Below are 576,716 nucleotides of genomic sequence, written 5' to 3' on the forward strand. Positions count from 1 at the left end.
AGCACCTGCTCATTCGTTATCCTGTCTCTCCAACCACCTTCCATTCGCCTCCAGTACCACATTTCAAATGCTTCCATTTTCTTTCTATCTCTTAGGGTCATTGTCCACGTTTCACTTCCATACACCAGACACCTGACTACGAGGTGCAAAAGAATCGAATTGTGAAGGTACAGAGACGCTTTGATATTCCTCTTCCAAAAGCCGTAAACTCAGATGGTAAACCAATGAAATTCTTTCGATTTATTTCACTAAGTAACACTAAGTGCTAGATTTAATTCCTTTACAGATTGGTTAATAATAGGCGCTAGTCGAGTTGCGGTAAATCGCCCGAACTACAATACAATACAATAATAAGGGGCTGGATTGCCCAGAATTGTAAAGTAAAATTAAAATAACTACTGCTAAGCCACCTCGTTCTGGTTTGTATAAACTGTTTAGCATTTCATTTGGGAAAACAAATTTAGGTCATATTTCTGCCCTTTTAAGAATAGCAAAATTATAGAATCTATCCCAGGCTCTGCGGGAGTTGACATATTTAACGACAGACTTGAACAGTTTAAAAGGAAGGTGATGAAATATGTGACATTTTCAACCAAAAGGTACCACATTGTCGCTTGTCAATAAGGTTGATTTCAAATTGAAGCTGTAGGGAAATAGCGCCTTATTTACAACCGACAATAAGTACCCTTTTGATTGAAAATGGCACATATGTTGGCTCACTGTAAGTATATCCCAAAGTACCTATAGTTAGTCACAAGTTTTGGAAACAAATCAAATTATTTTATTAAATATTTTGATTTGTGTTTTTTAAGTAGTCACACTACTATATATACGAACTTAAAAACTGTAATAGATGTCATATGTTAAAGAAAAAGTGACGAAGCCCTCCAGTGGTGAAGATTCATAGATGGCAGCACCAGTCTCTTTCGCTATAACGTAATTCCGTAAGGAATTCGTTTAGGAGTTGCAAGCGCGCACTACTTCAACTACTTGCCCTTAGAGCTGGTCAAAAACGCCTAGTCTTACTAAGATGGCATATAGTCGAGAAATTGGGACGGGTGCCGCTGTGGCCGCGATAGCTAAAGACGCCGGTTCGAATCCGGCCTTCACCACTGGAGGGCTTCGTCACTTTTTCTTTAATATATGTCATCTATTACAGTTTATAGTTAGTCACAGTTTCACAGATGTCTTAAAAATACTTAATAAGATATTTATATAAAATATTTCAAATTCTTTATTAGAAAGATGATACATAACATTTACATTAATTGTATAACACAAAATTATGACTACTTATAAAATAAAAAGACTAAAACTAAACCTACCTAAAAAAAACCGGCCAAGTGCGAGTCGGACTCGCGTTCCAAGGAGTTCCGTACATTACACAATTTAAACAATGTATTTTTATGTGAAACGCGATTGAAATGTCTTTAAAAAACCCGTAGGGGTGGGATCAAAAACTAAGTAATTAAGTCCGACTCACGCTTGACTGCACATTTCTCATAAGTTTTCCTGTGATCTATAGGTAAAGGTCTATTTTGTGTATTTTTTTCAAAATTTTAGAACCAGTAGTTTTGGAGATAAAGGGGGAATGGTCATTTTTTGCCTATTTTCTTGAATAACTTCTAAACTGTTTATCCTAAAATTATAAAAAAAATATATTTGAGATTCTCATAATAAGCTCTTTCATTTGATATGTTACACGATATAGTTTGAAAAACTTTATTTTTTAATTTTCTCATTTACCCCCCAAAAGTGATCCCCGTGTTTAAAATTCATTTGTTTACATTACGTGTCCGTCTTTGGGTCACAAACTTACATATGTGTGCCAAATTTCAACTTAATTGGTCTAGTAGTTTCGGAGAAAATAGGCTGTGACAGACGGACAGACAGACAGACAGACGCACGAGTGATCCTATAAGGGTTCCGTTTTTTCCTTCTGAGGTACGGAACCCTAAAAAACAAAAAATCCCAATAACAAACCAAGGTGCCCATCACGCAGGCAACATTCCCGCGCTGTATCGCCTTTGCGCGAGAAAGCTGCCCGCGCGAGGGTCCCCCGTTGCCTCCCTCAACCGCTTTCCGAGCTCCTTGTGGAGCCCGCGTGCACCCCTGCCCCATGGACCGAGTGTCTCGACACCAAAAGCTACGAATTCGTAGTTGGCGCCGAGACAGCCATATTTATTTGCTTTAAAGCAAATAAAATATTTGTATAAGTAGTCAATAATTGTTATCGATTATTTACCTAACATCATTCTAGTTGTCAAATACTAGCATTAGCATGACATTTAAATTCCGTAGCCACCTGGAAGGGAAGGCTGCACTGGCATCCAAAAAACTCGGTGTGCTCAATAAAGCGAGGCGATACTTTACTCTGGGGCAAAGACTACTGCTATATAAATCGCAAGTCAGACCCACCAGACCCCATATGGAGTACTGCTGTCACCTTTGGGCAGGAGCACCTGGATGCCAGCTTGGACCCTTCGACTCAGTCCAAAGGCGCGCTGTAGGAATTGTCGACGATCCCAATCTCACAAGCGGTATTGAACCTTTAAGTCTAAGGAGAGACTTTGCCTCCTTGTGTGTGTTCTACCGCCTGTACAATGGGCTGTGCTCTGAAGAATTGTTTGACATCATGCCAACGGCCTCTTTCTATCACCGCACCGCTCGCCATCGGCAGGGCGTTCATCCTCACACTCTAGCACCTAAATGGTCGCGTACTGTGCGGTTTAAGAGGAATTTCCTCCCGCGGACGCTTCGGCTGTGGAATGACTGGAATGAGCTCCCTGCCGAGGTTTTCCCGAGGGACTACAGTATGGGGTTCTTCAAAAAAGGAGTGTACAGGTTTTTAAAGGGTCGGCAACGCGCATGTAATATCTCTGGTGTTGCAGGCGTCCATAGGCTACGGTGACTGCTTACCATCAGGCGGGCCGTATGCTTGTTTGCCACCGTCGTGGTATTAAAAAAATATATAAAAAAAATATTATAGGACAATTTTACTCAGATCGAGTTTTAAATGAATAAACGAGTTTCACGAAAAAATAACATTGTTAATATTTCTGTGATGTACGGAACCCTTGGAAAGCGAGTGAGACTCACAACTCACAATTGGCCGGTTTTTATAATTACGTCATCAACAAAATGGTGATTAAGTGCTGTAAAAGATTACAGAGCTTTCATCCGACTATTAATTAAGCTGTATGATAGCCGATTTACAGCCTTTTCTCAACTTCAATATTTGAGTAGAAAGAAAATCTTGCAGACACCTATTATATGACTATTTTGGCGAATGGACCACTTTTACTCAGCAATTGTGTTGTAATAACTGAATGTCGAAAGATGGTGCTATAAAAGCTAGTTTGACGTCAAATTAGCAATTTGGTTAATTTTATACAACCTTCATACGACACACGGTCGTAAGAAGGCGCTCGAGAGATACCTTTAAATATACAATTATCGAGTAAAAGCGATATGAGTTTGTTGAGAGCACGTTTATGCTAAACAGTCAAGAGAGTTGCTTTTATAAGGCATTTTGATAACGATAAATCTCTTACACGATTGTTTTTCGACCGACAGTCGTAAGAGTGAAGCTTATATTTAGTTTGCTAGTTGGGAAGTAGGTAACCTTTAAAGTACTAACGATCCACCCTCTTCAACCCTCCTCTACCTCCTTCGGGAACTTATTAAAACAAATATACATGGTAATTGTAATTAATTACCCAGTATTCAGTAGTATGTAGTGGTATTAGGGATGGTTTATAATTTAAACTGTACACATAAAACCACCGCTTCAGAAGTGACAGGTTATCAAACAGTAAGCCTATTAACGTTTCGGCCGCTGTACAGCCTCAAGGGTTATATCTTATTCAAATCCCCTTGATTCGATCCTTTGAAGTGTTTATAATCGATTGTGGGGGCCTAGACAAGATGACAATCGTTGATTCAAATCGTTAATATAAACTTAAGGGGTCTAACCATTTTATTAAAACAACATTAGGTGTGATCGAATTACATTTATTTGGCAAAACGAACACATCTTCTCAATCTATACTCTGTATCTTTAGGTATTTAAATTGAAGTAAACAAACAATTTGTACATTTTCGGGTAGTTATACATTTATTGGTTAACCAACCAAATACAAAACCGCTTGCATCTGTCATGCACTGTATAGTATGCGGTCTATCTACTGAGCTCGTTCACTTACCTGTACTGACAAGGGCATTCTGTTAAACAAAAGCCATTATTTCTTTTGTGCCTGAGCGCGTGGCCTTTGTGCCTGATCGCGTGGCTATTGTGTGGGAGCCTCAGGCACAAAGGCCACGCGCTAAGGCACAAAAGACATAATGGCTTTTGTTTACCATAATGCCATTGTTAGTACGTAAGTGAACGAGCTCAGTATAGATAGCGTTAACTATACGACCTGACTTTACTGGCTAGTTTAATAGGATTAATATCCAATAAGCAAGACAATCCTCTGATCCAAGATAAAGCATTAAAATATTTTATTAAATCTTAATCTCTAGTGACCCCGCGGCTAATAACACTAATAATTACCTATTAGTATACAAATCAAATTAAAATAATTATTTATTGGAACAGAGTTGCTTTTGTTTTATTTCGTTACATTCAATTCGCTAGAGGTTGAAGCCATTTAACCATTTAAGATTTTAAGTCTTTAATATTTTTAATAGTTATTTTATAATCAACTGGCTTAGTTTTAGGTTTTTAGGGTTCCGTCTGTCACAGCCTATTTTCTCCGAAACTACTAGACCAATTAAGTTAAAATTTGGTATATATATGTAAGTTTGTGACCCAAAGACGCACATGTAACGTAAACAAATGAATTTTAAACATGGAAGCCACTTTTGGGGGGTAAATGAGAAAATAAAAAAAATAAAGTTTTTCAAACTATATCGTGTTATATATCAAATGAAAGAGCTCATTGTGCGAATCTCAAATATAATTTTTTTATAATTTTAGGATAAATAATTTAAAAGTTATTCATAAAAATAGGCAAAAAATGACCATTCCCTTTATCTCCGAAACTACTGGGTCTAATATTTTGAAAAAAAATACACAAAATAGATCTTTACCTATAGATTACAGGAAAACCTATTAGAAATTGCAGTCAAGCGTGAGTCGGACTCAATTACTTAGTTTTCGATCCGACCCCTACGGGTTTTTTAAAGACATTTTACTCGTTTCACATAAAAAATACATTGTTTAAATTGTGTAATGTACGGAACCCTTGGAACGTGAGTCCGACTCGCACTTGTTTTTTATGACGATGCCAATGCAAGCTATTGGCTTTAATACTTTGTCTATCTAGGTCGGTGTTAGCATCGTGTACCTAAACCCTATCTATTAAAAACAAAATCGACAGGCGACCTTTTCAACTTGCCTTTTTCCGCCTGCCTTTGACAAGTCATTTTAATCTTACCCTCTACCTACATTATTATCTTGCTCAAGTTGACGTTAATGGCTCTTCTGGTACAGATCTGGGGGCACGGCAGTGCCCCCGCCAAGACGAGCAAAGCGAAGCCCAAGGACACTATACTTACCTTTTCTCGAAGCGCTTCGTCGTTATTTTGAACCCTCATAACTTGGGTTTGGATTATACCAGATAAACAAAATTCTCGAGATATGATGTCATTAGTGGACTTATTAAGCATAATAATTTTGAATTACATACTCACACTCTAAGAACTAATTGTATTTTAATAAAAAATAATGAATAGTGAATATACATAGTTCATGATCTTATAGTGAATCGATTTTTCACCTTACGTCCATGTGACGGTAGCGAAACGGCTAAGCCACATATTTTGACTAAGGTGTATAGTTTGTGAAGTTAGGGCTTGTAGCTAGAGTTAGAAGCTTGGCTCTACAAGAGATCTGGTAACTTTTTGACAGTGCGAGCCTTATGGTTTCGTCTTGGCAACATTTTACATAAAAATGTTTTTGGTGGGATTTAGTTTCCTTAAAATGTACTTAGCCATACCCCGAAAAACGGAATTTAACAAAAACACCCTATAGAAATAATCAGCTTTTTTGTTCTTCATTGAACAAAGCTGAGTATATTATTATGTATGTAGCGATACAATCATATAAAACAGTGTTAATTTAAAGGCAGAAGCTACAGTGCTAAATACGGAGGTGTAGTATATTTACTGACTACTCGTAGTGGTTGAAGATTCTGTCGAACGTTGTGTTGCATCGTATCCATTAACCAGTCAAAGTACCTGCACGTGCACTCAAAAGCTTTTGAGATATCGAAACTCGCCAGAGAATTTAGTTTCAACTATCGGCTTCAGTATTGACATTATTGTTCATTCTGACTAACGGATCGAGCTTTTAGCTCGTTAATATACCTATCAAACTTTATGAACGCGGAGTGGTGGTTTCTTTTTTCCGGAGGGCAGTTGCGTATTTTTAAACGGTTTTATAATAATATGGTTAAATGCGGCGAAACTATGTGAAGCTGTGGGTCGTCGTCGGCGTTGTGTTTAAAATTATAAGGACTTTCAATATTTCACTTAACTAAATTGATTTTTGATATTTTCTGCTTTAAAAAAAAATGTTTTAAAATTTTAACAGCCTTTATTAAAATTGGTTAAAAGACAAAATCAAAAAGCAAGAAAGCAAAATGTCTAAATCGCAAAAGATTGCTGTTACGGAGTCAGTTTTTCGGTTACAGATGCCACCTTGAAGGATCCGCGTACGTACTCGTTCCGCACTCTATCTAAGCGCGTTAGGCCAACCCTGCCCAACGAAGCATTTGTATCTGCGCTGTATGTAGTTGTTGCTCAACTTGCTCATATTTCTCAAGGCGGCCCAGCATTTAGAGCCATACAGCATAGCTGGTCTGACGACAGTCTTAAATACCTTTGGTTTTGATAAGCATTTTGGCGTCACAAAGTACCCCAGTCAGCGATCTCCTTTTTAACCATCCCGTGACTCACATCTTCCTCTACATATGCGAGCGCCGGCCGTCAGCACAGAGCTAAGGTACTTAAAACGGTACACTTTAGGTAGGATTGTTGCTGTCAATAGTAATGTCACACCCGATTTGTTCAGATCCAAGTCGCGTTTCATGAATTCCGATTTTGTGCGACTGACACGCAGGCCGTATCTTTCGAGACTTTTGAAGTTCTGAGGAACTTTTTTTCTACGAGCACGATGTCATCCGCATTCAACATATTCCATGGTAGGAAAAACATTGAATCACAATTTTTGCAAATTTGTCTAACATTCACACTGTGTAAATTGCTTTGTTGCACTGATGAGCCAATCAAAACGTTATCAAGCTAACAAATTTAGGATATGTCAATGTCAACTGAATTTATCCGACTACCCTCATTTTTTCAATAAATACGGTAAAGTTGTCATGTTATTACAGTTTCAGTACGTAGTGGCCGAGAACCGGGGGTGGCCGGTAAACCGGCTAAACTACCATATCTGCTTTCCGCGTTATGTATAGTCTATTATAAAATTGAATAACATAGGGCTTAGAGCCGATCCCTTATGTACTCCAACTTTGATCATCAGGAATGGATCACTTACATCTAAGGATTTGTGTGCCGATGTTACGTTACATGTCTTGTAACTATTATACTAACATAGACCTCAGGTACGTTTTTGGACCCGCAGTGACTGCCACACCAGGTTTCTTAGAACCCGATCGAACGCCTTTTCCAGGTCAATGAAAATTGAAGACCATATACAGACTCTCCTTATTGAGGGTGTGCGGTGCGACATAAGTTTTATCCCTCTGTAATTATTACAGTCTACGATGTCACATTTATTTTTTGAATATAGAGCATAGGTAGCTTCTTCTCCTGGAGGGCGGTATTTGGCGAACAAAATATTTTATTATTGAGGGTGTGCGGTGCGACATTAGTTTTATCCCTCTGTAATTATTACAGTCTACGATGTCACATTTATTTTTTGAATATAGAGCATAGGTAGCTTCTTCTTCTGGAGGGCGGTATTTGGCGAACAAAATATTTTATTATTGAGGGTGTGCGGTGCGACATTAGTTTTATCCCTCTGTAATTATTACAGTCTACCATGTCACCTTTATTTTTGAATGTAGGGCATATGTAGCGTCTTCTCCAGGAGGACGGTATTTGGCGAACAAAATATTTTATTATTGAGGGTGTGCGGTGCGACATTAGTTTTATCCCTCTGTAATTATTACAGTCTACCATGTCACCTTTATTTTTGAATGCAGGGCATATGTAGCGTCTTCTCCAGGAGGACGGTATTTGGCGAACAAAATATTTTATTTCTGAAAAAATAATTAAGTAATGCCTTAATGGGCCCTGGCATCTTGATCTTTAGCTAATGGCTCCTTTTATCTCAGGGAAAATGAAATCTTTTAAATTAGCGAAATATTTATAGACATCATAAAAGCATTGGTGTACGCGTGTACGGAAAATTGTCTGATAGCTTCCACGAGACCATTCTCCGTCGTTAATTGTGGCGTTTTTATCTTTAACAAAATTATGCTATTAAATGGTTAAGGCTGATTCACGATAGACCGGGCCGGGGCCGGGCCGGAGCTTCCGGCGCTTCGTTTTCTAAAGCACCACGTGGTCACTGATCAGCCGTCATAGATGACGTGTCAGACGCCTCGGCCCGGGCCCGGTCTAGCGTGTCATCCTTTAAACTAAAAGATAAAGATAAACCACGCACGAAGCCAATTATTAATATTACTTAGTCCCGTAAACTATCTTTTTTTTTTTACTAGCCTAATTTAGTGTCCCACTGCTGGGCAAAGGCCTCCCCTCGTTTCCTCCACTCGACCCTGTCGTTTGTAGTGTCCCGCCAATCCGGATAAAATGCGTCTAAGTCGTCCCGCCATCTCCTTTTCGGCCTGCCTGCACCCCGGCCAGCACCATCTATGGTGTTCCGTGGGTCCCACTCGGTAACCATTTTGGCCCACCTTTCAGGGTGCATGCGGCAGGCATGCCCAGCCCAGTCCCACTTAAGCTTAGCGGTCTGGACACCTACATCTACAACTTTAGTTCTGGAGCGCAGTTCCGTGTTTCTGATTCTATCAGTTCTGCGAACACCTAGTATACTGCGCTCCATCGCTATCTAATAGGTATTTTATAAATATATTAGTTACATCGCGCAGAAGTAATACGGTTGTAACTTTACTACCAGAGCCTTATTTACCCACAGGCTAATAAGTCTGAAGCCTAGGGCGCAAGGACCAAGGGAGCGCAAGGGCGCGGCGGCGGCTCTGAGTTGAGACAAGCGGGGGCGGATATACATAGTCAGCCTAGGGCGGTCAGAACTAATAAGTCAGGCCCTGTTTACTACTGTACTGCGGCATTGACGCGTGCCATGGTACATTCAATTTGTGTTGATGTCAACAGTAACGTTGCAACAGTTAATGCTACTGCTTCTATGCGCCTATAGAAAGTATTTAGGCATTGTCTCCTAATCCTAATTACCGTTTCATTTAAACCGCCAGCAATTAAGTAACGGCCGCTTACAAACGACAAACAGTCCCCATTTTCCTCTGAATATTGACATTATGGAAACGTGTTTACACTAGATATTATGCCCCTACTTTTAACTTATCGATTTTTTTATTATTGTAAAAATTAGGAGCGAAAAACAGATTTCATACAAATTTTTAAGTGCTCCTAACTTGATATGCAACAAAGTGTCAAAATATATTCAATAATGCTAATATCCAGAGAGGAAAATGAGGACTACGTTTGTATGAAAAGGCGATTTCGATCGGGTCCTGTCCTCCACTTTCGTCTTAAAATCGGATACCGGGAAGTGGTCCAAAATGAATTGTACCTAGTACAGTCGCCATCAGATATATCGGAGCGGTCGAGGTGCTCAGAATTGTCTGAACAAGCACCTAGCGCCATGACAATAGAGGCGTGTTCAGATATTTGTGAGCACCTCGGCCGCTCCGATATATCTGATGGCGACTGTACAATGTATTTACTTACGGAAGGACTGGGATGAATCGATTGAAAATAAGGTGGGAATATACCTGTTTGAGTTAAAGTTTTTGCTACACACTTTAAACTTGCGATGGGTTGCTTAGTAGGTTAAAGGACTACCTGTTTTTTATATCTGAAGAATAAAGCTGAAGTGAGTGAGTGACATCTCGCTTATTGTGGTAGGGCACAGGACAGCGGATGTCATTCCAGATCTAGAGCAGAGCCCAACTTACCTCTTAGGTACCTCCACCTTACAGAAAACCGCAGCCAAATAACACTAGACCCTACTAATAGTGTTGTGTTTTCCTGCCGATGAGTAAGGTTGCCAGAGCTCGAGGGAGAGGAGTGTTAGGGTCGGCAACGCGCATGTAACTCCTCTGGAGTTGCAGGCGTACATAGGCTATGGAGACTGCTTAACATCAGGCGGGCCGTATGCTTGTTTGCCACCGACGTAGTATTAAAAAAAAAGCTTTAGAAATATAATCGTTGAAAATCGACTACAAGATTTACAATCTATTATAGATAACTACATTTTCGAAAATCAGTTTTACATACGTTTATACCTACAGTCAAGGGCATAAATATACATACATTCCCTATGTTTCAAATATGTGTGTACGCTCTTACACCTTAGACGGCTTAGATAATAAAGTCGTGTTCACATATTTTTGACCGATTTGTCTGGATCGATATTTTTGCCTTCGACTGTACATAAAAACCCCGGCTCGTACTCGTACCAATACCAATGCGTTTTTCGGAACTTATACTGTACGAAATATCATTTGATACTTACCAGTCGCTTTTCGGTGAAGGAAAACATCGTGAGGAAACCGGACTAATCCCAAAAAACGCTTAGTTTCCCCTCTGGGTTGGAAGGTCAGATGGCCTACACCAATTCTCGGCCTGAGCCTTGGCGAAAAGCTGGGGTAACGCGAGGAAGATGATGGTTTTACATAAAATTTCACTAAATGCGAAATTTTCATTCCAAATCACGATTCACCGAATACAAAAATAGATATTCGTTAACAAATTTGACTCTTGACTATTTAAAACTTAACAATAGCAGCGTTGATCGTGCCAGCAACATGACAAATTGAGTAAACTAGGGGTAAAAACTGTAATAGATGTCATATATTAAAGAAAAAGTGACAAAGCCCTCCAGTGGTGAAGACCGGATTCGAACCGGCGTCTTTAGCTATCGCGGCTAACGCCATGAACCCCTAGGTCACCCCGCCACGGCGGTGCCCGTCCGAATTTCTACTAATTCGACTATATGCCATCTTAGTAAGACTAGGCGTCTTTGACCAGCTCTAAGGGCAAGCAGTGCGCGCTTGCACTTCCTAAACGAACTCCTTACGGATTTACGTTGTAGCGAGAGAGACTGGTGCTGCCATCTATGAACAAGTTTGAGAACAAATCAAATTATTTTATTAAATATTTTGATTTATGTTTTTTAAAGTAGTCACACTACTATATATAAACTAGGGGTGTTAAATACTATAGTAATTAGCAGGCATGTAAACTGCGAGCGAAATCCATTGAAGTACTAGGGTTGTTATCAAGTCAAAGTCATGTCAAAGTACGTCATTTCAATGGATTGCGCTCGCAGTTTACGATGCCTGGTAATTAGTAACAACTGAGTAGCGTTCGTTTTAGATTCAGAATATTAAATCAAGAACAATTGAAGAATTGTTGCCATTCAATCTCCAGACGAGAAGGAACGGGAGAAGATGACGTCGGTGGCGGTTGCTGTCTCTAACCTACTGGTTTGCTCATCTTTAGAAATATAACGAGTTCCTATGAATTACAGTTTCGTTCAGTATTAAAGACTGTAAGTTGAATATCCTCTTTCTTTAAATGCCCTCATCATTAACGATTGAAAGATCTTATGTGTTCTCTTTAACATGATACGCGAACGATTCCCGACATATACCTACATATTAAGTGCTCCGTACAATACTTTTCACATCACCAATTCGAAAAAGGGGTTTTTCTTCCCTGCTAGGAGGGATCAAAGTGGCACTTTTCTTCCCTGCTAGGAGGGATCAAAATAACACTTTTCTGTTCTAGGACACTATTTTTACATTTTTTTGCACATTATATTTTTAGCTTAAATATAATTTGTAACATCATAATTACCTCATAGGTCATAGGTGATGTGAAAAGCAGTATGTGTCACATGGTAGCAAAATTATTTCCACCTTGGGCGTAACACACTTGAATTTATGTTAATTTACGCGATTAAGTCCCGTCGTTGTAAATAATAATGAGTAAAAATCGTGAAAGTTTAAATCAGTGTTTTGTAACACACTTGAATACCTCACCGGAATTCTAAAGTAGTGAGGTATTCAAGTGATTGAACACTGATTTAAACTTTCACGATTTTTACTCATTATTATTTACAACGACGGGACTTAATCGCGTAAATATGTCATTTTGCTCCCTTGTAACACAATCTACTATATTGTTCATGGATCACTTTAGTAGGTACCCGCCATTGTGACCGATGTGATGCGACGGTCCTTGTCGTAAAATACACTTAATGTGCCTAATTAATTGTACCAAATAAATGGGTACAAGAGCTTAGTCGGTCTTTATTTAATTGTTGTTTTAAGCCACAAAAAATATCATTTACATTTCGGGAAATTTCAGATGAAGCCGTAAAAAAATTAGTCGCTATTCCTAACGTTTTATTTCTTTAATAGGGTCGGTCTCTGGTCTCTGCACATTTCATTTTTAACGTAATCATCAATTGAGAATCAACAACAGGCTAAGGGTGCTAAATACTAACAAAACAAAATGCACCTGTTACATTACAGCATCACAAATTCCACACATTTAAGGGTCGGCAAACTTGGTTCTCCATACACAAACGTAGTTCCGCTCTAATTTTAAAACGACTAGCTAAATTGATCTGAAAATTTGTACTTATAATAGGATAAGGTATATCTATGTCTGTAATTAGTTTATGTAGCTTCAGATACCATACAGCGAATTTGTTTTTTATACAAAACTTGTTTTTGCTCTATTTCGTTTGTTTTATAAACTGGAGCTATATAAACTAATTACAGACCTAGATATATATACCTCATGTCATTGTATGTGCAAAGTTTCATTACAATCCAGAAGGTAGTTTGAAAATGAGATCGGAAATACGTTTGTATGAATAGGTGCAATTCGAAATATTTAGATCAGTACGGTTTCACTCACTATTATTTTTACGATAGTTTAATTTCGATTAGGTGCAATTCGGCCTAGCTTGCCGGGGAGTCTTAAGATTCGTTATGTCGACTAGGTACTGTACACAGACCTGTCATTTTTAAGCTTATGTCATCTGTGGTACTGTACGAGCCAGGGATGTTGCGGATGCCGATTTTCTGACATCCGCGAATGCGGATGCGGATTTTTAAAGGCTTACATCCGCGGATGCGGATGCGGATGCGGATGTCGAGATTAGACACATAAAAAAGTCAAATATTACACTAGTAATTTTTATTTAAAAAAAAATGAAACTTAGTATTCGAACAAGAATATTGGTGCCCCACAATCGCATTACTATACTAAAGTCCAAATAAATCAAACTTTTCACTTCTTGTCGCTGTCCGTCATAGGCTAAAGTTCTCGATCGACAAATCAGAAAAACGAAACGATATTCCTATTGGCTAATGACGAAATTACCTAGCACTTACGTGACGTTCCTATACCTACCTGTTCCACATCCGCATCCGCATTAAGCTCCGCATCGATTTTATGCGGATGCGGATGTTGAAAATAATGCGGAAGTTCCGCGGTTGCGGATGCGGATGCGAATATTCGCAACATCCCTGGTACGAGCGCCCGCCGGCCGCGATCGGATGCGAGAGCTGGACGCAGCACCGTCGGGCTTCATAATGCTTCACTTAGTAGATAATAACATTAACAACTTGGTATAACAAATTGGTATCTACCTAGAAAAAAATAAGCAGTAAGGTGGGCCCACCCGAATTGGATCTTTAATTCGGTCGTAAATATGTTTTAACGTGACTGAATTAATAACAATTGTTTTTCTTTGTTTCAGGTAAGAGACTGGGTTACTCGCGCATTGCGAACAATTAAGGTTTTTAACCCTTTCAATACTATTCGATATATCCTAGTACCTATACGGAAATACGTTTGTATGAATAGGTGCAATTCGAAATATTTAGATATTATTATTATATTATTACCTCAAAGTTCCCAAAGTTCACAGTAAGTTCAACAAAGCTTGTTTTGTGGCTACTATATGATGATATATGTAAAATATAGATAGGTATAAATATTTATATAGGTACATTGAAAACATAAATAACTCATAAACAATTATTTCTGATAAACACACAAATATATATGCAATAAAGCCCGACCAGTAATATATGATCATTGTCAAGAGGGCGCTGTTATTCTCGTTGTATTAAGGTGACAGTAAAAAAAAAATTTAACTGTTTATTTTTCATAAGGAATAAGAATTACAATATTCTTAGCTCTAATCTTATTTTTTTAGTTCAGTATTAGTATGAAAATAAATGTTCCAGTGAAATCCCGCAAAATGGCGCGTGATCATATATTTCTGGTCAGGCTTTAATTAGTACGAGTAAGTAAGATATTTATATAAGATTCACTCTTACAGCATAGGTTATAACGCTTATCACCGAACGGTAATACGGTAAAACTTAATAAGGTAAGAAATAATCCTTAATACATTTTGAACAAAAAAGGTTGTATGTAATTTTTTGGTAAGGCTTACCATATTCATGTATTAACTTGTTGAAGTTCAATATAACAAAATGTTCAAAGTACTGACAGAAATCCTATGGGAAAAAGCAGCTTGTTTAACGGTTAAATTTTGTCGAAGTTCATATAGCATCATATAAAAAAATTATATAAATATAATAAAATTATATAATTAGAATATAATAATATAATTATAGATTCAAAAGAAAGATTCAAAGATTTATTTGTTCAACATAGGTAAGTTACAAGATGTATATTAAGTATGTTTTATTAATAATTTTATTATTCTCTTTTGTTGAGAATTTAATAAGGATTATTTCTTTCATTTACACTATTTTCCTATATTGTATACTTTCCCAAAAAAAGTCAACCGAGACATATTTCATGCTAAAAGGGGGGGTTGCGTCAGGGGGAGGGGGTGGGATACTAGGGTGTGTAAAGCACCATACTCAAAGGTATCACTACATTCATTTCAAGCTGGCTATAATTTGTTTTTCAAAAAACACAGTTTGACCGAATCATTTCTACTCCAAGCACCGAAAGTCGTTTTTGTTTGGGAGGCAGTTTTTTGTCAAAAAGTCGAATTCACCAAAGTTAAAACACCTCAGGACTATCTCAACTGAATACAATTAGAAAAATGTTAGCTTTTGTGAAAAGATAATTTATAATTTGGCTTATCTAATTGAAAGTAATAAAAATGTTTCTAACAGGAGAATTTGGTAAAGGCTGTCAGAAGACCGCGGACAAAATTTTTTTTGGTACCTACTGTGGAATATATAATGCTCAAAGTCACAGACAACCTAATGTTACAAATTAACTAACAAGTTACAAGAATAACAAATTATTCAACGACGAAATTATTAAGGCGGTTCCCTTAGCCAGAAGGCGAAAAATCTCCTTATATGATCCTGTTTTTCTAAGAGTAGTTGATATTCGTAGACGTGAAAAAAATATATGTAGTTCTTGACTATATTATCTTTAATATCATAGCTTCCGATACACGAATTATGACACTTCGCTCGATACAATTAATTCCCAAAGTAACCTCTAACTCGGACTTTTAATCCAACTTTACTCGATTATTTATTGTGTGTGTTATTGTGTGTGTGTGTTTATACTATAAACAAAAAAAGAAGAAAAAACAATCTTAACAAATAATAATTTCATAGCTTTCGAATTTCGATATTGTAGGGTAACGTTTTTAAAATAAATAAAAATCGACAAAATTCGATCAAAATTGACCCTTGGCACGCATGATCTTTCCCGTTCTTTCTTGCGAAATGTGACAGAGACAGCGGCAAACCGATGGAACGGCCTTAACAAACGACTCTGATATAGATATACCTATTGTTCTTGAACCAATTTACTATATGTCTGCGCACTTTTTTACATTCAGTTTTAATTGTTTAAAATCGAAATCGATTTTCCTGTTTACATTGAAGTTGTACATTTAAACGGTTATGTAGGTACATAATTATCGTTTCATTGGAAGTAGGTACATACCGAATACTTAGTCACGACACTCACGACTGAAACGTGACTACACTATACAGGCTGACCTTAGCCATTGCAAACCCTGAAATTCCACGTAGGGTTACCTACTTCTCAGGAATGCTCTAACGTTAATATTTTTTTTAATAAGAACTAAAGAAAAAATATTATTTCAAACAAAAGTTATTTGCAATAATCGACAACGAAACATACTGTATTAATCTTTTTTTTTAATTCTTACCTCAATTTGTTCGAAAATATGCGGCAATGATGACATTTGTTAAAGTCAGAATTATGGATGGTATAGAAAGGATCGCAATCTCTTATGGCAGAATTGTTGCAAAAGTGACCGCTTTCAGCTTTAAATAATAGTTCCTAATCTCTCCGGTGGCGCTAGTTAGGCTCTGGGACATGAGTATAACATGAACGATATAAGGCAACAAATAACCCGACCAAATTACGTAGGTTGTTTTTGGTAGTATTTCGGTGTATGGTGGCGCCGCCTAATTACTGTTTTTTGATGGACACTTTTCATACATAGAGATTTGGCTCCTTTATATAGTCTCCATGGTCAGAATCTTATTAGTGTCATAAATAAAAAAGATAATCAAAAAGGTCGAAGAAGGTTAACGTTTCATACTATTTATTACCTCGGGAGCTACTAACACATACAGGCTGCTCCAAAGTAAAAAATCGTAATTTGTTCATTTCTTCGTAACTGCTACTTCTTCTTCTTCTTTCCCTGTAATAAAGGGATTTATTTGGGGTCGGGCCTCCTCACTCTTCTGCGCCAAGCTACTCTCTTTTGACATCTGGGATCTTTTAAGGTCTCTCTCTATGTTTGACCACCAGGTCGAGGGACGGCGGCCTGGGGGTCTCTTATGTTCTGGAATTTTTAATGCGACTTTGACGACATGATCATCACTACGCCTGTTCACGTGGCCGAGCCATCTAAGACGATTTTCAGTGAGTTTTTCGGTGATTGGTGCGACCTTAAAGCTCCCCCGTATATACTCGTTCCAAACTTTATCCAATCGGGTCACATGTCACACCTGCTTCTTCGCGGGCTTCTTCGTAACCGCTACACCGGTTGTTATGATACTTGTACATTTCGGCTTTGTCCAATGGCTAGGGACACCATGTATAATTTCGCGGTCACGCGAATCGTATTTTACAGCTCAAAGAGACCAATCCCAACTTATATTGTGACATCAAAATAATATAAACTAGTGGCTCTGTGAGCTGTAGACCTCGCGAGCATAGCTTAAGATAAGATGGATGTGTCTAGGGCTGTCCTGCCGACTAACCAACATAAGATCAGTAGATTCGTAATGTAAAGTAACCTAGATAGCGGATGGAATGTTTATTGTTAAAAAAGATTAGAAATTAAATTAAAATTCTTGTTTGAGACTTTGACAAAGCACTGATATTTTCAGACAAAATACTATAGTTTGAATTGGTCTCACAGTTATTGCTACCTTTGTCTGAAGTGGAAAAGTGACGTTTTCCTTAAAGTGTTGTTCTTTCATCTACTAAATTGAGGCTAATTTGTGACACAATAGCCTTCATTTATTGTATGTTAATTGAATCTGCGTAGGCGCAGGTTTAGCTCATTCATCGTTACTAGTCAAATATGACCTTGTCTGACGCCCGCCATGCGCATGCGCCAGTAACAACTTGATGATCGCGCGTAAATGAGCAAGCTCGTTCCAATTTCATACAGATATAACATGGTTTTAGTTTGATAATGTTTTCAGGCACTTGTGTATTAGTGTGTGTGAGATACAATGTGACTCATATCAAATTATCGGGTCGTATTTTTAAATTAAAGGTCGGTTTATATCTACAGACACTGAGCGTGCCAGACACGCGCCCAGGCAGACAGTACATTTCGATGCTAGTGCGGAAAGTATGTCATTATTTCACGAGTACCGGGATATCTTATATATAACATTTCCGCAAGTGTATCGAATGACGTTTCTTAATACAGTTGCGAAAAAATAAGAAAAACAACAAGTAAGGAATTCGAAACTTTTATATTATTCATTCTGTGACACCATTGACATTATGAAGAGGTGTTTTTTTAGCTGGGTGTTATTATTATTGAACCCACTTCAATGAAAGTTTTTTTTAATGCATGCTCCATAAGACAGAAACAATTGTAAATATGAAACATTGTACTATTATTACCCAAATATCGTTAATTACGATTATTTGTGTATCGTACATTTATGAAAACAATATCGAATGTTGCCTTTGGAAACAAAGCAGAAAGAAAAAACGCCTCTTTTTTAACAGGCGTTCCGTTCCATTCAGACAACTTATTAAGAACGGTTTTTCAATATTCAATTCAATATAAAAAAAATAGACGTGTTATAATGATGAAGAGGTAAGTAATAAAATATGAAATGTATATTTTTCGTATTCTTACATTAACAGTAGGTTTTTATGTTGATTACGACGTTTAAAGGAAACTAATATCAACACTCCTCAATAAGTAGTCATGAATTGGAACAAGAATAAATTTAAAAAAATTGGAAAAGTAAAAAGCACTAGTTTGCGAAAACCAACTTTCCGCACGCTAAACAGCTACGTAAAGTAGCACTTTTTGAGCAACTGTATTAAAAAATAATATTCTTCTATACATTGTCTGTCGGCGTTTGTACGGCATTGTAACGATACGTTAATAGGCACTGTATAGACGAATATTATTTTATTTGCCAGACTGCCACGTATCTGGCACGCTCAATGTCTGTAAGTAGATATAAATCGACCTTTAAATCTGGCTGCACTTGCAGTTTGACGTAATGAAGTGTTGAGCACGTCACCGCGTGCAGCGAAGTGCATCGAGCGAGGGGAGGCTGGTCAGACAGCGGTCCGCGGCGTCCCGGGCCCGCGGGTCGCGACGTCAGCCCCAAGCTGTGCTCGCGCGCCGTCCGCTTAGTCATGGCACACGCCGCGACCGCCGCACCCGCACACACCTGTGATAAAACTTGAACTTACTCCCACATTCCCACTTGTGATAAATCTGTGATAATCTATCTGTGATCAATAGCCATGGGCTTCCTAAGTGGTGTTTCGTTTTCTGTTTTCAAAAAGTGTCCTAATTTGAGACTGAGGAGAAGGAAACCCCGGAACAGGTAGGATTTTTGAGGCCATATGAGATGAGCGGCGTGTGTATGTTATCACTATCACTGATAACGCTTATCTATGTTGCAAGATGTAGGTCTAAGATGTGGTATTGTAAATAACAAAAGAATATTGTTCGGAATCTAACGCGTAAAGATACAGTTTGCGGACTATTTTTGATTGCTCAATATTGATTTTTCTGAATAAACCTTGCACTTTTCCTTACCTAAGTAATTTGTGTTGTGTGTCGGCTTTTACTGTAAAAATATAAAATGACATTATTTACATTGGAGAAAAAAATTATAGTGTAATGGTATGTAGATGGAATGTAGATGATAAATTTGATTAATGGACTCTTCTATTATAGAATTTATTGTTTTACTGGTTTCTTAATGTTCATTATGAATGCATGGATATTTACTTTATTTAAGCACATTAGAAATTTTGTATAAAATATCGCTTGACCTAACCATCTACCTAACTGCCAAAACGTTTTGATTAACAGTTTCAATGAGTAGTCAGTAGCAGAAGTTGCTAAGCGGGCGAGGTGTTCAGAATTACCTTGACACGCTCTTATTCTCTTAACAATAAAGTCGCGTCAAGATCATTTTTAACACCTCGCCCGCTTAGCAACTATTGCGTCTGACTGTACAAACAAAAATGTGGTAGTAAAGATTGAAAAAAAAAACGCCAGGTAAGTATTCGTAAAATAGAAATTGTTATAAAGTCGAAATCTGTTCGTTTTTCTCATAAGGGCGTAATCTATTGGGGATTTTACCTCTTCTCCTATGACAATAATAATTTAATGAACAAGCTTTTCTGCTACAAATGCTATAATAATTTCCATAAGTCATTCAATTATTTTTTTACTTTGAGTTGGTATAAACCCTGAACTGATTGTGTAGATTAGTAGTAGTAATAGTGATTAGTAGTAGTAGTAGTTATTACGATTATCTATTGAAACTTTGACAATTTTTATTGTATACAAACACTCTACTCCAAGATATTAAAAATACTGACTCATTTTTATTAGCGAATTTCAAAAAGTTAATTAACCTATCCAAAATAAAAGACAAATATAGGTGATCACATAAATTTACAAATACTAAGGCAGTTTTTAGGTGTTGCCCTGAATAATGTAAACAAAGCAAGGCTATTGAACAAAAGTTACTAAATCCAACCGGGAAGCGTTACTTATTGAAACGCTGTTTCCACGCTGTTTCTGACAACAGTAGAAGGAAATGTGGCCTTCTGCTGGTGAAACTAGGTTTATAATGAAACGACGTGACTATCCGTTGAGTGTGCGGATTGCGGTGACTTTTCATGGCAACACTATCTGCGCCGAGCGTAACAGTGGCCGTGATGCGGAAACGGATCGCTGACTGCGCTCATGCGCTCAGATTACCCATTCAAACTTGGATTCTGTAACTTGGCAGCTAAAGTTCAAATTTGCGATGACCTTTAATGAATTGAAGTCAAAACACAAAGGATTATTCATGGTGGAGCATCAACGCTCCCCTTTAAATAACAATATGTTTGGTCGAATTCAAGTTGCTTTAATCCATTCAGCCGCTATGTGTCACAAATTTGAACGTAATAAAATGTATAAATGTTCAATAGAAAAAGCTTCCCATTGGGTATTAGTTCTGGATTTGCTATAAGACGCAGCTGCCACCATTGAGGTAATATGTATACAATACACTATAGAGGCAGCCTCTCGAAAAGAATGTTTCCGCAAGTGCATGCACTTCATGCATGGAGACTGTATAAAGGAACCAAATCTCTATGTATGAAAAGTGTCTATCAAAAAACAGTAATTAGGCGGCGCCACCATACACCGAAATACTACCAAAAACAACCTACGTAATTTGGTCAGGTTATTTGTTGCCTTATATGGTTCATGTTATACTCATGTCCCAGAGCCTAACTAGCGCCACCGGAGAGATTAGGAACTATTATTTAAAGCTTAACGCGGTCACTTTTACAACAATTCTGCCATAAGAGATTGCGATCCTTTCTATACCATCCATAACTTCATGGCTACTGGCTACCTGCGCTTATTCTTTAGCTTAGTGACAGACGTCAAACGCGAAAAATGGCGGACACCTCGCGGACACAATTTGTTCTCGACAGCTTGTCTATACATATATATATGTCAGTGGCTGCCACAGATGTAGTACTTGAACGTAGTAACTAAAGTGGTTGGCCTTGCTGCAGCTCTGCTGGTCATATTTAGGTAGGTACGATTATATAAGGATTACTATGCCAGCGCTAATCTCGTTTGCCATAAGGCTATTCCGGATATATAGGTATTAAACAACCTTGATTTTTGTTGTTACACCATACAAGGAAAATTGGCAGTCAATTAAATTTGGATTATTTGTGTACTTATGTAATAGAAAAGAATTTGTTTTGTTTTAAAATCGAATCATAACAAAAGCAACTCGGTTGCATTAAATAACGATTTAAATTTAATTGTAGCTAATTCGTATTAGTATTAGGACCGTGGAACACTAGAGGTTATGCCGAAACTAGATAATTATTATTATTATAATTATTATTAAGTACACTGGATATTTTTATTTTTCTTATACGCAGCTAAAAAATAAGTGCATTCCCGTTACCAGGTAGGTCTTGGGATTATACTGAGCAACTTTACTATGGGACCAACCCCGAAATCGAGAAAAAATTTTTGTCTGTTGCATACGTACGCTGGTCCATTTTCTATGGCAGGCTATATTTTTTTCGCGATTTCGCGGTTTTTCCCATAGTTAAAGTTGCTCAGTATAATCCCAAAACCTACCTGGCAACGGGAATGCACTTATTTTTTAGCCAACCTGTATACCTGCAGTATTTACAGGACACACATTCAAGAGCTAGTGGCAAGAAATAATTGGTTAAGGCCGTTCCATCGGTTTGCCGCTGTCACTGTCACATTTCGCAAGAAAGAACGGGAAAGATCATCCGCGCCAAGTGTCAATTTTGATCGAATTTTGTCGATTTTTATTTATTTTAAAAACGTTACCTTACAATATCGAAATTATAAAGCTATGAAATTACTATTTAAGTTAAGATTGTTTTTTCTTCTTGTTTTGTTTATAGTATCACATAATAAATAACCGAGTAAAGTAGGATTATTAGTCCGAGTTAGAGGTTACTTTGGGAATTAATTGTATCGAGCGAAGTGTCATAATTCGTGTATCGGAAGCTATGTTGTTAAAGATAATATAGTCAAGAACTGCATATATTTTTTCCACGTCTACGAATTTCAACGCCTCTTAGAAAAATGTGATCATATATGGAGATTTTTCGCCTTCTGGCTCAGGGTACCGCCTTAATTTAAAATAAATACAAAAACAAAATAGGTTTTGTATGTATCAAGTTATAGGTCGGTGACAAGGCTGGGCTGGTACTGTATCTTGACCAAATTATTACTGATTCCGTAATCTTGACCATCGTGTGTACTTACAGTTTACGATTAACAATGAAAGAAACAATTAATCGCTGTAGTATTTTTCAAATGGCTTGGGTACAGTGACATTTCATTAAAATGTATAAGAACTAAAAATGGAGATATAAAAGTAGAGAGGAGGGAGGGCAACAATAACTTTTTAGCGTGTTTTTACTTCTAATTATTGTTATAAACCTAAAAGCTATATGCATGCCAAGTTTCGTGCTTTCTGCCGGATGGGATCATAGTTGAGGCTAAGAAGCCGCACTATGATCTGTAATATAATATACTGTCCATGGGCGGCGGTAATCGCTTACCATCAGGTGATCCGTCTGCTCGTTTGCCTCCTATTTCATAAAAAAAAATACTATTAAACATGAGTGATTAATGTCAATTTATTTTTATGTTAGTCCAATGTCAATTAGGCTTTTGTGTTTCGTTTGCAATTTATATTAAATTACCCACATATAGACTTAGTATGTTTACATACTACTATTTGCACCAGATATAAATTTTACTGTGCTTACTTTAAAAAGCCGGCCAAGTACGAGTCGGACTCGCGTTCCAAGGATTACACAATTTAAACAATGTATTTTTTATGTGAAATGTAAGTGAAATGTAGAGTCTAAAAAACCCGTAGGGGTCGGATCAAAAACTAAGTAATTAAGTCCGACTCACGCTTGACTACACATTTCTAATAGGTTTTCCTGTGACCTATAGGTAAAGAACTATTTTGTGTATTTTTTTCAAAACTTTAGACCCAGTAGTTTCGGAGATAAAGCGGGGGAATTGTCATTTTTTGTATATTTTCTTGAATACTTCTAAACTGTTTATCCTAAAATTATAAAAAAAAATTGAGTTTCTCACAATGAGCTCTTTCATTTGATATGTAACATTGAAAAACTTTATTTTTTAATTTTCTCATTTACCCCCCAAAAGTGGTCCATGTTTAAATTTTATTTGTTTACGTTACATGTCCATCTTTGGGTCACAAGCTTACATATGTATACCAAATTTCAACTTAATTGGTCCAGTAGTTTCGGAGAAAATAGGCTGTGACAGACGGACAGACAGACAGACGCACGAGAGTGATCCTATAAGGGTTCCGTTTTTTCCTTTTGAGGTACGGAACCTAAAAAGCACACTATGGAGACGGAGCATACATGGTCGCGATCCTCAGCAATGAGGTACCAAGGAAGAAGAGAGACTTTAAAAAAGAAATGAAAATATTCCGGATCTTTCAAATAACCTTCACACCTTGTATTACTGCTAAAAGATACCTTTGGTATCGTCATAAAAATAATCGTAAATATTATCTAAAAGATGCATACATACCACCCAAGGAATACAAAACTTACAAAAGCAAAGATCACAGATCAAAGGTAGCATCGCGAATGTCTGTGGAGGTTGCGTATGCTGTCGAGGAGACAAAGGCTTTGATGTTGAGTAAACCAGCAATCGGGAACAACCGATACTGTTGCAAACATAGACATAGTATATACATGTATTTATAGACAAGAAACCGAGCGTCCAGGGGTAAGAGAAAGACATATATTAAACAGTGCATATTGTGGAGAAATGACGAAGGGGAACTGGTCTCAGCATCGCGGCCAAGGCCTCTCAAACTGCACTCCAAGTGTGTAATGCAGCCGTAGACCTATTTCACTATTCTGCCATGCTTAGCACCCTATGTCCTCTTCAAAGCTTGTTCGAACGTGAGCCTTATTATTATTAGACCAAGGTATAAAATTGAATGAGGTTTTGAGAGGCACATACGGCGGTTGAGTCACGCCAGCGACATTCCTATGAGCTTTATGCCACATTCAATAATTACAATGCGGACTGCCTACACTCTGTGGCTTTCAGGCTGATTGTCTCTTTGTGATTATTCGATTTGTAGGTGTCTATGGAGGTGTCTAACTTGAATAAATTAGTAATTCCTTCAAGGTCTCTTAATGTCTATGGAGGAATTAGTATATATTGGGAAACAAACACGGCAAATTATGGAGGTTCGAAACTGTAGATTTTTTTTTAAGGGGCGATGATAATTCAAGCAAATCTGCATATCAATATTTTCAAAAGAAACTAAAGGTTTTAACGAATAAAAATTAAGTAGATGATTATAGACATAAGTCTTATTATTATTTATAGATAAGATAAGATAAGATAAGATATTGCTTTATTGTACAACCGTGTTACAGAGGTGTTATGCGGTGTGATACATGTGAGTTTCAACAGTAACCCAATTCGGGTATACAATGGACACTTAAAACTAAATTAAAATTATTATTTAATTAAAATTAAATTATTATTATTAATACACAGTAGAGAGCTTATAAGTCCTATAACTACTAGATAGGTCCCTGCAAAACTAATTGGCTTAAAGGCAAATAAAATCATGCCAAAATGGTTGTAGAAGGCAAAAAAATAGCTTTCATAGATTTTTTTAGATCGTGAGTCCGAAGTTATTTTCCAATAAAAGCGGGCAAAGTTGGCTAGTTTGACGGTACGTCTATTTAATTATATTATTGAAAACGATCCATTATCACGATCCGATCCAATAACTCGTTTCCCTTTACAGCCTTTATAACAGGTTGTAAAATGGAAAATTTATTCCAAGCGATTTTCATTTAATAGGTCTCTCGAGCTCTCCTCAAATTTAATTTGGTCTTCACCAACGGTTGCAGCCAAAGGATTCAGTGATTATCAGGCCAATTCGAACGTACACGGATATTAGAATGACATCTAACTGGTATCATTCTATTATCGTGCATAGGGATCACAAAACCGTGCGTATTTTAGAAAACCGGAATTTCGGTTTTTGTGAAACATCTTTAATTTAGTTCATCAGTTTCGATTTTATAGTTTTTTTTTTTATGAAATAGGAGGCAAACGAGCAGACGGATCACCTGTCAAAGGACTGTCTCATTTCAAACATAGACAGAGAATCATACTATCTTTGTCTTACACTAGTACTAGCGCCCAAAAGAAAGGAATGTGTATAATTTTCCTGGTTGTTACTGACTGACAAATTGGTTTGACATAATTTGTAAAATAAGCAAGTATTTTTAAGATCAATATTAAAGCATATACTTATACAGTCTTCCGCGACGTTCCTATTTACTTTAAGATAAGATAAGATAAGATAAGATAAAATTTTATTCATTGAAAAATATCCAAAAATACAAACAATCGTAATACGCTTAAATAGTTACTTGAAATACTATAAATGTACAATCATGGTTTAGAAAAGTAAACATAAAATTTAAGATCTTGTAAGCAAAAATTGTAACTGGCTCTAACATATTTTACATCAATACCTAAACGAAGTAACTTAATTGTAATTTCTTCTTTTTTCTGTTAATCTGATTATCATCACTCTATTGATTTCTTATTAAATTAATTATGTACTCTTATAAATATTTGCGCCAAATTGTAATTAATCGTGTAATTGTATTTAATTCAAATTTTATCAGACTGAGTGACATAATGACATATATATATCACTGACAAATATTTTCACATGTCTATCTTGACTGAATGTATAGTGGGAAGCAATGTATATAAATTAAGATTTTATGTTACCATATGTTCATTGTGAATAAACGATTTTATTCATTCATTCATTAATACTTGTATCTTAGGTATTACTTTATATTTACTAAGACCATCAAATTCCATCAATAAAGTTTTTAGCTAACATGGTCATTACGTCATGGTCAGCAATTCTAAAACGGAATGCGTAACCACCTCATGGTCAGCAATTCTAAAACGGAATGCGTAACCACCTCATGCTCAGCAATTCTAAAACGGAATGCTATTACATGACAACCGTGTTGACTTAGTCCTTCAGGAAACGGACACCGCTGATGATGCCCAATTCTCTAAACGAGATAAAATACCGGGATTTGATTTGGTAGCGGCCAGGTTTAATAATTTCTGGATTATAGCACCTAAAGTAATTTAAAAATTGGTAATTAAACTTTTTTTGCGTTCCTCTATGTCCATGAGTGTATAATAATAATATTACAGTTTGGCAGTTAAACTTGGGTGCACGATTTTTTTTTTACTTATACCTCTTCACAAACTTTCGATTTAAAGTAAAGTACTTAGTTTATAGAATTATCAATAAATAGTAAATGACGCGAGTGCGTGACATAACTTGATCCTTTTGTGTCGTTTTTATAAGGGTTTTACTTTTTTCATATTTTTAGATAAAATATGACTAGCAACTAATACCTGATGTCATTTTACTCTAGCTTATTCACCACTTATTTTTAGGAGGGAAGGTAATCGGATTTAGGTTTATTAAAATCTGTTCTGATATTCAAATAAGAGAACCTTAATTTTGGGAGGATTGGAAGGTGTATAAAAGGTAAATGAGGGGATAATCTCAGTATTAGCGTATTTGTGTGAGGGCCAGGGGAGGCGGAGCGCGGCGCCGTGCTATTTCATCTCTTTTTCACAGAATCTGATTTTTTTATTAGGTCAGTCTTTTAAAAACATTGTTTATTTCAGACATTTTTTTTATACCACGTCGGTGGCAATCAAGCAGTCAGACATAAGTCCATCGGGGTTAGATTTGAATTAAAAGTATTCAAACTTGAAATAATAAAATAAAATAAACTTGACATATGACCCATGGGCCCACTGACTAGCAGTCCGCCGGACGATATCGGCCTGTCAGTTGTTCGGAACTGTCAAATTTTTGTTCTAACTGACAGGCCGATATCGTCCGGCGGACTGATAGTCAGTGGGCCCCTTATGCCATACATAATGGCACATGCAAACAAAGCCATAAATAAATAGGAAAATGAAAATTAGGGGAAAACTATAACTAACTGTTGATCAATTATATTGGATCTTTATAATTCTTCTGCATTACTTGACATTGTTTTAAAATTAACTGTAACCTTTACTTAAATAATATTGGAAGTATTAAAAAAATATCACGAAAATAGTATTTTTACTACCTTGCGGAAATTCTTATAAAAACGACGAAACCTACGAAAAAAATAAAATTTTGTACTATAATTGTAACTTAGTATCTTGCCTATTATTTCCAATCAAAGCTTTACGTCTAAACTCATGTCATCCAGAAAAAATAAATAAGACGACGATCTTTGTCAGTGTGTACTAGTAGTTCATCATTCGGACTTTTTTGTTGATTTTTACCCGAGTACTTGGTTTTGTTTGTTTGCTTGAGGCTCTAAATGATAGTGCCGCCCATGGAGACTATATAAAGGAGCCAAATCTCTATGTATAAAAAGTGTCCATCAAAAAACAGTAATTAGGCGGCGCCACCATACACCGAAATACTACCAAAATCAACCTACGTAATTTGGTCGGATTATTTGTTGCCTTATATGGTTCATGTTATACTCATGTCCCAGAGCCTAACTATCGCCACCGGAGAAATTAGGAACTATTATTTAAAGCTGAAATCGGTCACTTTTGCAACACAAGTCTGCCATAAGAGATACCTTGTACAAAAACCTCGTTCTCCTCTTGAATAAACTGTTTGCTGTGCCCTACAGGTTGTCATGTTGTACACGATTCTATGTTAAGTATAGGTTAAGATACAATGTGATATGCAATAAAGATTATGAGTATGAGTATGAGATTGGCATCCTTTCTATACCATACATAGTGCCGCCCATGACAAACCAAGTAGGTAAAAAGCGGTATCTCAATTGAAAATTTAATGCAAACATGAACGTGAAATCGCCGAGTTACTATCGATTAAAGTAATAACATATAAGTAAAGCCGGACCAGTAATATATGATCATTGTCAAGAGGGCGCTGTTCAGAGGGCGCTGTTCATTCTCATGTATAGGGTGACAGTTCAGTATAGTATGAAAAAATTAGTTCCAGTGAAATTCCGCAACATGGCGCGTGATCATATATTCCTGGTCAGGCTTTACTTACTATTATATGACCACAGAGTCTCATCGGCAACTGTCCCACGTTTCTCAAACAATGCTGAAGATTCCATTGCTTTAATAATGCTACTTTCTAAACTAAATAAAACAAAAATACTCGCTTTCTACTAAAGGGACAGGGTATTTTCAGTTAAAACAGGTAAAACGAATTAAAAGGCTCTGGCAGACGGGAAAGCGTTTCAATAAAAAATAAAAAATAAATAAAGACTAAAGGCGAAAGACGGAATTGAGTTAATTTTATATTCTGATAAAAATGAGCGCAACAAAAATATTACTGTGAATAAAAATACAGTTTGTGTTGGACATAGACAATAGACATATTCATAGACGTTTTATCTGTATTCGTTTTGACCTGACGATTGTCAACCAACCACTCTTTGTCAAAATTCATACAATGTATGGATGGTATAAAAAGGATGCCAATCTCTTATGGCAGAATTGTTGCAAAAGTGACCGCTTTCAGCTTTAAATAATAGTTCCTAATCTTGAATCCGGTTCGTTACAGCCAAATATCATAATGCCCTTTTACATATTTAACTAAATCTCAAATTGTCTTAGTTGCAAAATGCCTAAATTCCCAAATTGACTTATTTTCAGTACAATAAAATGTCATAATAATATTTACACGTCCAACATCCAAATTGTATAGTTGGTAAAATGAACAATAACTTCAAATACCGAATTATTATTATATAATTTTTGAAGTATGTGGAGTGAGGAAGAGGCACAAAGGAAAAAAGGAGAAGAATGTTTGGTGGGATAAAGAAGTGCAAGAAGCTGTGTGTAAGAAGAAACAGTTGTGGTTGGATTGGTTAGCCACAAGAGCTAACCAAAGAAATCACACGGCTTCATATGACGAAGTCAGTGAAGCGAAAAAGGATTATAGAAGAATGAAAGTTTTAGTAAAGGAATTAGTAGACAGAAAGAAAGACGAACAGAAAGATAAAATGGAAGAAAGGCTGTCTCAAGATTTCCAAACAAATATAAAGTTTTTCTGGAAGTCCGTTCGTTTAGCCAGGGGTAACACCCAGAGTTCTGAGCTAAAGTCAATAAAAGACAAGAATGGAAGATTAGTGAATGAGGAAGAATGCATCTTAGAAAGATGGAAAGAGTATTTTGAAAGTTTGTTTGATAAAGAGGAGGCAAGCACGTCAATTTCGGAGTTGAATGAAAGCATTGAGAACGTGTCGGAGAACGAAGATAGTATTAGCATGGATGAAATTGTGAAAGCGTTGAAAGGAATGAAATCAGGAAAGGCTGCAGGATATGATAGAGTTTCTGTCGAGATGCTGAAAGCTGGACAAGGCATTGTAGCAAGTCAGTTGTACCGCCTTTTCAATATGTGCTTGAGAACCGGTCAAGTGCCCAGGGACTGGTGCAAGGCCGTCATTGTACCTCTTTACAAAGGAAAGGGATCACAACTGGATTGCAAAAACTACAGAGGCATTAGCTTACTCAGCGTCGTCGGCAAATTGTATGCAAAGATATTGATTGAAAGAGTAGTGAAAGAAACCGATGAGAAAGTATGGGATGCACAAGCGGGATTCCGAAAGGGTATGGGATGTACGGATCAAGTCTTTTCCTTGCGATGCATAGCCGAAAAGCATTTGGCTAAAGGTCAGAAGGTCTATTGCGCTTTCGTGGATTTGGAAAAGGCTTATGACAGAGTGGTGAGGAATGAACTTTGGTCGGTACTGTCGGTGTATGGATTGAGCGGCCGTCTCATTCAGGCACTGAAATCGCTCTATGAGGATTCCAGTGCTTGTGTGAGAGTAAACGGGTCGTACACTGAGTGGTTTAGCATCGAAAAGGGTGTTAGGCAGGGATGTGTAGCGTCACCGTGGCTGTTTAATCTGTTCATGGACAGTAGTTTGCATGATTTGAGAAATGATGAATGTGGGCTGAGAATGAGTGGGTTACCCGTCAAATGTCTTCTTTACGCTGATGACCTGGTATTGCTAGCGTCATCGGGTGAAGAGTTGCAGGAGATGGTAACTAGAATGCTTGGATCTTTTGAAAGGAAAGGAATGAAAATTAATGTAAGTAAGACGAAAGTAATGGTATTTGAAAAGGAAGAATATATGACAAACTGTGAAATTTTGATTGGTCAAGAAAGAGTAGAACAAGTGAAAGAGTTTGTGTATCTGGGAACCTTATTCACTAGGGACGGTAAGCATGATAAAGATATTGAAAGGAGAGTGAGTGCTGGAAATCGCGTGAATGGGGCACTTAATGCTTTTATGAGCAGCCAGAAGGTGTCGCAAAAGGCACGGTTGGCTGTGCATAGAGGGGTGCTGGTGCCTACACTTATGTATGGTAGCGAAAGTTGGGTATGGCAGAAGAGGCATCAGAGCCAAGTGAATGCAGTGGAAATGAGAGCGTTGAGAAGTGTGTGTGGTGTGAGATTACAAGATAGAATTAGGAACAGTGTGATAAGGGAAAAGTGTGGACTGAACGAAGATGTAGTGACAAAAATTGAGAAAGGTATGTTGAGATGGTTTGGACACGTGGAAAGAATGAGTGAAAGAAGGCTAACAAAGAGAGTGTATAAGGGAGAGGTAGAAACGGGAGTTGGAAGGGGCAGACCTCGGCGGACTTTCTCTGATCAGATCGGGGAAATCCTGAAGAAAGGCCAGGTCAAGAGCACCCTAAACCGGCGAGCGTGTATGAGGAATGTTATGAAAGTGAAGGAAGCGAAAGAGGTATGTCAGGATCGCAGCAAGTGGAAATCCGTGGTCTCTGCCTACCCCTCCGGGAAATAGGCGTGATTATATGTATGTTATATGTATGTAATTTTAAATATTTTCCATAGATAGTGCGTTTTAGATATTTTTTGACAATGTGACGTTTTTGTATCTATTTTATTTGATTTTTAGACATACCCTGGAGGGTTGGAGCCGGCATAGTTTTTATCGCGTATATATAAATATATATATCTTTACTTGAAAAATAATTATAGTGTATAACTAGCCTTATGAACCGATTTTGCATGTACAACCAGCCTTAAAGTTTGTAGTCTATGATTGTTCATTATTTTAGTATGTGGGTATTTTTGCACTTTGTAATTTTTCCTCAGTCACCCGTTGACCACGAACGCTGTAAAGAGTTCGAAACGTCGGGATGTATTATAAATTCAATATACGCGATATAATCCGTTTTCATAGTTTTATTTCATGAGTAACTATCGCGGTAACCGAAGACAGAATTATAGTCATATTAAGAATACGGTAATTTAAGAAGTAGAAGTAATTTAGAGCTTTAGACATTATGAGAATAATCTGTTTTGACATTCTGATATTCTAGGAACACGTTATTACGATATTTGGCTGTAACGAACCGGATTCCTAATCTCTCCGGTGGCGCTAGTTAGGCTCTGGGACATGAGTATAACATGAACCATATAAGGCAACAAATAACCCGACTAAATTACGTAGGTTGTTTTTGGTAGTATTTCGGTGTATGGTTGCGCCGCCTAATTACTGTTTTTTGATGGACACTTTTCATACATAGATTTAGCTCCTTTATACATTCTCCATGTATGGATGGTATATTAGAAAGGATGCCAATCTCTTATGGCAGAATTGTTGCAAATGTGACCGCGCGCTTTCAGCTTTAAATAATAGTTCCTAATCTCTCCGGTGGCGCTAGTTAGGCTCTAGGACATGAGTATAACATGAACCATATAAGGCAACAAATAACCCGACTAAATTACGTAGGTTGTTTTTGGTAGTATTTCGGTGTATGGTGGCGCCGCCTAATTACTGTTTTTTGATGGACACTTTTCATACATAGAGATTTTGCTTGATTTGGCTCCTGTATATAGTCTCCATGATACAATGGTTACTGGCGTCATAAATGCCATAATTCAAGCATTGCTTATCATAAGACTACATTTAAGCATTTAAAAAAGCATAATAAACTATTATTATAAATCACTTTCATTATTGTCTTCGGTTACCGCGATATTTACTCAGGGTTCTCGGGTCAGAGGGCCCACCGCGAACCACGTTCGACGTGATGCCTCCCTGTCACACTTACGTACGAATTTCCATGTGCGACAGGGAGGCGACACGTCGAATGTGGTTCGCTGTAGGCCCTCAGAGGTGTTGGGTTAGAGCCGGCGTAGTTTAATCGCGTATCTTTACTTGAAAATAGTTCAAATTTCAAAAATTTCAAATTTCAAAAATATTATTATAGGTACACAAAAATATTTACAGGGTTGTTAAGATTAACTTAAATTAAACACAGTTGAAAAAATGTACCTGGCATAGAAAAATACAGTCAGGTTACTCTGGTTCCTACACTAGGCTTAGCCTGTCTCGTAGGTAACCCAGACTCGAATGAGTTTATACAATTAATGAAGATAACTTAAAGCCTATAAGAAGAGGAGATAGAAAACAGAATTAATATCACATTTTTTTTTGTTGTATTGTATAACTAGAATATCTTAAATCTATCAACTTTATCTTTGAACGTCAATATGGCTTCAGGCCTAAAAGTAATACATTAACTGCAACAATCGACCTTGTAACTAAAATTAAATCAAATATAGATAAAAAAAAACATAGTCCTCGGCGTCTTTATTGATCTAAAAAAGGCGTTCGATACGGTATGTCATAATTTGCTACTTCAAAAATTAAAACAAATCGGTATAGATGGTAACGCACTAAAGATGATTCAATCCTACCTTGAAAACAGACATCAAGTAGTCAAAATAGACAAAACCCAAAGTGCTAAATTGCCGATAACTTGCGGAATTCCTCAAGGCTCCATTTTAGGGCCTCTACTGTTTTTAATCTACATAAATAATGTACACGAAATAGGCCTAAAAGGTCATGTATCATTATATGCAGACGACACATGTCTGTTCTACTTCGGCTCCTCGATAGAATATTTAATAGAAAACGCTCAAACCGATTTAAATAAATTACACTCCTGGTTTCGATACAATCTCCTCACAATTAACATATCCAAAACTAGTTACGTAATCTTCAAAGCAAAAAATAAAACTATCCCACCCCACAGCCCACTGACGATAAATAATGTAGCTATAACAAATAAAAAACATGAGAAATACCTCGGTCTCCGAATGGATAGCTATCTTACGTGGAATACTCAAATTGAACATATAAGGTCAAAACTATCGTCAATCACTGGTTCTTTACGACGCATATCAGGCTGTATTCCGCATAAGCTACGTTATACCATATATAATTGTCTAATTAAACCGCACCTACTCTACTTGATTGAGCTGTGGGGCAGCGCAGCCAAAACCAAACTAACTCCCCTACAAATACTCCAAAATAAAATAATCAAAATTCTTTTTCACTATCACCGTCTAACACCTACCACGCGTATATATGCAGAAACTGGCCTAATGAACATTAAACAATTGTATATGTATAGTACCAGCATTCTTGTTAGGAAAATATTAAACAGCGCACTCCATACTAACTTAGCCTTTATAACGAAGAAGCAAATATCCAAACGCACTACTCGTCGTGCAAGTTTCATTGTGCTACCGAAGATAAGAACACAATTAGGGAAAAAAATGTTTACATATGAAGGTGCACAGCTTTATAATAAATTACCGTCTGATCTGAGAGGGACAGGCTCATTCAATGCGTTTAAAACTAAATTATCGCAATACATTTTAAACCACTACCCACCTTAAAAAAAAAAAAAATGTGTGAGCGTGTACCTCTCGAGCTCGACTTTAATGCTACCGTAAATAGGATAACTTTTACTTATAACTCTGTTCTTGTGTAAGTGACTTGTATGTCTTTTATGAGAATAAATATCTTTAAACCTAAACCTAACTAGCCTTATTTTGCATGTATGACCAGCCTTAAAGTTTATAGTTTATTATGGTTCATTATTTTTGTATGTGGGTAGTTTTGCACATTAGTAGCTTTTCCTCAGTCACCCGTTGACCACGAACGCTGTAAAGGGTTCGAAACGTTGGGATGTATTATAAATTCAATATACGCGATATACTTAATCCGGATTTCATAGTTTTATTTCAAATTTACTTTCGTCAAGAAAGCGGTAAAATAAAAATACATAGATATTTTGTATCATACTCGATAGATTACATTTTGAACTGTTCTCCTATTTAGACCAGCGGTTGAACAAAAATTGGTACAAGAATACAAGAATGCAAAGGCTTCTTAGCGACCCTGCCTACGAAGCAGTGCGTCCCGGGTTCGAATCCTGGTAAGGGCATTTATTTGTGTGGTTATCACGAATATTTTTTCCAGAGTTATGGATGTTATCTATTTATATTTATTTATACAAGTACGTTCGTCGCCTAGCTATATGGGTACTAATCCATGTACAAACTGGGCTTAGTTTGTGGCTAAGTTAATCTATGTATGTTATTACATACATAGATCAACCTATCCTCGTCCTAACCTGTCTCGTCGTGGCAGGGAGGTGGGACAGTGCACTAATTAGGCACTGGACCTCCCAACATCTTAGTTTAGGTACTAACATAGTAATTTAAGTATATTTGTAACTAAAACTAACACAATATGGATTGTATTATCGTCCAAAATAAATGATTTTTATTTTTATTTTTATTTTTTTAGTCTCCAAATATTTATTTATTTAAAGATGTAAAGTACAATTTATAGCCAATGGAGACTGAGTGTTGTTAATCGTCTTCAAAGGAAAGAGCCATGTTCCCCCCACCGTGAAGGTTTTGAAGTGTTAGGGCTCTTTCTGTTACGGTTTTCTGCATCCCGCTTTAGTATGCTAATAAGTAATCCTGCAGAAAACCGTACACGCAAATAACGGGATGTTCAGTGGGAAAGAGACCTTAATATGGGCTTCGCACTAAGTAGTTTACTGACCATGAATTGCGGTTTTGCCCAAAATAAGATTCTGGAGAAATATAAGTTTGAAAGTCTATAATTACGTCCTGAATTACCTGTATCTGAATATCCAAACGGCCTGCAAAAGCTGACGATATCATGCTAGTGAAAGCGGTCATAAAGGTCTTGTAAATATATGGATCGAGTCAGAAGTCACAATCACCTGCCAAGACTTACATTAACCTGTACATTAATCACAGGTTAAAGTTAAGCAGGTTACAGTGAAAAAGATACTATTTAGATATTATCTCTTAAACGGATCTCGTCAAGTCTGTGGGTCAATAGGGAATATAACGCGAAACTGCGGAAAGGGCGCCAGGGCGCAACTACCACAATCAGAGGGTCTATCGTGAAACAAGAAAATTTCTTTATCTAACATCTCTGTCACTTGCATATTCGAGCGATAAAGAGGCAGATAGCGAATTTTCGGATTCGCGTTTCCCGGTAGGTCCTCTGTAAGCAAACCGCTTAGATGCATCAATGTCATATTTTATTATCTCTATGTATAAGTTACTCTATGGTTTACTAAAACGGCTAGTCCTGCACTCTGGTGGCAGTAATATCCCCTATTACATGCAGCGGGCTTACAATGCTCTGCGTATACAGTATAACAACGCATTTAGGGTGCTACTACGGCTTCCACGATAAGTACTGCAGCGCGTCGACTATGTTTGCTGAGGCGCAGACTGATAGCTTCGACGCTATCTGGCGTAAGAAAACGGCCTCGCTCTTAAGTAGGGTACGTGGGAGCAGTAAAAATCTTAAACATGATAGCTAATAAGCTTGATTGTCCTTTGACGTGGAAACTTTGTCAAAGGACAAAATCTATGTTAATTGTTAAGTACTAACGTAGGCTAGGATCAACTAACACTCATCGGACCATTTTGTTGTCTTGAATAAAATAATATAAATAAATAAATAAGCCACCGCGCCATAACACTTTTCGTTACATCTGGTTTTTGATCCGAGCCCTTCTACGGGTTTTTAAAGACGTTTCACGTCAAAAAATCAGCTCAAGATGCACGATGGGTCTCTTCGCTCAAATAACTCTTAGAAAACGTATGTGATAATACTGATAATAAAAATATTGTACTAAATGAAAGCTATTATTGTAACGAATGAGATAATGCAAACTGTTCCGCTTTTCCTTTTCTGAAAAATAACGGGTTTTCCGGCAACATGCGTTAGATATTGTTCGCGGAAGCAAATCTTTTTTTAGTGATTGTATAACTGATATTGAATCACTCAAAAATAATTGATTAGTGTATGATATAAACACAAGCGACATGAACAGGCAAGTGATGCCACAACGATTAAATATCAATTTTTAAGTTCTAATCGGCCTCCAGCGGTGATTCTGTGAAAAACGCAATTTGTGCAGGCAGCCCGGTCGCTCTGTTGATATTTAAATCACCCGATGCAACGGGGCAGTGGCGAAAATAAAATCTTTGGAACGGAACGGGAAGGCACTCAGCAAACGGAAACAGTTTTATTTTATCGGTTTATGATGGCTCAAGGGTCGAATAGTTACATTCCAAACCCAAGGGGGTTCAAAACAACAACGAAGCGAAGAAATCTCTGAATGGGGTCGACTAAACTTAGTCCGTTTTAATCCTGCCAAGACACAGGTTTGCACGTTTACCGCAAAAAAGTTAGTTTGTCGTGTCACCTCGTTTTGAGAGCACTCCCCTGACTGCCGCAGCCAAGATCGGAATCCTCGGCGTCGACATTTCGAGTAAAGTCCAGTTCCGCGGCCATTTAGAGGGTAAGGCCAAATTAGCCTCAAAAAAGCTCGGTGTGCTCAACAAGATCGAGACAGTATTTCACGCCGGCCCACCGCCTACAGCTGTATAAAGCGCAGGTTCGCCCATACATGGAATACTGCTCTTATCTATGGGCAGGGCCACCCCAATACCAGCTTCTCCCTCTGGACCGCATCCAACGAAGAGCGACTCGAATTGTCGACTGCCAGCGTATTTTGGAACGGCTCGACTCCTTGGCGCTGCGTAGAGCGTGCCTCGCTCTGCATTTTCTATCGCGTGTATAACGGGGAGTGTTCCGAGGAATTGTTCGGATTAATCGCTGCCGCTTCTTTTCGCCATCGCCCTACGCGAAAACATTACCATCCTCACCACTTAGATGGTTGGCAGTCCTCAACTGTGCGTTTCTCTAGAAACTTCCTGCCTCGCACAGCTAAACTGTGGAATGAACTGTCGCCTGCGGTATTTCCGGACCGATATGACCTTCAAACCTTCAAGAAAAGAGCGTACTCCCATCTTAAAGACCGGCAACGCACTTACAACCCCTCTGGTGTTGCGGGTGTCCATGGGCGGCGGTAATCGGGTGATCCGTCTGCTCGTTTGCCTCCTATTTCATAAAAAAAAAGAAGCGCTTCGACAAAAAGGTACGTAGTGCCCTTGCGCTTCGCTTTGCTCGTCTTGGCGGGGGCACTATCGTGCCCCCAGATTTGCAAGAAAATGGGGCGTTTTCTATGAAAAGGGACCTTATTGTCGATGGCGCTTACGCCGCACAGCGTCGCGCGGTATTGTATTTATATCGGAGCATCGTTTATAATGGCGTAAGCGCCATCGACAATAAGGTCCCTTTTTATAGGAAATACCACAAATATTCTTATAAGAGGCCTCTAATAAGAGGCTGGCACTCGGGCAGATACTTTCGCAAATTGCTTTATCCGCTTCTATTGATGCCATCTGTACCAACATATCTACTCTCGCCGAAATATAATTATCGCGCGTGACTAAAAATACGTAAGTGACGTGAGTAGAGTACCTAATGCCTAAGGTAGGCATAATTGGTCGTAATTTGAAAAACTATCATTTAGACACAATTACGACATTATCGTGTCGTTTACAAATTGGACTGAATAATTACGCTACATAATTTATACTTTTACGTTGTTATCATTTTTTTATTGTATTGCAATTATTTTTTTGTGTTTGTCACGGCGCCACAGTTTCAGGGCGTCCCCTTACCACCGCTAAAAGTATCGGGATACTTGGTGTCGACATTACGAACGAAGTCCAGTTTCTTAGTCATTTGGATCAAAAAGCCAAACTGGCCTCCAAAAAGCTTGCGGTGCTTAACAGAGCCAAACAGTACTTCACACCGGATAGATAGATAAAGCGTTTATTTGTTTGTTTGCTGCAAATACACACAATTTAGAAATATCGACAAACAGAAAAATACACAATTAACAAAATGCACAATCAATTAAAACAAAATACAAAATCTTATAAATAGACACAGAGACATAACACCAACAGGAATAGCGGAAAGACTTGCACTGTGTGCACTGCAGCAACAGCAAAAGGGTGCCGACTCAGCTATACGCTTCACTCTTTCGAGCAAGGCACTGATATTCTGCCGCAACCCAGATCACGTGATGAGTGTGATGTAAAAGTGTGTATGAAGTGGTAATATATATATATGATGCAGATGTTGAGGGATATAATTTTCTAAGTAATATAAAAATGAAATAGTACGTAACGGGAAATAAAAGTGATCAAAAAGAGAAAATATCTAAAAGTGTGTAGGTTCGGTGTAATGTCTCCTAGAAATCCTCCGAAGTACCTATTATATTCTGAAATCCGCAACCAAATAGCCGTATGGTATCCCCGATTTTTGTTTTGCAGCACCGGGTCACCGACTTGTTATATAAAGCGCAGGTTCGACCTCATATGGAGTACTGTTCTCATCTCTGATCTGGCGCTCCACAATACCAGCTCCTTCCTCTTGACTCCATCCAACGGCGGGCAGTTCGTATTGTCGGCAACCCCGAACTTACTGACGGCTTAGAACTTCTTAGTCTTCGGAGAGACGTTGGCTCTCTTTGCATGTTCTACCGTCTGTACAATGGGGAATTTTCCGAAGAACTTTTTGATCTGGTGCCATCGTCTCGTTTCTATCACCGCACCTCCCGCCAAAGGAGCAAAGCTCATCCTTAGACACATGGCACACCAAGAATAAGCGGGCATCTCGCTCGTTTCTTCCCAGAACGTGCAGAATGTGGAATGAGTTGCCTCCTGAGCGGGTATTTAGGGTTCTCAAGGGTCGGCAATGCTTGAGTGGCTCCTGTAATGTTGCTTATGTCCATGGGCGACGATGACCGCTTCCCATCAGGCGGCTCGTCTGCTCGTTTGCTATCACTTTTTTTTTCTATTTTTGTGTTAAAATCTTAATGCGGTTCAGTTCTTATAGTTTCAGAGAAAAGTGGCTGTGACATACGGACCGACAGACAGACAGACATGACGAATCTATAAGGGGTTCCGTTTTTTGCCATTTGGCTACGGAACCCTAAAAACCGGTATGATGAGAAAGAACAGAGAGTTTAAGAGAACGGGCAGCGCGCAGCTCGCAGACTGGGCCCGGTCACGTGATAAGTCGTGTCATTATATGTGACGTTCTCAAGCAAAAGGTACCACATCGTCGCTTGCCATAAGGACGCGCTGACAGGATTTTCGTATAAAGACACGAGCAAATTTCGTCCTTATGGTAAGCGACAATATGGTACCTTTTAGTTGAGAACGTCACATATAGGCTTTTTGCTCGCACTTGTTCGTACCTACAGCGCCCTACAGTGCTACGCCGTAGCTCAACGTAGCGCATATATAACTTATCCTTTAATCACAGTCTTACAGTATGTATTCTGTGAAGATAAATAAACTTAATTCACATACCCGAGGCTGATTCCGATTTATCTATCTGTTACGGTTTTGATCTTATTTTGATACGACTTTTTGGTCTAACAAAAATTTGGCAAATAAAACATCGAACAAACATTTTTAGTAGTTGCGATAGGATACCCTTGGGGCGGCGGATTATTAAAATTATTGTCTTCATTTAAATCAGCATCTGTAAGCAACTTTAGGTACAGAAGATTCACTCCCTAACAAAACGCGGCTACTACGCGCAAGGCGGCGCAAGCGCGTGCAGGCGTCTGTTCCATGGCGGTGTGCGGTAATTACTATGGCAAAACCTCAAAATTGAGGCGGCCGCAGGTACTTGTAGCGACGCGACGTGCTTTAGGTAACGTCATCTCAAATATATAAAATCAAAATAAGATGCAGCACTGCGCACAAAGCGGTTTTGCTTATTTTTACAGATATCTATTGAAAAAGATGTGAACTTCCTAGAAGAAAAACAACATTTGATACGTTTAAAATTATAAGGGGTTTTATTTCTTTAAGATATCCCAAAGGAAACAGAAATCTCACATTTCACTGTTTAACATTTAAAACTTTCGCGGTTTGAACACATATTAAATTACATTTAGAAACGGGTCTATCGCGAATTTATTTTGTTACCTTTATTTACCGACGTTTCTACACAGGTTTCACTGGTCGTGGTCGCGGCTAACTGACGTCCCAGCAAAATGTCAAAACAGAGATTTGTGTGACTACCCCACGAAAAGTGCATTTAAAGTTTGAGGTAGACATCACATTTACAAACCACTCACTACACATAAAAGTTAATTATTGTCAATAGTCCGACACACAACACTCACAATATCCGCGCACACATCCGAAGATAGATCCCTTGGCTTTAACTTCTGGATCACTAAATCCCGTTTCTAAATGTGATTTAATATTTCACTGTTTATCTCACCCCGGGAGCGGTGTGGCACAAGGGATAGATAAGTCCATAAACACGTACGCGGTAGCACCGGTAAACAGTAAACATCTCGTATTGTTAGAAAAAAACCGGCCAAGTGCGAGTCATACTCGCGCATCGAGGGTTTCGTACTTTTTAGTATTTGTTGTTATAGCGGCAACAGAAATACATCATCTGTGAAAATTTCAACTGAGCTATCACGGTTCATGAGATACAGCCTGGTGACAGATAGACAGACGGACAGACGGACAGCAGAGTCTTAGTAATAGGGTCCCGTTTTTACCCTTTGGGTACGGAACCCTAAAAACATACTTACGAATTGAAATAAAACTATGAAAACGGATTATATCGCGTATATTGAATTTATAATACATCCCGACGTTTCGAACTCTTTACAGCGTTCGTGGTCAACGGGTGACACTGACGAACGCTGTAAAGAGTTCGAAACGTCGGGATGTATTATAAATTCAATATACGCGATATAATCCGTTTTCATAGTTTTATTTCATGAGTAACTATCGCGGTAACCGAAGACAATTTTATACTTACGAATTGCCTATTTTACTGTGTTTGGGTGTACATTGATTAACGATTTCATTCCAAATTATTTTATGACAGAACTATTTGATCTGTGTGAAAATAATAGTCGTCTGGTCTGGTCGCTCTATCATTACATATTATTGGATCATCATCATCATTCGCTTGACCTTATCCCATTCATTTGGGGTCGGCGCAGCATGTCTTTTTCTTCCATACCTCTCTCTCGCCCGTCATCTCATCACTCATCACATTACATATTATTGGATAAAGAGACCTACCTAGGCATTGTCTATCTCTGTCTAGCATGCGTAGGTTTTAAAATATTTTGATGGTCCATTCAAAGCGCCGGTCCAATGATAAATGATAGCAACTATGGATGGTATAGAAAGGATCGCAATCTCTTATAGCAGAATTGTTGTAAAAGTGACCGCGTTAAGCTTTAAATAATAGTTCCTAATCTCTCCGGTGGCGCTAGTTAGGCTCTGGGACATGAGTATAACATGAACCATATAAGACAACAAATAACCCGACCAAATTACGTAGGTTGTTTTTGGTAGTATTTCGGTGTATGGTGGCGCCGCCTAATTACTGTTTTTTGATGGACACTTTTCATACATAGAGATTTGGCTCCTTTATACAGTCTCCATGATAGCAACCTTCCGCTATTACTGTGAGACAGTCAATTTGTGTAATAATCAGGGATCGTATATTCGGATACATATGTACTCGTATTTACCTATATAACGATTGGCGGCGTGAACGGTATGGAGACGGACTCAGTTTAATTTTATAAAATTTTTCGGGATTTCGAAATTTTGTAACTAGGCTGCAAAACTCATTTAAGTATTTAAATATACTTATTTATTATTTATTTTAAGCTGTTTTCCATGGGGAAGTATTAAATTAAATTTACCTGCGATTCGTTTAACTAACGAAGTGTCAGCAGGAAATTAACGTAGGTAAAGTTTTATAAAATTCAGATAAGGGGCTACCTGAGGTTTTCATCGATTTTTGACAAGTTTTGAATCGTATCTCCTACTTTTGCACTACATATAGAATTATAAGACAAGCGGCTATCGGTTCTTCAATCTTTTATCTCCATTTTTGTCTACCGGATTGTGAAAAAAAATGAATACTTATTTATTTATGATTGTTTTAAACATTGTCTAAAAAAACATTTTTTTCGTATCTCGATTGCTGTGAAAGATCTTACTTATACGAAATCTACATATTTGGGTTCGTCTTAGACGTCTCTAAAAATTTGTCTAAGGTTTTAATTTTAAACTAATTAACACAAAAGTTATGGCCAGAAAACCAGTTTTTTGGCCTAAAATTGTTCAACTTTGATGCCAAATATTTCGAAAACACTGAACTTTGAAGTAAATATGGGATACTATATTGCTAAAATCCGTTGCTGTTAATATGATAAGCTACAAAAAACATTAGAAAACTAAGGGATTCAAATCCAAGGTCATTGGGGCATGGGATCCCCTTAATGACTAGCAGTAATATAAATATAGAGAAATACTTACTTGAATTACTTCACCAATTCACGCTGCGGTTACGACATTACCTACATTGTTATTGTATAACAACTTATGTGCTTACAAAATAGCCATAAACTAAACATAAATATTTAGTTCTCGTTTCGTTTTATACCTGTTAAGTATAGCTGTAGCTGTGTGTGTGTAAGTGTAGCTGTTAAGTGTAATAAGCTCTATTGTATTCCTAAAATCGTAACATAAATTTTATTGTAAAATACCTACCTAAAGTAACGCTGATAATGTAGTATCATTGATGTAGGAATGTTGTCCACAGACGCACGGCCGAAGAAGCCGGCGGAGCGCGAGTGCTGCGCACGACGCCAGACTGGGGCGAGGGTGCCGTCAGCGGGGAACACCTGTGGATGGCCTCCACCGTCTCAGGGGAAAGCTGCTACCTCGGCGAAGCGGAATGCCAGGTGAGACGCACTTTCTAAGCGCTAGTAGCGCTCGACACTCGACTTGGGCGAGGGCGCCGTGAGCGGGGACCACCTGTGGATGGCCTCCACCGTCTCAGGGGAAAGCTGCTACCTCGGCGAAGCAGAATGCCAGGTGAGACGCACTTTCTAAGCGCTAGTAGCGCTCGACACTCGACTTGGGCGAGGGCGCCGTGAGCGGGGACCACCTGTGGATGGCCTCCACTATCTCAGGGGAAAGCTGCTACCTCGGCGAAGCGGAATGCCAGGTGAGACGCACTTTCTAAGCGCTAGTAGCGCTCGACACTCGACTTGGGCGAGGGCGCCGTGAGCGGGGACCACCTGTGGATGGCCTCCACCGTCTCAGGGGAAAGCTGCTACCTCGGCGAAGCGGAATGCCAGGTGAGACGCACTTTCTAAGCGCTAGTAGCGCTCGACACTCGACTTGGGCGAGGGCGCCGTTAGCGGGGACCACCTGTGGATGGCCTCCACCGTCTCAGGGGAAAGCTGCTACCTCGGCGAAGCAGAATGCCAGGTGAGACGCACTTTCTAAGCGCTAGTAGCGCTCGACACTCGACTGGGGCGAGGGCGCCGTGAGCGGGGACCACCTGTGGATGGCCTCCACCGTCTCAGGGGAAAGCTGCTACCTCGGCAAAGCAGAATGCCAGGTGAGACGCACTTTCTAAGCGCTAGTAGCGCTCGACACTCGACTGGGGCGAGGGCGCCGTGAGCGGGGACCACCTGTGGATGGCCTCCACCATCTCAGGGGAAAGCTGCTACCTCGGCGAAGCGGAATGCCAGGTGAGACGCACTTTCTAAGCGCTAGTATAGCGCTCGATACTCGACTTGGGCGAGGGCGCCGTGCACGGGGATCGACTGTGGATGGCCTCCACCGTCTCAGGGGAAAGCTGTTACCTCGGCGAAGCGGAATGCCAGGTGAGACGCACTTTCTAAGCGCTAGTAGCGCTCGACACTCGACTTGGGCGAGGGCGCCGTGAGCGGGGAACACCTGTGGATGGCCTCCACCGTCTCAGGGGAAAGCTGCTACCTCGGCGAAGCGGAATGCCAAGTGAGACACACTTGCTAAGCGCTAGTAGCGCTCGACGCCCGACTAGGGCGAGGGCGCTGTGAGCGGGGAACACCTGTGGATCAGGGATGTTGCGGATGTTGTGGATTTTTAAACGCTCACATCCGCGGATGCAAATGCGGATGCGGATGCCCAGATTAGCCACATGAAACATGTCAAATATTATTATTATCATTACACTTTAGTAAATTTTATTTTAAACAAAATTTAACATAGTATTTGAACAAGAATACAGGTGCCCCACAATCGCATTAGGTACCAAAGCTAAAGCTGAAGCTTAGGTGCTAAAGTCCAAATAAAACAAATTTTTCACTTCTTGTCGCTGTCCGTCATAGGCTAAAGTGCTCGATCGACGAATCACAAAAACGAAACGAGACTTCTATTGGCTAATGACGAAATTACGTAGCAGTTACGCCGCCGCTAAGACGTTCCTGTTCCTACCTGTTCCACATCCGCATCCGCATTAAGCTCCGCATCGATTTTATGCGGATGCGGATGTGGAAAACAATGCGGAAGTTCCGCGGTTGCTGATGAGGATGCGAATATTCGCAACATCCCTGCTGTGGATGGCCTCTACCGTCTCAGTTGAGTTCCTCTGGTCAAATGATAAAAAATAGCTTACCATAGGTGTTCCTTTTCTACGATTTTAGTACGAAATCCTTAAAACAAGGACAATTTTGAGATAGGTTGAAAATTTGTAGAATGTCAGACCCTAACATGTTATACTATTTGACAGATGTCAAATGACTAACCCTGGCTGCTACAGCGATTACACAGACAGTAAATTTACCGTCATCAACATCACACAACATCACATAGTAATCTGAACGTGAAATGTGTCATAAACGTGTGAACGAAAAATTATCCGTGATAGGCAATATTCTCGCACCGTAAACCGCTACCACTTTTAATATTTATTGGTGTTGCACAAAAACATCAAGCTAACATAATGTCATTTTTAAGAGGGTAATGGTACAAAAGTCCTTATCCACAACTTCCGCAAGGGCTCCCGAAATAATAAGATGATACGATACGTAACATAATATACCTATCGTTTCGTTGAAGGTCGACCATATATAACGTATCTCCTACTATACGCGAAGCTACGCCGACTCCAACCCTACACCTCGCGTAACAACATAAGTAACTATCGCGGTAACCGAAGACAATATTATAGCAAAAATTTTAGTGATCCCCAAACTATTATTTTACTTTATAATGCCTTTGTCAGATCGCATTTAGAATTCGCATCGGTCGTTTGGAGTCCTCAATATTCAGTGCATATTAATGTCATCGAAAAAATCCAAAATAAATTTATTAAATGGATGAAATATAGATTTAAATTGTTTGAGGGTGAAAACGTGGTTAGTCTCCACTGCGCAGGGAGCAAAAAGATCAAATCTTTCTGTTTAAACTATTAAATAATCTAATCGAGTCGCAATATCTTATTAGCAATATTTCATATAGATATCCTAATTCCCGAACTAGATCAAAAACTTTATTTGCCATTCCACTCTGTCGTACAAAGTATTTCAAAAACTCATATCTAGTTAGAGCATGCTCAATGTATAATTCTAAATATTCCAATTTCGATGTGTTCAATATGAAGCTGGGTAAATTTGTTAACTTAATGAAAAAAAAAAAAAAACAAAATTAGCACTTAATAACTAGTTAATAGCATACTTATGTAAGTTTTGTATTGTACCTTTTATTTTATTTTTTTCTCAAGCATAAGTTTCAGCTAAAATTCAAGTTTAATAAATTACTTTTCTACATTTTGTATTTCATTAAGTTCCCTTTGAGCTTTTCTGCCTCAATTAATTAGTGGAAACTGTTTTGGCTTGTGTTTTATTGATATTAATTCATATTGTGTAAGATTGTAAGCTGTTTGTCTCCCAATAAAAAAAAAAAAAAAAAAAAAAAAAAAAAAAAAAAAAAAAAAAAAAAAAAAAAAATCTAAATAGTATTATTGTAAATCGTACAATGACAATCAGCGCTTTTGTTGTCCAGCGTCGTAGGTGCCCGCTGGTTTTTAGGGTACCGTAGTCAACTAGAAACCCTTATAGTATCGCCATGTCCGTCCGTCCGTCCGCGGCTATGCTCCGTGATCGTTAGTGCTAGAAAGCTGTAACAAATCCATGAAAGGACTTTTATCTACGTTGGGTAGTTCGTGTTCCTACGAAACAATTCGACTTTGGGTAAATGAGTTTAAGCGAAGCTGGACAAGCATTGAAGATGTAGCTTGCCCAGGAGCCCCGAAAACGGCAGTTTTACCCGAAGTCATCGATAAAATCGAAAATTGAAAATACGCGAATTAGCTAAAGCCACAAACATCTACATTTACACAACGAGTTTCAAATGAAAAAGCTTTGTGCAAGGTGAGTGCCGCGATTACTGACTCCAGAACTGATCTGATGAAAAATTGCAGGTGTTTAAAAAAAATCCAACAGATTTTAGTCGCCGTTTTGTCACTATGGAGGAAACCTGATTCCATCACTACATGCCGGAGACGACACAACAGTCAAATCGTCTCTTCTTGGTTTATAAGTCCATCAAAAATAGTGTTAATGTTGGATATATAGAATGCTCCGTTTGTTAGTGGGTTTGGGTTTTAAATTTTCAGTTACAGAGAACAGCAGCTCATCAGATTTACATGGCCAAAGTAAACCTAAGGTTTTCGAGTGATCTTCTTTGTCCAATTTCAATAGTTCATCGCTACTGTTGTCTGCAACCAAATTATCTAGTAATTATGGTGTATTTGAACGATCTCGTTGCGAACGCGAACGCCGTGGGCCCCGCGCCGCTTCGCTTCGCATTCGCGAGTGTTTGCTTACGTAAGACGCAGCGTTAGGTATACAGAGCAAGTAGGTAAGTATTTTTTATCTAAACATTGTGCCACAATTTCATTGTGTAAGATGGTGTAAGTAATGAAATAGGTGTTGTATGTACCCACAAAGCTGCTTTATTTCTGCTACCTTTGTAAGCTATAAATCCTGTCACAATAGGTATTTGCTCCCAAAGCTCGCCCGATATATAAAGAATACCGACCCGACGTTTAATGTTTCGTTTATTAAGAGTTAATATGGGTCGACGCCGAAATTAAGAGCTATTCCGCACTGACGACTGGTCGCCGGCGACGACTCACGTTAGACCGGGCCGTGTCCGGGCCGGAGCTTCCGGCGCTTTCTATGACATGACAGGTGATCACGTGATGCTTTCCATAGAAACCGAAGCGCCGGAAGCTCCGGCCCGGTCACGGCCCGGTCTAACGTGAGTCATCCTTTAGTCGTCAGCGACTGTGACATTCTATAGTTTATATTAGGGATAAATTTAAAAGTGGAAAAATTACTGCCTTGGGTGGATGAGGTCTTGGTGGCTTAGTTGGCAGAGCGCTGGAGTATCGACCCAGAGGCCGTGAGATCAAGTCTCACCCAAGGTAGTAATTAATTTATTCTAAGCTTAATAACATAATAACAGCATCTATAGCATAATAACAGTCAATAGTTAATAGCAGTCGCGTATCTGGGAAGGGCGAAATTTTAACCATAAGTTTTTTTTTATTTATTGTAATCCAGTGACATGTACATATGCCATACGATAAATAAATAGCATCGATAGCAGATAAAAAAAATAATTAATCTGTTTATTTCAAAAAATTAATGTTAGAGGTACAGTCAACTCAGTAAGTGTTGCCTTAATTATATATATGTGTTTAATAACAAAACTTCCGTGAGACCTTGGTCTCCTGGTCCTAGTTGCCTTTGTTTTGGTCGCCGAGAGACCGAGTCGCCGGCGACTAGTCGACAGTGCGTAATGGCTCTAAGAATTTGTAGGTAATATCCTCGGCGCCATTAGCAAGTTTCCTGCCTATTGTGTGACATCTGTTGGTCGGTTGTAAGCGCCGCGTCCTAGTTGAATATAAGATTAATGAGCCGCTTCCCCATTAGCGCGGCGGTGGGCCATCACTGTCGCCGCGACAAAAGACTACGAGCTCGTACAGCCATGCAGCCAATCGCCAACTAATCGCTACATAGGCCAAGCAATAAGAAGGTATAGAGTATAGAGGGAAATGCTTGGAACACAATTTTTGACTCCGTAACTTTGTTTGGACTAGCTAGGATGTGAACATATCAAGTCCCCGTAGCCTTTGAGCCGGGGGGCAGAGGGGGTAAGAAGGTCCCATTTTTCGGTTTTTCACATATCTTGGAAACTTTGCATCTTAGTGACGTGACTAATTAGACAAACCGAAAGCTGATTAAATTTACTACAAGTTTAATTTTGTCAAGTTTTTCGATATCTTGAATAGTTTTCGGGATATCCTCTCTTGAAAGTTTATTTGGGGCTCTCAATTATATTTTGACTTAGGTATCGTTTTGTCCACTTCAACAGTATCGCCCCATACCTACCTTCATACCTGGGACGTCCGATCGGCCTCCGCCCTACCGAGCGTCCCAGGTATGCCGTTTTATCCTCCTCTATTCTCAAAACGTGGTCAAGCCAGCGGAGACGGTGAGCTTTTTTCTAAACATCAATACTAATATAAAAACATCTTTGAACAGAAACTTGGGACCCGCATGAGGTGTTCAGCGTGCCGTATCGTCGCGCACCAAGGCTGCATCGAGATCCTGCTGGACCGCCACCCATTCGCGTGCAAGCCAACGTTTCGGGACGTGGGAGTGCGCCAGTACCGCGAGCAGACCGTCACCCACCACCACTGGGTGCACCGACGCAACGAAAAGGGCAAGTGCAAGGCTTGCGGCAAGGTCAGTACTACATAAACACCTGCTAGCTACACGTAGCACATAAGATAACCGAGGTCACCGCACATCAGCGCTCATGTACTAATTTAGTATAGGAACCCATTCCACTACGTCACGCACATCATCATATCAGCCTTTTATCGCCCACTGCTGAGCATAGGCCTCTCTTCGAGTACGCCACTTATCCCGGTCCTGAGCCAATCTCATCCAGAAGTGACCTGCAGTCTTCCGAAATGAATAAAAAAAACACATAAACGTGACGGAATGGAATGTACATTTTGGGACATCTTTTTTTAATGGCAGGATGGAAAATGATGTCGATTCTGAGTAGAATGAGCCCAAGAATGTCCAGATTTGAACGAATCAGGTTTTCAATATTTTAGAAAACGCCCACATATGCGTGGTGACCTCGTGGAATTTTAAACTCGTTATTTTATACTCTTTATACTATGTCTGTGTAGTTTGTGTACATAAAGGTCAAACATATTTCATAAAAAGATGTCTTCTGTGGACAATGTGTACAATAAAAGTTGACGACCCGGGTAGTTATATCACGTTTTTCTTATTTGAGTCTCAAGTATGTACTGAAAAAATGTATCACCCCTGTAAGGATACAGCGTAAAAATTGGCAGGATTATCTTAACTGCGATGTCTACAAGAAAGGCGCGAACGAGAAAAGCATGCTATAAAATGTGTGACCCATAACTCTGTTTGTAGACCAGCTTTTGCATGACCGACTTTAGAGTAATAAAAACGTGTTCCTTTGTAATATATCAATAGAACTTGCAAACAATGTAAACAAACCGTTTTTTTTTTTTTACTTTTATTACTTCGTAATCTAGATCTTTAAAAGGACAACCATGACCTTATCAGCAGTCTATATACTTAAATATTTTATTTATATACATTTTTAGTTAAATTAAATGTTAATTATTAATATTTCAGCCAAAATAATCTTCGTGAATATGTTAGGTTATGTGTCAAACGCTAACAAAATCTCATTGTTTGCAAGTTCTATTGACGACGACTTTAGGGTAAACTTGCAGCATTTGGTGACACGCCTAATTCGGTGATACAAGTTTTGAAGCATGACACCCAGGTAAGCTAGTGAATTATATAGGGCCTTTTAAATGGGGCTCACGGCAATGCCGCCGAAGCCGTGAAGCCGTAAGGTCCCATTTAAAAGGCCCTAATTCACTAGCTTTCCTGGGTGTCATGCTTCAAAAGTTGTATCACCGAATTAGGCGTGTCACCAAATAATGCGAGTGTACCCTACCTATCATTTTTATATTGCTCTTCAGTGTGCCTACCGTTACAACTAGGTACTTTTGAAGTAAAACTTCTTTAGGCGCGACTAGAGGGTCTCAGATTTTTTTCTGACGGAAGTAACTCTCAATAGTGACACACGCACAATAGGACACACGTCACACACGTCAAAGTGCCAACATAGTGTTTTACTGACTTATTGATATTTATTTATTCTGTGTACATTCTGTGACATTTATTTATTGTGTGTTGGTATCTGTGAGTTTTGTGACTTAACAATACTGATAATTTTGCCGACCTTTTTTAATGACATGTTATCCTCAACTTAATATGTCTAAATATTGTATGCCTGTTATGCGCAACTGTTTAGTTTTGTTTTTTTTATTTTTTGTTGTATACCGTGTAAGCGTTTTGGTGAAATACTGTCAGCTTATATGTGAAATAAATGAAATGAATAGCGATAAACGTCATCGTCAAAGAAGTTTTACTTCTTTTGTTTTATGGAGGTAAAATAATTCCTCGATTATATTTTAAACATACCTTATGATGCCACACTGGCTCTTATATGTATAACATTGTGTGACAAGAACAACATAATAAAACACTATCAATATTATCAGTGTGGGATCACCATCAACCACAAATATCAATTAATCGCATCATAATATTGTCTTCGGTTACCGCGATAGTTACTCATGAAATAAAACTATGAACCAGAATGAAACTATCGCATCAGTTATTCATCTTGCATATTTACTACTTGTAAGTTTACGCTGCTGCTTATATTTATTTAAATAAATAGTAAACCTCAGCCAAACTTTTAAGGACTTATTGCTCGAAATTCAGCTTTCACAAAAATTATTTCGTATGTCCGGATGTTCTCCTCTACAGGTCGCAATTCTCAACCGATTCTCGTGAAATTTTGTGAGCAGGTTCGATGATCAAGGATTTTTTTTTCTACTCGTCGACTATAATCTGTGTATTACAACTTCATATGCAACACTACAACCTTACTCTTTTCAACGTTGGATAGTCTATGGCACTTCCGACTCAAGCATAAGAATTTTTTCGATACGGTTTGGTCAATTATAAATATTTTAAAAATAGAACTTCATACATTTCAATAAAAACTCGATTCAATGCAAATTATCCACGATGGCGTTTCGGAACGTAATTTCGTCGCGGCATCTGTCATATTTCTGTCTACTTAAACACGCTGCTGCGTCGCCACTGCTTTGTGATTGGTTGGCCAATCACAGCTCGCCGCGGTCAAGAGGACGAAAGAAAACGATAGCTCAAATTAATTATTTATTTTATCTTGTATAGTAGAAACAATTGCTTCATAAGTCAGAAACGCGCATGTGACGCCCTTCATATAGCAACATAAATAGACTACGAAAACCACTTAGCGTTGCTTTTATGGATTTATTACTAGTATTATTGGAGTTAGTGAATTGACAGACACCAGTGGGAGAATTTGTTCACCTTCCCATACCAACGGAATTTCGTTCTCATTTTAAAACTACGTGTTGAATTGTAATGAAACTTTGCATAAACAATAACATGAGGTATACCTATGCCTGTAATTAGTTTCATACAAAGCTCCAGATAAACGAAATAGAGCAAAAACAAGTTTTGTATGAAAAACTTAAATTGACTGTATATTTTTTACTATGGTATCTGAAGCTACATAAACTAATTACAGACATAGATATGCCTTATCCTATTGTAAGTACAAAGCTTCAGAGTAATCTAGCTAGTCGTTTTAAAATGAGAGCGTAACTACGTTTGTATGGAGAACCGAGCTTGCCGGAGACTTATGGTTAAGACAATCCTGGTTACTTTCAGGTTAAATTCAGGAAGCTCGAGTTGTCCGTTAATGAGAACTACGAAAAAGTCATTAGAAGGAGGGTTCTCCAACCAACTCTGCTTTATTAGGTTGTTAATAAATTAAGGTAGCTACATAGACATATATATTACTTCGTAAAGACTAGCCTTACGAGCACTACGAATGGGGCCGATACGTTGGAGTCAAAATCGCATTTAGTAGCGCCTTTCTACTGCGCAATTGGCCACACTACTGAGCGCGCTCACGCTCATGTAATTAAATGCGATTTTGACTCCGATGTATCGGCCCCATTCGTAGTGCTCGTAAGGCCGGTCTTTACGAAGTAATATATAAGTCTATGGGTAGCTATCTAACGGTGGGCGGACCTTCGGGCCTGCGCTGCGGTCGAGTGAATGTTCGCGTAATTTCAGAATAATTGAAACCGTAGGATATTAAATCATTGATATTTTATGGGGCCGTATTCCTACAGTGACTGCTGATTCAGAAAAGTAATTTATATTTTTCTCACAGCACATTTATATCTGAAAAAGTGCAATGCTCTTTTAAACGATAATATCAACGACTCCGTACAAGCTTTTAATGCATACATACTGTACATCTATGACTCATATGCTCCAATTAAAAAATCCCTAATTAAAAAACAAGGCTACCCGTGGATTGCTACGGTTAGGGAAATGATGAGACTGAGAGATGAAGCCCGCTCTAAATTTCGCAAGTCTAAACTAGATTCCCACAAACTTCATTACAAGCAACTAAAAGGTGTCGTAATGAGGCTTTGTGATCTGAAAAAAAGGCATACTTCCAACATGAAATTAATAAATAGTTCAAAAAATCCTCGACAACTATGGAAAAATATTAAACGTGATATTGTTAGCTTCAATTCAAAACAGTATAATATTCCTCCCAATTTAAATGACCCAAATCTAATAAATGCTCATTTCCTTATTCTCCCAGGAAATGTTAGTGTCGCGATCTCTGAACTTACCTTTTATGAATTTAACCGCTTCAGCTCGTCTTCATTTAATTTTGGGATAATATAATAGTATTTTTCAACACACTTGCTCAAAACGACGTTTTTATTCCACCGATTTTTGGCTCATAATCCTAGATATTAAACACGCGTGCTCTTTCAGTGTATTATTCCACTCGTGCTTTTTCATTATATTATCCGACTGAGTTAAGAAGGTAACTGATTGCTAATAATATGCATGGAAAGGGAGCCTTCTTTAATTGGTCAGACTGGCGGGCACCGGCGCGCTCCTCGCGCCTGCGCGGTGCGCGGCCCGGCCGGCCCGCCCGCCGCGCCGCCCGCGGCCGGGGCGAGGGGCGGCCGGCAGTATGACAGATGCAACACACAATACTAACTGTTTTAACTATTACAATTTGATTAATATGAGTTTCTTTTTTTTCTCGCAAGTGTGTTGAAAAACGTCGTATGAAACGCGTGTGCATTGGTCATTACACACATCGGCTTTCTTATTGCGCGCTCGCTTACAGCTCGCGCGCACAATAACGCCTCGTGCGTGATGACCAACTTAGCACACTTGTATCATAATGTACTATTATACAATCGTGATATAATAGAGAGCTTTTCATTCGAGTACCGTGTTTAAGCTACGAAGCTTGCTGAGTTGCTTAAGTTAAGGTACGAGATTGAAAAGCTTGATTATATCACTATTGTATACAATACTTTTTCTACGAGACAAAAAAAAATACTTTAAACTAGTAGTATCATATAGGTAAACAAACCAAAAGTATACAGCTAAGATACGCGAGCTGCCGCAGCCCGCGATACCGCCGGGCCCGGCGCCCCCGGCGGGTTGGTCAGCGACACCTCGTAACTCATGAGGCCCTGGTACCTGCTCCGCGCTAAATTCAAATTTAAGACAGTTTTTTCTCGATTTTGGCCACCGTAGCCTATGGAGACTAACAAGCAACGCTAAGCAGTTTTCGTAGGGTATGGATGTTGCTATATGAAGGTTGTCACATGCGCGTTTCTGACTTATGAAGCAATTATTTCTACTACAACATAAAATAAAATTAATTTTTAACAAGCAGAAACGTCTGCGATCGATGCTATTAAGCTTAGAATAAATTTAAAAGTGGAAAAATTACTGCCTTGGGTGAGACTTGAACTCACGGCCTCTGGATAGATACTCCAGCGCTCTGCCAACTGAGCCACCAAGACCTCATCCATAGTCAGCAAAGTTCAAGTCTCACCCAAGGCAGTAATTTTTCCACTTTTAAATTTACAAAATAAAATGTTTTTTTTGGCCAACCAATCACAAAGCAAATGCGACGCAGCAGCGTGTTTATGTAGGCTAATTTGCATTGAATCGAGTCTCAATCAACATCAAATCAACAAGAAATATTTTATCGAAATGTATGAAGTTCTATTTTCAAAATTTTTATAATTGACTAAACCGTATCGATAAAATTCTTATGCTTGAGTCGGAAGTGCCATAGACTATCCAACGTTTTGAAAAGAGTAAGGTTGTAGTGTTGCATATGAAGTTGTAATTGTAATACACAGATTATACTCGACGAGTAGAAAAACTTATTTAGAGTGTATGTTTTACTAATTTTCAAAAATCATTGTCATCAAATACTTCCTAACATTGTATATTAGAAGACATAAGTTTTAATACTTCTAATCGATACGTCCCAAGTATACAGCAATATTTGTAACTCGATTTTCAAAAAGGTTTTGAGAAGAGCGTAATTGCAAAACTGTTAATTAATTTTGTTTTGAAAGCAAGCTGTAATCAGGGAAAGTTACTTACCAGGGAAAGTTATACTTGCGCGACAATACGATGTCGTTAGAGGTACCTACCTAGGGTTACCCTCTGGCAGAATATTATTTGTCAGAAATACACTTCGCATAACACGTATCGCAGATCGCAGAAAACTTTTAGTCGAATGATACTTTCGCATAAATATATACTTGCCATAATAGTAATTTTGCATAATATTCATTTGGCAGAATTTTCTAAGTGTGTTAGGTTAGGGTTTTCTGCCAAAGAATATTATGCGAAAAGAAATTCTGCAAAGTAATATTATGCGAAAAGCAGTAGGCCAAAAATATTTCTGCCAACGATATTTCTACCAAGTAACATTATGTATTTTTTTTTTTACTAGCCTAATTTAGTGTCCCACTGCTGGGCAAAGGCCTCCCCTCGTTTCCTCCACTCGACCCTGTCGTTTGTAGTGTCCCGCCAATCCGGATAAAATGCGTCCAAGTCGTCCCGCCATCTCCTTTTCGGCCTGCCTGCACCCCGGCCAGCACCATCTATGGTGTTCCGTGGGTCCCACTCGGTAACCATTTTGGCCCACCTTTCAGGGTGCATGCGGCAGACATGCCCAGCCCAGTCCCACTTAAGCTTAGCGGTCTGGACACCTACATCTACAACTCGAGTTCTGGAGCGCAGTTCCGTGTTTCTGATTCTATCAGTTCTGCGAACACCTAGTATACTGCGCTCCATCGCTCGCTGGCAAACCTTGAGTTTGGACTTTAACGCCTCAGTTAATGACCATGTTTGAGCACCGTAGGTTAGGATAGGCAGGATACACATGTCGATGAGTTTGCGCTTGAGACACAGGGGAAGATCGCCCTTCAATAGCGCCTTCATGGACCAGAAGCTCTTCCAGGCGTTGTCAATACGTCTATTGACCTCTATGGTTTGCCTGTTTTCGAAGGAGGCTATCTGGCCCAAGTAAATGTACTCATCAACATACTGTATATCCTGCCCATCTACCGTGACCCTGTGTTTTGCTCCATTGGTCATCAACTGAGTTTTCGCTCTGTTCATTGTGAGTCCAACCTCAAGGCTCGCTGTGCTGAGATCTTGTAGCATGTGTTGTAGTTGAGATGCCGTGTGGGAGAAAAGGACGATGTCGTCGGCAAAACGCAGGTTAGTTAACCGTTTATTACCGACGACAATGCCCAATCCTTCCCACTTCCAAGTAACATTATGCAATACAAAAATAATATATGTCAAAAAACTTTCTGCAACACAATAGGGAACCACCTACCTACAAAACGGGTTTTAAGACGAAAAGGGGAAGAAGTCACGGAACCGCTTCTCCAAACAAACGTAGTCCCCATTTTCCTCACAAAATATTTTTACGCAGTTTGATATATATAAACCACAGCTGCTATGCCCCTACGTTTGATTTTTTTTAATTTTTTTAATTATCATGAGAGTTAGCTTTTAATAGTTTGGCATGGTATTTGTTTTTCGTTCCGAATTCTCATAATAATCAAAAAACCGGCCAGGTTCGAGTTTTACTTTTTACAAAATTACAGTTCCCTTGAGTGTCGAAATATACGTTTTTTGCGGCATAAATTGCGGCCGTATATATATATTCCAAACTGTAAATTTCACACGGCTATAATTTTATTTCTAAGCAAGATGACTATGGATTTCTTACCGTGGTAAAAAGTCTTATTATTATATTATACAGTGTGGAAAGAATGAATGGGCCCTGGAGGGAAAGTGCCTTAAAACCTTAAGTTAGCTCATCTTGCTCAAAGGAAACATTCTTTTATTTTTATAAATACACAAAACTTCCACTTCCCATTGGTCCATTCATTCGTTCCACACTGTATATTCCAATAAAAATAATCTTGTGAATAGAAGAGATCACTGAAATTTGGTATTTTCCAAATGGCAAAAAAAATTTCAACATCCTCCATGCTTGCTTTCGATACACTTAATATTACCTCGAAGTTTCGCGTATTTCATAATAAATAACTAATTTAGTACGTTGTCTCTTGAACAGAGGTCTCGAAGCGGCTGACCAAGTTGAACAAGTGACCCTTGGCTCATCAGAAATATTGCCCGCCCCCGCATGCCTGTCATATTTATCGTGAAAAGTTGGGCAACTATATACAAACATAGTATTTATATAGATTCGTACAAAAGTTAAGATAGCTAAAGTAACCGCACGTTATAAATTTCTAGGCCAAGTCGAAAATCGTACAATTTCCTTCGTACAAAAAGTCGCATTTTGTAATAGACGAAGAGCAAAGTAAGACCATACGTCCTGCAGTGCCGTTCTCTCGACTATTAATGAGCTTCAATCAAGAGTGTATTAAAAGGGAACTTTAACAGCTCCAGCCAGGTGTTGGGATGGTGCAGGCAAATATGAAAAACAGCTCCGTAAATATCTGCCACTGAATGCGCTGGGAAGAAGCTGCCTGCCACTCCTACAGATAATCTAATAATAAAATAAAACTGATAATTATTTAAATTAAAAGTAGTTTTATATTCTGGTAATCCTAAAATCCAAAAATCCTTATCAATTGCGTCATTTTCACCCACTGTAATGAGTACATAGTTGCAGTTAATTAAAACGCAGCCCAAATGCAGCCAGCTTTTTAAACATAAGTACACCAAGCTACGTCTAAATTTCGGCATATGGTTTCATTCATCTCGTTTTATTTGCGCAAAAAGTATTTACATTTTTCTGTACTAAAGATATCTCCCAGGTAGCAAAATGACGTCAAATGACGTCAGCGACGTCATAATGACGTAGTAATGCCGTCATTATGACGTCGCTGATGTCATTTTACGTCATTTTGCTACCTGGGCTGCTGCATATATTTTTGCTTTTTATAAAAAAAAATGCAACGACTATTTATCGAATGCCAAACTGTTACTATTAAATAAGTACCCTACATATGTATAGGTAGTGCAGCTTGCAACGGAAAACTATGACCTAACCTAGGACCAACTTTTCATTAGGTTCATTAGGTATGGTATAGGTACAGAATATGAGAATAAGAGGTATCACTTGCAGTGGCACTGGCAGTGATACCTTTTTTAAGTGTTTTATAAAAATAAAAAATAAAAATAAAATAAAAATGTTATTTATTTAGGTATCAACCCATTACATTTATACATTCTAATCTATATTAAATTTTACTATTTTAAACTAAACTAATTATTACCTAATCTAACACTTATTAAATATTTGCAGCGGAGGCCTTGCTCATACAGTAGCAGGTTGCGTACACTACGCTAACAATGCTGTTCATCGATTCGCTCACTCATGGTAAAACACATTATTTTTAGAGCTACGCACAAAACTGTTTGCTTAGCCCTTATGAGATCACTTCGGTCTTGAAAATCGGTTAGATGCGTTTTTCTCAAAGACCGTTGTAGGTATCTAAAATTTGGAACAGTTATAGCAACCATCACTAACACTGTGAATAAGTCAAATCCGCATATCAATAAATATTTAAAATTTACTCAACTCAAAAGACCTGAGATATCAGGAGTGCAGCTGGGTCAAATAAAATTGAATACTCGTACAGAGTACATAAAAATCGTAATGACCTGCGTTCACGAATTGGGAACCATTCGAGTTTATTAATGGTCCATCATTCGGACTTTGTTGTTGCTATGTAACCAACTACTTTGTTTGCTTGAGGCTCTGGTGATAGTACCGCTCACGATAAACCACGACTGTATAATATGTACTTATAACCTATTTTTCCTCTACCTTCTCTTTGCCAAACATGGAAATTGCTCCCCCGACAAGTCTTACTCTTAAATATATGATGATGATGAACCTATTTTTAGAAATTAATTGTCAAGTTACTTTAGTATGGGTATAAACTATAAATAAACTGCTATTATATTGTACGGTTGCTATGGCGTGGGCAAACTAGTACCTACAGACCCTTATTGCATATTTAATTTACCCATCACAATACTATAGTTTCATACGAGGGTAGTATTTAATTGGTTGTAAAGTCCACAAAAACCCAAGCTAGGTATCGTTATGTGAGCATAAGGTACCTACGTGTACCTACGTGTAAGTATAAGGTATGTACCTACTAACCAATATTCCGATTTTAAAATTATAACACCAATTTCATCTTAACGTAATTGCGCTCTGGTTGTATTTATATATAATGTGAGAGGGATACACAGATTTAAATGAGATTGGTCCGCATACCTAAATAAGATTAAAATATTTTTTCTTGAGCGACATTCAAATCTCTATTGGATACACAGATTTAAATGAGATTGGTCCGCATACCTAAATAAGATTAAAATATTTTTTCTTGAGCGGCATTCAAATCTCTATTTGATCTGACATTATTCGCAGTGCATCTGACTTGTTACACAGTTTTTTACTCACGCCGAATCAAGTGAAGATTTTTCTAGTTTCCAATGTAGGTATGTATTTAGGTGCAGATATTGCGCTACGCGGTAGCATGCCAGTAGGTAACCCTGTAGGTAAAATCTAAAATCCAACAAACAAATATGCACTTTATGCCGTTGAAATAAAAAAAAAAGTATTAAAACACATATTTATAACGTGTACATAGGAGTACTGTCCGTGCTTACGACGCCAGACTGCCACGAAACTAGTGCATACTTACAACTGTTACTTATAATAGGGTAGTATAGGTACTTGGTACTACCTATTCATGCAATTAAAGTGACTAGCAAATTATTTCCTCCAGCGGTGTATAGCGACATGCTCGGCTGTTCAAATATAAGATTATAAAAATGAAAATGAAAATGAAAATATTTTATTTCATTAATAAAATGTTACATTACAAGGTAGTAGGTTGGGACTTCCTTTTAAGTATATTATACCTGTATCAGGAAGCCCCGCTCCTCCGTAGCAACAAGTGATGTACTAATCGGCACTTCTTATATATAGGTACTGTAAAGCATAGAACTACCTATATGTATCGTACTTTTCTTACACAATAGGTATTTTCTTATACAATAGGTACTGTAAAATGTACAATGTCATATTTTCTTACTTATTATATTAAAAATTAAAACAAACGTAGGTTAACTACTTGGATTAGTTTTATGTTATGAAAGATGATATGAATGATTTTATGGTCCGGCCGAAACTAAAATAAATTAGCACAGATAATTAATCACTAAAAATGCCGTTAGGCTGAAAATTACATATTTTTCCAGTCGAGTCCATTCATTTTTACGCCAAATTATCATTACTTTCGGATTATCCGTTGTATGATGTATGAGGCATGTACGACGTATGTCGTACCCAGGTAGCAAAATGACGTCAAATGACGTCAGCGACGTCATAATGACGTAATAATGCCGTCATTATGACGTCGCTGACGTCATTTTACGTCATTTTGCTACCTGGGTAGTACTATTAGTTATTCTGAGGTATGTCTGCGCTCTGCGGACGCAACGCGCGCGCGGGCGACAACGCTACACCAAAGATAGATATAACTCCGTAATAGATGGATACAGTCTAAGGAAAAAACGTGCCTCGAAAATCAAGAAAATTTGATTCTCGTTCAGAGGGCGCTACTAGTTTCGGCCTACAGTCGTATAGATGGCGTTGACGGTTTCGTTTGTTATTTAACAATTTTAACGCATATCAGTGAAAGAACATGGGTCAAAATCATAAAAATAATTAATGCAAATAAAAAAAATCATTTATCAATATTTAAATACATTCTATCGTATTTTTATAAATCTTCATTTTTAGTTTTAAAGTGTGTCGACAGATGGCAGTGAATTTACTGGGGTTACAAAATTTACTATGACAGTACCGCTCTAGTATAAGTTACTCTATGGCTACACATAACATCTTCCGTGTGACTGCAATGTGCTCATGAATATTGGAGATATGACGTGATACGAGGCTCCGCAGCGAGGCGTGTAAGCCTCTGACGTCATTACCCAGACGTTGATTGATAATGAATCATTAATCAGGCTGATTATCCTTAATGTATTGGTTACGTATTTAGGTGATTCTTTATTCTTACGTTTTTCTTTTGTTTTACATACGTGTAACATATTAATAAGCCTTATGAACCGATTTTGCATGTACAACCAGCCTTAAAGTTTAGTTTATGGTTCATGATTTTTTGTATGTGGGTATTTTGCACTTTGTAGTTTTTCCTCAGTCACCCGTTGACCACGAACGCTGTAAAGGGTTCGAAACGTCGGAATGTATTACAAATTTAATATAGGCGATAAAATCCGTTTTTCATAGTTTTATTTCATGAGTAGCTAAGCTATCGCGGTAACGGAAGACAATTTCCTGAGGGTATTAAGCTTGACTATATCAAAGATATAACTCCGTAATAGATGGATACAGTCTAAGGAAAAAACGTGCCTCGAAAATCACGAAAATTTGATTCTCGATCAGATGGCGCCACTACCTTTGGCCTACTCTCGTATAGAGGGCGTTGACGGTTTCGTTTATTATTTAACAATTTTAACGCATATCAGTGAAAGAACATGGGTCAAAATCATAAAAATATTTAAAGCAAATAAAAAGAAATCGTTTATCCATATTTAAATACATTTTATCGTATTTTTATAAATCTTCATTTTTAGTTTTAAAGTGTGTCGATAGATGGCAGTGAATTTACTGTGGATACAAAATTTACTATGACAGTACCGCTCTATCTTATTATTGTATTATATCCTCTTTGACTATATGCATCAAAAATTTGCTTTTCGTACGTTCTTTTGATATATATAAAAATATATGTGACGTTTTCAACCAAAAGGTACCACATTGTCGCTTGTTGATAAGGTTGATTTCTAATTGAAGCTATATGGAAATAGCGTCTTACTGACAAGCGACAATAAGTACCCTTTTGGTCGAAAATGGCACATATATGAAATTTTCTCTTTTATGAAAAAAAATATTTCTGGACACAATTTAAGAATCACCCATTTACGATAAATAAAGTTTGTGAGGCAGAATTGAAGTCGTTAAGTCATTTAATTAGATCTTTCCGTTGCGATATAGCATAGATTATTTTATCTAATAGGTTTGTGGTTTCATCAAAAATATATCAACTATAAGTACTTATCTAATCTATTGCTGTATACAAATTACAAACATAAAACGGCGGCTTATTTGAAAATCAGTTTCATAGGTTTTTAAAGGGTCATAATCATAATCATATTCATAATCATAATCATAATCATAATCATAATCATAATCATAATCATAATCATAATCACAATCATACTCATAATCATAATCATAATCGTTTATTGCAACCATATTACAAGGTGTTGGTTATTTTATTAGAAAGTACATACATGGACCCTACTATTGTCGGCACCGCGCATGTAATATCTCTGCATATCTGGTGCTGCAGGCTTCCATAGGCTACGGTGACTTCTTACCATCAGACATTTCATTAATCATACAGCTTTCAAACCACAACGCCTGTTTAATATACGCTCAATGCTTCATACAGTGAGGCTAGAATGACAAGCCGGCCTAGCCAAGGTCACAATCGCTATCGCTTCAACAACGAAACGCTTTGTGTCTCTTTATCACGTCCATATGAGTGCAACAGTCAGTTGCGTTTCGATCTACGGAGCGTAAGCGAATTGGCACTTTGGCTACGGGGCAAGAGCGCGCGATCAAAACGGAACCCCGAGCCGAGCGGAGCGGTGTGAGCCGCGAGTTCGCGTCACTGTCACGTCGCAATCATTTGCATATTGTGCCTCACACGCGACACGGCACGCCACGACTCAACGCGAAATTAAAACTTCATATTTAATGACGTGTTAGCATATCGCCCACACAGCGAGCACGATTTTAACATAAAAAACGGGGTTTCTAGGTAATATTGCTTTTATTCACGCGCTTTTCATATGAGTTCGCAGTAACTGCTTGCTTTTACTATATATTTTTGTTTATGTTCTATGTGTTTGACCGCATGTTGTATGTTTTGTATGGTTGTTTTGTTATCAGTCATTGCGGCGCCGTTGCTGCTGGGGGTGCACGCAATCGCAGAACTCTGTAGACACGGCTAATGAGATAAATCATGACTCGGAGATTGTGCGTATAAACTATGGCCACAGATGCTTTTACGCTGATTAGCTCATTTAATATCTTGACGAACAAATTATGAATTTAAGAGAGGTTTACACGGCGTTATGATTACTTTGTCTGTCTCCAGGCACTGCAACCGAAGCTGTCGTTCAGCTCGAAAGAGATCGTGGCCCTGAGCTGCTCGTGGTGCAAGGACGCCTACCACAACAAAGAAAATTGCTTCAATCTGCAAAGAATAGGAGAACAGTGTTCGCTCGGTAAGTACGTAGATCTCATGGCACGCAAAAGTTTTTATATTATACTCAATTAATTATATGAACACGTGCCTTACGTTATTTATTAAACGATTATTGATTAAGCAAATTTTCTATTTATATAGCTAGCTGCAGTGACTATTTATATTACCGTTTTGCACTTCCCTCTACACCTGCAATCTGTGGGCTCAGTATTCGTAACGGGCATATGGGGCTCTTAGGGTCCAGTACAACAATGCGTTTCGGGTGTTGATGGGGCTGCCTCGTTTCTGTAGCGCATCGGGGATGTTCGCGGCGGCGCGCGTGGACTGCTTCTACACTACCATGCGTGCACGCGCGCGCGCGGCATCCCTGGTGCGGCGGGTGCGCGGCAGTCCCAACAGCATTCTGCGATTGATAGCGGACAGGGTTGACTGTCCCTACTTGTCACACTGCGAGGGATTGCATTCTCCCGTTAGTGTTATTTTGTTTTAAATTTAAGTCTAGCTGTACCTACCTACTAACCCCTTAGTCTTGTAAGTGTTACTAATAAAATGTGTCTTGGTTACATGAAATAAATGTATTGAATTGAATTGAATTACTCCTTTGTCAGCGCTCTGAATGTTGATAAGAATAGGTTAAGTATGTACTAAGATATGAATTTATTTTTATTAGGTTTACAATGCAATGTCACCGTCCCACCGTCGTGGATTGTCAAACTTCCAAGAAGAGGCAGCTTTAAATCATCACTAAGAAAATCGCCAAAGAAGAAAAGCGCCTCTAAGAAGAATGGAAAGAGTTCCAAAAACGAGCAAAAAACGTTTGTAATCAAACCGATACCTGCTGAAAACATGAAACCGGTGTTGGTGTTTATCAACCCGAAGAGTGGCGGCAACCAGGGCGCCAAGCTGCTCCAGAAGTTCCAGTGGCTGCTGAACCCCCGGCAAGTGTTTGACCTCACGCAGGGAGGGCCGGGCCCGGGGTAAGTGCATCTCAGTATTTTACAAAACTACTGGTGCTTAGAAGAATTTTATTATCTAAAAAATAACAATACATTTCTTAAAAACGACCTTCTCTATGAAATAAAACTAAATTAAAACTAAAAACTAAAACTAAATAAAAATAAACTAAGTGCTTTAGTTCCATAGGTGCGTAATTGATGCCCGATAACACCTACTGCCGGAGAAATTGCCCCGAATAACTTTACTTGTCTTTGATTTAATCACGCAATGCTCAAACAAATTAAAAAATTTAGTTATTTGATATTTTACTACGGCCCACGTCAATGATTCATCAATTAAGCACATTTTTACGCCGTAAACTCTTTTATAAATTATATATTATATCTATTCTGTAAAATTTATAGCCTGTATTCAAAAATACAGATTCCAATATTTCCAATTCGAAATAATCGGTCGAACGAGAATTTATATTGACAGTGATGGTAAATTAATTTACATAAATGTATTTTATTGTATTCCTTATTTCTTCAGAAAGGTAAAAAATATAAATCAAACATGATGTGATCTGTGATCAATCAATCAATCTTAATTGATGTGATAGAAAATACTTATACTATTAAATAGTGATGAAATAGTGGTGAATAGTGGTGAATAGTGGTGAAAGTCATGTGACGAGAAAGGTATTACGAATGAATGTGGAGGGAAGTATCGGGAGAGGAAAACCGAGGAAAAGGTGGATGGACTGTGTGAGAGATGATATGAAACGAATGCGAGTGAGTGATGAGATGACGGGCGAGAGAGAGGTATGGAAGAAAAAGACATGCTGCGCCGACCCCAAATGAATGGGATTTCGTCGTACTTTAAAAAAGCTTAGGTATGCCTATTTTCTCATTGCTCACATCAAAGTCTATCGAAGGTAACTAAATTCGGTAGCTGTTTTAAAAAATATAACGTGGAAAACTACGTTCGTAGGTACCTATGTGATATTTCGTACCTACTTAACCTACTTTCAAAATTGGACTTTATTGCTAAGTAACTGCAGAGAGCTTTTGGCGTTCACTATGCAACAGCTCTTTATAAGAGATTGTAGTTTTCAGTAAAACTTTACCGTCAGAAAGGCTTTTATTCGTCAGCCGTGAACAACTGAACCTATTTACTTAGATAGATAGATAAAAACTTTATTCAACCACAACTTACATGCTTTTGTGACACAAACAATAACAAGAGACAAAAAGAAAGTTGACAAGCGACAAAAAAAAAAAGGCAACATACAATTTGACACTAATATCAGTAATAACGAATTAACAATGTACGTTTTTTATATTAGTAAAGGGTCATGTGTTGTGGTAAAGAATAGGCGCTGACTCAGCATAAATACTGCGGAGACCGCAGCGCTGATCTTCCGTCAGAACCTTAAATATACCTACAGTAATGAACGATCAGTGCAGCGCTAGTTAATGTATGTATGAATATACATACCGAGAAAAGATATGCACTGCCTTTTGCCCTTTGTCTCGTCTTGGCGGGGGCACGGCCGTGCCCCCAGATATACAATATATGTATTGTTGTGTATCTAATTCTCCTGACCTCTCCATACTGTCATGTTTGTACAAACCCTTGTGTAATTGTTTATTATGTAACGTGCTCCTTATGTACAATAAAAAATATTTTAATTACATTAAATAATAATATATTATACGAATATAGATATGCTTTATTTGATAGCTCAATCGATAAGTCAATGAATTCAAATTGACATTGTCCTCTAGTCATAGATAGCTAAACCATGAAGGCCTAACAACTCTCCCTCGTTATTGAATTCAAGCTCAGGCTAGAGGTTTAGGCGTGTTGGTGCTTTTCTATTTCTTGAGCTGCGGCGAAGTACGCGTTCTGTAGGAATCTCAACTGTCTCTGGCAATGTAGCTTCTGATGCTTTTTCTAAAGCTTGAGGTTCTGGTTGTACATTCGTAGGTACAGGTAATGTTACCGAGTCAGACACGGCACTTTGCCTTTTACTTGGGCTTGGTACATTCTGGGCATCATGAACACCTTCAGGGTTAATGGGCGCAGACGTTTCTACATCCGGTTGAATTGGTGTAGGTTCTGTAGTCGGTGAACTTGGCCTGGGTAAATAGACGTATGGAATATCACCGCTGCATGACGTCTTTTTTATTTGATCTGTATGTCACTGATGTAATTTTCCTTGTACTTCGACCTCGTAGTGAAGTTTCCCTTTTCTTTCTGTAATTGTTCCAAATTTCCACTTGTTGCTGTCGTACATTCTTATTTGAACTCTATCACCTCTTCTAAATTCCTTTTTCACAATCTTGCCATCAAACTTTGTATCAGGAGATTCTTGTAGCAGTTTTTCTTTAATTTCAGAGCTTCGGAGCCCGCGTATGAATTGGACACGTAGGTGTGTGTCAAATGTTGTTTCTTTGCAATTATGGCATATGAAATTGCATTTACCTCCTATTTCTTTGAGTCCGGCTACATAATTGGCTATACTTTCGCCTTCATGCTGTAATCGCAGGCAAAACTTGTGTTGTTGTGCTACTTCACCGGGTTCGGGTGCAATTTGATTTTTCAGTATCTTCACTAGGTCGTCGTAAGACTTTGTTTCAGGCGTACTCGGTGCTGTTATATTTTTCAACACTTGGTAGTATTTCGGCCCGATGCAGTTTAAGAAAATTTGTAACTTTATACTTGCATCCGTAACGCCTTTAAGAGTGATGTAATTTTGTAGCCGTTGTAAATAACTATCGAATGATTCGTGTAATTCATCGTAAGGTTGGAGTGTAATTCCGCTTACTGGTTTTGTATTTGCGCTTTGATTAAGTAATGCGCTTTGCAAAATTATTTGTTGGCTTTGCATACCTTTCATGGTTTCCATCATTTCGGTGAGAACTTCTGTTAGTTTTTCCATTGTAAAGGAATTCGTCACCTAGCTGTAGTTTGAGGTGCCACGGATATAACTTCACGTGGAATTGTTCTTTTTTTATTATTTAATCACAACTCGGCGCCATTCTGTTGTGTATCTAATTTAAATAATAATATACGAATATAGATATGCTTTATTTGATAGCTCAATCGATAAGTCAATGAATTCAAATTGACATTGTCCTCTAGTCATAGATAGCTAAACCATGAAGGCCTAACATGTATGTATATATTTATGTAAGATGGGTACTATAAATATTTGCAAAAATAGAATTTAGATCATATACTTAATGGCGCAGCAACCCAAAATGAGTCTTGGCCTCCGACACGAGTACACGTACGGTGCGATTCGGGAAATGAATTAAGAGATTCACTAGATATGAAATAGTATAGATATGTGACGTCTCACGGGTAAAGGTACACCTTATGGCGGTTGGAGATTACGCTATTATCAAAGATAGATATAACTCCGTAATAGATGGATACAGTCTAAGGAAAAAACGTGCCTCGAAAATCAAGAAAATTTGATTCTCGTTCAGAGGGCGCTACTAGCTTTGGCCTACTGTCGTATAGATGGCGTTGACGGTTTCGTTTGTTATTTAACAATTTTAACGCATATCAGTGAAAGAACATGGGTCAAAATCATAAAAATAATAAATGCAAATAAAAAAAATCATTTATCCATATTTAAATGCATTTTATCGTATTTTTATAAATCTTAATTTTTTGTTTTAAAGTATGTCGACAGATGACATGACAGATGAGATGAAATTCACTAATTTACTGGGGTTACAAAATTTACTATGACAGTACCGCTCTAGTATAAGTTACTCTATGCTATTATTAACGCCGCTCCAATTAATATTGGATGGCGCTTACGTCGCATAGCGCCGCAATAATTTACGACGCTATGAGACGTAAGCGCCATCCGACATAAGGTACCTTTTGTATAATGTCACATATCTTTACTATTTCATATCTAGTGAATCTCCAATTCATTTCTTGAATCGCGTCGGTAGTAGCGGAAAATAACCTATCATATTTTTTAGATACGTTTGCATACTTATTTATTTTGGTAATTTCTAAAATGGCTCCAGCGATTTCGATGAAATTTACAATATGAAATTTACGTATGAAAATGGCAATTCGATCAAGCTGGGGTACATTTTACAAATAATTAGTTTGCCCGAGTTTTCGCGGTAGCCCGGTGGGTATTAAATTTTAATGATTCTAATTTTCAAAACAGAGGCTAACGAGGGTGAAAAAGCAATCCAGCTAGGTTTTATTGTTGGTAAGATTCGCTTTCGAGTGTTTTGAAATAAAAAATTCAATATTTATAACATACATTAATTGGTGTGTGTGAAGTCCCCAATCCGCATTGTGCTAGCGTGGCTGCCTATATGTTGCTAGTTGCCACGTGCAGTGGGACGTAAGTATATATAAATGATCGTGATGATGATACAATCATTGATACAAATATTAAATAATTTAATTGATTCGGAAGATCTTCTCAGCAAGGTGTCATTTAGATGTCCTACGTATCGTACACGGTCCACCGCTTTACTATCAGTTCCATTCACTCGCAAAAAATATGTAAACAACAAATTTTTAGCAAGAGCATGCAATATATACAATAAGAAATATTCACACATTGATTTGTTCCAGCATAGGTGTAATAAATTTGTTTCTGTCATCAAACAAAATAAAAAACATAAAAAATGTCAAATTTCGTTAACTCGTAGCTAGTAATAAAGTTGTAAAAAAAAATGTAATCTTGTGTTGTCTTGTTATGATTGTTATTGTAATTGTACCTATTTGATTTAAAATTCTAAATTGAAAATTGTGCTTGTTATTTTCCAAATTCTAAATTATGCTTGTTATATTTTTAATCGTGCTCGTGGAATATTACTGGATGTTATTGTTAAATTCAACTTACTACTTATTCAAAATACCTAATAATTGTACTTTTTTTTCGGAGCAAAGGAATTTTGTATTAACTATAAGTGGAAACTCTTTTGCCCTATGTTCTAACTATATCTTTTACCCTATTGTATTATTATGTGCTGTATGTTTCCTAAATAAATAAATTAAATTAAATTCAATTTACATGATATAAAGTCAAATTTCACGGATTTTCGAATGAATGCTCGCAACAAAATAGAATTATACTGAGTTGGGTCCATTTCGTGATGCACACTTGATGGTCTCTTCTTTTCTTGCTGTTGTTGTCTGTACATGTTCGTACTTGTGTTGTGATCGTCACGAATAAATGTCTTTTATCTTTTTTTTATCTTTATCTTTTGAATATGATAGATTTTTTGCCGCTACTGTAGGTACAAACGATGATATTACATAATACAAGTAACATGAACATTGAATATTCTTATAAATATGATTGAGCATGAATATGTTGTATATAACGTTGAAAACCATTGGTTCATTGTGCAACATGGGGCGTAAGCTAAATATTGCAAACGAGAGTATAGTTAAATCGCGACGGCTTGCCGGAGCGATTTATAGACTCGAATTTGCAATATTATTACGCCCTGAGTTACGCACAATGTTTTTCATCACAGCAACAAAAATGAAGTATAGACAAAAAACTGTGTTAATAATACTAGAAACTTCATAACTCCCTAAGGAAAACGCTTTTTCTAGTGCAATTCCACATTTACCAAGCGAGTGTGATGAAAATATATTTACATATTAAACGGTTTTTCTTTATTAAACATTAGTGTGAGTACATAAAGGATGACTCACGTTAGACCGGGCCGTGTCCGGGCCGGAGCTTCCGGCGCTTACTTTTCTATGACATGACAGGTGATCACGTGATGCTTTCCATAGAAAACGAAGCGCCGGAAGCTCCGGCCCGGTCACGGCCCGGTCTAACTTGAGTCATCCTTTATTCGATAGATCTTCGGAAATAAATTGAAGGCTAGTTTCGATAAAGTGATAAGTAACCTGTTTTCCTAAATTCTGAGCACATTCTATTGCTAAGGAAACAAGCGTGAAATATGAACTCAATAATGATTTGAATGGTTATTACGTGACTGCTTTTAAGCTTATCGTGGCGCTTTGTAAGGAGTTCAAAGCTAAGTGAGTTATTATGGGCTTCCAACCTATCAACTAATTTGACAGATAATTTTATACCTGCCTCCTGTCAAGAAGCGTTACCTAATGACTGCTGAAGCGAGGACAGGTCTGGTGCAAGTGATGCTCGTGATTCTTTTAAAATGCCAAAGGGCTGTTTTTACATAGGTTCATATCATATCAATACTACTGTATCAACATATCGTCATATCAACATATTGTATGTCAAAATGTTGTTAGGTACTCCTTAAATGAATATTTAGAAGAAAATAAGTGATGTATTAAGTTAAATCTAGATGTATTTTATTATTGCATTATAATTTTTTTTTAATACTACGTCGGTGGCAAACAAGCATACGGCCCGCCTGATGTTAAACAGTCTCTGTAGCCTATGTACGCCTGCAACTCCAGAGGAGTTATATGCGCGTTGCCGACCCTAACACTCCTCTCCCTCGAGCTCTGGCAACCTTACTCACCGGCAGGAACACAACACTATTAGTAGGGTCTAGTGTTATTTGGCTGCGGTTTTCTGTAAGGTGGAGGTACCTCCCCAGTTGGGCTCTGCTCTAGATCTGGAATGACATCCGCTGTCCTGTGCCCTACCACACAAAGCGAGACTATACTAGCGACCCGCCCCGGCTTCGCACGGGTTACACAAAACCTTTACAAATTATACACTAAAACCTTCCTCAAGAATTACTCTATTGATAGGTGAAAACCGCATCAAAATCCGTTGCGTAGTTTTAAAGATCTAAGCATACGTAGGGACAGACAGACAGCGGAAAGCGACTTTGTTTTATATTATGTCATAAGTCATAAGTGCCTCCCTCCTTATTTTTTGCTGCACCCAACAGGGCACATAATGTGATCTATAATTAGCCTCATGCATGAAGTTTATATTTGAACGAAATATGTTTTATTCGGATGTTTGTTACCGTTATATCATGTTACAAATGCATTTCCGTTTTTAAATTACCATTTAATTACTTAATATTATAAATAAAAAGTACAAAAATTTGACCGCGAAAAGCTAGTGAGCGAAACGCTCGAAACGCCACGTGACGTCACGCGTTCGACAGATTAGTGTCATTAGTAGCAAACGTCAGTTGGGCCGCCCAACGTGTGACGTCGTCACGCTCTGTCGAATTCGCGCCAAAAATTATGAGCGTTTCAACCGCTCAAAAATTTTCAACATTTTAAATATTTTTTAATAAAATAATGTTAAGGTTTACAAAAGTATTTTTATCATTTCCGGTGTTCCAACGATATAAATTATGAATCCAAAAATAAAAATAAATTCATGCATGGAGCTAATTGTATGTATATACCACATCTGTAACCATTATGTGCAATGAATGTATTGAGTATTGAAAATGTTCTACGCCTACCTTCAATGTATTGACTTAGGGTTTAGGTTATAAAACACTGTTGGGACTTAACTTACGGGTTACATAGGGGTTATAGGACACTGTTGGGACACAGTTCGATTATTGGGAATCTACTATTACTTCTATTTCTCTACTTTTTGTAACAAAATATAGCCTTCCAACATTTTTTACTACAAGAGAGTTCTCGTAGCTAACAAAAACAAACGTAGTATCACTCCATACTACTGTCAAAGATAGATATAACTCCGTAATAGATGGATACAGTCTAAGGAAAAAACGTGCCTCGAAAATCAAGAAAATTTGATTCTCGTTCAGAGGGCGCTACTAGCTTTGGCCTACTGTCGTATAGATGGCGTTGACGGTTTCGTTTGTTATTTAACAATTTTAACGCATATCAGTGAAAGAACATGGGTCAAAATCATAAAAATAATTAATGCACATAAAAAAAATCATTAATCCATATTTAAATACATTTTATCGTATTTTTATAAATCTTCATTTTTAGTTTTAAAGTGTGTCGACAGATAGATGGCAGTAAATTTACTGGGGTTACAAAATTTACTATGACAGTACAACTCTAGTATAAGTTACTCTATGCTACTGTGATACTGAGGCGCTCTACGCCAGTTGGCCGAATGTTAATTGCAATTAACCATTAACCAATACAAATTGACCCGTAAACCGTAACGGACGGTTACAGTTTACAGTTCAATTTGTACTGGTTAATGGTTAATTGCATTAACGTTTCGGCCAACACTGCTTCACGGGTTAAAACTACGAGACAACAAATCGCGTACGTAACAATATGTAATGTTTTTTTATCTACAGATATCAGTACAGTTATAGGTCTTCTACATATCTCAGGCATATCGTAAAATAGTTTTTCTACTCGTCGAGTATACTCTGTGTATTACAACTTCACATGCAACACTACAACCTTACTCTTTTCAACGTTGGATAGTCTATGGCACTTCCGACTCAAGCATAAGAGTTTTATCGATACGGTTGTAAATTATAAAAATTTTGAAAATGGAACTATATTCGATAAAAATTTCTTGTTTAAGGAGACTCGATTCAATGCAAATTAGCCTACTTAAACACGCAGCTGCGTCGCATCTGCTTTGTGATTGGTTGGCCAACAAAAACATTTTATTTTATGTTGTAGTAGAAATAATTGCTTTACGAGTCAGAAACGCGCATGTGACACCCTTCATATAGCAACATCCATACCCTACGAAAACCGCTTAGCGTTGCTTGTTAGTCTCCATAGGCTACGGTGGCCAAAATCGAGAGAAAAACTGTCTTAAAATTGAATTTAGCGCGGAGCAGGTACCAGGGCCTCATGAGTTACGAGGAGGTGTCGTTGACCAACCCCCCGGGGGCGCCGGGCCCGGCGGCCGGCGCGCGTACGAGTATGAAGGTATCGCGGGCTGCGGCAGCTCGCGTATCTTAGCTGTATACTTTTGGTTTCGGTTTGGTTTGGTGGTATGATTCTACTAGTTGAAAGTATTATTTTTTTGTCTCGTAGAAAAAGTACTGTATACAATAGTGATATAATCAAGCTTTTCAATCTCGTACCTTAGTTAAGCAACTCAGCAAGCTTCGTTGCTTAAACACGGTACTCGACTGAAAAGCTCTCTATTATATCACGATTGCATAAAATACTATTTTAATTTATTTATTATAAAAAGAGAAGTACATTAATTATTGCTACTTATCTGCCAAACTGCATAGCTGTTTGTTGGCAGAAAACTTATTCTACCCTCCACCACTGTAAATTAAGTTTATATTGACGTTAAACATATTTATACGTTTTACGGTAACACGTACTAAAGGTATAGTTGGTCAAACCAAACTGTCAGTAAATGAGAACTTCCCCTTCCTTTTCTTTTGGTTGCGCGGCCATTTTCTAGTACAGGCGGCTGAGCTTTAGAACTAAAATTTGTTTATACCTACATTACATTTTTAATTACTGATAACACAAATCAGCTTCTTGCAGCTAAGCCTACAATCCATACCTGACCTAATAACTTCTTACCAGCCGCCTCAAAGTCAAAGTGAAGCACTTGTCAAGTTTTACAAAGATTTCAGTAAAACGGTACTGCTAGTATAAACATGCGGGCCTCTACATATAAACGCAATTGATAGCTAAATTTGTCCTTTTCGATATCAGGTTGGAGATGTACCGCAAGGTGCCGAACCTGCGCGTGCTGGCGTGCGGCGGCGACGGCACCGTGGGCTGGGTGCTGAGTGTGCTCGACCGCATCGGCACACGGCCCGCCGTTGGCGTACTGCCGCTGGGCACCGGCAACGACCTCGCCAGGGCGCTCGGCTGGGGCGGGGTAAGAACACCTCCTAACATTGTCAGGGAACCTGACAGCTGTCAACAGTGGCATTTCGGGTTGACGAACAACAACACAGAAACAACGAGATATTAAGTACTATCCAAAGAATATAATCCGTCTGTCTGTCACCCGCCAAGCCGGGGCGGGGCTGCCGGGGAGCGCCATGGTAGAGTGTATATACTCGATCCCATGGCGCCCTCACAAACGGTAGAGAGGATACGAAACGCCGGAGTGGGTTTAGTGGGTAGGGCCAGGTTCTCCCTCCCCTCTCGCCAGTGAGAGGGGACAGGAGCGACGAGTCCCCCCCCCCCCATCAATGGCCTTCACGCGGCCGGGGGGACGGTGCGTAACAGCATTCGCCCACTCCGTTAACAAAAAAAAAAGGCTGTATCTCATGAACCGTGATAGCTAGACAGTTGAAATTTTTACAGATGATGTATTTCTATTGCCGCTATAACAACAAATACTAAAAACAGAATAAAATGAATATTTAAGTGGGGCTCCCATACAACAAACGTGATTTATTTGCCGTTTTTTGCGTAATGGTACGGAACCCTTCGTGCGCGAGTCCGACTCGCATTTGGCCGGTTTTAGTGCTTATCCTGTATAACATCCAGAAAGGAAAATGGGGACTACCTACGCGTAGGTACGTGAATATGCCGTTTATGGACTGCGGTCGTCCACTTTCGTTAAGGCGGCAATTAATCTAATGAACGTTTTTTGCAACTGGGCTTATAAAATTAAATAATAATTTTATGTTAATAAAAGTTTTTAATAAATACGTGGATGAAAAAATACAATCTTGCCTTTTATCAAATCACATCATTTATTGAGAAATTTGCGAACTAAGTTATATACTCTCTGTAAAACTCATTTTATACCTTGACTTTCAACAAGTTTTTCAGATCAACCTAGCCCCAACTAATAAGCAAAGCTTGTACTATGGGTACTCTAGGTGGTACAGTCGCCATCAGATATATCAGAGCGGCCGAGGTGCTCAATAATATCTGAACACGCACTCTAACGCCTTGACAATAGAGCCGTGTTCAGATATTTGTGAGCGCTTTGGCCGCTCCGACATATCTGATGGCGACTGTACTAGGCGACGATATACTTACTTAGATAACACCCACAACTCAGGAAAATGTTCGTGATAAACTCACAAATAAAGGCCCTTACCGGGATTCGAACCCGGGACCCCCTGCTTCGTAGGCAGAGTCACTACCCACTAGGCTAGGAGACTGTTATTCTGCCTATCTACTATAGGGAGCGCATAAACTGTAGGGGGCAGCACAGGAGACGTCAGATTTTTGGCGCAAGGCGTAAATGTGTAGTTTATGCTTCCAAAGTAGCCTACAAGATGGCAGGACTTGCTTTGGCGTTAAGTGTCAATGTACATGTTTATGGTTCCGATTCAGGCCACTAGATGGCATACCCTCCAACGCGCATGGTCCCTAGTCCCTATACTCTTATACTTATATAAACATAGATGCTGTTTACCAAATTTCTTGTCAGCGCAATCTCTAGAAGTTAAATTAAGTTGCAAACATTTGCAACAAGATTACAAACGTGTACTCGAGAATAGAATATAAGCAGGGATTTCAAATCGGTGGGTAATATCATAGAGTAACTTATACTAGAGCGGTACTGTCATAGTAAATTTTGTAACCCCAGTAAATTCACTGCCATCTGTCGACACACTTTAAAACTAAAAATGAAGATTTATAAAAATACGATAAAATGTATTTAAATATGGATAAATGATTTTTTTTATGTGCATTAATTATTTTAATGATTTTGACCCATGTTCTTTCACTGATACGCGTTAAAATTGTTAAATAACAAACGAAACCGTCAACGCCATCTATACGACAGTAGGCCAAAACTAATAGCGCCCTCTGAACGAGAATCAAATTTTCTTGATTTTCGAGGCACGTTTTTTCCTTAGACTGTATCCATCTATTACGGAGTTTTATCTATCTTTGGTAATATTTTACGTAAACTTTGTCGTCAGCGTTAATTCCTTGACACGGAAGCGTCATATTGTAAATATAAATGTTTGTATGCAAATATACAAATACGATCACGCAAAAACAGCTGAATGGATTACGATGAGAACATCGCGTTGAAAATAAGGGGCTAATACGGGACAAGAAAATTATTATGGACTCAGACATACTACCATGCCTCACATACGGGTGCTAAACAGGGACGCTTGATCTCAAAACAAGAAAAAAAATTCAAACAACTCAAAGAAAGATGGAGAGAAGCTGCCTGGGAATAGAATTAAGGGACAGAGTGAAAAATACGCTTATCCGTAAAAAAACTAATATTACGGACGCTCTAACTTTCTCACTAAAACGAAAGTGGACGTGGGCAGGTCACGTGGCCAGATACAACGACGACAGATGGACCATCAGGACAATAAAATGGTCTGGACCACGGGGCACGCGAGCCAGAGCAGAGCCCGTCCGCGCGCCAGGTGGGCGGACGAGATAGTAGCGAGAGCAGGGCAAAAGTGGCTCGATACAGCCACAGACAGAGACACATGGAACACTTTGGGGGAGGCTTTTACCCAGAAGGGGTCCACACATTTATGATTTAATTTCTGTTTAATTTTTGTTTTTATTATTTTATTTCTTAATATTTTAAATGTATAGTTTCTTACTACCTGTATATTCCTGTGTGGAATTAAATAAAGCTTTTTTATTATTGTTATTATTTATTACGGGACACGGGCATCGATACGAAGACGAAGTTGCGAAAAATATACTACAGAAGACCGACTTAGAGCATGAATTGTCGTATTTGTATACGTAGGTAGTAGGTACGTCGCGTCGCGTCGCTCAGACACAGCCAGGAAGAAGAGCTTCACTCCTTCTGCTCCATCGACCTGCTGTTACCGAAAGTGACGTCCCATAATTGTATTCTGTTCGCCGACGACATCTCGATTATTGTCACAAATAATAAGATTGAAACTATATAGGCCAAGCAATAAGAAGGTATAGAGGGCACATTTTTTGACTCCGTAACTTTGTTTGGACTAGTTAGGAGAACATATCAAGTCCCCGGCCGTAGCCCTTGAGCCGGGGGGAGGGGGGGGGGTGTGAAGGTCCCATTTTCGGTCTTTGCGTCTTAGCGACATGACTACTTATAGCTGCCGTAATGACTGGATGCAACATACTCGTAATAATATGCAAGTTTTATCTAAGACTATAATTATATGAATTTTATTAGTTTAAACTAGACAATGAATATTTATTAATTATAGTAAACATACCTTGGAAAATGCTAATGTTATATAAAAATTTTGAGACTGATTGTTGATAGTGATTTAAAATGGAATGGACATATCGAACAAAACAAAATTAATCGATTTATTTTTATCATGGACACTTGAACAGTGCGCGCAACGGCAGATCAACAAACAGCATTGATGGCCTGTCACAGCTACGTGGAATCAGTGCTTCGATATGGACTGATCGTGTGGGGAAATGGTAGGGTAGATTTTCAGAGCTTTCATGACACGAATATGTATGACACGAGGCACATATGACACGAATATGTATTCGTGTCATATGTGCCCAATGCCTTCTTGTAAACCTCTTTTCTCAGAATTAAATATTCTCCCTCTACCCTGTCTCTATGTGTTTGAAGTCTCTAATGTTGTAAAACTGAATATGAACTTGTTTAAGACAGCCAAGGAGGTGTTTCCTAAAATAGGAATACAAACGCTTATTGTACCTAACAGAAAAGAACTGCTGTTTTTAAAGGGGCCCACTGACTATCAGTCCGCCGGACGATATCGGCCTGTCAGTTGTTCGGAACTGTCAAATTTTTTTTCTAACTGACAGGCCGATATCGTCCGGCGGACTGATAGTCAGTGGGCCCCTTAAGAAAAACTGTTACTCGATGGGTGGCACCATAAATATACAATATGCTACCACAGCATATAAAAGATCTGCCATATAGTAAATTTAAAACAGCGCTTTTTAACTGGTTTTTTTTCTCGTATTGGTAAATAAGTAGGTATGTAAGTAGGTATATAATTAAAGATCAAAAACATTGTTAATTAGTTCTAAATCTCCTTGTAAGTATTTCGGTTTCATATGTGTCACGCAAATTGTTCTCAAGTGTTGTTTTAGGCATATACTGTACGTGCAAAATCAACAGCGTAAGCAACATTATGATTATCCCCCGTAGCTGTCTCGTATAACATTAACGAGCACATAAACGAGCCATATTACTTTGAACATTCAACATTTTATTATTCGACAAAACGATAAACAAAGTTACGAACGACGAAACAATGACAATGATGGATTCATATATATACTAGCTATCCCTGGGTTATTTTTTGTGACTTTATTTTGACTAGGTATAGAATTTTTTTTTTTTAAGCCTACTAAGTGTCCCACTGCTGGGCAAAGGCCTCTCCCCTTGATTTCCACGACTCCCGATTTGGTGTTTCCTCCGGCCAGTTGTTCAGGAAGCTGTCCAGGTCATCCCGCCATCTCCGTTTGGGCCTATATTGGCCTATATTGGGGCGATATAAATACTATTTTGATATCGCTTTACAAAACCTACGCTTTTAAAGCTGAAACAAGTTCTTTTAGGTCGCGTCCTAATTCTACTGTCTCTAGGCCATTTATACAATGTGCTCGACTAAATGTATGAACGGCCTTGATTAGCCGCTCGCCGCCCCGCCGGTCGCGAGCGTCCAGGCCGCAGCCTTATGGCATATTTTTGATTGCAATCAAATCGGATATGATTTTAATTCATTTGAATTAAAATCATATCCGTCTCGATCGTAAGTAAGTTGTGGAATGCGTTGTTTAATGTATAATAATACTATCAGGCGTATTCTGATTTTATTAACAATACCGATCCGATCTATGTATAGCTAATCCAGATCTAATTCATAACCTGTTATTAAAATCAGAATACACCTGCATAGCTAGTTTCTGCATACATGTACACGATGCTATATATAATATGGCTTTGGCCGTGTCTGCAATATAAATTACTTATGCACATTTCAATAAACACGGGACAGATTGTCCTGGCGCAGATGCACAAGAAGGCCCGAGCCCAAATGAAGTTGGAAAAAGGGCAGGATGATGATGATGATGATGCACATTTCAATAAAGTTTCAGCGGTCAAGTTCAGATTTCAGGTGCAAATTAAACTGTAATATAATATATGATTATAACCCTACGGACACAGCCATATCCCCGGGATAGACTGAATGAAATAAAAGCGAATTAAAAACAGGAGGCTAGGTGGAAACCCGCCTCGTTTTTTTGCGTGTACATTTATTTTCCGTCTGCTTGCACCCCATCGGGTTTCAATTTCGTTTAAAAATAAAAAGAGGAAAGCCCTTTGTATTTTCTATGGTATTTCATCCGACAATGGCTTACCCCCTTCCTTTGAAAAGTCCACAATACCTGATAGTTCTTTGAAATATTTACTTAAGTAAATAGATACATTTTGGATATTGTATTTATAACTTTTATTTAACCTTAAGTGGCAGTGGGCGGGGCACATTGCTCGCAGAACTGATGGCCGGTGGGGCCGGAAGGTTCTGGAGTGGCGTCCGCGTACCGGAAGACGAACTGCCGGTAGGCCTCCAACGAGATGGAGCGACGACCGCGGGAATTCGGTGGTTGCGAGCGGCACAGGATCGGTCGGAGTGGCGAGCCTTGGGGGAGGCCTATGTCCAGCAGTGGACGTCTATCGGCTGACATGATGATGAACTTTTATTTATCATTAAGCTTTCTAACTACGAGTAGCACTTGCGTGGAATAAAAACTGTAAGCTCAGTGCAACGGTGTCGGATTGTTGTAATTTAAATAATAGATTACTTGTAATTGAGCATGTTATTAACTTTCTGATATTGTTGTTATATTTTATTATTGTATCAAATCTACTGCGGATGGTGTACCGAGACAAACCTTACTGGTTTAACGGTACTTTTGTTAATAAGTTGTATATTTTGTGTATTTACCTGAATAAATAAATAAATAAATATCGGATAAAATATTATAAAATTAAAACTAGAAGTACTAAACCTAAAAATAAAATTAATTATAGTTTTAGCAAACTAACAGGCAATGTATAGGTAGGTATATAAAAGGCCTATGTCCCGTTCCGACTGTCACCTGGTCCAAACGTGCCAAAAATGCTAGCGGCATTGCCGCGTTGCACGGCCAGCGATATTTGCAGAGCCGGAACGGGGGTCGCAGCCCCTATCCCTCAAACGTCGTCCCAAAGTTTTTATAAATGTTCCAGGTATCCAGGTTCAATTCAATTTAATATCCGTGGCTATGGTATGCAGGGTAACGGTGTACAATTGAACATAAATGATAATTAGACATGTATCGTCGAAATATACAATACAATACAAATACTATTTATTGCACACCTCATTACAGAAAACAATACAAAAAAGAACAGTTATAAATATAGTCTAGTTTCCGCGTAATTTTTTTTAATGCATTGAAATAAATAAAATAAAAACTTTAATTTTGCGGGAGCCCTCCCTTAATTAATTAAATTTGAAACTAATCTGGGATCGGACATTCGTTAATAGAATCAGGCTTTACTTTGTGGAAATCTATATTAACTAAAACATAATACGTTTTTGGCAAAAAAGAAAACATTTTTGGTAGGTACAAGCTTTTACCGCTGACTGAACTTTTCTTAATATTCATCGAGACAATTCTATAAACCACAAACAATATCCACAAACTTAGATCCCTTGATAGCTAGGTTATAATCTAGTAGTACCTACCTACCTACCTATAGAACTATTTTTCTGTTAGTTTAGTGTTAGGTTACCACCGGGTTGATGATGAAAACTAATACTTGTACCAATATTTTAACTTTATTCGTTCGCTACCAACATAATAACAACCAATTTACAATAAATATTCTAAGACGTCTACACTGTAACTCGTCTGTACACGAACTGCCCCTTGTCACAGTGTACCCGCCTTTTAATAACAATTCAAGATGGCGGGAACCAGTGACAAGTAAGGGTCAACTGATACTCTTTTTAAAGCTAATCGTAAAAGTAAAAATGATCAAAATATAAGCTATTAATAAATAATGATCCTTACAAACAGTGTTGCTAACATTAGGCAGTGGTCGGTCATTCTGTTCCCGAGCCTGCTAGCAATTTTAATTACAGCATACGCAGCAAGTTGTGTGGTAAAAGGGGTTATACCAAAACTAATTTGCTATGATTATAACCCAGCTATCTAGGCATCTAAGTTTGTGGACAAGAATTCAATCAGAATTTTAGGCTTTATAGATAGTATACATAAAGCTTAATTTTCTGTGTATACATTCACAGGTCACATAATAGGAGACACGGGATACGTGAATTTAATTACCTACCGTGTTTACCATTGCCTCTCTGTGTAAGACTACAGTACTGCACCTAATCCTACCGATTTACTTTTACTATTTAGGGTTCCGTACCCAAAGGGTACAAACGGGATCCTATTACTAAGACTCCACTGTCCGTCTGTCTGTCACCAGGCTGTATCTCTTTAACCGTGATAGCTAGACAGCTGAAATTTTCACAGATGATGTATTTCTGTTGCCGCTATAATAACAAATACTAAAAAGTACGGAACCCTCGGTGGGGGAGTACGACTCGCACTAGTTACTTTTTATTTAGAGGTGGTTATAACCGTTTTAATAATTCCCATGCAGGGTTACGTAGACGAGCCAATCTCTAAAATCCTGAAAAACATCGGCGAGAGCGACACGGTGCTGCTGGACCGCTGGGAGTTGAAGGTGGAACCGAACCCCGAAGCTGCAGCCAGTTGCTCCAGCGAGGACATGAGCCAAGCCAAGTTCGATCTGCCCCTTAACGTCGTTAACAACTACTTTTCTTTCGGGGTCGACGCCCATATCGCCCTCGAGTTTCATGAAGCGAGAGGTAATTACTCACCCGCCAATAACAACTAGTATTATCTAGTGAAAATAGCCAAATATACCAATTTCAACGTTAAAGGATTTCCTAGCTGTAAATATTGGGAAAAGGGGAATTCATAATTTGCGTGGGATAAACGATCAAGCTGCAATATTTGTGGTATCTTTATAAAAAGGGACCTTATTGTCGATGGTGCTTACGGCATTATAAACGATGCTCCGATATGAATACAATGCCGCGCGACGCTGTGCGGCGTAAGCGCCATCGACAATAAGGTCCCTTTTCATAGAAAATGCCCCATTTAAGCGCCAACAGCGATAAACGCAGCGTTGAACTCATGCGATCATGGAACGTAGGGAAAATGACAATGCGCTTTTCGCTGCGTAAAACAATATACTTACGGTCATTAGATTCTTCTTCTTCATTTCTTGTTATGTCCTGCTGAGGTGTAGGGCTCGAATCTTGTTTTTCCATTGACTACGGTCTTGGGCAGCTTGGGTAACCTCCTCCCACCCCATCCCCAATATCCCCAGCTCTTGCTCCACAGAACGACGCCAAGTGGATTTAGGGCGACCATGTTTTCAGCTTGCCGGGCATCTTCCAGGTCAGGGCCACTTTGTATAGGTGGGTGTCAGGTTTCCTGAGGATATGTCCAATCCAATGCCATTTCCGCGTCTGTACCTATATCTCCTTGTGTACGGGTGTTTGTCCGGTTATTCTCCATAAGTGAGCGTTTGTGATCCTAGATTATTTAGTTAGGTCATTAGATTCTCTGATTTAAAACGTATCACGTTTGACGCTGCGTTTATCGCATTAAACAACCTCGCGTTTTAATGTATCCTAGCTGACGTTAGCTGAATGATTTTCGTGTGTGTATCGGTGAACTAAGTTATTTTGCAACAGAGGCGCATCCGGAGAAGTTCAACTCGCGGATAAGGAACAAACTGTTCTACGGCACGGCGGGTGGCAAGGACCTCATGCTGCGCAAGTGGAAGGGGCTGGCGGACTGCATCCAGATGGAGTGCGACGGCAGGGACGTCACGCCGCAGATTCGCGAGCTCAAAGTGCACGCCATTGTTTTTCTCAACATTCCAAGGTGGGTGTTTTGCTCAAGGACTTTATAGCCGCAAAATTCCGTTTCCATGAATGAATTCATTCATAATGTGTCCATGTAATTTCGTATGTATGTACGTGTGTTTTCTACTGAGCCTATTTTCATTAATGAGGTGTCAATTGATTTTTAAATTAAGAGAATAAATAAGTTTTTGGCAAAAATTTCATTTTCAATACAAGCTTTTATCGCTACCTGTACTTTTTCCACAGGCAACTAATATTCATCGAAACAATTCTAAAAACCCCAAACACAATTAGGTTTCGTTGTTTTATCACAAAGTACCTATGGCCAACACCTGTCTCCAGCATCAGATCAGCTCGATGGTACCATAATGTTGCATTGTCACCCGATTTACATATGTATGCAAATTTTCAGCTTCATCGGAAACCGGGAAGTGGGTCAAATTTAACTTGCAAGATTTGACCCTTATAAACATGTTACATACTAGTACATATTAGAATTGAGTATAATAGAATAGAATTTTATTCGTAAGCACAAACAAACAAGACATTACATACATACTTACTTACATAGGTACATTGCAAGTTAAATAAAAGCTTGCAAAAAAAACTTGCAATATGCTCTCAACAAGCTTTGTAAATATTCCACAGAAGCGTTATTAGTACCCATTGATTCTTAATGTGTTTGACCGATGACATATTAACCAAGTTTTGCTTTTTTAGTAAACGCACACCACCAGTCTAAATGTTCCATATAACAAATACAAATGGATTTCTAAATAATAAATAAATACGATTTCTACGAACAAACCTCCTTCCTTTTTAGACATCGTAATAGCTAAACCTTGTGTCCTGATGAGGGAAGATCAGTTAGAAGGAATTCCTACCCTCGCATAAACAGTAGATTGCACATGATTTGCCTACCTAAATTCCGTAGAATGGTAGAAAGGGGTTGCATTAAAATATCTATGAAAGTGAAAGTCATTCTTTAATTTAGGCATATTACAATACGCTTCATCATCTTCTTCCTCGCGTTGTCCCGGCATTTTTGCCACGGCTCATGGGACCTTGGCAACTAATCCCAAGAATTAGCGTAGGCACTAGTTTTTACGAAAGCGACTGCCATCTGACTTTCCAACCCAGAGGGAAGGGAAACTAGGCCTTGTTGGGATTAGTCCGGTTTCCTCACGATGTTTTCTTTCACCGAAAAGCGACTGGTAAATATCAAATGATATTTCGTATATAAGTTCCGAAAAACTTATTGGTACGAGCCGGGGTTTGAACCTGCGACCTCCGGATTGCAAGTCGCACGCTCTTACCGCTAGGCCACCAGCGCTTGTTTATTACAATACACTTATGAATGTCAAAAACTACCACCTGTTCTAACGAGAAGATACCGGCGGAAGAATCTCGGTGAACGCATTTAAAAAAATATACAAAAATCTTAGAAATACGTAGTTCTTCCAGAAAATATATCAAAACATTTCAGAAAAGCAGCATCCAAAGTATCCAAACTAAATAAAAAATTGAAGTGATTCGAATCGGCCTCAAGTTTAACATAATGTCTTTGACATTTTATGCATTCTTCTCCTATCTTCTAATAATAAAAGAGTTTAGTCTTGGTCAGTGATATTATTTGCCACAATGATTGTTGTCTTAGGTACTACGTTGACATAGAATACATTTATAACAGAGAGCTCAACATGATATCCGACGACAAGCTGAGACATCTTAATTAGATAACAGAAATAATCGTCGTCCATTCCAAAGATCCTTTTTCGTCGGTTAATTGCGTTTTGCGTTGCTCGAGCATTAAGTGTCTTTATTGAGGTGTAATGAGCGAGGTATTTCGCCTTCATGTCTATATCTGTTCCAAAGAAAGAGAAGGGCGTTGATCGAGCCTACTGGACAGGCCTCAGATGTTCTACCTACTTCCTTAGATCTGATACGCCTTTGCAATATACACGGTGGCTAAAACATAAGTGCATTCCCGTTGCCAGGGAAGTTTTGGGATTATACTGAGCAACTTTTGTTATGGGACTAACCCCGAAATCGCGGAAAAAAATTTGGCTGATTCATACATTTTGGCTGGTCCATTTTCTATGGGAGGGTAATTTTTTTTTCGCGATTTCGTGCTTGATCCCATAGTGAAAGTTGCTTAGTATAATCCCAAAACCTTCCTGGCTACGGGAATGCACTTATTTTTTGGCCACCCTGTATAGCCTAGCGGCAAAGACATGCGACTTTCAATCCGGAATTTTTCGGAACTTATATACGAAATCTCATCCAATATTGGCCTGTCGCTTTTCGGTGAAGGAAAACGTCGTGAAGAAACCGGACTTATCCCAATAAGGTCCAGTTTCCCCTCTGGGTTAGAAGGTCAGATAGCAGACGCTTTCGTAAAAACTAGTGGCTACGCCAAATCTTGGGATTCGCCCACGAGCCGTCCCATAAATATCTGGGACAATACTACGGTACCGCCCGCGTGGAATTCGGTCTGTGTCAGCAAACGGCTAATTTACCCCTAATTTCTCTCTCTCTTCCCTGGAGGCGAAACTTGAAGTAAAGGTGACAGATGTATACGCTAGCTAGAGGACTGTGGTCCAGATAAAATATTTTACAATTAGGTACCACTAAATAAAGCTACACTCCAAAATCAATAGTTTTTTTTACCCTAATTAAATTTAAATTCTTGACGTGATTTAAACGACATAGAGTAGTAGGTGTATATCAGACGATACAGTACCACTACTACCACTTTTGTATTTTTACTTATATGTATATATTTAGTTGTGCATACATAAACATAACTGTAAATAAAATATTAATACTCGGCCTCACGTTTTTGACATATATTCTCCTTTCCTAATCTTACTTCTAACTAATATTAGACCTACAAAACTATAAAAACTACACTCCAAAATAATTGGGATCGCAATCGAGACTTGCCGCTTGCCGTTTCAGCCGAAAACGAAGCGGCCTGCCTGGCTGGAGCGCCACCGAGGTCTTCCTCAGACTCCTGAGACCGTGCCCCTTGTAGCCTCAATGCCTTGAGAGGCTTTCGCGAAAGATTCATTTTTTTCGGCAAAGCGTTCATGGTGAAAAGCATTAAAATACGATACGAGTGTGGGTTTATAAAAGGAATAAACAGAGTTTCATAAAATAATCACACGAGTATTTTAATGCGTATCATGAGGCACCTCACGCGCACCACTGATCACGCGCACCAATAAACATTTTCTTCCGAATATGCCCTTACGGATCCCTACTATTTTTGTTACACCTGTATAATTATAATGATGATTACATACTGTATACTTGTATAATATTCTTCCGAATATGCCCTTACGGATCCCTACTATTTTTGTTACACCTGTATAATTATAATGATGATTACATACTGTATAATATCGTTTTTTTACAGCTACGGGGGCGGCACGCACCCATGGACCAAGTCTAGGGGACCCCACGAGCCCTCCACCGAGGACGGGTACATTGAGGTGGTGGGACTGACCACATATCAATTGGTAATGCTACTGAATCATCAAGAAATCATCTTATACATTTTTCGGATTTTCCAAACAATTTTCCTCATTTTATTACTAAAAAACTTATGCAACGACTACACGTTGTGTTACGTTACGTGTGTGTTAAGTTATTTATTACACTAGCTTCCGTCTGCGACTTTGCGTAGAATTAGTACTTTCATAGTATAATAAATGATTATTTCTGTGATAAAATGCGTGAAGAGCTTACAGGCAGACAGATAGAACTTGAACTGGAGCCACAGGTAAGTTATCGTACTTTAACGACGCGACTTATTGGCAGTGCCGGCGGCTCGCACTGTGTCGCGTCGCGTAAGAACTCGCCACTTCTTCGTGCTCTCACACTATTGAATGCGCTCCTGACATCAGCTACTGACTGCGACATGTTTGCGTGGCGATGGACGGCTGTGTGCAGTGAATGTCTGAGGTTTTGTGAGAGGATGGATGATAGGTGCTCAACGGTAGTAATTTAGTGTTGTAAATATATCATAGTAATAGTTGTAATTTAAATGTAATTAACTTTCATGGCGCATTCGTTTTACACTGTAATGTCATGTTAATGTGTTTTCAATAAATAAATAAATAAATTATTAAAAGAGAATACAGAGTAATCGAACAGTGTCGTCGGTTTTTAGCTTTATACCTAAATATAATGGATAGAAGAAGAAGAAGAAGAATAAGTTTATTGTTTACCGTGTCAAACATGATGTTAAAATGATACATAGTACATATACATACATGATACTGGAAAGGGGTAAGGGGTACCCAATTGCAGGCAGTTGCAGGCGGCCCCACCGTGCCCCTGCCGACATTGCACCTTGTACCGAGATTAGTTGTTGGTCACTGGTTACTGGAAAGCGCAGTAGTAGGGATTATCATTGAGGTCAGGTGCCCCGTGAGAGCTCCAAGAGTTTACAAAAGCAGTGCGTAACTTTACTTCTCAAATATCAACGTTCAACATTGTAAATATAATGGGCATGTAACTTCGGTTTAAAGGTTAACGCACAGAAATCGCAGGCAATTGTTATCGGTAGTCCCTATTATATTAGTGGGCTCTCAGACATGGTGGTACCCGACATTCTTTTTGATGGAATTCCCATCTCTTTCTCCTCTACTGTTAGGAATTTGGGTATCACCATGGATGAGACGCTTTCCTGCTCGGCCCATACGGCTGAGGTGAGTAGGAGGATATTTGCATCTCTCCACTCTTTAAAGCGTCTCCAAAACTTCCTCCCTGTTCACACCAAGCTGACTATAGCGCGATCCCTCTTGATGCCACTTCTGGACTATGGTGACATTGCGTTCGTGGACCTCAAAGAGGAACTACTTGACAAGCTGGAGCGTCTCCAAAATGTGTGTATCCGTTACATTTTTGGTTTGCGGAAATATGACCACATCTCCGACTTCCGTTCTCAGCTCGGTTGGCTTCGGATCCGTCGGCGCAGGGATGTGCATGTCTTGTCCTTACTGTTCAACGTCCTATTCAATCCGACCTACCATCCTCTCCATATCTCTCTGAGAGATTTACTTATCTGGCAGATGGTAGTGGTCATCGCTTGAGATCGAGTGCAAACCTGACTCTCGCTGTGCCGTGTAATAAGACCGGTCATATGCGAAGTCTTTCACAGTGCGCGCTGTACAGTTGTGGAACAAGTTGCCATTATCCCTTAGACAGTCCCAGTCGGTAGCATCACTCAAGGGAAAATTACATAAGTTGTGGCTGATGACTTGTGTTGTACTTAGTTGAGTACTAAGATTATTTATTTAGTTGTGATAATATATATATATATATATATATGTATATATATATGTTTATGGGTATATATTTGTGTTTATATGGATATATATTGTATATATATGTATATATATGTTTATTTTATATTCTAGATTACAGGTTTTAATTATTTACGTTTGTAATAATTGAACCATAATTTACTTTCTGTTCATAGTGTTCGTTTGTCTATCTTGATCTGTTTATTGTTTCATTCTCAATTGCTCAAAGGTTGACTGGAAGAGATCCCTTATAGGGATAAGTCCGCCTTTGTACATTGTATATATTTATGTTCTTTTATTGTGTTTGTAATCTGTCTTATGTACAATAAAGTGTTTACATACATACATAAATATAATATTTATTGATGTAATAACAATTAGAAATACATATAAAACTTAAAAAACTAAAACTAAATAAAACTAATCTTAAAATAAATACCTAAAAACTAATCCCCTGCGGCACGCGGCATGGTGCCGTAGATGCTGGCAGCATTTCCTCGCTGTATTGCAATGCTTACTCTTTGTGCGAGGAAGCTGCCAGCTCTACGATCACCAGTGACGTCTATAATTTTTTTAGCCAATTGCTTAAATAATAAAGACGCATTCGGACACCACGGGCCAATGGTCTCGACCCCAAAAGGTACGAAATCGTATTCGGGGCCGAGACCCCTATATTTTGTCTTTTTTAATTTGAAATTGAATTGTAAATTGAACCTAAAGCAACTTAGTGAACTACGTAAGTAGTTAAGAGGAAAGGGGAGCCGTCCCCTTTCCTCTTAACTACTTACGTACGTACCTTCACCACACAAACGTATTCCCCATTTTCTTCTCTGGATATTGACATAATTTAAATTATTTTTACACAATTTGATGTATATATAGCCTATGCTCCTAAGTTTGACTTTTTTAGATTTTTTGATTATTTTAAAACTTAGGAGCGAAAAACAGATTTCATACAAATATTTAAATGCTCTTAACATTGGATATTAATCAAGAGAGAGAGAGAGGAAAATGAGGACTACGTTTGTATGAAAAGGCAAAGAGGATATAATAGGATAGAGCGGTACTGTCATAGTAAATTTTGTAAACACTGTAAATTCACTGCCATCTATCGACATACTTTAAAACTAAAAATGAAGATTTATAAAAATACGTTAAAATGTATTTAAATATGGATAAATGATTTTTTATATGCATTAATTATTTTTATATGATTTTGACCCATGTTCTTTCACTGATATGCGTTAAAATTATAAATAACCAAAGAAACCGTCAACGCCCTCTATACGAGAGTAGGCCAAAGCTAGTGGCGCCATCTGATCGAGAATCAAATTTTCGTGATTTTCGAGGCACGTTTTTTTCCTTAGACTATATCCATCTATTACGGAGTTATATCTATCTTTGGAAAAGGTGATGTCCCATGAGTCCTCCACTTTCGTCTTAATGTAGATCCACGGCAAGGCATAGTGTGTTCAAATATTTTGAATTTTTGATTTGAAAACTAGCAACAAGTTTATAGCTTGTTACTGTTTAATTTAACTAAATATTTATTGGATACAACTCTGGTTTAACTATATATATTAACTATATATTTAATAAAGAGATCCAGTTATATAACACTGGTGGAAAGGAAGAGAAAGGCACGCAGGTCGCCCCGTAAGACTGTGTGGCACTGCGGAGCCGATTAATTCCGGTCTACGAATTGCAACACCGAGTAAGGCGCTCTACGTGTCTCGACTGCATTACTCCGCCGGAGCCGACGAGGTGGTGGAGTACATCCGCCAGAAGACTGGCTATACGCTGAGGGTGCACCAGCTACAGTCGCGTCACTATGTGCACTTCAGTTCATTTGTGGTGCGCGTGCCGCGGCCGCTGCAGGACACCATCGCTAGCGCGGACTTCTGGCCGAAGGGTGTGGTGTTTCGGTGGTTCCGGGGCAACTTGCCGAATTCTACACCTAGCCAGACGACGCAACGGAGCCACGCTGTTATGTCGTTGCCCAAATCTTAAATACTAAAACTTTTGTGTTTTCTCGTTTTTATTGTATCTTTGTATTTTTATTTGTTTTGTAGTTCGCAGTGCCTTGGTAGTAATACTGTAATGCTGTGTAACTAATTTGAATAATAAAATAAAATAAATAAATAAATAAATGCCGAATGACTTGTGGGCCAAAATAACCACAGAGTGGGTGCCCCATGAGTCAAACCGGGGATCCGGCAGACCTCGTCGGCGATGGCGGGATAACTTGGACTCCTTTTTGAGCGACTGGCCAGATGTAGCTCAAAACCGGGAGGAGTGGAAAAAGAGGGGGGAGGCCTTTGCCCAGCAGTGGGACACAATGGGCTCGTAATAATAATATATAAATAAAATAAAATAAGAAAGTAAACAAATTTAACAACAGTGTTTAGATTATAATCACTTCATTATAGGATCTGATAAAAATAACTGCTTTACAAGAGCTGAGTTCTGAATAGGATTTTGTATGATTTAAAGTCTACTCGGCCATCATCACACTTCCCAATAATAGTAAGCAGTTTGACATGTAATAATTAAGTATTTGTGAAATGTAATTTGTAATTTAGTGTAGTTTTGACTAGTTTTAGGATATTTTTTTATAATTTTAGGATAGTTTTTGCTCTTTATTATTTTTTCTTGCTGTGCATGCTTACTTTGGATGGCATTTTTATGTAATACCTTCCACTCATGTACTCTTTGTAACAATGTTGAATGTTGTCTGTTTAGTGTGCCTTTTAAAAAAAATAAAAAATAGCGGTACAGAGAACGATAAATCTCTGCTGTAAAAGCTTTAGGAACGGAGCTGAAATATGGTTACAAGGTGTGATTAATGACCAACCACATGTGTCAGCCACTTCTCGCAACAAGTAGCTGAAGACCAATAAAAAAATACCTTAACATTAGACAAAACACAGTGCGTAGCAGGGGTCGGAAACCGGTATTTGCTCCATACAAAAATACCGGTATTATTACGTTCTTTTTCGTTCTTTTGTTTATAATTTCATTTTTAATGGGACATTTTAATAATGCAAAATTGTTTCCTAAATACATGATTCAGTCCTACGTAATGAGCATAAAAAAATCAAAATATTGGGTTATTTCGGGGTTTTTAAAAAATACCGGTTCCGAGCCCTGGCTGGTGTGTAGTGTTGATACAACCGCAAATTAAAACGAGGCGTAGGTTTTAGTGCTATGAAACGATTTTATTAGGGTTTTTATTAAAGTTAATTCATTAGGGCCTATATACTAACTGCCCTTAGAATATATGAAGGGTACACGCAAAGAACATGTCTAGTCACTTAAGTAACATTTTGAGTAATCGCGGTTTTAAAATTTGGAACCATGTCAAAATGTATGGTGATTCCGTGACCAGGTCTTTTTAACAAAATAAAAAGTTGTGTTACATATATTGTACAGTGGTAGCAAAAGATATAACTAATATTTCATTAAGAGCTCTACATTTCGAAATGAAAACCTCATTTTCCGAAAAAAGTGACTAAACATGTTCTTTCCGTGTACACTTCATATAGTCGTGTGTGACAGCCGATTTGCGAGACATTATGACTTTCGGTAACAAAAACAAATGTATCTCTACATTTCCAAAAGTAGGTAGGCATCAATAATCGTTAACGCTACCACTGACATATTAAGCCGCATTCACATTTGTCTGTCGTGTTGTGTTGTGATGCATCAGAACGGTATCGGTTTCATACATTTAATATGGTTGCGTTCACTTTTCTCTGATGCCTTGTGTTGTGACGGCTTGTGTTGTGTCGCATCACAAGCGATCCCGGTCCACGTCAGGACGGGTGAGGTGCGGGGGGCGGTGCAGCGACACGACACAGCGCATCGGACTAGTGTGCACGCGCCAGTGTTCACAGACACAGAGTTTCAGTTGTGACGCGTCAGCTCCGCATCAAGTATGGACGAGGAGCTGCTTATTATTCAATAAGCACAATAACTTACGACAATTTAGAAGCGTTGCCAGCGCCAATAATTACATATCCTCTTCAAAATCTGAATCTGAATCGGATGATTCTTGAAAAAACATTGCGAATGTGTTAACTCTCCGAGAGCCAAGACGGGACTGATAAAAAAATGCGTCATAGTGCGTCAGAACACGTCAGATAGATGTGAACAGTATGCCATCACGACAGAGAGCATCACAACACAACACGACAGACAAATGTGAACCCGGCTTTATTATGTCATAGGTATAGAGACGTCCTGTCAAACAATGAAAATGTCGCAACCTGTAGGCGAGGGCGGGGGGTGAACCACGCGACCAACACGTCGTAAGCGCCGTGAAATTTCACAGCTTACACGTGCCGGGCCGGGCCGCGTGGTTCTACGCCCCTCTTTCGTAACGTGGTAAGCGCCATGATTAACTCCGGCGCTTAAGTCGTTTTGGTCGCGATGATACATAGATTTGACGACGTAGGAGGTATAATAGCATATTTTACCTATGAGCCTCATTTATTTGATTGAATTCATATTCTATTTCATAATTTATTGTTAATACATAGTTACTTGAATAAAACAAACCGGCCGAGTGCGGGTCGGACTCTCGTTCCATACATTACACAATTTTTAACAATGTGTATTTTTTATGTGAAACGTGAGTTACGTGAGTGAAATGTCTTTAAAAACCTAAACGGATCAAAACTAAGTAATTAAGTCCGACTCACTCTTGACTGCACATTTCTAATAGATTTTCCTGTCATATATAGGTAAAGAACTATTTTGTGTATTTTTTCCAAAATTTTAGGCTCAGTAGTTTCGGAGATAAAGGGGGGGGGAGGTATTTTTTTTGCTATTTTCTTAAATAAATTCTAAACTATTTATTTAAAAAATTACAAAAGAAATATATTTGAGATTCTCAAAATGAGCTCTTTCATTTGATATGTAACACGATATAGTTTCAAAACCTTACTTACTTACTTACTGCTGTGGCGCGACGACCCGAATTGGATCTTGGCCTCCGACACCAAAGACCGCCATGCTACTCTGTCTAAAGCCTTCAAAACCTAAATTTTTTAATTTTCTCATTTACCCCAAAAAGGGGCCCCCATGTTTAAAATTAATTTGTTTACGTTACATGTCCGTCTTTGGATCACAAACTTAATGTATACCAAATTTTAACTTAATTAGTCCAGTAGTTTCGGAGAAAATAGGCTGTGACAGACGGACAGACAGACGCACGAGTGATCCTATAAGGGTTCCGTTTTTTTCCTATTGAGGTACGGAACCCTAAAAAGGAGACACATGTATTTAAAATCAAATTAAATTTATAATATCGGATGATTGGCAAGTTCATGATATAATTATGTATGCGCCAATATTATGTATGATCTAGTCACGTCACGACACCTGCATAAGATTGGGCAATATCAAACTGAACTATATAAAATGTTGCGTAGCCTCTGCTGCAAGCGGGCGCGCACGGCACCTGCATCACGCAGTGCAGGACGGCGAGGATCGTGACGACAAGAGTGATCCCGATGCAGGTGGACGGCGAGGCGGCGCGCCTCGCGCCCTCCGTCATCACGGTGTCTCGGCTCAACCAGGCCATCATGCTCGCAAAGAAGAAAGCCGGACGCGTCAATGCACTGTGAGTTACTAGAAACAGAATAAGTATTCCGTTACTTACTCCGTTGGCTCAGCGACCCAAAATGAGACTTGCCTCCGACACAAGACAGCGCCACTTTTCTCGATCCTGTGCGACCTCTCGCCAATTGGTGACTCGAAGTTCGCGCAGATCCGCCTCCACCCTGTCGCACCAGCGAACAGAAACAGAATAGGTATAGTTCAAACGTGGTAAAGAAGAGTCTAAGGGAACCATGCCAAATGCGCTTTTTAAAACGCAGGGACCGGCTCCAAATGGCGTACTAGGCGGGAGCCTAGTGTGGGGGTCAGTATAAACTGTAAATGCTCTAATGTTTCTGGAAATAAACTATTTGTATTTGTATTATTTGTTTGTAGACGTTCTGTAATAGTACTATTAGTAAACTGTACACGATTCTCGCGCCTAATGTTGATTTATAGCTTCTTCTGAGACAAAATAGTATTTTATACAATCGTGATATAATATAGCTTTTCAGTTGAGTACCGTGTTAAGGCAACGAATCTTGCTGAGTGGCCTAATGAAGATATAAGATTGAAAAGCTTGATTATATCACTATTGTATACAATACTTTTTCTACGAGTCATCTAAAATAATACTTTTTCTACTATGAAACGTAAATAACTAAAAAAAGATTGGTAAGTATCTCAGTAGTACAAAATACATCAACGCGTGCATAATATATGAATAGGTATTACTCATGAAATAGTCGCGCGTTGGTGTCTTTTCCACTGGACCGCGGCACTAGTCAAATTCATTATAGTTGACTAAACCGTTTCGAAATGAATATTATATTTGAGTTGGGAGCCTATACATGAAAAGTACCCAATTACAGATCGGTATACGAAATCTTAATTCAACCATCGATGAGTAGAAAAAAATATTTAAATGCTGCAAAAACTTAACTAAACTGTTATATAGGTATAAATATGTTTCAACGAATACACTCTCACTTGAATAGTCAGCTGTGTAATAAACAGTAAAAATACCATAATTATATTACTTATCCTGTTAATAAGACAATGAATGTTAGTAGTAGTAGTAGTAAGTAATAGGTTTCGATACAAGAAATACAGTCGATAATAAAAAGTAATTTTTAACAATTTGACCCATTCAATGTGTCGCTTTAGTTGTGTTGTACAAGTGTTTTTCACTAAATCGATCATACGATTTATAATTTGTCGAACTAGAGTTGTGTTGTACAAGCGTTACGTCTAGTTAGGCTGCGTTTCCCTATCGATTATACGATCTATAATTTGTCGAATTAGAGTTGTGTTGTACAAGCGTTACGTCTAGTTAGGCTGCGTTTCCCTATCGATTATACGATCTATAATTTGTCGAACTAGAGTTGTGTTGTACAAGCGTTACGTCTAGTTAGGCTGCGTTTCCCTATCGATTATACGATCTATAATTTGTCGAACTAGAGTTTTGTTGTACAAGCGTTACGTCTAGTTAGGCTGCGTTTCCCTATCGATTATACGATCTATAATTTGTCGAACTAGAGTTGTGTTGTACAAGCGTTACGTCTAGTTAGGCTGCGTTTCCCTATCGATTATACGATCTATAATTTGTCGAACTAGAGTTGTGTTGTACAAGCGTTACGTCGAGTTAGGCTGCGTTTCCTCCGTGGGCAAGAGATGTTTTTGTTATGAACAAAGAGGATATAATAAGATAGAGCGGTACTGTCATAGTAAATTTTGTAACCACTGTAAATTCACTGCCATCTATCGACATACTTTAAAACTAAAAATGAAGATTTATAAAAATACGTTAAAAAGTATTTAAATATGGATAAATGATTTTTTTATTTTCATTAATTATTTTTATATGATTTTCACCTATGGTCTTTAACGGATATGCGTTAAAATTATAAATAATAAACGATCCCGTCAACGCCCTCTATACGAGAGTAGACCAAAACTAGTGGTGACATCTGATCGAGAATCAAATTTTCGTGATTTTCGAGGCACGTTTTTTCCTTAGACTGTATCCATCTATTACGGAGTTATATCTATCTTTGGTTATGACCAAACCAATATTGTCCACTAGAGTTGCGCTGAGCGGTTAGGTAAATAAGTGATTCTATTGGTTCTTAACAAACACATCCCTCGCTACTCCTTGTTCATCTCGATACCGATCTTTCGAACGAACGTTCATCGCGAAACCATTCTATAGAGCGACAATTCATCGTGATTTCGATCTTTCGAACAAATGAGGCATTTTTATGAAAAGGGACTATTGTCGATGGCGCTTACGCCGCACAGCGTCGCGCGGCATTGTATTTATATCGGAGCATCCATACTAATATTATAAATGCGAAAGTCTGTTTGTCTGTCTGTCTGTGTGTTACCTCTTCACGCTTAAACCGCTGAACCGATTTAGTTGAAATTTGGTATAAAGATAGTTTGAGTCCCGGGGAAGGACCTAGGATACTTTTTATCCCAGAACTCATCCCTCAAGGGGGTGAAAAGGGGGGTGGACATTTGTATGGGGAATCTATAACCGCTGAACCGATTTAGATGAAACTTGGTATAGAGATAGTTTGAGCTGTGGGAAATGACATAGAATAACTTTTATCCCCAAAATCATCCCTTAAGGGTGTAAAAAATGGGTTGGAAATGTATAAGACCAATTTGGGGGTGAAAAAGGATGTATTAAAAAGCAGATTTGTTTAAGAATTAAGGTACCCAAATTACTAATTCCACGCAGACGAAGTCGCGGGCAAAAGCTAGTCGTTAATAATGGCGTAAGCGCCATCGACAATAAGGTCCCTTTTTATAGAAAATACCACAAATGTTCGACGCGCCGCGGCGTGTTGCCGTTCTGTACCAATAGATTATTGCAATAGCGATATCGTACAATCGTTCTTCACACTTTTGTTATTCGAAGCTCGTATAGAAGTAGAGTTGTGTTGTTACGTCGAGTTAGGCTGCGTTTCCCTATCGATTATACGATCTATAATTTGTCGAACTAGAGTTGTGTGGTACAAGCGTTACGTCTAGTTAGGCTGCCTTTCCCTATTGATTATACGATCTATAATTTGTCGAACTAGAGTTGTGTTGTACAAGCGTTACGTCTAGCTGCGTTTCCCTATCGATTATACGATCTATAATTTGTCGAACTAGAGTTGTGTGGTACAAGCGTTACGTCTAGTTAGGCTGCGTTTCCCTATCGATTATACGATCTATAATTTGTCGAACTAGAGTTGTGTTGTACAAGCGTTACGTCTAGTTAGGCTGCGTTTCCCTATCGATTATACGATCTATAATTTGTCGAACTAGAGTTGTGTTGTACAAGCGTTACGTCTAGTTAGGCTGCGTTTCCCTATCGATTATACGATCTATAATTTGTCGAACTAGAGTTGTGTTGTACAAGCGTTACGTCTAGTTAGGCTGCGTTTCCCTATCGATTATACGATCTATAATTTGTCGAACTAGAGTTGTGTTGTACAAGCGTTACGTCGAGTTAGTTTTTTCACTCAATATACTACGATGTTAAATTAAAAAAAAACCGGACAAGTGCGAGTCGGACTCGCGTTCCAAGGGTTCCGTACATTACACAATTTAAACAATGTATTTTTTATGTGAAATGTAAGTGAAATGTCTTTAAAAAACCCGTAGGGGTCGGATCAAAAACTAAATAATTAAGTTCCACTTACGCTTGACTGCACATTTCTAATAGGTTTTCCTGTGGTAAAGATCTAATTTGTGTATTTATTTATTTTTTAAATTTTAGACCCAGTAGTTTCGGAGATAAAGGGGGGAATGGTCAATTTTTGCCTATTTTCTCGAATAACTTCTAAACTGTTTATCCTAAAATTATAAAAAAAATATATTTGAGATTCGCACAATAAGCTCTTTCATATGATATGTCACAAGATATAATTTGAAAAACTTAATTTTTTAATTCTCTCATATACCCCCTAAAAGTGGCCCCCGTGTTTAAAATTAATTTTTTTACGTTACATGTCCATCTTTGGGTCACAAACTTACATATGTATACCAAATTTCAACTTAATCGGTCCAGTACTTTCGGAGAAAATAGGCTGTGACAGACAGACAGACACACGAGTGATCCTATAAGGGTTCCGTTTTTTTTCCTTTTGAGGCACGGAACCCTAAAAAAGAAGATTTATTATGGTAAATCTACACATTTTAAGCCAGTCTTTTTTTTCACCACACCAGCTGGTTTTCTTATGTTTGCTGGTTGAATTAACTTTTAAATGATGATTTTGAAATAAATATTTAATAACATTCATTTTGAATCTATTTGCTTTGATTTTTTTTTTGATAATTTTACACTTAGTATTTTCCTTGTGTTGGTGTGATAAAAAAAATTTGTTTCATTCTGAGGCAAAATTTGTTGAAATCCTCGCAACGCTCAAGATTCCATTTTTCAAACCACTCAGTGGTTCAATTTTGGAATCTTACGCTTGCTCGGGTATCAATATTAGCACGAGTAATTAGACACAACTTTGCCCCCTGGTGAAACAAATAACTATTAAATACTAAACAAAGTTTTCATCTTCCCTTGTTCCAGCCAACTGAAGTTAGACAAACTTTCTCTCACCGTGAATCTCATTACGATGGCTGATTACGAGCGTTATTATTATGAAAAGGAAGTACTCGCACAGACAGGTAAGGGCCGTAAGGGAAACTCATTGCTCGCTTTTCACAAGCTTTTATTCGACTTACCCTATGGTAGGGGAGCCCAAGATGGGATTTTTGTAGTTACTCGAGCGTATCTTATTAAAATATCAGTGATATCTTACCTGACTTTTAACCACTTTTTCTGACAATTATTTGTATACAAATTCTTAATCTGACGGTTAATTTTAATTTTAATTTATTTATTGGAAACAATGTAAGTTTACATTTTAAACCAATTCACTTACATGCTAGGAGTACAGATATGAGTAGGAACATGCAAACTAATTAAAACCTCAACATAAATACTTATAAAATCATGCGCATAAAAATGTAAAAAAAAATTCTAATTTCAAATTTACTTACACGCTAGGAAACAACACACGATTTTCACATTGTAACCGTCAGATTAATAAAATGCATACATATAATTGTCAGATTAAGTATTACTATGAATATAGCATCAACGTGGACCAAACTAACAAAGTCCATAATGTACTTAACGGTTTTTTTAACTGCTTACCAACCCCCCATCAACCAATCCACCAATATAGACGGCTAAAAGTAGTTAAAGTAGACTTTACGGGTACAAGATATCACATATCTTAATCCGACACGCTCGAGTAACTACAAGAATCCCCTTTTAGGCTTCCCTACCACTATATATATGTACGAATGTTATGTTAGCTTGAATCAAATCTTGGAAGCTGAATTAGAGCCACTTCTATTCAATAAAGCTCAAACTCAAATTTGGTAGACTTATGAACGATCGGCGACTGCAATATTATCATAATATCAACATATCGAGCTGATCTAATGACGGAGACATATAATTATCAAACATGTTCTTTTTTGTTCACAACAGTATATTTATATAGGTATATACCTACTTTATTGTTGACGTTGATGTCCTTGATATGCCGTAACATATAATTTAAAGCGACTGGATTCTATTTCATATTATTAGATGGTTTCTAGTGACGATAAACGAAACATGACCGTGCCGTGAACGCCCACGATAAAGTATAAAGGGGCCCACAGACTATCAGTCCGCCGGACGATATCGGCCTGTCAGTTGTTCGGAACTGTCAAATTTTTGTTCTAACTGACAGGCCGATATCGTCCGGCGGACTGATAGTCTGTGGGCCCCTTAAGGGACATAGATGTTTACAAAGAGCGTGAAGGGCTAATTACAAGATAATTTTTTTCTTGCTTTGTTAGTAGTTATGTACTATGTATATGTATGATATTAGTTAGTGGCGAAATATTAGAAGTTAAATTTGACCCACTTCTCGTTTTCCGATTGAGCTGAAATTTTGCAAACATAAATATGTAAATCAGATGACAATACAATATTATGTTAACATAGAGTTGATCTGATGATAAAGACTAGGAGGTGGCCATGGGAACTGTAAAACAAAGCAAACTGATTGTGTTTGGTTGGTAGAATTGTCTCGATCAGTATTAGTTGCCTGCACAGACCACTAATCCTAGGATTTATTGTCTATGGTTGCCTGTGAAAAGAAAAGTACAGTCAGCGATAAAAACTTGTACCAACAATGAAATTTTTGCCAAAAAACTTATTTTTTTTATGTTTCAGCGGAAACTCTGGGCGTTTTAGAAGTAAACCCTGCCGCGGATTTGGAGCTAATGCGCGGACTCGTTCAGAGCATGATCAAAGAATCCGAAGCGCACTCGACCCTTGAGGATTGGTGGTTTGTTGACTGTGAGTTCACTAAGCTAAAGATTTCCCTTTTAAATTTGAGTTGATTTAGAATCGAAATCGAAATGTTTCCTTATAGGTACAAAAGTTCTTATGAAAGTTTAAAAACCGACCGAAATCAAATCCAAACCAATGAATTGTAAAGAGCGCTCTTAAGGGGCCCACTGACTATCAGTTCGCCGGACGATATTGTTCGGAACTGTCAAATTTTTGTTCTAACTGACAGGCCGATATCGTCCGGCGGACTAATAGTCAGTGCCCCCCTAATGACCGCTCACGCCATACAACAGGCTACAATACGAGGCGTAAAAATAAGGGACGATTTAATAGGGATGTTGACAATTTTTTTGAACTGTTTTCATTTAATAGATAGACACATAATTATTGCAAAAAAAATTTTTTTCATTTTTATTCATTAATTTTTAATAAAAAATTGACTTTAATTAGTTTAGTGTTTAAATTTCATGCAAAAAAGCTTCAAGCTGTCACGTGATCTTGATGACGTAACGACGTGATAAATAAACTGCTGTCAGTGCCACCGCTGGCACCGACCTGGTGGTCCTCACCACCAGGTTTGACAACTTGTCTGTGCGTGTTTCTCACACCGTGACGTCACGCGCTCCGATTTGCGTTTGCAGTCACGTGATGCTGGACATTATTTTAAATACTTTTACATTATTTTTAATTAATTTATTACGCATATTTACACTTACAAAATATGATTTTCAGCATTCTAATATTCCCTGTTATGGTAGAAACATAACATTTATATATTCGCGATTCATGTCAACATCCCTATTATGGTACCTTGACGATGGAGTCGCGAATTGATGTCTTCTTGGAGTCACGAAAAAGAATTTGGCTGTTTCATACACTCCATTTTGAACTATGCACTGCCGACTAATAAAAAAAAATATCTCACGTTTATAATATTATAACAGCGGTAACAGCGGAGCGGTTCTTCCGAATCGATAAAGCCCAAGAGCACCTGCATTACGCGACGGACATCGGGAACGAGAACATCTTCATCCTGGACCCGGGCCCGGCGACGCCCGACGAGGAGTCGACGCCGCACCCCGACACCACCGCGTCGCTGGACCGCTCCGGGCCCTCCATGTCGCTGGAGACCACCACCGGCCTCTCCGTCTCTCTCGACATCTCGCAGAGCGTCGACACGCCGAGCGCGGGCGTCTCCTTAGACGGTCCTGAATCTCATGCTAGGTATCATTTTTACTTAATTTAGTCAACTAGGTAGTTTTAAGATCAACGGAGGCTAATATGTGATATTTTCTATAAAAAGGGACCTTATTGTCGATGGGGCTTACGCCATTATAAACGATGCTCCGATATAAATACAATGCCGCGCGACGCTGTACGGCGTAAGCGCCATCGACAATAAGATCCCTTTCACCCTTTTCATAGAAAATGCCCCATGTTTAGCTCTAATTTATTTTTCTAGTCCCGTAGGTTAAGCTTTAGACAAATATAATTCACAACTAAAAGTTAGCCTTAAGTTCCATTTTGGCATTCTACTTTCGAAAGAGACAATCTGTATCACGTGTAAATTCTGTACTATTTTTATGACAGCGAATCTGGTCTGGGCAGTGCGGGCCGCACGGAAGACATGCTGACTCCGCAAACGCCCCCGCCGTCGTATACTGCGCCTTCAACCCCTAAAAGCAAAGCCCCGCAACCTCCTAAACCGCGTGCCCCTACACCGAAGGTTCAACCACCTCCTACGTCTAAACACTCAGCATTAAAAGCGTCAGCCTCGGCACAGGAATCTACCTCGCCACCACTGTGCACCAGCCCCCTATCCAAGGACAACCCACCGTCCCAAGACGCTATAGCCCGATTCAAAACGTAAGTCACATGTGTGTGTGTATCAACTTTAGACATAAAAAGGTGTGTGTGGGTAATGTGTACAAATTCTACATTATGCTATCGTAACAAATCAAATCAAACTTAAAGTAATAACACCTTAACACGCTGTAGCTATACCTATATGCCGGTGGCATCGCTCAATATAAATGTAAATTTCAAAGCCAATTGGCAATGCGTTTGTTAGATTCCAGATACAAAATTTTCTTTATTCTAGTTGGCATAGCAAAAAGCACTTATGAATGGCACGCTTAGCAAATCAAAAAAATATACTGTGGAGTTTCGGTGCCTACGCTTCAAAGACTAGAGCTATGCGGGTTTACTGTACGCTGTAGGTACCCCAAGTGAGTTACGCAATAGATGACTAGTTGATGTAATCATGATAGTTCATGTTGTCACATGCACATCGCACATTAGTAATTTGAGTTCGACATCTGCACTCTATTCTCTTTCTTCTATTGCATGCAGCATTCATGAAAAACTTTATGGACTTGATCCGGAAGTGTTTGGCTATAGGTGAGAACAACACGTACAAACGTACCTATAATACAGGATGGGCCCTGTGACTCCAGTAGAGTAGTTTACGCATGCCACCTGGTCCGGGGGAACCAGGAGGGATGACGGACTAACCAGAGGACTACCGTCTAAAACCACCAACGAGTGCCAAATCCGCCTTAGATGGGGTGCCGCAGGGTCGCTATCAGCATTCGACCGCATGCAGTAGAGTTATGGCCTAGTTTTATACACCGTGTTGTTTTTGATTTCCGTTAAATTCGATACGTTGCTTGGTACATTAATAGAAGCTACCTGGTATATCGCTTTTTGTAAAATTCGAAAAAAAAATTTTTTTTTCCTTTTTCATACAAAATAAATGAATATTGCATTGTAAAAGGTCTTTTAGAGTTACGTAAAAGTTAGTGTGACACATAATGAAAGAAAAGTAGGTAATGTCGAAATTGTCAAACTAACTTACCTCAGTAACCTTCTTGGAGTGAATAGCTATCAATAGAAAACTCTTTACTGACGAAACTTAAAAATTAATAAAATTTGGAGGCAATGAAGAATCTTTTACACAGGTTCAGCAATTAAATTTATTTATTGAATATCTCAAAAACCGTAAGAGTTAAAACACTAGTTTCTTAGAGAAATTACCTTTATTTAACCTGAAGAATCTGCCCTTAAAATTAACGGAAATCAAAAAAAAACGGCGTATTTTTACAATCGGCTTTGGCTGCGTTTCGACTAGAGAACATCTGATGTGCGAGAATGCGTTTCGAGGGATGTATCTTTAAGAACCAATAGAATCACTGCACGCTGAGCTAGTAAAACAAATGAAGTGATTCTATTGGTTCTTAACAAACACATCCCTTGCAACTTGCAAGTCTCGCAACGCATCCCCGCACATCCTCTGGTCGAAACGCAGCCTTACACCACGAACACAACGGTTTTTTTTCAAAATATTTAAATAGCTTTTTTTATGTCGTTCTCTTAAGTGGATAATTATAAATAGGGTGTACTTACTTAGAACACTTCAATGAAAACCGACTTCAATGGGGGATGCCGTTGAAATTTCACTTATTGTTGATGGTGCACTCTTAGATTCCAGACAATGAAATGAAAAAGACAGCATCTTTTGCCTAATTATGTAGAAAAGGAGGTAAAGCGACCCACTTTTCTAGTAGCATTTCGTTTAGTTTTGAATGATTCACAGTTAGTTTCACTAGACTTATATTGACCGGGATATAGACCGTGATTACCTTTTGTATTATTTGTGAGCTCCCGATATTTCGACGCAGTTACATGCATCATGTTCACGGGTGGCATTTCGTTTTTGTAAGGGTCGCAGTTTTAACCTAACCTAACCTACTTTTCTGATAGCATTTCGTTTCTGTAAGGGTCACAGCTCTAACCTAACCTAACCTACTTTTCTGATAGCAGTTCTGTTCTGTGAGAATCGCAGTTCAAAACCCAACCACCCACCTAACCTACTTTTCTAGTAGCATTTCCGGGTCCGGGTCTGGGTCCGGATCCGAGTCCGGGTCCGTGTCCGGCTGTCCGGGTCCAAGTTTGGGTCAAAGTTCGGTCCGGGTCCGAGTCCGAGTTAAGGTCCATGTTCAGACCCGGCTCCGGGTCCGAATCCGGGTCCAAGTTTAGGTCTGGGTCCATAAGGAAGAAAACAAATCGCCAAACGTGAACTATGTGTCATTGAAGAGTTCCATTCTGATCATCATCAGCAGTTCCACTTCATCAAATGTCACTTTTTTAAATGTAAATGCTAGATTTGTTGACGAAAATACAAAAATCACACGACTCGTAAAATTTTTTCGTGTTACTTTGCCCACCTTCGGAAACTACTTATACTTATTTATATAAATATAGTTTTACGTACCTATAGTTTCTGTGGAATATTTCAATAACATTAATAATTTAATCACTGTAGCTTAAGCTTTAAATGTAACTTTTATAAGGCCTTCGATGATACTTCGATGTCATAATCGTAGTTACATTTGGTAAATGTGTAACTATTTACAGAAACTTATTGGAGAAAACTTCAGAGGCTCTCCTGAAGGCCGCCAAACTTGGAGATTTGAAAATGGTAAAGTACTTGTTCGTTTTTATTATAGACATTTTTAGAAAACTATTTTATTATATAAGTCATTCAATTTAAATATACAATGTGTGGCCTGTAATAGGAGCAAAAAATTAAACTGTAGGCTGTACTCCCCATACCGACCAACATTTGTTCAGCGACTTTTAAAAATAATGAAGACTTTAGACTTCGTATTTTTCATACAAAATAAATATTATCTTCAATGTACGCCATTATCATTGTGATTGACGTTGCCTGTCACACCTTAAACATAACAAAATTCGCAATACATTGCGTCTTGGAAAAAACTTTAAAGTGTATTAAAAATACGCAAGTTATTTTTAAAAGTCGCTGAACAAATGTTGGTCGGTATGAGGAGTACATCCTACAGTTTAATTTTTTGCTCCTATTACAGGCCACACATTGTATACGGTACATTTAGCATGAATGGTAGCGGATGAAAGTACGCGCTAAAATATCTACCATTATCTAAACTTTGCAGAAATAGAAATGGCTGTGATAGATAAAGATGTAAGTACGTTGGACGCCAACTATAGAGATGTCTGTGAGATACTTTTGACGCTACTTGTGATGCTGACCGTACTTACTTATAAGCAATTGCAAGATATTAGTAGGTATGATAACAACCGCAAAATTCACAGATCATACTTTTTTCTTAATTTCAAGTTTTTTCTTATATAATATTGCTGTCTATAGAGAAATGTCTAAGTCGCGATAAGTACCGCTTGCCCGCTACTTATATGATCTGTGCCGCTACCCTCTCGTCTCGGGTGCCCAATATCCAGAATAATCCAGTTAAACAACTGGTCACTCACGTATTTTAAGTCGAAAAACGCTCGACATGTTTCACTCCGTACCGAGGAGCTTGCGTTGACGGTGACGGACCGGCGCAGACTTGGGGCGCAGCCCTCCGCGCCCGTGCACGAGGCGCGGGCGCCGGTGGCGGCAGGGGGGGCGAGAAACTACCCTCGTTTACGGCATTATTGTCAAATGATGGGTTGCACACACACCCGTAATTTTTTTTTATTTTTTTTTATTAGGAAACTTACAGCTGAAGTAACACGTTAGGTAATAACAGAAGCAGTGAGCCAATTACAAGTTTCCACAGATATATTACAAGTTTCCACAGATAGAATATGTTTAATATGTCAGTGTCTCACGGAAGTTTTGTTATTGAAATAATCCAGTTAGTTAATGAAGTAAACAAACGTAAACAGTTGAAGGAGCTGCACGCGGCGGGCTACTCGCTGCTGTCGATCGACGCCAGCGGGCAGACCGCGCTGCACGTCGCCGCCCGCTACGGCAACAAGGAGATCGTCAAATACCTGATCGCGAGCGCGCCCACCGCCATTCTCAACATACCCGATAACGAGCGCGGGCAGACGGCGCTCCACAAGGTACAGACAGAATAACGTATATTTTAATCGTATTCAGTTAGCTATATTTTTAATATCGTACGCCGGAAAGGAAAGTCATAGCTGTTACATGTAAAACACTATCGCCTGTGCTAAATCTACATATTTACACCTATGATGACGAAATAAAAATGATTGATAGAAAAGCATGAAAAAAAACGGGTCTATTGTTTGACATAATTATTGAAAGTCACAATGTAATGATTGTCATATTATCATAAGTCATAAACTGAAATAAATATCATATACGAAGGAAAAAATGACCAAAGCCTCCAGTGTCCAGAGCTGGAATCGAACCAGCGTACCCCGTTTACCGGACAGGTGCCTGAACCGCTCGGCTATCCGGCCACGATGGCATGGGTCGAAATTTCCAAGTATATGACAATTCCCGAAGGCTTGTGGCGCCCCCTGCGCGCTTTATTTCAGTTTATAGTTTAAATAGTAGTGTGTCTTCTTGAAAAACCACAAATTAAAATATTTTCATAGAAAATAATTTAATTTGTTCTTAGAGTATAATTTGGTTTTTCTCAGAAACGCGTAACTTTTCAGGATTGCCATAAAACAAACCTATAACCTAACCTAACCTATCCATAGGACTCGGAGCCACAGGATAACCCGAGGAAAATCCTGAAAGGTTTCAGAATTATGGCTAATGATAATATGACAATCATTACATTATGACTTTCAATAATTATGTCAAACAAAGGGACCCTAAAAAACATTAGTTGCAATATGAGGTGTATCGGTGTGCACTATGCACTTATGGCATATGCAGGCGGCGGCGAACAAGCGGCGCGCCGTGTGCTGCATGCTGGTGGCGGGCGGCGCCAGCCTGACGCACGCCGACCACGCCGGCCGCACGCCGCGCCAGCTGGCGCTGCACGCCGAGGACCGAGACCTCGCCGCCTACTTGGAGAGTGAGTGCAGCTCCGACACCCCAAAATGAGCGGTATTACAGATTTTTACAACTTTTAAGGCGAAAGTGGACGACCGTCCCGAAACCGTCTTTCCATACATACGTATCCCAATTTTCCTCTCTGGATATTAATAAAAATATTAAGACACGATTTGATTTAGTTTTGATGTAGATTTGGTGTAGTGTAGTTTTGTGTGTGTGTGTTTGATGTTTGACGACCGGTCTAGCCTAGAGGGTTGTGACCCAGCCTATGAAGCCGATGGTCCCGGGTTCGAATCCCGGTAAGGGCATTTATTTGTGTAATGACACAGATATTTGTTCCCGGGTCATTGTTCTTTTCTATGTATTTATATGTATTTGTATATTACATAATATATATCGTTGTCTGAGTACCCACAACACGAGCCTTCTTGAGCTTACTGTGGGGCTTAGTCAATTTGAGTAAAAATGTCCTATAATATTTATTTATTTATTATTTATGTAGATATATCAAACAAAGCTGGAGCATTTAAAAAATTGTATGGAGTATGTTTTTCGAATTTCGAACCCACTTTTTACACCCTCAAAAGATGATTTTGGTTATAAAAACTATCCTATGTACTGTCCCGGGACTCAAACCATCTCTATACCAAATTTCAACAAAATCGGTTCAGCGGTTTAATTAAGTGTGAAGAGGAGTTTAAAAGTTTTTTTTTTAATTATGTTTTACTTAGGAATGGACCGGTGTTCCAATGGTCGCAGGTTCGAGTCCTGCCGGAGGTGTAAATTTTTCCTTTAATTTAAAATTTTTTTTATATCCAGGGTTGAAAATGGGGACTACGCTACGTTTGTATGGAAAAGCGGTCGTCCCCTTTCCTCTTAAGGTTTTAATATTGTTATGATACGATGTTGACGCAACTGGCAGTGCATCTCGCGCGTTGAATAATGCCTCGGCCACGAAACGCACGCTCCGAGCGTCACGAGCGTGCACGCTCGCCGACCGCCACACATTTGTGACGTCAGCGTCGCGCGTGCAAGCGAGCGTTTTGTGGCTCGAGCGATCGTATCATATCAATATCGAAACCGTATTAGATTTCTAAATCTGAATACCTCTTCACTTTACCAAGCTCTTTGAATTCTTATTCCCGACTTATTGATGAAAATACCTATTGAATAAAATGAAAAAGATTTTCTATAAGTGGGTTTAATTACAGATTTGCCTCCTCGATTCCAGGTCAGGAGCACTTTCAACTAGTGTCGGAAGACCTGGAAACACCAGTTTGAAAGAACAAAGTTCGCAACGCGCTCGCCAGCGGTGCGGCGCGATGCTTTTTTTAAGAAACTCTTATACTATCATACTCCTAATACCAAAGTGATATTTAGATCTTTTTTTGGAAATTAAGTCAATTAAATGTTTCACATAATCTTGTCCTAAAACGAGTAGTTAAGTATTTTAATAAAGTGTGATTAAAGCTATCACTCAAGTTGATTTGAACATGCGAATGATTATGTTAAAATGTTAGATTAAGTATCTGGTTTTATGTATAATTGTGCGTTTCATGAGAACTCATTATTAACCATTTTGTCTAACGACCTACCATTTCATTAAGTGTTACACTTGAGACACTTTACGGTATATTTTAACAACAAGAATTGCCAAGTAACTTAAACTTAGGTGCCTAATTGATCAAATAAGATTAGTCTGAAAGCCATTACACAACGGTGGCAGAATTACTTACCTACCAATTAATCTTTCCGACGACGCCGTCTGAACCTGAACTTAAAGCGGTGAGCTGATGAATTAGCCTCATGCATGAAGTTTATATTTGAACGAAATTTGTTTTATTCGGAAAAACTACCCGCGAAAAGCTAGTGAGCGAAACGCTCGAAACGCCACGTGACGTCACGCGTTCGACAGATTAGTGTCATTAGTAGCAAACGTCAGTTGGGCCGCCCAACGTGTGACGTCATCACGCTTTGTCGAATTCGCGCCAAAAATTATGAGCGTTTCAACCGCTCAAAAATTTTCAACATTTTAAATACTTTTTAATAAAATAATGTTAAGGTTTACAAAAGTATTTATATCATTTCCGGTGTTCCAACGATATTAATTATGAATCCAAAAATAAAAATAAATTCATGCATGGAGCCAATTGTATAGGTACCTACTCCGTTATGCCACTAATGTATACGATCTAATACAATACACTTGTATATAAGTTGTAATCATTTCCGGTGTTCCAACGATATTAATTATGAATCCAAAAATAAAAATAAATTCATGCATGGAGCCAATTGTATAGGTACCTACTCCGTTATGCCACTAATGTATACGATCTAATACAATACACTTGTATATAAGTTGTAATGTTTGTTAATTTTAGCGTACTTAATAAGTCTAAATTTCTTCTAGTAAGCGTATAAATAGGCAAATTTTAATTTTAATTCGACATCACAGTCTGAGTTCTTAAAATTTACTCATAAAAGTAAAACCATTGTCCGATATATCTGAGCTGGCAAGAGTCGGGTAGTACCTAATACGAGCACGAGTTTACGAGCATTGCATATTGCAGTGGTGTTATTGGAAACACCCACTGGTATCGTTTCCTATGACATGAAAAGTTTCTATGAGAAACTTTGTTGTTTTAACTTTTAGTCTGGCGATGACGCGTTTTGTCCACTAACTTTGTAGGAAAATTGAGTTTACATAATAATTAATCTATCTTCAATAAACGAGTGTTTAATCATCCAAATACTGTATTGATGTTCAATGTTATACCTACTTAAAAATAAAATAACTGTCTCGATACTTAAATCTATCCGAGCTTATCTAATTATATCTGTTAGTGACTCTTAAGAAATATATGAATTTTGTGTGTTTACGAAGTATGAACGAATTGGAACCGTGAAACATATTACGTAAAAATATGTCTTCAAATATTCACAAGCATAAACTACGACCTAACATAATTATGTTTAACAATTTTTGTAAATGTTTAGTAAATGGCACTCGTAATGTGCCTATATTTAGTTAGAGTAACAACTTATGAAGTACATTTAGACAAACATGTTAACATAGCGTGACATTTTACTTTATTAAACAACCTATTATCGTAATATTGTCTTCGGTTACCGCGATAGTTACTCATAAAATAAAACTATGAAAACGGATTCCTCAGTCACCCGTTGACCACGAACGCTGTAAAGAGTTCGAAACGTCGGGATGTATTATAAATTCAATATACGCGATATAATCCGTTTTCATAGTTTTATTTCATGAACCTATTATCGTATTAGATTATTTTTAAACTCACGTATTATTAAGTCGAATAGCTCGACATGTTTCGGTCCAATTTACGAGGACCGTCTTCACGGAGACACGACACGTCTTCACTGGTCGAGGGCGCGGCGTGTACACGAAATGTAAATTGGACCGAAACATGTCGAGCTATTCGACTTAATAATACGTGAGTGACCCGGTTTAAAAATAATCTAATATGTTTGAGTCTCACGGGAGTTTTATAGTTAAAACCTATTATCGTATTAGCCGCGTTCAGAAACCTATTTAATAATACGTAGTGAACGGCCGGTTGTAGACGTCCGGTGCTTTCGCCGGACAACTGTCCGGGTTCGACGACAATGTCTTGTCATCTTGGGTGTAGCTGTCAGTAGCTACACAAAACTGGACGTAGTCGCGTAACGTAACGGCGAAAACACCGGGCGTCTACAACCGGCCAAAGTCTTTGTTATACTTTGCAAAAATTATTAATAACCTACCACACTTATTTGTGATCTCATCGTTGTGCGTTTAAAATAGTGTACAGGTTTATTATTCTTTATCAGTAACCCGAATGTCCCGAATTTCAGACTGAGAGGTTTGATTTGATTATGTCCTATCATACTGCATATTTTATTTCTTTGCCTCTATCTATATAAGCCCCTCGCTTGGTCTTTAGATGTAAAGGCGCACCGAGTGGACATGATGGCCATACAAGAACAGTCTGCCATCAGGGGTCCATTTCTCGAGACTAATATTATTAGTGCGTCGCCATGGTAACCCATACGATTTGACCGTTCGTGGACTAATAATATTAGACTAATACCATTTGAGAAATGGGCCCCAGATTTTTATTCATACGTATTATTAGTAATGAGTTTTTAAAATTTGATTAAGGATTAAATAATTTATTTTATTTCGACATTGTGTGTTAGTTTATTAGTTATGTAGTTGCGTTTCCGCGCGCAGTATTTCATGTGATGTAACTTAAAGAGTTTAGTACTTACTTATACCTTTCTTCTAATACTGTTTATTGTCAATACCTCGAAGTGTAGGCGTACTTAATAATTTAGTAATTAACGAATTTACTCTTACTACTCGCGGACAAGCGAACAATGAAAGACAAAGCTGTGAGAATTTTGGTCATAATGTAAAAAGTAAGTTCATTTTTATCTTAAGCAAAAACAATGTAACTTTTCAAAAATACGCTCCTTTGTGTAATGTTTTATCTGTAGAGTGAATCAAAGAGATTATTACCGGCTAATGTAAAATACTTAGCTGTTATTTAGACTTTAAAACAATCTGTCACAGAACAGTGCTGATTTCTTCCAATCAGCTCAATATCATCTTTTCGCATTGCTTACTTTTTTTTTTCTTTTTTTTTTTAACTGATCGGCGATTGGCCCTAGTCACACCTGGGGTCGTAGCACGGTACGCTTATCACCATGCCTGTCACGTTCTAACAAGTATGTGAGTGCGAAAGTGACGGCCTTAGTGATAGGGGAACCATGCTGCGCGGGCTGATGGAAAGTGAAGACAGGGCCTAAGATGGAGCTCACCGGTTCAGTAACAGCCACTTGTAACCATATCCTTTTATTAACCTACAAGTCAGTTAAGTATATCCCGCGTCGTATGTTTTTGACAGATATTATGTGTAGTGGGTTGTTAAAAGGTCATTCGTGCTGAAAATGTATCTGCTACTGGCGTGGTGCTCAAGAGGAAATGGAGTCGGCACTAACAATCTTAATACTATTTTTACACGAAACCAAAGATAGATATAACTCCGTAATAGATGTATACAGTCTAAGGAAAAAACGTGCCTCGAAAATCAAGAAAATTTTATTCTCGTTCAGAGGGCGCTACAAGCTTTGGCCTACTGTCGTATAGATGGCGTTGACGGTTTCGTTTGTTATTTAACAATTTTAACGCACATCAGTGAAAGAAAATGGGTCGAAATCATAAAAATAATTAATGCAAATAAAAAAAATCATGTATCCATATTTAAATACATTTTATCGTATTTTTATAAATCTTCATTTTAAGGTTTTAAAGTGTGTCGACAGACGGCAGTGAATTTACTGTGGTTACAAAATTTACTATGACAGTACCGCTCTAGTATATGTTACTCTATGCACGAAACTGACGTCCTTTATTTTACACATAAAATGTAAGTACCTAAGCTGTACATATGATATATAGCACCAGATGGCGTGCCTGGATCTACTTCATTAGTGATACTTTCCTATTAGATAGTAATAATCTTTGTACAGTCGCCATCAGATATATCGGAGCGGCCGATGTGCTCAAAATATCTGAACACCCCATCTAACGCTTTGACAATAGAGGCACCATAGCATCTCCGATATATCATATGGTGGCGTATGTACCTAGTGTACCTACCTATACTTTACTGGCGGCCTTCGTGTAGCATATTAGTATAATTCTTCAAAATTTAATACATTATATTGTATTACCAACTTCCGACCAACTTCATTCTAAAATGATTTTATTATATCACTAGTTAGATTGGAAAGGTTTTAAGATATATTATATTAAAATATATATATATATATATATTTTCAGTCGTCTAAAATCTATCAATGTCAACTGAGTATTAGTCTTATGTCTTATACACGCTGTTTCCTGTAACAGGAGCAATAAATTAAACTGGAGGCTGTACGCCTCAAACTGACCAATATTTGTTCAGCAACTTTTTAAAATTATGAAATTTTTAGATTATAGCTTTTTCATACTAATTAAATATTATTTTCAATGTACGCTGCCATCTGTGTGTTTTAAACATAACAAATTTTTCAATACATTGCTTCTTAGAATAAACTTTAAAGTGTAACGAAAATCAAAACACAAGTTTTTTTTAAAATAAAACTATGAAAACGGATTATATCGCGTATATTGAATTTATAATACATCCCGACGTTTCGAACCCTTTACAGCGTTCGTGGTCAACGGGTGTAAAGGGTTCGAAACGTCGGGATGTATTATAAATTCAATATACGCGATATAATCCGTTTTCATAGTTTTATTTCATGAGTAACTATCGCGGTAACCGAAGACAATATTATTTTTAAAAGTTGCTGAACAAATGTTGGTCAGTTTGAGGAGTACAGCCTCCAGTTTAATTTAATTCTCCTGTTACAGGAAACACCCTATATCCTGTATTTGAATTGCTTTCTGTCTTATATTGTATACATAGTTTCGACCCCTTGCTAGGTTATCAGAAGGCGTTAATGAACGAACCTTAACCAGTCATTCATTATTTAAGTTACATACATACAATACTACATTTCTTCACGCCTGAATTTGTATTTTCCATTTTGTTTTTCAATTATGCATTTTAAGCAGTATATGATAAGTTACAAATCTGGGTTTCCATGTTTTGCCGACAAGCGACTATATTTCCTAGTTATATGTCTCACATTAGAGAATACTGCTATCAAAAAGTTTTATGTAATAAGTGTGACAGTGTGACGTTGATTAAGTATTATTAAGTTATTTATTAAAAACTGTAATAGATGTCATATATTAAAGAAGAAGTGACGAAGCCCTTCAGTGATGAAGGCCGGATTCGAACCGGCGTCTTTAGCTATCGCGGCTAACGCCATGAACCCCTAGGCCACCCCGCCACGGCGGTGCCCGTCCGAATTTCTCGACTATATGCCATCTTAGTAAGACTAGGCGTCTTTGACCAGCTCTAAGGGCAAGCAGTGCGCGCTTGCACCTAAACGAACTCCTTACGGATTTACGTTGTAGCGAGAGAGACTGGTGCTGCCATCTATGAACAAGTTTGGGAACAAATCAAATTATATTAAATCACATTTAGAAACTGGTCTATCGCGAATTTATTTTGTTACCTTTATCACACAAATCACACAAATCTCTGTTTTGACATTTTGCTGGGACGTCAGTTAGCCGCGACCACGACCAGTGAAACCTGTGTCGAAACGTCGGTAAATAAAGTTAACAAAATAAATTCGCGATAGACCCGTTTCTAAATGTGATTTAATATGTGTTTAAACCGCGAAAGTTTTAAATGTTAAATCAAATTATTTTATTAAATATTTTGATTTGTGTTTTTTTAAGTAGTCACACTACTATATATATTATACTATATATTATTTATTAATTTATAAAAGCCAATTTTTGTTTGTAATTAAGAGCATTTGTATATCAATGTCATTTACTTGTTTAAGAGAATGATTTGTTAATGTAATTGTTATAGGTATGTTAAATAATTTATGGTTTTAGAATAAAATTAAAAATGTGAAATTAATTATACTTGTTGCCTTGCGATGATTGACTGTGTATATTGATATGTTAGAATCCTTAAAAATATATTGTATAACTTTATTGTACTTATCTGATTTACTGCTTTTACTATCGAATACATTATTACAAAAAAGTTTTATAAAAGACACTACATAAATTCACTTAGTAATTTAAGGTCTTATTTTGATATTTCCTGTATATTTAATTATAAAAAAAAAATTATTGGAACTTAGTCGAAGTTGCTACGAGTTGAGTCTACATATTCCCAAAGATTAAAATCTGCTAATTATGAAAACTATATACTATCTAGGTCTAAAACGGTTTTAGTCGGAGTTCAATAGGAGCAGCAAATTATGTAAACAAATATGACAGATTTCGTTAGCTTTTGACATTAACCTAACATTTTTAGGAGTTGTTTTCACTAAAATATTAATAATTAATAATTAACACAACTATTCATTGCTACAAATAAAAGATTTCAATAGGTAGATAAAGTACTGTAGCGAAGAAGTACCTGAATTTAAAACCATTCTAGTAGGTACTTGTTCAATTCTTGCAAATAGATAGATAGATAAATTGTTTATTTGTTTGCCACAATACACACAAAATATTCAAATACAGAAATGACATAGGTACACAGAACAATCCAGAAAAAAAAATTAATCACTCTTCAACCTCAAAAACCCTTTTAAACCAGTACTTTGGAATCTTATATAAGTGCATTAAGAATCGAACTTTTATTTGGGTCGTCGGGATCCTGACCTGCAGTCTTGTAGTTAAAAAGTATGTAATGAAGGTAAATTGGTTTGGAATGCAATTTCTATTGAACTCTACTATACTTGGGTCCCTGCCTACTTATATGTATTAAAAACCGAAGTTTTCTGGAAGAACAACGTCTTTATAAGATTTGATATACCTATACTTTTTTTTTGCGTCTCGCCGTGTTTCTCGCGCCGGTATCTTCTCGGGGCTATGGTGTAGGGTTAGACTTAGAATTAGATCCGGTCATTCATGAGTACTTACATTATTATTTGCCTAAACTGAAGAATACCTAAAGACTCACTTTCACTTTCGAAGTGTTAAACTACAGGGCCTACAGGGTATTTAAACTATCACTTTAAATACAAAACTTTCTCGAGCTTCGCTAGATTTACTGACTCACCTCTTACCAACTTGCTATGTTACTTTTATTAATATGACAGATTTTTGAAACAATGTAATACTTAATTAGGTAAAAATCTCATACTGAATTTTACATAGGTATACTTTACTATTGTCTTATACATAATATACCCATAAAAATCAAGAAGTACCTACCTAAACGTAGAGTACCTACTTTAAATAATGTTTTATGAGCACTCGTTTCATTAGGTACATTATTTTTGCACTAAATGAAATCACTATTTTACCTAAATAAAATATTAACAGTGTACACTGAAAGAACAATAAAGTGAGACAACTTAAGTACGTTTTTTTTTTTTATTTTGATCCTTTAACAAACAGAAATAAAACCTTTTCCCCACACCATCTCGTAAAGGTTCTATTTATTCTTCAAAATCTGATGAGAAAGTTGCATTTTATCCACAAGAGTGGCAAAGTATTTAGATGCAAATTTAGAGTTGTTGCCTCATGTGGGCTGGTGGAATGAACTTCTAAGTGATGATTTGTGGTATTTTCTATAAAAAGGGACCTTATTGTCGATGGCGCTTACGCAATTATTAACGATGCTCCGATATAAATACAATGCCGCGCGACGCTGAGCGGCGTAAGCGCCATCTACAATAAGGTCCCTTTTCATAGAAAATGCCCCAATTTGAATGCAAAAAAGTAATACCCTCCAAATGGATTTCATTTGTATTTTTCTCGCGTTGTTGTGAAATATATTGTGTTTCACACGGTGGCAGTTTGTTTTACCTTCGCTACGTTCGTGGCTCTATTTTATAATCTTCCGCTTTCTCGGGTCTCAATAAACTCAATATTATCACGAGAAGTTAAACACCAACTTTGCCCTCTTGTAAAACAAGTTAACTACCTACTTCGTTATAAACACGTCGAGTACCAATAAAACACTAAGCGCCATTTGCACCATCCCACTAACCCGGGGTTATCCGGTTAAACCGTTAACCAAGCGTCAAATCGTACTGGTAACCATGGTAACTCCAGGTTTAACCGGTTAACCCCGGGTTAATGAGATGGTGCAAGTTCGCTAAGTTTTATTTGTATGGAGTTTCATAGTAAACCGCCGCGGCGCGCCGTTTCACGATGATCAGTCTGTCGAGTGCGGATGGTGCAACTATATTTATAGTACGTCGGTGGCAAACAAGCATACGGCCCGCCTGATGATAAACGGTCACCGTAGCCTATGGACGCCTGCAACAACAGGAACACCACAATATGAGTACTTTGGGATGGATCCGCCAAAGATTAGCTATTATGATTAGATTCTACAGATACGCGCGTAAGAAAGCTTACTGGGGTTGCGGGATTGGTAGAGGCTAGACTGCAGAGTCTTGAATGCCGTAGAGACGTAACTTGTGTGTCAGTTTCAGGATACGTTTTGGCGAGTGATGGGATTAAATGATCTAATCCCCCCATCTCCATTCTGCCACCGTGGGACTAGTAACAAACTTGCGTTTTACCCTTACGTCGTTGCTCTGCCACTGATTCGTACTAAACGCCATGCATCCAGTTTTGTCATGCGAACGGCTAAGAGGAGTGGAACTTACTTCCTGCAAATTTATTCCCATTCCACTGTGAATTAGACATCTTTTAGGTAAGCATGCTCAACCCTAGACATGCATCGGCACTTACCATTAGGTGAGATTGTGATCAAATGTTTACCTTTTTCCAATAAAAAAAGACTCCGTTAATTTTGGCTTCGTAGAGCGTTGTCACCAAGGCCCCAAACCCAACGTTGTCTGTTCTCTTTGGCGGTGCAGTCAACCAGTATCGATTCCTGGTCCTCCTTGTAAAAATACCATTTGTTAAAAAAGGACAACCATACAGTTGACAGGATGAACTTCAAATCGATCCGTAGCTAATTGCTGGTTAAATGACTGTGTATGTGTGCGTAAATATTGTTTTCTACTCGTCGACCATTAATCTGTGTATTACAACTTCATAATATATGCAATACTACAACCGTACTCTTTTCAACGTTGGATAGTCTATAGCACTTTCGACTCAAGCATAAGGCGCGATACTCATACTCGAGCGCTTTTTCAACGCGCGTAAAAAAAGCATTTGAATGACACAAATGGAAACATGTGTATTTATTCACACGATGGCGGTAGCGCTTTTTATCAAGCGGTGTTGGACTTTCAACTTTAAACCTTGGTCTTTAGATCGAATTTAGCGCGGACAGATTCAAGCGCTTTTATAACGCGCGTTGAAAAAGCGCTCGTGTTTAGGGTCTGTTACCTCTTCACGCTTAAACCGGTGAACTGATTTAGTTGAAATATAGATAGTTTTGAGTCCCGGGGAACAAAGAGTAGTTTTTATTTTCGAAGGCATCCTTTAAGGGGGTGAAAAGGGGGGGTGGAGAATCGATAAAAAGCAGATTGGATAAAAAATAAGCTACCCAAATTACTAACTCCACGCAGACGAAGTCGCGGACAAAAGCTAGTAATTATATAATAAGGCCTGCATCTGACCACAATGAGTGAAGATTACAGCCAGCTTCTGCGATCTGCGTTTGCGTATCCTAAAACTTCGCAAACAACCTAAAATAATTGCTAAATCGGTGTTCGCGTAAATGGGAATTTCGGTTTAAGTCGGTGGGTTCAAATTACCTACTTGAGGCTAGTGCCGTCATTACTCAGGCTGGGCGATATCGATATCGACATCAATCAAACTCGCACCAATTCTCCTTATAAGAAATAATAGTCCCTCCAGAATAGGGAATATTACGCGAAACTCTGCGTAGCCACTGCGTAACCACAATCTGAGGGACTATCTTGAAACAAGAAAATTTGTTTATCTAACATCTCTGTCACTCTCACTCTTGCATATTCGAGCGATAAAGAGACAGATAGTGAATTTTCGGATTCGCGTTACCCGGTAGGTCCTTTGTAAGCAAACCGCCTTGTGCATCAATATCATATTTTATTATCTCTGAAAACTTGTCAAAAACCTGTTAAGCCCCCTCCACACTCGTGCGCGAATCGCGGCGCGAAGCCGCGAACGCGAGTGTAGGGATTCTACTATTATCTGGGGCCAAAATCCAGAGAGCAAAATGTCGAGAACGTTTGTATGTAAAATTTACCACTAATTTTTCCCCTTAAAGCCAAAAACTACTTTTGGGAATATATTATTATAGTTCAAATTGAATTTCAATGTTGGATAAACTGTTGGTTACGGTACTTACATTGGACTTGGCAACAAAGAAACTGCGCGTACGTATCTATCTTCTCATTCTCCAATTTGTAATTTGCTAAGCGTATTCTCTGCAAGTTTCTTTGGAGGCTTACGTTTGTTTATTTAAAATTAAACGGAACTCGAGGAAAGTTAGAATGTTTTGACTAAATTACTGACATAACTTTGCTACGTGAACCATGTAAGCTGCTCGTGTAGCATACCTGACCTCGTATGATACTCCTACTTCAATTTGTAAGAATTATGTGGTACGAGATATTTCATGAAATATAAAACATAGACGTGTGACCAGGGATTGCTTTGCTCATCCTATTTGAATACCTACTACCTACTACTACCCACTACCTCAACCACTACCCTACTAGAATGTATTCAATGAAACACAATGGCGTTCATGCAAGACTGTTGCGTGAAGAAGCAGCCGCGACCAACATAAAAAGGTGCTCCCACAAAACTGATTGTCAATTGACATGTATAAGATGTTTGGACCCGCGTATGTCCTTAAACTACGTCCAGAAGAGAGGTATGGGCACTGTGAATGTCATCTCGCTTTGCGTGGTAGGGCACAGCACAGCGAATGTCATTCCAGATCTAGAGCAGAGCCCAACTGCGGAAGTACCTCCATACACCGCAGCCAAATAACACTAGACCCTACTCATAGTATTGTGTCCCTGCCGGTGAGTAAGGTTGCCAGAGCTCAACGAGGAAGCGAGGGTCGGCAACGCGCATGTAACTCCTCTGGGGGAGTAGTATATATATATGTATATCTAAATATTTACACATAAATAAGGCAAAGTTTAGCCGGTTTACCACTCTAATCGAGACTCCAACCTAAAAATCTTATTAAGAAAGTTACGCGTACGGAAATGTGCAATTTAGTCTAACTTTGACTTAATGAGCAAAAATTAGACAGCGTGACGTTGTTGTGCTACAGTTTAGGAGAAGTTAGACAGTTACCGTTGTCAGGCGTGATGTGAGACAAGCGTAGCCGGGGCCTTCGGAGTTCAGGCACGCGGAGGCGTATTTCGATTTTAAACTATGATATTTAAATTAATTGGTCCAACTTATATCTATGTTAGCGCAAAAGAAACGCGTAGTATAACTATAACTAACATTTCCCAAAATATTACATGGCATAACATCAAACATCAAACATTTATTCAGCAAATAGGCCACAGGGGCACTATTACATGTCAATTTTTACAACCAATAAAATTAACCCAAAATTACAAAAATAATTACATAAACATAAAAAACTAATAAAAACTATACAAATAACAGAAGTACTAAAATTGTTTAGAGATGTAAAAGTCTCTAGGTGTCAGAGATAAAATGTATATAATAATAAAAAAGATCATCAAGTTATCCAGAGATGTAAAGGGTCTCCGAGACTTGAATTGTTTTATAATTAATAAAAAGACAACATATTAAATCAGACAGACAAGAACCGAATGAAGTGCCTCACGTTAATGCCGCTCAAAAGTAAAGTTACATAGGTAAAATGAAGCCCGTGTAAACTTAAACAGACCGGTCTCCACAAACAGCACCCGTTCACGAGTATGACGCGTATCTCAGCCATCGTCTCCCTCAACCTTCATTCGGGAAAGTGGCGACCCGATCAACGACGCCACCGTAAGCAAAGACTTTTAAGGGGATCCCATGACCCAATGACCTTCGATCTGAATCCCTTAGTTTTCTTATGTTATTTGTAGCTTATCATATTAACAGCAACAGTTTTAAGCAGTATAGTATCCCATATTTACTTCGAAGTTCATTGTTTTCGAGATATTTGGCATCAAAGTTGAATAATTTTATGTTATAAAACTGGTTTTCTGGCCATAACTTTTGTGTTAATCAGTTTAAAATTAAAACCTTAGACAAATTTTTAGAGACGTCAAAGACGAACCCAAATATGTAGATTTCGTATATGTAAGATCTTTCACAGCAATCGAGATACGAAAAAAGTGTTTTTTTAGACAGTGTTTAAAAAAATTATAAATAAATAAGTATTAATTTCTTTCAAAATCCGGTAGACAAAAATGGAGATAAAAGATTGAAGAACCAACAGCCGTTTGTCTTATTATTCTATATGTAGAGCAAAAGAAGGAGATACGATTCAAATATATATAAAGTAAATTAATTCAGTGAGATACAACATTTGTGTTTGTATGTTACATTAAAGACGGCATGGCGCCACATAATCACAACATAATTCGTAAGAAGTATGCCTACTTATAAATAACTAAATTACAAATTTAAATTGACATAGAGATGTAAAGGTCTCTACCTACCATACGATTTACATCCCAATACAGAGCCTGCAGTATATTTATTTGGCTGGTATTTAACTGATCACCAAGGGCTAAGATTGTCGGCTCTATATCCTTTGTCACTATGCCTGTCTCGTTCTAACAAGTATGTAAGATGTAAGTGCGACAGTGACGCATGACAGGTCATGGACACCGGAGGACCACAGAATTAGTCAATGACAACCAAAATTTTAGCTACATTTAAATTAAATTTGCAGAACCAAGTCAATTGATGTAAATAAAAATAAATAAGCTTTTGGCATTTTAATGTTCAAAATAACAGTAAATTTTAAAGAGAAACTTTTATTCTATCGCCTCAAATTTTTAGGTCTGTCTAGCATGTCACATTACAGAATTACAACATTAGTAAAATTCTACTTACTTTATTTCCAGTACTTATAGTTCAGGCTTTAAAATAAGCTTCATTATCTGACTAAGGTTACATCGATATCATACCCATCGAGAACAAATATTTTTTTGAGTTTAAAAATTCAAAAAAATTCAAAATTCGTTTATTTTTTAACAAGGTTTATCCTGGGTGTCGATTCCTCCTTTTAAGTTTGACACTTGTGTTAGGAGGTATTCGCTCTTTCATACAAAGGGGTTTCAGTTAGGGGTTTGAAACTTCGTAGGCTGCGACAGACAAATCTCATGCTTTATATAATAATTAATAAATGATTAATCTTTTGCTGCATAATGTTCTATGCTCATATAGAATATATAACCACCAACGTACAAATCCACGCGTACGAAGTTGCGGGCAACAGTACGTCAGACGAATTGGTGAAGGTCGACCATATACAGAGATGGGCAAAATGTAATCGACTAACGATTAACGATTAAGATTACAAGAATTAATTGCGACTGACGATTGAAAACGACGATTGATCAATCTTAGTTGTATAGAGTGCAACTAATTTAGTTGCAACTAAATTAGTTGCCGATTGATTTCGGACAACTAAATTTTGTAATCGACTAATTAGTTAGACTATTTTCTCGCGACTAATGTTAGAAGCAGAGATGGGCAAAATGTAATCGACTAACGATTAACGATTAAGATTACAAGAATTAATTGCGACTGACGATTGAAAACGACGATTGATCAATCTTAGTTGTATAGAGTGCAACTAATTTAGTTGCAACTAAATTAGTTGCCGATTGATTTCGGACAACTAAATTTTGTAATCGACTAATTAGTTAGACTATTTTCTCGCGACTAATGTTAGAAGCAAATTGAATAGAATACCTCGGTATGGCTATGTTGACAGACTGATTAGGACATCTTAACGGATGTTTAATAATAAAATAGTCATGTAATGTATTACTTACTATATTTTGACCGTTTCTAAGGAGTGAGATCTGTTCTCACTATTATTTTGCTACTAAAGTAAGTAAGTTTAATGACCACACGTTGAAAACAAAATAGACCGCGTAGATAATAAACAACATGCAGATGTGTCATTCAATAGAACGTGTTATTTTTAGAAGATGCGTCGGCACTTGCACCAAAATGCAACAAACAACTTCCAGTTTCAGGTAAGTAGGATTATCCCATTGTTTTGTCACCGCGTGACACTAAAAAGAGTTTTACTATTGTCAGAGACAGCAAAATATTGATAGTTTCTATGTCTAAGATTTACTCAGTATCGTATAATTCAAAGTATTAATAATGCACCAACCTACTTTATTGTTTGCGATTTGTAAACAATGCAGTTTTTCGCTATTTGTCGTTATTACCAATATATCGTTATAATAATATTACGGCATTATTTGCATTGTCATTCAAGCATTTCAAATTAAACGTGTATACATAATTTTAGCTCAATCGGATGAAGATATCTGCTTCAAAATAAGTCGCAAAATTCTACCCAAACTAACATAGTTACAACATACGAGTACCTCCGTATGTTACATACATACGTACTTGTAGTTACATATTGCAAGATAAAAAATGCAAAAACGGGCGACTACGTAGTTTTAATATAGATTTAATCGTGAAATTTAGTCGATTGAAACTAAAACTAATTTAGTTGTTAGTCGAACATTCTCACAACTAATTTAATCGCAACTAAATTAATCGCGATTAAAAAATGACGATTGATATTTTTAATCGATTGATTAGTTAACTAAAAGATTAATCGATTTATGCCCATCTCTGACCATATATACCTAACGTATCTTAGGCTACGATAAGTAAACACCTACAATAACTACATACTTGTATATGACATTTCTAAAATGGAATCTAATAACGGTAGGTAATGATAGGTAAATCACGGTAGATATTAAAACCTGACAGCATAAACCTTTACTGCTAGAGTAGGCTTAGGTGCGTGCCATCAGTTTATTTTATGAGTTTAATAAAGCTTTTAACTACGAGAGGTATATAAAAGAGCAGGCAAAAAAATTCCGTGAATTCGTTTGCGACATGTTGTACAAATAATTCCCTAATGCTTTTGCAAAGCGAAAAAGTCTGTTAACGTCTACTCACTGACAGGCTTAAAATATAAAACTTTCACAAATATCAAGAGAATGTGTCTACCTATTTGACATTGTTTATTTTACAAATACTTATACAGTATGGCTTTAAATTCAGGGCTCGATTCTACTCGCTAAACTGAGCTACTTTTATTATGGGACCAACCCTAAAATCGCGAAAAAATTTTGGTTTTTCCATAGAAAACGTCGACATCTGATCAGCCAAAATTTATAAAAAAGCCAAGTTTTTTTTCGCTATTTCGGGGTTGGTCCCATAATAAAAGTAGGTTAGTTTAGCGAGTAGAATCGAGCCCCGAATTTAAAGCCCCACCAGCAGTCAAAAACATTTCACATCGTCCGATGTCGAATATCGGATAGAAGTAAAATGTATAACATATTATACATTTTGTTTTGTATTTATTTGTTCAGTTAGAAAATATGCATGGCCAAAAAAAACTTTAAACAAAAAATTCGGGCACAGGGCACTCTCTAACTAGTCTCTGTTTTTTCCCTTAGATCACATCAATATCAATATGCTGCTTATAATGTATATCTAATTTGAATGTCATTATGCTGCTGTGTTAATTTTACAAATGTATCAAGGCACTACGAAACTTGAGCTCTCACTGCGAGCCCTAGGGCCCTGTCAAAATAATAAATGAACAGTGCTCGCTGAATCTGAGAGTTGTTAATTAATTATTATTTTGATGCCGCTACACTTCACAGTCAACCGAAGGTTTCAATTCCAGTTGTCTTATATATACATGTATTATATTATTATATAATTATGCATTATGTCCTGACCTGACCGGCTGACGTCATCAACGCAGAGCCGAAAGTAAAAAGCTAGAAAGTAGAATTTGGCTTATCAGGTGTTGCCGCTCCTACCAATGGAGGGGAAGTGGGAACCAATGAGGCGGGATAGTCGGCTTTCCCAACTAGTCGGCGACTAGTCGGTACATCCCCAGTTTTTAGTTTTAAGGTCTTAAATGGAGATTTTTCAATTTCATTTCATTAATTTTCATTATTAACATTGCTCCCCACGGCGCAACAAGAGTGAACTAAAAAATTAATTTAAAAGCATTCTTGAAATCGGGCCACAGGCTGTGCTCGGTACTTGGCTCACAGAATAAACTTTTAACCAATATTTTAATTAAACTTACGGTTCTACTCACGCATTTCAGTCCCCACTCGCGAGCTGCTTCGAATGCGAGTTGAACCGGAAAATTAATATGACTCGAGACAGTTTAAATTCGGTTTATGCAAATTGTGTGTTACGTTACCTCTAATATGACAGCAGCCGCGATTATAATAAGTAGGTCAAATGTATATTTATACCGCGTGTGGCCTGTAACACGAGCAAATAATTAAAACATATATTATACTCCTCAAACGATATAACATTTTATTACCAATTTTTTTAAATTATGAGTTCTTTAGATTTTTTATATATTATTATTGGACAGTGTGTTTGACTGCGAAATCTCTTGGACAGTGATGGAATTTGTCACATTATTTGTGTCCCCTGGAAAAGTATAGGCGCTCAATCTGAATTCAGCAAATATTTTCTACAAGAAGATTTACTTTTTCCGTAAATGTATGTAGGACTTGTTTGTGTAGAATTTAATAAGCTTTAGTGTTGCCTTACACCATGTTTCCATATAATACGTAAATTCAGAGTAAAATACGATTTTTTGCAGGAAGGCACACATTTTCCAAGATGGCTGGACATGAAAAAGGGACATTTAATTAACATATATATACCAAATTTCATTACTGTCCAAGAGGTTACGCAGTTTGTCCTATTCCGATTAGTGAGTGCAATGCATTGCATCTTAGAATAAACTTTAAAATGAAATAAAAATCAAAACACAAGTTATTTTTTCTACTGCAGCACTCTCTCATTTGTTTTAGTAGATTAAATAACTGCCAGTGAGAACGAAATCAACTTCATAAGAGATGCAGCGCCGGGCCCCCGGCGCAGTGTTCTTAGGATCCTAACAGCATGCAGCAGTGTTCTTAGGAATATTCATACCTACAATAGTAGTAGTAAACTCTTTATTGTACAAAAATACATATTCAAAATATTATGCAACTGGTGGTTTTTTCTTTTAATTCTGACTTCTAGGCAAAGATCTACAAACAATTATTTACTTTTATTTTATTTATAATTTTAGGTCATTCCGGCTGTCCTAGAAACAATATTGTGTGCAACAGTAATTCGGTCTTTAAATTCTCGGGCCTGTCTTTACTAAACTCAACTTCGTTTCGTTTTGTATCTTCGGCCATTGAATTTTGAAAACCCTTATTATGCACAAATACCTACAGAATACAGAAAGTAGATTTTTATTGGTCCTGTGAATTATACAGTTTTTTATGATTAAACTAAGCGACCGACGCGACTTAGCGAGTCGGCAACTCGGAGCAACCAGTATATAGGGGCCTGCGGGGCGGCCGGTCACAGGTACGTAAAGATGTGTTAGTTTTATACGTATGCATATATATACAAATAGTTTATTATCATAAAAGTTTTTTACATGTGCATCGATATATCCGTCAGACTCAAAACTAGGCTGAGCCTGTATCTTAGAAGTCTGCGAGAGCGATTGACAATTATGTCCACGTTATTATACATATCTTAATACTAAAAGTAATTACTACAATATATATTTGCTCTGACGTACCTACAAGCTGACAGCACAAATATACAAGGCAAAGTTAATATTTTATGCTTTTTAAATAGCTGTTGTGCTAGTATCAGTGTAGGTCAGGGGGTTTACCGTCGACTATGCGGAGAGCACATTTTTGCATCCTAAACACCCTATCACATTCAGCGGCTGTGGCCCAAAGATCTATACCATGTGTAAGGATCGAATGGACATATCCGTAATACGCTGTTTTGAGATTGTCAGCAGTTAGAGTGGGTGCTAACCTGGACAATGCATAGCAGGCTGAGGCCAGTCTGTATATGGGGACCCCAAATCAGCCCGGCATCAATTTTGAACCCAAGATATTTAACTTTATCAACCTGAGGGATTTGGGTGTAGTTAAGTACAATATTTAATTTTGTTTTAATCGTGTTTCTTAACTGAAAGTGGACTATATAACATTCCATTAACATTAAACCACTTGACGAGTTGGTTTATTAAATAATTAAGTTTCGTTCTTAAAGTTTGAACTATAATTCCAAAATTGAACTTCTAGCGTAGCGAGGGGTTTGAAAAGTGGAATCTTGAGCGTTGAGGGATTTAAGGCATGAGGGTTAAACAAACTTTGCTACAGAGTGAAACACAACATTTTTCACCACACCAATGCAAGGAAAATACCAACTGTAAAAAATTACAAATCAAATCCAATACAACGCTATCAAATATTTATCAGTCAAAATCATCTCTTAAAAGTTAATTTCAGCTGCCAACAGTAGGAAACAAGTCAATAGATTCTAATCACTTTGCCACTCTTGTGGATAAAATAGAACTTTCTCATTCGCCTTTGAAGAATAACTAGCCTTAACGATCTGGTGTGGTGAAAAGTACTTTTCATCGTTGAATATTTTCCTAATGTAAATGTGTAAACTGTTAACTTATAATGTAAATATTACATGGTAAGAGTAAATCAATATATTGTTGTTAATTTTATGATTTACTTAAATTTATTGTTTTAGATGTTTTTGATTTACTTTTATTTATTGTTACCAAAGAATATGTAGTTTTAATTAAACGTATACTTGATAGTGAGATTGTTTTTATTTACCCATTTCACCTAACAGTTCAGAGAAACCAGAAAACCCTCGCAGCTTTCGTGGACCTGAGGGCGGCATTCGACACGGTCTGGAGACTGGACAGACGGCCTGCTATACAAGTTTAGCGAAGTAATACCATCGGGAATGACTCTCCGTCTCCTGAAAAGTATGCTAGGCCCGCGCAAAATCAAGGTTCTTCTTGGAGACAGGGAAAGTCGATATAGACTGTTAAAGAACAGACTTCCTCAAGGATCGGTGCTGGTTCCTCTCCTCTTTAATATCTACACCCGTGACGTACCCGCTACGAAATGTGATACAATTAATCCGCATTATGAGGTCTCTCAAAACAAGCGTTTTAATAACTAGATTAAAAACCTCGATTAGGGTAAGCGGTTCCGGTCCCTGTTCGCATGTTATGGGTTATGTTACTTACGTTTCTTACCATCAGGTCAGCCGTCCCTATTATTGGTCACCGTTTTGGTATAAACATTATAAGTTACAGAATTAGGTACAGATAGACAAACAGAGATTGAAATGGGATATCAAAATGAAAGAACTTAGTAATTATTTGCAATGAATTTAATTTTGACAGTTTAAATGATAACATTGTTGATAACTAACGTGAATTACTTATAAATTGTAATAAATGACTAACAAATACTTTCTAGATAGGTCGGATATAGGTACTTACAGTATATGTACTTATTATTAAAGGGTTATAAGAATCCAAAAGCAAGTGAAAATATTAAGAAAACTTACAAGTGTTATACTGTTCATATATTTATTGGTGCGCAAAGTGAATGTAAAATTTAAGTTTTCAGTTTTAAGCCACAAGATGCCAGTCTCTCCAACGCACAAGAGAGCGTACGTGAACCGTGGGGGCAAAACCTGCTCACAGGCGTGAATTATCAAATTATAGTTTTCTAAAACTATGAAAACGGATTATATCGCGTATATTGAATTTATAATACATCCCGACGTTTCGAACTCTTTACAGCGTTCGTGGTCAACGGGTGACTGAGGAAAAATTACAAAATGCAAAAATACCCACATACTAAAATAATGAACAATCATAGACTACAAACTTTAAGGCTGGTTGTACATGCAAAATCGGTTCATAAGGCTAGTTATACACTATAATTATTTTTCAAGTAAAGATATATATATATACGCGATAAAAATAAACTATGCCGGCTCCAACCCTACACCACGGACCCGAGAAGATTTAATTCCCTCCTAAATTGTAGGAGGGTATCCCAATATGGGACCGGCAACAAACTCGGCGGGACACATCTTTTCAAAACATCAGAATGTCCAGCATCATCCAACACTACGGTCTCACAGTCTATGTCTCGCTTGCTCCTTTATCAGGTGGACTACAGGATCCCAAGCTGGTGGTAGAGAAAAGCCATCTTCCCTATTAAAGTTTGGATATTTCTTAATCTCAATGGCCTCGCGCAGCATTCTGGGTATGTAACGCTTCTCCTTGGCAAGAACCAGAGGCTTATCAAACTTGATTGAGTGATTGGCTTTATCCATGACATGCTCACAGACAGCAGACCTAGGTCGACGGTGCTTGACATCAGCTATGTGTTCCTTCACCCAAGTGGAAATGCTCCGTTTCGTCTGCCCGACATATGATAGGCCACACTCACAGTCCAGCCTGTACACTCCTGCAGTCTGTAGAGGGGTATTGCATTTTACAGGCCTCAGGAATTGTGACATCTTCTTCATTGGCTTGAAATATGTTTTTATAGAAGCACGCTTCAAGATGTTTCCACTCGGGTGAAGGAACACATAGCTGATGTCAAGCACCGTCGACCTAGGTCTGCTGTCTGTGAGCATGTCATGGATAAAGCCAATCACTCAATCAAGTTTGATAAGCCTCTGGTTCTTGCCAAGGAGAAGCGTTACATACCCAGAATGCTGCGCGAGGCCATTGAGATTAAGAAATATCCAAACTTTAATAGGGAAGATGGCTTTTCTCTACCACCAGCTTGGGATCCTGTAGTCCACCTGATAAAGGAGCAAGCGAGACATAGACTGTGAGACCGTAGTGTTGGATGATGCTGGACATTCTGATGTTTTGAAAAGATGTGTCCCGCCGAGTTTGTTGCCGGTCCCATATTGGGATACCCTCCTACAATTTAGGAGGGAATTAAATCTTCTCGGGTCCGTGGTGTAGGGTTGGAGCCGGCATAGTTTATTTTTATCGCGTATATATATATATCTTTACTTGAAAAATAATTATAGTGTATAACTAGCCTTATGAACCGATTTTGCATGTACAACCAGCCTTAAAGTTTGTAGTCTATGATTGTTCATTATTTTAGTATGTGGGTATTTTTGCATTTTGTAATTTTTCCTCAGTCACCCGTTGACCACGAACGCTGTAAAGAGTTCGAAACGTCGGGATGTATTATAAATTCAATATACGCGATATAATCCGTTTTCATAGTTTTATTTCATGAGTAACTATCGCGGTAACCGAAGACAATATTATATAGTTTTCTATTTAGGCCACAACATAGCGGACTCGCCAAAGTAGTATATTCTGAATATTGTGATAGTATAACTTTAAAGTATGTATTGCTATGTTCTATTTTATAAGTGTGTGCGTCCACATCTGGCGCACTCACCGCTAGCGAGCTATTCGCTTAGCATTATGCAGCAATTAAATACATTAGGTCAACCGGTGGCGTATTTGCCCTGCCTCAAGACCCAGTAGGCCAGATATAGTTGGTCAAGCAAATCTTGTCAGTAGAAAAAGGCGGCAAAGTCGAAAAATATAGGCGCGAAAGGGATATCGTCCCATAGAAAATTTGAATTTCGCGCCTTTTTCTACTGACAAGATTTGCTTGACCAACTACATTAGGGGTGGCAGTCTATATGATGGGATTGATGGGTGCTGAGAAGGGGGCGGCTATAATCCGTTTTTTTTTTTCAGATTAGAAATTTTATAACCTCAGAAGTAGTGGTAACTTTTCCTCCAAAAATTACTGTATATTGTACCGCAATATTAGATTATAGGAACCCTAGCATTTCGGAAGAAAAAGTTAATTACCACTATTTTTGAGATTAGAATTTAAACGGGGTATAGGCTAGGTCATGACTGCAAATCCGCCACTGAGGTCAACCGCACGCAAAAAAAGTCGGTGGGATGGAAAGTGGCAACCTTAGGTTTTTTTTAAATAGGTCAAATAACAAAGTACAATAAACTTATTCTTATTCTTATAGTATGCACGGCAGGCATTCATTGTGACGCTGTGCGCAGCGTCAAGCGTCAGTTGGAGACTAAGAGCTAATGATAGAGTTTCCGTAGTTTATTTTATGCATGCTGATCCACAACACACGCAAGCTGAAAAAGCTCTTTGGATGTACAATTTTTTTTTTTTTTTTTTATTTATCACAAAGTATCACAAACACAACAATTTTCTTATAATTATATTCCTCGCCAAACTGCGATTGCAGTTTGTTGGCGAGATAGCGCTCATTTTTACATTTTAAACATTTTAAAATGTAAAAATTAATTATTTTAACGAAAATTAGTTCATTTAAACTGATTTCTGAGGAAGGTTATTAAATGGCGACCGCGAACCGGAAAACGCAGCAGAAAAAGACCTTCAACAAGATGGTCCGGATCTGGTTAAGGTCGCGGGGAACCGGTGGATGAGAGCGGCGCAAGATCGGTCGTTGTGGAGAATCGGAGATCCCTAGGGGAGTCCTATGTGCAGCTCTTTACTATTTATGGAGCATCTAATTCATTTAATTGGTTCTTCTCAAATTCGCCAAATCATGGTTTAAGGACATTATTCCCGAGGCGTGAATCGTTCTTAAGATTACAATTTTATCGTTTTCGTTCTTCGGCCATAGAATTACTCTGCGAATGTGGCTAACATGAGGTAATATGAAAATGACGTCCTTATAATCTGTAAAAAAAATGGTTTGATTTTCTAAACTCCGTCTTTAAGTTTACAACCTTCCCTGTTATATTGGCATGTCTCATATTAGGGTTCCGTACCCAAAGGGTAAAAACGGGACCCTATTACTAAGACTCCGCTGTCCGTCTGTCACCAGGCTGTATCTCATGAACCGTGATAGCTAGACAGTTGAAATTTTCACAGATGGTGTATTTCTGTTGCCGCTATAACAACACATATTAAAAACTGAATAAAATGAATATTTAAGGGGGGCTCCCATACAACAAACGTGATTTTTTTGCCGTTTTTTGCGTAATGGTACGGAACCCTTCGTGCGCGAGTCCGACTCGCACTTGGCCGGTTTTTCTTATAGTCAGGGATTACAAATATATAAGAATAGCATAATAAATAATTTTACTAGTTACACTCTTCAAAATTAGTTCAATACAATTCAGCGGGTGTATAACTGTATAATGTTCGCGGTTATAGACTCGATAACAACAAAAATAGAAAACTTTTAAATGAGTCCACATCAAAGCTCGATAGGTAAACTTGTGGACGCTTTATCCTGTCACTATCACGTCGATATAACCCTGTCCATCATACGCAAGCATGTAAACAATTAAGTTGACATTGTATTTATTAATTTTTCAAAGGCACATACATAATCTTCAGTTTGTTGGCGAGACAGCGCTCGTTTTAAGGGTTCCGTACCTCAAAAGGAAAAAACGGAACCCTTATAGGATCACTCGTGCGTCTGTCTGTCCGTCTGTCACAGCCAATTTTCTCCGAAACTACTGGACCAATTAAGGTGAAATGTGGTACACATAAATGTAAGTTTATGACACAAAGACGGACATGTAACGTAAACAAATGAATTTTAAACACGGGGGTCACTTTTGGGGGGTAAATGAGAAAATTTAAAAATAAAGTTTTTCAAACTATATCGTGTTATATATCAAATGAAAGAGCTCATTGTGGGAATCTTAGGTATTCAAGAAAATAGGCAAAAATTGACCATTCCCCCTCCCCCCTTTATCTCCGAAACTACTGGGTCTAAAATTTTGGAAAAAATACACAAAATAGTTCTTTACCTGTAGATGACAGGAAAACCTATTAGAAATATTCAGTCAAGCGTGAGTCGGACTTAATTATATTTTTAATCCGACCCTACCGGGTTTTTTAAAGACATTTTACTCACGTTTAACATAAAAAAATACATTGTTAAAAATTGTGTAATATACGGAACCCTTGGAACGCGAGTCCGACTCACACTTAGCCGGTTTTTTTACAATTTTATGCACCTACTTAAGTTGCTATCATTCTGTGCTTACCCAAAATTTAACATTAAAGTTACTACAAACTGTAATAGATGTCATACACCACCACAGATTACAGTTTATAATTTATATATAGTAGTGTGACTACTTAAAAAACACAAATCAAAATATTTAATAAAAATAATTTGATTTGTTCCCAAAGTTATTAAAGTTACTCTTAGAAAATAAATAGATAGTGAACTATCCTTTTAAAAATACACAACTTTACCAAAAGAGTGCAAAAACAATAAATCTAATATTAATTTATAAGAATATTGGGTCAAACACAAAACTGTGTTCACGTTTTTCCTGTAGACATATCCAAAAGTTAAGGGCTATAAAGTTTAATTTTCTTATTTAACCCTTATCCACATTAAAAGGTACTCCTTTTATTTGGATAAGTATGGTAAAATCATTAATTCATTACCTACATGCCCACAAGCAATTATTGTCCACAGGAGAGAAAGCTTGTATGTTCATCAAAACTGTACAGTTTTCTCTCCTGTGGGCAATAGTTAACAGCTTGTAGGCATGTAGGTAATGATTTTAATATACTTATCCAAATTAAAGGAGTATCTTTTCATGTGGTTAAGGGTTATTAAGGTTAAATAAGAAAATTAACCTTCATAGCCTTTAATTTTTGGGTATGTCTACAGGAAAGACGTGCGTCAATCATTTAGAATCATTTATTCATCAATTGTGCATTACAGGTAATGAATACAGGTGTTATAAACAGTTTGTTCTCTGTAATATGTCTTGCGACGTACAATGAACACAGTTTTGTGTTTGACGCTATTATCTTGTGAGCGTTTTAGGGTCAAATAATATAAAATAGATTACCGTAGACATAGTCAACACTCCTACCGGCACCATTCCACACGCTTTTAGACCTAACGCGTCCTGCACGTTTCTGAGGAATAGTAGTAAAATCCTTCTGTTTTTGACGTCCATATATTCCCATGGCACGGCGTACACTTCATCACCGAGACTCTCACTCTGTCAAATATAATCATTTACATTATCTCTTAAATGATGTCTAGATATTTTAACATATTAATGCAAACTGTACTGTAAGTCCGTTAGGTACTTAGGTACAGTTGTACCCACGATAGCCTACAGTGGAACTAAATAGGGTTTTGTCCTAGATAAATTAAACTGTTTAACAGTAATTAACTTATACCTTTGATTTAATTAACTCGAATACCACCGAAGTCTGAATTAATTGCTGGAATATGACCACGGCAAGCAATCCATATTTAACCAAGGCCTCCGGTTCCTGTAGCAAAAACACATTTATTAATTATTGTACCTCATACTCAAAAATCACGCGAAAGCAAAAGCATATAAAAAGCTGTCCCTTATTGCACGGTCCCAGTAGCGAGCGACAAGCGGTGCGTTAGGCGGAGCGTGCCGCGTAGCGTCGAATGACTCGAGCACCCAAGGGGTTTGAGCAGCGTGCAGTGAGGCCGCTCGCATAATATGATTGCCTTTGTTTAAGGTGGTTGTCGCAGCTCAAGTGTTTTCTCAGTTTGCACCTAAATCTACACGCCAAGTGGTAGACAACTTAGTGTAGACAGTGTCTAAATGAGTTATTTACCAGTGTAGAACACTCCAACAACATCAAACAACACATCACTTGGTGAAATGCTAGATAGCAACATAATGTCAGATCAAACGCTTCAGTCATGTCTCCCATGAACCTGAAATCATTTACAATAACGTGTAGAAATGTGTGTGTGTAATATAAATATGTACTCGATATATAATTTTGTATGAAATATTTGTAAAAATGGGCTTTTCATTGACGCAAGTAGGATTTTAACGTACTCCTTGATCATTTGATAATGCTGAATAGCATTTTTTAACAGTCCAAATATCTCTTCATTATACGCCCGAGTCGACGGCAAGGGGTCCTGAGACTGTCCCTCTTTCGGCCTTGGGAACTCTTTTAAACTATTATAAAGTATATTCATGTGCCCCACCATATGGAACACCATTACGAACACCAATAGATCATAAACGCCCATCGCAGTAGGTATGTTGTAGGTAGGAAACCAATTCCAAGTGAATACAACTAGATAACCCGTGAAACTGCGATAAGCGTCAAAAGGTAGAAGGTAGTCTACGGAGTGTACGAAGGACTTGTTTGCGGGGAGTTCGCTGGCGAACATTCCTTCGTAATAGTTTCGGAAAAGGGGAGAGAGGTTGTAGGCCATCATCCCGCAGGCGAGCTGGAGGATGATGATTTTGGTGGCGATCCTGCAGATTTTGTTGACTTTGCGGGTTTCCTGAAATATCGAAAAAAAAATCTTGTTTTGCAAGGGTTGCATAAAATAGAGTAACTATGTAAAAAATACATAATACTTAAATAAATATTTGGGGATAAACTCACGGGTCGACCTAGCCCCAAACTAAGCAAAGCTTGTACTATGGCTTAAAATAGGTTATTAAGAGCCACCTAACTAAGAGTTAACCGTTTATACAATACAGTTTAACCCTGTATAAACGGTTAACTCCGAGTTAGTTGGCTAACCCTAGAACGCGCAAGTGGCCCTAAATGGCCTAAATGGACAAGCCCTTTGAATTTTATGAAAACCCATTCAAAATACAGTTTTCAATTGCATTTTTATTGCCGCTATAACAACAAATACTAAAAACAGAATAAAATAAATATTTAAGTGGGGCTCCCATACAACAAATGTAATTTTTTGCCGTTTTTTTGCGTGATGGTACGGAACCCGAGCCCGACTCGCACTTGGCCGGTTTTTTTTTTTTAATATATGACATCTATTACAGTTTATGATTTTTGTAAGTTTAGGTAAGTATTTCGCAATAGTATGACGTATTATAAAACATACCTTCGCTGCAAATTCACTTATATGCTCATGGTGCATTAAGTGAAACTCTAAAACAAACTTTTTCACACACTCTTTGTAGTTCTTTTGAAAAGGTAGCGATGCTCTTTGCTGTGAAAGAAAAGGAATAAAACACATGAGTTGATAAAAAATACATGCTTTTATAGCGTGTTAATTATGTTATACTAAGTATAACACTACCGATCAAAAGATTAAGTTCACCCCTTGTTTTCGGTACAAATGAGTAGATACTTTTGTGCTATATTTTTTTCCAGTTCGGATGTCGAAATTTGTTTCCAACTGATCCATTATTGTTTCGAGATGTTTGATTAGTCAGACACAATTTACGTACATTAAATTTCTAAACAGGTCATTCCCTAAAATCTTGGTCATGCCTACAATTAGAACCACATCGAATTGCGTCGGTGGGGACACCCGACGTGTCCGACTCCGAAGTGTGTGCGCATGACTCCATAATTATTATCTGCCTAAAGTTATTTTTCTGTTTCTCAGTCTAAGGTTACCGACATAGCTCAGGATTGCACGTTTAAAGTGGAAAGGCCATATAACTCAGCATTTGCCGTCATGCCTATAAGATTTTAAGGATTGAGGTGTTTAGAAATGTACGTAAATTGTGTCAGACTAATCAAAAACATCTCTGGAAACAATAACGGACCAGTTGGAAACAAATTAAGAACTCCGAACTGCAAAAAATTATCGCATAAAACTACTCATTTGTACCGAAAACAAGGGGTGAACTTGAACTTTTGACCGGTAGTGTATATAGATAGCTACTATTAAGTACTGATTCTGTGACATATGTTTGTTATATTACATCTTTTACAACTAGTTACATATTAACAGTTTTGAATGATTCACGGTTAGTTTCACTAGACTTAAATCGACCGGGATATAAACCGTGATTACCTTTTGTATTGTTTTCGAGCTCCCGATATTTCGGCGTAGTTACATTGCATCTTGTTCACGGTTGCTACGATACAGCGCGGAAGTGCTGCCTGCGTGATGGGCACCTTGGCGAAAGGCCAAGGTTTGGAAGGTAGGTTTTAGGTTTGTTTTAGTTAGGTTTACTTTAAGTGGTTTTATGTCATAATCATAATAGCCATAATTATGTTTTATTTAATCATCGTAGATTATTGGAAATCTATACCATAATGATTTTCTCTCTTTATTTATCATTTTGTAAAACAGATACCTACTGCATTTTTTTATATTTGTTTACTAATTTCTAGCATACTTCAAAGTAAACCCAATTTTCTAGATAACTACCTAATTTTAATTCTATAATCAGAGGGTCTAGCCAAGATAACATTATTCCTTTAGGTATAGGTTAACTGGGAGAGATCTATCTTAGGGATAAGTTCGCCTTTGTACTACACATTAATGTTTTATCCGATGTAACCAATATTCCTTTCTTATCGTACAATAAAGTGTTTACTTACTTAATTACTTACTAAATGTCGACTATGAAATAACTCGCGATTTGGTAAGAAAACTGATCTATGGAGTTACTACTGTTTCCTTACTTATATTTCTCTATGATTAGAACTGACAAATCAGCAAAATAAACACCTTTTTTAGGGTTCCGTACCTCAAAAGGAAAAAAACGGAACCTTTATAGGATCACTCATGCGTCTGTCTGTCTGTCCGTCTGTCACAGCCTATTTTCTCCGAAACCACTGGACCAATTAAGTTGAAATTTGGTACACATATGTAAGTTTGTGGCCCAAAGACGGACATGTAAAGTAAACAAATTAATTTTAAACATGGGGGCCACTTTTGGGGGGTAAATGAGAAAATTAAAAAATAAAATTTTTAAAACTACATCGTGTTATATATCAAATGAAAGAGGTCATTGTGAGAATCTCAAATATATATATTTTATAATTTTAGGATAAACAATTTAGAAATGATTCAAGGAAATTGGCAAAAAATGACCATTCCCCCCTTTATCTCCGAAACTAATGGGTCTAAAATTTTGAAAAAAATACAAAATAGATCTTTACCTATAGATTACAGGAAAACCTATTAGAAATTGCAGTCAAGCGCGAGTCGGACTTAATTACTTAGTTTTTGATCCGACTCCTACGGGTTTTTTAAAGACATTTCACTCACGTTTCACATAAAAAATACATTGTTTAAATTGTGTAATGTACGGAACCCTTGGAACGCGAGTCCGACTTGCACTTGGCCGGTTTTTTTCTTACAGGGCATGCTAATAGTAGCGGAAGCGGCTCGACCCCAATTTCAAAGGAATACCGCAAATCGATGTACAGGTTAGCCGTTTGGCACACGCATACTAGAGGTCAAAACAAAATATTGTACAAAAAAAATCAGTAAGGTACATATATCGTATCTGAAGGATACAATCTTGATATTTTGTGTCAAAAACAAAACAAACTATACCAACCAATGAAAGGGCGCAGTTAAAGGGTTAAAGAGGTATTTCCCGTTCGATATATGGATATTACGTATCATTTTATGATTAATATGTACCCTATCTGCAGTATAGTTCCATAAGTCTCGTGAAATAGGTATTGAAGTAGAACTGCGTCACTTTGTAAAATTTTAAAAATTTTAAAAAATTGTTAATGATATTATTTTCAAATTTGCTTTCTTGGGGTTAGACATGAGGATATCACGTATCATTTGTGGTATATTGTACAAAAAATAAATCAGCCATATCGTGTCTGGAGGAGCCCAAACTTGGTATGTTTCGAAAATTCTTTTTGTTTTAATTTAAAAAAAATGCCCGAAATGTAATGATGTGATATATTTTTAGAATCGCCTCAAAAAGCCCTTTCGTATGATACTACACTCGATAGGTTTTGGAAAAAAAAAATTTTTTTTCCATACAAAAAAAATGTTTTACCCCGAGTTTTTTTAGAACCTTGGGGTCAAAATTTTTGTTTTGACCTCTAGTATGTGTGTGCCAAACGGCTAACCTGTACATCGATTTGCGGTATTTTTATACGAACGGGTTAGACTATAGACCTAACCCAGCAATCCAGTGATATTCTACCAAGGCGACGAGTCCACAATCCTACCAACATACAACTACAAGTCCCACAAAACTACCATCCAAATGGAGACCAGACAGAAAGACAAACAAGACACTAAGACCAGAGACGTGATTATTTCTGAAGCTTTTCTGAGGTTTTTCGTTGATGTTTTGGGTTCGTGCATCGACAAGCGCCAAACGAATAGAAACAATGATCGAGATGACAGCTCTGCTGCTACAGTCACGTGGCTACATACATTATTTAACTATCGATTGACGTCCTCAACTTTGGGAACAAATCAAATTATTTTATTAAATATTTTTGATTTGTGTTTTATAAGTAGTCACACTATTAGTAGCTTTAGAGCTACGATAGCTAAAGACGCCGGTTCGAATCCGGCCTTCACCACTGGAGGGCTTCGTCACTTTTTCTTTAATATATGACATCTATTACAGTTTATAATTTATATATAGTAGTGTGACTACTTATAAAACACTAATCAAAAATATTTAATAAAATACATTGATTTGTTCCCAAAGTTGAGTATAGATGGCAGCACCAGTCTCTCTCGCTATATCGTAATTCCGTAAGGACTTCGTATAGGTGCAAGCGTTACTGCTTGCCCTTAGTTGGTCAAAGACGCCTAGTCTTACTAAGATGGCATATAGTCGAAAAATTCGGACGGGCACCGCCGTGGCGGGGTGGCCTAGGGGTTCATGGCGTTAGCCGCGATAGCTAAAGACGCCGGTTCGAATCCGGCCTTCACCACTGGAGGGCTTCGTCACTTTTTCATCTATTACAGTTTATATCGATTGGCGTATTCAATCAACGATTGTCATCTTGGCTAGGCCCTCTAGAAAGCTTACGAGTATTTCTCTTATAGCCCACTTTAATATGTATAATAATGGCTTAAACATTACTCATACTCATTTATTAGGGTTCCGTACCCAAAGGGTAAAAACGGGACCCTATTACTAAGACTCCGTTGTCTGTCTGTACGTCTGTCACCAGGCTGTATCTCACGAACCGTGATAGCTAGACAGTTGAAATTTTCACAGATGATGTATTTCTGTTGCCGCTATAACAACAAATACTAAAAACAGAATAAAATGAATATTTAAGTGGGGCTCCCATACAACAAACGTGATTTTTTACCGTTTTTGTGCGTAATGGTACGGAACCCTTCGTGCGCCAGCCTGACTCGCACTTGGCCGGTTTTTTGATAATATTATTACATATTACACGTCTAGAATTGAATTACATGAGACACATGTAATTAAATGCAAATTCATGAGAGATTACATTATCGTGTATACTTATTATCTCCATAAAAAACTAGAGCCATACTTAAAAAAAACATCCAAACAAACATTGAATTATTATTACTAACGTATCAAACCGGCACAGAGAACCAGTATTTTGCGCCATGAATTCGCTTTGACATCAAACCGTAGAAGCGGAGCGTGAATCTCGCGACCTAAACGCGTAATCGCCATGAATGTTACGGCGCTTATTACGTTATGGTCGCGTGGTACAGGTTGTGATTGCGACAATTTCATTGTTTGGGTCGTCTCAAGTATTAATAACTCAATGCAAACAAACTAGAGTTTACGCTAAAAATACTCACAAGAAATAACCCGGTTAAAAACAAATTGGTGTAAATTTGCCCCATATCAATAAACTGAATAGTTGCTCTATGCTTCTTCATATACAAAAACGCCAGGACTTCCGAGAAACAAAATGTGCAAATTAAGAATTTGTGATATATGGACAACATCATTGCACGTCGTGAGAAGTCCCCTAGCGTCCGGTTGGGCCACTGTCCTATAGTTTCGAGCGTGAAGCGTAGCTGTCTCATGTAGTCTAACGAGAATACTTTCGGCTCACTAAAACAATAAAGACATTAAACAATCACAGGTTTTGTTAGTGTACCTACATACCAAAATTACTATTTAAGTGTTACACTGGTTTAAAAAAACCAGCCAAATGCGAGTCGGACTAGCGCACCGAGGGTTCCGTACTTTTTAGTATTTGTTGTTATAGCGGCAACAGAAATATATCATCTGTGAAAATTTCAACTGCCTAGCTATCACGGTTCATGAGATACAGCCTGGTGACAGACAGACAGACGGACAGACGGACGGACAGACGGACAGCGGAGTCTTAGTAATAGGGTCCCGTTTTTACCCTTTGGGTACGGAACCCTAAAAGAGCTTAAATTACATGAAACTTATCATGAAAATTTACTTCATATCATTTATCCACATGTGATGTGAGGCAAAATAATCTGTTGCGAATTTTGAGTTGTTGACTGTGTGACTTTTAAATGATGATTTTGAATAATAAATCCATATTAACATTATAAATGCGAAAGTGTGTCTGTCTGTCTCTCTGTCTGTACCTCTTCACGCTTAAACCGCTTAACCGATTTAGTTGCAATTTGGTATAGAGATAGTTTGAGTCCTGGGGAAGGACATAGGGTAGTTTTTATCCCAGAAGTCATCCTTTAAGGGGGTGAAAAGGGGTGGTGGAAGTTTGTATGGGGAATCGATAAAAAGCAGATTGGATAAAAAATAAGCTACCTACCTAGTTAGTAATTTGTAACTCCACGCAGACGAAGTCGCGGGCAAAAGCATTTAATAATGTTCATTCGGGTTTGATTTTGTTTGACATTTTACGGTTAGTACTTATTTTCCTCGCATTGTTGTGGTGAAAATTTTTGTGTTTCACTTGGTGGCAAAATTTGTTTAACCTTCGTGCCTTGAAACCCTCGCAACGCTCAAGATTACAATTTTCGAATATTTTGAAATATTTTGCTTGTTCGTGTCAATATTAGCACAAGCGGTTAAACAACAAGTTTACCCCCTTATAAAACAAATAGCAATTTACAAGAAACCACTGAAACATTTTAAGAGGCCGTAGTCAATTTTGGAGCAAAAATTTTAAATTGATAGATTTAGTCGTTGAAGTTATACACGTTTTGTTACGTAATATCTAAATAACAAGTATTGGTTTCTATTAGCACGTCTTCTCATCTTGCCTTTTAATAATGAGGTCGCGAGCGTGCGTCACCGGTAATATATGAAAAGAAGGGGCAGTTTTTAAAAATTCATCAAAAATTTATGGTGATAAATTATACAAATTGATGTATAAGAATAGTTTCAGCAAATGTTATAGATTGTTTAAGTATCAAAATTACGTTCAAATTAAGTCGATTTTCAGAGAAATTGTCACTTGTTTTGAGGTAATTTCTGGAGAAAATTGATTTCGTCTAACTTTCATTTACACTACTTCAAAGTCATAATAATAAAAATGTAGTCTGATAAACGTCAAGTACAGGATATGTGTAATACAAAATTACCATGTTTAGCAGTCCAAACTTTACGAAATTAACAAATAAGAGCGACAAAATCAGTGCTTTACGCGCGTTTACCTAAACGTCCATCAGAAAAGCAAACATTACTAATTTAGTGAGTCTGTTTTCATAAAATTGATCTGATAAAAGGTAAGATAAGAAGACGTGCTAATAGAAACCAGTACTTGTTATTTCAATTAGGTAACAAAAGGTGTACAATTTCACCGACTAAGTCTATCAATTTTACATTTTTGCGACTAAAATCGACACCGGCCTCTATAGATTAACATCTTCCAAAAAAAATCATGCATGCAGTTAAAGTTAGCAGTGCCGGCCCGAGTCCTTGATCAGAGTAGAGCGAAATGGGGTTTTGGCGCCCTTTGTAAAGCTTTTTACCCTTTTTTTTCTCATTTGCCATTTTGGCGCCCCCTTTGCCATCCGGCGCCTAGAGCAGCCGCTCCATTCGCTCTACCCTAGAGCCCTGAGAGTTAGACTAAGAAAAATCTGCAACGATTTTGATAGCACACGCAGTGCAAGTGTTATTTTAAACGTCAAACTTGTATGAAATTATGACGTGTAAAAAACACTTGCACTGCGCTGCATACAAAAATACCGGTATTATTACGTTCTTTTTCGTTCTTTTGTTTATAATTTCATTTTTAATAGGACGTTTTAATAATGCAAAATTGTTTCCTAAATACATGATTCAGTCCTACGTAATGAGCATAAAATAATTCAAAATATTGGGCTATTTCGGGGTTTAACGCTAAGAAAACGCTAAAATGAAAAGGACTTTTTTGGAAACCATCGCTACCCTCAATGTTAAAGGTACCTAGTACAACTAGAGGTAGATAAGGTATAGCTAAGAGGTAGCTGCCTGTTTAGTCTACCCAGAGTTCATACCAACTATGCTCAAAATTCGCCCATAAATCGTATTCTAAAACTTTATAATAAACAATTTATTAGTATCGACTTGTTCGACTGCACAAAATCAACTTTAAAAAAACGAGTTCAGTCACTGCTACTGAAATCCAAAAATAACGACAATTGACGAAATCTAACTAGGTAAATAATCACACACCTTAATCTTTCCGTCTTCCATTACACACTCAGTCAGTCACATACACACACACACGAACACGCACACACAATCACTCAAAACACACACGTACACATGTTATGCAAGCCATATCTAGTTTGTATAGAATGCTTTTTTACTCCCTTCTTTTTTTTGTGTTTCCACTTAGTTATTGCATGTTAATTGTACTTTTGTGGACATCTGTTATTGGCTATGTTTTCTGTTCACTATGATTTGTATTACTTTTTGTATTGCTGTTGATGCCCCAAATAAATAAATAAATAAAAAATTAAAAAAATAACAGGGGGAGGACAGTCGGTCGGGTCGGGGTCGGGGGGTAGGTGTGTGTTTAAAAAAAATACCTGGTTTGCATTGTTGTCTCCATTTTGAATAGATATCTCTCTCAACGGTGTTTACCTTCAACAGCTACTTTAAATATGCTGAGTTGTTGGCAATTTGTATATAATAACATAAAACGTATTAAAAGAATATAATTTTTATATTGATATTGCATGGACATTATGCCTAGATTACTCGCCAAAGACTCCGCATTATGAAAAATATACGACTACTTGCTGCTTTCACACATATAGGCGCTCACATACTTACTAAATTAAATTAAAATTAAAAAGCTTTTATTTCGGATTAATTACATCAATAGAATTACATATTATTAAAATTAAAAATTAAATTAATATTAAACTTAAAACTAACTTAAACTAAACATATTTAAAAAATTACTTTTTAAAATCTGCACGTGGCGCGTGCGATTTCGCCCAGTGGCCAAATATCGGGCTGTCATATGCCCCTGCGACCGCACTCAGGAGCCCGTTGGTGCTGCCGCGCGCACGGCGCATCAGGGACGCGACGCGTTTGCTCATAATGGCATGGAAATCATCCGTGTGTGCCTCCGCGAACATCCCAGAAGCACTGCAGTACCGCGGCAACCCCATCAGCATCCTGAACGCATTATTGTAAAGGACGCGCAGCGCACTATAAGCTTTCTTCGTGCAGTTGATCCACAGGCTGCAAGTGTAAAAAGTACTTAGTACTTATTTATAATTCAAAACACCGCAAAGATATCGAGCTATACTCAGTTAGGTATGCATGTCATACCATACTATTTCATAATACATTGCGTATGTATGTGTTTCCGTATTGGCTAGTGGCACATAGTGGTGAGAATAATATATGATCTGGTTGGGAGCAAATATTAATTATAAGAAATTGTTCACTATTCATCTTTTGTTTACCTTGTCGTCATGTTAAATATTAAGTTTCTATTATCTTGTAATACAAATCCCATCAAAAACATTACATGTAAAAAGATGCAAGTCTCGCAACGCAATTCTTCTACTAAAAAAAGTTTTGAGATAAGAACTGTACTATTTGTAGGAACTGCAAAAATAACTTTGTTATAACTATGTGACAATCGCTATCGCTTCGCCATACAATCGCTTTGTGTCTCTATCACTCTTCCATATTAGTGTGACCAGTGTTGGCCGAAACGTTAATGCAATTAACCATTCATCATCATTAACTTAAGAGTTATTCTCTTGTCGGTAGAGTATCTTCCAGCTTTCTCTATCCTGCGCCAGCTCTTTGACTTTTTGATACGACATGACCCCTACTTTTTCTTTCACTTGTTCCACATACCAACCAATTAACCATTAATGGTTAATTGCAATTAACGTTCGGCCAACACTGAGTGTGACAGTGACAGTTGCGTTTCGTTCGCTACGTAGCGTGCGATTGGCATGTTGTCTACGGGGCCTGTTGATTTTGTTGGCTGAAATTTAGAGTTGGTTTGGGATGGGAGCAATGTTGCTGTAGCAAATATTTTTATTTTTATTTTTTACAACAATTTCTTGAAGGCCAAACCAGACATCGAAGCTTTTAGCGCACACATGCGCCATTATAAAAGGTCCAATTTTTCCAAGGATGTCAATAAGCCTTGAAGCAATGAAGGTTCATGGGACAATAATTTGCATACTATTGATTAGCTGCCAACTGTCAAACTAGCGGCGCCACAATCATGCACGGAGCGAATAGGTTATGTAGATGTCTTTTTTGGACGCTTACCGGTACTCGTAGTTAAAATAAGCGGTCATGGTCTTGATATAGAATGAATTGGCATAGTCAAAAGAATATACCTACTTTTAGAACGTGTAAAGTATGCATAACATTCAGAATATCGCAGCCGCATAATTTTATAGTTAAAGAAGATCGCGTTATTTGGCGTCGTGCGTTTTCTGGTAACTGTATCGTCAAATGTTAGCTTAGGTCGTGACAACCTAGTTATTATATATTGCACGGTTTGTAAAGCGTCATCTACTACAGCTGTCCAATTAGCAGCCACGATAGTTTATCTCGATATGGTAATTTAAATTAAATCCCATTATTAGGACTAGATTTTTTTTTATTCCTACATATTGAAGTTTTAATATAATTATACAGAATTTGAGAAAATCTTAAAAAATAATATAGTTACATGTAAAAAAATCCGCAAAGCAGGCTTCGTCAGTTGGCTACAAATGCAAATCAGCAACATGCTTCGTCCCAAAAATACCAATGATGATATCCGCAACAGGCTCCGTCATTTTTTTTTTTGTTTAAATAAAATAACCGTCACGAATCGTACCTGGCTCAAATGTCCCCATTACGCTGGCAGCGTTACCGCGCTGAATGGCCAACGAGATCTGTTGGACCAGGTACGATCCGGACTATAATTATGGTAGTTAAGCAATAGGTAATGTTCAGAAAGTTTAAATTAGGCACATTATTCCCTTGTGTATGCATTTAGTACAGGACCGCCAGTGAGTGCTGACCTCTACCCTTACCATGAGTTTTACGTGAGCGACTATGTCAACTCAAACTTGCATCGCGCTTGCACCAATGTCAGTACGAGGGAGATGCATTGTGACTTGGTTTACGCAGTTGCTAGCGAATATTTCAGTGTCCAACTCGTGGTAAGGATACTTGAGTCTATATGCGTCGTCTATCTTCATAGGATGGTAAGTGGTCTGTGATTGTTTGCCCTTAGAACCTACCCTTCAATTCTCACGCAGCTATTTGAACGTAGAGTCTAATAAACATTATTATAGTATTTTCCAAATTGTTGGGTACGGTAACACCTGTCACTTAGAAAATACTGTGTAATTTTTTACCCGACTAAGGCAACGCAAAAGGAGGGTTATGGTTTTGACCGGTATGTATGTGGGTATGTATGTATGTATGTATAATTTATAATAAAATACCCGAGCCAATCAGAACCATTGACACCGACTGTACTTTTGTTCGTAAACTTAAGAATTATTGCACAATGAACGCCTACTATTCGGTAAATGAGTTTCTGGACGAATGAAATATATCCAAATCCCCGTAATAAATGTAATTGTGACCATTATTTTCGTCCATCTAATGTAATTGTATGTAGTTAATTTGAATTATATTTTACTGATTTCCTAATGTAAGTATTAGAGTCCCAAAATTGTCGACATTAATTTTTATGTGAATTTAAATAATTTTAATTTATTATGATTTTTGTAATCAATTTTTATTATGTACTTAATTAGCCTCATGCATGAAGTTTATATTTGAACGAAATATGTTTTATTCGGATGTTTGTTACCGTTATATCATGTTACAAATGCATTTCCGTTTTTAAATTACCATTTAATTACTTAAAATTATAAATAAAAAGTACAAAAATTTGCCCGCGAAAAGCTAGTGAGCGAAACGCTCGAAACGCCACGTGACGTCACGCGTTCGACAGATTAGTGTCATTAGTAGCAAACGTCAGTTGGGCCGCCCAACGTGTGACGTCATCACGCTCTGTCGAATTCGCGCCAAAAATTATGAGCGTTTCAACCGCTCAAAAATTTTCAACATTTTAAATATTTTTTAATAAAATAATGTTAAGGTTTACAAAAGTAATTTTATCATTTCCGGTGTTCCAACGATATAAATTATGAATCCAAAAATAAAAATAAATTCATGCATGGAGCTAATTGGAGTGTATGATTAATACCGAATAAAAATATATCTATCTATGTTAATTTGTTCCCTCATATCATAACTTCTAAAATACTCATTATAATTTAACAAACGATGTGTCATTCGAATCGTCTAAATCCTCCGCTGGTTATAGGCTATATGTCGTTAACAACAAATTGAACACGGCGCCCTTAGGCCTACTGTCCACGGAAGCGTAGCTGCATAGACGCGTACTCGTCATTGTACGCTTGCTGTACGCTTGCTTGCAGCCTACATACAAAACCGCACAACTCTGTCGACGGAGCGGCAACGTCGCGTCAGCGACGCTGCATGCAAGCTTCACGCCGCTGGGCGTACTGCATGTCATACGCCGGGCTGCATCGCAAGGAATAGCACGTTGAGTTTTTGTAAATAACGTCTTCATCGTTGGACGACATTCTCACGAATGAAAGGAAATGTAGGCTACGATACGCTTACGCTACGCTTCGTGGACAACGTCTTTACGCCGGGCTGCATGGCAGCTGCACTGCGTATTCATGCAGCGTCTATGCAGCTACGCGTCGTGGAGAGTAGGCCTTAGAAGTCACGAACCAAAAAAATAAAATTATGTAATGATGACGTATTGTATATCATTTGAAAGGGCTTAATTTGCACATTTCAAATATATAAATATAGTTAGCTTTTGCGCCCGGCTTTGCTTGCATGCACCCGATAAAACATTAATTTATTGGGTACATCGAACTACGAAACTACGATCTACAAGCGCGCTGGATTTTATCCGCGCATTACCGATGGATGGACAGGATGTTTTTTTTATGACCTGCAATATTTTACAACTTGAATAGGTACATCCTGCTGGGTCCTATCGGACGCCCCAGGTATCGCTGGTGCGACAGGGTGGAGGCGGATCTGCGCGAACTTCGAGTCACCAATTGGCGAGAGGTCGCACAGGGCCGAGAAAACGCACTCCCAAGCCGGCAACGCACTTGCAACCCCTCTGGTGTTGCGGGTGTCCATGGGCGGCGGAGATCGCTTACCATCAGGTGATCCGTCTGCTCGTTTTGCCTCCTATAGCATAAAAAAAATTATGTACCTAATCTTGACGTGTAAACAATTACCTTTATCAAAGAGGATATAATAAGATAGAGCGGTACTGTCATAGTAAATTTTGTAACCACTGTAAATTTACGGCCATCGACATACTTTAAAACTAAAAATGAAGATTTATAAAAATACGTTAAAATGTATTTAAATATGGATAAATGATTTTTTTATTTGCATTAATTATTTTTATATGATTTTGACCCATGTTCTTTCACTGATATGCGTTAAAATTAAAAAAATAACAAACGAAACCGTCAACGCCCTCTATACGAGAGTAGGCCAAAGCTAATGGCGCCATCTGATCGAGAATCAAATTTTCGTGATTTTCGTGGCACGTTTTTTCCTTAGACTGTATCCATCTATTACGGAGTTATATTTATCTTTGCCTTTATCAATAAGATTATGATTATGATATTTTGAATAATATCAAAAGTATCAAAACGCACTTTATGTCAGCTATGCCATATATGCTATGCTAACCTAACCTAACCACCATATAGTTCTAGTAGACTGGTAGAATTATTACTTAAAATCTAACCTAAACAATAGCGTCCGGTCGAGCCTTAGGAAGGCTTGGACACCAGCACGTGAATCATCTGACAGTGATTCAAGTACTGGCAGTCAAACCTCTCCGCAAACGCCCTCAAAATGCCGCTGGAACTAGCCCGCACTCTGCGCACTAGGGATGTGCAGCGTTTCCTCATTGTAGCGTAAAAACAGTCTACCCTGGCCTCCGCGAACATCCCCGACGCACTACAAAAACGAGGTAGTCCCATCAGCACCCTGAAGGCGTTGTTATATTGTATACGAAGAGCGTTGTACTACCGTTTTTGCGTATAGCACGCCCACAGACTTGCAGTGTAAAAGGTAGTACAGAATGCTCTAAAAAGAGTCTTTTTCACCTCAATGGAGAATATAGCTCCTTAGTGAAAAAAACCTTACGGTTCAGGTGAAGTTAAGCCTTATATCAATGATATAAAGACGTTGACACCGGCAACGCTTTTGTTGCTTCATCTCTACCAAAATGTATCTTAACCTACAAACCCTCCATACGCATTCAATGAAATATATCGAAGAACAACAAAATGTCCTTTTATTATGTATTTTTAATTCCCCGAGTTAAAAAACTCGGGGATCGCATCTGGAACACCACGCTGCGCTCTAAAACTCAAATAATAAATGTAGCTCGGAAAGCGGACAAGTTAAAGTGGGACTGGGCTGGTCATGTCTGCCGCATACCGAGTGACATGTGGGCCAAAATAACCACAGAGTGGGTGCCCTATGAGTCAAACCGGGGATCCGGCAGACCTCGTCGGCGATGGCGGGATAACTTGGACTCCTTTTTGAGCGACTGGCCAGATGTAGCTCAAAACCGGGAGGAGTGGAAGAAGAGGGGGTAGGCCTTTGACCAGCAGTGGGACACAATAGGCTCGTAATAATAATAAATAATATTTTTTAATTCCCGTTTCAATGAACCTCAATATTATGATTATGACTATTTTGCATATTAAAACGCGTATTGATTAATAGAATAGTATGAATTTTTAAACGCGATGGTACCAAGTGAACCGATAATCAACGATCTCCGTTCAACCAAAGATAGATATAACTCCGTAATAGATGGATACAGTCTAAGAAAAAAACGTGCCTCAAAAATCAAGAAAATTTGATTCTCGTTCAGAGGGCGCTACTAGCTTTGGCCTACTGTCGTATAGATGGCGTTGACGGTTTCGTTTGTTATTTAACAATTTTAACGCATATCAGTGAAAGAACATGGGTCAAAATCATAAAAATAATTAATGCAAATAAAAAAAATCATTTATCCATATTTAAATACATTTTATCGTATTTTTATAAATCTTCATTTATAGTTTTAAACTGTGTCGACAGATGGCAGTGAATTTACTGGGGTTACAAATTTTACTATGACAGTACCGCTCTAGTAAGTGCATGAAACATCTTATGGGTACAATACAATTTACCGAACGTCTTAACGTTGTTATAACTTCTAGATAAGTGTAGAACCCTATTTATCATCCATATCCTAATCCATACTTCCATACTAATATTATAAATGCGAAAGTGTGTGTGTCTGTTACCTCTTCACGCTTAAACCGCTGAACCAATTTGGACAACATTTTAGTATGGAGATAGTTTAGATCCCGAGAAAGGACATAGGGTAGTTGTTATCAATCATCATCATCTTCATTCCACGCAGACGAAGTCGCGGGCAGAAGCTAGTATGTAATATGTTTGCTTCATCTAAACGATTTAGGCCGCCTAGTTGTCGCTATTGTTTTTGTATGTCAACACATTTGTCCCACCCTCTCTTCAAAAGTTTGAAAATGTTGCCAGCTACAGTCTGCCAGCTACACCCACCCATCACCCCGCTATCACGCATCCGCATCATCTACGCATTACTAAAACCATTATTGTTTCATCAAATTGAATTCTTATCAGCCGAGCCCTATAATGCCAAATATGTAAATCAATCACCGAGATATTTCTAAATAAAACTGATTGATGAAGCTTTATCAAGTAGGTACGACAATCAAAAATTTACTCAATTAAGATACGGTTGAGTTTTTGTATAAATTCGGCGTAACGCACAATTATATTAGAATAGTCCATAGCTATTGTCAGCTGACTGAAGATCTTGGCATAAGCCCGTATTCGGGTTGCCTTTGTTTTTCGTGGATCAATCTAGTCGGGAGATGAGGTGCTTGGGGTATGTACTGGCGGCGCTTGCGGCGGCGACGGCGTCGCCGGCCGCGCTGCCCGACCCGGGAGAGCTGGCCTACGCGCTCGGCGCCGACGAATGGAATGCTTACCAAGACGCTTGGCTCGCAAATCAGTATCTCAAAAGGAATACCAACGCTGCCACGGCTACGAGAACTAACTCTGGTAACTAGATTCATGATTAAGGGGATCCCATGCCCCATGACCTGAATACCTTAGTTTTCAAATGTTTTTTGTACCTTATCATATTAACAACAACGGCTTTAAGCAAAATAGTATCCCATATTTACTTCAAAGTTCATTGTTTTCTAGATATTTGGCATCAAAGTGGAACAGTTTTAGGCCAAATAACTGGTTTTCTGGCCATAACTTTTGTGTTAATTAGTTTAAAATTAAAATCTTACACAAATTTTTAGAGACGTCAATGACGAACCCAAATATGTAGATTTCATATATGTAGCAATCGAGATACGAAAAAAGTGCTTTTTTTTTAGACAATGTTTAAAAAAATCATAAATAAGTAAGTATTCAACTCCTTCAAAATCCGGTAGACAAAAATGGAGATAAAAGATTGAAGAACCGATATCCGTTTGTCTTATAATTCTATCTGTAGTGAAAAAGTAAGATACGATTCAAAACTTGTCAAAAATCGATGAAAACCTCGGGTAGCCCCTTAAGATATTTTCAAACAGCTTGGGTACGTCTAACAGATGATGTCAATAGATTATTTTCAAAAGGAACTTAATTTTCTCATAAGACCCAGACTCAAATACCAACGAGTCAATAAACACCAATAAACACCCTATTAATATGTTGACAACATAGTTCGTTTGTGAGTTTGAAGTATTCCGGATAGATGTTACGTTCCATATTTGGAGATACGTAGAGTTAGACCAAGCTAATTCTGCAATGATTTTGATAGCACACGCAGTGCAAGTGTTATTAGGGTTCCGTACCCTAAGGGTAAAAACTGGACCCTATTACTAAGACGTCACTGTCCGTCTGTCCGTCTGTCCGTTTGTCCGTCTGTCTGTCTGTCACCAGGCTGTATCTCATGAACCGTGAACCGTGATAGCTAGACAGTTGAAATTTTCACAGATGATGTATTTCTGTTGCTATAACAACAAATACTAAAAACAGAATAAAACAAATATTTAAGTGGGGCTCCCATACAACAAACGTGATTTTTTTGCCGTTTTTTGCGTAATTGTACGGAACCCTTCGTGCGCGAGTCCGACTCGCACTTGGCCGGTTTTTTTATATACCATGGAGACTATATAAGTTTGACGTTGAAAATAACACTTGTACTGCGTGTGCTATCAAACTCTTTGCACTTTTCTTGGTCCAACTCTATCAGTATTATAGTGGGACATAAAACAATAGAAATTAAATAAAATGGAACTAAAAAATTTTTTATACTAAATTGTTGCCATGTTTAAGCATTTTACGTCAAAAATGTGACAGTTACGTAGGAATTGGCGCTCTCAATAATTTTCTACAATTTCTTGTCAGACTATACGTAAGATTTGTATTCTAGATTTAGTTATTATCGATATTTTAACTAAATATCGATATTTTCGATAAAAATCATATAAAAATCGCATAGGTACCTCTCGTTTAAATATATATATTATTTTTAAAATAATATATATATATATATATATATATATATATATATATGTTTATTTTATTGCGTTTCTTTATCGAGTTGTACTTATCGGCTAATACTTTCTTACTTGCTTGGCATAAATATTGTGTATTAAAACAATATTTATTATTAAGTGCTTTATCATTATTATTGGGCTATCATAAAAATAACGTAAAAATACATTTAGATATAAAATTATCGGTAATCGGAAACGCTGGTCTGGTGGCCTAGCGGTAACAGCGTGCGACTTGCAATCCGGAGGTCGCGGGTTCAAACCCCGGCTCGTATATTTTTTTTATACCAATGAGTTTTTCGGAACTTAGGTACGAAATATTATTTGATATTTACCAGTCGCGTTTCGGTGAAGGAAACCATCGTGAGGAAATCGGACTAATCCCAACAAGGCCTAGTTTAGCTAAAGCTAGCAGAGGGGAAACTCGGCCTAGGCAGTAGCTTTAGTAAAAACTAGTACGCCAATTCTTAGGATTCGTTGTCAAGCTGACCCCAGGCTCCCATGAGCCGTGGCAAAATGCCGGGACAACGCGAGGAAGATGATAATATTATCGGTAACGTCGACGTCGACATGCCTTCGACAAACAAAACCGTTTTCTCTGTATATTCGACTCGAGAAAGCCAATATAAATGTACGTATTGACAGTGAAAACATCCGAGATGAGCAAGTAGCGATATTTATTTAGATAATCTTTTACGAAAGTAAATGTTCTAGTAAGTACGTAATCAATGAGAACCTAAGTAAGGAATGTAGGTACTTTTTAGGGTTCCGTACCTCAAAAGGAAAAATCGGAACCCTTATAGGATCACTCGTGCGTCTGTCTGTCTGTCTGTCCGTCTGTCACAGCCTATTTTCTCCAAAACTACTGGACCAATTAAGTTGAAATTTGGTACACATATGTAAGTTTGTGACCCAAGGATGGACATGTAACGTAAACAAATTAATTTTAAACACGGGGGCCACTTTTGGGGGGTAAATGAGAAAATTAAAAAATAAAGTTTGTTAAACTATATCGTGTTACATATCAAATGAAAGAGCTCATTGTGAGAATCTCAAATATATTTTTTATATAATTTTAGGACAAACAGTTTAGAAGTTATTCAAGAAAATAGGCAAAAATGACCATTCCCCCTTTATCTCCGAAACTACTGGACCAAAAATTTTGAAAAAAATACACAAAATAGATCTTTACCTATAGATTACCGGAAAACCTATTAAAAATGTACAGTCAAGCGTGAGTCGGACTTAATTACTAAGTTTTTGATCCGACCCCTACGGGTTTTTTAAAGACATTTCGCATAAAAAATACATTGTTTAAATTGTGTAATGTACGGAACCCTTGGAACGCGAGTCCGACTCGCACTTGGCCGGTTTTTTTCTTAAAATTCTCTACCTTCGTCCAGTGCACAAAGAGCATTCTAAAGTCTAGAAAGGTAAGAAAAACTACAATGTGCAAAACTAATCTGCTGATGCTGCTGAAATGACTGTGCGGTAGTTTTTCCTCAGCTGTAAAGGGTTCGAAACGTCGGGATGTATATTAAATTCAATATACGCGATATATGTAACTATCACGGTAACCGAAGACAATATTAAAACCTTTTAACTTAAAACTTTTTTAAATTTTATTTAATTTGCCATCATGTCCAAAAGAGCTGACACAAGTTACATGACGGCGTCCTAGTCTTGCCCTGCCAATCAGCAGGTCCCGGGTTCGAATCCCCGTAAGGGCATTTATTTGTGTATGAACACACAAATTTGTTTCTGAGTTATGAATGTTTTCTTTATATTAAGTATTTATCTACGTATATCTATTATACAAATCGTCGCCTAATAGTACCAAAAAACAAACATTGATTTATGTAAGATTGTACCATAATATTTATTTATTTATTTTATTTCGTTTATTTAAATGTTCGGTCTGCAGGGTGTGCTCTAAGTGTGAACGGCGACCTGGGGCAACCTCAGCCGGTGTACATGCGCGGCGACCAGTTCGTGGAGGCCACGGGGACCACGGGGCAAGTGCACCTCCGCGAGGGCGAGGAACTCCTCCTTGCCTGCACCGGCGCTGGCAGGACCATCGTGCACCCCAACGCTTTTGTTGTAAACCAAGAAGCCGTAAGTATTTTATTTTTATTTTTCATAGCATTAAGTTATAAAATCTGGCTACGACATATTAAATTAAATTTATGCTTTAAAGTTAAGTAATATGTCGTAGCCAGATGTTAGCATTGATCATTTCATGGAGTGAAAATCTTTTATGAAATGATCGGTTGACCACATCATGAAATAATCATACCTAACCTAACCATATCAAGAAGTGATCAATTTTAAAATGGCATTTCATGAAATGATCAAATCTATGATCTGGCTACTACAGATACATAAACAAATATTTTTTTAAGTCATTTTGGGGTTATACTTTCCTGATGAACTAAGTTTGAAGTCACTACATTACTTTTGTCTGAGGCGCCCGCAGTCGCCACAGTAGACTCTTTTAACATAGGGCGCCAAGGCACTAAGAAGTAAGAACTAACATTAAGAAGTAAGAACTTGCCAATAAGCCAATTACCATTTTTTTTATTCCATAACACAGAACAAAAATCAAAAATCATAGGTGGGTCAAAATTCTTTTCGTTGTCTTTGTTTCTGACCACTGTCACGCTTGTACATTTATGTGTCTTTTATCAACAAAAAAAACGTCGTTCGATACACGTGCGGAAATGTCATTCTTCACTCGTGGCAAGATATCTCGGTTCTCGTAAAGTAATGGCATACTTTCCGCACTAGCATCAAAATGTATCTATTTTATTCTGTTTTTAGTATTTGTTGTTATAGCGGCAACGGAAATACATCATCTGTGAAAATTTCAACTGTCTAGCTATCACTCGTGAGAACGTGAGATACAGCATGGTGACAGACGGACAGACAGACAGAAAGCGTAGTCTTAGTAATAGGGTCCCGTTTTTACCCTTTGGGTACGGAACCCTAAAAACGACCTTAGAACAAATAATAAGTAACTCTCCCACTTTAATATATTTTGAAATCTTTTTATGCAGATTACTTATGTAATGTAATAGAACATTTTTTGCTACGGGCCACCGTTTAAGAGTTATTTACGAAAAATTATAAAAAGGGACCCTAAAACCCTCCCCCCTCCTACCCGTTAACTACACCCCCACCCTCCGGTACTTTTAGTATCTTGTTTAATACAATATTCCCTACAACTATGCCAAAATTTACTTATACACGAATTATTTCTCTTGTATTTCCTTCGTTTAGTGGCATATTGTGTAAATGATGATGAACGTAAGTTAAAAGATTAAAGTGAGAGGGCGGGAGGGTTTAATAATGTATGTCAAGAGCTAAATACTTAACCTTAACTTTGATGCAGGTACCAATACCAACCCGTTACTGACACGGGACCCGAAAGCATAAATATTAAATTTAAGTTTCTTCCCACCTACGTCATTCTAGCCAAGGGGCGTATTTAACTCGATATATAATAGAAGGTGACATAGCTACATGACTAATTTATGTAGTGGCAATTTCATTCATGACTGTACGCCAAAATAAACTACGAGGCAACAAACCGAATTATTAAAATATCATAGTTCGGCCATGAAATTGCTAATCGCCGCAAACCTAGGCAAGCCTAACCTACCTACAGGTAGGGGTTAATTTTGTTGTGCATAGTTTTATAACGTGGTTCGCACGTGGTTCGCGATAGGGCCTCTGGTGTCAAGTAGCGTTACTGATAAATCCACTAATTGGCGCTAGATGTCGACTACGAAAAGTTGCCTTTAAGCATAGAGTAACTTATACTAGAGCGGTACTGTCATTTGGTTTGAAGCAACTGGCTCAAGATTCTCGTAGACCCCAATACAAGTATTATTTGTGAAAATTTTAACAAGAATATTTATTTGCATTGATAAGTATGTTACAATACCTACAATGACAGTAAAGTTCATGTATCTAGCTTGCACGCAAGCATTCTTTATCATCAATAAAATTAGTATAGATGAATATAAAAAAACCTGTACCCGCGACGCAGACAGCCGCAGAATGCCCATGCTAATCGCTCCTACTCAACGACTCGCGAAGGCCCGAAAGTCTCAGTGTTATCGGGCCAAAAATATACAACAAAATTCCTAATGACATTAAATTTACAGAAAGCGATTCAATATTTAATAAAAAACTTAAATGTCTACTCCTTGACCAAGCATGTTACTCTATTGATGATTTTATGAAAGAGATTATTTAAAATATTATTGTATTGACAACTATTGCACGATGATTATTTAAGAAATTGAAAACTTTGACCAATGTATTTTATCAATCATATTTAATTGTATATAACTGTCGTATTTCAAATGTACCTGTGTGACCTGTAAAATATTTTTTACCAATAAATAAACTGAACTGAACTGAACTGATTACACAAAAAAATAAATTTAAATAAATATAAAATGTTAAATAGAACTTCCCCATACTTATCAGTGTAAACAAATAATTCCTGATTTCTGGAATTACGGCACCTATAGCGCGAGAGATGGTGCTACCATGTATACAACTAGGGAAGAAATCAAATTATCAAGCACGTACTGCTCGCCTCTTTATAGTTGATCAAAGCCTTTCATAGATTGCTAAACTAGAGAATATAGGACGGCTCCCGCTGTGGCCGGATGATGGTCTAGTAGCCAAAACGTTAGCCGCGTAAGTTGGATATGCCGACTCGATTCCGGCCTCGGCCACCAGTCCCACCAGAGGGTTTGATCACTTTTTGTCAATTGATCAGTTTGAATACCTAATGTTATGGTTACAGCGAGTCTCCTGTGTGCGCGACAACATAGTCTCCGGAGTGGGATGGCTCAGCGCGCACAGCGAGTTTGTCGGCCTCACGTGCTCCTCCAACAGTCAGTACCTGGCCCTCGCCACCGACCAGCGGTGCTACGGCGACAACCTCGTTGTCGAGTATGCTTTAGATTATATTTATGATATGATATATGTATATAATAAACCTGGATCGACGTAATGACTCTTCTCTACCCAAAAGTTAAAGACATACTGAAACTACCGACATAATTATGTCGCGATTTCGAGCAATAAGTCTTAACTAGAAATTAGCTTCCATTATCCTTCTCTGCTGCCGAAGATAAAAGCTAACTTTTATTCTTCTACATGTGTATGGAATAAATACACTTTATAAAAATAAAAATACGATTTATTTGAAGCACCGTGAGCGTAATCTTCGTAATAGTGAAGATTTAAAAAATAAAGATTAGGTTTAATCTTTCATAGCTTATTATTTCCCGGTACGAGTTAGTTTTATTACAGATTCTTTGTCCTTTGTCTTTGCTCTTGAAAATCGGTTCTCAAATTTCTTCAACTCATTAGTAGATAACTAGCTACCGAAACTATAAGATTGCCAGGCGGCCATCCCATCCATCAAGCTTGTCGCGAGTAGCTGGCGCTGAATGCGTTAAGGTTAAGTGCGTCTTTCCTGAGGGCATCAAAAAATAAAGGGATATTGAAACCTTCTATTTCTTTTAAAGCTGTATGATATTCGTAAAAGCATTAGTAAAATATACCCAAAATCGTGTACAACTTATACAGTATTGTCCACAGAAATGACACCCGTCTTACTGGACGTTTTTGAGCTGTTCGACCCTCGAAATTTCTTGTAATTTTATCGCCGTAGATAAAAATATATAATTGTCGATTTTTAATGATGTAGGAGGCAAACGAGCAGACGACCCGCCTATGGTAAGCGATTACCGTCGCCCATGAACCACCACCACCACAAGGGTTGTAAGTGCGCTGACGTTACTGGCATTTGGACTCATGGAGTACGCTCTTTTCTTGAAGGTCGTATCTGTCCGTAAATACCGCAGGTCATTACACAGCTTGGCGAGGCAGGAAGTATATTTAAGGATTTATATTTTAGGATAGGTTTCGAGGTGTCCGGTGTCTGGCGGCCTCTGCTGTGGTCCTGCTTCGACCAGAGCCGACTGGAAGTGCTGTACGTGTGGTACGAGCAGAAGCCCCAGAACGGGCAGCACCAGACGGGAGTGACGCGCCCCGGCTGGTTAGGTGAGCAAAGCATGAACATTTATAAAATTACTATACCGTAAAATATGTACCTTGCTCCAAAATTCGAAATTTACAATATTTTTTAAAATTACATATGATATTGTGGTAGGTGTGATGGTATTATAATACCGATTTATAGTAGACCATACTATTATCATGTTGTAACACTGATGAGGTTGTGTTGTGATATAGTTTTGATATATAAAAACGGTTTGAGCATGGTTACCAACGAGAAGCAGGCACATTTTACGGTATTAACGTGGGTAGCTGGGTTGCGATAAGTTATAGGTAAGGATGGTATCCAATACATGCCAATACTTAATAATCCTAATGGATTAATAATTGAGTTATAAACTTGCAATAGTTACTGCTCAGAGAAATGCGAGACTTAAGTGGCAGTGGGCAGGTCACATTGCTCGCAGAACCGATGACCGATGGGGCAGAAAGGTTCTTGAGTGGCGACCGCGAACCGGAAAACGCAACAGGAAAAGACCCACAACAAGATGGTCCGACGATCTGGTTAAGGTCGCGGGGAGCCGATGGATGAGAGCAGCGCAAGAGCGGTCGTTGTGGAGATCCCGGTTGATATGATGAAGATGATGAGTTACTGCGAGGGCAGGTGCTACCTCCCTGAGTACGTCCAATGATGCGGGCAGACAGGTGTCCAGACCAGACATACTCTTCATAAAATTCACGAAATGTCTCTTAAAAGTCTCAAATGTCGGGATGCCAGTGCCCCATGTTTCGAAAATTATGAAATAATAGTGTAGGTACAATATGTCGCGACCACGACCAGTGAAACCTGTGTCGAAACATCGGTAAATAAAGGTAACAAAATAAATTCGCGATAGACCCGATTGTAAATGTGATTTAATTACTATCCTATGCGCATAGGTATCTAACTTTTAAAGTTAAATTTATGTAATTATATTTTTAATTTCAAGCGCTTTAAGCAAGAAATACGATAAAAACATAACCTAGAGTTTCACGGTCTAACATTAATTAGAAGAGGCAAATTCCAATTTAAGTACAAATTGTGACATCAAAATGATAATATATCTAAATGATGCCAGTTGCCCGTGCGTCTCGTCGGGCCAATTATGAGCTCGGCAATCATCATTTAGATATCATTTTGATGTGACAATGTAAACTTGAATTGGCCTCTAACTCAGCGTAATGACTAATGATAACGAGCTTGCAGACTTTGTTTGTTTTGTTGTTAGATGTAAAAGAAAACGCCTCTTGAGTCTTGACTTGACGCAATTATTCTTAATGGAAGTAATTAAAATCGTGCACGAATTCTAAATATGTCGTTTATCAAAGTTGTTTGTTTTTATTATGGAGTTCCCTGAGCCAGAAGGCGAAAAATCTCATATATCATGTTTTTCTAAGAGGCGTTGATATTCGTAGACGTGGAAAAAATATATGTAGTTCTTGACTATATTATCTTTAACAACATAGCTTCCGATACACGAATTATGAAACTTCGCTCGATACAATTAATTCCCAAAGTAACCTCTAACTCTGACTTTTAATCCTACTTTACTCGGTTATTTATTATGTGATACTATAAACAAAAAAAGAAGAAAAAACAATCTTAACATAAATAGTAATTTCATAGCTTTAGAATTTCGATATTGTAAGGTAACGTTTTTAAAATAAATAAAAACCGACAAAATTCGATCAAAATTGACACTTGGCGTGTATGTTCTTTCCCGTTCTTTCTTGCGAAATGTGACAAAGACAGCGGCAAACCGATGGAACGGCCTTAAAATACGTAGGTACTATCAACCTCAGAAGTAGCGGATCAGACTACGCGTCAAATGTTCTCTAACAGCAATAAGAGATATGACTTTATGCGCCACTTGCACCATCCCACTAACCCGGGGTTAAGCGGTTATACCGTTAACCCAGTGTCAAATTGTCCTGGTAATCATGGTAACTCCAGGTTTAACCGGTTAACCCCGGGTTAGTGAATGGTGCAAGTGGCCCTATATGTTGAACACAGGCCACTAATCCTAGGATTGGGATTCTATGATGTAGAACAATTAGTGATCCTCCACACGAGCGTTTTTTCAACGCGCGTTAAAAAAGCGCTTGAATCTGCCCGCACGGTAAATTCGATTTATAGACCAAGGCTTAAAGTTGAAAATCCAACAACGCTTGATAATAAGCGCTACCGCCATCGTGTTGCCATTTTGTGTCATTCAAACGCTTTTTTACGCGCGTGGAATAAGCGCTCGTGGTAACAGTTACTTTTGATCGTGAATTGTACAAATTTATTAACTAAAAGTATTTCAGGGTGGCAGATACTTTTTCATGCGCGTTTTTCATCTGCTATACTATGTATTGATGATGACAGTACCTAAGTATTTTTTAATGTTATTGTATCAATATGTATAATATATGTAACTATTCTGCTACAGCTGTAAGCCACATCGCTAAAGCATCATGTTAAGTACTGACAAATAAAACCGGCCAAGTGCGAGTCGGACTCGCGCACGAAGGGTTCCGTACCATTACGGAAAAAGACAGCAATAAAATCACGTTTGTTGTACGGGAGCCCCATTTAAATATTTATATTATTCTGTTTTTAGTATTTGTTGGTATAGCGGCAACAGAAATACATCATCTGTGAAAATTTCAACTGTCTAGCTATCACGGTTCATGAGATACAGCCTGGTGACAGACGGACAGACGGACAGCGGAGTCTTAGTAATAGGGTCCCGTTTTTACCCTTTGGGTACGGAACCTTAAAAAGCAATACAAAAACCAATTTTTGTTAAACCATACAAACATCGATTTGACAAACCTATTTATTCACAGTGGGCGGAATGTACCCCGGTGTCACGGGGGGCATTGATCTCCACTACACGCAGGCCCAGCAAGTGGTGACCATCGCGCAGCTGGTCGGCCAGGAGCTGGCCGAGAAGTACATCAGCGTGGACCGCGTGTACCTGGCGCGGGGACACCTGGCCGCCAAGACCGACTACGTGTTCGCCACGGGACAGCGGGCCACCTTCTTCTTCGTGAACGCCGCGCCGCAGTGGCAGCCCTTTAACAATGGGAACTGGGATTGGCTTGAACAGGTTACCCATCCACAACCATTATTCAATACATTACGATAAGTTATTTAGAGGGGCTAACGCAAAATCGTACTTTTTATATTAGATTTTTACGCGTTTCAATCAAATGCAAATGCCATGAAAAAAAATCACTCGGAATCTAAACTAGGTATATATATAGTTAATAGTGTAGGTACGACCCCACCGTACTGAGGGGTACTATTAGTTATTCTGTGACTGAGGTACAAACGTTAAGGGGCTCCGCGGTTTTTGAGAAAATTTGAGTCGTTATTCCTAAATTTGCACTGCATATAGAATTATAAGACAAACGACGACTATTTGGTCTTTCAATTTTTTATATCCATTCTGATCAGCCGGATTACTTAGTTACCTACTTTTTTCATGTTTTCGATACTCTATTGCTGTGAATGATATACGAAATCTACATATTTGGGTTCGTCTTTGCCGTCACTAAGACAGGTTGGTCTGCAGGTCGAAGATTTTAATTTTAAACTAATTAACACAAAAGGCCAGAAAACCAGTTTTTTTGGCCTAAAATTGTTCAACTGATGCCAAATATCTTAAAGACAAATGATCTTTGAAGTAAATATGGGATACTATAATTATATAAAGCCGTTGCTTTTAATATGATAATGATAAGCTACAAACTATGGGATTTAAATCGAAGGTCATCGGCGTCAGGGAGCCCCTTAAATTGCTCCCATACTGAATTTTGACGCCCGTTTCACTCTCTGGGGATCAATTTTGGAAAAAAAGCTAAGTCTTGTACCAGGTTATACATTGTCCGTATGTATTCCATCCTAGTTATCTCAGCCCTTAGTGCAAGACTAGCAACAAACATACACCAACTTGAATCCCGATTATCTTCTCGATAAAAAATCGCCATAAAAAATTGTGTTCACAGAACGCCCGTGCGCGCATCGCCGAGGCCGGGTACAACACGACCGTGTACACGGGCACGTTCGGCGTGAGCGTCGTGCGCGACGCCAACAACAATCACCACGAACTGTATCTGTACACGGACGCCAACAACAATAAGCAGCTGCCCGTACCCCGATACTTTTATAAGGTAAACAACAATAGTATTTTATACAATCGTGATATAATAGAAAGCTTTTCAGTCGAGTACCGTGTTTAAACAACGAAGCTTGCTGAGTTGCTTAAGTTAAGGTACGAGATTGAAAAGCTTGATTATATCACTATTGTATACAATACTTTTTCTACGAGACAAAAAAATTATACTTTCAACTAGTAGAACCATATAGAATAGAATAGAATAGAATAGAATAGAATAGAATAGAATAGAATAGAATAGAATAGAATAGAATAGAATAGAATGGAATAGAAATAATTTATAGGTAAACAAACCAAAAGTATACAGTTAAGATACGAGGCCCTGGTACCTGCTCCTTGCTAAATTCAATTTTAAGACAGTTTTTTTCTCGATTTTGGCCACCGTTGCCTATGGAGACTAACCAGCAACGCTAAGCGGTTGGATGTTGCTATATGAAGGGTGCCACATGCGCGATTCTGACTTATAAAGCAATTGTTTCTACTCCAACATAAAATAAATAGTAGATTGTTAACCAAGGGATGAAAGGCACTCATTCCTGCCGAGGTATTTTGGCGGTCGAACGCAGTGAGTTAAACACTCTACTTTTCATTTCGAATACTAGGAAAGTAAAATGCGTGTGTTTTTTAGGGTTCCGTACCCAAAGGGTAAAAACTGGACCCTATTACTAAGACTACGCCGCGCCGTCCGTCTGTCCGTCTGTCCGTCTGTCCGTCTGGCCGTCTGTCCGTCTGTCTGTCACCAGTCGTGATAGCTAGACAGTTGAAATTTTCACAGATGATGTATTTCTGGTGACGCTATAACAACAAATACTAAAAAACCGACCTAGTGCGAGTCGGACTCGCGCACGAAGGGTTCCGTACCATTACGGAAAAAACAGCAAAAAAAATCACGTTTGTTGTATGGGAGCCCCATTTAAATATTTATATTATTCTGTTTTTAGTAATCTAAAATCGCATGCGCGTTGCAAAGTCTGCACCACCTTACGGCCTTACTTTATGTGTAGGTATTCTACGAGCCATCATTACGCCGAGGCACCGCTTTCATCGGAATCAATGACATTTTCGCGTCCGAGGAAGATGTTCGTGCGTGGACGTTCTGCAGCGACCGCTGCCGGAACAACCCCGACTTCGAGTGGCTGCACTGGCAGCCTGACCGCATCGACATTGGCTACAGCTTCTGCTGCGAGGTCGACGACTTCCGCAGGACTGTGCCCCATTTGCCGCCCTTCCAAGTCGATGGTCTTTTGTTTTAAACAGCGGCTATCGAAATGTTCAATAAAGTTACCTACTTATTCTGCCATAGTGACGTGACTGCCATATTTTATTGTATTTATTTGGAGATCCAAGAGCTGTGATATTTAACATTCTAAGTAATTATAAACTGAAATAGATATCATACACTAAAGAAAAAGTGACCAAGCACACCGGTAGCAGAGGCGGGAATCGAACCCGCGTCTTCAGCTTACGCGGCTAACGTCGTGACAATAGACCACTATAGGCCACGGGTTCGATTCCTGCCTCGGCCACCGCAACTGGTCCCAACTCGAGAAAAGTGGGACATTGCTTATTTCGCTACAAAAAATAAGTTAAAAATTACTTGCATTGAAATAAGTTCAATTTCAACACTCCAACGATGGACCGCCTCTATGTCCCGTTGTAGCTCCTCGCGATCCCTTTGCCTTTGGATCAGTTTAATCAATTTTCACATCATCAGCGAATATTAGCAATGTGAGGTAGATCGTTTATCAGCAGCACGAAAAGAAAAGGACCCAAGTTAGACCCCTGACTGATACCATTGAGTAACTTATACTAGAGCGGTACTGTCATAGTAAATTTTGTAACCCCAGTAAATTCACTGCCATCTGTCGACACACTTTAAAACTAAAAATAAATATTTATAAAAATACGATAAAATGTATTTAAATATGGATAAATGATTTTTTTTATTTGCATTTATTATTTTTATGATTTTGACCCATGTTCTTTCACTGGTATGCGTTAAAATTATAAATAACAAACGAAACCGTCAACGCCCTCTATACGAGTGTAGGCCAAAACTAGTGGCGCCCTCTGATCGAGAATCAAATTTTCGTTATTTTCGAGGCACGTTTTTTCCTTAGACTGTATCCATCTATTACGGAGTTATATCTATCTTTGCTGATACCAAAGCGCGTGTGGTAGCTTTCTGAAACGTAAGGAGTGTAAGGACCTAAGGACCATACTTAACGTACTGTTATCGATCGGATATAATTCGCAAAAAGTTCAAAAAATATACATATATACATACTTTATTCATGCAGGCCTAGCAACAAGCACTTACCTCTGAATGGTGAATAATATCTTACATGATTTTACTTAATTAACAGAAATACAGTGGTACTACGTAAACGAAATAAATAACTAGCTTAAATCTAAAATAGGCCCTTGAGGCATTGTACCAAGGATGCTGGCGGCATTTCCCCGCTGTATCGCAATGCTGATACGTTGTGCGAGAAAGCCGCCAGCTCTTCGGTCACCAGTTACGTCAACCAGACGCTTATTACAATATATCTTACATATATAATTATCTTAAGCTAATTATCAGAGCAATTTATTGATGTTAATATTATTCCATAATAATATTGAATTATTATACAGATCAAATTTCACTAAGAATTTCACAAAAAGATCGTCAAACATTTTTTTTTAATAAAAAATACTAGTCTAGAATGTTTCTAGAATAAAATCTAAATGTCAAAAAAAATCACAACAAAAGAAGTACATACATTTGATTATCCATTTCCTCATCATTAATCAAATTTATATATATTTAATATTAGGTAGAATAAATAATTAATCATTTCGTATCAAAATTAATCCGACGTTGTTTTGTCGTTCATATGTAGTCTAGAAATAAGTTTCCGCTTTACATAATTCTTAAATTTATTATTTGATAATTCAGTAATATGGTTTAGAAGTTTATTATACTTCTAAAATCTTACACAATTACCCATGAATGAGTTTTTAATTTTATAGAGCCCAGTGAAGAGCACTGCGAGCTTATGTTTATTTGTAGTATTTATATTATGAATGTATAAGTTTTTGGAACTTGTGTACGAAATATCATTTGATATTTACCTGCCTGCCTGCTGCCTTTCGGTGAAGGAAAACATCGTGAGGAAACCGGACTAATCCCAATAAGGCCTAGTTTCCCCTCCGGGTTGGAAGGTTAGATGGCAGTCGCTATCGTAAAAACTAGTGTTACGTCAATTCTTGGGATTAGTTGTCAAGCGGACCCCAGGCTCCCACGAGTCGTGGCAAAATGCCGGGATAACGCGAGGAAGAGGAAGATATTATCAATTATGAATGTCACATTTTTTCCTAAAATTTACAATATTTTCATGTACATACAGAATATTCTCATAAATGTATTGACAGTGCACTGTCATTATGTCAATTTCCTTAAATTAAGTGAGTCTCTATGACTCTCATTTTATATTTTGCTCGAATAGCCCTCATCTGCAGAACAAAAATGGTATTTATCTCTGAAGCACCACCCCACAGTAAAATACCATATTACATAATGCTATGGAAGTAACTAAAATATACTAATCGAGCTGTTTTCACATCAGTTAACTGACGGATTTTGCTTACTGCAAAAGCTGCAGAACTCAGTCTATTCGAAAGAGTAGCAATATGGGGACCCCACTGGAGTTTAGAATCTAAAGTTATACCAAGAAAAACTGTACTATCGACTAATTCCAATACCTCATCCTTTACAATGACACTTGTTTGCACATTTCTTACGTTACTACTATTAGTCTTTTTCTCATTTAACAATAAATTATTAACATTGAACCGATTTACTACTTTTCAAATAGCATTGTTTACATCACTGTAAGCTTGTTGCTGTCGTTTGACTTAAAATAAGGTATCGTCTGCAAACAATACTAATATAATATCATGGTGGTTCTATACAAGGAATGGCAAGTCATTTATGTAGATAAGGAACAGAAAATATTGACCCCTGTAGTACCGCTCTCCATTCATATCGACCCTTTGTATTCTACCATTTAAGTAGGACTTAAGTAAATTCAGTGCCGATCCTCTAACCCCATAATAGCGTAGTCTCCTGATTTATAAGCCTGGGTGTAAACCCCGTAGCACCTTAGTCTTAAAAGAAGAACGACGTCATTTTCTACCATCGGGTTCGATCGCGAAAGCTTTTTGAAAATCCAGATAGACGACGTTCACTTGAGCTTTCCTATCCAGCTCACGTGACAAAATATGGGTCAACGTGAGCAGGTTTGTGGCCACCGATCTTCTGGGGAGAAATGCATGCTGTGTACTGGTGGTGTAAGGCTGACATTGAGGGAGCAGTTTGCAATGTGTCGCCGATTCGAAAACTTTAGTCAGGGCGTTCAAAATTGCAACGGGACTATTAGTTCTAGACTTAAGTTTAGATCCTTTCTTTGGAATCGGCGTTACCCTCGATATTTTCCAGTCAGTTGGGTATACCCCAGAATGAAGAATGAGGTTGAAAATGAACTCTATCGGACCCACAGGAAGCAATACAACCCTTGAGCACAAAAGCCGGTATCGCATCCGGTCCAAGCGCCGAACTAGGTTTTAGTTTTTTTACTGCGTTCCTTACGTTACTTAATATTATAAATGCGAAAGTCTGTCTGTCTGTCTGTCAGTCTGTCTGTCTGTGTGTTCCCTCTTCAGGCTTAAACCGCTGAATCGATTTAGATGAAATTTGGCATAGAGATAGGTCGAGTCCCTGAGAAGGACATAGGATAGTTTTTATCCCGAAAATCATCCCTTAAGAAAGTAAAAAGCGGGGTGGAATTGAGATAATTAATGAAGTGTCTGCTAATTTGTGTGCATAATATGCTCAAATTGAATAATTGCTATAAGATACTAGTACTTGTAATCTTAGTAATTTAAGTCTAAGTAAGTGAAAAGTGTAAGTATAAGTCTTTTCTCTTGTTTATACATTTATATGATATTGTATTAGTTGGTATACTATTGTTTTGATTATGTACAACTACTAGGTACTACAAGTTTGCACTATTTATCATTACTTTTTAATTGTACCTCGATATGTGAATTAGGAAACTATAGGTCTATAAAAAATCAATTTGTAGCTATTAGCGAAGTTGCTTATGTTTACTTTAAGACTGTTTGTTTCTCAATAAATTAAAAAAAAAAATTCCTCCAGGCGCTATTCTTACTCTAGCTGGGGTTACTAAGTCCACGCAGATGAAGTCGCGGGCAAAAGCTAGTTCTTAGTAAAAACCCCTGAAATCGATACACCGCGCGTCGACTGGCAAGCATTGCGCTGGCTACACGTGGGTCTAGGACAGGTTCATCAGGTAGAAAAATGGAGCCGAAGTGAGACGCGGACGCAAATATTGCAATTATAAAATTTTCTACATATTAACAGTATGCAAATCATATAAAATAGATATATGTCTATACCTAACACCATATAAAAAAGTACCTAACAACATTCTTACATTTTAGGCACATTTATAAAATAATACTAATACTAGTGATTAAGTTTTATGTAGTTCAATATTATACAATGTTGATAAATACATAACTGTTAAACTTAAACATATTAAATTGTTAAGAATATTACACAACATTACCGTAACACATTGTTTAAAAATAAAAATAAAATAAAAAAATTGTTTATTAAAAGAAAGTTTAAGTAAGTGAAAAGTGTAAGTATAAGTATTTTCTCTTGTTTATACATTTATATGCTATTGTATTAGTTGGTATACTATTGTTTTGATTATGTACAACTACTAGGTACTACAAGTTTGCACTATTTATCATTACTTTTTAATTGTACCTCGATATGTGAATTAGGAAACTATAGGTCTATAAAAAATCAATTTGTAGCTATTAGCTAAGTTGCTTATGTTTACTTTAAGACTGTTTGTTTCTCAATAATAAAAAAAAATAAAAAAAAGATTTCAAAATTACAACAGGCTCAGTGGTCCCACACTAGGCTAGGCCTGTATCGTGGTGACCGCTCTACAGATTTACTACATAATAGTATCCTCTAAAAGTCTAAACTAAACTAAAGTAAGTCTCTTATCTTACAGTTCTTACATTGAATGAAATGAAATGAAATGAGATACATGCAAAACTAATACTAACATTATACTTACTAACAATTGTTACATTACAATTTCAAGAGCGTACCAGAAAATCATGATGTGTGTCATGTGTGTGTGAGTATGATGTGTATAAGTGTAGTGATTGTGTCTGATGTCATTCAGTGCCTGTACGAGCGAGCCTGAAGGATTATTATGGAGTATAATTTAGACAACTCGTTTCATTATTTGCTCAGTTTTATGGTAGTTCTGGCTATTTAACCAGTTGAAAAGTTTTCTCTTGGCTTCGGATAGGGATGCGTTCTTAATGTCACAATATTAAGAACGCGAACTATGTTAAGAAGATCGACACGAATGGTAATTAAATATTACACATAAAATCCAGAATATTCAGTAAGGAAATCACTCTTCATAGTTAATATAGATGTTATGTTTATAGTTGCTGTTTTCTGAAATATTTTTCTTACTGCACCCATGTTCGAGAATTTTTGTTTTGCCCTATGGTTGACTGGTAGTCAATGCCTTAACTTAAGGCATTAAGTCCGCAATTTGTACTTATTTTACTGTGCAATAAACTTTAAATTAAATAATCAATGACGTATATAAATGAAATCTAGGTGATAAGCCAAATCAGACATTAATCCATACCCCAACCAAATTAATCAATCATTACTTTAATATTGTTCATGATTGATGAATCTATATTTGATAAATATTGTTTTCGGGACTTATGAAATAAAAATTACGTAGGTAGTATGTACAGTCAGCAATATTATACTATTTGCTTAGCACCTCTGCATATATACAAACTTCTATCTCTTCGTCTATTTTAACTCTAGTAAATATTTCATCAGCCGAATTTTCCAGTTTGTGCATTCAGTTCCGTTGTGGTTCCGTCAAACACGGGTAATCGCTATTACTCATTTTGCCACTTACTTGTACCAACTTGTACATATCTTGCCGCTTACTTTCATTCACACGATCCCGCTACCATATTAAATTATAGACAGACGCAGGGTACATAATATATATTTAAATTAAACCATCATAACATAAACTGAAAATAAATATCATATACGAAGGAAAAAATGACCAAAGCCTCCAGTGTCCAGAGCTGGAATCGAACCAGCGTACCCCGTTTACCGGACAGGTGCCTAAACCGCTCGGCTATCCGGCTACGGTGGCATGAGTCGAAATTTCCAAGTATATGACAATTCCCGAAGGCTTGTGGCGCGTGTGATATTTATTTTCAGTTTATAGTTTAAATAGTAGTGTGTCTACTTGAAAAACCACAAATTAAAATATTTTCATAGAAAATAATTTAATTTGTTCTTAGAGCATCATAACATAACTAACTAACTAACTAACTAACTCCGCTGGCTCAGCGACCCGAAGTGAGTCTTGGCCTCCGATACGAGTTGGCGCCAACACGCCCTGTTTTGTGCGATCTCCTCCCAGTTTTCTGCTTGCAGGGCGCGTAGATCTTTCTCAACTTGGTCTCTCCAGCGGTACTTAGGACGACCTGCTGGGCGTCGACCTATGTGGCGTCCAACGTAGGCCCTTTTTGCTGCCCTATCGCCTGTCATTCTCTCGAGATGCCCAAGCCAGCGGAGTCTTGCTGACTTGGTTTCGCCGATGATGTTTGGTTCAGAGACCAGGTTTTCTATCTCCTGATTTTTCCGGATTCTCCAGCTACCATCTTCTCTTTGTGTTGGCCCCAAGATCTTTCGGTATATTTTTCTTTCAGCGACAAGGAGCTGATTTTCTTCCTTCAGAGTAAGTGTCCAACATTCGCAACCATACATCAAGATCGGTCTAATAACGGTTTTGTAGACACGAATCTTGGTTTTCCGGCGCATAATCTTGGACACCAATATTTTGTGAAGGGCCGCCGCGCATCTGAGGGCACTTTGGATGCGAAGTTCAATGTCCTCTTTTCTGCAGTGTGTGTCATTAATAATGCAGCCCAGGTATTTGAAATTTTTCACTCCTTTGTACGAGACACCATCGACAACTAAGTTCTCTCTTTGCTCCAAAGTGTTCCTGCGCCTCCGCATTTGTAAATATTCCGTCTTCTCTTGGTTAATTTTGAGACCGACCGTCGAACCTTCCTCCGTCAATACCCTTGCTTTCTCCGTGACGGTTACGCTGTCCTCTCCCAGAAGAGCAAGATCATCTGCGTACCCAATGATCTTATGCAGGCCGTTTAACTCCACTCCGCCGTCCAGTATTTCTACCTTCCTGATGACGTATTCAAGTACTAGGTTAAACAGTATGGGTGACAGCGCATCTCCTTGTTTAAGACCAGTAATGACTTCAAACTCGTCCGTCAACCCTCCTCCCACTTTGACTCGCATTCGACTTGTACCCGTGGCGACCACAATCATTCTTACGAGTTTGTCTGGGATTTTAAAATTCCGGAGTATGGAGAAGAGCGCCTGCCTGTCTATACTGTCGTAAGCTTTGGCAAAGTCCACGAATAGAGAGTGTATTTCCATCGCATATTCCCATTTCTTTTCCATGAGCTGTTTGAGGAGGAAGATTTGGTCAACTGTGCTCCGATTACGCCGAAATCCACACTGATAGTCTCCAAGGATTTGCTCTGCGTATTTCTCTAATCGGGCCAGCAGCACATACGAAAGTACTTTATACGCCGTTGGGAGTAGTGCTATTCCTCTGTAGTTAGAGCACTTCTTCTTACACCCCTTCTTGTGTAAAGGACAGATGACTCCTACGTTCCATTCGGTTGGTTGTCGTTCATGTTGCCATATAAGAAGCAGGAGTTCGTAAAGACGGGATTGTATTGACCCACCTCCATACTTCCAGAGTTCACCAGCCAGTCCATCGATGCCAGGTGCTTTATTATTTTTAAGACGCATGATAGCTTTTCTAACTTCCTCAAAGCCCAGGGGTTCTTCGTTTTCGCTATCGGTGGACGGTTCACAGTCCTGTATATGATTAGCGGTTAACGGGCAATTTAAAAGATTCTGGAAATATCTCCTCCACATATTTTGAATTTCCGTAGGGTCCGATATCAGGTTTCCATCGTCGTCTTCGAGTAATTGGGTGGTGGGTTGGTATCCTTTACGAATGGTTCTGATTTCTTGGTAGAATTCACGTGCGCCACTTATACGGTTCAGGGTTTCCATACCTCTCACAGTATTCTCTAAATGATTCCGCTTTGCTTGTTTTAGTACTCTACGACAGTTAATTTTGGCGTCATTATGCTTTTCTTTCCATTGGTCATCTTGCTCTGCCAACATTTTATACTTACGCCTTTCTTCTATGACCAGATCGCATGCCTTTGTCCACCATTTCCGTCGTTTTCGAGGTTTACGCCTTCCTAGGATTTTCAGACTAGCCTCTCTTACGATATCTCTTGTCTGGTCCCATGCGGCATCAATATCCTCCAAGTTATCAAGGGATTCGAACCTGTTTCTAAGTTCCAGTCTGAACTGTTGTAGTATATTCTCGTCTTTTAGTGATGTTGTGTTAATCTGGGGCCGATCGGTTGTGTGTCTGGGTTTTCTGAGGTTTTTGATTCTGAATTTCATTTTGATACCTAGAAGGTAATGGTCGCTATCGCAATCCGCGCCTCTGAAGGTCCTGACGTCTTCTATCGTACTCTTATGTCTACTATCTATAAGAACGTGGTCAATCTGGTTGATTGTTCATAACATACATAACCCAATAAGGCCTACTGTCCACGACACGTAGCTGCATAGACGCTGCATGAATACGCAGTGCAGCTGCCATGCAGCCCGGCGTACAGACGTTGTCCACGAAGCGTAGCGTAAGCGTATCGTAGCCTACATTTCCTTTCATTCGTGAGAATGTCGTCCAACGATGAAGACGTTATTTACAAAAACTCAACGTGCTATTCCTTGCGATGCAGCCCGGCGTATGACATGCAGTACGCCCAGCGGCGTGAAGCTTGCATGCAGCGTCGCTGACGCGACGTTGCCGCTGCGTCGACAGAGTTGTGCGGTTTTGTAGGTATGTAGGCTGCAAGCAAGCGTACAGCAAGCGTACAATGACGAGTACGCGTCTATGCAGATACGCTTCCGTGTACAGTAGGCCAGAGTTGTGCGGTTTTGTATGTAGGAAGCAAGCAAGCGTACAATGACGAGTACGCGTCTATGCAGCTAGCAGCTACGCTTCCGTGGACAGTAGGCCTAACAGATATTCATTTTGTAATGCTGTAACGCTTGACATAATAGAACTCTAGTGAGGATTCATAATTTCTATATTGATAAATAAAATGCAAAGAGGTAAGTCCCCGGGTCATGACGGCCTTAGCATTGAGCATTTTAAAAATGCTGGTGTGCACCTGCCGCGTGTACTTTCAATGCTATACAGTTTGTGTTTGAGCCATTCTTATTTACCTGCAGCTTTGATGCGAACAATTGTTGTGCCTGTTACCAAAAACAGAACTGGAGACCTCTCTGACAAAGACAACTATCGGCCCATCTCGCTTGCAACAACCGCTGCAAAAGTACTCGGCGGTCTGCTGGACACAGCTCTTGATAAGTACCTGAAAATACAGGATGCGCAGTTCGGTTTTCGAGCTGGGCTATCCACCGAAAGTGCTATTCTGTGTCTAAAGCACACTGTCGGGTATTATACAGAAAGGAAGACTCCAGTATTTCCTGTTTCCTCGATTTATCAATAGCGTTAATTATGACATTTTGTGGCAAAAGCTAAAGGAAACAGGCACACCGGCGGTATACACAAATATACTGAGATACTGGTACCAAAATCAATTGAACCAGGTGAGATGGGCGGATAGTATGTCTACAGAGTATAAGCTTGAGTGTGGTGTGAGGCAAGGAGGGCTTACGTCTCCCAAGCTTTTTAACCTACCTATATGTAAACAAGCTGATAGACGAACTGAGTAGCACATATACAGGCTGCTATATACATGGTGTTTGTGCCAATAATCTTAGCTATGCGGACGATATGGTGCTGCTGAGTCCGTCTATCAGTGCCCTTAGGAAACTGCTTGCGGTTTGCGAGACGTATGCTGAGACTCATGGATTGCAGTACAACCCAAAGAAAAGTTTAAGGCTGGAAGTTACACGCCAAGCTCGGTACCCCCGGTTGTACTGCATGGAACCACACTTTCTGTTGTGGATAAAGTGAAATATCTAGGTCATATTATAACGCAAGACCTAAATGATGACCTAGATATAGAGCGGGAGCGCAGGGCATTGACTGTAAGGTCTAACATGCTCGCCCGCAGGTTTGCTCGTTGCTCAAGAGAGGTTAAAATTGTGCTTTTCAAAGCTTTCAATCAATCATTTTACACGAGCAGCCTGTGGGTAAAGTATACGAAAAAAGCCTTTAATGCCCTGCGCGTCCAATAAAATAATGCACTCAGAATGTTGTTGGGGCTGCCCACATGGTGCAGTGCATCACTCATGTTCGCCGAGGCCCATACAGACGATTTTCACGCGGTTATGCGAAAGAAAATCGTCTCGATGATGGGCAGGCTTAGGGGCGGTACCAACAGCATTCTGGAGGTCATTGTAGAGAGGATTGAGAATCCTATACTGGCGCATTGGATTCGCCAAGTTATAGGTTTTCGTAAATTTAGAAAATAGGTTATGTATATATAGTTGTAGTATCATGTACAAATTTAACATTAGTTCTTAAGTTATACTAACAAAATATGGATGTAAATCTGAAATAAATGTATTCAATTCAATAATAACCAACCTGCCCGTATAAATCTATACATACTCAACAGTTACATGTGATAATGAAAGTTTGTATGGAACCCTCGGTGCGCGAGTTAAACGAACTCGCACTTGACCGGTTTTTCTATGGGGCTAAGACGGCCAACCCATACAAAGGCCAAAAAATTTTCGCGTCAAAAATATGTTTCTTCTTCTTTTTCCTTATTAAAATACGATACCGAATATGCCCTTAAACGGATACCCACTATTTTTGTTAAACCTTGTATATGATCCAAAGTATACGACCACAACGCGGATTTGAAGGTTCAAGATTAATCTTCAATGTTGATTTAATCTTGTTAGGTAGTGCTACTTCGAGAGTAGGTATGTAGATCTGATATTATAATTGTATTTGAATCATATTTGGTTAACAAATATTATGTTCAACGATAATGCAATAAATAAATCCGATTACAGCCAATCAAGCAGATTATGACACAGTTTTATATTGTGTTTGACTAATTATTTAGGCAAGATACTTATCGCACTTATTTTATCTCGATCGAATAAATTCAGCACACCGTGATACGTAGTCGACATAACCACTTGAACCTGTGGAGTCGCGCTCGCTGCGGACACGCAGATACGATATGATCCGTTTAACGGTGGTTATCTTAGCGCTGGTGGCGGCGGCCGCGGCCCTGCCCGCCGAGCTGCCCGAACCCGGCGAATTAGTCTTTGTCCTGAACGAAGACGACTGGGATGACTATCTGGACGCTTGGCTCGCAAACGAGCAGCTAAAGTCGGGGGCCAACTTTACCAGCCGCAACGAAGCTCGGAATGGTATAACTGCCTTGACCTCTTTCACTCAACAACGATTTGTTTTATTTGTTAAACAGAATGTATTTTTGTTTTAAGGGTGTACCTTCAGTGTGAACGGCGACCTCGGGCAGCCTCAGCCGGTGTACTTGCGCGGAGGGAACTATTTGACCGCCGAAGGCAACTCGGGCCAGATCCGGCTGAGCTCCGGCGAGCAGGTCACCATCGCCTGCACCGGCTCCGGCCGCACCATCCAGCACCCTAACATCGCGAGCTCCGGGCTCCAAACAGCTGTAAGTACCTTTAATACGCTAGACGGCGTAGCTTAAAAAAATGAACGTTTAGGTACCTACATAATTCGGATCATAACATAACAAATTCAAATCCAAGATCATTGCGTATGATAGATTAGGACCTTTACTGTATTGTATCACCTATACTCCACATACATGATAACCTCATCTTCATGTTTTAAGACAAATGTTGAATGCAGCTGTATTGTAATTTTTGACGCACAATTTCTGGCGTGGTTTCTAGTTTCCCAAAAATCAAACCGTCCTGTATAGGAATCAGGGTCAATGTAAACTTATTGGAATTCGTATATCCGTACAATTTCCCTGCGTGTTCCATTCATTCATATTTCATTAGCCTTCCTAAAAATTGCACAACTTACATCTTGACATGTCTTCCAGACTGCTACTTGTGCCAGTAACGACCTGGTGAGCGGCAACGGTTGGCTGAATGGAAACGGCGCGTTCGGCGGATTCACCTGCAGTGCTCACTCCTATCACGATACTGTCGGCACCACCAGCAGATGCTACAATAACAACTTACTTATCCAGTGAGCAGCGTTCTAAACATTAAATCCCTACTCGCTGTCAGTTCGTAGTATTATCCCGGATGCATATGTTCTCGTCTAGTCAGAGCATTTTGCAGATACAAATACGAATTATTTATAACACCAAGTTACAAGTCAGGCTTAGGTCTAGGAAATACATTAGGTATTGCATAATTTACATTAGTTATACAACACAGACGAGCCCATCACATACACCGACCTCTCGGACTTGCGTAAATCGTTTTAAGATGGGCGAGCTTATTGCTGCGCATGGCGCGGTGCGGGTTCACACCTTGCTGCCGGTACGCATCTAATTTGTTGTATGTGAAGAGATCTTTCGGTAGAGTTCGCAGGGAAAAAGCATGATATTTAGTTCCTTAAATAGCTCTGCGCGAGGCATCGTCGGATGCGCCGGCAATGGCACTTACCGGCTTCTTCTGCATTCTGAAGGCCCGACCGGCGTCTGCAGCCTGCGCGCACATATCGACGCCGTAGGTAAGGAGGCTGTGAACGGTCGCAAAATAACACGATATTACTACGCTGCGAGACGCCGTGCTAGCCAGGCGACGGATCGCGAAGGTTGCGCGACCCATCTTAGAGCAGAGGTCGTCGATGTGGTAACCCCTTCGTCGTTTGGACCATCTGCAGAGCGGTATGATTGTAGGCGGTGACCAGGTAGGGTGGCGGTTGTGCGCCATTTAGCTGAATAACTATAAACGTAGTTTTAGCCCTGTTTAGGGCTAAGCCGTTTAGTCGGAAGTTCGGAACCACCACTTGAGCCTTTGAACAGTGTAGTTTAGCTTCTGCTCCAAGTTCCAACTCATACCCAGGTAGCAAAGTGACGTCAGCGACGTCATAATGACGTAATAATGACGCAATGATTACGTCATAATGACGTCGCTGACGTTATAATGACTTATAAATGCTACCTGAGTAAGACGTTGGCGCCGTGACTACAGCAGCTACGTCGTCGGCATACATATATAAATAATATATATATCTCTGCTCCGCTTATATGACAGTATTACCTCTAGTATGTATTCTAATTTACTTGAATTAAGTTAAAATATAATTTACAGGGTGGGTTTCATTGTTGACGGGTGGTTGTATCCCCTGTACGTGTCTTGCTTCGACCAAAACCGCCTGGAGGTTCTGTACGTTGTGTACGAGCAGACTCCTGCCAATGCCGTCCACCAAACTGGCGTCGACCGCCCAAGTTGGCTAGGTGAGAACTAAGTTACATTATCTATTTAATTGTCATAGTGAAATATAAAATCGAATAATATTAAGATATTTCCTCCTTTGACTTTGCTGATGCTGCATCGCGACACACACTCTGGTACAAGCCTGACTTCCAAATTCCCCAAGCCATTTCTTTCATGAGTTTTCGGATGCTCGAAGAGGACATCTGAAGTTAATTTGGTATTTCTCACTAGCTTTTGAGTAAAGATCGTGAAGACGTCTGCATACTTGTGCGAAGAAATTACAATTTGTGAAATTCAATACCAGTGACATCAGCACAATCCCTCTCGTGCGTGACCGGAGGCTTGTGCCTCAGATGTGACGTTTAATTTGAGAATTTGTACTCATACTTGCAGCTGGCAGCTGGTTCCCCGGTGTGACAGTAAACACCGCCTACACTCAGGTCCAGCAGAAGATCGCCATAGCTAATGCGGTTGGGCAAGCCCAGGCCGACAAGTACGTCACGTCCACGCAGTTCCTGGCGCGCGGACACTTGGCGGCCAAGTCCGACTACGTGTTCGCCACCGGCCAGCGAGCCACGTTTTGGTTCATCAACGCCGCTCCGCAGTGGCAACCGTTCAATGCTGGCAATTGGAATTGGCTGGAGCAGGTTAGCTACATCACTTTCATCATACATACCTACGTACAGTCCACTTCAAATATATGTTTATACTTAATAATAGTACATACTTATATTATACATGTAATTAATAGTAATTAAGTATATAACAGTACTATGTATTTTAAGCAACTCTTGTAAAAGAAAGAGAGACGATACCTGTGTTTGTTTGATGGTATAGTTAGTATAGTTGAAAGCACGCCAGCCTGCTTCCATTCATTACCATTATGTGGCTGGTGTTCTCACGTGCTCCCATTGTGCACGGGGGTTCGCCTCGAAGATCGGCTACATCAGCCATATTCGGGCGCACGAGCGCCGTGCTAACTGTAACAGTTAGCTCCTAGTTACTAGGAGTCGAAGTGGTCGCCATGGTCGAAATCGGCCGGAAGGATCAAGGATCAGTTAGTATAGTAGTAGCTTCGAGGCACATCTTTAATTAAGGCCACCAATGTCCCAAATCATTGGGATTGTATAACAATTTTACCATTTTTATGGGTTTTAATCAACAAAGTATAACGATTAAACAGAGTATACGTGGAGTGTACAAATACTATACAATTACCAGTCCTTGCTTTAATTTGAAACTATACAGTAGAGGTACATACAATTAGGAAATGTCGCTTAATGACATAATCCGTCGGTCTCTTGCCACCATCAATGTACCCGCTCTTCTAGAGCCGACTGGCATTATCAGAGATGATGGCAAGAGGCCCGATGGGATGTCCTTGGTTCCTTGGAGCTTGGGACGGATGTTGGTGTGGGATGCTACCTGCGTAGACACACTGGCACCGTCCCACCTCCAACGGACTAATGTAAAAGCGGGCGGAGCGGCGGAAAGCGCCGAAATTTTAAAACGTAATAAATATAAGAGCCTCGGTAGAGAGTAGGGTAGGGTGGTCTAAGACTGCGCGGTCGATAAGAATGCGCATACGTCATAACTTAAATACAAAGTGAAGTTCGTGGCTAACTTCAGTGCTGTTTTGAAGTGTAATAGCACCTGTTACTGCTCCCGGAATCAATTTAGTTTACTGTGAAAATAAGATACTCTAGGTTAAGTTTGAAGTTTTTATCACATTTTGATCTTATTTTTCTTCAATTTAAATGTATTGTCACTAATAAGACCTAGGTAAATTAAAATATGAGATCTTGAATTTGGATCGCGTATGCGATGGCGCGTTTGAACGGCCGTCGCTAGTTCACGTCATTTTGCATAGGTGGCGTTACCAGTATGTTTTAGTGAAAATGGAGGAATGTGTAAGAATGCGCATGGTACGAATGTGTAAAAATGCGCGCGCAGTCTTACACATCCATTTCCACACGAATGTGAAAAATGGCTCAGAAATAACCCAGGAAAAACTATAAATATTCCAAATGTTTAAAATCTTCACTCCAGCTTATCCCAAAGCTGCAAACCCCGCATGCGCTGCTGAAAGTTTTAAACCTTTAGGAATATCACCTTGTAATCCTGAGGTATTCACTGAAGCTGATTTCTTGGCTAGTTCTGTAACCGAACGAGAAAACACGAGGCTAATTTTGCTGAAGCCAAAGAGCAATCTACAATTTATACAAACTATGTTGTTGTAAATGATGTTGACCCTCTTGGGCATGCCCGTGATGTGGCGAAATCTATAAAGATCCAATTACTGAAGACTGGATCACGTGTATCGCTTGTAATGAATGGTGGCATGATCAATACACAGCGCACACGGGTGCTGCCGCCTTTGCTTGTGACTTATGTAAATAATTAAACTTGGCTGGATATGCTACCGCGTTTCCTTAGGTATCGCGCATTCTTACACCACCCGCGCAATCTTACACATCCTGCTGCGCATTCTTACAACGCGGGTAGTGTAAGAATGCGCATTTCTCGTTTTCCAATTATGCTCTAATATATCAAGATTGGTTGATCTCATTTACTAATAGAGTTTAAAATTATGTTGTCTTGTTATTCGGGAAGAAAATAACAAAAGTTGACTTTAATTATACCGTTTGTTTTTATTTTATCACGTCTCAAACCTTAAGTGCGCAGTCTTAGACCACCCTACCCTATCATTTCGTTCCATTTGGAGTCGAAACTCTAGGTCCATGGGGTCCCAGCGCGCATAAGTTGTTTGCAGAAATCGCGAATGGTTGACGTAACTGGTGACCGAAGAGCTGGCGGCTTTCTCGCACAACGTATCAGCATTGCGATACAGCGGGGAAATGCCGCCAGCATACTTGGTACAATGCCTCAAGGGCCTATTTTAGATTTAAGCTAGTTATTAATTTCGTTTACGTAGTACCACTGTATATATCTTGTATGTAAATAAATGTTAAATACATAATAATTATTAATATACATACTACTTATTAGGAAATAGAGACGTAAGTCATTAATACTGTTTCTTAAAAAAAAAATACCCTATACGTTGCAAGAACGCTCGTGCTCGCATCGGTGTCGCTGGCTACAACACACTCATTTACACGGGCACGTGGGGCGTGACGCAGCTGCGCGATGGCAACAACGTGCTGCACGACATCTACCTGCATCACGATGCCAACAACAATCCGCAGATACCCGTGCCGCTCTACTTCTACAAGGTAATGATTAATAAACAACATCGCCATTTACTCGGGCATGACGCAACAACGTGCTGCACGACATCTACCTGCATCACGATGCCAACAACAATCCACAGATACCCGTGCCGCTCTACTTCTACAAGGTAATGATTAATAAACAACACCGCCATTTACACGGGCATGACGCAACAACGTGCTGCACGACATCTACCTGCATCACGATGCCAACAACAATCCGCAGATACCCGTGCCGCTCTACTTCTACAAGGTAATGATTAATAAACAACACCGCCATTTACTCGGGCATGACGCAACAACGTGCTGCACGACATCTACCTGCATCACGATGCCAACAACAATCCGCAGATACCCGTGCCGCTCTACTTCTACAAGGTAATGATTAATAAACAACACCGCCATTTACTCGGGCATGACGCAACAACGTGCTGCACGACATCTACCTGTCAGGCCTACAAACTAGCGACTACAACCGAGTCGAGGAATCACGCAGCTACCTATGAAAAGGCTACAATTTCGTTTAGTCGTAGCCACAGGTCGTAACCTTCCTACATATAGATACCACGAAAAAGATTAACAATTTAAAGGTTTCTAATGTCGCCGTACAATTTTGTGACTGTAATATAACATTTCTAATTAATCCATACTAATATTATAAATGCGAAAGTCTGTCTGTCTGTGTGTTAGTTGAAATTTGGCATAGAGATAGTTTGAGTCCCGGGTAAGGAGGAGCTAGGATAATCGAATTTTAAAGTGTTGTATGTCATACTAACATTAAATAATTTCACGAATAAAGTAATCTAAACCGTGAAATTATTTAATTTAACTCCTTAAATTGAGGATAGTTTTTATGTTGGAAATCATCACTAAAGAGGGTGAAACGGGGGGGAATTGAGTTAATTAATGAAATGCCTGTTAATTGAATTAAGCAATTAAGCATATGCTCAAATTGAATGATTGCCATTAAACTTTATCCAGGCGCTACACTTACTTTAGCTGCTGTCTCTAATTCCACGCAGACGAAGTCGCTGGCAAAAGCTAGTACAGTATCATGGATGTAAGTAAAGGGAGGAAGATATGGCACCAGGCGCTCGATCGTGAGCCATCAAATGTAGGTTCCGAAACCTATATTGAGTAAGTCGTACGGCTGACGCCAATGTGTCAAGATTGTCACAATCATCTACAAAATATTGCCTGCATTTTAGTTTTGTCAACTATGAACGTCACGCGACTCTTCTTCTTCTTCTTTTAAAATTATGGCTTCAGCCCAGTGGGACTATTTCGCCAGTATCAAGGTATTGAGAGGTTTACAAACGACAAAAATTGTACGGTTGTACAAGACAGTGTACGGTGATTTGTTAGCTCTTGTAAATCGATAGCTAGACTTTACAAGAAGCACGTGGACTACCGGCCGTTGACTCCAAGATGGTGGTTAAACGCGCTTCAAAATTAATTCTCCATTCACTGCACACTACCACATTAGTTTACTGTATAATAAGCTATCGATATTACACTTTAAACAATATTAATAAGCAAAAAACAAAGTAATTAATCACGATGCTAACTATCAAGATGGCGCTCGAACCGGAAGTCGTCACGCGACTCACGCGTCTATTATTAATGAAAGGTCATTGATTGCTATAGTATACGTTTGAATTTCGATGTCCGCGGTACCCCTCCACCAGTTAAACAGCAATCTCAGACGAAAATTCTCATTTTAGGTGATCTACGATGAATCTAGCCGCCTGGGCACCGCGTTCGTCAGCATCAACAACCCCTGGTACTCAGAAGACGAGGTGCGCGCCCTGACGTTCTGTACGGACCGCTGCCGCGACAACGACGCCTTCAGCTGGATCGGCTGGCAGCCCGACCGCATCGACCTCGGCTACAGCTTCTGCTGCGAGGTCGACGAATTCAGGAGGACGGTGCCCCACCTACCCGCGTTCACTGTTAACGGCCTTTTGACATAGTTGAGGGCCACCTATCTCACAAACTTCACTATTGGCATGTTGATTTAAAATTTTAAACTAACACAATTTTCACATAAAATTATAAAACTGAATCGGGACCTAAACGCGTGCACTTAGTTTTATTATTTCGCCTGAAGTTTTGAACGTGACAATCGTGGTCACAGGCAGACTTAGTTCCTGCCAAAAAATAAAAGGATCGGTCGGAGTGGCGCTGGCGAGCCTCTGGGGAGGCCTATGTCCAGCAGTGGACGTCTATCGGCTGACATGATGATGATGACGATGAATAAAAGTATTGTGCACGCGACGCGATTAACTCTCTTATTCATAAAACTTAGCATAAAACCAAAAGAAATGTCACGATGACGGATAAGTCCCAATTCAGTTTTAATATTTTGACTATTGACACCGACAATTCCTCCACATTTCAATCCTGCACATTTCTGAGTCGGTAAGTAACGACATAAGTGACATAACATAACTAGTTGGACCGGCAATGTCCAGGAATTGTCAATGTCAGGCAGCGTGGTGAAACAGGGCCATATTAAAACATGTAAATATGTAAATAAACGTTGTTACGTAGTTCTAGTATCGTTATTAATAGTACCTACCTGAACTTCTACCTACTGATATCAGCAGATCAGCACTAATGAGTGGACGCTTATTTGAATCGAGGAAGTGACATAAGGCGACATGACTACCATACACATACGCCGCCGCCCAGCCAGCCAGACGCTTAACACACGGCCACTTTATGAATGAATAATTGCAGTGCGTATGCAGGTATGCAGCTACTTAAATGCAACAAACTATAAGACATAGCGTCGGCTAAAGTCGCATACCTCGTAACTCCATTTTTTTTTTAAATCAAGTTTTGACACTTTTAGATAGCACTATTCTGAACGCATCTTATGGCAAAACCCTTAAATCAGTTAGAGTTTGCTATAATATTATTTTGAGGGCAAAATACAAAATATAAGTACAATTAGCGATAAAAAAAAATTAATGCGACCCTGTTTTCACCGAAAAGATAAGAAAACTCGGAAGGTATTTTATCCATTTTTTTAAATGAATCTTTGATTTTTAATCATTTCAGCCCCTCGTACAAGATATGGTGAATTGAGTTGTAATCTTTTGGGAACCAAATGATTCTTGTTTACTGCAAAATTGAAAACCGAAACGACACTTCCAGGGGCGTAGCTAGAGGATATGGCGCCCGGGGCAGTCACCAAATTTGCGCCCCCTGACGACTGACAAAAGTTTCCCTGCTGCTGCCAGCTGATTTTGATAGCACACGCGCTGGAAGTGTCACAACGTCCTAATTTGATAGATGTTTGAAGTTTAAAATAACATTTCCACTATGGATGGTATAGAAAAGGATGCCAATCTCTTATGGCAGAATTGTTGCAAAAGTGACCGCTTTCAGCTTTAAATAATAGTTCCTAATCTCTCCGGTGGCGCTAGTTAGGCTCTGGGACATGAGTATAACATGAACCATATAAGGCAACAAATAACCCGTCCAATTTACGTAGGTTGTTTTTGGTAGTATTTCGATGTATGGTGGCGCCGCCTAATTACTGTTTTATGATGGACACTTTTCATACATAAAGATTTGGCTCCTTTATATAATCTCCATGATTTGCAGACTTATCTTATGTAATATACTCTATGACTTCTCTTACTTTTTCTAGTCAACTTGAGTATTCTACGAATGCTGGCAGATTAGATCTGTCGGATTTACAGAATGTCACGTCCACGAAACTGTCACGTCAATAAGTGACCGACAAAATGCAATAAATTGATAAATTAATCAAGTGGCATGTTTATATAATTGGTATTAGTCATGTTCCGTCTGACCATATCCCTGATACGTCGGGGTCACGCCAGACGTATGTTTCTCCACACAAAACCCGAAATTCGACCAAAGGAACCTGGGAAAAAGGGCAAGTTTCAAGTCACCATCATAGGATTAAATCCAGTCGCTCAAAGCCTTTCCCTGCTGCTCAAGAATCATCCTCTCGTGGGTCGGATAGTGTTATACGATCGACCAAAGTATACATATGGCGTAGGGCTGGATCTATCTCATATCCCTAGTGGGTCGATCGCGGAGGGACGGGCGGGACACGTCGGAGCTGCGCTGCACAACGCTGATATAGTGTGTCTAGCGTGCGGTGAACTCAGAAAACCCGGTCAGACGGACTATGACTTATTTAAAGTGAACGCGGATCTCCTCATCCATCCTATACAAGAACTTTGTAGACTATGTCCCGACGCCTTCGTCGTAGATCTCACCGAGCCCGTCAACTACACGATCCCGCTTATCAGCAGAATCATGGAAACCGAAGAAGCTTATAACAAAAATAAAGTGTTGGGTGTTACGAGCGTCGATTCTATGAGAGCCCAAGCTCGTCTACACCAGCTTTATGATATACCGGAGCTATTTAAAGATATCCACGTGCCAGTTATCTGCGGACATTCCGCTAGCACATCAGTTCCACTAGTATCGCATGTCCGGCCTTGGGTCAATATCGACCCCAAAGGAGCCGCAAATGTCATAGAGTTTGTAAGGGAGTCGGGGAACGGAATGCTGCAGAGTGGCTCGTATCAAACTAGCCAGCTGACCGCTTTCGCGGGCGTGCAGACGGTCTCGGCCATCCTCAACGCCCTAAGCGGCACCCCAGACGCACAAATCGCGTTGGTGGCCAATGACGCATATAAGACCAAATTTTTTGCGAGTCCTGTAAAAATTCAAAAAGACGGTATATCCGAAATAGTGGACTTTAAAGTCATAAGTAACATAGAACAAACATATTTGAATGAATCAATAGAAGAACTAGCGTATGACGTAGATGACGCTGAATCATACTACAAAGAAATTTGTCACAAATTAACTTAAGAGATGAACACTATCATTCTGGTTTGTCACCAAATGTGATATTTTCTATAAAAAGGGACCTTATTGTCGATGGCGCTTACGCCATTATAAACGATGCTCCATATAAATACAATGCCGCGCGACGCTGTGCGGCGTAAGCGCTATCGACAATAAGGTCCCTTTTCATAGAAAATGCCCCAAATTATTATTAATTGAAGCTAAAACTGTCGTGTTTTGTATTAACAATAATTTGCCAGAAACTTCTGAAAGTAGAGGACAGCTTTCAATAGGTGATTAGTATTCATTTGTAATGTACCCAATTAGAATACGTCTGCCAATTAATCCTATTTGAATAAAATTATTCGCTTAAAAAATATTTTATTTGACTAAGTTACTTTTAGGCAGGTGTCCGATCGGCTACGATTAATGAGGGTGTCCGCTAGCTAGCGTGGTTGCACGTTAAGTTAACGAAAAATAGTATGAGCAGGAGAATCCAGCTGGGTTGGGCATGGGCAGCATTCAACAGACTAGCGGACATAAGTACTTACATCTGATAACGTTCCACAATCTAGCCTCGCCTCTTTAATCAATGTTTCCTGCCCACCATGACATACGGTGCCGTGACATGGACGCTCACTAAGGAGGCTGTGCATAAAATACGAGTAGCACAGAGAGCCATGGAGCGCGCCATGCTCGGCATCAAACTTTAAGACCGAGTGAGGAATGTCGAGATCCGACGCCGCACCAAGGTGCGAGATGTGGGAGACGTCATTACCAAGCTTAAATGGAGTTGGGCGGGACATGTTGCCAAGCAGTGATGGCAGGTGGACCAAAATGTTGACGGATTGGTGGCCGCTTTCGGATGAAAGAAACGCCTGGCGTCCGTTGGCTCGTTGGGTGGATGACGTTCGAAAAAACGCGGGGCACTTTTGGATGAGACTAGCCCAGGACCGGGATAAGTGGCGTACATGAAGAGAGGCCTATGCTCAGCAGTGGGCGACTGAAGGCTAGAATGATGATGATGATGAGTATGAACAACGCTAACTGGCGCGGACGAGTGCGACGGATTTTACCTACAACGGCACCCGCGTGCGTGCGCCCGCTCCGTGCACCCGCTGAGTGGGTAGCGAATGTAGCGACGGGTGAGTTTTACTTTTTAGTCTACGCGGGGAGTGTAGTATCTATCTATATATTATCATACAGAACAGCCACGCCCCGCCCCGCCCCGACTCGAATTACCTCGCCCCGCGACAGCAGATTGGCGGCCGTTTGCCGGCCGCTCAGTAGTAGCAGTAGTTTTCATTTGCGGTTTTCACACTGGCGCCGCAACCGGATGCGGTGACGGTGTGTGAGCGTAACACCGTTACGCATGTCTATCTGAGCTGTCTTGCTTGCACACCGCTGCATCAGGTGCCGTGCTAGTGTGATAATAAATAACCTGTTAGTCATCAAACCTGAATAGTTATACCTATGTATGGTACAACCTACCTAACTACCTCCTATAAAAGGCAATCACATAAACAGGAAATAGGTGCCAATTAAATATTTAAACTATGACAAAATAAATAGGTAACAATATATGCCAAATTCTGTAGGTAGATACCTAATAATCATGCACTTAACCACTTCTGACTTAACCATTTGTCAGAAAAAAAATGACACTATGAGCAAACTAAAATACCTATTAGGTAAATATAAACGTTAAAGGGTAACCTGAAATAAAATAAAACAAATGATAAAAAGAGGCTTGTACTCTTGAAAAAATAAGTGCTATTAGAAAACCAAAAACATTATTATAAAATACGACAAAATATAAAAGGAACTCAACTTCGTGTAAATCACGTTGCAATTTCTCGAGGGTCAAGTATAATAACGACCTAAAGTTTTGACAACACCGGCGTATTCTTCGCCTTTTGAAACATCCTCGTGTATGAGGGGCAGCGCCTCTCTCAGGAGCTCCCGCTCGAAGTCGTTCATGTGGTAGTCACAGAGCGACTCCACGATCCCGTCGGCGCCCACCTTCACGGGGCCAGAGAAATATCGCGTCCCAAACATCAAGTTCGGGCTGTACGTATTCACTATTACTTCTTTCCCGTTTATTGCGTCTACTATTGAGTCGATAAACTCATGGATCGACCACGCCATAGCCAATGTGGCCGATTCGGTGCCTTGTTTATTAAGTATAACGTCTTTATCGGCCGTCCTCACGAACCGCGTCAGCATATCGGCCTGTTCGGAACTAATAGAATAACAGGAGGGTTCTAAATTGGAAAATAAAGGCACTATAGTTTTATCAGAATGACCGCCGACGACGGGAACTCTTATTATTTTGGGATCCACGTCCAGCATCTTGCCGGCAAACGCGCGAGATCTCGCCGTGTCGATGTGCGTTATGCCGAACACTTTGAAAGGATTGTAACAATTGTACATCGACAGAAGAGCGCTCGCAAAAGGCACTATACAGTTTATAGGATCCGTGGAAATAGCGAATAAAGCTTCAGGGTTGTGGTTAGCAATGGTATAACAGACTTTTTGTATGGCGGGCGCGTTCTCGATGATCATTTGGTGCGGCGTGGTGGCGATTTTTTGCGGCGTGCGGGCGACCAGCGCGACCACGTCCGCGCCGCGCAGGGCGAGCGCCAGCTGCTGGTCGCCGGCGAACGACTCCACGGCCGGACCTCCGGGAATGTTGTTCAGTTCGCAACCCACTCCATAAATCTTGTCGTCGTCATCGTACAGTCGGAGCCTGGTCACCTTCTGGTTAGTTTTCAACAACAATCCCAAGTTCAATCCTACGTCGTTCCCGGCGCCGATCACGGAAATGTGAACATTTCGCACTCGTAGTACATGTCTACACTGACGCTGTTTCAAAAGCCGAAAAATACATTTTTGAGCAAACATTTTTTATTTACATTTTCTTCTTTACTGTTTAAAAACTGACAAAAAGTCAGAGTATTGACATTTGTCCGGGTGAATGTTGAAACGTGTCAATGTTGACGTATGCATTCTTCTTCATTCGTATTAATTATATTATTGTCAAACTTTTTAGTAGTTTCTCGTTTCACCAACTGGCACGCTTCGCCAGTTCACTGACAAATCTGTCACTAGGCAGACAGACTATAGTTTTCTACATTTTTTTATGCAAATACATTTGTTTGAGAATATTACGCACCATGTTGGTCACAAGGAAATTTTCCAATATTTTAACACCGAGGACTATTAATTCGAGCGTGAGATCGTTCCAAGTGTGCGTGATGGGCGGCGCGAGCGAGATCGGGCAAGCCGTCAGCCTGATGTTGCGCACCGAGCCCGCCGTCAGCAGGCTGGTGATCCACGACACGTGGGAGACGGCGCCGGGGGTCGTCATAGAGCTCTCGCACATTCCCGCCAACTCCACACTGAAGGGCTACGTGGGAGAGGCGACGATGAAGCGAGCGCTGGACGGCAGCGACTTGGTACTTTTAGTCGGAGGCCCGCTCAAGACTCCCGGCGTGTCCGACAAAGCGTGTCTGGACGCCAACACGGAATTCGTAAAAACGGTATCGGCAGAGATCGGCAGACTGCCTAAAATGCCATTCGTGGGAGTCGTCGCCGAGCCGATCAACTCGCTCGTGCCGATGGCCGCGGAATTAATGAGAAACGTAGGCACGTTCGACGGCAGGAAACTGTTCGGCGTCACTACGATAGATTGGATCAGAGCCCAGACGCTGTTCGGGACGCACCACGGCATGCCACCCGAGGATTGCTTCGTGCCCGTCATCTGCGGGCACTCCGATAAAACCACCGTGCCTCTCGTTTCGCAGGCCAGACCGGGAACGAATATGACGGATACGGAGATACAGAAGTTTGTAAGTCAAGTACGAAGGTACGATGAGATCGTGACGCTCGCGAAGCACGGCAGGTCGCCGTCGGTGTCGGTGGCGCACGGCGTGCACGTGTTCGCGCGCGCGGCGCTGGCGGCGCTGGGCGGCCGGGACGCGCACGTGCACGCTTACATCGAGAACAACGACTTGGGAACATCATACTTTTCCGGTTTAGTGCAAATCGATTCGAACGGTGTGAAAGAGATGACGAGATATACCGACGATATCTCCGAATACGAGTGTCAGATACTAGAAGAAGCTCTGGCTCAATTGAGGAAAGATGTCGCTATGGGGAAGAAAATATTAGAAGTGGATTGATAAATTTCAACGTCCGTAATAATTAATAATCACTCAAGATTTTGGCACAACCGTTTGCCAAACTAGCCGTTTGGCAAACGGCTAGTTCTAACGTTTTTATTATTGCGTGTGTGAGGCTTTTCATATTTATTTTATACTGTACCTACTTTTCTAGTTATATATCCGTTTATTGCGGAAACAATAATAGCGTTCTATTCCCCTTTTTTTAATTCTTTACACGTTAAGGGGCCCCACTGACTATCAGTCCGCCGGACGATATCGGCCTGTCAGTTAGAACAAAAATTTGACAGTTCCGAACAACTGACAGGCCGATATCGTCCGGCGGAATGATAGTCAGTGGGCCCCTTTAAGGGTATGGGCGCACGAACAACTTAGTCAGCAGGCGATTTATTTGTCACTTTACGACAAATATATCGCCTTGCGACTAAGTTGCTCGTAATGCGCGCACGAGAGCGACTTTCGTGTCCGCAACTATTTTGTCTCTCACATCAAGCCTATGAATGTGCGCACATGTAGCGACGCGACAAGCGGGAGACTTTCTGAGGGCCTACCGCGAACCACGTTCGACGTGTTGCCTCCCTGGCACACTTACATACGAATTTACTAGCGCGACAGAGAGGCAACACGTCGAACGTGCTTCGCGGTAGGCCCTCTGGCCAACTGGCGACTTATTTGTCGCCCGTGCGCGCACTTGCATTGAAACCAATAGGGAAGGAGACAGTTTCGTCGCGGGCTTGTCACCGAACCCGCGGACAAAAGTCACCCGGGAGTCACGTCGCTACATGTGCGCACTTCCATACTAGCCCATAGACTTGATGCAAAGATAGATATAACTCCGTAATAGATGGATACAGTGTAAGGCAAAAACGTGCCTCGAAAATCACGAAAATTTGATTCTCGATCAGATGGCGCCACTAGTTTTGGCCTACTCTCGTATAGAGGGCGTGGACGGTTTCGTTTGTTATTTAACAATTTTAACGCATACCTATCAGTGAAAGAACATGGGTCATAATCATAAAAATAATTAATGCAAATAAAAAAAATCATTTATTCATAAATAAATAAAATAAATCTTCATTTTTAGTTTTAAAGTGTGTCGATAGATGGCAGTGAATTTACTGGGGTTACAAAATTTACTATGACAGTACCGCTCTAGTATAAGTTACTCTATGCTTGATGTAAGTGACAAAATAGTCGCGGCGACAATAGTTGCTCGTGCGTACATAACCTAATCATTAGGATATGCGCGCACGAGCAACTTTTGTCGTTCTTATACCATTAGGGCCTAATGGTATTAGCACAATCGGATTAAGTTTCACCTCGAAACCCTTCAAAGAGATGTTGCCTTACACCATATTTTCATAGAGAACGTATATTTAGAGTAAACCGCAAATTTCTCCAGGATGGTACACATTTTCCAAGATGGCTGCGATTCCTCGAGGTCCCCAAATGTAAAATAGTGTGGACATGAAAAAGAGACCTTTAATTAACATACATACCAAATTTCATCTCTTTGGAAGGATTTCGAGGTGAAACTTAATCCGATTGTGCTATATGTACTTATGTAGGTTTAAAAAAAATCGTTATTACCAAGTTTTTTACATTTATTTACACACAACCCGGTTATTTCATCTAGAGTACTACAAAACAAATCCAAGGAAAACTTAATCATATCACAGAAAATAATTAATTCATTTAGATTTTAACTAAGCGGCGAAACAATAATCAGATAATCACTACTAGACAATATTTACTAACACGACAATTAGTAACAACTAATATTATGCTAAATTAGGAATCATTGGGTACTGAACACGTTTAGTTTGGCTAATCAATTGATTTACTAATGAGGGCGATTTATAACAAAATTACATTTTATTTTGCTAAACATCATTGACACTTCTAATAAAAATACCTCGCAATCAATTTGAATGTATAAAATACCTCGTGAATTCTTTTTCACATCAAACAATCTTGTGTGTAGAACAAAATAAACTAAATTATACGTGCAAAGTGAAATAAATTCAAAATGTGTGCCCCTAACTTTTGAACAATGGGTCCAAAAAATATAAAAAAAAAGGAAAAAGCACGGTTCTCCATACAAACGTAGTTCCGCTCTCATTTTAAAACGACTAGCTAGATTGCTCTGAAACTTTGTACTTACAACAGGATAAGGTATATCTAGGTCTGTAATTAATTTATGTAGCTTCAGATACCATAGTTAAAAAATACAGCAAATTTAAGTTTTTCATACAAATCTTGTTTATGCTCTATTTCGTTTGTTTTATAAACTAATTACAGACCTAGATATACCTTATTTTATTATGTGTAAAGTTACAGATGTAATAAAGCTAATCAGAAGTTTGAAATGGCAATAGGCTTGACATGTGTGTAACAGATGGGCCAGGAGAGTAACTGACTGGCGACCGAGAGGCAGCAACTGGAAAAACCGGCTAAGTGCGAGTCGGACTCGCGTTCCAAGGGTTCCGTACATTACACAATTTAAACAATGTATTTTTTATGTGAAACGTGAGTGAAATGTCTTTAAAAAACCCATAGGGGTCGGATCAAAAAAGTAAGTAATTAAGTCCGACTCACGCTTGACTGCAATTTCTAATAGGTTTTCCTGTAATCTATAGGTAAAGATCTATTTTGTGTATTTTTTTCAAAATTTTAGACCCAGTAGTTTCGGAGATAAAGGGGGGGATGGTAATTTTTTGCTCATTTTCTTGAATAACTTCTAAATTGTTTATCGTAAAATAATAAAAAATATATATTTGAGATTCTCACAATGAGCTCTTTCATTTGATATATAACACGATATAGTTTGAAAAAACTTATTTATTAATTTTCTCATTTACCCCCCAAAAGTGGCCCGTGTTTAATATTAATTTGTTTACGTTACATGTCCGTCTTTGGGTCACAAACTTAATTGGTCCAGTAGTTTCGGAGAAAATAGGCTGTGACAGACGGACAGACAGACAGACAGACGCACGAGTGATCCTATAAGGGTTCCGTTTTTTCCTTTTGAGGTACGGAACCCTAAAAACTGCGAACTCCTAAAACGCTGGGAAGATACTTGGAGACAGAGAAGACTGGCTGGGGACAGAGAGGAGTGGAGGAGACTGCGGGAGGCCTACGCCGTAGAGGAGACTTCCATAAATTACTATTCAATTAAATTATAATAGCTATATGACAATGTTGACAATTTATTATTTATTTTTAACCGACTTCCAAAAAGAAGGTTATCGTAGTACCAATATTCATTCATTTTCATTTTTCAATCAAGTTTATTTTTCAATTTATTTCAATTTAATTAAATTATAACATGCCAAACAAAACTAATATGTTATAAATGTAATGATAATGTATTCATATTTATTTTCATTTTTTAGATTATTTTATTTTAGGTGTAAAGTTTCATTACAATCCAACACTTAGTTTTAAAATGAGAACGACACTCCGTTTGTATGGGAAGGTGAAATTCGGCCGAACTTGCCGGGGACTCTTAACAGACATTCAATGAAAACTATTGCGAACATGTTCCGTTCATAGTAAAAAAGACTTATAAAGCGCTGTGAAAGTACCTACAGGCTACTTATCTTATTCTGTTTTCAGTATTTGTTATAGCGGCAACAGAAATACATCATCTGTGAAAATTCCAACTGTCTAGCTATCACGGTTAATGAGATACGGCCTGGTGACAGACCGACGGTCGGACAGCGGAGTCTTAGTAATAGGGTCCCGTTTTTACCCTTTGGGTACGGAACCCTAAAAATCTCGCTTACCAAAAACAATTACTAAAAACCTAAAAAAATTAAGGTCTAAAATTACAAAGGTACTTCAAATTGTATTCAAACACCAAATATAATGAATGATCAGATAATTGAAGAAAAATATATTTGATTGAACGGCACATGTTCTTCGCGTTTGCGCGTATTTCAGCCTCTGTTCTAAAGATGATCCATCGAGTTCTTTGTAATTTGTTATAATTAGCTCCATGCATGAATTTATATTTATTTTTGGATTCATAATTTATATCGTTGGAACACCGGAAATGATAAAAATACTTTTGTAAACCTTAACATTATTTTATTAAAAAATATTTGAAATGTTGAAAATTTTTGAGCGGTTGAAACGCTCATAATTTTTGGCGCGAATTCGACAGAGCGTGATGACGTCACACGTTGGGCGGCCCAACTGACGTTTGCTACTAATGACACTAATCTGTCGAACGCGTGACGTCACGTGGCGTTTCGAGCGTTTCGCTCACTAGCTTTTCGCGGGCAAATTTTTGTACTTTTTATTTATAGTTTTAAGTAATTAAATGGTAATTTAAAAACGGAAATGCATTTGTAACATGATATAACGGTAACAAACATCCGAATAAAACATATTTCGTTCAAATATAAACTTCATGCATGAGGCTAATTATAAAGATTTGGCCCTAAACATCAACGTATGTATAAAACTTAATGCGGTAGCAAGGTAAATTTCATTATTAAAAATGGAAATATACTTACAAGTTAGCTTAAGATCTAGTAACAATGTTGGCTATTGCGTAAATAACTGCTTTATTTACGATTACGGCGAACGGCAACCAGCTCATCAAGAGCCTTTGATGTGAGCACAAGTTTAATCTGTAAATAAAAACAATAACAAATATTAGATCGTGTCACATTGAATCCTAAACGAAGCGAAGGATTATATAAGAGATTCCCGTGAGATTTTAAAGTAGAATTTTTTCCGTAGCGAGGGATTCAAGTGTGTTACGCCCAAGATGAAAATATATTTTTATTCGTAAACTCAGGCATAAATGTAAATTTTTATCTTCGAATAAATTGCCTCGTATAAAAATGGATCGCTTTATGCCCTCGTTGTACAATCTACTATTTTTAGAATAGTTTAAACAAAGATAGATATAACTCCGTAATAGATGGATACAGTCTAAGGAAAAAACGTGCCTCGAAAATCAAGAAAATTTGACTCTCGTTCAGAGGGCGCTACTAGTTTTGGCCTACAGTCGTATAGATGGCGTTGACGGTTTCGTTTGTTATTTAATAATTTTAACGAATATCAGTGAAAGAACATGGGTCAAAAAATCATAAAAATAATTAATGCAAATAAAAAAAAACATTTATCTATATTTAAATACATTCTATCGTATTTTTATAAATCTTCATTTTTAGTTTTAAAGTGTGTCGACAGATGGCAGTGAATTTACTGGGGTTACAAAATTTACTATGACAGTACCGCTCTAGTATAAGTTACTCTATGGTTTAAACAATAGTTAATTGTGCAACAAGAGAGGAAAGTTGGTTTTTCTTGCGAGTGTTTATTTTGAGTCCCGAGAAAGCGAGATTCCATAATTGAATCACGAGCGAAGCGAGTGATTCTAAGTTAGAATCTTGCGCGTAGCGAGGGACTCAAAAACACGAGATGCAAAATAACTTTGCTCTCGTGTTGCACATATAATTTTTCACCTCAGTAGTGAGAACACATTAAAGGTTAAAATGTATTTCGAATTACACAGAATAATACAGTTTTTTTTTTTTAAATAAAAGTATGAAGTGCCAGTTTATGGCCTTCACTAAATTAAAAAGCTACTTTGTGAGGAGTGAAGAAAGTAGGCTCGTTCGAGCTGCTGAGGTGAAAAAGTATTTTCTTTTGTTTTTGACCCTTTTCCTCGCTCTCGTACGGGGCTAGTATAGATGCTCACATGCTCGATGCTGTTTAAAATTGATTCATCGTCAATTTGAAATAATTCTAGCAGAGACCCTAATATATTAATTTGATAGTTTGCAAGCCGAAAGCGCACAAGCAATGTTAGGTATCTCACCGGTTCATTCCTCGTTGCTCTTGCTGACCTCGCTGCCGGAGTCGCTGACGGAGGTGGAGCGGACGCTGACGGACGTCTCCTTGAACTGGCTGATGAAGTCGAGGAGCTTCTGCAGGTTCCTCTGCGTGTTGATCTGGTCGGCGAGCAGCTGCCGCTTCTCCTTGTTGTGGTGGTCGAGGTTGTCCTTCAGCGAGGCCGCGCGCGCCTCCAGCTTGCGCAGCTCCACGCACAGCTGGATGTTCCTCTCTTGCAGACGCAAGCGTTCCGACATTTTGTCTGAAATGTTATCATTTCATACAGGGTGGAAATAGATTTTGGGTCAGTGAGGGCAGCTCCCAGATCCCGTGTTGCTAGGAGAAAATGGTCTTAGAAGACTTTCCTTCGATTTCAAATTAATGAAGATTGGCGTTTACAGATTTTGGAAAAAACATACAGGGTGCGAGAAAACGGTCATTTTAGACAAACTTTTTTTTTGATGCCAATCGATCCCATTCCTGTCCAGGATCAAAAGCTTGTATGGGACTAAAAAGAAATTTCCGGCTAGAAAAGCCATAAATCGAAAAAAACTTTCCCCGTACAATTCGTATGAAAATGAAAATAGTAGATTGTTAACCAAGGGATGAAAGGCACTCATTCCTGCCGAGGTATTTTGGCGCTCGAACGCAGTGAGAGCGCCAATAGTCCGAGGCTGAAATGATGCGTTTCACCCGAGTTAAACACTCTACTTTTCATTTCGAATACGAGGAAAGTTATATGCATGTTTTTTTTTAAAACATGACCAAGTATAAACTTTCATAGTACTTTTTAAGTGTATTTTCAGTTAAGGTGGTTCGATTTTCATACAAAATTCAATCTGCTTTAATTAAGGCACTACACACTATTACTACACAAATATTTGCTCATTTATCTACTTTCGAATATTCGTTTGCGCTAAATTAATAGAAAAACTTTGTTTCATACAGAAATCATACATAAATCAACGTAATTTTTTCATCAATTTTACGTATGTGTGTGTCACAAATGTCGTGTACAAATACGTTGCGTGCGGCGTTGCCACTCTATGACGTTGGCGACGTTGCCTGGCCGACCTGGCAGGATTTGCAGTGCCGTCATGTTTAGTGCATTTTTATTTGACAGTGTTGACACTGACACATAGGGTCATGTTTATTGTGTCAATTTGTTTGTATAAATTGAAAATTATAGCAACGTCTAAATCAAGTTACAAAAATCATCGGTGTTCTGGTCCGCGAAAATCCAGAAAAAATCAGACTCAATTGAAGCGGAATTCATGATGGTGAAGTTTCGTAAGGTAGGTACAGTTTCATTCCTTCATTGTACATTGTAATTTTCTCGTGCCGATCTTTTTAGAAAATAATTCTCACTTCTTCCGTAATGGTAGATATAAGCAGTGAACAATACCTATATAATGTAATTATTACTGTTTTGGTTGCCGAATAGTCAATGTGTCACTAACTCAAGGTTTTTTTTAGGTATTGTGCAAAATGAAGAGGCATTCTTGGAAATAAAATGTTTTCCTTCATTAGCCAGAAAAAATCAGGACATCCTCACTGCAATAAAGTAAAATAAAACATTTCCTGGGGATGAAAATTATGGAATTTTGTCTATGAATGAAAAACACAATTATTACTAGGTAAGTAAATGATAACTTTATTAGAATCCATATTGTTGCATCATCTTTCTTCCTATAACATTAGAGATTTTGTGCTATCATGATATTATTTTTCTTTCAGGTACAGGGACAACTACGGATAACAAATATGAAAAAATGTTATTTCATTTGTTGTGTGAATCCATCTACACCAACAAGACATCCACTGCTGGACATAGGCCTCCCCAGGGATCTCCACAACGACTGGTCTTGCAAGACCGGCCAAAATATCGAGAAATAAATAATATAAATAAACATGATAAATATCCCGTTTTCTATAATAGTTATAATTAGAAGGCCATGCAATGTTGTTACTCACTGTACCTACTTGAATCCAAAAAAAAAATATAAAAAAAGTTTTAATTTTATTTTACAATTACTACTTTATTATTTGTATCTCCTACTTTATTATTATTACATTACGATACAAGTGCGAAAAGTAGGAAATTGGCAACGAGTGGCGATAAATTGAAACACGACCGAAGGAAGTGTTTTAATCGACACGAGTTGCGAATTACCTTTTCGCACGTGTATTGTACAACGTTTTACAGTACATAATTATGGCCCTTTACATTTTCGACATATGCACGTATTGTACTAATTACCGCACTAGGGCGGTAACGTATATGTAGCACCATATGTACTAAAAAGTATTTTACAGTACATATGGTGCAACTTTCTCGCCCTAGTGCGTAAAGAGCACTTTTCATGCATATGTCGAAAGTTTAAAGGGCCATATGTACTGTAAAACGTTGTACGAATAGGTAATTCGCAACTCGTGTCGATTTAAAACACTCTTTGCGGTCGTGTTTTAATCTGTCGCCACTCGTTTCGAATTTTCTCTTTTCCGCACTTGTATCGTAAATAACTATTTCAAACTGCAAGGGTACGATGATAGATCTCAATTCAATATAATTTTGCAACATTTGGCATTATTAGGTTATAAATTGTATGGAGATGAAATCTATCATCGTACCCTTCCAGTTTGAAAAATACTATAGAGGCTGGGCAGTAAGGGATTGCTTTACTTGTAGAACTATATTTAGCGCTTTAAAAAAAAACTGATACCTGACACTTACAAACCTGGACTTCCTTGGGCTAGTGCTACTAAGAATCGTCAGTATTCTCCATCCTTTCTGAGTTGGAAGAACCCAAAAAGGTGAGATTTGTGAAAGTCAGGTTTTCAATATATGTGGCGTTTTCAACCAAACCTACCTACTTATTGTTGTCATATTTCCATAAAGCTTCAAAATGAAATCAACCTAATCGACAACCGACAATGTGGTACCTTTTAGTTCAAAACGTCACATATTTTTATAAAACGTTATAAACTAATTTATTAATAATACTGAATATCTGGGAGAAAAAGAAAACATAAGTAAAAACTCAAAAATGCTCGTTTTCCCAGAGATAAGACCTAGCTAGATTACCCCCTAGCACCCCTTACAGCAAATTTCATCGAAATCGGTAGAGCCGTTTCCGATATCACTGAAATATATTTCGGTTATATCGGAATCGGACAAGAATTCGAAGAATAAAAGGTATGAAAGAAACATAAGATAACACAAAAAGGACAAAAAAAAGTACCCCTGACGTACCAGTCTCGAACCCGAATCCTCTTGCACGTATTTCCACGAACATACCGCAACGCCATTGCAGCATACTTACACTGCATGAAATTGTCTACTACAAGCATCACGGAAACACTGTTTGCATGTGTGAGTAATAGTAGGAAATAGCATGACAGAAACACTCTGTCGACTTTAAAAGTGTTTTTTGCACTAATGAAGTATTCAATGTTTATTATAATAGTTCAATATTTATGTAAAGAGTGCGCTAAACATACTTTAAAGTATACAGATACCAACACTATTCCACAAAAAAATAAAACCTGAAAATTTGCGAAAGTGACGCCATCTAGCGGGGTTTAAGCTTTGGGTAACCTAGTCGAACCACCTTAACAATTTAGCCAAAAGTGTCGTAATTTATGGAATAGAGAGTCATATATCAAAATGGAAATTGTATAACAAATCCATTTGAACTCAAATTTCAATTGCTTATCGTAAAAAAATAATTAAAAATCGTACTTCGAACGTAAAATGCTCTAGTGCAGACACGTGTCATTTTCTGCGCACCTTTTAGAACAACTATGATCCTTTTTCAGAGCATGAGAAATGAAAAAGTTTTTTTACATGTATTATTTTTATGTCAATCGATTTCATTTCTATCCAGTATCAATAGTTTCCTGTATATTATCATGTGGTTTGTAGACCCGGACCGAGCTCACTCACCTCGGTACAGCAGGCGGTGTGCGGGGGTGGCCGGGTGTGCGGGGGCGGGGGTCGGGTCGGGCAGGGTGGCCCCGCACGCACAGCGCCCGGCGGCGCCGCAGCCCGTGTGTAGACCCGGACCGAGCTCACTCACCTCGGTACAGCAGGCGGTGTGCGGGGGTGGCCGGGTGTGCGGGGGCGGGGGTCGGGTCGGGCAGGGTGGCCCCGCACGCACAGCGCCCGGCGGCGCCGCAGCCCGTGTGTAGACCCGGACCGAGCTCACTCACCTCGGTACAGCAGGCGGTGTGCGGGGGTGGCCGGGTGTGCGGGGGCGGGGGTCGGGTCGGGCAGGGTGGCCCCGCACGCACAGCGCCCGGCGGCGCCGCAGCCCGTGTGTAGACCCGGACCGAGCTCACTCACCTCGGTACAGCAGGCGGTGTGCGGGGGTGGCCGGGTGTGCGGGGGCGGGGGTCGGGTCGGGCAGGGTGGCCCCGCACGCACAGCGCCCGGCGGCGCCGCAGCCCGTGTGTAGACCCGGACCGAGCTCACTCACCTCGGTACAGCAGGCGGTGTGCGGGGGTGGCCGGGTGTGCGGGGGCGGGGGTCGGGTCGGGCAGGGTGGCCCCGCACGCACAGCGCCCGGCGGCGCCGCAGCCCGTGTGTAGACCCGGACCGAGCTCACTCACCTCGGTACAGCAGGCGGTGTGCGGGGGTGGCCGGGTGTGCGGGGGCGGGGGTCGGGTCGGGCAGGGTGGCCCCGCACGCACAGCGCCCGGCGGCGCCGCAGCCCGTGTGTAGACCCGGACCGAGCTCACTCACCTCGGTACAGCAGGCGGTGTGCGGGGGTGGCCGGGTGTGCGGGGGCGGGGGTCGGGTCGGGCAGGGTGGCCCCGCACGCACAGCGCCCGGCGGCGCCGCAGCCCGTGTGTAGACCCGGACCGAGCTCACTCACCTCGGTACAGCAGGCGGTGTGCGGGGGTGGCCGGGTGTGCGGGGGCGGGGGTCGGGTCGGGCAGGGTGGCCCCGCACGCACAGCGCCCGGCGGCGCCGCAGCCCGTGTGTAGACCCGGACCGAGCTCACTCACCTCGGTACAGCAGGCGGTGTGCGGGGGTGGCCGGGTGTGCGGGGGCGGGGGTCGGGTCGGGCAGGGTGGCCCCGCACGCACAGCGCCCGGCGGCGCCGCAGCCCGTGTGTAGACCCGGACCGAGCTCACTCACCTCGGTACAGCAGGCGGTGTGCGGGGGTGGCCGGGTGTGCGGGGGCGGGGGTCGGGTCGGGCAGGGTGGCCCCGCACGCACAGCGCCCGGCGGCGCCGCAGCCCGTGTGTAGACCCGGACCGAGCTCACTCACCTCGGTACAGCAGGCGGTGTGCGGGGGTGGCCGGGTGTGCGGGGGCGGGGGTCGGGTCGGGCAGGGTGGCCCCGCACGCACAGCGCCCGGCGGCGCCGCAGCCCGTGTGTAGACCCGGACCGAGCTCACTCACCTCGGTACAGCAGGCGGTGTGCGGGGGTGGCCGGGTGTGCGGGGGCGGGGGTCGGGTCGGGCAGGGTGGCCCCGCACGCACAGCGCCCGGCGGCGCCGCAGCCCGTGTGTAGACCCGGACCGAGCTCACTCACCTCGGTACAGCAGGCGGTGTGCGGGGGTGGCCGGGTGTGCGGGGGCGGGGGTCGGGTCGGGCAGGGTGGCCCCGCACGCACAGCGCCCGGCGGCGCCGCAGCCCGTGTGTAGACCCGGACCGAGCTCACTCACCTCGGTACAGCAGGCGGTGTGCGGGGGTGGCCGGGTGTGCGGGGGCGGGGGTCGGGTCGGGCAGGGTGGCCCCGCACGCACAGCGCCCGGCGGCGCCGCAGCCCGTGTGGCGCCACACGCCGCACGCCGCGCACCACACCAGCAGCGACGGCACATCTGTATGAGTTAGATAAACTTAACTACCTTAACACGTTCCCCGCCAACGTTTTCGTAGCGCTGCGCTCGTAGCCGATCCCGGCGCTTTCCCGCTCCGTAGAGGAAAGCGGAGTACGCGCCGAGCGGGTTCCCGGACTCGATATGTTAACCTCGTTTTGCAAACTATCGAAAGATAGCCTAAAAAAAGTTCATCCGGTACGCCAAGTGCTTATATATTGGCTATGTGCGAAGTTGGTGGTGAGGGAAATGCAACCGACTTCATACAAGAAGGAATTTCTGAATTCGGTTAGTGATTTTTTTATGTATGTTCACCGATTACTCCGAGACCCGTGGTCCGATTTGAGTACTTCTTTTTTTGTTCGAAAGGAACTACCCCCAAGGTGGTCCCACAGTAATATAATGCTGTTCTGATGATGACATATATGAGGTATTGAGGCGGCTTCTTTCTTTATTTTATAAAACGCAGAACACAAATATGGCACAGAATAGGCAGTGCAAAGGCGAACTTATACATTTAAGGATTTTCTTCCAATTAAATTCTCGTTTAATTGCTATAATAATAAATAAAAAGTACAAAAATTTGCCCACACAAAGCTAGGGAGCGAAACAACGTCACGTGACGTCCCACGTTCGAGTCGTTCGACAGATCAGAAGGGCTACCGCGAAAACCGAAATTCGCAAATTGCGGGGATCTTTCTCTTTTACTCCAATGAAGGCGTAATTAGAGTGGCAGAGAAAAATGCCCGCAATTTGCGAACTTCGATTTTCGCGGTTATAGCCCAGTTCACATAGTGTCATTAGTAGCAAACGTGTGACATCGCGCTCCGTCGAATTCGCGCCAAAAACTATGAGCGTTTAGACCGCTCAAAATTTTTCAACAATTTAATTTTTTTGTTTATAAAATAGTGGAAAGGTTTACAAAAGCATGTTTTATTTTTAAAAAAATGCACGGAGCTAATCGTACGTAACGTACGTTGGACGACCCGTAAGGGCCACTCGCACCGTCCCACTAACCCGGGGTTAATCGGTTAAACCTGGAGCTCCCATAGTTCCCAGTTACAATTAGACACCGAGTTAACGGTTTGAACGCTTAACCCCGGGTTAGGGGTGTGGTGGCACTGACCGTTCCTGCCGCAGGCGTGGCAGCTCCTCGCCGCGGGCCGGCCGCCCGCCCCCGCCCCCGCCCCCGCCCCCGCACCCGCCCCCGCACCGCCCCCGCTCTCGCTCCAGCCCTCTGCGACACACACACACACACACACATACATACACACAGAATACTACGCACTCCGCGCCCCGCTGCCGACGGCATAGGCGAAACACCTAGACCGCGAGCCGGGCGCTAATTTCCTCAGTCATCGCCTCCCGGGCGAAAACTCGTATAGCGGTTAACGGCTATGTATGATGAACCCTCGTGAACGTCAGCTGCCGCTCCGTTGGTGGGTTGAAGAATGGCAGCCCCCGAAACGCGTAACGCGGTCTTTTCACCGCGATACGACCGGCTGACGATTTGTTTTATTAACAGTAGCATCTAAACTGTCATCTGACAAAGTATCGAGCGGGAGGCGATGACAAAAAAAATTTAGGTATAGAATTTATTTGCTGCCATAAAAAATAATTAAATGTTGCATATAGCGTTGTTGTAACCCGGGAGTTACATTTAACTCAACCTAACGATTGAAAACTGTCAAATCAATGTCATAATTTAAACATCGATTGTCCGAGTTAAATTTAAGTTCAGTAGTAAATGTATAAACTCGTACTAAACACTAATCAATATGCAAACAGACCCTAAGGGAAGTGTATGTACACGCTCGTAGGGACCTTATCAGATAAAAATAAATTATTTATTATCTCCGAAGTGAAGTTAATTAGAACACCAGTGTCTTTAAAAAAGTTACTTAATTTCAGCTCAGGAATGCACCCTTGTAATTAAGGAAAATTAAAAAAACACGGTGTTATTATATTATCTAATTTAGTATGTGTCAATAACTATATTATTACATTATTTAATTTAGTATAAGGTGTCAATACCTGGCCACCCTTCAATAACTGGTGGCTAGTTATTAAAGGGTGGCCAGTTATTGATGTTGTACCCTACCTTTAGTTTCAGCCGAGGAACCAGACGGCGATCCCTCCCGGGATTCCTTGCTTTGAGTCTGGAACTAGAATAATTATTTGTTATAAAACCATATTTACTAAACGACGACAAAGTATATAATATATGGATATTTTATACTACGTCGGTGGCAAACAAGCATACGGCCCGCCTGATGTTAAGCAGTCTCCGTAGCCTATGTACGCCTGCAACTCCAGAGGAGTTACATGCGTGTTGCCGACCTTAACACTCCTCTCCCTCGAGCTCTGGCAACCTTACTCACCGGCAGTACACAATACACAATTCAGTACACAATTCAGTTTGGCTCATGTTGAAGCCAGTCAATTACTTTTTAGGACTTCGTTTTCCGATAATATGGCGTCCAAATGTAATGTTAATGCGGATATTTACCTGCTGTTTTCGTAATTTTGCCGAGCGTGTTTGAGGAGGGTCGTTGTGCGATTGCAAATATGGGAATTGATTGTATTTCTTGCGTTTCTGTAATAAAAATGGTAAATTATAAGAAATTCAGTCGGAAGTTTCACCAAAAAAGAATTATGGCGTTATTCATTAACGTCTGTCAAATCTACGAACCGTTAATAATAGTTTAATCATAATCATTTATTCATTTCTTGAATGCTGTACAATAAAGATGTAATAAAACAATTTTTGATCAGCACATCCTGCCTGAGTAGGTTTATCAATCATTTTGACCTTTATTTATTTTATTGTTACATACAAAATTTGTACAGCGTTACAGTAAAACTAATGTACTATACAAATTAATGAAAAAGATAAGATAAAGATATTTATGTTTGTTAGAAAGAGGCAATATGGTAAGAGGTTGGTAAGTTCTATGAATAAGGGGCTAAGATTCACATTATGACAAGAATTCCAACTTCACGACCCCCAGGACGAATCCGGACTTGACTCGTACATACTTATCAGGTCAGATAGTGTAAACGGGGCATATATAACATACAGCATTTGAAATGCCCGGATAAAGCTATAAACCCGGGGTCAACCGGTTAAACCTGGAGTTACCTTGGTTACCAATACAACTTGACACTGGGTTAACGGTTTAACCGGTTAACACCGGGTAAGTGGGATGGTGCAAGTAACCGCAGCTGCGTGGCCACAGGGCGGACACGCTATACATCAAAAATCACTTGCGTTTCTATGTATGAACGGCACTTCTGTAAACGCGTCATGCGTCATAGTGTGAGTAAGTTGCTTAAAAATAGTACTGAGCGGCCGGCAAACGGCCGTCAATCTGCTGTCGCGGGGCGAGGTAACTCGAGTCGGGGCGGGGCGGTGCGTGGCCGTTCTGTATGATAATACTATTACTTATTCTGTGCCGTGGCTCCGAATGTCACATTTACGCGGTTATCACACTGATGCGAATTCGCACGTCGCTCCGGTGTATGAGCGTGACAGCGCTATGCGCGTATATAGCTGTAGCTCACACATCGGAGCTACGTGCGCATCCGCATCTAATGCGAAGACCGCCTTACTGCTCTGCAGCAACGTTCCAGTTGCAGTTCAGGTGTCATTGTTTTTTCAATGTAGGTACATATGTCTAAGAAATTGGACATGAAAATGACATGAACATTGAACTAGGCTTAACTACGTTTTCTACAAAGTAGTTTCTAGTTCTCGGTTATATCTTTCATTAACCATTCAGTCAAATTAAGTATTTATTTGAATACATATAAAATACCTATAAGGTCAGGTGGGGTAAGAGACCAAGTCTGGGGTTACATTCGGAACCCACCAACCCGGATGCGCATGCTCCGCTACCAGTTCTGCTGCCCGCTACCCGTTTTGCTGCCCGCTACCCGTTCTGATGCCCTCTAGCCGTTCTGCTGCCCGCTACCCGTTCTGATGCCCGCTACCCGTTCTGCTGCCCGCTACCCGTGCTGCTGCCCGCTACCCGTTCTGCTGCCCGCTACCCGTTCTGATGCCCGCTACCCGTTCTGCTGCCCGCTACCCGTGCTGCTGCCCGCTACCCGTTCTGCTGCCCGCTACCCGTTCTGATGCCCGCTACCCGTTCTGCTGCCCGCTACCCGTGCTGCTGCCCGCTACCCGTTCTGCTGCCCGCTACCCGTTCTGATGCCCGCTACCCGTTCTGCTGCCCGCTACCCGTGCTGCTGCCCGCCACCCGTTCTGCTGCCCGCTACCCGTTCTGATGCCCGCTACCCGTTCTGCTGCCCGCTACCCGTGCTGCTGCCCGCTACCCGTGCTGCTGCCCGCTACCCGTTCGCTGCCCGCTACCCGTTCTGCTGCCCGCTACCCGTTCTGCTGCCCGCTACCCGTTCTGCTGCCCGCTACCCGCTGCGGATCCGGTGCCTCAATTGAATTATTGCAACGCTAAACGTCACATTAGCGTTGTATGCGGATTCCCTACAAGTGTTTTTCTTGCCGCGTTGTTTCTCTTACCCCATCTATTTAACCTTACATAAACGCTGCATTTCAGAAGGATATACTCACAGGCAACATGTCGTAGTTTCCGTACAAGAATTCATTTCTGTTGGTGCTTGTCGTTGACCTTTTCCGACGCTCGCTTCTCTTCTTCTCAAGTATCTCCTTCTGGGCTGGAGTCACCAAACCAATTAGTCTGAAAAAGAACAGTCATTGAGTTGATACGGCCTAATTTTAGACAGGAGGAAGTAAGCTACGTATGTAACTTAACGCCATCTACAATCGGTTCGGGTTAGCAGTGGCAGTGTTTTGTTGACAAAAACTAAAAACTTTGAAGAAAAAGCGACGCAAAAGGCTTAATTCAACTCATCATCATCATCATATCAGCCCTTTGTCGCCCACTGCTGAGCATAGGCCTCTCTTCCAGTACGCCACTCGTCGCGGTCCTGAGCCCCTTTCCTCTTAACCGGTATAATGGCAATGTATAACCTCAAGAACAACTCCTGCGACACGGGCTCGCCGACCTGCGGCAGCGGCGGCGGCGGCGGCGACGGCGACGGCGAGGGCGGTGACGACGGTGACGGCGGTGACGGCGGTGACGGCGGTGACGGCGGTGACGGCGGTGATGACGGCGACGGCAGCGACGGCGGCGACGGCCCCGGCGGCGGTGACGGCGGCGACCCCGACCCCGAGCGCCGGCGCGCTGGCGCCTGTTGCCAGCTGCGAGCCAACTGCGAGTTGCTGCCGCTGTTACACATAATAATTGGCATGTTGAATAGTTATTTACGATACAAGTGCGGAAAAGAGGAAATTCGAAACGAGTGGCGATAAATTAAAACACGACCGCATGGTGTGTTTTAAATCGACACGAGTTGCGAATTACCTATTCGCACGTGTATCGTACAACGTTTTACAGTACATATGGCCCTTTAAACTTTAGACATATGCACGAAAAGTGCTATTTGACGCACTAGTGCGAGAAAGTAGCACCATATGTACTGTAAATTATTTTACTCGATGCACGAAATAAAGCACCAGAAAATTATTAAATTACATAGTAGTTATTTTTCGACACACTTTCAGCTTAATAAATCGGATGGAACTATAGAGTAGGTAAATTGACCGTGACGTCACTTATTCTGTTTTTTATATCGCCAACTGCAACATCAGCATGCAGTTCCCATACGAGTTGCAGTCGGGTTGCAGTCCGTCAGTATCGACCGTTATTGTTTGGACAGTTCGAAAAAAGAAACTGAGTAGACAAGTCAGGTAAATACCTTACAAATACCCTATTATAGAGTATGCGCCATTCATTTTATGCAATATTGTAATTTTAATTTCTAAAGTTGATTGAATTTAAATTTTAATATTTCATATTTGATATGTGATATATGGATTCCGAATTGTCCGAAATAAATGTTTTTTTATTTATTACGTAAAACGATTTTCGAGGGAGGGGGGTCGACCATGTCTTTTTTTCCTACAGAGGTGGGAGGATTTAGAGGTGGGAGTTGGGAAAAAGCGCGGTTTGAGTAAAATTTTATATAAACATGAATGACAGTTTTGTAGAGCTTTCCATAACAAAAAATTGAAATTTTTTGTTGTAATAAAAAAAAAAAAAAATGAACCCCAGGCGCCCATGAGCCGTGGCAAGCAGTCATGGCTAGATCTATTTTTCACAGAAAAATAATGATTAAGACAAAAACTGGGTTCGAAACGTCGGGATGTATTATAAATTCAATATACGCGATATAATCCATTTTCATAGTTTTATTCCATGAGTAACTATCGCAGTAACCGAAGACTATTATGACAAAAAACTTCTTCATAACTGATTAATTTGGGGTTTTTCACCAGTTTGAGAAATACTACTAGATCCCTTCCTGCATAGTTAAGTCAAGTAATAATTAGGGTTCCGTACCCAAAGGGTAAAAACGGGACCCTATTACTAAGACTCCGCTGTCCGTCTGTCCGACCGTCTCTCCGTCTGTCTATCTGTCACCAGGCTGTATCTCATGAACCGTGATAGCTAGACAGTTGAAATTTTCACAGATGATGTATTTCTGTTGCCGCTATAACAATAAAATACTAAAAAGTACGTAACCCTCGGTGCGCGAGTCCGACTCGCACTTGGCCGGTTTTTTTAAAGATACTGTGGCATCCCTAAATTTCATTAAAGTCAATGTAGGGAACTAGGGAAGACCAGCATATAAAATGTATAAGAACATTTTAGGGTAAGAACTCTCGTATATGTATATACTCGTACAGTACAGTCAATGCCCTTACATAAGTATACACTTTTCGTACTTAACCTTTCGAGACCCGGACCCATATTTTAATTACCGGTGGCCATGAGGAAAGGGAAAATTTTAAACAGCGTATTCCTGACTATATTTAAAGTTAAAAATGTTATATAATGTTTGCTGGATTCAGTTTGGTTTTTGCAAAATATCCATTTTTGTGTAAAAAAGTTTAAGTAAATCACCAGTATGAAACACCTTGTTGACGTATTAACCGTCAGAATATTTAAATATTTTCTGTCAAGTCGCCCTAAGGCACTTTTATACTAGAGAAGCAAACTTTATGTATTTATTATGTATAAAAATTAAAAAAAAAACATAATACGACCTTGGTCCATATAACATTTATTACTCCTTATGACCCCAGGAATGCGTGGTTTAATTTTTTCCCTTTCCTCATGAGCACCGTGTATAGTAAATATGGCTACCCAGGGAGCCGATGGCTCTTGAAAGGTTAATTAAGTTGGGGCATCGACCATACTTCGCTTCAGAGACAGTCAGAAAGGAAGAGCTTTGCTCCTTCTGCTCTACTGACCCTCTGTAAGTAGAGTATGTGTACTGCAAGAGGTAGAAGCAACAAAAAAAAACGACAAAAGAACACAACACACAACAACAACACACAAACACAAACAACAAAACAAAAGAGCTGGTAGACTGTCTTACCTGATAGATGGTCTTCTCCTGATACATGGATTAACCTTACCTTCACAACTCATTTATTTCAGAATACAGTGTGGGGTTCAGAAAACAGGAGTGTACAGGTTTTTAAAGGGTCGGCAACGCGCATGTAATACCTCTGGTGTTGCAGGCGTCCATAGGCTACGGTGACTGCTTACCATCAGGCGGGCCGTATGCTTGTTTGCCACCGTCGTGGTATAAAATAAAATAAAAATAAGATAAAGTAATACTTACATAAATGCCTCCTTGACTTTATTTAGTGCATTAGCAAAGTTATTTCTACTGTCATGCACTTTAGGTATCTGCTGAAAATTTCTCAAATATTTCTCCTTCTCTTCTGCATTACTATGATTCGAGTTCCCTTTCTCTTTTGAGGATTTAATTTCAGTCTCAGAATCTGATATGTTTTCTTTCACATCATTATAGTTTTCTGACTTAATATGAATCTCATTAAGTATGGAAGGTTTGAGTTTGGACGCAGTCCTATTTCTGCTGCGATACTGAAGCTGGTGGTCCCTTAGTTGCTGGGCTACATAGCGATTATCATTTTCAATATTTGTCTGCTTGTTACGAGCTTTCAAACGCTGCTGATAAAGTTCCAACTCTCTCCTTAATCTGTCTACTACTAGTTTCTGAAATAGATTGAAGCTTATATATATTTAGAATGAAATAGGAAAAAGTTGATTAGGCATTTTAAATACTGTCTAAGTGGCAACAACTTGTACTTGTGTTGTTATTGTTACACTGTAAAAAGTTCTTATTCTAAAAAGTGGCAGGGGCAAAACTCATTATAGTTTGATCAAAGAGCTAACTATCTATACAGCTTATAATAAAATAACTTACTTGAGCTTGACCAATGGCAATAATTTCATTTTCAGCTTCTTTGACTTTCGATTTCAGATGTATATTCTGAAACAAAATTATCACATGGATTTTATTAAAGTAGGTACACAAATAGTTACTTTTACGAAATTAAAAAGTAATCATAATTTCGAAATGTTACCGCACGTAGCTAACATGTTTTGAGATCTTACATTTTCATCTTCCCGAAGACGCGCGACCCAAACCTGTAAGAATTAATTACATGCTTAATCGTGACTGATTTAGCTATTCAGTATAAGTAAAGAATTATGTTTATAAGTTTGCAACAAGTGACAACAATCGACGACTTGGCTTACCTGATGTACGCGTATCGCATTTTTCAAGTCAGACTGAGTTTTGCGAATATCTTCCTTTATTTCGTTAGACACTTCCATATCAGTTTTCGTCGTTTCTATAATTTAAATAATCATCACTTTTATTTTTCAACAACTTATCACTAGTGCGGCTTCAACTTGTACTACATAATTAATATTTTCAACATTTATTTTTAGACAGAAAACGGTTTTCATAAGAAATGATGTAAATAACTTTAAAACTAATCAAACTCACTGTAACCAACTGCAGATAATTTTGTTTTGTTTGACTTACTCTCACTTAATACAAAATCATTTAAGTAAAAGTAAGTGAAAGACCTGAAAATAATATAAAATGCTTCGACTTCGGCTACCTATAATATTTTCCTAGGTATTGTCCTCCTCTCTCCTCTCCTCCTTCCTCACTTTACCTACTCTCATCTCAACTCGAATTTACCACAGCCCATAAAAATCTTCAACAGTTTTGATTAAAAGAAAACACCGACACGCATGAAACTACGTATAGGCCTCTCTTTCATTCATCTTAATTGTGAAAGAGGTGGATAATGCAAGTCGATGGCGTTTTCTCATTGTCATAGACATAGTATAGTAGTTATAGACATGAAACCGAACGACCAGGGGTAAGAGAAAGACATATTCATTTATTGACAGGTTAATGTATGGCAGCATAATCCTTTTTCTCTTTCACTCTTATAAATTTCGGTAATTCGCCATCGCCTCCTACCTATGCTGCCATAACCCGACCATGAAAAAAAACCCGGTCGGTGATAAGGACAAAGCATGGCACTATTTTATCTTTCCTCTTATAGGAATCGCAATAAAAGAATCGCAATTCTCTTAAAAGTTTTAAAACACAGCTTAAGCGACACCTTCTTCAGATTCAAAATGAACTACCTCTTGGCGGTAGAGCAATACCCTCTTATCTTTGATTATAGCCCAGCCATATATAGACCTGTACCAATAACTTCTGAGGTTATAAGAATATTAATGTTGCTTATTTTTTATATATAGTTTCCAGACCATATACTAAACCTAAAAATAATATTTTGTGTCATCCTAGGTATTTGCTTAGGTAGAAATTTAGGTATTTCTTTTTTCAATCAGCATTCTGTAAAAAAAATATTCGAGACGAAATTCTTTGTTTCCCTGTAAAGGCAAAGTGGCTTCCGACGTACACACGCATTTTGTGTCATTTTCATCCACGGGTATAATGGCATTTAATAAATACCTAATATTGATCCTAAAACGCCTAAAAAAATATTAGAGTCGGTAAGTGAAGTGTTGTACTTTACAGAACATTGTTATATGTTATTCAAACAAATCTGTGTCAAATTCATCCACCGCTTTTATTTAAAAAAAATTTTTTTCTAATTAACACCCTGTATCTGCCACAAAAAAAAATTCATATTATTAAGTTTACGTCTACAATATTATAATACCACATTGAGACATCATTCATAATTTGGGTCATTTTGATCCACGGTTTTTTTACTATCTGGCAAAATAAAACTCAATTGAGCAAGAAGGGCGTGCGCGGGGAAGGGTACCTACGCGGGTGGGGTGCTTATTATACTTGCCGCAATATCAGCTGGCGACTGAGATCTTAATACTATCTCTTTTACCCTTGTTAAGACCAACCAAGAGATGGCATTATGAGCTGTCTCGCCACTTAGTTTTGCGATACAGTGGATTTATTTCATTCGGAGGCATAATTACATTGTCTTATCAATCTTACCGTAGTAGGTATATAAATATAATTAAAAATAAACTGTAGGCTGCACTCCTCATACTGACCAACATTTGTGACGTTCCTAATCAAAAGGTACCACTTTCTCTGACAGGTTATTTGTATAAAGATATAATCAAATTTCGTCTTTATGGTAAACGACAAAGTGGTACCTACCTTTTGATTGAGAATGTCACATCAGCGACTTAAAAATTACTTTTGTTTCGATTTTTAGTAGACTTTTTAAGTTTATTTTAAGACGCAATTTATTGTGATTTTTGTTATGTTTAAGCGTGGCAAGCAACATTAATTACATTGATGATGATGTTCATTAAATACAATATTTTTTCATACTATACTGAACTGTCACCCTATACATGAGAATGAACAGCGCCCTCTTGACAATGATCATATATTACTGGTCAGGCTTTAATATGTGTCATAATTTAGTAAAGTCCCCTTTGTGGATTCTAAGTTTCCGAGTTACAGCAGTTTAGTGAAAGCGTTTTTTTTTTAAATATAAATTAAGGGTTGAATAAAGAGGAAAGAAAATTTGATTATTTTTGCGCTACGACGCACGGTTTAGGAGATACAGCCCTATAAAGTTTTTTTTATTGTTTTTTTCTTTTTTTACATTGTGTTTTTTGTATATTACTTTGGGGTTTCATAAAGGGGAACGAAAATTTAATTATTTTTGCGCTACGACGCATGGTTTTTAGGAGATCAAGCCCTATAAAAAAAACTCTTTTTTTTTTTGCGTTTTTTTTTGTATAAATTAATGGTTACATAAAGGGGAGCGAAAAGTTGATTATTTTTGCGCTACGACGCACGGTTTAGGAGATACAGCCCTATATAGATTTTTTTCTTTTTCTTTTTTACGTTTTTAAATCTTAATTAAGGGCTTCTTAAGGGGAACGAAAATTTGATTATTTTTCGCTACCATGCACGGTTTAGGAGATACATCCCTAAAGTTTTTTTTGTTGTTTTTTTTTTTCTTTTTTTTGTCATTGCGTTTTTTGTTATTACTTTGGGGTTTCATAAAAGGGAACGAAAATTTTATTATTTTTGCGCTACGACGCACGGTTTAGGAGATACAGCCCTAAAATGATTTTTTTCTCTTTTTCTTTTTTGCGTTTTTAAATCTTAATTAGGGGCTTCTTAAAGGGGAACGGATATTGATTATTTTTGCGCTACGATGCACGGTTTAGGAGATACAGCCCTATAAAGTTTTTTTGTTATTATTTTTTTCTTTCTTTTTCTTGTGTTTTTGTATATTATTTTGGGGCTTCATAAAGGGGAACGAAAATTTTATTATTTTTGCGCTACGACGCATGGTTTAGGAGATACAGCCCTATAAACATTTTTTTTTTAAATTTTGCGTTTTTTTAAATATAAATTATGGGTTGCATAAAGGGGAACGAAAATTTTATTGTTTTTGCGGTACCACGCACGGTTTAGGAGATACAGCTCTATAAAGTTTTTTTTCCTGGTTTTTTTTAGTTTTTTTTTTAAGTATTAATTACGGGTTTCTTAAAGGGGTTTTTTAAATTATTTTTGCGCTACGACGCATGGTTTAAGAGATACAGCCCTATAATGTTTTTTTTTTTAATTTTGCGTTTTTTTTTAAATATAAATTATGGGTTGCATAAAGGGGAACGAAAATTTTATTATTTTTGCGCTACGACGCATGGTTTAGGAGATACAGCCCTATAACGTTTTTTTTTTTTTTTTCTTTTTTACATTGTGTTTTTTGTATATTACTTTGGGGTTTCATAAAGGGGAACGAAAATTTTATTATTTTTGCGCTACGACACATGGTTTAGGAGATACAGCCCTATAAAGATTTTTTTTTTAAATTTTGCGTTTTTTTAAATATAAATTATGGGTTGCATAAAGGGGAACGAAAATTTTATTGTTTTTGCGGTACCACGCACGGTTTAGGAGATACAGCTCTATAAAGTTTTTTTCCTGGTTTTTTTGTTTTTTTTTTTAAGTATTAATTACGGGTTTCTTAAAGGGGTTTTTTAAATTATTTTTGCGCTACGACGCATGGTTTAAGAGATACAGCCCTATAATGTTTTTTTTTTAAATTTTGCGTTTTTTTTTTTAAATATAAATTATGGGTTGCATAAAGGGGAACGAAAATTTTATTATTTTTGCGCTACGACGCATGGTTTAGGAGATACAGCCCTATAAAGATTTTTTTTTTAATTTTGCGTTTTTTTTTTTAATATAAATTATGGGTTGCATACAGGGGAACGAAAATTTTATTGTTTTTGCGGTACCACGCACGGTTTAGGAGATACAGCTCTATAAAGTTTTTTTTCCTGTTTTTTTTTGTTTTTTTTTTAAGTATTAATTACGGGTTTCTTAAAGGGTTTTCTTTTAATTATTTTTGCGCTACGACGCATGGTTTAGGAGATACAGCCCTATAATGTTTTTTTTAAATTTTGCGTTTTTTTTTTAAATATAAATTATGGGTTGCATAAAGGGGAACGAAAATTTTATTATTTTTGCGCCACCACGCGCGGTTTAGGAGATATTATATCTATATATATATATATATATATATATAGCTATAATAGCTCTATAAAGTTTTTTTTCCTGTTTTTTTTTTTTAATTTTAATTAAGGGTTTCTTAAAGGGGAACGAAAATTAGATTATTTTTATGCTACGATGCACGGTTTAGGAGATGCAGCCCTATAAAGATTTTTTTTGTTGTTTTTTTTTTCATTGTGTTTTTTGTATATTATTTTGGGGTTCCGTAAAGGGGAACGAAAATTTTGTTCTTTTTGCGCTACCACGCACGGTTTAGGAGATATAGCTCTATAAAGATTTTTTCCTGTTTTTTTTTTGTTTTTTTTTTAAGTATTAATTAAGGGATCCTTAAAGGGGAACTAAAAATTGATTATTTTTGCGCTACGATGCACGATTTAGGAGATGCAGCCCTATAAAGATTTTTTTTTGTTTTTTTTTTCATTGTGTTTTTTGTATATTAGTTTGGGGTTCCACAAAGGGGAACGAAAATTTGATTATTTAAGCGCTACGACGGTTTAGGAGATACAGCCCTATAAAGTTTTTTTTGTTTTTTTTTCATTGTGTTTTTTGTATATTACTTTGCGGTTCCGTAAGGGGGAACGAAAATTTTAATATTTTTGCGCTACGACGCACAGTTTAGGAGATACAGCCCTAAAATGATTTTTTTTCCTCTTTTTCTTTTTTGCGTTTTTCAATCTTAATTAGGGGTTTCTTAAAGGGATTTTTTTAATTATTTTTGCGCTACGATGCACGATGTAGGAGATACAGCCCTATAAAGTTTTTTTGTTATTTTTTTTCTTTTTTTTTCATTGTGTTTTTAGTATATTACTTTGGGGCTTCATAAAGGGGAACGAATTTTTTATTATTTTTGCGCCACCACACACGGTTTAGGAGATATTATATCTATATATATAGCTATAATAGCTCTATAAAGTTTTTTTCTTGGTTTTTTTTAAAGTTTTAATTAAGGGTTTCTTAAGGGGAACGAAAATTTGATTATTTTTGTGCTACGATGCACGGTTTAGGAGATGCAGCCCTATAAAGATTTTTTCCTCTTTTTTCCTTTTTTGCGTTTTAAATCTTAATTAGGGGCTTCTTAAAGGGGAGCGAAAATTAGATTATTTTTGCGCTACGATGCACGATATAGGAGATACAGCTAATACAGCCCTATAAAGATTTTGGTTTTTTTTTTTTCATTGTATTTTTCATGTATTACTTTTGGGTTACATAAAGGGGAACGAAAATTTTATTATTTTTGCGCTACGACGCATGGTTTAGGAGATACAGTCCTATATATTTTTTTACAATGCATGTGCTCGAAAAGTGCGTTTCATACGGAGCCATATCGTGCGGAAAGTACTGCTTTTCCGCACTAGTGCTTTTTGTTTTCAATTTTTTTTTACAGTTCATATGGTGCTACTTTCTCGCACTAGTGCGGAAAAGAGCACTTACCGTGCATATGTCGAAAGTTTAAAGGGCCATATGTACTGTAAAACGTACGATACACGTGCGAATAGGTAATTCGCAACTCGTGTCGATTTAAAACACTCCTTTTAATAATTAAACTTATTTGCCATGACATGTTTTTTTATTTACTCGCACAATGCATAGTAAAACATTGTATGATACACGTGCGTAAAGATGATTTCCGCACTTGTTGCATAAATAGCAATTTTTTTAATCAAAGAATGAAAGAAAGTCACGGTATTAATAACCAAATTTTACTTTAGTGGTACCTTTTCCCTATCACTGTCACAAATGTATGTGGCGTTCACGTAAACGCGATATTTTTAAGATTTCCCTGCGCAATGTTGCCAGCTCGCTCGCAAATCAAACATGTACTTACAGTTCTTTTGCATAATGGTGACATTGTACAATATCTATGAGATTTAAATAGGTAAAAGATAATTCGACGCATTCTTTGCTTGCTTGTTGCTTGTTGTTGTGTTGTTTGCGTAACTTCTTTGAATAAGTTGCGTTAATTTGGCGCACAGGCGAAGTAAACATGCGTTGCGTACGGCAAGGTCACGCCGCGGCCCCACCCTGCACGGCCTCCGTTGCCCATTCAGACCGCCCGCTAGCTTCGTTTGAACGCAAATAATATTTTTGTAATATTTGTTTATGCAGTGGATGCAAGTGACACAAATTCATACATCTTATTTATCCCGCATTTCAAATTAATAAGATGTAAACTCTAATATCTTTAATATTCTTTTGTAACGGTGACAGCCTGTTACAACAAAATCATCAAATATCTTATGAAGCTATGCCTTAATAAGACACAAAATCATTTAATGGACCTATTTAAACGATTAAATTCGACCTAAGTAATTTTTTTTAACTCTAATTTTTTTTTGTGTCATTTAGAATATTATGACATAGTATCAGATTGCAGTGGACGTAATTGACACAAACTATGTTTTCACACTAAAAACACTATCCTAAATGCAACACAGTTACATGTTTTCTCTCGAATATTTTTTTCTCCAAGATAATTCAAAATAAAAAATAATTACCACAAAATAACAAATTACTAGAAAAGCAAATTATATATATGACACAAAACAAAATGTTAGATTTACATCTTAACAAAGTATTCATAAGCGAAAACAGAATTGACTTTAATATTTTTATAACCTAGGGGTCAAAATATAGCCAGCGGTACAGGTCTAATATAATACATACAATAATGACATTAAATATAATATTATTTACAAATACGCACATTCACACTTTACACTTCAGTATCAGTCTTACCTACGTATAAATATATATCTTAACCAACAAAAACACAAAAAATCCTTTATAATTTTATAAGTACTTATAATAATACTACACACTCAACAACACAATGCACACTTTCATTTCATACACCTTCCATATACCTATTCTTTATCTTTCTTTTTCTCATTTAATGTTCTTAATACTTAAGGTTTCTTTTTTTTTCTTTTATCACTTAAAACTTTTTTTGTCTTTATTCCTTTTATTATGTAATAGGTACTTAGTGTTTCTTTTTGTTTATAGGATCCGACTGAAAACCAGCGTTGCAGTAAATTTACTGCAACATTATGCTGAGTCGAGACTCCTTTTTAACATCACGCTGTCTTGCCTGTCTTTAATGCCAATGTCAATTAATTTAGTTAAGAAGTAATGTATCTAGTTAGGTACATTAGTAAACTATTAACCTACATATTTTATGTTTCATGTTTTGTGATGTTAAATAATTTTTCTCTCTCTCTCTCTCTCTCTCAATAAGACTATCTTTCTCTATCAAAGAGTGTCAGGCCCTTGCTCATTGTAGTTCATGTTTTTTTTGGAGGGACGTTAAGGTGCTTCTAGCAGACCCACAAGTTTCAAATTTTAACTCTATAAAAAACCTAAAAATATTGCAATATCAGTGAATGCCATACAAAGAGTAGTATAATATGCCATATATGTATGATATATGTCCCGATAGCGAAAAATGTTGAAATTGGCCCCCTGCACCTTAATGTTTTTGATGGGATTTGATCATCCCGTCTGGACTGGCCTGTATGCGAATGACTTGGCGCGCTGCGCTACTTCCACAGACGATTCATGGCTACATGTTGGCTAGAAGATGGCTACTTCCGATGCAAATTGACATTATCTTGACAGTTGTTTGACACTTTTGACACTAACTCAGACAGTGTCAGTGTTTCACTCGTTCATGCGGTTCCAATGCAGTAAAGAAAGTTTGTAGGAAAATCTGTAACCATAATTCAAAGTGTGACACAAATTTGCTGCCACTTGCTAGTTGTTCATGTAATATCCTGTAGCGTTGCGTGGTTAGTGATTAAGTCGTATTTAAGTTATCCATCACCATCAGGTATTTTGTACAGCGCGTTTATCTTAGTAGAAAGATGTCAGCAAAGCGTGCGGCCACCACAGAGCTAAATCATGATAATTGGGACCAAGATGATCCAGACGAACATGAAGAAATGGGCACGTTCAAACCTGCTGCTAAAGAAGCTATTGAGAAACGTGTGATCAGGACGGCTAAGAGACGTAATCAAAATCCTTCTGAAGGGGTAAGTACATGTACATTGAGTCAAATATTAACATTTTATTGTCATTTAACGGGCATTTCTCGGTAAATATGTTATCTTAGGAAATTTCTATTGGCTTTACAGGTTAATAAATAAAATAGTGTATCCTGCTCGTAACTGTGCATTCCAGTTTTAATTTCTTTGTTGCCAAACTTCCCTTTTGTGAATGATTACATGTCATTCACATCATAATTAGCCTACATTAAAAATTATATCATTCTAGTACAGCGTTACAGATTTGTTCCAACAGATAACTTACAAGATTAATATCCACCACTCAGGATCATTGTCCTAAAATGTTTACACAAATCATTCTGTAATTTTTCGGTACTGTTTGTCTTCTTTGTTGTATTAATACCATGTACCATTGATTGTATCTTCTGATGTAATTACTATTTATTGCCATAATAAAAAACATGTATATATTCAATTTCAATTTAATTGTTTCAGGTAAAACAAGGTGTTTTTAGTGGTTTTGGAGGCTTCAGCAAAGCACAACCATCATCATTTGACTTTTTGGCCAACTTGACCAACGGCAGCAAACCCGTGAATGGATCAGCTTCAAGTAAAACTGACACCGCTGTTTCATCCAGCGGCTCGAACAGCAGCCTAGCAACTAGCAGTCCTAGCGGGGGCCTGTTCACCCTACCAGTGTCATCATCTTCGAGTAAAAGTCTTTTCAATCCCACTTCACAGTCATCATCATTGTTCGGGGGCTCAGTGCCTACTTCATCATCCAGCTTATTTACTGCTTCAAAGGCAGATTCAACTGTAGGAAATTTCTCTTTCAAACCGCAATCCACCAAATTGAGTGACGCAACTAAAATTGAATCTACTCCAGTAGTATCATCCACCATGTTTGGCATCCCACCCAACAATACACAAGCTATAAAGTCTTTATTTTCAACAGCACCCATATCATCACCATTCAAGGCTCAGACAGTGTCTAGCCCAAATACAATTACGCCAAACTCCAGCATTACATCAAAAATGGAGAACAAAAGTACTGAAGATAAATCAGAAGAGAGTGACAAAAAAATGAGATACTACACAAAACTCAAAGGATTGAACGAATCTGTATCGGATTGGATTAAACAGCATGTAGAGAAAACACCTTTGTGTATATTGTCACCAATATTTAAAGATTATGAGAAGCATCTGAAAGAAATACAAGCAGAATATCAGGGTCCTGATTCTAATGATGCAACAAAGAAACATTCCGAGACCAACACACTTATCGTAGACTCTAAACCAGAACAGACTACTGTGAGATCTTCACCATTTACTGGTGCTAGTTCTGTATTCTCAAATTCAAATCTGAAGACTGTCTCAATATCCCCATTTTCAACACAAAGCAGTCCTAATTCATATGGTGAAAAGGGAATGAATAGTGTTAGGAGTCCTTCAAGCCCCCCAAAAACACAAGGATTTTCTTTTGGCATTAACAGCTCTCCTCAGAGCTCAACTTTGATGACAAACTCAACTGCCTCAACTCCGTTTTCATTTGGGGTTGGAAAGCCGTTTAGCATCAGTAACTTCAATGCACCTAAATCTACAGAACAAGAGAAAAATGAGGATGCCGATGATGAACCACCTAAAGTAGAATACACGCCTGTTGTAGAAAAAGACAGTGTCTATGAGAAGAAATGTAAAATATTTGTAAAAAAAGATGGCAACTTTGCTGACAGGGGTGTTGGTACACTTTATATTAAAAAGATTGAAGAAAGTGGAAAGTATCAGTTGCTGGTTCGTGCTAACACTAACTTGGGCAATGTGATGGTAAACCTAATCTTAGCTTCGGCTATACCTACTCAGAGGATGGGCAAGAATAATGTCATGATGGTATGCATACCGACACCTGATGCCAAACCACCTCCAATTTCAATACTTATAAGAGTCAAAACTTCCGAAGAAGCCAATGAACTGTTGGAAACTCTTAATAAATACAAGATGTAAACCATTGTGAATTGTGAACAGTTATAGTTTCAACACATAAACTCCCCACTCCTTTCTTTGCATACTAATTAAAAGTACTTCCTAATAGGTAGCTTTTGTAGAAGAATGAAGTCTAAATCATGTTAGTACCTTTTTCTCAACAACAATGCATCCAACATGTCGGCTGCGATACATTGTCTCATTCTAACTATCGCTCAATCTTACTCTGTTGGGCCGATATATTGCAAACATCTGTAAATTGCTGAGGAGCAACGAATTCAAATCGTTCGACCAAATGCTTGTGTTTTATATAATTTATTTATACTTTATTGCACAAAAGAAAAACTTAGCGTACAAAAGGCGAACTTAATGCCATGAGGCATTCTCTATCAGTCAACCTTAGGGCAAAGCAGAGAAGATACGATATGCCTACACGTGGCGCCCTCCCGCCCTGTACATTCCTGACAGTAATGTTTTCCCCTTTATTGGAAGTTGGAGTTTGTGAACTCATTGCAGGAATGCTGTTCTAAAAGTAATGAAGTTGTCAGCTGTGTCATCGAGTTAATTTTTATTTGCGGCCAACTCTGAATATCACGTGAAAAGGTGGTTTCTTGTATGTAATAAATTTATATAAAATGTATAAAAATACTCAGTCCTCATAGAGGTTCAACATTTCTTTTTTTAAGTGTGTATTATTAGACCGCCAGGAACAGATTTCCATGACCAATGGCCTCCCGGCCGAAAACTTGTATAGTGGTTAACGGCTATGTATGATGAACCCTCGTGAACGTCAGCTGCCGCTCCGTTGGTGGGTTGAGGAATGGCAGCAAATAGTCTATAAAAAAAATTTGTCATCGCCTCCCGCTTGATACTTTGTCAGATGATACTTTAGATGCTATTGTGAATAAACAAAATCGTCAGCCGATTGTATCGCTGTGGAAAGACCGTCGTCAGCTGGTCACATGAACAATGTAAAAAGGAAAATTCTTTTCAGTCATCGGCGTCCGGCGTCATCGCCTCCCGTTTGATACTTTGTCAGATGATAGTTTAGATGCTATTGTTAATAAAACAAATCGTCAGCCGGTTGTATCGCGGTGGAAATACCGTGTTACGCGTTTCGGTGGCTGCCATTGCTCAACCCACCAACGGAGCGGCAGCTGACGTTCACGAGGGTTACATACATAGCCGTTAACCGCTATACGAGTTTTCGCCCGAGAGGCGATGACTGACGAAATTTGCGCCTGGCTCGCGGTCCATATATCATAGTACCGTATAAAAACAGGAAGTATTGCTAATTAGTTTGGAGTGGGATGGGTTCTCGTGGGTTTTAACTATTTGGTATGATGAATATAATGTTATTATTGTACTAAGTATTCAAATGAGATTGAATGAAATCAACAAAAGTTTTTTTTTTCTATTTTACCTAACCGCTTTCTATCTCATTAATTTCCAGTTTGCCCTTCATTGCAAAAACTGCTAAAAGCAATGCCGTTATAGTAAATCCAAGGGACATATAATCCGTTCCACGTATCATATAATCCATCATCGTATCATCCACTGAGGGTCTACCGCGAAACACGAAAATCGAAATTTCGTTTATTTGCCTCTCCATCGCTCGAAAATGCAAGAGTGAAAGAGAGACAGACAACGAAATTTCGTGTTCCGAGGTACGGCGTGTTTTAAATGGCGGGGCCAGGTGGAATTTATTCCAACTACTCTTCCCCCCCCCCCCTAAAGGTAGGGATAGGTGGTAAGTGGTGGTGGACAAGGGTGTCCGTCTGTTTGTGTGTCTGTCACCAGGCTGTATCTCATGAAGCGTGATAGCTAGACAGTTGAAATTTTTACAGATGATGTATTTCTGTTGCCGCTATAACAACAAATACTAAAAACAGAATAATATAAATATTTAAATGGGGCTCCCATACAACAAAGGTGATTTTTTTGCTGTTTTTCCCTTCGTGCGCGAGTCCGACTCGCACTTGGCCGGTTTTTTTAAGGGTTTCGTACCCAAAGGGTAAAAACGGTTCCTTAGTACTAAGACTCCTCTGTCCGTCTGTCTGTCACCAGGCTGTATCTCCTGAACCGTGACTGCTCTAGACAGTTGAAATTTTCACAGATTATGTATTTCTCATAGACATATTATATTACTTCGTAAAGACCGGCCTTACGAACACTACGAATAGGGCCGATACATTGGTGTCAAAATCGCATTTAGTTACACCAGCAGTTGTGTGGCGAATTGCACAGTAACAACAAATACTAAAAAGTACGGAACCAATCGGTAGGCGAGTCCGACTCGCACTTGTCCGGTTTTTTTTTCACATCCCTACTAATTTGCTCCCCAGTAGGATAGATGGAAATAGGTGGTTTTTTTATTCCTTTAGTAATCTTACCCTATCGTCGGCACCCCAGCTACGGTGGGAACTTTCAACCTTATACCTAATTTAACCCTTTGGCCGCCCCGTTACAGTGTAATATCAACCTTCGCGCATTCCGAGTAGTACTATTAGTTATTTTGTGATTCCGATAAGGTTTACATTGGCGTGTTGTAAAGCCTGACCAGTAATATAGGTATATGATAATTGTCAAGAGGGCGCTGTTATTCTCATGTATAGGGTGACAGTTCAGTATGAAAAAAATAGTTCCAGTGAAATTCCGCAACAGGTACTTTTCAAGTTTTCTGATCCAATCACTATACCTTACAATACTTACGTGATGCTCCTACACTACACCATACATATGTATATCGTCAGTATAGGGAATGCTCCCGGTCACTCACTCAAGTCACTGGAACCCTGTCTGTAGGTCACCACTCCCATACAGGCTCAGCCTAGTTTGGGGCTTACCGGACACCCTTTTGTGCATGCCACTTTCTAATTATTCTCAATAAATTTATTCTTATTTACGATACAAGTGCGGAAAAGAGGAAATTCGAAACGAGTGGCGATAAATTAAAACACGACCGCAGGGAGTGTTTTAAATCGACACGAGTTGCGAATTACCTATTCGCACGTGTATCGTACAACGTTTTACAGTACATATGGGCCTTTAAACTTCCGACATATGCACGAAAAGTGCTATTTGACGCACTAGTGCGAGAAAGTAGCACCATATGTACTGTAAAATTTATTCTAAGACGCAACGCAATGTATTACAAAATTTGTTATGTTTAAAGGGTGACAAGCAACGTCACACACACAGGTGTCAGCGTACATTGAAAATAATATTTAATTAGTATGAAAAAGTTATAATCTAAAAATTTCATAATTTTAAAAAGTTGCTGAACAAATGTTGGTCAGTTTGAGGCGTACAGCCTCCAGTTTAATTTATTGCTCCTGTTACAGTAAAACACCGTGTATAACATAATGAGGTTGAGTAGAAGTATAAGTGTAATGAAATGTAGTCAATTGCTTTTTATTATATTTTATATACATTTTCTTTTATAAGAAATTTACAGCGCATAAACATGCAGAGATGTTAAAAATCAAGGTATAAATAAATACACATTGTAATAGGTATATGTCATTAAAAGAAATCACAAATTTAAAAATAGTTATCGGCAACGATCAACATTGGCATACAATATTTGTGACATTTTCAGGCAAAAGGTACCACATTGGCGCTTACCATAAGGACGAAAATTGTTTATATCTTTATACGAAAAACCTGTCAGAGCGTCCTTGTAGCAAGCGACAATGTGGTACCTTTTACTTGAAAATGACACATTTATTAATTTTACAGAGTACTCTTATTCAATAAAATATAAAATTTTGCACATTAATTAACTAGGTACCTATTGAAGTTCATTTCATAAATAGCATGTCAAAATCTTGAGTTTGTGGACATAAAAACTTATGGATGGTATAGAATGGATGCCAATCTCTTATGGCAGAATTGTTGCAAAAGTGACCGCTTTCAGCTTTAAATAATAGTTCCTAATCTCTCCGGTGGCGCTAGTTAGACTCTGGGACATGAGTATAACATGAACCATATAAGGCAACAAATAACCATGTCGGTGTATGGTGGCGCCGCCTAATTACTGTTTTTTGATGGACACTTTTCATACATAGAGATTTGGCTCCTTGATAAAAACTGTTTAAAATTATTGTTTTTTTTTGGATTATAAATGACAAGGTAAGGTAGCTTTCCATTCCATGTGCATTGCGTCTCACTCTCATTATTAAGCAAGATGTGAGACGCAAATACACATTGGACCAAGAAATACACCCTAAGCTAACTGCAACAATTGGAATAGAACAAAGTGAAAAGGTGTCATTAATCATTATTATAAACATAATATTTTCATAGAAATTTGACAAATAAATGGCTTGACATAACTTCCAAGACAGTTCCCCCCCGGTGGAGTCCCCGGCAAGCTCATACAAACGGTTTTGTTCTCATTTTAAAACTATGTGTTGGATTATAATGAAACTTTGCACTTACAATGACATGAGGTATATCTAGGTATGTAATTAGTTTATATAGCGCCAATATATATAACAATCGAAATATAGCTAAAACAAGTGTTGTATGAAAAACTTAAATTCGCTGTATTTTTTTTTACTATGGTATCTGAAGCTACATAAACTAATTACAGACATAGATATACCTTATCCTATTGTAAGTACTAAGTTTCAGAGCAAAAGAGCTGCTTGTTTTAAAATGAGAGCGTAACTACGTTTGTATGAAGAACCGAGCTTGCCGGCGACCCTTAAATTTTTTGAATGAATATGAGCAGAACAAACTATAGAAATACTTTGTTCAGTTTTCAGTTACCATTTTTTACATACATAGTAGGTATTTGAAATTGCTGATGACTATATGTTTCTTCTTCTTCTTTTAAAATTATGGCTTCAGCCCAGTGGGACTATTTCGCCATTATCAAGGTATTAAGAGGTTTAAAAACGACGAAAATTGTACGGTTGTACAAGACAGTGTACGGTGATTTGTTAGCTCTTATAAATCGATAGCTAGACTTTACAAGAAGCACATGGACTACCGGCCGTTGACTCCAAGATGGTGGTTAAACGCGCTTCAAAATTAATTCTCCATTCACTGCACACTACCACATTAGTTTACTGTATAATAAGCTATCGATATTACACTTTAAACAATATTAAATTGCAAAAAACAAAGTAATTAATCACAATGCTAACTATCAAGATGGCGCTCGAACCGGAAGTCGATGACTATATGTATTTTAAGCAAATGGTGGGATGTAATTACCCAATAACATAACTGTTAGATGTCATTTGCCCTAACCCCATCTGAATCCTTTGCATGTGTATTGCTACATTGTTTTGGAATTGCCTTTGATGTTTTGGTTCCAGTTTCATTTTTATCTGGTCCATGGTTCCCTGCAGCACGCACAATTCATAAGCATTTTGATCGGAATCAGATAAACTTTTGACTTGCAACATCAACGCAGTGAGGTCAGTTACAAGGTCAATCAATGTGGCGTCCTTGACTGATCCATTATGGTTTTTCTCTACTAATATTGTGGCCTCCTCCCTGCATTTCTCCCGCAAATGTGAGGGCGCCAACATTGCGGCTAGGCTCGGCCCTGGAGCAATCTGGTGGCAATATGTTTGCACTTCATTTATGTATTCTTGCAAATCCATGTTCATTCTTTCCAAATCAATAACAACCGCAGCATATTTCCTTTCAAAATCTTCAGGCATTTTTTGCCCAAATGATTTTCTCTTCTCTGCTTCACAGTTATATTCCTTTAGTCTGTTAATTTTTCCCTTTTTGGCCTGTAAAACTTTAGTCAGTTTGACAATGAGTTCCAGGAGTGGGAATGGATAGCTCCCAATAGTGTCCAATTGCTTTGTTATATCTGAGCATCCAATCATAGGATCTCCTTGCGTGTTGTTATTTTGTACTGAAGGATTGTACAAATTGATTATTTCTTGCATGACATATCTTGGTCTAAACTTCTGTGTTATACTTGACAGACATATTGTGTCGGGTGGGTCATTGGACAAAACTTCATAGTCGGGAACAGAATGAGTGCCCAACTTTGGTCTCTCAAACGTTATTCTATATGTGTTATTAGAGGTGTCAACGGCATCTATGCATCCAGTAAAAAGTCCATCCTGAGGTTTGCGCAGCCGTGCTGTTACTTTAGTTCCCACCACTAACTGCATAGGAATTTCATTTGGCAAATCTTTGATACATATGTCAGCACTTTTCCTCTGTTGAATATATCTTATTAATTTCCTCTTCCTTTCTAATTCCTTACGTTCTTCAGCAAAAAATGCCTGGGAACATCTGCGAGGCTTGCCCATCATTCTCCTGATTTTAGCCCACTGAACCTGAGTGAGCTTATGATTGGCCAACTGGGGAAATGATTCTTTGAGACAGATCATGAAATCATTCTCACCATCAAACAAAGCTTTGTCAATGTTGCTGTAAAAGTATTCAAAACATACCCACTTGTGGGCTTTAGGGAGTTTAAGGAGGTTTCTCAGCCTCATGCCGATCCGTTGCCCCGATTTGCGGTCTGGTGACTGACTGTTCACAGTCTCTATTTTATCATCATATTTGTCATGGTTTCTTTGCACTTTTGATGGGGATTTCTGTTTCTTAGCACTTGATTGTTTGATAGGTGTTTTAGACAATATCTTTGGAACTCGCTTTGGTGACTGCCTGGGAGGAGAGGTATTCACAAAATCGTCAACAAAGATAAATCTATTTTTCTTTCTGATGCGCGCGGGCATTCCTCTTGCATTGAGTTTCTGCACTGGTTCGCTGGGCGCTGGTTTTGGCGGTAACTTTGTGCCCACTCTGTGAAGGCCGAGTGCTGCAGGCCCAAACGCTGGCGGCAAGTCCTCCTCATCCGGCAAATCCAAATCCATCGGCTCATCCTTGACTTTGACTTGCGACCTCGACAGATTATTAGCATCTTGCGACCCTAAACGAAACCAACACAACAAATTAGTAAAACGATAACGACACTTAAAAGTAGCCGCCGTAAAGCCAGGGTTTTGACGTAATTATGCTCGCGAGGCAAGTGTCTGAAGTAATTTCCGTCATATAATTCCAAATTTCAACAATTAAAAATTGACAATTCGCCAACAAAATTTGAATTTTTTCAAATTTTGAACAGCTTAGGACGCAGTATTCGAAAATATAAGGCACAACCACAAAGACTTCGCTAGTGCAGTATCGTATAAGAGTAATCGAATATTGAATTATTTTTAATATACATTAGGCGTTTAAATAGAAAGGTAAAATCACCAAAAATACAAATAAAACTTACTTTCCGATTTATCCGCCATATTGATATAAAGTAATTTTGATTTGAAGATGAATGAAAGCGCCAAGTGTTGATTATGGTATTACTGTTCGAGCTCTTCAATGTTGACACATTTTGAGCGTATTTTACTTGAAATATATTGCATTGTTGTTGATAATTTTATTAATTTATCCTTAGTGAATTAAATATTTTTTCAGTGAAACCTTTTCTAACAATTTGTCAAAAAAGAGATTATATTATTACGATTCTACAAATCTACATTTTCTGAAATGTGTTACTTTTGTAGTGCTTTTGTAATGAATCAGCAGTTTACCAACATGGTACCCACCAAATACTAACAGTACCATTACCAACATTGTGATATTAATTGACGCGTAGGAAACAGACTAAAGCCTATTATATTACAAGGTAGGCAACGAGGCATCCAACGGTCCTAATAGTCATGTCATAACACATCATCGCACCGCACCAAGGTCATTATGCGACGCACCCATAAGTAAGAGCGAGAAAGAGATATCGCTTTCGTGCTCTTACTCATGGATGCGTCGCACAATGACCTTGGTGCGGTGCGACGGTGTGTTACCACTTTAAAGTCCGTTTACATCTTTGGTTTACATTCGCGTGCGAGCCACGAGCCGAGCCGCGAGACGTGAGTGTAAACGGTTGGCTCGGCTCGCGTGGAGGAGCGGTTTTTTCGGCACGATACGAGTCAAAGGGGCTCGGCGCTTGCTGTTTACATTCGCGTCCGGCAGTCATTCGGTTACGAACTTTATACCATGCCGTTTGTGTATAAAATTGTTTTTTTTTTATTTTATTGATTAGCTCGACGAGCTTACCAGCTGTGGCCGAGACATGAGGCGAGAGTGTAATCATTAGCTCGACGTGCTTACGAGCTCCAGGCGAGCCGCGAGCCGAGCCACGAGGCGCGAATGTAAACGGCTGTAAGACATAATATTATACATATTATATTTCAAGTGACGATATTATCTTAGTTTTAAGTACATATATTATGTTAATAACCCATAACTTGCATGTTTGGTTGAACTGTAAATGTAAATGCCAATGTCAATTAATTTAGTTAAGAAGTAATGTACCTAGTTAGGTACATTAGTAAACTATTAACCTACATATTTTATGTTTAATAATGTTTTGTGAAGTTAAATAAATTTTCTCTCTCTCTCTCTCTCTCTCTCTCTCTCTAAATTAAGTTGGGTAATAAATAAATAGTAATAAATATTATAATTCTACTCTTTTGCATCTGACTACTGCGACCATGATAGTTTCCGTGGCAAATCATGGTAAAATAAATGAAGTTATATTATTGCCTCGCAAGGATGATCTTGGACCGTCGGATGCGTTGTTGGCAGCCTTGTTGACGCATAATTTTATTGACGGCACGGCACTGGCAACAAGTCACAGACGAAGGTGACCTTGGTCGGAAGCCTCGTTTCGGACCGCATAGTAGGCGCATAATACGCGTTTTATGTTATCTGTGCTACAACTTCTACATGATAGCTACATGTCAACATGTCATGTCATCTCTATGTCATTGTCAATTGTCAAAGTTTTCGTACACATTACACTGTGCGAATCGAGTGCAAAAGTTTTGAACTAATTCACAGATCCGAATTTAATAATCACAATTAATCATTTTCGCTTAAAGAAACTTGTGTAAACCAAGGAAATGAATTGCAGACAATTTTTACTCTGTTTTTTAATATGCCTGGCTTTGCTTAAGGAAGTTAAATGTAAGTTCTTTTGTCATTATGTGTAGGATATGTTTTCAAGGTAAAGTGAGAGTAGAAGTTTTACCTGCGCCCAAGCGCTGGATTTAGCAATAGTTCATACGCGCGTATTGTATCATCAGCAGCCTAATTATTCGACTAAGAGGGTATGAAACCACTTTAAATGGTGACTTAGACAATAATTTCGTGTTTGAAAACCGGATTTCTTAATTACACTAACGTTTTATATAATGGTCAATTAAAGTGAAAACTCATGATTTTGTAAACAACGTAGCAGCTCCATAATATTATACTCATTATTTTTTGTCATCTTAGTGTATTTTTTGAGAGATTAATAAATATGCTGCTTTATGTACTGAAAATAAGGAAGAGATGTTAAAATTATTACATTTTTAAACATAAATGTTGTATATTTCAGGCTTACACAAAAGATGTGTTAAATGTCGGTCAAGAGGAGAGTTAGGCAGCTGCGGAGACCCAGTTGTAGTGAATACAACAGATCCATACTCGCAACTTGGCATACATGTCGTGGCCTGCCCCTCGGGCTGGTGCGGGAAAATGATAGAAGGCACTGAAGGAGCATTTCGGACAGATGGTACGTTTACATAATTACTCTCAATTACTTTTGCAAGGTGTAGAAAATAAAGCAAATAAAAGTTGTGCGAGTACCTACTTATAAAACAGCATTACCCTATTATTAATTACTAGCTTTTGCCCGCGACTTCGTCTGCGTGGACTTAGTAACAGCAGCTAAAGTAAGTATAGCGCCTGGAAAAATTGTCATAGCAATTATTCAATTTGAGCATATGCTCAAATTGAATAATTACCTATGCACGCAAATTAGCAGGCACTTCATTAATTATCTCAATTCCACCGCGCTTTTCTCTTTCTTAAGGGATGATTTTCGGGATAAAAACTATCCTATGTCCTTCTCAGGGACTCAACCTATCTCACACCTATCTCTATGCCAAATTTCATCTAAGTCTATTCAGCGGTTTAAGCGTGAAGAGGGAACACACAGACAGACAGACAGACTTTCGCATTTATAATATTAGTATGGATTGCTATGCATGAGATTATTGTGTCTATTTGAGTTATTTTTCTAAACAACGTGAATTACAATAGTTCCCGTTATTTAATGATAAAAGTCTGAGCTACTTGGAGAGTAACAGAGGGTGTTGCGAAGAAAATAGGTGCAATATGCAATAATAATAATAAGCCCGCAGGGCAGCTTGTGGCGAGCTGTTGGGGAGTGACAATCCCACGGACCCGAGTGCTCCAGAGAGTCGGTCAGGGTCTCCGTCTCCGGCGTGTCTTCGTCGGTCGGAGTGGACCCCAAGGGGACCCGCAGGAGTCTCAGCTCTGGCTTGCCTTCATTGGATGTCCAGAGGGGAGTCGTAAGAGCTATATGCTCCAGGGGTGGAAGTGTTAAAGGGCATAATGCCGCGAGTAACTTCGGAGAAAGCGCAGCACACCTCTCGACACCCCTGAGCCGCTCACGCCAGTGTTGCGCCTGGCCGTCTTTACGATGGCGCATCAGGTGCCCATCTAACGAGTGGCGAGTCACTTCTTTGCAATAGCCCAGTCTTTTTTCCACCCAAACTTAAACCATAGACCAGTACTCTGTCCATATTCTCTACAATAGCTTCCAATGCCTGCTGATACCGGTTCACGGGTATCTATTGATGTACCCATGAATGGGTTCCAGCAGGCGTTCTACATGACATCAAATCTCTCCAAACGGCCTCTACGTGTTGGATCTATATCCCCACGCACGCCTTATAAATGACCGGGATCGAAAGACCCGAGAGTTTTAAAACGGAGATACACATAATAATAATAATAACCCCATCGTTTGCATTTATCCCGGTCAACCTTACAATAAGAATAATTGTTACTAAACTAAAAATTCTTTAAATAATTTCACGGTTTAGACTCACTTGTTTTAGTCACTCGCGCGACATGTTTCGGAGAGCCTAAGTCTCCTTTCTCAAGCACTAATAGTGGGAGCAGCGTTAAATGTTAGTATGTCTCACAACAGTTTAAATTCAATTAAAAATTCTCTATTACAGTCAAATTTACCGATACATTTTACCATTCAGTCTTTGGTGCATTCCCTGGGTTAGTCTGCTGTAGGGTTACACAAAAACATATGAATATGGGTTCCGGGTTCATGTCGTATTCGTTCACTGTGCAGGTGGCGCGCCTTTGGAAGGGACTTCCTTTTAACATAAAAAATGCGCCAAATAAGTTCGCGTTCAAAAAATCCTTACGTGCTTTCTATGCTAGCGGAAAGAAAGTTTCTTAGTGTATTTTTATTAGTTTCATAATGAGTCTCGTCGTTATTTATATATATATTATATATAGTATATATGTATATTATATTTCTATATATGTGATTATATGTTATTTTTATTTTATTTTTGCAGTTGTATTTGTAGCACCGCCCACAATTTCTCTGCTTAGCCTTAAGGTTGACTGGTAGAGAATGCCTTATGGCATTAAGTCCGCCTTTTGTACTGTAAGGTTTTCTTTTGTGCAATAAAGATTAAATAAATAAATAAATATGATTGCTGGGGAATATCTGTAGATTCGTGTACTCCTGTTTGAGAAACACTAATGTAATCATGCACTGTGTGTAGAGATGCAACGAATAGTTGTTCGCACGGATACCGGATGTTCAGGTTGACCATCGGCCGAATATTCTGCAGGCGGAACTATGTTCGCGCGGACTCATTTCTAGGTTCGAAATGAGTGGCCGTGCTAGTGAGTGGAATATTAACATTTGTTTTAAAATAATAAACGAGTACGATTATTTATTTATTTATTTAATCTTTATTGCACAAAAGAAAATACAATCGTACAAAAGGCGGACTTAATGCTTTGAGGCATTCTCTACCAGTCAACCTTCGGGCAAAGCAGAGAATTTGTATGCGGTGCAACATAGTGATTACATATATACAAGTATAGTTAAATAATGCATAGGCATAGACATACATACATATATCTGTATATATAATATTCCGATTCTGACCGATTATGACCGTGACCGTTTCTTAAATCTAATTTGTTTACTCCGAAATCAAGCAAAGTTACTATCCGGTATCCGTCCGGATATTAGGTCACTATCCGGTATCCGTCCGGATAATAAAATAAGGGCCGGATAGGCCGGATACCGGATAGTAACCGAATATCCGATGCATCTCTAACTGTGTGTCCTGTCCAGTGTTTCTGTGCTCTGCCAATGTAATAGAGAAAAATAACACTTGTACAATCATTCATTTGATATAGTCTTTATCTTGTTCAAATTTGGGAACAAATCAAATTATTTTATTTTATTAAACATTTTGACTTGTGTTTTTTTTAAGTATTCACACTACTATATATAAATTATAAACTGTAATAGATGTCATAATAAAGAAAAAGTGACGAAGCCCTCCAGTGGTGAAGGCCGGATTCGAACCGGCGTCTTTAGCTATCGCGGCTAACGCCATGAACCCCTAGGCCACCCCGCCACGGCGGTACCCGTCCCAATTTCTGGACTTTATGCCATCTTAGTAAGACCAAAGATAGATATAATATAGATAGATATGATATAGATATAATAGATGTAATAGATGGATACAGTCTAAGGAAAAAACGTGCCTCGAAAAAAATAAAAAAATTGATTCTCGTTCAGAGGGCGCTACTAGCTTTGGCCTACTGTCGTATAGATGGCGTTGACGGTTTCGTTTGTTATTTAACAATTTTAACGCATATCAGTGAAAGAACATGGGTAAAAATCATAAAAATAATTAATGCAAATAAAAAAAAACATTTATCCATATTTAAATACATTTTATCGTATTTTTATAAATCTTCATTTTTAGTTTTAAATTGTGTCGACAGATGGCAGTGAATTTACTGGGGTTACAAAATTTACTATGAGAGTACCGCTCTAGTATAAATTACTCTATGGTAAGACTAGGCGTCTTTGACCAGCTCTAAGAGACTTATTCTTTAATATATGACATCTATTACAGTTTTTAGTCTTCTTCTCAAATGATTTTTACGTTTATTACCGTCTTAAACGTAAAAATCATTTGAGAAGATGAGGACTATAGTGTTGCTAACAAATACCGTGCAAATGATAACATCTGATATTCTTTTTTATATGAGTAATTCTCGGGGTATTCTGACCGCAAAAAATAGCTCACTAATGAGTTTGTGAGTTATCAAAGAAAACTTCTTTCTAGGATCAAAATTCTTTTCGACCACTGTCACGTTTGTGTTTGCGTCTTCTATCAAATAAATAAAAGTCGAGTGCTGTTGTATTTTTTCTAGTTTTAGATAATATTTTTCATGAGAAGAATTTTGACCCCGGGTAGGCCGGGTACCGTATTAATGATATGACTGCCCAGAGTAATTGGATATGAATGCTTTAGATAAATACCTGAACTAATGATAAGATCTGATATTCTTACATTCCTATATTAAATTTTTATATGAGTAACTCTCGGGGTATTCTGACCGCAATAAATAGCTCACTAATGAGTTTGTGAGTTATCAAAGAAAACTTCTTTCTAGAATCAAAAAATCGACCACTGTCACGTTTGTGTTTGCGTCTTCTATCAAATAAATAAAAGTCGAGTGCTGTTGGATTTTTTTCTAGCTTTAGATTATATTTTACATGAGAAGAATTTTGACCCCCGGGTAGGCCGGGTACCGTATTAATGATATGACTGCCCAGAGTAATTGGATATGAATGCTTTAGATAAATACCTGAACTAATGATAAGATCTGATATTCTTACATTCCTATATTATATTTTTATATGAGTAACTCTCGGGGTATTCTGACCGCAAAAAATAGCTCACTAATGAGTTTGTGAGTTATCAAAGAAAACTTCTTTCTAGGATCAAAATTCTTTTCGACCACTGTCACGTTTGTGTTTGCGTCTTCTATCAAATAAATAAAAGTCGAGTGCTGTTGGATTTCTTTCTAGCTGTAGATAATATTTTACATGAGAAGAATTTTGACCCCGGGTAGGCCGGGTACCGTATTAATGATATGACTGCCCAGAGTAATTGGATATGAATGCTTTAGATAAATACCTGAACTAATGATAAGATCTGATATTCTTACATTCCTATATTATATTTTTATATGAGTAACTCTCGGGGTATTCTGACCGCAATAAATAGCTCACTAATGAGTTTGTGAGTTATCAAAGAAAACTTCTTTCTAGAATCAAAAAATCGACCACTGTCACGTTTGTATTTGCGTCTTCTATCAAATAAATAAAAGTCGAGTGCTGTTGGGTTTCTTTCTAGCTGTAGATAATATTTTACATGAGAAGAATTTTGACCCCGGGTAGGCCGGGTACCGTATTAATGATATGACTGCCCAGAGTAATTGGATATGAATGCTTTAGATAAATACCTGAACTAATGATAAGATCTGATATTCTTACATTCCTATATTATATTTTTATATGAGTAACTCTCGGGGTATTCTGACCGCAAAAAATAGCTCACTAATGAGTTTGTGAGTTATCAAAGAAAACTTCTTTCTAGGATCAAAATTCTTTTCGACCACTGTCACGTTTGTGTTTGCGTCTTCTATCAAATAAATAAAAGTCGAGTGCTGTTGGATTTCTTTCTAGCTGTAGATAATATTTTACATGAGAAGAATTTTGACCCCGGGTAGGCCGGGTACCGTATTAATGATATGACTGCCCAGAGTAATTGGATATGAATGCTTTAGATAAATACCTGAACTAATGATAAGATCTGATATTCTTACATTCCTATATTATATTTTTATATGAGTAACTCTCGGGGTATTCTGACCGCAAAAAATAGCTCACTAATGAGTTTGTGAGTTATCAAAGAAAACTTCTTTCTAGGATCAAAATTCTTTTCGACCACTGTCACGTTTGTGTTTGCGTCTTCTATCAAATAAATAAAAGTCGAGTGCTGTTGGATTTTTTTCTAGCTTTAGATTATATTTTACATGAGAAGAATTTTGACCCCGGGTAGGCCGGGTACCATATTAATGATATGACTGCCCAGAGTAATTGGATATGAATGCTTTAGATAAATACCTGAACTAATGATAAGATCTGATATTCTTACATTCCTATATTATATTTTTATATGAGTAACTCTCGGGGTATTCTGACCGCAAAAAATAGCTCACTAATGAGTTTGTGAGTTATCAAAGAAAACTTCTTTCTAGGATCAAAATTCTTTTCGACCACTGTCACGTTTGTGTTTGCGTCTTCTATCAAATAAATAAAAGTCGAGTGCTGTTGGATTTTTTTCTAGCTTTAGATTATATTTTACATGAGAAGAATTTTGACCCCGGGTAGGCCGGGTACCGTATTAATGATATGACTGCCCAGAGTAATTGGATATGAATGCTTTAGATAAATACCTGAACTAATGATAAGATCTGATATTCTTACATTCCTATATTATATTTTTATATGAGTAACTCTCGGGGTATTCTGACCGCAATAAATAGCTCACTAATGAGTTTGTGAGTTATCAAAGAAAACTTCTTTCTAGAATCAAAAAATCGACCACTGTCACGTTTGTATTTGCGTCTTCTATCAAATAAATAAAAGTCGAGTGCTGTTGGGTTTCTTTCTAGCTGTAGATAATATTTTACATGAGAAGAATTTTGACCCCGGGTAGGCCGGGTACCGTATTAATGATATGACTGCCCAGAGTAATTGGATATGAATGCTTTAGATAAATACCTGAACTAATGATAAGATCTGATATTCTTACATTCCTATATTATATTTTTATATGAGTAACTCTCGGGGTATTCTGACCGCAATAAATAGCTCACTAATGAGTTTGTGAGTTATCAAAGAAAACTTCTTTCTAGAATCAAAAAATCGACCACTGTCACGTTTGTGTTTGCGTCTTCTATCAAATAAATAAAAGTCGAGTGCTGTTGGATTTTTTTCTAGCTTTAGATTATATTTTACATGAGAAGAATTTTGACCCCCGGGTAGGCCGGGTACCGTATTAATGATATGACTGCCCAGAGTAATTGGATATGAATGCTTTAGATAAATACCTGAACTAATGATAAGATCTGATATTCTTACATTCCTATATTATATTTTTATATGAGTAACTCTCGGGGTATTCTGACCGCAAAAAATAGCTCACTAATGAGTTTGTGAGTTATCAAAGAAAACTTCTTTCTAGGATCAAAATTCTTTTCGACCACTGTCACGTTTGTGTTTGCGTCTTCTATCAAATAAATAAAAGTCGAGTGCTGTTGGATTTTTTTCTAGCTTTAGATTATATTTTACATGAGAAGAATTTTGACCCCGGGTAGGCCGGGTACCATATTAATGATATGACTGCCCAGAGTAATTGGATATGAATGCTTTAGATAAATACCTGAACTAATGATAAGATCTGATATTCTTACATTCCTATATTATATTTTTATATGAGTAACTCTCGGGGTATTCTGACCGCAAAAAATAGCTCACTAATGAGTTTGTGAGTTATCAAAGAAAACTTCTTTCTAGGATCAAAATTCTTTTCGACCACTGTCACGTTTGTGTTTGCGTCTTCTATCAAATAAATAAAAGTCGAGTGCTGTTGGATTTTTTTCTAGCTTTAGATTATATTTTACATGAGAAGAATTTTGACCCCGGGTAGGCCGGGTACCGTATTAATGATATGACTGCCCAGAGTAATTGGATATGAATGCTTTAGATAAATACCTGAACTAATGATAAGATCTGATATTCTTACATTCCTATATTATATTTTTATATGAGTAACTCTCGGGGTATTCTGACCGCAATAAATAGCTCACTAATGAGTTTGTGAGTTATCAAAGAAAACTTCTTTCTAGAATCAAAAAATCGACCACTGTCACGTTTGTATTTGCGTCTTCTATCAAATAAATAAAAGTCGAGTGCTGTTGGGTTTCTTTCTAGCTGTAGATAATATTTTACATGAGAAGAATTTTGACCCCGGGTAGGCCGGGTACCGTATTAATGATATGACTGCCCAGAGTAATTGGATATGAATGCTTTAGATAAATACCTGAACTAATGATAAGATCTGATATTCTTACATTCCTATATTATATTTTTATATGAGTAACTCTCGGGGTATTCTGACCGCAATAAATAGCTCACTAATGAGTTTGTGAGTTATCAAAGAAAACTTCTTTCTAGAATCAAAAAATCGACCACTGTCACGTTTGTGTTTGCGTCTTCTATCAAATAAATAAAAGTCGAGTGCTGTTGGATTTTTTTCTAGCTTTAGATTATATTTTACATGAGAAGAATTTTGACCCCCGGGTAGGCCGGGTACCGTATTAATGATATGACTGCCCAGAGTAATTGGATATGAATGCTTTAGATAAATACCTGAACTAATGATAAGATCTGATATTCTTACATTCCTATATTATATTTTTATATGAGTAACTCTCGGGGTATTCTGACCGCAATAAATAGCTCACTAATGAGTTTGTGAGTTATCAAAGAAAACTTCTTTCTAGAATCAAAAAATCGACCACTGTCACGTTTGTGTTTGCGTCTTCTATCAAATAAATAAAAGTCGAGTGCTGTTGGATTTTTTTCTAGCTTTAGATTATATTTTACATGAGAAGAATTTTGACCCCCGGGTAGGCCGGGTACCGTATTAATGATATGACTGCCCAGAGTAATTGGATATGAATGCTTTAGATAAATACCTGAACTAATGATAAGATCTGATATTCTTACATTCCTATATTATATTTTTATATGAGTAACTCTCGGGGTATTCTGACCGCAATAAATAGCTCACTAATGAGTTTGTGAGTTATCAAAGAAAACTTCTTTCTAGAATCAAAAAATCGACCACTGTCACGTTTGTGTTTGCGTCTTCTATCAAATAAATAAAAGTCGAGTGCTGTTGGATTTTTTTCTAGCTTTAGATTATATTTTACATGAGAAGAATTTTGACCCCCGGGTAGGCCGGGTACCGTATTAATGATATGACTGCCCAGAGTAATTGGATATGAATGCTTTAGATAAATACCTGAACTAATGATAAGATCTGATATTCTTACATTCCTATATTATATTTTTATATGAGTAACTCTCGGGGTATTCTGACCGCAATAAATAGCTCACTAATGAGTTTGTGAGTTATCAAAGAAAACTTCTTTCTAGAATCAAAAAATCGACCACTGTCACGTTTGTATTTGCGTCTTCTATCAAATAAATAAAAGTCGAGTGCTGTTGGATTTATTTCTAGCTGTAGATAATATTTTTCATGAGAAGAATTTTGACTCCGGGTATCGTAATGATATGACTGCCCAGACTAATTTGATATATCGCATCGTCGCATATTGGCCGTACTGTGAGAACGGCAGGGGCAGCAGCCGAGTTGGCTGCAGTTCGCAAGCGGGAGAAATATGAGGTCCTGGCGAACTATTTATTTGTCCCTCTTGCAGTGGAAATTACGGGGTGCTGGTGTACGGAGGCCAAGGCCTTTTTCGGGGAAGTGGGGAGACGCATGCGGGAGAGGGGTTTGGATGCTCGCTCTGGGTCCTTCCTGATGCAAAGATTGTCCATGGCGGTTCAACGTGGCAACGCGGCGAGCGTCATGGGCACCTTTGCATCGGGGGGGTCGCGGGACGATTTTCGGGACGGCTGAAATGCGACTTATTATTATTAGTGTTAGTTTCTAGGATAGTATAGTTTAGAGTAAGAGTAATTTGTTATTGTGATTTGATATTGAATGCTTTAGATTACGGATCAGCGACAGAGAGGATGTGCCTCCAGCGGCCTCCAAGCGACTACGAGGAGCGCTGCGCGTACACCTTGTGGAACTACAAGAAGGTCTACATGTGCTTCTGCAACGGTGACCTGTGCAACTCTGCTTTTACAACAACCATATCCTATTGTAGTATTTTCATTGCTGTTTTAGTGACTATATTTAATATGTAGTATGTAGTGAAATTTGTGTCTGCCTCAGACAAGTTGAAATGGTCTTTATTGACAATCATCAAAGTACTACAGTTATATGTGGTATATTCTATAAAAAGGGACCTTATTGTCGATGGCGCTTACGCCATTATTAACGATGCTCCGATATAAATACGAGTACAATGCCGCGCGACGCTGTGCGGCGTAAGCGGCATCGACAATAAGGTCCCTTTTCTTAGAAAATGCCCCATATTTGTGTCTGTGGTCCTGTGGCTATGGGGGCTCATTTATTTGGTGCTTAACCCATCAATAGGGATGTTGACAGTTTTTTAAAACTGTTTTCATTTTATAGATAGACACGTAATTATTGCAAAAAATAATATTTTTATTTTATTTAATAACTTTTAATCAAAATTCGACTTTAATTAGTTTATTGTTGAAATTTCGCGCAAAAACGCTCCAAACTGTCACGTGATTTTGATGACGTAACGATGTGATAAACAAAATGCTGTCAGTGCCACCTCTGGCACTGACCTGGTGGTCCTCACCACCAGGTTTGACAACTTGTCTGTGCGTATTTCTCACACCGTGACGTCACGCGCTCCGATTTGCGTTTGCAGTCACGTGATGCTGGGCATTACATATTTTAAATACTTTTAAATTATTTTTAATTGAAACAACATTTTATATATTTGCGATTCATGTCAACATCCCTATTGTTTACATTCCTTGTTCTTGTATTTGGCGTTTTTGCTATTTATTACCATAATTACCATATATATAGGTACATCCGTCCAATGGGTTAATGTTATGACATAATTGAGACATTATTATAATTATTATTATTCACAACGACGGGACTTAATCGCGTAAAATAAGTTTTAAATTTTTACCTCCGACGTTTCGAGGACGGTGTTGTCCCCGTGGTCTCAGAGAAGACTGGCTAAAGTTGACATCAACATCTAGGCGCGCGAGTTTTTCGAACTACCCGCACTCTGTCTTGTTTATTAACTTGAACGTTTTGCGCACTAGGGATGTCACCGGGTCGACACACAACACTCACAATATTAGATTTTTCAACTTTCGATATTTGTTTTCGCTTACACTTACTAATGACTGGGTTCCATGTGGATGAGATCTTAAAACCTTCGTCTCGATTGAAATTTCTATGTTTTTTTATTTCAATGGCTTCACGGATTTTTCTACTATAAAACCCACGATCTGATCAAAAAACATAGAAATTTCAATCGAGACGAAGGTTTTAAGATCTCATTATTTTACGCGATTAAGTCCCGTCGTTGTGAATAATAATGAGTAAAAATCGTGAAAGTTTAAATCAGTGTTTGTTATCATAATTAGTTGTGATATTTACAAAGCGGTACTTCAACGCGTGTTTTCAAACCAAACTTCAAAGTGAGTCCATTTGTCTTTGAGTCTAATTAAGGCTGATCTAAACTAAGTACCTACCTAATTGTTTACGGTTTCTTTTTTTACAGAATATATACGAATATTTAAGTTTTTATTTTATATTTTATGAGAGTACTGAAAACTTCATTATTCATTATAATCAAGGTTATAATATTAGCTGAAAATCGTTGAGCATTAGACTTGGCCGGTTTTTTGTTAATACTTTATACGTCTGCTCGGATCCATCCATATATTTAAAATGTTGTTTTGTGATACTGCTTCAGTTTGTACACTACTGTTGCACGTGATGCTTGGGTACTCTTCTAAATAAAACCGGCCAAGTGCGAGTCGGACTCGCGCACAAAGGGTTCCGTACTATTACGGAAAAAACAGCAAAAAAAATCACGTTTGTTGTATGGAAGCCCTATTTAAATATTTATATTATTCTGTTTTTATTATTTGTTGTTATAGCGGCAACAGAAATACATCATCTGTGAAAATTTCAACTGTCCAGCTATCACGGTTCATAAGATACAGCCTGGTGACAGACAGACAGACGGATAGTAATAGGGTCCCGTTTTTAAAAACTTGGGTAGGTCAAATGAGGCATCCACCGCCCAAAATTAACTATTAGGCAGGTACTTAATATCTTCAACTCTTTCTACTAAGTAATAACATAGAGTAACTTATACTAGAGCGGTACTGTCATAGTAAATTTTGTAACCCCAGTAAATTCACTGCCATCTGTCGACACACTTTAAAACTAAAAATAAATATTTATAAAAATACGATAAAATGTATTTAAATATGGATAAATGATTTTTTTTATTTGCATTAATTATTTTTATGATTTTGACCCATGTTCTTTCACTGATATGCGTTAAAATTATAAATAACAAACGAAACCGTCAACGCCCTCTATACGAGTGTAGGCCAAAACTAGTGGCGCCCTCTGATCGAGAATCAAATTTTCGTGATTTTCGAGGCACGTTTTTTCCTTAGACTGTATCCATCTATTACGGAGTTATATCTATCTTTGGTAATAAGTATTTGAATGAAGTATATGTCTTTTTAAGCATATGTATGTTGTGGTTGTAAACTCGGAACTGAACCGATATGTACAACAGTATAAAGGTCCTGTAAAATAATACATTTTAAAAAAATTGGCCAAGCCACATATTTTAACTAAGGTGTAGAGTTTGTGAAGTTAGGGCCTGTAGAGTTAGAAGCTTGGCTCTACAAAAGATCTGATAACTTTTGATAGTGCGAGCCTTATGGTTTCGTCTTGGCTACATTTTACATGAGATGTTTTTGGTGGTATACATTTTTTGATATTTTAATTTTTAGTTTTAATGGTGTGTCGCGAGATGGCAGTAAATTTACTGTGACGTTTTAGCTATACCAATAGCAAAGATAGATATAACTCCGTAATAGATGGATACAGTCTAAGGAAAAAACGTGCCTCGAAAATTACGAAAATTTGTTTCTCGATCAGATGGCGCCACTAGTTTTGGCCTACTCTCGTATACGTCGGTTTCGTTTGTTATTTATAATTTTAACGCATATCAGTGAAAGAACATGGGTCAAAATCATATAACAATAATTAATGCAAATAAAAAAATAATTTATCCATATTTTAACGTATTTTTATAAATCTTCATTTAAAGTATGTCGATAGATGGCAGTGAATTTACAGTGGTTACAAAATTTACTATGACAGTACCGCTCTATCTTATTATATCCTCTTTGCCAATAGGTGATCGTGTCCTATTACCTACTCCAACATTAGGTAGATATTACCTAATGAATACGTGTTTTAGAATTTAAGTGGAAAATGTATACTAATTTTTTTTTAAAGTATTATTACGAACAAAATGTACTTCTATAATGACGATACGCAATACAGACATTACAGACCCTGCCCCCAGGTAGTAAAGTGACGTCAGCGACGTCATAATGACGTCATTTATACGTCATAATGACGTAACGGACGTCATAATGACGTATAAATGCTACCTGGGCCTGACCGGGAAGGAATTGGCAGCCAATACTTACGAAACTGAAAGGACTGAATCGAATAAAAAAACTGTTACATTTTACTGTATTATATTTAAAATATTATAAATATTTTTACACTTTTACAAATACATTATGTTTCTGTAAATACTTAGTTTTTTTGAATGAAATTTTAAAATGAAATTTTTGCCAAAAAACTTAATACATTTTGCTTCTTTGTGGTCGTATCCGACCAATATCGGATCGGATTAGGTATAATGTGGAAACGTTCTTAGGCGACTACGTTCAGTTTTTCCATGTGGCGACATCTACATCCAAGAAAACAAGACATCGCTTCGTCGCCTAATAGACCGCGGGCCAGGAACAGATTTCCATGACCAATCGCCTCCCGGGCGAAAACTCGTATAGTGTTTAGCGGCTATGTATGATGAACCCTCGTGAACGTCAGCTGCCGCTCCGTTGGTGGGTTGAAGAATGGCAGCAAATAAAGTCTACAAATAAATGTAGTCATCGCCTCCCGCTTGATACTTTGTCAGATGATAGTTTAGATGCTATTGTTAATAAAACAAATCGTCAGCCGGTTGTATCGCGGTGGAAAGGCCGTGTTACGCGTTTCGGTGGCTGCCATTCCTCAACCCACCAACGGAGCGGCAGCTGACGTTCACGAGGGTTCATCATACATAGCCGTTAACCGCTATACGAGTTTTCGCCCGGGAGGCGATGACTGACGAAATTTGCGCCTGGCTCGGTCCATAACACAGACAGTTGAAAGCAATATTACTTCGTAAAGACCGGCCTTACGAGCCCTACGAATGGGGCCGATACATTGGAGATATATAGATACATCGCATTTAGTTACACCAGCCGGGCTAGCACATGATTGGCACGAGAGTATCCGCGACATAGCCTACCCGTCCTCCTTTAATTCATACAGTTAGTAAAAGACGGGTGGTCTATCTCGCGGCGAGATACTGTCGCGTCAATCATGTGCTCGGCCTACAGCGCGCTCACTGGCGCTCAGTCGTGTGGCGAATTGCGCAGTGGAAAGGCGTCACCATTCGTGTAAAGTTGTAAACAAAGGATAAGCGTTGTTGGATAGGTGGGACTCCCCTCTGCTGCAGCAGTGGACAAAACTTCACACTGCAGTAAAATAGGTTAATTTATACTATTAATTTATTTGTAATTCTTCTAACACTATTTTATAAGTTAATGTAATATGTAACTAACAACTATGGATTTATGTCCGAAATAAAATACTTTTATTTATTATTATTCAGCGTATGCATAAAATTCCGACCGAACACCGACGCCTTTTCACTGCGCATTTCGCCACACGACTGACACGACTGAGCGCGCCGGTGTAACTAAATGCGATTTAGACTCCAATGTATCGGCCCCATACGTACTTACGTAGTGCTCGTAAGGCCGGTCTAACTTCTAAGTGTATGTTCGTACATGTTTCGTGATCGTCGTTCGTCTTATTCTCCTAATTCCCAGCTTTTTTTAAACGTCATAGTCCTCTTGTTCATTTTTTTAATAAATATTTGCTGTCAGTCCTGAATAGACTATTTACAACTCTATGGATTGTCAGAATACTCCGCGCGAGCATTCAAATTTGAAAGCGGGGGGGCATCTAAACTATGGATGGTATAGAAAGGATCGCAATCTCTTATGGCAGAATTGTTGTAAAAGTGACCGCGTTAAGCTTTAAATAATAGTTCCTAATCTCTCCGGTGGCGCTAGTTAGGCTCTGGGACATGAGTATAACATGAACCATATAAGGGAACAAATAACCCGACAAAATTACGTAGGTTGTTTTTGGTAGTATTTCGGTGTATGGTGGCGCCGCTTAATTACTGTTTTTTGATGGACACTTTTCATACATAGAGATTTGGCTCCTTTATACAGTCTCCATGATCTAAACATTTTGTACCTAAATATGTACTATCGGTGATTATTACTATAGTAATTTATTTAATGCTGGGACTGAAGGGTGACTTTTATTTCTCGAACGGTATTAGTCTAATATTATTAGTGTGTTGCCACGGTAACCCATACGACTTGATAGTCCGTGGACTAATAACAATACACTCCTTTTTTGGGCAGTCGTGTAATAATCTAAAGGGCCCTCCACACTCATGCGCGAATCGCGGCGCGTTCGCGGCTTCGCGCCGTGATTCGCGCATGAGTGTGGAGGGCCCTTAATACCGTTCGAGAAATGGGCCCCTGTTCGTGTTATGTGTATAACTAAGGTCGGTTGAACGGCCACGTGTGCCGTATGCTGGCGAGGCGGTGCGGGCGCAGGCGGAGGCGCGCGCGCAGCCGCTGGAGCGCGAGCAGGGACTCCACGTGCGGGACGTCGTGGAAGTACACGCCGTGCTGCCGCGCCCGACCCACCGCCGCTATCGCTTCCGAACCGAGCACCAGGTACGGGTCGACCGTTTCCGGCTCTGTAATGTGAACATTTGAGGGTTTTAAACTTAGTTACATTTCGGTTTTAGATAAAACACCACGCACAAGTGATGTGCGCCACAGAGGCACAGACAGAAGTAATAGTACATTGTGCAACATGGGGCGTAAGTTAAATATTGCAAACGTGAGTACCTATAGTTAAATCGCGTCGGTTGGCGGAGCGATTTCTAGACTCGAGTTTGCAATATCATTACGCCCCGAGTTACACACAATGTTTTACATCACACTTGCGATACAAAAATGAAGTATGAAGACAAAAAACTGTTAATTATAATACTAGAAACTTCATAACTCCCCAGGGAAAACGCTTTTTCTATAGTTCCCGCAGCCTGAGTGCAATTCCATATTTACTGAGCGAATGTGATGAAAATAGAGTATAATATACAGGACAAACTTAAGTCTAAGCGCTAACGTAATTTTTTTAATATTTCAGTCGATCGGCGCGACCGTTTATTTCAGTTGCCCATAATTATTTCATTTATTTCAGCATATATGCATTACAGTGTTATACCAAAGCGCGCATAACAAGCGCGCATATGAGTTTTCACTCATCTGACTATGATTAATGATTATGACTCTTCTTAATTAAAAATTAAGCTTTAAGGGTACTAGTCCCTTACAATACAATTGATTCCGATCGAAGAAATTGAAGACAGAACTCTTTATTAACCGAAGCGTTAGCGAAGGTCTCCGTTTTGACTCGGGCAAACTGTTTTCGTATTATCCGGATGTTCTCCTCTACAGGTACAGTCACCATCAGATATATCGGAGCGCCCGAGGTGTTCACAATATCTGAACACGCACTCTAACGCCTTGACAATAGAGGCGTGTTCAGATATTTGTGAGAGCCTTGACCGCTCAGATATATCTGATGGCGACTGTACCTCTACAACCGTATTTCGTGAAATTTTGAGAGAAGTTTCAGTAGTTAGATATAAATTTTCTGGCGTTTCGTTTTTTTTTTAATGTTTAAAATTGTGGAAATTGGCATAAAGGACTTAAGTGCCATTTAGGTCTATGGCACTTAAGACGTGTGTGAGTACGCCGTGAAAATGACTCAACGAAGTACCTATAGACCTAAATATTTTTTTGTTTTTACGTTTTTCAAGCTTTAAGCCCTTGCTAGACGGTCGCCGACAAGCCCCTCGGACCGCCTGGCCTTGGTCTGGACGGACCGTGTAGATAGCTGTTTTCAACAAAATTTCATACAAACATTACAAAGGTGAGACCAAGGTCAGACGGTCTGAAGGCTTAATTGGCAGCGACCGTCTAGTACACGCTTTATGAATCTTATCGCGAGTCGCGAAGTCTACAGCTCACAGAGCCTCTATATTTTTAGCTCAATTTAAACTTATAAAATACGGAAATAATTGCGGTAGTCTGTTTCGCTAGCAACAGAACAATGGTGGCGATTCAACCAAGTTGCACACTACTACTGTCGGCCTCACGAAAAGTCGTGAAAGGAAAATTAAACTGTTTAAAAGCGGATCAGTGGGTTATTTTAATTTTGATCACTAGCAGGCGTGTCACTCCGCGATTTCGTCGCGTCGCTACAAGTACCTGCGACCGCCTCAATTTTGAGGTTTTGCCATAGTAATTGCCGCACACCGCTATGGAACGGACGCCTGCACGCGCTTGCGCCGCCTTGCGCGTAGTAACCGCGTTTTGTTAGGGAGTGAGTCTTCTGTACCTAGTACTATTATATTCTGTGTCACTAGGTTGAGTTACCAGATGGCCTAACCAAGATGACATCGTTGGCGCCGAATGAACTAGATAATTTGAGTAACGGAACACCAAAGATGGTGCAGGCTGACCAAAAAGAGCTAGATGTCGGGACGACTGGGCGCATTCTATCCGGATTGGCGAGAAAGTACAAACGACAGGGTACAGTGGAGGAAACGAGGTTAGGCCGTTGCCGAGCAATGGGCATTGAGGTAATATGTATACACTAGAGGCGGCCTCTCTAAGAAAATGTTTCCGCACCACAATGAAGGGCATGCACTTCATTGCTACTGGTTACCTGCGCTTATTCTTTAGCTTAGCGACAGACTTATGTAAGCAATTACTTTCATATGCATGTTGTGTTTGCCTGTTATTGGGTGAATACTCGAGCAATTTGTTTTTATTGTAACGTTTTCAATAAGTTTAAATGTGTATCACACCTGTTGGCAAACCTTAATAAAATAAACGCAAAAAATGGCGGCCACCTCGCGGACACAATTTGGTGTTCTCGACAGCTTGTCTTATGTCAGTGGCAATGGGACACTAAATCAGGCTAAATAAAGTAAGTTATCGATTTTGTACCAAGACAGTCCTTACCGGCGTCAGTCCTGCGGCCAAAGCCGGAACGGGAGGCGCTGACTGGCGGCAGAAAGAGACCCTCAGGCCAGAGCGACTCCGGGTCTGGCGAGTCCACTTTGTATGGCGACGGCGGAAGCACGGGGATAGAGGTTTCTAGAAAACAATCGTATTTGTTTGTTGTTTAAGTTGTTGTTTAACCCTTCGTGCTAATTGCCCAGTAGCATTTATACGTCATTATGACGTCAGCGACGTCATTATGACGTAATAATGCCGTCATTGTGACGTCGCTGACGTCATTTTGCTACCTGGGTTATTGATACCCGAGCAAGCGAAAGGTTCCAAAATTGGCTCGAAAAGTGGAATCTTGAGGGTTGCGAGGGTTGCAAGCCACGAGGGCTAAATATATTTTCCTCCCGAGTGAAACACAAAAAGTTTCAACACACAAACGCGAGGAAAATATAACTGTAAATCAGACAAGCTCTAAATACTAAGTTTGCTTCAAAGCGGATGTTACGTAAGCATTTGTTAAAACAAGATTTCGAATAATGTTCATCAATAGGTATTAGAGCGTTTTCACATTGTCCGATCAAATAAATTGAAAAAAAAAAAAAAAAAAATCGGATATCGGATGTAGGTATTTCCAAGAGATTTTCTTTTAGTTAAACCAAACTTATATTGACCAATGACCAATCACAACTTTTTTTTAATAGCGGTAAATTGTGTAGGTATTGGGATTGGGTAATATTCAACGCTGCGGGTGGGGTCCAGTCACGGACTTTAATTCTTGAGACATTTAGGGTTCAAGCTAATTTGGTTGTCAATACTAACAGTACGGAATGTCCAAAGTAAAGTAAACCCTAAAAGGCTCTACAATTAAAGTCCGTGACTGTACATGGAGAAGGGATAGATTTTAGTGACATGTATGGGTCAGACAGGCGTCAGTGACGCGGACCGTTTTTTGAAGTCAAAAATGTATAGCTTCTCGCCTATTTTATTATTTATCCCGTCGCTGGACGGACGTTTCAAACTGTACCTACCTTGTTGGTCATCATAAGGCCACGACAGACTGTTGAATCCATCGCCGCGTGTTTCTTCGCTATCGAAGGGCATGCGCGGCTTCAGGCGCGGGTAGCCGCCGCCGCCGCCGCGTTGTTGCGTTTGACGTTGAGTTTGCCGCACTGGTGGTCCTGCCACAGAACAATAGTTATTCAGTATTATTTATTAAAAATACAGTTCTTTATATCACCTACAGTAGTGAGAAACAAGTCAAACGGCCCGTTAACGGTTCTCCATATATAGGTAGATAAAACTTGTCCCCGACGCCGTGCCTGAAGCTGTGGACTGACCTGTTCACGCTCACGAGGGACGCGAACTGTGTGCCGCACACATGCACGGTCAAATAAAACAAGAAACGGCGAGCAAACTAACTGTCCAACTTACGATTCGAGCTCCTATAGCCCTGGTACCCCCGCATTGGTAGCGGGTCCCCGACGCCGTGCCTGAAGCTGTGGACTGGCGTGTTTACGGTCACGTAGGATGCGAACTGTGTGCCGCACACATGCACGGTCTAATAAAACAAGAAACGGCGAGCAAACTAACTGTCCAACTTACGACTCGAGCTCCTATAGCCCTGGTACCCCCGCATTGGCAGCGGGTCCCCGACGCCGTGCCTGAAGCTGTGGACTGGCGTGTTCACGGTCACGTAGGATGCGAACTGTGTGCCGCACACATGCACGGTCAAATAAAACAAGAAACGGCGAGCAAACTAACTGTCCAACTTACGACTCGAGCTCCTATAGCCCTGGTACCCCCGCATTGGTAGCGGGTCCCCGACGCCGTGCCTGAAGCTGTGGACTGGCGTGTTCACGGTCACGTAGGATGCGAAGTGTGTGCCGCACGCATGCGCGACCAGATGAAACAGGAATACCAGAAGACTGGCTGTGTCAAACGGACGTTTGTATTTCTGAAAAAAAAACAACTATACTTGAGTCGGCCAATTTGTTTGCACCGTGACAGTGACTAACGTCACCAAAATTTGGCGGGATAGATACTGTGATTCGATTCGTAATCGTAATCGTATCGTAATCGTTTATTGCAGACAAATAGTCCATATTATGTACCTACACACTATTTACAAGTAGAATTAAAAATAATCAATCACAAAATTCATAAACCAAGTCAAAAAATATAAATATAAATAAACGAACAATTATATAAAAAAAAAAAAAATTAAATTAAAATTGAAATAAAAATTAAAAGGATTAAAATTCAAATATTTTAAAATTACAAATCAAAATTTATAAGCATACTAATTCTTCCGATAATTTTGAAATTTATATATATAATAATATAAATTTCAAAATTATCGGATAATTCATCATCATCATCATCATCATGTCAGCCGATAGACGTCCACTGCTGGACATAGGCCTCCCCCAAGGCTCGCCACTCCGACCGATCCTGTGCCGCTCGCTACCACCGAATTCCCGCGACCTTCACCAGGTCGTCGCTCCATCTTGTTGGAGGCCTACCGGCAGTTCGTCTTCCGGTACGCGGACGCCACTCCAGAACCTTTCGGCCCCACCGGCCATCAGTTCTGCGAGCAATGTGATTCGATTGGGCTCACAAAATAAGTTGTCTAAATTAAAAGATTTAAAAGTATTTAGTAACCTTCCACAAAATGGCGAATTTTCAAGCAAGTTAATATTAAAATCGCCTCACACAATTATCCATACTATACTAATATTATAAATGCGAAAGTCTGTCTGTCTGTGTGTTAAATTACCTCTTCACGCTTAAACCGCTGAACCGATTTAGTTGAAATTTGGCATAGAGATAGTTTGAGTCCCGGGGAAGGACATAGGATAGTTTTTATCCCGAAAATCATCCCTTTAGAGGGTGAAAAGCGGGGTGGAATCATGGTGGAATTGAGATAATTAATGAGTTGAGAATATTTGTGTGCATATTATGCTTAAATTCAATGATTGCTATAAGACTTTCTCCAGGCGCTATTCTTACTCTAGCTGGGGTTACTAAGTCTACGCAGACGAAGTCGCGGGCAAAAGCTAGTTATTTTATAGTTCTAAAAAGACTACTAAGTACTTCATCTATGACCGATTCAAATAAGTTATAGTCCGCCGATGGGGGCCTGTAGATTAAGCATACCCAAGTATTGTTTGAAATGAACTGTTATATCATGCGACGTGAAAGTGAGAGGTGTAGGGAAGAGGGAAGGTAAGGAAGGGTAGGGTAGGAAACAGTGGCTCAGCTCAAACAGTAGCTCAGTCGCCCCAATATCGCCTCTATCATGTTGCAATTAGGTTAAGTGAGCCACTGTACCCGGCAATTTTTTTCCGAGCCACTGTTTCCTACCCTACCCTAGGTAGTGAAAGGCGACATCGATCACGTAGTCAAGCGTCCAGTATCTAAGTCATCTTATCTTACACCTTTAAACCTCTTGTATATATGCATATATATTTTGGGGATCTCGAAAACGGCTCTAACCACGGGCTCTAACGATTTCTATGAAATTTGCTGTATGGGAGTTTCGGGGTCGAAAAATCGATCTAGCTAGGTGTTATCTCTGGGAAAACGCGCATTTTTGAGTTTTTATATGTTTTCAAGATATTCTTTACTTACACGACACGACAATTATAAATCACAAGTCAGTAAGCGCATGGGTTTGACCTTATGAATAGTATATAGGTACTTAGTAAGGATTAGTAGGTAGGGATAGTAGGGATGTTCGCCATACTAGCGGTACGTAAAATGACTGAAATAAATCTCAATGTCCTATTACCAGCAAACTCCTTGTACAATTTGGACTGGTTTCGAAAGGAAAGCTTCAATTAAACACCTCGTTTAATTGTATAAACAATAGTATGTTTATTGGGCTCACACAAATCACCTCGATATACAAAAATAACTTTTCCCCTCACTAGCTCGGAAAGCCGTCTTTTATCCTTTAAAACAAGCGGGGAAAAACGCATTTTATCCACTAGTGGGGAAAGTAATTTGACCTTGGATGGAGCGTGTTTAAGTAGCTTGAAGTCTCGTGTTTCAATTCCACACTCGCGGGTAAAATACAACTTTGCACCCTTGTATAACAAATAACTATTAATATCTTATGTATCCCACGATAGACAACCGTTCGCTAGTTCTAGATATAAAAAGCGACATCTACCGGGAAATTGAGTAAACACGGTAAATCAGGCGTTTTATACACTCCTACTGACAGGCATTTGCATGATGTCATTCGAAAACAGTACCTATTCAGCAATGATAAATAAAATAAACTAATCCGCGACTAATTCAAGGTTTGACAGTTTATTTATGTGGCCTCTGACAGGGCCAGTTATGTGTTGATAGAACCTAAATTGATGGAGCAAGCATAAAAAAAGATTGCTGTATCCTGAACCCACGTATCAACGTTTTGCATTACGAATACGAACTTTGGAAATACTTAACGTAAGGTCGTGACTATGTAAAAGGTGTTTTAATTGATACGCCTTTGCGAAAGTTGTGATTATTAACTTTTGGTCGATGTTTCAATTTTTTTTTATTAGGCGTGCTACCATCGCCCTCGTAAACTTATTACATAGTCTCCATGCTTATTACAAAAGGCATAATGTTTGTACAGTCGCCATCAAATATATCGGAGCGGCCGAGGTGTTCACAATATCTGAACACGCACTCTAACGCCCTGACAATAGAGGCGTGTTCAGATATTTGTGAGCGCCTGAATCGCTCCGATATATCTGATGGCGACTGTACAATGCGATGAGTTCAATTAGTTAAAATTCGTAAAGTACTTGTTAAATGTTTCATTAAGTAAGTACTTGTGGTACTTAATAAGACACACGCATACACTTAAAAAAAAAGTATATTGTAGCTTAAGTTAGTTTGTTAGTTTTTAGATAAGTGCATACTAAATTAGATTAAATCATTTTGGTGTACTCCCTTTTTGGCGAAATTTATTTCGCCAAATTTCACTTGGCAACCAACTTTTCGCCAAAGTTTCATTTGGCAAACCAATCGTTGGTATAACCTTACTTCGCAACCATTTCATTTCCCAACCCCATACTTGCGAAATGAAAATGACGTACCAGGTTGGGTTAGGTTAGGTTATGTAAATTTGCGAAATGAAATTTCGCCCAACTAAAAATATGGGCTAAATAGTTTGGGAACTGAAAGTTTGTCAAGTAATTTTCGCCGAAACATCAGCACGAAACATCATTTTTATTTATTTTAAAAACGTTACCCTACAATATTGAAATTCGAAAGCTATGAAATTATTATTTAAGTTAAGATTGTTTTTTCTTCTTTTATTGTTTATAGTATCACATAATAAATAACCGAGTAAAGTTGGATTAAAAGTCCGAGTTAGAGGTTACTTTGCGAATTAATTGTATCGAGCGAAGTGTCATAATTCGTGTATCGGAAGCTATGATATTAAAGATAATATAGTCAAGAACTACATATATTTTTTCCACGTCTACAAATATCAACGCCTCTTAGAAAAACAGGATCATATAAGGAGATTTTTCGCCTTCTGGCTCAGGGAACCGCCTTAAGCCCATTATTTTTAGCGCACCGTAACAATATCTATAACTGCTATCGTAGTATATGTATAACAACGTATTATTACTGTACCCACACGATAGGCAGGTAAGTACCTACCCTCGAAAATCGTGAGCCCTTACACAACATTGGTCTACTTATCTATCAAATCCTACCGAACCGATACAAGACGTGCCCGTCGTGACCCGAATAGCGGAGCCTAAATTAAGGTGCAGTGTGTTCAGTTCAGCCGGCCTAGCCAAGGTGACAATCGCTATCGCTTCGACAACGAAACGCTTTGTGTCTCTATCACTCTTCCATATGAGTGCGACAGTGACAGTTTGCGTTTCGATCGCTACGGAGCGTAAGCGATAGGCGTGTTGGCTACGCGGCCTGGTCCTTCGAACGCAGCTCGCTGAGCACTGAGTGGACGGCCGTGAGTGCCCGCGGGAGCGCCGATATCATTGTTGTTATTTTTATATTTAGTTATTTTTAACAAAAAAAACCGGCCAAGTGCGAGTCGGATTCTTTAAAAAAACCGTAGGGGTCGGATAAAAAACTAAGTAATTAAGACCGGCTCACGCTTGACTGCACATTTCTAATAGGTTTTCCTGTGATCTACAGGTAATGAACTATTTTGTGTATTTTTTTCAAAATTTTAGACCTTGTAGTTTCGGAGATAAAGGGAGGGGGGGTCTAAAACAGTTTAGAAGTTATATATGCATAGAATAAACAGTTATTCTAAAATTATTAAAAAAAAATGAGATTCTCACAATGAACTCTTTCATTTTATATGTAACACGATATACCTAGTTTGAAAAGCTTTATTTTTAATTGTCTCATTTACCCCCCAAAAGTGGCCCCCATGTTTAAAATTCATTTTCATTTCTCATGCTCTGAAAGAGGGTCATTGTTGTTCTAAAAGGTGTGCAGAAAATGATACGTGTCTGCACTAGAGCATTTTACGTTCGGAGTACGATTTTTTTAATTTTTTTACGATAAGCAATTAAAATTTGAGTTTAAATGGATTTGTTATACAATTTCCATTCTGATATTTGACTCTCCATTCCATAAATAACGATACTTTTGTCTGAATTGTTAATTGAAAGTACTCTCAAGAAATACTATAGAAATGTATACTTAGTCATGTTTTTGGAAGAACACATGCATTTTACTTTCCTCGTATTCAAAATGAAAAGTAGAGTGTTTAACTCGGGTGAAAGGCATCATTTCTGCCTCGGACTATTGGCGCGCTCACTGCGTTCGAGCGCCAAAATACCTCGGCAGGGATGAATGCCTTTCATCCCTTGGTTAACAATCTACTATTGTGTACGTAACATGCCCGTATTTGGGTCACAAACTTACATAGTACCATAGTAGTAGTAGTAGTTTCGGAGAAAATAGGCTACAGACGGACAGACAGAGACAGACGCACGAGTGATCCTATAAGGGTTCCGTTTTTTCCTTTTGAAGTACGGAACCCTAAAAAGTAATTAATGAGTTTGATCAAAAATAATATTAGGTACGCATTTTTAAAAACAATTTTCATATTAATAACTTTTCACAAAAATAGAACCAAATTGTTATTGGTGCGTTTTATACCTAGATATGTTGGCGATTGTTTCCATCTAGCGAAAGTTGTTTAATCAGGTTTCGAATCGATAAAATTCTTAGAGAAAGGCCTCAAGAATCTCAAGATTCCTGTATATATTTTATCCTGTTTGATAAAAATAAACATTAATTAATTAATTCATTCATTCATTCATTTATTCATTCATTGCTACCTATTCAAAAAATTTGGCGCTGCGAATAGCTTCCAAAGCTATGTTGGCTGAGCCCACTGCACCTTAAGTATACGGAGCTTCGACAATTACTCGTAACTAAATACACGGGTTCTAGATTACTGTACTGTCGGTCCGTGGATCACGTGGTCCGTGGATGAGATGGTCTCACGCAGGCTTGCAACACAATGTAGGGGACCCGTCGGTGCTGACGAAAGTGCCACCGTTCATGGAAATGTACTTCATGGAGTTGAAATGCAAGGGCTATTGTTGAACATATTTAATCGACGTAAAGTTTTGTTTAATATTACAAATCAGAAGAGATGCTCACTGTAGCGCCGTACATGTGATTGTTACAGCACAAAGGAAAATAAGAAAAACAGGTTACCCCTCTCAACCCCATAAATTACCCTCTAAAATAAGAAATAAGCGGTTTTGACTTATTGACAATATTAGTGGTGGTAATTGCTATAACTGTTTCAAATTTTAGGTATCTATGTCAAACATTTAACTGATTTGCAAGACCGAAGGGATCCCATAAGTGTTCCGTTTGTCAAAACAAGTTTAAGCTAAAGTTTTATTGACCACTCAGTTTTTGGTTATTTTTCGACCTCCTTTCTTCCTCTAAAAAGACTGTGTCATCACACTTGCTCGGTAAGCGTGCTATTTCACGCATATGCAGCGGGAGATAAAGTCATTTTAATCCCACGGCAGTTATAGCTTTTTTATTATTATACTAGCTGTGCCCGCGGCTTCGCCTGCGTGGAATTCGGTCTGTGTCAGTAAGCGGCTAATTCACCCCTAATTTATCTCCCTGTCCCCTGGAGACGGAACTTAAAGTAAAGTTGACAAATGGATACGCTAGAGGACTGTAGTCCAGATAAAATATTTTACAATTAGGTACCTACCACCAAAGATAGATATAATTCCGTAATAGATGAATACAGTCTAAGGAAAAAACGTGCCTCGAAAATCACGAAAATTTGATTCTCGATCAGATGTCGCTACTACCTTTTGCCTACTCTCGTATAGAGGGCGTTAACGGTTTCGTTTGTTATTATTTAACAATTTTAACGCATATCAGTGAAAGAACATGGGTCAAAATAATAAAAATAATTAATGCAAATAAAATAAAAAACATTTATCCATATTTAAATACATATTATCGTATTTTTATAAATCTTCATTTTTAGTTTTAAAGTGTGTCGATAGATGGCAGTGAATTTAGTGTGGTTACGAAATTTACTATGACAGTACCGCTCCATAATATTACATCCTCTTTGCTACTTATTCAAATTTTTGACGTGATTTAAACGGCATAGACCTACTAAGGTGTATATCGAACGATACAGTACCATTTTTGTATTTTTACGTCCTTGACTGTACCTATCCAAATCGGGTACACTACATATTTCCGAAAAAAAATTATTCCGAATTTTAGAATGTCGAATTTTATCATTCCGATTTTTAAATGCTCGACCGATCAAAATTCCCACTGTCATAATTACGAATGATGAAAATCACGAAGATTTATATTTCCGAAAGCTCAAAAAGCCGAATTTTGTCAATTCCGAACTACATAATTCCGACTATAACAATTCCGATGGTGGCAAACACCGAATTTAAGATTTACGATTTTCAAAATCACGAATTCGGAATTGCCCTTATTCCGAATTAACGTGATTCCTATTTTAAATAAATATCCCAATTTTTAAATTTCCACTTTTTTGGCAACAGTTCGTTTTCTTGGGGGTCGCAGTTCTAACCTAACCTAACCCACTTTTCTGGCAACAGTTCGTTTTCTTGGGGGTCGCAATTCTAACCTAACCTAACCCACTTCTGGCAACAGTTCGTTTTCTTGGGGGTCGCAGTTCTAACCTAACCTAACCCACTTCTAGCAACAGTTCGGGTTCGCAGTTTTGTCTAATTTATTTATGCCGAATTTTTATGCCAAAAATATTTTATGCCGAATTTAACATGACGCGGCACGACAGGTACCCGTAATAATTACTAAAACGTGAGTCTTCATTTGAATATCACGGACTTCATTTTTCCAATCTTCGGATTCAAAATTCGGATCAAAATCGGAATTTAGGAATTCGGAAAAAAAATATTTTCGGAAGTGTAAAATCGGAACTTAAAGCTTTCTGTCAAGTGACAATCGGATTTAAAGTTTTCGGAAATAGCACATTCGTGATTTTATTCCATCGTGTTTTTAAAAATCGTAATTTTGATATTTCGGACTTATAAATAATCGGGATTATGAAAGTCGTGGTTATAAAAATCGGAAAAACGTATTTCGGAATATTTGGGTGTTCCCATCAAAATCATGTCAACAAAATTGGTCCTACAGTGAAATCAGTCTAAGCATGACGCTGGCGGCCGGCAGTGTCTGCCCCTTTTTTTTTGTTTTCGGAGTGGGAAATGCAACTGCGTAGCGTCTGCCCCTACGACTTGTTGATAGTCATAGCGAAGCAGACGCTCACGGGGACCTGTAGGCGCTTAAAGCGGAACGGGAAGTTGCTCGGAATGAGGGGGATACGCAGGATGAACACGGCTTCTCCGGCGCCACACTCCGTCAGGATCTGCGCCTACATATGTATTGCGTACGATGTATTTGGGATCACAATCGAGACTCGCGCTGGCTTGCCGTTTCAGCCGAAAGCGAAGCGACCTGCCTGGCTAGAGCGCCACTGAGTCTCTCACCGTGGTTTTTCTTAGACTCCTGAGACCGTGCCCCTTGTGGCCGCAATGCATTGCGAGACTTTCGCGAAAGATTCGATTTTTTTCGGGAAGGCATGGTAACGCGTACAGGTCCCAAATCGTTTGACATTTACTGAAAAATGTTTTTTTTTAAAGTACCCACCTTCGTGACCATTATTAAGAGGAAAGGGCACGGCCGCTTCTCCATGCAAACGCAGTCTCCATTTTTTGGATAAAAACTACCCTATGTTCTTCCACGGGACTCAAACTATCTCTATACCAAATTTTATCTAAATCGGTTTAGCGGTTTAAGCGTAAAGAGAAATTAAAAAAAGTTTTTATCATATTTTTTGTGTTTTCACTCGGGAATGGTGTCATTTTGATATCATAAATGAATTCGGCATACCCGATTTATACAAAAACGATACCTAACTTGGCCTAGTAGCTAAAATGATATAGTTATCAAGATAAAGTTTTTAACCCCTTTTTCCATGGGGGATGAATTTTTAAAAACGCTGAAAAAAAATTTCTTGCTTTTTAATATAATTAACGTTTTGCAAAGTTTTAAGTTCCTGGCTTAAAATAAAATTTGCACCCCAAGACAAACTTTCATCCCCTTTTCAACCCCCTGAGGGGTTAAATTTCCAAAAACGTCAAAATTAGTTTTTTTGTAATCGTCTATCATACATTTCTAAGAAGTTTCAAAGCATTTGTAATGGATTCAAACTTTCAACCCCCTTTTAACCCTGTTAGGGGACGAATTCTTGAAAACGCTAAAATTACTTTTCCTGTATCATAATAATATGCCCATTATACAAAGTTTCAAGTAACGCACTAAAAAAAAATTGAACTCCATACAAACTTTCAACCTCTATTTCACCTCCTTAGGGGATGAATTTTCAAAAACGCTGAAATTAGTTTTCTTGTATTTCAATAATATATCTTCTTACGAAGTTTCAAATTGCTAGCTTAAAATAAATCTTGAACTCCATACAAACTTTCATCCCCTTTTTAACCCCCTTAGGGGTAAACTTTCTCAAATTTTTATAGCCTATAACCTGGCCGTGGATTTTTTCGACAGATTAGTAAAGTTTGCATCAAAATCCGTTCAGCCGTTTTCATTTGTAGCGCGGTCAAATAAACAGACAAACAGATAAACAGATAAACAGAGAAACAGATAAACAGACAAACAGACAAAAATTCTAAAAACTGTTGGAATGTGTTCTGTTATCGATTCTAAGTATCCCCAGCCAATTTTTTTTCGAATATCTTCCATGTACAGATTTTCGACCCTCTTCCGCTTTATTATATGTATAGAAGATGTGCCCGCGGCTTCGCCTGCGTGGAATTCGGTCTGTGTCAGTAAGCGGCTAATTCACCCCTAATTTATCTCCCTGTCCCCTGGAGACGGAACTTAAAGTAAAGTTGACAAATGGATACGCTAGAGGACTGTAGTCCAGATAAAATATTTTACAATTAGGTACCTACCACCAAAGATAGATATAATTCCGTAATAGATGAATACAGTCTAAGGAAAAAACGTGCCTCGAAAATCACGAAAATTTGATTCTCGATCAGATGTCGCTACTACCTTTTGCCTACTCTCGTATAGAGGGCGTTAACGGTTTCGTTTGTTATTATTTAACAATTTTAACGCATATCAGTGAAAGAACATGGGTCAAAATAATAAAAATAATTAATGCAAATAAAATAAAAAACATTTATCCATATTTAAATACATTTTATCGTATTTTTATAAATCTTCATTTTTAGTTTTAAAGTGTGTCGATAGATGGCAGTGAATTTAGTGTGGTTACGAAATTTACTATGACAGTACCGCTCCATAATATTACATCCTCTTTGCTACCACTAAATAAAATTACACTCCAAAATGTTTTTTTTGCCCTTATTCAAATTTTTGACGTGATTTAAACGGCATAGAGTAGTAGGTGTATATCGAACGATACAGTACCATTTTTGTATTTTTACGTCCTTGACTGTACCTATCCAAATCGGGTACACTACATATTTCCGAAAAAAAATTATTCCGAATTTTAGAATGTCGAATTTTATCATTCCGATTTTTAAATGCTCGACCGATCAAAATTCCCACTGTCATAATTACGAATGATGAAAATCACGAAGATTTATATTTCCGAAAGCCCAAAAAGCCGAATTTTGTAAATTCCGAACTACATAATTCCGACTATAACAATTCCGATGGTGGCAAACACCGAATTTAACATTTACGATTTTCAAAATCACGAATTCGGAATTGCCCTTATTCCGAATTAACGTGATTCCTATTTTAAATAAATATCCCAATTTTTAAATTTCCACTTTTTTGGCAACAGTTCGTTTTCTTGGGGGTCGCAGTTCTAACCTAACCTAACCCACTTTTCTGGCAACAGTTCGTTTTCTTGGGGGTCGCAATTCTAACCTAACCTAACCCACTTCTGGCAACAGTTCGTTTTCTTGGGGGTCGCAGTTCTAACCTAACCTAACCCACTTCTAGCAACAGTTCGGGTTCGCAGTTTTGTCTAATTTATTTATGCCGAATTTTTATGCCAAAAATATTTTATGCCGAATTTAACATGACGCGGCACGACAGGTACCCGTAATAATTACTAAAACGTGAGTCTTCATTTGAATATCACGGACTTCATTTTTCCAATCTTCGGATTCAAAATTCGGATCAAAATCGGAATTTAGGAATTCGGAAAAAAAATATTTTCGGAAGTGTAAAATCGGAACTTTAAGCTTTCTGTCAAGTGACAATCGGATTTAAAGTTTTCGGAAATAGCACATTCGTGATTTTATTCCATCGTGTTTTTAAAAATCGTAATTTTGATATTTCGGACTTATAAATAATCGGGATTATGAAAGTCGTGGTTATAAAAATCGGAAAAACGTATTTCGGAATATTTGGGTGTTCCCATCAAAATCATGTCAACAAAATTGGTCCTACAGTGAAATCAGTCTAAGCATGACGCTGGCGGCCGGCAGTGTCTGCCCCTTTTTTTTTGTTTTCGGAGTGGGAAATGCAACTGCGTAGCGTCTGCCCCTACGACTTGTTGATAGTCATAGCGAAGCAGACGCTCACGGGGACCTGTAGGCGCTTAAAGCGGAACGGGAAGTTGCTCGGAATGAGGGGGATACGCAGGATGAACACGGCTTCTCCGGCGCCACACTCCGTCAGGATCTGCGCCTACATATGTATTGCGTACGATGTATTTGGGATCACAATCGAGACTCGCGCTGGCTTGCCGTTTCAGCCGAAAGCGAAGCGACCTGCCTGGCTAGAGCGCCACTGAGTCTCTCACCGTGGTTTTTCTTAGACTCCTGAGACCGTGCCCCTTGTGGCCGCAATGCATTGCGAGACTTTCGCGAAAGATTCGATTTTTTTCGGGAAGGCATGGTAACGCGTACAGGTCCCAAATCGTTTGACATTTACTGAAAAATGTTTTTTTTTAAAGTACCCACCTTCGTGACCATTATTAAGAGGAAAGGGCACGGCCGCTTCTCCATGCAAACGCAGTCTCCATTTTTTGGATAAAAACTACCCTATGTACTTCCACGGGACTCAAACTATCTCTATACCAAATTTTATCTAAATCGGTTTAGCGGTTTAAGCGTAAAGAGAAATTAAAAAAAGTTTTTTTCATATTTTTTGTGTTTTCACTCGGGAATGGTGTCATTTTGATATCATAAATGAATTCGGCATACCCGATTTATACAAAAACGATACCTAACTTGGCCTAGTAGCTAAAATGATATAGTTATCAAGATAAAGTTTTTAACCCCTTTTTCCATGGGGGATGAATTTTTAAAAACGCTGAAAAAAAATTTCTTGCTTTTTAATATAATTAACGTTTTGCAAAGTTTTAAGTTCCTGGCTTAAAATAAAATTTGCACCCCAAGACAAACTTTCATCCCCTTTTCAACCCCCTGAGGGGTTAAATTTCCAAAAACGTCAAAATTAGTTTTTTTGTAATCGTCTATCATACATTTCTAAGAAGTTTCAAAGCATTTGTAATGGATTCAAACTTTCAACCCCCTTTTAACCCTGTTAGGGGACGAATTCTTGAAAACGCTAAAATTACTTTTCCTGTATTATAATAATATGCCCATTATACAAAGTTTCAAGTAACGCACTAAAAAAAAATTGAACTCCATACAAACTTTCAACCTCTATTTCACCTCCTTAGGGGATGAATTTTCAAAAACGCTGAAATTAGTTTTCTTGTATTTCAATAATATATCTTCTTACGAAGTTTCAAATTGCTAGCTTAAAATAAATCTTGAACTCCATACAAACTTTCATCCCCTTTTTAACCCCCTTAGGGGTAAACTTTCTCAAATTTTTATAGCCTATAACCTGGCCGTGGATTTTTTCGACAGATTAGTAAAGTTTGCATCAAAATCCGTTCAGCCGTTTTCATTTGTAGCGCGGTCAAATAAACAGACAAACAGATAAACAGATAAACAGAGAAACAGATAAACAGACAAACAGACAAAAATTCTAAAAACTGTTGGAATGTGTTCTGTTATCGATTCTAAGTATCCCCAGCCAATTTTTTTTCGAATATCTTCCATGTACAGATTTTCGACCCTCTTCCGCTTTATTATATGTATAGATAGATGGCACTAACTCACAGAAACCAGAGTTTTTCGAAGGCGCGTTGATGTCGTTTGTTCTTTACAATCTTTACATAGTGGATCAGTGTTGCAAATACAAAGATATCAATTCAGACTAGGGTTGCCACCTCTTTTCTATACACATACACTTTTTGTCAAAATATTGAAAAAATATAGTATTTACTGGGAAATTTAAACAAAATAGGACGCCGATTTGAGGCGAATTAAAAATCCAAGTCGCATACGATGCGATATCGGTGACATTTGTATACCCCATTCTTGAGTGATGAAAATATAGTACGATACTATATATTATAGTATGGGTGGCAACCCTAATTCAGACCACTGTGTTAGTACTGTTAGTATTACTATAGACGACATACTAACCAATGAAATTGTCGCAATCACAACTTGTACGACGCGACCACAACGTCGTAAGCGCCGAAAAATTCATGGCGCTTACGCGTTTAGGTCGCAAGATTCACGCTCCGCTTCTACGGTTTGATGTCAAAACGGCAGCAACTCATGGCGCAAAATACTGGTTCTCTGTGCCGGTTCTATACGTTACTAATGACTAGAAGGTTGTACTTTCCATCACACTTGCTGGAAATAGTAGATTGTGTTACAAGGGAGCAAAATGACATATTTACGGCGAGGGCGTACATGGAATCCTAAACGAAGCGAAGGATTCTATAATAGAATCCCGAGAGTAACGAGGGATTCTAAAGTAGAATCCTGAGCGTAGTGGGCGATTCAAGTGTGTTACGCCCAAGATGGAAATAATTTTGCTACCATGTGACACATGCTGCTTTTCATATCACCTATGAGGTAATTATGATGTTTAAAAATATTATATAAGTTAAAAAAATTATGTGCAAAAACATGCAAAAATAGTGTCCTAGAACAGAAAAGTGTTACTTTGATCCCTCCTAGCAGGGAAGAAAAGCCCCTTTTTCGAATTGGTGATGTGAAAAATTCATTTATTTTCAAGTTATTTGAGTCTACAAGTAGATACACAAAAATGCACCTTTCGGCCTACATATAATACCTAATGAATCAGAATTACTTGCAATGTATAATAGGTATATATAATAGGTAAAAATTTCTCTTTGCAACATCTGTACCTCACTTTGTGTGTTTCAAATCTATTGCTATATTCAAGGAGAACTCAGGTTGACAAAAGTTGTGAGCTACCTAGTATATATTTACTGCTTTGATAAGTATATATATTAAAATAGCAAAGAAATTCCGCTTACATGGCTTGTCACTTTTAGGGTTCCGTACCTCAAAAGGAAAAAACGGAACCCTTAAAGGATCACTCGTGCGTCTGTCTCTGTCTGTGCGACTTATTGATGAAATCAATTTTCGCGTGTCTGACTCGATTACACTTGGTAAAGCTGTGATTGATAGTATTTGAATAGCATTGAATGAAGTCTCTGACACTCGTGATTTGTCTCATCCACTGTCTAAAGTTGTAGAGTTGAATGTCGAGACTTTGTGTTGCTTCACATTGAGCTAGGTGATCCTAAATTTATTGTATTAATGAATTATTACTAAAAAACGATAAATAACGCAAAAAGGCGGACTTAATGCCAATTGCACTCTCCCGTAGCTGTTTTGCATAGGCGCCTTCCGACATCCGATATTGGAAAGGCACTTCCGATAAATTCAACCATGTCGGAGCCCCCTGTCAGCTGTCGGACCGATAATATTTGTTTGTATGCGTATGTGCAGGCACAATGCTTGCGTGCGTGACCGCTAAAGGGGCCCACTGACTATCAGTCCGCCGGACGATACGGCCTGTCAGTTGTTCGGAACTGTCAAATTTTTGTTCTAACTGACAGGCCGATATCGTCCGGCGGACTGATAGTCAGTGGGCCCCTTAAAGACGCGGCTTGACTACGCGGATGTAGGATCCTACATCCGATATTGGATCGGACAATGTGAAAACGCTCTTAAGCTTTTGTAGCGCACATAACTGAGTGACTAAACCTAAACGCTTGAAGCGTAGGTTAACTTATTAATTACGTGTCACAGCCATCGTCTAAGGACTCTAAGGCGAGAATTTATTTGATTTAGGCTTGTGTGGGATGTAATATTTTATCTACGCACATATCGTTAACGCTCTAAAATGCGTTCAGAAACCGTAGGAAATGACCAGCATTATTACAACCACTTTTACTATGAAAAGTGCGAACTTTCTTATCTGTGGTAGTAGGTAAAATCTGTACATTAAAGTTATTACATTACATATATAGTCATTTTACTCTTCAGCGGTAATTTGACTTTCGTTACCTTCTGAAACGTGCAGAAAGTGCAGAAACTCAATGCTGTTCTTAAATTTTGGTCATGTCCAGTTTAAGTATTTTTTCCCCTCACTAGCTCGGAAAGCCGACTTTTATCCTTTCAAACAAGCGGGGAAAAACGCATTTTATCCACTAGTGGGGAAAGTAATTTGACCTTGGATGGAGCGTGTTTAAGTAGCTTGACAGATAACAAAACGTAAAACGCTCATAATAATGGTTCGTTCGATATTAATTATCATTAAATAAATGGTTTGAGAATCTAATAAAAATACCAGATTTAGCTTTATTTAATGATTTTAAGTCATAAACCTTAAAATTCCATAATAAACGTTTGTTTTTAATAATTATGTTAAATATAATTCTGAACGCACGAGTTAAGTCGATGCAATTTCAAAACGCATCATTGACATTTCATACGTCAGAAATGTCAACATTGTCAACAAAATTTTTACTTAAAAACTTCTCACGTAAAAGTACAGAATTTCCAGAGTTTTTTGTTATGATATAATAAAAAAAGGAGTGATTCCAGTTGATGAAGATGATCTAACGCCTGTGGATGTTGCCCTTTCCTCGCTATAGTGAGGGGAAAAGTTTTGTGTTACACACGGGTGCAAATGTATTTTACTTTTCGTGTGTCAAAACACTTTTGGGTAAAATACAACTTTGCACCCTTGTATAACAAATAACTATTTTCACCAATTGTGGTCAAAGTTTGTTCAGTAGCTTGGTAGCAATTGAGATAATTAGTCCACAAAATGATACGTTTAGACTGACTTAACTTAGTTATTTTAAACGCTCACGTCACCAAATTTTTAAAATAATTTGTATTATGCGTGTTCTTGTTTAGAACACGCGTTTTAATAATAGCAGTGCAAGAGAGTAATGTCGAAACGCAACCCTGACCTTAGAACAGCTGAGCTGAGAACTTGAGAGCAGCAAATGGTTCTCTAACGATCGCCGTTAACTCCCCTGCTTACAAATGGTGCCATACGAGCACATTACACCAAGGTGAGACAAGGTATCATCACAATAATGAAACGTACAAAGCATACGGATACGAAACGTAAAACGAAAAAAACAAGGAATACATTATTATTATTATCAAGTACTCAATTCAAGTACTAACCTACCTTAACTACTAGCAAATAGATAGATACAGTCTAAGGAAAAAACGTGCCTCGAAAATCACGAAAATTTGATTCTCGATCAGATAGCGCCACTAGCTTTGGCCTACTCTCGGATAGAGGGCGTTGACAGTTTCGTTTGTTATTTATAATTTTAAATCAGAAAAGGGTCAAAATCCATATTTAAATACATTTTAATGTATTTTTATAAATCTTCATTTTTAGTTTTAAAGTATGTCGATAGATGGCAGTGAATTTATAGTGGTTACAAAATTTACTATGACAGTACCGCTCTATCTTATTATAACCTCTTTGCTACTAGGGTCAGATGGGGTAAATATAACACGGGTAAAAATAGGACTAAATTTTTAACACTCATAAACTTATTACAAATTTATTTACATACAAGATATATACAGTGGTACTACGTAAACGAAATTAATAACTAGCTTAAATCTAAAATAGGCCCTTGAGGCATTGTACCAAGGATGCTGGCGGCATTTCCCCGCTGTATCGCAATGCTGATAATTATAAACTTATTATATTTCATTCCTAGTCCATTTATTAAGAAGTCTACCTACACACGAGGCTTCTTTTTAAATGGAATATGAAATAACTAAATAAAAATTCGCCCGCCGTTTTACGATCGCTTAGGATTACCAAGGATTACTAAATTGTGTTTTCGATATATGTAGGCTTCAATCCGTCTCAGCAGCGCCCGACAAAGCCGAAAGCTCGGCTTTGTCACGAGCACGCCGACTCCGGTCGGTTACTTCAGTCAAATACGGTCACGAAACCGACTCACGGGATACATCAAGGACATTGTTAAACGAGTGACGACATATTGATCGACATTGATGAAATACTAAGCTTTTCTAGAGAGCTTAATTTGGGTGATATGACGAATTTCACATTATGTTACGTTACATGGTGGTAAGTAGGTATAATAAAGCTTATGAAAAGCGAATAGAGCAAGTTATTTTGTTATACAAGGGTGCAAAGTTGTATTTTACCCGCGAGTGTGGAATTGAAACACGAGCAAGCGAAAGGATTCTATAGTTGAACCACGAGCGAAGCGAGTGGTTCTAAAATAGAAACCTAAGCGTAGCAAGTGTTTCAACACACGAGAAGTAAAATACATTTGCACCCGTGTGTAACACAAAACTTTTCACCTCACTATAGCGAGGAAAGTGCAACATCCACAGGCGAACGATCATCTTCATCACTGAAATCACTCATTGTTTTACGATATTATAACAAAAAACTCTGGAAATTCTGTATTTTTACGTGAGAAGTTTTTAAGTAAAAATTTTGTTGACAATGTTGACATTTCTGACGTATGCAATGTCAATGATGCGTTTTGAAATTGCATCGACTCAACTTGTGCGTTCAGAATTATATTTAACATCATTATTAAAAAACAAACGTTTCTTATGGAACTTTAAGGTTTATGACATAAAATCATTAAATAAAGCTAAATTTGGTATTTTTTATTAGATTCTCAAACCATTTGTTTAATGATAATTAATATCAAACGAATCATTATTATGAGCGTTTTACGTTTTGTTATCTGTCAAGCTACTTAAACACGCTCCATCCAAGGTCAAATGACTTTCCCCACTAGTAGATAAAATGCGTTTTTCCCCGCTTGTTTTAAAGGATAAAAGACAACTTTCCGAGCTAGTGAGGGGAAAATAACTATTATCTAACGTAACGTATTTAGAAATCCTGTACATACATGTATTTTTTCCGCAAAGATATCTAGGACTGTTTTGTGTAGAATTTAATAAGCTTTAATGTTGCCTTACACTATATTTTCACAGAGAACGTAGATTTAGAGTAAAATGCAAATTTCTCCAGGATGATACACATTTTCCAAGATGGCTGCGATTCCTCGAGGTCCCCAAATGTGAAATAGTGTGGACATGAAAAAGAGACCTTTAATTAACATACATACCAAATTTCATAACTTTGGAAGGATTTCGAGGTTAGACCGATTGTACTATATGTATTAGCCGGAAGTAATTGTATGTAGATAGAAGCGTACATTTTCAATCAAAAGTATTAGGATCGCCAAGGAAGCAGGGAACAAAATGCTTCACTATTTTTATACTCATGCCAATGAAATTCTAATTCAAACCGTCAAAATTCGGTTATATCTAGGTCTGAAATTAGTATATATAAGCAGTTTATAAAACAAACGAAATAGAGCATAAACAAGTTTTGTATGAAAAACTTAAATTCGCTGTATTTTTTAACTATGGTATCTGAAGCTACATAAACTAATTACAGACATAGATATACCTTATCCTATTGTAAGTACAAAGTTTCAGAGCAATCTAGCTAGTCGTTTTAAAATCAGAGCGGAACTACGTTTGTATGGAGAACCGAGCTCGCCGGAGACACTTAATGTCACGAAACAGGTCAGATTATATCAAACAATAAAACAACTTAATGTATAAACCGGCTTATTTGGCAGTTCATCAAAATTCTTGATAGCAATCGCATGGGATTCCTCGCCTTGGGCACATTTTGCAACTCGAGCAAGGGCAACCATAACAAATGATACCCGGCCGTGTAGGTAATGATTTCTCTGCGTGCAGTTTTAGAGCATAAAGGGGCCCACTGACTATCAGTCCGCCGGACGATATCGGCCTGTCAGCTGTTCGGAACTGTCAAATTTTTGTTCTAACTGACAGGCCCATATCGTCCGGCCAAAGATAGATATAACTCCGTAATAGATGGATACAGTCTAAGGAAAAAACGTGCCTCGAAAATCAAGAAAATTTGATTCTCGTTCAGAGGGCGCTACTAGTTTTGGCCTACAGTCGTATAGATCGCGTTGACGGTTTCGTTTGTTATTTAACAATTGTAACGCATATCAGTGAAAGAACATGAGTCAAAATCATAAAAATAATTAAACTAAAAATGAAAATTTATAAAAATACGATAGAATGTATTTAAATATAGATAAATGATTTTTTTTATTTGCATTAATTATTTTTATGATTTTGACCCATGTTCATTCACTGATATGCGTTAAAATTGTTAAATAACAAACGAAACCGTCAACGCCATCTATACGACTGTAGTCCAAAACTAGTAGCGCCCTCTGAGCGAGAATCAAATTTTCTTGATTTTCGAGGCACGTTTTTTCCTTAGACTGTATCCATCTATTACGGAGTTATATCTATCTTTGGGCGGACTGATAGTCAGTGGGCCCCTTTAGTAAATAATTTATGGTAAAGTTGCCTAGATGACTGGTTATTTATTCACTTGTGTTGTGAATTATGAAACACTAGCTTCTGTCCGCGACTTCGTCCGTGCTGGGGAAGTTGTTAGGCTATACATATAAAATAACTGTTGGAGCACAATTACCTTTGATTACCTGAATTACCCAGTGGGGAGCAACGTAGGCCTTTGACGGTAACTGTCTTTACTGCTTTGATATTAAAATAGCAAAGAAATTCCGCTTACTTGGCTTGTCACTTTTAGGGTTCCGTACCTGAGAAGGAAAAAACGGAACCCTTATAGGATCACTCGTGCGTCTGTCTGTCTGTCTGTCCGTCTGTCACAGTCTATTTTCTCCGGAGCTACTGGACCAATTAAGTTGAAGTTTGGTACACATATGAAAATTTGTGACCCAAAGACGGGCATATGTAACGTAAACAATTGAATTTAAAACATGGGGGCTTCTTTTGGGGGGTAAATGAGAAAATTTGCGTGAATCTCAAGTTTATATATTTTTTATAATTTTAGGATAAACAGTTTAGAAGTTATCTCCGAAACGGGTCTAAAATTTTGAAAAAAATACACAAAATAGTTCTTTACCTATAGATGACAGGAAACCTATTAGAAATGTGCATTCAAGCGTGGGTCGGACTCGGACTTAATTACTTTAGTTTTTGATCCGACCCCTACGGGTTTCACATAAAAAAATACGTTGTTAAAAATTGTGTAATGTACGGAACCCTTGGAACGCGAGTCCAACTCGCACTTGGTCGGTTTTATTATTATTATTTTAGTTGTTTAAGGACATGATGCCAGTTAAAAATATGCATTTTGTAGTCTAACAAACTAAAGTCTATGCAAAAAGTACCAAATAAAACGGCATTTTTACAAAAAAACATACTTGGAATGGCTCACAAAATATATAACAAGTTACCGGCGAGTATAATTGCATGTAAAGACAAGAATAATGTTTTAAAAAAAAACCTAAAAGCTTTTCTTACCGAGTAAGCATATTACTCTATTTTTGACTGAATTACCTAATTAAGATTTACTGCATGACATAACCCTGTTTTGACTATTATTGTTTTTCTGTGATATCATGATTAGCGTGTATTTTTATTGAATTTGTATGCCAATAGGCATGACATAGTGATACTAAAATATGTATTTAACAAGGAAATTTTTGACGGGACTAGTTTGTGATTAATAAGTTTTTATATACTAAGTGTTTAGTTTAGGTTTAATAGGTTAGTTTTAATTTTATAATATTGTAATTTTATTTATTATAATAATAAACTCTAATAATAATTTAACATCTTGTAACTTACCTATGTTGAACAAATAAATCTTTTGAATCTTTGAATCTATTTTATTATTGTCAAATATAATTTTGTTTGGTTCATCTAACTTGAACAGTTTACAATATATGACACTCAATGATACGCTGGTTATTTTACATTATCCTAAATAACTCAATAAAAAGAAGATCGAGGACTGATATTAAGCGTAGAGTGTTCTTAGATCCTGCCAGTACACCACCTGAAAGAGTGATCAAATCCGTCGTTGGGAGCACTTCTTGTTCGCTTAGCCTGCTAGACCCTTTTCTGATTGTATTTTAGTTTGGTAATTCAGTGTGATACCCGGCACCCTAGCACGTGGTATGAAGTATGCGTGTACACCGGTCACGATTCTATAGATATCCGATAGAAATAGGAACACTGAAATCTTGTTGAGAAACCCGAAGACTGATAATGTTAATTAATTTTGCAATAAAATGACTGCTGTGTTTCGAACATCATGAATTTCCACGAGTTAGGTAAATATTAAAGAGATTGGTAATTATTTGTTTTTAAAAGGGGGCAAAGTTGTTGTTTAACCTCTCGTGCTAATATTAAATTGATAACCAAATTTAAAAACGTAATAGGGGGAGGAGGTACTTATAGTACAGTCGCCATCAGATATATCGGAGCGGCCCAGGCGCTAACAATATCTGAACACGCCTCTATTGTCAGGGCGTTAGAGTGCGTGTTCAGATATTGTGAACACGTTGTCCGCTCAGATATATCTGATGGCGACTGTACCTACCTCTTGCAAGAACAGACAATGCAATAAGGTGGGACTGAGACGGCACAAATGCCCTTGCGCAATTAATCGAATTGTATCTGTCAAAACAGAATTCATTGTGCATCTCTGACGTGGATCACGATCTATTAAATTGGCGATCAAGTTAACGGCCTAATCTACTTACGACGTAAAAACGTTATAAAAAGTTTTTTTTTTATTGCAGTCGCGTTTTCTTTATGGCTTTAAACAATGTTTGTAGCGAAAGATGTCATGAACTAAAAGCAAGTAATCTAAATAGGATGACGCAAGATTGCGTGACTAAATAATAAAAAATCCGTTCTTTCTGTATTCCAAACCGTTCTAGGCCTAGTGATTAGCTCGTATATAAAAACAAGTTCACGAGGGTCATCATTAAGGATGACTCACGTTAGACCGGGCCGTGTCCGGGCCGGAGCTTCCGGCGCTTACTTTTCTATGACATGACAGGTGATCACGTGATGCCTTAAGTACGAACTATGCAATTGATTTTTTTTATGCTTAATATGTCCACTATTGACATCACATCATGTCCCGAGAATTTGGTTTATCTGGTATAACCCAAACCCAAGTTATGTGGGTTAAAAAAAACGACGAAGCGCTTCGAGAAAGGGTAGGTATAGTGCCCGTGCGCTTCGCTTTACTCGTCTTGGCGGGGGCACTACCGTGCCCCCAGATATGTTTATGCATATATTGTTCTGTGGTCATACAGCCTATACGTACATTTATAATGACGTGTTTAGTACGTCGCTCGGAATAGTTGGAATAAAGGATGACTCACGTTAGACCGGGCCGTGTCCGGACCGGAGCTTCCGGCGCTTACTTTTCTATGGGAAGCATCACGTGACCACCTGTCATGTCATAGAAAAGTAAGCGCCGGAAGCTCCGGCCCAGACACGGCCCGGTCTAACGTGAGTCATCCTTTAGTGTCAATACTGTCAATGTTACACTGGAATTTCGTGAAAATATGAGTTTTTGGTTCATCATCATCATCATTCGCTTGCCCTTATCCCATTCATTTGGGGTCGACGCAGCATGTCTTTATCTTCCATATGTCTCTCTCGCCCGTCATCTCATCACTCGCATTCGTTTCATATCATCTCTCACACAGTCCATCCACCTTTTCCTCGGATTTCCTCTCCCGATACTTCCCTCCACATTTATTCGTGATACCTTTCTCGTCACATGACTATTTTAATTATAGTGGTGAATATAAAACATATCGCTGAGACGTACTAGATAGATAGATAGATAGATAAATTATTTATTGCCACAACAAGGGTTTTTTTTTCAAATTATTTTTACACACTTATGCTATACTTAATCTAGACAATTTATGTATAATAAAGTTCAAATTACATATCTACGTGACAATAGGACAGTCTCAGCTAATGTGCTGGAAGCCCCGCCTTTACTGCGCGGTTTCAGCGCTGGTTTTCAGCCTGCCTACGTACTACGTACCTTGACGGCAACAGAGACAGATTTGAATTTACGAATTAATGTAAATATCATCTCATTTTGTCATCATTAGCCCGTGTAGTAGCTAGCTACTCCACTCGTACCTACATCTATATGCCTATTAAGGATGACTCACGTTAGACCGGGCCGTGTCCGGGCCGGAGCTTCCGGCGCTTACTTTTCTATGACATGACAGGTGGTCACGTGATGCTTCCCATAGAAAAGTAAGCGCCGGAAGCTCCGGTCCGGACACGGCCCGGTCTAACGTGAGTCATCCTTTATTCCAACTATTCCGAGCGACGTACTAAACACGTCATTATAAATGTACGTATAGGCTGTATGACCACAGAACAATATATGCATAAACATATCTGGGGGCACGGTAGTGCCCCCGCCAAGACGAGTAAAGCGAAGCGCACGGGCACTATACCTACCCTTTCTCGAAGCGCTTCGTCGTTTTTTTTAACCCACATAACTTGGGTTTGGGTTATACCAGATAAACCAAATTCTCGGGACATGATGTGATGTCAATAGTGGACATATTAAGCATAAAAAAAATCAATTGCATAGTTCTTATACATTAGATTTTATTCATATCTAAAAAACCCCGATTTCGTCACTGACTGACTCACTCACGGATGATTATCAAAACCTTTAGGGTACTTCGTGAAGTCCTAGGAAGCTGAAATTTGGTATGTAAGATAGTCTTAGTACACAGACAATAAAAAAATTAAAAAAAAGTCAAAAAACTTGAAATTTTTAGCCCCTAAAGGGGTGAAAATGGGGGTTGAATTTTGTATGGGGAATCAGTAAAAAGCAGATTTTATAAAAGATGCCCCCAGATACGTATTTCAGGATTTTTAATAGTAAATTACCCCCAACCCTTTAAATTAGGAGATGGAAGATGGTCATAATCAACTTACAAAAAGAAGTGAAATCTTTTTTTTTAACATTTTTATGTAAAATGTTGCCAAGACGAAACCATAAGGCTCGCACTGTCAAAAAGTTATCGGATCTCTTGCTTGTAGAGCCAAGCTTCTAACTCTACAAGCGCTTACTTCACAAATTCTACACCCTAGTCAAAATATGTGGCTTAAGAGTTTGTGTAGAGCTTGTAGAATTAGAAGCTTGGCTCTACAAGAGATCTGATAACTTTTTGACAGTGCGAGCCTTATGGTTTCGTCTTGGCTACATTTTACATGAAAATGTTTTTGGTGGGATTATTATTATAAATAATGTTTTTCTACGTTTGCGTAAATAGTAAAAAACATGACAAATTAGAATATTTTTTTCAATCGGTGATTGAATCACCAGATGACCAGACCAGGATCTAAAAAACAAAAAAAAGTATGTCGAGACCGAGACTAAGAATCTATAATTATAATAAAACATTAATAATTTAAAAGTACAGTCAAGGTGTTAAATATCAACAAAAAATAAAAAAATAGTACATAATACGTACCAAATTTGTATTCGTAGTGCGTAGTCTTAAATGCATGACCTTATTACGTGTGTACGTAACGTAGGTACGGTATATTTACTGTATACATACATCTCCACTTTACAAGTAGGGTGTGCCATAAATGGCACGTCAGAGATCACAGATGAACGTGATGAATGGTAGGATTGGCAGGCCAGCCCCCGCACCGCACCAGCTCAACATGAGCCCAGTAAAAGTTGCCCGGTTGCACGGTTTTCGAGTTATGGCCAATTTAATTTTTTCATGATTTTTTTATATTGTTAATGCCAATATTCACTTCGTAAGCTCTCGAGATTTTTTTTAATGAATACGGCGTGATAAAAAAGTACTTAAGACAAAAGTGTTAATTTGTCAATAAATAATGTAAATTCGCAATTTTGCCGCAAAATGCTTAAACTAAAAGACAAAATTCAAGCATTATTTTAAGTGACCCACTCCAGTGTCACTGTGACACCGTGCCACACCGTGCCGTGCGCGTGCGTGTGCCGTGTGTACCGTGCGTGCGTATTATGGGACACCTTTACTTTAACATTAGTATATACATGTACAAAGGAGCACAAAGCAAACTTCGGCCGGCCAGACAGACGGACGGCCATCGCGAAATTATAAATGTTGACACTAGCTTGAATGGTAAGCGCTGTAAGCTTAGCGGTAAGAGCGTGCAACTTTCAATCCAGAGGTCGCAGGTTCAAACCCCGGCTGTACCAATGAGTTTTTCGGAACTTATATCATTTGATATTTACCAGTCGCTTTTCGGTGAAGGAAAACGTGAGGAAACCGGACTAATCCCAACAAGGCCTAGCCTAGTTCCCCCTCTAGATTGGAAGGTTAGGTGGCAGTCGCTTTCGTAAAAACTAGTGGCTACGCCAATTCTCGGGATTAGTTGCCAAGCGGACCTCAGGCTCCCATGAGCCGTGACAAAATGCCGGGACAACATGATGAGTAAATAAAATGGTATGTTTTTCTACAATTTTATGGTCACTGTTTAGGTTCTAAAAAGCTCTCTAACAAGCTTCAGTCTTCACTATATTTTTTACATCTATTTTTTGTTGCTACTACCGGTAGTAGTAGTAGCATCCACCTTATAATTTCCACAGATCGACCCGCTGTCAATCATACTTACATTATAACATACTAGCTAATTAATTAAAACGTTTTCTTGTACAACATAAATTCCACTGCGTGTTCATCATAAAATAGTGGAAATAACAAGGTTAAAGTTTAATTGCGATCGACTACAGATATTTAATGTACTTACCAAGGACCATCAGACCATGACGCTACGCGTGCTACAGAAATTCGGCAGTCATTTGTTCTTACTAATTACGCCTGCTACATATCCGGCCAGGGCCGCACACGCAGGTTCAGGGGTTATCATAAATATTATCGCCGATCAATCAGGATATGTTCATTCATCTTTGTAATTATTTTTATTACAAATTAGATCGTTTGCGCCGAGTATTCTGTTAATTGTAGGTGCTTCATCGCGCCCACTAATATCCGCCTTAAGCGTACCTACTTTAATTAAATGGAGCTAATCAAGGTCCGGTTTCATTGGAATCACGAGTTTGAGTTTTAATGTTTTAAGTAAATGGCCGAGTACGATTGTATGGGAAAGTGACAACTAATTGGTAGTCACTTTGTCACTGAAGCATAGAAGGAGAGAATCATACCGTCTTTTTCTAAATTCTAACACTAGCTGATAATCCGGAATATCTGAATTTAATCCGTGACCATAGAGAATCAAGTTTAAAAAAAAACAGATCTGTGTGATGTGCTTTAAATTTATCCGATTTCAGTTTCAGACATGTTTTTAGGGTTCCGTACCCAAAGGGTAAAAACGGGACCCTATTACTAAGACTCCGCTGTCCGTCTGTCTGTCTGTCACCAGGCTGTATCTCATGAACCGTGATGTATTTCTGTTGCCGCTATAACAACAAATACTAAAAACAGGATAATATAAATATTTAAATGGGGCTCCCATACAACAAACGTGATTTTTTTGCTGTTTTTTTTCGTAATGGTACGGAACCCTTCGTGCGCGATTCCAACTCGCACTTGGTGGGTTTTTTTAAATAATTTATGATTAGATAAAAAATAAAAGTTATATATTAGTGGCAAATTGAGTTTTGTGAACTGACTAATATACTGAAACACACTCAACTTGACAGTACTCAGTAGAAAAAGGAAAATGCACTCAATTCCTGAACTAGAACTTGGCTATACAGATATCAATTCTTTTGCCGGCGAAGTCAACAACGAGTCATATTTCAACGGCTCTCATTTCAAATTAACGTTTTTGATGGGATAAGTGTCTTAAAACAAACCTACGAAAAAGTAAAACTAAATTACAACAAATACAATATTACCCCCCACTCTGATTATCCCCCGGCCAGGGATATCTTTTGGACGAGGAAAGAACCAGAGCGAGGGTCGCTGCCCCTTTCCCCTATATCCTTAATAAAGGCTTTGGCCTCGGCACACCAAGGCCCAGCCGTCTCGACGGCAACCGGGACAAAATCGTACACCTGTTCAAAGTTCGCGTACTTGCTGTGAACCTAGCAGCACTTTCAGCCGCTGCACCTGCCTTGTTCACCGTGCGCGCGAGATGAGTGGGAGCAAAAGTACTCACACACGTGCCATCCCAAAGTAAGCTGCGGCCCTTCGCCCAAGGAACAAGCGTAAGGCCGTCCGGTCTCTTACCGTCCAAACGACTTAGACCCTGGGGCTAAGTTACATTGGACTAGAAATAGATTCGCAGGAAGTAAGTTCCATAATACTCATAATGTTGGTGACGTAATATACTTATTCATTGCTCAGTGACCACGCAAACATAATAATTAATTGATTATCACGGTCCTTGTAGATTTGTAAGCTTCGACATCGATACGCACTTTCGATTAGTTCAATATTTGCTGTTCAATTAGGGAGCTGGTTGGTAAAGGAAATATCATAAAGCTTGAGCAGTGACAAAATGTACCTTTAGAATCTTTAAATGGAGTGCAGTTACGTAATCAACGATTCAGGATGTTAAGGGGCCCACTGACTATCAGTCCGCCGGACGATATCGGCCTGTCAGTTACTGACCAGCACTAATGCCTTGATCACATGTATCGAGTAGGTACAGTGGCGAGACGGCAAATTGCTAGTTGGCCGCAGTGGCGTAACTAGGGGGGGGGGGGGGGTCAAGTGCTCCGGGCGCCATCCAAGGCGGGGGCGCCAAAATGGGCAAAAGGCAGCAGCAGGGAAACTTTTGTCAGTCGTCAGGGGGCGCAAATTTGGTGACTGCCCCGGGCGCCATATCCTCTAGCTACGCCCCTGCTTGGCCGAGAGAGTAGGATGGGTGAGTAGCTGTTTGCACGCATTTTGCTTTTTGATTTCTCATGCTCAGACCTGAAATAGGGTCATTGTTGTTTTCAAAAGTGTGCAGAAAGTGATGTTTCTGCTCTAGAGCATTTTACTTTCCAAGCCCTAAGGTAGAAAAGTATCATTTTCAACCCGAGTTTTAGAAAAATAACTTCCTTAAAAAACAAAACATGAACTTTAACAAACATTTATTGTAATTCATTCATTCATTCATTTATTCCTTTATAAAACATAATTTTACATGTCAAATACAGTATTTCATATTTACAACTATTTACATCTAAGTTACATAGCAAAACACATCAGTATGAATATAATAAATATTAGGTATAAGATAATTATGTCGGGTAGGTACAATTATTATTTAAAATTTATTATTTATAGGTTAAATAGTTAAATTCTTATTTTATATTTATTATAATTAGAAAGATAAATGGATACACGCAGTGTACTTTGTCTGTACGTACCTAATTACCCGCATTAGCAAATTAGCACCCACTTTTCCTAATAGAAGATCGTGTAATGCCTATTGCCTACTTTACTTAAGTACTTAACTATTTAATGACTTAATAGTGTTCAAATTGTGGGTCTTATCGCCACTTGCACCAACCCGGGGTTAACCGGTTAAACTGTTAACCAAGTGTCAAATTGTACTGGTATTTATGGTAGCTCCAGGTTTAACCGGTTAAATAATCACACTAACCCGGGGTTAACCGGTTAAACCTTTAACTTTAATTGTGTTTGGGGTTGTTAGAATTGTTTCGACGAGTATTAGTATTTAGTTGCCTCTGGAAAGAAAAGTACAGTCAGCGATAAAAACTAATTAAGTATAATTTTGTTAACTTGACAATGGTATGGTGTATATAGTGTATATAGTCCTAAGAACGATGTTAGCCTCTTGTTCAAAAACGTATGATATACCTACTTAGGTAAGTACATACATTTTTTCTGGACAAGTTGTGGTTTCATATTTGTTCCGCCCTTAATGAGGAGCTCTTTAATAATTCAAACCAGCCAAATTCTATCAAAATCTAACGAAAAAAAACCGGACAAGTGCGAGTCGGACTCGCCCACCGAGGGTTCCGTACTTTTTAGTATTTGTTGTTACTATAGCAGCAACAGAAATACATCATCTGTGAAAATTTTAACTCTCTAGCTATCACGGTTCACGAGATACAGCCCGGTGACAGACAGTCGGACAGACGGACAGAGGAGTATCTTAGTAATAGGGTCCCGTTTTTACCCTTTGGGTACGGAACCCTAGAAAGAAAGACAACAACAATATGAAAATCGGTTCGACTACGAAAGGTAGGTACAGTCACCGTCAGATATATCGGAGCGGCCGAGGTGCTCAAAAATATCTGAACACGCACTCTAACACCTTGACAATAGTGTGTTAACCTGTCATTTTTATGAATGAATGAATGAATATTTTTATTGCGTGTAACACATGGACACATATTTTTATTAGTAGAACTTACAAACTAGGGGGGTAAGGGGGGTAGGGGGGTTATGCTCAGTGGTTAAAATATTTGTGAGCACATTGGGCGCTCCGATATATCTGATGGCGACTGTACACAGTTTATTAAGACGTACCTACAACCAGAACAGAACGCCTAAATGCCTAGCTGGTTGTGCCGAATTCCGGTTGATTCGTTGCGAAATTGCGACCGCACGTAGACCTCCGGCCGGCCATCAAAACAACAATTCATCAGTTACCAGTATTTGTTAGAACATACCTAACATTCCATTCATATTCCATTGCTCGTGAGTACCCAAGTAGGTTCCAAATTTCTCAGCACTTTTATTTGTCAATTTAATGACTGCCAGTGATATCTAAATCAACTTCGTGGGGGCGTGGTGGGGGCTGAGGCGCTGATCTGTCAAGCGTATTAGGGATGACTTTATCCACGTGATTATGGATGGTATAGAAAGGATGCCAATCTCTTATGGCAGAATTGTTGCAAAAGTGACCGCTTTCAGCTTTAAATAAAAGTTCCTAATCTCTCCGGTGGCGCTAGTTAGGCTCTGGGACATGAGTATAACATGAACCATATAAAGCAACAAATAACCCGACCAAATTACGTAGGTTGTTTTGGTAGTATTTCGGTGTATGGTGGCGCCACCTAATAACTGTTTTTTGATGGACACTTTTATACATAGAGATTTGGCTCCTTTATAAAGTCTCCATGATTCAGTGATTAAATAACGCAACCAGCGAACAAAAGCTTGCACTAAAACATATTTATGTGACAAAAAACTAATTATTCAGATATACCTAACCTAACCAGTTTCGTAATGTCGCATCAATTACGTGTATACAATAGCCAAGCAGTTTTATTTATTAAAACTAAAAATTTATTTATAAAAACCGGACAAGTGCGAGTCGGACTCGCGTTCCATGGGTTCCGTACATTACACAATTTAAACAATGTATTTTTTATGTGAAATGTAAGTGAAATGTCTTTAAAAAACGCGTAGCGGTCGGATCAAAAACTAAGTAATTAGGTCCGACTCACGCTTGACTACACATTTCTAATAGGTTTTCCTGTAATCTATAGGTAAAGAACGATTTTGTGTATTTTTTTTTCAAAATTTTAGACCCAGTAGTTTCTGAGATAAAGGGGGGAGCGAATGGTCATTTTTTGTATATTTTCTTCAATAACTTCTAAACTGTTTATCCTAAAATTATAAAAAATGTATATTTGAGTTTCTCACAATGAGCTCTTTCATTTGATATGTAACACGATATAGTTTAAAAAACTTTATTTACATAAGCTATGCCGATGACATGGTACTGTTGAGTCCGTCGGTCGGTGGTCTGAGATTGCTTATTGAAAGGTGTGAGTCATATGCCCTAACGCATAACCTTAAATATAATGTAAGCAAGAGCGAATATATGGTGTTCAAAGCGGGAAGCAAGTGCCCATCACACGTCCCACCCATTCGTTTGAATGGCGTGGAACTGAAAAGGGTTTCCTCATTTAAATACCTTGGGCACTTGGTAACCGACGATTTCCGTGATGACGCCGATATTGAGAGGGAGGGGAGGGCCCTGGCCGTCAGGGCCAATATGATAGCTCGCAGGTTCAGCCGGTGTACAGCGCAAGTTAAAGTAACATTATTTCGAGCGTTCTGTACATCGCTTTACGCCTGCAGCCTGTGGACTCGGTACACGCAAAGGGCTTTCAACGCCATGCACGTACAATATAATGAGTAATAATGATGCGTTCAGGGTACTGTTGCGGCTGCCTCGGTACTGCAGTGCGTCGGGCATGTTCGCGGATGCTCATGTGGACGGATTCCACGCGACACTGCGCAAGCGCTGCGCCGCGACGCTCCGCAGGGTGCGCGACAGCCGACAGCCGCCACAGTCTCCTGACCGTCGTGGCTGACAGATGGGACAGTGGCCTGATAAGACACTGGTCCTCTCTGCATTTATCTTTAGCACCTAAGATAGTTATTTAAGTTAACCGTAGTTATGTTTTAATTAACAACTAACAAAAGTATTATGGACCATGTTTGTCTGAAATAAATGAATTTTATTTTATTTATTTTTATTTTATTTTATTTATTTATTTTTTAATTTTCTCATTTACTCCCCCAAAAGTGGCATAACTCCATTGCTCGTGAGTACGCAAGTAGGTTCCAAATTTCTCAGCACTTTTATTTGTCAATTGAATGACTGCCAGTGATATCTAAATCAACTTCGTGGGGGCGTGGTGGGGGCTGAGGCGCTGATCTGTCAAGCGTATTAGGGATGGCTTTATCCACGTGATTATGGATGGTATAGAAAGGATGCCAATCTCTTAAGGCAGAATTGTTGCAAAAGTGACCGCTTTCAGCTTTAAATAATAGTTCCTAATCTCTCCGGTGGCGCTAGTTAGGCTCTGGGACATAAGTATAACATGAACCATATAAGGCAACAAATAACCCGACCAAATTACGTAGGTTGTTTTTGGTAGTATTTCGGTGTATGGTGGGGCCACCTAATTACTGTTTTTTGATGGACACTTTTCATACATAGAGATTTGGCTCCTTTATAAAGTCTCCATGATTCAGTGATTAAATAACGCAACCAGCGAACAAAAGCTTGCACTAAAACATATTTATTTGACAAAAAACGAATTATTCAGATATACCTAACCTAACCAGTTTCGTTATGTCGCATCAATTACGAGTATCTATACAATAGCCAAGCCGTTTTATTTATTAAAACTAAAAATGTATTTATAAAAACCGTCGGAGTCGGACTCGCGTTCCAAGGGTTCCGTACATTACACAATTTAAACAATGTATTTTTTATGTAAGTGAAATGTCTTTAAAAAAAGCGTAGGGGTCGGATCAAAAACTAAGTAATTAAGTCCGACTCACGCTTGACTACACATTTCTAATAGGTTTTCCTGTAATCTATAGGTAAAGAACTATTTTGTGTATTATTTTTCAAAATTTTAGACCCAGTAGTTTCTGAGATAAAGGGAGGAAGCGAATGGTCATTTTTTTGTATATTTTCTTCAATAACTTCTAAACTGTTTATCCTAAAATTATAAAAAATGTATATTTGAGTTTCTCACAATGAGCTCTTTCATTTGATATGTAACACGATATAGTTTAAAAAACTTTATTTTTTAATTTTCTCATTTACCCCCCCAAAAGTGGCGGTGGCGGGTAGGTCAGGACGGGATGTTAGCCGCGTAAGCTGAAGACACCGGTTCCATTCCGGCCTCAGCCACCGGGGGGCTTGGTCACTTACTCTTTAGTATCTGACATCTATTTCATTTTAGAATCAAGTCACAAAAAGAATACGTCAACAACCCGTTCCATGCCGGTCTCGGTACTATCGGTGCACTCGGTGCATGGTGCGATCGCAAGCTTTTTTTTTATATACTACGTCGGTGGCAAACAAGCATACGGCCCGCCTGATGTTAAGCAGTCTCCATAGCCTATGTACGCCTGCAACTCCAGAGGAGTTACATGCGCGTTGCCGACCCTAACCCCTAACACACTACTCGAGCTCTGGCAACCTTACTCACCGGCAGGAACACAACACTATTAGTAGGGTCTAGTGTTATTTGGCTGCGGTTTTCTGTAAGGTGGAGGTACCTCCCCAGTTGGGTTCTGCTCTAGATCTGGAATGACATCCGCTGTCCTGTGCCCTACCACACAAAGCGAGATGTCATTCACAGACTAATCACAGTGCCCATACCTCTCTTTTGGACGTAGTTTAAGGACATACCCGGGTCCAATCTTATCGTTTTAGCTTATCGATTTATTAAAACTTTAATAAGTCATCCGTAAGAAATAAAATCGAATTGGTTTTTATAGGCCAGGAAATGAATGTCCAAAAAAAAATTTTAGAGGGAAATGCTTGGAACAGAATTTTTGACTTCGTAGCTTTGTTTGGACTAGATAGGAGGTACTTAATAAAACTTGTAACAAATTAAATCTCTTTTCATTTTGTATAAGAAGTCGCTCAGATGCATAGTTTCCAAGATATAATCGAAAAACCGAAAAATTGAACCTTCAAACCCCTCTCTCCCCCCCAGCACCAGGGTTACGGCCGGGGACTTTTTAACCGACTTCAAGATTTCAAAGGAGGAGGTTCTCAATTGGGTTGTTTTTTTTTTTTTTTTTTTTCAATGTTTGTTACTCCATAACTCCGTCATTTCTGGACCGATTTTGAAAATTCTTTTTGTAATTGTAAGTATATACATACAGATTGGTCCCGTTTTTGTCAAAAAGCAGTTCTGATGATGGGATCCATGAGGAATCGAGGGAACTCCTCAAATATTAAAGGCATACATATAGTGATTTTAGTAGTTTCATCAACAAATCAAACACTTACATTTAAAAAAGTGACATTTGATGAAGTGGAACTGCTGATGATGATCAGAACGGAACTCTTCAATGACGCATAGTTCACGTTTGGCGATTTGTCCTCTTCGTTATGTTTGTTAAGCAAGTTAGATTTTCAAGAAACATTTTTGTCAAGCTCGAGTTCTGATGATGGAATCCATGAGGAATCGAGGGAACTCCTCAAATGTGAAAGGCATATATATAGTGATTTTTGTATTTTTATAAACAAATCCAGCACTTCCATTTTAAAAAGTGACATTTGATGAAGTGGAACTGCTGATGATTATCAAAACGGAACTCTTCAATGACGCATAGATCACGTTTGGCGATTTGTCCTCTTCGTTATGTTTGTTAAGCAAGTTAGGTTTTTAAGAAACATTTTTGTCAAGCTCGAGTTTTGATGATGGGATCGATGAGGAATCGAGGAAACTCCTCAAATGTGAAAGGCATACATATAGCGATTTTTGTATTTTTATCAACAAATCCAGCATTTCCATTTTAAAAAGTGACATTTGATGAAGTGGAACTGCTGATGATGATCAGAATGGAACTCTTTAATGACGCATAGTTTACGTTTGGCGATTTGTCCACTTCTTTTTTTTTACTATTTATTTATTTGGGGCATTAACAGCAATACAAAAATTAATACAAATCATAGTGAACAGAAAACATAGCCAATAACAGATGTCCACAAAAGTACAATTAACATGCAATAACTAAGAGGAAACACAAAAAAAAAGAAGGGAGTAAAAAAGCATTCTATACAAACTAGATATGGCTTGCATAACATGTGTACGTGTGTGTTTTGAGTGATTGTGTGTGCGTGTTCGTGTGTGTGTGTATGTAACTGTGACTGAGTGTGTAATGGAAGACGGAAAGATTAAGGTGTGTAATTATTTACCATAGAGTAACTTATACTAGAGCGGTACTGTCAAAGTAAATTTTGTAACCCCAGTAAATTCACTGCCATCTGTCGACACACTTTAAAACTAAAAATAAATATTTATAAAAGTACGATAAAATGTATTTAAATATGGATAAATGATTTTTTTTATTTGCATTAATTATTTTTATATGATTTTGACCCATGTTCTTTCACTGGTATGCGTTAAAATTATAAATAACAAACGAAACAGTCAACGCCCTCTATACGAGTGTAGGCCGAAACTAGTGGCGCCATCTGATCGAGAATCAAATTTTCGTGATTTTCGAGGCACGTTTTTTCCTTAGACTGTATCCATCTATTACGGAGTTATATCTATCTTTGTTATTTACCTAGTTAGATTTCGTCAATTGTCGTTATTTTTAGATTTCAGTAGCAGTGACTGAACTCGTTTTTTTAAAGTTGGTTTTGTGCAGTCGAACAAGTCGATACTACTAAATTGTTTATTATAAAGTTTTAGAATACGATTTATGGGCGAATTTTGAGCATAGTTGGTATGAACTCTGGGTAGACTAAACAGGCAGCGCTCGGAATTACGAGTTCTAATAGATGGCACTGAGAAATTGATCTCTTTATGTTTGTTAAGCAACTTAAGTTTTTAAGACATATTTTTGTCAAGCTCGAGTTCTGATGATGAGACCCACGAGGAACCGAGGGAACTCCTCAAATGTGAAAGGCATACATATAGTGATTTTTGTATTTTCATCAACAAATCCAGCATTTACATTTAAAAAAGTGACATTTGATGAAGTGGAACTGCTGATGATGATCAGAATGGAACTCTTCAATGACACATAGTTCACGTTTGGCGATTTGTTCTCTTCCTTATGGACCCAAACCCAAACTTGGACCCGGACCCGGGTCTGAACATGGACCCCAACTCGGACCCGGACCCGGACCGAACTCTGATCCAAACCTGGACCCGGACAGCCGGACACGGACCCGGACTCGGATCCGGACCCAGACCCGGACCCGGAAATGCTACTAGATAAGTGGGTTAGGTGGGTGGGTAGCTTTTGAACTGCGATTCTCACAGAACAGAACTGCTTGCAGAAAAGTAGGTTAGGTTAGGTTAGAGCTTTGACCCTTACAGTAACGAAATGCTACCAGAAAAGTAGGTTAGGTTAGGTTAGAACTGCGACCCTTACAAAAACGAAATGCTACTAGAAAAGTGGGTCGGTTTACCTCCTTTTCTACATAATTAGGCAAAAGATGCTGTCTTTTTCATTTCATTGTCTGGAATCTAAGAATGCTTTCAGCGGCATCCCCCATTGAAGTCGGTTTTTTTTTCTTAAAAATTATGATATATTCATCTCCTAACTATATAGTCCAAACCAAAGATAGATATAACTCCGTTATAGATGGATACAGTCTAAGGAAAAAACGTGCCTCGAAAATCACGAAAATTTGATTCTCGATCAGAGGGCGCCACTAGTTTTGGCCTACTCTCGTATAGAGGGCGTTGACGGTTTCGTTTGTTATTTATAATTTTAACGCATATAATTGAAAGAACATGGGTCAAAATCATATAAAAATTATTAATGCAAATAAAAAAATCATTTATCCATATTTAAATACATTTTAACGTTATTTTATAAATCTTCATTTTTAGTTTTAAAGTATGTCGATAGATGGCAGTGAATTTACGGCGGTTACAAAATTTACTATGACAGTACCACTATCTTATTATATCCTCTTTGGTCCAAACAAAGCTACGAAGTCAAAAATTGTGTTCCTGGCATTTCCCTCTATACACCTTCTTATTGCTTGGCCTATTACAAGTTGTTAGTAGTTATTAGCTTTTTTTATGATATAAGAGCAGGCAATCGAGCAGACGAATCGCCTGATGGTAAGCGATTACCGCCGCCCATGGACACCCGCAACACGAGAGGGGTTATAAGTGTACTGCCGGCATTTAATGCTAGGAGTACTCTCTTTTCGTCTTTTACTTTTGTAGGTATAGTTATGTTGTACCTTACCCTGTATTTTGGAAACATTGCCAGAAATCGGACGGATGAGTTTTTCAAAACTTATGTACGAAATAACATTTGCTATGTACCAGGTGCTATTCGGTGAAAAAAAATATCCGAAACCGGACTCATCCCAATAAGCCCTAGTTTATCCTCTGGGTTGGAAGGTCAGATGGCGGTCGCTTTCGTAAAAACTATTACTGCCTACGCCAATTCTTGGGATTAGTGGCCAAGCGGAGCCCAGACTCCCATGAGCCGTGGCAAAATGCCGGGATAACGCGAGGAACATGATGATGCCTGTACTATCTAATCTTTCAATACAAGTCCCAGGACGATTTCACAAAGTTACATTACGGGACACTAATAAGGGATAAGATATTATAAGGCACTTATAAATATTCACTTACCATTGTTTCAGGATTTCAGGTATTTCGCTTGTGAAATATTATGACAAACAATATCAGTCAACGGACTTCACTGTGTGCACTGGACTTTATCTGTGTTCGATTTAAAAATATTTATAAAAAAAAATTTAAAAAAATCGAACGTCCGTTTCCCGCGAAAAGGCAGCGGTGTCGAAACTGGCGCATGCGCGACGAAGCTGCGTGAAACGTCTTCTGGCTGCAATCGCGATTCGCGCGCGCGACCGACCGGCCCGCTGCAACCGCTCACCGTCACCGATCATTCTTTCTCTCGAGTTGAGAGAATGAAGCGCACGTGATGCGCATTATATTATGAGAGCACCGGCCTGGCCGTGGGAGTCGTGGCCGTGGAACGGTAGGACTAGGACATACGAGTAATGCATTTTATTTACTTACTTAGCGTTGAAATTTGCTCGACTCGGGCGATTCGCTGTATGTATACTTATTTTGATGTCAAGTCAAGTGTAGTGACTACCCCCCCTTTTAGGGGTTGAATTAGCATATAACCTGGCCGGAGATTTACTCGACAGATTAGTAAAGTTTGCATCAAAATCCGTTCAGCCGTTTTCACGTGATGCGCGGTCAAATAAACAGACAATCAGACAAAAATTCTAAAAACTGTTGGAACGTGTTCTGTTATCGATTCTAAGTATCCCCAGCCAATTTCTTTTCGAATATTTTCCATGTACAGACTTTCGACCCTCTTCCGCTTTATTATATGTATAGATAATGTTTTTGAACTTGAATTCGCAGGCTATGTGAGTGCGGTAAGCATATATGCACTTTGGTCTCGACAAAATTTTCGCGGTTTTTTTAGATTTTTGACAAAGTAGCGTTCGATGCTCGAGGTCACAAACTTGGATTATTCATTGAGCCAACATCATAAACAAGTTTACAAAAAACCAGAACTACCGGATTTGACGCAAGCGAACCCCGTTACAGAAGGCGACAAAGTTACTGGATTACATTAGTCATAACTATAGTCTGTCAAACAACTTTTTCAGTAGAAAAAGGCGCGAAATTCAAATATTCTACGGGACGATAACCCTTTGCGCCTACATTTTTTAAATTTGCCTCTTTCTTCTACTGACAGAAATGGCTTCACGGACTATACCTTACAATGGACAAAGGATAGGTGGGTAAGAGAAACACGACAACAAGCGGTCTTCTCTTCCTCATACCTTCTGTTTCTCTTGCCCGATCTGACCTTACAGTATATTACTAAGTATTGCTTGGGCTGTAGGTACATGTACAGTAGGTATTAGTTGTACGTTCTTACGATACTACGTCAATATGTTACGAAATCACGTGATGAAGGGCTTGGTGCGGATATCCCACTCGTCCAATACTCGGTAAAAGTACCTGTTTCCGCGATAGTTGTTTTGACCTATGTAAGCTTTCACTCGCTCAGGGTTAAATTATTAAGGGCCCTCCACACTCATGCACGAATCACGGCAAGAAGCCGCGAACGCGAGTGTGGAGTCCAGTTCGCCAATCAGCGAAATCGACTCCACACTCACGTTCAGGGTTTCGCGCCGCGTAGTCTGGGTCTGGAGCGAGCTTTAGGTTTTCAACTTTTATAAATGCGACTGATCACGACAGCGCTTTCTGTAATAATTAAAATAAATTATGTATTTAAAGCTGTAAACGGTGAATGTGACCTTGAAACTCATTTTGGGCTCCAGTGATTTTGTATAACCGTTAGGCATGTATGCTTATTCAGTGACAACAATTTATGGGTTTGAAGCCCGATAAGTACCGTAAAATGGGGTGAGTAGGCGCAAAACTGACATTCAAACCTCGATAACATTTTATTTTTACATATGCAAACTGAATGGTGTATATAATAAGTGTTCCGGACGTTTGTATTTTAGTTTTTATTTTATTTAGGGTAGTTCTATTTCACTTCCATTTCATAACTTTGACGATATACAGGAAATTCCACCTCACCCCGTAGTCCCTCGTAATTGGGGTGAGATGGGTTTTCATACAAAGGTGATTTTGGAAGATTGTTGGATCGTTTTTTTTATTATGAGTATTACTATAGCCAAACCTAAACCTACACACATAACCTACATAATGAGTAATTAATGCCTACTAAGGAACTTATCAATAATTGCATGACAGAATAGGGAGATATCACTCTCTATTCCATGACTGCCATTTCATGTGATCTTGAATAAAAATGTTCTATGTCTATATTGAAATGTACTGCGACTTTTTACGAAGCACCTTTTTTGTGAATTAACTTATTTTTATTTCTATGTGATTGTACATTTCATATTTGCGAGAAATAAAAGGCTTTTTATTTTTATTTTTTTTATTTATTATTTGGGACTATGATAAGTTTAAGATAAGATAGAAAGTTTATGATGTTTTGCTGGGACTTGTAATTTTTCAAGATGAGTAGTAAGGTGGAAGCTAGTGTCAATTTTCAAACTGATCAAAGTATTCGCATCACCAAAGCATTCAGTAACTACAAAAAGTCTCCGAAGGAGCGTATTACCATCTCGTACGTTGAAACCAGACTTGAAAGCTTAGAGAAAATATGGGATCAGTTTACACGTATGCATATGCAGATACTGATGTTGCCAGAGCAATATGTGTTACAAGACACTGCATACATACAAGACGATGTGTATGATGCAGATGCAACCAACAACGAGTCATATATGGATTACAAGGGCGAGCTTACGCTTTGAGCAAGTTAAAGACAACACCCAGCAATGATACCTAGTCCCATATTGTCAACTACACCAATGTCAAAATCGAATCATGTGGAGCTCCCTAAGATCACGATTCCAACTTTTTCGGGAAAATACGAGGAGTGGACGGGATTCCGGGATTTGTTTATTTCATTGATCTACAAGAATCAGGATATCGATAACATCCAGAAGCTTAAACCCCAACCCAACCCAACCCAAGGGCGGCCATTTTTTACAATCTGACTACTAATTCATATTAAGGTACCTTTCGTATCCTCAAGGTGCGTCTACGCTAGGCGAGCCGAGCACGAGCAGAGCACGAGCCGAACACAATTCGTCTAATGTGGACCGACTTACAAGCCTCGAACGAGCGCGCTGCGAGCGTTTCGTTCGTGCTCGTTTGCGTTCCGCCGGTTGTCGGTTTTTTGACGAACACAAAGGGATTTGCCTCGCGCTCGCAGTGCGCTCGTGGACGTGTTTAGTGACAGACGTCGGTCGCTCGAGCCGAGCATCATGGAAACGTGGACCGAAGATGCTTCTTTGCAATTAATTGAATTATATCAAAATAATTCATTGATATGGGACCCAAAACATGAGGATTACTATAAAAAAATAAGAAGATTGATGCATGGTCTCGTATATCCCAGATTGTTGTAGATCCCCATCGTCTTGGCCTTTTTCCTTTTTTGCTGACTACTGCTATAATAATCGCTGCAACAGCAGCGGCTGTCGCAATATTATTAATATCGTCCATATTCGTGCCGCGAGCACACTGCGGAAAACTACGTTCGAGGGAAGTAATCGTTGCAGGTTCGTCGTACGTCCACACTTGACGCCGCGAACGACGAAGCCGAGAACGGCTCCGCTCGTGCTTCGCTCGTGCTCGGTTCGCCTAGCGTAGACGCACCTTCAGATGTCAATCTTTATCATGATTAGAGCAAATGCCGTGCCGTTTATGAACTACAAGCAAAAAAGTGAAGAGCTAAAATTTTCCACAACTAATTCTACTGGCCTAGAAATGTATGAATGTATCAATAAAATATCTTGAATGTGGATTTGTGTTTTATTTACGACTTAATTTTATACACATGAAATAATTGACAGTTTATTTGTATATACATTATAATATTTATAATATATAAAATAACGCTTATGTGCTAAGTTTTAATATTAAGTTGTACATACGAAACGAAAATTTGTAATTTCCTCAAAAAGGAGTTATTAAAAAGCTGCAAGTAATATATTTTATTTTTATTTTTATTTTCTTTATTGGGGAAAAAAACAGATACAGGCCAATAAGATTTACAGACAAAGTTAAAACAGTACATATAGCCTATTGTTGTTGTTGTATTGTCTTAGGATGTAGATCCTAAGACAATTCCCACTAGGAGGTCCGACAGATACCTACAAAGCAATTATAATATATAATTGCTTTGTAGGTATTTTTACTACCTATAGGGGTATTAAATAATTTACTAGGCATAATGTAAGGCACATTAACCAAGCCAAGCACCTGCTACCTGCTACGAACAACGAGGGATAGAGAAAAGGATAGCGGCCATATAGCCTCTTGTAGAGGTACCGAGCGATTTTTTTGGACTCTCTCAATCAGGTAGGTATGTTTAACTTTGTTTGTGTTAAACATAAAAATGTGTGCAATTAGAAGTACTATATATCTCACTGTTTTTAATACCCGCCACCCAATTCCCCCAATCTCCCCTACCCCTATACACGACCTTATTGTCGGTGTCTTAGAGTCGTGTAAATATATACACGACCTTATTGTCGGTGTCTTAGAGTCGTGTAAATATAAACACGACCTTATTGTCCGTGTCTTAGAGTCGTGTAAATATATACACGACCTTATTGTCGGTGTCTTAGAGTCGTGTAAATATAAACACGACTTTATCGTCGGTGTCTTAGAGTCGTGTAAATATATACACGACCTTATCGTCGGTGTCTTAGAGTCGTGTAAATATATACACGACCTTATTGTCGGTGTCTTAGAGTCGTGTAAATATATACACGACCTTATTCTCGGTGTCTTAGAGTCGTGTAAATATATACACGACCTTATTGTCGGTGTCTTAGAGTCGTGTAAATATATACACGACCTTATTGTCGGTGTCTTAGAGTCGTGTAAATATATACACGACCTTATTGTCGGTGTCTTAGAGTCGTGTAAATATATACCAGACCTTATCGTCGGTGTCTTGAATCGTGTAAATATGTTTTTGAAACGTTGGTTTGTTTAGATGTTTGTGAACTCGACCATACCAATCAATAGGTGTATTACACCGTTTTAATAAAAGAAAAACTTTTATCTGCCGTATATATATATATATACCTTCATATAAAACTAAACATTATGGGAATTCAGCCTTGTGGTTAATTGGACGGAATATTTTCCTAAATATAATCGAACAAACTGATTTGTCACCCACCATAGAACCTTTTCACAGTATCATATTAATTTTACTTAAATCAATGTAACGCCAATGACGTAGTAAATGTGAATAGGTTTCACATTGGCTCCGGAATCAAGTTGTTCGATAACAATAATAACTACTTAAAACTACAATGTTTGGAATAAAGAAAAACGACCTAAATTTAGCTATGCCCATTCAAGGCTGTGCCCTAGTCGCTTGCAATTGTAACATTAGAATAAATTATAAGCTCTAGTCGCCCACGAACCGAAATATTCCAAGACAAAAGCAATTTTGATTTTAAAAAATAAAGATTCAAAATACAATGGAACGGGAGGCCTTTTTATAGGTCCTTGGACGGCTAGAGATTAAAAATATTTCTAAAAAAACCGGCCGTGCGAGTTGGATGGACTCGCCCACCGAGGGTTCCGCACTTTTTAGTACTACTTGTTGTTATAGCGGCAAAAGAAATACATCATCTTTGAAAATTTCATTTGTCTAGCTACCACGGTTCATGAGAAATAGCCTGGTGACAGACAGACGGACAGACAGACTGTCCCGTTTTTACTACTTTTTACCCTTTGAGTACGGAACCATAAAAAGGAGTGAAAATAACACCACTGGTCATTCCCTGCAGGTAGAATTACGAAAAAAATGTGCCATTTTCAACCAAAAGGGTACTTATTGTCGCTTGTCAGTAAGGCGCTATTTCCATATAGCTTCAATTAGAAATCAACCTTATCAACAAGAGACAATGTGGTACCTTTTGGTTGAAAACGTCACAAATAAAGCAGTCTGTGTCATTAGGGCTTACTTTCTACTTTCCAAATACATTTAAATCTGTTCAGAATTCAATATAACCCTGAAAGCTAACACACTCACTTTTGTGTTCAGTATGGATTTTTTAAAACCTTTAACTTATACATACAGAGATTCCTGATGCACGTTTGAATATACAGGTTGTCAAGCGACAGATTTCCAATTTAAAATGCCCAGAGGTTATCCATTGCGGTTCAGCGTGGTAATGCGGCGAGCGTTTTGGGCACCTTTGCGCCGGGGATGACGCGGGGTGGGATTTTTGACTGACTGTTGCTTACTGCTTTGTGTTTTGTTTTGTATTTGTGTGTTTTTTTGTTTTTTTTTTTTTATATTAAGATATATTAGGTATTGTTAATGAAATTGTATGTAGATTTTTTTTAGATTTTAGGTATTTATTAATATTTGTATAATTTTTGACATTGTATTTCTGTATTGTGTTTTAATGTAATCGTAAAATAATGTTCTTTGTTCTTTTTTTGAAGTATAATTCTTAGTAATTTAAAATGAAACTTTTTACATTTAAAACTTTCGCGTTTTGAACACATATTAAATCACATTTAAAATCGGGTCTATCGCGAATTTATTTTGTTACCTTTATTTACCGACGTTTCGACACAGGTTTCACTGGTCGTGGTCGCTGCTAACTGACGTCCCAGCAAAATGTCAAAACAGAGATTTGTGTGACTACCCGACGAAAAGTTTGGGGTACAGACATCACATTTTCAAACCACCCACTACACATAAATGTCATCGGTAAATAAAGGTAACAAAATAAATTCGCGATAGACCCGATTTTAAATGTGGGTTAGAATGAAACTGTTTTTCGTAGCGAAGTGCGAGGGAAACGCGGGAGTGTTGCGGATTGATTAGTAACAATAACAATGGATCGCCGACCAGCAGAGCGGCGAGCATAGTAATATGCTGCTGATGCGTATCTTACCAAGAGATTTACACTCAGTACCGCAAGGCGTAAGTTTTGCATTCACCGAGTTTTGGTCGAAGGGTGTCAAGTTTGGGCTCCCTGACCTGACACAGCGGGGCCCGGGGTTGCAAAATGCATCGCAGCCACAGATAATGATTTAGTATTTAAGATATATTGTATAATATGTATGTATGCTAGTTTTAAGGCATTTATCTGTGCCAATAGCTGCCTGAAAATAATGATTTTTAATTTCATTAATTTCGGAATATGCGGAAACGGTCAGAGAACGTCGAAATTTAGAAAATGTAATAAATTAAATCCGCGATCATTTTCTTTTCATAATAATAAATAGTTTTGGTTTAAGGGTCACGCTCAGGTGGGTACAACAAAGTTTATTTTGCCCAGGGCAAGAGAAACCGTATTAAGGACTACGTAAGTATTTTTAAATGAATTATAATTATGCATTAGTTCCATTTTTTTAGGGTTCCGTAGCCAAAGGGTAAAAACGGGACCCTATTACTAAGACTCCGCTGTTTGTCTGTCTGTCACCAGGCTGTATCTCATCAATCTTGATAGTTAGACAGCTGAAATTTTCGCAGATGTATTTCTGTTGCCGCTATAACAACAAATACTAAAAACAGAATAAAATAAATATTTAAGTGGGTCTCCCATACAACATTTTTTGCCGTTTTTGAGCGTAATGGCCGTACTCGTGCGCGAGTCCGACTCGCACTTGGCCGGTTTAGTATTATCATTTATTATTTTCCTTACAAATGTTTCTCTTGTCTCATAGTTCCTCTTACCACACCTAACCTCATATCATATATAACAGTTTTTTTTAAACATATTTTAAAGTCGGAAATTGTCGCTGGACAGTCTGTATCATAACATGAACAAATGTGCCATTTTCAATTAAAAGGGTACTTATTGTCGCCTGTCGGTAAGGCGCTATTTCCATACAGCTTCAATTAGAAATCAACCTTATCGACAACCGACAATGTGGTACCTTTTGGTTGAAAACGTCACAAATGTAATTATTATTGTAGTCCGGTTAACAATAGCGCGGCACTGAATAGGATCGTGAATGCCATTGAGACCGACTTCACTGACGCACCGTTACACCTGTGGTCCAGGAAACAGAAACACCATGTTGTCTCGTCGTACCAGTCCCTGAAACGTAAAACAATAATGAATTTAAACTATCGTGAGACATATTAACTTAACCCGTCGTGACCGCTACTCACTCAGGCACTGTTAGTGCTTGAAAATGGAGACCTAGGCTATTCGAAACATGTCGCGCGAGTGACTAAAAATACGTGAGTGAAACCGCTAAGTTAGTTAAGAAAACATTTATTGCCACACAAAAAAAAACCGGCCAAGTGCGAGTTGGACTCGCGTTCCAAGGGTTCCGTACATTACACAGTTTTTAAAAATGCATTTTTTTATGTGAAACGTAGGGGTCGGATCAAAAACTAAGTAATTAAGTCGGACTCACGCTTGAATGCACATTTCTAATAGGTTTTCCTATTATGTGAATTTTTTCAAAATTTTAGACCCAGTAGTTTCGGAGATAAAGGGCGGGAACGGTCATTTTTTGGCTTTTTTCTTAAACAACTTCTAAACTATTTATTTTAGAATTACAAAAAAATAATATTTTTGAGATTCTGAAAATAAGCTCTTTCATTTGTAACAGGATATAGTTTGAAAAACATTATTTGTAATTTTCTCATAAACCCCCCAAAAGTGGCCCCCATGTTTAAAATTCTTTTTTTTTCACATCAAGGTGCTTTGCAAGCAATACAAATAAATTGACAAAAATACAATTACAAAAATCAATTCTATGACATGTTAGATTTACAGATGAATACAGTCTCTAAATGTCCAACCACAAAAAAAAACTATAATTTAAGATAACAAACAACCTGACAAATACTAAAAAATCTAAATTCTTTGGACATCTAAGTCTGCAAGTGTCAGAAACTCAGAACTAAAATAAAAAAATCTTATATTATCAATTAATTTATATTGTATGTATAAGAAAATATGGTGTCAATTCTTAGGATTAGGTTGCCGAGTGGACCTCAGGCTCCCCAAGTTTATACTAAAAAGTTAAGTTTATAAATGATTTCTGGCATCAACGGAAAGCTTCTTCAACTAGGAAAGACCCGACTGAGCATGGTTACCAGTGTCATAACAGGTCATGGACTATTTAACAAACATCTTTTTATAACAGGTGTCACAGACAGCCCCCTATGCATAGGATGCATGGAGACAGAAGAAACAGCCTCTCACGTTGTGCTGGAATGCAGCGGAGTGGCCCCATACAGGGCAAAACATCTCGGATCCCCGAGGTCCTACCCAACATCAAAAGTTTGATAGGATTCCTCGAGGAGTTGGGCTGGTAGGACTAGCCCCCCCCCCCCCCCCTCTAGTCACGCAAAATAGGCGCCTGTCGTCGAGTTGCGGAAAATCGCCCGAACTACAATACTAATGATTTCTCACCGTTTGACATCGAGTTCTTTGACAGTATTGTTGACATAGTTGGCCAAGTTGACATCCTTGGCCGCCGGCCGGCACCCCTCGTAAGTGTCCGCTGGGATGTCCATCCTGAACGCCCTGAAGTTGCTCAGGCAGTCCCTAGTTATAACTTCCTGGGCTACAAATACAAAAATAGGAATGATTTAATCAGCTTTTACAAAATAATGGGCAGATCCAGGAGATATATTTTTGTTTGTTATAATGGTAATGATAGTGATGACAAAAACACACAATAGGAAATAGGTGGCAAAACATTCTATTTCATAACAATCTCTCAAATATAAAATTTTAATATCATTTTATGAGCTACCAAGACTTACCCGTTGGCAGTGAAAATTACCACCTCCTATCTATGCTAGTATGTTTGCTACTCAGGGGTGTTTTTTTTTATAGGACATTATTACACAGATTGACTAAGTCCCACGGAAAGCCCAAGGAGGTTTGTGTTATGGGTACTCAGACAACAATATATATAATATATATATAATAGGCCTTTTCATCTGTGCCAGACGTTTTAAGCAGCATCCCGGTAACGACACTTGCGTTCGTGGCTGTGTAGCCCTATGCGGGAGAGGATCCCTCGTCCACACACGCGGCAGGTGTATGCTCCCCCAGGTGGGCGGGGGTTGGAGGCCTGCTCGTGGCCTAATATATATATACTTAAATACATAGAAACCACCCATGACTCAGGAACAAATATCCGTGCTCATCACACAAATAAATGCCCTTACCGGGATTCAAACCCAGGACCATCGGCTTCACAGGTCACTACCCACTAGGCTAGACTGGTCGTCAAAGGCGTCCATTACGCAAAAAAACAGCAAAAAATCATGTTTCTTGTATGGGAGCCCCACTTAAATATTTATTTTATTCTGTTTTTAGTAATTGTTACTACAGCGGCAACAGAAATACGTGAAAATTTCAACTGTTTACTGCTAGCTATCACTGTTTATGAGATACAGCCTAGTGACAGACGGACAGACAGACAGACAGCGGAGTCTTAGTAATAGGGTACCCTTTGGGTACGGAACCCTAAAAATGGACTGACTAGCTAGGTACTTAATTAACTAGAATCAGAAATACAAAAGCTTTTTAATACTTTTAATACTACTTAACTTACATCCTTTTCTCTCAATAAGTTTGACGCAAATATCATCATTATCCAGGCACGGCTGACCGAGGTATCCAATGCCACGCCAGTTGAAGGGCTCCGAACAACCAGGCGTCGCTCCGGTGCATTGGTAGCACCAGATAGCTAAACCTACAAAAATAATAACATTTTTATTAGAAAGTATCCCAATTATTATAATTAAGCAATCATTTGAGGGACTTGAGGGTCTAAGAATAAAGGGTCTAAATAAATTGATTGATTGATTGCCTTCAGCTTGGGCAAGAATGCTTTTGAAGTCGCAACTGATTCTCGTAAAATTTTGTGAGCAGGTTCAATAATTATATGGAATTGCTACTGATAAGGAGAAAATAACAATGACAAATATCAAGTACATTTAAAAGGTCAAAGTTAATACATCATTAAAGTTAACAATAACACAAAAGCACCACACCCAAACAAATGTATGAAATGAATCAGTTCCTATACTTACATTTATTTAATGTTGAAACTAAAACAAGTAATATCAAGAAGTATTTCATCTTTCTTTATTTTACTTTAATTGGTTTATACGTTGCTATCAACGGTCAAAATCGGCTAACGAAACAACTGAAACAAGTAAGTGCCGTAAGTGGTTAGCGCACGTTAGCGGTGTATTTTCACTAATTTCACTGTCAATGTCAATTTGACAGTAGTCGTTTTTTTTTAATTTATTACGAGCATTGGCAACTTGGCCATCAGCTCAAACATAAAACACAAAAGTAATTATACAGCTTATACCTAAAATCTACTAATACACAATACAAGGACAGTAGTCGTTGATTCAACCATAGAGTATATTGAATGCCGCACCGGGCAGCAACCATATGCGGTCAAAACAACCTGGCCTGACACTCTTATGACTCTTTGATAAAGAAAGATAGTCTTATTGCGATTCCTATAAAAGGAAAGAGAAAATAGTCCCGCTTTGTCCTTATCACTGACCGGGGGGCATCATAGGTAGGAGGCGATGGCGAAATACTGAAATTTATAAGAGTAAAAGAGAAAAAATCCTATGCTGCCCAAATTTTATATGAATATTCTTTCTCTTACCCCCGGTCGCTCGATGGCGCGTCTATAACTACTTGTATTTTACTATGTCTATGGGTCAAAATATCTCTTTCTTGCTCTCACATATAACGGACGTTCGGTGGACTATCTTTTCTGAACGAATCAAACAGTTGTGCCCTGAGGTTGTGCCGCACAACTGTTGATTCGTTCAGAATACAATGCAACTTGTAACGTGTACACTCGTAACTTTATTTTTACATATCAATAGTTAGTGTTACGATGCATACATCAAACGAGACAAACATTTAATATTTATAACACTTGCATCTTTACATATATAACGAAATTGTAAGCAGTACTAAATTGCATTCAACTAGAATTAAACAGTGATGTTGAAAAAACAAGTTTTACACGATACAACATTTTTTGTTATTACTAACGGATTTTAGTAGGTATAACTATATTTTTAACTACTATACGTTCTGGTAGTATTATAGAAAAATATTTTTTCGGTGTATGTGAATTTACTACACAACACACACAACCATTTTGACGAAGGGCCAAGGCCTGGCTTCACACGTGGCAGATTGTAGCGATGAACGTACTGGTCTCCGTAACCGACCGACCACACCAAAGTGGCTGTGATATGTAGCCCGGTAGACTACATTTCACCGCCGCTTTGGAAGGTTAGGCCCGAGAAAACTGCTAGTTCCATTGATGTAGTTGCGAGTTCGAGTCAAGCAAGAGGGCTGTTACGAATGAGGCCATGCTCACCAAAGCTGGCTTATATAGTAGCGTCGTGACCTATAACAAACCGGCTTTGATGGCAGGGCCACATTGGACTGATTGATGGACGCGCCTGAAATGTACACTGAACACTGAAGAAGCATATTGGTGAGTGTATATAAGTAATATGTAACAAATTAGACTTATGGAAATAAAACAAAAAATGTAATGTAATAACATGATAATTATGGATAAAATTTAATAAACATGCTTCATTGTTTTTAACGATAGTTGGCCGAGCGTGAGCGAAGGTCTCCGTTTCAGCTTGGGCTAAAATACTTTCTAATGTCTGGATGTTCTTCTGTACAGGCCGCAATTATCAACCGATTCTCGTGAAATTTTGTTAGCAATTTCGATAATTAAATTAATAAAAAATTGTCTATTCTGTTATTGGTCGTTTTTTTTTTCGAAATGTTATGCTCGCGAGGTCTACAGCTCGCAGAGTGATAGATACGTGGGAATGAGACAAAGTGAAACAACTGCTTGCTGTTAGCGTACTGACGTGTGTTCGTATTGTTCGTAAGTTAGCGCGGTGGGGTGGGTGAGTGCCACACTATAATATAAACTAATAAAAACAAGGATTACAACTTGTTATAGCTAAAAGAACGGTGTATAATTAATCTTGGGTCGATTGCGCTTAGTCTGAGGGGTAGTAGGCACGGGATCGTTATCAGGGTGGACGTCAGATTCTCGAGTCTCGGGTTCAGTGACCGGACCTGGCAGAGCCTCCATAAATTCATCATCTTCTTCGGACTGGCCTCCTGCGGTATGTATCGGCTCGAAAGGCTCTGATGACACAGGGTGTGGATCTGGAACCAATGTCCGTTCTCCTTCCTCACCCGTGCTAGGCTGCAGCTCCTCGCTTGGCGCTGGCGGGCGGGGCGATGATGTCTCTTCGTCCCGGATTTCAATAAGATCATCCCAGTAACTAGAGTTAGCGCAATCGTGCCCTTTATCTAACACAATTTGGTTTTTGTGGTTTTTGAAGTAACATTGTCTTTTACTAATAAACAACATTGCCACCTTTTTTTTTAATTGTACCTCGTCACCACTTAAATTTACCATTTGCCTTTGGCCTTAAATAATACAAAGTTCCCTCGAGAAAAACATGGCGCCTTACGACACTGATGATTTATTCTGTAAACACTGATTTTTTCGTACTGTATTGTAGCGAGCGCCGGGGACGAGGGTGACGGTATTTTAGGGTTCTTCTTCTTCTCGTGTCGATGGTTTCAGACTTTCAGACTGTGCGGGACCAAAAGGCAGCGACATTTATCGCCCTGTCCGTCGCATCACGGAGATCCTCCTCAGAGCAGGGGTCGGAAACCGGTATTTGCTCCATACAAAAATACCGGTATTATTACGTTCTTTTTCGTTCTTTTGTTTATAATTTCATTTTTAATGGGACGTTTTAATAATGCAAAATTGTTTCCTAAATACATGTTTCAGTCCTACGTAATGAGCATAAAAAAATTCAAAATATTGGGCTATTTCGGGGTTTTAAAAAAATACCGGTTCCGAGCCCTGGCTCAGAGCAGGAATGCGGGCATGCCCAGCGGGAAGCGCTTCAGCGGGGCGGACGTAGTCGTCAGGAGGGGCGCGGAAACTCTCCCATTGGGCAAGTCGCTTCTGGAACGGTGGAATCCGGATCGCTGCAGTACACCGCATAAAGCTCCTACGGCTCTTTAGACGAGATGGTGGTAGCTTGTGGCCGTGGAGAGGATGCCTAGGGTCTTGTTCCTGCTTCAATTTTTCAACGCTACGTGCCACTTCTCTGCGGGCTTCCGGGGGTGCGATTCCTGCCAGAGGGTACAGCTTATTAAGCGGAGTTGGACATCCGGTGATTATGCGGCAGGTGTCGTTAAGTGCCGAGGTAACTTGTCCCGCGTGGGTAGAGCGGTGCCACACCGGGCACGCATATTCGCCAGCTGAATAGCAAAGTGCCAGACCATTTTAGGGTTAATTAAATCTAACCGAGTCTTTAACTTCCGTCCATATACCAACTGAGCAGGCGAAACCCCCGTTGTAGTGTGTACAAAATTTCTGTAATCAAATAAGTACTTTAACAGTCTTTTCCACGAGTTCTGTACCCCGTTGCCACTTAGTAAACTGGTTTTAATACCCCTTTTAATTATTTTGACGTAGGATTCCGCCTACCCGTTGCTAGCTGGGTTATATTTATATGCCGGTGATGTGACATGTGAAATGTCTTTTAACTTACAAAAATCCTCAAACTCGTGTCACGTGAGCGACGTACCATTGTCGGTTACCAATGTATGTGGAATTCTCAATCTTGATATGAATTCACAAATTTTTCCTATGGTCGCTAAAGATGTAATCGTGGTTTTCATATTATAGACTTCTACCCATTTTGTATATGCATTTACTATTACTAAATATGAGCTTCCATTAATCGGTCCTAAAAATCACAATGTATCCTGTGGAACGCGCACGGCGGGTACGCCTATGAATTCTAACAAAGTTAGCCGTCGTTGAAATTTAGACTCGTCTGTGCCACTGCCACCCTTCGAGTAAGTTTGTTGTTTGGTGTTTATTCTGTGAACAACTTAAGATGTCGGTTCGGTACCAATTTAACCAATATTTTAAAAAATATTTCTTATATTCAGTCATGGCATCATTACGTGGGGCTATTTCTATAATTGACCTACATCCCTCGAGCACAAGTTCGGCCGGCGCCGGCAGTAAAGGCAAGTTGGTTATCATATCAGTCGCGTTGTGCTCAATCCATCCTTTGTTTTGTAAAGTCCGATATTCTGTAGCAATTTGTTTATTTCCTTTTTCAACACACTTGCTCAAATGGTTATTTACGATACAAGTGCGGAAAAGAGGAGATAAGTTATTATTCTTCTGGTTGCAGATTAATACATTAATAAATTACTTCTGGACGTGATATATATACAAATATAAATTAAATATATAAATAAAGATGTTGCGAAAACTTTCGCCATAGAGTTATTATAAATGTGATAAAATTAACATAGTTAGATGCTTGACAAAAAATGCTGTTTAAAATAAGATATCTATTGTTCGGAATTGCCACTGCACAAAGGTCCATGCATTTTAGTTTTTTTTAACGCAGTTGCATCTCCCTGCGCAGTTTGTTTTGCAGCGGCAACGAATAATCTCTAAACAAGCAGCAGCCGCCGCAGGTAGGCTTGTCCATATGGGCTCCCCATAAACATTTTGTTTGGACCAGCCCCAGTCAGCAGGGCATGGTAGCTGTTGCTGAGGGGCTATAATCTGTCCCCAAACCTCCTCCCCAAACTCCTCCTTGAGACGGAGTAAATGTTTACGTAGCGCATCTTCCGTTGCAGGTAGATTCTCTAACTGGAGATTTCTAAAACAAGTGACTAAAACAAGTGAGTCTAAACTGTAAAATGATTTAATGGAGATTTCTTATTGTAAAAAGCGCTCTTCGGCACTCATTTACACTCGTACCTCGGTACTTGTACCTGATCTGAAATCAGTAACAAAATGCATAGTGTTAAAATAATGTCTAGGGACCAATTCACACCTCGTAATTCAAATCTGTACTTGTGTTGTGATACAAGACAATAACAAAATTTTCCAATATTGGCAACGCCTGCTCAATATTGCCTTGTTTGCCGTATTTAAATCCCCCCGTTACAGCAGGATATGCGCTCCAAGCTTGAAATACGCTTATTTTCCCCTTTCCACACAAAAAAGAAACAGTGTCGCAACCTGAAAAGGCGTGGTAGAATGCCAAGACTTCTGTCCTTTCTTCTGGTCCTGTAAAATAAATTATATATCTATGCGTTCCAATTAAAGTCATATATGTAAAGAAAGTTTGCAGCACGTGACCAATTGCCCAGATGACCTGTCTCGTACTGCGGTGACATATTTATTTTATTTACAATTAATGGAGGAACTACAAAAGTTACCTAAAGAAGCTGCAAATAGCCTGGTACGAGAGGAACTGGTTATTCTTTCCTGTGCCAATATGTACCCATAACTCCTGGAGCTCCGGTAATTGTGATACTCGTATACATGCAACTGCGAGAACAACAACATCAGTATCCAACTATCCACTGTGCGTAGCATAATTATTGTGTGACCTTGGGCTACAGCGTCAGCCACATGGACCATCATGCGCGTGTCTGCTTCCTGTACGAGACAGGTCATCTGGGCAATTGGTCACGTGCTGCAGTTTCTTTAAATTAATGAATGAGTATGAATGAGAATTCGTTTATTATCAATTAGCAGTTACATCTTTTTATTCCCGTAGGATTGTGTCAGCTAACTTATGTCTAAAAGATCTGTGTAAGCTGGAGGTATTATGTCACGCTGTGAGAGTTTGCGCACGCGCAATAGCAGTGTGTCAGTGACTGCCACTATAAATTACACCTTATCACCTACACATTAAACACAATTTACAATGGCAGATTGTGTTGGGTGTTTCAACAAGGTAACCGATGGCAGATTTTTAAACTGCCATAACTGCCGAAAGTCGTACTGTCTCCCCTGCACTAATTACACTGAGGAATTCCTTAATTTTACGGGACCCGTGCAAAGGTATTCATGGAAATGTGTCGAGTGCAATAGTGCCGAATCTAAGTCTGATAATACAAATACGCACAGTGACAATGTAAACATGTTTAAGGGAGCCGCACGCCCTCGCGGGGCATTCTCCAACGAGCATGACAACTCGGTCATGGATGTCAAACGCTGGTTGTCGTTCACGGACAACCAGCGTTTGAACGACACCACTAGGCTCGACACGACTGGAGGGGCCTCCGACATTCAACAGTTGGTAGCAGAACTTCGTTTGTTCCGGGAAGAAATGCGGGCGATGAGCCAGCATATCCAGGCTCTTCGCGTAACGGTAGCCTCCCTGACAACATAAATTGACGCATGTGATGGGCGCATCGACAATATATGTGCCCGTGGTGAAGCTCTGGAGAATAATACCACAAGTGTTAGTGTAGGCAAAAACACCAAGGCTTCACTGGCGGACACCGTAGCCCAGTTAAGGTTAGAGTTAAACGATCGTGACCAGGATATGTTACTCAACGACGTCGAGGTATCGAATGTACCGGAACAGAGTGGGGAAAATATGCATATAGTAACTACCTTGGGCCAGAAGCTCGGAGTTACGCTGTCGGAACATGACATCGTTGATGCGACTCGCGTAGGGCGAGGGCACCCCGGACCGGCCGGCCCGTCCGCCGTGCGCGACCGGCTGCTGCAGGCGGCGAGGGTCCGCCGCGGGGCGACCACGGAGGGCACCGGCCTGCCGATGCCGGGCCCCGACTGCCGCTTCTACGTCAACGAGCGGCTCACCTTCGTCAATCGACGGCTGTTCCAGAAGGCGCGGCAGCTCAAGGAACACTACGGCTGGCGATATGTATGGACCCGCGATGGTAGGATTTACGTGCGTCAACGTCCTGGTACGGAATCACCGCGACACCGAATACGAACGGAACTGGATTTGAGCCGTGTTTTTGGTACACTTGATATTTGATTGCATATATGAACTTATCTTGGTGCTATTTTTTTTGGACGATAAACACTTTGTTTCACATTAAATACACAATCCACTTGTAAAGTACACAATCTACGTCGCTATTTCGTTTGCTACTTTTTACTTTTGTCGGTTTTCTACATATTTTTTCAATTTATTATTGTTATTGTTTTGATTATAAGAGCTAAGCGTTGTAGCTTGACATCAGAAACCGTACACTATACACACTTGTTTTTAGGGTTCCGTACCCAAAGGGTAAAAACGGGACCCTATTACTAAGACTCCGCTGTCCGTCTGTCCGTCTGTCTGTCTGTCACCAGGCTGTATCTCATGAACCGTGATAGCTAGACAGTTGAAAATGTCACAGATGATGTATTTCTGTTGGCGCTATAACAACAAATACTAAAAAGTACGGAACCCTCGGTGCGCGAGTCCGACTCGCACTTGGCCGGTTTTTTATTATGTAAATAAATACAATTCACTTTATAACACTCACTCTTCTGAACACACATATATCATATATATATCACACATTATTATCATTTATTATATATAATAATAAGCAGCGAAACAAATAATACCTACCTAGCTAATTATGGGTAACTATGGTAGCAAGAAAAATTCAGATAATAATACAGGTAAATCAAATACATTGACGGCGGAAGCCTTAATTAATGTTTCCGGAATAGGTACCCAATTAAATACATTTAGTATTGTGCTTAGTACTCTTAGTAGTAATTGTAATAATTATATGTACTAGTATTTTGATGTACTACTTTTATAGTAGTTGCAAAAGGAAGATAAACAAATGGTTTACCATTTTTTTTTGAAAGTTTAAAGTGATGTAAAGTGCCTGGCGAATCGTCTGTGTTAATATAAGTGTCAAAATTATTATGTTAAACCATGTCAGTTATAAGCCAATGTAATTCTATTTTTTAACCGACTTCAAGATTTCAAAAGGATTTTGAAAAATCTTTTTTTGATTGTAAGTATATACATACAGATTGGTCCCGTTTTTGTCAAAACGCAGTTCTGATGATGGGATCCATGAGGAATCGAGGGAACTCCTCAAATGTTAAAGGCATACATATAGTGATTTTAGTATTTTCATCAACAAATCAAGCACTTACATTTAAAAAGGTGACATTTGATGAAGTGGAACTGCTGATGATGATCAGAATGGAACTCTTCAATCATACATAGTTTACGTTTTGCGATTTGTTCTCTTCCTTATGGACCCAGACCCAAACTTGGACCCGGACTCGGACCCGGACCCGGGTCTGGACATGGACCCCAACTTGGATCCGGACCCAGACCGAACTCTGACCCAAACTTGGACCCGGACAGCCAGACTCGGACCTGGACTCTGATCCGGACCCAGACCCGGACCCGGAAATGCTACTAGAAAAGTGGGTTAGGTTAGGTTAGGTTAGAACTGTGCCCGGGGTCAAGTGTGACCCGGGGTCAAGTGTGACTTGCTACGCCCGGGGTCAAGTGTGACTTGCTACGCCCGGGGTCAAGTGTGACTTGCTACGCAGACGACACGCTAGTCACCTCCCGGGGGACCTCGTACCGGGAAGCAGCACGCCTCGCCACCGTGACGGTAGCACAGGTGGTGAGACGCATAACGATGCTGGGTCTGGAGGTGGCGCTGCACAAGTCCGAGGCGCTCTGCTTCCACGCTGCCCGGAAGGCCCCACCTGCAGGATCCAGCATCGTCGTTGGTGGCACTCGAATCGAGGTAGAGTCCAACATGAAATATCTTGGACTTGTCCTCGACTCCCGCTGGAGCTTCCGCGAGCACTTTGCCCGCCTGACCCCCCGACTAATGGCAGCATCGGCCGCACTGAAGAGGCTGATGCCCAACATCGGGGGGCCGGAGGTTGCGAGCCGCCGTCTGTATATGGGGGTGGTGCGATCGATGGCCCTGTACGGGGCGCCGATCTGGGCGGTGACTCTGGTGGCCCGAAATGTCGCCCTGCTGAGGAAGGCTCAGAGGGCGATGGCCATCAGCGTCGTACGCGGGTACCGCACCACCTCATATGATGCGGCGTGCCTATTAGCGGGAACGCCTCCTTGGGATCTGGAGGCGGAGGCCCAAGCGGCCCTGTACGAGTGGCGCAGGGACCTCCGGCTCCAGGAGTACCATCCTGCGCCCAGGGAAGTAGAGGCGCAGAGGCTCCTCGTCCGGCAGTCCATCGTCCTCCAATAGGAGGAAGAACTAGCTGGGCGCGAGGGAGGACACAGGACTGTCGAGGCGGTCCGGCCGGTCCTACAAGACTGGCTGGAAAGAGAGCGGGGCTCGCTGACCTTCCGGTTGGTGCAGGTGCTCACGGGTCATGGCTGCTTCGGGAGCTACCTGCACCGGTTCGCAAGACGGGAGGTGACGGCCGAGTGTCACCAGTGCAGCTGCGGCGAGGACACGGCGCAGCATACCCTGGAGGAATGCCCAGCCTGGGGCGCCGTGACCTCATGGCAGTGGTGGGGGACGACCTCTCCTTGCCGGCCGTAGTTAAGGCTATGGTCGCCGACGAGAGGTCGTGGAAAGCGGTCCTCTCCTTCTGCGAGGATGTAATGTCGCAGAAGGAGGCAGCGGAGAGGGAACGGGAGGCCGACCCAGCCTCGCACCCGATCCGCCGCAAGCGCGCAGGGGCTCGGAGGAGGGCGTATGCCCATCTCCTCCCCCCCACCTAGCGAGGTCTGGGCAGCGGCGCGGGGGCGTCGCTGCCCATTACATAGGCCTCGCAGTGAAGGCGCGCGTGGTGTGCCCACGCGCCTTCTGAGGAGGCAGGGCTAGAAGTTACTCCCTAGCCCCCCCCCCCCCCCAGAGAAGGGCCCGCTGCATGTGCAGGGCGCCGGCGTGGTCACGGTTGCGTACTTAAGAGAACCCGTGGCCACGCCCCATTGGCGGCGCGCAGGCATACCGTTGGTTTTTTAGTGGGTAGTGGCGCCTTTTGCCGAGTCCCACATAACCCGCACTTTCTCCCCCGAGGGTGTGGGTATGCATAAAGCATTTTTCCAACGAAAAAAAAAAAAAAAAAAAGGTTAGAACTGTGACCCTTACAGAAACGAAATGCTATCAGAAAAGTAGGTTAGGTTAGGTTAGAACTGCGACCCTTACAAAAACGAAATGCTACTAGAAAAGTGGGTGGTTAAACCTCCTTTTCTACATTATTAGGCAATATTATAATAATAAGGCAATTAGGCAAAAGATGGATTAGGATAATTAGGCAAAAGATGCTGTCTTTTTCATTTCATTGTCTGGGATCTACGAGTGCACCATCAACAATAAGTAAACTTTCAGCGGCATCCCCCATTGAAGTCGGTTTTTTTTTCTTAAAAATTATTAGTATTCCGTACCTAATACAAAGTTCATGTACCTATTCTAAATTCAACCTTATTGCAGCATTGTTTTGTTATAAACGTAAGTAATCATGTTACATTGTGTTCTGTTGAATTCCAACAAGTACCTAAGTGTTGGCTGAATGCGCCAGGACCGCGAGTCGCACTCGCGTTCCAAGGGTTCCGTATGGTTCCGTACATAACACAATTTAAACAATGTATTTTTATGTGAAACGTGCGTGAAATATCTTTAAAAAACCCGTAGGGGTTGGATCAAAAACTAAATAATTAAGTCCGACTCAAGCTTGACTGCACATTTCTAATAGATTTTCCTGTGATCTATAGGTAAAGATCTATTTTGTGTATTTTTTTCAAAATTTTAGACCCAGTAGTTTCGGAGATAAAGGGGGGGAATGGTAATTTTTTGCCTATTTTATCGAATAACTTCTAAACTGTTTATCCTAAAATTATAAAAAAAATACATTTGAGATTCTCACAATGAGCTCTTTCATTTGATATATATAGTTTATAGTTTATAATACTTTACTTTTTAATTTTCCCATTTACCCCCCAAAAGTGGCCCCCATGTTTAAAATTAATTTGTTTACGTTACATGTCCGTCTTTGGGTCACAAACTTACATATGTATACCAAATTTCAACTTAATTGGTCCAGTAGTTTCGGAGAAAATAGGCTGTGACAGACGGACAGACAGACAGACAGACAGACAGACAGATAGACAGACGCACGAGTGATCCTATAAGGGTTCCGTTTTACCCTTTGAGGTACGGAACCCTAAAAAAAAGTACCTAGTGACAGCGCGGTATTGTGTTTTCGAGGCACATTTTTATTTAGACTAACGGTACAGTCAGACAGATATAATTTTAAATTTAATAAGCGGTAACAGGCACAATAAAATTAAAAAAAAAAATATTCTATTATTGGTTTCAAATATTACATGGCAATTTAAAAAAAACTTCTTTAGTGTTAATTTTTTTTATTTATTTATTTATTGCAAATTAGGGAAACAAACAGCATATAATCACACATATATAGTTGGTCAAGCAAATCTTGTCAGTAAATAGGAACAAAAAAACTATACTCATCCTTTTCTTTTGGATGCTGGTACTAGTGTAAGACAAATATAGTATGATTCTCTTTGTCTATGTTTGAAATGAGACAGTCCCTTGACAAACTATAGTAACGTTATATAATAAAATAACGCTGCTGAGACGCCATTCGAATGTCACCTTAAGGCCCCTTCACACTCATACGCGAATCGCGGCGCGAAGCCGCGAACGCAAGTGTGGAGCCTAGTTCTCTAATCATCGGTGATTCGCGCATGAGTGTGGAGGGCCCTTTAAGGTAGTTGGCCTTACGCGTTTTTGTCTTTCGTAGTTAAGATCTGCGAACCTGCCCTTCGGTTGTGCCTGTCCTCTTGCAGCGGAAGCTCTTTCCGCTTCAACGCCCCAAGGCTTTGGCCCAACGCGAAGCTCCCTCTTCTGTCTTTACAGCTCGGCGTTCACCGTCATGTTCATTTGAAAATACGTGGTTATTGAATTGTGTTTGATCTCTGTCCTTTTGCAGCGGAAAAAAGTTTAGTTGTGACTCTCAAACCACTTGACTTTCGGGTAGTGTTCGGGTTATGCAAGCAGGCCTCTGGCTCAATGTGGAGCTCGGCATTCACGGCTTTGTCTCTCAGTCAGTTATCTTATTGGACCAAACTACTGAACCGATTTATATGAAATTCGAAGTTCGAACTGTAGAAAGCGTAAATTCTAGAACTGGACTGGAGAGTCGAAAGAAAAACAACAAACTGCTGAAGTTCACGCGGCTGAAGCCACGGATATAACTATTTTCAAATAAATATAATAATTTAATTCTGAATTAAACCATATAACTCCGCCAAATTTTACTATTATTTAAATAAAAACCCGATAAGTGATTCCCTGTCGACAGTAAATCTGAAATAAAAGAGGACCACAAAAGTTCAATAATCTTTTTTACTCTCAAAAATATAGGTTAATATTATTAGCTTTCATATAATACACATTCATGATGCGATCACCTCAGGAAACACATTTGTAGACCTCTAAACTTTCTCAGAATGGGTTTTTTGCTTATTTATCGGGTTTGACCTCGAAATAATATGAATTTCTTCTTCTTCCTTGCTCCATCCCACTTCAGGTGGGGTCGGATTATACCCTTATTCTTTTCTTTGACTTTCATAATTAGGAGAAGTGTGTTTTTGGTTTGTGTTTTACGGCCGGTTACCACCTGACGCCAAGGTTGTGACCCTCTTGGAGGACTTGGGAGCCGCCGTTGACCCTTGGGTTCTTCCGCCGCCATCCCTACTCGGCATCCCAACCTGGATGCCCAGCACACCTACGACCTCTACAGACCTCTCTTCGAATATGTCCAAGAAGCTCGCAGGTGGGGTTTGATATCGAAGTTGCCATCTCCGGCCTTGTGGTCCGCGGGAGGTATTTAATTTCCCTCCTACCCCCTGAGCTAGCGTGGCTAGCTCAGTGAGCATCCCCCTATCCGCCACCTGGGGACGCGTTCTCTAGGGAATGAGGCTACCCCGAGAAGAAATAATATGAATTTGATGTACCTATTTACTCGTATCAAAAATTTTACAGAAAATTGTTTCTCATATAGATGAAATGCAAATATCTTTTTGAGAAAATAAAAAACCGGCCAAGTGCGAGTCGGACTCGCCCACCGAGGGTTCCGTACTTTTTAGTACTTATGTGTTGTTATAGCGGCAACAGAAATACATCATCTGTGAAAATTTCAACTGTGTAGCTGAACCGTGATTCATGAGATACAGCCTGCTGACAGACAGACGGACAGTGGAGTCTTAGTAATAGGGTCCCGATTTTTAGCCTTCGGGTGCGGAACCCTAAAACTTCTTTAACCCGAAAATGCTAATGAAGTAGTTAAAATGCAATTATTAAAGTGTCGTATTAATAATAATTTACATAAAGTTGGTTATTATAAGAAAAATATTATAATATGTCGTATGATATCACTTGCCGTTATTGTTGGCAGAATTTAAAAAATCAGATGATGTTAATTATTATTTTCAATTTATTTATAAAACACGACGCTTGGAGACGCTTGGGCCGTGGGGTCAAGGCGCGCACAGCATATATAAGGAGTTGGCCAAGCGCCTAATAGACGCAACGGGTGACCGGAAGGCTGGAGCATACCTCGCCCAACGCATCGGCGTTGCCGTTCAGCGCGGCAACGCCGCCAGCCTTCTGGGCACCCTACCGGACGGCACAGACCTGGAGCCAATTTTTTATTTATAGGACTTTAATAATAATAATAATATATTCTTTATTGTGCATAATTAAAACAAATTTAGATACATTATAATTAACATAGCGAACTAAGCAACAACAGGCGGTCTTATCGCTAAAAAGCGATCTCTTACAGACAACCTTCAGGTAGTAGAATTTACCGTATGGAAGAAATAAATGGGTAGAAAAATAAACGGATAACAAGAGTAGAAGATTTTTTTAAATAAAATCAGCACAGACTTTTTAGGTAGTTTTAGTTTAGTTTGTTTAGTTCGTAGTTTAATTTATTTTTGTTAGTTTTAATTTGTTTTCAGGTTTATAGGTTAATTTTATGAATAATTAAATTTATAAATTATACGTTTATAGTACCTTTATAAAACTAGTAATTTAAATTGATTGATATTTCAAGTGACATCATTCAATCATCCATTCAAACCTTATAATATATATTCATAATAAATATAATATATTCAAAACTTATAATATAAGCAGGCGGTCACTTGGGATCACTTTTGCTGTTGACTTGTCAAGGAATAAAGAACTAGTCGTACTCGGAGTGTCATTTAAAATTATACCCAATTAATAATAATTAGTATGTCATATTATAATCATTACAAAGCTCTGTCTTCTTACTTTTGACTCACAACGTGTTACTTTCGGCCCACCAACGGGGTTGTTTGAGAAAGGGACAAGTAGGTACACAATTTTAGGAAAATATTTGTCAGGTCGTCAAGACAGCACCACTAACTTTTGGCCGGGAGTTAGGATCCGCAGAAAGGACTCGGCCAGGGCACACAATTCTTCCAGGTAGGTATCCGAATTCACGAGGTTCACGGGAGCACCACACCGGCGGCCTGGTGCATGTCTATTTTCCGTCTGTCATAGGTGTCAACTAATTAGAGGGCCACGCGGGCGGGGTGTGTGGCGGAGGGGGGAGACAAATCTGGATATATAGATACTTGTACATGTTATAAATAGTATTTTGAACAGGGGTCATAAGTAACTTCGTACGCGTGGATTTGTATGTTGGTGGTTATATTTTAATGAGCATAGAACATTATGCAGCAAAAGTTATCAGTAGTAGACCGCGGGCCAGGAACAGATTTCCATGACCAATCGCCTCCCGGGCGAAAACTCGTAATTTTTTTTGGAAATTTTTGAACAGCTGTATCTTACAAACTATTCGGTGTATTGCCTTCTCACTTTAACATACTTTGTTGATAATTTAGTCTTCTTTAAAGTGTTCATAGTGACATTTGCCGTAAAATAGGTCCTTGTTGGTAAAAAAATGGCAGAAACTGAAAAAAGTGAGAATTTATGTTTTTTATTTTTATTTGAAAATAACCGGAAGGTTTCCCAGGTGATGAACTTGGATTGGCCATAACCACTTCATCACATAGAACTTACAAAAAAATCAGAACTACCCGATTGATGCAAGGCAAAATGTACAACCCTTCTATGATTTTGTTTACTCACCTCAGCAACTTGAATCAGCTGTATCTAAAGAACTATCAGGTCTTAATAGACCAAATTGGTCAAGTTTTGTTGATAATTTAGTCTTCTTTAAAGTGTTCATAGTGACTTTTGCCGTAAAATAAGTGCTTGTTGGTAAAAATTGACAGAAACTAAAAAAAAAAGTGTAAAAAAATGGAAATTTTGCAACTTTTTGAACAACTGTATCTTACAAACTATTCGGTGTATTGCCTTCTCACTTTAACATACTTTGTTAAGAATTTAGTCTTCTTTAAAGTGTTCATAGTGACATTTGCCGTAAAATAAGTCCTAGTTGGTAAAAATTGGCACAAACTAAAAAAAGTCAGAAAATTTAGAGGTTTTTCAAAAATTTGACAATGACTCGTCGGGTTTCGAGGTCGAAAACTCGGATTTGCCATAACCACTTCATCACATAGAACATAAAAACAAGAACAGAACTGCCCGATTTCATGCAAGGCAACCCCACTTTTTGAGTACGATTTCAATGGGCTAAATAAAACAAATCGTCAGCCGGTTGTATCGCTGTGGAAAGACCGTCTGGACGCCGTAGCAACCGCGTTATGGGTACGTTACGTTTGCTACAATTGGCATTATGCTACTGTTAGCAACACTGTTTGTAAGGATCATTATTTATTAATAGCTTATATTTTGATCATTTTTACTTTTACGATTAGCTTAAAAAAGAGTATCAGTTGACCCTTACTTGTCACTGGTTCCCGCCATCTTGAATTGTTATTAAAAGGTGGGTACACTGTGACAAGGGGCAGTTCGTGGACAGACGAGTTACAGTGTAGACGTTTTGGAATATTTATTGTAAATTGGTTGTTATTATGTTGGTAGCGAACGAATAAAGTTAAAATATTGGTAAAAGTATTAGTATTCATCATCAACCCGGTGGTACCCTTACAATCAGAAGCTGGATCCAACAAAAATCGATAAGATTTTGTTTTGCCACGCCCCACGACGGTAGGTTTTCTTTCCGTTTGTATCAGTGAGTAAAACATTATTTACCGGAAAGTATGTTAAATTATGGTAAGTCAGTCATAATTTTTATGTATTTCTTTTACCTTCTTTCATTTTAAATAAAACTGGTTAGATAATCTATCGTCGTCTAAGACAATATCATTTAATGTAGTCATTTTGGCATATGTATGTGAACAAAGAACGTACGAACAAATAACAGGTATTCTCAGTAATAATAAAAAGTTAAAAATATGAAATTTTAAAATCTACAGTTGTCTATTAAGCGTTTTTGAATACAGCATATGAGTTAGTAAAAAGTCGATCGTGTCATAAGATGTTTCTTATTTTTATTTTATGAAAATCGATTGTACGATGCTGTAACACATCGATTATTTCAAGTTCAGGCTAAGGATTCATTGTTTAGTTTTCTGCGTAGCAAAATAGCATAGCATAGCAGTAGTGTAGTAGCAGACTACAGTAGGATATTGTTTTATAGACATTAAAAATTTACGATCTGCTGCATCTTTGAGGTCAGTTTGTGGTACTGAAATAGGCTAGATGACAAATTTTCTTTAATGGTATCAATCGATCAGGTTTATTTTTTGGATTATATTCATATTCCTTTATTGATAAAATTACAAATTTTACATGTCATAAATATTAACAAATAAACATATGTCAGTTTAATTACAATTCATCCAATGTCTATATGGGACCCATTGCATTAAAACAATACAAAAGTCAGAATTGATAGTCAAAGTCCGACAGTCGTACTTCACTCGCGAAACGGTCATAATAAAACGATATGAACATGACGTCAAGGTCACTGGGAGCCCAACTTGAATGTATGGAAAATAAGTAAAATTGCGATTTTGTCTGTGGAATATTGCGTTTATGCATATCGTTGCTATAAAATCTTTTTTTGGATAAAATGTAAGGAATCGAATAGTACCCTTTCTTTATTCCTTTTTGGAAGTTGAAAAAAACTTTAGATTTGGAAACTTTGATCCTGTATCATTTCCATATATTATTTTATTATCCATATTATTGCAATTAATTGCTCAATTGCTATCTATTTTTGTTATAAAATTAGATTTTGTTATAAAATTTAACATGTGTCATCATCCCTATTGTATAAATACACTGACTTAGTAGCCGTGAAACCGATGAGTAAACTAAAATTATAACTTGTCAATTGAATATCTCTTAATTAATGCTGCGTTTGAATAAGAAATGCCTCGAGTTCCAAGTTGTTAAACGCGATTTGCGTCAGTCCCGAATGTAATCTGTTCTTAAACTAAAATAAGCCTCAAATATTTCTGTCGAAAAACGAACCTTATTCTAATTTTGCCAACTCTGCACAGATAAAAAAGATATCTTAACTCAAAACGCAAAACTCTCTTGCGCACGGTTGCTTAAAGAAAATAATAAATTGCTTGGTCCAATAAATATGTCTCGAGTTAAAAACATCATGATTTTTTAAAGCAGAATAAAAATTATTTAGTTTTATCTTTACACATTTTTGAAGCTAAAGGTAGTGATTTGAGTTAAGATATTAATTATTCGCCGCAATAAAAAAACGTCTTAGCAAGAGATATTGCACGCTCTTAAAAAACGGTTTTAGCTTGAGTAACTCTTCATCAAACCAAAAATATTACCCAATTCCAAAGAAGAAGCACCAAAATTTTCCTTTGAGACTTTTAAGTTTTTAGGCAAGAGCGATTAATTCTTGATTTGATGTTTTCAACCTACAGTCAAGAGCCAAAGCTATTTCAAAGAAGAAGCACCAAAGTTTTGCTTTGAGACTTTTAAGTTTTTAGGCAAGAGCGATTAACTCTTGGTTTGACATATACATTCTACAGTCGAGATATAAGAAGTTCAAATAAAAAAATACACGGTTTTACGCCAAGATTTAGTTAATTCTTGGCTTGATTTTAATAATTCTTGGTTTGATGCTTAAAAACTCTATTCAAAATTCAAGTAGCTCTTAAATCAAAACTTAACACAGGTTTACGTCAAGATTTATTAGATTCTTGGCTTCATATCCCAAATTCTTGATTTAATGTCTACAAGATCCATTCGAAAATCAACACGTTTAAATCGAATAATAACAAAGTTTTGCGTCCAGAGCTAATACATTCTTGGCTTGATTTTAACAACTTTTGGTTTGATGCTTATAAACTCCTTTTAAAATTCAAAGAGCTCTTAAATCAAAAATTAACACGGATTTACGTCAAGATTTATTACATTCTTGGCTTCATATCCCATATTCTTGATTTAATGTCTACAATCTCCACTCGAGAATCAACAAGTTAAAATCGAATAATAACAAAGTTTTGCGTCAAGAGTTAATACGTTCTTGGCTTGATTTTACTAATTCTTGGTTTGATATTCTTGAAACTACATTGAAGATTCAAGATATTTAAATAAAAGAATAATACGCCATATAAAAAAGTCATATCTTAAACGGAATATTAAAAACATTAGAGTTTCTTACACTTTTCGTGGTGTTGCCACTGCACAAAAAATGTCTTTAAATTGGTAATTGTGATTATACGTTTAGTTTGTATAGTTTGTTAAAGGACTGTCTCATTTCAAACATAGACAGAGAGAATCATACTATCTTAGTCTTACACCAGTACAAGCACCGAAAAGAAAAGGATGAGTATAGATTTTAGGGTTCCGTACCGAAAGGGTAAAAACGGGACCCTATTACTAAGACTTCGCTGTCCGTCCGTCCGTCTGTCACCAGGCTGTATCTCGTGATCTGTGATAGCTAGACAGCTGAAATTTTCACAGATGATGTACCTATTTCTGTTGCCGCTATAACAACAAATACTAAAAACAAAATAAAATAAATATTTCTTTCCAATCTCGAGGTTCTCGTCCAATCACCGAAGTTAAGCAACGTCGGGCGAGGTCTGTACTTAGATGGGTGACCGTTTTCATAGATAATGATACGGAACCCTTCGTGTGCGAGTCCGACTCGCACTGGCCGGCTTTTTAGGGGTCCGTACCCAAAGGGACCTATTACTAAGACTTCGCTGCCCGTCTGTCCGTCCGTCTGTCATCAGGCTGTATCTTATGACCCGTGATAGCTAGACAGTTGAAATTTTCACAGATGATGTATTTCTGTTGCTGCTCGGCTATAACTACAAATACTAAAATCTCGAGGTTCACGTTCAATCACCGAAGTTAAGCAACGTCGAGCGGGGTCAGTATTTGGACCGTTTTTATAGATAATGGTACGGAACCCTTCGTGTGCGAGTCCGACTCGCATTTGGCCGATTTTTTTGTTTTTATTTACTGACAATTTGGTTTGACCAACTAATTTGTGTTTGCCAGACTATAATATATATAGTTTGGTCAAGCCAGGCTGTCTCATTTCAAGCATATAGACAGAGAGAATCATACTGTCTTTGTCTTACGCTAGTACTAGCACCCGAAAGAAGGGGATCAGTATAGTTTTCATTGTTCTTACATACTGACAGTGACAAGTTGCGTTTGACAACGCGCGTTAAAAAGCGCTTTAATCCGTCCGCACGTTAAATTCGATTTAACGACCAGCGCTTAAAGTCGAAAATCCAACAACGCTTAATAAAAAGCGCCACCGCCATCGTGTGAATACTAGTTAATAATCTGTGGTGTGAATAAATACACATTCCACACACATTACACACACATTACACACACACACACACACACACACACACACACACACACACACACACACACACACACACATTTTCACATGTATCCATTTGTGTCATTTAAACGCTTTTTTTTTAAAAGCGATCGTGCTAATGAGGCCTTATATTGAAATATGGTTAGTCAAAAATCTTCAGTACACTGTCTTGTTATTTAATATAGAATGTCTTTGGCCTTAAGGCCCCAGTACACAATGGCCCAGCGTCGGCCAGTCTAAGGGACGCATTTATGCGTTAGAGGGAGCAAGTGATATTGCTATCTCAATCCACCGCATAGCTGCGTCACTTAGACTGGCCTACGCTGGACCATTGTGTAGAGGAGCCTTTAAAGTTCTTATTTTGACAAAAAAATAGGCCCCTTAATAAAAAGACTTCCCGGGAACCGGGAAATAAAATTTGTAAATTGGCAACACTCAACTGATAGTATCCTTTCCTATCGTTATTTTTTTCTCTCCAATCTCTTCCGGAACATATTCAACGCTTGCGCCGCTTACCGTTTATCTGTTTATGGATATCACGAATATCACGATAGTAGTTTATTATTATTTGTGTGTGATCTGCTGCTGTACGTGGCCACAGGGGACTCGAGTGCATTACAAGAGATAATGGAAGAAACGAGCGTGTTACTTCATTCGTGGGGCATGCCACCCGAAGTGGTGAAAAGTTTTCTTGGTAAGTACCTAGTCAGTTATTCAAGTAATTATAAATTCATTTACGTGTAGTAGTAAGTAAGTATTATTATAAATAATTATATCTAAATGTCACCCGATCTGTTTGGACGAAAGTTTTAGGTTGTGCCTATCAACTATCAATGGCGTGGGCGGCGTGGATATTTCCGTGGTAAAGCCTAAGCAAAGATAGATTACCTATATTTTTCTTTAATCTTGTGTGTCTTGTTGTCCTATTTTGTAAATATTGGACAAGCCGGCCCCCCTTTGGTATAGTCTGACCCATATTTCCCAATCTCGAGGTTCTCGTCCAATCACCGAAGTTAGCAACGTCGGGCGAGGTCACTACTTGGATGGGTGACCGTTTTCATAGATAATGGTACGGAACCCTTTGTGTGCCGTGTGCTACCACTGGTGCCGTTACTTAATGTTATTTTGTATTTTAGATAATGATCTTTCAATCGAAAAATTTAAAGACTTGACTGATGCATATCTCAAAGAACTGTGTCCTCATATTGGACAAAGAATAACATTAAAGACCCACATCCACGAGTTGCTGGATTCTTTTGCTGAAACAGAAACAACAGATACTACTATGGACATGAATAAGGATGCTAATTCTCCCAAGAGTAACTTAGGATTAGACGACTCAAATTTAAGTCTTTCATTACTCAATGACATCACTAATATTTTTGAAGATACAAATAGACCCCCGCTGCCTGAGTTTGATATGCACACATTGTTGCAAACATCGGCCCATGGCAATAGCGTGCTTAATTATTATAAGTCATTCAAGATACTCAATGCAAAGAAGCGCAATATACTGGTGGACATTATCATCAAACACATATATACATATATTGTCAACAAGTAAATACAAATTTTAATTAGTTTGTATGTAGTGCTTTGTAGATCATTAATCGCCAAGTAGTCAAAACTTTTGGTTTACTTTAGAGCAAACAAAAGATTTTTATATTTCAACCTAAACTGGTGAATATTATCATCAAACACATCATTATTTTAGTAGTTTTAAGTGGTTATTTATTTTATTTTTACTGTATTTCTTCTTGTCTTTTAAATTTATTGTATTTGTATTGTAAAATTATGTAATGGGTCTATTGCCAGAATAAATAAACATTCATTCATTCATTATAATATTATAAATGCGAAAGTGTGTCTGTCTGTCTATCTTTTATCATAGTGAAATTTATTATAGAGATAGTTTAGTATATTAAACCTATAGTATATTAAAATGGTTTAGTAAAAGTAAATTTCTCACAGAGCCCCTACAGAAGCTAGGGCTCCGCGGAGCACATTTTGAGAATGCCTAGTATATTATATACATATATTGACAACAAGTAAAAATATAAATTTTAATTAGAATGTATGTAGTGCTTTGTAGATTATTAAAGGCTTAGTTAGTAGTCAAGTCTTAGTTTAGAGCAAACAATTCTTTTTAATATTTAAACCTCTGATGCCCAAACCGATGCCTCTTTCTAACAATCTTTCCTGGGTTATTTGGCATATTACGATTTTTGGCCCATCTTTGTAAAAAAAAACACATTTTACTTTAACTGGATGGCATATAGCCGGAGAGCTGGCTACTAGGGCGGGTCATTTTTACTTTTTATTTTATTTTATAAAAAGTAAAAATGCCAAGACGAGACAAAGGGCAAAAGGCAGTGCATTTTAATATATTTCCAGAAGTTTCTGTTGGGAGGAAGTAGTGCCAAATGGCTCACCTCCTGTATTGGATTCTGAAATAATATGCAATGTTTTTTGTTACAATGGGAAAATATAGGCCGTCCTATATAAATAAGACTTTTTCCAAACTTATTTTTTTTTGTCTGTTATTCTGACCTCCACCCATTAAAAGCTTCCAGGTTTCCGAATCTAGTATTAAGGACAGTATAGTAATCTAACTATACGGGTTTGGTTGCTCTCATTGTTATGTCATTTCTGACGTAGCCAGCTCTTAGTCTAAAATAGTATAAGAGATAAGTTCCCCTTTGTGCATGTTAAATCAGTACAAAATACATATTTATTTAATAATAATATTATTATGTTACCTTTGTTTGTTTTGCCATTATTAACTGTGTTTTACTTAAACATATAAAAATGTTGCTTTCAGCAAATTGAAACCCGAGGACTACAATATACTCGGTGCCAAAATAATATCACTTTTTCCATGTGAGACTCTAGAAACTTACTACGTGAAAGCCATCCCCACTTGTAAGTCGCTTACAGGAAAATACGTTCCTGCAAAAGGAAAGCTAGTTGATAAAGTACGAAACCTTTTGTTCATTTCTGGAGAAAAACGAAGGAGTTCTGCTACTAAGATTGACACATTAACTGCGAGTGGAGAAGAATTAATTGAAACTGAATGTTTAGGTTTGTGATAAATTCTTATTCAATATATTCTACTTAGGTATCTCTCGGGAGACTCCAATTTATTATTTTATTACTTACATTAGTTAAGAAAAAAAAAATGCAATGACTACAATATTTTGTATTATTTGTATTGTAAGTATGACAGGTTGATTTATAAAATGTGGTGTTTGTTTTCAGATGACGATGACGTTTTATGGTTGAATAATAATAACGAGCCTTGGGAAGATGTCATTAGCAAATGGAAGAAAACATTCAGACTGAGAAGGAGGCACACCAATTCATCTACAGTCCATGATTTTCTTGAAAATTGGAGCATTTTAAAAAGTGATAGAGGACATGTCCTGGTAAGTCCTTTATGCATTTTGAACTCAAACAAAACTGTTTTCAACTGACTTCAAAATTTCAAGAGGAGGAGGAAATGTTTTTTATGTTTGTTACCGATTAAAAAAAAATGGTTCCAGATTAGGCCCATTTTATTGTTGAGCGTACCTTACCTACTGTCATTGACACGCTGGGCTGGGCTGACATGTTGAAGTCGGTTTTTTTTTTTCATAAAATTATTTTCTCTTCTTCCTCGGTCCCTCACTGCTGAGGATTGCGACCATGTATGCTCCATCTCCATAGTGTGTGAATTGGTTCTGAAGTTACTTAATAGTTAATATTTTTTTTTTTAGATTAATTCCGATTTTGAAGAACTGTTCAAAGAAAAGTCGTTGAATTTCCATAAGAATTGGCATGACTTTTTTCAGAAGCTTCTTATAGCAAAGAAGGGCCAAATAAATAATAAAAATGCACTCTCTCTAATCGAAACATTGAGTGCCATAACAGATGAAGGTAAGCGGTTCCCTTTACCTTTTCGTGTAATATTATTAGGTACATTATTAATATAACATCAGGTATTATAATTCTGAAAGAGTTTAAAGTTTGTATTGTAAGATGTATGATGTAAAGCTGTATGATGTACGAATGTATTGCCACATATCAGCTCCTTTAATATTAATAGTTTTCTCCAAATTCTAATTCTATATTTTGTTAATAGATAAAAGGATTCCGGTACAAATAAGCTTATTGGCGTACTTAATCCCTCCAAAAGGCAGACTTTCAAGAACTGTCAAATACTCATCGACGGAAGCAACTGAAGGCATCATCGTACAAACAGACGTAAGTTACCTATGTGTATTATCAAAGATAGATATAACTCCGTAATAGATAGATACAGTCTAAGGAAAAAACGTGCCTCGAAAATCAAGAAAATTTGATTCTCGTTCAGAGGGCGCTACTAGTTTTGGCCTACAGTCGTATAGATGGCGTTGACGGTTTCGTTTGTTATTTAACAATTTTTAACCGTACCGTACCGTACCGTAGTATGAAGTTCATGGCCTTCACTAAATTAAAAAGCTACATTGTTTCACTCCCTGGAGTGAGGAAAGTCGCACTTTCCTCACTCCAGGGAGTGACGAAAGTAGGCTTGTTCGAGCTGCTGAGGTGAAAAACTAATTTCAGACCTCATGTCATTGTATGTGCAAAGTTTCATTACAATCCAACACGTAACCTCTTCTCTACTGTATTCTTTGTATTGTTTCCTGTAATGAGGTGTACAATAAAGAGTATTTGTAGTATTGTATTGTATTTTTAAAATGAGAACGGAACTTCGTTTGTATGGGAAGGTGAAATTCGGCCGAGCTTGCCGGAGACTCTTAAGCCAACTTACTTGGGATTAGCCGGTTAAACCTGAAGTGGCTGGAGTTACCATGGTTTCTAGTATAATTTGACACTGGGTTAACGGTTTAACCGGTTAGCCCGGGTTAGTGGGATGGTGCAAGTGGCACTCATAATGCGTTTGTTTCTATTTATGCGTATTAATCCTTGAATGGGAGTTTTCAGAAAATAGTGTACCCTTGTAGGCTATCTATTTGAGTACTTTTTTATGTGGTATGTTATAGAAAGACCTCTCAATAATAGAAATATCAGTTAAAAAAATTACTTCTATATCATATCATGGGAGTTGTATTACTGGTAATTTGAACTTTATAGCAAACTTGTTATTCAAACGAATTGTTTAACTAATAATTCTTACTATCGCCGCTACTGTACGTCGTCTGCTTAGCATATCACTTATAATGTATTTGATTTCAGACCGCCGGAGATATCGACAAGAAGATACAAGAACAGAAATCTAAGAACTTGGCGCGGAAACTGTCAGTGCAGCCGTACGTCTTACTACAGGGCAGCTTACATAATTTCACCTGTTTGTACATGGTCATTGATGACATAAAGTATGTATTCGATTGCGCAAGCAAAGCATTTGACCTACTATTTAAAATGTATCATGTATTTCATGTGCGATACCCAAATGCTTCTGAATATTTATATTTAACAATACAAAGGAAAGTTTACGGAATAGTAACCAAGTATGATAGGGTTCCTCCACATGTTGTAGAAATTTTAAACATGAAATAGCAGGTCTGCTTTAAAATATTTCTTCTTTAAAATTGATATATTATATAAGCAAGCACATTGTATTGCTGAGAATCGTGCAAACCTGTCATTATGTTGTGTCCTAAATGTAAGCTAGACATCCAAAACTTCAAAAGGTATATTTTACACTTGGAATTAATTCATAGCATCACGAATTATTTTGTTTGTCCTATAGAAAATTGTAACCGGACTTATGATACAAAATATAATCTGAAAGATCATTTGTTTGGTTTTCACAAATTATTTAAAGAGCGTAAGCTCGACAGTAATGAAACGAATGAAGTAGTGACCTTAAGATCACAAGGCACGCAGAGCCAATCAGATGCCGCGTCTTCGTCGACTCAACACGACAAAGATAATTCTGACATAAAAGAAACACAGTCAACTTACAATGTCAGTAGCAATGCAGACGATAAATTACTAGAAATTCAAAATGCTCTTAATTTAGGTGTTCTAGGGCTTATAGTTAATCTGTACAGTGCCCTTGCGATTCCTCGTAATAAAGTTAAAGATATAATTATTAACTTTAAATTATTTCTTACTCAAAGTCTGTGTCCACTGAAACAACTGATTGAAACTATAAAAAACAATAACGGATTTGATGAAAACTCTTTTGAAATAATAAAAAAAGCAGTTGATAATTTTGAGACCTGTTTTAACTCGGTTGACACAGAGCATAAAATTATTAATTTATTACATACGAACGGGAAAATAGTAGCGCCGGTAAAAAAAAAAATTGGTGTCTCTAAAGCGCCGAAAAAAAAAGATACAGTTTTAATGAGCCTCAAAGACGAATATGTGTATATTTTACCCTTGAGAAAAACATTAAAACTTTTTTTGGAGTTACCGAACGTTTTAAACACTATACTAGACTATCAGAAAAAGATCTCCATTAGTGGCAACGGTATATTACGTAATGTAGTCAATGGCTCTTTGTGGAGACAACAAATGGATAACTGTTTAGATACAGTTCTTCCTCTATATGTGTACTACGATGATTTTGAAGCAGGCAACCCTCTCGGCAGCCACGCAGGCAAGCACAAAATTGGCGCAGTTTATTCATCTGTAGGAACTGTTCCTCCTCAGTATGCTAGCAGGTTAGAAAATGTTTTTTTAACTCTTCTTTTCTATACTAGCCAGCGGACAAAGTTTGGTAATCAAAAAGTTTTTGAGCCACTACTTAGTGAGTTACTATTTCTAGAAGCTACTGGCATTAACGTTTGTTATGAAAACAAGACACTCAATATTAAGTTTACATTGATAGTACTTTGTGGAGACAACTTAGGCCTAAATTCCATTTTAGGTTGTGTAGAAAGTTTCTCAGCAAATGTGTTTTGTAGAATTTGTACAATGGGAAAACAAGAATGTCAAACCGAAATTATTGAAAACCAAGAGAAAATGCGTAAAAAAGAAGACTACGATTACTATTTAGAAAATAATGTCGGCGTAAAAGAAAATTGTTTGTGGAATAGGTTGGAACGATTTCATATTTGTGACAATATTAGTGTAGACGTCATGCACGATCTTTGCGAAGGCGTTCATAGATATAGCATGGCTGCTATCATAAAATCATTAATAAATAAAAACTTTTTTTCACTAGAACAACTAAATTCGAGAATTAAGTATTTTAATTACAGCAGTTCGGAAGATAATCATCCACCGCCAATTAATAACAAACATTTAACTAATGGATCAATCATTATGTCAGCTTCTGAAATGCTATGTTTAGTAAGAAATTTTCGGTATATAATTGGTGACCTGATCGCTGATAACGATGAGATATGGAAATACTATTTGATGTTGCTAGAAATAACTGATGTGTTAACAAGTCAAGTAATTTCCTTAGAACATTTACAAAATTTAAAAGAAGTTATCAAAGAACATCACGAAATGTATTGTCAATTATTCCAGACTCACTTGAAGCCGAAATATCACTTCTTGTTACATTATCCTTCAGTAATCAAAAAATGCGGTCCACCTATTTTTTACTCTGCATTCAAATTCGAAGCTAAACATAAAGATTTGAAACGAGTGGCCCAGTCTATAACATGTCGCAAAAATTTGTGTTATTCAATCGCGTTGCGGTGTGAATTGAAAACCAGCTCAAGATATATAACGAAAATTGGCTTTAACGACGCTATCAATGTTGGTAAAACGAGCCGTCTTAACATTCCAAAAGCATTAGAGGATGATTATCTTTCAGTTCCAACTTATGAAATCAACGGCATTATTTACAACACAAATAGTGTATTGCTCTTTGACTGCGTAGACGATAACCCGGATTTTTTAATGGTTAATAACATTTTTGTGAAAAACAATGATTTGAACTCAGTATTATTTTCTTGCAAAAAAATACAAGTTTATGGTTATAGCAACCATTTTAAAGCTTATCAGGTCGAACGAGACTATGATCATTATAACTGTAAGTTAGTGTCCCTGACCGATTGTCATAGCCAATTGCCTATGACACTCCGCTCAGTTGGCGAAAGATTGTACATTTCATTGTATAAATAGTTGTATCAAGGTTCGACCATGCCGCTTCTTAAGTGACGCAGATGCACCGTAAATTGAGCTGTAAACTGAGTAAACCCACAACCACGAGTTGCTGGATTCTTTTGCTGAAACAGAAACAACAGACACTACTATGGACATGAATAAGGATGCCAATTCTCCCAAGAGTAACTTAGGATTAGACGACTCAAATTTAAGTCTTTCATTACTCAATGACATCACTAATATTTTCGAAGATATAAATGTCTACCCCCGCTGCCTGAGTTTGATATGCACACATTGTTGCAAACATCGGCCCATGGCAATAGTGTGCTTAACCCTTAAATGCATAATGATGTATATATGCATCGTATATTCTATGGTCCGTGGCTCAATATGCAGCTATCCAAAATCACATTTATTACTTTTATACAGCATGACACATCTATTTCAATTTATTAAAAAGTTATACAAAAAATCATGCATTTAAGGGTTAATTATTATAAGTCATTTAAGATACTCAATGCAAAGAAGCGCAATATACTGGTGGACATTATCATCAAACACATATACACGTATATAAATACAAATTTTAATTAGGTATGTAGTGCTTTGTATATTATTAATGGCCAATTAGTCAAAACTCTTGGTTTACTTTAGAGAGGGCAAGGGCATGCGATAAAATCGTTACGCTTACGACGCGTCACTGCGATTCCGTACCCTCACCGTTTTTTAAGCAGCGGTGTGGTCGAACCTTTAGGTGATTACTGATTAAGTATTTAAATTAAGTATTTGAGGCCTGAGAGACGTTTATGGTTACTTTGTAAGTTTAATTTTATGTTGTGAATTTTTAAATTGTAATAAGTACAAACTTAATGAGGCAAAATAAATGTATATTCATGAGACTTTTAATAAATAAATAAATTGTACATTTCATTGTATAAATACATAGTTGTATTAGATGATTAAGTATATGACCTAATATGGCAGGTGCCTAACACCCTATACATATTTAAGTATACGTACAGTAAATTACTTTAAATTAAATATGACACTTTGTAGTTATAAAATTAGGGGTTTCTGCACAGAGGGAGCAACCTCGCGAGGAAATTGCCGCGCGAAGCAAACGACCCATCCTCGCGCGGCAGTTTGCTCGCTAAAATGGCGTCACTCTGTCAGCTGTTTATGGTTAAGGTCGACTGGGACAAATGCGTCAGTTGAGGTAAGTGAGTCTTTTTAGAATTACAAGAAGATGGATAGGTTTCGACGAAATTTTACCAAGGCGACAATTAGGCCATTTCAGGCACCGATGAAAGACCGCTTTTAGTATAATTAATTTCCTTTACACTTAAATAACATTTTCTTGTAATTGTAAAAAGACGCATTTACCTCAACTGGCGCAATTATTCCGGTTCACCTTAAATAGGTACCTACTTGAATATACTTACCCCCTTATAAACTTCTTTCATGCCTCAATTAGTTAATTTATGTTTTGTCCTTATCTCTCACTTCGACAGTTGTCTTTATTAAAACGACACAAAGCATAAATTAAGTAATTGAGACCTGAGAGACTTATGAATGAGGGGGTTACTTTAGAAGTTTAATTTTATGTTGTGAATTTTTAAATTGCAATAGGTACAACCTTGATAGAGGCAAAATAATATTATGACTTTTAATAAATAAATACATGTTAATTATTTTGGATATTATTTATTAGGGTTACCCACTTTTCCTACATAAAATAATAAAAAAGTAGGTAGAGGTTGTGTACGTTAACATTATAATCTGGGTTTTTTGTTTGTCCTTGTGTGCCCTTGAGTCATGTTAACGTAGACAAGATTTTTGATGTAAAGGATTATTTTTTATAAACCAACATGACTATTGTAATTCGTTGAAGATGTAATGTTTGTTGTTTATTTGAATACAAAGAGATGTAACCACTTTTTGCGTTGTAATAAGGTCCAAAAGTGGATACATCTCTTTGTAGTCTACTGTTTCTATGTTTTAGAGCGAGATACTAATATTGCTTACGTCAATTCAGAAGTTACTTGAAATAAATGTTTATAATTAATTAAATCACATATTGTCTTAATCAAGGATAATTATTTTATGTAAAAGCTTGAATTTTTTTATCAAGATGTTTTACTGATAAACAAAACAGTATTGTATCGAAATACGCCATATGATTACGTACTTGAAGGAAAACCGACATTATATGCCTAAATAACAAACAAGCGTACTTATGATGTATTTATTAAAACTAATCATAAACAATGGCCTATTTCGAACAAAGCTGTTTTGTTTATCAGTTAAACATATCTTAATTAAAATATTCAAGCTTTTACATGAAATAATATTAATATCTTTGATGAAGAGGACAACTTTTGATTTAAAACATTCTAATTATTAACCTCAAGTAACTTTTGAATTGTCATAAGCAACAGTAGTATCTCGCTTCAAAATATGGAAAAGTTTAGAACTACAAACATTACATCTTCAACGAATCACGAAAATCATCTTGGTTTAAGAAAATTAATTCTTTATTCAAAACATACTAAACTTTGCGCTAAGAAATTTCTACTCTAGATATAAATAATATCATATTTTACATTGAGTAACGTACTCTTGAACCAATGCTTTTTCTTGTTTTCATGGAGAAATATAATTCTCAATTCAATTATGAGTATCTAACCCCAAGAAACAAAGTTTCTTGGCACAAGTTCTTTAAGTATTGCCCTGAGACACTTAAGATTCAATTCAGAAAATACTATGATTTGACTTAAGTTACCGGTTTCATACGCTAAGAAATTTCGGCTCTTCGTGTGAAAAAATAAAAAAATTACATTGAGTAACATACTCTTAAGCCAATGCGTTTTCTTGTTTTCGTGGAGAAATGCAATTCTCGATTGAAATTATGAGTCTATACCCCAAGAAACAAAGTTTCTTGACACAAGTTCTTTAAGTATTGCACTAAGACACTTAGGTTCAATTTCAAAAAATACAATACATAAAACAAAACGCAAACGCTCTTGGTGGGAATATTGAGCTTTTTAAAAAAAAAACTTTTTATAGCTCGGATAAAGTATTGATTTTTTTACCTTAAATAATAAAATTTGAAACCTTTTATATCTTGACGCAAGAATTTTATTGTTTCCTTATATAGGAAACACAAAATATCTTGACACAAGAGGATTTACTTGGCTGGAGAACTATTTTTTTTCTGTGTGGTATGTTAAATCTCCAAGTTATGGAGCAGAGCATATGTCGTATTTTCCATATTGTACACTCCTCATGATATATATATCTCGTAACTTTATGCGCTGAGCATTCAATTATTTTTGTGTCAATGTACCTATACACCTACTAGACATCGTGAACTTAAATCTCAATGGATTCAATTTAATAATCGGTCACCTTTTGTTTATCGAATGTAAGTTACTACATGTAACAATTCACTACAACACTTATTTTGGCTACCTAATATAATCAGTTTCCTCATAACAACTTTATAATGGCCAGTAATTTCGGCACAAGTACTTAATCAATGTATATAAATCTACGTTATTTTTTGTATTAGTTTGTGTAAACTGTGTAATTTATTTTTCGCCATATTTTATGTTTCTTTCCTTTACGTTGCTTTTCTATTCTAAATAAACTATTCTATTCTACGTGTATTAACCATGTTGATCATAGAGAAATAATAATATCAAGCCAATATACAGTGCATGTACACCTGTATAGGTAGAATCTTGGTGAAACAAACTCAAAATATTGTACCCAACACCTACTTATGTAACCCAATATTCATATGCAAATAAATCATTCATCATTCATACGAGGTTGTTGGGAAGTCGATATTATTATTGGATTAAATGGCATATTTTGAAAATTTTAAAACTCATTTACCCGTTTTCTATTATTTATTGAGAATATTTTGAATGTCGTATAGTGTATTATATGGCAGTAACTACATTTTATTATTTCTGTTTTGTAATTATACTAATTCATACGTAAATAAAAAAAATAATGGACCTTAATTGGAATCATATAATATATATAATGCGTAAAAAAATGGGCTTTGTCCCGCTGCCGGCGGCCAGGTTAGGTTTTTTTATGATGTGTTCATATATTTATATTTTTTGTATTGTTTTGTAAGTGCTTTTATATTTTACTTTAATATCCATATTATAAAAACACTAAATTAAGATGAAAGACAAATATAGAGAATATGATGCGTAATATGTAGTCGGTTATGTAGTCAAGTCACATGTACTCATATGTAGTCACATGTAGTCACATGTAGAGTCACTTGTAGAGTCACTTGTAGAGTCACTTGTAGAGTCACATGTAGAGTCACATGTAGAGTCACTTGTAGAGTCACTTGTAGTCACATGTAGAGTCACATGTAGTCACATGTAGAGTCACTTATAGAGTCACTTGTAGAGACATGTAGTCACATGTAGAGTCACTTGTAGTCACATGTAGAGTCACATGTAGAGTCACATGTAGTCACATGTAGAGTCATATGTTCAATCAGAGCTATATTGAGTAATTCTCATAAATAGAAATTATGGTGTACATGTAGACGCTAGTGTCAGTAAATACGAACATACATCTTGTGAAATCGATGTGTATAGTTACCGCACGTGGATGAACGTGTGAGACCTTTAAGTGCGTGGATGAAGGCGCTAGACTTTTATTACAACTCTCATAAACATATTTACAACACTAAAATAATGAGTTAACCATGTAAATATGTATAACATACAAATAAACAATAATAATAAAAAGAAAAACTTAATAATGTTACTACACGCTAATATGTGGAGTTCTCATTTAAGTGCAATTTAGATTAAAACTGAATAAATTACAGATTATGTGAATGAAATATCATATTACATGTGTTATACATTACTCGTACTTGTATTTTTGTGAACACCTAAAAAAAATAAGACGAAGGAATTAGACACTTGACTAATACAAGGAACGCAGCGTTATTATCGCTCGTTCGTAAATATAAAGGAAATCGATATACGCGTACATTAGTGATACCTGTTTTCTTAATGTTCAATTTGAATTTGAGCGCGTTAGCCATAGAGGTGAGACATTCCATATATATATGAAAACTGCTTATTACTGATGAGATATGATAAAATCTTTACAAAAGAAATAACATGATCTTATAAGTTTCGTTCATAAGAGAATCTCATTTCTTCCATTATTTAAATCACCATAGTGACATGCAATTATGTACATATAAAATAGTAATTGATAAGGTGCTTAGCTTTCAATATGCTGTTTCTGTTCAATATTATCTTGACAAGTAAACATGATGTAAATTCTAGTCTCATATTTTATATTCTAATATGTAGTGTGTTTGATAACTGATAATTCAGAAGAAAGTACCATTTATTCAAATGTCAATTTTAATACAACTAATAAATTGACAAAAAAAATCTCAATTTAATGAGGTTTCAGAAAACGGTTCTTAATTTGAATAATTATTTACTGTTATATATGTGGGTGCCGGAGGAGGACGGTAATTAATTAATACACATCCAAACACTTCCAAACACTTGGGTATATTTGATTTCTATTAAACTATAGCTACTACACGTTTATAGGTAAACCGATATGACGGAAGAGAGTGAGTTGGTGAATGAACCTGTTAACGCAAGTGCGAATATTGAATATCAAGAATATTGAATATACTACACTCTTCCCCGCATAGCAAATAAAATTATAAAGTTTTATATCTAATGAACAAATATTGTTTGAACCTAAAAGAAACACAACTACAACCTTAATCTTTTTGACTACATTCTAATATCTGGTTTACATGTCTTTTCCATCTCAATCCATCAACATCAATATAATAGGTTGTTCCCGGAATAGATTCTTCAATAATAGTACCTTTAGTCCAAGGTCTTTGACCCTTCCTGAAATCACGAGTCATAACTTTTTGACCAACTTGGAATATGGTTTTTCTAGAGCCACCCAATGAATCTACCACCTTGTTTTGTTTTAAAAGTAAGTCTTGAAATACTGGAGTTGGTCTCAACAGTGATAAACGACCCCTGATTTCTCTCCCCAACATAAGTTTGGCTGGTGACACACCAGTAGCTTTATGAGGTGTACACCGATAATCTGATAAAAATATGCTGATAGCATAATTGAGTGGTTTTCCACTATCCACAATTTTAGTAATATTGGACTTGAAGGTCTCAACAAATCGCTCAGCAGCCCCGTTCGTCGCGGGGTGGTGAGGGGGAGTAAATGTATGATTAATTCCCCGTTTATCACAAAAATCTTTAAAATCTTTACAAGTGAACGAAGTACCATTATCTGTCACAAGATGAATAGGATATCCAAATCTAAGGAAAACATCATTAAATTTTTGCATGGTTAGGGAACTCCCTATGTTTGCCATTTGAAATACCTCTGGCCACTTACTGAAACTATCCATCACAATTAGAAACATCTTGCCATAAAAAGGCCCTAGGTAATCAGCGTGAATACGATACCAAGCAGAAGGCGGAATAGGCCAAGGTTTTAAGTTTGTTTTTGGTGGGGTGTTTCGGTAAGATAGGCAGCTGACACAATTTTGGGTAAGATTTATAATATCTTCATTAAGCTTAGGCCACCAAAAATAGGATTTTGCCATGTCAATCATCCTGCTACTTCCAAAATGGCTCTTATGGAGTTCATTTAACACATAATTTCGGATAGACTGTGGTATTATAATCCTATGACCCCAAAAGAGACAATTTCTATCAATAGTGATCTCATTTCTTTTCATGAAGAATGGCTTTAGATCTTGTTCTATCAATTTAACATCAGGCCAGCCATCATAACTATATCTAATAATTTTGGTTAATAAACTATCTTTTATAGTCTCCCTTTGAATTACTTCCCAATTAACCTCAGAACTGTCAATGTAATTGACACAAACCCGAAACTTTTCATCAAACTCCGAACCTATATTATTTTTTTCTGATGGCATCCTCGATAAATAATCTGCTGGATTCTTGTTAGTAGGAATGTGCCTGATTGTATAAGAAAATGCGGACAAGAATATAGCATAATGTTGTAAGCGTTTAGCTGCCATTTTCGGAATACCCTTGTTCGGGCCAAATATTCTCACTAGGGCCGCATTATCAGTCTCCAGTTCAAATTGCCTGCCATACAGAAAATTATAAAACTTGGTTATTCCGAAAACAACTGCCATTGCTTCTTTATCCAAAGTACAATATTTTTTCTCTCTATCATTAAGCTTTTTGCTTGCAAATGCAATAGGTTTAATTACATTGTCAGACCCTCTGTTTGATAATACAGCAGAAATGCCCTCAGATGAAGCGTCACAGGTAAGTATTATTGGCAATGTTGGATCATAGTGGTTTACACCCTGTGCAGTTGCAAGTTTCTTTTTTATTACATCAAAGGAATGCTGACATTCTAATGACCATATAAATTTTGCCTTTTTTGTGCAGTCATATAATGGAGCCAGAATAGCTGCCATATCTTTCAAAAATCTGGAGTAATAATTAATTTTTCCAAGAAATGATCTGAGCATTGTCATACTATTAGGTGATGAAAGCTCCAATATAGGCTGTATGTTTTCCTTGATAATGGAGATTCCATCTTTATGTATTTTATATCCGAAAACCTCAATACTTTTTTGGAAAAATTTGCATTTTTGAGGTTTGAGTCTTAATCCTGAATCTTTTAAAACTGAAAGTACAGCCTCTAAGGTATTGTACATGTCCTTTAAATTTTTACCACACATATAAATGTTATCAATGAAAACAACAATGTTAGGTACATGACTTAATTTCATGCTCATCAGCCTCTGGAACGAGCCTGGCCCCGTACACACTCCAAATGGTAAGTACAGATATTTATAAATTCCAAATTCGGTGTTTATGACAGTCAGGGTCTGTGAAACTGGATCCAATGGTGCTTGTAAGTAAGCTTCTTTAAGGTCAAGCTCACAGTAATATTCCCCACCTTTAAGTGTCTGAAATATGCTGTCCATATGAGGGAGCGGGTAATGATCAGTTTCTAAGCATGGATTAATTGTCACCTTATAGTCACCGCACAATCTCACTGAACCGTCAGGTTTTAAAACAGGCACAACTGGTGTACCCCACTCACTATATTTAACAGGCTCGATCCTTTTATTTTCTAACAGTCTATTAATTTCATTTTTTACTTTTTCCTTAAGAGCAAACGGTACCTGCCTAACCGGCAAAAATTTTGGTTTCGCATTGTCTTTTAATTTTAATGTAATGCATTCTCCTTTGAAATCACCCCACCCTGGTGTGAATACTTCCATAAACTTATTTTTAATACCTTGCACTGGATCACAAGTTTCATTTACCCTCTGATCACAAATCTTGTTATCTAACTCAAGAGGCCACCGACCAAAAGCCTTTAACCAGCTCCTACCTAAAATTGTAGGTTTATCATTTCCCACAATGTATATATCAACTTGCTTTGTCATTTCATTCCAACAAACATTTACATTTTTAATCATACCGACTGGCCGTGATAAGCTTTGGTCAAAATTTTTGAATGTAACATTAGTTTTCTCAATATTTTTTTCTGGAAATAATTTATTATAATCCTCCAATGTTATTGTGCTAACCTCTGACCCTGTATCTAATTCTAGTTTGATTGGTTGTCCCTCAACAAATAAGCTAACTTGCTGCGGAGGCACTTTTTTTTCAAGAAAAGCATTAAAAGAATACATACAGTACATCTCCTTGTCATCCTCATTGTTAAACAAATTATGTATATCTTCCGCTATGTTGTCCTCACTAACCACATCCACAGTCTTTGTTTGCCGCACCCGACACACGCTAAAAATATGGCCCTGTTTGCCGCACTCAGAGCAGTACTTATTTTTTAACGAACACTCCGACTTCACATGATTGTCTTTACCACAAACGAAACATCTCACACCATTTTTCATAGCTGCTGCTGGTTGTCTAGGTCTACTCCCACCCTGCCTTTGTTTCTTTGACTGAACTTTTGGTGCAGACGCATTCTGCCGGCTAGCATAAAACATATCTTTCTCTCCCTGTGATGATTCACCCAGTTCCTGCTCCACCTTTGACTGTTTTAAGGCAGCTTCAACTGTTCTAGCCATAACAATTAATTTGTCTAAGGAAACATCACCATTCTTCATTAGCTCGAATTTGATTAAGGGTTTGTTGACCCCATCAATAAACTTTTCTTTAACTTGGTCGTCTATGTCCTTGAACTCACAGCGTTTAGCTAATTTCTTTAACTCAATGACATAGTCTTCTATAGTTTCATCTTTCGTTTGGTTCCTTGAGCGAAATGCTGTTCTGTCTAAAACTTTGCATGTTGACTTGGCATATCTGTTCTCTAATAGGTTTATTAGATCCTTGTAAGTCTTTTTAATGGGCTTATCCGGCGCACATAAATGATTTAGGGTTTGTAAAACCTTTGGGGTTAAGTTTGTAATTAGTAATGGCGTCTGTTTTGACTCATCTATGTTATTTAATGTAATAATACATTCCAATTGTTGTTCAAACAATTCGAAGTTATCTCCATTGAATAATTCTATTCTTCCAATAAAATTATTCATTTTGACCGGGATTGGACTTTCTCGTGGCGATTCAAACTTCTCAATGTCTTCTTTCGAATCCAAAATTTTCCATAATTCACCACTTTTGGTCAACTCTCTCAGTGATTGTCTAAGAGATTCCACGTTTTGTTGGTCAATTTCCGATATTCCAATTTCCTGAAATATATTAATCAGCTCTTCCCTTTTTAATTGTTGTATCCAACTTGTTTTATTAACTTTAATTTCCTCTATAAATTGCTGAAACACCATTTGAAGTTTTTCGTAATATTCCTTGTACTTAATAAATACGTAAAGATGGCGTCAACAATGGCGATCAGACGAACAGAATGAATGAATGATATGTCCCCTGAATGAAGTAACGTCACGTTTTAGTACATTTATACTGAATTTGTCATCTAATCTGTGGTCCAACCAGAACAATCATCCGAAGAATTCAAAATGGCTGTAATTTTCTTCGCAATGACATTAACACGCACTTTTGGTAAACTATTTTCTCAACAGTCCGGTTTCCTCGTCGCCAAATTGTTATATATGTGGGTGCCGGAGGAGGACGGTAATTAATTAATACACATCCAAACACTTCCAAACACTTGGGTATATTTGATTTCTATTAAACTATAGCTACTACACGTTTATAGGTAAACCGATATGACGGAAGAGAGTGAGTTGGTGAATGAACCTGTTAACGCAAGTGCGAATATTGAATATCAAGAATATTGAATATACTACATTTACGAATACCTATCTCGATATAGTAAAATAGTATTAAAAATAATCTGCAAGACAAAATGGTATTCGACATATATACACACACTACTTTGTCCAGGGTTTTATACGTGATTTATGACAGCATTATTAATAAAGTCTTGTTTTCGTAAAGCCAAAATAATTTAAAAAAAAAACATTCCAAGCATACATATTGAAATAATTACATGCATTGATTGTGGAATCTGGAATTTAGTCTGAATAACGAATTAGGATAACAAATGCACCGTAATACCTATTACAATTTGTTTCTTAGAAAAAAATACGATTATATTTGGAAATTAAATACTTTTAATAAAGTAATTAATTAAATCCATCTTTTTTTTGTGACAAGGAATTTGCTCTTGTAATGAATCACTCGTTAGTTTATTTGATGTTCTTAAATTTGATTGAGTATTCATAAGTCTTTAATGGCTATAATAATAACCTAAAGCGGGTAACCGTCAAAGTACTATAATTATAAAGAAATTATCGAATAATTTTAATATTGAAACGGGACTTACTCGTTTATACTTCCGTTTATTAAGTATATGAATGAAATATTGTCAAATAATCGGTAGCCTAAACCAAACATCATAATTGGTTACTCATTATTATTATTATTATCAAGAGGTTTTTATCTATATGCTTGCATTCATGTTGACTACGGGCTGGACCCGAAGATATGAAATCAAAACCATGCATTGTTTATATAGGTGTAAGACTTATTATGTTAATCATTCATTATTAAACGTTATTGCACAATACAATGATATAATACATGACTAAATGACAAATAAATTGTGGACTATGTGACTTTAATAATTTGGTAAAATACTTGGTAGCCATGTCGTTTATGTACGAAAATATCTGAAACGTGTAGCAATATTAATCCATAACAAGCTTAAATCGATATGACTACTAAACCAAGAAATGAAATAAATCAATTTAATAAAACCACGAGTTAAGTATTTAATAATAATTTGAAAGAAAGTCTTGAAATATCGTCAATAATTGCTTAACTGCTGTTGACAATAGGAACATCGTAATATGGACAATAGTCACCATTAAGTACTGCCTTACTGTTGGTTACGGTTGGTTGTTAACTTATTAAAAATATTTGATAAATGAAATGGTTATTTAGGATGGTACATATGTCTTGATAATTATTATAGATCTTACTATTCATTTTTTTAATAATAAGGTATATTTGTTGTCTGATCTCTATTTGGTACCTGCGAGGACATGTTATTCCAGGTTGCTTTATTATTATTAGAAGATATATATTTGCTATCGCAAACTTCTGGCGATTTGAGAATACATAGTTAAAAAAACTCATGACAAACTCAAACTGGCTGACTTATGTCATTGAATAAAGTGTAACTAAAAAATAATACTAATAATATTTACATGATTAGAATAAGCGCAACATAGTCTGCGTTATATGTAGTATTTATGTTGGTGTGATATTTAATACATTTATATTCAATTCAGGTACTGAAATATGCCGTATACTGCGGTGATCAGTGATTAAGCAAGAGAATTTATCTGAACTGAAATATGCCGTGAATTCGGTGATCAGTGATGATACGAAAATGAATGTTTATGCTGAAATATGCCGTGAATTCGGTGATCAGTGATGATACGAAAATGAATGTTTATGCTGAAATATGCCGTATACTGCGGTGATCAGTGATTAAACAAGAAAATATATCTGAACTGAAATATGCCGTGAATTCGGTGATCAGTGATGATACGAAAATGAATGTCTATGCTGAAATATGCCGTGAATTCGGTGATCAGTGATGATACGATAATGAATGTTTGTGCTGAAATATGCCGTGCAATGCGGTGATCAGTGAATAAATGAAAGAAAACGTTTGTTCTGAAATATGCTGTGTAATGCGGTGATCTGTGACAAAATGAGAATGAATGTTTGTACTGAAATATCATCATTATTTCTGTTTTGGAAATGCACCTGTCGTTTAACGTGACAAGACTGGCGGATACCTTTAGATAATCACTTAATTCCCTTTTGTCGATGATGATGATAATTTAATGATGGGAATACACAGATCAAAAAGAAGTCTCAATAAGTCACAGAGGATATTAAACGCTTCCTGAGCGTTGTTTGAGCTAATAAACTCACAAAAGGAGAGAGCCTTTATACTATGATGAAACTTTCTAATATTATCTCTACAATAGTCTTGATTTCATTAAAGGTTTAAAGCAATTGATTGTGCCAGGTCATGATCAGATGATTCAAGTTGCGTTTTGAGTATGAGATCTCGTCTACGGTGACGAGTACACATAAGAATGCATAAGTGCTCTCGTCTACAGTGACGTGTACAAATAAGAAGGAACGTGTGATCTCGTCTACGATGACGAGTACACATAGGAAGGTATGAGTGATCACGTCTACGGTGACGAGTACACATAAGAAGGTATAGATGATCTCGTCTACGGTGAATTAGACACATGAGAAGGAGTGTGTGACCTCGTCTACGGTGACGTCCACCAAAGAAGGAGCGTGTGATCACGTTAAAGGTGACGTGCACACTTGCAAGGAATCGACGTCTACGCTGAAAAATTGTATAAATAAATCGACGACGATGAGTGTGCAAGTTTTGAAATAATGGATTGGATTATAAAAGTGATACATTGTCCTAGAGTCTTATTTTATTTTAGTTTCATTTTTATATGCTTATTGCTTATTAATGATGTATAAGATTAAAGTTACATTTTAGAAGACTAGTCTTGTTAGACGTGTTTATTGAAATTAAATCCTTAATTTTGAGTGTCAATTTGTCTATTTTGCAAAAACTTAATTTTGCACGTAATATCATATAATATAACAAATAAAAGTGTACTCATCAAGATAATTAATTATTAGTATAAGTACTCATGTAAGTGAATTGCAATATTCTTATGAGTAATAAAATTCTTTAAACCTAATTTTGTAGATTCAAAATAATTGTATGAGGCCATACGCCTTTTGTAGAATGGCCGAGCATTAATCGGAATTCGGAATAGGGACATTCCTACATCAGAATGGCCGTCTGTTAGCAACACTGTTTGTAAGGATCATTATTTATTAATAGCTTATATTTTGATCATTTTTACTTTTACGATTAGCTTAAAAAAGAGTATCAGTTGACCCTTACTTGTCACTGGTTCCCGCCATGTTGAATTGTTATTAAAAGGCGGGTACACTGTGACAAGGGGCAGTTCGTGTACAGACGAGTTACAGTGTAGACGTCTTGGAATATTTATTGTAAATTGGTCGTTATTATGTTGGTAACGAACGAATAAAGTTAAAATATTGGTACAAGTATTAGTTTTCATCATCAACCCGGTGGTAACCTAACAATAGCTTATGTTGAAAGGGATTTAAGCACCCTTATTTAAAAAGTTGTTAAGTAACCACTTAACTAAGCTAAGTAAGTAATAGTCACTTACTATGCTATAAGGGGTAATATAAATAATACATCCTACACTTAAAATATTCTAAATTGCTTCCCTATCTAAAACAAGTTTCACATTGTCTTTTAATATATTTTATTTAATGTCTATATACATCTAGGAATATAAAAAGGTGATGCTGTTAGAGATAAAGAATCATATCTTTCAATTATTTGTTCTAGTATTTCTCAACCACTACCTACTGAATCTGACAAAAGATTCTAAATGAGTTAGTAAGTAAGCAATTTGAACCGAAACAACCTATAATTTGGTTCAGATAATATAAATTCTTATTATATTGAAAATGTGTGAAATTACCACCACATATGTATGTGGATCGGTCTGTGGCGTTTCCTGCATAATTCCATAATAAAAGCCATGAATCAATTACAACATAAGCATTAGCCTTGAGAATCCGAAATACAATGAAAAACAGAAAATGACTATTCTCATTACATATCATAATTATGAGTTATTATGAACAGAAAGTTTGTCTCAAATGCTCTGTTAAATGCCACAAATAACTTCATAGATCAGTTTGGACAGTCTTACTGCTAAAAGGTCTTTCCAACTTCTGTTTGATCTATACTGAACATATTCATACAGAAAGTATATAAAAAACGATATAAATGAAATGCAACAATATGATTTGTTGTGAATTTTATTGTATTTGTGAAATTATTTCAATTCACTACTGATTATATAAATATAATTGATTAATTATATCATTACAAATAAAATAAAAATATATAGGAATTGCTCATTATGGCATAAAGCATATTTTTCTTTTTGGAATCCAATTCTTTTTTCCATCTCAGCTCTATTATCGATAATTGTCTTCATCAGGTCCATCATCATCATCATCCCCCAACCGTTTAAAGTAATTTTACAGTACCAAGAGGTATCAAACATTCGAACACTTTGGATAAGAATCTTTTTAGTACATACCTAACTAATAATGTTGTTTTATTTAATGTCTTAGGCTTAAAGTTAGTAGACCCTTCAAAACCAAACAATACCAGGTAACGGGGACACTAATGTTTAAATGTTGGGAAATGTGATATGACTATTGCATAATACCTATACACCTACATTATTATCTACCTACCTACCTACTTATATAACCTACCTACCTATTTAATATTACTTACATATCCATTAAATTTCTATTTCCTTATCACAAATGTATCGAAATCTGAGCTCGTGCTAAATTGAACCCTACCATTTTGTGAAAGGGTTCCAAGCAATTGTAGGAAAAATGTTGCCACAATTTGCCTTGCCTTTATAAATATAAAAGGCCCAAAAGTTTGGTAAATAATTTAAATAAATGAGAGTTTGGAGCTTTGGACTTGCTCAGAATTTATAATTTATTGATATTAGACATCCATCCAATGGCTGACTGATTAAAATTTTCTATGTATAGTCTTTGGTATTGTAAGTACCCTTGTTCACCTACAGTTTTGTATTTTATACAACTTACTGTTCATTATCTGTAATTTGAAGGAGGAATAAACTCTTGATTTAATTCAATATATAATTCATATTTCTGAAGGAAATGGAAATTATGTCATGTTTGATTATTTGCATCAAAGGCAATTGGGCTTTGAGAACCTAAAAATTTTAATGCACAACTGACTGGGCTATCCGGGAACATATCAAGAATAAGAATAAGAAATATTATCATAATTTGTTGTGATATTTATATTTCTTGTGAGAGTGGCTAAAATAAATTAGTATTTATATTTATAATTGAATTGAATTGAGTAACCCTTAAAGGGTTATTTTTCCTTATGATATTAGAAGGAATGTATTAGTCAACATGTATGGCAATTTACCAATCTGCCTGCAAAAGGAAAAACATTCCGTTCTAACAATATGATATTATGAAATTTATGAAACAAGCTTAAGCTATAGGAAGCTTGTAAGAAGTGTTAATGAAAATAGTATATGCCATGAACCCCCAGATTTGATCTTCATAATAAGGCAGCTGTCTGGATCTTGTCCTTATAAAGGCTGATAGCATTCTTTTGCATATTAGTATAATATGAGTAGGTATGAAGACTATGAAGTGCACTACTGAGTCACTTATTTATTTACTGACTGCCTCTCTTCTGGATAAGGCTACAGAATTTTTGATTAGCAAAGGAATAATAAAAATGACATGCCTCAAAAGGGTTCAGCATATATTATAAGTGTTTGGTACAGAACTTAATCCAAATATTTTATTCCAGCAGCTTCCAGAATAATGTTATTATTTGTAAACAATAAGTCAGCACTTAATTAGCATACAATACTAGAATAAGCTAGTTGATATTTATGTACATGACACAGGACCCCGTCCATGACTGTGACAAGATGCGCTAAATTTGATCCAGATATTTGGGTTTCTTGTTAGGTCAATCTCAGCTGCTAATGTCATTATAAGAAATTAATTAGCTATTAAAAGACATTTCGTCCCACGGATGACGTGTTTCTGGTCATATATTTAATTCCATTTTATTATTGAATATTCGGTTCTCTTACTTGTCCCACGGACGAAGGGCTTCTTGCTATGCAATGAGCATAGTAATTGAAGTCATTTTAAAAAGATCTGACCCTCGTTCCACGAACGAGGCACAATGTCGCCACGCGACATGTGGATATTTTTAAGCCAACATCTCCCAGAATGTCCCACGGACAAAGATAACATAACACCATGTCGCCACGCGACATATGGGTATTTTCAAGTCAACCCTTAAACAATGTCCAACAAGGACATAGACAAACTCGTCACACGAGAATGTATAAGAACTAGATACAAAATTGTATAGGTATTTTATAATAAAGTGAGGATAAGTACATAAACTATTGTATCACACCTCCAAGTTTCCCCACGGGAACACTTTTAGCACCTTATAGTAGCAAGAATTTGGAAAATGAAGACTGCTTCAATTATCTCCTGATGATAATGTACTTACGTTCCGATATTTTATAACTTTCACTTTCCATGTGCACTTTGCACCGCATATCGTCTTTTTAGGTATAACTGCATTGATTATTACGGGAAAACTAAGAATTACTCAATAAAACATAAATTGTTCATAAAGCGACATGTGCGTTATATGGCGCGCGAAAAAGATATGAATGTCATCGTGACAGTTGGTAATTTTTTCTTTCATCTCGGCGACTCTAAATTCGCGTCAGATTGGCCAGCGATCGAGACTACTACACTGTTAAAATTATCCAGGACTAAATACGAATATAATAACTTAAACACTTACCTAAAATACACTACATTGAAATACATTAATATCATATATACATAGTATGAAATCCCAACTTGTTTCCTCTTTTCTGCGACGCACCTTACTTGCGCGACATTCCTTTGTCCTCGAAACAACCGGCTGTTGGCGTTCCCCGCTCCGCGCCCTGCTCCCCGCGTCGGCCCACTCGCCAGCGCTGCCGGACAGAGAGATCTAGCTTTCGACGCCGGTGCACGTTCGCTTTGCCTCCGCGCAACGCGACCCTAAACGTAGCCGGCGAGATTTATTATTTACGAAAAACAAGTTTCGTAATTCAGTATTATTTATCGTGTTAGTGTTTAAAAACCCCCATTGGGTAAGTGTTGAACATTTCTTATGCTAATCCTAAGCAGGTAGATTTAAATAACGTTTCTAACGGCTTATTTCGCTATGCAATTTCTTTGTGTGATTTTGTTGCCACGTAATTCAAGTCTTCACTATTCATTGCATTATTTTTACATCTTGTTTAAATGCTAAATTGTGTTTCCTTTTTTGTTCATAAGATTATTTAGTTTCCAGTTAATTTTATAAAATTCAAAATTTGACCGTTAGATTTAAAAATCTTTTTTTTTTATCATATAACTTCTTTTCTTGGAAATTAGCTTCAGTGAAAAGTGTAAACTCCGTCTGACTGTACCATTCCGCACATCACCAACCTTTTACCATCATCATCACGCAGTACTTACTTCCTGCTTATGCTTTATGCCTTGTCGGGTACAGTCAGCGGAGATTTATTAAGAACCTTTGTTCACACAATGGAAATAAATTCCACGGAGCCTAGTTAGGGCTGAAAGGTAGCCCAGCAGAGCAGTTCCGGCGGTTCTTGAGCGGCCGATGCTGACGTCCCTCAGCGCGCCCGTCTCCCTCCCGCAGTGACTCCAGCAGCATCAGGGGAGTACTTGCGTGGTGGACTATAACTCGGAACGAAATCAGTGCCGGCGTAAACGTACCCAACCCTACGACGTTAATTCGTATGCTTGCGGCGGAAGAATAAATTTAAGTTCACTAATTAACTCGTTCAATTTATTTCTCTCCGCCTACCCGTAGCATTGGCGCCTTACCGTGTTTTTTTTAATAGGGCCTGATTTCGCTCTGAGTTATCACCTACGGTTTGTGTGGTGTTTTGGTATATTTTTTAATTTTTGTAAACGCGTTTTTCTTTTCTTATTTTTGGTTGCCAGCAACTACAGTGTAGGGAGTTAGTTATAGAGTAAAGCTTAAATTGCAATCTCATTGTTATTTAACGCATTGTACAGTTGGCTGCAATTTGTTAAATTTATTGTATTTCTTTTGTTTTTCCTTAGTTCTTCAATTGTAAGCATTATTATTTGTGTTTTAAGCCATATAAAATTGTGTTATTTTTAATTAAATTAAATTTGTAATTTTGGTTTCTTTTGCACATTTACGCTCCGTACGCTTTAGTTGCATTTAAACGCTTTTCTTTTTCTTATTTCTGTATTGTTTTTTTTTTCTTTTCTCTTCTTTCACACTCTTTTTGTAAAGTGCTTTTTAAGAGAAACAACCAAAAACGTACGTAAATCTTAACTACTATTGTAACAGACGGAGTGTTTTGTTGTTTTTTGGAATTTGTTCAACATTTACCCAAAAAAAAAACATTTTTTTTATTCTCACATATAAAAAAAATGGCTTTCCCTATTAAATTCATGTCGCTTCAAAAAACTGAACTAGAGTACGAAGTAGCAATTCGGGGTGAGACCCCCGGAGACACAGTACAGGAATTGCGTAAACAAATTGCGAAGTGTGGACCTCTTTTTCCTTCCGAGGACATTCTTGTCAGTCCTTTTGATGTTCAGGACGACTTAGATGGCATTGCAGAGGTGGTGCAAAAAGTAAATTCTCTCTTGGATTCCAAACCATTAATCAAAAGTACTTTGCTTCGCGCTCACAATTTGGTGCACCATTTGTACCACCGGTTAAACCGCATTGCGTGCGAGGATAAGGAACAAAAGGAGGCTTATGACCGATGCGTGGCTTTATTCAGGGTTTGCACAGACCGGGTTAACTCTCTTAACATTGTCACCGTTACGGATCCGTTATTTTCTAATAGCAGCAATGTTCCTGTTGTTGCGGCTACTTCGTGAACGCCGGTTAACGTCACAGTCACGTGCGAAGCCAACGAAGCGAACAAGCTATCCAAACTTAAATACGACGGCCCGTCTTGTGTACGGGCGTTCATCGAACGCGTGTCAGAATTTTGTCTCGCTAAGAATAATTCGAGTAGTAAAGTTCTCCATAACGGTACTGAAATATTTACGGGCGGTGCGCTTCATTGGTTCCGCAGCGTCAAGGAGCAGGTCACAAGTTGGGACGACCTTGTAGTGCTTTTGAAGCAGGATTTCGGCCAGGCCGACTATGACTACAGGTTAGTTAATGAAATCAAGTCCCGTACGCAAGGAGAATATTATAATTTACTTGTCGGTTATGTCCGGTCTCTTTTCTCGCCTAACAAGACCCTTGCCAGAAGAGGAGAAACTTGAGATTTTACTCCATAACATCCGGCCATGTTATACAAGTACCTTATCTTCAGTGTCGGAAATTAAATCTATCGAGCAACTAAAAATGTTATGCCGTAACTACGAGAGTATACAGTCGCGTCTTTCTCACTTTAAAGAATCTCCAAGGGCGACTGCAGATACATTAGCGCCTGAGTTTGCGTATTCGGGTAGTTCGTCGAAACCGAAACCTAATTTCGGCAATAATACAAATTTTAACAACAATAAACCTAATTATAACAGGTTCTCACAAAATCAGCAATCACAAAGGAATCACAAAGGTAGGGCCCGATTTGGTGGGCAACAAGTCGATTTATTACAGACTCAAAAAGTTTTGCCATCGACGAGAGGATAGCGATAGGTCGATGATCCTCAACCTGGGTGGTCTTGTTAGTTTTGGGAATAGGCTTGACTCTCGTTATTTTCCATTTGTTTGGATACTGCCCGGTACTTAAGGCCAAGTTAAAAATGTGCATCATGGGCGCCATAAGCCACTCTTTGCAGCCTTTTAAAATAAAGGCAGGAAGATTGTCGGGACCAGGGGAGCTTCGAGGTTTCAGATGACCCAAAGAAATTTCGATATCCGGCTGTAAAATCTTATTAATATGCACATAGTTTGCATTAAAACTTCGATCCTCGCTTAAGATTCGTTGGTGATCAAGATGAGGTTCCTCGGAGAGAAAAACCGACGAAAAGTAATTAGCAAAAGCCTGAGCCGCCACACTACCCTGAAATTCATTACCGTCATAGAAAACCAGGGACTCGAAGCCTCCTTTGGCTTTAAGACTTGCAATGTGTTGCCAGAAAGCACGGGGATTGGTTTTAAGCTTTCCTTCCATTTGAGAAGTGTAATTCTCGTAGGCAAGATTTACTCGGGTTTTGATGTCTGCTCTAAGCCTCGAAAAGGAGTTGTACACAGATCTGTCTCCGCTGCGCTTCCAGTCTCGATGCAAGTTAGCCTTTCTCTTAATATCACGAATGATATCCGAAGTGAACCAGACTGGATAGCGTCTGCTAGGTTTGTTAGATCTCAGCTTTCTAGGTATGCTCCTATCGAGGACACTGTGAACAACTTCGTAAAAGGTCTCAACAGCAGTATTAACATCATGACTGCCAAGAACTTCCTTCCACGATACTTCAGAAAATAATTTATATAAAAGGACGTAGTCTCCTCTGGCAAAGTTCCAGTCATGGCTGGAGTCAACATTGCTAGGTTCAGAAAACAGAGGGCTATTGTCGGACACTTTAAGAGGCACATCTATTTCGAGCGGAGGATGGTACGCGTCCCGATGAGGTACCATACCCCCGCCATCTATCTCACTAACCTTTACTCCGTCGGAATGGCCTCGCACCAGCACAACGTCTAATACTCCTCCAAACGCATTCACCACATCATTCGTCTCATTCAGATTACAAACTGTAGTAAAGTAACCGAAATAGCTAAGTATGTTAACAGAAGAATATTTAGCATTTAAGTTTAAGTCACCTAGAATCACAACTACACCGTTTAGAAAGTCAATGATAGATTCAACTTTATGGAAAAAACGCATGTAGACGTCGTCGGCAGCTCTGGGCGGTATATAAATGACGCACACATGACAGGTAGTTTGTTCCAGCGAGAATGACGCCCAGAGGTCTTCACATTCAGAGGTTTCTAACTCAGGTCTTCGCCGCAAAGCGATTCCAGGCCGCGCCACCAAGAGCACGCCTCCACCTTGTTTTCCGGTAGCACAGTCACGCCGCAATACACTCCAACCATCACCCACCAGCTCGGAATCCTCTACAGAATCAGACAGCCAAGATTCAGCTACGCCCATAATGTCACAGTCAAGTGTAGGAGTTGTGTTTCGAAAACTTTTCAGCTTTGTATTAAGGCCCCTGACATTTTGATATATTATGTTTAGTGATGGGGAAGCGGGATAATTATTTGGCTTGTACTTGCGCGGTGTTAATACTTGGTTTCCGAAATAACCACATTTTGACCCTAGCGTTTTCGGGCCAGGATTCTGCAGAGAGGCATTTTTCGTAGAAAGCAACTGGAACACTTATTTTATAGGACTTGTAGTTTCCTTTGGATTTGAGCTCTTCGACAGTGCAGCTAGCATTTGGGCATAATGTCTTTAGGTAATTACGCACATCGTCCGCCCCCGACACCATGTTCCATAAATGGATATGCCTTCGCAATTCAACCGCCTTCAGGGAGGTAATGTCGGGACCACCAGTGCAGCGTATGGATGTCAGTCGCCTCTGCTTCCGAGCATCTTCAGCGGTCGCCTGGCTGGACCCGTCGCGCTCCTTTGCCTCTTTGAGATTGCTACCTGGCAGCCGGTCTCGTTGGTTGCTATTCTCCGGGAACACCGTTACCTCTTGGGTCTTATTTAGTGGTGTCGCATCCGTAATCTCCACTTTCTTAGGCGGCTCATATCTAGTGACAACTTCGTCGATAAGCTCGTGCTCATTCTCCTTACTGTACGCGGAAGTGCGCGTCGGGTCACATGCACTTGTTGCCGAACCAGTCTTCACTATGTCATTATAAAGGGGTGCCGGCGGTGGGCTCGTACTCTGCGGCGAATTACGAGACCGGATTAAATCCTCTACTTCCTGTAATCTTTCACTTACCACTTCCATTTTTTTTGTGCAAGTGGCGAGCGCAGCGTGGTACCGATCGATGGTTGAAAGCGCATCGGCCAGCCTTTCCGACAACGAAGTTATCTGTTCCCGTAGCAACTGGACTTCCAAATTGTTAGAGAGCGCCATTGAGACGTCCTTCGCTGAGGAATGCTGCATAGCGCGCGGTGGCGGGGACTGCAGGTTCGGTGGGGATGGTAGGGTCGGCGAAGACGGCGGGGGACTGCAAACTAGGGAGGGCTTGCGCAGCGCCACATTTTTAATGCACGCGGGAGTTCCAACCGGAGTTTCACAGTTGAACCCACCCTTTTTGGCTGCGCAGACACATGCAGGACAAACCCAGGTAGCTTTTTCAACTGCAGAGAGAATTTTGCCGTTGCAGTCATAATGATATACTTTGCTGCATGTTGTGACCATACACTCCAAGTACTCCTCTCCCACTGCCAGCTCCAGCTGACAGCCGCTGCACAGCATACTGTTATTTAAGTCCGATTCCATATTAATCTAGGAGCAGCGATTCGATAAGCAACGACGCGTAGCACACCGGCGTAGATGTAATTCTTACAATCAAAGAGTAAAGTAAGTAAAATAGCTTACAATAATCAAAAATCTAAAAAAAGTCTAACGTAGGGGCATAGCTATGGTTAATATCCTTAAGTACTTACATCAAATAATGTAAAAATATTTTCCGTAATGTCAATATCCAGACAGGAAAATGGGGACTACGTTTGTAAGGAGAAGCGGCCGTTCCCTTTCCTCTTAATATCAGGACTGCATTACCAACACAAATAAAAAAATAAAAATAAATCAACTAACATAACCGACATTTATTTTGTAGTTGAGTTTAAAGGCTGGCGTCCACTAGACTCGCCGAGGCGAATCGAATCGAATCGCAATAATTCGCCTCCTATATTTTCTAATACAACTGCGTCCATTGGCGAAGAGCCTTAGAAAATATAGGAGGCGAATTATTGCGATTCGATTCGATTCGCCTCGGCCAGTCTAGTGGACGCCAGCCTTTACTATGAATGGTAAATTCAATTCGACGCGCCGCGGCTCTTCGTCAATAGACGTAGTTTCATAGTAAATGTATAGAAGGCGAGTTATTGCGATCCGCCTCGGCGAGCCTAGTGGACGCCAGCCTTAAGTGTAAAAGTATCACATTGAATATTTTCGGAACTAAATATATCATGTTACAACATAGTTAATTTATTTTTGGGGCAATACAATACTAAACTTATAATAAACTTATGAAGTTCCCAACTGAAATAAATGTCATATACGAAGGAAAAAATGACAAAAGCCTCCAATGTCCAAAACACAAACTATTTTCACAGAAAATAATTTAATTTGTTCTTAGAGTTATGAAGTTCATTTTTTTTATAATAAATTTAATCGACCAATGAATTAAACTCACCATTACAGTTGTCATTTACGTGATATCCACCTGCGTGCATAAAGCCAAGATTGCTAAATATGCTATGGATCTGTGGACTCCTAAGAACCCACTCCATATTTGACCTGCAACAAGAAAAATCTATATAGATAAGAGTCCAAAGAGTTCTAGTTCTAGAAAAACCTACTTATAAGATCTTTGTTTTTAGGGTTCCGTTCCCAAAGGGTAAAACGGGACCCTATTACTAAGACTCCGCTGTCCGTCTGTCCGTCTATCCGTCTGTCACCAGGCTGTATCTCATGAACCGTGACAGCTACACAGTTTTCACAGTTGATGTATTTCTGTTGCCGCTATAACAACAAATACTAAAAAGTACGGAACCCTCGGTGCGCGAGTCCGACTCGCACTTGGCCGGTTTTTTTTTGTTTAGATGCAAGTGTTTATCAAGTTTATGAAACTTTGTTAGTTGTATTACATAATAAATAATTACTAACGGTTTTTAGGGTTCAGTACCTCAAAAGGATAAAACGGAACCCGGATCACTATGTTGTCCGTCTGTCTGTCAAGAGTATCAAGACCCTTTATAAAAAGTGGACCGCGTGGAGGTATTGAGTTAAAATTAAACCATAATTATATATACTCAGTCTACGGTCGAAGATTTTTCAAAAACGTTTGTCACAATAACACGTGCTTAGTATTTTCTAGAAATTTTACCTATTATTTTAATTTGAAAAACAACATTAAACGTAATAAAAACTATTAATATTTTGACCGAAGAAAAACAGACAAATTTTACTCACGCTGAACGCGACACAGACTGTGTTGTGACTGTGCAACAACCTTTACTTCCTGCGGTCAGCCACGTACTAAATTCCTCAAATTGCAAAAAAATACAGAGGTGAGAAACGGGGGGGGGGGGGGGGGGGGCTATTAGGACGCTTGGTCTTGACTCTTGACAAACGTACCGTTTTCAGGTAATCACGAATTTTTCGCCGCGGGCGGGGCGGCAAAAGCTCAGCTCAGTGCAAGCGCGAACACTAGGGTTAAGAATGAAAATTGAAAAACGCTAAACTGTTTTTTCTTGTTTTCGAATAAGTGTTATGCTTTTCTAAGAATTCATATTTATGAAAAAATAATGCATAATAATACGATTTTCGTTTATTGTGCTTCAGTACAGCGAGACCCTCATAAGCTGCTCATAAGAAACAATAACGAAGTGTGCAAGGTAGGTAGCAAAAGTCCAATTAACTGCGCCTATGTTCGAACTGCTGAGGTGAAAAGTAGGTATAAATTTTACATATCCAATCCTATAATGGAATAAAGTTTACATAATGTAAACATAACTGATAAAGAAGTACAATTGCAATGCACCTATGTAACTCTTACATACCTACACTCGGATGATGCTTACTCGACGTCTATATTGTCTAGACACATGCCTGAGTCACTACACAATGACGAGACAGAAACATTATAGGAAAGGGAGTGCAGGTGTGCACAGATATAATTAAGTAGGTATATAGGTACAGTCGCCATCAGATATATCGGAGCGGCCAAGGGGCTCACAAATATCTGAACACGTCGTCTCTATTGTCAAGGCGCTAGAGTGCGTGTCTGCGTGTTCAGATATTTTTGAGCACCTTGGCTGCTCCGATATATCTGATGGCGACTGTACAAGCTAACATAACGGATGTATGTGTGACAGGAGAGAGGGACAGAATTTAATTCATGATTACAACCGTTTATGAAGACGCCTTTTATTTAGTCGCCTTCCCGCCTCATGGCGACTTTGGCCTTGGCATGCCTTGACGCGCGAACTTGGTGTCACCATTTTCATCGCTTCGGTGTACACTTGTAGAGACTGTTATATGCAAGCTAAAATTACGCTATAAAAACAAAGCCTTTTATTTCGAGTCCAAGTTAATTACATGAAATAAGTCAGTTTTGTTACAGTAAAGCATTTATATAATTTATTTATTTATAATTTATGTATTCTTAGTATGTCAATTTAAATAAGTCAATTTTTCACATACATTATTAAGTAATTTGATATTATAATCTATAACAAAGATTAAGTTTGCGGACAAGAACCCCTCATCGGGTGAAGGCCTCCTCCAAGGACTTCCATCTATCCCTATATTACGCTATATACCTGCATCTTAAGGTCGAGATACAAGCAGCCGCAGCGCGCGCTTAATACATTACGGGTTCAGGGTGCTGTTGCGGCTGCCGCGGTATTTACTGGCATGTTCGCGAACGCGCACGTTGACGGTTTTCATGCGACGCTATGCAAGCGCTAAGCGCTGCTCAGCTTCGCGACGCTCCGCAGAGTCCACGACATGCAGCCGCCACAGCATCTTGAGCGTAGTACTCGATTTCTATTTCATTCCTATCGAGTATCAATATGATAAGCCCGCTCCAGACTACGCGGCGCGAAGCCGCGAACGCGAACTAGACTCCAGATGCGTTCACGTTCGAGGCTTCACGCCGTGATTCGCGCATGAGTGTGGAGGGCCCTATATAACGGTGACAAACATCCGAATAAAAACTATTTCGTTAAAACGTAAACTTCATGCATGAGGCTAATTATAGTTTAACTCAACTCTCACATGTTGTGTTAAGATTTGTGTGTTTTTAATTTAAATTGGTTGCCCTGAAAACCAGCGCCATGGCTAAGGACGATAGTCATCGGCACAGGCTGAGTGGCATCCCTTTTGGTGTCCTGTATTAGAATAAGATTTAGAATTTACTATGGAGAAAACGTGAAATTTTATTCACATTTTTCTATCTCGCCATCTCGCCAATCAGTCCATGTTACTTTTAAGGACCATAATACTGAATGAAGATAAAGACATTACAGTACCTAACAACAAAATAACATGTGAACATTAAAGTTTTCATTTTCATTCAAATTGTTTGGGAGTTTTCCTCGATTTGTGGCTTTACTAGCCGGTTTTTTTTTTGGTGCCATACAAGCTTTTGATCCCCGATAGAAATGGGATCGATTAGCATCTAAAACAAGTTTGTCAAAAATTAAGTTTTTCTCGCACCTGTATGTTTTTTCCAAAATTTGTAAACGGCAATCTTCATTACTTAATTTGAAATCAAGGGGAGGTCTTCTAAAATCGTTTTCGCGTAGCAGCACGGGATCTGGTAGTTGCCCTCACTGACCCAAAAAGAAAATCCACCCTGTAGATACCTACATTAGTTACCTCATACGCTCATACCAAAATTTTTGATTCTCGATTAGATGACGCCCTTACCTTTGGCCTACTCTCGTATAGAGGGCGTTGACGGTTTCGTTTGTTATTTAACAATTTTAACGCATATCAGTGAAAGGAATCAAAATCAAATCATATAAAATTAAAAATAATTAATGGAAATAAAAAAAATCATTTATCCATATTTAAATACATTTTATCGTATTTTTATAAATCTTCATTTTTAGTTTTAAAGTGTATCGATAGATGGCAGTGAATTTCTGTGGTTACAAAATTTACTATGACAGTACCGCTCTATCTTGATATATCCCATACCTACCATTCAGCTGTCTATAACAATAATACTTATATTTGCTTAGGTATACCCTATTCAGTCTACGTGATACCGTAAGAATTAATTGTTTAACAGCTGAGTATAGATACCTCATACCTACCATGGATTGCAAGAAATAAATGAATACCTAAAGTACCTAAGGTATTGTACCTACCATGAATCCATGGTAGGTATGAGGTATCTATACTCAGCTGTTAAACAATTCTTACGGTAGGTATCACGTAGACTCTGACAGTGTTAGGCGTAATTAATTACTTCTGTAATTTAATTACTAATTACTAATTAAATTAAATGTAATTAAATTACTTGTAATTGAAATACATGTAGCTGAATTACTTGCAATTGAAATTACTAAACACAATTTTTAATTACAATTACATTAATTTGTAATTAAATTACTCAATTACTTTCTTACCCAACTGTACACGTAAACCAAACCGAGAATTTTCTATAGAACAATAATCTTGTGCTGTTTGTTAAATTCAAGCGGTCGTTATCAGTTCAGAATTGGTATGTGTCGACTGTCGACTATCGGTAGATGCTGACTGTTGGTAGGTGTCGACTATTGGTAGGTACTAACTAATAGTAGCAACTATTGGTAGGTGCCAACTATTGGTAGGTCCCAACTATTGGTAGGTGCCACTATTGGTAGGTGTCGAACTGTCGACTATTGGTAGGTGCAGAGTTGCAACTCACAACATCAAAATTTTGTGTAATGTCATATATGGACGAAGCCTTACCAATAGTAGTAAGTTCGCATTTATAATATTTTAAGTTATTTTTAAGTATAATTTCCCCCTTGTACAAATTCTTGCAATAAAGTCACTAACTTATTTAGTCCCTATTCGTCTTCGCCGTGACTCTCATGTTCTCGCCCTTCTCTATGGCATTCTCTTTAACCCCGCTACACCACCTTATCTCAAAGAGCGTTTCAAGTATCTCTCCTCTATCAGATGTTCTCAGACTCATATTCTTGCTCCTCCCTCATCTACTTCTAAATTTTATAATAGCTCTTTTAACTTCCGGGCTGTTCGGCTGTGGAATGCTTTACCAGTAGAATTAAGATTAGCTAAATCTCTCCCCATATTCAAAAATCAGCTAAAACTATACTTTCTATCTCTGCCTTAAGTTGCCATTTTATATATTGTATATATGCTTGTATAAATATATATTATATATATATATATATATTGTATTGCATATTTATTTGTGTGTTAGGTTTCGTTTTAATACTTATATGTATAAGTAGTAATTGTAGTATGTGTGTTTGTGTTTAATAGTCTCCATATTTAGCTCTTTGCACTACCTGTTGACTTTTGTATGAGTTCTACATTTCCTGCTACCCAAAGGTTGTCTGGAAGAGATCGCTTTTTAGCGATAAGCCCGCCTGTTGTTACCTGGTTCTATTTTTTCTTTTAATATTTCTTTGTAGTTTTACATGTATGTAAAATGTATAATTTTGGTGCAATAAAGAATATTTACTTACTTACTTATTTTTCAATATGTAGAGTGGGCCCCATTTATTTACACAATACAATTAAAATGTGCACACTACATATTTTTTTTTGTTAAACAGTTATATGTAGAGTTAACCTTAGTTGAACAGTTATATTTAGAGTTAACATTATAGTTAGTCAAATTTAAAGCTCATTCATAGTTTTAAGATATGCGACATAAAGTTGATTAAAACTTTATTATACAAAAGTAATTGTAATTGAATAAAGTAATTAATAACAAATTTTAATTACAAAATGTAATTATGAATTTAATTAATTATTACACGTTGTAATTGTAATTATTAACTCTGCCCTGCTTATCGCATGTTCAGTACTTGCATCAAAAACATCGTTTAAATAAAGAACTTATTTAAAGGGAACAAGATTTTTACAAGTAATTGTATTTAGTAATTGCAATTACATTTTGTAAATGCAATTGTTAAATTGTAATTCAAATACTTTTTGCCCAACACTGTACTGAAACAAGGTACTGAATTACAGCACTTGAAATACAGCCCGCTCAAAAACGGACAGAGAGCTGAGGCTTTGTCTCCATAAGGAATCCTAAAAACCGGCCAAGTGCTAGTCGCCCTAGTCGGACTCGCGCACCGAGGGTTCCGTACTTTTTAGTATTTGTTGTTATAGCGGCAACAAAAATACATCATCTGTGAAAATTTCAACTGTCTAGTTATCACGGTTCATGAGATGCCTGGTGACAGACGGACAGACGGACAGCGGAGTCTTAGTAATAGGGCCCCGTTTTTACCCTTTGGGTACGGAACCCTAAAAAGGAAAAACCGACGACCTAAACGTTTTACTTTATAATTGAAACGCCATTTGAATTTAAAACTCTGTCGAGCGAATAGGAATCCCAATAAATGCATTTTTAAAATCCGCCTCCTCGAAGTACTAAGTAGAATTGAGGAAACCTTGTACATGTACGTGACGCTCGCGAGACACGTGACCGGCGCACGTGCCCAAGCTATAGCGGGGTGGATTTCATCACAAAATAATTTCACCATACAAAAATTTTAAAGTCGCAAGGACGTCAAGGGGGTGTTCAAATATTACGTAACGCAATTTGGGAGGAGGGTGGTCTTGTACAATGATACGATGCATTACAGGGGCGAGAGGGGGGGGGGGGTTGGATGGAACAAGGCGTTACAGTTTTAAGACATTGGGTTCAGAACTAGCCAGAAGGGGTTGTATATTACAGGGGAGGGAGACTGAATGCCAGTAAGAGATCATAAAAGCAAACTGTTCAACGGACATTTTTTTTTTAATTTTTGTGATCATAATTTATATCGTTTGAACACCGGAAAAAATTAAAATACTTTTGTAAACCTTCAGATTATTTTATTAACCGACTTCAAGATTTTAAAGGAGGAGGTTTTCAATTCGGTTGTTTTTTTTTTCGTTTTTTTTTTATGTTTGTTACTCCATAACTCCGTAATTTCTGGACCGATTTTGAAAATTCTTTTTTTTGATTGTAAGTACAGATTGGTCCCGTTTTTGTTTAAAAGCAGTTCTGATGATGGGATCCATGAGGAATCGAGGGAACCCCTCAAATGTTAAAGGCATACATATAGTGATTTTAGTATTTTTATCAACAAATCCAGCATTTCCATTTTAAAAAGTGACATTTGATGAAGTGGAACTGCTGATGATAATCAGAATGGAAATCTTTAATGACGCATAGTTTACGTTTGGCGATTTGTCCTCTTCTTTATGTTTGTTAAGCAACTTAAGTTTTTAAGACATATTTTTGTCAAGCTCGTGTTCTGATGATGAGACCCACGAGGAACCGAGGGAACTCCTCAAATGTGAAAGGCATACATATAGTGATTTTTGTATTTTCATCAATAATTCCAGCATTTACATTAAAATAAGTGATATTTGATGAAGTGGAAATGCTGATGATGATCAGAATGGAACTCTTCAATGACACATAGTTCACGTTTGGGGATTTGTTCTCTTCCTTATGGACCCAGACCCAAACTTGGACCCGGACTCGGACCCGGACCCGGGTCTGGACATGGACCCCAACTCGGACCCGGACCCGGACCGAACTCTGACCCAAACTTGGACCCGGACAGCCGGACACGGACCCGGATTCGGACCCGGACCCAGACCCGGATCCGGAAATGCTACTAGAAAAGTGAATTAGGTGGGTGGGTGGGTTTTGAACTGCGATTCTCACAGAACAGAACTGCTATCAGAAAAGTAGGTTAGGTTAGGTTAGAGCTGTGACCCTTACAGAAACGAAATGCTATCAGAAAAGTAGGTTAGGTTTTTTTTTATGTCAGAGGTGGAGGTAATCCTCATTGGATACTGCCGGCCCGGTATACGACAGCATGCCCGACTCGGCTGCTCTGGAGATTTAGCCGCCTACGGACTAAACCCCTCCACCCTGTAAAGTGTTTTGTTGCCAGAAACTCGGCGCTATCGGTATACGCGTTGTTTCTGGGTGTGTAGTTGTGTGAACCGGGAAAGATTTAAGTGTCTAGATGTAAGTGTGATGAATTGTGAAGTGTGTTGAGTGTACCTACGTGTTTATCAGTGTAAGAAGCTCTATGCAATGCGAAGTAGAATTTAGAAAAGTAAGGGAGAATGGATGAGAGGAGTATGGTAGGGTATATCAAGGCGGAGCTGGAGGAGTGGGCGGTGTCGACTGGGCTGGTTGTTATCAACCGAGGGTCGGTAAACACGTGCGTGCGGCAACAGGGTGGCTCAATCGTCGACGTCACTTTCGCAAATGCGGCCCTGGCGCGCTGTGTTCGAGGTTGGGAGGTGCTGGAGAATGTGGAGACATTATCGGACCACCGATATATTCGGTTCGAGGTCACAACTCTTCCGGCCGACCCGAACTGCCTGAACCGGCCCTTGCGAGGGGATGGCCCACGCTGGGCGCTCAAGCTCCTGGACCGGGACATATTTATGGAGGCAGCAGTGGTAAAGGCTTGGGTGTTGGGTGATATTGAAGGCCCTGTTGATGTCGACGCGGAGGCGGAAAGAATGGGGAGTACTATGGTCGAGGTGTGTGACGCGGCCATGCCACGGGCCGGCCCGATTCCCCCAAGGCGTGGAGTGTACTGGTGGTCCGCGGAACTTGCGCATCTGCGCCAGTCGTGCGTTGCTGCAAGACGCCAGTACACTCACGTACCAGAGGAGGAGCGGCTATATGCTGCATACTCGGCGGCCGTCAAGCTGCTACAGGGGGCGATCGCTAGGGCGAAGGATTTAGCTGAGGAGGAGATGCTGGAGACTCTAAATAACGATCCGTGGGGGAGGCCGTATAAGATGGTGAGGCGCAAGCTTCGCCCCTGGACACCCCCGCTAACGCAAAGTCTCCAGCCACAGCTCCGCGAGCAGGTGGTCTGTGCCCTGTTCCCGACGAGGGACGAATACACATTTATTATAATATACAGGAAAAGTGATTTTTTCGTTTCGTTCGAAGCGTTTTCAAGAATTCGTCCCCTAACGGGGTTAAAAGGGGGTTGAAAGTTTTAATCCATTACAAATGCTTTGAAACTTCTTAGAAAGGTATAATAGACGATTACAAAAAAAGTAATTTCGACGTTTTTTGGAAATTTAACCCCTCAGGGGGTTGAACAGGGGATGAAAGTTTGTCTTGGGGTGAAAATTTTATTTGAAGCTAGGAACTTGAAACTTTGCAAAAAGGTATTACATTAAAAAGCAAGAAAATTACTATTAGCGTTTTTAAAAACTCATCCCCCAAGGTGGTGAAAAAGGGGTTAAAAACTTTATCTTGATAACTATATCATTTAAGCTACTAGGCCAAATTAGGTATCGTTTTTGTATAAATCGGGTATGTCGAATTCATTTATGATTGTTAAACGTATCTATACATATATATGTAGCCGTAGTAGATCACTAGTTCAGTTGCAATTACACCTGCATCGAAGAGACATGTCTTTTACTGTGTAACCTACCCCTACATTCAAAAATGAGCTTTAACCGAAGGAACATATGGTCCAAAATCGAACCGGATCAAGTGCGGGAATGATGCAGGCGGCCGGGCGGCGAATACAATAGGGAGCGCATTCCTTAAGAGATAAGCGGAGTTGTTTACGTCGTTTAGTGAAGATTTGAGTTATGTTAAATAATTATTGATTTGTAATAAACAGGAAAGTGATTGCAAGTGTGATTACAAACTATTTGGCGTAAATATAACTTCGTGTGTCGGAATTAGACTTTGACACGTAGTGACAATTATCGGATTGATTACAAAGTAATTAAATAAGTGAATAAATTACTAAAATGCCTCCAATAACGCCCGAACAAACTAAATTAGTTGCCTATTTAGAAGATGTGGCCCTTATGATACAAAAAACGCAATCAAACATAAAGAAGTGTCCAAAACAAAGGCTAACCGAGGGTTATGTTAAACAAAGGATAAAAATGCTTGAGGGTTATTGGATTATGTTTAAAGATGCACACAATAATCTCATGCATTGCACACCGCGTGAACAACGAGGAGATATCAATTATTTTCTTAATGAAGATTACTATACCGTGGAAGACCTTTACCTCTGTTTGCAAGCCGACTTAACAGATTTATTGACCAAGTGGGAGTCAGAAAAAAAGTCAATGGAGCTATCTACTATGTCAACGTCGTTCCATGATGGGCATGGGCAATTACCGTTTGTAAATCTGCCAAAAATCCAATTGCCGACCTTCTCAGGGAAATATGAAGATTGGCCCACATACCAAGATTTATTTACAGCCCTCGTGCACAACACAAAATTGACAAGTGTACAAAAGTTACACTATTTAAAAACAAGTGTCTCTGGTGAAGCAGAGACATTATTGCGCCATGTACAAATAACAGAAAATAATTACACACAGGCATGGGAGTTACTTAAAAACCGTTTCGGCAACAAAAAGATGATTGTTAATTCTGTATTAAAAAAATTTTTTGGTCAGAAGAAGATTCAAACCCAGTCTGCAAATCAAATAAAAAAATTACTTGATACCACTATGGAATGTATCAACAGTTTAAACAATTTAAACGTAAGCACGGACTCTTGGGATCCGATAATTATCTTTCTCGTCGGACAGAAGTTGGACGCTGAGTCAGTTAAAGACTGGGAACAATCTGTGCACAAGGACAGTTCAGAAGACATGCCTAAGTGGGAAGAGTTACAGAAGTTTCTGGTGGCTAAGTTTCGCACATTGGAAATGGCCGCAGCAGTCTCAGTGCCCACACGTGATAAGTCACAAACGCCCAAAACATTTCACGTCGCTGAACAAGAAGAAGATGAAGTAAGTTTGTTTCAATGTGCTCATGTTGGCGTAGCTTCACAACCTACTTGTACCTATTGTAAAGGTGAACACTACATATTCAACTGCAAGGAATTTACAAAAAACTCAGTGGAAGATAGACATGATTTTGTGAGAAAGAACCGATTGTGTTACAACTGCCTTGTTCCATTCCATAGTGTCTATCGATGCAAACAAAAGACGTCATGCAGGATCTGCAAAAAAAGGCATCATTCTCTTCTGCATCAAACGAGAGAATCTAATGAAGAAGTAGCTCCTACACAACCACAATCACAACCGGAACCTGACACGAAACTTACAACCTTGCACGTTTCTAAACAACAACCGAGTCGTAAAATGTTACTGGCCACAGCACAAGTAGCAGTCAGGTCGACCGATGGTAATACACACATACTTCGAGTTCTAATCGACCCGTGCTCAGAAGCTTCATTTGTATCAGAACGAGTAGTACAATTACTGGGTTTGTCAAGAACTAACATCAAGGGAGTAGTTTCTGGACTTGAAGAAAGTACACAAATAAATGTCAAGCACATGGTCGACATTACAATTAATTCAAGATATGAAAACAAGAAGGCTGTTCTAGTTTCAGCTTACGTTTTAAAGTCGGTATCCACATATTTGCCCTCGAAGCATGTTTTAATAGATCCACAAGCCATTGAAACTTTGAAATTGGCTGATCCTACCTATGACACACCCAGCAAGGTGGATATGTTGCTCGGCGCAGAAATCTACTGTCAAATTATTCAAGAAGGTTTAGTGAAAATTAATGATGGGATAGTCGCTCAAAAAACTACTTTAGGGTGGATACTAACGGGTCGAAAACAAATAGAAGCGCAGAGCGACCAACACAACGTTACAACATTACACATAACCAGAATGGTGGCTGAAGACAACGATTTACTACGAAGGTTCTGGGAGATAGAAACTGATGTGTACAAAAAAAAGAAAATATTGACAAAAGAAGAAGAACAATGCGAAGAGATATACAAAAAGACAACTAAAAGAGATGAAAGCGGAAGATATGCGGTACACTTACCATTGAAACAAAACGTTAAAGAAACAGTTGATCTACGTGGTGATACGAAACAACAGGCTATCAATCGATTTAAGAGCCTGGAAAGGAAATTTGGAAAAGACGTTAAGTTAAAGAAGGAATACACAAAAGTTATAAATGAGTACAAGGACATGGGACACTTGCGAAGATCAGAAAAACAAAACGATGACAATGCACTGTATCTTGCTCACTTTGCTGTAATTCGAGAGGACAAAGACACTAGTAAAGTGCGCATAGTCTACGATGCTTCTGCTAAGGGCTCACACGGTCACTCTCTCAATGACACAATGATGGTAGGACCGGTCTTACAACCCGATCTTCGGAGCCTAGTAGTAACTTGGCGAAAACACAAGATTTGCGTCGTAGGAGATATCGTGAAAATGTATAGGATGATAAATATGACAAAAGAACACATAAATCTGCAACGTATTGTCTGGCGAGATAGACCAGAAGATGAGTTCGAGAGCTATGAGTTAACAACTGTGACTTTTGGGACCGCTGCAGCGCCATTCTTAGCAGTCCGTACATTAAACCAATTGGCCGAGGATGAAGCTCACGAATTTCCTGAAACTGCACCAGTAATAAAGAAGTCGTTTTACATGGATGATCTAATGGTAGGAAATGAAAACATAGAAGAAACGAAGAAAACGTGCCAAGAAATTAAAGAAATATTGAGAAGAGGAGGATTTCAAATGCAAAAATGGTCTAGCAATTCAGATGAAGTTTTAGAATATTTGAAAGAAGACAATAGTACAAGAGACACACTAGAAATCAAAATGGACAAAATAATAAAGATTCTTGGTTTGACCTGGAATAGACAAGACGATATGTTTGAAATTACAGTAAACTTACCTGAGATGAGAAGCCCTATAACTAAGAGGTCTATACTTTCTGATGTTGCTCGCCTGTTCGACCCCTTTGGGTGGCTAGCACCTGTAATAATAACTGCTAAAGTTTTAATTCAGAAGTTATGGTTGAGTCATCTGGGTTGGGATGATGAATTACCATCGGACTTGACAGACGAGTGGATTCGCTATAGGGAAGAACTGATAAATTTACAAGACATCAAGGTTCAGCGTTGGTTAAACATGACACGAGAAGATGATCACGTTGAGCTGCACGGATTTTCAGATGCATCCACTCAAGCTTATGCAGCCGTGACGTACCTGAAGGTTGTTAGACGTGAAGTAGTATACGTCTCTATGATCGCATCAAGGACTAAAGTCGCACCTCTGAAACAACTTTCTATTCCAAAATTAGAGCTTTGTGCTGCAGCCTTATTAGCAGAATTGATCAGTGATGTCGCGGAACTTCTGGAAATTCCTAAAAATAAAATATTTGTTTGGACGGACTCAATGGTCGTACTGGCTTGGCTGCAATCTCAACCTAGTCGCTGGAAAACGTTTGTAGCGAATAGGACAGCAGATATTACACGATTGATAGATAATGATCGTTGGAGACATGTGCAATCTGCTGACAATCCAGCGGACATCGCGACAAGAGGAGTCAAAGCGCCAGAATTAGCTACACAAGATCTGTGGTGGAGTGGGCCAGAATGGCTTAAGAGAGACCAAGTAGAATATGAAAAAACAGAAAGTGCACAAACAGAATTAGAATCAAAAACGACATGTCATGTACTTGTAGATGAAAGGCCTATATGGGAGAGATTTTCAACAATGTCACGAATGAAGAGAGTGCTAGCTTATTGCAGAAGAATGTTAACATTGTTACCTGAAAGAAAAGGAGAACTAGAAGAGAGTAAACATTTAACAGTTAAAGAAATGGAAAAAGTGGAAGAAGAATGTATAAGGTTCTATCAAAATTTAGTATATGGAAAAGATATAGACGATTTGAAAAGAGATGGAAGAGTTAAGAAAAGAAGTACCTTAATCACACTTGCACCATTCTTAGACGAGAAAGGTTTGTTAAGAGTGGGAGGACGTCTTCAAAATGCCTCATTGTCTGAAGAGACAAAGCATCCAATTATTATTCCACGCAACCAACATATTACAAAGTTAATTGTTAATGAGGCCCACACTAGAACACTTCATGGTTGGAATCAGTTAATGATGACTTACGTGAAAACCAAATATTGGGTTATCGGCTTAAAGTCATCCATCCGAAAGTGCATTTACAATTGCAAGACATGTGTCATAGACAAAGCTAAAGTCAAGAATCAGTTCATGGGCCAGCTGCCAACAGTCAGAGTTAACCAAAATCGACCCTTTTTAAATAGTGGCGTTGACTATGCTGGACCTATTTTAATGAGAACCTCTAAAGGCCGAGGACATCATGCGACTAAGGGATACATTTGTTTGTTCGTATGCATGGCTACAAAAGCTATCCATCTTGAGGCTGTATCAGATCTGACTTCACAAGCTTTCATAGCTGCTTTCAGAAGATTTGTTGCGCGCAGAGGCCATTGTAAAGATATTTGGAGCGACAATGGTACCAATTTTATAGGTTCTGCCAAAGAGTTGAAAGGCATGTTTGAACCTGGGAAAAACAATTTAGCCAGCGAAGTGGCCGAACTGATGGCTACTGAAGGAACAACGTGGCACTTCATCCCCCCAAGAATGCCTTCATACGGAGGCCTGTGGGAAGCGGGAGTTCAGTCTGCCAAACGACATTTAGCCAGAGTAAATAAGGATACTAAACTGACTTATGAAGAATTAGCGACTCTGTTGACCCAGGTCGAGGCCTGTCTAAATAGTCGTCCTCTTTGTGAAATAGACAGTACCACAGGAGTCCCACTAACGCCTGGACATTTCTTAGTGGGTGAGCCCTTGGTCAGTGTGCCTGACTTAAATTACGAGCACAAAAAAGTAAATATACTTACCAGATGGCAGTTAGTACAGAAGATGACACAGAACTTTTGGCGCCAATGGCAAAACGATTACCTTAACACATTGCAACAAAGATATAAGTGGCAAGTTGCCGTACCAGCACCCTGCATTGGAGATTTAGTAATCATAAAGGATGAAATTACGCCACCTACTAAATGGTTACTAGGGAGGGTCAAGTATCTTCATCCTGGAGCAGATAACCTGGTGAGAGTGGTAACTGTACAGTGCAAGGGAGACCACGAGCTTAAAAGACCTTTATCAAAATTAATATTACTTCCTAAGACATTAAATGAGTAGTTATACTATGCCAAATCAAGTACAGTGAAGTAGGTATATGGTGAAGTGAGTGAAACGATTTTGCATGTACTGAAGTGAATAATTTTTACTAAAGTGTTATAAATATTGTACGTATCATACAATTTTCATCTTTTTTGTAAACGACAGTGCATGCCCTCTGTTTGAATTGTTTAATTTTATTGAAAACTGTTAGTTTTGGCGGCCGGTATGTTAAACGTATCTATACATATATATGTAGCCGTAGTAGATCACTAGTTCAGTTGCAATTACACCTGCATCGAAGAGACATGTCTTTTACTGTGTAACCTACCCCTACATTCAAAAATGAGCTTTAACCGAAGGAACAATGATATCAAAATGACACAATTCCCGAGTGAAAACACAAAAAATATGAAGAAAAAAAATACTTTTTTTTATTTCTCTTCACGCTTAAACCGCTAAACCGATTTAGATAAAATTTGGTATAGAGATAGTTTGAGTCCCGTAGAAGGGTAGTTTTTATATCAAAAAATTACCTTTAAACTGAAAAGGAAGGTGTAATATTGTAAGGGGAATCAATAACCGCCTGAACTGATTTACACGAAATTTACGTATACGTCTTTTGATTTAGTTGAAAATGATACTAAACGACTTAGAACCTAATCTTAAACATCCCCAACCCCCTACATCAAAAATCTGGGTAGCTACACTTCTTAAATACATGTTAGGAACAACAAGATTACTTTTCTGCCTAAGGAAATCTTTTATTCAGAGAACGCCGTATTTGACATTTTTATCGCTTGAGCACACTCGACTAATTGAGTTAGGATGCACCTGAATCTTATAGCGCTACTTAGGAAGGAGGTGCAAACTTTTTTTTCAAATATGTGCTACGACTATTGAGTACCCGAGTGCCAAACTAACAGATGACTGAAATTAATACGTTGTGACATGAATAAGCCACCGAAAAAGGATTTTGCCAAATTAACTCTAGAAGAGGGGGTACGGATATCAACAAATATAATTTTTTTATTGAACAATACATTAATTGCCACACATTGCACATCAGTGCCATCTTTTGGGGAACAGAGTAAACATTAAGTAATCAAGTATTCATAGTTAAGTAGTGGTGAAATCAACACGCATATCAACACGAATTTAATTGCATTGGTAATTATTTAAAATTATTAATTTTCTCCATCAGGAATTATACCTAATCGTAATTATATCGCATTCATATTCATACGTATCACCTCCTTAAAGCACTTAAGACGAAAGTGGAGGACCCGCGCGAAATCACCTTTTCTTACAACTGTAGTCCTCATTTTCCTCTCTTGATATTGACATTATTCAAAATATTTTGACACAATTAGTTGTGTATCAACCACCACAGCTATGTCCCGTGTACGTTTGTGTTTTTTGTATTTTTAATTACTTATTATAAAAGTCAGAAGCATTAAAAAATTTGCATGAAATCTGTTTTTGGCTCCTAATTTTTACAATAATCAAAAAATCTAAAAAAAGTCAAACGTAGAAAACGTAGCGTTTAGCTATGGTAAATATACATCAAATTATGTACCTAAAAATATTTTCATTTTAATAGAGGAAAATGGAGACTGTGTTTGTATGGAGAAGCAGCCGTGCCCTTTCCTCATAATAATGGTCACGAAGGCGTTTTTTTTAAGTATCCATACTTTAAAAAAAACATTTTTCAGTAAATGTCAAACGATTTGGGACTTATACGCGTTACCATGCCTTCCTGAAAAAAATAATCTTTCGCGAAAGTCTCGCAACGCATTGAGGCTACAAGGGGCACGGTCTCAGCAGTCTGAGAAAGACCACCTCTAGCCAGGCAGGTCGGTTCGCTTTCGGCTGAAACGGCAAGCCAGCGCGAGTCTCGATTGTGATCCCAAAGACATCGTACGCAATACATAATATGTAGGCGCAGATCCTGACGGAGGGTGGCGCCGGAGAAGCCGTGTTCATCCCGCGCATCCCCCCCATCCCGAGCAACTTCCCGTTTCACTTCAAGCGCCTAAAGGTTCCCGTGAGCGTCTGCTTCGCCATGACCATCAACAAGTCGTAGGGGCAGACGCTGCGCGCCGCCGGCGTCATGCTTAGACTGATTTGACTGGAGGACCGATTTGGATGATATTTGCCATGGACATGATTTGGATAGGTACAGTCAAGGACGCAAAAATACAAAAATGGTACTGTATCGTTCGATATACACCTACTACTTACTCTACTACGTACTCTATGTCGTTTAAATCACGTCAAAAATTTGAATAAGGGCAAAAAAAATTGATTTTGGAGTGTAGTTTTATTTAGTGGTACCTACTTAATTGTAAAATATTTTATCTGGACTACAGTTCCGCCTCCAGGGGAGAGGGAGATAAATTAGGGGTGAATTAGCTTACTGACACAGACCGAATTCCACGCAGGCGAAGCCGCGGGCACAGCTAGTTCTTAATATAACTTTGATCGCGTTGTTTTTTTATTTTTGGAAAAAATATAAGTAAGGACATTTTTTTATTTGGCAGGCTGAAAAAACAGAAAAAACCCTTACTTATATTTTAATTTCATATTTTTTACGTATATTATGATCGTCAAAAAATGGTGCCTAACTCTAAAATTGACTAAAGTAATACCGGTTTACGGAACATTTTTTTTTTCGATTGAGGGAGTTGAAACTTTGGAAGAAGACATTGTGACACAAAGGTCACGTGTTTTCAACCGCTTTTTTTCCTGCGCAAAGTTTATGTAGAAATAAAACAACCAATATACTCGTAAAAATCACATAAAAATCCACGTGAACGAAGTCGTGCGCAACAGCAAGTTAATATATATTTTTAGGGTTCTGTACAAAAAAAAAGGCAAAAAATCACGTCTGTTGTATGGGAGCCCCACTTTTATATTTGCGTTGAGTGAATGAAAGGTAAATTGCGGTTTACTTACGATTTGACGTATTAAAAAAACTACTTACTAGATCTCGTTCAAACCAATTTTCGGTGGCAGTTTGCATATATTTTTTTAGTTTTATCATTTTCTTAGTTTAGAAGTTACAGGGGGGGGGACACATTTTACCACTTTGGAAGTATCTCTCGCGCAAACTATTCAGTTTAGAAAAAAATTATATTACCTCAATAAACCTCAATAAGTATCATTTTTGAAGACCTATCCATAGATACCCCACACGTATGGGTTTGATGAAAAAAAATATTTGAGTTTCAGTTCTAAGTATGGGGAACCCCCAAACTTTATTGTTTTTTTCTATTTTTGTGTGAAAATCTTAATGCGGTTCACAGAATACATCTACGGAAAGACAGACAGACAATGACGAATCCATATGGGTTCCGTTTTTTGCCATTTGGCTACGGAACCCTAAAAAGTACGGAACTCTCGGTGCGCGAGTCCGACTCGTACTTGGCCAGTTTTTAGGATTCCTTATGGTGACAAAGCCTCAGCTCTCTGTCGGTTTTTCAGCGGGCTGTATTTCAAGTGCTGTAATTTAGTACCCAGGTATAAGTGTTGGACAAAAAGTAATTGAATTACAATTTAACAATTGCATTTACAAAATGTAATTGTAATTAGTAAAAACAATTACTTGTAAAAATCTTGTTCCCTTTAAATAAGTTCTTTATTTAAACGATGTTTTTCATGCAAGTACTGAACATGCAATAAGCAGGGCAAAATTAATAATTACAATTACAACGTGTAATTATTAATCAAATTCATAATAAAATTTTGTAATTAAAATTTGTTATTAATTACTTTATTCAATTACAATTACTTTTTTTTTATACCACGTCGGTGGCAATCAAGCATACGGCCCGCCTGATGGTAAGCAGTTACCGTAGCCTATGGACGCCTGCAACACCGGAGATATTACACGCGCGTTGCCGACCCTTTAAAAACCTGTACACTCCTTTTTTGAAGAACCCCATACTGTAGCCCCTCGGGAAAACCTCGGCAGGGAGCTCATTCCACAGCCAAAGCGTACGCGGGAGGAAATTCCTCTTAAACCGCACAGTACGCGACCATTTAGGTGCTAGGGTGTGAGGATGAACACCCTGCCGATGGCGAGCGGTGCGGTGATAGAAAGCGGCCGTTGGCATCATGTCAAACAGCCCATTGTACAAGCGGTAGAACACGCATAAGGAGGCGAAGTCTCTCCTTAGACTTAAAGGTTCAATACCGCTTGTGAGTTTGGGACAAAGAATATAATACTCACGTTTGGGATCGTCGACGATTCGTACAGCGCGCCTTTGGACTGAGTCGAAGGGTCCAAGCTGGCATCCAGGTGTTCCTGCCCAAAGGTGACAGCAGTACTCCATATGGGGTCTGACTTGCGATTTATATAGCAGCAGTCTTTACTTTTGTATAATACAATTTTTATCAACTTTATGTCGCATATCTTAAAACTATGAATGAGATTTGGACCCATAGATAGTAGGATCCTATAGATGAGCTATACGCTTGCCCCCGGGACAGAACCAAAGAACATACGAATGCGACAAAATAAAAACACGTTTAAACATTCCTGACAACATACCAAAAACAATGTACGTAATTTGGTCGTGTTATTTGTTACCCACCATAAACTATACTAAATTTAGGAATATGGGGAATAAAAAAAATGTGAGACTGTGACAAGGACAAACAATAATAGCGCTTTCTCTGCTACTCCTACTGAAAGATACATAAGACCATTCGGTCATCCCCCTCGGCGTGATGAGCCAAAATCATAGACATATAGTTTGTCAAGGGACTGTCTCATTTCGGGCGTAGACGGAGAGAGTCTTGCTGTCTTTGTTTTGCACTGGTACTGGCGCCCAGAAGAAGGGGATGAGTGTAGTTTTTTTGTTTCTATTTACTGACAAGATTTGCTTGACCAACTATAGTATATACAACTAGTTAGCCAAAATAGTATAATGTGGAGTCTTGTTCTATACCATCCATAGTTTTGCCAGTACGCGCTTTATGGATCGTATAGAATCCATGACGCGCTTCGCGCCTCTTTTGACTCGTGCCGATAAACCGCCAAAAAACGGAGAGTCTAGGCGCGAAGTGAACAATCTGCGAAATCGACTCCACACACGTTCGCGGCTTCGCGCATGAGTGTGGAGGGCCCTCAACATAGTGATACTATAGTCGGTCAAGCAAATCTTGTCAGTAGAAAAAAGCGCGCAATACAAATTTTCTATGGGACGATAGCCTTCGCGCCTACATTTTTTAAATTTGCCGCCTTGTTCTACTGACAAGATTTGCTTGACCAACTATACCTATCGAATTTAAACTGTTGTGAGACATACTAACATTAAATCATTTAATCATTGCGACAGGAGACCTAGGCTCTCCGAAACATGTCGCGCGAGTGACTAAAACAAGTGAGTCTAAACCGTAAAATGATTTAACTATACCTACGGCCAGGATTACACTTGTAAGTTTTACTTACGTAAGTAGGGACAAAGCTATTTGCTAGAATGAGATAACGATATTCATATCATATCTCATTCTGTAGTATAGCTGTGTCCCTACGTAAGTAAAACTTACAAGTGTAATCCTGGCCTATGTTTAACAAATAAACAAATCATAGACAGAATAGTTAAAACAAATAAATATTATAATTTGGAATTGAAAACAAAAATAATCGAAATTCTCAGCTGTCACTGCTGTCACTGTCAGTAGTGTCAGTCTGTCAGTGTCATAACAGAATACAATTACAATAGAATGTTGCGTCTCTATGTCTCTAATCATTAATTTAATTATAACAGTATTTATCTAACAAATAGATGAAAACAACTACTACTCTAACAAAATTTAAACTGCGCTTACATAGTATTCTATTGTTGTAATATTTTCCAGAAATATCCAATTATTTTATATCATTTGTGTTGTGTCAGGTACGAATCATCGTTTATTTCTTTCTATTATTGTTTCATCATGGGTTAGCTTATCATGGACAACTATTTTATAAAATAGAAGCTTGCTTACTGAATCTGGGGGCACGGCCGTGCCCCCGCCAAGACGAGACAAAGGGCAAAAGGCAGTGCATATCTTTTCTCGGCACGTTTCGCCGTATTTTCGAACCCTCGTAGCTTCGTCTTGGACAATGCTAGAGAGCTGTAATTTTTTGTATATCATTTTTTGTACTCAGTAGACTTATCAAAAACACCAAGTTTTATTAAGCTACCTATTATACTTAAAATTTTATAGTATCTTAATTTTCACTGTAACAAAACACATGAAATTCGCGTCATAGAAAATACAGACTACTTCCTGAAGTCTTAAAAGGCTGAAATTTGGCATGTAGGGATGGGTCTGTATGCAGACACATATGGTGACCAGAAATCTGTAACTTTCGCCCTGCAACCCCTTAAAATGGGGGTACCTAAAAATACCTCTAAACCTGAAAACATTGGTTCCTGAAGTCCTAGAATCGTGAAATTTTGTGTGGTAGCAGTGATCGGAATGCTAATACAAAAACAACATTAAAAAAGAACAAAAAGTTTTCGAAGTACAGATTTGAACCAGGTTCACGTGAACCAGACAAATAGCGCCCTCTATATTGGCACTGTTTCTTGTCGTAAACTTTTCAAAACCATACTTCAAACACTGGTGGCCTAGCGGTAAGAGCGTGTGATTTTCAATCCGGAGGTCGCGGGTTCAAACCCCGGCCCGGCTTAATGTTAACAGAAGGCTGGTTGGAAAAAGTGATCGTAAATACATACATGTAGAAGCTTATATAGCTAAGTGCAGTGCCACACTATAACACTACGGATTGGTTATGAACTATTACATATAATGACATAGCTAAACTAAGCTTAGAGTACATCTGCAAGTACACAAGTGTTTCGGTAGATGTCACCTTAATTAGTTTAATTATTATATCATAGAATTAAATAACTCTTTATATACATACAAGATATAGACAGTGGTACTACGTAAACGAAATTAATAACTAGCTATCTAAAATAGGCCCTTGAGGCATTGTACCAAGGATGCTGGTGGCATTTCCTCGCTGTATCGCAATGCTGATACGTTGTGCGAGGAAGCCGCCAGCTCATCTATCTAGATTAGGTAAGTAGGTATTTGCAAAGATAGATATAACTCCGTAATAGATGGATACAGTCCAAGCAAAGATAGATATAACTCCGTAATAGATGGATACAATCTAAGGAAAAAACGTGCCTCGAAAATCAAGAAAATTTGATTCTCGTTCAGAGGGCGCTACTAGTTTTGGCCTACAGTCGTATAGATGGCGTTGACGGTTTCGTTTGTTATTTAACAATTTTAACGCATATCAGTGAAAGAACATGGGTCAAAATCATAAAAATAATTAATGCAAATAAAAAAAATCATTTATCTATATTTAAATACATTCTATCGTATTTTTATAAATCTTCATTTTTAGTTTTAAAGTGTGTTGACAGATGGCAGTGAATTTACTGGGGTTACAAAATTTACTATGACAGTACCGCTCTAGTATAAGTTACTCTATGGTCCAAGGAAAAAACGGTGCCTCGAAAATCACGAAAATTTGATTCTCGATCAGATGACGCCACTACCTTTGGCCTACTCTCGTATAGAGGGCGTTGACAGTTTCGTTTATTATTTAACTATTTTAACGCATATCAGTGAAAGAAATGGGTCAAAATCATACAATAATAATTAATGCAAGTAAAAAAAAATCATTTATCCATATTTAAATACATTTTATCGTACTTTTATAAATCTACATTTTTAGTTTTAAAGTGTGTCGATAGATGGCAGTGAATTTACTGTGGTTACAAAATTTAACTTCTTACTTCGGGCAAACCGTCCGCCATGAAGATACTTGGAGACGTTGCGGGTAGCGTGTACCTGTCATACGCTCCGGGCATTCGGCCTTCAGTAGCCAAAATGGCAAAAACGGAATCCTTACAGTTTTGTTTAGTCCGTCTATCCGTCCGGTCTTCCGTCTGTCTGTCCATATGTGACAGCCATTTTGGAACATATGTGTATTTTGTGAGCAGACTATGATCAGTTGTTTTATTTATAAATTACATTACATACTCGACTGACGACGTTCATGTGACTCGTATTCTCACGTAACAAAATATTGTTAATTAAATTAGATTTGCCGTATTGTGCTGCACAATTTATTTGTGCAGTATTCAGCGAAAGGTGAATATATGTAGTCATATCATAATAGGAAGTTTGCAGGCACATACGACTTTTTGTTTTCGGATGTCACAGTACCATCAAACAGTTCCCAACGATTTAGAAACTCGCATGCGTGTACAGATCTCGAAACACCAGAGTAACGCGACCGTAAGATCCTTAACAATATGTATGCATATTCGGAGAGCTCATTTATATACCGGTTTCTTTACCTCTTGACTCGCGTGTGATAAGTGAGCTATTTTAATATTTTTTAAATAAATTCTGCTCACAAAATTTACCGAAAATAAGTTGAGTAATACGTACGACTTATACAAAAGAACAGCCGGAGACTAGAAAATATTTTTGCCCAACTGTAACGAATACCTACGCTTAGCTCGCACTTCGCACTCGCTAAATTCAAATTTTGTTTAAAAAAATACATGTCTGGGGATCAAACTCGAATCGTCGCACTACAAAGCCGCGGTTTTCCAACAGCACTGCGATAGCACGTAGGTATGTACCCACACCAAGGTATCTATATCTCTAGGTGAAATTTAGCTACTTATTCTCCATTAAGAATTAAATATCTAAATAGATGAAATTTCTGCATTAAGTACATGTCTCAAAAAGAAAAAAATGCCTAATGATATCGAAACCGCAACTTTTTTAGGCGCTGATCTACAATGACTCCGTGATGTTGTATATTCTCCAAATATATGTACTTAGTCGAAGAACATGTGAACACAAAATTCACAAAAATCGGTTGAGTGAGCTGAATCGGAGACCTTAACTAACGCTTAGGTCATTAAAACAATTCCGATTATGATAATAACGCTTTAAAATTTCTAGAAACTTACAATTTATAATACATAAAATTCCTGACTTATAATTTATATAGGCTCTACATAGATGGCGCTAGCAATACGTAACTTTTATAAAATCTAATGTTAAAATATTTTAGAATTATGCCTGATTTTATATATGATCCTGTATTATCGTAGATTCTATAAACGAATAAGTCATTTGTAGCTGGTATATCAACTCTTACAAAAATGAATGAGATCCCACCAAAAACATTTCATGTAAAGTGTTGCCAAGACTAGGCGCATAAAGCTTTTACACTCAAAAACTATCAGATCCCTTAGTAGGTACCAAGACTTTTACTCTGTAAGTCCTAACTTTATTAGCTCTAACTGTATAAAGCCAACATCTTGGTCAAACGTACAGTACGGCTTGGCCGTTTCGTTGCAGTCATATAAACACTCAATCGGTGGACTTGTTGTACCAAGTAGTTACACAAGTCTTTCAAATTCTGAGTGTCATTAAGGGATTGTCCAATTTGTCCATTTGACAGCAACGAAACGGCCAAGCCGTACTGTACGTTTGACCAAGATGTTGGCTTTATACAGTTAGAGCTAATAAAGTTAGGACTTACAGAGTAAAAGTCTTGGTACCTACTAAGGGATCTGATAGCTTTTGAGTGTAAAAGCTTTATGCGCCTAGTCTTGGCAACACTTTACATGAAATGTTTTTGGTGGGATCTTACTTTCGAATACCGCAATCCAGTTTCTAAGTAGGTATTCATTTCGTGTTTTCTATTAAAGCCGTGTTTCTTCAAACGAATACGAAGCATGTCATCTGATAAAGACCCGCTAACCAGCGAGAGATGTGGAAGAGTGAGAGAAGTCGGTAATCACGCTATTTGGAGTCTGTCATCTTGTAAGCCAGGTATAGCCCCAATTTGCTTTGCTCACATGTTTTTTTTGTAGCTTGTTAACCTTATGGACGCAAATGACCGATATAGTTAGTGCTTCTGGGCACTTTTCCGCAACTCGACAACTATTCTGCCTAAAATGAGGTAGCGCTACTCTAACCACCCCAGCTCCTCCATGAAGCCAAGCAATTTTAGGTTGCTAACTGCCTCTTTTATGACCGATATATCGGCACCGCAGGTCGAACGCCAAAGACGGATTAATCCGTCAGACCACAGAGCAACATAGATGCATGTGCATAGTTCAATTTCAGTTTGACACTTCGGTGACGTCGCGTCCGAGTGACAGCTTTTGTGTTTGACATGGCGTTGAAAAGGTTAAATTCAAGGGCCTGACACTCTTTGATAGAGAAATATAGTCTTATTGCGATTCCTATAAGAGGTAAGAGAAAATAGTGTCATGCTTTGTCCTTATCACCGACCGGGTTTTTTTTTTCATGGTCGGGTTATGGCAGCATAGGTAGGAGGCGATGGCGAAATACCGAAATTTATATGTGAAAGAGAAAAAGGATTATGCTGCCATACATTAACCTGTCAATACATGAATATGTCTCCCCTGGTCGCTCGGTTTCATGTCTATAACTACTATACTATGTCTATGGTTAAATTTATTTATTTTATTTATTTAAGCCTTTATTTTTCCTTAAATAGTTTTACATGATAAAAAAGAGTTTTCTAATATTATTGTTTTCCATTATTACTATTTTAAGGACCCCTATTGGGTATAGGCCTCCTCCATATCTTTCCACCTTTCTCGGTCTTTTGCCTTGATTAGCCAATTTTCTCCAGCTGTGGCTATAATATCCTTGGACCACCTTGTTATGGGTTTTCCCGCCTTCCTTTTGCCATGGGGTCCCGGCCACTTTGTGACTTTGTTGGTCCATCTGTCATCTGTCAATCTTCCTATGTGGCCGGCCCATCTCCATTTCTGTTTCAGCACAAACTCGAGGGCATCTATGATGTTTGTTTTGGATCGTATGTACTTGCTGTTAACCTTGTCCTTTAGTTTTATACTGAGAATGCTCCTTTCCATGGCTCTTTGGCAGGTTCTTATCTTTAATTTGTTCTTGTTTGTGTGCACCCAAGTTTGAGAACCGTATGTAAGGCATGGTAAAATGCACGTGTCCATTACTGTTTTCTTATGTTTTAGATTGTAATTTCCTTTTAAAAGCTCTTTAAAACTCCAGTACTTCCTCCAGCTGTTATGGATTCTACGGTCTATCTCCTGGCTGTTGCTGTCTGTGTCGAAAGATATTCTCTTGCCCAAGTATATGTAATGGTCTACATATTCAAGTTCTTTGCCTTGTATGTGTATTTTTGTAGGGGCTCCGTTAGTCATAATTTTTGTTTTTGTATGGTTCATTTCTAATCCGACTTTACAGCTTTCCTCGTTCAGCTCATTTAACATTATTTGTAGGATGCTGGTATTTTCTGAAAATATAGCTATATCATCTGCGAAACGCAAATGACTTAAGTGTTTATCGAATACTTTAATTCCTTTTTTATCCCAGTCCAGTTGATAGAATATGCTTTGTAGCACAGCTATGAATAACTTTGGTGATATTGGGTCCCCTTGTCGGACTCCTCTGCCTATTTTGAATTCTTTTCCTCTCGTTTCGAGTTTGACTCTGCTAGTACTGTTTTCATATACCTATATATTCCTTAGAGTGTTGATGTATTTAGAGTTTATCTTGCAGTCATTGAGGGCCTTCCAGATTGCGTTGTGGGAGATGCTGTCAAATGCCTTGGTGTAGTCTATGAAGGCTACATAGAGAGGTTTGTTGTATTCTTTGTATCGTTCTATGATTTGTTCCATTGTGTGGATGTGGTCTGTTGTTGAGTAGCCTGACCGGAACTCCGCTTGCTCTACTGGTTGGAGATTGTCAATTTGTCTTGTTATTCTATTTAAGAGCAGAGACGTGAAGAGCTTGTAGGTGCATGCTAGCAGGCTTATAGGCCGATAGTTAGTTATATTTTTTGGGTCACCCTTTTTGTATAAAATTGTGATGTCTGATGTATGCCATTGTTTGGGAGTTTTCTCATATTGTATGATCATATTAAACAGTTGGGTCAGTGGTGTTACAAGCAGTTTGGCTCCCAGTTTTAGAAGTTCGTTGCTGATGCCATCGGTGCCAGGACTTTTGTCTTTTTTTAAGTTCTTAATATGTTTTAAGACTTCTTTTTCCTCTATTAGTTGGATGGAGTTGTTTGCGTTTTCTGATTGGGTTTCTATATCTTCAGAGTAGTTGAGATCGTCTTCATTCCTTTTTTTATAAAGGTGTTGGTAGAAATTGGTTGCTGTATTTAGGATATCGGCCCGTGTGACCATTTTCTTCTCTTCTTCGTTAAGTTGTTGAATCCAGTTTTTCTGTGAGTCTAGTTCCTTTAAGCCTTTTTTTATGCTTTTATGTGCCACTATATTTTTTTCTATAATTTTCTTTCTATGGTTTTCATAGTCTTTGCGGATAGCTTTATTGGTGACTTTGAATAAGGTGCTTAGTTGTGCTTTTTCTTGTCTCGATCTGTGTGGTTTTCTTAGTAGTTCAGTTCGTTTCGCGATGAGGTCTCTAGTCTCCGTTTGTAATATTGAGTATGGTTGTTTTTTAGTAGGTTCTATTTTTGCTGCATCAATGATGCTTTTTTCTAGTTTGTTGTAGTAGTCTTGAATGGTTTTCGGAGGGTCCTTTATCACTTGTGATAGGCTTTCATCGAGTTTGTATAAATAGTTTTTAATGTCTTCTTCGCTTTTTGGTACTTTGGGGAGTGTTTTGAAGGTTTTCCTGGATTTATTGCTGTTATTGAGTATATATGTTCCTCTTACCATTTTGTGGTCAGATGGGAAGGATGTGTTCAAAAACTCTATGTTTGTGAAATTATTTGGTTTGTTAGAGAGTATGAAATCAATTTCATTTTTTGTTTGTTGGTTGGGTGAGATCCACGTCCATCTCCTATTATTTTTCATAGTAAACATTGTATTAATTATTATCATGTGTTGTTCCATAGCGAATTGCATCAGTCGCTCACCCCTGTGGTTTCGATTTCCTGTTCCGTATTTTCCGGCAACTAACGATTCAGTGGATTTTGGAATGCCAATTTTTGCATTGAAATCGCCAAGTATGATCTGAGTTTTATTTGATGTTTCTTGGGCTTCTATGACCTATGGTTAAATTACTTCCCTGAATTATGAGTAGGTATAGTTTGTCAGACGATATTGAAAAGATATCCCACAACTGGCTTTCGGAGGCACAAGACCGAGAACGGTGGAAGAGGTTGGAGGAGGCCTATACCCGACAGGGGTCCTAACACTATAGTATGTAAGGTTAAATATATTTTTTTAAAGATTGTAAATGTTTTATTAGTAGTCATGGAATAAAAAGGCTTTTTATTTTATTTTATTTTTTTATTTTATTTTACTTATTATAGTTTGTCAAAGGACTGTCTCATTTCAAACATAGACAGAGAGAATCATCTTTGTCTTACACTATAGACCGCGGGCCAGGAACAGATTTCCATGACCAATCGCCTCCCATGCGAAAACTCGTATAGTTGTTAACGGTTACCTCGTATAATGATGAACCCTCGTGAACGTCAGCTGTCGCTCCGTTGATGGGTTGAGGAATGGCAGCCACCGAAACTCGTAACACGGTCTTAGTATAACATCCCTTGACACCTGATTATCATTCAAGAGATAATAACTTGTTCTTACGCAATATGGTAAATATATATAAAGATTCCTACTCAAATCTCAATGGAGAAAGGTAGATATTTGTAAACCATAAACCTAGTATTACATAGATGGTCGGGTTATTTGTTACCCACCAAAACCATTCTAAAATTTACAGTGGAGACTAAAAAAATGTGAGACTAACAAGGACAATAATGGAGCTTTCTCTGCTACTCCTACTGAAAGTTTCATAAGTGCATCTTGTTCGGTCATCTGGCCCCTCCCCCATTTCATCTCTATATTATTGTACCTCTATGTTGTAAACATATTTTGGTTATGGATTCTACAGTCAGCTTCAAATAGATAGTGAATATAGTGATGGCCAAAGTGGCCAAATATATCAGAACACATCCACATTATTACACTATAGAGTAACAGAGGTGTGTTACAATACATTTGGCCACTGGTTGTCACTGTTTATTCGATGCTGACTAAATTAGAGATAACGTAGATAAATTCCAACTTAAGTAGAGATGGGCCTAATATGGACCTTGCCGAATACGAATATTCGGTTCAGATCATACCGAACCGAATATTCGGTTGGGCTAAAACTGCCTAAAACGATGAAAAAAGTTCATATATGTCCGCCATCTGCACCCGCACGTGTTTTTGACCTTTCCCCTCTGGACCGGCTGGGAATGTTTATGAAAAGAAACGGAACCGGTTCATGCCTGAGCGCCTACCGTGAACCACGTTCAACGTGTTGCCTCTCTGTCGCACTTGTAAATTCGTACGTAAGTGTGACAGGAAGGCAACACGTCGAACGTGTTGTCTCTATACTGACTACAAACTGGACGAGAGCTACACTCCCAGCAGGATATCCATCAGGGCCGGAACTCACTTCAATGATTTACAGGAAATTGAAGTTATTGAATTAATAGAGCCGAGTGGTAAGTCAAAGTTTAATCCAATCTTCGGATGTGTTTTTTGGAGTACTAAGGAGGGGCAAACTTTTGTAGGGAAGATCCAACCATAGTAGAAATCATAATGTCAAAAAGCCACAAAAGCTAAATTGACTGGTGTAAGTCCACCAAATGCTAAGGGCCGACTAGGTTCGTGTTCTTCTTTCACTCTCACTGAGCGTAAGCGAGAGCGAGATGGATGTGCTTGCCCGGGAGCGCGGATAACTTCCCTTAAACATGATATTGCCGATTTTTAGAAGCAATTTTCATATTATAAGTTTTTGTGCAAAATTTGTTACAAATATAAAGTGCAGTTTAGACTCAAAAACCCATCCTCCTCCTCCTCGAGAGAGGCCACAAGATTCTTAATTACCTAAATTTTTAGCAGCCGTTTTGTGACCTAAAACACGACACGATTTTTCAAAAACTCTGAACGTTCTTAATCTTAATTGTTTGAGCAAATCTCAACCCCGCTCCACACTCGTGCGCGCATCGCGGCGCGAAGCCCCGAACGTGATTCCCGCATGAGTGTGGAGGGCCCTCTAGGTCCAGAGCACAGAATAAATAATAGTACTACCGTACAGAAAGGACACTTCTTACAAAACCGGAGTTTGACAGCGATTCAGGGACGAATCATTTAGGGTTGTCAAAATTCAAGTCATTATCTTATCTGTGGGCGTGCACGCAAAGGGACATCAAGTTGTGCCTACCCTATAATAATTGCTCGGAGCAATTCGGAGCCGAGTGGAGCCCAGAATGCTCGAAAGGAGGAGTGTCGGCCCACTGTCCTCCAGAGCCACATGGGACTTGCGGCTGGGGATTGCGGACTCCTGTTGTAGTTTGCTGTAGTGGAATGTTTTCGTGGATCGAGAATAACTTGAGGATCTGTCACACCAAATTATAATGCAACATACAGTGTGGAAATCCATAAATACTCGCAAATACTCGTATTGAAACGATTGTTGAGGGAAATGAGAAGTTACTATAACATGTTGTATTCAAAAATACATAAAATAGAAAAAAAAATGGCTTGAAACGCAATACATAACACTATGCCATGCCTGTTGACAGTCTCCTGTTACTTGTCCTCAGAATACATTAAAATTACAATTCCCCTAAGAATTTTATATACATAGTTATAAGTTTGTAAAAGCCACTAGATATATTATGTTAAGAGTGCCCGGCAAGCTCGGCCGAATTTCACCTTCCCAATCCCATACAAACGGAGTGTTGTTCTCATTTTAAAACTACGTGTTGGGTTGTAATGAAACTTTGCACATACAATGACATGATGTCATTAAAAGGTAGGTCTGTAATTAGTTTAATATATGTAGTCATATCATAATAGGAAGTTTGCAGGCACATACGACTTTTTGTTTTCGGATGTCACAGTACCATCAAACAGTTCCCAACGATTTAGAAACTCGCATGCGTGTAGAGATCTCGAAACACCAGAGTAACGCGACCGTAAGATCCTTAACAATATGTATGCATATTCAGAGATTGATATTGATTGATATTGTATGTTATTATTTTTTTTTTTTTCATTATTTGACTTTGACATTGCGACATTTGTATTCCTAGTTTTACTATATAAATTCTAATTGTTTGACATCCGGGTATTTAATATTATAAAACTAGTCTTCTTAGTAGTAACTGTTGTCATTAATTCTTTGATACTGATTTCTGTTCAGTTTATTTTTACACAATTTTTTAATTTAGACTTAAGACACTGTTTTTTGCATGCCTGATGGTCAAATATAGAGACACCACTTATTGTAAGATTACCATCACTGTATGTACTACCTATATTTGCAAATAAAACATTTTGAATTTGAATTTGAATTTGAATTTGAGAGCTCATTTATATACCGGTTTCTTTACCTCTTGACTCGCGTGTGATAAGTGAGCTATTTTAATATTTTTTAAATAAATTCTGCTCACAAAATTTACCGAAAATAAGTTGAGTAATACGTACGACTTATATAAAAGAACAGCCGGAGACTAGAAAATATTTTTGCCCAACTGTAACGAATACCTACGCTTAGCTCGCACTTCGCACTCGCTAAATTCAAATTTTGTTTAAAAAAATACATGTCTGGGGATCAAACTCGAATCGTCGCACTACAAAGCCGCGGTTTTCCAACAGCACTGCGATAGCACGTAGGTATGTACCCACACCAAGGTATCTATATCTCTAGGTGAAATTTAGCTACTTATTCTCCATTAAGAATTAAATATCTAAATAGATGAAATTTCTGCATTAAGTACATGTCTCAAAAAGAAAAAAATGCCTAATGATATCGAAACCGCAACTTTTTTAGGCGCTGATCTACAATGACTCCGTGATGTTGTATATTCTCCAAATATATGTACTTAGTCGAAGAACATGTGAACACAAAATTCACAAAAATCGGTTGAGTGAGCTGAATCGGAGACCTTAACTAACGCTTAGGTCAATAAAAACAATTCCGATTATGATAATAATGCTTTAAAATTTCTAGAAACTTACAATTTATAATACATAAAATTCCTGACTTATAATTTATATAGGCTCTACATAGATGGCGCTAGCAATACGTAACTTTTATAAAATCTAATGTTAAAATATTTTAGAATTATGCCTGCTTATATATGATCCTGTATTATCGTAGATTCTATAAACGAATAAGTCATTTCTAGCTGGTATATCAACTCTTACAAAAATGAATGAGATCCCACCAAAAACATTTCATGTAAAGTGTTGCCAAGACTAGGCGCATAAAGCTTTTACACTCAAAAGCTATCAGATCCCTTAGTAGGTACCAAGACTTTTACTCTGTAAGTCCTAACTTTATTAGCTCTAACTGTATAAAGCCAACATCTTGGTCAAACGTACAGTACGGCTTGGCCGTTTCGTTGCAGTCACATAAACACTCAATCGGTGGACTTGTTGTACCAAGTAGTTACACAAGTCTTTCAAATTCTGAGTGTCATTAAGGGATTGTCCAATTTGTCCATTTGACAGCAACGAAACGGCCAAGCCGTACTGTACGTTTGACCAAGATGTTGGCTTTATACAGTTAGAGCTAATAAAGTTAGGACTTACAGAGTAAAAGTCTTGGTACCTACTAAGGGATCTGATAGCTTTTGAGTGTAAAAGCTTTATGCGCCTAGTCTTGGCAACACTTTACATGAAATGTTTTTGGTGGGATAGATATGACACATACAATCTTATGAACAAAATAACAACAAAACATAAAATTTTATACATAGTGCTTTAAATTCTTACATTCCATACCCCAATATTTTTACTCTGCGCATTAAATAAAAAAAGTTTTTACTACTACTAACTGCCCTGAAACTGAAAAAATCCATTAAGACAAAATTACTTAAAGTCGAAAAGATCAAATGGCATGCACTAAAGGGTGAAAAGGGCAGTGCCGTCAGAAATCATGTTGTGGACTATCTATGCAAAAATCCCCCTCAAAATGAAAACCCATCGGTAACATGGAAAAACTTTGAAACTTTTTGCATAGCCACCGTTAAACACGAACTAGGGGTCAGCAAAGGAGCTCTGCACAGTGCAAAGTATGCCAAATGGTGGAACAACTGGACCAAAGATAGCGTTGCTAATAAGAAACGTCTGTTTAAAATCTGGCAAAATACAGGCTCCGAGGAAGATAAGGAAAATTACAAACAAGCCAAAAAAGCTGCAAGAACAACGGTGGCCGTTGAGAGAGATAAGGCTGATTCAGAGTTTTACAAACAACTAGATTTAACCACTAGTAATGATATATATAAAGTGGCTAGACGTAGACACAATGATACTAAGGACTTCAAAACTACTAAGTATATTAAAAACAGAGAAGGCACTCTACTCACAAACGACAAGGATATCTGCGATAGATGGTACGAGTACTACCAAAACTTGTTAAACGAAGAATTCCCTAGACATCAAGAAGCAGAATTACCGCCAACCGAAGGACCAATCAGTGAAATAACCCCGGCAGAAGTGAGGAAAGCAATCTCTAAAATGAAAAACCACAAAGCAACGGGTCCTGACGATGTACCCGCAGATGTACTCTGGAAACTTCTAGGAAGCGATGGAGAGATTTAGCTCTCAACTCTATTCAATAGGATTTTAGACGACGGGGAAATGCCAGTTGCTTGGAGAAAAAGTATATTGGTCCCGTTTTACAAAAACAAGGGAGATGTTAGAGATTGCGGAAACTTTAGGGGTATTAAACTTACATCACACACTCTCAAGATCTGGGAGCGAGTCCTAAGTGAGCGCCTTCAGAGTTGAATTCATTGTACAGAAAATCAATTTGGGTTTATTGCTAGAAAAGGAACCACAGAAGCAATACATGCAATAAGGCTGTTAGTAGAAAAAGCTCGTGAAAATAAACAAACATTGTGGATGATCTTCATAGATTTAGAAAAAGCTTTTGACCGAGTACCCCGAACACTGATATGGCAGGCTTTAAGGTCGCAAAACGTTCCTGAACGATACATAAAGCTTATAACAGACATGTATCGCAACGTGCAGACAAGCGTTCGAAGCCCAGCAGGTATGTCAAAGAGCTTTGATATTGAAGTTGGGGTTCATCAGGGAAGCGCTCTTAGCCCTCTACTATTCAATACCATCATGAATTACCTCACCGAGAGAATCCAGAAACCCTTACCGTGGAACCTATTGTATGCTGACGACGTGGCTCTGATATCAGACAATAAACAAGAAGTACAGGATAGTTTAGATCAATGGAGGAGATCTCTGGAGCCAAACGGATTGCGCATAAGTAGAACCAAGACGGAGTATATGGTGCTCAACTTCGGCACTGACAAATCTAGCACGACACACACTGAGCTGAAGCTTGATGGGGAAATCCTACCAAGAGTAAAAAAGTTCAAATACCTAGGTTCTGTTATTGCTGAGGATGGCACGATTACAGCCGACATAACGCAACGAATAACATCTGGATGGAATAAATGGCGCGAACTAACAGGGGTCTTGTGTGACCCAAAAATGCCAATAAAAACAAAAGGCAAGATATATAAAACCGCCGTTAGGCCAGTTCTACTATACGGTAGTGAAACGTGGGCTACGAAGTAAATACATGAGCAAAAACTACACACTACTGAAATGCGTATGCTTCGTTGGGCAGGAGGAGTTACCCTTAAAGATAGAGTCCGAAATGAATATATCCGGGGCACCTTCAAGGTGGCACCAGTTACCGAGAAGATAAAGGAATCCAGACTAAGATGGTTCGGACATGTGATGCGTCGACCCGAAAACCACGTTGTGAAAACGTGCCTTTCCATGGCTGCAGCAAAGGGAGGAAGGGGCAGGCCAGTAACTACCTGGCTGACGAATGTCCGGAGAGACATGAAGGAGTTGGTCCTGTCCAGTGACGACGCATATCAGCGAACAAAGTGGCGCCTCAAGATTAGGAAAGCCGACCCCGCGTAACGGGATAAGGCGAGGACAAAGAAGAAGAAGATTAAATAAAAAAAGTTTTTGGCAAAAATTACATTATTAGTACAAGCTTATTATAGCTGACTATACTTATCCCACCAAAAACATTTCATGTAAAGTGTTGCCAAGACTAGGCGCATAAAGCTTTTACACTCAAAAGCTATCAGATCCCTTAGTAGGTACCAAGACTTTTACTCTGTAAGTCCTAACTTTATTAGCTCTAACTGTATAAAGCCAACATCTTGGTCAAACGTACAGTACGGCTTGGCCGTTTCGTTGCTGTCAAATGGACAAATTGGACAATCCCTTAATGACACTCAGAATTTGAAAGACTTGTGTAACTACTTGGTACAACAAGTCCACCGATTGAGTGTTTATGTGACTGCAACGAAATGGCCAAGCCGTACTGTACGTTTGACCAAGATGTTGGCTTTATACAGTTAGAGCTAATAAAGTTAGGACTTACAGAGTAAAAGTCTTGGTACCTACTAAGGGATCTGATAGCTTTTGAGTGTAAAAGCTTTATGCGCCTACTCTTGGCAACACTTTACATGAAATGTTTTTGGTGGGATCTCATTCATTTATGTAAGAGTTGATATACCAGCTAGAAATGACTTATTCGTTTATAGAATCTACGATAATACAGGATCATATATGAGCAGGCATAATTCTAAAATATTTTAACATTAGATTTTATAAAAGTTACGTATTGCTAGCGCCATCTATGTAGAGCCTATATAAATTATAAGTCAGGAATTTTATGTATTATAAATTGTAAGTTTCTAGAAATTTTAAAGCATTATTATCATAATCGGAATTGTTTTAATGACCTAAGCGTTAGTTAAGGTCTCCGATTCAGCTCACTCAACCGATTTTTGTGAATTTTGTGTTCACATGTTCTTCGACTAAGTACATATATTTGGAGAATATACAACATCACGGAGTCATTGTAGATCAGCGCCTAAAAAAGTTGCGGTTTCGATATCATTAGGCATTTTTTTCTTTTTGAGACATGTACTTAATGCAGAAATTTCATCTATTTAGATATTTAATTCTTAATGGAGAATAAGTAGCTAAATTTCACCTAGAGATATAAATACCTTGGTGTGGGTACATACCTACGTGCTATCGCAGTGCTGTTGGAAAACCGCGGCTTTGTAGTGCGACGATTCGAGTTTGATCCCCAGACATGTATTTTTTTAAACAAAATTTGAATTTAGCGAGTGCGAAGTGCGAGCTAAGCGTAGGTATTCGTTACAGTTGGGCAAAAATGTTTTCTAGTCTCCGGCTGTTCTTTTGTATAAGTCGTACGTATTACTCAACTTATTTTCGGTAAATTTTGTGAGCAGAATTTATTTAAAAAATATTAAAATAGCTCACTTATCACACGCGAGTCAAGAGGTAAAGAAACCGGTATATAAATGAGCTCTCTGAATATGCATACATATTGTTAAGGATCTTACGGTCGCGTTACTCTGGTGTTTCGAGATCTCTACACGCATGCGAGTTTCTAAATCGTTGGGAACTGTTTGATGGTACTGTGACATCCGAAAACAAAAAGTCGTATGTGCCTGCAAACTTCCTATTATGATATGACTACATATATTCACCTTTCGCTGAATACTGCACAAATAAATTGTGCAGCACAATACGGCAAATCTAATTTAATTAACAATATTTTGTTACGTGAGAATACGAGTCACATGAACGTCGTCAGTCGAGTATGTAATGTAATTTATAAATAAAACAACTGATCATAGTCTGCTCACAAAATACACATATGTTCCAAAATGGCTGTCACATATGGACAGACAGACGGAAGACCGGACGGATAGACGGACTAAACAAAACTGTAAGGATTCCGTTTTTGCCATTTTGGCTACTGAAGGCCGAATGCCCGGAGCGTATGACAGGTACACGCTACCCGCAACGTCTCCAAGTATCTTCATGGCGGACGGTTTGCCCGAAGTAAGAAGTTAAATTTTGTAACCACAGTAAATTCACTGCCATCTATCGACACACTTTAAAACTAAAAATGTAGATTTATAAAAGTACGATAAAATGTATTTAAATATAGATAAATGATTTTTTTTTACTTGCATTAATTATTATTGTATGATTTTGACCCATTTCTTTTACTGATATGCGTTAAAATAGTTAAATAATAAACGAAACTGTCAACGCCCTGTATACGAGAGTAGGCCAAAGGTAGTGGCGTCATCTGATCGAGAATCAAATTTTCGTGATTTTCGAGGCACCGTTTTTTCCTTGGACCATAGAGTAACTTCATAGTAAATTTTGTAACCCCAGTAAATTCACTGCCATCTGTCAACACACTTTAAAACTAAAAATGAAAATTTATAAAAATACGATAGAATGTATTTAAATATAGATAAATGATTTTTTTTATTTGCATTAATTATTTTTATGATTTTGACCCATGTTCTTTCACTGATATGCGTTAAAATTGTTAAATAACAAACGAAACCGTCAACGCCATCTATACGACTGTAGGCCAAAACTAGTAGCGCCCTCTGAACGAGAATCAAATTTTCTTGATTTTCGAGGCACGTTTTTTCCTTAGACTGTATCCATCTATTACGGAGTTATATCTATCTTTGCAAATAAGGTGAGTTCGGCTAAGTTTCGGACGATTTTAGGTGGGTTGAGATGATGTTGGTTTTTTTTTTTCTTAGCTTTTGGATAGGGTACGGACATGATTTAAGTACAGAATTGATAATAATGAAATGCTCTATATAATTGAATTTTATTATCTTTCTAAACGTCATAGTGAGCGTGTAATGAGTGTTTAAATATAGGAAACAAAATAAATTGACAGCATTCTTTTTTTACGTGGTGGTGTAAGAACGGACGGGCCTATAAGTTCGGCCCTATTGCCGGTACCATAAAGTTTACCATTGCAAAATAACCGGTTTTACTCACCGATTCATATATAGAAGAATTGGCCTAGCAGTAATTCGGGCTATCATATCCGACCCATTTTTTTTTTTTGCATTTTTTCCGTCCGATCTTACACCATGCGCTCAATTTTCAAGAAATTATGGTTGTCAAACTTTTAGGTGTGGGGTCAATGAACCCATGTGGGTCAATGAACCACGTAGGTTCATTGACACCTTAAGCGCGGAAGGTTGAAAGAGAGTGATAAAATATTACATAAGGGTAAAATAATATGAAAGTGGAGGAATTAATACGACCAAAACTTAATCAATTGCAGTAATATCAGTGTATAGGTACTTAATAAACTTTCCAACGCCATCTCACATAACTACGAGTATGATTTCGTGTGAGGAAACATCTCTCGATCTTACAAACAGGCCAATTCGCTTTGATAAGCACACATTTTAAACCAAGTAAGAATTGATTAATCAACACAACAATAATATTTCAAGAAACCATTATATTTCTTTAACATTATTAAAATAATAATCAACAAAAAAATAAACCTACCTCTTCATAATTAAGCAGATAGGTAAATAAAAATATTTATAATTATTTATTCATAAAGAGATCAGTTACCTACTTAAGTGTGCAATATTAGACGCTTAGATTGTAATTTGCGGTTATGTAAAAAAAAAACACCACTGTTGACTGTATGGGGTTCGTATGAAGAAAAGGCCGAGGTTCTAACACGAAGATATATTATGTAAAACACACAATTACAAAAAATGTCACGAGAGCGTATGTGCATAGGCTCGCGGCCAGCAGCGGACTGCCTGGCGGCACATAGCAACGAGTTGCATTAGATATGATACAAACAATTTTCAGCCTTAAGTCTAATCTATTAAAGTCTAATTTAACACGACAATGATTTTTATAAGTAAAACATAACTAGCTACAGATATAAAGAGCGCATCGCCAACACTCCCCACCCTAGTGCTGTCTCAGCACTAATCAACTAAAGAGATAGGTGCGATGCGTGCCGCAGACCGACGCCAAGTCCCAGTCCTGGTCTTTACCTCCACCAGCCTTATGCGCCCGTCCTTACCGGCAAACACTTGAGTGACCAAACCTTTTGGCCACATGTTGCGGGGAGAGTTCGGGTCCACAACAAGGACGAGGTCGCCGACTTGCAGCGGCTTCCTTTCCTCGTGCCATTTCCTTCTTGGTATGAGGTCGGGTAGGATCTCCTTCAACCATCTCTGCCAGAACATATCGGTTAGCCGCTGAGCTGTACGCCAGTGTTTCCGTAGGTACAGATCAGATCCGTCAAAAGAACCGATAGTAGGCAGATTTGACGACGTGCCAAGAAGGAAATGGTTCGGTGTGAGTGATTCCACACCTCCATTTTCTACAGAGACGTGCATCAGGGGACGACAGTTCACTATATTCTCGACTTCCGCCATAAGCGTGCTTAAAACTTCGTCCCGTGGTGCACGCTCATTTAAAATTACTTTGAGAGACGTTTTTACGCTACGAATTAGCCTCTCCCACGCCCCACCCCAATGGGGGCTAGCGGGAGGGATAAAAGTCCACTCCATACCTTTGTTGGCACCGTAGCTTTTCAGCTCTTCGGCGTTCAGTTCCTGCATCGATCGCTGCAACTCAGTACAGGCGCCACGCAGGTTCGTCCCATTATCGGAGAACAGGTGTGATGGCCAGCCACGCCTAGCCGCCATCCGACGCAGCGACATTATCAGCGAGTCCGAAGTCAGAGAGGAGACTAGCTCAATGTGGATCGCGCGCACCGTCAGGCAAGTATACAAAACTCCATACCTTTTCTCACGGCGTCGTCCCACGACGACCTCCATCGGTCCGAACAGGTCTAAACCGCAGTATGAGAATGCACGCTGATGATGTGCCATTCGTGCCCTTGGTAAGTCCCCCATTCGCGGAATACGCGGTTGACACTTACGGATTCTGCACAGCATACAGGATGAAGCTATGAACTTGACGGTTGGTCTTAGACGTAAGATCCAGAACCGTTGTTTTACCTCATTAACTATGGTTTCTTGGTTCCCGTGCGCCAGCTTCACGTGATAATCTCGGACGATCAACTTACTCACCTGATGCCGACCATCGAGTATTACCGGCCTCTTAACATCAATAGGTACGTCTGTTACAGCATCTATGCGGCCGCTCACTCGCAGCAGACTATGTTCGTCAAACACCGGTGACAGAGAGACCAATCTACTGGTGCGGTGCAACGGCTTACCATTTTTAATAGTGACGATATCTTTGCCGAAGGACTCCGCCTGTGCGTGCTGTATAAGCAATCTTTCAGCTCGTTCCATAGTACCGCAATCAACTTGTCCTTGAAGACCTTTGCATCTGTCGATAAACGCTAGTACCGTAGCCGTGGCCCGCTTCAAACGTAACCAAGAAGAAAACCGCAATGGGTCCGGTACAGCCAGTCCAATTGAACCCTCATGTACGACAGCAACACATTCAGGCGACGCGGCGTCTGACTGTGACAAAATTACATCTTTTGGCCACAAGGATACGTCTTCATATAAAAAATTCGGACCCGCGAACCATTTATCTAGTTGAGCGCAATCGAAAGTCTCCCGTGTAGCTAAATCCGCTACATTTAGCTTTGTAGGTATATAATTCCACTCGTCTACGCGGGATAACTCATCAATTTCGCCCAACCGGTTCGCTTCGAACGTTTTATATGAGCGCGTATTGTTACGCACCCAATGCAATACAGTTGAACTGTCGCACCAAAAGTAACGCCGCTCGGGAACTATCTTGTGCTCCTTACCTATTGTATTAGCCAGCCTTGCGGCTAATAGTGCAGCTTGTAACTCGGCCTTAGGTACTGTCAATGGCTTTACAGGCATAACTTTACATTTACTGGCAATAAAGGCAACTTTAATACGACCATTTATCTCCCAACGCCAATAAGCAACAGTACACATAGCCCGAGTACTACTATCACAAAACACATGCAATTGTAAGTTATTATAACCTACCTTTGCCGTACGCGTAGCGCTTGTAGGCTCTGCTACGGATTCGTAGACCTTCGTAGCGCATGACGTAGGCGCAACGTTGCCAGGCGCAAACGTCGATAGCGGCAACGTCGCGCTCGGGGTACCAGCAGATGCTCCGCTCAGGTGATCTGCCGTCTCGCTTACTCGCACAGGTGGAGACTCGTCATCTCCGTGATTGTGATTGCGAACAGCTGATTGATAGCACCTTGGTATACGTATGTCGCTAATTACCTGAAGTAGGTCAATCCATTTTCGCCACTTGTTGTAAATAACATCCGGAATGTAATCATTCCAGTCTATATTTAACCGCCAGGTATCCTGCAGCATAATACGACCCTGAATGGTGAAAGGAGATAAGAATCCTAAAATATCGAAAATCGACATTATTACCCTGAGCATAAGACGCTTTGTAGGACGCTCATCACCGTTGACAATACTTTCGGGAATCCGTTTTAATGATAAGTCGAATGTCAACTTATCATCGGCCGGATACCATATTAGGCCGAGAGTACGCTCACCTTGTTGCTGCTGATCGACTTTAAACCTTACGGCCGCTGTACCTAAGGTTTGATTTGGCAGACTGTTTAAAACCGAGACACTGTTGCTAGTCCAGTTTCTCATCTCGAAACCGCCGGCACTGTGAATTAAATTTATATTTCTTACCATTTTGATGGCCGCGGTTTCGTCTGCAAAACTGTCTATGTAGTCATCTACGTAATGCGAGTTACATATCGCATCGACAGCGTCCGGCATAGTTGACTCGAACCGTCGCGCTTTCAAGTTTTTGATAAACTGACTAACAAAAGGACTGCAATTAGCCCCAAACGGAAGTGATGTCATAACATACGTTTTTAGTGCGTCAGTAGGGTTGTCCCTCCATAGGAACCTTAAAGCGTTTTGATCTTCGACTCGAATCTTGATCCTTAAAAACATATCCTTGATGTCGCCAGTTACTCCAATCTTGTTTTCCCTAAAGCGTAACATAATACCAAATAGTGACGACAGCAAATCGGGACCTGTTAATAAGAAATCGTTTAAACATAAGCCATTTACCTTATTTGCTGAGTCGAAGACCAAACGCAGACGCTTTTTATTGACGTTATCTACTCCGAAATGAGCGAGATACCATGTTTTGGGCCTCACCTGAGTATCTGACAGCTCAGATGCGTAATCATTTTGAAGTAAATGCGTCACACGCTCCCGATACCTTTCAGCAAAACCAGAGTCTTTTATCATTTTATTTTCTATACCTTTCATCCTTTTAAGAGCGCTAGGATACGAGTCAGGCATGGATGGGTGGTCCTCCTTCCACGGCAGGCCGACATGCCAGCGGCCGGCGCGCAGCTCCGCTGACTGCTGCAGCTGCGCCACCGCGCGCGCGTCCTGCGCGTTCTGCCGCGGCGCGCATGTCACGCCCATCGTGTCCACTTTGAATGACAGGCGGACCTCCTCATGGATCTGCCTTAACAGATCGAGACCCTCTGAGGTATCCGTCGTGTCCTCCATATCTGAAATAAAAAGGTTAGACTCGACCTGCGTGGGCGGGCGGACGCCCTGCGGCACGTACATCTTCCCATGAGCGCACCAACCCAGGGGAGTGAGGCTAGCATACCCCTCGTTATTTTTACCTTCTCTAATTTGTAAAGGCAACATTAAATGATAATTATCTTGACCTATTACCATCTCAGGTTTTGAATCGGAAGTACATAATTTATCTCTAATATCTTTTAAATGAGTAAAGTTAGTACATTTTAAAACTGATAAACTTTGCAACGGTACACTCAAATCGTCGACACTACGCACTCTTAAATTATGCACCTTATTGTCTATACCCGTAATGTTCACATTCACAATGGTAGAATCGCGCACTAATTCGCTGCCGAGAAATGCACCTTAAAACGTGCTAGTACGTCCACTTAATCCCGCGCGCCGCGCTAATTTCGAACTTATTAAACTAATCGAAGAACCATCGTCCAATAAGGCCGTAGTTGAAAATACACCGGTAGGTCCGTGAACATTGATACGTACTACTTTCAGCAACACCGTTTTATCACTTACGTTAATATGCGTCAAAGTCTCAGGAACAGATTTGGATTCGAGGTCTTGCTGCGTTGACGCACTCGTAGTAGGACATGTTGTAGAACTCGAAGGGCCCGATGATGATGATGACGCAAGCGGTACCTCGATCTTATTTACCGTGTAGTGCAGGAGTCGATGATGTGCTTCGCCACAATCGTCCTTATCGCAAGCAGGCGCACGGCACGATTCTCGTTCGTGTTTCGATAATAGGCATTTATAACATAAGCCGTTTTTTCTAACGAATTGCCACCTGACTTTGCGCAGCGCTCGTTTAAACTGTTTACAATCGGTTATCTTGTGAACAGATGTTCGGCAAAATAGGCATTTTTTATCGCTTCCTTCGCCGTGCACTAATATTGTATGGTTACGTGCGTTGTTAGTGTCTGAGGTTTTATGTTTGTAACTCTCACTTTTAGTGGCCATATAGGTACTTGCAGTGGTTGAAATCTTGACTGCCTCCTCGTTAAGAAAGTCAGACATGATGACCAATCTAGGTTTTTTACCATCTTTGATTAAATTGAAGCTATAATCTGACCACTTCGATATTAGTACGGTCGGCAGCTTAGATAAAATTATGGAAACTATGTTTACCCCCTGTAGGTGCTCCTCTTGACCGACCGCTCGTACTGCTTCCACGTAGTTCTGAACTTTTAACGAGAACGTTATAATATCTTTGTGGTAATCTTGGTGCAATGGTTGAAGCTTTTTAATGTCGTACAATATGCGGGAAATGATGCACTCGGAGTTACCATATCGTAGTTCCAACGCCGACATGACTTTTTCAGGTGACGTGGCACTTATGAACAAAGCGTTGACTGCATCCTTAGCGGCTCCGCGCAAACATTTTCTAAGCCTCCAAAGGTTCTCCTTATCGGTGAATTTACATAACTCAGTAGACTCGTTATATGCTTGTTTAAACTGCAACCATTCTAAATAATCGCCAGAGAACTCGGGGAGATCTTTTGGCGTGCTGAGTCGACTGAGTAGGCTGGTATTCGGTGCGCTGGCAGTGGAGATATTCTTCACAGCATCGGCCATAACTTGTATCGCATTGTTGAGTGCCATGACGGTGCCGTCGGGCGGCGGCAGCGGAGCGGCCGGCACGGGCGCCTGGGCTGGCGCGGGCGTGGCGGCGCGTGGCGCTGGACCGGGCTCGGGCGGTACATGTGACACTTGCTGATGCAACTCGCCCATGTTAATTATGCCATTATCGGGGGCTGGCTGCAAATCGTCTTGCGATTCCAAGTTGCTCTGATTTTCCACCCAATTTTCAACGCGACTTCGAGAATAGCTCCTTCGACTTACTTGTGAACCGTACACTTGTTCCTCGTCGTCCAGCTCTGCTAATTGAGCATCCAGAGTCTTATCGATGATCTCCATCTGTATGACAGCTTTTTGTTTTGCGGCTTCTAACAAAAGTTGCTTCTTCTTTGCTGTTCTAGAAGCCGATGAAGTTCTTGAGCCCTTGCTGCTAGCTTTGCTGGCATTAACATACGAAGCAGAAGTATGAATTATTTTTTTCTTTATTAATTCTACCGCGGTTGGTTCAGACTTCACGCTACCCTCCGTTGGTTTTATGATAACCAAATCTTTCGGAATACTTGAAAGTGGCTTAATTTCTTCCAACCTGGCTGTAGAACTTTGACCATAAGGTGCTTCACACGTCTCGCCCTTTTCAGACATTCTTTGTTCTTCTAGAAGCCTCTTTAATTGTTCTGCACGACGCGCTTTTGACCGCCGCGTTTCAATCGTAGTCGGAGTGCGGTGCATGGATCCGGTTCGAAGACCACTTTGTTGACTGTATGGGGTTCGTATGAAGAAAAGGCCGAGGTTCTAACACGAAGATATATTATGTAAAACACACAATTACAAAAAATGTCACGAGAGCGTATGTGCATAGGCTCGCGGCCAGCAGCGGACTGCCTGGCGGCACATAGCAACGAGTTGCATTAGATATGATACAAACAATTTTCAGCCTTAAGTCTAATCTATTAAAGTCTAATTTAACACGACAATGATTTTTATAAGTAAAACATAACTAGCTACAGATATAAAGAGCGCATCGCCAACAACCACTATATACGTCTGTTAGAGAAATTTAATCAAGCATCGTGGTGACACGTATAAAGTTTGAGCATTCCTGAGAATTTAAGATCGGATGATTTGCATCCGATCTTTTACCACTTCGGGTAAGACCGGATCTTGGCCTACAGGCATCGTATCAGAATTCCAAATATATAGATTTGTCACAAATTTAATAAAAATAACATACAATCTGTCAAAGAAACAAATAACGCTTAAACTTACCAGTTATTCCAAAAAAACTGGCGGAGGGTATATCCGGATGGAAAACAAAAACACATTTTTTGAACTTTTCTACTTAACGGCACAAAACACGCGTCTAGTCTGTCAGAGCAACAAGTGCGGACTGAAGAGGGGTGCGGAACAAAATGGCGCATCGCATCACCTTGCCAGCATTAAAAAAATACCCCACAATAGGCGGAAATTTGAATCATACGATCTTACCCGATGTCCGTAACTTTGCCGAACTCACCTTACCTACTTACCTAATCTAGATAGATGAGCTGGCGGCTTCCTCGCACAACGTATCAGCATTGCGATACAGCGAGGAAATGCCGCCAGCATCCTTGGTACAATGCCTCAAGGGCCTATTTTAGATAGCTAGTTATTAATTTCGTTTACGTAGTACCACTGTCTATATCTTGTATGTATATAAAGAGTTATTTAATTCTATGATATAATAATTAAACTAATTAAGGTGACATCTACCGAAACACTTGTGTACTTGCAGATGTACTCTAAGCTTAGTTTAGCTATGTCATTATATGTAATAGTTCATAACCAATCCGTAGTGTCATAGTGTGGCACTGCACTTAGCTATATAAGCTTCTACATGTATGTATTTACGATCACTTTTTCCAACCAGCCTTCTGTTAACATTAAGTCGGGCCGGGGTTTGAACCCGCGACCTCCGGATTGAAAGTCACACGCTCTTACCGCTAGGCCACCAGCGCTTGTGTTTGAAGTATGGTTTTGAAAAGTTTACGACAAGAAACAGTGCCAATATAGAGGGCGCTATTTGTCTGGTTCACGTGAACCTGGTTCAAATCTGTACTTCGAAAACTTTTTGTTCTTTTTTAATGTTGTTTTTGTATTAGCATTCCGATCACTGCTACCACACAAAATTTCACGATTCTAGGACTTCAGGAACCAATGTTTTCAGGTTTAGAGGTATTTTTAGGTACCCCCATTTTAAGGGGTTGCAGAGCGAAAGTTACAGATTTCTGGTCACCATATGTGTCTGCATACAGACCCATCCCTACATGCCAAATTTCAGCCTTCTAAGACTTCAGGAAGTAGGTAGTCTGTATTTTCTATGACGCGAATTTCATGTGTTTCGGAATTAAGGTACTATAAAATTTTAAGTATAATAGGTAGCTTAATAAAACTTGGTGTTTTTGATAAGTCTACTGAGTACATGGTATATAAAAAATTACAGCTCTCAAGCATTGTCCAAGACGAAGCTACGAGAGTTCGAAAATACGGCGAAACGTGCCGAGAAAAGATATGCACTGCCTTTTGCCCTTTGTCTCGTCTTGGCGGGGCACGGCCGTGCCCCCAGATTTATTGTTCGAGTAAACTTTATTAAATTTTTAAATTAAGAATTCCGTTCTTCATTGTCGTTTTGTTTTCTACACAATAAAGCACATAGAGTTAGTAAAAGGTATAGAGATAACAATATCATTTAATATTTATTAGAGAGTATCTTATTCGTCGAAACAATATACACAATATCCCTTTGCATTAAGTACAATGACATTTGTGTATAATTGTATACAGTATGTATATTTCGGACAGTGAAAATTAAGGTACTATAAAATTTTAAGTATAATAGGTAGCTTAATAAAACTTGGTGTTTTTGATAAGTCTACTGAGTACAAAAAATGATATACAAAAAATTACAGCTCTCTAGCATTGTCCAAGACGAAGCTACGAGGGTTCGAAAATACGGCGAAACGTGCCGAGAAAAGATATGCACTGCCTTTTGCCCTTTGTCTCGTCTTGGCGGGGGCACGGCCGTGCCCCCAGATCTTTCCACAGATAACTAATACTCATCCAGACAATTCTAACAACCCCAAACACAATTAGTTTGCGTTGTTTTATCACAGAGTTCCCATGGCCAAGTTTACTTCTGTCTCCAATATCAGATCAGCCGGCCTAGCCAAGGTGACAATCGCTATCGCTACGACAACGAAACGCTTTGTGTCTCTCTATCACTCTTCCATGTTAGTGCGACAGTGACAGTTGCGTTTCGATCGCTACGGAGCGTAAGCGAATGGCATGTTGGCTACGCGGCCCGCTCCATGTTATCATAATATCGCATTGTCATCCGATTTATATAAGTAGGTACTTATGCAAAATTTCAGCTCAATCGGAAATCGGGAAGTGGGTCAAAGCATATCGTCGATTTTGTTAGGCATTTGGGCCAAGAACAAAATTGAGTGTTTTGAATTGAAACGAACGTCTTATTAATACTTAATATAAATGTGAAATGAGAGCCAAGTTCAATATTAAGAATACTTAATATTAATATACAAATCCTGTATAATTTCAGTATTTTCTACATAACACAGAACATGGCACCCATTATAGATCTCAATTCTTTTGTCGGCGAGTCAACAATGACTCGTATTCTTAATATTAAGTAAATTAATAAAAATTTTTTTTTAAGTAAATGAAGTAATTAATTTTAATTATTAAGTAGATTATTAATTATTGTAGTCTTAATTATTCAATATTAAATAAAATAGGTGTAATATTCTACATTGTCAACTGCATTCTAGGACCCCAAGTCACAGGCATAGCCTAGTTTGGGATCCACTGTATCCATGTGTCTGTAATATTGTTTTCTATTGTCAATAAAATTATTCTTATTCTTATTAAATTTAAATTTTAAATTATTATTTTTCAAAAAATATACTTACGTCTAGCAGGTATACAAAACTTTCGCCCAAACTGTAGACAGTTTTGAACTTGGCTCTCATTTTTATGTTTTTGTTGGGTTAGCTTTAAAAAATTAAATGTAGTATTAACAAATAATTACTTTGTCGAGTTATTATCACAGCGAACTCACAATAGTCGTAAGTGACATAGACCCTACTGGCGCTTAAGTCATTTATGGCGATTTCCTATAATTTGAATATTTTTTAGTTTTCTGTCTATAGATTACAGGAAAACCTATAAAGAAGTCAAACTTGTGAAGTTCGCAGACGTATCTACTTGATACAAAATTAATTTAAGCGAAATAATTCTCAAATATGGTGACATAATATCAAACATTCGTCCCATGGAGACTATATAAAGGAGCCAAATCTCTATGTATTAAAAGTGTCCATCAAAAAACAGTAATTAGGCGGCGCCACCATACACCGAAATACTACCAAAAACAACCTACGTAATTTGGTCGGGTTATTTGTTGCCTTATATTATGGTTCATGTTATACTCATATCCCAGAGCCTAACTAGCGCCACCGGAGAGATTTTAGGAACTATTATTTACAGCTGAAAGCTGGTCACTTTTGCAATAGTTCTGCCATAAGAGATTGTCGTCCTTTCTATACCGTCCATTTTTACCGTGTTATTTTTTGACAGGTTAATGAGGGCTACCGTTTTTGTGCTCACCAGTTGGCGCCACTGTAGATGTAGGTCCAGAAAAACAGGCTTCAACATTCTTGTATGCTTATTTTTAAAAAATCTGAAAGTTCTAATTATTTAATAGGTATTTTATGTCTAATTAAATGTGTAATTTTTTTCAACCTGTTTAATTTTGCATATATTATAGTCTGATTTTAGTTGGCACTTTTTTTTAAACCACTAACATTTATTGAGCTATATCTATTGTTTACCGTGATTAATCAAAGATGGACAAAGATTTACCACAATTATGAATAAGGAGTGAAAAGTTCCGATTAAAAAGCTTGAAACCATGGAGACTATATAAAGGAGCCAAATCTCTATGTATGAAAGGTGTCCATCAAAAAACAGTAATTAGGCGGCGCCACCATACACCGAAATACTACCAAAAACAACCTACGTAATTTGGTCGGGTTATTTGTTGCCTTATATTATGGTTCATGTTATACTCATGTCCCAGAGCCTAACTAGCGCCACCGGAGAGATTAGGAACTATTATTAACAGCTGAAAGCTAGTCACTTTTGCAATAGTTCTGCCATATGAGATTGTCGTCCTTTCTATACCGTCCGTTTTTACCGTGTCAATTTTGACAGGTTAATGAGGGCTACCGTTTTTGTGCTCACCAGTTGGCGCCACTGTAGATGTAGGTCCAGAAAAACAGGTTTCAAAATTCTTGTATGCTTATTTTTATAAAATCTGTAAGTTCTAATTATTTAATAGGTATTTTATGTCTAATTAAATGTGTATTTTTTTTCAACCTGTTTAATTTTGCATATATTTTAGTCTGATTTTAGTTGGCACTTTTTTTAAACCACTAACATTTATTGAGCTATATCTATTGTTTACCGTGATTAATCAAAGATGGACAAAGATTTACCACAATTATGAATAAGGAGTGAAAAGCTTGAAACCCCCTAAACTTCTATGCATTTGACATTTTGAAAGACCTCCATCTACACTAGCGCCCCTAGCGGCGAAATTAAACGCGGTTGCCCTCATTTAGGCATCGAAGGCACAGATTCATTCGGCACTCAGCCACGATTGAAAATTATGTGAATATATTTAAAACTGCTTTATTTAATAAAAATAATCTAAAATTATAATTATATTACAATTGTTAATAAATAAATAAACAAATCTATTAAATTATAAACGTCAGTATTTTAAAAGTAAAACTTATTTACGCTACGTGGTTTGTATGAATTAGTGACATTATAAAAAAAAAGCTAGCACAATACATAACTCCCGCGGAAGCGATATAGGCATTTGTCCTTCAGTACACCCTGCATGAAATAAGATCTTTACAGTACATATGGTGCTACTTTCTCGCACTAGTGCCTAAAAGAGCACTTTTCGTGCATATGTCGAAAGTTTAAAGGGCCATATGTACTGTAAAACGTTGTACGATACACGTGCGAATAGGTAATTCGCAACTCGTGTCGATTTAAAACACTCCCTGCGGTCGTGTTTTAGTTTATCGCCACTCGTTTCGAATTTCCTCTTTTCCGCACTTGTATCGTAAATAACTATTTTATATAAAAAAATTGGATCTTTCCACGTCTATATTGGAATATTCCTTTGAAACTCGAAACTCACAATTCGCTAGCTTATTAAGTCTAGTGACAGGTTGTGATATGTAAATTCAAATGTACTTACATATTAACCTACATATTATATTATACAATATATACAAGTTACATGCCTTCTTCCGGAAAAGCTATGAGGACAATTCTGATGTAACATTTTTTTACGGTTTTGATACGACTTTCTAAAATGCAATGGAAGTCGTGTGTTAGATGCGCATGCGCACCAATCACCAAGACAATCATCTAGGTCAGCGGTTCCTAATCTGGGGATAATTACCCCCGTGGGGGTAAAACTGGCATTTTACGGGGGTACCTATCTGTAAGAAAAACTATTAATGATTATGGAGGAGGGGTAAAAGTTCTCTAGTTGGTCAAAGGGGTGACAGTACTAAAAAGGTTAGGAACCACTGTTCTAGGTCGTACCAAAATAGTCTAAACCGTACCTAAACAAATGTCAAATCAAAATCGGGTCCATATTTTAACCCAGAAAGTCCCGCTGCTAGTTTTTCACTAATTTTGTAAACTTAGGTACTATAGTTCCTAAAGACGGGGCAAAGAAGTCTGGTTGCAGGGCGACAGGTTCAGCCATCATTACTTGTTCCGAGTGCTGAGTTAGGACCAGCAATGTTTTGAAGCCAGTGTTCTTGCCTAGGCGCACGTCTTGCTCGAGCCTGTAATATGTGTTTTTAATTTAATTTAATTTTCATCACAACGCAACACATTTTCCTTTTGATTCGGTCAAATTATGTTTTTTGAAAAACAAATTATAGCCAGCTTGAAATGAATGTAGGATATGGTGCTTTATGCACACTAGTGTCCCACTTCCCACCCCTTCCCCCTGACGCAACCCTCCCCCCCTTTTAGCATGAAATATGTCGCGGTTGACATTTACATTTATTTTTAATTTTTTGGGGTAATACAATATAGGAAAAAAGTGTCGGGTTCCGTCTATTTGGCATAAATTCCGTAACCCGAATCGACAGCAATGTCGCGCCGCAATACTGCAGCGGTACTGCTGGTACAGTCAGAATCCGAACGGTAGCTTAATGGTGAATATTATATACTTACGTATCTCCGATAAACAACACTCTACTAGGGTCAGTCACCCCCGCTCGTCTCATCCCGAGCACTCCGAAGTTCTTTGACGGCTTCCCCAAACCTATGGGCTCCCTGTTTACTAATTCCGACACCAATTCGGCGGCGAATGCCACACCTGAAAAATAATAGTAGTTTATGAGACTGCTACATAATGAAAGAGTGTCAGGCCCTTGGTACAATCTAAGTAGCAAATGTTCTTTCACATTTAGAATATCGAATATTCTAGATAAACATAAAGAATAATAACAAAAGACTAAATTTTACTAATGTACATACCCATTATTATGTATCGTGACTGATTCTGTGTGAATTTCACAGAAGCCCTACCGTATTTAAGGTTAATAATCTATTGTCTTGAAAATTTTGTATGAAATTAAAAGCCAATATCAGCCTTCATGAAATAAGTATTGTATCCGTGATGTTACTCGAACTCTCACTTGACCGGTTTTTTATTGAACATACCTATTGTCATTTGTCCCTTGACCGGCACGAACTTGTCCGTCGGGCCGTTCATAAAGTGCACTTCGGGCCTCCTCAGGTACGTGGCGGCCTTGTACATCTTGGGCAGGTTCACCTTGTAGTCGCTATCGAACGCCACGGCCCCGATGTCGGCGTCGTCGATGAGGTACTGCGTGAAGTCCGCGAAGTTATCCAGGAATTTGTGGCACACATCTGGCTGATAAACGTATATCTCTATTAGTATATTCTAGTTACTTCCATAGCATTATGTCATATGGTATTGTACTGTGGGGTGGTGCTTCAGAGATTAATACAATTTCTGTGCTGCAGAAGAGGGCTATTCGAGCAATATATGAAATGAACCTTAGACTCACTTAAAGATAAATTTAAGGAAATGGACATAATGACTACACTGTCAATACATTTATGAGAATATTCTGTATGTACTTAAAAATATTGTCAATATAGGCTATTTGTGACATTCATAATATAAATACTAGAAATAAACATAAGCTCGCAGTGCCCTTCACTCGGCTCCATAAAATAAAAAAATCATTCATGGGTAATTGATGTGTAAGATTTTAAAATAAATTTATAAATTTAAGAATTATGTAAAGCGTAAACTTATTTCTAAAGCTTATATACCACACAAGGCTACATGAATGATAAAACACCGTGGGATTAAGTGTGATTGAAAATAATTAATTATTTATTTTTATAATAATAATGATGAAATTGATAACTCAGTGAATACTAAACCCGTATTTTTTTGACATTTAGATTTTTATTCTAGACAGTTTCTAGACTAGTTTTTTTCTATGCAATTTGGTGTTTGACGATCCTTTTGTGAAATTCTTATTATTAAGTTTGACATATGACATATATCTATAACAATTCCATTGTTTTTAGCGTTCCGTGCAAAACTTTGTTTTGACAAACGGAACACTTATGGGACCACTTCGGTCTTGCAAATCAGTTAAATGCGTTTTTCTCAGAGACCGTTTGACATAGATACCTAAAATTTGAAACAGTTATAGCAATAACCACCACTAATATTGTAAATAAGTTAAAACCGCTTATTACGTATTTTAGGGGGTTGAGAGGGGTAACCTGCTTTTTTATTTTATTTGTAAGAATCGAGTGGGGTACCATTAGAAAGCTTGCAAAAAATTGAGTCGATAGATTGATTTTGACTTCGTTTTAGACTGCAGTAGTTTCGATAAAAAATGCATTTACAGTTGCAAGTTTTCATACAAAAAGATTCGCCTCTGTCCTGGGAATTTTCGGAAAAACTATAGCTAACAGGCACCTAACCAGCCAGTAACCAACTAAATCGAGTATGGAGACGGCGGGAAAATTATCAATTATCTTTATTAGTTTTTTAACTGCAGCCTGATCTTAGGTTACTTAGGTTCAGTTACTAGCTTGGATCAGCTTCTGAAACTGGTAATTTCATATTAGGAAGTCGTTTTAGCGAGTTTTAGCGAGAAAGACTTAAAACTTTGGCATTGAAATTAATGACTTATGTGTGTGACACAAAGTTTAATTCAACTTGCTTATTTTTGTGGGTTATTTAATTTTTTTGTAATACTCTACCAAACGCATGAGAGAAAAAAATATCTACAAAAAACAATCTTGTTATTAATGCAAATAAGCTTAAATTTCGAACGGGCTTTCCAACCAATGGACTATCTCAATGTCGTCGCTATACTTACTCAACCTCATATCTGCAACAATCATTTGATGGAAATGTCGCTTTTCTTTCATTCGGAATACGGGTGTTTTTGTCATCAAATGAGTGTTGCAGATACGAGGTTGAGTAAGTATAGCGGCGATGTGTTCAGTAAGAATTATATCCCACCAAAAACATTTCATGTAAAGTGTTGCCAAGACTAGGCGCATAAAGCTTTTACACTCAAAAGCTATCAGATCCCGTAGAAGGTACCAAGACTTTTACTCTGTAAGTCCTAACTTTATTAGCTCTAACTGTATAAAGCCAACATCTTGGTCAAACGTACAGTACGGCTTGGCCGTTTCGTTGCAGTCACATAAACACTCACTCGGTGGACTTGTTGTACAAAGTAGTTACACAAGTCTTTCAAATTCTGAGTGTCATTAAGGGATTGTCCAATTTGTCCATTTGACAGCAACGAAACGGCCAAGCCGTACTGTACGTTTGACCAAGATGTTGGCTTTATACAGTTAGAGCTAATAAAGTTAGGACTTACAGAGTAAAAGTCTTGGTACCTTCTACGGGATCTGATAGCTTTTGAGTGTAAAAGCTTTATGCGCCTAGTCTTGGCAACACTTTACATGAAATGTTTTTGGTGGGATTTCATTCATTTTTGTAAGAGTTGATATACCAGCTAGAAATGACTTATTCGTTTATAAAATCTACGATAATACAGGATCATATATAAGCAGGCATAATTCTAAAATCTTTTAACATTAGATTTTATATAAGTACGTATTGCTAGCGCCATCTATGTAGAGCCTATATAAATTATAAGTAAAGAATTTTATGTATTATAAATTGTAAGTTTCTAGAAATTTTAAAGCATTATTATCATAATTGGAATTGTTTTTAATCACCTAAGCGTTAGTTAAGGTCTCCGATTCAGCTCACTCAACCGATTTTAGTGAATTTTGTGTAGGTACGTACGTGTTATCGCAGTACTGTTGGAAAACCGCGGCTTTGTAGTGCGACGATTCGAGTTTGATCCCCAGACATGTATTTTTTAAATTAAAATTTTAATTTAGCGAGTGCGAAGTGCGAGCTAAGCGTAGGTATTCGTTACAGTTGGGCAAAAATATTTTCTAGTCTCCGGCTGTTCTTCTGTATAAGTCGTACGTATTACTCAACTTATTTTCGGAAAATTTTGTGAGCAGAATTTATTTAAAAAATATTAAAATAGCTCACTTATCACACGCGAGTCAAGAGGTAAAGAAACCGGTATATAAATGAGCTCTCCGAATATGCATACATTGTTAGGGATCTTACGGTCGCGTTACTCTGGTGTTTCGAGATCTCTACACGCATGCGAGTTTCTAAATCATTGGGAACTGTTTGACGGTACTGTGACATCCGAAAATAAAAAGTCGTATGTGCCTGAAACTTCCTATTATGATATGACTACATATATTCACCTTTCGCTGAATACTGCACAAATAAATTGTGCAGCATAATACGGCAAATTTAATTTAATTAACAATATTTTGTTACGTGAGAATACGAGTCACATGAACGTCGTCAGTCGAGTATGTAATGTACTTTATAAAACAACTGATCATAGTCTGCTCACAAAATACACATAACGTTCCAAAATGGCTGTCCCATATGGACAGACAGACGGAAGACCGGACGGACAGACGGACTCAACAAAACTGTAAGGATTACGTTTTTGCCATTTTGGCTATTGAAGGCCGAATGCCCGGAGCGTGTGACAGGTACACGCTACCCGCAACGTCTCCAAGTATCTTCATGGCGAACGGTTTGGCCGAAGGTCGAGCTCCGCGAAGATATTAAGGTCAGAAGTGACCAAGAGAGGCGCGCTTCTGTAGTGTTCAAACACAAAACTTTAGTACCTACAAGTGTATGCATGCATGGTTCTTGCGACTTCCACACACACCTACTTGCGAAGTGCTCGCCATCGGCCTTCGCGTTCAGACAATTTAACTGCTAATCAAGTTCGGTAAAATAATTTTAGTATCAATACAGTTTTGTTTTTTTTCTAATAGGCTACACTTATTTAGGCTTTGTTCGCGAGGTTGTACAGCTCACAGAACCTCCCTTGTGCTTAAAGTTCATCATCTTCCTCGAGTTATCCCGGCATTTTAGCCACGCCACGGCTCATGGGAGCCTGGGGTCAGCTTGGCAAGTTGGCAACTAATATCAAGGCACAATTTTTTACGAAAGCGACTGCCATTATTAGGATTAGTCCCGTTTCCTCGCGATGTTTTCCTTTCCGGAAAAGCGACTGTTAAAACCTATCTTAACAAGGTACAAGAAGTAGGTATTAGTCCATACAAATACCAAAGCAAATACCTAATACTTACCTAATCTAGATAGATTAAGTTTCTCAATTCTATGATATAATAATTAAACTAATTAAGGTGACATCTACCGAAACTCTTATGTACTTGCAGAAGTACTCTATGAGCTTAGTTTAGCTATGTCATTTTATGTAATAGTTCATTACCAATCCGTAGTGTCATAGTGTGGCACTGCACTTAGCTATATAAGCTTCTACATGTATATAGATACGATCACTTTTTTCAACCAGCCTTCTGTTAACATTAAGCCGGGTCGGGGTTTGAACCCGCGACCTCCGGATTGAAAGTCGCACGCTCTTACCGCTAGGCCACCAGCGCTTGTGTTTGAAGTAAGGTTTTTGAAAAGTTTACGACAAGAAACAGTGCCAATATAGAGGGCGCTATTTGGCTGGTTTACGTGAACCTGGTTCAAATCGGTACTTCGAAAACTTTTTGGTTTTTATTACTGTTGTTTTTGTATTAGCAATCCGATCACTGCTACCACACAAAATTTCACGATTCTAGGACTTCAGGAACCAATGTTTTCAGGATTAGAGGAATTTTTAGGTACCCCCATTTTAAGGGGTTGCAGGGCGAAAGTTACAGATTTCTGGTCACCATATGTGTCTGCATACAGACCTATCCCTACATGCCAAATTTCAGCCTTCTAAGTCTTCAGGAAGTAGTCTGTATTTTCTATGACGCGAATTTCATGTGTTTCGGACAGTGAAAATTAAGGTACTATAAAATTTTAAGTATAATAGGTAGCTTAATAAAACTTGGTGTTTTTGATAAGTCTACTGAGTACATGATATACAAAAAATTACAGCTCTCTAGCATTGTCCAAGACGAAGCTACGAGGGTTCGAAAATACGGCGAAACGTGCCGAGAAAAGATATGCACTGCCTTTTGCCCTTTGTCTCGTCTTGGCGGGGGCACGGCTGTGCCCCCAGATTTAATTACTCTAAGAACAAATTAAATTATTTTCTATGAAAATATTTTAATTTGTGGTTTTTCAAGTAGACATACTACTATTTAAACTATAAACTGAAATAAATGTCATATATGAAGGAAAAAATGACCAAAGCCTCCAGTGTCCAGAGCTGGAATCGAATCAGCGTACCCCGTTTACCGGACAGGTGCCTAAACCGCTCGGCTATCCGTCCACAGTGGCATGGGTCGAAATTTCCAAGTATATGACAATTCCCGAAGGCTTGTGGCGCCCCCTGGCCATCTCTCTTCGCTAGCCCGTAATCACCTGAGTTGATTCAGTTAGAAGGTCGAACCATACTGTTCTACCTTAGAGAGGTTCCATTTTAGGGCCTCTGCTGTTTTTAATCTACATAAATAATGTACACGAAATAGGCCTAAAAGGTCATGTATCATTATATGCAGGCGACACATGTCTCTTCTACTTCGGCTCCTCGATAGAAGATTTAATAGAAAACGCTCAAACCGATTTAAATAAATTACACTCCTCCTGGTTTCGATACAATCTCCTTACAATAAACATATCTAAAACTAGATACGTAATCTTCAAAGCAAAAAATAAAACAATCCCACCCCACAGCCCACTGACGATAAATAATGCAGCTATAACAAATAAAAAACATGAGAAATACCTCGGTCTCCGAATGGATAGCTGTCTTACGTGGAATACTCAAATTGAACATATAAGGTTAAAATTATTGTCAATCACTGGTTCTTTACGTCGCATATCAGGCTGTATTCCACATAAGCTACGCTATAATAAAAATTCTAACGTTAGCATGTATATATATTATGGAAGCGGCGATGTTTGTCAGAAATAACACAAACTTATTCCCCTTACAAAAAATCACCTCAAATAGACGAAACAAAATTCAGTACCAATTACCTATTTCAAAATTAGCTATGTACTGAAACGGCCCCTATTATAGATGCGTTACAATAGCAAACACGCTGCCCCAACAACTTTTACTTGAAACAAACGACAAAGCATTTAAAGGTAATTTAAATAAACTACTTCAAGAGAAATGTTATTATACTATTCAAGAATATTTAAATGATGACGCTTTGCCAAATTGGTATCAATAGGACATAATCCTTCGCAAACATTTAAATTATTATTATTATTTTTATTTTATTATACATGTAATTTTAATTTTTTCATTTAATTTGTAATTATTTTATAATTATGAATTGTACAATTATAAAATAAGTAATGCCGCATAAATCCCTATCCCATTAAATTAAGATTTATACAGGATTTATATCATTTATTACAATGAAATTTTGCAATGTATTCTGAAATTATGTTACATCAAGTCTAGTATTATTTGTAAATAGTCACCATTAGTATTAAGATTATATTGCCATGCCCTAACAGGGTACCATGTACCGACTTTATAATTCAATACCATCCTATGTAAAATGAACATGGACGCAATAAAGATATATGAAATATGAAATATAATTGTCTAATAAAACCGCACTTACTCTACTTGATTGAGCTGTGGGGCAGCGCAGCCAAAACCAACTTACTCCCCTACAAATACTCCAAAATAAAATAGTCAAAATTCTTTTTCACTAGCACCGTCTAACACCTACCACGCGTATATATGCAGAAACTGGCCTAATGAACATCAAACAATTGTATATGTATAGTATCAGCATTTTTGTTAGGAAAATATTAAACAGCGCACTCCATACTAACTTAGCCTTTATGACGAAGAAGCAAATATCCAAACGCACTACTCGTCGTACGAGTTTCATTGTGCTACCGAAGTTAAGAACACAATTAAGGAAAAAAATGTTTACATATGAAGGTGCACAGCTTTATAATAAATTACCGTCTGATCTGAGAGGGACAGGCTCATTCAATGCGTTTAAAACTAAATTATCGCAATACATTTTAAACCACTACCCACCTTAAAAAATAATAATAAAAAAATTGTTGTGTGAGCGTGTACTTCTCGAGCGACTTTTATGCTACCGTAAATAGGATTACTTTTACTTATAACTCTGTTCTCGTGTAAGTGACTTGTATGTCTTTTATGAGAATAAATATCTTTTCCCCTCACTAGCTCGGAAAGCCGTCTTTTATCCTTTAAAACAAGCGGGGAAAAACGCATTTTATCCACTAGTGGGGAAAGTAATTTGACCTCGGATGGAGCGTGTTTAAGTAGCTTGACAGATAACAAAACGTAAAACGCTCATAATAATGGTTTCGTTCGATATTGATTATCATTAAATAAATGGTTTGAGAATCTAATAAAAAATACCAAATTTAGTTTTATTTAATAATTTTAAGTCGTAAACCTTAAAATTTCATAAGAAACGTTAGATTTTTATGATGTTAAATATAATTCTGAACGCACAAGTTGAGTCGATGCAATTTCAAAACGCATCGTTGACATTTCATACGTCAGAACAGAAATGTTGACATTGTCAACAAACTTTTTACTTAAAAACCCTTCTCACCGACTCACGTAAAAATCAGAATTTCCAGTGTTTGCTGTTATAATATCCTAAAAAAAAAGAGATTCTAGTGATGAAGATGATCTAACGTCTGTGGATGTTGCACTTTCCTCGCTATAGTGAGGGGAAAAGTTTTGTGTTACACACGGGTGCAAATGTAATTTACTTCTCGTGTGTTGAAGCACTCGCTCCGCTCAGAATTCTATTTTAGAATTCAACTATAGAATCCTTTCGCTTGCTCGTGTTTTAATTTCACACTCGCGGGTAAATTACAACTTTGCACCCTTGTATAACAAATAACTATTGTATTTAAGTGCCTTCTGAATACATCAAACTAGTTTTTATATGGTTGGATTCGTCGATCTATGAACTCAAAACAAAAACGGCCGTTTTAACTTTGAATGTATAATATTGACGAATCCAGCAACGTAAAAACTATTATAATAGATTAAAAAGGTACATACAAAATTCATTATGTACATAGCGGCCCCCTTTTTTAAATATCTATCTTCAAATTAAGAAAATTAAGATATACTGTCAACTTTGAGGCAGCTGTCACAGCCTATCACGGCGTGGTATCGTCAGTGCTAAATTATGGGCTATTACTGTGGGGAAATTCGGTAGATGTCGAAAGAGCATTTCTATTGCAGAAAAAATGTGTCCGTGCAATAATGAGAGCCTGGGTAACTGATAGCTGCCGACCACTATTTCAGAAATTAAAAATATTACCGCTGCCATGCATGTATATTAAAAAAGCATGTTTACTTGTAAAAAACCGTCCAGATTTGTTTAAAATGAGATCTGAATTCTTCTCAAGCCAGAGAACTCAATACCAAAATCTACTTTATCAACCCCGGTGCAACTCGGATATATATAAGAGGAATGCGTACAATATGTGCATAGTTCTATACAACAATTTGCCCAACAGTATAAAACAACTAAACGCTATGGAATACAAGAAAAAACTAACTAGTTTTCTGTTAGAGCACTATTTCTATAGCGTGAAGGAATATTTGGAATGTAATTTGCAGTAGTAACTAAGAATTAATGGTTGAAAAATGTATTTATTTTAAGTTAAGTGTTCTTATTATTAATTAATCAATCAATTACTTATTATGAATTTTAATATTGGAATTTTAATCTATCTATCTACTATTAGATATTTTTTTTTTTTTTGAAAATTTGCATGTCGTTATGCGACTGAATACCACTTTTTAACAAAACCACCATATTTTAACAAAACAACACCTGTATTTTAGAATTAAGTATTCTTGCAAATAAAGAATCTTTATCTTTATCAAATTTAAATAATCACAATTATTTACTAGTGGCGCTAGTGAGCACGTTGATATAGGCTCTTACCTAAACACTAGCGCTGGTGGTCTAGCGGTGCGGTAAGAGCGTGCGACTTTCAATCCGGAGTTCGCGGGTTCAAACCCCGGCTCGTTTCGAAACTTCTTCTTCGTTTCTTCTTCTTCTTCCTAGCCTTATATCCCATTTACTTGGGGTCGGCTCTCCTTATACGGCGTCGCTAGGACAGACGCTCCTGGTCCTTTAAAGTTTTTTTTTACAAGACCTATCCATGTTGTCTTGGGCCTCCCGCGACCCCTAGGCTTTTCACTCATCTCTAGCACCTTTCTCGTCATGTGGTCTGGTGGGCGCCTCATGACGTGGCCATACCATCGTAGTCGATTTTCGGTGAGCTTTTCTTCGATTGGCCTTACTCTGAAACTGCCTCTAACTGTTTTTCGAAACTTATATACGAAATTATATTTATCAGTCGCTTTTCCGTAAAAGAAAACTTCGTGAGGAAACCGGACTAATCCTAATATTAAAGCCTAGTTTCTCCTCTGGGCTGGAAGGCCAGATGACAATCGCAGATCATAAAACTGTATTGGCACAAAATATCTTTTATCGAACCTGATACCTGATTAGCAGGAATGCGAAGACCGATGGCGAGCTCTTCGCAAGTAGGTATTTGTGGAAGTTGCAAGAACCGTGCATGCATTTAGACACTTGTAGGTACTAAATTTTGGTGTTTGAACACTAAATAAAAACGCCTCTTAGATGCTTCTGACCTTAATACCTTCGGCCAAACCGTCTGCCATGAAGATACATACTTCCTGGAGACGTTGCGGGTAGCCTACACCTGGCATACGCTCCGGGCATTTGGCCTTCCGTAGCCAAAATGGCAAAAACGGAACTCTTATAGTTTTGTTTTGTCCGCATGTGACAGCCATTTTGGAACATACAGGGTAACCTTAGCCATTGAACAAAACCCGAAATCCCACGTACAAAAGTTTTTTCCAATAATCGACAACAAAAAAACATACTGTATTAATCATTGGGAGTGTTTTTGACAATTTGTTCGAAAATGTGCGGCAATGATGACATTTGTCAAAAGTCAAAATCTTATTAATGTCATAAATAAAAAAAATATTAACACGTATAGGCTGCTCCAAAGGTCCAAAGTAAAAAAACAGGCCAAGTGCGAGTCGGACTCGCGCACCGAGGGTTCCGTACATTACACAATTTAAACAATGTATTTTTTATGTGAAACGTGAGTGAAAGGTTAATTGCGGTTTACGATTTATGACATATTAAAAAAACTACTTACTAGATCTCGTTCAAACCAATTTTCGGTGGAAGTTTGCATGGTAATGTACATCATATATTTTTTTAGTTTTATCATTTTCTTATTTTAGAAGTTACAGGGGGGGGGGGGAGACACATTTTACCACTTTGGAAGTGTCTCTCGCGCAAACTATGCGGTTTAGAAAAAAATTATATTAGAAACCTCAATATCATTTTTGAAGACCTATCCATAGATACCCCACACGTATGGGGTTTGATGAAGAAAAATTTTTTTGAGTCAGTTCTAAGTATGGGGAACCCCCAAAATTTATTGTTTTTTTTCTAATTTTGTGTAAAAATCTTAATGCGGTTCACAGAATACATCTACTCACCAAGTTTCAAGAGTATAGCTTTTATAGTTTTAGAAAAAAGTGGCTGTGACAAACGGACGGACAGACAGACAGACAGACATGGCGAATCCATAAGGGATCCGTTTTTTGCCATTTGGCTACGGAACCCTAAAATCGTAATTTGTTAATTTCTTCGTAATCGCTACACCGGTTGTTATGATACTTTGTATACTGATTCTAAATACCCTAATGCATATGTACATTTCGGTTTTGTCCAATGGACACCCTGTATATGTATTTTCTGAGCAGACTAGTTGTTTTATAAACTACAGTAGCCACATACTCGATGCTTTAAAATGTCTAAAAACTTACAACTTTACATAAAATTCCTGACTTATAATTTTATTTACTTTTCACCTCAGCAGCTCGAACAAGCCTACTTTTGTCACTTCCTGGAATGAGGAAAGTGCGACTTTCCTCACTCCAGGGAGTGAAACAATGTAGCTTTTTATTTAGTGAAGGCCATGAACTTCATACTTTTATTACATTTTTTTTTATGGTACGGCACGGCACGGCACGGCACGGCACGGCACGGCACGGTACGGTACGGTACGGTACGGTACGGTACGGTCCGGTCCGGTCCGGTCCGGTACGGTACGGTACGGTCCGGTCCGGTCCGGTCCGGTCTCGTCTCGTCTCATATCGTATCGTATCGTATCTTATCGTATCGTACATATTATAATACTTTTTTTTTCTGTTTATTCTGTGTAATTCGAAATACATTTTAACCTTTAATATGTTCTCACTACTGAGGTGAAAAATTATGTGTGCAACACGAGAGCAAAGTTATTTTACATCTCGTGTTTTTAGTCCCTCGCTACGCTCAAGATTCTACCTTAGAATCTTTCGCTTTCTCGGGACTTAAAATAAACACTCGCAAGAAAAACCAACTTTCCTCTCTTGTTGCACAAATAACTATATTAATTTATTTACGCCATACATAGATGGCGCAATACGTTACTTTTATAAAAACCTAATGTTAAAATGTTTTAAAATTATGCCTGTTTATATGATACTGTATTATCGTAGGTTCTGTAATTGAATAGGTATGTTATTTCTAGCTAGTATATTATGTATAAACGTAAAACATTTCATATAAAGTGTTGCCAAGACTATATAGGTGTAATAAAGCTTTTGCACTAAAAAGTTATCAGATCCCGTAGTAGGTATCAAGACTTTTACTCTGTAAGTACTAACTTTATAAGCTGTAACTGTATAAAGCAAACATCTTGGTCAAAAAGTACGCCTTGGCCGTGTCGTTGCAGTTACATAAACACTCCCTCGGTGGACTTGTTCACGACTTGTTGTACAAAGTAGTAAGGTCTTTCAAATCATGAAAGTGTCATTACGGTTTACGTTATTACCCACATGACAGAAACGGATCGGCCAAGCCGTACTGTTTGACTAAGATGGTGGCTTGGTGGAATTTAAAATAATACTTACAAAAACCGTAGGCCAAAGAACAGCAGCGAAAAGACGATTCTTCGTGCTCCTCATAACCCTCAGCCAATCAGGTTCTTGTTCTTTCTTTTTTGAGTATTTTAGCATGAGGTAGTCAGATGTCAGACCCAGCGACGCTACGAGGATTTGGAGGCACTGAAATATAAATGTGGTAAATTAAATTAGAACAATGCATGAGATTGAACTTTATTTTTGTTCCTTATTATTATATGGCAACCTTACTACTCGTCGTTTAAATTCCTATTCGAGATGACCTAGAAAGTTAAAATTTGGCATCTAGCTAGGTAATTGCGTGAAACAGTGAGTTTTCACATTTTGAATTGTTTATCTATATCGGTATATCCTAATATAAGTGCTATAATAGACGAATATGGCATAGATTCTGTGTACATCCTGTGTGATTTTAATGCTGCCTTTTTGCGATGAACAAAATTGGTCTTGTATTGACATAGATAAATTAGGTTTAACGTCAAACACGTACACTTTTATTGTCTTCGGTTACCGCGATAGTTACTCATGAAATATAAATGTATTATAAATTCAATATACGCGATATAATCCGTTTTCATAGTTTTATTTCACGTACACTTTTATTAGTGAAGCACACAGAACGCCTAGCTGGCTCGACCACTGTATCCTGACATTCCTGACCCAGGCGGCGGTGCATTCTGTGCATAATGTTTATCTCAAGTATGATTGTTTCTGGTCGGATCATTTTCCTATAATTTTATTGTTGAGTGTGCATGATTTGCGACTCGTTTCGTCTAAATTGCCGAGTATAACCGTGTCGGATAAAAATGTAGTGTGGGGAGAAAAAAGCGATGAGCAGATAGCACTATATAGTAGGGAAGCTCATGTTAGATTAAGTGCCAGTTGCACCATCCGCACTTGACAGACTGATCAACGTCACCGGGCGCGCCGCGGCGGTTTACTATGAAACTTCCCATACAATAAAATTTTGCGAACTCTTTAACGATAACAAACAGTTGGTGCAACTGACCCTTAGATGTTATAGACTTTGATAACAATTTTACTAAATGTGCAGATTGTTACTGTGGCGATATGGCTCATATAAAATATAAAAATACAATATGTATAAAAATATTGTAACGGCATTATGTGAAGCAGCGGTATGTGGGAGGGTAGCAGAGGTAGGGGGGGTAAAGTTCCACGTGTGTGTAAACACGTGGCTGATGCTCATCGGGCGGCTAGGTCGAAATTTGTGGAATGGGTGTCTTGCGGAAAGCCTAGATCTGGCATAGTATATAATGAGATGTGTGACAGTCGTAGGGTGTTTAAATCACGATTAAAGTGGTGCCAGAACCATGAAGATCAGCTAAAAATGGACGCCCTAGCTGAACAACACTCTAATAGTACATTTCGATGCTAGTGCGGAAAGTATGTCATTACTTCACGAGTACTGAGATATTACTGCAGGACTCGGGACGAGTGAAGAATGACATATCCGCACGTGTATCGAACGACGTTTTTTAATCCAGTTGCGAAAAAATAAGAAAAGCAACAAGTATTAAGGAATGGAATTCGAAACTTTTTATATTATTAATTCTGTGACATCATTGACATTGACATTATGAAGAGGTGTTTTTCTAGCTTTTATTCGACTAGAATAGATTTTGTTATTATTATTGAACCCACTTCAATGAAAGTTTTTTTTTTCAAATGCATGTTCTATAAGACAGAAACAATTGTAAATATTAAAACATTGTACTATTATTACCTAAATATCGTTATTTACGATTATTTGTGTATCGTATATTTATAAAAACAATATCGAATGTTGCCTTTGGAAACTTAAAACATTCTTGCAGTAAGAAAATACGCCTCTTCTTTGACAGGCGTTTCGTTCCATTCAGACAACTTATTAAAAACGGTTTTTCAACATTAAAAAATAAACTTGTTATAATGTACAATCACCGCTGGGACCGATGCGTCTAACGCCCGGTGCTCAGACCGTAAATAAGGTAGTAGGGATAAGATTTACAGCCAAAAATGTCGCTAATGCGATAAAGTCGATCTCAAGAGGCAAATCTCCCGGTCACGACGGTCTGAGCATTGAGCATCTTCAGCATGCTGGTCCACACATATCACGAGTCCTTGCTATGTTCTTTAACTTGTGTGTGAGTCATTCATATGTGCCCACAGACATGCTGAAAACGATAGTGGTGCCGGTAGTGAAAAATAAAACTCGACGTCCTCTGCTCTTCGATTTATAATGATGCCGGGCCGTAAAGCTCCAGAGCGAATTAATTGGTTGCACTGTGCAGGTGGCTAAGAGGTAACTTTTTAGCTGGTTATCAACACTTGATTATGATGAGACTAAGAGTCTTAGTCTCATCATTTTTGTATATGACTGTTTGTTGCCTAAATAAAAAAATAAAAAAAAATAAAAAAACTAGTCTAATTTAGTTAGTAATCTAATCTATTGCAGTTTTGTGTTAAACAATTTTATAAAGTTACACTATTTTAGTCTAATTTAGTTAGTTTTATATCTATTACAGTTTTGTATTAAACAATTTTATAAAGTTACAATATTTTAGTCTAATTTAGTTAGTTTTATATCTATTGCAGTTTTGTGTTAAAAAAAATTATAAAGACACTATTTTAGTCTAATTTAGTTAGTTTTATATCTATTACAGTTTTGTATTCAACAATTTTATAAAGTTACAATATTTTAGTCTAATTTAGTTAGTTTTGTATTTATTACAGTTTTGTGTTAAACAATTTTTAAAAGTAATGTCTTAGAAGTTTTGTATTTATTACAGTTTTGTGTAATAAATACAAAACTAACAATTTTTAAAAGTAATGTCTTAGTCTAAGACATTACTTTTAAAAATTGTTTAACACAAAACTGTAATAAATACAAAACTAACTAAATTAGACTAAAATATTGTAACTTTATAAAATTGTTTAATACAAAACTGTAATAGATATAAAACTAACTAAATTAGACTAAAATAGTGTAACTTTATAATTTTTTTTAACACAAAACTGCAATAGATATAAAACTAACTAAATTAGACTAAAATATTGTAACTTTATAAAATTGTTTAATACAAAACTGTAATAGATATAAAACTAACTAAATTAGACTAAAATAGTGTAACTTTATAAAATTGTTTAACACAAAACTGCAATAGATTAGATTACTAACTAAATTAGACTAAAGTTTTTTTATTTTATTTTTATTTTTTTATTTAGGCAACAAACAGTCATATACAAAAATGATGTAATAATAAGAAATGTGTTAATAGACCTTGAGTGCCCTACCTTAATTAAATAATTTCTAATCTAAAGTAGCTAGTGTAGGAGCAGTAAGCGGAAAACAAAGTTATCATTAATTAACAAACATATCAGTAACTTGAAGTGTATCTATATTCATTCATCCATGTATATGAAAGCACGGGCAGGTTGCTTACTCGTACATACATCCACACGGGGTACACAAAGAAAGTTATAAATTATTTGTGCATAAGTTACCTATTACAATGTTAAATTATAGAAGTTGTTACAAATGTTTAATTATACCTACTTAAATAAACAGTTTGTTATTGTTTACAATTTCGATTTGAAGTGTGTAATAATTTGTTTTTTAAAACTTTTACAGGTTTTATACGAAAAAAGATCAATGTGCGATACATTTATATTATAATAATTGAGACAACGGTTGAAATAAGAATTTGAGCAATATCTTGTACGAGAGAAAGGAATAGAAAATAATTTCTTATGGCGTGCAGTGCATTGAGGTATCTTAAATAACAACGTACCAAGAAGTGAGGGGAAGTCAATAAAGCTGTTAATGATTTTGTAGAGAAACATTATATCAAACTGTGCTCGACGATCTTCAAGTGTCAGCAATCCATAGTGAACAAGACTATTTTTATATGAGTTTCGACTCCGTCCCATACGGAAGTCGATAGACTTGAGAAATTTCCTTTGTACACGTTCTATCCTATTGATATGACACTTAAAGAAAGGGTTCCAAATGATACACGCAAAATCTAGGATTGATCTGACTAAACTGTAGTATAATATCATGTATGTCATTTCGTTTTGAAAAGGCCTACAAACCCTTAATATAAAACCAAGTTGTTTGTAAGCCCTTTGAACAACGATATCTATGTGATTATTAAAAGTAAGTTTATTATCTATTAAAACCCCAAGGTCACGGACTTTGTCAACCCTGATTATGTGGTGATTATTTAATATTTAATATATTGTAACTTTATAAAATTGTTTAATACAAAACTATAATAAGCTTAGAATAAATTTAAAAGTGGAAAAATTACTGCCTTGGGTGAGACTTGAACTCACGGCCTCTGGATAGATACTCCAGCGCTCTGCCAACTGAGCAACCAAGACCTCATCCATAGTCAGCAAATCTTCCCACTATATGGGTCTAGGGGACCCTAGCGACATCTACCGTAAGAGTGTTACACTTCTTAAACGGCCACCGGAGTTCCAAGTCATATTCAAGTCGGAGTTCAAGTCTCAACCAAGGCAGTAAATTTTCCACTTTTAAATTTATTCTAAGCTTAATAGCATCGATCGCAGACGTTTCTGCTTGTTAAAAATTAATATAAAACTGTAATAGATATAAAGCTAACTAAATTAGACTAAAATAGTGTAACTTTATAAAATTGTTTAACACAAAACTGCAATAGATATAAAACTAACTAAATTAGACTAAAATACCGTAACTTTATAAAATTGTGTAACACATAATTGTAATAGATATAAAACTAACTAGATTAGACTAAATATCATTGGAATATAATTGAAACTAAAGTTGAACCTAGAAACAAATTTAATAGCAATAATGTAATAACTAATAACAGAAATTGTATTTATCTTAAAAATAGCTTGAAATAAATGTTTTTTTTTTATATTTAATATACCCACTTGACAAAAAACCAGAGTATCCCCCCAAATATAATAAATAATAGTGACACTTAAGTCTAAAAAGTTCTAAAACGCGTTTTACAAACATGAGGCAATGTTATGGGGTCATAATAAACACGAGGCTATTGTAACCAAACTTACCGTAGTCCAGACGGTAAAGAATCTTTTATACATCGCGGTGAAGGTCCTAATGTTAGGGTCTTCCATGACTGGGCCCTGAAGAAAGCTGGTTAACACATACGTGTTAATAATATGCATTGTCAAGGTCACGGTGTAGCCCAGCATTCGCATGTAGATGGCGGCCATTTTGCTGAAAATTTGAAAAAAAAAATATAAGTATCAAATGATAATGGCAATATTGGCAATATTCACAGGCAGGCAGACACTTAAAAAATACAATTACAGGTTACATGGTATTTGCTTGTTTTGGTATATTACCACATTAAGTACACCTAACAATTAAGGTTCAATAACGAGAAAGTTGGAAAAGATGGAAAAGGGACGATAGAAAAACTTTTACAGTGTAAGGGAATTTTTGACACGGGTTAAATTAATTAGCAATTAAATTAAATTAAATATCATTTATTATCAGGCACCTAAGGCCCATAAATACATATACCTAACAAACTAACATACATACATTACTAAAAATCTTACAAGCTAAAAATTATTTCTCCAAAAATCCCCTCTTGGGCTCCCCGACCATAAGAGGCCGGTGTCGTTTTTAGTCGCAAAAGTGTAAAATTGATAGATTTCGTCGATGAAATTGTACACCTTTTGTTACCAAATTGAAATAACAAGTACTGGTTTCTATTAGCACGTCTTCTTATCTTGCCTTTTATCAGATAAATTTTTTGAAAACAGACTCACTAAATTAGTAATAATTTTTTTTCTGATGGACGTTTAGGTAAACGCGCGTAAAGCACTGATTTTGACGCTCTTATTTGTAAATTTCGTAAAGTTTGGACTGCTAAAAATGCTAAAAATTTGTATTACACATATTCTGTACTTGACCTTTATCAGATTACATTTTTGTTATATGACTTAAGAGTTCGAGGAAATGAAAGTTAAACGAATTCAATTTTCTCCAGAAATTACTTCAAAACACGTTACAATTTCTCTGAAAATCTACTTAATTTCAACGTAATTTGGATACTTGAACAATCTACAACATTTGCTGAAACTATTCTTATACATCAATTTGTTATCACCATAATTTTTTGATGAATTTTTAAAAACTGCCCCTTCTCTTCATATATTACCGGTGACGCACGCTCGCGACCTCATTATTAAAAGGCAAGATGAGAAAACGTGCTAATAGAAACCAATAATTGTTATTTAGATATTACGTAACAAAACGTGTATAATTTCAACGACTAAATCTATCAATTTAAAATTTTTGCTCCAAAATCGACTACGGCCTCATAATGATCGAGTGTTTTAAGTCATCCGTCAGTACGACGATTTTTCAAGTTAATGAATCTAGCTAGAATAGGGGGTATTACTGCAATGTTCTGCAACAAGACTGCAGCACTAGCCCGTTTAGTAAACCATAGAGTAACTTTATACTCCTAAGAAACTTATCTTTTTCTTCTTCCTAGTCTTATACTTATACATACTGTGCCTTTAACAGGTTTTTGACAAGTATCCGAAATTTCGCTATCATGCCTCTTTATCGCTCGAATATGCAAGAGTGACAGAGAGGTTAGATAACGAAATTTCGATTTTTTTTTGTGCGATAGACCCTCAGATTGGGGTAGTGGCGCCCCCTGCGCAGAGTTTCGCGTAATATTCCCTATTGGACTAATTTTATTTTTTCCTTGAACTCTGGCCCCAATTTCACCACGGTGACAGGTGCGACAATTGTAAAACATCAATGTTGCTGACGTCACAGGCTTCCATGGGCTACGGTTACCGCTTACCATCGGGCGGGCTGTATTCCTGTTTGCCACCATCATTGTAATATTTAAAAAAACTTTCTTATATCGGCAAAAAACAGGTACGTTTATGACGATGATGATGACAATTGTCACAAGATTTATAAGAATTTTCGGTAATTCTTGACAGGAAATAAGTTCTGTGTCGGAATTTTGCGACAATTGTCGTGTTTCTTGTGACAATTGTCATTAGCATCGCAAAATAAGTACTTATTTATTGGCGATATTGTGGCGGCCTGCTCGGCTTGCCACTCTACAACCGCTACCTTACGCGCCTAAGTCCGCGCGCCTGCGCGATGCGCCCTCGCCGTGACTAGGCAACGAAAACGAATAATACACACTTTTATCAGATTTGTCTAAGAAGAAACGTTATTTAAATTGTTGGAAATAAATAGCAATTTAGTGTAATGTTATGTAAATAATTATGTAAATAATATTGTAAATACTTTTTTCTACTCGTCGAGTATAATCTGTGTATTACGACTTCACATGCAACACTACAACCTTACTCTTTTCAACGTTGGATAGTCTATGGCACTTCCGACTCAAGCATAAGAATTTTATCGATACGGTTTAGTCAATTATAAAAATTTTGAAAATAGAACTTCATACATTTCAGTAAAATATTTCTTGTTTAAGGAGACTCGATTCAATGCAAATTAGTCTACTTAAACACGCTGCTGCGTCGTATCTGCTTTGTGATTGGTTGGCCAACAATTGCTTCATAAGTCATAAACGCGCATGTGACACCCTTCATACTTCACAGTGTGCGTGAGATTTGACAGATTTGACAGTTGTGTTTATCACCAGTGTATTCAATTTAATTATAAAATAATGTTTAAACTCCTAAAAATTCTTCTATTTTATGTGCAAAACTTACGAGAATATACGAGCATCATAGTGAAGACACCTCAGGCGTTATGGTGAGCTGTATTTGTGAATTTGGATCAAAACGCAATTTAGGATAATAACGGCACTTTTGAAAACCGCACTCACACATTGAAACATTTTTAAAACAACAGAAATTGTCCATTAACATAAAATAAAAACTGCGGTAATCGCCAGCTGAGTTTGACATTGAGAGTTCAGACTGACATCTGAAGTGACATTGACATATGAACAGGGTACGTTCCGAGACGACTATAAAATACTATTAAGAACGGAATCACACGCTCTCGACAAATTGAGTGTTCTAAAACGCCTCACACAATTTAAACTACAGATGAATTGTTGTAATTATTTTAGTTGATAATAATAATAAAAATGATGACTAGAAGGATGCAGCTTCAACAAAATCTATGTAAGACTCAAGAGGAGCTGAAAAGTAAACAAGCTCAATATGATAGACTATTAGCTGAACAAGAGGAAAATGAGGCAGAAATTAAGTCTGTTGTGTCACGAAACTCTTTATTAAAGCGCCAACTAAACGAGCTGTCTGATCACCTGGCAGAGACTGAAGAACAAAGAAATTCTCTGCAGATACTTGTGGACCGCCTTCAAGAGTGTCAATTAGTGCATGAGACCGCCCTCGAAAAAATTTCTTTCTTACAGAAACAGCTTAGTGAAGCTCAGGATGAAATTGATATTTTAAAACAAGCCAAGGGACATGATGGAGTACATACATTATCTGAGGAACTGTCATCTTTATCTTTTTCCGACTCACGTCATAGCTTATATTACGGAAACAAAAAACAATTGATTAGACATTCGAAGATAACACAAAAAATTAAAAAAAGGTCACAAATTAAGCATTGTATGAGAATCTGTAGGAAATATAAGAAATCAAAAAAGGAATCGCTGAAAATGAGTGCTATATTATTAAATAATAGAGGTGAGCTCGAGACTCTAACTGCAAAACTAAGCTTAGCCTACAAACAGATCCAGGATCTCTCCACTGCTACGGCAGAACTTACTCAACTGAGCAAACAAAACCGAGAATTGACAGAATTGTTCCTAGGTAACTATCCGGATATGGAGCCCAGCGACGAAAATGATGTAGACGCAACCCAGACAAGCAGGCTTGTGTCTGAGCCCGCGCCGCCTTCGTCTGAGCCCGCGCCGCCTTCGTCGGCTGAGCCCACGCCGCCTTCGTCTGAGCCCGCGCCGCCCTTTGCTGAGCCCGCGCCGTCTTCGGCTGGGTCTGCCCCGCCTTCGGCGGAGCCTGCCCTGCCTTCGTCTGAGCCTGCGCCGCATTCGGCTGAGCGCATGCCACCATCGGCTGAGCCCGAGTCGCCGTCTGAGCCCGAGCCGCCTTCGGCTGAGCCCGCGCCGCCTTCGGCTGGGTCTGCCCCGCCTTCGGTTGAGCCTGCTCCGCCTCCGTATGAGCCCGCGCCGCCTTCGGCTGAGCCTGCTCCGCCTCCGTCTGAGCCCGCACCGCCTTCGGCTGAGCGCGCGCCGCCTCTGTCTGAGCCCGCACCGCCTTCGCCAGCCAAAGAGCCTGCGCCGCCTTCTTTTGAGCCCGTGCTGCCTTCGGCTGAGCGCATGCCACCTTCGGCTGAGCCCACCCCGCCTTCGTCTGAGCCCGCGCCGCCTCCGTCTGAGCCCGCGCCGCCTTCGGCTGAGCGCGCGCCGCCTCTGTCTGAGCCCGCGCCGCCTTCGCCAGCCAAAGAGCCTGCGCCGCCTTATTTTGAGCCCGTGCTGCCTTCGGCTGAGCGCATGCCACCTTCGGCTGAGCCCACCCCGCCTTCGTCTGAGCCCGCGCCGCCTCCGTCTGAGCCCGCGCCGCCTTCGGCTGAGCGCGCGCCGCCTCTGTCTGAGCCCGCGCCGCCTTCGCCAGCCAAAGAGCCTGCGCCGCCTTATTTTGAGCCCGTGCTGCCTTCGGCTGAGCGCGCGCCGCCTTCATTTGGGCCCGCGTTGCCTTCAGCTGAGCGCACGCCGCCTTTGTCTGAGCCGGCGCCGTCTTCGGCAGAGCGTGCGCTGCCTTCGGATGGCCTCGAATCTAATAAACCTAATATAATCATGTATTGTGATGAGATCGGTAAAAACATTGGCACACTTCTACACAGATATTCTGGCGAACAAAGTGTTACTAGTAATTGCTTTCCTGGAAATAGTTGCGAGAATATTTTAAATTTTATGACAAAAGACAATAACATTCACAGTAATACAACATTACTTATTTTTATAGGTAATATAGGGACACTGAATAAACTTGACCTAATTAGATACCATGATATAATCAACGGTATTACGGTTAAAAATATTATCTGGTTTTCATTTCCTTACTGCCATCAGTTGTCACCGACCGAGAATAGAACAAGATATAAGTTAAATTTACAAATGTATAATCTATGTGCGTATAATAAAAATATTCATATTATTGACACTAGCAAATATGTTAGCAATTTCTGCACCCTGAACAGAGGTAAATTTTACCTCAATGATTTTTGTAGGAGACAGATAGCTATGACGCTATCATATTATTTTGATGTATCAAGAAAAAACTCGGCTGGCAATTCTATCAATTTCCAGCAGAGAAGCACAAACCTGGTAATGGTTCCAATTACTTTAAATTGAAACATGTGACAACAGTGGACTCCAATGCTGGCATCATACATAATAATAATAAGTTAAGTGATACAAACATTGTAAGGATTAATAACAAAAAAAAGAGCGGAACTGAAACTGACGCCAACAGTAAAGTAGTGGAAGGAAGCAATAGTTTTAGAATAATTCACCAAAATTGTAGAAGTATTCGTAATAAATTGCTAGCTCTTGATGGAGTTATTGAAAACCATAAACCGGATGTACTAATTACTACCGAAACATGGCTTAACAAGAATGATGTTAGTAATATTGTTATCAAAGGATATAATCATGCTAGTCATTTCGTACGTAAAAGACAAATTCATGGTGGTGTATCAATTTTTACCAAAAATAATGTAAAATATCGGACCTTGCACAATATTGAAGCATTGTCAGTCGAATATGATTGTGAATTGTCAGCTGTAGAAGTAGACATTAAATCAGAAAAAGTTGTGATTATTGGAATATATAGACCTGGAAAAGGTGACTTTCAGATGTTATTAGAAACCTTATCTAAATTATTTGACGTTCTGTGTAGTGTGCGATCTAATAGTGTTATTTTAGCTGGCGATTGGAACGTGGACTTCTTAACAAATTCTGTACAGAGAACATCCCTTATTGATATTCTATCACCGTATTGTGCTCAAAATATAGTGGACTTCCCCACAAGAATAGACGGGACTGCAAGTACGTCAATTGACTGCGTAGTCACTAATATCGACATGGATATAATCAAAGCTCTACCACTGTCAACAGGTATATCGGATCATGATGGTCAACTTGTGAAATTGCAAGTCAAGAATGCGACTCCACGCGCTAGATTTAAAGAAATACGTTGCTACACCGATTCAAATATGCGAGATTTTATGAACACCTTGCTATCCTATGATTGGGAAACCATTTTAGATAAAGATGACTCCGAAAATATTTTTAACGTTTTTTTTAATAAGTTTATTTTTGCTTTAAATAACCATTTCCCTCAGAAAATCATTAAAACTACGAAAGGAAAAAGATTACCATGGATGACAAACGAGTTAAGCAATTTACAAAAAGACATAGAAGACTTGCACCATCTACAAAAACAATTCCCAAATATCTCATTTAAAAATCGGATTAAAGATAAAAAGATCATTAGAGACAGTACTTTTTGGGATAGCAAGAAAAAATATCTGGAGCAAAGACTGTATAAATCAAAAAATCCGAAAAAGGAAGTATGGTCAATAATAAAAGAGGAGACTAATAAAGCAGTTGAAGAATGGGAATGGCAATTAACAGATAAAACTACCGGCAAAGTTATTCCAAATCACGCGGCCCCAGAACACATCAACAATTACTTTAGTGAAATAGGGTCGCAGGTCGCCATCAATAATGTTCCCGATAATAGAAAGGCATTGAAATATCTGCTAAATTATACATCTGAACAACTGGAGTGCAAAATCAGTACCGTAAGCGTAGACGAACTAATGAAACTTGCTAGTGCTAAAATTAGTCAATCCAATACTAAGGACCTTTATGATATCTCAGGCAAATTGGTGTATGCGGTGTTACACACATTACACATGGAAATAACACATCTTATCAATAAAATCTTAGTATCAACAGTGTACCCAAGTTCTCTCAAGCAAACCCGCATATGTCCTATATATAAAGGCCAAGGAGAAAAGTCTGATGTTGAGAGCTATAGGCCCATTACCATAGTACCTACAATATCAAAATTAATTGAAGCGATTTTGTCAAATACCATTATCAGGCATGTAACATACAATGGTGCACTTTCAGATGCGCAATTCGCTTACCGACAGGGTCAATCAACCACAACTGCGACACATCAATTTATAAAACATGTTTGTAAGTGCTTGGATAGTAAACTGAAAGTAGCAGGGATATTTCTAGATTTGTCAAAGGCCTTTGACACCGTAGACCACGTATTACTTCTAAAAAAGTTGGAAATATATGGTGTCAGGGGTCAAAGCGGAGAATTAATCAAATCATTCTTATCAAACAGAAAACAATCAGTTGAACTAAATATAAATGGAATGCGAGTAAGATCTTCCGCTAAGGATATTTCAATTGGCGTACCGCAGGGATCCGCATTGGGAAATACACTATTTCTCATATTTGTTAATGATTTAACAGCTTTGAATATTGATGGCACGATCATGTTATATGCTGATGACACATCGATCATAGTGAGTGCTGAATCACTAGAACAATTAGAAATTAAAATTGCTAAAGCCATACACTTGTGTGAAGATTGGTTTAGTGCAAATGGCCTTAAACTGAACTCCGATAAGACGAACATAATGTTATTCCACCCCACAAAACCAACATTATCAATAAATGTAAATCTAGGTAATAATAGACTCCTGCAAACAGTAAATGAAGTTAAACTACTAGGTTTTCGGTTAGACTCTGAACTAAAGTGGAATAAACACATAGAAATGGTGTGCAATAAAATGGCAAAGGGTGTTTATGCATTGAAACAGTTGAAAACGTTGGTATCGGATGATAGCTTGAAAGAGACCTACTACGCTTACGTTCACTCAATAATATCATATGGAATAATTCTGTGGGGGGGCTCTTCTGATAATGAACGCGTCCTGAAGATGCAAAAACAAGCAATCAGAGTACTTGTTGGTGCAAAGTTTAGAGATTCTTGTAGAGAGCACTTTATAAAATTGAGTATTTTAACATCTATCTCAGTTTACATAATGGAGGTAATCATGCATATGAGAAAGAGCATCCACGAATTCAAGACACGGTCTCAATGCAACCCTCGCCATACCAAAAGATCCCTTGATATAGTACCGAATGTGTACAGGCTGAAACTTTCAAAACGCTTGCCAAATGCAATGGGCTGTGAACTTTACAATAAACTACCTTACCATGTGAAGAATATCGAAAGTGAGAGTTCTTTTCGTATACGCCTGAAAACGCTGCTATTATCTCGCACACTGTATAGCATTAAAGAATACCTCACAAATGACTACTCCAATTTTGACGTCGATTTAAAGAAAAAATAGTGTAAGTAGGTAAATATAATTTGTCCTTAGTTTAAGTTCAAATAAATTGTAATGTACATATGTACTTATATAATTATGAATATTATGATGTTTGACGATAATTATTTAAAATACGTATAAGTTTGTGATACAAATTTGTATTGTGTTTTTATAATGAATAAACAAATTCTATTCTATTCTATTCTATTCTATTCTATTCTATTCATATAGCAACATCCATATCCTACGAAAACCGCTTAGCGTTGCTTGTTAGTCTCCATAGGCTACGGTGGCCAAAATCGAGAAAAAAACTGTCTTAAAATTGAATTTAGCGCGGAGCAGGTACCAGGGTCTCATGAGTTACGAGGAGGTGTCGTTGACCAACCCGCCGGGGGCGCCGGGCCCGGCGGCCGGTGCGCGTACGAGTATGAAGGTATCGCGGGTCACGGCAGCTCGCGTATCTTAGCTGTATACTTTTGGTTTGTTTACTTAAGTATATGATTCTACTAGAGTTTTGAATGATTCACGGTTAGTTTCACTAGACTTATATTGACCGGGATATAGACCGCTATCTTCAGTCACCCGTGAACATGATGCATGTAACTGCGTCGAAATATCGGAAGCTCACAAATAATACAAAAGGTAATCACGGTCTATATCCCGGTCAATATAAGTCTAATGATTCTACTAGTTGAAAATATTATTTTTTGGTCTCGTAGAAAAAGTATTGTATACAATAGTGATATAATCAAGCTTTTCAATCTCGTACCTTAACTTAAGCAACTCAGCAAGCTTCGTTGCTTAAACACGGTACTCGACTGAAACGCTCTCTATTATATCACGATTGTATAAAATACTATTCTCGTCTTCTTCTTGTACATTACCCTCTACAATATAATGGAGTTTTTTTTATTTATTAAAATGTTGGTGGCAAACAAGCACACAGCCCGTTCGATGGTTAGCGGTTACCGTAGCCTATGGAGGCATGTGACGTCAGTAATAGTGATTTCGACAATTGTCGCACCTGTCACCGTGGTGAAATTGGGGCCTGATCTCATCGTATCCGGGCGATTTTTCCGTTGACAGATGATGATTTTTTCTATGGCTTTAGGTGATACTTTTTTAAATCTAAAAGATTTATTACAATCATTGACATACTCAGCCCTGTTCTAAAAAGACATCGCATTGTTGCCTGATACTTTTCTATTTCTTGTGTGAAGGTTTTAGTAAAATTATTACATATCTATAATATAATCGTTATTTCTGCCCAAATAATTATTGTATTATTGTTTTATCTATGTTATTGGATTTTTTACCTATCCATGTGTTTATGTTGTTCGATTAGTGTGGCGTATGTTTTCCCATATTTTTCTAAAGTCCTTTTTAGGGTCCCGTAGTCAACTAGGAACCCTTATAATTTAGCCATGTCCGTCTGTCTGTCTGTCCGTCCGAGCCTTTGCTCCGTGATCGTTAGTGCTCGAGCGCTAAAATTGTGCATGGATATGTAAATCAATAAATGCAACAGTGGTAAAAGAAAAACAAAAAAAAAAATGTTTAGCGTAAAGTAGGGATGAATTTTTTTTTTCGCTCGAATTTTTTTTGTGGGTTATCGTTGGATAGGTCTATCAAAATGAATAGGGGTTGTCATAAACCATTTTGTGATCATTATAATATTTTCTAAAAAATAATCACTCCGAAATAAAAAAATATTGTGTTCCCGCCCCTCCCTCTAACTTTTGAACCATGGGTCCTAAAAATATGAAAAAATCGTGCAAGTAAAGCTTTCAAGGAAAACTATAGCGAACATGATCGCGGTTAAATCATTTTTGAGTTTTTTGCAAAAAGTCTTCCCTTCGTAGTAAAAGTGCGGCTAAGGTAAGGCGTAAAGGCCTTTTGCTTGTTACAAAGTAGATTGTAGAGTATCCAAAAATATCCCCTGTTTGTGGCAGTCTATTATGACGGACAGATAACTACGGAACCCTGCACTGAGCATGGCCCGACATGCTATCTTGGCCAATTTTTAGGGTTCCGTACTTCAAAAGGAAAAAACGGAACCCTTACTCACTCGTGCGTCTGTCTGTCGGTCTGTCCGTCTGTCACAGGCTATTTTCTTCAAAACTACTAGACATAGACATAGAACATTTTTATTCAACATCACATGGAATGGCAGAGTTAACCGATAGCGTGGTAAATTTTTTACAGATAAACCTTAAATTTAGACTTAAAAAACTAAGAAATTGAGTTGCACATATCAGATATTAATATTCATGCGTGTTAAATATTTAGGAGCTTGCCTCAGCATAATGTTGCAGTGTATTTACTACAACGCTGGTTTTCCAGCAGACCCTTGGTACATTATCCCTTTCAAGCCGATATTTGGCAGGGAATGGCGCAGGATCGGGAAAAGTGGATTGCTCTCGTTTCGGAGGCCAAGACCCTCTTTGGGTCATTGAGCCATATTAGTTAGTTAGTTAGTTTAAATTGTGTAATGGACGGAACCCTTGGAACGCGAGTCCGATTCGCACTTGGCCGGTTTTTTTTATAAAGGGGCCCACTGACTATCAGTCCGCCGGACGATATCGGCCTGTCAGTTAGAACAAAAATTTGACAGCTTCGAACAACTGACAGGCCGATATCGTCCGGCGGACTGATAGTCTGTGGGCCCCTTTACAATCTATTATTGTTTTTTGCCTATAATTATTTCTTGCCACTTCTATTTTCTTATTTACTTTATTTCTGAAACGAGTGTACTGCAATCTAAAGATATTGGATTTTGGGGTCGATTTCCATTTCCTAAACGACTTATCACGTTTTTCTATTAGGGACAACAACTCTTTAGTGACCCATGGTTGTGTATGCCTTTTGTTAATATTTTTCTGGAAATAAACTATTTATATTTGTTAAGTATTTTTAAATAAATTTTACAACTGTCATATATTTCGCTAAAGATTTTACTGATGGTTTCATATGTGTGTGTAAACAATAGACAGTTTAATAGCTGAAGGTTCGTCCCACTCAATTTGACTACGTAAGTTTTTGCCGCACTAACTTGTTACTAAATACTTTTTGTCGCACTAACTTGTTACTAAATACTAGTCACTGAACGTACCTCGTTACTTGCGTTACCTCTTACCTCCGCCCGCGCAGCTGTCTCTTTATGCACGTGCTCACGTGCACTAATAATCCGGTTAAATAGGGATCTGAAATATTTCCCGCCGCTAACACGAACGATAAGTAATGATAGGTACTGGAGCGAGTCCACACCACACGTGATCTAGGCATGACGCGGTCATACCTCTTTTCTCGTAGATAACCTTCGTACGAACATAGTAAACCATACCTACTCATTACATCTTTACACTCTAGGACTTTTTGATGCAATTCATTATATAAGTATATATTATATCACCGGCGTAGATGACATTCATCTGTGTTGGTATTTTTCTTATTAAATCTCCAATTATTTTGGAGCTTGGCGCAATTTAAATTAATGTAAAAATACCTAACAAATACAATAGTTTATTTCCAGAAAAATATTAACAAAGACATACACAACACAACCATGGGTCACTAAAGAGTTAACTGCGACCCTTACAGATACAAAGTGCTACAAGAATAGTGGGTTAGGTTAGGTTAGAACTGCGACCCTTACAGAAACGAAATGCTACTATAAAAGTGGGTTAGATTAGGTTAGAATTGTGATCCTATTCCTCACAGAACCGCACTGCTATCAGATAAGTGGGTTAGGATACGTTAGAACTGCGACCCTTACAGAAATGAAATGTTACTATAAAAAGTGGGTTAGGTTATGTTAGAACTGCGACCCTTACAGAAGCGAAATGCTACAAGAAAAGTGGGTTAGGTTAGAACTGCGACCCTTACAGAAACGAAATGCTACTAGAAAAAGGTGACGAAGTGGATTAATTAATTTAATGGGATAACGAAATGTTAAATATTTGCCCTTTCTTCATTAAAATGTGCTTAAAATTTTGGTGGTATTTATTATTTTTGGGTTTACAATGATTAATTTGGAGTTATTTGCTTTATTAGGAATATTAGGATAGCAAAATTAAAATTTTTGGTTATAATTTCACATTAAAATGGAGTTCTAATTTTGGTGATAATTTACTATTTTAGGGTTTACAATGATTAGTTGGAGTCATTTGCTTTAATAGGATAGCAAGATTAAAAATTTTGGTTATAATTTCACATTAAAATGGAGGTCTAATTTTGGCGATCGTTTACTATTTATGGGTTAATAATGATTATTTTGGTGTTATTTGTTTTAAAAGGATAAAATGTTACAAATTTATTGTCTTCGGTTACCGCGATAGTTACTCATAAAATAAAACTCACTCAATAAAATAAAACGGGTGACTCACCCGTTGACCACGAACGCTGTAAAGAGTTCGAAACGTCGGGATGTATTATAAATTCAATATACGCGATATAATCCGTTTTCATAGTTTTATTTCATGTTACAAATTTGGATATCATTTCACATTAGATAGGAGTTTTAAATTTGGTGATCATTCATTATTTTTGGTGGTAAAAACGAATATTTTGGTGTTAAATTTTACTAAATCTGGTGATCTGTTAAATACATGCCTTTATTTTCTATCTAGAAAATTTTAAGCATTCGTATTTCGACTACTATCAAACCCCTTATTATATAGTCAAAGAAACATATTATTTATCTGAAGATCACCTGTTTGTTTCCGGGGCTAGCCACAAAAATCCGTCAAAGTGCAAATGCACGGCCTTAAATAATTACCTACTTATTACTTTATTTGTCTTGTAGTTAAATTTTCTCTTTAATTTTGTTTCAGTTACTTAAGTAATTTTTAATCGTATAAATAAATAAATAAAATATAGTAATAATATAATATAATTTAAAACTAATACGGGACTTAATCGCGTACAAACTTACGTTTATTTATGGCCTGACGTTTCGAACGTGACGTTACGTTCTTGGTCACAGGCAGACTGGCGATGCGATGGATGGAGAGTTTTAAATTATGAGTGAATATCGTGTTAGTTTAAATCAGTATACTTAATAATATAATATGTTAGTACTTAGTACCTAGCAGTCGCCTTGTGTCACCGCCTCAATTCGGGCAGGCTGAAAATCAGCGCGGAAACCACGCGCCACGCAGTAAATGCGGGGCTTCCAGCACATTAGCTGAGACTGTCCTATTGTCACGTAGATATGTAATCTGAGCTACAAGATATATACAGTGGTACTACGTAAACGAAATTAATAACTAGCTTAAATCTAAAATAGGCCCTTGAGGCATTGTACCAAGGATGCTGGTGGCATTTCCCCGCTGTATCGCAATGCTGATACGTTGTGCGAGAAAGCCGCCAGCTCTTCGGTCACCAGTTACGTCAACCAGACGCTTCGCGATTTCTGCAAACAACTTATGCGCGCTGGGACCCCACGGACCTAGAGTTTCAACTCCAAATGGAATGAAATGATACTCTCTACCGAGGCTCTTATATTTATTACGTTTTAAAATTTCGGCGCTTTCCGCTTATTTGAGCTTTATCTGAGCTTATTTCATTGTAATATTTTATTGTTAAAATTGTGTAAAGTCTAAATAATTGTGTAATGTCTTATACGACTTACGACTCTTTAATACTCTTTAACTTTGACATTATATTTTAGACCAATTCAGAATGTCAACCGGTATCACCATATTGGTATGGAATGTTCCTACGATTCCTACGAATGAAATCATTTTTTTTGTAATTAGCCTCATGCATGAAGTTTATATTTGAACGAAATATGTTTTATTCGGATGTTTGTTACCGTTATATCATGTTACAAATGCATTTCCGTTTTTAAATAACCATTTAATTATGAAATAAAACTATGAAAACGGATTATATCGCGTATATTGAATTTATAATACATCCCGACGTTTCGAACTCTTTACAGCGTCCGTGGTCAACGGGTGACTGAGGAAAAATTACAAAATGCAAAAATACCCACATACTAAAAAGTTTTAGTATGTGGGTATTTTTGCATTTTGTAATTTTTATGTGGTATTAGTATGTGGGTATTTTTGCATTTTGTAATTTTTCCTCAGTCACCCGTTGACCACGGACGCTGTAAAGAGTTCGAAACGTCGGGATGTATTATAAATTCAATATACGCGATATAATCCGTTTTCATAGTTTTATTTCATGAGTAACTATCGCGGTAACCGAAGACAATATTATAACCATTTAATTACTTAAAATTATAAATAAAAAGTACAAAAATTTGCCCGCGAAAAGCTAGTGAGCGAAACGCTCGAAACGCCACGTGACGTCACGCGTTCGACAGATTAGTGTCATTAGTAGCAAACGTCAGTTGGGCCGCCCAACGTGTGACGTCATCACGCTCTGTCGAATTCGCGCCAAAAATGATGAGCGTTTCAACCGCTCAAAAATTTTCAACATTTTAAATATTTTTTAATAAAATAATGTTAAGGTTTACAAAAGTATTTTTAACATTTCCGGTGTTCCAACGATATAAATTATGAATCCAAAAATAAAAATAAATTCATGCATGGAGCTAATTGTGTTATATTTTAACGTAAGTACCTAAGAAGGTGTGAGTTTGGCGACATTGGTTTTCATACTAAAAAGCAGTCATTTCACATCCATTAATTTATTAATTCGTGCTGTGGACGATAAGGGATTATCATTTGAGATGAGATACAGCCTGGTGATAGACGGACAGACAGACAGTCGGACAGCGGAGTCTTAGTAATAGGGTCCCGTTTTTACCCTTTGAGCACGGAACCCTACAAATATGAGACTGTAACAAGGACAAACAATAATAACCTTTTAAATTAAAATTAAAAATTATTTATTTTCAGATAGCTGAGATCCATAAATTGTTAGTTACAAGACACTTATAAAACTACATTAGTAAACTACCTATTACATAAAAACATAAAAATACTTATATATCGGTATATCGGCGGAGGATAATATCCGAATCCCACCTTTCTACTATCATTCTCGTAACGTTTTCTCTGCTACTCCTACTGAAAGATACATAAAATACTATCCCGTTCTGACAGTTTCCCCCACCACTCATGCGTCATGCCTAATCCAGTTTTATACTAGATTCATGCAAATATTCCAATATTGTTGCGGATGCTGTTCAACTTTGAAAGTTGAATGAACCAATGACCGTATTTACTTGTAGAGATTCATATTAGTCTGTTTTGGTTCATTCAACCGCTAGCACAATCGGATTAAGTCTCACCTCGAAATCCTTCCAAAGATATGAAATTTGGTATGTATGTTAATTAAAGGTCTCTTTTTCATGTCCACACTATTTGACATTTGGGGACCTCGAGGAATCGCAGCCATCTTGGAAAATGTGTACCATCCTGGAGAAATTTGCGTTTACCTCTAAATATACGTTCTCTATGAAAATATGGTGTAAGGCAACATTAAAGCTTATTAAATTCTACACAAAAAAGTCCTAGACAACTTTGCGGAAAAAATACATATTGTTATAGAAAATAATAGCTGAATCCAGATTTAGCGCTTATACCCTTTCAGGGGATATTCTCTTAATAGGAAACTTGTAGAAATATGAATTCCACTTTTGTCTATACATTTGTACACGTTCTACTCCAATATCAACATTTTACTCGACTGCGACTTAAACAGAAAGTAGGGTTATGGGTTTAAATACTAAAAATGAGTACACCCTGTAGCTCAGGATACTGGACGGATTTTTTAAAATGACATATCGGTAGATTCCTCTTGCCCTTCACAACCTGTTTACACCTGTTTTATTAAAGAAAAATTAATACAGCCGCCTTGAGAGGACGCCGAATAGTAAATCATATTTTTACTTCTAGCGCCTAAACTATTGAGTGGATTTCAATAAAATAGACATCAGTAGATCCATAATTGGTACACAAGTGCTATGCAATACAAATTTACTAAAATAAATAGAGGAAAAATGTTTAGGACTTAAAAATGTGGTGTACAGATTTTAGGTCTTAAATGGGGTTTAAGCAATAGTGACAGTAATGAAATTTGACACCTACAATTTCAGGGATCCCTGTTTTCGTGTCATATTCATATTCATATTCATATTTTTTATTTGTATTAATCATACGTTGTCATGGATGCGTAATTTACATTATTAATATTATTATTTACAATAGATATGTCAGAAATATGTGCAAATAAAATTGGGGCTTCGGGGACGACGGGGATCAAACGCCATCTTGAAAAGTATAAGTCTTTTTTGGTTTTTCTGTTTTTCTCGGAATATCTGGGTTTAATGTGAATACTGTGTATAGCGAAACAAAAGCTTATTAGGTTCTACACAAAAAAGGTATAACAAAACATGTCCCTAAAACGGAGCTTTCTTCTAGAAATATGGCTCAGAAGTCAAAAGGTTATACTTAATAATCTCCTACTAAAATTTTATTTTAAGACGGGTCAGAAAAAAATACTTGTATAATTTTTTTACCAATTTTTGGAACACAAAGACATTATCTACCCAACCACGAAAAAAAAATGCCCTATTTCTAGAAAAAGGCTTCGTTTTTGGGACATGGTGTTGTATAACTTTTTAGTGTGGAATTTAATTAGCTTTCGTTTCGCCATAAACCGTATTCACATTAAACCCAGATATTCCGAGAGAAAAAGAAAAACAAAAAAGACATACTTTTCAAGATGGCGTTCGATCCCCGTGGTCCTCGAAGCTCCAATTTTATGACACGCAAACAGGGATCCCTGAAATTGCAGGTGTCAAATTTCATTACTGTCACTATTGTTTATACCCCATTTAAGACCTAAAATCTGTTTTAGTAGTCACATTTTTAAGTTTTACACATTTTTCCTCCATATATTTTAGTAAATTTGTATTGCATAGCACTTGTGTACCAATTATGGATCTACTGATGTCTAGTTTATTGAAATCCACTCAATAGTTTAGGCGCTAGAAGTAAAAATATGATTTTCTATTCGGCGTCCTCTCAAGGCGGCTGTATTAATTTTTCTTCAATAAAACAGGTGTAAACAGGTTGTGATGGGCAAGACGAATCTACTGATATGTCATTTTAAAAAAATCCGTCCAGTATCCTGAGCTACAGGGTGTACTCATTTTCAGTATTTAAACCCATAACCCTACTTTTTGTTTAAGTCGCAGTCGAGTAAAATGTTGACATTTGAGTAGAACGTGTACAAATGTATAGACAAAAGTGGAATTCATATTCCTCCAAGTTTCATATTAAGAGAATATCCCCTGAAAGGGTATAAGCGCTATATCTGGATTCATCTATTATTTTCTATAACAACTTGTATTTTTTCCGCAAAGTTATCTTGGACTTTTTTGTGTAGTATTTAATAAGCTTTAATGTTGCCTTACACCATATTTTCATAGAGAACATATATTTAGAGTAAAACGCAAATTTCGCCAGGATGGTACACATTTTCCAATATGGCTGCGATTCCTCGAAGTCCCCAAATGTCAAATAGTGTGGACATGAAAAAGAGACCTTTAATTAACATACATACCAAATTTCATATCTTTGAAAGTATTTCGAGGTGAGACAATCCGATTGTGCTACGCTGTAATGAGACTAATGAGTCACCGAATGTAAGATAAATAAACATGTTTTAGACAATGCGCGTTGTTTGGTAAAAGGTCGCTAGAGGTCGGTTCATAATCAACGTATAGTAGGTACATTGAGCGTGGCGTGCCAAACATGTGCTGTGGAAGACAAAATAATATTCTTCTTATACAGTGTATCTGTCTGCATGGCCGTATATGTTAGATGTATATTATGTATCTCCTTGGATTTCAGGGACCTGTAAATCCCGGTCTTTTGATAGGCTTGCGTGACCAATCCAACACGTAGAGACCCCTTGGAGCCTTGGAGCTTTAATGTCATAGGTCATATTTTTGACAAAATTGATTCCGACTGGCAAATCATGTTACTTTTTGGCAACCGGTTTTTTAACCTAATTTGACCCCGCTGAATCAGAATTTGCCGGTTGCTCGATTGAAATCTTGACCGGATACAAAATGGCGTCGGTTATGGTTAGTACCGACCATAATGAGTTCATTGTATGCAGCGATGGAGAGCCATATATAATGTTTAGGGTTCCGTAGCTCAAAAGGAAAGACGGAACCCTTATAGGATCACTCGTGCGTCGTGCGTCTGTCTGTCTGTCCGTCTGTAACAGCCTATTTTCTCCGAAACTACTGGACCAATTTAGTTGAAATTTGGTATACATATGTAAGTTTGTGACCTAAAGATGGACATGTAACGTAAAAAAATGAATTTAAAACATGGGGCCACTTTTGGGGGGTAAATGAGAAAATTAAAAAATAAAGTTTTTCAAACTATATCGTGTTACATATCAAATGAAAGAGCTCATTGTGAGAAACTCAAATATATTTTTTTATAATTTTAGGATAAACAGTTTGTCAGTCGCCCCATGTCACGTTTCCCCATAGTGTGCATGTGCTTATTTAGGCCGCAGTGCCCGGTAAGCACCCTAACCAAGTTGCGCAGTTGGTTCCTAGGCAGCGCCAAGGCGCTCGAAGACGCCTTTTTGCTGAAGGCCTTGATAAGCGCTTTGGAATGGAATTGGATTGGCATCTTAGGGCAACGGTACCTGAATCCGGACATTTTTTCAAAATCCCGATTGGCGAGAAGTGCCTACAACACTACGGCGCTTATCACCTTGTCAGCTCGCCCATTCGTGCCGCTGTGTCTGCGTTGCTACTTGGCTACTGCGACGGCCGCGCGTACTAAGGGAACGTACTATGAACTATATCTACATAGGTACTAAGGGAAGTGTCGTGCCGAATTCCAAATGTGTGAACATAATCATAGGCTTAATTACGTTACAATATCACAATGTTCACTCATTGTCATATTTAATGAAATTGTGTTCTGCATTGGGAATTATTCCGCCAATCAATGGCAGAGCGTGGAAATCTATAGGTATGCGTATGCAATGTGAGAAAAGATTTAATAGTAGATTGTGTCACAAGGGAGCAAAATGACATATATATTTACGGCGAGGGCATTGATTCCAGAACGAAGCGAATGATTCTATAATTGAATCCTGAGCGTAGCGAGGGATTCTAAAATATAATCCTGAGCGTAGTGAGGGACAAGGTGGAAATAATTTTGCTACCATGTGACACATACTGTTTTTCACATCACCTATGATACTAATATAGTTATTTATAGTTGATATAATATAGTTATTTAAGTATTATTTTAAGTATTTTTGGTACTAACAAACTATGGACACTTATTCGTCTGAAATAAATGCATTTTATTTTATTTTATTTTATTTATTTTTATGAGGAAATTGTTATGTTCCAAAATAATATTTAACAAAAAAAATGTACAAAAAAGAAAAAAAATCATGACCTAGAACAGAAAAGTGCTACATTGATCCCTCCTAGCGGGGAAGAAAAAGCCCTTTTTCGAATAGATGTGAAAATTGTTTTTGCAATCAGTGGTTGTTGTTGATATTTTTTTAGTTATGGCTGTGAGTAATATAGATTAAAGAAAATAAGTACGCTTATCACAAGGATTTTTGTACACTGACCCGTTGTTGCTATCTCTTTTGTACGCGCAACGTGCATAATGGGGTGGACCGGTCGAAGTATTTTACAGATGGCGCCAGCATAGCTTGCCCTGTAAATCCCTAGAATTATCACTAGACTTATATTGACCGGGATATAGAGTCTATATCCCGGTCAATAGACCGTGATTACCTTTTGTATTATTTATGACCTCCCGAGCCCGGTCTATATCCCGGTCAATATAAGTCTAGTAAAACTAAACGTGAATCATTCAAAAATCCCTAGTTTTAGGCCAAATCTCGGAGAACAAAACTAGAGAGTCGGACTCGCGTTCCAAGGGTTCCGTACATTACACAATTTAAACAATGTATTTTTTATGTGAAACTGAAACGTGCGTGAAATGTCTTTAAAAAACCCGCAGGGGTTGGATCAAAAACGAAATAATTATGTCCGACTCACGCTTGGCTGCACATTTCTAATAGGTTTTCCTGTGATCTATAGGTAAAGATCTATTTTGTGTAATTTTTCTTAAATTTTAGATTAGATTTAGATGTTTAAAATTAATTTGTTTACGTTACAGGTCCGTCTTCGGGTCACAAACTTACTTACATATGTATACCAAATTTCAACTTAATTGGTCCAGTAGTTTCAGAGAAAATAGGCTGTGACAGACGGACAGACAGACAGACAGACAGATAGACGCACGAGTGATCCTATAAGGGTTCCATTTTTTCCTTTTGAGGTACGGAACCCTAAATACAGTGAAATCATGTGCAGGCACTGAAATCAATTTGCGTCACCGAATTCGAAAATGCTTCCACAGAAATCACGTTTCAATTTTATATCTAAATTATCTTAGCGATTAGCCATTAGCGAACGATGTAGAAAGACTAAGTACTTTGGACTTTGGATAATCGTTGTAGGTAGAATTGTTGGCGCGCTGTAGTTCTTTTTGCATAACTTTCTTAGTCTTTGATGGAAATCTAAAATTTAAGCGGTAACCTAAACCAGAATAACTGTTATTTGTAATAATAATAATATACGCAACATTTTATTAACTTTTTTAGTTTAGCTATAAATTTGACATGCAACTATTTTTTTCATAAAGAGTGGTATTTCTTTGTTTATAGCTCTTAAACCATACATTTTTTTTGCAGACAATGTATAGATGAATCATAATACATTTAATAACTTTTCATTACATGTAGCACACGTATAATGCATTTGTTCTAGCAAATACCTACATTTTGATCATAATTTCCTAATTTTTGGTCAGATTTTGATTTTTATGATATCAGTGTGAGGTTTGAAACGTCATCTCTAATGTTATAGTACATTACTTTAAGGTCCGACTTTTGGTTTGGTTGTAAAACCCAAATAATCGAATATTTTTTTACATTATTTCGATTTCTTTGTAAGTTTCTCTTAAACTGTTGTATATTTTGGTACACAGTGTAGAAATAAAATATGGAACATTTAATTGGCTTTCATTTAATACCCCACACGTGTATGTACAATGCATAGTTGGGGTGCAATATGCAATATTAGCAACCAGGCGGGAGTCATTTTGATGACGTCATTCCGCTGAAGTAGATGGCCGGCGCCGCTGTCTCCCGGCAGTTTTAGAGACCCAGTACCATGCCCATTAACATACTAAAAGTTGAAAGCGGATCTGAACTATATTCCCATAAGGCAGTGCACTATAAAGTTTAAACGCCAGTCATATTCGAACTGGACGAAAATAAATGTATCACGGTGTTACCATTGCATAGTTGTTCTTAAGAAAAAAAAGTAATTGTGCGGTTTTATGAAACCACGATGCAAGTGAAACTTTTTTTCGGATTGTCTCACGGTATGGTTTGTCCAAGGACTGTCTCATTTCGACCCAAAAGAAAAGGATAACTATAGTTTTTTTGTTCTTATTTACTAAGAAATTGGTTTGACCAACTATATATTGAAATAAAACTATGAAAACGGATTATATCGCGTAATCCGATTTCATAGTTTTATTCCATGAGTAACTATCGCGGTAACCGAAGACAATATTATCAACTATAGATATATTGTTAGCACGGCATCTGACTAGATAACGTTTTCCCGTCAGCTATATATGGCGTAGATCGCATAGGTAAAAATCACTATTCACTTCCACCATGGACTCGTTATACACCGTCTTAGCAGCGAGTGTTGTCACCATCGCAGCATGCGTTTACGTCTACTGCCGCCAAAAACTGTCCTACTGGCTGTTCGGGGACTTTAAAGAAAGAATTCTGTTTCGCTCGGCCCCGGGATGGCACCTCGGGACGCTGTACCTCCGGGCCCGGAGAGACGCACCTTTCGTCGGCTTCTACATCTTCTCCTGCTCCGGGAGCCAAACTTCATCCAGAAAATATCTACTGATCAAAGACCCCCGACAAAAGTTCTCCGACAGAAATTTCGCTGGGAGATCCCAAAAGGATAGTATTTTGATGACGAATTTATTTGGGATTCGGAATCCCGCGTGGCGTTATCTGAGGCAGAAGATATCTCCGACTTTGAGGAAGGCGAAGCTGAAGCAGATGCTCCCGCATATGTTGAAGACGGGAGAGTCCATGGTGGAGTACGTCAAGAAGCAGGGGCTGACGGAGCCGATGCTGGACGCGCAGGAGCTGAGCTACAAGTACGCAACGGACCTGATCGGGAGCGTGGCGCTCGGGACCCCGACGGACTCGTTCAACAACCCCGACGCTAAGTTCACGCAGGCTGGTGAGTGCGCTGTTCACTATTAGTTACTGTGTGAGTTGAAGTTGAAGCCTAAAGTGTTTCGGGACTTTAAACATCTATTCACCAAATTTCAACTAAATCGGTTCAGCGGTTTAAGCGTGAAGAGGAGTTAAAAAAAAGTTATTTGTTTAAAGTTTATATGTTTTTACTTCGGAAAGGTGTCATTGTTGATACCATAAATGAATTCAGCACCCCCGATTTATACGAAAACGTACCCAAATCCGGCCTAGCAGCTTCACTGATGTAGATAATCAAGATAAAAATGAGAGCCCTAAATAATCCTTCAAGAGCGGATATCTCAAAAACTAGAAGATATCAAAAAACTTGACCTAATAAAACTTGCAACAAATTAAATCACTTTTCATTTTGTATAAGTGGCCATGTCGCTCAGACGCATAGTTTCCGAGATATAATCGATAAACCGAAAAATTGAACCTTCAAACCCCCCACTCCCCTCCAGCACCAGGGTTACGGTCGGGGACTTTTGATATATTCATCTCCTAACTTGTCCAAACAAAGCTACGAAGCCAAAAATTTTGTTCCTAGCATTTCCCTCTATACCTTCTTAATGCGCTTGGCCTAAACTGCGACGTAAATGACGTAATCAATCGCATTGTCGCACTTAAATTATCGTGAGAGTTAATATTCAATATTCAGTGCACGACGTACAACCGCCGCGGACACTCGTGCCTGAGGATGGATTCCCAAAGAATCCGAAACATGTCGCCAAAAGCGACTAAAAATAATAGTGAGTAAAAACCGTACTGATAAATCGCATTGTCAGTTAAAATTTTGACCACGTCGCAATTGAGAATGTTGTCATTTTTTGCTTATCTAGTGTGAGAAAGTTCTGAAGTAATTCCTGTTATATTCTGTGCAAATAAATAAGAAGAAGAAAATAAATAAGAATTCATAATCCAGTATATTGGCATTAAACTTTTTCAAAATTTAAGTGTTACGAGTAGTATGATTAACTAAACTTTACGAGTTGATAGATAATCGAAACCCGAGCACGAACGGACCGCGGAACCAAAATGGATTAGGGCTAACCTAAGTCCTGAAATTTGGTATGTATGTTAATAAAAGGTCTCTTTTTCTTGTCCACACTATTTGACATTTGGGGACCCCGAGGAACCGCCGTCATCTTGGAAAATTTGCATTTTACTCGGAATCTAAGTCATCTATGGCAATATGATGTAAGGCATCATTAAAGCCAATTAAATTCTACACAAAAAATCTGCGGAAAAAATACATGTTCTTAGAGAAAATACTTGATGAATCCAGATTTACCGCCTATACTGTTCCACTGGACATTCTCTTAATAGGAAACTTGGAGGGATATGAATTCCACTTTTGTTTATTCATTTGTATGTATCAACATTTTACTCGACTGCGACTTAACGACAGGAAGTAGGGTTTAAGCACTGATAATGCAGTACACTGTAATGCAGTTAACTTAGGATAGTGGATGGATTTTTTCAAATGGACGTATTGGTAGATTGCTTTTGCCTTTCACAACCTGTTTCCTTTTAAGAGACTTAAGAGAGTCCCCTTGGTAAGTATAAACGCTAAAAATGGATTCAGCGAGTAATTAAAAAAAAACAAAAAAATTAAAATATTTATTAAATTAAATAAATTTATTAAATTAAATAAATATTTTAATATTTATTTTATTAAAGAATTGTTTTGAATGACAATAAATATTATTAAATTAACATAATTATATTTATTTAACAATGAACACAATTTCACAGGGGCACATTGCAGTGAACCCCAAATTCTCCAATTTTCTCTAAGAACATGTATTTTTTCCGCAAAGGTGTCGAAGACATTTTATGTAAAATTTAATCGGCTTTAATATAGTCACAGAGAACTTAGATTCCGAGTAGAATGCAAAATTCTCCAAGATGGTACACATTTTCCAAGATGACGGTGGTTCCTCGATAGCGCGACAAATGTACTTACGCAGAGCAACGAAGGGGAACTCGCGGGGAGGCGGGCGGCGCGGGCCGACCAGCCGACCACAAACTCGCTTAGTTTGTGGTACTGAGCGCGAAGGACAGACGCGGCCGTGTTTTTACTTCAATTATCAATATTATCATCACTACATAATTATTAGTAATAATTATACATATTCTATAATGGTGCGCACAAACTGTTATGTGTACGGATGTAATTCGACATCGAAATCCCAGAAGGATTTAAAGTTTCGTAAATTGCCACACGACGAGAGGTAGGTTTTTTTTCATTTGTGTACTTATAAGTTGGAACTAAATACCAAAACACCATCTAGTAATTACGTACTTGCTAAGTATTATGTAATTATTTGTATTTTGTATTAACTAAGTTAAGGGCTAGTTGCACTCGATCGTGACGAGAAAAACCTACCTCACCCTCACCTGAAACCTCATGAAGTTTTATCAAAATTGTGTAGTAGGAGGTACAAAAAGAGGCAATCCCTGAGGAATGGTGCAACAGTTCACTGGTGCCCGTTTTTAAGAATAAGGGTGATGTACAGGATTGCAACAACTATCGAGGAATAAAGCTCATGTCACATAGTATGTCTCCATTATATCATTGATCTCATTGTATAGAAAATCTACCGCCTCTTCTAAGTTATCTATAGGATATAGCCTTGACCAGTCTACCTGTGAGATAAGGGAATAAAGAAGTGGATATGACAGTAACTCTATTAATGTATTGTCTAGTATTACATTATCAATCGACGAAGTACGTTCAGCCCTTAATAAAATTGATGCTAATAAAGGTCCAGGCCCCGACTTACTCAGCCCAGTTTTCGTAAAAAGAACTAGTCCTGCTCTGGCTCTGCCGCTACAGCTCATATTTAATAAATGTTTGAAAGATGGAGTATTCCCCCGGAGATGGAAAGTAGCAAACGTGACCCCTATCCACAAGTCTGGCCCGAAAGAAAATATTCAAAATTATCGCCCTATATCAATCTTGTCGTGTATCCCAAAAGTATTTGAAAAATTAGTTCACTCCCGGGTTTATGAGTCTGTTAAAAACTTCATACTGGTTGAGCAGCATGGTTTTGTTCCAGGTAAATCCACATCAACTAATCTCATTCTTTTTACCGATTGCCTCTTTCGATCTTTAGATGAGACACAGCAAGTTGATACAATATATACAGACTTCCAGAAAGCTTTTGATAAAGTGGATCATCTGATACTTTTGAACAAGCTATCCTACAACGGTATAAAAGGGAATCTTCTTAGGTGGTTTGCCTCATACTTACAGAATCGCACCCAATTTGTTGTAGTGAATGGGTTCACATCGTCACCTACAGCCGTAACGTCTGGCGTGCCCCAGGGGTCAATTTTGGGGCCCCTGTTATTTGTTGTATTTATTAATGATATCTCATCCTGCTTCCAACATAGTCACATCTTGTTATATGCTGACGATTTCAAAATCTATAAAAGGGTGCAATGTCATGAAGACACCATCTTACTACAAGATGATTTAAAAAAGCTTTATGACTATTGCAAAAGGAATAAATTATTTCTAGCTTTCAACAAATGTAAACATATGATATTCACAAAAAAGAAATACATAATTCATAACTCATATCACATAAATGAACACCGCCTGGAAACTACTGAAAGTATACGTGATTTAGGTATGCACTTAGACTCTAAATTAACTCTCGGTAACTGGTAAGATCATATCTTGAGTATGCTTCAGTAGCGTGGAACTCATACTACCAAATTTACGTAGATAAAATAGAAATGGTGCAGAAGAAATATCTTCGCTTTTTGAATTTTAAAATGAAGAGTCCGCGTTGTTCATACGCTGATCTTTTGATCAAGTTTAACATGCTGTCTCTGGAGAACCGACGAGCCGTTGCTGACGCAGTGATGCTGCGCAATATCTGCGTAGCCGATGTAGACTGCCCGCAGCTTCTCGCGGCCCTACAGTTTCGCACTCCGCAGAAGTTGACCAGGTCCAAACACTTTGGAGAGGACGGGAACACCAACCTTCGACACTTGATGACCTGCCGACTCCAGTTTTGAGTTTCTTCTTTTGGCACAATCAAACTTTATTCAGTTCACAATTCACAGGGCGGCACTGATGTCCATGGAGTACTTTTTCACATGATTTTGAGTTTATTTAGATGAGCCAATTTTTGAGCTCGCGCGCGGTGATAGGTTTAGGTGGCACTGGCGGTTGAATGAGGGGAGTGGGGGAATAGGAAAATATGTTGCCAGGTATAAATATATAATAGGTGCGTTCGAGTGGTGTGTATGAGATAATAAAAATAAACTTAAAATTAATTAGAAAATGTATGAAATATTCACAATGGCGTTGCCAACTTCGGGGCGCCTAGAGGTTTCCTCTACATTGCGTTAAGAGTAAAAAATTAATCTAGGTACTAATACTAAGGATTATTTTCCTTTTTAAACTAAGTTTGTACTATACTAAACTTAACTATTGCGTAGGTAGCGGGCAGAGCCGAGTTACAGGACGGACATAAGTTCCTGAAGAAGTAGTTACTTTTGCGACGCGAATTACATTATCTTTTCCTGGGAAAACCTCTGAGACAACAGCGAGAGGCCAGAACATAGGATGAAAGTGATCATCTTTAATGACAACAACTGTTCCCACACTCACAGGTTTGGAAGGTGAATTCCATTTATCGCGTTGTTGAAGAGAAGTGAGATATTCCGTGCTGAAACGGTTCCAATAACTTTGAACAATTTTATTTAGGAGCTGATAGCGAGTTAACATATTATTTGAAATATTACTGTCAATTTTCTCAGCGGGTAAAAATTTAAGTGGAGTAATATTTAAGAAATGACTTGGAGATAACGCGGTCGGATCGGAAGGATCCGATGATAGGACGCAAATTGGACGACCGTTAAGAAGCCCCTCAATTTGAACCAAAATAGAATTAAATTCTTCGTAGGTTAATATTTGATTCCCTATAGATTTGTATAAGTGAGTTTTGACTGACTTGATATTAGTTTCACTCAATCCGTTAAAATGCGGTCCATAAGGTGGACTGTGTTTAAATTGAATCTTGTGTTGAGCAAGGTAATTACTCAAATAGTTGTTATAATCAGTGGACTGTATTAGCGGGTAAATTTCGTTTAATTTGTTTTTCGCACCAATGAAATTTGTACCTCCGTCACTATATAAAATTGAAACAGGACCTCTGCGTGAAATGAAACGTTTGAAAGCGGCAAGAAATAAGTCCGTGCTTAGATCGGAGACCAATTCTAAATGAATGGCTTTTGTTGTTAAGCAAACAAACAGACAGATATAAGCCTTATGGCTTTTAACTCTGCGGCGGCGTATATGAGTAATATAGAATGGTCCGCCGTAATCGACAGCTGTGTGTACGAATTAGACCTGTACCAATAACTTCTGAGGTTATAAGAATATTAATGTTGCTTATTTTTTATATATAGTTTCCAGACCATATACTTAACCTAAAAATAATATTTTGTGTCATCCTAGGTATTTGCTTAGGTAGAAATTTAGGTATTTCTTTTTTCAATCAGCATTCTGTAAAAAAAATATTCGAGACGAAATTCTTTGTTTCCCTGTAAAGGCAAAGTGGCTTCCGACGTACACACGCATTTTGTGTCATTTTCATCCACGGCTATAATGGCATTTAATAAATACCTAATATTGATCCTAAAACGCCTAAAAAAATATTAGAGTCGATAAGTGAAGTGTTGTACTTTACAGAACATTGTTATATGTTATTCAAACAAATCTGTGTCAAATTCATCCACCGCATTTATTTAAAAAAAATTTTTTTCTAATTAACACCCTGTATCTGCCACAAAAAAAAATTCATATTATTAAGTTTACGTCTACAATATTATAATACCACATTGAGACATCATTCATAATTTGGGTCATTCTGATCCACGGTTTTTTTACTATCTGGCAAAATAAAACTCAATTGAGCAAGAAGGGCGTGCGCGGGGAAGGGTACCTACGCGGGTGGGGTGCTCATTATACTTGCCGCAATATCAGCTGGCGACTGAGATCTTAATACTATCTCCTTTACCCTTGTTAAGACCAACCAAGAGTGAAAGAGATGGCATTATGAGCTGTCTCGCCACTTAGTTTTGCGATACAGTGTATTTATTTCATTCGGAGGCATAATTACATTGTCTTATCAATCTTACCGTAGTAGGTATATAAATATAATTAAAAATAAACTGTAGGCTGCACTCCTCATACTGACCAACATTTGTGACGTTCCTAATCAAAAGGTACCAATTTCTCTGACAGGTTATTTGTATAAAGATATAATCAAATTTCGTCTTTATGGTAAACGACAAAGTGGTACCTACCTTTTGATTGAGAATGTCAAATCAGCGACTTAAAAAATACTTTTGTTTCGATTTTTAGTAGACTTTTTAAGTTTATTTTAAGACGCAATTTATTGCGATTTTTGTTATGTTTAAGCGTGGCAAGCAACATTAATTACAATGATGATGATGTTCATTAAATACAATATTTTTTCATACTATACTGAACTGTCACCCTATACATGAGAATGAACAGCGCCCTCTTGACAATGATCATATATTACTGGTCAGGCTTTAATATGTGTCATAATTTAGTAGTCCCCTTTGTGGATTCTAAGTTTCCGAGTTACAGCAGTTTAGTGAAAGCGTTTTTTTTTAAATATAAATTAAGGGCTGAATAAAGAGGAAAGAAAATTTGATTATTTTTGCGCTACGACGTACTGTTTAGTAGATACAGCCCTATAAAGTTTTTTTTATTGTTTTTTTTTTCTTTTTTTCTTTTTTACATTGTGTTTTTTGTATATTACTTTGGGGTTTTATAAAGGGGAATGAAAATTTAATTATTTTTGCCCTACGACGCATGGTTTAGATCAAGTCCTATAAAAAAAAAATCTCTTTTTTTTTGCGTTTTTTTGTGTATAAATTAATGGTTATATAAAGGGGACCGAAAAGTTGATTATTTTTGCGCTACGACGCACGGTTTAGGAGATACAGCCCTATATAGATTTTTTTCTTTTTCTTTTTTAGGTTTTTAAATCTTAATTAAGGGCTTCTTAAGGGGAACGAAAATTTGATTATTTTTGCGCTACGATGCACGGTTTAGGAGATACAGCCATATAAAGTTTTTTTGTTATTATTTTTTTCTTTTTTTTTCTTGTGTTTTTGTATATTATTTTGGGGCTTCATAAAGGGGAACGAAAATTTTATTATTTTTGCGCTACGACGCATGCTTTAGGAGATACAGCCCTATAAAGATTTTTTTTTTAAATTTTGCGTTTTTTTTAATATAAATTATGGGTTGCATAAAGGGGAACGAAAATTTTATTGTTTTTGCGGTACCACGCACGGTTTAGGAGATACAGCTCTATAAAGTTTTTTTTCCTGGTTTTTTTTTTGTTTTTTTTTTAAGTATTAATTACGGGTTTCTTAAAAGGGTTTTTTTAATTATTTTTGCGCTACGACGCATGGTTTAAGAGATACAGCCCTATAATGTTTTTTTTTTTAAATTTTGCGTTTTTTTTAAATATAAATTATGGGTTGCATATAGGGGAACGAAAATTTTATTTTTTTTGCGCTACAAGGCATGGTTTAGGAGATACAGCCCTATAGATTTTTTTTTAAATTTTGCGTTTTTTTTAAATATAAATTATGGGTTGCATAAAGGGGAACGAAAATTTTATTGTTTTTGCGGTACCACGCACGGTTTAGGAGATACAGCTCTATAAAGTTTTTTTTCCTGTTTTTTTTTGTTTTTTTTTTTTTAAGTATTAATTACGGGTTTCTTAAAGGGTTTTTTTTAATTATTTTTGCGCTACGACGCATGGTTTAAGAGATACAGCCCTATAATGTTTTTTTTTTAAATTTTGCGTTTTTTTTAAATATAAATTATGGGTTGCATAAAGGGGAACAAAAATTTTATTATTTTTGCGCTACGACGCATGGTTTAGGAGAAACAGCCCTATAAAGATTTTTTTTTTAAATTTTGCGTTTTTTTTTAAATATAAATTATGGGTTGCATAAAGGAGAACGAAAATTTTATTATTTTTGCGGTACCACGCACGGTTTAGGAGATACAGCTCTATAAAGTTTTTTTTCCTGGTTTTTTTTGTTTTTTTTTTTAAGTATTAATTACGGGTTTCTTAAAGGGTTTTTTTTATTATTATTGCGCTACGATGCACGGTTTAGGAGATGCAACCCTATAAAGATTTTTTTTGTTGTTTTTTTTTTTCATTGTGTTTTTTGTATATTATTTTGGGGTTCCGTAAAGGGGAACGAAAATTTTGTTATTTTTGCGCTACCACGCACGGTTTAGGAGATATAGCTCTATAAAGATTTTTTCCTGTTTTTTTTTGTTTTTTTTTTAAAGTATTAATTAAGGGTTTCTTAAAGGGGAACGAAAAATTGATTATTTTTGCGCTACGATGCACGATTTAGGAGATGCAGCCCTATAAAGATTTTTTTTTTGTTTTTTTTTTTTTTTCATTCTGTTTTTTGTATATTAGTTTGGGGTTCCACAAAGGGGAACGAAAATGTGATTATTTTTGCGCTACGACTTTTAGGAGATACAGCCCTATAAAGTTTTTTTTTGTTTTTTATTTTTTTATTGTGTTTTTTGTATATTACTTTGGGGTTCCGTAAAGGGGAACGAAAATTTTATTATTTTTGCGCTACGACGCACGGTTTAGGAGATACAGCCCTAAAATGATTTTTTCCCTCTTATTCTTTTTTGCGTTTTTCAATCTTAATTAGGGGTTTCTTAAAGGGGTTTTTTTAATTATTTTTGCGCTACGACGCATGGTTTAAGAGATACAGCCCTATAATGTTTTTTTTTTTAAATTTTGCGTTTTTTTTAAATATAAATTATGGGTTGCATAAAGGGGAACAAAAATTTTATTATTTTTCGCTACGACGCATGGTTTAGGAGATACAGCTCTATAAAGTTTTTTTCCTGGTTTTTTTTTATATATTAATTACGGGTTTCTTAAAGGGTTTTTTTCTTATTATTTTTGCGCTACGATGCACGGTTTAGGAGATGCAACCCTATAAAGATTTTTTTTGTTGTTTTTTTTTTTCATTGTGTTTTTTGTATATTATTTTGGGGTTCCGTAAAGGGGAACGAAAATTTTGTTATTTTTGCGCTACCACGCACGGTTTAGGAGATATAGCTCTATAAAGATTTTTTCCTGTTTTTTTTTTTAAGTATTAATTAAGGGTTTCTTAAAGGGGAACGAAAAATTGATTATTTTTGCGCTACGATGCACGATTTAGGAGATGCAGCCCTATAAATATTTTTTTTTATTTTTTTTTCATTGTGTTTTTTGTATATTAGTTTGGGGTTCCACAAAGGGGAACGAAAATGTGATTATTTTTGCGCTACGACTTTTAGGAGATACAGCCCTATAAAGTTTTTTTTGTTTTTTTTTTTTTTTTCATTGTGTTTTTTGTATATTACTTTGGGGTCCGTAAAGGGGAACGAAAATTTTATTATTTTTGCGCTACGACGCACGGTTTAGGAGATACAGCCCTAAAATGATTTTTTCCCTCTTTTTCTTTTTTGCGTTTTTCAATCTTAATTAGGGGTTTCTTAAAGGGGTTTTTTTTATTTTTTTTTGCGCTACGATGCACGGTGTAGGAGATACAGCCCTATAAAGTTTTTTTATTTTTTTTCTTTTTTTTCATTGTGTTTTTAGTATATTACTTTGGGGCTTCATAAAGGGGAACGAAATTTTTATTATTTTTGCGCTACGACGCATGGTTTAAAAGATACAGCCCTATAATGATTTTTTTTTGCGTTTTTTTTTAAATATAAATTATGGGTTGCATAAAGGGGAACGAAACTTGTATTATTTTTGCGCCACCACGCACGGTTTAGGAGATATTATATCTATATATATAGCTATAATAGCTCTATAAAGTTTTTTTCCTGTTTTTTTTTTAAGTTTCAATTAAGGGTTTCTTAAGGGGAACGAAAATTTGATTATTTTTGTGCTACGATGCACGGTTTAGGAGATGCAGCCCTATAAAGATTTTTTGTTGTTTTTTTTTCATTGTGTTTTTTGTATATTACTTTGGGGTTCCGTATAGGGGAACGAAAGTTTTGTTATTTTTGCGCTACCACGCACGGTTTAGGAGATATAGCTCTATAAAGATTTTTTCCTGTTTTTTTTTTTTAGTATTAATTAAGGGTTTCTTAAAGGGGAACGAAAAATTGATTATTTTTGCGCTACGATGCACGATGTAGATGTAGCCCTATAAAGATTTTTTTTTGTTTTTTTTTTTCATTGTGTTTTTTGTATATTAGTTTGGGGTTCCATAAAGGGGAACGAAAATTTGATTATTTTTGCGCTACGATGGTTTAGGAGATACAGCCCTATAAAGTTTTTTTTTTGTTTTTTTTTGTTGCGTTGTTTTTAAATATAAATTAATGGTTACATAAACGGGACCGAAACGTTTATTTTTGCGCTACGACGCACGGTTTAGGAGATACAGCCCTATAAAGATTTTTTCCTCTTTTTTTCTTTTTTGCGTTTTTAAATCTTAATTAGGGGCTTCTTAAAGGGGAGCGAAAATTTTATTATTTTTGCGCTACGACGCATGGTTTAGGAGATACAGTCCTATATTTTTTTTTACAATGCATGTGCTCGAAAAGTGCGTTTCCTACGGAGCCATATCGTGCGGAAAGTACTGCTTTTCCGCACTAGTGCTTTTTGTTTTCAATTTTTTTTTACAGTACATATGGTGCTACTTTCTCGCACTAGTGCGGAAAAGAGCACTTACCGTGCATATGTCGAAAGTTTAAAGGGCCATATGTACTGTAAAACGTACGATACACGTGCGAATAGGTAATTCGCAACTCGTGTCGATTTAAAACACTCCTTATAATAATTAAACTTATTTGCCATGATATGTTTTTTATTTACTCGCACAATGCATAGTAAAACATTGTATGATACACGTGCGTAAAGATGATTTCCGCACTTGTTGCATAAATAGCAATTTTTTTTTATCAAAGAATGAAAGAAAGTCACGGTATTAATAACCAAATTTTACTTTAGTGGTACTGGTACCTTTTCCCTATCACTGTCACAAATGTATGTGGCGTTCACGTAAACGCGATATTTTTAAGATTTCCCTGCGCAATGTTGCCAGCTCGCTCGCAAATCAAACATGTACTTACAGTTCTTTTGCATAATGGTGACATTGTACAATATCTATAAGTTTTAAATAGGTAAAAGATAATTCGACGCATTCTTTGCTTGCTTGTTGCTTGTTGTTGTGTTGTTTGCGTAACTTCTTTGAATAAGTTGCGTTAATTTGGCGCACAGGCGAAGTAAACATGCGTTGCGTACGGCAAGGTCACGCCGCGGCCCCACCCTGCACGGCCTCCGTTGCCCATTCAGACCGCCCGCTAGCTTCGTTCGAACGCAAATAATATTTTTGTAATATTTGTTTAAGCAGTGGATGCAAGTGACACAAATTCATACATCTTATTTATCCCGCATTTCAAATTAATAAGATGTAAACTCTAATATCTTTAATATTCTTTTGTAACGGTGACAGCCTGTTACATAAAAATCATCAAATATCTTATGAAGCTATGCCTTAATAAGACACAAAATCATTTAATGGACCTATTTAAACGATTAAATTCGACCTAAGTAATTTTTTTTAACTCTAATTTTTTTTTGTGTCATTTAGAATATTATGACATAGTATCAGATTGCAGTGGACGTAATTGACACAAACTATGTTTTCACACTAAAAACACTATCCTAAATGCAACACAGTTACATGTTTTCTCTCGAATATTTTTTTCTCCAAAATAATTCAAAATAAAAAATAATTACCACAAAATAACAAATTACTAGAAAAGCAAATTATATATATGACACAAAACAAAATGTAAGATTTACATCTTAACAAAGTATTCATAAGCGAAAACAGAATTGACTTTAATATATTTATAACCTAGGGGTCAAAATATAGCCAGCGGTACAGGTCTAAATGCCTTGACTTGAGAGACGCGTATAGCGGGGAGGTCACCCATCGGTGGCTGAGTAGATAATGGTTTGAGTTTGAAACAGGAGTTGCATTTGTGTACTCTTTGGCGAATTAAATTTCGAGCAGATAAAATCCAATATTTTTGTCTAATTAATGCTAGTACTAAGGCGGGACCAGTGTGCAGGTTCGACGAGTGATAATTTTTTTTTTTTTTTTTTATTATAAACTGATCGGCGATTGGCCCTAGTCACACCTGATGGAAAGTGAAGACAGGGCCTAAGATGGAGCTCACCGGTTCAGTAACAGCCTATTCACTCTTGTTTTAAAGAGACCGAGGTCATATTGATCAGGGAATACAGATGGCGGGAGCGCATTCCATTCCTTAGCCGTCCGTACCAAAAAGGAGGAGGCAAAACGTTTCGTCCGAACGAATGGAATGTGGACCACGAACGGGTGCATACGCTCCCCGCGCCTGGATGTCCGATGATGGAAAGGGGAAGGTGGGATCAGGTCGTGCAGTTCCTGTGCGCACTCCCCGAAATGTATCCGATAGAACACCGATAGGCAAGCGACTCGACGGCGATGCTCAAGGCTCTGTATCCTTGACTTGACCGATGGATCATCACCAAAGAGTCTATGAGCCCGGCGCTCTACCGAGTCCAGGGCCGCCAGCTGATGTTTGGCAGAACCGTCCCATAGGTGGGAGCAGTATTCCATGCACGAGCGTACCTGTGCTTGGTATAGGGAGAGAAGCTGATTCGGCGTGAAATACCGCTTCACCTTAAATAGGACACCAAGTTTTTTGGCAGCAGTTTTAGCCCTAGACTCAATAGTCGACCCGAAGTTTAAGTTTGATTTTAAACTTAGACCGAGAAGCTCTAAAGTGTTGGTCACGGGAAGGGACACATTTCGGAAAGTGGGAGCCAAGGTAAACTGGCTCCGTTTTGCAGTGAAAAGACACGCCTGTGTTTTAGTGGCGTTGAATCCAACCAAGTTGGCCTCGCCCCATTCGGACACGGCATCCAAGGACAGATTCAATCGCTCCACCATGGTCTCCCTGAGGATCTTGGTGTCAGCTACACTGACCCTCGCGTCACCAAGGTATCTCTCCGTAACCGTGCTGTCATCCGCGTACCCAAAGATACCGGGCTTGAGCAGATCGTTGATGTGCAGCAGAAAGAGGGTCGCGGAGAGGACTGAACCCTGAGGTACCCCGGCATTAATAGCCAAAAGATCAGACGAGCATCCATCTAGGACAACTCGAATAGATCGGTCCCTCAGGAAATCAGTGATCCAGGAGCGCAGGCCAGAGGAGATCCCATACGCAGAAAGCTTGCTAATTAGGCTGTCGTGCCAGACTCTGTCAAAAGCCTTGGAAATGTCGAGGGACACGGCGATAGCCTCACCATGTCTCTCGATGGCCTCGCCCCATAGGTGGGTGGCATAAATCAGAAGGTCCCCAGTAGACCGATTCCGGCGAAAACCGTATTGCCGATCACTGAGGAGATCGTTACCTTCGAGATATGCCAGGAGCTTGGTGTTCAGAACACGCTCCATAATCTTACAAAGTATGGAGGTGATCGCGATAGGTCGATAATTTGACGGGTCAGCACGACTACCCTTCTTAGGTACAGGCTGTACGTTTGCAAGCTTCCACGACTCGGGGACTTGACCCGACCTCAGGGAAAGACGATACAGGCGTGTCAGTACTGGAGACAACTCAGGCGCACAAGTTTTCAACACAATCGCTGGAACTCCATCAGGACCACTAGCTTTGTTCACGTCTAGACAGCGCAGTGCTTTCAATACCTCCCTTTGGTGTATTTTTACTTCGGGCATTGAAGCACCAAAGGTAGGCAAGGAGGGAGGCTTAGCGACGCCAGCGTCCAGACGCGAATTTTCTGCGAAAAGAGAGGCAAACAGGTTTGCCTTGTCTTTCGCTGTATGCGCCAGTGATCGATCTGGCCTCAGCAATGGAGGTAAAGAGGGGCGACAGAAATTCGACTCAACCGACTTTGCCAGCGACCAAAACGCCTTACTCCCTGACGGGTAAGAGGCTAGCTTGGCGCCTACACGGCGAACGTGAAGAAATCGGGCTTTCCGTATAACCTTCTTGCAAGACTTAGCTGCTCTATTGAACGACTGCTTCTTTGCCTGTACATCCGGATCTTTACGACTACGAGCATCAGCCCACGATAAATAAGCCGCGTGCTTAAGGGCTTCTGCCCGGTCACACTCGGCGTTGAACCATGGACGAGCTGTGCCTCCGGTTGCTACGTCTGAGTAGGGAATATAGTATTCCATGCCCAGACGCAACACATCGGTGATAGCATTCGCACAGATCGACGGATCATCACTGATGAAACAGGTTTGCTGCCAAGGATAAGACGCAAAGAAGTGCCGCATCTCATCCCAGTCTGCTGACTTGTATCGCCACACTCGGCGTGAGCCTCTAGGGCTACGATCCTGCGGGGAATGGAACGACACAGATTTCACCAGACAGTGGTCAGAGGTTCCCAAGGGGGATGACACAGACACATTGTACCTGTCTGGGTCTGTTGTCAGCAGAAGGTCCAAGCAATTGGGTGTGTGGCCAGCAACGTCCGGAACACGAGTTGGCTGGTCGACCAGTTGGGTGAGATCGAGAGATAATGCAAACTTGCGGGCCTCTCTCCCAGCATGGTCAGTAAACTGGTATGGGCACAACCACTCCTCATGGTGGGCATTGAAGTCCCCCAGAAAAACCAACTGTGCTCGCGGGTATCGTTGCTGTGCAACTTCCGCCGCCTCCGTGAGATGTTGGAACAGCCTGGTTGTCTCCAGGTCACCACTGTGCGATCGATATATTAAGGCGTACACAATTTGCTGCACGCCCAAGTCCACCAGCAACCATAAGGTAGAGAAGTTAGACGCCTCAAGGTTACGAAGACGACGACAGCAGATGTTGTCGCGGGCGTATATACAAACACCAGCGCGGGGTTTAAAAGTGTGCTCCAGGGTATACCCTGGGTAATGTAGATACGCCGCATCCGCAGGGCACCTGATTTGGGTCTCAGTTAGACAGAGCAGGTGGGGCTTATCAGTCTCAAGATGGTGATGGACCGCAGCGAGATTGGAGTGCAGACCTCGAATGTTTGAGAGGTGCACTTTTAGTGAGAGGAGGTGCATTCCGCTGTGTTTACTTGCTCTTTTTCTGACTTTTTTCATGTTTGTTTTAAAATCTACTAAAAGCGATACTATTCTACTTTTTGCAGACAATAGTATTTGATGTTTTTGATCGAAACCTAATTGAGAATGAGTTAGTCTACCTCCTACTCTTAGGAGACCCTGGTCGTCAATAAATGGATGCAGTTTTAAAACTGATTTACTAGGAATTAGTTTGTTATTTTGAATAGCATTAAGCTCGCGAGAGAAATGTGTTGCTTGCTCGTAGCGTAGCACGCGGTATTCTGCATATTCTAAGTCATTTGGAGTTATGGAACCTTGAGAGTGAAGTAATTTTGAAAAGCGAAATGCGTATACGAGTGAGCGAATGAGTTTAATCCACGTCGAACATCTTACAGCGAGGTCATGAATTGGGTGCGTAGGTTCGACCGTAGGTAATACAGTTTGCGCGGGAAGCGAAGTAACTTTAATTTCTTGTAAATCATCTTTTTTATTATGATTTATTTTAAATTCCTTTACAGGCCAGGTATTAATCGGAGCGGATAACCATTGCGGGCCGTGGAACCAGAGGGAGTTATTTATTAATCTTATAGGCATTACAGGTCGAGATACAATATCTGCAGGGTTCTCTACGCCACGAACGTGGAACCAGTGGGAAGCGGGTAAGTATTCATTTATTTGAGCGATACGATTAGCTACAAATGTGTGAAATTTATAAGCGGGCGAATGAATCCATGTGAGTGTCACAGTGGCGTCTGAAAAAGCGTATATTTTATTTATAGTGCATCGTTTACTTAGGACATCGCGAACGGAATTTATTAATTTTGCGAGTAACACGGCAGCGCAGAGCTCTAAGCGAGCGAGGGTTTTATTAGAGTTGGAAACTTTTGATTTAGCGGTGAGTAATTCTACTGAATTTGCGGTTGAGTTTTCATCTGAGTCTACGCGTACATAGATCGCAGCACCATAGCACTGCTGGCTAGCGTCGGCGAATCCGATTAAAGTTATTCTATTTTTGGAAGTGATGCCAATATGGCGCGGTATTTTAATTTCTGATAAATGCGGAAGTTCCTGGTGGAATTGTTTCCATTTGGAGACAATGAAGTCAGGCACCTCATCATCCCAATCGAGTTGAAGTTTAAAACATTCTTGAATGAGTAATTTCATATAAGCTACAACCGGGCTAATTAGACCTAGCGGGTCGAACAAGCGCGCGGTGACAGACAGAATCGAGCGTTTAGTACAAGTTTCTGGAAAATCTATGTTTGTTTTAAAGTGAAATTGATCATCCGTAGGTTGCCATTGCATACCTACGATTTTAGTATCAGCGTTGGGATCATCATCAAATTTGACTGCAAGAGGGCTTTTCTGAGCGGATGGGACGCGCGACATGAGTTGAGTATCATTTGAAATCCATTTAACTAAGTTGAAACCTCCCGATTTGAACATAGCGGTCATCTCTTTATATATTTTTTCTGCCGTATCCACGTTATCAACGGAACTAACGTAATCGTCAACGTACATATGGTTTTCGGCTTCATAAGCGGCGAGCGGGAATGAATCACGGCTATCTGCGGCAAGTTGTCGCACGACGCGCAAAGCTAAATAGGGTGAACTAGAAACACCGAAACAGACTCGATTAAATTGATATATTTCGATCGGTGAATTAGTGTCAAACCTAAATAAAATTCTTTGGAATGAGTGATGATCAGGAGAAAGTTTCACTTGAAAATACATTTTTTCGATATCTGCGGAAATTGCAATTGAAAACATGCGGAGATTTAAAAGCAATTCGAAAATATTATTCTGTAGAACTGGACCTACGTAAAGTAAATCATTAAGGGATTTTCCTGAGGTGGTTTTACAACCAGCGTTCAGTACGATACGCGTCTTTGAAGTTTCTTTGTCGGGACGATAAACGGCCCTATGCGGTATGTAATAAGAATCAGTGTTTTGAAAATTATTCGGAACCTTTATTAAATAACCTTGATCTATGTAAGTTTGGATAGTTGCGTTATAATCGGATCGTAATCCAGTTGAGTCGAGTTTCTTTTCTAAATTTAATAAGCGGTGCTTCGCTGCAGAATAAGATGATCCTAATTCGGCAGGTGAGTGTTTGAACGGAAGAGCAACGGTATAGGTACCGTCGTCCTCGCGCGTATAAGTTGACTGAAAATGTTTTTCACATGCTTCGTCATCTGGACTAAAATGGGTTTTTTCTGGGACATTTTCGATTTCCCAAAAGCGTTGCGTTAATTGATCGAGAGCAAAATCTTCAGTTTGGCAAAAGAAAGTCTTTTCCAAATTGTGAGCGTTTAAAGAGCGAGTTTTATTTTCGAGCGAATGAGGAAAACAATGCGCCCTTCCTCCGGCGATATATCCGAGAGTAGTTTCGATACCTACAACCGAGGAAGTTGGCGAGGTCACCTTACCTGGTCCGAGTAACGTGGGGAATAATTCATTACCTATCAAACAATCTATCTCGCCCGGTAAGTAATATTCATCATCGGCCATCGGCAAACCTTGAAGATGGTCTAATTGCGTGATTTCTAGCTCGGCGCTAGGTAAAATGTCCGTAATTTCATTCATAACGCGGCAACAAACGGTATAGGAACAGCGTGAGTCGAATCGAGAGTGTATTGTAAGTTGCGTTATTCCAAACGCGCGGTCTTGTATTTTTCCTATGCCATTAATAATAGCGGGTGCGGGAGTAACTTTTAAATTTAAACGTTCACAGCAAGCCTTTGTTATGAAATTAGTAGCCGCTCCCGTATCCAAGAATACACGGAGGCGATGCGTTTGATTATTACTATAAAGTTAACAGACGCAGTCGGGCATAAAACTAAAGTGTCACTATTTAAATTTCGAGCGGGAATTGTAACAGAAAGCGCGAGGTTATCGTTTGTCTGGCCGCCGTTCGTGCGGGCTGCAGTCGCCGTAGGCGAGCGCGGCTGACGCGGCGGGTGGGACAGAGACGGAAGATTCGATGTGCTACTACTGCTTGGACGCGGTGCTGGAGCAGCGCTCGTGCCAGCCGAGTTGTTATTATTGTTTATATTTGAATCAGCTGATTGCAAGGAATGCGTTGTATTCGACTGGGTCTCGTAATGTAACAAAGAATGATGTTTCTTATTGCAAATCGAACACCTATTTGTTGATTTACATGTACTAATATGATGAAAACCTAAACAGTTTATGCAAAATGTGTGTTGACGAACTATGTCGTTGCGCGTTTGAGTATTTTGTTGTAAGAAATATTCACATTTAAATAGCGGGTGAGAGAGTTGAGATTTACACACTTTGCATGAGCGAGATTGAGTGAGACTGAGAATGTCAGAGTTGTTAAACTTGCTGTAAGTTTGAGGTTGCGGATTTGTAACTTGAGTACAGAATGTTTTTATTTTATTAGTTTGCGTTGCGGGTTTGTTAGTACTGAATGATTGAGTGCGAGAATTATTATTATAAATTTGCGTGTGAGAGCGAGACGGTGCGTGAAGTACTTGGAGTTTACTCTGTTCGGTTAGAAATTTCTTTAAATCACTAAATCTAGGAATGTCGATATGTCTATGAGCTTGTTCGAACAGGTCAATCATAGATTTGTCCAACTTACTTAAGGCAATATGAGTTAGGATGAAATCTGATAATTTATCAATTTTCAAGCGCTGTAATGCCGCTTCAGCGGAACAAAAGTTATCAAGTATATTATCGACTGACTGCCCAGTCTTTTGTTGTAACATTTGATCTAGATAGACAGAAGCCTGTACCCTAGTATCTTGGTATTTTGCTAGAAGAGCTTGCCATATGATGTCATAGTTTTCAGAGGTAGCGGTTATTCCGGAACAAACATTGAGTGCTTTGCCGGAGAGACAGCCTATTAGGTACTGGACCTTTTCAGCATTTGTTAGGCGAGTATTAGCGTGTATGACACTGCGGAAATTTTCATAGAATACTGGCCACTTAGTAGGAGTACCATCAAAACCTATGAGTTGAAGAGGGGGTAACTTCGTATTAAAGTTATTATTTTTCTTTTGGTCCTCAAGCTCTTGCTTCAAAATAGTTTCTTTTTGTTTAACGTAACAATATAACTCATCGAATGTATTTAAAATACTATAACTCGGCTGAGCCTCAGGATTTACTTTGAGTTGTTCAATTATAAGTTTATCTACGGTTTCAATATAATCTGAACGCGTTTTATCAGCGGATTGAGTCCTCGCTAAAAACTGCGTGCGAGTGACATCATCGGAAACCCTCAAGCTTAAATTATAAACTTCTTGAATTATTTGAAACAGAAATTGTTTTTTATGTTCTAAAAAGGTAATCATCACTTCTTCGTCGTCTTTCATTTTGTAATGAGTCAGTTAATAATAAGGTAAGTATGCGTAATTTGCGTAAAGTTATAAAATGAGAGTTTTGTTATATAAGTAAAACAAAATCAAAGCGACGAGGTTGACGAATTTTGCGGGCGAGTTTAACTACAAATATGGCGGGTTGGTAGGTAGATAAATCGCGCGAGCGGCGAACAAATTTTTACAATTGATTTTACGAAATATGCGCGATCTACCAAAAATATGCTTTTAATCTTATAGAATGAGTAAAATAACTGGTATTTATTAATAATTAGTTGCGAAATGAGATGAAATAAGCGTGATGTGAACCAATTAAAGTATGACGGCACGTTGTGCGTTTTTAACAAATATACGTATAAATTATACTTTTGAGTGTGTGATTACTGTAAATATGTATGAAATAATGATATATTGATAAAGGAAGGATCAGGATCGATAAGGACCAACACTTGGAGAGGACGGGAACACCAACCTTCGACACTTGATGACCTGTACGGCTACCATGAGTTCCGTAAATGACAGTCGAAAGTGAGAAAGTTAAGGAAAATGTATGGAGTAATTGTACAGTGCCTCTACCGGTCACGTAAAAAACTAAAAAAATCAACTGGCACCATGAGTCACAAACGTTTTAACGTGAGTTTTCGATATATGCCTAACTTCACACCTAAAACGTTCTCTTTCTAACTATATAATGAAAACTGAGCCAGAATTATTCTAGGTAAATACTTTACGCCGTTTACGCGAATAAACGTGACAGATGTCATCGAAAAATACGTGCGTTTTCGATGTGACATTTTCCGTCAACTTGGAAACAACAATATTTGAACGAAATATTTTTATTCGGATGTTTATTACCGTTTTATCATGTTACAAATGCATTTCCGTTATTAAATTATCATTTAAATGCTTAGTTAATCATTGTAGTTTTATCACGAATTACCTAAAACACACGAAAAAACAGAAATATTTGAACGTACGCTAAGAGTGTCAAACAGTCAAACAAGAGGCAAGTGCCCGTTTAGAAATTAATATTAAAATAAATAACTACACTGTGTAAAGTTCGGTCGAATTAAACGCCTTATATTAAAACTTTTGTTCCTCCAAGAAAACAACCCCACAAATATAATGATGGAGTGTTATTGTAAGGCCTAATCCTATCAGACAACCTGCCATGTCTGTCCATCGATGTCTTTATGATGTCTCGATACCTTTTCAAAATGCAAGGTAAATATACCATATGATTAGTGACGAATGTATAAAGTATGAATGTGTACCTATAATGCTTAACGTAGGTAGCAGTAAACTTACTAAATAACCTATAAACTTATTCTTTTTCAGGAGTATAAAAACAATGATAGTAGCTGATGAAACTTGGTAACTTAAGTAACAGCTATGGAACTGTATGATCACAGCCACATCATCCGATGTGGCCGAATGTGCAGTATTCTGGATGTGACCTGGCCAGTAAACATCATTACACATTCAGAAATTATAACAACAGGAAGATATCTGAAGAATATAGTGTTATACAGTGCTTTTTAAAAACTAAATAAGAACTAAAAATATGTTGGTAGTGAAAGTTAGATGTATAGTTGATAAATCACCTAAACCTGAGTAATCTTTAGGTACTTTAACTGCTTCGAACTACATATCAATGCAATTTGTAAATAAAATAGGCCACAGGCAACTCTGGAAATTCTAAAAATGTTATATAGTCATAGAGGTAGATTATGCTAGATATTTAACTTTGTGAACACGCTAGAAAAATGATGTACCTTCTGGAACGCAACAATATTTCCAAGGTTGTAATAAATAATAATAAAAGAAGTGGTATTTTTTGTTTAATAGGTTTGTAGCATATTTGGTAAGTATGTACAACTAACAGTAATAACTACATCTCATACTAACTTCATATATAAGTATATAAATAAGACTATATGAGATTTGATAATTTAGATTATCATAGTAATACCATTTTTGTTTGCTTTTGCGTGGATCTAATCTGCTTGTCATTAGACCCAGTTCACACATACAGTTTCTGATACAGAAAATCATGTGTAATCAAAACAACACTATGGTTTAGCAAGAGGTGCATATGCATATATATATATGTATATATGTATAACATTTAAAACTCGCGTTTTGATCACATATTAGATTAGGCCCCATTCGCACGAGAGCTTAAAAAGCGTCGCGTTAAAACCCGACGTTGGAGCTTTTTTACCGTTTCTGATATTTGTGTTCATATGAACGCTTAAAAATCACAATCACAGTCGTACTCCCTGCAGTCCCTGCCTTGTGGAAGTGTAGTAATAAAAACACGCTTCATTTTTTAAGTAGTTTATTTGCGTATTCCGGTAAAAATGGTCGGGACTCGACTTCTTGAATTAATAATTCGGGATCGAGCTCCCACATAGTTATTTGTTACGAATGGTACGATATGCGTTATGTATTCAAACGCGTCTCGGCAGAGCCATGACGATTGACACCAAAGATTGACACCGAAAGCCATCTGACAGCAGCGCCGGCGCTTTTATAACGCTTGTGAGAACAGATACACGGAGTTCCGTATGCTCAATTCAATTTACGGCCAACGCTCAACGCCGAAAATCGAACAGTGCTCGATAAAAACCGGCCAAGTGTGAGTCGGACTCGCGCACCGAGGGTTCCTTACATTACACCAGGGGTCGGAAACCGGTATTTGCTCCATACAGAAATACCGGTATTATTACGTTCTTTTTCGTTCTTTTGTTTATAATTTCATTTTTAATGGGACGTTTTAATAATGCAAAATTGTTTCCTAAATACATGATTCAGTCCTACGTAATGAGCATAAATAAAATCCAAAATATTGGGCTATTTCGGGTTTTTTTTTAAATACCGGTTCCGAGCCCTGCATTACACAATTTAAACAATGTATTTTTTATGTGAAACGTGAGTGAAAGGTAAATTGCGGTTTACGATTTGTGACGTATTAAAAAAAAACTACTTACTAGATCTCGTTGGTCGAAGTTTGCATGGTAATGTACATCATATATTTTTTCTAGTTTTATCATTCTCTTATTTTAGAAGTTACGGGGGGGACACATTTTACCACTTTGGAAGTGTCTCTCGCGCAAACTATTCAGTTTAGAAAGATATGATATTAGAAACCTCAATATTATTTTTTAAAGACCTATCCATAGATACCCCACACGTATGGGTTTGATGAAAAAAAAATTGAGTTTCAGTTGTAAGTAACCTCTAAAATCTAATGCAGTTCACAATATACATCTACTTGCCAAGTTTTAACATTATAGTTTTTATAGTTTCGGAAAAAAGTGGCTGTGACATACGGACGGACAGACAGACAGACAGACGTTTCCGTTTTTTGCCATTTGGCTACGGAACCCTAAAAAGCGCCGCGCTTAAAAACCGCCTTCGTGTGAATACATACATGGTTATCCATTTGTCATTCAAACGCTTTTTTAACGCGCGTTGAAAAAACTCTCGTGCGTATGGGGCCTTATTTACCGACTATAGTTGGTTAAACCAAATTGGCAGTAAATAAGAACAAAAAACTATACTCATCCTTTTCTTTTGGGTGCTAGTACCAGTGAAAGACAAAGATAGTATGATTCTCTGTGTGTTTGATATGAGCATGAATCTAGATTCATGTTTGACAAACTATAGCAATTTTATTTGGTATGAAGTTAGCTGCATAGTTCGTACGAGCGCGTGTTTAATAACCAACTTCAAGTATATTATTATTTAGTCGATGTGGCCTTGTTCAGTTACGCGTTTGTACTTACAATTTGTCCTCTAATTTGTTTGTAAAACTTATGAAAGTGGCTACATTAACTATGGATGAAGTCGTTTCTTGTAAAGGGAAGGGATGTGTCCACGTATTACTCAACGAAGGCAAGGTAAAATCGTTAAACTTTGTAGAAAAACGGGATATCATTTCCGCGCCAAATTCTACACACGACTTTTGTATTCTCAGATAAGTCAGTCGCATAAGAGAAAATTCTGTACGGCCGTTTACAAAACACAAGGGATTGTTGTTTTACTTCAATTAAGGCGTAAATAATTAGTGTGACAGAGAAAAATGCCTGCAACTTGCAAACTTCGGTGTTCGCGGTAGGCCCTGATATGTTTGTAAAATTCTATCTAGTAGTAGTATGAGTATGCCCTGTATCCTAATCATAGCGGATTAGCTTCCCTCGATACGCTAGGAAATTCATTTGAGTACAAAGAGTGAAGATTGGACAGTAATTACGAAAACATAATCTTTCGGCTTGCCTTACTCCAAAACTCTAGGCACGCCACTGATGATTTAGCCCAGAATTTTGAATTCAGAGAATTATAAACATTATATGATAGCTTAAATAATATTATTAATATTAAATTAACAATAAACACATACATATATACAATAAAGTAAATTACGTTGACTGCGTAGACGTGAGCAAATATGTCAATGTCAAAACTGGTAGTTTGCTAAGGATTTCGATAGGTAATTTACCGTTTACTCATACGTTTGATATTTAGTTCTTTAGGTGACACCTAGAGGCGCTGTACAATACTCCGATATAATTCTTGCTCTGTTTTTTAGTATACTTAGAAAGGGACAGCATCGTTTGCAGTGGAGTGAAGTTGGGCACATAATACGTAAACCGACGTAAATATGTGACGTACGGCGCGTTTATTCACTTAACGTAAGTGAAATTTACTCTGGCAACTGATGGTAGAGGTACTGCCGACTCCAGTTTTGAGTTTCTTCTTTTGGCACAATCAAACTTTATTCAGTTCACAATTCACAGGGCGGCACTGATGTCCATGGAGTACTTTTTCACATGATTTTGAGTTTATTTAGATGAGCCAATTTTTGAGCTCGCGCGCGGTGATAGGTTTAGGTGGCACTGGCGGTTGAATGAGGGGAGTGGGGGAATAGGAAAATATGTTGCCAGGTATAAATATATAATAGGTGCGTTCGAGTGGTGTGTATGAGATAATAAAAATAAACTTAAAATTAATTAGAAAATGTATGAAATATTCACAATGGCGTTGCCACACTTATTTAGTTTACCGCTTACGCGTTCTAACGCAGGCAAACGGGCTCCTTTACATATAATTTGCGACCTGTAGATTTATTCTCATGCTCCTGTCAGGGACCGGACAACCCTTTCCGCGATAAAACCCTTTCAATGGGCGACACTTAAACACGGCTAACACTTTGAAAGACTTTCCCTTTTGAGCTGCAAGCCCATTCATACCCTTACCTTTGTCTAACCCTTACCGAAAAGCTAACCAAAAATAAGGCTAGCTCTTAATAAGGGTTACCCTTATCTTTAAGCGCTTTTTATAAAGGTTTCCCTTTGCGTGAAAGAGACAGGATTAGTATATATCTACGGTAGTGTATGAAAAGGAAAGAAAATACTTGCCTAGTCAAAGAACGCCGTCGTCGCCGCCGACGATCGCTCGGATTCGAGGTAATGTGTGCTTTATGAACAAGGTAGACGACTTTAATTAGCACGCTTATATGCTAAAAGGGAAGCCCTTTATAAGGCTAACCCTTATAAGCAATATGCAAGGTGTTGGTGAGCGGATGATAAGTGTTTTATAAGGGTATTTGGGCTACCGATTACTCAAATGTGGTAGCTTTATATAAGGGTTTTTAAAACCAAAACAAAGGGTTTCGTCTGGCAAAGGGTATGGTGAGTTAAGCCTTATGCAATACCCTTATAAAACCCCGATAAGGGATAGCGGGCCGGTCCCTGGCTCCTGTGCCTCATTCAAGGCTGCTGTCACAAAATTATATAAAAAATAGATGAGTAGTTTTATTCATAAATCATAAATATGAATTTAATGTAGTTGTTGTAGTTAGAATAGTTAAGTGTCGCATGTTGCTAGGTTTACATTCTAATACCACTTATGTTCTCGGTGAGATATGCTTAAGGAAACAACATAATCTATAATAGTTATGTATATTCTGTCTATATTGTTCTTCACTTGTATGCTTCTGTTTTATCTCCTTGTAATAAAAAAATAAAAAAAATAAAAATTAAGATAGTTGGCTTTACGAAAATTTCTCACAGTTATGTAAAAGTAGACTTATATTGACCGGGATATAGACCGTGACTAACCGTGAATCATTCAAAACTCTAATATGTACTCCAAACTGATAATTTACTATTATTGATAGCAAAGATTGATTGATAGCAATGATTGATTATTGTTACAGTTTGATTACCAAAGATAAGATTGAACGCAAATAATATGTAGTTGTCAAGGGAGGATTTCAACACAATTATTGTCTCCGAAATACTTGCTTTGACAAACTCAAGAATGACATAATCAAAATGGCTGGTGCCCAACGAAGCCTTTTTCACAACGATAAAAAGTATTTGTTGTTATAGCGGCAACCGAAATACATCATCTGTGAAAATTTCAGCTGTCTAGGTGTCTAGCTATCACAGATCACGAGATACAGCCTGGTGACAGACGGACAGCGGAGTCTTAGTAATAGGGTCCCGTTTTTACCCTTTGGGTACGGAACCCTAAAAACATCGATTCCTACGCTGAAAACTCGCACGCAAACAAATAAAGTCCATACAACAAGAGGATCTAATAAACATTGCCTCAGACTTCTACCAGGAGCTCTACCATGACACGCACAATAACGAAATAGAGTACAAAAAATATTGCACAAAGTTGATAAAATAATATCTTTTAATTATACAGAAAATCGATACACTGAAGAAAGAAAAACGCCCAGGGCCAGACAACATTCCTAACGAGGCCCTAAATCTTGGAAAAAATGTATTATTGGAACATATCACAATGTTGTTCAATAAAATTCTAGAGATTGAAGAGATTCCAAAAACTTGGGCAGAATCACGAATAACCATTGTATACAAAAAGGGAGACCCTACAGACATCAATAACTACCGAACGATCAGCCTGCCCCCAACGCTGTGCAAACTAAAAATAATAATAAAAAAAAAATAAAAAAATGGGGGACATCTTACACAGATCAATCTAGCCCTAAACTAAGCAAATACATGGAGTTGGCACGACACCCGGCCATCCAGCAACGAGCCCGCGAGGACATCCAGCAGGCCGTCAAGGAGCACGGATGGACCTATGAAGGGTACGTAAAACCTTAATACCACTACCATACTGTCCGCAATACAGGTTTTTCTGATAGAGCCCAATCAATGCTAGTCTAAAAGCTCAGACAGGAAGGTTCATATAGAAAGCAATTATGGTGACAGTAGCACAAAATAGACAATTTTTTTTTCCCCAGATTCCTGGCACCAACATAATACTTAATAGAGAAAGGAACTACTATCTACGTCTCGCTGTATGGACTGCAATGAGACCCCAAGCACTTCGATAATTCGGACGCATATGACCCGAGCCGCTTCGATGAAGGCAGGCACATTCCTGATGCGTTCATAGTATGTACGGCTGTACGCGTCAGGCATTTGCCTGCCTTCATCGAAGCTACATACCCTTCGGAGCTGGACCCATAATGTTTGTAGGTAAAGTACCATGAACTAAATTATTAACACCTGTTTTTACAGCCAGAAGAAGCAGAAGCCAGTGTTTAAAAGAGCACGCATTTACATCACATCTGCAAGACCACCTTTTAGTAAGCACTTACCGCAGCAATAGACGCTTGCAATTTCAGAGGGTGTCACCTACATAAGACAAATGTAATAATAGTAGGTAGACGGACATTTGACCCAAGCTACATTTGACCCCTATGAAAAAATCGCTTATAAGGCCGTAGTCGATTTTGGAGCATAAATTTTAAATTGATAGATTGAGTCGTTGAAATTATACACGTTTTGTTACGTAATATCTAAATAACAAGTATTGGTTTCTATTAGCACGTCTTCTCATCTTGCCTTTTAATAATGAGGTCGCGAGCGTGCGTCACTGGTAATATATGAAAAGTAGGGGTAGTTTTTAAAAATTCATCAAAAATTTATGGTGGTAAATTATACAAATTGATGTATAAGAATAGTTTCAGCAAATGTTGTAGATTGTTTGAGTATCAAAATTATGTTGAAATTAAGTCGATTTTCAGAGAAATTGTCACTTGTTTTGAAGTAATTTCTGGAGAAAATTGATTTCGTCTAACTTTCATTTACACTACTTCAAAGTCATAATAATAAAAATGTAGTCTGATAAACGTCAAGTACAGGATATGTGTAATACAAAATTACCATGTTTAGCCGTCCAAACTTTACGAAATTTACAAATAAGAGCGACAAAATCAGTGCTTTACGCGAGTTTACCTAAACGTCCATCAGAAAAGCCATCATTACTAATTTAGCGAGTCTGTTTTCAAAAAAATGATCTGATAAAAGGTAAGATAAGAAGACGTGCTAATAGAAACCAGTACTTGTTATTTCAATAAGGTAACAAAAGGTGTACAATTTCACCGACTAAATCTATCAATTTTACATTTTTGCGACTAAAATCGACACCGGCCTCTTATGCTTGCTCTTGCACCTAATATATAAATCTAGATTCCAATACTAGCTGTCGATAACAGAACTAGCTTTAGAAATGCCTCTTTTTAAAATAAATTAGTCACCCAATTCGGGAAAATCTTGCTGAAAAACCTATCAGATTTGTTAAATAAAGTAAAGTTTTGTTATTCAATACGAGTATGTTTTTTCCTCACAGGTTTGAGAGCCGACCAACTTCACGCCAAGGTCGTGTTATCCATGATCCTGTCCAAGCTCCTGCTGGTCAGAATTTTGTTGTACTTCTGGTGAACTGTCGAAGTGCACCAGAATTCCGACCAGCATGAGCTTGATCCTCGGTCCGCCTTAACCGCAGCCGCGCACGGTTTGCCCATGGAGTTCAAGAGGATAGAGAAGGAATCCATCAAGACGGTCGGACCTGGAACGCTTTGACACGGTATTTCATATGTAGAAATTGTAGAAATATAAAAGTCCTATCTATCTTATGAAATGTAGATGTCTAGTAAGTTAAGTGATTAATTGTATCTAACATAGTTTTAAGATCCTGCATGTAGTTCCTGTATGGTCGACTAACCTGTAATGGATTTCTGTGGTCCGAAATAAATGATTTTTATTTTATTTTTTATTTTTTCTATGCTCCTGAAAGTTGAGGATATTGAAGCCTTACTTACGGTCACTGAAGTTTTGGTTGTAATCTATTACTTACATTTGGGCTGTACAGACGGAATCAAACAGTGAGTGGCCAAATATATCGCGACAACTCCTTATGCCCATGGTAACTAAAGTGTGCTGATGGAGTGTGTGTGGATGACAATTATTATTTGTAGCTGTCTACGGCAAAATTGTGAGTAATTGTTTGTCAATGATCTTATCTTTTGGAAATAGAAAAAAATAAGAATTTAATCCTGTGTATTTAGATACCAGATAATCCTTTCAGCCAATAAGTAGTTATGCTATTGTATAAGTTGCTGCGAATCGGCTTTTATAGTCTCCTTGTAAATGCCATGTAAATGTAAATCAATTATTTATTCTTATCATTCGTGTTACCTATTTTACAATTTATTAAATGTTGTTATAATTAAATCAACAAATAATTGTTTTAAACATTGACCTCGCATTGAGACATCACTTGGGTCTAATTTAAAATTCCCTAAAGTTGTAACAATCATAACTAATGCAAGAAATACAGCAACCTGTATCAATTTCCATATCCATTCATTTTAACCTGGATAGGTTAGTTAGGTTTGTTTCGTCCCTCAGAGCGAAAGGAGCGTCGACTGGTTACCAGCTTGTAACTACTTAAATACACGAAGGGCCTACACCTAACCTATCCAGATTAAAAATAACTAACTCAGGTTTGGTGCAATATAGGCACACGGTGTTTTGGTCTTCTGACACGTCTTGATGAGCAAATGGGAGAGCAGTACCTAAGATAGAGCTGATGATGAACCCTGGCTTTACTTAGTGGAACTCAGGTTCATTTATTGTTATCAGATATTTATTGATTCCCCATACAAATTTCCACCCACTTTTAACCCCCTGTACCTACTGCATGTTAAACGTGTGGTAGCTCTGGTCAGGTGCCTGCTTCATCTGGCAGCCCTCCAGGTGTTCCAGGTCTTCAAGAACTTAACCTGCCTACAGCATACTCTACCAACTTCAGATTAAAGGAGTTTTCCCCCTGATCCAATGCGTCCAGCAGCACTCCAGGTGTTCCAGGTTTTGAGCTGTCTCCGTCATACACTACCCACAACACGTTGAGCGAGTGTTACCCACCCTTTGCCCTTGACCCTTTGCACTCAGCAGCACTCCAGGTGTTCCAGATCTGGAGCTTTCCCCATCATACACTACCAGCGGCACGTTGAGCGAGTGTTACCCGTTACCCCTGACCCTTTGTACCCAGCAGCACTCCAGGTGTTCCAGGTCTGGAGTTTTCCCTATCATACACTACCAGCAGCACGTTGAGTGAGTGTTACCCCTGACTTATAATTAAACCTGACCTGAAACCTGAAACCTGACTTATTATTAATTAATGCTTCTGGGTGCAAACACCCAGAAGCATTTCAGGTGTTCCAGGTCTTGAGCTGTATCGATCGTACACTACACACTACCAGCGGCAGTTGAGCGAGTGTTACCCCTGACCCTTTGCACCCAGCAGCACTTCAGGTGTTCCAGGTCTTGAGTTTTCCCCATCATACTCTACCAGCGGCACGTTGAGCGAGTGTCACCCCTGACCCTTTGCACCCAGAAGCACTCCAGGTGTTCCAGGTCTTGAGTTTTCCCCATCATACTTTACCAGCAGCACGTTGAGCGAGTGTTACCCCTGACCCTTTGCACCCAGAAGCACTCCAGGTTCTCCAGGTCTTGAGCAGTATTCATCGTACACTACCAACAACACGTTGAGCGATTGTTAGAAGAGTGGAGAAGAGAAGAGGATGACTGGAAATAAAAATTATTATACACCCTTCCCAACAATTAAGACTCTTTCTAAGAATCTCCATAATATCAAATTCCATCCAAATCGGTTTTATTGGATCCCATACAAATTTCCATTACCCCCCCGCCCCCTCCCGGTTCTGGGGTAAAACCTATCCTAATGTCCTTCCCCAGGACTCAAACTATGTCCATACCTCATTTCATCTTAATCGGTTCAGCGGTTATTGATTCCCCATACAAATTTCCACCCCGTTCAAGGGTGAGTTCTTGACTAAAAAGTATTCTATGTCCTTCCCCGGGACTCAAACTATCTGTATACCAAATTTCAACAAAAGGCTAGTTTCCCCTCTGGGTTGGAACGTTGGAAAGTCAGATGGCATGCAGTCGCTTTCGTAAAAACTAGTGCCTACGCTAATTCTCGGTATTAGTTGCCAAGCGGACCCCAGCAGACTTCCATTAGCCGTGGCAAAAAGGCTGGGATAACGCGAGTAAGACATAAGATATTACCTTAGTGCAAATCATTATCATCATGCTATATAATTTGTATGTATTATATGAATACAGAGGTAAATTGTTAAGAGTAATAAACGATTATATCAAATTTACCGAAAGTTTTATTTTAACCTAACTAAAGTTATAAGGTGACGCATAATGTTGCGAAAGTATCAATACTGTTTAGGCGGTCGCGTTATTTCAAGCAGCGGCCGGCGTTCGGTTACTGTGTAAAAGTCGTATCTTCGCGCGTTTTCAAATCGACTGCAATGAGTCCGCGGCCAAATTGCAAGTCATTGACATTTTCTTCAACGCCGCGACATACTCAGCTATGCTCTCACCACTTGCCGACTTGCCTGACGTCATTGTCGGAATTTGAACCTTTTTCTACTAATACACTCGGTTTAGGTTGCAAGTGCGATTTCATAATGGCCTTCAACTGACCAAAAGTCTTTGTTACCGGGCGCGCCGGCGTACACAAATTAACCATAAGTTCATACGCGTCACTGCCTATCACCGTAATTAAAGTAGCCACTTTAACCGTGTCACTCACTGTATTAGCTATAAAATATTGTTCCAAACGCTCTACGTATAAGTCCCAACAATACCTATATTTGTTCATATCGAAAGGGGCTATTTTTCCGACCGCGGCTCATGGGAAGACCTAGCAACAAACCGCGCTGAGTGGAGGAACAGCCTGTTAAGAGGTCGCGAAACCCACGATAGGTCCTGGTTAAAAGACTTGGCCCGAAAACGCGCAATAAGACACATGCGCGATGAGGGTCGCCTCGCTGCCTGAATGTACTTTTGCTTGTTATAGATGTGGACGATTGTGCCGTTCAAGGATCGGGTTATTTAGCCACGAGCGACGCTGTCGCTAGATAACACAACTCATGGATGCTGCTTAAATCATCTGTAAAGATGGACAAGGCCTAATGATGATGATGATCTTTCCGACTGCCATTATTACTGTTTTTTTTTACCGCAATTAGCTCATGCATGAATTTATTTTTATTTTTGGATTCATAATTTATATCGCTGGAACACCGGAAATAATAAAAATACTTTTGTAAACCTTAACATTATTTTATTAAAAAATATTTAAAATGTTGAAGATTTTTGAGCGGTTGAAACGCTCATAACTTTTGGCGCGAATTCGACAGAGCGTGATGACGTCACACGTTGGGCGGCCCAATTGACGTTTGCTACTAATGACACTAATCTGTCGAACGCGTGACGTCACGTGGCGTTTCGAGCGATTCGCTCACTAGCTTTTCGCGGGCAAATTTTTGTACTTTTTATTTATAATTTTAAGTAATTAAATGGTAATTTAAAAACGGAAATGCATTTGTAACATGATATAACGGTAACAAACATCCGAATAAAACATATTTCTTTCAAATATAAACTTCATGCATGAGGCTAATTAACTAAACCACATCACTACAATGTTCCACACGTAGATCACAGTCCCGTCGCCACTGTTAGATATGCCTTCAGAGCAGGATATATATAAGAGCTGATGAGACCAATAAAACACGTCCGTTCGGCATAGGATTTATTTCGAGAGAAAGTAATAAACCTACCCACATTCAGTCGGCGCCTAATAACTTAATCTACCCACATGTGTCAAAGTATTCGCGTCAAAAAATCAAATGGATTGATCGCGTCCGCTTCGCGCCGCTCCGCGCCGTTTCGCCATCGCGTCAAGATCGCTCACTCACCTAGGACACTTACATAGGTAAAAACGGTTTGTTTCTTCCGCGCCGCATCGCGCCGTGTGACGTTCGCGTGCAAATCGCGCCGCTTCGCCCCGCGTCGCGTTCGCAACGAGATCGCTCACGTAGGGTCGTAGGACACTTCTATGGGTATGAAATTCGCTTCGCGTTCGCGCGTCGATCGCCTACGTAAGACGCTACGAATAAAATACACTAGATATATATATAAAATATATTATAAGACATTCTTAATTTTGTACACAGATTTACTAAGTCTCACAGTAAGCTCAATAAGGCTTGTGTTGCGGGTGCGGGTACTCACTAGCTCAGCAGGGATATATAGCTGCCAGCGGAATGTTCATGGTCGCCTTCCACGCCCTTGGCTTTATTTATTTTATCATTAAAAAATACAGAACTTTTTTAAATCCCATAAAATATGTAAATGCTGCTTGCCTGCTGCGGGGCTTTCCGATGTTTGCACTACAATTAAGCACAATTTTCACTTCAACCCGTTTCTTAAATTAATTAATAATGTCATTAAATATTTTCAACGAGTTGACATCGATGTATCTACCGCGTAAGTTGAGAAATGTTTGTTTGTTACTTATTAGTAAGTATTAGATACACGCAATTATTGTATTACGGTATTTTTTATGAGCTACTATAAAAACCCGAAAAGTAAAGCACTCGACTTAAGTGTTAATTGTGACTTAAGTGTTAAATGTATTCTATGGGAAAAAGGTGACACATTTATACTAATAGATTCCACACCGGCGGCGCCGCATGCGCTGCTAGTATATCTTTATGTAGTGTAGTATAAAAGGCCTAGAAACTAACGTACAATTATTTTACGCCCTCGCTCTGCTTAAGGTATTGTAGAACCAGGATCGACCAATTGGACTTAAATTATATATTTAGAGGAAGAAAATAGAACGAGCAAACCTAATACAAATAATCTTCGACCGAATAAATCAGACTTCAAAAACAGTTAAAAATTCCATTAAAATAATAGTATAATACCCTAGTGCAACTTATATTATAAGCAGGGACCGGCCCGCTATCCCTTTTAGCATATAAGCGTGCTAATTTAAGTCGTCTACCTTGTTCATAAAGCACACATTACTTCGAATCCGAGCGATCGTCGGCGGCGACGGCGGCGTTCTTTGACTAGGCACGTATTTTCTTTCCTTTTCATACACTAACGTAGATATATACTAATCCTGTCTCTTTCACGCAAAGGGAAACCTTTATAAAAAGCGCTTAAAGATAAGGGTAACCCTTATTAAGAGCTGGCCTTATTTTTGGTTAGCTTTTGGTATGAATGGGCTTGCAGTTCAAAAGGGAAAGTCTTTCAATGTGTTAGCCGTGTTTAAGTGTCGCCCATTGAAAGGGTTTTATCGCGGAAAGGGTTGTCCGGTCCCTGCTTATAACAACAATCACATTAGCCCAAAGACAGCTGGGATACGTTGTTAGAACTGTTGAACATTTTGTAGTCTTCATAATCAGTTCGCTTCACCTCACGAGCTTTCATAAACATATTATATATAGGTATATAGTACACAGTATACAAAGTCGCTTCCTACTGTCCGTCTGTCCCTATGTATGCTTAGATCTTTAAAACTACGCAACGGAATTTGATGCGGTATTTTTTATTAGATAGAGATTCAGGAGAAAGGTTTAAGCATCGCACCCGTGCGAAGCCGGGACGTGTCGCTAGTTATATCAAACCATTATAACAAACAGAATGAATCGCCAAACATAAAATACTAGACGTTGTGAGAAGTTCCGACTTCTACCGACCATATTATTGCACTTTTAAATTGCAATCGTCAAGTACTTTACCTTTAACCTTTAATTTAAGCTTCCGTTCAGATTAAGACTGCAAAAGCGTTACTGCTGCAGTATGCTGCCGACTGCATTGCTGCCGCAAATGTCATAAAGTCTGGCGACAACATGGATTTTGACTAATGTCGCACCGCAATACTGCATGCAGGCAACGCTCGTGCAGTTAGAATCCGGTCGGTATATATCTTAACGGTTTCCTACTAATTAACTTTTCACATCACCTATTCGAAAAGGGGCTTTTTCTTCCCCGCTAGGAGGGATCAAAGTAGCACTTTTCTTCCCTGCTAAGGGGAATCAAAAGTAGCACTTTTCTGTTCTATGACATGATTTTTTTCTTTTTTGTATACAATATTTTTAAGGTTAAAATAATATTTTGGAACATAACAATTTCCTCATAGGTGATGTGAAAAACAGTATGTGTCACTTGGTAGCAAAATTATTTCCAACTTGGGCGTTAACACTTGAATCCCTCACTACGCTCAGGATTCTGTTTTAGAATCCCTCGCTACGCTTAGGATTCAATTATAGAATCCTTCGCTTCGTTCAGGATTCAATATACGCCCTCGCCGTAAATATGTCATTTTGCTCCCTTGTGACACAATCTACTATTTCAGTTACCTACCTGTGGTCTGTATTTAAACATGGAACGGTGGCGTACGTAAGTTGTGTGCTTTCGTTTTAAATACTTCAATAGCGATTTAAGACTTAAAGGGGCCCACTGACTATCAGTCCGCCGGACGATATCGGCCTGTCAGTTGTTAGGAACTGTCAAATTTTTGTTCTAACTGACAGGCCTATATCGTCCGGCGGACTGATAGTCAGTGGGCTCCTCTAATAAGTAGATACTCTAAATGTGTCTAATTATGGCAATAGGGAAAATTTTCGTGGAAACTTTCTTATGACGAAAAACTTCATACCAAATATTTTAATGATTTATACTGTTTCATCATTTATTGGTAAGTAAGTACTGTGTTAATTGTCTGTTGTAGGTATAGTTTAGAGTACTCTGACTTGCCGACGATGGTAGCTAATGTCGCCGATCTGCTGAAGCACATGGGGTTGAACATCGACGGTAAAGTACGTGGTAAGTATATAATACCTACCTATACTTAACTACCTACTAGATGCAAACTACAACCCTCGGTCTGGGAGCGGAAGGCAGCGCAGTGGCCCGAGTGGCGGCGCCTCATTCACGATCGAGTCACTGATTTCGAGACTGAACGCCGCAGTAAGCTCGACAGGAAACGAGATGAGCTTAAGGCTCGGCCGCCAACCTCGATTTGCTACAACTATGTAGGTGCGCTGACGTGCCCAAAATCTGCTCGAGTATTTAGCAAGAAGATAGGGTACGTGAGCCACCTAAGGGCGAACCAGAGAGCGGATCAGCTACACGCTAATAAAGCGAATTAAAAATTGCCTACTCCAGAGCACACAGTCGCTGTGGCCGAAATCGGTCAAGAGAGCATCAGTAGTTCGTCCAGAACTGTTAACAAGCGATTAGCCAAAATCGTGCAATGAAAAGCTAATATTTGGACCACAAAATTATACATAAGTATATATATATATATATATAGTTAGGAATATATTCGATAGTTATGTGTTTGTCTTCTAGCAAAGAGATATAACTAAAGTATTACAATATTCCCTAATTGTAATACTGTGATATAACTCCGTAATAGATGGATAGTTGGATACAGTATAAGGAAAAAACGTCCCTCGAAAATCACGAAAATTTTATTCTCGATCACATGGCGCCACTACCTTTGGCCTACTCTCGTATAGAGGGCGTTGACGGCTTCGTTTGTTATTTAACAATTTTAACGCATATTAGTGAAAGGACATGGGTCAAAATCATATAAAAATAATTAATGCGAATAAAAAAATCATTTGCCCATAGGTATTTTAATACATTTTATCGTATTTATATAAATCTTCATTTTTAGTTTTAAAGTGTGTTGATAGATGGCTGTGACTGTGGTTACGAAGTTTACTATGACAGTACCGTACCGCTCTATCCTATTATATCCTCTTGTCATCTAGTGATCCCCATATTATCGGTGATATGGACGGTGATAAGCGCGCTGCTGTACCTGTACGTGTACACGTTCTCGATCCTGTGGCACGTGTGCTGGCGCGGCACCGGCGACACCGTCGCGGACGCCGTGCTGCTGTCGCTGGCCTGCGCCAGCATGACTGGCCTTCTGAAGCTCTTTTTCCTGCACTTCACCAGGTATCGTCAGCTGGACGACTAAAATCTGATGGTTCATTTTCATTTCATTTATTGATTGTAAAGTCATGTACATACATTTTATAATTAGGGGGGGAGGGAAAGGAAGGGAAGGGAAGAGAAGAGTATGACTTCGGGAATAACACTATGAGGTCCCTATAAGCGGCTTTAGCTCGGGCTTAGCTTTGCAATTACTTTCCACGTCACGTTTCACGTCAACTACTGCGGCTGTGTCCTTGATACAGCCTATTCCCATGTTTTTTTGTTTATTTTGTTCTAGAAAACGCTAACAGAATACAATAATAAGCTATTTAACGTTCGACGAGCGCCTTTGTGGCGAGAGCAGGATGTACCGGCGGCTGGTGAAGAATCTGCGCGTGATCAAAAAGCGAGGCTCGACAATATGGATTGCGCTCGTTGTCAACGGCATTTTCTACTGTTCTATGCCGCTTTTGCTGCCAGGGAGACATTTGATGGAGGATATGCATGTGATCTACGGTCAGTACCGAAACCGAAAGAGATTGGATATCGATCCAAGGTGATTTTTAGCTCATTCATATTAATTACTACCTAAATTTTTTCCGTTCAGGCCTGGAACCCATGTTCGAAACTCCAAACTACGAGATAGCTCACATCCTATCTTGGATCACTGTTATGCTGGTCGTGTACTGCTCCGGGGGCATCGACGTGCTCCTGATCACCCTCTCGGGCTACGTGGAGGCGCAGATGATCACCCTCAGCGACGAGATGCTCGATCTCTGGCCGGACGCGCAAGCGCTGACCTTCGAGGACGGTCAGGATGAACACAAACTAAGGGACCTGTACATTCAACAGCAACTGGAGTATATCGTCCAAGCACACGTCGCCAACTTAGCTCTCCTGCGGCTGACTGAAGGCATTTTCATCAACGCCATCGCCGTAGAATTTTGTTTACTAGGCGTGGCCATGATCGCAGAGTTGCTCGGTGGAATAGAGAACACGTATATTCAAATACCTTTCGCTTTCAGTCAGGTATCGATGGACTGTTTCATTGGACAGCGCCTCTTGGAAGCGAGTGAAAGGTTTAGTGAGGCGGTGTACGATTGTAAGTGGGAAAATTTTAATGCATCCAATATGAAAACGGTGCTGATGATTTTGAAAAATTCTCGGACGATGGTAATTTCGGCGGGGGGTGTCGCGGAGCTGCGGTACACCAGCTTGATGGCCATCATCAAGTCCATATACTCGGCCTACATGGCTCTGCAGTCTACGGTTGACTAAACATTATAACTTTTTAAATTAATACTGCAGTTAGATACAAGCACAAGTTTGCACATAGTATGTTTAGAAATTAAATTTAAACAAAAAATACATATATCGTAATTTATTTTTTCATGGAATAAATAACCTGGTAGGCACCTGGTAGTCAGGTTTTACCACACCAGCCACCAGCCATCAGCCACCAGCCACCGCCGCCGCCACCACCGCCGCCGCCGCCGCTACTGGTAAAGTCTCTCTTGATAGTTCAAAAACTGAGAAAGTTCCATTTTATCCACATGTGTAGCAAAGTAATCAAATGCAAATTTTGAGTAGATAGTTAAATTTTCTTATGTGGGCTAGTAGAATTGACTTTCCATTGTTTGATATTTTACAGTCAGATATTTTCCTTGCGGTGTGGTAAAAATTTTGCGTTTCACTCGTGGGTAAAATATGTTTAACCCTCGTGCCTTGAAACCCTAGCAACGCTCAAGATTCCACTTTTCGAACCACTCGTTACGCTCGTGGTTCAATTTTGGAATCTTTCACTTGCTCGGGTATCAATATTAGCACGAGAGGTTCAACACCAATGATCCCTTGTAAAAGAAAAGACTGCCCCTATAACTGCGCCCTAATCCAGCATTGCAGTAAAGCACAGGTATCTTATCTGGGGGCACGGCAGTGCCCCCGCCAAGTCGTGCTAAACGAAGAGGCACGGCCGTACCATCCTTTTCTCGAAGCCACTCAGGCCATTTTCAACGTTCTGTAATTTTGTGATACCTAAAGCTAGAATCCTGAATTTTCAGTGACGTATAGAGCATAACATACTAGTGGCTCTGTGAGCTGTAGACCTCGCGAGCATAAGATGGATGTGTAGGACTGTATAGATTAATTACCCAAAATTTTTGTTCCCCAATAGCTTTTGTTCCATTCGCGTTTTTCCCCATTCTGCTTTTTTACCAGGCGTTAATTTTTTCAGTAGTTAATTTAATCACACGCGTATGTCCCAGTCGCTTTTTTCCCCAAAGAGTAATATTGCTGTAAAAATGCCACATTTTAAATCTTTTTCAGCTTTTTATAATACCGCGTATTTTATTTTTATAATATTTCAAAAAGATCTATCAAATGAACTCAATTGTATCGAAATCGGTTAACGGACTGATGAGTAATTATTAAATAAACACTGCAAATAGGGGTCATTTTAGCTCCGAATGCGTCGTTTCTAGCGGAGAATCAGCGCCATATATGTCAGCAGCACATGGAGTTCCGAGTAATGGCTACTTTCGTTGATACACTGATATCAAAACCATTCATAATATTCCGCCACCGCGCCATAACACTTTTTCGTTAATATGGGTTTTCGATCCGAGCCCCTCTACGGGTTTTTAAAGACGTGCACCTAACGTTTCACGTCAAAAAAAGTTTGTCAAAAATGACCTTTTTCTCGCATCCTGTAGGTACCTATGTTTTTTTCCAAAATCTGTAAACCCCAAAATGCATTAATTTGAAATTGAGGGAAGGTTTTTTAAGACCATTTTCGCGTAGTAGCACGGGATCTGGTAGCTGCCCTCACTGACCCAAACCAACCTGTATACCTGGCTGATTTTTGAATTTCTAAAAGTATTGAAATGAAAACTCTAAAAACCGCACAAGTGCGGGTCGGACTCACCTACCGAGGGTTCCGTACGACAGAAATACATCATTTGTGAAAATTTCGGTTTATTAGATACAGCCTGGTGTGGTGACAGACAGACGGCCAGAGGAGTCTTAGTAATAGGGTCTCGTTTTTACTCTTGGGTACGGAACCCTAAAAATCGGCCCGTTTCGACCTGACGTTTTATCGTATTTTTACAAATCTTCAATTTTAGTTTTAAAGTGTGTCGACAGATGCCAGTGAATTTACTGGGGTTACAAAATTTACTATGACAGTACCGCTCTAGTATAAGTTATAGAAATAGAAATAGAAATAATTTTATTTGCAGAAAAAGGGTACAATAATTGTCTTAGGTTAAATGTACATTACATACAATCGTTTCACCTTCTTCAGCTGTTTAAACAGCATGCAAATTTACACATCGTTAATAATGAATTAAACCATGCAAATAAAAAACTATAAGGTACAGGAATTTTTCAAGCGTACATTATTTTAATTTAAATTTAAAGATAATACATTAGGCTAAAAATATAAAGAACGAACAACAGTACATTAAACATTATTTACAATTAGTGAAATCATCATTTTACTCTTTATAGGCAATATAATCACTAATGTTGTAGAAGCAGTGATCAAGAAGCCATTTCCTTAGAGTTGTGTTAAACTTATTGCCTTCAAGTGATTTTATTTGAACAGGTAAATTATTATAGATTTTTATACTCATGTTATAAGCATTTTTTCTGTATATATCTGTCATACATCGTGGCTGATGTAAGATATCTTTGTATTGTGTTCTTGGGTTAAGTGAACACATGTCTGTACGCTTTTGGAAATATTTTGGGTATTTCTTTGAAAAATTACAGATTTTCAGTATATACATACAAGCTAGAGGTAAAATGTTCATCTGTTTAAAAAGTGGTTTGCAACTAGTCCGTATATGAGCATTTGCTATAGCACGCACGCATTTCTTTTGGAGTTTGAATACCCTTTCGACATCAACAGAGTTACCCCATAGAATAAGGCCGTAATTAAGTATGGATGAGACGTAGCCATGATAAGCAGTGAGAGCTGCTTCACAAGAAACAGAAAGTCGTAATTTTCGTAGTGCAAAAATGAAACGGTCAAGTTTTGAGCATACGGAGTTAATTTGTTCCTTCCAATTTAAAAATGAGTCGATATTTAAACCTAAGAATTTTATGTTACCTGTTTTAAGTAATGCAAAGTCGTTAATATTAATATTGAGTTGAGGAGGTATTGATCCATACGAGTGAAATTGCATATAGTGTGTTTTGCTGAGGTTAATCAAGAGATTATTATTTGTTATCCATCTATTTATGTCTGTTAAAGCATTATTAATATCTGATTCATAGGTATTTTGATCATGACCACTAACTATGATAGTTGTGTCATCAGCGAAAAGTATGGATTTAGGTTTGGTCGAAGCAGGAAGATCATTAATAAAAATTAAAAATAGAAGAGGGCCTAAATTACTGCCTTGAGGTACTCCAGAAACTGTCGTACGAAAAGGTGACCTGTAGACTATTTTATGAATTTGGTTTTCAGTTTCAACAAATTTACTGATTTGGGTACACTGCTTTCTATTGGTTAAGTAAGATTTAATCCAATCATTTGCCTGGCCCCTAATTCCATAAGCATCTAATTTATTGAGAAGCTTTGCATGATCGACTAAGTCAAAAGCTTTTGTCATGTCAAGGAAAATTGACATGACAGGAGACTTATTATTAATCTTTTCGGTCACGTATTTAATAAATTCAAAACACGCCAACTCTGTGTTTAATCTTTTACGAAATCCAAATTGGTCAGGGTGTAAAATATTATGCTTTGTTAAGAAGTTATCTAACCTATCGTAAAAAGCTTTTTCTATTATTTTTGATAATATTGGAACAATAGTTATCGGTCTATAATTATTTGGATCATCACGTTCTCCTTTTTTGAATATTGGTTTAATAATCGAAATTTTAAGTTGTTCTGGGAAAAAACCTTGACTGAAGGATAAATTTATTATATGGGCAAGTGGTCTGCTTAAAAACAATCCAGTTAATTTTACTATTTCAGTGGAAATATCATCTATCCCAGAAGTTTTACTATTACTTAACGACATGATAAGTTTGTGAATTTCTTTGCTATCTGTTGGCATTAAGAACATCGTATATGGACTATTTTCAATGTTTATTTTTGTATTATTGTTGTTTGTTACCTTATTAACATTACCTATTTCTATAAAATGGTTATTAAGGATATTACAGATATCTGGAGGATTATTATACATATTATCATCGATTTTTAAATGACTTATATTTGTTGTCTTATCTATATCTGATACCTGTGAGGATATGATATTCCAGGTTGCTTTGCATTTGTTCTTATTTGTAGATATATATTTATTATTGCAAATTTGTTGTGATTTTTGTATACATTTTCTTAATATCTTACCATAACTTTTAAGGGGTAATTTATTAGAGTTAGCGTTATCAGCATTATTTCTGCTTTGAAAAAGCATTTGTCGTTTTACTTGACAAGACTTGCGGATACCTTTAGATAACCACTTAACTCCTTTTAGTCCACTGTTAATTTTGACTCTAATGATGGGAAAACACAGATCATAAAAAAGTCTTAATAAATCATAGAGGATATTAAAAGCTTCCTGGGCGTTGTTCGAGTTTATAACGTCACAGAAGGAGAGAGCTCTCATACTATCATGAAACTTACGAATATTATCCTTGCTATAGTCTCGTTTAAGTTCAAACCAGGTCGAACACGTCTTGATTTTATTAATGTTTAAAGTTTAAAGTTACTCTATGCTTACACAAACAAGCGTTGTGTAATATCTTCTCAATTTTTTATTGAATTTTTCAATAATATTATTGAATAATTGGCTCCATACAGTGCTCAGACAAACGAATTTATACTACATAAACCTCAAAGTTTATGGTGCAAGAAATCTACGTATTTTAAAAGAAAAACTGTAATTAAAATTGTATGAAATACGGAAAAAGGAGAGGACCACTTAAAGCTAACTAAATGTATGCCTCCGCCGTTCAAAACACTTTAGAAAATGAAAATAACAAAAATAAAACATATTTTTTAGGGCTAGTTAAATAAAAGCTTGTAAAAATTAAACGAATACGCTAAGCCCGCGCTTGATCAATTAATATCAAAATAGGAAAATAAAAAACAAATAAAAAAACAATACGAAATTTTACTTTAAGCGTAAAACACAAAATACAAAAAGTTATGTAGCAGCATACAATTACTGGGGATCTAACCAGGGACCACCCGGTGCAAACGAAAAAAGCGAATGTTTGCAAAACACGCCATGATAGTGCTTACCTAAGCTGACGAAATTCAGCTACTCATTCTCGAGTAAAAACTAAATATCTAAATACCGCCAAAGCCAGCAATACAAACTTCCTGCATTTTTCGACATTTAATCTGTAAACATATCTTAAAAAGAAAATACTATTATGATATCGATACGACTATTTGTTTAGATGCGAGCTATCACGACTCCGCCATTTTGAAAAATTTCCAAAAACCGGATCGACAAAAAAATTCTATTTAGTCATAGAATTTGGTCTCAAAATTCCACGAGAATCGATTGAGAATTGCGACCTGTAGAGGAGAACATCCGGACATACAAAAGCAAAATGCGCGAGTCAAACCGTAGACCTTCGCTACGCTTCGGTCAATTAATAATTGTGTTATTTTATTTATTTATTAGGTAGGTTGACATTATTTGTATAGTTATTTTATCTCAATAATATTACTATCTTGTGAGCGTTTTGGGGTCACCTGTAAGCCCGCAAGAGATTTTCACAAATCAAACAATAAAACATGATTTAGATATATTCTCAATAACATGTAGTTTAAGAATTTATTCCACGTCAAAGTTCCTTAGTTTTGTCACTGTCACACTCACTCACGATCATCATAATTCTAAGGTACTTCTAGTAGACTCACAAGTTCCAAATTTGAAACGTAATTAGTTTTTACTACAGGGTCAAAAATTTTGAAAAAAATACACAAAATAAGTAGATCTTTACCTATAGATCACAGGAAAACCTATTAAAAATTTGCAGTCAAGCGTCAGTCAGACTTAATTAGTTAGTTTTTGATCCGACACCTACGGGTTTTTTAAAGACATTTCACTCACGTGTCACATATAAAATTGTTTAAATTGTGTAATGTACGGAACCCTTGGAACGCGAGTCCGACTCGCACTTGGCCTGTTTTTTTTATAATATTGAATATAATTCTGAACGCACAAGTTGAGTCGATGCAATTTCCAAACGCAAAATCAGAAATGTCAACATTGTCAACAAAAATTTTGCATAATGTATTACTATATATTAATGTGTACACATAGACTTATTTTTTCCCCTCACTAGCTCGGAAAGTTGTCTTTTATCCTTTAAAACAAGCGGGTAAAAACGCATTTTATCCACTATTGGGGAAAGTAATTTGACCTTGGATGGAGCGTGTTTAAGTAGCTTGACATAACAAAACGTAAAACGCTCATAATAATGTTTCTTTCGATATTATTTATCACTAAATAAATGGTTTGAGAATCTAATAAAAAATAACAGATTTAGCTTTAGGATTTAAAGTCATAAACCTTAAAATTCCATAAGAAACGTTTGTTTTTTAATAATGATGTTAAATCACAAGCACAAGCTAAGTAGATGCAATTTCAAAACGCATCACTGACATTTCATTCGTCAGAAATGTCAACATCGTCAACAAAATTAGTGATTCCAGTGATGAATATGTCTAACGCCTGTGGATGTTGCACTTTCCTCGCTATAGTGAGGTGAAAAGTTTTGTGTTACATACGGGTGCAAATGTATTTTAATTCTCGTGTTTCAATTCCACACTCGCGGGTAGAATACAACTTTGCACCCTTGTATAACAAATAACTATTTTATGAGCTATTTTTTGCATGTTGCACTTTCCTCGCTATAGTGAGGTGAAAAGTTTTGTGTTACACACGGGTGCAAATGTATTTTACTTCTCGTGTAATGAAACACGAGTAAGTGAAAGGATTCTATAGTTGGTTCTAATATAGAATCCTGAGCGTAGCAAGCGTAGCGAGAGTTTCACACTCATTCCACACATAAGCCCTCCCGCGCATGAGAGGAGTCCTGTGCCCAATGTAATGTACTTTGTATTGATTAGCTTGGTAATTTCGTTTTGTTTATTTTTTTTAATTGCACTATATCGTTACATGGCACTTCACAGTCAAGTAGCAGACAAAACAAAACAAAACAAGTCATAACAATATTTTTTACATTGAATAGAATAATTGGCTTAAAAATATAATGGAAAATCACCAAGTGTTTAATTGATGTTATATTGTAATTATTTATTATTACTCTTGAAAAGAATAAGTCCCGTAGAAGGGTAGTTTTTATACCAAAAAATTACCTTAAAACTGAAAAGGAAGGTGTAATATTGTAAGGGGAATCAATAACCGCCTGAACTGATTTACACGAAATTTACGTATACGTCTTTTGATTTAGTTGAAAATAATACTAAACGACTTGGAACCTAATCTTAAACATCCCCACCCCCCTACATCAAAAATCTGGTTAGCTACACTTCTTAAATACATGTTAGGAACAACAAGATTACTTTTCTGCCTAAGGAAATCTTTTATTCAGAGAACGCCGTATTTGACATTTTTATCGCTTGAGCACACTCGACTAATTGAGTTAGGATGCACTGCCTTTTGCCCTTTGTCTCGTCTTGGCAGGGGCACGGCCGTGCCCCCAGATCTTTCCACAGACAACTAATACTCATCCAGACAATTCTAACAACCCCAAACACAATTAGTTTGCGTTGTTTTATCACAGAGTTCCCATGGCCAAGTTTACTTCTGTCTCCAATATCAGATCAGCCGGCCTAGCCAAGGTGACAATCGCTATCGCTACGAAAACGAAACGCTTTGTGTCTCTCTATCACTCTTCCATGTTAGTGCGACAGTGACAGTTGCGTTTCGATCGCTACGGAGCGTAAGCGAATGGCATGTTGGCTACGCGGCCCGCTCCATGTTATCATAATATCGCATTGTCATCCGATTTATATAAGTAGGTACTTATGCAAAATTTCAGCTCAATCGGAAATCGGGAAGTGGGTCAAAGCATATCGTCGATTTTGTTAGGCATTTGGGCCAAGAACAAAATTGAGTGTTTTGAATTGAAACGAACGTCTTATTAATACTTAAGGCGGTTCCCTGAGCCAGAAGGCGAAAAATCTCCTTATATGATCATGTTTTTCTAAGAGGCGTTGATATTTGTAGACGCGGAAAAAATATATGTAGTTCTTGACTATATTATCTTTAACAACATAGCTTCCGATACACGAATTATGACACTTCGCTCGATACAATTAATTCCCAAAGTAACCTCTAACTCGGACTTTTAATCCTACTTTACTCGGTTATTTATTATGTGATACTATAAACAAAAAAGAAGAAAAAACAATCTTAATATAAATAGTAATTTCATAGCTTTAGAATTTCGATATTGTAAGGTACCGTTTTTAAAATAAATAAAAACCGACAAAATTCGATCAAAATTGACACTTGGCGCGTATGTTCTTTCCCGTTCTTTCTTGCGAGATGTGACAAAGACAGTGGCAAACCGATGGAACGGCCTTAATATAAATGTGAAATGAGAGCCAAGTTCAATATTAAGAATACTTAATATTAATATACAAATCCTGTATAATTTCAGTATTTTCTATATAACACAGAACATGGCACCCATTATAGATCTTAATTCTTTTGTCGGCGAGTCAACAATGACACGTATTCTTAATATTAAGTAAATTAATAAATAATTTTTTTTTAAGTAAATGAAGTAATTAATTTTAATTATTAAGTAAATTATTAATTATTGTAGTCTTAATTATTCAATATTAAATAAAATAGGTGTAATATTCTACATTGTCAACTGCATTCTAGGACCCCAAGTCACAGGCATAGCCTAGTTTGGGATCCACTGTATCCATGTGTCTGTAATATTGTTTTCTATTGTCAATAAAATTATTCTTATTCTTATTAAATTTAAATTTTAAATTATTATTTTTCAAAAAATATACTTACGTCTAGCAGGTATACAAAACTTTCGCCAAACTGTAGACAGTTTTGAACTTGGCTCTCATTTTTATGTTTTTGTTGGGTTAGCTTTAAAAAATTAAATGTAGTATTAACAAATAATTACTTTGTCGAGTTATTATCACAGCGAACTCACAATAGTCGTAAGTGACATAGACCCTACTGGCGCTTAAGTCATTTATGGCGATTTCCTATAATTTGAATATTTTTTAGTTTTCTGTCTATAGATTACAGGAAAACCTATAAAGAAGTCAAACTTGTGAAGTTCGCAGACGTATCTACTTGATACAAAATTAATTTAAGCGAAATAACTCTCAAATATGGTGACATAATATCAAACATTCGTCCCATGGAGACTATATAAAGGAGCCAAATCTCTATGTATGAAAAGTGTCCATCAAAAAACAGTAATTAGGCGGCGCCACCATACACCGAAATACTACCAAAAACAACCTACGTAATTTGGTCGGGTTATTTGTTGCCTTATATTATGGTTCATGTTATACTCATGTCCCAGAGCCTAACTAGCGCCACCGGAGAGATTTTAGGAACTATTATTTACAGCTGAAAGCTGGTCACTTTTGCAATAGTTCTGCCATAAGAGATTGTCGTCCTTTCTATACCGTCCATTTTTACCGTGTTATTTTTTGACAGGTTAATGAGGGCTACCGTTTTTGTGCTCACCAGTTGGCGCCACTGTAGATGTAGGTCCAGAAAAACAGGCTTCAACATTCTTGTATGCTTATTTTTAAAAAATCTGAAAGTTCTAATTATTTAATAGGTATTTTATGTCTAATTAAATGTGTAATTTTTTTCAACCTGTTTAATTTTGCATATATTATAGTCTGATTTTAGTTGGCACTTTTTTTTAAACCACTAACATTTATTGAGCTATATCTATTGTTTACCGTGATTAATCAAAGATGGACAAAGATTTACCACAATTATGAATAAGGAGTGAAAAGTTCCGATTAAAAAGCTTGAAACCATGGAGACTATATAAAGGAGCCAAATCTCTATGTATGAAAAGTGTCCATCAAAAAACAGTAATTAGGCGGCGCCACCATACACCGAAATACTACCAAAAACAACCTACGTAATTTGGTCGGGTTATTTGTTGCCTTATATTATGGTTCATGTTATACTCATGTCCCAGAGCCTAACTAGCGCCACCGGAGATATTAGGAACTATTATTAACAGCTGAAAGCTGGTCACTTTTGCAATAGTTCTGCCATATGAGATTGTCGTCCTTTCTATACCGTCCGTTTTTACCGTGTCAATTTTGACAGGTTAATGAGGGCTACCGTTTTTGTGCTCACCAGTTGGCGCCACTGTAGATGTAGGTCCAGAAAAACAGGTTTCAAAATTCTTGTATGCTTATTTTTATAAAATCTGTAAGTTCTAATTATTTAATAGGTATTTTATGTCTAATTAAATGTGTAATTTTTTTCAACCTGTTTAATTTTGCGTATATTTTAGTCTGATTTTAGTTGGCACTTTTTTTAAACCACTAACTGTTGTTGTTGTTGTTGTTGAGCTATATCTATTGTTTACCGTGATTAATCAAAGATGGACAAAGATTTACCACAATTATGAATAAGGAGTGAAAATTTCCGATTAAAAAGATTGAAACCCCCCAAACTTCTATGCATTTGACATTTTGAAAGACCTCCATCTACACTAGCGCCCCTAGCGGCGAAATTAAACGCGGTTGCCCTCATTTAGGCATCGAAGGCACAGATTCATTCGGCACTCAGCCACGATTGAAAATTATGTGAATATATTTAAAACTGCTTTATTTAATAAAAATAACCTAAAATTATAATTATATTACAATTATGAATAAATAAATAAACAAATCTATTAAATTATAAACGTCAGTATTTTAAAAGTAAAACTTATTTACGCTACGTGGTTTGTATGAATTAGTGACATTATAAAAAAAAGCTAGCACAATACATAACTCCCGCGGTTACAATATAGGCATTTGTCCTTCAGTACACCCTGCATGAAATAAGATCTTTTTATATAAAATAATTCTATATTGGAATATTCCTTTGAAACTCACAATTCCTTAGCTGATTAAGTCTAGTGACAGGTTTTGATATGTAAATTCAAATGTACTTAATAAACCTACATATAATATTATACAATATATGTATACAAGTTACATGCCTTCTTCCGGAAAAGCTATGAGGACGATTCTGATGTAACATTTTTTACGGTTTTGATACGACTTTCCAAAATGCTATGGAAGTCGTGTGTTAGATGCGCATGCGCACCAATCACCAAGACAATCGTCTAGATCAGCGGTTCCTAACCTGGGGATAATTACCCCCGTGGGGGTAAAACTGGCATTTTACGGGGGTACCTATCTCACTTAAACTATCGTGAGACATATTTCAAAATATCTATCAGTACGGTTTTTACTCACTATTATTTTTAGTCGCTTTTGGCGACATGTTTCGGATTCTTTGGGAATCCATCCTCAGGCACGAGTGTACGCGGCGGCGGCGACTAAAAATAATAGTGAGTAAAAACCGTACTGATAAATATTTTGGGGTACCTATCTGTAAGAAAAAATATTAATGATTATGGAGGAGGGGTAAAATTGAGTTCTCTAGTTGGTCAAAGGGGTGACAGTACTAAAAAGGTTAGGAACCACTGTTCTAGGTCGTACCAAAACAGTCTAAACCGTACCTAAACAAATGTCAAATCAAAATCGGGTCCATGTTTTAACCCAAAAAGTCCCGCTGCTAGTTTTTCACGTATGTAAACTTAGGTACTATAGTTCCTAAAGACGGGGCAAAGAAGTCTGGTTGCAGGGCGACAGGTTCAGCCATCATTATCTGTTCCGTGTGCTGAGTTAGCACCAGCAATGTTTTGAAGCCAGTGTTCTTGCCTAGGCGCACGTCTTGCTCGAGCCTGTAATATGTGTTTTTAATTTAATTTAATTTTAATCACAACGCAACACATTTTCTTTTTAATTCGGTCAAAATGTTTTTTGAAACAAATTATAGCCAGCTTGAAATGAATGTAGGGTATGGTGCTTTATGCACACTAGTGTCCCACTTCCCATCCCTTCCCCCTGACGCAACCCTCCCCCCCTTTTAGCATGAAATATGTCGCGGTTGACATTTATTTTTTATTTTTTGGGGTAATACAATATAGGAAAAAACCGACCAAGTGCGAGTCGGACTCGCGCACGAAGGGTTCCGTACCATTACGGATAAAAAAACAGCAAAAAAATCACGTTTGTTGTATGGGAGCCCCATTTAAATATTTATATTATTCTGTTTTTAGTATTTGTTGTTACGAGTATAGCGGCAACAGAAATAAATCACCTGTGAAAATTTCAACTGTCTAGCTATCACGGTTCATGAAATACAGCCTGGTGACAGACAGACGGACAGCGGAGTCTTAGTAATAGGGTCTCGTTTTTACCCTTTGGGTACGGAACCCCAAAAAGTGTCGGGTTCTGCCTACTCGTATTTGGCATAACTTCCGTGACCCGAATCGACAGCAATGTCGCGCCGCAATACTGCAGCAGTACTACTGGTGCAGTCTGAATCCGAACGGTAGCTTAATGGTGTATATTATACTTACGTGTCTCCGATAAACAACACTCTACTAGGGTCAGTCACCCCCGCTCGTCTCATCCCGAGCACTCCGAAGTTCTTTGACGGCTTCCCCAAACCGATGGGCTCCCTGTTTACTAATTCCGACACCAATTCGGCAGCGAATGCCACACCTGAAAGATAATAGTAGTTTATGTGACTGCTACATAATGAAAGGTATTAAAATACTAGTGTGGGTTCATGAATCGAGCGCAGTGAGTTTCATAATAGAATCACACGAGTGGTTTAATGTCTAATCATGTACAGTTACATACACTGTTTACACAGACATTTTATTACACATATTATTATTATTACACTTAAAGAAGAAAACAAACTCCTGGTGGCAGAAAGGAGAATACTTAGAAAAATCCTGGGTCCTGTGAGAAGGGAAGATGGAAGTTTTAGACTCCGAAAAAACGTCGAGATTGGAGATCTTGTGGCTGCACCCAACATTATAGGCGAGACAAAAGCTCACCGTCTCCTGGTTCGGCCACGTTTTGAGAATGGAGGAGGATCGCGGCGTTAAAAGGGCATACTTGGGACGCCAGGTGGGGCGGAGGCCGATCGGACGTCCCAGGTATCGCTGGGGCGATGCTGTTGGAGTAGACTTGAGCGATCTCCATGCCGATAACAGGCGGGAGATGGCACAGGATCGAGCCGACTGGCGTACACTCGTGTCGGAGGCCAAGACTCATTTTGGGTCGCTGCGCCATTAAGTAAGTAAGTATTATTATTATTTTATTTATTTTTAGTCTTAGGCTAGGCTTTTTACAATATGAGTATAAAAGTAAAATATAAAAACACTTACAAAACATTACAAAATTATATAAACACATTATAAAAAACCTAACCTAGGGTGCCGCCGGCAGCGGGGCAGGGCCCAAGCTGCCGGTGGTCAGGGCCGCAGAGAGAGGAACCGGCGGACTATCCGCGCCGTGTAAGTATTATTATTATTATTAACTCTCTATGGTGTGATCAAGACCCGCCGGCTACCGGCACTGCGGCGTTGCACTGTGTCGCGTCGTGTCGCGGATATCAGGTAGTGTCGCCGAAATATCGCTAGCTCTTTATACAAAAGGGGGCAAGGGCAACATTTCAAAGTCTAGTTAATAGGTTAAGTGGGGTATAATTTGAAAGGGCTCAAATTGGACATTCCAAAACTAGTTTTTATTTTATTTTTGCATGCCGAAGTACTCTGCCCTGGAACCAACGTACGACTTTGTGCCGGTTGCAGTCGAGACTGCGGGACCTTGGGCTGTGGAGGCTAGGGAGCAGGGACTTTGTGAGGGATTTGGGTCGGCGGCTGAGGGACAGGTGCGACCCTCGGTCCGGATCGTACCTGGTCCAACAGATCTCGTTGGCCATTCAGCGCGGTAACGCTGCCAGCGTAATGGGGACATTTGAGCCAGGTACGATTCGTGACGGTTATTTTATTTAAACAAAAAAAAAATGACGAGGCCTGTTGCGGATATCATCATTGGTATTTTTGGGACGAAGCATGTTGCTGATTTGCATTTGTAGCCACCTGACGAAGCCTGCATTGCGGATTTTTTACATATGTAACTATATTATTTTTTAAGATTTTGTCAAATTCTGTATTTATTTTTAATGTAGTGTGCACATTTTTATTGATTTGAAAAATTAATTTTATTTTTTCATTGCGGAAAAAAAATTTTTTGAAGGAAAGTGTGAAAAAATATCATTCCCCCCTATCTCCGATGTTTACCAACGAAAAAACTTAACTAGAAAATTGTATATTTTAGTAAATACCTATATTACGTAGAGAAGGTTTTAAAGAGTGAAATGAAAATAACAAAAAAATAATAGTAAAGTAAGTATTTATATTGCTTTCAATGCGGTACACAAAGATAGTAACTAATAAGAGCAGGTGTAAGTACCAAGTAGGGTGAATCCACCGCTCATGCAGCTTCTGAGTTCTGACTCGATATCCATTTTCTTCGTAAATCACATTAGGAGAATTTAGGGTAATCGCCACGCCACGCTCTGTTCTTTCACATTTAGAATATCGAATATTCTGGATAAACATAAAGAATAATGACAAAAGACTTAATTTGTATAAATTTGACTAAATGTGTACATATCCATTATTCTTTATGTATTTTGACTGATTCTATTTGAATTTGACATTGGATGTTACTCGAACTTATGGATGGTATAGAAAGGATGCCAATCTCTTATAGCAGAATTGTTGCAAAAGTGACCGCTTTCAGCTTTAAATAATAGTTCCTAATCTCTCCGGCGGCGCTAGTTAGGCTCTGGGACACGAGTATAACATGAACCATATAAGGCAACAAATAACCCGACCAAATTACGTAGGTTGTTTTTAGTAGTATTTCGGTGTATGGTGGCGCCGCCTAATTACTGTTTTTTGATGGACACTTTTCGTACATAGAGATTTGGCTCCTTTATATAGTCTCTATGCTCGAATTCTCACTAATTGACTGGTTTTTTTTATTGAACATACCTATTGTCATTTGTCCCTTCAACGGCACGAACTTATCCGTCGGGCCGTTCATAAAGAGCACTTCGGGCCTCCTCAGGTACGTGGCGGCCTTGTACATCTTGGGCAGGTTCACCTTGTAGTCGCTATCGAACGCCACTGCCCCGATGTCGGCGTCGTCGATCAGGTACTGCGTGAAGTCCGCGAAGTTATCGAGGAATTTGTGGCACACATCTGGCTGATAAACGTATATCTCTATTAGTATATTTTAGTTACTTCCATAGCATTACGTCATATGGTATTGTATTGTGGGGTGGTGCTTCAGAGATAAATACAATTTCTGTGCTGCAGAAGAGGGCTATTCGAGCAATATATGAAATGAACCTTAGACTCACTTAAAGATAAATTTAAGGAAATGGACATAATGACTGCACTGTCAGACTAGTATTTTTTATGCAATTTGGTGTTTGACGATCCTTTTGTGAAATTCTTATTATTAAGTTTGACATATGACATATATCTATAACAATTCCATTGTTTTTTAAAACAGTAAAACAGCATCAATGAATTGCTCTGATATTAGATTTGATTAGATTAAGATAATATTTTGTAAAACTTGACTATTTAAAAGTGCTTGTTGGTAGGCCTATTTTGAATAAAGAATATTTTGACATTGACTTTATTGTCTGTTGGTAATCCTAAAGAAAGAATAAAAACAAAAATAAATCCATATTATGTACATACAGTTTTATGTTAAACAGGATAAAGTTCAATAAACAAGATCACAATAAATACTTACTCCATATTTGGTTTTGAATCCGTTCACTTCCAGCATCTTTATTGTTTCTTCACATGTTAAACAATATACGTGCTTGTCAAAATTAACTGACTTAAGATATTCGACCATTGCTACAGAGGGAGTTATCAGACTGTCCTGTAAAAATATTAATTACATCACACAAACCGTAAACGGCGGGAAGTAGTTGATAAGAGGCGGGAAAATTTTGAAGGAATTTTAACCCTACGTCATTTTATTTTAACTACTTCCCGCCGTGTACCTTATAATACATTACGATACAACTGCGAAAGGCCTAGTTCTCCCTCTGGGTTGGAAAATCAGATGGCAGTCGCTTTCGTGGAAACTAGTGCCTACGTCAATTCTTATGGATTAGTTGTCAAGCGGACCCCAGGCTCCCATGAGCCGTGGCAAAATGTCGGGATAACGCGAGAAAGAAGATTATCAATTATTTCAACTATAATATATAATTATAATAGTTAATAATGTACCTCCAAATATTTTCGTCACGTTTCTTTATATTACACGAATTAATAAATGCAACTAGCATTTATCAATTTTTAAATAGGATATCAAAATTAAACTGTAAAACTCCCGTGAGACTCAAACGTATTAGATTATTTTAAACCGTCTTCACTGGTCGAGGGCGCGGCGTGTACTGCGGGCCAAAGCCCGACTCATGTCGTGTCTCCGTGAAGACGGTCCTCGTAAATTGGACCGAAACATGTCGAGCTATTCGACTTAATAATACGTGAGTGACCCGGTTTAAAATAATCTAAAATTTAACTGTGTTATAAAACTTACAACCTAATCTTCAGTTCGAGTTAGAAGCAATATAGAAAAATTCGTGTTTAATATGAAGGAAAGCAGAGGTCTCTTTCGTCTGAATTGTATCTTTTATTTGATTCAAGAACTAGTAAAAGTGTACTTACAAACCCGTGTGAGACACCAGCTTTCTCGAACAATGCTCTATAGTTTCCTCTTGATCGCATACTATTATTGGAAACAAAATGTACTGTTTTTCCATTTTCTTTCATTAATCTGAAAAAGTCGCCTACTCCTGGTAATATTGCTTGCGTTAACCAAAGTACACCTGTAAAGCAAAATAATCCTGATTATGCAGCTGATATAGTTGGTATCCGACGGTAGTCAAATCCACGATGACGCTTGGTTTAAGACACTCGCAACTCGCAAGTAAGCGAGCCAAGCGTCATCAGCGCGCACGGGCACACTATACCTGCCTGTCTTGCGGTCGTGGTTGCCGCTCCCGTATTGGCTTACACAGCCATGTGAAACGTTGTCACCCCCTATGATGATGATAGTTGGTATCTAAAGGTTTTATTATGTAACTTCGGAAAGGAACTGTTTACTCGCGGCAAAAGCGTATGATACGATAAAGATTGCATGTGAATGAACTTGCGTATTTTTTATACTTATCGTCAGACGACAACAGGCATGAAGGTCGGTTTATATGTACAGTCATCGAGCGTGCCAGGCCAGACACAGCAATAACAAAACAATATTCTTTTATTTATACAGTGTCTGCGCGGCCTACGATAGATATATGTATAAATACGTTAATAGACACGGTATAGAACTATAGAAGATTACAATGTTGTTGGCCACGGCACCGGGCACGTGTCTGGACGCTCAATGTCTGTATATATAATATAAACCGACCTTCGCCCGTGACTTTTCTTTGACGCAGGGGTAAATGCATTTACGCATCTCGCCCCCCGGGCAATGGGGAAGCCCATTGGGGGGAGGGGGGTATGTAGGACTCGCTCCTTCCAAAGCTCCCTCTGCTAGACAGAGAGAGAGGAGGAGAATACCCACTAACATCCCCTGCGGCGTTTCCGTCACCTGCCGTTGAAGGGAGGCGCCATATGATCGCTGGCATTCTAACCACGACGCCTCCCCACCTACCTATTTAAACAATAATTATACCTTTATATACCTCGTGCACAACAATAATCATATCAAAAACCGGGCAAGTGCGAGTCGGACTCGCGCACGAAAGGTTCCGTACCATTACGAAAAAAAAAACAGCAAAAAAATCACGTTTGTTTTATGGGAGCCCCATTTAAATATTTATATTATTCTGTTTTTAGTATTTGTTGTTATAGCGGCAACAGAAATACATCATCTGTGAAAATTTCAACTGTCTAGCTATCACGGTTCACGGAAAGACGGACAGACGGACGGACAGACGGACAGCGGAGTCTTAGTAATAGGGTCCCGTTTTTACCCTTTGTGTACGGAACCCTACAAAGTATCACCAGCAAAACTGCTTTTTATAGATAACAACATTCTCACTCTACCATATATATTTATACTACCTGAAACTGTAATAAAAATTAATTATAAAAGTATAGTCACCTCTAATATTTATTATGTTACACAACGAAGGCCGCAAAAATATCTGACACTCTATTATTTGTAGAGCCATAAGAGAGTATAGCACAAATTTTGCGGCCTTGGAAGACTTGAAGAGTAACATAGGTATTTTTGCAGGTGACTATTAGATATCATGTAGGTATAAACCAACCTCAAGAAATTGCAAATATATTGAATGACTAGCTGTTGCCCGCGACTTCGTACGCGTGGATTTGTATGTTGGTGGTTATATATTTTACATGAGCATAGAACATTATGCAGCAAAAGATATCAGTAGGGACGGTTAATCATTTGTTAATAATTATACAACGCATGAAATTTGTATTTCACAAACTACGATTTTTCAAGCCCCTAACGGAAAAAAATGTTCTCGATATAATCCCTCTCAACCCTCTTAGAAGATTTTCAAGTCCACTACTTATTTAAAAAAAAGTTTCGCTCCCGATGCAAACTATTAATACAAACTTTTCAAAAACGGTGAAATCAGTTTTCGTCTATTTTAATATAATGCCCTTTTACCAAGTTTCAAGTTCCTTAGCTTAAAAGAAAACTCGTACCACATATAAAATTACATCCCCTTTTTAACCCCCTTAGGGGTTGCAATTCCAAAAACTTCGAAATTAATTTTCTTTGTAAGCGGCTATTATGCCTTTCTAAGAAGTTTCAAAGCATTTGTAATGGATTCACTTTCAACCTCTTTTTAACCCTTTTAGGGGATGAATTTTTAAAAACGCTGAAATTACTTTTCCTGTATTCTAATAATACGCCCGTATACAAAGCTTCATGTCCCGCACTTGATAACATTTTTGGTCTCCATACAAACTTTCAACCCCTTTTTCACCACCTTAGGGGATGAATTTTCAAAGACGCTGAAATTGGTTTTCTTGTATTATAATTATATATCTTTTTACCAAGTTTCAAATTGCTAGCTTAAAATGAATCTTGAACCCAATACAAACTTTCATCCCGTTTTTAACCCCCTTAGGGGATGAATTTTGAAAAACCGCTTCTTAGTGGATACTAACGTTATAAAAACTACCTATTGTGAAAAATTCAGCTCTCTAGGTCCAACGGTTTGGGCTCGGCGTTGATTTAAGTGAGTCAGTCAGTCAGTCAGTCAGTCAGTTAGTCAGGACTTTTACGTTTATATATATAGATTTCTTTATATCCGTAGGAAAAATACAAACAAACTAACATATCCAAAGGTCGCCCGGTTATTTCACCTTTGAATAACTCTATGTAGGGAAGACCGAGGTAGGTTAACACAAGATAAGTTGACACAGCGTCCATATCTTGCAAACTATAGACGCTAGAAGCATGATTCCCAAGAAATGCTTCATTTTCCATTATATTAGACAGCTACGTCTATGTAAATTCATTCACTAACATACTAGCTTTTGCCCGCGACTTCGCCTGCGTAGAGTTAGTAATTTGGGTAGCTTATTTTATATCCAATCTGCTTTTTATCGATTTCCGATACAAACTTCCACCCCCCTTTTCACCCCCTTAAAGGATGATTTCTGGGATAAAAATTACCATATGTCCTTCCCCGAGACTCAAACTATCTCTATACCAAATTTCAACTAAATCGGTTCAGCGGCTTAAGCGTGAAGGCATCTGTCTGCCTTCACACTTTCGCATTTATAATATTAGTGGATTTAAGTTTGCAATGATTCATTTCAATTTCTATTAATAACTAGAAGTATTCCACTTGACTGACGGTATTATCAATAACAAACTATACGTTATCAGTATATTTTGAATATGAACCCTCACCGTATTATAACACAGTCTCAAATGGTTTGGTAAATATTAACTCACCGTCGCAATCGGAGAACACATGATCAAACGAGTCCAAAAACCGCTTAAAGCCATCGGAATTCACTGTAGTTAGATTCACAGGGGCCATTATTAACACCTTTTTTATAATTATATAAATTATATTATTTTATATTTAGGACTAGAGCGTGCGTTTATAAGCTCTATAGATTGCGGAGTGCGATGCCAATGCTACAGTCGTGAATATAGGTATAAGATAAAAACATTATCGAGAGCGCGGAATTGCATTATGTTGGTGGTAATGTGTTGCAGTCTATATTTACATTTTGTCTCGTACTATCAGCATAAAAAGATGTTTCTTATACATATATTAAAGAAGTAAATACAAGAATAATGTAATGTCAAAGGGAAGTAATTAAATGATAAATGATCAGCCGTTTTTAAAACGGATCTGCAAAAAAATAGCCATTACATCATTTGGACAGCATACAAAAATTTTGCTGGCAATAAACAAAAATGGAGCTACAACTCTCGTTTAGCAAATAATTCACAGACGGTCAACATTATAACCAATATCGATCTGCTTCTGTTATAATTTAATTTTTTCTGCTTAATAAATAGTTGAGCAGCAAAATTATTATTTGGTCAGCAAGATTTAAAAATTGGTTGGTAGATAAAACATGTCTCTAAGCAGTTTAATAGGGTAGTTGACACATATTGAATTATATAACTAAATTTAGTTAAATAGATAGAAAATGAGCAATTTACCACAATAAATTGGAAACTTAAATAATATATGGCAATAATAAAAAAATATGCTACAATAATAAAAAATATAAAATATTGTACGGCAAACGCAACATTTCACCGACAAAATCGCAATTTCCTTGTTTTCCATACATCGTAACGGCTTCTAAGCAAAGTGACACAGTGACGTCACGATGTGTTGCCGTTTGTGTTAGAGCGTTTGCTCAGTAAAGTGCGGGTGCCAGACTTTGACCATCATTTGTGACTTTTGTATTGCTTTAAGACAATGGGTCCCATACAGACATTTGATCCCCAAAACAAACCTGATCGACTGATATCTTTAAAAAAATGTCAACTGCATACAAGTCAATGTGTATTGAGATGTATGCATATTTAAGGAATGAAATTTGATATAATATGGTGACGTTTGATTTGAAAAACCGGCCCAGTGCGAGTCGGACTCGCGCACGTAGGGTTCCGTACCATTACGCAAAACACGGCAAAAAATCATGTTTGTTGTATGGGAATCCCACTTAAATATTTATTTTATTCTGTTTTTAGTATTTGTTGTTATAGCGGCAACAGAAATGCATCATCTGTGAAAATTTCAATTCTCTAGCAATCACGATTCCTGAGATACAGCCTGGTGACAGACAGACGGACAGACGGAGAGACGGACAGCGGAGTCTTACTCAAATACAGCCTGGTGACAGACGGACAGACAGACAGACATACGGACGGACAGAGGAGTCTTAGTAATAGGGTCCCGTAAGTCCCGTTTTTACCTTTTGGGTACGGAACCCTAAAAATCGGCAGTTGCAGGCAGAGCAAAATCAGCCCACGTGACACGATACCACATCACCATCCTCAAGGTCACCAAAATCTCAAGGTTACCAAAATGTCAAGGTCATCTAAAACAGAATCAGAGCACCCCACTATTCACGTGGCCTTGTCTGTCATACCCCTAGAGTGCAATTGCGAAAACGGAGGCGCGGAGGGAGGGCAACCCTCGCCCGCTGATCAGCAAAGGTGGTAGACATTTGATGATTAAAAGATTTTTCAACTAACCAATTTTTGCGGATCAAGTCAATTGTAATCCAAAATGAAATAATCCGCTTACCCACTGATTGTTTAACAACATTTGATTAATGGTGGATCGCTTACTGCCCGATCAAATAATTAATTTGCCAACCAAATCAATTTAGAGCAGCTCAGTAAGACATTAATTGCGAACTGGTTTAGAAATACTTGCTAACCTTGAGTTGCTGACCAAATATATATTTTTGTTCATCAAAATAGGAAATATTATGCAGATCGATTAAATGACACCCAATGTCAAATTCTAGATACTGTTCACGTTGCACTAAAATATACTCAAGGTAAGGTGGGGTAACACTATCACCGGGGTAACACTATCACTTTTATGGAATTATCATTCATTCGCTTGCCCTTGTCCCATTCACTTGGGGTCGGCGCAGCATGTATTTTTCTTCCATATCTTTCTGTCACCCGTCACCCGTCATCTCATCATTTACTTGCGTTAGTTTCATATCATCTTTCACACAGTCCATCCACCTTTTCCTCGGTTTTCCTCTCCTCGTACCTCCCTCCACATTCATTCTTAATACCTTTCTCGTCACATGACTTTCATCCCTCCGCATCACATGCCCGTATCATTGTAAAACTATTTTGCCTTACAAAAATCAATTAAAAGACACCTGAACGAAGATATTAGAGTTAAATTTGAACCATAGTTGGGAGCTTTTACAGTATTGTTTTGACGACCGGTCTGGCCTAGTGGGTAGTGACCCTGCCTGTGAAGCCGATGGTCCTGGGTTCGAATCCCGGTAAGGGCATTTGTGTGATGAACACAGATATTTGTTCTTGAGTAATGGCTGTTTTCTATGTATTTAAGTATTTGTATAGGTATTATATATATCGTTGTCTGAGTACCCACAACACAAGCCTTCTTGAGCTTACCGTGGGACTTTATTTATTATAATATTCATTTATTTACTGTTACTCTTGCCCCGAGCAATACAACTAAACCTTATACGTCTGATTTTATCGATTTCTCGTAATTTTCAGAAATATTTTGACAACGCCCGTACGGCACAGTTTTCAATATAATTACTTCTGAGGACTGAGAAAATATTTGTCGCCATGTCTAAAGTGAAGAATGACATTTCCGCACGTGTATCGAAGGACGTTTTTAATACAGTTGCGAAAAAATAAAAATAAAACAACAAGGAATAAAAATAATAAAAAGAAAAAACGCCTCTTTTTGACAGGCGTTTCGGCAGCTATTCCTATTTCCTACCTGTACCTTCCATAGCTATTCCGTTCCATTCAGACAACTTATTAAGAACGGTTTTTCAATATTTAATATAAAAAAATTAAACGTGTTTTAATCATGAAGAAGTAAGTAATAAAATATGATATATGTATATTTTTTTCGTATTCTTACATTAATAGTAGGTTTTTATGTTGATTACGACGTTTAAAGGAAACTAATATTAACACTCATCAATAAGTAGTCATGAATTGGAACAAGTATGAATTAAAAAAAAATGGAAAAGTGAAAAGCACTAGTTCGCGAAAACCAACTTTCCACACGCTAAACAGCTACGTAAAGTAGCACTTTTTGAGCAATTGCATTACAATAGTTATTTTCGATACAAGTGCGAAAAGAGGAAATTCGAAACGAGTGGCGATAAATTAAAACACGACCGCAGGGGGTGTTTTAAATCGACACGAGTTGCGAATTACCTATTCGCACGTGTATCGAACAACGTTTTACAGTACATATGGCCCTTTAAACTTTCGACATATGCACGAAAAGTGCTCTTTACGCACTCGTGCGAGAAAGTAGCACCATATGTACTGTAAAATAAATAAAGATGTCAAGAAGAGGAAATGGGTCGAATTTCAGACTAAAAGCAAAAAAAAAGACATACTTAGACTCGTTTAGGATATGTAGTCTCACTAACTTAAGAAAAAAACAAAATATTTTCCTTCGGTTACCGCGATAGTTACTCATGAAATAAAACTATGAAAACGGATTATATCGCGTATATTGAATTTATAATTCATCCCGACGTTTCGAACTCTTTACAGCGTTCGTGGTCACCCGTTGACCTATAAATTCAATATACGCGATATAATCCGTTTTCATAGTTTTATTTCAAAAATATTTTCCTTTTCATGCGAACGGTACAAATGGAATTCGAGCTCTCGATCATCATAGGACTCCGTGTCTGTGTCTCCACTATCTGACGTGATTCGGTTTTCGAGAACATCACATTATGTCCTTCAGTATATTTGTGTTTGGAATATTATAGAACACTATTTTGTGAATGTATGTGTAAAGTTCTCCCCAAAAAATATAGGGAGATTTTTCCAAAATAATAATTAAAAATTTAGTTTTTTAAAAGATCCCCCATCTTCCTTGCGTTGTCCCGGCATTTTGCCACGGCTCATGGGAGCCTGGGGTCCGCTTGGCAACTAATCCCAAGAATTGGCGTAGGCACTAGTTTTTACAAAAGCGACTGCCATCTGACCTTCCAACCCAGAGGGGAAACTAGGCCTTGTTGGGATTAGTCCGGTTTCCTCACGATGTTTTCCTTCACCGAAAAGCGACTGGTAAATATCAAATGATATTTCGTACATAAGTTCCGAAAAACTCATTGGTACGAGCCAGGGTTTGAACCTGCGACCTTCGGATTGCAAGTCGCACGCTCTTACCGCTAGGCCACCAGCGCAGTTTTTTAAAAGATGTAAACATTAAATTCTACAGTAGTGATATTTATTCAAGGGGCATAACTAAATATTTTACACTGTAAGTAAAATATGCACCTTTTTTAGTGGTGCATGGTGCATACGTCAAGAGTAATTAATAATTACAATATAACATCAATTAAACACTTGGTGATTTTCCATTATATTGTTAAGCCAATTATTCTATTCAATGTAAAAAATATTGTTATGACTTGTTTTGTTTTGTTTTGTCTGCTACTTGACTGTGAAGTGCCATGTAACGATATAGTGCAATTAAAAAAAATAAACAAAACGAGATTACCAAGCTAATCAATACAAAGTACATTACACTGGGCACAGGACTCCTCTCATGCGCGGGAGGGCTTGTGTGTGGAATGAGTGTGAAACTCTCGCTACGCTTGCTACGCTCAGGATTCTATTTTAGAACCAACTATAGAATCCTTTCGCTTATTCGTGTTTCATTACACGAAAAGTAAAATACATTTGCACCCGTGTGTAACACAAAACTTTTCACCTCACTATAGCGAGGAAAGTGCAACATGCAAAAAACAGCTCATGAAATAGTTATTTTCCCCTCACTAGCTCGGAAAGCCGTCTTTTATCCTTTAAAACAAGCGGGGAAAAACGCATTTTATCCACTAGTGGGGAAAGTAATTTGACCTTGGATGGAGCGTGTTTAAGTAGCTTTTGACAGATAACAAAACGTAAAACGCTCATAATAATGGTTCGTTCGATATTAATTATCATTAAATAAATGGTTTGAGAATTTAATAAAAAATACCAAATTTAGCTTTATTTAATGATTTTAAGTCATAAACCTTAAATTCCATAAGAAACATTTGTTTTTTTAAATGATGTTGAATGTAATTCTGAACGCACAAGTTGAGTCGATGCAATTTCAAAACGCATAGTCAGAAATGTCAACATTGTCAACAAAATTTTTCTCGCCGACTCCGATACGTAAAAATACACAACTTCCAGAGTTTTCTGTTATAATATCGTATTGCCGTAAAAAAATGAGTGATTCCAGTGATGAAGATGGTCTAACGCCTGTGGATGTTGCACTTTCCTCGCTATAGTGAGGGGAAAAGTTTTGTGTTACTCACGGGTGCAAATGTATTTTACTTCTCGTGTTTCAATTCCACACTCGCGGGTAAAATACAACTTTGCACCCTTGTATAACAATAGTTATTTGTTATACAAGGGTGCAAAGTTGTATTTTACCCGCGAGTGTAGAATTGAAACACGAGCAAGCGAAAGGATTCTATAGTTGAACCACGAGCGAAGCGAGTGGTTCTAAAATAGAATCCTGAGCGTAGCGAGTGCTTCAACACACGAGAAGTAAAATACATTTGCACCCGTGTGTAACACAAAACTTTTCCCCTCACTATAGCGAGGAAAGTGCAACATCCACAGGCATTAGATCATCTTCATCACTGGAATCACTCATTTTTTACGATATTATAACAGAAAACTCTGGAAGTTGTGTATTTTTACGGAGTCGGTGAGAAAAGTTCTTCTTCTTCTTCTTCTTCTTTTAAAATTATGGCTTCAGCCCAGTGGGACTATTTCGCCAGTATCAAGGTATTGAGAGGTTTACAAACGACAAAAATTTTACGGTTGTACAAGACAGTGTACGGTGATTTGTTAGCTCTTGTAAATCGATAGCTAGTCTTTACAAGAAGCACGTGGACTACCGGCCGTTGACTCCAAGATGGTGGTTAAACGCGCTTCAAAATTAATTCTCCATTCACTGCACACTACCACATTAGTTTACTGTATAATAAGCTATCGATATTACACTTTAAACAATATTAATAAGCAAAAAACAAAGTAATTAATCACGATGCTAACTATCAAGATGGCGCTCGAACCGGAAGTCCGGTGAGAAAAGTTTTTAAGTAAAAAATTTGTTGACAATGTTGACATTTCTGACGTATGAAATGTCAACGATGCGTTTTGAAATTGCATCGACTCAACTTGTGCGTTCAGCATTATATTTAACATCATTATAAAAAAACAAACGTTTCTTATGGAATTTTAAGGTTTATGACTTAAAATCATTAAATAAAGCTAAATTTGATATTTTTTATTAGATTCTCAAACCATTTATTTAATGATAATTAATATCGAACGAACCATTATCATGAGCGTTTTACGTTTTGTTATCTGTCAAGCTACTTAAACACGCTCCATCCAAGGTCAAATTACTTTCCCCACTAGTGGATAAAACGCGTTTTTCCCCGCTTGTTTTGAAGGTTAAAAGACAACTTTCCGAGCTAGTGAGGGGAAAATAACTATTGTTATACAAGGGTGCAAAGTTGTATTCTACCCGCGAGTGTGGAATTGAAACACGAAAATTAAAATACATTTGCACCAGTATGTAACACAAAACTTTTCACCTCACTATAGCGAGGAAAGTGCAACATCCACAGGCGTTAGACATATTCATCACTGGAATCACTAATTTTTTTACGATATATTAACAAAAAACTCTGGAAATTCTGTATTTTTACGTGATAAGTTTTTAAGTAAAAAAATTGTTGACGATGTTGACATTTCTGACGAATGAAATGTCAGTGATGCGTTTTGAAATTGCATCGACTTAGCTTGTGCTTGTGATTTAACATCATTATTAAAAAACAAACGTTTCTTATGGAATTTTAAGGTTTATGACTTAAAATCCTAAAGCTAAATCTGTTATTTTTTATTAGATTCTCAAACCATTTATTTAGTGATAAATAATATCGAAAGAAACATTATTATGAGCGTTTTACGTTTTGTTATGTCAAGCTACTTAAACACGCTCCATCCAAGGTCAAATTACTTTCCCCAATAGTGGATAAAATGCGTTTTTACCCGCTTGTTTTAAAGGATAAAAGACAACTTTCCGAGCTAGTGAGGGGAAAAAATAAGTCTATCTGTACACATTAATATATAGTAATACATTATGCAAAATTTTTGTTGACAATGTTGACATTTCTGATTTTGCGTTTGGAAATTGCATCGACTCAACTTGTGCGTTCAGAATTATATTCAATATTATAAAAAAAAACAGTCCAAGTGCGAGTCGGACTCGCGTTCCAAGGGTTCCGTACATTACACAATTTAAACAATTTTATATGTGATACGTGAGTGAAATGTCTTTAGAAAACCCGTATGGGTCGGATCAAAAACTAACTAATTAAGTCTGACTGACGCTTGACTGCACATTTCTAATAGGTTTTCCTGTGATCTATAGGTTAAGATCTACTTATTTTGTGTAGTTTTTTCAAAAATTTTGACCCTGTAGTAAAAACTAATTACGTTTCAAATTTGGAACTTGTGAGTCAACTAGAAGTACCTTAGAATTATGATGATCGTGAGTGAGTGTGTCAGTGACAAAACTAAGGAACTTTGACTTGGAATAAATTCTTAAACTACATGTTCAAATTACATGTTATTGAGAATATATCTAAATCTTGTTATGCTCTATACGTCACTGAAAATTCAGGATTCTAGCTTTAGGTATCACAAAATTACAGAACGTTGAAAATGGCCTGAGTGGCTTCGAGAAAAGGATGGTACGGCCGTGCCTCTTCGTTTTGCACGACTTGGCGGGGGCACTGCCGTGCCCCCAGATAAGATACCTGTGCTTTACTGCAATGCTGGATTAGGGCGCAGTTATAGGGGCAGTCTTTTCTTTTACAAGGGATGATTGTTGTTGATCCTCTCGTGCTAATATTGATACCCGAGCAAGTGAAAGATTCCAAAATTGAACCACGAGCGTAACGAGTGGTTCGAAAAGTGGAATCTTGAGCGTTGCTAGGGTTTCAAGGCACGAGGGTTAAACATATTTTACCCACGAGTGAAACGCAAAATTTTTACCACACCGCAAGGAAAATATCTGACTGTAAAATATCAAACAATGGAAAGTCAATTCTACCAGCCCACATAAGACAATTTAACTATCTACTAAAAATTTGCATTTGATTACTTTGCTACACATGTGGATAAAATGGAACTTTCTCAGTTTTTGAACTATCAAGAGAGACTTTACCAGTGGCGGCGGCGGCGGCGGCGGCGGCGGCGGTGGTGGCGGCGGCGGTGGCTGGTGGCTGATGGCTGGTGGCTGGTGTGGTAAAACCTGACTACCAGGTGCCTACCAGGTTATTTATTCCATGAAAAAATAAATTACGATATATGTATTTTTTGTTTAAATTTAATTTCTAAACATACTATTTGCAAACTTGTGCTTGTATCTAACCGCAGTATTAATTTAAAAAGTTAAAATGTTTAGTCAACCGTAGACTGCAGAGCCATGTAGGCCGAGTATATGGACTTGATGATGGCCATCAAGCTGGTGTACCGCAGCTCCGCGACACCCCCCGCCGAAATTACCATCGTCCGAGAATTTTTCAAAATCATCAGCACCGTTTTCATATTGGATGCATTAAAATTTTCCCACTTACAATCGTACACCGCCTCACTAAACCTTTCACTCGCTTCCAAGAGGCGCTGTCCAATGAAACAGTCCATCGATACCTGACTGAAAGCGAAAGGTATTTGAATATACGTGTTCTCTATTCCACCGAGCAACTCTGCGATCATGGCCACGCCTAGTAAACAAAATTCTACGGCGATGGCGTTGATGAAAATGCCTTCAGTCAGCCGCAGGAGAGCTAAGTTGGCGACGTGTGCTTGGACGATATACTCCAGTTGCTGTTGAATGTACAGGTCCCTTAGTTTGTGTTCATCCTGACCGTCCTCGAAGGTCAGCGCTTGCGCGTCCGGCCAGAGATCTAGCATCTCGTCGCTGAGGGTGATCATCTGCGCCTCCACGTAGCCCGAGAGGGTGATCAGGAGCACGTCGATGCCCCCGGAGCAGTACACGACCAGCATAACAGTGATCCAAGATAGGATGTGAGCTATCTCGTAGTTTGGAGTTTCGAACATGGGTTCCAGGCCTGAACGGAAAAAATTTAGGTAGTAATTAATATAAATAAGCTAAAAATCACCTTGGATCGGTATCCAATCTCTTTCGGTTTCGGTACTGACCATAGATCACATGCATATCCTCCATCAAATGTCTCCCTGGCAGCAAAAGCGGCATAGAACAGTAGAAAATGCCGTTGACAACGAGCACAATCCATATTGTCGAGCCTCGCTTTTTGATCACGCGCAGATTCTTCACCAGCCGCCGGTACATCCTGCTCTCGCCACAAAGGCGCTCGTCGAACTTTAAATAGCTTATTATTGTATTCTGTAAGCGTTTTCTAGAACAAAATAAACAAAAAAACATGGGGATAGGCTCAAGGACACAGCCGCAGTAGTTGACGTGAAACGCGACGTGGAAAGTAATTGCAAAGCTAAGCCCGAGCTAAAGCCGCTTGGGACCTCATAGTGTTATTCCCGAAGTCATACTCTTCTCTTCCCTTCCCTTCCCTTCCTTTCCCTCCCCCCCTAATTATAAAATGTATGTACATGACTTTACAATCAATAAATGAAATGAAAATGAACCATCAGATTTTAGTCGTCCAGCTGACGATACCTGGTGAAGTGCAGGAAGAAGAGCTTCAGAAGGCCAGTCATGCTGGCGCAGGCCAGCGACAGCAGCACGGCGTCCGCGACGGTGTCGCCGGTGCCGCGCCAGCACACGTGCCACAGGATCGAGAACGTGTACACGTACAGGTACAGCAGCGCGCTTATCACCGTCCATATCACCGATAATATGGGGATCACTAGATGACAAGAGGATATAATAGGATAGAGCGGTACTGTCATAGTAAATTTTGTAACCACAGTAAATTCACTGCCACTAAAACTAAAAATGAAGATTTATATAAATACGATAAAATGTATTAAAATACCTGGCAAATGATTTTTTTATTCGCATTAATTATTTTTATATGATTTCGACCCATGTCCTTTCACTAATATGCGTTAAAAATGTTAAATAACAAACGAAACCGTCAACGCCCTCTATACGAGAGTATGCCAAAGGTAGTGGCGCCATGTGATCGAGAATCAAATTTTCGTGATTTTCGAGGCACGTTTTTTCCTTATACTGTATCCAACTATCCATCTATTACGGAGTTATATCACAGTATTACAATTAGGGAATATTGTAATACTTTAGTTATATCTCTTTGCTAGAAGACAAACACATAACTATCCGAATATATTCCTAACTATATATATATACTTATGTATAATTTTGTGGTCCAAATATTTATTAGCTTTTCATTGCACGATTTTGGCTAATACTGATGCTCTCCTGACCGATTTCGGCCACAGCGACTGTGTGCTCTGGAGTAGGCAATTTTTAATTCGCGTTATTAGCGTGTAGCTGATCCGCTCTCTGGTGCGCCCTTAGGTGGCTCACGTACCCTATCTTCTTGCTAAATACTCGAGCAGATTTTAGGCACGTCAGCGCACCACCTACATAGTTGTAGCAAATCGAGGTTGGCGGCCGAGCCTTAAGCTCATCTCGTTTCCTGTCGAGCTCACTGCGGCGTTCAGTCTCGAAATCAGTGATTCGATCGTGAATGAGGCGCCGCCACTCGGGCCGCTGCGCTGCCTTCCGCTCCCAGACCGAGGGTTGTAGTTTGCATCTAGTAGGTAGTTAAGTATAGGTAGGTATTATATACTTACCACGTACTTTACCGTCGATGTTCAACCCCATGTGCTTCAGCAGATCGGCGACATTAGCTACCATCGTCGGCAAGTCAGAGTACTCTAAACTATACCTACAACAGACAATTAACAGTACTTACTTACCAATAAATAATGAAACAGTATAAATCATTAAAATATTTGGTATGAAGTTTTTCGTCATAAGAAAGTTTCCACGAAAATTTTCCCTATTGCCATAATTAGACACATTTAGAGTATCTACTTATTAAAGGAGCCCACTGACTATCAGTCCGCCGGACGATATAGGCCTGTCAGTTAGAACAAAAATTTTACAGTTCCTAACAACTGACAGGCCGATATCGTCCGGCGGACTGATAGTCAGTGGGGCCCCTTTAAGTCTTAAATCGCTATTGAAGTATTTAAAACGAAAGCACACAACTTACGTACGCCACCGCTCCATGTTTAAATACAGACCACAGGTAGGTAACTGAAATAGTAGATTGTGTCACAAGGGAGCAAAATGACATATTTACGGTGAGGGCGTATATTGAATCCTGAACGAAGCGAAGGATTCTATAATTGAATCCTAAGCGTAGCGAGGGATTCTAAAACAGAATCCTGAGCGTAGTGAGGGATTCAAGTGTTAACGCCCAAGTTGGAAATAATTTTGCTACCAAGTGACACATACTGTTTTTCACATCACCTATGAGGAAATTGTTATGTTCCAAAATATTATTTTAACCTTAAAAATATTGTATACAAAAAAGAAAAAAATCATGTCATAGAACAGAAAAGTGCTACTTTTGATTCCCCTTAGCAGGGAAGAAAAGTGCTACTTTGATCCCTCCTAGCGGGGAAGAAAAAGCCCCTTTTCGAATAGGTGATGTGAAAAGTTAATTAGTAGGAAACCGTTAAGATATATACCGACCGGATTCTAACTGCACGAGCGTTGCCTGCATGCAGTATTGCGGTGCGACATTAGTCAAAATCCATGTTGTCGCCAGACTTTATGACATTTGCGGCAGCAATGCAGTCGGCAGCATACTGCAGGAGTAACGCTTTTGCAGTCTTAATCTGAACGGAAGCTTAAATTAAAGGTTAAAGGTAAAGTACTTGACGATTGGAATTTAAAAGTGCAATAATATGGTCGGTCCTCACAACGTCTAGTATTTTATGTTTGGCGATTCATTCTGTTTGTTATAATGGTTTGATATAACTAGCGACACGTCCCGGCTTCGCACGGGTGCGATGCTTAAACATTTCTCCTGAATCACTCTATCTAATAAAAAATACCGCATCAAAATCCGTTGCGTAGTTTTAAAGATCTAAGCATACATAGGGACAGACAGACAGTAGGAAGCGACTTTGTATACTGTGTACTATATACCTATATATAATATGTTTATGAAAGCTCGTGAGGTGAAGCGAACTGATTATGAAGACTACAAAATGTTTAACAGTTCTAACAACGTATCCCAGCTGTCTTTGGGCTAATGTGATTGTTGTTATAAGCAGGGACCGGACAACCCTTTCCGCGATAAAACCCTTTCAATGGGCGACACTTAAACACGGCTAACACATTGAAAGACTTTCCCTTTTGAACTGCAAGCCCATTCATACCAAAAGCTAACCAAAAATAAGGCCAGCTCTTAATAAGGGTTACCCTTTTCTTTAAGCGCTTTTTATAAAGGTTTCCCTTTGCGTGAAAGAGACAGGATTAGTATATATCTACGTTAGTGTATGAAAAGGAAAGAAAATACGTGCCTAGTCAAAGAACGCCGCCGTCGCCGCCGACGATCGCTCGGATTCGAAGTAATGTGTGCTTTATGAACAAGGTAGACGACTTAAATTAGCACGCTTATATGCTAAAAGGGATAGCGGGCCGGTCCCTGCTTATAATATAAGTTGCACTAGGGTATTATACTATTATTTTAATGGAATTTTTAACTGTTTTTGAAGTCTGATTTATTCGGTCGAAGATTATTTGTATTAGGTTTGCTCGTTCTAGTTTCTTTCTCTAAATATATAATTTAAGTCCAATTGGTCGGTCCTGGTTCTACCTAGGTACAATACCTTAAGCAGAACGAGGGCGTAAAATAATTGTACGTTAGTTTCTAGGCCTTTTATACTTCACTACATAAAGATATACTAGCAGCGCATGCGGCGCCGCCGGTGTGGAATCTATTAGTACAAATGTGTCACCTTTTTCCCATAGAATACATTTAACACTTAAGTCACAATTAACACTTAAGTCGAGTGCTTTACTTTTCGGGTTTTTATAGTAGCTCATAAAAAATACCGTAATACAATAATTGCGTGTATCTAATACTTACTAATAAGTAACAAACAAACATTTCTCAACTTACGCGGTAGATACATCGATGTTAACTCGTTGAAAATATTTAATGACATTATTAATTAATTTAAGAAACGGGTTGAAGTGAAAATTGTGCTTAATTGTAGTGCAAACATCGGAAAGCCCCGCAGCAGGCAATCAGCATTTACATATTTTATGGAATTTAAAAATGTTCTGTATTTTTTAATGATAAAATAAATAAAGCCAAGGGCGTGGAAGGCGACCGTAAACATTCCGCTGACAGGTATATTATATATCCCCGCTGAGTACCCGCAACACAAGCCTTATTGGGCTTACTGTGGGACTTAATCAATCTGTGTACAAAATTAAGAATGTCTTATAATATATTTTTTTATATATATCTAGTGTATTTTGTTCGTAATAATAATAAGAGTACCTACTTGGAAATCTATCTTACGTAGCGTCTTACGTAGGCGATCGACGCGCGAACGCGAAGCGAATTTGATACCCATAGAAGTGTCCTACGACCCTACGTGCGGCGCGATTTGCACGCGAACGTCAGGCGGCGCGATGCGGCGCGAAAGAAACAAACCGTTTTTACCTATGTAAGTGTCCTAGGTGAGTGAGCGATCTTGACGCGATGGCGAAACGGCGCGGAGCGGCGCGGAGCGGCGCGGAGCGGACGCGATCAATCCATTTGATTTTTTGACGCGAATACTGTGACATATGTGGGTAGATTAAGTAATTAGGCGCCGACTGAATGTGGGTAGGTTTATTACTTTCTCTCGAAATAAATCCTATGCCGAACGGACGTGTTTTATTGGTCTCATCAGCTCTTATCTATATCCTGCTCTGAAGGCATATCTAACAGTGGCGACGGGACTGTGATCTACGTGTGGAACATTGTAGTGATGTGGTTTAGTTAATTGCGGTAAAAAAAACAGTAATAATGGCAGTCGGAAAGATCATCATCATCATTAGGCCTTGTCCATCTTTACAGATGATTTAAGCAGCATCCATGAGTTGTGTTATCTAGCGACAGCGTCGCTCGTGGCTAAATAACCCGATCCTTGAACGGCACAATCGTCCACATCTATAACAAGCAAAAGTACATTGAGGTTCCACAGCGAGGCGACCCTCATCGCGCATGTGTCTTATTGCGCGTTTTCGGGCCAAGTCTTTTAACCAGGACCTATCGTGGGTTTCGCGACCTCTTAACAGGCTGTTCCTCCACTCAGCGCGGTTTGTTGCTAGGTCTTCCCATGAGCCGCAGTCGGAAAAATAGCCCCTTTCGATATGAACAAATATAGGTATTGTTGGGACTTATATGTAGAGCGTTTGGAACAATATTTTATAGCTAATACAGTGAGTGACACGGTTAAAGTGGCTACTTTAATTACGGTGATAGGCAGTGACGCGTATGAACTTATGGTTAATTTGTGTACGCCGGCGCGCCCGGTAACAAAGACTTTTGGTCAGTTGAAGGCCATTATGAAATCGCACTTGCAACCTAAACCGAGTGTATTAGTAGAAAAAGGTTCAAATTCCGACAACGACGTGAGGCAAGTGATGAGAGCATAGCTGAGTATGTCGCGACGTTGAAGAAAATGTCAATGACTTGCAATTTGGCCGCGGACTCATTGCAGGAAAGTTTAAGAGCCCGTAGTCGATTTGAAAACGCGCGAAGATACGACTTTTACACAGTAACCGAACGCCGGCCGCTGCTTGAAATAACGCCACCGCCTAAACAGTATTGATACTTTCGCAACATTATGCGTCACCTTATAACTTTATTTAGGTTAAAATAAAACTTTCGGTAAATTTGATATAATCGTTTATTACTCTTAACAATTTACCTATGTATTCATATAATACATACAAATTATATAGCATGATGATAATGATTTGCACTAAGGTAATGTATATAATGTAAGGTAAGGTATATATATACATATATATATATATATAATCATCTTGCTCGCGTTATCCCAGCCTTTTTGCCACGGCTCATGGAAGTCTGCTGGGGTCCGCTTGGCAACTAATCCCGAGAATTGGCGTAGGCACTAGTTTTTACGAAAGCGACTGCCATCTGACTTTCCAACGTTCCAACCCAGAGGGGAAACTAGCCTTTTGTTGAAATTTGGTATACAGATAGTTTTCCCGGGGAAGGACATAGAATACTTTTTATTCAAGAACTCACCCTTTAAGGGGTATGAGGTATGGACATAGTTTGAGTCCTGGGGAAGGACATAGGATAGGTTTTACCCCAGAAACGGGGAGGGGGGGGGGTAATGGAAATTTGTATGGGATCCAATAAAACCGATTTGGATGGAATTTGATATTATGGAGATAGTCTTAATTGTTGGGAATGGTGTATAATAATTTTTATTTCCAGTCATCCTCTTCTCTTCTCCACTCTTTTAACACTCGCTCAACGTGTTGTTGGTAGTGTACGATAAATACTGCTCAAGACCTGGAGAACCTGGAGTGCTTCTGGGTGCAAAGGGTCAGGGGTAACACTCGCTCAACGTGCCGCTGGTAAAGTATGATGGGGAAAACTCAAGATCTGGAACACCTGGAGTGCTGCTGGACGCATTGGATCAGGGGTAAAACTCCTTTAATCTGAAGTTGGTAGAGTATGCTGTAGGCAGGTTAAGTTCTTCAAGACCTGGAACACCTGGAGGGCTGCCAGATGAAGCAGGCACCTGACCAGAGCTACCACACGTTTAACATGCAGTAGGTACTGGGGGTTAAAAGGGGGTGGAAGTTTTTATGGGGAAACAATAAATATCTGATAACAATTAATGAACCTGAGTCCACTAAGTAAAGCCAGGGTTCATCATCAGCTCTATCTTAGGTACTGCTCTCCCATTTGCTCATCAAGACGTGTCAGAAGACTAAAACAGCGTGTGCCTATATTGCACCAAACCTGAGTTCCACTAGGTATAGCCAAGGTTCAGCATCAGCTCCATCTTGGGTACTGCTCTCCTAATTGCTCATCAAGACGTGTCGGAAGACCAAAACAGCGTGTGCCTATGTTGCACGAAACCAGAGTTCCACTAGGTACAGCCAGGGTTCAGAATCAGCTCCATCTTGGGTACTGCTCTCCTAATTGCTCATCAAGACGTGTCGGAAGACCAAAACAGCGTGTGCCTATGTTGCACCAAACCTGCGTTCCACTAGGTACAGCCAGGGTTCAGCATCAGCTCCATCTTGGGTACTGGTCTCCTAATTGCTCATCAAGACGTGTCGGAAGACCAAAACAGCGTGTACCTATGTTGCACCAAACCAGCGTTCCACTAGGTACAGCCAGGGTTCAGCATCAGCTCCATCTTGGGTACTGCTCTCCTAATTGCTCATCAAGACGTGTCGGAAGACCAAAACCACCACCAATTTGTTTGCGCGGTTTATCGAAGGATGTTATACGGCAGCGACTATTCGCAGAAGAGGAGATCACATATTAAACATATTAATCGCGGTCTGCGCCGGTCCGTCACCGTAGACGCAAGCTCCTGATGACGCTACTCGGTACAGAGTGAAACATGTCGAGCGGTTTCGACTTAAAATACGTGAGTGACCCGTTATTAATATGTTTAATATGTCTGTGTCTCACGGAAGTTTTGTTGTACAGGAGATCACGTTCGAGAAAGCATACAAATTAGCCGTAACGATAGATTCGGCCGAGACGGAATAGGCGATTATGGAAAAGCGTGTAGACAACCATGGAGGAAGCACGGGTGTCTACCAGGTGGCCTCGAGCAGGGGGCGAGGGAGCTACGGTCACGGAGAAGCCGCCGGGGGACGGAGAGTCACGGGGGCTACGCGAGGTTGGGCAGGCGCAGGCGCCGGGCGCCGGCCGCGGGCGCGGCGCGCACGGCGGCGCAGCTGGCTGCAAGGCGTGCGGCGGCAGACATGACTCTAACACGTGCAAATTTAAGGCTTACGTGTGTCAGGTGTGCAACCGAGATGGACATGTGAAGAGGATGGGCCCGCGACTGCGCGAGGAACAGCTGTTCGCGTTGTATGACGGAGGCGCGGATGGGCAGGTGGCGTATGACGACAGCGAGGGAAGTGACGAGGTAGTTACCTATAACTATTCTATTGCTTTAAAGGACTTTAGTGCTTATCCGCCATATGTAATTATGGGAATGGGTTTATTATCCGCATCCGCATTAAAAAACAGACTTCATAATAATCATAAGATAATTTTTAACAAGCAGAAACGTCTGCGATCGATGCTATTAAGCTTAGAATAAATTTAAAAGTGGAAAAATTACCGCCTTGGGTGAGACTTGAACTCACGGCCTCTGGATCGATACTCCAGCGCTCTGCCAACTGAGCCACCAAGACCTCATCCATAGTCAGCAAATCTTCCCACTATATGGGTCTAGGGGACCCTAGCGACATCTACCGTAAGAGTGTTACACTTCTTAAACGGCCACCGGAGTTCCAAGTCATATTGGAAATTCACCAGTTACGATGTTCTACCCATTCTAAATAAATTTTTAACAAGCAGAAACGTCTGCGATCGATGCTATTAAGCTTAGAATTAATTTAAAAGTGGAAAAATTACTGCCTTGGGTGAGACTTGAACTCACGGCCTCTGGTGAATTTCCAATATGACTTGGAACTCCGGTGGCCGTTTAAGAAGTGTAACACTCTTACGGTAGATGTCGCTAGGGTCCCCTAGACCCATATAGTGGGAATCATAAGATAGTTTAATTTTTATTTTATTTTATTTATTTGGGAAACATACAGCACATAATAATACAATAAGGTAAAAGATATAGTAAGAACATAGGCCAAAAGAGTTTCCACTTATAGTTAATACAAAATTCCTTTGCTCCGAAAAAAAAAAGTACAATTATTAGGTATTTTGAATTTAAAGTTGAATTTAACAATAACATTGAGTAATATTCCACGAGCACGATTAAAAATATAACAAGCATAATTAGAATTTGGAAAATAACAAGCACAATTTTCAATTTAGAATTTGAAATCAAATAGGTACAATTACAATAACAATCATAACATTCATAACAATACAACACAAGATTACAATTTTATTACTAGCTACGAGTTAACGAAATTTGCCATTTTTTATATTTTTTTATTTTGTTTGATGACAGAAACAAATCTATTACACCTATGCTGGAACGAATCAATGTGTGAATATTTCTTATTGTATATATTGCATGCTCTTGCTAAAAATTTGTTGTTTACATATTTTTTGCGAGTGAATGGAACTGATAGTAAAGCGGTGGACCGTGTACGTTAGTTATTTTTAATCTGGATAGGTTAGGTGTAGGCCCTTCGTGTATTTAAGTAGTTACGAGCTGGTAACCAGTCGACGATGCCCCGCTCTCGCGGGGCTTCTACTTTCGCTCTGAGGGACGAAACAAACCTAACTAACCTATCCAGGTTAAAATGGATGGATATGGAAATTGATACAGGTTGCTGTATTTCTTGCATTAGTTATGATTGTTACAACTTTAGGGAATTTTAAATTAGACCCAAGTGATGTCTCAATGCGAGGTCAATGTTTAAAACAATTATTTGTTGATTTAATTATAACAACATTTAATAAATTGTAAAATAGGTAACAGAATGATAAGAATAAATAATTGATTTACATTTACATGGCATTTACAAGGAGACTATAAAAGCCGATTCGCAGCAACTAATATATACAATAGCATACATTTCCAAAAGATAAGATCATTGACAAACAATTACTCACAATTTTGACGTAGACAGCTACAAATAATAATTGACATCCACACACACACACACTCCATCAGCACACTTTAGTTACCATGGGCATAAGGAGTTGTCGCGATATATTTGGCCACTCACTGTTTGATTCCGTCTGTACAGCCCAAATGTAAGTAATAGATTACAACCAAAACTTCAGTGACCGTAAGTAAGGCTTCAATATCCTCAACTTTCAGGAGCATAGAAAAAATAAAAAATAAAATAAAAATCATTTATTCCGGACCACATAAATCCATAACAGGTTAGTCGACCATACAGGAACTACATGCAGGATCTTAAAACTATGTTAGATACAATTAATCACTTAACTTACTAGACATCTACATTTCATAAGATAGATAGGACTTTTATATTTCTACAATTTCTACATATGAAATACCGTGTCAAAGCGTTCCAGGTCCGACCGTCTTGATGGATTCCTTCTCTATCCTCTTGAACTCCATGGGCAAACCGTGCGCGGCTGCGGTTAAGGCGGACCGAGGATCAAGCTCATGCTGGTCGGAATTCTGGTGCACTTCGACAGTTCACCAGAAGTACAACAAAATTCTGACCAGCAGGAGCTTGGACAGGATCATGGATAGCACGACCTTGGCGTGAAGTTGGCCGGCTCTCAAACCTGTGAGGAACAAACATACTCGTATTGAATAACAAAACTTTACTTTATTTAACAAATCTGATAGGTTTTTCAGCAAGATTTTCCCGAACTGGGTGACTAATTTATTTTAAAAAGAGGCATTTCTAAAGCTTATTCTGTTATCGACAGCTAGTATTGGAATCTAGATTTATATATTAGGTGCAAGAGCAAGCATAAGAGGCCGGTGTCGATTTTAGTCGCAAAAATGTAAAATTGATAGATTTAGTCGGTGAAATTGTACACCTTTTGTTACCTTATTGAAATAACAAGTACGGGTTTCTATTAGCACGTCTTCTTATCTTACCTTTTATCAGATCAATTTTTTGAAAACAGACTTGCTAAATTAGTAATGTTGGCTTTACTGATGGACGTTTAGGTAAACGCGCGTAAAGCACTGATTTTGTCGCTCTTATTTGTAAATTTCGTAAAGTTTGGACGGCTAAACATGGTAATTTTGTATTACACATATCCTGTATTTGACGTTTATCAGACTACATTTTTATTATTATGACTTTGAAGTAGTGTAAATGAAAGTTAGACGAAATTAATTTTCTCCAGAAATTACTTCAAAACAAGTGACAATTTCTCTAAAAATCGACTTAATTTCAACATAATTTTGATACTTAAACAATCTACAACATTTGCTGAAACTATTCTTATACATCAATTTGTATAATTTACCACCATAAATTTTTGATGAATTTTTAAAAACTACCCCTACTTTTCATATATTACCAGTGACGCACGCTCGCGACCTCATTATTAAAAGGCAAGATGAGAAGACGTGCTAATAGAAACCAATACTTGTTATTTAGATATTACGTAACAAAACGTGTATAATTTCAACGACTAAATCTATCAATTTAAAATTTTTGCTCCAAAATCGACTACGGCCTCATAAGCGATTTTTTCATAGGGGTCAAATGTAGCTTGGGTCAAATGTCCGTCTACCTACTATTATTACATTAATAATATATATAGCTACATCCCCACTCATTTCTAATATACGCCTTTTATTTGGAAACTAGAAGGGTTACACCGAAAAAAAAAAAAGTATTGTATAGGGTTCAAAAAATGTAGGTCCAGAAAAATATGGATTTTTTGGACAAGTGGAAGACGAGGATTCCGCATAAGAGCACGCCGAAACGGTAAGACTTAGTGGGGGGGTGCTCGACCAAATGTCATAGAGGACCCTGGGCAGTTTCTGAAGCCGCCATTTTTTTTTCAAAATGGCGGATTCAAAATGGCGGCCAATTTTCAAAATGGTCCTAGCGCGCTGAAATTTCGGTCACGGAATCTCGGGGTCCCCTAGATTGGTATGGAAAAAAATTTTTTTGAAAAAATCCAAAATGGCGGAAAAAATGGCCACTTTTTTTTTGTATGGTAACTTTTAAACGGTGCTAGATAGGTGGGGGGTGCTCGACCAAATGTCATAGAGGGCCCCGAGAGAAGTACGACTGCATTTAAAAATTTTCAAAATGGCCGACTTTTTTTTTTTTTTTTTTTCAAGTTGGTCCGAGCGCGCTGAGATTTGGCATGCGGCGAGCCTCGGGGCCCGAGATTAGTATGTCGAAAAAATTTTTTGGAAAAATCCAAAATGGCGGCGGACAGAGGCAAAGTCAAATTTTCGAGTAGGTTAAGCGAGCCCGAAGGGCGAGCTGCAGGCCGGGAGGCCGAAGGCCGACCCCGCGACGGGCCGTCAGGCCCGGAGCTTCACCCCGAATGGCCAGGCGTGCCCAAACCCCAGTAATTTTGGGCGAGGCCGAAGGCCGAGCTGCGTTAAGGACGAACAAAGCAAAATCCTATACAAAAAGTGTGTTAAGCGAGCCCGAAGGGCGAGCTTCGGGCCGGGAGGCCGAAGGCCGACCCCGGCGGAGGGCCGAAGGCCCGGAGCTTTCACCCCGACTCCCAAGCGTGCCAACCCCAAGTAATTTAAAGCGAGGCCGAAGGCCGAGCTGCGTGAATGCAGTGCTCCCAAGCGTTCTACCAAGTCAACTGTGTTGATAAGCGAAGCCGGCGGGCCGAAGGCCCGACGGCGAAGCGTCGAGGCTAGCGAAGGCCGAAGGCCGAGCTCCGCGTAGGGCCGAAGGCCCGAAGCGTCACACGAGAGGGGGAAGTTGGAGCTTAAACACGACCCAATAGTGAAAATGTCTTAGACGAGCGAAACGGCGGGCCGAAGGCCGAAGGCCGTAGGCCCGACGTGAGCTTGTCAAGACATTTTTACGATTGGGTCGTGTTTAAGCTCCAACTTCCCGCTTACCGGCCAAAGCAGAACCAACCCTCCCCAAGTGTCTTAATAAGCGAAGCCGGCGGGCCGAAGGCCCGACGGCGGAGCGTCAAGGCTTGCGAAGGCCGAAGGCCGAGCTCCGCGTAGGGCCGAAGGCCCGAAGCGTCACACGAGAGGGGGAAGTCGGAGCTTAAACACGACCCAATAGTGAAAATGTCTTAGACGAGCGAAACGGCGGGCCGAAGGCCGAAGGCCGTAGGCCCGACGTGAGCTTGTCAAGACATTTTTACTATTGGGTCGTGTTTAAGCTCCAACTTCCCGCTTACCGCCCAAAGCAGAACCAACCCTCCCCAAGTGTCTTAATAAGCGAAGCCGGCGGGCCGAAGGCCCGACGGCGGAGCGTCAAGGCTCGCGAAGGCCGAAGGCCGAGCTCCGCGTAGGGCCGAAGGCCCGAAGCGTCACACGAGAGGGGGAAGTTGGAGCTTAAACACGACCCAATAGTGAAAATGTCTTAGACCAGCGAAACGGCGGGCCGAAGGCCGAAGGCCGTAGGCCCGACGTGAGCTTGTCAAGACATTTTTACTATTGGGTCGTGTTTAAGCTCCAACTTCCCGCTTACCGCCTAAATCAAAACCAACCATCCAAGTGTTTTAATAAGCGAAGCGGCGGGCCGAAGGCCCGACGCTGAGCTTCGAAACCCAGCGAAGGCCGAAGGCCGAGCTCCGCGTAGGGCCGAAGGCCCGAAGCGTCCCTTACGAATTCCCAAGCACGCGAGGCCGAAGGCCGAGCTGCGGGTATGAAGTGCTCGCATGCGGATCTTTTCTTTCTACCAAAAGTACAACTTTATTACTTTTTTCCATTGGAAAACAAAACTACTGCACCAACAACAACAACACAACAACAACACAACAACAACAGCACCAACAACAACACCTCAACAACTACAGCACCAAAAACAACAGCACCAAAACAACAGCACCAAAAACAACAAGACCAACAACAGCACCAAAACAACAACACCAAACACAACAACACCAAAAACAACAGCACAAACAACAACAACACGATGACCGCGGGGCCCTCGGGCCCCGCGCACCGCGCAAAAAACTAGTTAATAATATATATAGCTACATCCCCACTCATTTCTAATATACGCCTTTTATTTGGAAACTAGAAGGGTTACACCGAAAAAAAAAAAAGTATTGTATAGGGTTCAAAAAATGTAGGTCCAGAAAAATATGGATTTTTTGGACAAGTGGAAGACGAGGATTCCGCATAAGAGCACGCCGAAACGGTAAGACTTAGTGGGGGGGTGCTCGACCAAATGTCATAGAGGACCCTGGGCAGTTTCTGAAGCCGCCATTTTTTTTTCAAAATGGCGGATTCAAAATGGCGGCCAATTTTCAAAATGGTCCTAGCGCGCTGAAATTTCGGTCACGGAATCTCGGGGTCCCCTAGATTGGTATGGAAAAAAATTTTTTTGAAAAAATCCAAAATGGCGGAAAAAATGGCCACTTTTTTTTTGTATGGTAACTTTTAAACGGTGCTAGATAGGTGGGGGGTGCTCGACCAAATGTCATAGAGGGCCCCGAGAGAAGTACGACTGCATTTAAAAATTTTCAAAATGGCCGACTTTTTTTTTTTTTTTTTTTCAAGTTGGTCCGAGCGCGCTGAGATTTGGCATGCGGCGAGCCTCGGGGCCCGAGATTAGTATGTCGAAAAAATTTTTTGGAAAAATCCAAAATGGCGGCGGACAGAGGCAAAGTCAAATTTTCGAGTAGGTTAAGCGAGCCCGAAGGGCGAGCTGCAGGCCGGGAGGCCGAAGGCCGACCCCGCGACGGGCCGTCAGGCCCGGAGCTTCACCCCGAATGGCCAGGCGTGCCCAAACCCCAGTAATTTTGGGCGAGGCCGAAGGCCGAGCTGCGTTAAGGACGAACAAAGCAAAATCCTATACAAAAAGTGTGTTAAGCGAGCCCGAAGGGCGAGCTTCGGGCCGGGAGGCCGAAGGCCGACCCCGGCGGAGGGCCGAAGGCCCGGAGCTTTCACCCCGACTCCCAAGCGTGCCAACCCCAAGTAATTTAAAGCGAGGCCGAAGGCCGAGCTGCGTGAATGCAGTGCTCCCAAGCGTTCTACCAAGTCAACTGTGTTGATAAGCGAAGCCGGCGGGCCGAAGGCCCGACGGCGAAGCGTCGAGGCTAGCGAAGGCCGAAGGCCGAGCTCCGCGTAGGGCCGAAGGCCCGAAGCGTCACACGAGAGGGGGAAGTTGGAGCTTAAACACGACCCAATAGTGAAAATGTCTTAGACGAGCGAAACGGCGGGCCGAAGGCCGAAGGCCGTAGGCCCGACGTGAGCTTGTCAAGACATTTTTACGATTGGGTCGTGTTTAAGCTCCAACTTCCCGCTTACCGGCCAAAGCAGAACCAACCCTCCCCAAGTGTCTTAATAAGCGAAGCCGGCGGGCCGAAGGCCCGACGGCGGAGCGTCAAGGCTTGCGAAGGCCGAAGGCCGAGCTCCGCGTAGGGCCGAAGGCCCGAAGCGTCACACGAGAGGGGGAAGTCGGAGCTTAAACACGACCCAATAGTGAAAATGTCTTAGACGAGCGAAACGGCGGGCCGAAGGCCGAAGGCCGTAGGCCCGACGTGAGCTTGTCAAGACATTTTTACTATTGGGTCGTGTTTAAGCTCCAACTTCCCGCTTACCGCCCAAAGCAGAACCAACCCTCCCCAAGTGTCTTAATAAGCGAAGCCGGCGGGCCGAAGGCCCGACGGCGGAGCGTCAAGGCTCGCGAAGGCCGAAGGCCGAGCTCCGCGTAGGGCCGAAGGCCCGAAGCGTCACACGAGAGGGGGAAGTTGGAGCTTAAACACGACCCAATAGTGAAAATGTCTTAGACCAGCGAAACGGCGGGCCGAAGGCCGAAGGCCGTAGGCCCGACGTGAGCTTGTCAAGACATTTTTACTATTGGGTCGTGTTTAAGCTCCAACTTCCCGCTTACCGCCTAAATCAAAACCAACCATCCAAGTGTTTTAATAAGCGAAGCGGCGGGCCGAAGGCCCGACGCTGAGCTTCGAAACCCAGCGAAGGCCGAAGGCCGAGCTCCGCGTAGGGCCGAAGGCCCGAAGCGTCCCTTACGAATTCCCAAGCACGCGAGGCCGAAGGCCGAGCTGCGGGTATGAAGTGCTCGCATGCGGATCTTTTCTTTCTACCAAAAGTACAACTTTATTACTTTTTTCCATTGGAAAACAAAACTACTGCACCAACAACAACAACACAACAACAACACAACAACAACAGCACCAACAACAACACCTCAACAACTACAGCACCAAAAACAACAGCACCAAAACAACAGCACCAAAAACAACAAGACCAACAACAGCACCAAAACAACAACACCAAACACAACAACACCAAAAACAACAGCACAAACAACAACAACACGATGACCGCGGGGCCCTCGGGCCCCGCGCACCGCGCAAAAAACTAGTTAATAATATATATAGCTACAAAACCACTCATTTCTCATGTACCACTTTTATTTGGAAACTAAAAGGGTTACACCGAAAAAAAAAAAAGTATTGTATAGGGTTCAAAAAATGTAGGTCCAGAAAAATATGGATTTTTGGATTCGGCTCCTGGGTCAAAAAATGTCGGACGGCCCGGCCAAACGGTGAGAGCTAGGTGGGGGGTGCTCGACCAAATGTCATAGAGGACCCTGGGCAGTTTTTGAAGCCACCATTTTTTTTTCAAAATGGCGGATTCAAAATGGCGGCCGATTTTCAAAATGGTCCTAGCGCGCTGAAATTTCGGTCACGGAATCTCGGGGTCCCCTAGATTGGTATGGAAAAAAAAAATTTGGAAAAAATTCAAAATGGCGGAAAAAATGGCCACTTTTTTTTGTATGGTAACTTTTAAACGGTGCTAGATAGGTGGGGGGTGCTCGACCAAATGTCATAGAGGGCCCCGAGACAAGTACGACTGCATTTAAAATTTTTCAAAATGGCCGACTTTTTTTTTTTTTTTTTTCAAGTTGGTCCGAGCGCGCTGAGATTTGGCATGCGGCGAGCCTCGGGACCCGAGATTAGTATGTCGAAAAAATTTTTTGGAAAAATCCAAAATGGCGGCGGACAGGGGCAAAGTCAAATTTTCGAGTAGGTTAAGCGAGCCCGAAGGGCGAGCTTCAGGCCGGGAGGCCGAAGGCCGACCCCGCGACGGGCCGTCAGGCCCGGAGCTTCACCCCGAATGGCCAGGCGTGCATAAACCCCAGTAATTTTGGGCGAGGCCGAAGGCCGAGCTGCGTTAAGGTCGAACAAAGCAAAATCCTATACAAAAAGTGTGTTAAGCGAGCCCGAAGGGCGAGCTTCGGGCCGGGAGGCCGAAGGCCGACCCCGGCGGAGGGCCGAAGGCCCGGAGCCTTCACCCCGACTCCCAAGCGTGCCAACCCCAAGTAATTTAAAGCGAGGCCGAAGGCCGAGCTGCGTGAATGCAGTGCTCCCAAGCGTTCTACCAAGTCAACTGTCTTGATAAGCGAAGCCGGCGGGCCGAAGGCCCGACGGCAAAGCGTCAAGGTTTGCGAAGGCCGAAGGCCGAGCTCCGCGTAGGGCCGAAGGCCCGAAGCGTCACACGAGAGGGGGAAGTTGGAGCTTAAACACGACCCAATAGTGAAAATGTCTTAGACGAGCGAAACGGCGGGCCGAAGGCCGAAGGCCGTAGGCCCGACGTGAGCTTGTCAAGACATTTTTACTATTGGGTCGTGTTTAAGCTCCAACTTCCCGCTTACCGCCCAAAGCAGAACCAACCCTCCCCAAGTGTCTTAATAAGCGAAGCCGGCGGGCCGAAGGCCCGACGGCGGAGCGTCAAGGCTCGCGAAGGCCGAAGGCCGAGCTCCGCGTAGGGCCGAAGGCCCGAAGCGTCACACGAGAGGGGGAAGTTGGAGCTTAAACACGACCCAATAGTGAAAATGTCTTAGACAAGCGAAACGGCGGGCCGAAGGCCGAAGGCCGTAGGCCCGACGTGAGCTTGTCAAGACATTTTTACTATTGGGTCGTGTTTAAGCTCCAACTTCCCGCTTACCGCCCACAGCAGAACCAACCCTCCCCAAGTGTCTTAATAAGCGAAGCCGGCGGGCCGAAGGCCCGACGGCGAAGCGTCGAGGCTAGCGAAGGCCGAAGGCCGAGCTCCGCGTAGGGCCGAAGGCCCGAAGCGTCACACGAGAGGGGGAAGTTGGAGCTTAAACACGACCCAATAGTGAAAATGTCTTAGACGAGCGAAACGGCGGGCCGAAGGCCGAAGGCCGTAGGCCCGACGTGAGCTTGTCAAGACATTTTTACTATTGGGTCGTGTTTAAGCTCCAACTTCCCGCTTACCGCCCAAAGCAGAACCAACCCTCCAAGTGTTTTAATAAGCGAAGCGGCGGGCCGAAGGCCCGACGCTGAGCTTCGAAACCCAGCGAAGGCCGAAGGCCGAGCTCCGCGTAGGGCCGAAGGCCCGAAGCGTCCCTTACGAATTCCCAAGCACGCGAGGCCGAAGGCCGAGCTGCGGGTATGAAGTGCTCGCATGCGGATCTTTTCTTTCTACCAAAAGTACAACTTTATTACTTTTTCCATTGGAAAACAAAACTACTGCACCAACAACAGCAACAACAACAACTACACATCAACAACAGCACCAACAACAACAACACATCAACAACAGCACCAACAACAACACCTCAACAACTACAGCACCAATAACAACAACTACAGCACCAAAACAACAAGACCAACAACAACAACAAGACCAACAACAAAACAACAACAACAACAACAACAACAACACGATGACCGCGGGGCCCTCGGGCCCCGCGCACCGCGCAAAAAACTAGTTAATAATATATATAGCTACATTACGACTCATTTCTCATGTACCACTTTTATTTGGAAACTAGAAGGGTTGGACCAAAAAAAAAAAAAGTTTTGTATAGAGGGCGGAATTTGTAGGTCCAGAAAAATATGGATTTTTTGGACAAGTGGAAGACGACAAAAATGTTGGACGGCCCGGCTAAACGGTAAGACTTAGTGGGGGGGTGCTCGACCAAATGTCATAGAGGACCCTGGGCAGTTTCTGAAGCCGCCATTTTTTTTTCAAAATGGCGGATTCAAAATGGCGGCCAATTTTCAAAATGGTCCTAGCGCGCTGAAATTTCGGTCACGGAATCTCGGGGTCCCCTAGATTGGTATGGAAAAAAAAAATTTGGAAAAAATTCAAAATGGCGGAAAAAATGGCCACTTTTTTTTTGTATGGTAACTTTTAAACGGTGCTAGATAGGTGGGGGGTGCTCGACCAAATGTCATAGAGGGCCCCGAGAGAAGTTCGACTGCATTTAAAAATTTTCAAAATGGCCGACTTTTTTTTTTTTTTTTTTTCAAGTTGGTCCGAGCGCGCTGAGATTTGGCATGCGGCGAGCCTCGGGGCCCAAGATTAGTATGTCGAAAAAATTTTTTGGAAAAATCCAAAATGACGGCGGACAGGGGCAAAGTCAAATTTTCGAGTAGGTGAAGCGAGCCCGAAGGGCGAGCTTCAGGCCGGGAGGCCGAAGGCCGACCCCGCGACGGGCCGTCAGGCCCGGAGCTTCACCCCGAATGGCCAGGCGTGCATAAACCCCAGTAATTTTGGGCGAGGCCGAAGGCCGAGCTGCGTTAAGGTCGAACAAAGCAAAATCCTATACAAAAAGTGTGTTAAGCGAGCCCGAAGGGCGAGCTTCGGGCCGGGAGGCCGAAGGCCGACCCCGGCGGAGGGCCGAAGGCCCGGAGCCTTCACCCCGACTCCCAAGCGTGCCAACCCCAAGTAATTTAAAGCGAGGCCGAAGGCCGAGCTGCGTGAATGCAGTGCTCCCAAGCGTTCTACCAAGTCAACTGTCTTAATAAGCGAAGCCGGCGGGCCGAAGGCCCGACGGCAAAGCGTCAAGGTTTGCGAAGGCCGAAGGCCGAGCTCCGCGTAGGGCCGAAGGCCCGAAGCGTCACACGAGAGGGGGAAGTTGGAGCTTAAACACGACCCAATAGTAAAAATGTCTTAGACGAGCGAAACGGCGGGCCGAAGGCCGAAGGCCGTAGGCCCGACGTGAGCTTGTCAAGACATTTTTACTATTGGGTCGTGTTTAAGCTCCAACTTCCCGCTTACCGCCCAAAGCAGAACCAACCCTCCCCAAGTGTCTTAATAAGCGAAGCCGGCGGGCCGAAGGCCCGACGGCGGAGCGTCAAGGATAGCGAAGGCCGAAGGCCGAGCTCCGCGTAGGGCCGAAGGCCCGAAGCGTCACACGAGAGGGGGAAGTTGGAGCTTAAACACGACCCAATAGTGAAAATGTCTTAGACGAGCGAAACGGCGGGCCGAAGGCCGAAGGCCGTAGGCCCGACGTGAGCTTGTCAAGACATTTTTACTATTGGGTCGTGTTTAAGCTCCAACTTCCCGCTTACCGCCCAAAGCAGAACCAACTTTCCCCAAGTGTCTTAATAAGCGAAGCCGGCGGGCCGAAGGCCCGACGGCGGAGCGTCAAGGCTCGCGAAGGCCGAAGGCCGAGCTCCGCGTAGGGCCGAAGGCCCGAAGCGTCACACGAGAGGGGGAAGTTGGAGCTTAAACACGACCCAATAGTGAAAATGTCTTAGATAAGCGAAACGGCGGGCCGAAGGCCGAAGGCCGTAGGCCCGACGTGAGCTTGTCAAGACATTTTTACTATTGGGTCGTGTTTAAGCTCCAACTTCCCGCTTACCGCCCAAAGCAAAACCAACCCTCCCCAAGTGTTTTAATAAGCGAAGCGGCGGGCCGAAGGCCCGACGCTGAGCTTCGAAACCCAGCGAAGGCCGAAGGCCGAGCTCCGCGTAGGGCCGAAGGCCCGAAGCGTCCCCTACGAATTCCCAAGCACGCGAGGCCGAAGGCCGAGCTGCGGGTATGAAGTGCTCGCATGCGGATCTTTTCTTTCTACCAAAAGTACAACTTTATTACTTTTTTCCTATGGAAAACAAAACCACTGCACCAACAACAGCAACAACAACAACAACTACACATCAACAACAGCACCAACAACAACAACAACACATCAACAACAGCACCAACAACAACACCTCAACAACTACAGCACCAATAACAACAACTACAGCACCAAAACAACAGCACCAAAAACAACAAGACCAACAACAAAACAACACCAACAACAACAACAACAACAACACGATGACCGCGGGGCCCTCGGGCCCCGCGCACCGCGCAAAAAACTAGTTTGTCTTATATAGGTGACACCCTCTGAAATTGCAAGCGTCTATTGCCGCGGTAAGTGCTTACTAAAAGGTGGTCTTGCAGATGTGATGTAAATGCGTGCTCTTTTAAACACTGGCTTCTGCTTCTTCTGGCTGTAAAAACAGGTGTTAATAATTTAGTTCATGGTACTTTACCTACACACATTCTGGGTCCAGCTCCGAAGGGGCGGGGGAGGGAGGGGAAGGGGTAGCTTCGATGAAGGCAGGCACATTCCTGACGCGTACAGCCGTACATACTATGTACGCATCAGGAATGTGCCTGCCTTCATCGAAGCGGCTCGGGTCATATGCGTCCGAATTATCGAAGTGCTTGGGGTCTCCTTGCAGTCCATACAGCGAGACGTAGATAGCAGTTCCTTTCTCTATTAAGTATTATGTTGGTGCCAGGAATCTGGGGAAATAAAAATTGTCTATTTTGTGCTACTGTCACCATAATTGCTTTCTATATGAACCTTCCTGTCTGAGCTTTTAGACTAGCATTGATTGGGCTCTATCAGAAAAACCTGTATTGCGGACACTATGGTAGTGGAAGTGGTATTAAGGTTTTACGTACCCTTCATAGGTCCATCCGTGCTCCTTGACGGCCTGCTGGATGTCCTCGCGGGCTCGTTGCTGGATGGCCGGGTGTCGTGCCAGCTCCATTTGCTTAGTTTGGGGCTAGATTGATCTGTGTAAGATGTCCCCCAATTTTTTTATTTTTTTTTATTATTATTTTTAGTTTGCACAGCGTTGGGGGCAGGCTGATCGTTCGGTAGTTATTGATGTCTGTGGGTCTCCCTTTTTGTATATAATGGTTATTCGTGATTCTGCCCAAGTTTTTGGAATCTCTTCAATCTCTAGAATTTTATTGAACAACATTGTGATATGTTCCAATAATACATTTTTTCCAAGATTTAGGGCCTCGTTAGGAATGTTGTCTGGCCCTGGGCGTTTTTCTTTCTTCAGTTTATCGATTTTCTGTATAATTAAAAGATAATATTTTATCAACTTTGTGCAATATTTTTTGTACTCTATTTCGTTATTGTGCGTGTTATGGTAGAGCTCCTGGTAGAAGTCTGAGGCAATGTTTATTAGATCCTCTTGTTGTATGGACTTTATTTGTTTGCGTGCGAGTTTTCAGCGTAGGAATCGATGTTTTTAGGGTTCCGTACCCAAAGGGTAAAAACGGGACCCTATGACTAAGACTCCGCTGTCCGTCTGTCTGTCCGTCTGTCACCAGGCTGTATCTCGTGATCTGTGATAGCTAGACTCCTAGACAGCTGAAATTTTCACAGATGATGTATTTCGGTTGCCGCTATAACAACAAATACTTTTTATCGTTGTGAAAAAGGCTTCGTTGGGCACCAGCCATTTTGATTATGTCATTCTTGAGTTTGTCAAAGCAAGTATTTCGGAGACAATAATTGTTTTCAAATCCTCCCTTGACAACTACATATTATTTGCGTTCAATCTTATCTTTGGTAATCAAGTAACAATAATCAATCATTGCTATCAATCAATCTTTGCTATCAATAATAGTAAATTATCAGTTTAGAGTACATATTAGAGTTTTGAATGATTCACGGTTAGTCACGGTCTATATCCCGGTCAATATAAGTCTACTTTTACATAACTGTGAGAAATTTTCGTAAAGCCAACTATCTTTTTTCTTTTTTTTTTTATTACAAGGAGATAAAACAGAAGCATACAAGTGAAGAACAATATAGACAAAATATACATAACTATTATAGATTATGTTGTTTCCTTAAGCATATCTCACCGAGAACATAAGTGGTATTAGAATGTAAACCTAGCAACATGCGACACTTAACTATTCTAATTACAACAACTACATTAAATTCATATTTATGATTTATGAATGTTATGATCTAAAACTACTTATCTATTTTTTATATAATTTTGTGACAGCAGCCTTGAATGAGGCACGAGAGCATGAGAATAAATCTACATTACAAAGTAGCTGGTTGTGGTGGTCGCAAATTATATGTAAAGGAGCCCGTTTGCCTGCGTTAGAACGCGTAAGCGGTAAACTAAATAAGTGTTTGGACCTGGTCAACTTCTGCGGAGTGCGAAACTGTAAGGCCGCGAGAAGCTGCGGGCAGTCTACATCGGCTACGCAGATATTGCGCAGCATCACTGCGTCAGCAACGGCTCGTCGGTTCTCCAGAGACAGCATGTTAAACTTGATCAAAAGATCAGCGTATGAACAACGCGGACTCTTCATTTTAAAATTCAAAAAGCGAAGAAATTTATTCTGCACCATTTCTATTTTATCTACGTAAATTTGGTAGTATGAGTTCCACGCTACTGAAGCATACTCAAGATATGATCTTACCAGTGATTGATACAGTAGAATAAGAGTGTCCTGCTTTTTGAACGGTTTAGATGTACGTATTATGAAGCCGAGCATTTGGTACGCTTTTTTTACAACGCTGTCTACGTGAACATCAAGAGTTAATTTAGAGTCTAAGTGCATACCTAAATCACGTATACTTTCAGTAGTTTCCAGGCGGTGTTCATTTATGTGATATGAGTTATGAATTATGTATTTCTTTTTTGTGAATATCATATGTTTACATTTGTTGAAAGCTAGAAATAATTTATTCCTTTTGCAATAGTCATAAAGCTTATTTAAATCATCTTGTAGTAAGATGGTGTCTTCATGACATTGCACCCTTTTATAGATTTTGAGATCGTCAGCATATAACAAGATGTGACTATGTTCGAAGCAGGATGAGATATCATTAATAAATACAACAAATAACAGGGGCCCCAAAATTGACCCCTGGGGCACGCCAGACGTTACGGCTGTAGGTGACGATGTGAACCCATTCACTACAACAAATTGGGTGCGATTCTGTAAGTATGAGGCAAACCACCTAAGAAGGTTCCCTTTTATACCGTTGTAGGATAGCCTGTTCAAAAGTATCAGATGATCCACTTTATCAAAAGCTTTCTGGAAGTCTGTATATATTGTATCAACTTGCTGTGTCTCATCTAAAGATCGAAAGAGGTAATCGGTAAAAAGAATGAGATTAGTAGATGTGGATTTACCTGTAACAAAACCATGCTGCTCAACCAGTATCAAGTTTTTAACAGACTCATAAACCCGGGAGTGAACTATTTTTTCAAATACGACAAGATTGATATAGGGCGATAATTTTGAATATTTTCTTTCGGGCCAGACTTGTGGATAGGGGTCACGTTTGCTACATTCCATCTCCGGGGGAATACTCTATCTTTCAAGCATTTATTAAATATGAGCTGTAGCGGTAGAGCCAGAGCAGGACTAGTTCTTTTTACGAAAACTGGGCTGAGTAAGTCGGGGCCTGGACCTTTATTAGCATCAATTTTATTAAGGGCTGAACGTACTTCGTCGATTGATAATGTAATACTAGACAATACATTAATAGAGTTACTGTCATATCCACTTCTTTATTCCCTTATCTCACAGGTAGACTGGTCAAGGCTATATCTTATAGATAACTTAGAAGAGGCGGTAGATTTTCTATACAATGAGATCAATGATATAATGGAGACATACTATGTGACATGAGCTTTATTCCTCGATAGTTGTTGCAATCCTGTACATTACCCTTATTCTTAAAAACGGGCACCAGTGAACTGTTGCACCATGATTCCTCAGGGATTGCCTCTTTTTGTACCTCCTACTACAATAATTTTGATAAAACTTCATGAGGTTTCAGGTGAGGGTGAGGTAGGTTTTTCTCGTCACGATCGAGTGCAACTAGCCCTTAACTTAGTTAATACAAAATACAAATAATTACATAATACTTAGCAAGTACGTAATTACTAGATGGTGTTTTGGTATTTAGTTCCAACTTATAAGTACACAAATGAAAAAAAACCTACCTCTCGTCGTGTGGCAATCTATGAAACTTTAAATCCTTCTGGGATTTCGATGTCGAATTACATCCGTACACATAACAGTTTGTGCGCACCATTATAGAATATGTATAATTATTACTAATAATTATGTAGTGATGATAATTGAAGTAAAAACACGGCCGCGTCTGCCCTTCGCGCTCAGTACCACAAACTAAGCGAGTTTGTGGTCGGCTGGTCGGCCCGCGCCGCCTGCCTCCCCGCGAGTTCCCCTTCGTTGCTCTGCGTAAGTACATTTGTCGCGCTACTGGTCACCTCGAGGAACCACCGTCATCTTGGAAAATGTGTACCATCTTGGAGAATTTTGCATTCTACTCGGAATCTAAGTTCTCTGTGACTATATTAAAGCCGATTAAATTTTACATAAAATGTCTTCGACACCTTTGCGGAAAAAATACATGTTCTTAGAGAAAATTGGAGAATTTGGGGTTCACTGCAATGTGCCCCTGTGAAATTGTGTTCATTGTTAAATAAATATAATTATGTTAATTTAATAATATTTATTGTCATATTTAATAAATATTTTAATTTTTTTTTTTTTTTAATTACTCGCTGAATCCATTTTTAGCGTTTATACTTACCAAGGGGACACTCTCTTAATAGGAAACTTAGAGGATTTTTTCAAATGACGTATTGGTAGATTGCTCTTGCCCTTCACAACCTGTTTACCAAAAATCCGTCCACTATCCTACGCTACAGGGTGTATTTAGAGTAGGTACACCCTGTAGTCTAGGATAGTGGACGGATTTTTTCAAATGAGGTACTGTAAACAGGTTGTGAAAGGCAAAAGCAATCTACCAATACGTCCATTTGAAAAAATCCATCCACTATCCTAAGTTAACTGCATTGCAGTTGCAGTGTACTGCATTATCAGTGCTTAAACCCATTACCCTACTTCCTGTCGTTAAGTCGCAGTCGAGTAAAATGTTGATACATACAAATGAATAAACAAAAGTGGAATTCATATCCCTCCAAGTTTCCTATTAAGAGAATGTCCAGTGGAACAGTATAGGCGGTAAATCTGGATTCATCAAGTATTTTCTCTAAGAACATGTATTTTTTCCGCAGATTTTTTGTGTAGAATTTAATTGGCTTTAATGATGCCTTACATCATATTGCCATAGATGACTTAGATTCCGAGTAAAATGCAAATTTTCCAAGATGACGGCGGTTCCTCGGAACCCCAAATGTCAAATAGTGTGGACAAGAAAAAGAGACCTTTTATTAACATACATACCAAATTTCAGGACTTAGGTTAGTCCTAATCCATTTTGGTTCCGCGGTCCGTTCGTGCTCGGGTTTCGATTATCTATCAACTCGTAAAGTTTAGTTAATCATACTACTCGTAACACTTACATTTGGAAAAAGTTTTATGCCAATATACTGGATTATGAATTCTTATTTATTTTCTTCTTCTTATTTATTTGCACAGAATATAACAGGAATTACTTCAGACCTTTATAATAGATAAGCAAAAAATGACAACATTCTCAATTGCGACGTGGTCAAAATTTTAACTAACAATGCGATTTATCAGTACGGTTTTTACTATTATTTTTAGTCGCTTTTGGCGACATGTTTCGGATTCTTTGGGAATCCATCCTCAGGCACGAGTGTCCGCGGCGGTTGTACGTCGTGCACTGAATATTGAATATTAACTCTCACGATAGTTTGTGCGACAATGCGATTGATTACGTCATTTACGTCGCAGTTTAGGCCAAGCGCATTAAGAAGATATAGAGGGAAATGCTAGGAACAAAATTTTTGGCTTCGTAGCTTTGTTTGGACTAGTTAGGAGATGAACATATCAAAAGTCCCCGACCGTAACCCTGGTGCTGGAGGGGAGTGGGGTGTTTGAAGGTTCAATTTTTCGGTTTATCGATTATATCTCGGAAACTATGCGTCTGAGCGACATGGCCACTTATACAAAATGAAAAGTGATTTAATTTGTTGCAAGTTTTATTAGGTCAAGTTTTTGTTTTTGAGATATCCGCTCTTGAAGGATTATTTAGGGCTCTCATTTTTATCTTGATTATCTACATCAGTGAAGCTGCTAGGCCGGGTTTGGGTACGTTTTCGTATAAATCGGGGGTGCTGAATTCATTTATGGTATCAACATTGACACCTTTCCGAAGTAAAAACATATAAACTTTAAACAAATAACTTTTTTTTAACTCCTCTTCACGCTTAAACCGCTGAACCGATTTAGTTGAAATTTGGTGAATAGATGTTTAAAGTCCCGAAACACTTTAGGCTTCAACTTCAACTCACACAGTAACTAATAGTGAACAGCGCACTCACCAGCCTGCGTGAACTCAGCGTCGGGGTTGTTGAACGAGTCCGTCGGGGTCCCGACGCCACGCTGCCGATCAGGTCCGTTGCGTACTTGTAGCTCAGCTCCTGCGCGTCCAGCACCGGCTCCGTCAGCCCCTGCTTCTTGACGTACTCCACCATGGACTCTCCCGTCTTCAACATATGCGGGAGCATCTGCTTCAGCTTCGCCTTCCTCAAAGTCGGAGATATCTTCTGCCTCAAATAACGTCCCAGCGAAATTTCTGTCGGAGAACTTTTGTCGGAGGTCTTTGATCAGTAGATATTTTCTGGATGAAGTTTGGGTCCCGGAGCAGGAGAAGATGTAGAAGCCGACGAAAGGTGCGTCTCTCCGGGCCCGGAGGTACAGCGTCCCGAGGTGCCATCCCGGGGCCGAGCGAAACAGAATTCTTTCTTTAAAGTCCCCGAACAGCCAGTAGGACAGTTTTTGGCGGCAGTAGACGTAAACGCATGCTGCGATGGTGACAACACTCGCTGCTAAGACGGTGTATAACGAGTCCATGGTGGAAGTGAATAGTGATTTTTACCTATGCGATCTACGCCATATACAGCTGACGGGAAAACGTTATCTAGTCAGATGCCGTGCTAACAATATATCTATAGTTGATAATATTGTCTTCGGTTACCGCGATAGTTACTCATGGAATAAAACTATGAAATCGGATTACGCGATATAATCCGTTTTCATAGTTTTATTTCAATATATAGTTGGTCAAACCAATTTCTTAGTAAATAAGAACAAAAAAACTATAGTTATCCTTTTCTTTTGGGTCGAAATGAGACAGTCCTTGGACAAACTATACCGTGAGACAATCCGAAAAAAAGTTTCACTTGCATCGTGGTTTCATAAAACCGCACAATTACTTTTTTTTCTTAAGAACAACTATGCAATGGTAACACCGTGATAAATTTATTTTCGTCCAGTTCGAATATGACTGGCGTTTAAACTACCTATATAGGTATAGTGCACTGCCTTATGGGAATATAGTTCAGATCCGGAAACCGCTTTCACTTTTAGTATGTTAATGGGCATGGTACTGGGCCTCCAAGACTGCCGGGAGACAGCGGCGCCGGCCATCTACTTCAGCGGAATGACGTCATCAAAATTACTCCCGCCTGGTTGCTAATATTGCATATTGCACCCCAACTATGCATTGCACATACACGTGTGGGGTATTAAATGAAAGCCAATTAAATGTTCCATGTTTTATTTCTACACTGTGTACCAAAATATACAACAGTTTAAGAGAAACTTACAAAGAAATCGAAATAATGTAAAAAAATATTCGATTATTTGGGTTTTACAACCAAACCAAAAGTCGGACCTTAAAGTAATGTACTATAACATTAAAGATGACGTTTCAAACCTCACACTGATATCATAAAAATCAAAATCTGACCAAAAATTAGGAAATTATGATCAAAATGTAGGTATTTGCTAGAACAAATGCATTATACGTATGCTACATGTAATGAAAAGTTATTAAATGTATTATGATTCATCTATACATTGTTTGCAAAAAAAATGTATGGTTTAAGAGCTATAAACAAAGAAATACCACTCTTTATGAAAAAAATAGTTGCATGTCAAATTTATAGCTAAACTAAAAAAGTTAATAAAATGTTGCGTATATTATTACAAATAACAGTTATTCTGGTTTAGGTTACCGCTTAAATTTTAGATTTCCATTAAAGACTAAGAAAGTTATGCAAAAAGAACTACAGCGCGCCAACAATTCTACCTACAACGATTATCCAAAGTCCAAAGTACTTAGTCTTTCTACATCGTTCGCTAATCGCTAAGATAATTTAGATATAAAATTGAGACGTGATTTCTGTGGAAGCATTTTCGAATTCGGTGACGCAAGTTGATTACCGCTTAAATTTTAGATTTCCATCAAAGACTAAGAAAGTTATGCAAAAATAACTACAGCGCGCCAACAATTCTACCTACAACGATTATCCAAAGTCCAAAGTACTTAGTCTTTCTACATCGTTCGCTAATCGCTAATCGCTAAGATAATTTAGATATAAAATTGAAACGTGATTTCTGTGTAAGCATTTTCGAATTCGGTGACGCAAATTGATTTCAGTGCCTGCACATGATTTCACTGTATTTAGGGTTCCGTACCTCAAAAGGAAAAGATGGAACCCTTATAGGATCACTCGTGCGTCTGTCTGTCTGTCTGTCTGTCCGTCTGTCACAGCCTATTTTCTCTGAAACTACTGGACCAATTAAGTTGAAATTTGGTATACATATGTAAGTAAGTTTGTGACCCGAAGACGGACCTGTAACGTAAACAAATTAATTTTAAACATCTAAATCTAATCTAAAATTTAAGAAAAATTACACAAAATAGATCTTTACCTATAGATCACAGGAAAACCTATTAGAAATGTGCAGCCAAGCGTGAGTCGGACATAATTATTTCGTTTTTGATCCAACCCCTGCGGGTTTTTTAAAGACATTTCACGCACGTTTCAGTTTCACATAAAAAATACATTGTTTAAATTGTGTAATGTACGGAACCCTTGGAACGCGAGTCCGACTCGCACTTGGCAGGTTTTTTTTAATCTCAAATATCTTACAAACTATTATATTCTAATGGAGGCCGCCACTACCAATATTTTTATACCTATTAATAATAAGAAATCTGTCTCTAGTTTTGTTCTCTGAGATTTGGCCTAAAACTAGGGATTTTTGAATGATTCACGTTTAGTTTTACTAGACTTATATTGACCGGGATATAGACCGGGCTCGGGAGGTCATAAATAATACAAAAGGTAATCACGGTCTATTGACCGGGATATAGAGTCTATATCCCGGTCAATATAAGTCTAGTGATAATTCTAGGGATTTACAGGGCAAGCTATGCTGGCGCCATCTGTAAAATACTTCGACCGGTCTACCCCATTATGCACGTTGCGCGTACAAAAGAGATAGCAACAACGGGTCAGTGTACAAAAATCCTTGTGATAAGCGTACTTATTTTCTTTAATCTATATTAAACACAGCCATAACTAAAAAAAATATCAACAACAACCACTGATTGCAAAAACAATTTTCACATCTATTCGAAAAAGGGCTTTTCTTCCCCGCTAGGAGGGATCAAAGTGGCACTTTTCTGTTCTAGGTCATAGTTTTTTTTCTTTTTTGTACAATTTTTTTTGTTAAATATTATATTGGAACATAACAATTTCCTCATAAAAATAAATAAAATAAAATAAAATAAAATGCATTTATTTCAGACGAATAAGTGTCCATAGTTTGTTAGTACCAAAAATACTTAAAATAATACTTAAATAACTATATTATATCAACTATAAATAACTATATTAGTATCATAGGTGATGTGAAAAACAGTATGTGTCACATGGTAGCAAAATTATTTCCACCATGGGCGTTAACACTTGAATCCCTCACTACGCTCAGGATTATATTTTAGAATCCCTCGCTACGCTCAGGATTCAATTGAATAATTCTATAATTATAGAATCATTCGCTTCGTTCTGGAATCTATGCCCTCGCCGTAAATATATATGTCATTTTGCTCCCTTGTGACACAATCTACTATTAAATCTTTTCTCACATTGCATACGCATACCTATAGATTTCCACGCTCTGCCATTGATTGGCGGAATAATTCCCAATGCAGAACACAATTTCATTAAATATGACAATGAGTGAACATTGTGATATTGTAACGAAATTAAGCCTATGATTATGTTCACACATTTGGAATTCGGCACGACACTTCCCTTAGTACCTATGTAGATATAGTACATAGTACCAAAGATAGATATAACTCGTAAGTAGTACGTTCCCTTAGTACGCGCGGCCGTCGCAGTAGCCAAGTAGCAACGCAGACACAGCGGCACGAATGGGCGAGCTGATAAGGTGATAAGCTCCGTAGTGTTGTAGGCACTTCCCGCCAATCGGGATTTTGACAAAATGTCCGGATTCAGGTACCGTTGCCCTAAGATGCCAATCCAATTCCATTCCAAAGCGCTTATCAAGGCCTTCATCAAAAAGGCGTCTTCGAGCGCCTTGGCGCTGCCTAGGAACCAACTGCGCAACTTGGTTAGGGTGCTTAACGGGCACTGCGGCCTAAATAAGCACATGCACACTATGGGGAAACGTGACATGGGGCGGTGCAGACTCTGTATGGAGGCAGAGGAGACGCCCCTACACATCCTCACAGAGTGCCCCTGCCTAATGCGCACTCGTGACTTGATCCTGGGTGGACATATATTGCGCCCGGAGGAGTTAAAGTCTCTCGAAACCAAAAATATTCTGCAGCTGTTTGAAGTTGCAGGTTTGGATCGAGAGTTGTAGTAGGTGGCGATCACAATAGATCAGAGATGGTCGCAGTGATACATAGGCTCTGGAGCCTTACATAGCCCCTAGAAAAAGAAGAAGAAGAAGAAGAAGATGCCAACAGCCGGAACTCTGGTAATTAGTTATTTATTTATTTATTTTAAACTTTATTGCACAAAAGTGTACAACAGGCGGACTTAATGCCATTATAGGCATTCTCTACCAGTCAACCATAGGGCGTCAAGGTGGTCAAGTTATTCTGTGCTCTGGTCCTGTAATGTGCCGGTAATAAAAAACTTCTTATTGTCGATGCCCTTGTTCAGCGCGTAACAAGGAGAAGTCCCAAAGCCGGTTGAGTGTGGCGGTGAACAATAAAAAACCGGCCAAGTGCGAGTCGGGCTGGCGCACCGAGGGTTCCGTACTTTTTAGTATTTGTTGTTATAGCGGCAACAGAAATATATCATCTGTGAAAATTTCAACTGTCTAGCTATCACGGTTCATGAGATACAGCCTGGTGACAGACGGACGGACAGACGGACAGCGGAGTCTTAGTAATAGGGTCCCGTTTTTACCCTTTTGGTACGGAACCCTAAAAAGCAGAGCGGAGTTTAAGTCCGTTCCATCGGTTTGCCGCTGTCACTGTCATATTTCGCAAGAAAGAACGAGAAAGATCATACGCGCCAACATTAAGCGGCTCACAACTTAACAAAGCAAGCGGCAAATTGTGTGCGACAATAAGTTATCTAAACAATTCGTGAAAAGCCTAATTTGAAAGTCTACATAACATACCTATACCAATTAAGTAGCAATTACTATATAAGTTATCATATGGGACGGGATCCAAATTAAACAGCTGATGGCGTTTGTGTAAGACCTGAGTGGACGCTCGAGTTGGGCGTGCAGCGGGGCGGGGCGTGCGGCGTGCATGTTAAACAAATGCAAACGTATAGGAGCGGCCTTAGTGCACGCTGCTCAAATCACTTGTGAGCCCGACGTCACGCTGCAAGTCCCGCCGAACGCTCCGCTTCGAGCGTCCACTCAGGCCTTACACTTAGACTGATTTATTAGATACTTATCATGCATATCCCCAAGTACCCACATTATGTTTATAAGCATACCCACTACACTTTCAGAAAATACTTATTATTATTACTGCTATTTTCTGCAATAATTATTATAAAAAACCGGCCAAGTGCGAGTCGGACTCGCGTTCCAAGGGTTCCGTACATTACACAATTTAAACATTACCCTACCTACGGGTCGGATCAAAAACTAAGTAATTAAGTTCGACCCACGCTTGACTGCACATTTACAATAGGTTTTCCTGTGATGTGGTAAAGAACTATTTTGTGCATTTTTTTCAAAATTTTAGACCCAGTAGTTTCGGAGATAAATGGGGAATGGTCATTTTTTGTATATTTTCTTGAATAACTTCTAAACTGTTTATCCTAAAATTATAAAAAAAAATATATTTGAGTTTCTCACAATGAGCTCTTTCATTTGATATGTAACACGATATAGTTTGAAAAACTTTATTTTTTAATTTTCTCATTTACCCCCCAAAAGTGGCCCCATGTTTAAAATTCATTTGTTTACGTTACATGTCCATCTTTGGGTTACAAACTTACATATGTATACCAAATTTCAACTAAATTGGTCCAGTAGTTTCGGAGAAAATAGGCTGTTACAGACGGACAGACAGACAGACGCACGACGCACGAGTGATCCTATAAGGGTTCCGTTTTTCCTTTTGAGGTACGGAACCCTAAACATTATATATGGCTCTCCATCGCTGCATACAATGAACTCATTAGGGTCGGTACTAACCATAACCGACGCGATTTTGTATCCGGTCAAGATTTCAATCGAGCAACCGGCAAATTCTGATTCAGCGGGGGTCAAATTAGGTTAAAAAACCGGTTGCCAAAAAGTAACATGATTTGCCAGTCGGAATCGATTTTGTCAAAAATATGACCTATGACATTAAACCTCCAAGGGGTCTCTACGTGTTGGATCGGTCACGCAAGCCTATCAAAGGACCGGGATTTACAGGTCCCTGAAATCCAAGGAGATACATAATATACATCTAACATATACGGCCATGCAGACAGATACACTGTATAAGAAGAATATTATTTTGTCTTCCACAGCACATGTTTGGCAGCCTGAAGACCCCCTCGTTATCGATGGACAGCAAGTCACTCGGTGTGACGAATACAAATATCTGGGTACCATGTTGCACACCTCAGGAAAATTGGAGATGAACTTGCAGCACCGGATCGCCGCTGCCTGGCTGAAATGGCGGGAAGTGACTGGCGTTACCTGTGATCGGAGGATGCCCGTGAAGCTTAAGGGCCTAGTATATAAGAGCATAATACGACCGGTTCTAACCTATGGGAGTGAAACATGGGCTATGACGCAGAGCCATGCCCGGTCCGTCCAAGTCGCCGAAATGAAGAATAGATGCTTCGGTGGATGTGCGGAGTAACGAGCACGTTCGCGGTAGCCTCGGAGTACGTGATAGATTAGATTAGATTAGATTAGATTAATTTCTTATTGGGAATTACATGATATTTAGCAATGTCACAATATATCTAAATAACATGAACTCACAAAAAGATCGTCAAATTGTATAAAATAATAATTCAGTAAATAATTAAAAAATAAATAAAAACAAACAAATCATAACAAAATAAAAAATTAAAAGTCAAATACAGTGAGATAAAATGTCAGAAAGTAATGATAGTTATACTAAACACATATCGCCGATAAGCTACAAGAGAGTCGACTGAGATGGTTTGGACACGTGAAAAGAAGACCTCCTGATTACATCGGGAATGTTGCTATGGATCTGAACATTGCTGGGTCCAGAGGAAGAGGAAGACCGAAGATGAGATGGGCAGATACCATAGCAAAAGACATGAGGGCCTGCGACGTTTCAGTAGACGACACGTCCGATCGTGCGAAGTGGAGAGAAAAGACAAGACAAGCAGACCCCATAATCAGATGGGAATAATAATTGCTAAGGATAGAGATAGAGAGAGAGCACATGTTTGGCACGCCACGCTCAATGTACCTACTATACGTTGATTATGAACCGACCTTTAGCGACCTTTTACCAAACAACGCGCATTGTCTAAAACATGTTTATTTGTCTTACATTCGGTAACTCATTAGTCTCATTACAGCGTAGCACAATCGGATTAAGTCTCACCTCGAAATCCTTCCAAAGATATGAAATTCGGTATGTATGTTAATTAAAGGTCTCTTTTTCATGTCCACACTATTTGACATTTGGGGACCTCGAGGAATCGCAGCCATATTGGAAAATGTGTACCATCCTGGAGAAATTTGCGTTTTACTCTAAATATATGTTCTCTATGAAAATATGGTGTAAGGCAACATTAAAGCTTATTAAATTCTACACAAAAAAGTCCTAGATAACTTTGCGGAAAAAATATAAGTTGTTATAGAAAATAATAGCTGAATCCAGATTTAGCGCTTATACCCTTTCAGGGGATATTCTCTTAATATGAAACTTGGAGGAATATGAATTCCACTTTTGTCTATACATTTGTACACGTTCTTCTCAAATGTCAACATTTTACTCGACTGCGACTTAAACAAAAAGTAGGGTTATGGGTTTAAATACTGAAAATGAGTACACCCTGTAGCTCAGGGTATCCTAATCCCAGGTCCAGTATTGGACGGATTTTTTAATATGACATATCGGTAGATTCGTCTTGCCCATCACAACCTGTTTTATTTAAGAAAAAATAATACAGCCGCCTTGAGAGGACGCCGAATCATATTTTTACTTCTAGCGCCTAAACTATAGAGTGGATTTCAATAAACTAGACATCAGTAGATCCATATTTGGTACACAAGTGCTATACAATACAAATTTACTAAAATAAATGGAGGAAAAATGTGTAAAACTTAAAAATGTGACTACAAAAACAGATTTTAGGTCTTAAATGGGGTTTAAACAATAGTGACAGTAATGAAATTTGACACCTACAATTTCAGGAATCCCTGTTTGCGTGTCATAAAATTGGAGCTTCGGGGACCACGGGGATCAAACGCCATCTTGAAAAGTATGTCTTTTTTGGTTTTTCTTTTTTTCTCGGAATATCTGGGTTTAATGTGAATACGGTGTATGACGAAACGAAAGCTAATTAAATTCCACACTAAAAAGTTATACAACACCATGTCCCAAAAACGAAGCCTTTTTCTAGAAATAGGGCTTACAAGTTACAAGGGAAGCTTACAAGTGTCCACACATTTTTTTTTTCGTGGTTGGGTTAAATTATACAAGTATTTTTTCTGACCCGTCTTAAAATAAAATTTTAGTAGGAGATTATTAAGTATAACCTTTTGACTTCTGAGCCATATACAGCAGAAGAAAGCTCCGTTTTAGGGACATGGTGTTTTATACCTTTTTTGTGTAGAACCTAATAAGCTTTTGTTTCGCTATACACAGTATTCACATTAAACCCAGATATTCCGAGAAAAACAGAAAAACCAAAAAAGACTTATACTTTTCAAGATGGCATTTGATCCCCGTGGTCCCCGAAGCTCCAATTTTATGACACGCAAACAGGGATCCCTGAAATTGTAGGTGTCAAATTTCATTACTGTCACTATTGTTTAAACCCCATTTAAGACCTAAAATCTGTACACCACATGTTTAAGTCCTTAACATTTTTCCTCTATTTATTTTAGTCTAGTTCATAGAAATAAAACTAAGAAAGTGCTAAGACATTTGTATTTTTTCTAAAAAATCAAATTAATGACAACTAATCAATTAATGAATAGATAAATTCTGAATCGTATGGTCTATAACATTTTAAGAAACCTAAAGTGGGGTCCACGGACCCCTTAGGGGTCCGTAGCATGTTTTTCGGGGGTCCGCAGTAAGTCAGTTACCTACTTTAAATATACTTATTAGAAAATATTGTAGTAAACTTGACGAAATCTAAGTGTAATGAAACTCAATTTAAAAAAAAATATAGATGAGGGTTTTTATTATTTTCCTAAAATATTTTTGACTGGGGACCGTGGAAACCCTGGTCTATAAAGTTTTTCAATACTGAAAATAATTAAGGAATTTTAGTCTAAAAACAAAAGTGGTGACCAACCCTCCCTAGTTTTCCTTATGTGGGGGTGTGTGTGTGTGTTTTTGTATCTGCGCACTGGCTTTACATGCTACGAGCAAGTGTTGGCCGAAACGAATTGAACCGTAAACTGTAAGCGTCCGTTACGGTTTACGGTTCAATTTGTAGTGGTTAATGGTTAATTGCTGTTAACGTTTGGCGTGTCCGTCCAGGCCCGTGAAAAAATTTTGAATGCCGGGTTCAAAAAATTGGCCAATGGAAATGTTGGCCTGCTGTGTTAAATCGTTGACTTGTCAAGAACTAAAAATGTATTATGACTATGTGCTTCTGCTTTTGGTACGCCGGCGATCCACGTGGCCTGCGGGTAAAGTTGTTAAAAAATGATACTGGTCTGCTACAACAGAATCAACGTGGGCCGCCGGCGGCCTACTTAGCCTGCCGGTAAAGTTACTAAATATCACAGCAGCCTTCTTGACTCGATTTTTTTGGGGAGGCCGGCAACCCACATGGCCTGCCATAAAAATAAATTCGTTTGTTCTATGGCGCTGAGAGTGTTAATTAACATACATACCAAATTTGAAATCTTTGGAAGGATTTCGAGGTGAGACTTAATCCGATTGTGCTAGCGGTTGAATGAACCAAAACAGACTAATATGAATCTCTACAAGTAAATACGGTCATTGATTCATTCAACCTTCAAGGTTGAACAGCATCCGCAACAATATTGGAATATTTGCATGAATCTAGTATAAAACTGGATTAGGCATGAGCCTAGGGGTCACAAAACCGTGCATATTTTTGAAAGCCGGTTTTTCGGGTTTTGTAGAGCAGCAAAACCGGGTTTCCGGTTTTTTCGAGTTTATGTATAATTTGTAAAATAAACAAGTAATCGCAGACGATTTAATAATCAATCTGCAATACTTAATAGTAGTTTATGTGTCTGCTACATAATGAAAGGCATTAAAACTCGAGTGTGGGTTTATGAAACGAACGAAGTGAGTTTCATATTAATGCCTAATTATGTACAGCTACAGTTACATACACTGCTTTATAAAGCAGTGTATAGATAAATCTACACACATATTATACTTTCTATGATATATTCACTAACCTCATATTACAGCCGACATTGGGGCATAGTTGCTCTCTGGCGAAATTCGCGGATATGAGGTGGCGTCTCCGAAATATCTTTATCGCACATTTTACACGAAACTTTTGCTAGAGTTACTTTAAAAACAACACAACAAATTATTTTTTTACCTACAAACTAATTAAAAGATAAACTGCACGTCAAATGGTGGCAAAGAAAACTTTTTTCACGCATTTCACGCATTCACGCATCCGTAGTTTTTTTGTATTCAGAGACAAACTAGAGTGGGGGTCGATTGCCAATATCGATGGATACCAACCAAATACCAACTATAGTTGGTCAAACCAAATTGGCAGTAAATAAGAACCAAAACACTATACTCATCCTTTTCTTTTGGGTGCTAGTACTAGTGTCAGACAAAGATAGTATGATTCTCTCTGTCTATGTTTGAAATGAGACAGTCCTTTGACAAACTATAACAAGCGAGATTTGTCAAAATTGTATGCAATTGACATTTCATTTTAAATAAAGCGTAATCTCGACTGATATTAGAATAGAGGTCAAATCAAATTTGACTTAAGTTATATTATAACTTAAGTCTAACTTTAGTTATAATTAAGCCAATAAATGTAACAAAACATTCCTTTTTCTACTCGTCGAGTATAATCTGTGTATTACAACTTCATATGCCACACTACAACCTTACTCTTTTCAACGTTGGATAGTCTATGGCACTTCCGACCGAAAATTTGAAAATAGAACTTCATACATTTCGATAAAATATTTCTTGTTTAAGGAGACTCGATTTAATGCAAATTAGCCTACTTAAACACGCTGCTGCGTCTAATCTGCTTTGTGATTGGTTGGCCAACAAAAACATTTTATTTTATGTTGTAGTAGAACAATTGCTTCATAAGTCAGAAACGCGCATGTGACACCCTTCATATAGCAACACGAAAACCGCTTAGCGTTGCTTGTTAGTCTCCATAGGCTACGGTGGCCAAAATCGAGAAAAAGCTGCCTTTAAACTAAATTTAGCGCGGAGCACGTACCAGGGTCTCATGAGTTACGAGGAGGTATCGTTGACCAACCCGCCGGGGGCGCGTACGAGTTCATACTCGTACGCGCCCCGGCCGCGTACCTACCTTCATAGGTACGTACGCATACCTTCATAGGTATCGCGGGCTGCGGCAGCTCGCGTATCTTAGCTGTATACTTTTGGTTCGTTTACCTATATGATTCTACTAGTAGAAAGTATTATATTTTTGTCTCGTAGAAAAAGTATTTTATACAATAGTGATATAATCAAGCTTTTCAATCTCGTACCTTACTTAAGCAACTCAGCAAGCTTCGTTGCTTAAACACGGTACTTGACTGAAAAGCTCTCTATTATATTACGATTGTATAAAATACTATTAATAAAAAAGAGAATTTTCAATGCCGCATCAATTCAAGCATTTCAAGACGATTTTAAAAACATTGATTGGGACTTGCAGTTTGCAAACACGGATTGTAATGAAAAGCTCGAAATATTTTACAGTTCATTTAATCTCTTGGCTGCCAAACATTTCCCTTATAAAACAATTGTGTATACACAAAAGTCTAAAAAGTGGCTCAATAGGGGAATAAAAAAATCTAGTCGTTATAAAAGAAAGCTACTTATATTGTCACGAAAAAAAATGAAGCTTTTTGTTCCTATTTCAAATTATATAAAAGAACTTTCAAGAAAGTACTGGTCACTGCTAGGAAAAATTATACAAAGAAATTTATTTCTAGAGTTAAAAATAAATCAAAGGCAATTTGGAATTTAGTAAGAGAAACCCACATTCGTGGAGAAAACGTGGAGAAAACACAGGTAAATGCAAGACAAATGACAAGATTGCCCTCAAAATAGATAATGTCATGATTAATGATGACAAAACGATTGCAAATAACTTTAATAATTTCTTCGTTAGTGTCGACGAGCACAACAAAAGTTAATGAGTCTAATTTTATGAAATTACTTAAAGAACGGGGCTCTAGTTGCAATCGATCGATATTCTTGACGCCAATTGTTGAGCCTGAAGTTATTCGTATTGTCAAAAATCTTAAAAGTACATATTCAATAGGACCAGATAATTTAGACACCAACATAATCAAAATGAACATTGATGTGTTATGTATACCTTTGTGCATCATCTTTAATGATTGTTTACTTAATGGAACCTTCCCCGATCTATGTATTCAAAAAAGCAAAAGTTGTTGTAATTCATAAAAATGGAAGCAAAACCGATATGAACAATTTCAGACCCATATCTCTGTTGCCAATTCTTGCCAAAGTATTTGAAAAATGTATAGCTACAAGAATACAAGCTCATTTTGAAAACCATGATCTTTTTACCTCGCATCAATACGACTTTAGGAGAAATAGAAACACGTTGGCGGCAGTAAGTAAATTGGTAACAGAAGTTCCTAATACAGGACGTACGTGTGGGGGCATTTTCTGTGATCTCACCAAGGCCTTTGACTGCGTTGCTCACGAAATACTGCTAAGTAAACTTGATTTCTATGGGGTACATGGCATTGCTCTGGCCTTGTTGAGATCATACCTGACCAACCGTTGCAATATGTAGAACTACATAATATTTCAAACGAAGATGCAATAAGTTCCGATGATAAATATGTTAAATTTGGAGTTCCGCAAGGATCAGTGCTAGGACCGTTACTATTTATAATATTTATAAATGACCTGCCTGATATGTTATGCTATGGCACTCCATATCTCTACGCTGACGATACAAGTGTTATCTTAAGTGCAATGTCCGTTGAAGATTTAAATGTACATATGCAAAATTCCTGGACGCAACTTACCAGATGGTTTGCAGCCAACGGATTGAAAATTAACTGCAGTAAAAGCTTTTATATGGCATTTCGTAGGAGCACAACAAGTCCTGATTTTGACTGTGATATCCCAATCAGTAAAGCAAAATGTGTGCAATTCCTAGGCGTAGATCTTGATCCATACTTGAGATGTCATGATCAAATCGATAAGATTAATATAAAATGAGCCGGGGCTTGTTATGCTATGAAATCCCTAATGAACATTGCAAGCAAGGAAGTCTTACTAACTATGTACTTTTCATACTTCGAAAGCATAATTAGATATTGCATTGAGGTCTGGGGAAACGGAACTAATATAAATTCACTTGTGCTACTACTACACCTGACTATACTTGAGTCGCACCTTAATATATTTATAAAGAACAAAATTTTGACTGTAATTTCTATGTACCTATACAGGATATGTGTTTATGTGTTCACCAACAAAGACTTGTACGCGGAACAGGGTGCGACCATTAACCATTACACACTGCGAAATAGAAATAGGTTCCTCTTAAATGAAGCATATTGTGTAAATTTTGATAAAAGCTTATAATACTATTACTTATTCTGTGATAATACTGCCATAAGAGTATACAATTTATTGACTGACGAAATTAAGTGCCAGTTGCACCATCCGCACTTGACAGACTGATCAACGTCACCCGGCGCGCCGCGGCGGTTTACTATGAAACTTTCCATACAATACAATTTAGCGAACTCTTTAACGGTGACAAACAGTTTGGTGCAACCGACCCTAAAAGTATAGAACATTTTAAAACTTATGACAAAACAGTTAAATAATATTTTTGAGCCGTCCTTTTTACTCCATAAATGAATACTATGATAAGTTTTTGTACGTGACATCTTGTTGTACTATAATAATCTGATATTTGGTTTGACATTATTATTGTTTTTTTTTTCTTTTTTTTTACATAGTTTGTATTACTTGTGATCCTTATATTAAATATTACTGTACTATTGTTAAACTTACCTGTCTAATTTTAAGTTATGTGTGTATGTATTATTATTTCTAATATGTATTGTTGTGATCTCTGTTTTTTTTTACATTGTATTTGCATGAATTTTTATGTTTGGCGCAAATAAAAATAAAAAATTAAAAAAAAAATGAAATGAAATATCGGAAGACAAAAAGGTTCAGGCGCTTTAAGACGATTCTCGCTGATTTGGCCTTGAGCGTCTCAGCGTCTCTGTACCCGCACCCCGCTCACTGCGATCGTACGTGAATTTCGTCTCGTTGCGGCGACTGCGGCGGAACGAGGTTCAAAGAATAACCTACAGCCCAGAGGCGCGCGGCATTGGCGCTATATCTCGTATTTGTGTATCTTTTGCAGATATTTTGTTGTTTGAGTATGAGTAGATCATGCGTGTAGTGGAGGTCGTAAATTTAAACAAAACGCTAAACAACCACGAAAAGTAGCACTTTTTGAGCAACTGTATTAAAAAATATATTCCCTTATGCATTATACTTTACAAGCCTCAATTAGTTAATTTGTGTTTTATCTGTTTCTTACACATAAATACCTAAGTCAAATCGACGAATTAAGATTTAAAGCTAAAGCTTGGTATGTACTAAGTTGAGGCGTACAGTGCGTTTATTTTATACAGTTTTTTTTATCTGTATTATAAATATAAATAATGCCATTAATAGTTAACTTATAAAATTAAAGTACCTACTAGCTTCATAAACTACTACAAATGTGTTATTTTTCGAAGTTTTTTTCTCAATCATTACGTGGGAATATCATCATTATTAGGGTTCCGTACCTCAAAAGGAAAAAACGGAACCCTTATAGGATCACTCGTGCGTCTGTCTGTCTGTCTGTCCGTCTGTCACAGCCTATTTTCTCGGAAACGACTGAACCAATTAAATTGAAATTTGGTGTATATGTAAGTTTGTGACCCAAAGACGGACATGTAACGTAAACAAATTAATTTTAAAAACGGGGGCCACTTTTGGGGGGTAAAAGAGAAAATTAAAAAAAAAAGTTTTTCAAACTATATCGTGTTACATATCAAATGAAAGAGCTCATTGTGTATTCAAATGTATGTTTTTTATAATTTTAGGATAAACAGTCAATTCAATTCAATTCAATTCAATTCAATATATTCTTTATTCAAATAGGCCTAGCAACAAGCACTTTTAAATTGTTTAGAAGTTATTCACGAAAATAGGCAAAAAATGAGCATTCCCCCCTTTATCTCCGAAACTACTGGGTATAAAATTTTGAAAAAAATTACACAAAATAGATCTTTACCTATAGATCACAGGAAAACTTATTAGAAATGAGCAGTCAAGCGTGAGTCGGACTTAATTATTTAGTTTTTGATCCAACCCACGGGTTTATTAAAGACATTTCACGCACGTTTCACATAAAAAATAAATTGTTTAATTTGAGTAATGTACGGAACCCTTGGAACGCGACTCCGACTCGCACTTGGCCGGTTTTTATTACAAGCGCGCTACAACCAAATCAGCGCTTTGCAGTCATTTATTTTTTTAGTGGTCAACGGCTATGTATGATGAACCCCTGTGGACGTCAGCTGCCGCTCCGTTGATGGGTTGAGGAATGGTAGCCACCGAAACACGCAAAAAAAATTGTTATCGCCTCCCGCTTGATACTATGTCAGATGATAGTTTAGATGCTATTGTGAATTAAAAAAATGGTCAGCCGGTTGAAATGGCATGAAAATTAAAAAAATGGCATGAAATCCATCTACTCGCGTATCCGCAAACATAACCGAAGCGCTACAGAACTTAGGAAGACTCAACAGCATCCTAAATATGTAATCATCAGAAAAGGCGTTGCCCCACTTGACGACATTCGTTTGGTTATTATACCAATAATCAAAAACACCTATTACATCTTCCGGGACGTCTGTCTCTGTACGAAGCTTATGCCAAAGAAGATCGTAAGACACCATATAAAAAGCTTTTGATAGGTCTAGAAAACAGGCGTAAACTGGCGTTTTCCTATCGGTGTAGTATCGGACAGTGTGCTTGAGACATAAAATTGCTGTTTCCGTCGATAACCCTGCTCGGAAACCAAACTGGGCATCGTGCAGCTTAAGGTATTTACACAATATTGTCGATCAAGCAAACTGTCCAACACCTCGGCCACCGTGGTCGCTAATTATATGGGTCTATAATTGGCCTTGTCAGACGGGTCCCCTGTTTTGTTTTTGATTATCGGTACAACCACCGTTTTCATACACTCCTCAGGCAAATACGAGTGACGGATACAGAAAGCGCGTAGATGCGGCCGATGAAGTAGATACTACGGAGCTTGTACGTATGCGCGAGCGAGACAGCAACTCGTCGCAACCAGTATCGCCCGCTCGGTGACTCACCTCGTCGTTATCTGTAGCCGACCGATATGACAAGTGCGGCGGTAGGTCCGTTGCATGCGCGCATAGCCGCATACACATCAAGCCCACGGCGCAGACTGACATAATACCAAAGATAGATATAACTCCGTAATAGATGGATACAGTCTAAGGAAAAAACGTGCCTCGAAAATCACGAAAATTTGATTCTCGATCAGATGGCGCCACTAGTTTTGGCCTACACTCGTATAGAGGGCGTTGACTGTTTCGTTTGTTATTTATAATTTTAACGCATACCAGTGAAAGAACATGGGTAAAAATCATATAAAAATAATTAATGCAAATAAAAAAATCATTTATCTATATTTAAATACATTTTATCGTATTTTTATAAATATTTATTTTTAGTTTTAAAGTGTGTCGACAGATGGCAGTGAATTTACTGGGGTTACAAAATTTACTATGACAGTACCGCTCTAGTATAAGTTACTCTATGATAATACTGAACATAATCCAGAAATATAACTATATTACTAAACTAGAAACGTATTATAGTTATATTCCTAGAATTATTTCACTAAACTTAATCCAGTAATATTAAAAATTAAATTAAATTAAAATATCTTTATTACACAATAAATACAATTTCATAGGGACATTGCAGTGAACCCCGCACTAGGCATGGCCTGTATCGCGGGGCTCAAGGTCATTACGAGTTATATTAACTTTTATTAAACATAAGGATAAGATAAGAAAAAAAAGAGGAGTGTGAAGTGTGAACTAAAGACGTATTATAGTTATATTCCTAGTAAGATAGTAATATATAAATCGCTTTCGTATAACTATGTTACGACATATAATTATATCCCTAGGATTATAACTATATAACGGCTTTATCTATCGTCTAGGAATATAACTATACCTCCGCCGCACCGCCGCACTCCTACCTACAATTATTCCACTAAACTTAATCCAGTAATATAGGTAACTATATAACTAAACTTAAGACGTATTATAGTTATATTCCTAGTAAGATAGTAATGAATCGCACATATAATTATATCCCTAGGGTCATAACTATATAACGGCTTTGTCTATCGTACTGCGGCAAATACATAATTTACTATGACAGTACCCCTCTGTTAGCGATGCGCTCACTATACAAGTACAGTATACTTACCTATGTAACTAGTTATCCTATATAATTATGGTATTTTCTATAAAAAGGGACCTTAACAATAAGAAAGATGACCGAACGATGATGAACGATGGCGCTTACGCTATTAACGATGCTCCGATATAAATACAATGCCGCGCGACGCTGTGCGGCGTAAGCGCCATCGACAATAAGGTCCCTTTTCATAGAAAATGCCCCAATTATTCTCTTTGATATTAGTTACTATTTCTATTTATAGCCCGGCGTCGACGACGGCGCCCTCCAGCGAATTGATGAGGAACAAGCTAGTCGACTACTTAAACCTCTTACAATACATTACTATCCTTCCCACTCGTACATACTGTGAAACAATCTAGTATCGAAAAACGGGCATAGATAGCGCTAGTATCTTGGGATGTGGACAATAGGGGATATTACTGCAATGTTCTGCCACCAGAGTGCAGGGCAGGACTAGCCCTTTTTAGTAAACCATAGAGTAACTTATACATACTGTACCTTTAACAGGTTTTAGACAAGTTTTCAAAGATAATTTATGGATGGTATAGAAAGGATGCCAATCTCTTATGGCAGAATTGTTGCAAAAGTGACCGCTTTCAGCTTTAAATAATAGTTCCCAATCTCTCCGGTGGCGCTAGTTAGGCTCTGGGACATGAGTATAACATGAACCAACAAATAACCCGACTAAATTACGTAGGTTGTTTTTGGTAGTATTTCGGTGTATGGTGGCGCCGCCTAATTACTGTTTTTTGATGAACACTTTTCATACATAGAGATTTGGCTCCTTTGTATAGTTTCCATGGAGATAACAAAATATGACATTGATGCATCAAGGCGGGTTGCTTACAGCAAAGATAGATATAACTCCGTAATAGATAGATACAGTCTAAGGAAAAAACGTGCCTCGAAAATCAAGAAAATTTGATTCTCGTTCAGAGGGCGCTACTAGTTTTGGCCTACAGTCGTATAGAGTATAGATGGCGTTGACGGTTTCGTTTGTTATTTAACAATTTTAACGCATATCAGTGAAAGAACATGGGTCAAAATCATAAAAATAATTAATGCAAATAAAAAAAATCATTTATCTATATTTAAATACATTCTATCGTATTTTTATAAATCTTCATTTTTAGTTTTAAAGTGTGTCGACAGATGGCAGTGAATTTACTGGGGTTACAAAATTTACTATGACAGTACCGCTCTAGTATAAGTTACTTTATGGCTTACAGGGACCTAACGGGGATCCGAAAATTCGCTAAATGAAGAGACAAATCTCAAGTCAAATCTTTTTATCGCTCGAATATGCAAGAATGACAGAGATGTTATATAAAGAAATTTTCTTGTTTCACGATAGACCCTCAGATTGTGGTAGTAGCGGCCCTGGAGGCCTACGCAGAGTTTCGCGAATTATTCCCTATTGGAAATTGTGTAGTTTGTAAGTTACAATTCTCGAACAATGGCAAGTGGGTGTAATTTAGCTTGCAAGATTTGAACCGAACATACATACTCGCATTATATACTTACATGTATTCTTAAATAATAAATTTCCTAACACTGCAAGTTAAAAGCTTGTAAGCATTTTTATTACTTATGTAAGTCGTTGCGGCCAAAATAAATGTCTCCCTACCCACATACTGCATATTTTGAGTGTCAATTTGTCTATTTTGCAAAAACTTAATTTTGCACGTAATATCATATAATATAACAAATAAAAGTGTACTCGTCAAGATTTAATTATTAGCATAAGTACTCATGTAAGTGAATTGTAATATTCTTATGAGTAATAAAATTCTTTAAACCTAAAAATAAACAGTATATTTTTTATAATTTGTTTGTTTTTTATTATTTGTCTAGGCAAGGAGAATAGATAGTATAGAGGATTATTGTTATAGTAAATTTTGTAGTCACAGTAAATTTACTGCCATCTATCGACACACGATTAAAACTAAAAATGAAAATATATTAAAATATCAAAAAAATTATATAAGAATAAGAATAAGAATATATTTATTTAAAAGAAAAAACCTTAATAATATTCGACAATATCCAGTGGCCCCACACTAGGCAATGCCTGTCACGTGGTAGCCGGAGATATAGACGGATAAAGGATTTTCTATTTTTTTAGAGCGCCGTATGACTTGTCTTTGAACCATGTTCTTTCACTGATAGGTATGTGTTAAAATTGTTAAATTTCAAACGGTGTCGTCAACGCCATCTAGCCGAGTATAGAACAAAAGGCAGAGGCAGGTTTTTTCCTTAGACTTTATTTACCTTATACGGTGTTTACTTTTAGGAATTTGCACCCACGCAAAATTTTAAAACAATTTTCTTTTTCTACTCGTCGAGTATAATCTGTGTATTACAACTTCGCATGCAACACTACAACCTTACTCTTTTCAACGTTGGATAGTCTATGGCACTTCCGACTCAAGCATAAGAATTTTATCGATACGGTTTAGTCAATTATAAAAATTTTGAAAATGGAACTCCATACATTTCGATAAAATATTTCTTGTTTAAGGAGACTCAATTCAATGCAAATTAGCCTACTTAAACACGCTGCTGCGTCGCATCTGCTTTATGATTGGTTGGCCAACAAAAACATTTTATTTTATGTTGTAGTAGAAACAATTGCTTCACAAGTCAGAAACGCGCATGTGACACCCTTCATATGGCAACATCCATACCCTACGAAAACCGCTTAGCGTTGCTTGTTAGTCTCCATAGGCTACGGTGGCCAAAATCGAGAAAAAAACTGTCTTAAAATTGAATTTAGCGCGGAGCAGGTACCAGGGCCTCATGAGTTACTAGGAGGTGTCGTTGACCAACCCGCCGGGGGCACCGGGCCCGGCGGCCGGGGCGCGTACGAGTAATATGAAGGTATCACGGGTCGCGACAGCTCGCGTATCTTAGCTGTATACTTTTGGTTTTGGTTTGGTTTGGTGGTATGATTCTACTAATTGAAAGTATAATTTTTTTGTCTCGTAGAAAAAGTATTGTATACAATAGTGATATAATCAAGCTTTTCAATCTCGTACCTTAGTTAAGCAACTCAGCAAGCTTCGTTGCTTAAACACAGTACTCGACTGAAAAGCTCTCTATTATATCACGATTGTATAAAATACTATTTTACCCTATCTAACTATATGTTATACAAAACTTTAAAAAATTGAGTGTTCGATATTCAGATAACTTTCAAATGTATGGGCGAATTGACAAGGTTTGTACTACACAGTTGTCATGACAAACTGTTGTAAGCGTTATAAATCAATAAATAATAATAATACGGTTAAAAAAACATGTCAACCATAATAATCCCTGTATCTTCTGACTCTTTTGCATTATTATAATATTTAATATTGTTTACAAGGTCAAAGTTTTATTTTTATTTTTTTATATTGGTCCGATTTATGTTGGTTCATTTATTTTGTTTTACTTCTAATTTGTTTATTTCTTACTTACTTCTTTTTTATTTATTATTCCGAATTGTTAAGCCAAGCCAAGCACGGTAAATTGTTAACCTGCGACCGACCAATCTCAAGGGTCCAATCTGAAAACCAGCGCCAGGCCCTCTACTTGGAGTGCTTCGCATATGCTGAGATTGGAGCCCATTGCCCAATCTTTAATATTAAATGTTTTAAATTTCTAATTAAATTGTACCTATTTTTAGTATTTAAGATTTATATTTGTACTTAGTTCTTAAGGTATTTTTTTTGTGGCAATAAATGTTTTACTGATTCTGATTCTGATTCTGAAAGTCGATTCTCAACAAACAGGGTTTTTAGAGATATACCTAGCAGATAGTCATGACACGGCAGTTCGACAGTATATTTCGCGTGTGATTTTTCTGGATTTTTTTGTATTATTTTATTACCATAGTGATATGGACATACAAGAAAAAGGTATGCTCAATGTTTTTATGTATATCTCACTATATTCAGCGTTATTTATTTTAAATTCTGAGCCCTCTACGCCGCAGATTTTAACCCTCAATATTTTGTCAAATATACTTAACTTCACGTCGTCCTTTAAACTTATGAAATCCAAAAGATATTGACGCTTAGATAATAAATCCTTTGAATATATACTTTAGATCAAACTAAAAGTTACTTGCAGCTACTCGCAAGTCTCGCAACCTTGTGTTTTATGAAGCCTCTACGCTTTTCTAGTAAGAGAAAGTCTACGTAGTAATAACCAAATTTTTATTTGTTTAATTTTTAGGTATAAATACTATAATCATCTAATTAAACTTTTCTAGAATGCATTTTTTTTTTATATTTGGCGCTCAGTACGTAGAACTATTGAAGAAGAAAAGGCCCCATGCTTCAAACTTTAATTTTCTGCTTTGAAAACTTAAAAAAGTAGATTCATTTGAGAGTTTCTAGAGGCTCGTTTTCATGTTTCTAGCACATCTGATTTTTGGAAAAATGTAGGTAGGTATATAAAAATTAAAAATGAATTATTATCTCAATATTCAGATTGATTAAACATGGCTGAATCTGTTAAATTATATAGCGAGAGAGAAGAGTGCGCTCAGCTAACAGCGAGGTTTAGACTAGCAAGAACTTGTATGCAATTTTCATTACATTGCGGTATCTGATAAGTATTTTGAATGCAGTTTACCTTAGTAGTCAGCAATGTAACGTAAATTGCATGCAAGTTCTTGATAGTCTAAACCTCGCTTAAGGATCACCCGATGACGGAAACACCGAAAGAAAATTCTTTAAATATTCTATTCTATTATAGGCGGTTCCGAATATAGTTTAGAAGAATTAACGAGAGAATTAACCAACACCGACTTAATTGATAGTGTTCACGTTTTGAAAATAAGTATTTTAAACTTTCGCGCCATCAATATATTCACGATGCTTTCCGAATGGATAGCGTAGATCGTTGGTCTACGTCTGTGGTCGCTTAGAAAGAGATGCAAGATCGACGCGCAACCTGTGCGCGAGCGAGACAACTCACGCCGAAGTTTTACCTTCTGGCTGACTCCATTTTGAAATCTCAACGTGTTCGCATCGAATTCGAATGGAATGTCCAAAATTTAACTAAAAAGTGCTACATATAGTGTCATTCTCGCCGGCCGGCATACAAAACACTTCAGAACAACCGTGTGACGCTTCAGAAGACGCTGCAGTCCACCTTGGTCACGTGGACTCCAAGACTCCAGCTTCCACCATCAGCTCTCAGGTTAGTGGCTGCAGTGTATATCCTATTCGGTTTAAGCATCGTAGCTAACTTGTATGTCGCGCAGTTCATTTATTGTCCATTTTCAAATTACCCAATTGTAGCTATCAACAAAAAAAAACTCGATAAAGCTACATAACTTTTTTGGTGCCGAAACCAGGGAACCTTTAGATTCCATCATTGGTAAAGTAAATTTAACAAATTCAAGCAATTTAATACTATTTCCCACCTATTTACGATATTTTGAGTTAAATTGCAACATTCCAAAGGCGTAAAATACCTACCCGCCGCTTATTACTAGCAGCGCAATTATTGTGTTTATGTTAAAATTCTATAAATCAGGTGTTAAAACAGGCGTATATGTGTATGAGCAACCTATTACTTATAAGATTATATTAACAATAGGTGCTATTGTTAGCGAAATATTGCAATAATTACTGCAAATCATTCTGGTATAAACCGACCAATTTGAAAAGTCCGTGTACTTAAACTACATTTCCGAGAAGTTCATATTGCATTATCGCCTTCCGTATTTAGTCGCGTTGCATACAATCGTAAATCGTAATATTAATTTTCTGCGTTAAGAATATAATAAGTACCTACTTGTTTGATTTCTTTGAGTTATTTGTGCATCTCAATACGTCTAACCCTATATTCACTTAGGTATTCTATCGTTTGGGTTATTCGTATAATTCCCGTACGTAGTACAGTATAGTATACTCAAGAGAATTCATAAACATTTTACTTTTACTAGGTACTTTGTGCTTACATATTTCGCTGCAAGTGAAACTATCTAAGTATAACTGTGTAGGTCTATACGTATAGGTACCTAGTAACAGATGGTCGTTTATTTACGTGTAAATTGAAACCACATTCGTGCATACTTATAAAATATATTCTATTATTGCGTATATATTTGTTTACTTTAGGCATTGTGTACTCTAAGACGTATCACTAGCGATTCACGTATAACTTTACGATACAATACTAAACTACAAATACTTATAACGTACCTATAGGTACTAATAGGTACAGTCAGAACTATGCCATTGTATAAAAGGAAATCAATTAAAGGAACTAAATCGAAGTCGATAGAAATGGAAGGTTTAACAGTTAACGATCTGCCGGCGTTACGTCGTATTCGTACACTTGCGTTTAACCGCGTAAAGAAAGCATTAGAGATTGCGCGTCAGGCGAAAAATGACGTAACTTACATGGACTCGTTTCTTGTACATTACTCAGAAGTTAAAAGGCATGCAAACAAATTTGAAGAGGCTCATGCCGACATTTTGAGCGTTATCGATAACGACTTGGAGGTTAGGGAGGATGAAATTAGAAGTCAATTTGACGAATGTTATTTTGAAATACTCTCGTTGCATCGGCAACTCCTGGGACCCTCCGATGAACCGAGTCCACCGTCGTATCCTCCAACGGGTAACGTCACACAAGCCCGGCTCCCGAAGATCAATCTTCCGAACTTTAGCGGAAATGTTAAACTGTGGTCCGAATTCTACGATATGTTTAATTCACTTATTCACGAAAACAAAGCGTTATCGGACACGGAACGAATGCATTACTTAATATCTTGCCTGTCGGGCGACGCATTGGCACTCATCCGCACCTTCCCCGTGGCGGCCGAGTATTACCGCGCTGCTTACGAAACTTTAATCGGGCGTTATCGCGGTAAGCGTGATTTAGCGTTTACTTGTTGGAAAGAAATGTTAGATGTTACTTTCAAATCAAATTCACCTCATGAGTTTCGTAGAACCCTTGATACGTTTCAAGAAAACTTAACAATGCTAACGCGCCTCGACTTACCTACTGACAAATGGGACTTTGTTCTAACGTACCTTCTTCTTTCTAAATTGGATTCGAAAACTAGATGTTTGTTTGAGAAACAGCCAACAACTGCTGAGTTGCCCACGTATGAGTCGCTTAAGACTTTTCTATATTCACAATGCGAAGCGCTTGTTCGTGATACGCACTTTTCGTCAAATGATAAAACTCGTGATGTTGAAAAGGCTCGGATAGCCGACAAGTCTCGTTCTTTCAGTTATTCTGGTAAACCTTTTGATAAACGCTCCGACAAACTCAACTATGTGAAAAAACAAGTGACGACGACTTTGTTATCGGCAGATGATCAAAACGAGGGTGAAACAACGCTTCATTCCACGTCATCGGTACAGCAAACGGTGACACCTATCCCTACTACCAAATGCTCGTTTTGTGGAGAGGACCACTCAATACTCCATTGTAAGACGTTTTCCTCTAAACCACCACAAGAACGATTCGATCACGCTAAACAACACCGTTGGTGTTTTAATTGTTTGAAACCTTCCCATGGCATTAAAGATTGTAAATCCATTTTCAAATGTCAAAAGTGTTATAAACGTCATCATACGTTACTTCATCTTGAAACTTCGGAAGCTAGCGAAGCGGAAAACGTTTGCAACGTAGTTGAATCTTCAAATACGTGTACACAAGCGAGCCTGGTTACAAATTCATGCATAAATTCGTTTGTATTGCTAGCTACTGCCCAGATTAACGTTCGCGATTCTGCTGGAAGATTTCAACCATGTCGTGCCCTAATCGACCCGGGTAGTCAACCCAATTTTATCACTGAGCGTGCGGCTACTCGTTTGGGCTTCAATCGATCATCAACACCACGTACTATTAACGGTTTAGGTCTGTTGCGGGCTCCCGTATCGGGTGCAATTCAGCTGGAAATAGGCGTGAATAACGAAACGGTATTCAGTATTGAAGCTCTCACTTTGGCTACGATATGCGGTCCGATGCCTAACGCCAAACTTACCAAGACTCAATTGACTCATGTGCAAAACTTGAAACTAGCCGACCCTAAATGTCACCTGCCGGGAGACGTCGATGTTCTGTTAGGCGCGGAGGTCTTCCCCTTACTTCTAACCCCAGGAAGTATTGATGGAGGAGAATTTCAGCCACCTGCTCTTAATACAATATTTGGATGGATTTTGATGGGTCGTACTAAGATTGCCGGAGCAGCTGAAATGAATTCATTCTTTGTCACAGAAGGAGAGCAGCTCCGTTCACAGGTAGAACGGTTTTGGGAGCTTGACTCCGTTCCTCAAGCTATTCCAAAGCTTACCAACGAAGAAATCCAATGTGAGCAACATTACACTGAAACGTTATCTCGTGATCCCACCGGGAGGTATATCGTCACCTTGCCTTTTAAAGAAAATGTCAAGGATCTCTGCTTTCCCGGCTCGAGGGAATCGGCCCTTAGACGATTCCACTCGCTAGAGCGAAAACTCTTAAATAACCTTGAACTTCATGCTCAATATTCCGATTTCATGGCGGACTATTTAAAAAGCGGGCACATGAGTCTAGTTCCTATTAGCGAATTGTCCCAAGGTAGGTATTACGTACCACATCATTGTGTTTTACGCCCTGAAAGCGCCACAACAAAGCTGCGGGTCGTCTTCGACGCGTCGGCAAAGGACGCGCGCGGTATTTCTCTGAACGAAAGTTTACTGATAGGTCCGAAACTGCAAACGAACATTCTTGACATATTATGCCGGTTTCGTATCAATGCAATTGTTTTCACCGCTGATATGCGGCAAATGTATCGGCAGCTGCTAATAGCTGAACACAATCGTGATTACCAACGAATATTTTGGCGCTTTCACCAGTCCGAACCCATACGAGAATACCGTTTGAATACTGTCACATACGGTGTAAGCTCAGCGCCCTTCCTTGCATGTCGTACAATAAAACAGTTGGCCCAAGACGAAGGAGATGAGTTTCCGTTAGCTAAGTCAGTCTTACAACATAATGTATACGTCGACGACATTGTCAGCGGTTCTCCATCTTTCGAGGAAGCAAGCCAAACTATAAGTCAAGTTATAGCCTTATTGAAGAGAGGCCAATTTGAACTTCGAAAATGGGCTAGCAATCATCCGGAATTATTAGCCGAGTTACCAACTGAACATTGTTTGACAGATTTTGTCTGTATGGACTATGATCAAAGTTATAGTTTTAAGGTACTAGGTTTAAAATGGAATCCTATCAAAGACGCATTCACTTTCGAAGTGAAACCGTTAAACCGTATTTGTACTAAACGCACTATTCTTAGTGAATTAGCTCGTATATTCGACCCTATGGGGTTTTTATGTCCTTTAACTTTCCTCGCCAAGTGCTTTATTCAACGATTGTGGATTGCATGTGTAGGCTGGGACCAAACCCCTCCTGACGACATTGTTGAACAGTGGGAACGGTTTTCTGATCAATTGTCATCCCTGCAACTCGTAGAGATACCTCGTTGTTTATCCGTCGTGAACATGACGAATTGTCAGATACACGGCTTTTCAGATAGCTCGGAGGCTGGATACGGAGCTGTGGTCTATCTGAGCGCCACTGATGTCCATAATAAGGTACATACCTACTTACTTTTAGCCAAAAGTCGAGTTTGTCCCATCAAACGCGTTTCTCTCCCACGCCTGGAGCTGTGCGCAGCGGTATTACTCGCAGATCTCCTTAAATACGTAAAAGAAATTTACTCGTCAGTACTACCGAACTTCAAAATTTTTGCTTGGTCGGATTCCACCGTTGCACTTTCATGGATAAAGGCGCCATCACACCGTTGGAAGACGTTTGTCGCCAATAGAGTTAGTCATATTCAGGAGTCCGTTCCCGACGCCAGTTGGAACCACGTACCATCGGCAGATAATCCCGCTGATATAGCGTCTCGCGGATTGTTTCCAGTAGATCTGTTGCACAGGTCCCTATGGTGGGCGGGACCGGAGTGGCTTAGGCAGCCATCTGCAGCATGGCCTTCACTCGATGCGTCCACGAGTGATATTTCTGATCGCGGCAATTCCGACATTATAGTTGAAGAACGCACACACGCGTTCGTCGTCCAAGTCGTCCAAGACGACACGCACTTCCTCGATGGTTTACTAGAGAAATTCTCTTCGATAAGAAAGGTCCAGAGGATTATAGCTTATTGTCAGCGGTTTATAAGAAACCTACGTAACAAGCAAACGCGTTGTCAGACTACTTACCTTAACCTCAATGAACTTCACAACGCTCTCGGGCCTATCGTTAAACATGTACAATCGCAACACTTTCATAATGAAATTATTCGTTTACAAACCAAGAAGCCTCTTTCTAAATCTATGCGCAAATTAAATCCGTTCATAGATAAATATGGTATTCTCAGGGTGGGCGGACGTTTATCAAGATCTGGACTCGAGTTCGATCATAAACACCCTGCTCTACTTCCGCGTAACGCTACGTTAACTTACCGCATTATTGAGGCTTTCCACCGCGAAAACTGTCATCCAGGCACGAACACGCTGCATTATCTCTTAACACAGCAGTTTTGGATCTTGTCTCCCATACGCGCGATTAGGCACTGTCTATCTAAATGTATCAGATGTTATCGATTAAATCCGGTTCCCCTTGAACCGTTCATGAGTGATCTACCGGCAACTCGCGTAAATCAAGCTAAGCCTTTTTCAATAGTTGGCGTCGACTTTGCGGGGCCATTCCGCATTCGTTTAGGTTCATATAGAGGTGCTAAAATAGGGAAGGCATATTTGTGTCTGTTTGTGTGCTTCACAACAAAGGCTGTACATCTCGAAGCAGTATCAGACTTATCCTCTGAAGCTTTCATTGCCGCGCTTCGAAGATTCGTGAGCCGCAGAGGTCGAGTAAGTGTTATTCATTCAGATTGTGAAACTAATTTCATAGGCGCAAATAACGTGCTCAATAGTTATATGAGATCAGCTGCCAGCACAGAACACATAGAGTTTCGATTCAACCCACCGTCGAGTCCTCACTTCGGAGGAGTGTGGGAAATCCAAATCAAAGCGGCGAAATCTCTCTTGTATCGTATTGTCGGAGATCAAACTCTTACTTTCGAAGAATTAACCACATTATTCGTTCAGATTGAGTCTTCGCTTAATTCTCGGCCGTTATGCCCCGTGAGCTCTGATCCGAACGACCCAAGCGCACTGACCCCAGGTCATTTTCTAACGCTTGAGCCGCTTACTGCAGTACCCGACGAAGACCACACTTCGATGAAACTGAACCGTCTAGGTCGATGGCAATTAATTCAAAGATTTCAACAAGACTTTTGGAAGCGTTGGAAATCGGAATATTTACAGTCGCTGACAAAACGTGCAAAATGGACTTCTCAGTGCCAACCTTTAGACGTTAACTCGGTTGTTATTATCAAAACTGAGAATACAATGCCGTTACACTGGCCTCTAGCCCGCGTAGTAGAACTGCATCCTGGGCCGGACGGAATTGTACGCTTAGCAACACTCCGAACTGCTAATGGAAATCTTCTTAAGCGACCATTAGCTAAATTATGTCCACTTCCTAACCAAGTTGACTAATCAGTAACTTAATTATTATTAAGATAAATTAACTGTAGTTATAAAGAAAAAAAAAAAAAAAAATAGTTCTTAAAATTTAGGTTTAAGATTGTTCATACACATTATCTCGCTTAAAGTTAAAGTTTATTAAAATACAAAACATTGTATTTTGGTGGGCGGAATGTTCACGTTTTGAAAATAAGTATTTTAAACTTTCGCGCCATCAATATATTCACGATGCTTTCCGAATGGATAGCGTAGATCGTTGGTCTACGTCTGTGGTCGCTTAGAAAGAGATGCAAGATCGACGCGCAACCTGTGCGCGAGCGAGACAACTCACGCCGAAGTTTTACCTTCTGGCTGACTCCATTTTGAAATCTCAACGTGTTCGCATCGAATTCGAATGGAATGTCCAAAATTTAACTAAAAAGTGCTACATATAGTGTCATTCTCGCCGGCCGGCATACAAAACACTTCAGAACAACCGTGTGACGCTTCAGAAGACGCTGCAGTCCACCTTGGTCACGTGGACTCCAAGACTCCAGCTTCCACCATCAGCTCTCAGGTTAGTGGCTGCAGTGTATATCCTATTCGGTTTAAGCATCGTAGCTAACTTGTATGTCGCGCAGTTCATTTATTGTCCATTTTCAAATTACCCAATTGTAGCTATCAACAAAAAAAAACTCGATAAAGCTACAGATAGTCTTACTTTACTCGGAAACCTGCCATAAAAAACGGCACGTATTTAACCGGTCAACTAATTAATCGGATTTCGGTAGCTTATAAAAATAGAAATAGGTACTAAAATTAATACTTTGGCAACTAAAGCGGGGCATCAAATTATATTATGCCATTACAGCTTTTGTTTATTTAAAGGCAAGTACCAATTATTTATTTGGCAACTGAATTAGTATATTGGAGACTATTTGTGAAGCACATTTTAGCAAGAAAACGACTATCTATTAATTTAAAAATGTTCTTTTAAAATATTTAGATAGCAAATTAAGGTAAATGCACACTTAAAAGTTGTATTTCGACCATCATTACTTGAGTTGTCATTTTAATATAAAAAACCGGCCAAGTGCGAGTCGGACTCGCGCACCGAAGGTTCAGTTTATTACATAATTTTAACAATGTATTTTTTTATGTGAAACGTGTGCGAAAGGTAAATTGCGGTTTACGATTTATGACGTATTAAAAAAAACTACTTACTAGATCTCGTTCAAACCAATTTTCAGTGGAAGTTTGCATGGTAATGTACCTATACATCATATATTTTTTCTGTTTTATCATTCTCTTATTTTAGAAGTTCCAGGTGGGGACACACATTTTACCACTTTAGAAGTGTCTCTCGCACAAACTATTAAGTTTAGAAAAAAATTATATTAAAAACCTCTAATCATTTTTGAAAACCTATCCATAGGTACCCCACACGTATGGGTTTGACGGATAAAAAAAAATTTGAGTTTCAGTTCCAAGTATGGGGAACCCCCAAATTTTTTTGTTTTTTTTTCTATTTTTGTCTTAATGCGGTTCACAAAATACATCTACTTACCAAGTTTCAACAGTATTAGTTCTTATAGTTTCACAGAAAAGTGGCTGTGACATACGGACGGACGGACAGACAGACAGACAGACAGACAGACAGACATGACGAATCTATAAGGGTTCCGTTTTTTGCCATTTGGCTACGGAACCCTAAAAAGGATCCTAAAAAAGTTATTGTGGTCGTATAAACATTAAACCTCTGGGTAGAAACCTTAAGGTGTTTGATTATAATATGATATTATGATTATGTCGTGGTTAAGATAATGTTAATGGAATAATAACGGAATGTTAAAGTGTGTACAAACATCACTTTTATAATTTTAGTAGGCTACTACTAGTGCGCCAAGACAGTTCCAAGCGCGTGAGATACGCAGACTATTAGGTAGAGTAGAGTTCACAAAAATTACGATTGATTCCGTCTTTTTCTTACTGTATCAATTAAAGCGGGAAGGATAGTGTAACTCATGCGCGAGATACTGTGTATTTAAGTTTTCTTTTTTTTTAGATGTAGGGATTTAAAAAAATCGGCACCAATTTTTGCGGCAAAAACTATGTTAAGTACTAAATTAATTAATAATAGTACAACTAAAAAATATTTATCTCTAAGTAAAAACTAAAAGCTAGGTATTTGGTTAGACGTGGCCACTCGGAGACCAGGAGCGCAAATTGCCATGCTTTATTTCGCTCTCCCAATGGCCACCTCCACCCAAAACTTCGTAACAGGGCAGTCCAGGCGCTCGGCCAACACCCTGAGAAGACTGTTGCTGCTGCCGCGCACCCGTCTCAGCATGGAGGCGATTCTTTTCCGCCTAATGGCGAAAAAGTCATCTACTCGCGCCTCAGCGAACATGCCGGACGCGCTGCAGTGCTTCGGCAGCCGCAACAGCATCCTCAAGATGTTATTATATTGAACGCGCAATGCGTTATAGGCCCGTTGTGTAAACCTCACCCACAGGCTGCTCGTGTAGAAAGTCTGGCAGTAGGCTCTAAAGAGCGTCAATTTAACTGCTTTGTTACACCGTGCGAACCTGCGGGCGAGCATGTTGCCTCTCACTGCCGTCGCTCTTCTCTCTCTTTTTAGATCTAGATCGTCCTTCAAGTCATCTGTAAGCATATGCCCCAGATACTTGAAGCGATCGACAACTTTTAAGGGTACGCCACACAGCATGATCCTCGGCTCCGTAGACGGGTTGTACTTACGAGCTTTGAAAATGACCAGCTCACTTTTGGCCGTGTTGTATTTTAGACCATGCTGCTCGGCGTATTCCTCACATATAGTAACGAACTGTCGTACCGCGTCAGCCGAAGGTCCCAGCAGCGCCATGTCGTCCGCGTAACTTATATTATTAAAACACACATCACCTATATGGCAACCGACATGTGCCCTGCTGAGTGCCTCGATCAGCTCGTTCACGTAGAGGTTGAAAAGGAGGGGCGATGTTAGCCCTCCCTGTCTCACCCCACATTGTAGTCTGTACTCGTCAGACTCCTCTCCCGCCCACCTCACTCGGTTGACCTGGTTGTTGTACCAGTGCTTAAGCAATTCAACATATTCAATGGACACTCCCGTTTTTGTAAGCTTGTCCCATAGCTTATCGTACACAACCAGGTCAAACGCCTTTGACAAGTCCAGAAAGTACGCATAGATGGGCGTGTTCCTGTCCTTGTAGTACCTGACAGCTTGCTTAAGACACAAAATCACACATTCGGTCGACAGCCCCGGTCTAAAGCCGAATTGTGCGTCGTGCAGTTTGATGTGTTTAGAAAGTTGTGCATTAAGTAAGCTGTCAAGCACTTTAGCCAACATGGTTGCTAGTGAGATGGGCCTATAATTACTGGGGTCCGACAAATCACCCGTCTTATTTTTTACAATTGGGACTACTAATGTCCTCGTGAGCTGTGCCGGTAAATACGTGTGACTGAGACACAATGAGTAAAACACGGCTAGAATACGAGGCAAGTGTATTCCCGCATGCTTAAGGTGCTTAATGCTGAGACCGTCGTGCCCTGGCGATTTACCCCTTTGCATACTCTTAATGACTTTACCCACTTCCTGTGAGGTAAACCTCACAGAGCTCGAGCTTGTGACAGTCCCAGCATTGTTCCCCTCTGTTTCCTTCGCTATCAAAAGCGGACGTACATCAAAAGCGCGCCTAAAGTTATTCGCGATGGCTTTTCGGTCACTTTCCCCGCCCACGCTCACAGGGACACCTGCCTTCACATTCCATCTGTTTGTATTCTTCCAGAAGGTCTTAAAGTCCTTGTTATTCCTATTTGTGGCCAGAATGTCGCATTTTATTTGCTCTTGTCTGTCCTGACACCACTTTAACTTGGACTTAAAAAACCTTCTGCTGTCACACATATCCCGATAGATAGGTCCATGCTTAGGTTTATTATACTCTATCCACAATAAAACTTTACTCCTCGCATCCCTGTGAGCATCGGCCACGTACTTTTTCCAACCAGCCACCCGAGCTCTGGCTCTCCCTTTTCCCCGCTCTTCCCTACTCGACTTTCTCGTCGCTTCCGTCAAAACATTAATTATGCTGATATATAGGTACATGTTATCAAGCATATTTTATGACTTGGGTTGTTACATAATCTATTAGCACAAGTCGTAAACTCAGCTGGAAAGTCTAATAGTTTGAGCTTATCGTTACATATCGACTGGTATAGATCTACCTGTTGGTCCCCTCTTTCAACCCACATTACCCCCTCATTATTGTGCATATTAACCGGTACATTCTTAATTTGCAATTTATTTAAACAGCATTCTAGGACTAGCGGTAGGTGGTCGGACCAGTACACATCATACTTAACTCTAATACTGCATACTGTTTGCCGTGCTGCCTCAGTGACGATGCAATAATCCAACCACCTATTACAGCCATGGGCATCACTCGTAAAGGTGTATGTATCTGACTCGGTTCCCAACATATCTAAATCTATACAAAACCAACTTTGCGTCATACAAAATTGCAACAACTCCCTACAGAATAACTCGCCAGGATGAGCATTAAAGTCCCCTAGAATGTAAACTACTTGAATGTCAGTATTTTCCTCACAAACAGCGCATATTTCACCCATCACTTCAGTAAACAAAGGTAAGTTCTCAGGCAAATTAACCGGCATATAGACACTAAACACTAACACTGAATTACCTGGTATATTAATCCTAATGGCTGCTAGCCTTACACTGTCGCACTGTATGACCGACACATCAGGGAACACAGACCTCCATAGTATTGCTACGCCGCTGTGTGGACGTCTCGTCAAAAGACATGCGCCGGAATCCATCGCCGAGGTCCCGGTATACGCGAAGTCCTTGTGAATAGACCCAAGCAATGGTATATCGTGTTCAAAAACCATGATTCCTGTAAAGCGACCACATCAGCCATTCCACACAGCTCTTTCACTCCATTAATAGACCTCTTAAGCGATTTACAGCTAAAGCTAATAAGTTTACTCAAGCTACTATTCATTCTGTTTGTTTAACATGTTTAAGCGTCCATTCTCACCGTTATCGTTCGGCAAATTACTCTGCCGGTCTCTTACCGGAATAAAAACCGCCTAAAATATATACCATTCGGCCATAACTTTTCATCTAAGTACATATTTATCTTATTGCTTGATACAAACAATTTGTAAGAATGGTAATCTTTCTGCCTTCGCATTTTAACTTTAACTAAAGAAACCCGTTCGCTCGTTTTTTGGTACACATAATCTCTGATATCCTTCTTCTCAACATCTTTGTGTACATTATAGATAAATATCGGAACTTTTTCCTCCGCCGCTTTAAATCTAGTGTTCGCGCTAGACTCGGCATTACCTTTGCATCCTATATCTTCTTCTTCTTCTTCTTATCAGCCTTCTATCGCCCACTGCTGAGCATAGGCCTCTCCTCGCGTACGCCACTTATCCCGGTCCTGAGCCAATCTCATCCAGAAGTGACCCGCAGTCTTCCGAATGTCGTCCACCCAACGAGCCAACGGACGCCAGGCACTCCTTTCGTCTGAAAGCGGCCACCATTCCGTTAGCATTTTGGCCCACCTGCCATCACTCTGTCTGGCAACATGTCCCGCCCAGCTCCATTTAAGTTTGGTAATGACGTATCCGACGTCTTGCACTTTGGTGCGGCGTCGGATCTCGGCATTCCTCACTCGGTCTTGAAGTTTGATGCCGAGCATGGCGCGCTCCATGGCTCTCTGTGCCACTCGGATTTTATGCACAGCCTCCTTAGTGAGCGTCCATGTCTCGGCACCGTAGGTCATGGTGGGCAGGACACATTGGTTAAAGAGACGAGTTTTCAGGCATTGTGGAATGTTAACGGGTTTGAGGATGTCCGCTAGTTTATTGAATGCCGCCCAACCCAGCTGGATTCTCCTGGAGATCTCCTTCTTCTGATGTGTTTTGTCAAATGATAGAATATGTCCAAGATACACGTATTGCTCGACCACCTCCAGTCTTTCGTTCCCAACCATAATGGTTGGAATCGATTTACCGGGGATGTTCGTCATAACTTTAGTCTTGGACATATTCATCTTAAGACCTATCTTCAAAGAAGCATGGTAAAGGCTTTCAACCATGCCTTGAAGATCTTCCAGGGTCTCGGCAAACAATACAATGTCATCAGCAAATCTCAGGTGCGACAAGAAGACACCATGGATATTGATACCACACCTGTCCCATGCAAGCGTTTTTATGACGTCTTCTAGTACCGCCGTAAAAAGCTTGGGTGAAATGGTATCCCCTTGACGCACTCCCCTTTGGATGGATATTGGGTTACTGAGTTTGTGAAGCCGAACTTGCATTGTTGCCGAGGTATACAGCTCCCGGAGCAGATCAACGTAGCGATTGTCGATTGAGCAGCGATGGAGAGAGTCAAACACGGCCCAGTGCTCGACACTGTCGAAGGCTTTTTCGTAATCTACGAAGGCCATGCACAGGGTCCGGTTGTACTCGTGACTTTTCTCCATTAACTATATATTTATTCCTAAGTCTTTTCCTTTGTGCCAATTCCCATCCCTCATCGATATCCGGTTTTTTCCAGGGTTTCTCGTTTACTAATAAATCCGCAAACGTAGGTTTCGTTACTTCTTTCGCCGGTAGTTTATTATTTGAGGCATTCTGTTGAATTGTACAGGTATCCCTTATTTGTGAAGTCTGAAACTCGTCCCTATCACCTGGTAATTCGGTAGAATCTTGCACGGTCGCCTCTATCTGTTTTTCGCGGTCAGACTGCAGTGAAGAGTGAGCGCGAGAACGCTCCTCCAACTCGTGCGATAAGGACGGCGCGTCTGGCACCGGCCAGTCGATCTTTATCGGCGCCTCCGCATGCACCTGTGACGTCATCGTAGACTCGGCGCGGTCACCGACTCGTTGCTCGGGCAATGACCCCTCACCGGCTAGCGATAAGAAGCCCATCGGTCCACTATTTTGCACGCACGCACCTCTTCTTATATTTACATTTGCTTGTCCGCTCACAAACGAAGCATATTTATCATGATGCCATTTTCCTTCAAGTTCTTCCACTTGCTTGCTAGTGACGTATGTACTCTTTATTACTTGTACTTCGTATTTTAATCGTACTATATCCTTTAACAACGACGACGCGTCTAAAAAATCGAACGTCACCGCTGGCAGTTTATTTAAATCACTGGCCACAAAAGTCGGCAGCATTTCCCTGTCCACATCCTTAAACACCATCATAATATCTTCAAGATCCCTATGCTTTTTACCCTCATTTCTTCTTAGTATTTTCTTCCTGCCTTTTTCGTTTAACGAGTCAAACAACATCGTTTTTGCCTCCTTTATTTCTGCCTCCTTAAATGCCGTCAAACAAATACGCAGCATACTTTCATTACTTTCGTTATCCATAAATCCCGTCTTGTTTTGCACGAAACACAATAACTCACATATTACTATATTGCAGCTAGCGCATTTTAACGTATTCGATGACACAGCCATTTCGCGATCGCGCGCCGCAGTGCGCCCGCGCATCTCACACACGCACACGCCCGATCGTTGTCGCGTTCGCGAGCGCAATGTCCACGCATGTAGGGGTGGACGAGAAGATCTTGGGGTCGTGGATGAGGTGAGCTAAATTGCACTCGTAGTCCAGTACATGCACGTATAATAAACTTTGTGATAGTAAGTATAATAAACAGAGGTGGTATAATATCACGGTAAGCGGACGGGCTCGACCGTCCGTCGCAAGATTGCTGAGAGAACATAAATGTAAACACGGTACGTAAACTATAGGTACGTAAAGTAGCACTTTTTGAGTAAGTAATTGTAATAAAAATCGATTTACCTACTTAATGAAATACCTATCGAAATATCAAATTTTAAAAAACCTTATGAATCTTAAGATCATTCAAACTATATAACACCCAATAAACGAATTACCTACCTTCCTAATATAAGATAAATTCTTAGGTCTTAGGTAATCTTAATAAAATGTAAGTACCTGATCTTAATAAACTATGGTCTAAATACCCAATTTTGAAAAGTGTAATGGTCGTTATGCGGGTTATGCCTGAAATTTACCTAATGAACGAATTACCTGAATTTAATATGTCATTTTGTATTTGTACGTTCACTTCGCTCTCTCGGTAATTACTTGAGTACTTAAGTCCCAGTTAATTCTTACATGCTCCTCCTGACTTGGCCTCACTCACAATCACACCTAACGATCACGATAATTTTAGTCACCAAACTATCATTTCAAGATCCCAATTTTTTTTGTGGCTTGAATTTGATGCCAGTTTTTTTTTAATAATATGATGCTCATATTTGGAGCCAATATAAATTTTTAGGCTAGTTTTGAAGTCTCTAGTGGGATGGCCGGATATTCTTGAGTAAAACTTGATGCTGACCGTATAGAACTTTATTATTACGATTACAAATATAGTCTTAATATCTAAATATCTGCACTCCTACTGGGCATCCATCGTTTAAAAATAAAAATGGAACCACGACACGAAAAGAAGAAGAAGAATATCTAAATGAGATTAGCGCGCGAGGATACCGAGAGCGAAGCGGAGCTCAGTACCTCTACCATCAGTTGCCAGAGTAAATTTCACTTACTTGAAGTGAATAAACGCGCCGTACGTCACATATTTACGTCGGTTTACGTATTATGTGCCCAACTTCACTCCACTGCAAACGATGCTGTCCCTTTCTAAGTATACTAAAAAACAGAGCAAGAATTATATCGGAGTATTGTACAGCGTCTCTAGATGTCACCTAAAGAACTAAATATCAAACGTATGAGTAAACGGTAAATTACCTATCGAAATCCTTAGCAAACTACCAGTTTTGACATTGACATATTTACTCACGTCTACGCGGTCAACGTAATTTACTTTCTTGTATAAATGTATGTGTTTATTGTTAATTTAATATTAATAATATTATTTAAGCTATCATATAATGTTTATAATTCTCTGAATTCAAAATTCTGGGTTAAATCATCAGTGGCGTGCCTAGAGTTTTGGAGTAAGGCAAGCCGAAAGATTATGTTTTCGTAATAACTGTCCAATCTTTACTCTTTGTACTCAAATGAATTTCCTAGCGTATCGAGGCGAGCTAATCATAGCGCACAGGGCATACTCATACTACTACTAGATAGAATTTTACAAACATATCAGGGCCTACCGCGAACACCGAAGTTTGCAGTTTGCAGGCATTTTTCTCTGTCACACTAAATATTTACGCCTTAATTGAAGTAAAACAACAATCCCTTGTGTTTTGTAAACGGCCGTACAGAATTTTCTCTTATGCGACTGACTTATCTGAGAATACAAAAGTCGTGTGTTGATTTTGGCGCGGAAATGATATCCCGTTTTTCTACAAAGTTTAACGATTTTACCTTGCCTTCGTTGAGTAATACGTGGAAACATCCCTTCCCTTCACAAGAAACGACTTCATCCATAGTTAATGTAGCCACTTTCATAAGTTTTACAAACAAATTAGAGGACAAATTGTAAGTACAAACGCGTAACTGAACAAGGCCACATCGACTAAATAATAATATACTTGAAGTTGATTATTAAACACGAACTATGCAGCTAACTTCATACCAAATAAAATTGCTATAGTTTGTCAAACATGAATCTAATTCATGCTCATTTCAAACATAGAGAGAATCATACTATCTTTGTCTTTCACTGGTACTAGCACCCAAAAGAAAAGGATGAGTATAGTTTTTTTGTTCTTATTTACTGCCAATTTGGTTTAACCAACTATAGTCGGTAAATAAGGCCCCATACGCACGAGAGTTTTTTCAACGCGCGTTAAAAAAGCGTTTGAATGACAAATGGATAACCATGTATGTATTCACACGAAGGCGGTTTTTAAGCGCGGCGCTTTTTAGGGTTCCGTAGCCAAATGGCAAAAAACGGAACCCTTATGGATTCGTCATGTCTGTCTGTCTGTCTGTCCGTCCGTATGTCACAGCCACTTTTTTCCGAAACTATAAAAACTATAATGTTAAAACTTGGTAAGTAGATGTATGTTGTGAACTACATTAAGATTTTCACACAAAAATAGAAAAAAAAATTAGAACTGAAACTCAATTTTTTTTTCATCAAACCCATACGTGTGGGGTATCTATGGATAGGTCTTTAAAAAATGATATTGAGGTTTCTAATATCATATCTTTCTAAACTGAATAGTTTGCGCGAGAGACACTTCCAAAGTGGTAAAATGTGTCCCCCCTGTAACTTCTAAAATAAGAGAATGATAAAACTAAAAAAAATATATGATGTACATTACCATGCAAACTTCGACCAAAAATTGGTTTGAACGAGATCTAGTAAGTAGTTTTTTTTTATACGTCACAAATCGTAAACCGAAATTTACCTTTCACTCACATTTCACATAAAAAATACATTGTTTAAATTGTGTAATGTACGGAACCCTCGGTGCGCGAGTCCGACTCGCACTTGGCCGGTTTTTATCGAGCACTGTTTGTTTTTCGGCGTTGAGCGTTGGCCGTAAATTGAATTGAGCATACGGAACTGTGTATCTGGTCTCACAAGCGTTATAAAAGCGCCGGCGCTGCTGTCAGATATTCAGATATTTGTGTTCATATGAACACAAATATCAGAAACGATAAAAAAGCTCCGTCGGGTTTTAACGCGACGCTTTTTAAGCTCTCGTGCGTATGGGGCCTAATCTAATATGTGTTCAAAACGCGAGTTTTAAATGTTATACATATTTTAAATGTTATATATATATATATGTGCCTATGCACCTCTTGCTAAACCATAGTGTTGTTTTGATTACACATGATTTTCTGTATCAGAAACTGTATGTGTGAACTGGGTTATGACAAGCAGATTAGATCCACGTAAAAGCAAACAAAAATGGTATTACTATGATAATCTAAATTATCAAATCTCATATAATCTTATTTATATACTTATATATGAAGTTAGTATGAGATGTAGTTATTACTGTTAGTTGTACATACTTATCAAATATGCAACAAACCTATTAAACAAAAAAATACCACTTCATTTTATTATTATTTATTACAACCTTGGAAATATGGTTGCGTTCCAGAAGGTACATCATTTTTCTAGCGTGTTCACAAAGTTAAATATCTAGCATAATCTACCTCTAAGACTATATAACATTTTTAGAATTTCCAGAGTTGCCTGTGGCCTATTTTATTTACAAATTGCATTGATATAGTTCGAAGCGGTTAAAGTACCTTAAGATTACTCAGGTTTAGGTGATTTATCAACTATACATCTAACTCACTACCAACATATTTTTAGTTCTTATTTAGTTTTTAAAAAGCACTGTATAACACTATATTCTTCAGATATCTTCCTGTTTTTATAATTTCTGAATGTGTAATGATGTTTACTGGCCAAGTCACATCCAGAATACTGCACATTCGGCCACATCAGATGATGTGGCTGTGATCATACAGTTCCATAGCTGTTACTTAAGTTTCCAAGTTTCATCAGCTACTATCATTGTTGTTATACTCCTGAAAAAGAATAGGTTTATAGGTTATTTAGTAAGTTTACTGCTACCTACGTTAAGCATTATACACATTCATACTTTATACATTAGTCACTAATCATATGGTATATTTACCTTGCATTTTGAAAAGGTATCGAGACATCATAAAGACATCGATGGACAGACATGGCAGGTTGTCTGATAGGATTAGGCCTTACAATAACACTTCATCATTATATTTGTGGGGTTGTTTTCTTGGAGGAACAAAAGTTTTACTATAAGGCGTTTAATTCGACCGAACTTTACACAGTGTAGTTATTTATTTTAATATTATTTACTAAACGGGCACTTGCCTCTTGTTTGACTGTTTGACACTCTTAGCGTACGTTCAAATATTTCTGTTTTTTCGTGTTTTAGGTAAGTCGTGATAAAACTACAATGATTAACTAAGCATTTAAATGATAATTGAATAACGGAAATGCATTTGTAACATGATAAAACGGTAATAAACATCCGAATAAAAATATTTCGTTCAAATATTGTTGTTTCCAAGTTGACGGAAAATGTCACATCGAAAACGCACGTATTTTTCGATGACATCTGTCACGTTTATTCGCGTAAACGGCGTAAAGTATTTACCTAGAATAATTCTGGCTCAGTTTTCATTATATAGTTAGAAAGAGAACGTTTTAGGTGTGAAGTTAGGCATGTATCGAAAACTCACGTTAAAACGTTTGTGACTCATGGTGCCAGTTGATTTTTTTAGTTTTTTATGTGACCGGTAGAGGCACTGTACAATTACTCCATACATTTTCCTTAACTTTCTCACTTTCGACTGTCATTTACGGAACTCATGGTAGCCGTACTGGGGT

The 576,716-nt window shown here is 38.6% G+C and overlaps 19 protein-coding genes and 2 pseudogenes across 22 annotated transcripts; 9 read left to right on the plus strand and 12 right to left on the minus strand.

Annotated features, from left to right (window-relative positions):
• Positions 1–49,393: 49,393 nt before the first annotated feature.
• LOC134741613 (eye-specific diacylglycerol kinase) lies at positions 49,394–379,299 on the plus strand. 3 transcript variants are annotated; one of them, XM_063674462.1, is made up of 19 exons: positions 49,394–49,591; positions 63,444–63,530; positions 63,652–63,781; positions 64,433–64,739; positions 74,311–74,479; positions 82,205–82,433; positions 83,331–83,523; positions 86,926–87,028; positions 94,255–94,445; positions 98,997–99,094; positions 100,704–100,829; positions 101,768–102,047; positions 102,414–102,689; positions 103,176–103,223; positions 105,240–105,303; positions 106,536–106,715; positions 107,509–107,650; positions 108,863–112,120; positions 379,289–379,299. In XM_063674462.1, the coding sequence occupies exons 1-18, from the start codon at positions 49,403–49,405 to the stop codon at positions 108,910–108,912; spliced, it is 2,862 nt and encodes a 953-aa protein (XP_063530532.1). In that variant the 5' UTR covers positions 49,394–49,402; the 3' UTR covers positions 108,913–112,120; positions 379,289–379,299. The 3 variants fall into 3 exon arrangements, with proteins under 3 accessions (XP_063530532.1, XP_063530533.1, XP_063530534.1); XM_063674463.1 differs by lacking the exons at positions 103,176–103,223; positions 379,289–379,299 and having other exon boundaries at positions 108,863–113,745; XM_063674464.1 differs by lacking the exons at positions 63,444–63,530; positions 379,289–379,299 and having other exon boundaries at positions 108,863–113,744.
• LOC134741624 (uncharacterized) lies at positions 131,971–144,097 on the minus strand. The gene is made up of 8 exons (XM_063674477.1): positions 144,005–144,097; positions 140,837–141,095; positions 136,193–136,300; positions 135,162–135,622; positions 134,932–135,034; positions 134,515–134,610; positions 134,175–134,330; positions 131,971–132,024 (listed from the first exon to the last, which is right to left on the minus strand). The coding sequence occupies exons 1-8, from the start codon at positions 144,025–144,027 to the stop codon at positions 131,971–131,973; spliced, it is 1,260 nt and encodes a 419-aa protein (XP_063530547.1). The 5' UTR covers positions 144,028–144,097.
• Positions 151,457–183,291, plus strand: LOC134741808 (uncharacterized). Its single transcript, XM_063674705.1, has 14 exons — positions 151,457–151,646; positions 155,067–155,257; positions 157,965–158,113; positions 159,087–159,232; positions 162,059–162,321; positions 163,223–163,387; positions 164,397–164,642; positions 175,801–176,023; positions 176,099–176,292; positions 176,692–176,840; positions 177,917–178,062; positions 178,436–178,689; positions 181,114–181,278; positions 183,000–183,291. Exons 1-14 carry the CDS (start codon positions 151,457–151,459, stop codon positions 183,246–183,248), a joined length of 2,730 nt encoding a protein of 909 aa, XP_063530775.1. The 3' UTR covers positions 183,249–183,291.
• On the plus strand, positions 184,994–186,151 carry LOC134741891 (malate dehydrogenase-like). The gene has a single exon (XM_063674784.1). It carries the CDS (start codon positions 185,089–185,091, stop codon positions 186,139–186,141), a length of 1,053 nt encoding a protein of 350 aa, XP_063530854.1. The 5' UTR covers positions 184,994–185,088; the 3' UTR covers positions 186,142–186,151.
• On the minus strand, positions 187,896–189,083 carry LOC134741892 (malate dehydrogenase, mitochondrial-like). Its single transcript, XM_063674785.1, has one exon. It carries the CDS (start codon positions 189,019–189,021, stop codon positions 187,981–187,983), a length of 1,041 nt encoding a protein of 346 aa, XP_063530855.1. The 5' UTR covers positions 189,022–189,083; the 3' UTR covers positions 187,896–187,980.
• On the plus strand, positions 189,294–190,301 carry LOC134741809 (malate dehydrogenase-like). Its single transcript, XM_063674706.1, has one exon. The coding sequence runs from the start codon at positions 189,294–189,296 to the stop codon at positions 190,299–190,301; it is 1,008 nt and encodes a 335-aa protein (XP_063530776.1).
• Positions 191,885–210,894, minus strand: LOC134741810 (RBBP8 N-terminal-like protein). The gene is made up of 16 exons (XM_063674707.1): positions 210,658–210,894; positions 210,514–210,546; positions 210,323–210,388; positions 209,714–210,111; positions 206,991–207,248; positions 206,571–206,697; positions 204,492–204,578; positions 204,084–204,147; positions 203,109–203,219; positions 201,830–201,985; positions 201,431–201,691; positions 200,899–201,159; positions 200,500–200,760; positions 200,101–200,361; positions 196,141–196,416; positions 191,885–194,941 (listed from the first exon to the last, which is right to left on the minus strand). The coding sequence occupies exons 1-15, from the start codon at positions 210,733–210,735 to the stop codon at positions 196,145–196,147; spliced, it is 2,694 nt and encodes an 897-aa protein (XP_063530777.1). The 5' UTR covers positions 210,736–210,894; the 3' UTR covers positions 191,885–194,941; positions 196,141–196,144.
• LOC134741609 (nuclear pore complex protein Nup50) lies at positions 218,621–220,973 on the plus strand. Of its 2 annotated transcripts, XM_063674453.1 has the most exons (3): positions 218,621–218,988; positions 219,457–219,673; positions 219,917–220,973. In XM_063674453.1, exons 1-3 carry the CDS (start codon positions 218,821–218,823, stop codon positions 220,960–220,962), a joined length of 1,431 nt encoding a protein of 476 aa, XP_063530523.1. In that variant the 5' UTR covers positions 218,621–218,820; the 3' UTR covers positions 220,963–220,973. The 2 variants fall into 2 exon arrangements, with proteins under 2 accessions (XP_063530523.1, XP_063530522.1); XM_063674452.1 differs by having other exon boundaries at positions 218,625–218,988; positions 219,457–220,973.
• Positions 224,499–228,354, minus strand: LOC134741616 (protein lin-9 homolog). The gene is made up of 2 exons (XM_063674468.1): positions 228,206–228,354; positions 224,499–227,857 (listed from the first exon to the last, which is right to left on the minus strand). Exons 1-2 carry the CDS (start codon positions 228,222–228,224, stop codon positions 226,164–226,166), a joined length of 1,713 nt encoding a protein of 570 aa, XP_063530538.1. The 5' UTR covers positions 228,225–228,354; the 3' UTR covers positions 224,499–226,163.
• Positions 229,784–243,444, plus strand: LOC134741610 (uncharacterized). The gene is made up of 3 exons (XM_063674454.1): positions 229,784–229,950; positions 230,366–230,542; positions 239,715–243,444. The coding sequence occupies exons 1-3, from the start codon at positions 229,887–229,889 to the stop codon at positions 239,912–239,914; spliced, it is 441 nt and encodes a 146-aa protein (XP_063530524.1). The 5' UTR covers positions 229,784–229,886; the 3' UTR covers positions 239,915–243,444.
• LOC134741811 (uncharacterized) lies at positions 245,564–252,336 on the minus strand. The gene is made up of 5 exons (XM_063674708.1): positions 252,325–252,336; positions 249,872–250,067; positions 249,127–249,276; positions 248,108–248,242; positions 245,564–245,766 (listed from the first exon to the last, which is right to left on the minus strand). Exons 1-5 carry the CDS (start codon positions 252,334–252,336, stop codon positions 245,564–245,566), a joined length of 696 nt encoding a protein of 231 aa, XP_063530778.1.
• Positions 291,464–298,189, minus strand: LOC134741634 (uncharacterized). The gene is made up of 4 exons (XM_063674488.1): positions 298,038–298,189; positions 297,557–297,697; positions 296,401–296,554; positions 291,464–295,068 (listed from the first exon to the last, which is right to left on the minus strand). The coding sequence occupies exons 1-4, from the start codon at positions 298,084–298,086 to the stop codon at positions 294,936–294,938; spliced, it is 477 nt and encodes a 158-aa protein (XP_063530558.1). The 5' UTR covers positions 298,087–298,189; the 3' UTR covers positions 291,464–294,935.
• LOC134741812 (uncharacterized) lies at positions 357,025–363,529 on the plus strand. The gene is made up of 4 exons (XM_063674709.1): positions 357,025–357,789; positions 359,362–362,692; positions 363,236–363,411; positions 363,506–363,529. Exons 1-4 carry the CDS (start codon positions 357,025–357,027, stop codon positions 363,527–363,529), a joined length of 4,296 nt encoding a protein of 1,431 aa, XP_063530779.1.
• Positions 379,300–387,805: 8,506 nt separating the features above from the next.
• Positions 387,806–391,072, minus strand: LOC134741814 (uncharacterized). Its single transcript, XM_063674711.1, has 2 exons — positions 389,831–391,072; positions 387,806–389,323 (listed from the first exon to the last, which is right to left on the minus strand). The coding sequence occupies exons 1-2, from the start codon at positions 390,830–390,832 to the stop codon at positions 387,806–387,808; spliced, it is 2,520 nt and encodes an 839-aa protein (XP_063530781.1). The 5' UTR covers positions 390,833–391,072.
• Positions 391,073–399,728: 8,656 nt separating this feature from the next.
• On the minus strand, positions 399,729–417,953 carry LOC134741816 (chronophin-like). The gene is made up of 5 exons (XM_063674713.1): positions 417,784–417,953; positions 412,705–412,857; positions 400,790–401,003; positions 400,298–400,442; positions 399,729–399,900 (listed from the first exon to the last, which is right to left on the minus strand). Exons 1-5 carry the CDS (start codon positions 417,946–417,948, stop codon positions 399,729–399,731), a joined length of 849 nt encoding a protein of 282 aa, XP_063530783.1. The 5' UTR covers positions 417,949–417,953.
• A 3,429-nt stretch (positions 417,954–421,382) lies between these two features.
• Positions 421,383–422,982, plus strand: LOC134741817 (uncharacterized). The gene is made up of 2 exons (XM_063674714.1): positions 421,383–422,556; positions 422,972–422,982. Exons 1-2 carry the CDS (start codon positions 421,383–421,385, stop codon positions 422,980–422,982), a joined length of 1,185 nt encoding a protein of 394 aa, XP_063530784.1.
• A 31,343-nt stretch (positions 422,983–454,325) lies between these two features.
• Positions 454,326–455,623, minus strand: LOC134741818 (uncharacterized). Its single transcript, XM_063674715.1, has 2 exons — positions 454,470–455,623; positions 454,326–454,356 (listed from the first exon to the last, which is right to left on the minus strand). Exons 1-2 carry the CDS (start codon positions 455,621–455,623, stop codon positions 454,326–454,328), a joined length of 1,185 nt encoding a protein of 394 aa, XP_063530785.1.
• A 19,958-nt stretch (positions 455,624–475,581) lies between these two features.
• Positions 475,582–478,450, plus strand: LOC134741819 (odorant receptor 2a-like; annotated as a pseudogene).
• A 10,525-nt stretch (positions 478,451–488,975) lies between these two features.
• LOC134741626 (uncharacterized) lies at positions 488,976–498,455 on the minus strand. The gene is made up of 6 exons (XM_063674480.1): positions 498,292–498,455; positions 495,006–495,166; positions 494,077–494,211; positions 493,302–493,515; positions 490,803–490,947; positions 488,976–490,121 (listed from the first exon to the last, which is right to left on the minus strand). Exons 1-6 carry the CDS (start codon positions 498,377–498,379, stop codon positions 489,953–489,955), a joined length of 912 nt encoding a protein of 303 aa, XP_063530550.1. The 5' UTR covers positions 498,380–498,455; the 3' UTR covers positions 488,976–489,952.
• Positions 498,456–507,026: 8,571 nt separating this feature from the next.
• LOC134741820 (odorant receptor 2a-like) lies at positions 507,027–509,848 on the minus strand. The gene is made up of 5 exons (XM_063674717.1): positions 509,832–509,848; positions 509,407–509,501; positions 508,304–508,493; positions 507,811–508,028; positions 507,027–507,719 (listed from the first exon to the last, which is right to left on the minus strand). Exons 1-5 carry the CDS (start codon positions 509,846–509,848, stop codon positions 507,049–507,051), a joined length of 1,191 nt encoding a protein of 396 aa, XP_063530787.1. The 3' UTR covers positions 507,027–507,048.
• Positions 509,849–528,761: 18,913 nt separating this feature from the next.
• Positions 528,762–535,365, minus strand: LOC134741821 (cytochrome P450 6k1-like; annotated as a pseudogene).
• Positions 535,366–576,716: the final 41,351 nt, after the last annotated feature.

Source organism: Cydia strobilella, chromosome 5 (genome assembly GCF_947568885.1).
Source record: "Cydia strobilella chromosome 5, ilCydStro3.1, whole genome shotgun sequence".
NCBI lineage: Eukaryota > Metazoa > Arthropoda > Insecta > Lepidoptera > Tortricidae > Cydia > Cydia strobilella.

What these genes read in the sequence shown, in the direction of transcription:
- LOC134741810 (XM_063674707.1), bottom strand. Translation starts at nt 210,735, where the DNA reads ATGGAAGTGTCTAACGAAATAAAGGAAGATATTCGCAAAACTCAGTCT. An exon ending in CAAAATTACGAAAACAGCAG is followed by an intron (nt 204,148 to 204,491) that starts GTAAATATCCGC and finishes TAATTATTCTAG; the next exon opens with TTCCAGACTCAAAGCAAGGA. An exon ending in ACACCGCCTGCTGTACCGAG is followed by an intron (nt 200,761 to 200,898) that starts GTGAGTGAGCTC and finishes TACCGAGGTGAG; the next exon opens with TGAGCTCGGTCCGGGTCTAC.
- LOC134741634 (XM_063674488.1), bottom strand. Translation starts at nt 298,086, where the DNA reads ATGAAATACTTCTTGATATTACTTGTTTTAGTTTCAACATTAAATAAA. An exon ending in AGTTTCAACATTAAATAAAT is followed by an intron (nt 297,698 to 298,037) that starts GTAAGTATAGGA and finishes TTATTTTTGTAG; the next exon opens with GTTTAGCTATCTGGTGCTAC. An exon ending in ACTTATTGAGAGAAAAGGAT is followed by an intron (nt 296,555 to 297,556) that starts GTAAGTTAAGTA and finishes TTGTATTTGTAG; the next exon opens with CCCAGGAAGTTATAACTAGG.
- LOC134741809 (XM_063674706.1), top strand. Translation starts at nt 189,294, where the DNA reads ATGTTGGTCACAAGGAAATTTTCCAATATTTTAACACCGAGGACTATT.
- LOC134741613 (XM_063674462.1), top strand. Translation starts at nt 49,403, where the DNA reads ATGAGGTGTTCAGCGTGCCGTATCGTCGCGCACCAAGGCTGCATCGAG. An exon ending in TAAATCATGACTCGGAGATT is followed by an intron (nt 63,531 to 63,651) that starts GTGCGTATAAAC and finishes GTCTGTCTCCAG; the next exon opens with GCACTGCAACCGAAGCTGTC. An exon ending in GCTATAGCCCGATTCAAAAC is followed by an intron (nt 102,690 to 103,175) that starts GTAAGTCACATG and finishes TATTGCATGCAG; the next exon opens with CATTCATGAAAAACTTTATG.
- LOC134741891 (XM_063674784.1), top strand. Translation starts at nt 185,089, where the DNA reads ATGTTCCGTCTGACCATATCCCTGATACGTCGGGGTCACGCCAGACGT.
- LOC134741818 (XM_063674715.1), bottom strand. Translation starts at nt 455,623, where the DNA reads ATGCACCTCCTCTCACTAAAAGTGCACCTCTCAAACATTCGAGGTCTG. An exon ending in GCGTTTTGGTCGCTGGCAAA is followed by an intron (nt 454,357 to 454,469) that starts GTCGGTTGAGTC and finishes CTCTTTTCGCAG; the next exon opens with AAAATTCGCGTCTGGACGCT.
- LOC134741609 (XM_063674452.1), top strand. Translation starts at nt 218,821, where the DNA reads ATGTCAGCAAAGCGTGCGGCCACCACAGAGCTAAATCATGATAATTGG. An exon ending in ATCAAAATCCTTCTGAAGGG is followed by an intron (nt 218,989 to 219,456) that starts GTAAGTACATGT and finishes TAATTGTTTCAG; the next exon opens with GTAAAACAAGGTGTTTTTAG.
- LOC134741816 (XM_063674713.1), bottom strand. Translation starts at nt 417,948, where the DNA reads ATGGCCGCCATCTACATGCGAATGCTGGGCTACACCGTGACCTTGACA. An exon ending in TTCTTTGGCCTACGGTTTTT is followed by an intron (nt 401,004 to 412,704) that starts GTAAGTATTATT and finishes TACGTTTATCAG; the next exon opens with CCAGATGTGTGCCACAAATT. An exon ending in GTGTTGTTTATCGGAGATAC is followed by an intron (nt 399,901 to 400,297) that starts GTAAGTATATAA and finishes CACATATTACAG; the next exon opens with GCTCGAGCAAGACGTGCGCC.
- LOC134741624 (XM_063674477.1), bottom strand. Translation starts at nt 144,027, where the DNA reads ATGGAGACAACAATGCAAACCAG. An exon ending in TAAGTGAATTTGCAGCGAAG is followed by an intron (nt 135,623 to 136,192) that starts GTATGTTTTATA and finishes TCGATATTTCAG; the next exon opens with GAAACCCGCAAAGTCAACAA. An exon ending in TCGAGTTAATTAAATCAAAG is followed by an intron (nt 134,331 to 134,514) that starts GTATAAGTTAAT and finishes TATATTTGACAG; the next exon opens with AGTGAGAGTCTCGGTGATGA.
- LOC134741610 (XM_063674454.1), top strand. Translation starts at nt 229,887, where the DNA reads ATGAATTGCAGACAATTTTTACTCTGTTTTTTAATATGCCTGGCTTTG. An exon ending in TTTGCTTAAGGAAGTTAAAT is followed by an intron (nt 229,951 to 230,365) that starts GTAAGTTCTTTT and finishes TGTATATTTCAG; the next exon opens with GCTTACACAAAAGATGTGTT. An exon ending in AGGAGCATTTCGGACAGATG is followed by an intron (nt 230,543 to 239,714) that starts GTACGTTTACAT and finishes TGAATGCTTTAG; the next exon opens with ATTACGGATCAGCGACAGAG.
- LOC134741814 (XM_063674711.1), bottom strand. Translation starts at nt 390,832, where the DNA reads ATGTTACGCTTTAGGGAAAACAAGATTGGAGTAACTGGCGACATCAAG. An exon ending in GCGCTACGCGTACGGCAAAG is followed by an intron (nt 389,324 to 389,830) that starts GTAGGTTATAAT and finishes ATTTTGTCACAG; the next exon opens with TCAGACGCCGCGTCGCCTGA.
- LOC134741812 (XM_063674709.1), top strand. Translation starts at nt 357,025, where the DNA reads ATGGATGAGAGGAGTATGGTAGGGTATATCAAGGCGGAGCTGGAGGAG. An exon ending in CACAGCTCCGCGAGCAGGTG is followed by an intron (nt 357,790 to 359,361) that starts GTCTGTGCCCTG and finishes TTTTTTGGTCAG; the next exon opens with AAGAAGATTCAAACCCAGTC. An exon ending in CCAAACGACATTTAGCCAGA is followed by an intron (nt 363,412 to 363,505) that starts GTAAATAAGGAT and finishes TTTGTGAAATAG; the next exon opens with ACAGTACCACAGGAGTCCCA.
- LOC134741817 (XM_063674714.1), top strand. Translation starts at nt 421,383, where the DNA reads ATGAGTGCTATATTATTAAATAATAGAGGTGAGCTCGAGACTCTAACT.
- LOC134741811 (XM_063674708.1), bottom strand. An exon ending in GCCTTATGATGACCAACAAG is followed by an intron (nt 248,243 to 249,126) that starts GTAGGTACAGTT and finishes ATTGTTTTCTAG; the next exon opens with AAACCTCTATCCCCGTGCTT. An exon ending in TGGCCGCAGGACTGACGCCG is followed by an intron (nt 245,767 to 248,107) that starts GTAAGGACTGTC and finishes TTCACATTACAG; the next exon opens with AGCCGGAAACGGTCGACCCG.
- LOC134741626 (XM_063674480.1), bottom strand. Translation starts at nt 498,379, where the DNA reads ATGGCCCCTGTGAATCTAACTACAGTGAATTCCGATGGCTTTAAGCGG. An exon ending in CTGGTGTCTCACACGGGTTT is followed by an intron (nt 494,212 to 495,005) that starts GTAAGTACACTT and finishes ATATTTTTACAG; the next exon opens with GACAGTCTGATAACTCCCTC. An exon ending in GATTCAAAACCAAATATGGA is followed by an intron (nt 493,516 to 494,076) that starts GTAAGTATTTAT and finishes TACGTTTATCAG; the next exon opens with CCAGATGTGTGCCACAAATT.
- LOC134741820 (XM_063674717.1), bottom strand. An exon ending in TTCTTCCTGCACTTCACCAG is followed by an intron (nt 508,029 to 508,303) that starts GTATCGTCAGCT and finishes ATTTTGTTCTAG; the next exon opens with AAAACGCTTACAGAATACAA. An exon ending in GGATATGCATGTGATCTATG is followed by an intron (nt 507,720 to 507,810) that starts GTCAGTACCGAA and finishes TTTTCCGTTCAG; the next exon opens with GCCTGGAACCCATGTTCGAA.
- LOC134741892 (XM_063674785.1), bottom strand. Translation starts at nt 189,021, where the DNA reads ATGTTTGCTCAAAAATGTATTTTTCGGCTTTTGAAACAGCGTCAGTGT.
- LOC134741808 (XM_063674705.1), top strand. Translation starts at nt 151,457, where the DNA reads ATGAGGTGCTTGGGGTATGTACTGGCGGCGCTTGCGGCGGCGACGGCG. An exon ending in AAGTCGATGGTCTTTTGTTT is followed by an intron (nt 164,643 to 175,800) that starts TAAACAGCGGCT and finishes GAACCTGTGGAG; the next exon opens with TCGCGCTCGCTGCGGACACG. An exon ending in CGACCGCCCAAGTTGGCTAG is followed by an intron (nt 178,063 to 178,435) that starts GTGAGAACTAAG and finishes TCATACTTGCAG; the next exon opens with CTGGCAGCTGGTTCCCCGGT.